Below are 418232 nucleotides of genomic sequence, written 5' to 3'. Positions count from 1 at the left end.
GTAGCATTCATAGACGGGAATAGAAGATGGGTGCCCGGGATGACATGGACATGGACGAGGAAGGTCTTCTTTCTCCGCTTACCTACCACCTTGCACCCGCCACGTACCTCAGTATCCGTACCTACCTAAGGTAGGTACCTTATGCTCCTGCACCTGGCGCGTAACCCTTGCAGGCCTGGGGCTGGTGCAAGTGCCCTGCACGTACCTAGGTAAGTGGGCATCCAAGGTAAGGTAAGTAAGGTAAGGTAATGTAATGTAATGTAGGTGCCATACCTTACCTACCTTACCTTATGCGTAGAGCGGGGCGATGACAGCCCACACTGTGTCGGGTGTCAGTTCAACTTGTCAGGATCAAAGAACCGAACGCGCCACAGGCTGTTCTTGGACTAGACCAATCAGGATAGGCGCCACCAACGATTCCGGCAGCACAGACAGCCCGATGTACCGATTCGAGCAAACAAACATTCCTCTTGAGCCTCTCTAACCCAACTTCACCAACTGAACAGCTTTTTTTTTTAATGGTTTTTTGTGCCAACGCCTCCCCCTCTGTCGCCTTCGCCTCCTCTCGCCTCGCGTCCCCTTGCATTGCTTTAACCCTGCACCTTCCCAGTCCACTGGCTGGGCCCCGGCATTGCCTGCTTCCCTAGACCTAGCTACCTTTCACTGGCCCTGGGCCCGCTTCCGGGCTCGAACCTCATCTCTTCCTGCTCTCCGCCCCAATCACAATCAAAGCCTCTTGGGTCTGGTCTCTTGTCTGTCTCCCGCCTGGATTGTTCTGTCATGGTACGGCAAGCAAAACGACGGGGGTGGAGGGCAAGGGCGGGGGAGATTGAGCCACATGCTAACCCCCATGACACGGTACGGCCTGAGGGAGGAGGGGTGAGTTACGAAGGGCGATAGCACACACATTGTCAGGGGCTGAATGGAAATAGAGCTGAGGGAAGGAATCGGAATATGTGAGCGAAGAATAAGAAGAGACATGAGCAGGGGCAAGAGAAGGAGGAAAGACAACGTCCATGCTGACCCCGTCCGCTCTATCAGTCTTGGGCTTGGCCGACAGAGAAAATGCCACCGCCGCATTCTTCGGTTACCAGCGCGAACCGGTGGGGGAACATGGTCAGACACGATTCCCGTGAAGATACCCTCGCCAACATAAGATATGACGATGGCACAGGATGGGCCAGCTCACGGCTGCTCGGTGCTGCCCCGAGAGGCACCAGCTCCAACAGCGGCCACTGCCCTGTTGCCAACGACAAGAGAAGCAAGACATGGATATCCATCCGTAAACAGGCGCACGTAGGTGCCCACTCCGGCAGCAAGCATCACATCACACGGCTGATGCCCCTCTCCCCCCGGCGCCGTCATCCCTGCCCATGGTGAATTCCCTGTTGGTCGTTGGCAATCAAAGACCTGCGAGTCCGGTTTGTTTCTATGATTATTACGAGGCTGCTACACTCTCTTGAATGTCAGCTCCCTTGGTGTTCAGAGTGCTAGGCAGGGCGCATTGCAGGGTATTACATGGCAGCTCCCATGGTACGGCATATTAGCCTGGACCATGACAGCAGAAGAGGCACAACCCATTCGTCTTAACCGAAGACGGCCAAACAGATAGACAGACGAGCAGCGGCCGGGGCTTGCTAAGGATATGTGCCTTGCCTAAGGTAGGGTAAGGCTGGTGTACGGCCGCCCGGCGCCGCTTTCAAACCCACATCCGAATGCGGCAATCAGCTAGATGCTCTTTCGGACGCAGAGAAGCCAGCGACGGCATACGACAGAGGCTAAGGCAAGAGAACCAGAGGGTCGCCTTAGATGCACATGCGTAACATGTACACATAAAACCACCCAGCCCAGCCAGATGCTTTTCTTTCATTCCTCCCACCTAGCATCTGATTCAATGAATGAATCTCCTCTTACGACAAAGACAAGGTGTCCTGGGCTTTGACTTGCGTTGCTTCACTTCGCTTCCCGGATGCTTCTGACCCTGGCTTTGGCTCTTGGACCCGGCTTCCCTGACCGGTGATCGGTACAGCATCGCACTCATACCATTCACAACACTCGGATTACCACTTGCCCTCACCACCATCACTCCCATCACCTTGTAACATCATTACTCTCCAGGTCGCAGGGGGCTATCCTTGCCAAGGTTCCCAACGACAAGAAGAAGGAACCCAAAGAGACAGAAGAGGAGAAAGAACCGAGAGGGTAGAAAGAGAAGGCGGCAAGACAACACTGACCCAGCATACCGAACAACTATATTGGAGTTCTGAAGGGAGATCAGACAAGCATCAATATACACGAATTACCGAAGAGACTCCTGGTCCGCTTTTGACATCGACAACTACAGAGCACCCAGCTAGAAGGAAGAGAGAGCTGGATTGAGCGATATCATCAAAGACCATCACCTAGCTTCGATCTCAAGCAAGCAAAACCCCCTTGTCACAAAGACGACAGGCTATTCATAGAGCCTTTCATGCTTGGCCAGTCTTCACCTCACCGCCGCTCCCTAGCAAGCTCGTTCAGTCAAATCTCAAGCTTGACATTGTCGTCGCATCCTGCGTCCCAGGGGAACGGTCCCAGATCACTCGCCTGATCCCTGCTCTTCGGCTGCTTGCGAGGTATTCGTCACTCCATTCCCAGACCTTGCATCCCTTGGCCATACCTCAACTCTGAAGCTGTCACCCGTACTCAGTACATTACCTGGACATCCCCATGCACTAGCCACACCTGCACCTCATCCACATGCAGCTGCAGCTGCAATACAAGACAGACAGCTCATCCCCAGAAGGACACCAGGGCCAGATACACCAGCAGACGCAGGAGTAGAGCAGAAACGGAGCGAGAGACTCAACAGGCCTCTCCTTGTCAGCAGAACTACCAACCGTTGCCATCTCTCTGAACTTCTCACTTGCCTTCCTCGTGCAACTTGATGCACACGCCACCCTCCAAGCACACCCCCCACCAAGCTGCAATAATTTCAGCATCTGCTGAATGTAGATATCTGCAGTGCAGCTCCCCTTTCAACTTTCAATCCTTTCGCATCTCACAGCTGCCGGCTGCTTTCACCTCAAGCATTCACCTTACCAGACTACTGTGCTGTGCAACACTCACATTGGTCGAGCCTTGTCCCCCCCTCATCACCTGGGTCGTCCTGCGACCACTTGATTCTCCCACAAGTACGAAGAACATCTCTCCACTTGAGGATTAGAAACGAAAAAGGGTTGTTGTGGTAACTCCAGGGAACCAAAGAGCAAAACACCCAGCTCATTTGAAGCCTTGGACTACCCCCATCATCAACTTCTTCTTCATTTCGTCATACCTGTCCACATTTCCATCGACTATCAAGTAGTTGGGTATCATCTGACGGGCCAGTCTTTTCTCTTCGTCATTTACCATTTCTCTCACTTGTTGGGATGGCACACAACGGCCCACCTTCTCCAGCCCCTTCAAACGATGACATCTACACCAACGGACTGCATCACATGATACGATCGAACGGAACCACATCGTTTCCAAGAGAGCATCTGCACCCAAATGATATGGGTGGATACCAAACGCCATCTCGATACGGTACGCCTGGTCCTCAACAAGACATGCCATACGATCATACCTCTCCGTACTCCCACCGCGGACATGAGAGCCAGATGGTAAGTAGCAGCCACGTCAAACGCGCTAGAAGATGGACCAAACTGACCTACTGAAGCACTCGTACAACCACACGGCCTATGATACCAGTGGTGGCTCACTCTATGGACCGCTCTCCGGAGACCTAAACCATCAGGTGCGCAATCAACGCAGCAACAAGTGCATGTGAAGTAGCTCACAAGTCTTTTCACAGCCCTACAGTACCCCTGACACATCACCGCCGACGCCCTCCCGTGCGTCTGATGTGCTAACAACCCGAAGCGGACTCAACGTTCACAAAGGGCCTTCTATCAGCAAGCCTCTGGCAACCCGCACTGGCCGCGTTGAGAAATCAACCCCTAGGAAGAAAAAGGAGCGTGCCAAATCGTCCAAGAAGGTTGACGGGCTCCAAAAGCCACTGAGCGAGCTGGCGAGAGAGCAGCCTCAAGTGCCCGTGGCTGACATCGAGGCCTACGTCCAGCGATCGGCGGAAACACGATTGAAAGAGGTGGAAGAGAGCAAGACGCCCGGTAGGATCAAACGGCCCATGAATGCATTCATGCTGTATCGCAAGGCGTACCAGAACTTGGCCAAGAGTCTTTGCACGCAAAATAACCACCAAGTCGTATCTCAGGTCTGCGGTAGCGGCTGGCCCTTGGAGCCTGAACACGTCCGCGATCAATTCAACGAGTGGGCTAAGATGGAGCGAGCTAATCACCAGAAAGCCCACCCGGGCTACAAGTTCACACCATCAAAACCGAGGCCCAAGGCAAGGGACGGAGAGGGAGATTCCGAGGAGGGTGATTTGGAAGATCTCGAATGGGGTGCCAGCCGAGCAAGCTCGAGAAGCAGACAGATCAGGAAGCCGGGAAACGGTCGCAACGATGCGCCGGCATCAATCTTCCACAACTATCCCCCGCTTTCAGGCAGCCCGATGGGTCTTGGAGTGCAGACTCAGTCCATGTATCACTACAGCAACCCTGGCAAGCCTCTGCCAGCACCGTACAGCCAGACGGGCCTTGGTGGGCAGTACTACCAGCAGAGCGTTCATCAGCGACAAGACGCCACCGGTTTCGTCGAGGACGTTCTTATCAGAAAGACGCCATCTCCGGCAATGGGCTACTCCGCACCACCCATGGATGGCCGCTTCGACGGTATGAGCCAGTACGGACCCATGTCCCACCACGACGGCCTCGAGACCATGATTGATCCGGGTTTGATGGGCCATGGAGGTCATCCATATGGTGATCCGTATGGGGATCCCATGCTGGAGCCTAGATGGACGAACCCGCTTGGCTTCGGCGACGGCAGACAGGACCTGCTCGATGGTCTGTCAGGTTATGACGAGAATCTCATGCATGATCCGCAGCTTCAGATCCTGCGGGGGCAAGAGAGCAGCTGGAGGGTGGAGGAGCTTGAAGGAAGCCACTTCAACAACTGGATAGACCAGCCAGAGTGAGTACAACGCGATACAGCACGTTGTGATAGGTGAATGTCGCGTTTCCAGCGTGGAATGAGCTGGCAAACCATAAATGTACGGGTTGCGGGGAGTTTTCTCTCGTGCTTGGATGGCACGTGACTGTTTTACAGGTGGAGTTTGGATCAACATGGAGATTAGCATTGTATGACACCGGTCGAACCCCCGGAGCAGAGTAGAAATGACTTTACACATCTGCGACCAGGTTGAGGGCCTCGTTGCGAATATGCTTTGCAAGTTGGGCATTCCTGTATCCTTGACCGAGGCCTAGATGGTGGCAAATGTGGCGCATATCTACTCATTGCCACTGATGGAAGCCGATATCCGTTCCTCAGTCTCATGCACGGCGGCCGCGAACCACCAGGGCGCATCGAGTTTAGAACTCAAGGCTTCTGCATGGGCGTTGCGACGCGTTGGGGGCCTGTGGCTCACCAATCGATGTTGAAGGGCTAAGGTATCATGTAACGGCCGGCCACTGCCCTGGTCGAAACGTAACTCGAGGTTCCAAGACATCGTATTCGTACATTTTCCAGCGGCGTCTGAACCCCCTTAAGTGCATAATCTCTGTTACAGCCGCACGGCTCATAGCTCGCTTAGCCTTATAACGACTCATGTCCGAGGTAAGCTAGATACCTACTTACCTATTATTATCTGATTTATACAAATGCAAATGCTGAGACCTGCGCCTTGACTCCATCTTCGCCCACTGCCTCAGGAAGCTTTCGCTTGACGCCATACACATCACGACGCATGAAGATACTATGACGTGGATTTCCCGCTCTATTGCTGCCTTTGGGCTTGTGTTGCTGGGTCACGCGTGAGTTCGACCATGCTCGCATTCTCCGCAGCCGTTCATGACTGACGTCGTATCCTATGCAACAGTTGCTATTCAGCCCAGGAGCATACGGCACTACAATCATTCCGAGCCGTATCGCCTTTGTCTTCGTCACCTGATTCAGCCACGACCTCGCTACCCGCAGACATCACGATCGAAACGGCAGTCGCGACCATTATCGTTGTACTGGGACTTGTGCTGGGTGCCCCGAACCTTCGACCGATTCAATGGCGCGTCTGGGCTGGCAAAATCGAGAGGGAGGGTGAGGCAGGGTTCCTCAGTGGCAGCGGTGAGGTTGAGAAAGATTACTTGGGCAACCCCTTTCGAATTCTTGAGAGCCGGCCGGGCTTCGTCGATATCAGGAAACAGAAGGGCGACTTCGCCAATTGGGCTAAAGACGACAAGAAGACCCAAGCAACCACTGCCTCGTCATGAGAGCAGTCTGGTTTGTAGATATCTGGAAGCGGTCACCACGAAGTATTATGGATCTTCTTCTCGACCGGACTAGACCACCAAATATGATACTAGGGGACAATTGATTCAACAAAAACGCACGTCACGAACTAGCCCTGGTTCTTGTTCGACGATGTATGTGTAATGTCGGATGAATGGACATTCTTGGCCGAACGATGTTTGCGATGTGGTTGTAATACTCACCGCCTTGCCCTTCCGCATGTATGAGCTCAGGCTCCCTAACGTCTGGCCGTCGCTTACTTCCTCAAGGGGTGCACCTTCCTCGTGCGAGACGGAGATGCATGGTTGGGGACCTGCACCTGCCACATTTTCTTTTCCTTGTTGCAGTGAGGCAAGTACGTGACTGCCACGCCCTTTCCAGGCCACCGCTGCCAAAGTTGAAAACTTCTATCCTTCTTCCCTGAGGGCGTCTGATTTTGACAAACAACAACATCGTGTTCTCCTCTACTCGCTGCCTCCATCAACCTTCGATCAAACCCTCAAGAGTGCTGCAATGTCTGCCAGTGGCCCGCCTAGTTTCCACTCTCAATACGGTCAAGCTCGTTTGAGGAGCAGCTCGAGCAGCAAGTCAGGACTTCCGTCCATCTTGCGAGGCCCCTCTCAGCACCGCCAGCGACGCAGTCCCAGTCTTGCCGGGCCAATTCGTACTTCGCCCATTTTTCCTACTCCACGGGGTGCTCACTCAGTACGCCGCGGAGACCGGTCGAGTCAGAGCGTACGCGCTGCCGCATCAGTTCAGATTTCGGCTTTGCAACAACACTTGCCTGATGATGGTTTTTCATCGTCTCCGACTAGAAGTCTGCACCCCGGGTTTTCGGCGCAGCCACGCTTGCCCGCTCATGGACAGTGGCCTTCTTCCGGGGAGGCAGCTGTTCCAGAACACTGGTGCGATGAGGTTGTCATGGCTGTTGATGTCAAGGACAAGGGTGCTCTTGGATGCGCCTACTACAGGACTTCTGAGGATACTATCTATCTACTACGCGACGCGCCCGGCACCGGTTTGCTTACTTTCATCAACTTTCTCATGGTTCATGTTGAGCCGACGGTGGTTGTGTTACCTCTGAAGATGCCCGATGAGGTGGTTCGTTTCTTCGAAGAGCACAACATCGTTGCCCGTGAAGGTAGGTTCCTCCGTGGCGATACTGCGGAACAACGCTCAATGCACGGATTAGACGATCCCGGAACTGAGCGCTACCTCCTGCGAACTGTCGGCTCGAATGAGTTCAACCACCAGGCCTCCATCGATAAGTTGATAGACTTGCCACCTATTTGTTCGGGGCCAATTGTGGTGAACACTGCTACCGGTCGCTCGCCGAATGACGTCGCGCAAGGTGAGTGTCGAAATATCAAGCTCATGCGCCTTGGCTCATTCGTCGACCTCGATTGCTTTTCATCAGTAGGTTCAAATTTCGATTCATCAAGAGGCGAGCTCTGGTGGGCTGACACCTGCCAGATTGGGTGTGCCGGGGCCGTTTTGGGTGAAATCGCTCGCATTGGCAACGCTGCTGATGGTCTGTTAAGGGTGCCGGTAGCCTCGATTCAGATGTTTGCCCTTTCGGATTCTATGCTGGTTACCGATGAAACGATTTCTTCGCTCCAAGTTTTCCAATCCGAACTTTATCCGAACAGGTTGATGTCCGGCTTGGCCACAGCGGGCTCCTGCTCAAAAGAGAGCCTGTCAGTTTATGGTCTGTTTCATCCCTTCGCAAGCACTCCTCAAGGGAAGGTCAAACTGCGGCAAATGTTCTTGCGCCCTTCACTCAATCTTGACACGATCCGTGAGAGGCAGAAAACTGTCACGGTCCTGCTTCAGTCCGACAATGCAGAGGCACTCGAGAGTGTGTGCGGAGCCCTGAAGAAGATTCAGGATGTACGAAGGCCTCTGGAACAGTTACGAAGAGGAGCAGATATCCCAACCGTAAAAGCCATTGGCCGTGGTGTTTGGTGGTCTTTGACTCGATTTTCGATTGCTGTTCTTCAACTTCGAGATGCCATGCTGCAGTTGCAACACGCGCATGGCCTTGCTTGCGTACAACAGGTAAGTTCTCTATAAGATTAGACATCCCTTCAACCTGCTAATATGTTTTATTAGGTTCTTTCTATTATTCCCGCTCGTGTTATCAAAGGCGTCGCTGATAAAGTCGACTCTATTATCGATTTTGACGAAGTCAAGGCTAGCTCGAGGATTGCAGTGAAGCCCCATGTCAACGTGCAGCTTGACAAACTAAAGCATGACTATCAGGGCTTGGATTCCCTTCTGAACGATATACGCAAATCAATGTCACAAGAACTCCCTGAATGGGCTCGGCCATATGTCACTGGCTGCGTCTTTTGGCCACAGCTTGGCTTTTTCACGGTGGTCTCTCTTCGCCAAGATGGCACACCCGCGTACATGGGACAGGAGCTTTATGATGACAGATGGGAAGTTATGTTCATCACCGGGGGTAGCGTCTATTTCAAGAACCGCCGCATGGCAGAACTGGACGCTCAACTAGGTGACCCCTATTCGGGAATCGTAGGTACGTACGTACTGATGTTTTGGCACCCAACGAGAAGACCTGGTTAAGATTTGGCGAAGACCTAGAGATACAGATTCTTCACGACCTCGCCTGCGAGGTTCTTCAACATGCCCCCGTCCTAAATCACGCCGCGGATGCGTGTGGCGACTTCGACTGTTTGGTGGCTTTAGCACGGGGGGCTCGGAAGTATGGTTGGACGGCTCCAACGATGACAACCGACAATGTTATATCCATCCAGGGCGGACGCCACCCGCTTCAAGAACTGGCCGTACATTCATTCATCGCAAATGATTGCATGCTGGAGGGGGGTTGCGGTGACCCTCGAGGTCACCATGGCGAAACTACGACACTCGTCATTACTGGGCCCAATCATTCTGGCAAGAGCGTCTGCATCAAACAAGTCGCTCTTATTGTCTACCTAGCCCATATTGGAAGCTTCATCCCGGCAAGTTTTGCTACGATAGGAATTACGGATCAGATTCTCACTCGCATCTCGACGCGGGAGAGCGTGTCACAGAAGGAAAGCGCTTTTGGGACTGACTTGAGACAAGGAGCCTTTGTCATGCGGCATGCTACTCGCCGGAGTCTCGTCGTGATTGACGAGTTCGGTAAGGGCACTACGGCCGACGATGGAGCCGGGCTTATGGCAGGACTCATTGACCACTTCACTGCGCTCGGTACCGATGCGCCTAAGGTACTCATAACTACGCATTGTCATGAGATTTTCGAAGGCGGATACCTGCGAGACCGGCCAGGTCTAACCTTTGCTTATATGGACGTGCGTCTCGACCTAGCTGCCCCAATAGACGACCAGGTAGTTTTCCTTTACGACCTTCGTCTTGGAAGAAGCACATCTAGCTTCGGTAGCAATTGCGCGGCAATCAATGGGGTCAGCAAAGCCGTAGTTGAGCGAGCGGAAGCGATTATACTGTTGTTGGCGCGAAACGAAGATCTTGGGGCAGCGTGTGCCAAATTGGATGACGAGGATCTGGCACGTCTCCTAGAGGCCGAGGCAGTCGCCAGGAACTTCATTCAGCTGGCTATGGGCGATAAAGTCGAGGCTCCAAGGGAGGTATTGGGGCATTTGCTGTGGCGAGGTTAACATGTGTTCTGTGCGCCCTGGTAGTAGACTCTGTCAGTGATTTGACGAGGGCTTGCGGATAGAGAGCTGTATTCATTAAGCAAAGCAGATTGTCGGCTGTTATAAATATGAGGTTCGGATGGCGTGATGAAAATTCTCCAGACGAAGCGGCTGGAGACTGCTTAAGTTTACTCCCCTGTCTTTGTCTAATGCGGTTTGCACACTGTCCATCGCAATTAGGCGCCGACGGTTTTAACCGCCGGGAACCAACACAACGTCGCCTGCATCCCGGAGAAACTCAGCAAATCAAACGAGACAGCGCAACAGGGTCATTTGTTTAGCCACGATGCTCAGCGGCAGGGCGGAGATATCTGCTTGATCTGACGAGAGACAGCTCTCGATGAGATTTTCCCCCTCCGAGATATTCCACGTCCTCGCCCATTTCGTTCGCGTCGCCTGACACTTGACAACTTCCTGGTCATCATCCCCACGCAAAAATGGCAGCCCATACGCCAAGGAAATCGCCCATCAAGTTTCATGACCTTGACCAGAAGGATGTTTACGACAAGGCTATGGGTGAGACGGATAGTGAGAAGGCCCGTAACTTTGTTGTTGAGTTCAGCCATCAGCAAGCCACCATAGCCTTCGACCTGAGCGCAGATGATTTTGGCATTCTTCTGGGTCACGAACCACCCGACGGCGTCATACGGTGGATCAACGTTTGGTCACCAAGTACACAGCGTCCAGCTGTTGAGTGCATTGGCACTCATTATAGCTTTTCACCGCGACTTCGGGCTCTCATGACGTCTGCTACGAAGGCATCTGTGGCAGAAACCACGACTTCGGTCCAGCGTGTTAACCACGCGGATGTTGAAGCTGGATCCGTATCAACGGAGGCTAAGAGTGCTTCGCCAAATGACGCCCGGACACAGATGTCGGAAGACACTGAAATCTATCACCTAGTCAAGGAAACAATGAACTATACCTCCATAGATCATGGAAAGCAATGTATGTCGTGAAACATGTGTCTCCGACGCTTCAAAGGGGCCATTAACCAGTCTTTAGTCCTTTGCATTGGTGCAAACTGGCTACACCGTCGACCAATCAACCCTAGGCATGCGGAAGACAAGGCAGGGTTGCTTCCGCCAAAACATTGGTCATGGCTCACGCTTTGTTCGAACTGTAAGTCCTGCATCTGAAGTGGCCGGAAAGTTGACGTCTCGCGGGCATCTTCTGACCCTCCTCAGCCGTTGTCTTGTCATTGCATGAGACACCGCCATATGTCTACCCAGGAGATGCGAAACTGGCAGGTGAAGAGTTAAGAGGCATGCGGTCCAACACCATGGCGGTGCTTCGCCAACTGTCCAAACACGGTGTCGACGACTACAGCAACAACGTCATCACACTTAAATCAGTCAGGCAAGCGTTGCCTACTGCAGGGCCCGGGTGCAATGCCGCACGAGAAGGCTCAAGTAACCTGTATTGTACACCCTTCCAACGATTGAACATCTTCATTCCTTTGGACTGTGCTGAAGAATTGAAATATAGGTTCTTCTACCTGTTCGAGGACTATTCAGGGGCGGTACCGGTGCTGGCAGCTTCACGCGATCGAATCCACAGTCTGGCAAGTACCAACCAAGATGCGCAAATTTGCACGCTTTTCTGACCATGTGGATCATAGAGAGAGAAAATTCTTGCAAGCAATGTAAGTGATTTAGAAATGCTCCGCCATCCCTCGGAGAGTTTCTGCAAGCTGACGTATAGGCAGAGTAGGAGAAGCAAGTTGAAGAGCGGTGATGTTATTCGACCCTTGCACACCCTCAGGAGGGAACTTCGCCAGCTTCATCACCTGTTTGAGAGCTACAAGAGCCTCATAAGGCGCATCTGTAGACCTAGATGCGGCGACGGCCACAAGCAATGTCCCTGTGCTGCCTTTGAGTCACTAGGCGGCTTATCGGATGAAGTCAAGATATCTTCGTCAGCAAGGGGTCGCTTTGAACGACTCGAGGATCGGTTGCAGTTGTTGATGCTGAACACAATGCACGAGCACTTGGATGAGCTGGACGCTTTGTCAAATACGGTAGGCTCTCATTATGCCATACAATACAATGCGGCTATCGAAAGCTTACGGAGATACTCCATCTTTTAGTACTTCAACCTGACGGCTCAAAAGGACTCCCAGGCCACCGCCCGTCTAAGCAGGAGCGCCACCCTCCTTGCTAAGCTGAGCGTTTTCTTTCTGCCCATAAGTTTCATGACTAGCTACTTCTCCGTTGAGATACCAGGCCTTGTAGAACACTACACACCCAAGATGTACTGGATCTGCTTCGCTATCATTGCTGGCCTTTCTTTCCTCAGCCTATTTTTCTTTAGCCGCATGTTGGAGTTTGTCATCGACATTCTTGAGGCGTGGACGGACTCTGTGACGAGCAGGTTTCTTGGAATACGGGAACCCGTTGAAAGGAACGACGACTAAGGTAGTGACGTGGTGAGGGGTGCGGCGATGGTATCGTGGAAGCAAAATTTTGGTATCGTGGTATCATTGTCGTATCATTTACTCTTGTGTCCGCAGCGAAACTCCAGTACACAACCTTCAGATGAAAAGCAGAGGAGGGATCTCATGTCACCTGCCCTAGGAAACTCAAGAAATCATGTCAACGACGAGTTCATCTGCAGTGAAGTTCATCGCATGACGCCAAAGACGGCGACTCCGATGCCGGCAACCATTCCAGCCACGGAAGCTGGTGTCGGCCGGGCAGCCGCATTTATCACGACTCCACCCACTGTGGTCGTCTGTGAGCATTGGTCGTATGCTATGCCGTGGCAGGCGCGAGAACTAAGACTGGCGCAAATCGGCGTGGCGGAGGTTCCGACGTCCACCCGGGTGGCGGCGACGGTGGTGCCGCCTCCACCGGGGATGACGACAGTGACGCCGAAGCCTGTATCGCCGTCCAGCTGGGTGACGCAGCTTTCATAGTTTCGGGAGCACTGCTGAACGGCGTCGGAGCACTCGCCTCGGTCAAGGGAAGTGGCGACGAACGGGAACGGGAAGTAAGAATTGGGCACGTATGAAACGGCGGTGGGAGCGGCCGGTGCCGTTGTCGGAGCGGCGCCGGTACAGACAGCTCTGTCGGCATAGCGCACGTTAGTTCTCAACGCTCATATGGCTTGCATAAAAACAAGAGTTTGCGCTTGAGGTCATTCATACCCAGAGGGACAGCAGGCTGCATTATTGCTGTCATCATATGCGCAGAGCTGCCCCGTCGCGCAACAGACGCCGTCGAAATCCTCGCCCAAGGAACTGGAGCAGAGACTTGTTCCAGCAGGGCAATCCTGGCGCCTAAACAGCAATGCTTCGCCAGCTCGGTAGGCGGCAGTTGGGACTGCAGACTGGGTTCGGGTCGGAGTTGGGTTGGCGGTCGCAAAGGATGGATCTGTTGCAAACAGCAGCATAAGCCGCTTCGTCCAAATGGAGACTTTCATGTCGGAGGTTTGTATGTGTGCTAGTTGCCAGCGACGGCGTTGAGGTTGGATCGCTGTGTGGTTTCCCCCGCTGGTATCCAAGGTTTCTATCCAAGGTAGGTTATTACGGTACGACAGCTTAGTAGGTGCAGAATGCAAGTGAAGCAGCGTGGGGTGAAGTGAATCAGGCCCCAAAGGAGATGGGAGGCGACAAGAGAAGGAGGCGCCGGGTTACTTTCGTCCATAGCGAGGAAAGCCGCAATGTTTTATTTCTCCAGGTCCTAGCTGCCCCAATACGACGTTAAAGCCTGTCCACATGCATCACCGGCTCGTCGCTAGGCACGGGTATCGCACCATCCGGACCTTCCCTGTTGGTGTGATTTTGACGGTCGGGTCCATATCCGTACTTTGTCAGCTAGCCCTGGCAGAGGTCTCCTCCGTACGGTGGGATCGGCTGCGTCGGGCAGTGTGCATCGTATCAGGGAGACGGCCAACCCCAGCCCTGTGCATGCCTCCTGGGTGGGATGCATGCATGCGCTCAGCAAGCCTGTGAGAGATAGGGCCAAGACGATTGAGGGGGGTTGGGCTTCGCTGGCGGCTGGTCGGCGGGCAATTGGGGAAGATGGACATTCATCCGCATGATGTCATTGGACCATGCCGAGTTGGCCCAGCAACCACCACCTCTCACCGCCGCCACCCTCTCGTCCAAGACCTTTCACGTCCCTCTCCCTCGGTGTCGTATTAACCGTGTGGTCCCCGAACATGCGCTAGAATCTGTCTGAGCCGCTGGAGCGCCTTCATATCGGTTCTCCCCTGTCCCTGCCCATGCTCCCGCGCCTTCTCGACTTCCTTTTGGGCCTCTCGGACGAGGGAACCGAGATCTCCCCAGACCTCGTCTGTGTAGCTCGTAAAGACGTCGCGCCAACTGTCCATCCACAGCTCCTTTGCTTGTTCCGGGTCAACATTGCCAAAATGATGTTGGATTTCAGCAAGGTTGTCTCCCATCAAGAGGTTGGGCTCAAAGTCAAGAAGCATGGTCCAACTCGAGCTCTTTCCTTCGCTGGCGCCGAACAATGCCTTTCTCAGTGACGACTTGGTGCAAGTGGATACAGAGGACTCCTCACAACTGTCATTGTCATCGAACATATGTAGCTCGCTAGGCGCGTCCAGAAGATCCCTGACCTGTTGGCCATCTCGAGCTTCTTGTTCACTTACGGCTGATTTGACACACAGTTGAGAGGAGATCAGAGCCTTTGGTTGTCGAGGTCGACTCACGTCATCTGGACCTGCTTGGGCGTCCATAAAGTCGACGAATTGATGTTCGGCCACACTAGATGAGTGGCGCGACTGAAGAGATGTTGGCCTGGAACCAGACCCAACGGTATTCTCATCATGATAAGTTGCCGTGTGTTCTTGGTGAGCGAGATTTTGCGCTGCGATGGCCGGCCACTGTGGTTTTTCTGTGCTTTCGCTGGGGAGGGTGGCCCACCGACTTGTCAACATGTTTCGAGACAGACTGGCAGCTGAAGTGGCCAGGCGAGAAGTGAAAGATCCGTTTTCTGATGAGCCGTGACCTTGCTGATTGTCTCGTTGGTCTTGGCCGTCGTCTGGAGGCAGCGATGAAAGGATGGGCTCCTTTCCTTTGCCTTTGGAGTCAGGTGCAGCTGAATGGTCGTCTTGGATCATTGCAAACGAGCATGGGTTTTTGATTTTCTTCCCCTCTTTCTTCTTCTTTTCAATTCCCTGAGGGGTAACACAAAAGCGGCAGGAAGACTTTATGGTCTCATGAATTCCCAGGCGACGCAGTTGGGCGAACGCCAGCTGGAAAACGTAACCGAGGTTCTCCCTCTGTTTAGCGTCTGGATTTTGCAAAGCAGCACGTGCCTAGCCGACCCAAAACGGAAGGATAGTATGTTAAGCCCCCAATCTCTTAAATCACCACAGGCGATGCTAGTAGTCTGTATGCTGATGGGACCATAAATCTACACAGAAACTCACTGCTACCTATAAGGAATACATGCTTTGCGTCCATAACAATATTGGGCATTTAGCTAGTAAGCTTTGGTAAGGATACATGAACTCAATATTTGCGGTCTCAAGCACAGTGTAAATCATTCCACAACATGTGGCAGCATGGCTGAGTGGTCTAAAGCGCTAGACTTGAATTACAACAATTCAGATATCTAGTACCTTCGGGTGCGCAGGTTCGAACCCTGCTGCTGTCGTTCACCAATGGAGTTTTGTTGTTTTTTGTTCCTAATAAACACCCGCCCGCAGGGTACCGTAACAAGTGATGAGCCTAACGGCCCTACGCGTGGTGAGGAGGTAGGAATTCGACACATCCTACTCAATACCACCTATCTATACTCAGGTACCTCAGGCTCTCACCTACCTTATTTATTATGTACCTAGAGGCTGGGTGGTTTGCAGCGTCAATTATCCACCCATGTGTCCAGCCCAACCTTACCTTCTTCCTTCCTTCCTTACTTACTTACTTACCTAAGGCGTCTTCGCATCACCTCTATCTGTACGTACGTACCTAAGACACCTACCTACCTCCCACGCACACACCACACACGTACCCCAACCTCAACCTGGCGCATTCTTGCCGCACCCTGTCTCTTGACTGCCCGCATCTGCGATACCCCCCCTCCCGTCAATACCGTGCACCGTCCTACGCCTTTTCCAGGTCGCCAGACTTTTGAATCCTAACTTCTGCTCCTGCCTGTCGCTGCATCTGACGAAATCCAGACGTCTGTCGATTTTGCAAATCCAATCTGCACTCTACCAACGACGTCGGCTGGGTACGCCTTCTCACCGTCCAAACCATACCGAACCGAACCAAATCACGCCAAACCAATTCAATTTAGGCCACAGCAACCAACCATCTACATCCTTCTTACCTGAGCTTGGTCTCCTCCCTTCCTCTTCGTTTTGCTCGACCGCCCAACCCCGATCGTCGACTTCGTATTCTTTTCTAGGCTTTTAGCAACGCAGTTCGCCCGCCCGCCACAGTTGCCCCTCGCTCTTGTCAGCGTCTTGCGTGTTTTTGCACCAGTTGCGCGCCCCCGACTCGACCACAGCCATCAATCATTGCTCTACCTTATCGCCTCCTGGGCCTGCTTGTGTCGATCTTGTGGCCTGTACCAGCCCTATCAGTCTGCTCCCAACGCTGAACGACAGCATCCCGTCTGCCACACGCCTAGAGCTCGCTCTGCTCTCGACGTGCCCCGCCGCCTCGCTTGATTCCGAAAAGCCCCATATACCATACGAAAGCCTCTCCGGAGCTGGAAAGCAAAGATGGTGGACAGTGACACGAACTCTCCCACGTGGAAGTTCACCCAGTATGTATTCTTCTTCCCCATTCATCCGAGATGCATCTTTGCCCACTTCCATTCCCTCTTCGTCACTTGCCGCGCTCTCGCTTTGGGTGATTGCTCACATGGTACAATAGGTGCTTTGGAGACAAGGGCGATGTGGAGGACATCACCGAAGGTGAGCCGTAGTAAAGGGCCCTCCAGCGGCCAACATGGCAATTCCACACCGCTCAGCCGCCGCTTTCCCACTCTGTCCAGGTTCCGTTTGTCTGACGACGTACTCTTCTAGCTGATATTATCTCGACGGTCGAGTTCGATCACACGGGCAATTACCTCGCGACAGGAGACAAGGGTGGAAGAGTTGTTCTGTTTGAGCGAAACGAGACGGTGTGTCGGAGCCAACTGCTGTTGACCCTGAGCCAGGCTAATTACCTCGAATAGAAAAAGACTTGCGAATACAAGTTCCACACGGAATTCCAGTCTCACGAACCCGAATTCGACTACCTCAAATCCCTTGAAATCGAGGAGAAGATCAACAAGATCAAGTGGTGCCGCCGCCAGAATGCTTCCCACTACCTGCTCTCAACGAACGACAAGACCATCAAGCTGTGGAAGGTCTTCGAGAAGTCGCTCAAGGTTGTCGCGGAGAACAACCTATCCGATGACTTAACGCCCGCGAATATCGCCGGTGGCGGCGGTGCACCAAGACAAACCCCAGCCCATCGCTTCAAGAATGCGGAAGATCTCATCATGCCTCGTCTTACCCACCACGACACTGTTGTTGCTGCGGTGCCCCGCCGAACCTATGCAAATGCTCATGCCTATCACATCAACAGCATATCCGTCAATAGCGATGGCGAGACCTTCATCAGCAGCGATGACCTCCGCATCAACTTGTGGAACCTCAACATTCAGGATCAAAGCTTCAACATTGTCGACATCAAGCCAGCCAACATGGAGGAGTTGACTGAGGTTATCACTGCTGCCGAGTTCCACCCGTTGAGCTGCAATTGGTTTATGTACGCGAGCTCGAAGGGGACCATCAAGCTTGCCGACATGCGGGAGAGCGCTCTCTGTGACAGACACGCCAAGCGTATGTCTGCCTCCTTCCTGCCGATCATAGTCTTACTGCTGCTAACATGTTTTATGCCCAAATCCAGTATTTGAACAGGAAGAAGACCCGTCCTCTAGGTCTTTCTTCTCCGAAATCATATCCTCTATTTCCGACGTGCGCTTCTCCTACGATGGCCGCTACATTCTGTCGCGCGACTACCTCACGGTCAAGATCTGGGATATCAATATGGAGCGCCAGCCAGTGAAGACTATTCCAATTCACGAGCACTTGCGCCCACGCCTCTGCGACACGTACGAGAACGACAGCATCTTTGACAAGTTTGAGGTTGTCTTCTCAGGCGATGCCAAGAACGTCATGACTGGCAGCTACAACAACAACTTCATGATCTACCCATCCGACCCCGAGAAGGAGGTTGAAGTTGTTTTACAAGCTGACAAGTCTGCATTCAAAGCGAAGAAGGTCGGCGTGCCGACACCCATCAACTCGTCTACAAGCCCAACCGCCACCAACGGCGGCAAGAAGGGAGGTTCTCGTGCTGGCAGTCCTGCTGCTGGAGCCGGCGGCCAAGGCCAACGAATGCGCAAGGAAACTGATGCCGACCAGATCGATTTCAACAAGAAAATCCTGCACATGAGTTGGCACCCGTTCGAGGATAGCATCGCCATTGCAGCGACGAACAACGTAAGCATCTCCCATGGATGGTGACGTCAATATTGCCTCGGATATCGTCGCAAGCTAACAACCTTCCTCCTCAGTTATTTGTCTTTTCTGCACTATAGAGTCAGTCAATGGATTTCAGGCACTGGAGGTCTATATTTTGCGAGGAAGCTCATGGACGGCACATGGCGCAGCAAGGCGTTTTGCAGACGCGGATAGAGGGCGTCGGTTTCTTCGACAAGGTTGACTTGAGACGATGCTTTGCTATCCGGCATCTGTGTCTCGGCCTTGGTCGGCTCACACCACCGCCATTATTGCCATATAGGGCTGGGAGGTCGAGGAAAGCAGCAGTGCAGAAACTGTTGGACACCGCAGGCCATCATGCAGGTGCTTCGGTAGAGGAGAGACGGAAAGGCGCCTGGGGAGAGACAGATATGAAAGAAGCACTACTGATAGATGGGCTCGCTGGCCATGCAACGGTTGGCGAACCCTCCCTGATTTCCGCAACAGAATTGAAGGCAACGAGATTCTCACATGGCTACGTTTATTGTCTACTATCTGGACTCATGAACTGAAGCTCCTGATGAGATGGATAATAGGTATGTAGCGTGATACACTGCTGTGATCACCTACTTTGTGTGGTATCGCGTGTGAAGGACGAGTTAGCCAGGATAGGCAAGTGGGGTCAACCCGCAATCACTTGCAGCGCGCGCCGCGATCTGTCCCTCAGCGTCTGGCAATGGTGCCGTCATGTAGTAGCACTTGGACAAATTGCTGGTCGATACTCCGACATCGTGGATCTTTACGGTTACGTGTCTAGCTAGGTACTAAGGTACGTGGGACATCTTGGCCTGACGCTGGAGATGCGCGATACGTTCGGATAGGTCAGGCCGGGAAAACACTACCTAGAGGAGGGTAAATGTATGCCCCTAGTAAATTGCGCTCCGACTCCTTTTCTTTTTCCTTTTTTTTATTTTTTATTTTATTTATTTAAACGAAAAAGGTGGTGAGTATCTAAGTAAGATAAGGCAGGGTGGCTGGCAGGTGTACGTACTTAGAATTAGACAGTGGAGGTAAGTAAGTAAGGTAGGCGGGTGGGTAGTGTGCCTTAAGGGACGCTGTGAGGTGCCCAGGACTGCACGGCGAGCTTTGAGTTTCGCACCTGGGCCGATTGTCCAGCTGTCATTGGTCACGTCTTGTCTTGCCTCCTAGATACGCTGCACGTTTTACACTCTGACTGCACTCCAACTCCAATTTGATTCTAACAGGCTCCGATAGCCTCAATGAACTCGCCGGCGACAACTCGAAGACGCGGCCAGCCGCAAGGCACTTCATCGCTCCCGTCGGAGAAGATGGACACCAGCGTCAACGCTCGAGCTCCATACAACAAGTTTGCTAATGGCCTGACCTTGAATGGGCAACAGTCATCAGACGCCGAGAAATCCTTGCAAGGCGCCAGCCGCATCATAGTCGGCCTCTTTTCTCAATGGATTGCCGTCGGTGTCATGCTTGGCCTGATCTTCGGTGGATGCTGCTCTAATGTGCGCTGTCATTGATCAAAATTGATTCGGCCTTTGCTGACTTCGTATCGTCTAGGTCTACGCCCTGGAAGCTATCATCAAGTAAGTGTCAATTAGAAATCCAATTCACAGTCACTCCCTCCTTCGTCGCCTGGTCCTGCATGTCGCTCACATTTTGTTCCTGTTAGGGTCGAGCCTTCGAGTGGAACACTGTTGACGTTTGTACAATTCCTCTTCGTAGCCGTAACCGGCTACGTTTCGCAATTCGATCGATCGAGACCACCCTTCTTCTTACGACAGAACAAGGTGCCCCTGCGACGCTGGCTTATCAACATTGTGCTCTTTTTCAGCATCAATGTGCTAAATAACCACGCTTTTAGCTACGATCTCTCTGTCCCAGTCCATATCATCCTGCGGTCCGGGGGCAGCATAACGACAATGATCGCCGGCTCTCTATACGGGAAGAAATACTCGCGTATCCAGATTGTGGCTGTTATTCTGCTCACGCTTGGTGTAATTACTGCTGCGTGGTCGGATTTTCAATCCAAGGTAAGGCGCAAAGACAAACTAGATGATACAGAGATGAATGGTAACACATTACATGATTGCAGAGTACAACCAAGTCAGCTGGGCAGAGTGAACGACCAGCTTTCGGGACTGGTCTGATTATACTTTTCGTGGCACAGGTCCTATCAGCTATCATGGGACTGTACACCGAGGAGACGTATAAGAAATACGGCCCACAGTGGAAAGAGAATCTGTTCTACTCCCACTTGCTATCTCTGCCGCTCTTCCTACCCTTCATGCCGTCCCTCGCCCGACAGTTTCAGCGTCTAGCTCACAGCCCGCCTCTATCTCTGCCGATGCTAGGACAAACATCTGGATTTACCCTTGGTGAGGGTTTGCAAGGGGGACTGGCCAAGCTTCACATTCCGAGCCAAATTGCGTACCTCGTTACAAACGTCCTGACGCAGTACGCATGTATCCGAGGCGTCAACCTCTTGGCTGCTGTTTCCTCAGCACTGACGGTCACAATCGTGCTGAATATTCGCAAGCTAGTCAGCTTGCTCCTCAGCATTTGGCTTTTTGGAAATCGTTTGGCGGCGGGCACATTAATCGGGGCTGTGATTGTGTTCGGAGCAGGAGGGCTCTACTCCCTTGATTCAAGGGCCAAAACCTCAAGAGTGCAAAAAGGCGCTGGTAACACTTCGACTTCGTGACTTAGACATGGGCAGCGTATAGAATTGTACACAATGAGGACGAAATAGAAAGGCAACCCAAAATCCGCAATGTCGGTACTGCTCCTGTTCCGGTGTAGTCATTCGGATAACGATGGTGATAACATTCGGTTTCGCTACGCTGTCGAGTTACTTATGGCTCTGTGCGACATTGGTCATGCTTTTAGTTTTTCGACTGCCGTTCGCCTTTCGGCTGCGAACACATATATTAGGGTATCCGTCGTAGTTACTTGTCACCGTACAGACACAATTTTACCCCGGTCGTCACATTCGGGACCCCGCCACTGTTCAGGACTCACTCTGCAGTTCCCGTCCGGTGCGTCATCCTGTGTCGGAGGTCGGAGCCGACCGCGACCCCGCATTTATTTGATGCAAGTACTCGGTACAATAGTGCTCCCAGACCTTATCGATAGGACCATCGCTGCCGCTCAATATCTTGGTTTTTTCCACCTGTATTTCTCTTCTTGGGGGGAAGAGGTCTGCAACAGAACGCGGTGCGGTCTGAACAGCGTCTCGTCATGGCTGGTATGTACTCTTCCCCTTTCCGAACGCGAAAGTCGTGTTCCACGCTGGTAAGTCGTTCCCTCTCCAGCGACCGTGGATAGATCAATCGACACCCCTCCATCCCCCGAGTCATCCACGCCGGCCTTTCTTTACTGACATCACACACGACCAGACACCGAAGATTCCTCCCTAGACCCAACCTCTGCCTCGACTTCACCCAAGCGAGGCAACACATTCTCGCTTCATGACCTGGACACGGATTCCGAGGGTGATCTAGGCGCCCATGATTCCCGAGGTGACACGGGCTCCGAAAGCTCAGAGGAGCAAACCAAAGGCGACGCATCATCAGTGAACACCCGCCCTGCCCACAACGATAAGAGTCATGATGAGTCACGTCTGCAAGACGGAATGCTTCCTCGTGACCTTCCCACTCGCACCGCTTTCTACGACCCTGTTGCTGAACGCCAGATGAGCCAAGCAGATGCCAAGTTATTCTATCAGAGGAGCCAGGTTGGCCAATTACGGACCGGCAGTGGTGTGTGGTCGCAAGGTCACTCCACGCCCCATGGGAGCCCTGTAATTGTGGGTTCAGACCCTCGTGATGTTTCCGCGGGCGCGAGCGCGGGCACAAGAGGCATCGATCAAGCTATGGACTCTTCGCCATTAGGCCAAGAGAAAGGGCAGTTGAGGGGGAAAACCTCGGCTCGCGAAGACTTGATGCTGCCGGACCCTTCACAGCCGCCTGGGCAATCGGTCGGCGGAGAGGAGGCCCCCCCTCCTCGAAATAACCCCTTCCAGAACGATATGCATGATATCGCGCAAGAAGGAGCTCAAGTGAGTACGAGTCACCTGTCTGACGCAAACCCGACGATGTCCAGCCAGTCTGCAGCTCTTGGTGTTGCTGCATTCTCAGATACAGACCCTCATATCACGGCTGAGCTCAGCTCTATCTCCAAGAACATCCAAAGTATTGTGCACCTTCGAAAGAGGTACATCGGACTGTCCCTCCAAGGCCCCGATGATAATCCCAAAGACGACGCATCTTGGGCGATCTATCCCCCACCTCCACAGCCAGCCTGGGGCGCTGAACATGCACGAGCAGCTGGATCAACAGACGCAATGAACAGCTCTGCTAATAGTCTAACCGGAAGTATGGTCATGTCGTCGACAGCGGCAGGTCCGGAACTGGAGCCAAAACGGACGATAAAGAAAAGAAAGCCGGGCCAAGATATTGGGGAGGATTTCGATATGAATGATCTTCTGCCACTGCCCGCAGTTGACACAATGACATTCAAGCTGGATGACAGTGGTGTCTACCAGGTCTTCGACAGTGAGGATGCTCAGGCGAGTGGTGCCCCTCTCGTTCGTGTCCCTACTATTCGCGAATTCTACATGGATCTTGATCAGATCTTGAGTATTTCCTCGGATGGTCCTAGTAAGAGTTTCGCATTTCGTCGGCTGCAATATCTTGAAGGCAAATTCAACCTGTATGCGCTTCTCAACGAGTACCAAGAGACCGCGGACAGCAAGAAAGTGCCCCACAGAGACTTTTACAACGTGCGTAAGGTCGACACACACGTTCATCACTCTGCGTGTATGAACCAAAAACACCTTCTGCGTTTCATCAAAAGCAAGATGAAAAAATGCCCGGATGAGGTAGTGCTCTTCCGCGACGGTCGGCATCTTACCTTGGCAGAGGTGTTCCAGAGCATTAATCTTACTGCTTACGATCTGTCCATCGATACCTTGGACATGCACGCACATACGGATTCCTTCCACCGCTTCGACAAATTCAACTTGAAGTACAACCCAATTGGCGAGTCCAGGCTCCGAACAATCTTTTTGAAGACAGACAATTTCATCAACGGACGCTATTTGGCCGAGATCACCAAGGAGGTAATTGCTGACCTGGAGTCAAGCAAATACCAGATGGTCGAATGGCGCATTTCCATCTATGGCAAGTCACTCGACGAGTGGGACAAATTAGCGGCCTGGGTCGTCGACAACAAGCTCTTTTCTCACAATGTTCGATGGCTCATTCAAATTCCTCGTCTGTATGATGTTTATAAGGCAAGCGGACTCATGGACACATTTGAGCAAGTTGTGAAGAACGTATTCGAACCTCTGTTCGAGGTGTCCAAGGACCCATCAAGTCACCCAAAGCTGCACATCTTCCTGCAGAGAGTGATTGGCTTTGATAGCGTCGATGATGAGAGCAAGGTTGAGAGGCGTCTGTTCAAGAAGTTCCCAGTGCCGAAGGTATGGGACTCAAAACAGAACCCGCCATACAGCTATTGGATCTACTACTTGTTCTCCAATATGGCCTCGCTCAATATCCTCCGACAGCGTCGTGGCTTCAACACATTTGCGCTCCGTCCACACTGCGGTGAGGCAGGGGATAGCGAACATCTTGCCGTTGCCTTGCTTTGCTGCCACAGCATTAGCCACGGACTGTTACTGCGCAAAGTCCCTCTTCTGCAGTACATCTTCTACTTGGAGCAAATAGGTATTGCCATGTCGCCTCTAAGCAACAACGCCCTGTTTCTTGCTTACGAGAGAAACCCTTTCTATCAATACTTCCGCAGGGGTCTAAATGTCTCCCTGTCCACAGACGACCCTCTGCAGTTTGCCTTCACCAAAGAGCCGTTGATGGAGGAATACGCAGTGGCCGCCCAAATCTACAAGTTGGGCTCCGTGGACATGTGCGAGCTGGCAAAGAACTCAGTCAAGCAGAGCGGGTTCGAGAACGCAATCAAGGAGCAATGGTTGGGACCTAACTACAGCTTACCCGGCAAGGCAGGCAACACCATGGTGAAGACGAACGTCCCGGACCGCCGAGAGGAGTTCAGATTTCAGACGCTCATAGAAGAGCGTGACATGTAAGTGCGGCCCTTACGTTACGAAAAGTGGCATTGAGACTAACAAAGGCGTCAGGCTTCGCAAATATATTGCGTACGGCGCCAGGGCGTCTTCGGATTCAATGACAAGCGCCGACAAGCAAAGTACTGCTCAGGCCATCATAGCCGGTCAGCACGGGGCTCCGCGCGAACACCACAGCGGAGGACTCGGAAACGCTTCTGTAGTCGCGGGTGGCGAGAAGTCTGAATTAGACGCGTCAAGCACTAGGGCGGTCTTTCGGGATGATGTAGTCGGTTCACCTGCCAGCCTGCCTTCATCCAAAGAAGCACCATGGGCAGTAGATGCCCACAATTTAAGCCAGGATCCCAAAATGTTCCCTGGTGTCGTCAGCCGAGGACAGGGGGGCGGCAGCAGCCAGACCATCGAAGACAGGCACTCGTCATAGGCGGTCCGTCGCGCGCTGACGGACGAGGCCTTGAGATCGCTCACAATGAGCACAGCAAAATGATGGACATGGAAAAGGAAGCAGGCCGTACTGTGAGTTGACAGGAGGAACACTGGTCTGAACGTTGAGCATCTGTAAGGCATGAAATAGCACATGGATTACCCTCCAAAGTGACGGTGCCAGCATGATGAGGTTCCGTTTCTGTTACCCCTCGCAGTGTGGCATATTTGGTAATGCGACGCGATGGTTGGTCAGGCCATTTGGCATACCAAAAATGGTATTGATTGAGCATGCAGACCACGGAGAAAACCGACCCCGATCGTGGAAGGAATAGGTAATGAAGACGGAGACGAGCGCGAGTTTCTTCTCTAGGCACAAGTATGGAATAGGTGCACCAGTAGGGTAGAGCAGCGGAAACGGAAACGATAAACCTTGATTCCGGTCTGTTGCTGTCATTTCTTCAAGCACCCTGCCAAGGAGGCCCCGCAGTGCCATAATACCTACATGCGGCCCCCCTGCCCACCACCACTGAAAAAAAGCACCTTACCTACCTCAGGTACGTGCCCATGCAGGACATCTGTACCGCAGTAAAGTACCTACCTGACTTACCCCCGGATATGTACCTACCCACAAGATACCTACGTAAGTACGCACCTGCAAGGTGACAGAAGGTAAAGAATGGGTAACGTGGTAAGGCACCTAGGTAAGGTAAGGTAGGTAGGTAGCGCGGTCAAACAAGCAAACAAGGGGGAGGTGCCTGAATCCCAGCCCCCAGGTTAGGCCTCTGATGACTTGACTGTCCGCCCATGTGGCTGTGGCAGTGGCGGTGGCCGTCCCTACCAAGTCTCGTTGGTCTTCATCTCATCCCGTAATCACTAACTACAACCAACATCACGGCAGGTTTCGGTTGCCGACCAGCCTGCTGCCTCTGTCACCAACATCACCACTCCTGCCATCTATACCTCTGCAGGTAGGTAAGCTAAATTTTACTTCCCGCATGCTCTGGGGCTACTTTGCTCTCCGGCCTGTCGCTGCCCTGCCTGATCCGATTCCAAAACGTCCAGCCCTGCCCGGCCTTCCTTACATCACCGCCCAACGCAAGCGACATACCACAATCTCCCGTCAATCGTCAACTCCGGCAACCTGCACCTCCGCCTTGACTCCCAGTCACCGCTGACAATCTCTCGCGAGTAAATAGAACCACGCTATCCAGAGTCGGTGCTCTATACACTCTTTCATGACTTGTAAGCTTTCCTCACCCGCCTAGCCCTGCATCATCGCATCGTTGCTTCGCTTCGAGTCCCCGTCTGGATATTCATCTTCCCGTCTCCTGTATCCCTCCCAGATACCCTTAGCTACCTTAAGGGTTTTTACGTTCGCCTGCTTCGCGTGCCTTCTCCACTCCTCGCAGCAAACCTGGCTCTCTCCCGGCAATCCAACATAGCTGCGATAGAGGATCTTGCTTCTGCGTCGTTCAGCACCTGAGTTAATTTTAATCGTCTCTCCTGAACCAGCAGCATCCTATCTCGGTTTAGTATTTGCGAACTTACTGACAACCTCTCTGTCGATAGGAGACATTGCATACGATCCAACCGGGCTCCCTCTGTTTCAATCACCCCATCTCCGGGGTCGCCGGCACCGAGCTGCGAACCCTCCCACAACAGCGCCGGCCCTGCCAACCGATCAACAGCACATTGGCCCCATCCTCATGCTTCCCGCCTTACCCGCCTGTCAACAAACTCCGACCGATTTTAACATCACATACTAGTCGCTTTTCCTCAGCCATCCAGGCCTGCACCATGGGTTTTTCAGGGGTCTGTAAGGCCATATATGATTATGCGCCTCAAGCCGAAGGGGAACTCGCCATCAGTGATGGAGATGTGCTTTACATACTAGAAAAGAATGCCGAAGACGATTGGTGGAAAGCCAAGAAGAAAGCCAGCGCTGATGATGAGGATGAGCCCGAAGGTTTAATCCCAAACAATTACGTTGAAGAGGTAGTGGCATCCTGTCTTTTCTGTGCTGTGCTGACATTGTTGTTGCAGGCTCAACCTATTGCAAAGGCTCGGGCATTGTATGAATATACACGTCAAACTGACGAAGAACTGTCCTTCCCAGAAGATGCACTTATCGACGTCTACGACACCTCAGACCCTGACTGGATTTTGGTTGGTCTGGACGGCGACTATGGTTTTGTTCCTTCCAATTACATCGAGATGGGCGAGTCGGAAGAAGCCGCCCCTCGGCCCTCGCCGCCCCCAGCCTTGCCGTCACGCTCCTCCATGCCTCCGGCTCCTGGGCCCGACAGCAACTCAGAGCGTCCAGAGTCGGCGTATTCTGCGTCCAGCCCACAACCGAACAATCCTGCGGCGGCATTGGCTGGAGTTATTGCTGGACGCTCCGCTCCTGCTCCCCGTGCTGAGAGTCCTCCGATCTCGCCACAGTCCCCTTTGTCAGAGCCTTCCGACGAGGAGCATGTGAGAAGTCCGGCTTTGCCAGCACGGCCCATATCTCAAGTCGCGCCTCCGCCAGCGCGCATATTGTCTCAGAGATCGATAGACACGCATCTGTACGACAATTCTCCGGAGGTTGAGGAACCCCCTTACCGTGCACCCGGCGGTTTCCACATGTACAACATCAATGAAATGGTGTCTGTCATGGGCAAGCGCAAGAAGATGCCCACGACGCTCGGTGTCAATCTGGCAACTGGTACCATCCTCATTGCTCCAGAGCGTGCTCAGGACGGGCCGTCGCAAGAATGGACGGCCGACAAGATGACGCACTATTCTCGTGAGGGGAAACACGTCTTTCTCGAGCTTGTACGGCCAAGCAAAAGTGTAGACTTTCACGCAGGTGCCAAGGATACGGCCGAGGAGATTGTCAGCGCTTTAGGCGAACTAGCTGGAGCTGTTCGGGCAGAAGGCTTGAGAGAGGTCATCTTAGCTGGAGCTGGGAAAGCCCAGAAGAAAGGGCAAGTTCTGTATGATTTCATGGCCCAGGGTGACGACGAAGTAACGGTCGCAATTGGCGATGATGTTGTTATCATCGATGACACCAAGAGCGAGGAATGGTGGCAAGTCCGGCGCGTCAAGAACGGGAAAGAGGGCGTCGTTCCAAGCAGCTACATTGAGATCACAGGCTCCATTACCCCGCCGCCCAGCAACACCGGAATCAACGCTGCGAAATCGACTGTCGAGCAAAATCGCCTCGAAGAGATACGGTTGACAAAGGAAGCTGTCAAGGCGGCGCAAAGAGACAGCTCACAGCAGGTAGGGCCAGGAATGCCTCTACCTAAGCGAGGCAGCAGTCTTATGGCAAGAGAAAATGGTAATAACTATGGGCAGCGGAGTAAACGCGAAAACGGACGTGGCGAAGGTAGCGGTCAAGGCCGTTCTGGAAAATCAAGTATGTCAGGGCCCCATCTAACTAAAACTGTCCCCAGTAAGACTAACAACACATCGCAGAGCCGGATCCTTCCAAGGTCAGGACATGGACCGATCGATCGAAGTCTTTCAGTGTCGACGCGCAATTTCTTGGGCTCAAGGATGGCAAGATCAACTTACACAAGATGAACGGCGTCAAGATTGCGGTTCCGGTAGCCAAAATGTCAGTGGGAGATCTTGAATACGTGGAACGCATTACCGGCATCTCGTTAGACGAGGACAAGCCGTTGTCCAACGTCAAGAAAGCCAGAGCGGCCTCTCAAGCGGGGGCAGCACGAGACTCAGCCTCCGGCGGAATTGGTGCATCGGTTGGCCCGCCGCAGAAGCCCGAGTATGACTGGTTCCAGTTCTTCCTTTCGTGCGACGTCGCCGTAGGCCTGTGTGAGCGTTATGCGCAGGCATTCTCCAAAGACTCTATGGATGAGAGCGTTCTTCCCGACGTGGACGCCTCCATTCTACGCAACTTGGGTCTTCGCGAGGGCGACATCATCAAGGTCATGCGCACGCTTGATCAAAAGTTTGGCCGTGTACGAGGGGGTGATAAATCTAGTGCTGAAGGAGACGGCGGCTCTGGCGGTCTCTTCTCGGGACCCGGTGGCGCTTTGCGTAACAATACAAGGAAGGGCCGGCCAGCACCTGCTGTTCAGACAAGCGACGTCGTGGATCCGAAAGCCTTCGCGCGCAAGGAGGATGGCCCGGCTGAAGATGCTTCATCAAAGTCGCCGTCGTCGGCTCCGGGGCCTACGCCTGGCCAAAAAAGCGGTTTCGACGACGACGCATGGGACGTGAAGCCTGCGAAGCAACCACAAGAACCTGCCGCGGGATCATCACCGATACCTCCGGTACCCGCGGCTACCCAACCTCCTACTCAGTCTGTGCAGCAGCCTGTGTCGCAGCCTGTGCCGTCTCCTCAAGTGCCGGCCCTCACCGGTTCTATGCAGGAGCTATCTCTCTTAAGCACGCCTTTGGAGCCTCAGCGGACTGCCCAACCTCCGGCGCACAACTCTACCGCAAGTCAGCCGCTGACACCGGCGCAAGCTCCCCAGCCAACGGGGGCGACTCCATCCTTCTTTGCTACAGTCCGGCCGAACGCTACCTCGACGCAGCCGCCGCAGCAGCCAGTGCAGCGACAGAGACCAACTCCACCTGCTGCAACATCGAGCCAGGGTATACTGATGCCTCCGCCTCCTTCTCGGCCGTTGTCAGCTCCTCAGTCGGCTCAGCCGAGCGCTTTTGCACCACCTCCCTTGGCTCCCCAGATGACGGGTTTCCAGACGCCTGTTGCGCCCCCGGGTCAGAGCATGAATGAGATCAGCCAAGCACGTTTGCAGCAGCAGTTCGCAATGCAGCAACAGCAACAGATGGCCCAGTCGCAGATGAATCCGTATCCTGTCCCCCAGCAGCAACCTATTCCGGGCGTGATGGGCTTCAACGCCGGCATGCAGCAAACAGGTGGGCAGTTTATGCAGTCCATGCAACCGATGATGACCGGGGCCACCAACCAAAGCCCTTTTGCCGACCCTCAGCGTCCAAACCAATTCAATCCGATGCAGGCACAGCCCACAGGTTTCCCTGGGCAATTCGGGAATAACCAGACATTCAACCCCCAGGCGACTGGTATCAACTCATTTTTGCCTCCTGCAATGGAGCCCCAGAGAACGGGAGCTCCTGGCTTCCATTCTCAGCAAACAGGTTTCCAGCCCCAGCAGACCGGCTTTGGTGGGTTCAATAGTCTGGGTGGTGCAAGCTCGCTGGCTGCTCCTGTTCAGCCGTTGCAGCCACAAAAGACAGGGCCGCCACCTCCGGTTCGATTTGGCGTTACGGGAGATGCCAAGAAGATAATGGCCCAGCCAACCGGACGGCGGGCTAACCTTTCGCAAGCAAGTAAGTTGACGTACTTTGCTGAAGCCCATGTTTGCATTCTGACTGACTGCATAGCTCCGAACAACCCTTTTGGTTTCTAAATGTACATGCATTCACATACCTGATAGCCAGTCTGGTCTGGTCCAGAGCGAGTGCCAAATTCTGGTTGTGTTTGCCTTTCTGGACACACCATACATAGCATAGGTGCACTGCAAGTATGTCTGCTGTCGTCATTCTAGCGTCTTCGCATAGATGTACTTAATACCATTTTGCGGCTTGTCAGACGTATTGTCAAGTTCCTGTATGTTAGAGCCATTTCATTAAACTGTGATTTGCGCCTGCAGGCTCTGCTTTCTCATGCCCAATCCTAGCACACTTGGTGGGAAGGCTCGCATGCATGAGGTCGTTCCCCAGCGATAAGTTGCCGAAATCAGTACAAGCAGACCGATTGCACCCTAGCGACTGTTTTCACCTCCTTGGGAACATTGCATGCGTATGCTAAACTCCATGAAATCCGCGGGAGAGCACGGTTAGAGGCTGTGGATTGAACATGAGATCCACAAGCAGGAAGGAGTCGCCAGGTGTCCAGAACTTCAGATAGTCGCAAGTATTGAGAAAACGTACATTTATACTCAACTCCGTGCTCGATCCCATCTAAAGCAAGAACGCGCTTTACTACAGCAAACGACAGTACAGTACGCCGGTCATTAGATTTAATCATGCACACCGTTACACGGACGCACGACTCTCTAGACCGTATGCCTGCATGCCTTCCTCAAGTGTCATAGCCAGGCAAACCCGACTGGCGTTAGCTACCCATTCCACCGTATCTATACCTTGCGTCGGCGAATTGCAGGTTGTGTGGGCTGTGAAATCGCCTTCATCGCCGATACTTCCTTGAGCATATCCTTCTCGTTTGTCTTGGCCGGCTGGAATCTCTTGCGCACTGCACGGATCATCATAATGAACCAGTAGAAATTGAGACTGTTCAGAGTAATGTTGCTCATGAGGTATGTGAAAGCCAGCCAAGCAGGTACCGTTGATGTAGGTGTCGCAAATCTCATGACAGTCGAAGTGATGACTTCGCCAGTGTCGGCACTGACAGGTAAGACAGGGTTGGTATCGATGGCCGCGAAGATGTCCGAGAAAACCCTCACCGACTGATAAGTCCCATACACCAGGCGCGTGGAAAAGAAGGTAAAGAGCAGCATCAATCCGTTGTATAACTGGGCACGAGAGCCAGTCATTCCCAGCTTGTCAAAAAACCAGTGGATATTGAGAAAAGGCGTCGATAGCTCCCAGAGAATGAAGACGCAGCCATAATAGTTGATGAAAGGTCGCTGAATGTAATGGTTAGACGAGCGTGGAAACAGCTGTAGACCGTGATCGACTTACAAAGCCAAGAGCGTAGACGAAGAGGGCACTAACAGCATGGGCCAGAGTGCCAATGCCAAAAACGTCCATGTTGCAGCTCGTAACGACCAGATCCCACAGGAAGTATCCAGCAGCGAGAGCCTGGATCATGCCAGCTGCACCAGTGTAGCCCCAGATGCGCTCCTGCCAGTCCATTCTCTTGCGGTCTTCGTCGGCAAACATCACCCAAAGCGCTAATCCATTGATGAGGGTACTCTGTACGAACGAGACGACGTGAGCATCCCAGTTCACTCTTCTCTTCCTGGGCAGATCCAGGTATTTGCGGCCGACGATGAGGCGCGAAACCAAGGGTGATATCGGGTAGTAGATGACCGAGTAAAGCAAGCTAGCGGCGAGCACCTCATGGACGTGGAGCGGCAATGATGGGAGGGACAGAAGATCGGCCCATGGCTGTGTTGCCTTGACGAGCCATGGTATGGGCTCGAGGAAAAAGGGGTCTCTCATGCTCCTGCTGGAGGCGTCGTCAACGTTTATAGGGGCGAATGTCGGTTTGTCTATGGCGGGAAGAGTCCGAAAGACGTGCGGCGATGTAGAGAGGGGCGAAGATTTCGTGCTCGGAAGAGATACCAGCAGCTTTTCAAGAAACGTCGAGTGTTCGGGCTGGCCGCCTTCAGTCGGTGAGTCGATCGACGAGTTTGTCAGGTGTGCAAAAAAGACGAGGCTGAAAGACAGAGGTTGATCTGAGGTCCTGTGAGCTACGGTAGTGCGTGGAAGTTGATGCTACTAAAGAAAGATGCGGTATGGCGGGGAGCTGGAGGATTTGGCGGGTTGTTGGGGGAGCTAAGCTGGATGAGGGAGGACCCTTGGAGAGAAAAGAAAAAAAGTAAAGATGCTAGCTAGCACACGGGGTTTCTCTGGAAAAGGCGGATCACCCTTGAGCAGATGGAGCGCTACGTCGGAACGATGCAGGTGCTGGGCCCTTGCTAAAGTATCTGCTTATCTTGTACGCCGGAGGGTTAACTCTTCAATAGTTAGTGCAAATCCTTGCGGGACGTACTGAATGACAAAAGTTCTGCTAGTACTTCGCAACCTCTGTGCTTCTCGAGCTGTGGGAGACGTGCGCCAGGAGGCGCATTTTTCAGGCGCCTCAAACTTGATATGCTAAGGTACAGCCGCCCCCCCAGGTACCTACTTAGTGACATGTTGCAGGTTCATGTACTACTCGGCCCGTGATATCTGATCATCCATCAGCAGCGACATCAGCTGGCCTGGCGCGAAGAAAGCGTCTCTAGAGCCTGAGCTAGGTACTTCATGAGTGCGGTGATCAGAAGAACGACCACGTGGGTTGTTATCAACCCCGTGGTGCTATCACACAGCTATCCTAGCACATAGTGCAGGTCGGCGGGTAACACTCTCGTTCTCCATCCCACCACGCTGGTATGCGTGCAGCCGACAGATGCATTTGGTGTTGCACCAAAGTGGGTACTTACAAACGCTGCATATGTGTCGAACTCGTTATTTTGATATTCTGAGTATCTACGTATCCGTAGGCACTAATTACATATAACGAGTCCTGAGTAGGCTTCTGATGATTACCTTAGTTGTATGCTTTGCCTACCTGAGGTATCACCCACCAAGCACCTACCTACAGGTATCCCCACGCCTAACTACTACACTGCTGCCGTCGACATCACGTTATTCACCCCCCTTACCCTCACCACATCCTGTGCAATCTTACGGGCTTGCATTATCTCGATGGAAACAGCCACATGTTATCATCGTTGACGGTTGGACCATGGCCGATCTTCTCCTCGATCTGCTCGATCTGCGGCAGACCCAAGGGACTGATCCAAACCCAACCCCAAGGACGGCTAAACTTGAATATTTGACACATCTCGCTGAACAGAGTCCGGCAGCGTTGGTTTCCACAGAGCCTCAATCACTCGCTCAGTCATCTCAGTCGCTTCTTCTTTCTCTCCAAGGAGTCTCCAAACGCTCTCACAGATCTGTCATCGATTCGGCCTCGCACCACGCCGGTCTAGCCCGCGCTCTGCCTACTCTTGTCGCTGACACGGCTGACCTACGCAATGCAATCCCTAAGCTCGACTCAGAGGCTTTGCGCTTCTCATCCACATACAGCAAGTCCAGTGATAATGAAGATTTGGTCGAGAGAAAGCGCGCCCTGCTGTTGCTCCACAATGAGGAGCGACTGGTCGATGTTCTGGAACTTCCCACCCTGCTGTCTTCGGCCATCAGCACTGTCCCAGCCAATTACGCGTCCGCTCTGGATTTAAACGCTCATATTCGAAGACTTCACGCCTTGTATCCAGACTCCCCCTTGGTGGATCTGGTTTCTGAACAAGCCGATGAAGCCATAGTCAAGATGGCGGCCGACCTGATCACGGCCCTCAAGTCCCCCGGGCTCAAGCTAGCTGCCTCTTTGCGGACAGTCAGCTGGTTGAGAAGAGTTCTCCCAGACATTTCTCCCATGAGTTCCGCCAGTCGTGATTCTCAGGAGAACGCACTTTCATTGCTATTTCTCTGTTGCCGTGTGGCTACCTTAGACGCCACCCTCGGTGCTTTGCAACCCCTGCGGGAGCTTGCCGACGAAGAGAGGCATAGGCAGCAAGGCTCCAGTTTACAGTCCTGGTCTGGGGGCCAGCAGACGGAGAAGTATCTCAAGCGCTACGTCGAGATTTTTCGCGAGCAAAGCTTTGGCGTCGTTTCCATGTTCAAGAGCATCTTCCCAAACGCCACGAGTCTGCCGGACGGGCCAGGCAACGACTCGGAAGATCCATTTCAACCCCTGCCACCGACACTGGCAACTTTTCCTTCGCATCTTGTCGAGATGCTTCTGGAGACTTTGGCAGCATATCTTCCAGTCATCAAAGACCAAGCTGCTCGAGACAGCATCCTGACCCAGGTCTTGTATTGCTCAGGCAGCTTAGGCAGGCTTGGGGGTGACTTCGGCATGTTACTTGCTAGGTTTGGGGAAAACAACCAAGGAGTCACCAAACAGTCCGAGTGGATCGACATTGTCAAGCGCCACCGTTTGCTATCAGGCCGTCTCGAGTCTGTCATTGGAGACTACAAGGGGCAAGGGTCAAAGGAGTTGTAAGGAGCCAAGCAGGCGGGTTAGCCTTCTTGTTCTCCAGTCTCTCTCCATTCATGTTGGGGATGTGAGAGGCGACGCACTGAGGGTCGGATAGCGCAGGATAAGATGGACGCCATGCCCGATATGCCGGGGAGAGACAACATTTCATCATGGACTTCATGGAGCTCACGCTATATGCCTTGAGGAAAGCATCAGTAAATGTCGTGCATTATCATACTACGTGTTCAGGCGGGTTTATAGAGAAGATGTTTGAACTACGGTACTCTGCATTCGAAGCATTCGGAGGTGTGAGTTCACCCTGGAGATGGGGCGTTCGGTTCCCAGGGGGGGAAAAAAAAGAACCGACCTAGATGCATAATATGAGGATATCCGACAAAGGTGTTTACTCCAATATGCCGAGGAAAGTCATCACAAATGGCGCCCCACCTTGAATCGATTGGCACCTGAATGGGCTAGTGAGCATCTACTTTGTCTAGTAGTCGGCTATATAAACAAAAGTCCTTGGTTTCGCACCTGCGATACTATACGAGGTATCCTCCTGCCAGTCAAACCCATGGTCCAACACCCTTCTCCCGACAATATGGCTATAAACTGCAGTGGAAATTCCCAATAAACTCCCATCGCTGGTGACAACGCGCATGCAGGCGTAACTAACGACTACAGCGGTAGCTTCTCCACCAAGCGCGATCTGTTCAGACTCTCATGTCTCAACAAACCATTCCACGCCGGTCAAAATCTTGTGAGTCTTGCTCCCATTTGTCTATCGGGCTTTCGTCCTCAGCGCCAGTGCTGACCCTGCGCGCAGCTCGGCACTTCTTCGCCGGATTAGGCTCAGGAGTCGCCTCGGCCGTCCTTCTTCAACCTCTGGACTTGCTCAAGACACGAGTGCAGCAGTCCGGCCATCGATCCCTAACTTCCTATCTCAAGGAAGTGGCCGCTTCGCCCAACAAATTTCAAACCCTCTGGCGTGGTACTGTTCCCTCAGCACTGAGAACGGGTCTGGGGTCAGCCCTCTATTTCACTTCACTCAACTCGTTCCGCCAATATGTTTCCCGATCGCGTCTCCTCGGCCTCGACCAAGCTACAAGCCGACTTTCTCACTCCTCGTCCTTACCGACTCTTGCGCCATCGGCCAATCTCATTTCTGGCGCCGTCGCTAGAACTTTTGCCGGCTTCGTTTTAATGCCTCTGACCGTCATTAAGGTTCGGTATGAGTCCAATCTGTATTCGTACCGATCCATCCTCGGGGCTTCGACCGATATTTACAGAAATACGGGCTTCCGGGGATTCTTCGCCGGCTTCGGCGCTACTGCTATGCGCGATGCCCCCTACGCGGGCATGTACGTATTGTTTTACGAGTTATTGAAAAGGCGACTGAGCGATATTTCATCCCAGAGTCGGCCGACACGGAGCTACATAACAACCTCTCACGCGACGTTTGTCAACTTCAGCTCCGCCATCATGGCCGGTGCTGCTTGTTCCGTCATTTCCAATCCCTTCGATGCCGTTAAGACAAGGATACAACTCCAGCCATCCATTTACCGAAACATGTACCAGGCTTGCCGCAAGATGCTTGCGGAAGAGGGCGCTCGTTCCCTTCTAGACGGGGTCACACTCCGAATGAGCAGGAAGGCAATGAGCTCGGCTTTGGCCTGGACAGTTTATGAAGAATTGATTAGAAGAGCTGAGCGCACCTGGACCTCCGACTTGACGACAAGAATAGAGCCCTAGCTTTGCGCGCACAAAATGCGCTTGAAATCTCACCTCAATCAACGAAAACACAAACACCTTGGACGTCATCGTTTGATACTATATACCATGATTAACGCGCCGGTAAATCGATCTCCTCGCCATTGACCTCCAAACATCATGCCGGCTTAGCTCCTGCGAGGTACATGAGCAGCGCTGGGGACTTGCTCCTCTTACGGTCATTCTTCTTTCTGACCCACTCAAATTCCGGCTCATGCCGATGAGACTTCTTGTCTTCAATCTCCAGCACTAGCTTGGATGACCGCTTCTCACGGAGCGCTCTAGTGTGCCTCCAAAGGGTATCTTGCTCCCACTCGGGTACCCAGCGCTTTATGAGTACGTAATCAGGGTCCTGTGAGATGTGAGCGGACGCATTTCGAAAGAATAATGAGACCTTTAGGTCACTCACAGTATCCAACTCCCACTCCACACGATATGTCCTCAGTGTCTCGATGGACAAATGCTTTCGGGCCATGCGTGTATATGTCGGGCGTTGAGCAGCCACAAGGGCATGATCGACTGGGGCGGGCTTAGGCTTTGGCGGTTCTGGGATCTTCTCCTTCTTTAGAATCGCTGCAATTGCCCTTTCGTCCAAGCCCGACTTGGTCAAATCTTCTTGGAGACGTCTCTTGTATTCTCTCTCTCGGTCCTCTCTCTCCTTCTTCTCCTTAGCCTGACGGTCGAGCTCCTTCTGGCGCTCTTCCTGGAGTCGTCTCTGAAATTCCTTTTCTCGTTCTTCCTTCTCTTTCCTTTCCTTTGCGATGCGGTCTTGCTCCTCTTTCTTGTACCGCTCCACTGCGTCGGAGGCTTCCTTGTCCCGCTTCTTGGCTTCTTCGGCTAGTCGCATCTCCTCTTCGTACTTTTGCAGTTCAATTTGAGTCTTGAAGCGCTTCTCCTCCGAAGCACGAGCCTCTCTGCCACGAATGTCATCTAGGTCACGCTTGGCACGCTGCAACTCAGCCTCTTCTCGGTACTTTTGCTGGATACGCCGTTCTTCCTTTTCTCGGTCCTGGCTGAGCCTAAGCTCTTGCAGTTCCTGACGAGCGCGTTCAGCCTCGTACTCCTCGCGAGTCATGTAGGAGGATGATGGTGACCGAGAGTGGGAGTGAGAGGGAGCTCGAGAGTGGGAGCGGTGACGGTGGTATGTCTGAGGGCGGTGGTCATCGTCTTCGTCCGACGAATGCTCATTGTATATGCGGTTGTTTATGATAACCGGTGCCGACACCGGTGCCGGTGCTGCGCTGCTGGTGGGTGAGGAGCGCCGGTCCCGTGAGCGAGATCGAGTGCGCGCAGATATTATGGTGCGCTCTGGTACGAGATAACTAGTTTGCGCAGCGCTCGGGTAGTAGCTGCGAGGTCTTGGCCTTGCCTCGACGTAATGGACGGGTGACGGCGAAGGAGCACGACGACGAGAGACACGAATGTCCAGCTCGTCGTCATCTGAATAATAGCTGCTCATGACGTCTGGAGATGACCAACGAGGCAAACACACAATTTTGGGGGATAGGGTCGAATGGAGAGGGGGACAGGGTCAGCGACGGACCATAAGTGAAGAACGGGGGCGGCGCGTGATGGCGGATAAGGTGGAAGGAAAGGGGAGTAGGATAGGGGGTTTTGGGGGCAGGCAAGTGAGTTGGTGGCTCTTTATGCTTTCCCTGGCTTAGGGCATAGGAGCCGACGAGATGCTTCGCGCAACATGCCGGTCTGCTTACATGAACAGGTTGGGTTGGCCAGTCTGTCCTAGGGCGGAGAATGAAAGACCTCAGAGGGACAAGAGGGGAGGAAAGGCCTCACAACTGCGTGCCTTGGGTACCAGAGAGGTGGCCGGGGTCGGGGCCGGGGCCGGGGCCGGGGAGGAGGAGGGGTCGCAGTTGGAACAGCTGCAACGGTAAGCAGGCAGACACAGATATGGAGATCGATGTACCATAGTCGTACCGTCCTGCCATTCCATGGGGTTAGGTGACTGGTGAAAGAGCGAACTTTGGCAGACAGGACGAATGACTATCGGCGTGTCCTGGCCAGGGGGCTGACTATACTGGCTGGTGATTCGTCGGTTCGCCCGCAGTTGCACGCTAATTCGCCATGCCCTCCTTCGTCTCCACACAAGCTAACCGCTAGCATTCTAGACTCCTGCTGTAGGGCTGCACAGCTGCTGACGGTGTGGGCCCATCTCCCACGGGTGGCTTGAGCTTCTTGGGGGCCGGAACGCCGTGGTTCCACCGGTCGGCTTCTCGTCGGCGCCTGCTGTGACTGGTCCGACGCCGGCGGTCTAGCACTCTATGCTACTGCTGAGGATGGTGGCATGGGGACGGGACGGGAGACAAAGGGAGCGCATGTACTTGCAAAGATACCTGCCTAAGCCCGTTCGACAAAATACGCACCCTTTCTGCGTCACCTCACTATGCAGGGCTAGCCCGGCTCGCGTACCCATCACTGGCATCTGCCTAGGTAGTTGAGCTTGCCTGCTGCCTGGGAGTCTTGTCTGCGTCAATCTTCAGCTCCAAAAGTTCACCCTGCCGCCTCCGCCTCCCCACACTAAGGTAGCCTCACCGTGATTTTGCGACGCCCCCAGCTTTCGGGCACTGCTCTTGAGTTGTCCTATATCTGCCCCAAAGGTGTCAGCCATCATGCATAGATGACAGTCATGAAAGGTGGTGGAGGTTACTGGAATGTTCAACAGGCTGAATCACGTCTGTCATGCAACGCCCACCCTGGTCTTAATACCCCCAGAAGGCCAACGCTCGGCTACACATCACCAGCACGCCAACGTCCTCAACACATGCGTCGAATGGAATTCATCTATAGGACTTGAAATGGGCTCTGAATGACACAAGTGCCCGGCTGACAGCAGGATCGGCTCGTCGTGCCACCGAGTTCGACTTGGCCTGGTCCATTTACTGCGATGATGAAGCCGGGACACCTGAGGTCGCTACGATGTCCATCCTGATGCCTAAGTTCCCACCAAACACAATGCAGCTAACGCAGCGTCTTGAAACTTCTGCTCAGTACCCACGTTTCTTCCTACGGTGTGCACGTTGGGATTACTGAGTGCCATCCTTCACCACCAGGTCGAACGAAGTATGCATTCCTTCATTCAGGACTGTGCCTTGAGCATCTGGTCAATGTGCTGCCGGCTGTTCTTAAACGTCGTCTCCAGGTAGTGCAGCTTTTGACCCAGCTTCTCGACTTCACCCTCCTTCTCCTTGATCTGACCCTCCAGTTTTTCCGTCAGTCGCGGAGTGGGTAGCGAGACAAACCTTTTCCGCCCCCAAGCAAGCACAGTCAGCAGAGTTCATTTCTTGCTCCTCCTCGATTTCCACGTACATCTTGCCAACACCCTCAAAAACGTTTGAGTTGGGAGGTAAAGTCGCCACCTCATCCAAGGTCAGGTGCACCATTCGCATCTCCCGCTGCTTCGCTGTCATTTGCGTGCGCGCCTGGCCAATTTGCTGCTGGGCCGCGATGGCCTGGCTCTCGATCTCACGGATCAACTGCGTGCGACGAGGGGGGGTGAGCCTGCGAGCTTCCCTGTGGTTCTGAGTTTCTTAGGGGCTTTAGGTATGCCTACCTTTTCAAGTGCTTGGTTCGGAATCGACATTTTGGCTGGTGCAATCCTTGGCATGTATGAGAGAGTATGTCAGATGTAGTCTGGTTATGGGGAGAGACAAAGGGTAGCCGGGTTAGTCGCGATAGCGGCCGTTCTGTCCAGTTGATGAAGAGACGAAGACCCTGCGAGTGCTGTTGGATGGTGCCAGGTGCCTGCATGTACAGCACTCATTTGCGTTTGCCCTTGCCGAAACCCCTACAAATGCAGGATTTTTAAGTTTCAGCTATACTACTACCCTAAACGTTAATTAGTATGATCGTTTTTATTATTTTTTATTAGTTTACTAGTAATTAATACTATTTATATTAATTTATTTATATTTTAATATCATCTATAGTTTTAGAAATTATATAAAGTATAATATATATATTTAAAAATAAGATCTTATTATATATAACAGTATTAGTTTATAGGTTTTTATAAGTTTAAGATTATTATATATATTATAAGATCTAATATAATATAAAAATGTAATAACATAGTTCATCAGTCAGCCAGCCGGACCAGTCAGCCGGACGTTTTTTTCCCACATACACAACAACATCTAGTATTTCTCAACCACAACGTATTAAATCAACTACTAGTTGTCGCTATCAGAATCTCCTGAGGGTTCGACATCTTTGGAACAGGTTCGCGCGTTATGCCCAGTCTCACCACACATACCACAGCGTCTCCGAGCTGGCTGGGCTCTCTTTGATGGACCCCCCTCGTCGTCCTCTTGAGGTGCTGGACGTTTCCCTTTTTGTTTCCCTTTAAGCAAAACCTGAGATTCCTCTATACTAAGTGCCCCTCTAAGCTGGACCTGCGTTCTTTTAGCCCTCTAGCGCTTAGCAAATACTATATTTATATCCTTAAGGGTATGAAGCTGATCAGTTAAAATAGTGATTAAATATGCTATTACCTATGCACCCTTTAATAATTACTTAACTATAGTAATAATTAGTGTTAGTAAGCTTTCCTAATAAGTAGAGATATAACTTTTAATAAAGTTAGACTGTGAGATAGTTTATTATAGGTTAGAGGGCGTTTATAACTACTAAGGTGGAGGTGTTAAAGGGTTGGCTATAGGAGGTGTAGGCGTCTGTAAATATATATTAAGCTTTTTAATAATATAGTCTAAGTCCTATAGTAAAGTTCTAGCGCCTGAGAAAGTAGACCTAATGTTTTCTTTATTAAAAACCTTATTATAGGCTTAGTGGAAGGTAATAAAGAACTCAGACTTAGTGATATGATTTATAGAGGCTCTAATGAATTAGTTGATTTTATTACTATATATATGTTTTAAAGGCGAATAAAGGGTAATATCTAATAGCTATAGTAGATATAATAAATATATAGGTATACTGATAGTTATAATATTATTCTGCTTATAGTAATTATTAAATTCATCTGATAAATAGCTCTTATAGGTATTAATAATAAGTATCTAATAGATACCCTTTATTTAGTTTTTAGTATGTTTATTAAAGTGTTTAATCTAGTTAAGACCTATCTAATTATCTATCTATCTATTAGCAGTAGGTTTAATCACCTAGTTACCTAGAAAACCTGATTCCATAGTCTAACTAGCAAGGTGATATACACCCTTAACAATTATAAACAGAGGGATGCACCACCCGCCCAAATTGATACATTTAATAACTATAGCCTATTCACAGTTGCCAGGCTGGACAGACTTTGCTTTGCTGTATTAATCAGCGCGTGTAACCACTATTAACGCAGTGATCATACCTATTATAAAGCCAGTTTCATCAGAATTATATAGGTCCCCCTCTTAGATACCATACTTAGCTATTATGTTGCATAATAGTGCAAACCACTTTGATATAACCTCAGGATCTTCTTAAAGAGCCCTTTAATAATCATATAGATAATTAAACTTAGTTTTCAGAGCAGACTGTAAGTCCATAAACCGCCTAGCCTATCGCTTACTAATAGGCTTATTATTACAGGCTTATAGCAGGAGATTAGCTATATCTTCCACACTACTAAGGTAGAAAGGAAATCCTCTGGAATCCTATTTAATAATATATTAGAGAAGTGTTTTCTTTTTAATTAGATTAAGTTTATATTATTAGGGTTAAGCTTATTTATATTACGGTTAGTTGTTTATTCTATCAGCTAAGGTGCTCTTTGGGATACCATAGGTCTTTGCAGCATGCGAAATGCTTAAGTTATTACCTGCAGCGCGTGTCGATCAGATCGCTTCAATCGCGAGAATGACTTTGTCTTCTTAGGTGTAGATTGGCATTATGGTTGTTGAGATTTTATGCGTCAAAGGTTTAAGTGATTTGGACGTAAGAGTGTTTAGAAAAAAACGTCCGGCTGACTGGTCCGGCCGGCTGACTGATGAACCACGTTATATATATTTTAACATAATGTATAATTAACTATATAATAATTATAAAGAAGTTATTCCTTTTTTTGCTAACTTTTAGAAATATCAAGCTAAAGTTTATAATGCTTTAGTATATTTAATTAAACTTAAAATATATTACTTTTAAGGAATTAAATTAGTTTTAGTTATTAATATTTATAAAGTTATTTATAAAGTTAGTAATTACTAGAAAGAAATATAAAAATATATTTTTATGTAATAAACGTTTTATAAACTTATTATTAATAAAAGTAAATATAAGCTTATGTAACTATATTTAAAAAAATAGTAATATTTATAAACTAACTAAAACTTAAGTTTATATACTTTTAAATAAATTATATATAATTTTTTTAAACAAAGTTTTATATATCTCTCTAACTAAAATATTAACTAATAAAAATAATATTAATATAAAAGATAATATAATTAAAACAAAAGTTAATAATAAAGTTAAAAAAGAGGAAATATTTATTTAGTATAAGATAATTAACATGATAAGCTTAAAAAACCTTAAAAAATTAGATTTCAAAAAAAGAAATTAATTTATACTAAAAAAGCTTATTTTTAATACTACTAAAAACCTTTTTAACTCTAGGAAATCTACTTTACTATTTAAAATTTATTAATTTAAGATTTTTATTAAATTTAAAGTTCTATTTCTTTTTAAGTTTAAGTTAAAGTTTATTCTTAATATTTATATTTATATATTTAAAACTTATAATTTTATTATTAAGTTTATATTATAGTTTAATAGTAATATTATAAAATTACTACCAAAAAAGCTTAATAAATTATATCAAAATTATTAAGTTATTATTAAAAATTTAAATTTATTTTATAAGTTTAAATAAAATATAGTTTTAAAGAAAAGTTTTAAGTAATACTTATTAATTATTAATAGTATTTTACATATTAAGATAGATTTATTAGTATTATTACTAAAGATATTAAATTAAAAAAATAACTAAAACTGATAATAAATATTACTAATTTAAAATATTTATTATACAATTATATATTTATTATAGTTACTTATTAATAGTGAGCTAAAATACTACAAATATTACTCTTTTAACGCTTTATGTTACTATCTTAATACTTTATATATTTTATAATTAAATAAAGTATTTTAGTTTAATCAATAGTATCTTTTATATTTAAGATATTTTAAATTATATTTAGTATATCTCACTTTATAATATTAATTTTATAAATAGTATAGTTAGATAATAATAACTATAATATTATATTAAATTAGTTAATCTTATTTAAAATATAGCTTAAGTAATATAATATATGATTTATATTAATTTAATAGCTTGACTTAATACGAATAGAACTTTATATATAAAAGTAATAAATATAAGTTACTTTTTTAAAACTATAGTATAAATAAAAATGTTTACTTATTTCTAAATATAACTACTACTTAAATAGTAATAATAAGTATTATTATTACATTAATAGAAATATAAACCTTAAGTATTATTAAATATCTAAAAATATTATAGCTAAATAGGTATTAGAAATTATAAAAAATAATACTACTATTAAAAACTATTAGCTTTAACGCTTAAAATAATTAAAACCTCAGCTAATTAAAAAAAATAAAAAAAAATAGTATTAAATTAAATAGTATTAAATATAGTATTAAATAGTTAAATAACTTAAAAAATACTCTTTAAGTATTATTAGCTAGAGGTAAATTTTATTTTATAAATTAGATTAATATATTACTACTTTATGTATTATATATATAGTATTAATATTTATAGCTAGCTATATTATTAACCTCTTCTATTAGTTTTATTATCTATTTTTATAAAGTTATCTATAGAGGTTATAATATTATTACTAATAAAAGTTAATATTTCTCTAGCTATATTTTATTATAAAATATTATTATTATTATTATTACTATTATTATTAGTTATATTTAAAAGTAAATTTACTTTTAATTTTATTTTATAATTTTTTAAATAGTTATAAAGAAATATATGATTTAATATTATAAAATAAAATATAGCTTTTTATTAATTATTAATAAATATTAAAAATAAAATAATTAATATCTATTCATTTTAAGAATTAGATATAAAATAGTTTAAACCCCTTACAATTTTATTAGATTTTATATTTATAATTAAAAATAAAAATAAATAGTTTTTAAGTAATATAGAAGTTATAAAATAGCTTATTATTTTTATATTTAGGTTTAACAAGTTAAATAAAGTATTATAAAAAGATTTAACTAGTATATTTATATATAGACTTTTAATATGGACTAAAAAGTAACTTATTTTATAAAAATAAAAAGTAAATATTTAAGAATAATAGATTCAAAGAGTAACAACTTTAATAATAAAGTTAATAATATATAATTTAGATTTATTTTATTTATTTATTTACTATTCTTAATAACTAAGTTTATATATAGTATATTTAACTAGTTTATATATATATATATATATAAAGAGATATAAAGAATAATATATTATTAACTTTATTAAAACTATTTAATAAATTATTATAAGAAATATTGATTTAAACGTAATATTATTATTAAACTAAACTTATAAGTCTTTTTAACTAATAGTACTAATGTTTATTTTAAAAAACTATATGAAGCTTCTTAGTATATTTTTATATTATTTCAAACTATATAAAATATATATATTAAATAAATATAGAAAGCTATATTATAAATCTCTTTTTCTATTTTCTAATAAGTATTATCTTAATTTCTTATAATAGTAATATGAACACTTATTAGTTAATTAATATAAAATAAAATAACTAATCAAATTAATAATATCTCTATAAATAAACTAACTATTATAAAACTATTAGATTTTTATTTTTATTTTTATTTAATACCTCTCTTAAAATATTAATTATGAATAAACTATAAATATATATTATTTATTAACAAATTATTAACAAATAAGCTATATACACATAAACTTTCAAACTAAACATTATTGATAAGCTAAGTTGTTAAAAGATTAATTTCTATTATCAACTACTAAACCTTATGAGCTAAAACTTAATGATAAAAATAGTTACTATATAATATAAATCTATTATATTTAACGCTTTTTTACATATTATAAACTCATAACCTCTTAAAATATATAAATATATAGATTATATATAGTTATCTATTACGTTTAATTATAATTATTAGTTTTCCCTTTAGTTTTTATAATTGTAAGTTTTTTTCTAGCTATAACTAATTATATTATTAAGTTAAATATATTTAAAAGAATATTAATTATCATCCCTATAATAAATATTATTAATAAATATATAGGTATTAATATATTTTATTACTATATAATTATTACGCTTAAATATAATTTAAATAGAGAGATATATATATAGTTAAACTAATAGAAATATAACTTAAATAATATATAGTTATATTATATTCTTCTTTCTATATTAAACTGTTACGATGTCTAATTTATTATTTAGTAAATATTTTAGAAATAAAACTATTGTGAAGTTTATGAGCTTATAACTTTATAATATTTTATATTTAAGTTTTATTTCTCTTATTACTAAAGAAATTCTCTTTTAGTATATTAATCTTATAATAATTAAAGTAGTTTATAATTAACTCTAAAAATAAACGAATAATAATAACTATTTTATACAAAACCATGAAAAAAAATATTTATTATATATTTATTTATGATATATAAAATAATACTATAGATATATTTTTAAGTTATTAAAAAACGCTTTCATAAAATCATAATCCAATAAATATAGAGATAAATAAAATAGATAAATATTAATAATATTATATACTATTTAAAGCTTTATCATATAATATTAATCTACATTATTTATAACTAAAACTATGTTTTATTTTAAAAATAAGTTTACAACTAATAATACTAAATATTTAATTTAATATAGAAAGCCTTTTAGTTTATATAGCTAAAATATATAATATAGTAAAGAATATGATTAAGAGTAAGTATTAATAATATATAATATTATTCTCTTTATTTTAGTATACTTCTTTTTAAAAGTTAAAAACTTTTTAGTAATTATATTATTCTTTTAATTTTATTATAGTAATTAATATTATTTTTATTAATAAAAATAACCTAATTAGCTTTAATATAATAAATATTCTGTTAATATTTTAAGCCTTTTTTATTATCTCTTTATAGAGCAATATATTTAATCTTTTTTTTTACTATTGTATTACTTTTAAGTATTATAAAATTATAGAGATTAATACTTTTAAATTAAACTTATTAATAAGAAATATCTATAACTTGTTAAGATAGATATCTAACTTATTATATAATAACTTAAATATTATTTTTTTATACAATAATATTAACTGATCATTATTAAAACTTTTTAATTAACATAGCTTTAATATATCTCTTATAACAATAAATAAAATATAATAAAACTAAAATAGTACGTTCTATATATTAAACTATATTTATTATAGTTATTATACTAAAAAATTTAACTAATAGAAGCTTTTTAAATAACATTTTTTATTTTATATTAAGAAGTAGTAATATTATTTAATATATATAAACTATTTATTTAACTAGTTTATATCACTTTATTCTAATTTTAATATATTAGTATATAATAAAATTAATAAAAAAATAAAAGCTAAAGTATGCTAGTTAAATTTAAGCCATTCATATTATATTATTAATTTATATTATAATCATAGCTATAGCTTTCTATTATATCTATATATTATGTATAATAAGAAGTATAAATACAAAAGTACTACTTTATCTATCTAAGACTATTTTAATTAATAATTAAACCTATAACTATTTAATTTTAATAAGCATAATTTAATTTTATAATTTATAAGCTTAAGCATAGCTAGAAATATAGCGTTAATAAGTTCTATTATAAGAAATATATAATTATATTAATAATAATATTAATTTAAATTTATAATACTAACTTATATAATTATTATATATTATCTATAATTAATTAATAATAGTAGAAATAATAGAAAATAATAAAAAGACGATACTAATTAATGTTTAAGGTAGTAGTGTAGTTAAAACCTAAAAATCCCGCATTTACAGGGGTTTCAGCAAGGGCAAACGCAAATGAGTGAGTGTATCCATTAGGTAATCAAGCATGCGGCGGAGTCTTGCAGGCACATCTACCTTTCCTGCCGCTTAAGCCGACGAGGTAATCGCCCGCAAAGCATCATCCCACCAGTTGATCGCGATTGGAAAAACTCATCTGCATGCTCTATGGTGTGTGTCTACTAGCCCACAAATGGGGACCTATCGGTCTTTTGTACCACCACGGGTTGTCCTCGTGGCATCGTCGACTCTCGTTTGCGCAGGACGCATGCTTTGACTTATTTTTACTCGACCTTTTTGGCCTTCACCACTACAGGAATTGAGGATATTGACCTTGGCCATACCAGCCTATACTCATCTTCTCGGCCTTCGAGGCATCTTCGTAGCCATATGCCCCACGTGATGTAGTAATAAGCTGACGCATAGTTAGCTCAGACACTTCAATCACATACTTCTGCCCTCAAATGCCGGGGTGAACGGCGCATACCTCCTGAAAGTAAGGTTAGTTACTGGACAGACATGCCATGGGAGGGGAGATCTACCAAGACCTGTCATTAAATGCCACCAGGCATGACCCTCGAGCAACGCACCCCAAGGAAACCCAAGCTGGCGCCGTAACCTCCTGATATGGCTGCACAGAGAATTGTCTAGGTTCCAGATGAGAAAGCCACTGAGAAACACGCCGAGCCCTATGCATCAAAGTTAAGCATGATTCACCAATTCAAAAGAATCGGCCAACAACAAACCGGTGGCGACCATGATCCACATGGTCTTGAGGACACTGCTGGCCTTGGTGCTGTTCCTTTTAACGAGAACTGGTCTCAATTGCGTTTCCATCACGTACAAGCTCCGAAATACTACCTGTATAGGACTCAGCAATAGTGTCGAGCACGACGCATTGGGTCAAGTATCACCGTAGCTGTCAACGCCGCATAGCAGCTCTGGTGGAAAACAGGGTCTTTTGTGACGTGATAGTATACCTAACAGTAGCGATATTAGCCAGTGCCCGTCACTTCTCGTGGACGCCGGCTGGGTCATCGCAGTACATGACATACCGTAATAAAACCGGCAAGAAGCGTCAGACCGCAGCCTAAGAACGCGGAAAATCGACCTGATCTTGAATACGAAAAGGTAGCAAAAACCATGAGGCACGTGGTGTAAATCATGGAAAGTTCGTCGATAAGCTGCATGGGATCTGAGACAGTCGTTAGTGCAGGGTTGACGATGTGTGAGCATGGGGTGAGCAGGAACAAGAGGGGGCTGAATAAACACTGAGGAGCAGGACGGGAAACGCCGTACACTTAAGTGAGGTGTGGAAGGCAGTTGATCCAAGACCAACGATGATGTAGCCCATGTAAGCTATAAGAAATATGCGTGGGTGGTCTTGTGATATACAGTTGTGGATTCCCTTCAAGCCCAGCCACATGAAGAGAAGGTTCGTGAATGTCTGTAAGGCAGGATTTTCTGCATTAGAAAAATTCACATGCTCGTAACTGACCCATGAATTAAAATACCAACTCACATTGCAAACTTCGGCGCAGTAGTACGACACGACATAGTCCTTGGAAGAGGTGAGCCAAATTTGAGAGCGGCGTTGGGGCATGCTTGTCCGGCCTGGAAGTCGCCTCATACCTCTTCGCAAAAATTCAAAGTGGATGTCTTCTCGCCCCAAAAGCCATCCGTAGTGCCGTCATTGTAGGACAGGCGCAACGCCTGGAACAGCGGTGCCGCCGCCATCGACTAGTCTGTATGTCGATAGAATCTGGTCAGGCGAGCGGAGTCGTTTGAGTGTTGGGCACAATTATGTAGACCGGGGAATGGCTCTCCCGAGCTGTCGAATCGTCCACAGACGCAACTTTGTTGTGTTGGCTACGTGGGCTTTCCCGAGGAAGTTTCGACGGCTGGGTCAAAGTGTCCAGTGGTTCGAGTTGCTGGGCTGAACCAAATACACCGAGCGACGGCGAGGAACTGCGACTTCGAGGTCGAGAAGTCGGAGAATGGGAAAGAAGAGTATGAGTCGAGAATACAAGAGGAAGAAAAGATCGTGCTACTCCGGGCGAACCGGAAGCGATGTTACGTGAGTGAAAATGAAGTTGGCCGGGGTCAGCGGCAGAGCAGGACCTGAACGGTCCAGGTAAGGAACGTGAGGTGAGACTCGGACGGCTCAGTGAGGGGACACTCGTTCAGATCAGAGAAGTTGGATTGGGATAGATGGTAGAGAGGACCAAGTCATTGGTTATGGACAACTCGGGACATAGTCTGCGGGGGGGTTCCAACGAGTAACGTGTCTATTCAGCCAGACCAAAATACAAGTTCGGCGGACCAACGGACCTTGCCAGGTACTGCACTTTGAGAAATGTAGGAAGACGAGGTCAGGTTGGCACCTGTCCAAGCGTCTGGTCCATGGACGACAAGGTAATCCGAGCCAGGTCCGCGTCCGCGTCCGCGCCCGCGCCCGTCGCTGCCAATTGCCAGTTGGGTGGGTTCCGCATGTCGCAAGCACGACTCGGGTTGGCTGCAGCTGTGGCAATATCAGTACCAACTGATGGGCTTGTGCGACGAGTTCCGAGGCTAGGTAGGCAGGATGACGTCGAGCAACGGCATGTTGGCTTACATAGCCAGGCACGTTGAGTCGGCAATCGACAAGATGCGATAATCGGGTATGTATTAATGAGCACCAAGTAGAAGTTATCCGATATAGGGGTATGCACTAAGTAAGTAGGAGGTGGTGTCGTAAGGTAATGCCAGATACGTCACAGTACGTGAACCAAAGTGCCTGACGTACAGAGTACCCGAGCTAGTAACTTAACTCAGGGTGCGGTGCGCATTCTGCAGGGCACCCCAGCTACAATCACGATTCGTTCCACCTTGCCTTGGGTACAATCATCTGGGCAATACTCCACGTAAGATCCAACAACACCGGACACCCGCCAACCCGACATTGCTCCGGTTCCCTTGCATACCACGGTCCTTACAATCAAACAGTCCAGCACCCAAACCGTCTGTCGGTGTCGGCTTCGTAACTACAGCTTGGAGTCGCGCCACTGCCTCGCCGGTCGACTTGTCGCGTCCAGATTTGTGTGCCCCGTTCATTTGGCCATCTTTCGGCCCGTACTTCAAACCCGAAATGTCCATGCCGGCCGCATTTCGCAACAGCCAACAGGCCTAGACGGTTCAAGTCATATCATTGTGATATATACTCACATCCGCATCAGGCTCCATCATGACAGCACCCGCTAAATCGTCACGATGGGGTTCGTTCCTCCAGCAAGCCGTTGCTGGCGTTGAGGCCCGCCTCGATAACATCCTGGCGGAGGGCGAGAATGGCTCCCTCCAACAGCCAGGACAATCCCCTCAGCGCCCTGCCACTCCTTCTAGAGGAGAGCCGCAGCAGATTGGTGAGCCACACACTTATTCGTGGGCTGGTGACGCTTCGCCTGAATCTCGCCTCGATTGCCTTGCCCCGCGATACTTTGAAATCGGTTGCTGACTGCTCCTTGACATAGGGCCATCCCGATCCTCAACCAGCAGCCGCACGAATGACCGCCTACAAGAGCGCTTGGCGAAAGCCATGGCATCCAAGAACCCTCAGTCCGCAGATGCTCGCAGCGCCACGTCAGATTGTCACAGTGCCAGATTGAGCGTTGAGAGCGCGCGTTGCGATACTATTACTCCTCAGAGCGAGCCTACCTTCGCTTCGAATATCGCCTCCGCCGCTCTCCCTGCCGCCCTCCATGAGTCCAACCCGACGTCTGGAATCAGCCGGGAATCTGGGATAGCAGACCAAGTTCACGACGAACTTGCTACGATTGAAAAGTTGCAGCAGAGCCAAAGCCTGCCGAGTATAATACTTGGCGAATCTGAGAGCACACTTCAGAACAACACCGCTTCTGTGAGCACTTCTGTTGGCACTTCCGCTGGACTGCCTGGAATGCCCCTCTCCAAGCCCAGCGCAAACGGCATTGCACACAATTCCGGCACTAAATGCAGCCATTGTGTCGACCTCGAGACCCAGGTAAAGTCGCTGGCAGCTAGCTGCGAGCAAGCAGCGAAGGAGCAACAGGAAGAAATACATCGCCACGTTGAACAGTTCGAGGCTCTGCAGGCAAAAGTGCAATTCTTGGCGAAAGAGGCGACTGACGTCGCTCGAAAGTCTGCTGCAGAGGCTCAGGCTGGGAGTCAGGAGCAGAAACTGGCTGAGAGAGATGAAAAGATTGCGCTGCTCATGGAAGAAGGGCGAAATTTGGCAGCCACTGAACAGAAGCACCGGACCATCATCAGAAAGCTTAGATCCCAGATTGTCAGTGATGAAAAGGCGACATCAGAGTTGAAAACGCGGTACGAAAAGACGACGGCGGACTTGGAAATGTTGCGCTCAAGAGCCAGCCGGGTAGATGAGCTCGAGCACTTGAATCAGGAGCTGCAAATTCGCATTAATGGCATGCAGGACGACCTCAATGCCTTGCGTGCGGGGGCGATCGCCGATAAAAACACAATAGAGAAGTTGCGGGCGGATCTTCAGAAGGCGACGGACCAGGAAGACTCAGCATTCGCGAAAGCTAACGAAGAAGCATTGACTATCGAGAAACGTCGAGCAAAGGACCTTGAAGACACGATAGCTGCTTTGCAGGTAGAGAAGACTTTGGTTGCTGACAGAGCGAAGGCTAGCGCCGCCGAGGCGGAAGAAACGGCTTCACGTGCGACGGAGCGAGCCCGCATCACGGAAGTGGAGATGAAGGCAGAGCTTCAGGTCCTGGAGGGCAAGCTGGAGGCAATGCGTGCTTTGGCAGAGGAGGCTTCTTCTGGCGCGGTGGGCGATTCTCAGGCGAAGCTACTGCGGCAGGTGGAAACCTTGCAGACTCAACATGCGATTGCTACAGAGAATTGGCAGGGGATCGAAGCCAGCCTGCTCGCTCGACTCGGTAATCTAGAACGGGAGAGAGACGATGCCTTGCGAAGGGAATCCGAAATGAGAAAAAAGGCTAGAGAAACCGTAAGACACTCTCCATTGATAACGTTCAACCCACCTCTTTCTCCAAACTTGCACAGGACATCTTGCCTCGCAATGGACTGCGAATACTGACGTCTCCACAGGCAACTCGATGCAAGCGTCAAGATGAGGAGATACAGGAGCTTAAGAACAAATTCCCCAACTACCAGCGGGATGCTGAGGCATATCAATCTCGTATCGATGTTTTACAACAACGAGCAGATGACGCCGAAGCTGCGCTTGCGCGGGCAAAACTTGACTCGGAGAAGCAACACGCGGCGTGGAGGGCAGAGAGGACCGAGTCTGAACGGAGACCATGGCTCGAAGACCACCTCTCGAACTCAATATCGAGGATGCAGAGCAGGCCAGACTCGCCTCTACTATCTGTTCCCACCCGTACTTTGAGCAATGATCTACTCATGCTACAAAGTGCCTCAGGAAAGAGCCGCAAAATTTCAAACCCCACGAGTGGAACAGACGGTGTTCACGAAGGCTCTTCTCCAGGAAGACGATTATCTGCCCATCCTCCCTCAGCGCCATTCTTGGCATCCGGCGCGCCGAGCCTTCCAGGTTCAGCATTCGTCCCATCCTTTGACTTAGCACCAGACTCGCTGCCTACGCCGACATCGCACGCAGGCGAGAAGGACGATCTATTCGACGGTGTGGAGACGACCTCTTCACCAAGGCAGATGATGCAAGATATGGTGTCCGTATCAACTGTTGGGGCGGGTCCCTCGGTCCAGCTGGTCGAGAGGATGAGTGCCGCGATCCGTCGACTTGAGGCTGAAAAGGTAACATCGCGCGAGGAGCTTGCGCGAATATCCGGGCAGAGGGATGAGGCAAGAGCAGAAATAGCCACTTTAATGAAAGAGATGGAATCCGGTAAGGCGGCATCAAAACGGGTGGCTGAGCTGGAAGGCCAGGTCGAGGACATCAATTCCAGGTACCAAATGACGCTAGAAGTACTAGGTGAGAAAAGTGAGCTGGTGGAGGAGCTCCGCGCTGATGTGCAAGACGTCAAGGCCATGTATCGCGATTTGGTAGAGCGCACGGTCAGGTGACGAATTCGGCTATATTCTGGACTAAGCACGTAATAGTCCGCATAGGAATGATGAATATGATTCCGATGCGTGTTTATGTTTGGACTGTATTGATTATGGCTTCACAGATGGTGGTAGTGTGGCCTCCTTGGTTCAGAGGTCTATGCCTTCCCCTTCGGCGGCACGCTCGATGTAACGGCGAACCTGCGACAAGATCGGTTTAGTTTGGGGACACAGTTCGGAGGAATGGGGATAGTCTAGGACCACACAACCTACCTCTTTATCTGGCGCCAAGTCAAGGGCCAGACAGCCATCTTGGTCCTTTTTACCATAGTCTGCGCCAGCCTTCAGTAATGCTACGGCTGCGTCGCCTGGTAATTGAAATGTTAGGTAGTGGATAAAAGAGTGGCACAAGTTACACATACCGTGTCCTTCAGCAACGGCATGGTGTAAAGCGGTATACCCCGAAGTGTCGGTTGCATCGAGAGGGCTTTTATTGTTGATGAGCAGCCTCGTCATGGGGATTGAGCCCACGGCCGCGGCCCGGTGAATAGGATATTGGCCACGCTTGTCACGAACTCTAGTGGACGCCGGGGGATCATGATTGAGGAGCATCTTAGCAACATCCAAGTTGTTTTTGGAGGCGACAAAGTGAAGGACGCTCTGCCCATTGTGGTCTGTGAATCGCAAACGGGGCATCAGCCACTACGGCCAAGACGCAGGCAAGACGGGAGATAACATGCATACGTACTTTTCAGGTTCGCATCAGCGCCCTTCTGCAACAGCAAGTGAACCAGGTCCTCGCCATCCTTGATGCTGGCAGCAATCATTAACGGCGTCCAGCCGCTGCCATCCTGCATAACGAATGTGAGTCAAGTGAACTAGTTGTCACCCCAACCTAAGGGAGTAGTTGGATGGGAACCAGACCTGTATGTCCGGGTCAAAGCCACGTTGATGCACGAGGAGGATGACGATTTCGGTGCAGTTGGAAGAAAACGGCCCAGTGTAGTGGCAGCCTACCGTCATCGTCCTCACGTAGAGCAAGCTTGGGGTCCGTCTGGACGTTATCAGCCTCGCCATTCAGACATCTTCGTGCAAGCGTCAAAGAGTTGAAGTACCCTGAGAAGTGTCTCTGCAATCGAAACTGCCCAGCTCGTCAGGGATGGAGCAAACTACTGCGATCAATGAGTCCTACCTCTACACTCACGCGCCGCCGAATGAAGTGGAAATTTATCTGGAGTATCGTCCATGGTCCGGGTCCAGTCCTCTAGAAAGGTGGTTCGCTAGAATACAACGACACGGCCAACTGAGAGTGGGAAGTGTTCTTGCAGTTAGAGATATAACAGAGATATAACAGAGAAAGGTTACAAAGCTGGACTCTACGTTAGAATCACGGCGGGATGACGCTGAGAACCATACTTAGGGTGATAGGTATCTGCAGTGCCGTACCTAGGCACAGTGCACCTTCCTCCAACACTGCAGCAGGCTTTGGCACCTCCTGAGCGCTGGAATTTGGTTACATAATGTATGAGTAGAGCGACAGATAGCAGCCGCGTACCCCTTTGGGGTTCTAGAAGGCTTAAACACACACACACACATACACACACACCTTCCTCCAAGGTCCTCCAAGGTCCTCTAAGGTGGGTAGGTAGGTACCTTAGGTGCCGGTGGTGGACGGGCAGATGATGGGGCTGAGCACACGCCTGTGCTGGTATACAGTGTAAAAAGGCGCAATTGGTTTCTGATCGCACCGTACCTATTTATCAGGTACGAAAGCGTCGATATGTGAGGCTCAGTGTAAAAGCGTGTATTATAGAAGTAGTATTATTAAGAGTAGGGGTAGTATTTAATATAATAAAAGGGGGAAACTTTTCGTTTTGTTGATTATTATAATAAAATTCCTCGTATTCAATAATAACCATTTATAACCAGTATAAATAGTTATTACTAATATAAAAGAAATAATACTAATAATAATAGTGAATAGTAGGTAGTAATAATGAGTAGTAGTTAAATGGATAAAACTGTTGAATTGCCTGCTTCCTCAAAATCTGCTCTAAGTGGAAAATCCACCGTATATATAATACATTTTTCCTTCGTAAATTATTGCTTAGTTTAGTAATTACTTAATGAGGTAATTACTATAATAGGTAATTAACTGTAAAAACCTTATTATAAAGTTAATTACTACGGCTTTATTTTATCCGATTCGGGTATTCTAGATCCATAGTATTATTGTAGTTATAGTTTATTAGTTTGTTACGGATTATTAGTTTCCGTTGTTTTGGTTTCAAATCTTAACTTAATATTAACTTTAGTTAATAATAACTGTATTATTAACTTTTAGGGAATTGTTATCCCGTTAATATATACTTTTTATGGTAACTAACCTAATATATAGTTTTTATTCGTTTTAGCTAATCGTAGGAATTACTATAATAGGTAATTTATACGAGTGTGCTTTTTGTTTTAATTAGATAACGTTATGGTTACTTTATTTCTTTTAGTTATATTAATATGTGATTAATAGTTATAAGGATAATTGTTTAATTATTAGGTGTAGTTTTACTAGTTACACTAGTATTAGTAATCTTAGCTTTACATCTTTTTTATAGCGCTAGTAATACTTACTTTTACTTAAATTCTCCTTTTAGGGGGTACTTAGTTAGGTCTTAGTAGTTTTTAGACTCAGCAACCCACATAGTCCGTGCGCTGAGACGCGCTCCGCGAGGCTAGCTGACTACCTTATGTCCTTCATACCGAAATCGAAACTCTGCCTTTCCAACAACCATCGGCCCCCCCAGAGATACGAACTCCAACCACCGAGTCCTCGGAAGCCCCGAGATCCGTCTTCACAATGGATGTTGCTGTCTCCGAGTCCAGCATTCCAACAACCTCAAGTCTTGGAGAGTTGCTCGATGGAAACCACAAAGCGACCAAGTCCTTCTACTCAAATTCGCTTAGCGCGCCAACGAGAAAGCGACAGAGGACTGACTTGGCCGAAACCACAATCGAGGCTTTTGATGACAGGGACCCCACCGAACGTCGCTTCCGGCTGGAATATGCCCCCGTGCAACAGCTCCCAGCATCTCTCGCCGCCAAGCAGCCAGCCGCTTCTAAGTCGCGCAGAACCAAACCGAACACCAACGCTGAGCAAACACTCGTACGCCAACGATCCGTCCAAAAACTTCTCGAGGGACCAGCCGAGTCTGCAAAGCTCACAAAAGCCACTAATCCATCCAATGGCTCGTCTCCGCAGCTGTCTTCTGAGCCCATGAGCCTTGCACGGGCCGGATCGTCGGCATCACAGAATGGCAAGCCCGAATGGCATCCTCCTTGGAAGCTTATGAGGGTCATCTCAGGTCACTTGGGCTGGGTGCGAAGCTTAGCTGTTGAGCCTGGAAATAAGTGGTTTGCGAGCGGCGCGGGCGATAGGACCATCAAGATCTGGGACATTGCTACAGGATCCCTCCGCCTCACCCTGACGGGTCATATATCGACAGTTCGCGGCCTTGCCGTAAGCCCACGCCATCCGTACCTATTTTCTTGCGGTGAGGACAAGATGGTCAAATGCTGGGATCTTGAAACCAACAAAGTCATACGACACTACCATGGTCATCTGAGTGGCGTATACACTCTTTCGCTTCACCCGACACTGGATGTGCTGGTGACGGGAGGTCGAGATGGCGTCGCGAGGGTATGGGATATGCGAACTCGAAGTAACATACACGTCCTTTCGGGTCACACTGGAACCGTATCGGATGTTAAGTGCCAGGAGGTCGACCCCCAAGTTATGACTGGCTCTCTTGATGCAACCGTGAGACTATGGGACTTGGCTGCAGGCAAGACCATGGGTGTCCTTACCCATCACAAAAAAGGCGTCAGGGCCTTGGCTACACATCCTCAAGAGTTTACCTTTGCCTCTGGTAGCACAGGGAGCATCAAGCAATGGAAATGCCCCGAGGGTGCCTTTATGCAGAATTTTGATGGACACAATGCCATCATCAATACTCTCAGCGTAAACCAGGAAAACGTGCTCTTTTCCGGCGGCGACAACGGCTCGATGAGCTTCTGGGACTGGAAGACGGGCCATCGCTTCCAGTCGCTGGATACCACAGCGCAGCCAGGGTCCTTGGATGCCGAGGCGGGGATCATGAGCTCAACCTTTGATCGTTCTGGACTGCGTCTAATTTGTGGTGAGGCAGACAAAACAATCAAAATATGGAAGCAGGATGAAAAGGCGACTCCTGAAACGCATCCTGTACTTTGGCAGCCAACGCTCGCACGACGCAAATACTAGTGCGAAATGGTTCGGAGGGAGCTTACCTTACAAAGGACATTAGTATAGGATGGTACAACATTGGACAGACTCAGAGACAGTGAAGGGCCGGGACACACGATGAAGGAAAGATTAATAGATACCCGCTGCTTCTGCTATCTTATCGCCGTGCCATTGCAACGGCGTGGGGGGTGTTTGAACTAGAAAAATAGACCAAGGGCCTTAACCTCACCGTCATCTCGGAACGCCATCTTGAGTTCCTCATCTCCAACTGCAAGGCGCATCTTACTCGGTCTCTCGGCCCTCTGCGACTCTAGGACAATGATGCCTGCGCCAACCAACTCCATTGCCGCATGGCGAAGTCCCATGGCTTCCATTACCCGAGCATTTTCCCTGCTTGGGCCCAGATCGGCTCCTGACGAGCCACTTACCATTGCCGCAACAAGGCCGGGGTCTAGGCCTCCAGTGTCAATTTTCGTTATGCGATACATCTCGTCCATTACGTCGCCGAATGTTGTCTCAAAAGTGCCGTTTCTTTGGATTTTGACCAGCAAGGCACTCAGAAGTAATTTGGGTGCGAACGCCAACGAACGCAAGTACTGCTGTATCGGGTTCGTGGTGGCTTCACCAATGGCTTTTCTGATGATGTCCACAGTGACCTTTGCCGTTGTTTGATTGCCAGTTCCACGTGCCTCTCGACTAGTCATGTCGGGTCCGGTACGGGAATCGGACTCGGCGAGTTCGACGGCTCGTCTACAGATGTCCAGGGCTCTCCGGGCATCACCGCTGACAGCGGCCACCTTTCGACTGGCAAAGCCAATAGCATCCGGAGAAACCAGGTCCCCAGGTACTCCCTCCAGCCTGGACTGTATAATTTGAATTAGTTGCTGGTGCGTGTACCCCGGGAACGTGATTCGTGTAAGGCCTGGACATTTATGTGAGCTTTTGGATGGGTGGATGGCATCCTTGACGACCTACCTATGCGACTACTAATCTTGTTGCTGAGGGTTCTCTCAGGAAGGTCCATGGTATTGGCGACAGCTAGAACAATGAGCCTACTGTGCCGGAGTCCTGGCCAGTTGAAAAAGTTGTACATGACGCTTTGATTTCTCGTCACCAGTTGGTCCAGCTCGTCCATTAGGACAACACATGGCGTGCGGCGAGGACTGGGGTTGTTAAACTCTCGTTCTAGGAGGTCGATGGCTTGCGATGGGCTGACACGTTCCCCCTTTAACGCCTCCCAGAGAAGGCTGTATGATTGGTGGGGATCAGTGATTTTCATGCCATTGATTTCAACGAAGATGAAGTCGTCCAACTCATCCGCCCTCACATTGTCTTCGAGACGGGATATAACTTCACGAACGGTCGCTGTCTTACCAGTTCCTGGTGTACCAGCAATGTAGATGCAACTTCCACTCCCATCTGCAATCGCGACTTCCAGATGAGAATACACCGTAGCAAACTCATTCTCTCGGCAAGGCAGATTGGATGGAACGGATGCAACGTGAAGCTGTGATCGTGCTAACTGGAATGGCGATGATTGAAGGCGGTTTGGGGATAGTTTTCGAGTGCCCAACGGTGTGAACTCTAAAGTCTTCTTCACCACGACACTGAACAGCAAGTTAGTTTCATCGGCGATAATGATTGCAAGCAGTTTTACAGACCGTTTCCGTGATGATGGTGTCGTCACAAGGCGATCACTTCCGCGGGGCGTAGAAACATCCAGCTTGGTCGTCCGTTTCGGTGTCGCTATGTTGCCAGTGCCTTCAGGAAGAGCATATGATTGTTCTGGTGTCGATTCCCTTGTGCCCAGACGCCTCTTTGTCGACTTGGTGTGGGATTTAGCAAACTGAATGAGGTCATGTACGCCTTGGTCGTTGGCTTGATAGATATCCTCCCATACAAATTCATCTGTATATGCTGCTGTCCTTGTATTGCATCCGCGCCGGCAGATGAATACCTTGCCGTAGTCAGGCGAGGACCGAGACACCTTTCCGGATGGGTACTTTTGGGCAAATTTGCGCGGAGAAAGAACAATGGCTTTGCCATTTATAGCAGCTAAGGGATTGACGTCCCATGAAGGGGAGATATACAACTCATTCTAATGAAAGTAAGCCTCGGTGTTGACATACACTGAACAGACAACATACAGGCAGAAAGTCTAGCCTCTTCCTCTCTTTGTTGCGTATCTCTTTTTCCGTGGAGAACCACATGAAGTTTGCCGCCTTCTCTCCTTCGTCGTCCTCAACGAACTCGCAAATGATAGCAACCCAGGCTTCTTTCGATCCTTCAGCTTTGAGGAGCACACAATCGCCAACAAAGCACTGAAAGGTACCGAGGCCGGCACCAACTATTCGCGGTCCGCTGACTGTCCTCTTGCGTTTCCGGGGGGTGTCGCTTTCCTTGTGTGTGTCGGGAGATTTCGTAGTGGCACGATCGTAGAGCCATTTCCACGGAAGATCTTCGACGCCAAGTTCGTCGTCCGAGTCATCTCTCGCGACACCCGTGGGCTTGCGCGCCGGACGCCGACTTGTGCAGATGGAAGCGGCCATGAGGTGCCCACACGAGGTATCTTACAGGCTTCCGTGGTGATGGTGTCTGTGTCTGCTACCTCTCAGTGTCAGTATGTTCTTGTTGATTAAGGATGTAGGCACCGTATTACTTGACGCGTTTAGGACGCGTTATGTGGATACTTGGAGGTATGTGAGAGTATGAGGAAGGGCCTTAATTAGGAAATGTCTAGAAGGTGTAGTAGGGGTTAATCTATATTAACTATAGTTTGCTTTAATAAAACTTACTCTATATAAAAGTATAATTATAGAAATAAGCTATTAGCTTTATATTATAAAATTTAGTTAATATTATTAGTATAGGTATAAGCGTATATAAGGGCGTAGTATATACGCCTATATAATATAGCGTTATAGATAGGCTTATATTATAATAAAAGTTAATAATCTTAAGCATTTATAAGCATTTAATTATATAAATAATAATAAGAGAAGTGATATATTATAATAATTCCTTATATAAAATACTTATATAACTATATATAACATACTTTACTAGTCAGCCGCGCATATCAGTCAGCCGCGCATATCAGTCAGCCGCGCATATCAGTCAGCCGCGCATATCAGTCAGCCGCGCATATCAGTCAGCCGCGCACTTTTCCTCATCTTTCAAACATCATATAAGTTTTTGCAACCAGAACGTAGAAAATCAATTAGCTCTCATCAGCGTCTGATTCACTAGACGATTCTACATCTTTAGAACACGTTTGCGCATTATGGCCTGTCTTGCCGCACACACCGCAACGCTGTTGAGCCGACCGACCCTTCTTCGACAGACCCCTATCTTCACCTTCTGGAGGCGCTGGACGTTTCCCTTTACCCTTTTCTTCTAGGATAACCTGAGATTCTGCTATACTAAGTGCTCCTTTGAGCTGGATGTATGTCTTTTTTGCTCTCTGGCGCTTAGTAAGCGCTATATTAACATCCTCAAGTGTGCGCACTTAATCTATTAAAATTATGATTAAGTGTGCTATTACCTACACACTTTTTATTAGCTACTTAATTACTTTAATTATTAGTGTTAGAGAGCTTTCTTAATAAGCTAAGATCTAAGTTTAATATAGTTTAATTATGAAAGCATTTTATATCAGTTAGAAGGCGTTTATAACTGCTAGGCTAATAGTGTTAAGGGATTAGTTGCAGGAGGTGTAGGCGTTTATATATATATATTAAGTTTCTTAATCATATAATTTAGGTCCTATAGTAAAATACCAGCTCTATAGAAGGTAGGTTTAATATTTTTATTTATAAACATCTTATTATAAGCCTTATAAAAAGTAATAAAGAACTTAGACTTTATAATATAGTTAATAGAGGATTTAATAAATAGGTTGATTTTATACTAATAGTTATAATTTTATTCTGCTTCTAGTATTCATTAATTTCAGCTAATAAATAGCTCTTATATCTATTAATTATAAGCATCTAATAGACACCTTTTATATAAGCCTAAGTATGCTTTTTACAATACTTAATCTAATCTAAGCTAGTTTTATTATTAGTCTACCTATTAGTAGTTAGTTTAATCACTTAGTCGCTAAGAAAGCCTAATTCTATTAACTAGTTAGTAAGGTAATAAAACCCTTAAATAATCACAAAAGGTAGGATATATTATCCCCTCAAGTTAATACACTTAAAACTATAGCCTATTTATAGTTACTAAGCTGGATAGATTTCGCTTTTCTACATCTATCAGCATATATAATAACTATTAAACCAGTAATAACGCCTATTATAAAGCTAGTCTTATTAAAATTATATAGATCCTCATTATTAATACTATATTTAGCTATCATATTACTTAATAATATAAATCTAAAAACTACTTAGTACCCCCTAAAAGGAGAATTTAAGTAAAACTAAATATTACTAGCGCTATAAAAAAGATGTAAAGCTAAGATTACTAACACTAGTGTAACTAGTAAAACTACACCTAATAATTAAACAATTATCCTTATAACTATTAATCACATATTAATATAACTAAAAGGAATAAAGTAACCATAACGTTATCTAATTAAAACAAAAACCACACTCGTATAAATTACCTATTACAGTAATTCCTACGATTAGCCAAAACGAATAAAAACTATATATTAGGTTAGTTACCATAAAAAGTATATATCAACGGAATAACAATTCCCTAAAAGTTAATAATACAGTTATTATTGACTAAAGTTAATATTAAGTTAAGATTTGAAACCAAAACAACGGAAACTAATAATCCGTAACAAACTAATAAACTATAACTACAATAATACTACGGATCTAGAATACCCGAATCGGATAAAATAAAGCCGTAATAATTAACTTTATAATAAGGTTTTTACAGTTAATTACCTATTATAGTAATTACTTAATTAAGTAATTACTAAACTAAGTAAAGGTTTGCGAGGAAAAAATGTATTATATGTACGATGGATTTTTCCACTTAGAGCAGATTTTGAGGAAGCAAGCAATTCAACAGTTTTATCCATTTAACTACTACTCATTATTACTACCTACTATTCACTATTATTATTAGTATTATTTCTTTTATATTAGTAATAACTATTTATACTGGTTATAAATGATCATTATTGAATACGAGGAATTCTGTTATAATAATCAACAAAACGAAAAGTTTCCCCCTTTTATTGTATTAAATACTACCCCTACTCTTAATAATTACCTCTATTATACACGCTTTTACAAAAAGTCAGAAGATAGATCGAAAAGTCATAAAAAGTCTGTTTCTATAGTAATTAAGTCTAGTTAAAGTTGTGAAGTTGTTATTAAAGTGACGTTAAAAGTGATGAGATTGTCTAATAGATAGCGCGCGTGGGGAAAATAAAGCTAAAGCTAGAGATAGTGATCTATAAGACTGTGATCATATACCCAGTAAGCTGTTAGCTAAAGGGGGAAGCTAGAGGTTATTATGGTATAAGTTCTAGATAAAAATTATAGTAGCTAGCTAGAGGCTATAATAGAATTCATTATATATTTAAATAAGAACTTTATAAAACTTAAAGGAGTGCTTATTATACTGCTTAAACTATAGGGCTACTTTTTAGTAATAATAGTTATATACTTTATATCTATAGAAGTTCTAAAAATACTTAGTGTTATATAAGATATAGAAATCTTATAGTTTTATATTTTTACACTGAAGTATTTAAGTTTGCTTTTTTATAATAAACTTCTTCTTATTTAATAGAGCTTTAATACTTTAAAAAGCTTATTTATATTTTTCATTTTTTTAAACTTTTAAATTCTTATAAGCAGTTATTATAAATTATAAATGTTTATAATAAATTTACTCTTTATAAAGTTAGCTTTAGCTTAATTAAAACATTTCAAATTCTAATTAAACTTTTATATTGAAACTATAGTAAATAATTTATATTCAACCTTTTTAATATATTGAAAATATCATAAATATGATATATAAATTCTTTAATACTATCAAAGAAATTTAGATTACTAATAAGAATAGTTCTATTATTTTTAAAAACGTTATCTTGATTATACCTTCTTTTTATCTCTTTCTTTATTTAATAGAGAAGTAATTTTACAACTTGTAAACCTATTTTTAAGATCAGTCTATTATACCTAAAAGTTAATAGCTTTAATTACCTTAAATATATTATTATATACTAGCGTTTTTAGATTTAGTTTTTAATTAGTTACTTTACATATAGCTATTTTAGCTATAAAGTGAATAACAAAAAGATAAGAATTAAGAAAGTTTAACTAAAATAAACTCTTTCTAATAAAGTTAAAAGAGAATAAACTATAATTACTAAATAAAGATAAATTATTTTATTAGAAATATAAACAGAAGTTATAAATTATTAAATAGTTATTAAGTAGTTACTATTATATCATGATGATAGTTAATAAATAAATATTAACTTAATTAGTTTAAAAATTAAAAGTTTTTTTCAACCTAAGAGATATAAGTAAATAAATTATTAATTATTTAATAATAATTGCTAACTATAAAATTAAGATTCTAATAACTATTTAAAAATAACTTTATAATTTAGTAACGTGGTTCATCAGTCAGCCGGCCGGACCAGTCAGCCGGACGTTTTTTTCTAAACACTCTTACGTCCAAATCACTTAAACCTTTGACGCGTAAAATCTCAACAACCATAATGCCAATCTACACCCAAGAAGACAAAGTCATTCTCGCGATTGAAGCAATCCGATCGACACGCGCTGCAGGTAATAACTTAAGCATTTCATATGCTGCAAAGACCTATGGTATCCTAAAGAGCACCTTAGCTGATAGAATGAACAACTAACTGCAATGCAAACAAGCTTAACCCTAATAATATAAACTCAATCTGATTGAAGAGAAAACACTTCTCTAATACGTTATTAAATAGGATTCCAGAGGATTTCCTTTCTGCCTCAATAGTGTAGAAGATATAGCTAATCTCCTGTTGAGAGGGTGTAATAGCAAGCCTATTAGCAAGCGATAGGCTAGGCGGTTTGTGGACTTATAGCCTGCTCTGAAAACTAAGTTTAATCGTCCATATAATTATCAAAGGGCTCTTTAAGAAGATCCTGAGGTTATATCAAAGTGGTTTGCGCTATTACCTAATGTAATAGCTAAGTATAGCATCTAAGAGGGGGACCTATATAAGTTTGATGAAACTGGCTTCATAATAGGCATGATCACCACGTTAATAGTGGTTACACGCGCTAATCAACACAGCAAAGCAAAGTCTGTCCAGCCTGGCAATTATAAATAGGCTGTAGTTATTAAATATGTTAATTTGGGCAGGTGGTGTATCCCTCTATTTGTGATCGTTAAGGGCGTATATCACCTTGCCAGTTGGACTATAGAATCAGGTTTTCTAGGCAACTGGGTGATTAAACCTACTGCTAATAGATAGACGGACAATCAGATAGGTCTTAACTAGATTAAACACTTTGACAAACACACTAAGAACTAAACGAAGGGTGTCTACCAGATGCTTATTATCAACAGCCATAAGAGCTATTTATCAGCTGAGTTTGATAATTACTGCAAGCAGAATAATATTATAACTATCAGTATGCCTGTATATTTATCGCATCTACTACAGCTATTAGATATTGCCCTTTATTCGCCTTTAAAACGCACATATAGTGATAAAATCAACTAATTCATCAGAGCCTCTATAAATCATATCACTAAGTCTGAGTTCTTTGTTGCCTTCCACCAGGCCCACAACAAGGTTTTTAATGAGGAAAACATCAGGTCTGCTTTCTAAGGCGCTGGAATTTCACTATAGGACCCAGACCATATTATCAAAAAGCTTGATATATATTTATAGACGCCTACACCTCCTATAGCCAACCCTTCAACACCTCCACCTTAGCAGTTGTAAACGCCCTCTAACCCACAACAAACCGTCTCGCAGTCTAACTTTATCAAAAGTTGCATCTCTGCTTATTAAGGAAGCTTACTGACACTAATTATTGCTGCAGTTAAGCAATTGTCAAAGGGTGTGCAGGCAATAGCGCACTTAATCACTATTTTGACTGATCGGCTTTATACCCTTGAGGATGCAAATATAGCACTTGCTAAGCGCTGGAGGGCTAAAAGAACGCAGGTCCAGCTTAGAGGGGCACTTAGTATAGAGGAATCTCAGGTTTTGCTTAAAGGGAAACAAAAAGGGAAACGTCCAGCACCTCAAGAGGACGACGAGGGGGGTCTATCAAAGAGAGCCCAGCCAGCTCAGAGACGCTGTGGTATGTGGTGAGACTGGGCATAACGTGCAAACCTGTTCCAAAGATGTCGAACCCTCAGGAGATTCTGATAGCGACAACTAATAGTTGATTTAATGCGTTATAGTTGAGAAATACTAGATGTTGTTATATATGTAGGAAAAAACGTCCGGCTGACTGGTCTGGCCGGCTGACTAGTCTGGCTGGCTGACTGATAAACCATATTAAGTATATTTAAATATATAGAAAGTTTATAATTTATATAAAGTAGTTTAATTAATTTAGATATAAAGATTAAGTATATTTAGCTATAAAGTAGTATAGCTAATCCTTTATATAAAAGTAGAATTTAAGCTAAGATTTAAGCTTTAAGCTTAAGTTTAGCTAACTATTATCTTATATTTTTTTATATATATAGTATTATTTATAGCAGCTTATTAAAATAACTAGCTTAAAACCTAGAAATTTCTTCTTAGGTTATTGTATTTACTCTTTTACATATTATTAAGATAATAGCTTCTAATTAAGTAAAGCTTTATTTATTTAAATATATAAAGTATAATCTGTTATAGAGCGTTATAATTATAATAAGGGGCTTTTATAGTTTTAAAAGTAGTAAGTATTAAGTATATTATAAATATAAATAAAGTTTCATATATAAGTATAAATAGAATATATATAAGTATAAGTAGATTATATATAATTTTATTTCTTAAGAAGTATATTATAAATCTTATAGTTTTAGTAGTAAAAGTACTATATATATATAAAGTAAACTTAAATAGTATAACTATTAACACTTTAAATGTAATCTAATTACTACTTTTAGCTAAAAATAGAAGTTTATATTTTATAAAGTATATTTACTAATTATATAAAGTATATACCTTTTTATTCCTATTAATCTTATCTCTTAAGCTAATTAGAGCCCTTATATACTTATTAAAGTAGGGCGTTCTAGCTCAAAAAGGCAGTTTTATACCCCTCTTACTATTACTCTAACAAAAAAAGATGTTTTAAGCTAGTCATCCCTATAGGCTGCTGTACCCACCCTACAGTTTCTTCCTTCTTCACACTTCGCATAATTGCACTACAATTCGTATTTATTGAACGCAAGCTAACCTCACCCACCCTTCGTGATAGCAGGCTTTTGCGCGCAGCTTAACATCCTCGCGCACGCTATTGAATAGACGACTTCGTGTGCATCTGGCGACTTCACAGAATTAATATCTTTACGCGCGTAGTCATCTGAACGTTGCGTTATGCATAATTAGCTGTGTGATTAACGCTAAAAGATTGATTAGCTATAATTAGTAAAGTTTCGCCTCGTTTGCTATATACTACCGCCTAGATAGCAACAGTCCACACTAAACTATACCTCCTATATTTAGCCGCTATAAGCAGGCTGGCCACCACCTTCAGCCGCCCTGGTGATATATTCTCCCTGATACACCACTTATAGTGCATCCTAGCTGCTGCATCAATCTGAAATCTATAATGAGAGCTATTAAACCCTTCCCAGAAGCCAGTCTTTCTACGATTTGTATAACTATATTATAGCGCCCCTCCTAGTCCTGAGGTTAGGCTTAATTACTCTATATATATCTTTCCTCGCTCGATCGTTTGCAGTAGGCCTGCTGCTGAGGCTTCTAGATAAGCTGCCTCTAAGGGTAGGATTGCTAGTGTTATAGGGTGTGGTTCCCTCTCCTGTAGCATGAGCACTATTGATGCCTATTAGAGTGCGGTCTATAATTATAAGCAACGCTTCTTTATTTGCAACTAGAGCGGTCTTTATAGATGCTATATATAGTTCCAGATTATGAGGAGAGCCTGAAGTCCTCTCTGTAGCGCTAAGCTAAATTACCTGATTAGTAAGTTGAGCGAAGAGTTTAGGGCTGCTTTAATTAGCGTGAGGGGTTTGAGATAGACCTAGTAGGATATCTAGTGTTATAGGAAGAGGTGATAGAATTAAATAGTATACTTTCCTAGGCGTTAAGTTCTAGAGGTATTATGTTTTATCTTATTATTGCCTAATCTTAATATAAGCTGATAATATATATAAGCTTTGCTAAAGATATAGAACCCTAGAGAATCTGCTATTAGAAGCATTATTTAAGTCTCTGTTAACTGGTTTTAAAGTTATTAATAGGATCTTAGTTACTAATAGCTAGTATTATTTTTATTTTATAAGGGGAGGAAGGATAGATATAGAAGAGGTAAGAGCCTAGAACGTAATATACCTTCTATTTCTGCTGTAATGCTATAATAAAAGTAGGAAAAGGGAGCCCAGCTTAGAAGGAGGTTTCCAGCAGGGCTGAGGAACCCCCCACTAGGAGCATTTAATAAGGAAGGAAACCCCCACTAGAGTGGTAGCTTTTAAGGATAGTTAGGGTGCAACCCTATATTTCTGAGCGAGGATGTTATTACTTGCTGGAGTCTAATTCAGAGTGGCAGAGGTGTAAGAGGCAAGAGGACTTATATATTTTCAAAGGAGGCTAAAAAGACTTAGAGCTGCTGTAATTCCAGCTAAAGTGTTGTTTTTATAGTTGCAACACTAATTATGCAGAAGAAATTATTATTCTATAAAGATAAGGTGAGTACCTTATGTGATGATAATAAGCTGGTGACGTATAGGCATTTTCGTCTAAGTCTAGGCAGGGTCTTTCTGCGTTAGAAGTGGTATAAGCAAGTTAGTGTAAGTAACTGTTAGCAGCACCTTCTAAGAGGATGGCTGCCTTTAGTGGCTTACCTTAAGTTGCATAGGAACCTGTGGGCAGCCTATAGGTACAGTCTGTTGCGTTAACAGCGTCCGCCCTCTAATTTTCAGCCTGAAAAAGGTAAAAAAGGGGCTTTTTACTAGAAAACCACTAAATCGCTCTAAACTTCACATATTAATAACTCTATCTAAAAACTACTAAGTACCCCCTAAAAGGAGAATTTAAGTAAAACTAAATATTACTAGCGCTATAAAAAAGATATAAAGCTAAGATTACTAATACTAGTGTAACTAGTAAAACTACACCTAATAATTAAATAATTATCCTTATAACTATTAATCACATATTAATATAACTAAAAGGAATAAAGTAACTATAACGTTATCTAATTAAAACAAAAAGCACACTTATATAAATTACCTATTATAGTAATTCTTACGATTAGCCAAAACGAATAAAAACTATATATTAGGTTAGTTACCATAAAAAGTATATATCAACGGAATAATAATTCCCTAAAAGTTAATAATACAGTTATTATTGACTAAAGTTAATATTAAGTTAAGATTTGAAACCAAAACAACGGAAACTAATAATCCGTAACAAACTAATAAACTATAACTACAATAATACTACGGATCTAGAATACCCAAATCAGATAAAACAAAGCCGTAATAATTAACTTTATAACAAGGTTTTTACAGTTCATTACCTATTATAGTAATTACTTAATTAAGTAATTACTAAACTAAGTAAAGGTTTGCGAGGAAAAAACGTATTATATATACGATGGATTTTTCCACTTAGAGCAGATTTTGAGGAAGCAAGCAATTCAACAGTTTTATCCATTTAACTACTACTCATTATTACTACCTACTATTCACTATCATTATTAGTATTATTTCTTTTATATTAGTAATAACTATTTATACTGGTTATAAATGGGTATTATTGAATACGAGGAATTCTACTATAATAATCAACAAAACGAAAAGTTTCCCCCTTTTATTATATTAAATACTACCCCTACTCTTAATAACATTACCTCCATTATACACGCTTTTACAAAATATTATTTAATTTTAATAAGCATATTAAATTATCGCTAGACCTAGCTTATTTAGTTGCTATTTCTATTACTAATAATTAACTTTAATACGCTATAAAACTAATAATAATAGCTTAAAAGCGTTTTATATATACCTTTATATTTATTAATATTATCTCTTTTAAGGTTATTATTTTTAAGAGTTTATTAATTGTTATTTAGAGGTATTTAGATCCTATCTTTACTATGTATAAGAGATCTATTATAAAGTTCATAGCGAAGCTATAATATAGCTATTTTACTATTAATAGTAGCTAAAAAAGCCTGCATTTTACTTATCACTATATTATTTTATAACTATAGCTATTATAGTTCTTTATAAATTAATAGATAGCTAAAAACTATTCTAGCTAGAAGTATCATTAAGCTAAAATAATTAGTATGTTATTTTTACTAAAATAGCTTATTATTATTAAGTTATAATACTTCTAAATTAATTATATTCAGAAGGTATTCTATAAATAGTCTTTATTTATTAATCTTAATATTTAGATTTAATCCTTAAATATTAATTAGGTAAAAATGTTAACGCTATATTTAGCGATTTATAGTTTTAAGCTTAATTAGAAGGGAAAACTTTAATCTCTCTTTTTTATTATTAAATAAGCTTTTTAATACTAATTATTACCTATTTATATTTTATTTTAAGTATATTAGAAAGCTTAATCCTTAAATATTATTATAATAAGAGCTTCTATAGATATTAACCTTTTTCTTTTCTTAAAAATAGAGTTAGGGATTATCTATATTACTTTTCTTTTTTCTTATTTATCTTTTTAACTTTTTAAAATATCTTATTTATAATATAAAAGTATGTTAAATATAGCTATAAAGCAGCTTAATTAGTATTTTAATAAGAAGTTATATCTTAAAAACTGCTTTATTCAGTAATTTTAGTATTTTATTAAATACTGCTTTTATATAAAGTATTTTAAAGCTTTTATAATTAGTTAAAACCTTAAATCTAAAGTAACATTTTAACTTTATATCTTATACGCCTAGATATATAATTACTACTAATAGCTTTTTATTATAGATTGAATAATTATGTTAAGCTAAGGTTAGCTTCTATAAATAGAAATTAATAAAATGCTATTATTTTTATAAGTCTTTTTAAGTTAATATTTTTCTTAATATAAACTTTAAATAGTCTATCTTAATAATTATTAAAGCTTATAAATTATGATCATATAATATTAGCGTAGTCTAAAAGTAGTATTTAAGCGTCTAAAATATATCTTTTTATTCTTTATTTGAAATAAATAAAGCTCCCTTTTTTATAAAGAGAGTGAGAAGTTTTATAACCTCTAAACATTTTAATATAAATATTTAATCATAATTAGTAAACCTAAAGAAAAGCGTTTTTTATTTAATAATTACCTATATTTTCTCTACGTTATAAATAATATTTTTACTTATTTTAAACATAAACCTTATATATTTCACTATTTTTATAGAGAACTTATATTTCGCTAGATTAAAGTTAAGACTAGCTTTTTTAAATGCTTAAAAGACTTTATTAACTTTCTATTTATAGTCTACTTAAAAGCTGCTATTATAAACTAATATATCGTTAATACATATTATTATAAAGTTATTAAGAAACTTCTAAAACATATTATTAATATATTATTAGAATATTATTAAAGCTCTACTTCATTTCATTAAATAGACTAACTACTTAAAAAGCTTATATTATATATAAAAAGCAGTCTTCTCTTAATACCTTTTTCTTATATAAATCTTATAAAAAGCTATTATAACGTTTAGTTTAATGTATTATTTTACTAAACTAACTTTTTAAAACATCTTTTAGATTGAAAATAGAAAATAATAATCTTATTTTATAATTATATTTAATACTTAGTAATTATAATAGAGCTATAATCCTCTACTTAGTTTCTAAATAAAAAGGATTAATATATTAATAAACAACTTGTTAGTTTAAATAGACCCTTTATTAAATAGATTAATAAATATCTTTTTAAATATTAATAGCTTTTTTCTTAATATATTACAGAGAAAGCTTTAAAATAAAAACGCTTTTTAGCTAGAAATATCACACTTAATATAGATTTTATAATCTACGCTAAAGTAATTTAAAATAAGAGGTATACTTTAATAAGCTTAAAAAGCTCTATAAATTCTATATAAATATATTATAATAATCTTCTAAAATAATCTTCTAGTTTCTTTATTTTAAACCCATTCTTAATATCTTTTAAGTTTATAGTTTATATCTCTATTACTACTTTAAATAGCTAACTCTTACTAACTTTCTAATAGATTACTATAAATAAAATAGTATTTAGTTAGGAAGCTTTTTAGATTTCTCTCACCCTCTGAAGCTTTTTTTATTCTTATGAAATAATAATAACTTTTATTCTTTTTATAAAATATTTATTTCTCTACTATATTATATATAACACTATTTTATTCTATTTATAGTGTTTTTTGCAAAAAAGATCAATATTTAACTTTTTTAGTATATAGGTAAAACGTTGCTATATATAGCCTCTAATTTTAAAGTATAATAAAGCTACTCCTTTTATAATAATTTAAGCTGAATTATTAATAAAACCTTATAATTATTATATTTAATAATCAATATATAGTAAATAGAGGTAGTAAATATATTAATAATGTATTATTATATAGATATTACTACTATAATCTATTTAAATTATTAATAGAAATGTTTTTATTGACTCTAACTATTAATATTATAGAAAGCTTATTTATATTATATTTTAATTAGAATTATTTCTAACTAGTTAGTTTTTTTGCTGTTCTTAATACTTAATTTTATACTAATGTTGCTTATTTCTTAAGTTAGAAATATCTTCTTTTTTTAAGTCTTTTTTTAAGTTTAAATATATTATTTCTTTAGTAGTTTTTATTATTTTAAAACTATTCTTGAATGTTTTAGCTTTTTAATAGGTTTCTTATAAATAGCTAACTTAATTATATTTAAAATGATAATATACTTCCTTATTGAGGCTTTCACTTATTCCTTTATATAAAGTATATGTTAACTTTGTTATTTTAGTATCTCTATTTATATCTATTTTTAGAAGTAATAAATTTATTCTAAAGGTTATAAGCTAGTGTGAAATATTATAAATATAGTACTAATAATTTTTTAGTTTCTATATTAGAATCCTATATAAAGCTTATATATTTAGTACATTTATAGAAGGTTAAGTAGTTAACTAAATAATTAAGAAGCTTATATAATAATATACTATATAAATAATTAATGTAGATACTATTTAGCTAAATTATACTGCCTGTTTTTATAATAATATATTTAAAATAGAAAAGAAATAAAATAAAAACTTTATTATATTTTATTTTAAGCTTTAATAGCCTTCTAAAAGCTTTATTTTCTATATTTAGGTTGTTATAAATATAGTCTAAATATACTAAAAAGGCGTTTAGCTTAAATAAGCTATTATTACTTCTTAAGCTATAGAAAGCTATAACTATTAGTTATATTTTAAGTTTTAAGTAGAAGTTAATTAGATATTACACCTCTTCATTACTTAAATAGAAAGCTTAATCTATTTTAATCTTATTATATATCTATTACATTTATGTAATATATTTATTATAGCTTCTTTTAAATTTAAAAAAGTTAAAAAGAAACTTTAAACGCTAAATACTATCTATATCTTAAGTAATATCTAGCTTAAAAAGTAATAATATTAATAGTAATATTAATAAAGTTATTATAAGGTTTAATATTATTAATACTAAAATATTATTAGCTACTATTATTTATATAAAATTATTAAGTTATTAAGTTAGTTATTAAGCTTATTAATAGCTATGTATATTATTTTAAACACCTTTTTATTTATTAATCTTAATTTTAAGCTAGCTACTTCTAGCTTAATTAGCTTTATTTTCTACTTATTATTTATTATATTATATAACTAATAAAATCAGTGTTTAAATAAACTTAAATATATAATAGACTAGCCTTCAGTTTATTTAACTTAGGGGTGCTTTAATTATAATAATTTAAGCTAAAAAAGGGAGGTTTCTAACATACTCCTTATATAGAAGAAAAATAGGTATAAAGCGCCTATTAAGCGAACGCAGTCGCTAAGGGCAGAATTCCTAATAGTCTGCAGTATTACCTAGACGTAATAAATAGGCGTAGCCTATAACATTTAAAGGGTTTTTAAGTTAGTAGATACTAAATATAATATTAAAAAGAAAAAAGAAAACCCTTTATATATAGTGTCTATAGTATTTATTTTAAAAACTCCTTAAAATCACTTTTAACTTTATATACTAATAACTTCATATAACGTACTTTACCAGTCAGCCGCACATATCAGTCAGCCGCACACTTTTCCTCATCTTTCAAACATCATATAAGTCTTTACAACTAGAACGCAGAAAATCAATTAGCTCTTATTAGCATCTGATTCACTAGATGATTCTATATCTTTAGAACACGTTCGCATATTATGGCCTGTCTTGCCGCACACACCGCAACGCTGTTGAGCTGACCGACCCTTCTTCAACAGACCCCTATCTTCACCTTCTTGAGGCGCTGGACGTTTCCTTTTGCCTTTTTCTTCTAGGATAACCTGAGATTCTGCTATACTAAGTGCTCCTCTAAGCTGGACGTATGTCTTTTTTGCTCTCTAGCGCTTAATAAGCGCTAGATTAGCATCCTGAAGTGTGTGCACCTGATCTATTAAAATTGTGATTAAGTGTGCTATTACCTATGCACCTTTTACTAGCTGGTTAACTGCTTTAATTATTGGTGTTAGAGAGCTTTCCTAATAGGCTAAGATCTAAGTTTAAATAAAGTTTAACTATGAAAGCGCTTTATATTAGTTAGAGGGCGTTTATAACTGCTAGGCTAATAGTGTTAAGGGATTAGTTGCAAGAGGTGTAGGCATCTATATATATATATTAAGTTTCTTAATTATATAATTTAGGTCCTATAGTAAAATACTAGCTCTATAGAAAGCAGATTTAATATTTTCATTTATAAAGATCTTATTATAGGCCTTATAGAAGGCAATAAAGAACTCAGACTTCATAATATAGTTAATAGTCTAAAAACTACTAAGTACCCCCTAAAAGGAGAATTTAAGTAAAAGTAAATATTACTAGCGCTGTAAAAAAGATGCAAAGCTAAAATTACTAACACTAGTGTAACTAGTAAAACTACACCTAATAATTAAACAATTATCCTTATAACTATTAATCACATATTAATATAACTAAAAGGAATAAAGTAACCATAACGTTATCTAATTAAAACAAAAAGCACACTCGTATAAATTACCTATTATAGTAATTCTTACGATTAGCTAAAACGAATAAAAACTATATATTAGGTTAGTTACCATAAAAAGTATATATCAACGGAATAACAATTCCCTAAAAGTTAATAATACAGTTATTATTGACTAAAGTTAATATTAAGTTAAGATTTGAAACCAAAACAACGGAAACTAATAATCCGTAACAAATCTATAAACTATAACTATAATAATACTACGGATCTAGAATATCCGAATCGGATAAAACAAAGCCGTAATAATTAACTTTATAACAAGGTTTTTACAGTTAATTACCTATTATAGTAATTACTTAATTAAGTAATTACCTAACTAAGTAAAGGTTTGCGAGGAAAAAATGTATTATATATACGATGGATTTTTCCACTTAGAACAGATTTTGAGGGAGCAAGCAATTCAACAGTTTTATCTATTCAACTACTACTACCTATTACTACTATTCACTATTATTATTAGTATTATTCACTATTATTATTAGTATTATTTCTTTTACATTAGTAATAACTATTTATACTGGTTATAAATGGTTATTATTGAATACGAGGAATTCTATTATAATAATCAACAAAACGAAAAGTTTCCCCCTTTTATTATATTAAATACTACCCCTACTCTTAATAACATTACCTCCATTATACACGCTTTTACATAGGGAGACCTCTGAAGAAGAGGATGATAAGTAGTTTTGATTGATTTTGTACGATGTAGCTTGATTAATATATAAAAATAGTAGAGAGGTGGTGAAAAGTGTGCAACTCGCTATGATGCGCAACTCGCTATGATGCGCAACTCGCTATGATGCGCAACTCGCTATGCATATATGTTATATACTCTTTTATAAACTTATCTCGCTATAATAGTTACTAATTTTATAATAAACTAAAAGAGAAAACTTATTAATTATACTAAGTACTCTACTTGAAATGAAAACACCTCTAAAAAAATACCTAATTAGTTATATATTGATTTTCTAACTAGCTATAGAAATATAAAAAGAATATATTAATATAAATCTAATTAATTTAAATTTTATTTATATTTTCTACTTTCTTTTATCTTTTAAGTTATATAGTTTTTTCAAAGAAAATAAGCTCTTAAAAATAAGTTTAGTAGTATTATTTTTATAATATTTTACTCTATTTTAGCTGTAAATAACTAAAAAAGTATAATAAAGATTAAGAAAGAAGATAATAAATAAACTTAATTGAAGCTAGAAAAGTTTAAAGATACCTATTTTTATTTAGGTTTTAAAATATAAAAATTAGTAAATTTTTATTATAAATTAAGTTAAAAAATCTCTAAGTGTTTTGAAAGGATTAGTCACTAAAGTTATTAAGAAGATTAGAAAGATTTTTAAAATAAATCTATTAAATTAATATATATAAGTAGTAGTATTATCTATGATATAAAACCTCTTTATATATATAAACTTAATAGATTTATAAAACGTGCTATATATATTATAATTAATAAAATAAAAACTATACTATATAGTTTAAGTTTACTATACTATTTATAAAATTAAGTTTTTTGTATTTTTTTTATATATATAATAAAACTTTTCATAGTTTTATTAAATATAAAACGTTTTCTGAAATAAGAAAATAAAATAAAAACTTAATATTAATAAGATAAAAATATAAAGTAATGTATATTACTATGAGAATAAAAATTTTAAAATCAAAAAACTAAATATATAAATATATTAAAGTTATGTAATAAATTATAAATTTAATAGATATAAAATATATAATATATAACTAAAAAAGAACTTTATAATTTCAAGATATTAAAATTCTAGAAAAAAGTTTTATTTTTTATTATAAAAAGCTTTTTATAAATATAAATATTTATTTTAAAAGGTTGCTAGTTTTATATTATAAAATTTAACTAATATTAATTATAAAAACTAAACTAGTTTCCTTGCTTTCTATGAATAACTTTTAGGTTATATAATTACTTAGATATTATTATCACCTCTACACTCCTCTAATTTTAATTACTACAATAAGCTAAATTAACTGTCTTCTTCTAGCTACTTCTATTTCTACTCTTCTAAGCTATACCTACCTTCTATAATATATTTAATCTACACCTATCTTCTATTAAACTTTCCTCTATGACTTAGATATCTATGCTATAAGCTCCACTAAGCATAGAAGCCCTAAAGCCTCTATACTATTATATTATTATAACGTCTTCTGCTTTATTATATAGTTTTAATAAAGAGCTTTATTATCATTAGCTATACTCTTAATATTAGATTTACTCTTTTTAACTTATTAAGCTTTTAAGTGACTTTAGCTGTCTTAAATAAGTTTATAAAATAGTTATAAGTATTAGAATTATTACTAGTAACTTTAACTATCTATATGTTAATTTTAAAACTATATAACTTTGATATTTTATATTTATTAGCTATTTTAGGTAAGTATTTCTAAGTGAATTTAAGTAGAGTTTTCTTAGTTATATAGAGAATACTATTATATTTAGAGCTTTTAATTTTATTAACTTTAGTTTTATAAATTAAAACATTTAATATAGCTTTATTTAGCTTATATATAGTAATAATAAGGGGTAAATATATTATATAAGTTATTATATATATAGGAGAATATGAAAAATATGCTTAAAGCTTTACTTAAAGTAGTAGTTAAGTTTTTATATTATAGCTATAAGAACCCTTTTAGTTATATAAAAAGTTATATTACTAAGTTTATACCTTTAAGTATAAGTTTAAGTTATTACTAAGCTTTTATTATATAAGCTATAAATACTATTAGCGATTTATATTATAGATAATATTTTTATAATATTATAAATAACGCTTTTATAAATAATAGTATTATAAATAATACTTTTCTTAATATATTTTATTATTCTATTACTTATTTGCTTATTTGCTTCTATATAGCTAAAGATAAATTAAGCTAAGCGTTAATAACTAGTTATACTAAGATTTATTTTATTAAGATTAAGTATAGGTTAAAGTGCTATTGTTAGGTTTAAAGTAAAGTATTAAGAAAAAGGGTATTAAGTGAATTATAATACTTACTTATATAGTTTAACTAAACTACTAGCATAATTATTTTAAAGATATTAATAATAATATTATCCTTAATAATAATAAATATAATACTATTTGCATTAGTTTATCAAGAGATATTTCTAATTAATCTTTTTTCTATAGTAATAATTCTATTTTAAGTAAAGATATCACTATAACTAATAGTACTTTTAAAAATCTAAGTAATAAAACTAATATTAATAATAATAATAATAATAATAATAATAATAACAGTGTTAGTAGTGTAAAAGCGTGTATAATAGAGGTACTATTATGAAGAGTAGGGGTAGTATTTAATATAATAAAAGGGGGAAACTTTTCGTTTTGTTGATTATTATAATAGAATTCCTCGTATTCAATAATAACCATTTATAACCAGTATAAATAGTTATTATTAATACAAAAGAAATAATACTAATAATAATGAATAGTAGATAGTAATAATAAGTAGTAGTTAAATAGATAAAACTGTTGAATTGCTTGCTTCCTCAAAATCTGTTCTAAGTGGAAAAATCCATCATATATGCATTTTTCCCTCGCAAACCTTTACTTAGTTAGGTAATTACTTAATTAAGTAATTACTATAATAGGTAATTAACTGTAAAAACCTTATTATAAAGTTAATTATTACGGCTTTGTTTTATCCGATTCGGGTATTCTAGATCCGTAGTATTATTATAGTTATAGTTTATAGATTTGTTACGGGTTATTAGTTTCCGTTGTTTTGGTTTCAAATTTAGTTACACTAGTATTAGTAATCTTAGCTTTACATCGTTTTTATAGCGCTAGTAATATTGAGTTTTACTTAAATTCTCCTTTTAGGGGGTAGTTTTTAGATAGGGTGTACTTAGTTAGGTCTTGGTAGTTTTTAGAGCCCCCCAGAAGTTAAGTAATGTTAATTTTACTTAAATTCTCCTAAAATTAGAAAAAGTTAGTAGGGTTATACAGGCCTAAATATTTAATAAATTGTCTATATTGCGTAGTATTTAAGTCCTTAGTTAGGCCATCAGCAATATTTTTATTAGACTTAGTATAGGTTAAAAGCACTTTTTTATTCATAATATTCCAACGAACAAAGTGATAGGTTATATCTATATGCTTTGTTCTTTTATGAAACTCTGGGTTTTCAGCTAAATACTGGGCTGATTGAGAGTCAGTAATTATACTAGGAATAGTTAGGTTATAATTAAACCGTAATAAATAATTAATACAAGTAAGAATATTATTTAAATAAATAGCTTCTTTAGTAGTTTCTTTTAAAGCCATATATTCAGCTTCACAAGTACTAGTAGCAGGGCTTTTTTGTAAGCTAGTATTCCAGCTCATTATATTTTTAGTTAAAAAGAATATATAACCAGAGGTAGATTTTCCTTCTGGTATATAATTACCCCAATCAGAATCAGAAAAACCCTGTGAATATTCTTACAATAGGAATATTATAGTAAAAGATTAATACATAATTGGTATTATAATTCAAATAACCCCAAATCCTATCCAAGGCTTTAAAATGGATAATAGAAGGATTTGACATAAATCTAGCTACTTGATTTACTGCAAAGGCTATATCAGGCCTAGTTTTTATTGCTAGCCAGATTAAAGAGCCTACTTCCTGCTGATATATCTGTATGACTTGTTTAGTAGCTTGATTTTTATTCTTAGTTAACTTAAGGGTTAAATCTACTGGTGTAGTATATATTAATTTGTTGACCTAGAAAGGTACTAACTTCGCCCATAGGTTCTAATTTCATTAAATTAGCTATTTTTATAGCTAATTCTTCTACTTCTTTTTGAGGCCCTAATATTAAGATATCATCAACGTGGCATAATAGTATAACTTTAGTTATAGTATTAATGAAAACGCCATTATCATAAGGAAATATGATAAATCCTAATTTAGCTAATTGTATAGCTAAAAATTCATACCATAATCTAGGGCTCTGTTTAAGCCCATATAGAGCTTTTAATAGTTTTAATACCTTTTTAGGGTCTTTTTTATTAATATAGCCTTCTGGCTGGTATAGATAAATTTCTTTATCTATAGGGGCGTGTATAAAGGCATTTTTAACGTCAAATTGACGTATTATATAGCCTTTATTTAGTGCTATAATCATTAATAATCTATAGGTTTCAGGCCTACAGGTAGTACTAAAGGTATCCATATAGTCAATACCTATAATTTGATTAAAGCCTTTGGCTACTAATCTTGCTTCATACTTAATTATGTTACCGTTTTTATCTTTTTTCTTTTTAAATACCCACCTAGTATTAAGTGGGGTTTTATTATTAGGTAAATCAGTTAAAATCCACGTTTTCTGTGCTATTAACTCGTTTATTTCGTTATCCATAGCTTTTTCCCAGTCTAATTTATTAGCTGAATTAATAGCTTGTTTATAGGTATTTGGGTCGTCAGTATTAGTATTTAATATCAACATATCATTTAATCCATCTTCCTCGTTATTATAATAAGTAATAGTAGATAATTTACTATTACTATTATTAATATTAACATCTTGTTCTTCTATAGCTAATTCATCTATAGAATTAGAAGAATTAATATTGTTATTAATATTATTATTAACACTATTTTTTTCAAAAGCATTAGATATAGTGTCTATATCTATATTTTCAGCGTTAATAGTACTAGTTTCAGTATTATTAATATACTTATAAGGAAAGTTATTTTCTATAATAACTAAATCTCTAGTCCATAAGGGTTTACTAGTTTCTAAGCTAAAAACCCTATATTGAGATGAATTTATACTAAAACCTATCAAGATACCTTTGATACCTCTAGGTGATAATTTAGTTGGTTTATTAGTTGTATTTTTATAATAAACTAAAGATCCAAAAACCCTTAAGTGTGAAATATTAGGTTTCTTATTATATTTTAATTGGTACGGAGTTTTATAATTAATAGAACTATTAGGGGTTCTATTATATAAGTAAACTGCAGTACAAATAGCATCTCCCCAGAATTCTAAGGGCAAATAACTGTTATATAATAAAGCCCTTACTTTATTAAGTAAAGTTCTATTTATTCTTTCAGCAGTACCATTTTGTTCTGGTGTATAAGGACTAGATCTTTGATGTATTATAGCAGAATCAGCTAATTTAGCTGTAAACCTACTATTAACGTATTCAGTACCATTATCAGTACTTAAAATAGTTATTTTTTCATTATTAGGGCTATTTGCCTCAGCTATTAATTTAAATAGCTTAACAGCTTCAAAAGCTTCATCTTTAGTAACTAATAATTTAATTTCTAGATATTTAGTATAATTATCTAGAAAAGTTATAAAATATCTTTGATTATTATACGTTTTAGGTCTTATAGGGCCACATAGATCGCTATGGACTTTTTCTAAGTATTTAGTAGTCCTATCATTATTAGATATTTTATTTATTTTATTAGTTAGGTTAGATTTAATACAAATTTCACATGTAGTGAAATTATTAGGTTTAAAAGGTAGATTTAAACCTATGGTACTATTATTTAGTTTATTTAAGTAGTTAGTACTTATATGTCCTAACCTATTATGAATAAGCATTTCATTGGTTAGAGTATTTAGTATATTTATATTATTAGTATTATTTTCTAATACTTTAATAGGTAAATAATATCAATTTCTCTTTTTACTAGCTTTAGTTAAAAGTTCATTATTTCTTTTCATAAAAGCGTAGTTTTTAGTAAAAGTAGTAGTTATATCATTATAAGTACTAAGAACTCCCTGACTTATTAGATTAATACCAATTTGAGGCATGTATAGACAGTTTTTAAGGAGTAATTTAGTATTAGTATCTATAAATTTAATATAACAGTATCCATGTAATTTAATAGTAGTTGTTTTTGCTTTTCCCCAGCTTACTTGTTTATCACAAGGTTTTAAGGATGTAAAATAATTTTTATTAGTTATGATATGTGCTTCTGCAGCCGTATCTAATACAAAATTATATATGTATATATCCTTATTTTCCTTAATATTACTACTATTATTTTTATTAGTTATAGTAGTATTAAGTATATTAATAGGGGAATTTACCTCGATAGCTGTATCAAAGTCTTCTGAATAATTAGATGAATTATCATCATAATTATTAGTTTTATTAGATTCTGAATTAGAATCCGATATAGAGGCTTTAGTATTAAAGTCTCTAATAATAAGAGCCCTATTTGGTGGGCTATTATTGATTTTATTATTAGGATCTTTAGAGATATCCCAATTTTCAGGGGCTAAGGCTGGATTTAAGTAAAAGCACTTATTAGTATTATGGCTAGTAACTTTGCAGTTATTACACCATAATCCTTTAGTCTTTTTCCAGCTGTTTTTGCCCTTAGTTACTTTATAAGACTTATTATTAGGGTTATTATTGTTTTTATAATATTGCCCTTTTTTATAAGTTTTATAATTAGTAACTAGTATTTTTGTTTCTTCTTCCTTAGAATTAATTCTCTTAGATTCATCTATAATACTACTAATTAAAGTAGTTATAGTATAAGAATCTGATTTATTTCTAAGGTGCTGGGTAATATTAGATATAAAACCCTCGAATATATCATTATTAAGCCCATTTAAAATCCAGGCTAATAATAGGTCTTTAGGAATATCTAATTTTCGAGCTTCTAGCTCATTAGATATTTCTTTAACCTTATTAATATATTCTTCAATATTATTATAATTGGATAACTTATAATTTAGGAAATCCTGAAATAATGGATTGTTTGAAGTAAATCCTTTAGGATTGTAGGTTTCCTTTAATATGTCCCACGCAGATTTAGCAGTTTCTGCGTGTTGGATTTGTATAAGAGGACCATCTTCAATATATAATAATATTAGGCTAAAAGCCTTTTTTGTTTCCTTAATAGTAGGATTTTTATCCTCTACATCAGAATTATCACTATTATTATCACTATTATCATTAATAGGATTTTTTATAATAGCGTGGCTTAAATCTTTAGTAATTAGACAAGCCTGCATCCTAACTGCCCAAGTAGTATAGTTTATACTACCCTTAAGCTTAGGAATAGAAAGGGACTTATTATTAGAAGAGTCCATTTTTTAATATTAACAATAATATATTTATTACTATTTATACTAAAATAAAACAAAACTACTTAATTTTATTTATATAAGTAGATTAAAATACGACTGATAGATGCGTATTTTTAAAGAATTATAAGACTGATAGATGCTTATAAATCTATATATTCCTTTAACATAAAAGATAAATATCTTTTATAATAGGAATTATATTTTAATAAAAACCGGGAATAGGTTTATTAAAAGGTTATCTACTTCCAGATAAATAGTCCCTTTAAGACTTAAAAAATAGGAATAAAAGTTCTTAAAAGATACTCTTTTAATTCCTGATATAGGATTTCATTAATACCAGGTTCTGTGGTATAATAAAATTCGAAATCCTCCTTTTTTGATAGGTTTAAATCGGGTATTAAGTGAAAATAAGTGATATAATCAGGTACTTTGTCGTATTCCCAGGAATCAAAACCCCTGGGCTCATAACCTGTAAAAGCGTGTATAATGGAGGTAATGTTATTAAGAGTAGGGGTAGTATTTAATATAATTAAAGGGGGAAACTTTTCGTTTTGTTGATTATTATAACAAAATTCCTCGTATTCAATAATAACCATTTATAACCAGTATAAATAGTTATTACTAATATAAAAGAAATAATACTAATAATAGTAGTGAATAATACTAATAATAATAGTGAATAGTAGTAATAGGTAGTAGTAGTTGAATAGATAAAACTGTTGAATTCCTTGCTTCCTCAAAATCTGCTCTAAGTGGAAAAATCCATCGTATATATAATACGTTTTTTCCTCGCAAACCTTTACTTAGTTTAGTAATTACTTAATTAAGTAATTACTATAATAGGTAATGAACTGTAAAAACCTTGTTATAAAGTTAATTATTACGGCTTTGTTTTATCTGATTTGGGTATTCTAGATCCGTAGTATTATTGTAGTTATAGTTTATTAGTTTGTTACGGATTATTAGTTTCCGTTGTTTTGGTTTCAAATCTTAACTTAATATTAACTTTAGTCAATAATAACTGTATTATTAACTTTTAGGGAATTATTATTCCGTTGATATATACTTTTTATGGTAACTAACCTAATATATAGTTTTTATTCGTTTTGGCTAATCGTAAGAATTACTATAATAGGTAATTTATATAAGTGTGCTTTTTGTTTTAATTAGATAACGTTATAGTTACTTTATTCCTTTTAGTTATATTAATATGTGATTAATAGTTATAAGGATAATTATTTAATTATTAGGTGTAGTTTTACTAGTTACACTAGTATTAGTAATCTTAGCTTTATATCTTTTTTATAGCGCTAGTAATATTTAGTTTTACTTAAATTCTCCTTTTAGGGGGTACTTAGTAGTTTTTAGATAGAGTTATTAATATGTGAAGTTTAGAGCGATTTAGTGGTTTTCTAGTAAAAAGCCCCTTTTTTACCTTTTTCAGGCTGAAAATTAGAGGGCGGACGCTGTTAACGCAACAGACTGTACCTATAGGCTGCCCACAGGTTCCTATGCAACTTAAGGTAAGCCACTAAAGGCAGCCATCCTCTTAGAAGGTGCTGCTAACAGTTACTTACACTAACTTGCTTATACCACTTCTAACGCAGAAAGACCCTGCCTAGACTTAGACGAAAATGCCTATACGTCACCAGCTTATTATCATCACATAAGGTACTCACCTTATCTTTATAGAATAATAATTTCTTCTGCATAATTAGTGTTGCAACTATAAAAACAACACTTTAGCTGGAATTACAGCAGCTCTAAGTCTTTTTAGCCTCCTTTGAAAATATATAAGTCCTCTTGCCTCTTACACCTCTGCCACTCTGAATTAGACTCCAGCAAGTAATAACATCCTCGCTCAGAAATATAGGGTTGCACCCTAACTATCCTTAAAAGCTACCACTCTAGTGGGGGTTTCCTTCCTTATTAAATGCTCCTAGTGGGGGGTTCCTCAGCCCTGCTGGAAACCTCCTTCTAAGCTGGGCTCCCTTTTCCTACTTTTATTATAGCATTACAGCAGAAATAGAAGGTATATTACGTTCTAGGCTCTTACCTCTTCTATATCTATCCTTCCTCCCCTTATAAAATAAAAATAATACTAGCTATTAGTAACTAAGATCCTATTAATAACTTTAAAACCAGTTAACAGAGACTTAAATAATGCTTCTAATAGCAGATTCTCTAGGGTTCTATATCTTTAGCAAAGCTTATATATATTATCAGCTTATATTAAGATTAGGCAATAATAAGATAAAACATAATACCTCTAGAACTTAACGCCTAGGAAAGTATACTATTTAATTCTATCACCTCTTCCTATAACACTAGATATCCTACTAGGTCTATCTCAAACCCCTCACGCTAATTAAAGCAGCCCTAAACTCTTCGCTCAACTTACTAATCAGGTAATTTAGCTTAGCGCTACAGAGAGGACTTCAGGCTCTCCTCATAATCTGGAACTATATATAGCATCTATAAAGACCGCTCTAGTTGCAAATAAAGAAGCGTTGCTTATAATTATAGACCGCACTCTAATAGGCATCAATAGTGCTCATGCTACAGGAGAGGGAACCACACCCTATAACACTAGCAATCCTACCCTTAGAGGCAGCTTATCTAGAAGCCTCAGCAGCAGGCCTACTGCAAACGATCGAGCGAGGAAAGATATATATAGAGTAATTAAGCCTAACCTCAGGACTAGGAGGGGCGCTATAATATAGTTATACAAATCGTAGAAAGACTGGCTTCTGGGAAGGGTTTAATAGCTCTCATTATAGATTTCAGATTGATGCAGCAGCTAGGATGCACTATAAGTGGTGTATCAGGGAGAATATATCACCAGGGCGGCTGAAGGTGGTGGCCAGCCTGCTTATAGCGGCTAAATATAGGAGGTATAGTTTAGTGTGGACTGTTGCTATCTAGGCGGTAGTATATAGCAAACGAGGCGAAACTTTACTAATTATAGCTAATCAATCTTTTAGCGTTAATCACACAGCTAATTATGCATAACGCAACGTTCAGATGACTACGCGCGTAAAGATATTAATTCTGTGAAGTCGCCAGATGCACACGAAGTCGTCTATTCAATAGCGTGCGCGAGGATGTTAAGCTGCGCGCAAAAGCCTGCTATCACGAAGGGTGGGTGAGGTTAGCTTGCGTTCAATAAATACGAATTGTAGTGCAATTATGCGAAGTGTGAAGAAGGAAGAAACTGTAGGGTGGGTACAGCAGCCTATAGGGATGACTAGCTTAAAACATCTTTTTTTGTTAGAGTAATAGTAAGAGGGGTATAAAACTGCCTTTTTGAGCTAGAACGCCCTACTTTAATAAGTATATAAGGGCTCTAATTAGCTTAAGAGATAAGATTAATAGGAATAAAAAGGTATATACTTTATATAATTAGTAAATATACTTTATAAAATATAAACTTCTATTTTTAGCTAAAAGTAGTAATTAGATTACATTTAAAGTGTTAATAGTTATACTATTTAAGTTTACTTTATATATATATAGTACTTTTACTACTAAAACTATAAGATTTATAATATACTTCTTAAGAAATAAAATTATATATAATCTACTTATACTTATATATATTCTATTTATACTTATATATGAAACTTTATTTATATTTATAATATACTTAATACTTACTACTTTTAAAACTATAAAAGCCCCTTATTATAATTATAACGCTCTATAACAGATTATACTTTATATATTTAAATAAATAAAGCTTTACTTAATTAGAAGCTATTATCTTAATAATATGTAAAAGAGTAAATACAATAACCTAAGAAGAAATTTCTAGGTTTTAAGCTAGTTATTTTAATAAGCTGCTATAAATAATACTATATATATAAAAAAATATAAGATAATAGTTAGCTAAACTTAAGCTTAAAGCTTAAATCTTAGCTTAAATTCTACTTTTATATAAAGGATTAGCTATACTACTTTATAGCTAAATATACTTAATCTTTATATCTAAATTAATTAAACTACTTTATATAAATTATAAACTTTCTATATATTTAAATATACTTAATATGGTTTATCAGTCAGCCAGCCAGACTAGTCAGCCGGCCAGACCAGTCAGCCGGACGTTTTTTCCTACATATATAACAACATCTAGTATTTCTCAACTATAACGCATTAAATCAACTATTAGTTGTCGCTATCAGAATCTCCTGAGGGTTCGACATCTTTGGAACAGGTTTGCACGTTATGCCCAGTCTCACCACATACCACAGCGTCTCTGAGCTGGCTGGGCTCTCTTTGATAGACCCCCCTCGTCGTCCTCTTGAGGTGCTGGACGTTTCCCTTTTTGTTTCCCTTTAAGCAAAACCTGAGATTCCTCTATACTAAGTGCCCCTCTAAGCTGGACCTGCGTTCTTTTAGCCCTCCAGCGCTTAGCAAGTGCTATATTTGCATCCTCAAGGGTATAAAGCCGATCAGTCAAAATAGTGATTAAGTGCGCTATTGCCTGCACACCCTTTGACAATTGCTTAACTGCAGCAATAATTAGTGTCAGTAAGCTTCCTTAATAAGCAGAGATGCAACTTTTGATAAAGTTAGACTGCGAGACGGTTTGTTGTGGGTTAGAGGGCGTTTACAACTGCTAAGGTGGAGGTGTTGAAGGGTTGGCTATAGGAGGTGTAGGCGTCTATAAATATATATCAAGCTTTTTGATAATATGGTCTGGGTCCTATAGTGAAATTCCAGCGCCTTAGAAAGCAGACCTGATGTTTTCCTCATTAAAAACCTTGTTGTGGGCCTGGTGGAAGGCAACAAAGAACTCAGACTTAGTGATATGATTTATAGAGGCTCTGATGAATTAGTTGATTTTATCACTATATGTGCGTTTTAAAGGCGAATAAAGGGCAATATCTAATAGCTGTAGTAGATGCGATAAATATACAGGCATACTGATAGTTATAATATTATTCTGCTTGCAGTAATTATCAAACTCAGCTGATAAATAGCTCTTATGGCTGTTGATAATAAGCATCTGGTAGACACCCTTCGTTTAGTTCTTAGTGTGTTTGTCAAAGTGTTTAATCTAGTTAAGACCTATCTGATTGTCCGTCTATCTATTAGCAGTAGGTTTAATCACCCAGTTGCCTAGAAAACCTGATTCTATAGTCCAACTGGCAAGGTGATATACGCCCTTAACGATCACAAATAGAGGGATACACCACCTGCCCAAATTAACATATTTAATAACTACAGCCTATTTATAATTGCCAGGCTGGACAGACTTTGCTTTGCTGTGTTGATTAGCGCGTGTAACCACTATTAACGTGGTGATCATGCCTATTATGAAGCCAGTTTCATCAAACTTATATAGGTCCCCCTCTTAGATGCTATACTTAGCTATTACATTAGGTAATAGCGCAAACCACTTTGATATAACCTCAGGATCTTCTTAAAGAGCCCTTTGATAATTATATGGACGATTAAACTTAGTTTTCAGAGCAGGCTATAAGTCCACAAACCGCCTAGCCTATCGCTTGCTAATAGGCTTGCTATTACACCCTCTCAACAGGAGATTAGCTATATCTTCTACACTATTGAGGCAGAAAGGAAATCCTCTGGAATCCTATTTAATAACGTATTAGAGAAGTGTTTTCTCTTCAATCAGATTGAGTTTATATTATTAGGGTTAAGCTTGTTTGCATTGCAGTTAGTTGTTCATTCTATCAGCTAAGGTGCTCTTTAGGATACCATAGGTCTTTGCAGCATATGAAATGCTTAAGTTATTACCTGCAGCGCGTGTCGATCGGATTGCTTCAATCGCGAGAATGACTTTGTCTTCTTGGGTGTAGATTGGCATTATGGTTGTTGAGATTTTACGCGTCAAAGGTTTAAGTGATTTGGACGTAAGAGTGTTTAGAAAAAAACGTCCGGCTGACTGGTCCGGCCGGCTGACTGATGAACCACGTTACTAAATTATAAAGTTATTTTTAAATAGTTATTAGAATCTTAATTTTATAGTTAGCAATTATTATTAAATAATTAATAATTTATTTACTTATATCTCTTAGGTTGAAAAAAACTTTTAATTTTTAAACTAATTAAGTTAATATTTATTTATTAACTATCATCATGATATAATAGTAACTACTTAATAACTATTTAATAATTTATAACTTCTGTTTATATTTCTAATAAAATAATTTATCTTTATTTAGTAATTATAGTTTATTCTCTTTTAACTTTATTAGAAAGAGTTTATTTTAGTTAAACTTTCTTAATTCTTATCTTTTTGTTATTCACTTTATAGCTAAAATAGCTATATGTAAAGTAACTAATTAAAAACTAAATCTAAAAACGCTAGTATATAATAATATATTTAAGGTAATTAAAGCTATTAACTTTTAGGTATAATAGACTGATCTTAAAAATAGGTTTACAAGTTGTAAAATTACTTCTCTATTAAATAAAGAAAGAGATAAAAAGAAGGTATAATCAAGATAACGTTTTTAAAAATAATAGAACTATTCTTATTAGTAATCTAAATTTCTTTGATAGTATTAAAGAATTTATATATCATATTTATGATATTTTCAATATATTAAAAAGGTTGAATATAAATTATTTACTATAGTTTCAATATAAAAGTTTAATTAGAATTTGAAATGTTTTAATTAAGCTAAAGCTAACTTTATAAAGAGTAAATTTATTATAAACATTTATAATTTATAATAACTGCTTATAAGAATTTAAAAGTTTAAAAAAATGAAAAATATAAATAAGCTTTTTAAAGTATTAAAGCTCTATTAAATAAGAAGAAGTTTATTATAAAAAAGCAAACTTAAATACTTCAGTGTAAAAATATAAAACTATAAGATTTCTATATCTTATATAACACTAAGTATTTTTAGAACTTCTATAGATATAAAGTATATAACTATTATTACTAAAAAGTAGCCCTATAGTTTAAGCAGTATAATAAGCACTCCTTTAAGTTTTATAAAGTTCTTATTTAAATATATAATGAATTCTATTATAGCCTCTAGCTAGCTACTATAATTTTTATCTAGAACTTATACCATAATAACCTCTAGCTTCCCCCTTTAGCTAACAGCTTACTGGGTATATGATCACAGTCTTATAGATCACTATCTCTAGCTTTAGCTTTATTTTCCCCACGCGCGCTATCTATTAGACAATCTCATCACTTTTAACGTCACTTTAATAACAACTTCACAACTTTAACTAGACTTAATTACTATAGAAACAGACTTTTTATGACTTTTCGATCTATCTTCTGACTTTTTGTAAAAGCGTGTATAATAGAGGTAATTATTAAGAGTAGGGGTAGTATTTAATACAATAAAAGGGGGAAACTTTTCGTTTTGTTGATTATTATAACAGAATTCCTCGTATTCAATAATGATCATTTATAACCAGTATAAATAGTTATTACTAATATAAAAGAAATAATACTAATAATAATAGTGAATAGTAGGTAGTAATAATGAGTAGTAGTTAAATGGATAAAACTGTTGAATTGCTTGCTTCCTCAAAATCTGCTCTAAGTGGAAAAATCCATCGTACATATAATACATTTTTTCCTCGCAAACCTTTACTTAGTTTAGTAATTACTTAATTAAGTAATTACTATAATAGGTAATTAACTGTAAAAACCTTATTATAAAGTTAATTATTACGGCTTTATTTTATCCGATTCGGGTATTCTAGATCCGTAGTATTATTGTAGTTATAGTTTATTAGTTTGTTACGGATTATTAGTTTCCGTTGTTTTGGTTTCAAATCTTAACTTAATATTAACTTTAGTCAATAATAACTGTATTATTAACTTTTAGGGAATTGTTATTCCGTTGATATATACTTTTTATGGTAACTAACCTAATATATAGTTTTTATTCGTTTTGGCTAATCGTAGGAATTACTGTAATAGGTAATTTATACGAGTGTGGTTTTTGTTTTAATTAGATAACGTTATGGTTACTTTATTCCTTTTAGTTATATTAATATGTGATTAATAGTTATAAGGATAATTGTTTAATTATTAGGTGTAGTTTTACTAGTTACACTAGTGTTAGTAATCTTAGCTTTACATCTTTTTTATAGCGCTAGTAATATTTAGTTTTACTTAAATTCTCCTTTTAGGGGGTACTTGGTAGTTTTTAAAATATTTTAATTAATAGTAAATATATAAAGTTAGTATTAAAAATAAATAAGGTTTTTATATACTTTATAGAGTAGCTTTTGTTTAAATAAGCTCTCTATAATACTAAAGTAGAATTAGCTTTCTAAGAATTAGTAAATACGCTTTATACTAAATAGAGAGAGTATTACTAATAATAGTATAGCTATGATAAAAGTGTTAGCTAGCTTAATTAAATAAGAAGACTAGTAGTAAATAGTGAAGCAGTAATAGAGACAGTATTAATAGTATAAGTAATATGTAAGAGAGAGGATAAGTTAATAATTTAGTAGTTAGTAAGTAAGTAATTATAAATTATATTATTACTAAAGTGAAATTAAAGATTATGAAGTTATAAATACATATATATATATAAATGTAGCTAAAATTAAGAGAGGTAGTTAGAGACTTATAAGGTTATTAGGTTATAATTATATAACTAAAGGTTTTATATATTATTAAGAGGCGTACAGTTAGGAGGTCTATCGCTCTACGTAAGTAAAAACTACAGTAAATAGCTAGACGCTTAAGTTTCTATATTTAAAATATCTTTTTATTACAATTTAAAAAAAATTATAATTCAAGATCTTTATATTAAGTAGTTAGAAATATATAGAAATCTTAATAATATTATAAACTTTTAAAAAAACTAGTTTATAAACTTAAATAGTACTTTTAGAAAACTTTTTATAATTTATAATATATTATAACTGATAAGAATAATAAAAACTTAAACTTAATTAATTTAAAAGTTTTAGTTTTCTTTATTTTTAAAAAAGATATTTTTATTAATTAAAAGTATTATTATATATTTATGAGCTATCTCTTAATATTATAAATAATTTATTAATATATTAACTAGTATAAGAAATTACTAATTAATTAAATTAACTTAAATATATAATATAATATTTTTTAAAGATAAGTAAAACTCTATATAAAAGTTATATAAAGTTGATTATTCCTACTAAGTAGATTATCTATTTATTTTGGCTACTCTTAGTAGCCAAGAACCGCTATTTTAACTCCTATTATCTAATATACTTAGCTGTAGCATCCTTTTAATAAGCATACCCTGCGCTTCCACCTAATTACTGCCTCAGGCTAAAGGTTTTCAGTTCAGTGCAGCCCCACATCTCTAGCCAGCCTTGAGCGCCGTATACCTGTCAGCCGCACGGCTTGGACATCCTATTACCTCCGCGCCATTTGTCACCATTGCGAATTCTTACGCTGCCAATTCGCTCCGGTTTACTCGGGTCGCAGCTAACGCATCAACTTCCCCTCCTCCCGACCTAACGACGCGACCTCTACCGCCGACATGTCGACTCGCCAAGCGGCCTTGTGAGTCCCCTCAATGCTCAGACTCCTTGGGGAGTCATTGAGCTGACATGTTCATTCATAGGTCGCTCTATCGACGTTCCCTCAAGCTCGCTCTCGATTGGGCAGTCCACCGTCATCTTTGGAGGGGCCAGGCCCTGTACATCAGATCTCTCTTCGAAGCAAACCGCGGCGTGACGGATTCGCGGCAGAAAAGGGTGAGTTAGTCAAGGTGATCTGCCAGATGAATGTGGCAATGGTTGCGGCAGGTCGCCAGGAACAGAAGCTAATTCGCTGCGTAAAAGGAGCTTCTGTCCGAGACGGAAAAGCTACTGGCGAGATGGAAGCACCCAGAGCCGTACGTGCATCCCACGGCACCCGGCGGTTCGTCATCCCTCGACTACACGATTGTTCGTTGAAATGGTTGCTGATAGTGGTTCAACAGGATCGAAGTATGAGCGTAACCTCCGTGCTCCTATTTTGGACCGTAAGTTTCGAGCGTGTCTACTATTACCTCATTGCGGCATGCTGATAAGTCCTCTAGCCCCGCGCCAATTGAAGTTTTGAGCGATGGAAGCAGAAAAAGGAAGGCATTGATTCTCGGATTCGGCGACGGTATGGGCATGCATGTATCCCAATTCAGCACTATTTGCCAAATCATCAGAATTGTTCACGCAGAAACAACCCCGTCGTAATCCACATTCGAGGTTGGTAAGACATCGAATCCAGATTGCATGCCGTGATACCCCGGCGTGCGCAGACGTAGGGGTTCAGAGCCTAAGGCAGTTTCAATATCGCACGGCTGAGGACTACGCCGGAAGGCCTGGCTGCGGAAACACGAACAAATGTCCCGTGTCCAACCCGACCAGGCATGTGGCAACCATTCACTGTCCGCCATCATGACACACATGAAAACAAGCCAATAAATAGCAGAAAGTGATCTTCAAAAGGTATTCTCATTCGTAACCACAGCTACCGCTGCCGTGGTATTATTGTACAACCCAAACGTGAAAATCAACCATGAACCCTGAACCGTGACCCCGATGTCATGACAACCCAAAGCAGCCGACCAGCACGAAAGAAAACCAAACCCACGAATCCCATTTACAGTTCTTGGCTCTGGTTCTTGCCAGTCTTGCCAGTCTTCTTGGGCAGCAAGTCTATGAACGGTGTCAGAATAGAGATACAGAACATGCTCTATAGGAGCGAACTTACTCTGGTGGATGTTGGGCAAGACACCACCCTGGGCGATGGTGACGTGGCCCAAAAGCTTGTTCAACTCCTCATCGTTGCGGATGGCGAGCTGAAGGTGACGGGGAATGATACGGGTCTTCTTGTTGTCGCGGGCAGCGTTGCCAGCAAGCTCGAGAATCTCAGCGGCGAGGTACTCGAGGACAGCAGCGAGGTAGACGGGGGCACCGGCACCAACACGCTGAGCGTAGTTGCCCTTGCGGAGAAGACGGTGGACACGACCGACGGGGAAAGCGAGACCGGCCTTGGAGGAACGGCTGAGAGGAGATGTTAGAGACAGGTTGAATAGCGCGTACAAACGCGAAGAAATCGGTGCGCGGAGCGCGTCCTGGATTGGAATGCTTACGATTGCGCGTTCTTGGAACCGCTGGCCTTGCCGCCGGACTTGCCGCCTCCAGTCATGTTGATTAAGTTTGGTGTGGTGAAAGGGTGGGAAAATTTGAGGTTGCGAAGATTGACACTGGCGTGCGACTTGCGTGTTGGTTTGCTGGGGTTGGGGATGGAAATGTGAGATGATGAGAGAAAGATGTGAAGATGGTGGGGAGTGAAGTAAGTTAAGTAGTTTTCGCGTTGGAGGAGCTCAATCACGGATCACCAGCGCGCAATTTAGCGCTAAGCCGAAAGCAGAAATTCCATGTTGTGGTGCATCATTTTTTTTGGAGCTTGCAGGAGCATCCAAGGTGGAAGATACGTATCGGCCCCCCTAAAGCCGCCTGGGCCCTGCGTTCCGCTAGGGAATAAAACCCGGGGTCCTCTCCTGCTCCTCTCGACATTTCCACACCTTCTTAGATTATCGTTATCGTTGCTTGTATGTCCGGCTGTGGTTTTACTTCGTTGTACCTCCTAATTATTTTACTGGTCCATCCTCCTCGTTCCATTACTCACTATTCTTTCTTGATTCCACTTCCGTCTGTTATTGCCTATTTTCCGCATTTCACTCTGCTCTTCTGGGTTTGTTTTATTTTTCCTTTTCCCCTCACCGTCTGTCTCTGTGTCCCCATTGCCCTCACAAACAAACCAATCATGCGAGCACGCGAGGAAACCAATGTCGGGATCAATATGACAGCCTCAATCATTCAGGTCGGATTCGTCGTAAAACCACCCCGTACCCACCACTTTTGACTCAAGTGTCGATGCCAAATCACGGCCTCCAACCTTTGTTCCCGAATCCGTTCTGAGCTTTGGACGCACGTATGACATCGTGTTCTCCGCGTTTTTGTCCCTTGAATAAGCAGGCGAACTCACCCAGCTATGCTTATGAGGGGTGTGGTAAGATTCATTATGTGCTTCCATATGAAATCCATGGGGTACAAATTCCCCCGTCTTCTCTCGCAGCGTGAGCCACCTCTACCGTAAATACACGCGTGTTCTGGCCCAAGGCTGGAGAGAGACCCTTGAATGCGAGTGAGACGGCATGCTCCAACGCCCCAGTTGGCTGGATCCTCTGCAGCCTAATGTGTTGGTTTACTCTAACCCACGCATTTGGGCCCGTCCCGACAAACAGATTCAGATCCAGCGCCCTCTCTTGGTCCTTAGGAACAGCTTCCTTAGGGTCCGAATCCCTGCGTGGCATCCGTGATGTGTTAAATGACTTAGCCTTGTGGCAATGGAGAATGCTGGACTCGGAAGAGGGGGGAAAGAGGGGCTAAGAATCGAAACTGGAGGAATCCACCGATTTGGCTTCTGCGGTGGTTCGGACTCTGGCGTTTTTGCGACGGAGAAGACGCGTCGCGATCCAGATTTGTCTCCACGTATGGCTATTGTGCCTTGGCCGCCGAGGCTCCCTTTACTTAGGTACCTTACCTAATGCTGGATCGGGGGATTTAGTGTCACTCGAACAGACTGTCACTGGGTTCAGGTACCATCCACCCGCGTTGAGGGCAGTGACGCGTACCTACCTCATGGTGGAAACTTTAGCACGACATCGCGTTCGGCGGTAAATCCCATGCAGGAGCGGAAGCGGAAGAGACAGAATAATCCATTCTCTGCCTGTCGTGTGGCAGAATGCGCTCTACCCATGCAGGCATTAGGAGTGGGTAGCGACAGGATGTGTCTCTCGAGTCCTGAGATAGGCAAGCACGATTGATTACAGTTAACGCCTATTGCTCATGATTTATACTGATGATGCATCGTCACCCATCTCTCAACTTGTATGCACGTTGACACAGTAAACTACAAATTATTTCGATTCTAATTCGCAGCTTGTGCGTTTTTCTTGCCTCACGATGTGTTGCCGAGGAGTCTCCTTTGCGACAGATGGTGGATCTGCATTCTGGACCTGAAGTCGTTGTTCGGGAATGAGAGCATGCGCTTTGCTCCTGAAGTCCTGAGTTGAGCACTAACGCCAAACTCCATCCAGTCCCTTATCCTCAAGACGCATCGGCAGCAGGCGACAGCTTTCCCCCAGAAATTTCCTGATTGGGCAGTGCGCAGGTTGCGTTTCCCTTCTATTTTCCCATGCTTTTGCCTACCCGCCGTACTCTGGGGGATTTTTGGGTGTGTTTCCTGGGCTGTGATTGGTTCTGATCGGTAAAACCGCCGGGTGACACGCGAATCACGAAAGAAAAAAAAAACAGTTACCTGTCTGCACGTATTTTCTAGCGCGAACGCGTGTGTATCCTAGTCCGGCAGCCGCTGTCGCGGTCTCCACTCATAACCCAAGGCTGGCTGTTGAAGGACACCCGGGTTACTGTCGCGCAGCACGGCACCCCTGGTCCACCAGCTGCTGCCCACTGACCACCCACCCCCCTCCGAGGCTCTTCCCCCCAAAATCACTCTGGCCTCGCATCAAATCAGTAATGCCGCTAGTGCCTGTCGCGTCCAGCTACAAAAACCCAGTTCACCCCCCCAATCTTGTCCATCCCACAACATCTCTCTCACTTCATCAACCAGCCTCACAACCCGTCGTCAGACATCGCATATCTCAACCACTTTCACCACCACCCAAACTTCCACTCCTCCAAACCAACCGTCAAAATGCCCCCCAAGGCCGCCGACAAGAAGCCCGCCTCCAAGGCCCCTTCCACTGCCTCCAAGGCCCCTGAGAAGAAGGATGCCGGCAAGAAGACCGCTGCTTCTGGCGACAAGAAGAAGCGCACCAAGTCTCGCAAGGAGACCTACTCTTCTTACATCTACAAAGGTAGGCCTTTTCAGCTTTCCATGTTGCGTTCCCTCGCGACGCGTGCACAACACGCGCATAAGTTGCACTCCAATTTGCTAACTCGAAACAGTCCTCAAGCAGGTCCACCCCGACACCGGTATTTCCAACCGCGCCATGTCTATCCTGAACTCGTTCGTCAACGGTATGAAATTACACTTCGCATCGCAGGCGCGTCATTCTAACATACACGCAGACATCTTCGAGCGCGTCGCCTCTGAGGCCTCCAAGCTGGCCGCCTACAACAAGAAGTCTACTATCTCGTCCCGCGAGATCCAGACCTCGTGAGTTATTCGCCGATCTTGACACGGATCCGTTTGTCTGACCACTACAGTGTCCGTCTTATTCTGCCCGGTGAGCTGGCCAAGCACGCCGTCTCGGAAGGCACCAAGGCCGTTACCAAGTACTCTTCTTCCACGAAATAAGGGATGCTTGCGCTGCTTTTCTTTTCGGGCATTGGATTTTACTTGGCATTTGGGTGTCATGATGAGACCTGCCAAGGTTCCCAATATCCTTGGAGTCTCTTAATGCGTTACGGATGGTTTGCTTTTATTGGGGGCAATGTCTTCACGGTCAAACGGGGTTTGCGGGCTGTACAATACACCTTGAGAAATAGGGTTTTTCGGACGAATGAATTCGTGCACATGAACACAACACCTGGACCTTGGCTTTTGAACGTTTTGAAATTACTCTTGCAAGCCGCTGACCTGGCGCTGGCTGGTCTGGTGCACCTAGCTTGGTCCGTGTACCATTCGATACCGCTATACGGGGCACACCATCTCCCGAACGCCGGCGAAGCATGTTATCCCAAACCCGCCTTGCTGCGCTTGACGATATGGGCCACTGGCTGTAAGATGCCTTTGTTATTGAGCGCACCGAGGGCGGTGCCGCTGCTCCAGCCCATTTTTTCCAGCATCGCCCGCCCCTTGTTCTCCTGGCCCAGTTCCGGCGCCGATCCGCCCACGACTTCTCCATCCCGATAGATAACGCCTGCATGCCCGCCGCCTCCCCCACGACGCGCTGATTGTTTTTGTACAGCGGCTCGGAGGGTAGTATCATTGCGGGGGAAATACTTGCGACCGACACGAGCGATAGCGGCATCAAACACTTCCTCTGCAAACTTGGCAGTCCTAAAGGTGCGATGAAGCATGGGGCGACGTTGGTCGCCTGACCCGGTTGACTTGGATTTGATGTTAAACTTGCTCGCCAGCTCATGAATAACTTTCCGGGCATGATTGTCCATAGGGGGTAACGTGAGGCTGCGCGCTGCTGTCAGTTTTGGGGTCTGTTGAAGACAAGTCGGATAGGTAGCAACTGCCGACTTACATGGTGTTGGTGCCTAGGAGAAATGTCCGAAGTTCATCGGCAATCTGGTCTAGACCCATGCCGTGGGGATACTTCACCCTCAAGTCTTCAGGGTTGACGTTCTTTCCAAGTAGGCCTTGGGCGCGCAAGGCCTGTCGCTCTCGCTTTCTCTCGGCCTTCTTTGCGCGGTCATTCTTCCAAGCCGCCAGCATCTTCTCCTCAAGCTCCGAATCAGATATGTCGAATACTGGAATCCTATTTTTAGCGCCCTTGCCCTTCTTACGCTTTAAAGCAGGTCGATCCCAATCCATGAAGTCGAAGTCATCGATCTCACCAGCAAATCGGTCTGCCGCTGAACGAAATAGGTCATCCTCATCGTCTTCCTGATCGCTGATTTCGCTGGGTAGAATTGCCTCTTCACCGTGAGACGCATCGAATGAACCCAGGCTAGGCAAGTCTGTGTGGAGAGGCTCTCGAACTGCATTGTTGCCGCATACGACTTTGCCTTTCCCGGCCTGGTGATCTTTGGGTGCGTGGTCGGCAATTCTGTCGTCGTTCAAACCATCAGCATCGGTTGCTATCTGCGCCTCGCTGCTATCATCCGACAAAGAGTTTGCCTGCTGGGCTGCGAGGGTATCGAGAGACCCGTCGATACTTTCAAATTCGCTGAGGGAGCCGCCCAAGTCTCGTCGAGAATATGCGTCTGCCGGTAGTAGGCCTTCGCCATCGCCATGCTCCCGCATGTTAGCAATGTAGTCTGCAATCAATTCCTCATCGGCAAGACGTTTTGCTGCTCTTGCGCCTCGGGGTTGTTTGCGCTCGAGGCTGAAACTGTCATCTGCCGAGCCCTCCGTATCACTATTGCTCGGTAGGACGGTCTGCTCCATGGCCTTGATCTCCGTACATATTCCATGTAGGTTGAATGGCTTCTCTGTCCCGCCTGAAGCTTCAGGAGCAGCCTTATTACGGCCTTTGAACAAAATGACCTCCTCACTCGAGTCGGACGCGGCAGGCGAGGCGCATCGAAATTCAGCACCAACGGCGACGTTGTGCTGCAAGTCTCTGTCACCTGTGACATCAAGAAAATACGGCAGCGACTCGGACGCCTGCTCAGGCGGCTTGGGGGCGAGATCGATCTTGAGATCTGGAAGAGCAGTGGCATCCGGGTCCATTTCGTCTGTAGATGTCGCCATGGAGGTTTCGTTGTCGATTCCTGGCGATGTTCCCTTAGTCTCGTGGAGCTGTGTCGCGTTGTCTCGAGACTGCAGGATCAACTTGTCGTGCGCTTTGTTTTCGAGTTGTGCAGCCTCGGCTTTGTGCAAGATCTCTTGTTCCAGTTGCTTAAGGGGCTCGATAGATCCGTTGCTGACAAATTTGACAGGTTGATGTCGTAGTCTCGTATCGGCACTCCAGGGCGAGGAACGGTGCGCGGTGCTACGGGCCTCATCCTGCAACGTAAACCCTGGAACAAAGGCGTCAATCTTGGTTTACGGCACATAAATCCGTCAGCTGGGAACAGTTCCAACTAACCGGTCGAAGCAGCGTTGACTGAGGCAGGATACCGATCCGTAGCTAGACTAGGTCGCAATTGAAAAGACCTGCCTGACAGTGCTCTCGCACCGCCTCTCTTGCCACGACGTGGCATCACCTACGCGTGAACCACTGCTGGTAGGGAAAGTTGTGGCTTTGTTTGTGATTGAGAGAATTTCCGTGGAAGAAGCCCCGTGAGAGGGCCTCGGGAAACGAAAGTCGACCTTTTCCGAAGCTAGGAAATCCAAACTTTCGGCCGTCGATGGGAGTCGTAGGTGGGGGGTTCTGACGCAAAGAAAAAAATAGAGCCTGGATGAAGGTGACCACGCACGGGTTGTTGAGCCGCTTATCGATAACACGGGTGCAGGTGGGTTGAAGTGGGGCACGTTGAGACGATCAAAAGAGGACCATCTCGGTGCTCCGTAGTCGTCCATTAGTCGTGTGTCGCCCAATCGCCACCACAGCATGTTAACGAAATACAGGTGGCGATTAGGTAGAAGACCCGCTGACATGCCAATCATGGCCCCATGTGGCTATCAAAGGTAAGGTTGGTACAGTGACTAGCGTACCTCACATCACTAAGCCCCGCCATGCATACAGCATACCAGGTAGGCCGATGCGTCACAGGGCCACTTTATTGTGGCTGTTACCCATCGGCTGGGCAGCTTAGGGAGGACCTTCTCAACCTACACATCCCATCTTTCCTACGTCGCCTGGCAAAGGCAAAGTATGTGGAATCCGCTGTACCTATACGTTCTTTGATCTTAGTAGCGAATCTACGAACTGAGCACTGTCTTACCCCGCAGATCCCTCCCCGTCGAGCCTCAGTGTACGTATTTCTGTGCCTTACCCCAATCTGCCTTCTCCGATATACTCTGTACACAGCAGGTGATCACCTTGCTCCTACCTAGCACTGTCCAGCCGTGTTCGCGCGATCACGGAACCATCAACCACCGGCGAGGCTCAGCCCAACTCATCACGTCGCTCTAGAACTCCTGGCGACAGCGCAATACAAGCAGTGTCCACTGTCAACAGTCACCTCGCGCTCGCCTGTGTCTTCGATCTCAGCTTCTGTTTCGGCTGCTGACCCCCAGACGCAAACACCAGCATCCTCTCGGCATTTGGACCGAGCCTATACTCTCGATGGCATCCGCGATGGCTGCTGTGGATCTCGGCCGGTACCGTCGAATCGTGCAGATATTCTGGGATCCTGAGCCTACAAATGACTACCGGGTCGACCTTCCCGTCTGGTGCTTGGGTCGGTCATACAATCTAAGCACCAAGGCTGGTAAAGATAAGGGCAGCCGTGGCCAGACGCAGCCTACAACAGACACTGCCAGTTCCCAGACCAACGTTAATAGCCCATCACCAGTGCCCCCAGCTCTGGGTCCCGAGACTCCTCCCGATTCAGTGTCCAGCAGTTTCTCCTCCTCTTTGGCGTACGACGATGATTACTCTGTTCAAGATGGAGGTTGGCCCGCTGCATTCTTGGATGATTTCGAGTCCAAGTTCTGGATGACGTATCGGTCCGAATTCGAGCTTATAGCCAAGTCTACTGATCCTCGCGCTTCATCAGCGTTGTCCTTGTCGATGCGGATCAAGAGTCAGTTGGTTGATCAAAGTGGGTTTTCATCCGACAGCGGATGGGGTTGCATGATTCGGTCGGGTCAGATGCTTCTGGCGAACGCGATGGCTATCACCAATCTCGGTCGTGGTATGTCCTGTCTGCTCTGCGTTTCAGCCCTAAAACCCCTGGCTTCCATAATGGGTGTCGCCGATGCGTGATCAAGTCGACTAAAAATGGTTGGTCCAGATTGGCGACGAGGTGAATCACGAAGTATGGAACGTCAACTGCTTTCCATGTTTGCCGATGATCCAAGGGCGTCTTTTTCGATTCATCAATTTGTCCAACACGGCGCAGTTGCTTGCGGAAAATATCCTGGGGAATGGTTCGGCCCGTCTGCGACTGCCCGCTGCATCCAGTAAGTTGTATCTGACTGTGGTCCATCTGGTCATGTTTGAAGTCACAGATGATCTAACCACCGACTGCAGGTCTCTGACCAACGCCCAAGAGCAACCGTCTTTGAGGGTATATTCTACTGGCGATGGACCGGACGTTTACGAGGACAAATTTATGAAGATTGCGAAGCCTGATGGCACTCGATTCCATCCGACACTCATTCTGGTGGGCACGAGGCTGGGCATCGACAAGATCACACCTGTCTACTGGGATGCTCTGATCGCTGCTCTACAGATGCCACAGTCCGTAGGTATCGCCGGGTGAGTGGTCCCGGATACAGGAGCTTGGTGTGGTACTAATTCTCCCGCAGAGGCCGGCCATCTGCCTCACACTATTTCATAGGGGCACAAGGTTCCTTCCTGTTCTATCTAGATCCCCACCACACGCGTCCAGCTCTTCCTTATCATTCGGATCCATCAAGATATACTGACGCGGACATTGACACCGCCCATACCCGGAGGCTGCGGCGATTGCATGTCAGGGAAATGGATCCTAGCATGCTGATTGGGTTTCTAATCAAAGATGACGATGATTGGTCCGAGTGGCGACGCAATGTTAAGCATGTGCAAGGCAAGGCCGTGATACATGTCGCAGACAACGATCCTGTTGCTGGAGTAGGCGGTAAAGAGAGAGAGAGTGCGATTGACGAGGTTGAAACCCTTAGCGATGACGATGGAGACACTATCCTCGATGTTTGAGGCGAGCAAGGCGCACAGGCGGTCAGCGAACCCCTTCGGTATCGGGATGACATTTCTTCATTCGTGATCTGGGCATCAGTCTATCCACGACCAGCACATTGAGGCGCAACAGGGCCGGCCGGGGAACATTAAAGGCTTCTTTTAGCAGCATCGGTTTGGATGCATGGATTTGGACATTTTAATTTAGCGAGATGCTACGGGTACAAGTCGTAGTACGCGGAGATGGCGCGGTACTACTTCCTATTTAGGTAATCTATCGCTTCTTCCTTCTACCCGTAGTCTTCGATGTCGGTGTCGCGTGGTCCAATTCTCGAATGTGGGTAAAAAGTTTCGTTTTGGAGGAGAATGTTGATTGACAAACACCACAAGTGTGCTTTGAGTCCATTAGCGACGATGCAGAGCGGGAAAGGACAAGTCGGAACTTACTACGCCGGCCTGAGACTCCTCCGCTGCCTCACGAGCTGCCTTCTTCTCGCGTTTAGCCTTGGCCTTTCCAATTTTCTTGGGCTGTTGACGATCGTCGCCATCGTCACCAATAGAGAGGGGCCCGATGAGATTGGCAACTTGGTCACTGTCAGGCTTGCACGTGCTCTCTTGTCTACTTTGCCGCAGTGTCGTGTCGTTGGAGAAAAGCCGCTGCTCTACTTCGGCGCGGGAAGCATATTCATCATCGTCTGGGGAGTCCGAAGCAGCGTCAGAATCGACGGCTTCTTTCGCTGTCGATAAGGTGACGTCCGGCACACTCTCCTCCCCATCAACCTCGTGCACATTGTCACTCTCCAGATTTTGAAGATCCTCGAGCTCTGCCTTGTTTTCCGCCTCACTTTTCTTAATTTGCACCGTGGAGCTTTCTCGGAGGTTGAGATCCATATCTTCGTCTCTCATTTGACGTCGAAGTTGCTGAACTGCCCTCAGGTGCTTTTTGCTCCGCTCATGTGCTTCAAACGACTTTTCGCTCTTGAAAGTCTTGTTGCACACGACACACTCGAGAACTTCGACCTCTGATTCCCCCTCCTCGCTTTCGGGGAAATGACCACCGGCGTCCGCATCATCCCGAGCCTGGGCCCAGTCGGGAACAACGGCGTCAGAAAGCTTTTCAAGATTGGCGGCACGCGAGCGAGCTGCCTGAGCAGCTGCGGCATTTCGCAGAGACTCTTGGCGTTCCGCAGCAGTCTGGGTGTTGGGAAGGTATCGGGGGTCGCGCTTCCGTACAAATGTGACGAGAAATCTTACGGCATCGTTGAAGTCGCGAATGGCTTCGTCGCGTAACTTCTTGTTTTCCTTTTCCATGAGACGGCGTACACGACGATCAGGCGCATCTGACACTCTGTACTTGTCCTTCCAGGCAAATGTCTTTCGTGTCGAGAAACTTGCCCAAGCACCGTAAAAGGGCTTGGCGACATCCTCATATCCATCGTCGGAAATGCCAAATGTAGGATAATCAGGCATATTTCCGGGCGCATACTCTCCAGCAGCGACTTCTTCGTCCAGTAGGTGATCAAACGTTGCCTTTGTGATGCCGAAGAAACCGGACGGTTCGTCCGTGAAGGGGACAGTGGCATTGAAGCGACGGATCAAGGAGAAGATATCATCCGTGGAGGTAAGCTTAACGTTATTGAACTCGGACCCGAGCCCATCTGCATCTTCTGGGTCGGCACCACGCAGAATGGCTTCGCGATGCGAATCATACCATGCTCGCTCTTGAGGGTCGGAAAGAACCTCGTAGGCGGCTTGGACCTCAGCGAAGCGTCGGGTGGCATTGTCGACGTCGCCATAATTTCGATCTGGGTGGAGCTCTAAAGCACGCTTCCTGTAGGCCTTCTTGATCCTACAGAAAATCAGTATAAGGAAGGCTTGGAATTGGAATAGGATGGCGCACTCGTCATCGGTGGCATCGCGCTCGACGGCGAGTAGCTCGTAGTAGCATGTTTTTATGGGCTGAGACGCCGTCCCGGCCGTTTGGTCGCGACCGGAGGATTGTTGAGCGCCCATGTCTTGTTACGACTATGTGATTGTCGCCTTCAGTTGGGAGCGGCAGTCTTGATTTTATAACGCCTGATATATCGGGAGAGTACAAGACGATCCAGCGAAGATGGTCGATGAAAGGCAGCCTCCAAATTCGACGTGATGAGCCGGACCAAAACAAGACTTAGAAATCATCGAACTATACAGACCTACGCCGTCTCGGTACCATGAATCTCAACGTTGGGCGCAGGCTTGGTTGTGAGTTGAGGTGAGAAGGACTTCGTTTTCTTCAACCCGAGATGTCGCGGCCAATCGAGCCCGATGAGTCATCCAGCGTCCAGTTCACGGGATTTCAACTGCGAACTCAATGCAGTGGACAAATCAGTTTTCAGGCAGCCAGGGGGGTCTTATATGAGTATTCGTCTCTTCACACACCTATAGCTATGAGTTTTCAAACATACATTGCAGTTCCTCCATATTATCTAGCTGTCGAATCAGATACACATACAACATAACCATGCGACAGAGACATGTCTTAGTAAAGAGCTTGTGAGCGGGCTTCACCGCACCGTGCACTTTAATGCTCCACTTGTCGCGCTGTGACCACTGGCCACTGCGCAGTTTTTTTCTTTTTTTTTTCTTTTTTTTTTAATCCCGCCATCTCCTGGCGAAAAGAAGAAGAAGGCAATTCTGCAGTTTCTTTTTACTCAATCATACCTAGTTGCAGCTTAACATAGTTCTGATCTCGAACCTCGAAAAGACGGCATGGCGTCAACAAGTTGCAAGATTATGCCGCTTCCACCGGGCTACTCTACCCGTCCGGTGCTGCTCCCCCTTCTTAGCTACACTCAATACGGCTCCAGCGCTGTTTTCACCTTTCTGCAACTTTTACCTAGTATCTACGAAGCTAAGCAAGGATATGTTTGAAACGTGGCTTTTCCCGATCCAGGGTTACCAACTGGAGTACAAGCCCAGCCTTGTCTTTAATGGTCTAGACTCTGGAGTTGGTGAGTTCGAGGCGCGGTTGGCGATAACGGATCCACGGATTACTGAATGCCACAAACTCGGACCATTGCAGGCGCTAAACCAGCATGTAGGTCTACATGTGGTACCCCGGGGAGGTGACGTGGGCTGTCGTCTCTTTACCTACCGAAAGTGCCTGGGTAGGTAGCGGAACTCCCCAGCGTAGGTGCATCTACCCAAGCGGCCTGTACCCGCCGTACCTGTACTTGCACCTGTCACTGACGCCACCCATGTCCCTGCCCGTGACAGCTGCGAAAGCTCAGCAAGTCGGGGGGAAGAACAAAGAAAGAAAAATTCGTTACGTGCCTATTTGCTCATTATATAGCGCAATCGTCGCCTTAACACCACCCGTGGTCTATCTTCTCGATGCCTTCCTACCAACAACCCAAGGCCAGCAACGCTTACACGGGAAAGCCATGTCTTCATTCGGCGCCAAGACTGTCGTTTTCGTATACTTGCACTAGTGATTTGATGAGCCATGAAGTTTGCCCATGATTTCAAAGAGACGCTCAGGCGGGAAGGTACGTGCCCCTTCGCGTACATACATGTCCCGAAGAATGAGACTGGCTGACAGTACCTCATAGGTTTCCCACCTCACTGGGTTGATCTCGCCGTCCCATATAGCCAACTGAAAAAGGTTCTCAAGCGCGTTTCTGGCGAGTTGAACGATCTTGGACTCGACCCAGAGACCTTGCGTCAACTCCTCGACCCTGCTGTTGATTCGCCGCTGGCCGCTAAATACCGTCTCAATGGTAGGCTCTCACCCTCTTTCAACATTTGCAACCGCCGCTGGAACAGACGTCCGCACCAACATGTGTTGACGATTTCTCAGCTGCTGGAAATTCCAAATTGCTACGACCCAAGCTGACTGTCGAGGTCCACATGTGCAATGGCAATGCAGTAGATGCCTCATTGACCCCTTCGTCTCGCGCTCTTCTTCAACGCATTGCCGCACTCCAGTCTCCTATTTCGGAGGGCGACTTTGACATGGATCAGCTGCAATCCTCAGGATCTCAGTCGCCGGAAGAGGCTTCATCAGAGTCGCTCATCTCTGAGTCTGACGTGACCATTGCTGCCGTGGAGGCCAGGCTGTCTACGATCAAGGATCAACCGGCACCTTTCGAGAAGTATGAGCGCATCGAGGTACCCCTTGTCTTTGACAGTGAATTTTTCGACATACTCCAGAGCGATGTCAGCAACCTCGACGCACTCCAGGCCAGAGAAGAGAAGGCTATGGTGACAGAGATTATTGCCCTTCGTCAGGATGTGTCGCATCTCACCAAGCCAAGCCGACTCTCCAAAAGCGATCTCGCGAGGTGGCGGGCTATCTTTGAGTTGTACCTCGACGCCCAAGTCTTTTTCTCAACCAATGAACAGGATCATGGCTCTCGCGACAGTCAGACTGCCGCAAAACAATTACAGTGGTTTCAGGCGGAGATCACTAAACAAAATTTGGCCAAAGCCTTCAAAATCCCCGAGAGCAGGGAGGCTCTAGTGCGCTTCATGAGTCTGAATGCTGTCTTGCTTAAGAATCTGCAGTTTCAGGAGATCAATCAGATCGCTATCTATAAGATTCTGAAAAGTACGTGGCTTTCTGGATATTTCACTTCGCTGCTATGCAGTCAACACTAGCTTCCGTGCCAAAGGAAGACTAACAGACGCAGAGTTTGATAAGCGGACTTGTCTTGGAGTTTCCAAGTCTTTTCCGACCCAAGTTCACTCCGACAAGTTGCTGGCTGGATCCGTTGCCAAGGATATATGCGCCCAGATGTCGACCGACCTGGTGTCTGTCGTTCCGCAGATCAGCGACTACTTGTGCCCGATTTGCTTCTCTATCGCCTACCGGCCGGTTCGGCTGGCCTGTCAGCACGTTTTTTGCATCAGGTGCATCGTCAAGATCCAGCGTCGCAACGAGAAAAACTGCCCACTGTGCAGAGCTGACACAGTCATGAAAGCATCCGCAGGTGAGAATGATAGTCCCTCACAAAAACTGACTTCCAGTAAAGGTTGCAAGCATTGAGTATGTTGCGTACTAATGGAACAATGTGGTAGACAATCTGGACATGCAGCTGGAAAAATACATGCGCAAGTATTTTCCGAAGGAGGCCAAGGAGAAACAACGCGCCAATGAAATCGAGCGAGGCATCGAGGACTACGGGCCCGAATACGTTCATTCTGAGTGCTCCATCATGTAACCATGGGCTGAATTTGGGAGGATGACCTGTTACACTATTCACTGATTTATAGGTTTCGCTAAGAGATACCCTTGACAATTCTGATATAAGTTCTCAGTAGCGAAACTGGGCGACTAAGTCGAACTTTGGACTCCTTATCCCAATTCTTCTTATTTTCATCCAGGTTGGCCAGTGTATGACTCGGTGACTCTAGCATGTCGCTGGTGTTGTTGTTATTGTTTAAAAGCCGGTAGCCTTGCGGTATGGTTGTCAAATTTAGACAACCTTCTGTTCTTCTGCTGCCTGGAGGGCAAGCGCGAAAATGTGCTTCAACTCGTCTGTTTCCTCCAGGCCGACGCTCACGCGGATCAGATCTGGGTCAACGCCCAGACCGGCCGCCCAGTCCAGCTCCTGGTAGTGCGCCAGAAGCACGTAGGGCGACGTCAGGGTGAAATTGGTACCTAGGCTTGGTCCCTTTGCTGTCTCGAGCGAGTCGAAGAAGGCCATGGCATTCTCTTTCTGCTTGAACGTTACGGACAGAAGCCCCCCGTAACCCCCCTCGGGTAGCTTGCACACGTCGTAATTGGGTCTTGTCGGGTTCACCTTGGGGTAATAGACACGTTTGACTAGTGGGTGGGCTGAGAGGATGTCGCAGATGGCTTCTGAGTTCGTGTTTATGCGCTCGACGCGAGACGCGAAGTCTCTGCTGTTCCGCTCCATAAAGACAACGTCTTCGGGCCAATACGTATCTTCTAAGTCTTCAGCCCAGGCAGTCTTCAGAGCCTGGTAGTATCTGCCACCAGGATTCAAGATGGCACTACCACCCATGACATTGCAATCACCTGAAAAAATCTTGGTCAGACTGCTCACGACGATGTCGGCGTACTGTAAAACATCCACGTTGACAAAGCTGCCGATGGTCTCGTCCACGACAACACCGAAATCGTATTTGTCCGCAAGACTTCGAATCCGGGACAGATTAGGGCAGGTCAGAAGAGGGTTCCCGGGAAACTCGCAGAAGAGCGCCAGAAATCGTTCCCCATCTCCTAGGCGCTTCTCGAGATCATCTAGATCTTCCTCCGAGGCATGACCGTAGAATACGCAGCCAGGGCCGAATTTTTGCAGGATTTTCAGGGTGTCCACGTAAGGAAATCCGAAGTTGATGGACTTCATGTTACCCCTGGCACGCGTCATAGCCCTGTGAGCGTTGAAGATGGCATTCATGCCACAGGGAAACAAGTGCACGTCGCCCTCCTGGAGGTCTTCCTGGCCTCTAGTGTTCTTCCCCATGGGAGGCAACGAAGTGATGCTGGCTTCCATATCAGCGGCCACGGCGCCAGCAATTCTGCGCTTGATGGCAGACTTTGCACGCTCGACGAGGGAGAGGTCAAGGTTGCGTCCGAAACGCTCTTCCAAAAAACGTAGACTCTCCTGTGCCTCGGGCGCACCTGAAGAAGTTGGTTTCAGGGCAGGATGTTTCGTATCGTCTATGGACGACGGGCGATGATATCTTCTGGGGCCACGGCAAGCCTTGCCAACCGGAGACGAAGGTCTCTCGATGGCGGTTAGAAGACCTTCCCTGAGCAGGTCGTGGCAAAACTCGGCTCGGCGACTTGATACGCCATCTCCGGTGTGTTGCCAGTACTGCTTGGTGACAGGGAATGCATCCTGAGAGTAAAAGACGGCAGAAACAGTCGGCGACAAGGAGCGCAACAGGGGCGAAACGTCTCTGGACTCATTCAGTCCAAAGTCAATGACAGTGGCGTCGGAAGAGGCGGATGGATCTGAATTCTTCTTGACAAAGTCTAGGCACCGTCTAGCAATGCGGGGAGTAGGGAACAGCATAGCCTGCTGACCAGTTCGGCCATACTGTGACACCAGCTCCTCTGCCAGTGCCACTATGCTCTTGTGAATGAAAAATCTACACGGGTGGTGAGCCGGGGCTTCGAAGTATTCTTGCAACAAAACCCACCTTGGATATCCAGTTGTCATTTTGTTCACGACCCATGGCTGGCCCTCTTCATAACCTACATTCGCCTCCCAGGTTGGTAGGTGAACGCTGACTGCCTAGTGAACCGTCAGTCATTCTTACCCATCTGCAAGGTGTCGGAAACAAGCTGTCCTTACATGGGCAGTGTCAGGAGGTATAGACTGGCCTAGTTCGAAGGACGGCATTTTGGCTGGCAGGTTGCCCCCTACTGTCTGCTATTCTGCAGTGCCCGGGAAGTTAGAACCCAACGCATGTAACAATGAATCAACGGGCAATGAATATCTGACCGAGACGACGACTCACTGGGCTTGCTGAGACAGAGGTTCGCGCTGGATGCCAGCAAAAAGTTGACCGCGCCAAGCTGATAAAATGAGTCAATGCAGGGTCAAGATTAGGCCGATGAAGAAAGAGGGCCCCACCGGCGCTAGGACAGAGAGGAGACTGACAAAAACCAGGTATCCAAACGCTGTATTTGTCGTCGGTGTGTCCCCACCCGTGCTTGTGTTCGTTGAGATAGGTGGTAGGTAGTACGGAGTCAAAGGCTGGAGAAAAGTAGTAATTTGCTGTGCGTATGCGAATTCGGACTTTGCCAGCGCTTGACTCGAGGCGTATAAATCCGCAGGGATTGGAGGGGGGGAAGCTGGGTAACGCTGTTGGCATCCAGGGTCAGCAACCTGCGGGGCGCCGAGTATCGGAGCTTGACACGCTTGAATACCCCTCATTGTAGTTGCAAAGTGCCTGTAGAGAAGGAATGCAGCGGCTCTTCACCAAGGCGCACGTCATGCCCGAGACTACATCACAACCGCGGCCCTCTCTCTGTGCACAACTTTGATACCAAAGCGAGTTAGTTATTGACTGGAACAATATAAAGCAACCATGGCCCATTTTTCAAATCCAGCCGGGCCGTCGCCCACGGACAATCTAGACCATTCCATACCGGCACAATTGAGACCTCACCCTCTCCTCAACAGACACATGTTTGACCATCCTTCATTGCGCACAAGAGGGAATAAAATAGTAAATGAGTGGTCGCACAAAAGAACAGCAAATGCTACTACATGCAACGATACCTGGCCGTATGTAAGCGGCCCTCGTGCCCACACCGCCCAACTTAGCATATATATGTAGATACGCACTCTGACTCATCCTCCAGTCCTCGTGCTGTTGGCCGAGTCATCTGTTAATTGTTTATAGGTCTCGACTTGAAGTTCTTAACCAGGCCTTCGCTAGAACCACGCACATGTATGGACTAGCGCGTAAACGCGAAATAATTGTTTCCACGTAACATCGCGTTTGCAGGCCTTGCAATTCGTCTCGCCTTCTTTAGTGATACTGGCGTCTGCTCGTTCTGCTACCAATGCAGCTGATGCTGTCACTCGGAGCGACACTGACGACATCGTCCTCCCACCTGCTGCCAGCACGGCTCTCCGGCGCAGGAGCACGCGCTGCTGGCATGAATGTAGGTGCTCGTGTGGCTGGCGGATATCCAAACACCTGTTGCTGGTTGGCGGCTCGAACAATGGTTGGAGGAGCCCGAACCGGAACTTTGGTAGGCGTTCTGCTCGGCGCTTTACTTGGCACATATGTCGGCGCATGACTGGGTGCTTTGGTCGGAGCTCTGCTGGGGGCGATGGTAGGGGCCCGACTGGGAGCAGCCGTGGGTGCCCGGCTGCGGACATCAGTCGGAGCTCTACTCGGAGCATGAGTGGGGGCTCTGCTTGGAACAATGCTTGGAGCCTGCGTCGGCGCGCGGCTGGGAGCCGTACTCCTGCCCCCTAGAATGGTCTCAACGGTGGGTGGCGGCGGGCGGACGGTTGACTGGGATTTGGCACTTCTGGCCGAGACATACGTTGCAGCGTCGTCGACCACGGTACGAGGCACGGCCGACTTGCCAGCTATGCTAAGTCCAGCGTTGCTTTGGTGCTCGTAGTCGGTGATCATGAGCGGAGCCGCCCTGGGAACAGCGGTCTGACTACGAGAGTGAACGGTGCTGGCCCTCTCGAGTTGATAACGGGACGTATGACTTCGGCCATCGTCATCGACGTCTTCGCGAGCCCGGCTGCCGGCTTGTCTATATTTGGCCGCGTACTGATGCGGGACACGGTTGTCGGGGAGGGTCTGGTACGCTTCGGGATAGCGGATCTTCTCGACAGTTCTCTCGACCTCGACGTAACGCGGTGCGGGCTGCTGATCCGAGTACTGCTCGGGGAAGGTAGCACGGCGCTGGAAGGCCGGAGCGGGACCAGCACCGTCAAATTCCTGGCTCGGAGCCTGCGCACGTTCCTTCTTTAACATGGTGTATGTCATGGCGGCGCCGGCGGCAGCTCCGACAGCCGCGCCCAGGAGACCTCCGAGGACGGTACTGGTCTGCAAACTGCTGCTCGGGGCGGCGGACTTGGCGGGCGAGGAAGCCAAATCATTGTTGGCTGACGGGGAGGTTTCGATAATGGAAGTGGTGACACTGCGGCGGAGTAGTGTGTACGGCTCGTTGCCAGGGTATTGGCCGGCTTGGGAGGTCATGGCTCTAGAGGCGGAGGGTCTGGCAGGCGCAGCGGCGGCAGAGCGTGATGGCGAAGATTTTGCAACGTCGTAGTTCCAGTTGAGGATGCGACTGACTTCGTCGTGTGTTGATTGGGTTTTTCGAACGGTAGAGCCAGCATAGGAGGGTGGGTAGTTGGGAGGGGGTTGATATACAACTTCCATGGTGTTACCGTCCAAGTCGGTGACAACGGCGCGGTGGGTATCGCCACTTTGGGTTATGGCAGCGGGGCGGGAGATGGGCAGGAGAGCAGGGTTAGCACGCAGGGTATAGGAGTGGAAGTCGGTGACAACGGTGGGGGATGGAGCAGAGAAGACGACGCGGGACTTCTTCAGGGGCTCGAAAGAATCGCGGGCCTCGCGGATCTTGAAGACGGGGGTCGGCGGGGATGATGTTTGATCACGAAAACCGTAGGTGACTGCGGCGGGAAGCCTGACAAGCTCACACCTCGGACGGGTGGTGATGATCGTCTTGGAGTCGTTGTCGTCGTCGTCCGCGTTGGCAGCGGTCAAAGTGTCGGTGGATATATAGCGGAGGCCGAGGGGTTGGAGGACGGCCGAGTAGAAGGAGGCTGACGAGGGCAGGTGGGAGACATCGAAGTAGGGGGTCATCTGGGGCTGTCGGGGATGGGCACGGAAGCAGGCAACAATAATGAGATCTTATGGAGACGGAGACGGAGACGGAGACGGGGATAGGGGTATGGACGGGGATGAAAGGGTTGGTGGCTTGGCTTGGCCTGGCTACCTAGGTAGGGTGGAGTTTGGGTTGGAGGATGGCTGGCTGCTTGTTGCACTTTTGGTTATGATGGTGTACATGGACGCCAAACGTGAGATGGTGCCGAGAGGCAAGATGGGCTTTAACTATCTTGAGAGCGAGCATTCATTGCTTTGGGGCATCTCTTCCATTCCAGCATCTGAGGCGAAGAGAAGAATGCCTTCCGATTGGGATGCCTATCTGGAACTGTTTGGAAGGGAAACAAACAAATAGAAGACACCAGTCATTTGCTCTGCGTACGTGCCTTACCTGGCAAGAGTCTAGAAACGGGTCAGTCCGTGATGGCGGTTCCGTGTCGATGCGGCCACCAAGTGCCCATGCACAAATGCTACCCGCCAATGGAGCCTGCTGGCTGTTCGGGTCTGGCCAGTCCTCTCCGCTGCATCGCGGTCTGACTGAGTTAGTGGTCTCTACATCCAGTCCAACCCAACCGACTCCAAGACGGCCACCTTTCCCGGGGATGCTGCCGGAGACCACCAGGAGCCGTCGAGGGCACCATCTCCTCAGCCACGTAGTCGTATCTAGGCGCACTAAGGTAAGCTAGCCCAAGTGTGGTAGGTTCCAAGGTACAATATATAGCAAGGTACAATATATAGCAAGGTACAATATATAGCAAGGTACAATATATAGCAAGGTACAATATATAGCAAGGTACAATATATAGCAAGGTACAATATATAGCAAGGTACAATATATAGCAAGGTACAATATATAGCAAGGTACAGATATAGAAAGGACTAAGTAACCTTAATAGATATAACCTAAGGTATAAATATAGAAATACTATACTTAGTGCTACAAAATGTAAAGATTTTAAGAGAAATAAAAATAAAATAAATGTAATATAATAACTTTTTTTAATAATTATTTTACCTACTAAAGTTATAAAAACTTTATTTTATATAAAAAAAAAGTAGTAGTAAAATGAATAGCTAGTATTTAATATTTATTAAATAATGTTAGTGTTAACATATAACATTCTTTTATAATAATAATAATAATATAATAATAATAATAACGCTAAACTTACTTTAATATTCTATATAAAATAAACTAATAAAGTTTAAGGTATAAAACCTTATATAAAAATACTTGATTTATTATAACTTATAACTATAATATTGATTATGTAATACGTATAGCTACGTAAGCACCTTATGTAATTAGCAGTTTAGCAGGTTACGTTTCAGGTTATCTTTCCCCTCACTTTTCCCTACTAGAGGATGCAACCTGCGAACAACAACAACCAGACTCATCACAATACATCTGTTCCCTTATTCTTATCTATACAATTAAATGCTCATAAATGCTCAGAATTATTACCTTTTATCATAACATTACCACATCTATAACCTTATACTATATAGGCGCATATACTACGCCCCTGTATACGCTTATACCTGTGCTAACAGTTAGTAGTCTGGTTAACCTATATAAGTAGGTATTACAGTTCACTCTATACTTTTTTTTATAGTACTAAAACTTAATAGCAGCACTTTAACCTATACCTAATCTTAATAAAGCATAAATAAATCTCAGTATAACTAGTTATTAACGCTCAGCTTAACTTATCCCTAGTAGAAGAGAGTAAGTAAGCAGGTAGTAGAGCGGTAAAACGTACTAGTAAAAATATTATTCGCAACGTTATAAAAGCGTTTTCTACAACATAGAACGCTAATTATACTTATAATAGCTAGAGCTTAATAATAGCTTAAACCTATACTTAGGGGTATAAACTTAATAGTATAACTCTTTATATAGCTAAAAAGGTTCTTATAGCTATAGTATAGGAATTTAACTGTTTAAATAAAGCTTTAAGCTTATTCTTTATATCCTTCTATGTATATAATAACTATAATATCTTTCCCCCTTATTATAACTAAATATAAGCTAAATAAAGCTATACTAAATAATTTAGTCTATAAAACTAATGTTAACAAAATTAAAGGCTTTAAATATAGTAACTTTCTCTTTATTAAAAAGAAACCTCTCTTTAAATTTACTTAGAAGTACCTACTTAAAACAGCTAATAAGAGCAATATAATAGAGTTATATAGCCTTAAGATTAATATAAAAATAGATGAAGCTATTAATAATAATCTTAATACTTATAATTACTTTATAAGTTTCCTTAAGATAACTAAAGTAGCCTAAGCGCTTAAACGTCAGTAAATCAGAAAAAGTGAATATAGTAAGAGTATAGCTAACGGTAGTCAGGCTCTTCCTACGTTAAGACTATGTAGTAGAGCGGAAGACGTTATCTAAGCGTAGACGTCTAAACAGCAGAGGAGATAACGGAAAACAGGCGTAGATCGAATATAGCGTAAGAGATAGAGGAGACTAATGGAGATAGAGGCAGCTAGAGGAAGACAGTTAACTTAGCTTGTTATGATGTTTGAAGTTAGAGGAGTGTGGAGGCGAAGATAATGTCTAAGTCTGAACTACAGTTATATGACCCTAAGGTCGTTAGCAGAGGGTGAGGGGACTAGTCTAGCTTTCGCAGTTAATACCAGTTAAATTTCACAATATAAGGCCAGCAGCCTATATTTATTAAATAATATAATAGGAAACTAATAATTTAATAATTTTAATAATAATTTTAATTTAGAAAACGCTACATATGCTAACTTTCTAGTAACTACTAAAAATATATAAAAACTATAATTAGAGATATAAAAGTTCTCAACAAATACTATTAAACTTAATATTAAAAATATTATTATTATATTTATTTTTAATATTTATTTCTAGAAATAAACTAAACTATAACTAATGAGTTTATAACTTTAAACTTTAAACTATATATATAAGAAAATTTAATAGAAAGTAATAAATTAAATAGAGTAAAATCTTATTATAATTCTTTAGAGTAATAAATATACTACCTATAAAACTACTCTACTAAAAGCTTTATTAACTACTTAGATTATATAAAAAAAAGTAGGATAACTATAAGAGTTAAAGGAAGTACTATACTAAGACTAATATAAGAAATTTAAATAAATACAGGCCACTCACACCCCAGGGTAGGGGGAGGGTGTGTGGTAAGTTCCTTACATGGTAAGATACACATAGATAGATGTGCTGTAGGATCGCCCCACCAGACAGCGAAACAGCAACCGCAATGCCTCAAGCCATTGTCAGAATTATCCTTCAACGGTACGAGAGACTGGCGGAAAGCACCCGGAGGAAAGCGTCTTAAGCCCAACCCAATGGAAGCCGCCTATACCTTACGGAAATCGTGTCATGCCGTGTCTGGCCACCACTTGGTTACCAGGCCCCGCTGCCCCACTGCCATCCCACCCGCACCACATTTCGTTCGCGTTGGAAACGTGCACTTTTCCCATCCTGCTTCAACGCCCAATCATCGGCGTGACAGTCCCTCAGTTCCAGCTGCAATTCACCGCAACCTCCACCGCTCTGGATCACTGCGCAGAGTCTGAGTCCCAGCCCGCCTGCCGAATGGAACCTGATGCAAACCACCGGCTCCGAGTCCCTGTCGCCTCTCGCCTCAGATGACAGGTCTCTCACATCCCGCCTCACTCTTTTGCTCATTGGTTGGCCGTAATCCCTGCTCTTATTTCGCTGCCCAACCTAGCCTCCCGTCTTTCAAGTCTTATGGAAATGCTCGGGGATTTCTTACCGCCCATGGCATGCCACTAGGAATCCCTAGATAGCCGACTCCTATTAAGTAGGTATCCTCCTCCCGGGTATTCCGCCGTTCTTCCACTCTCAAATGTGCCCCTGACAGCATTGTGACATTCTACTACTATTCAACATGAGGCGACAGTAAACATCTATAGACCAATCGCGGCCACCTTATTTAAATAAGGCCACACGCGCGCTGATGTGCCATTTCTCCGGCGCACCACCGCACGAGATCACCAAGATGCTTTATTGAGGTAGTCGTAGACTTTGGTGAGATTCTGTGTTCAATCGGATAGACCTCTCAGTAGTACTAGAGCCTGCATGCCCATACGTACAGCAACTGAGGCGATCCTTATTTGGTACTTAATAATCCATTAACAAGCCCGAAAACCCTCTAGCTATCAATTCAGCGACGAGGAGTCACCCTCTGCCTGCCTCGGCGCTTGCCGTTGGCTTTTGAAATTTGCCCTCTCCCCCACCTTATGACTATGGCCAAGAAAACAAAAAGTATTACCACAGCTGAAGAGGTCCTGCAACCAACCGCGGATCAATGAACGTGACGGCAGGAGTTGCTGTGTCGACTTGACGTGACACAAATGGAAGAAGAGAGCATGTTGAACGTCGATGGATGCCCCGATTTTGGTTGTGAAACAGCGGAAGCGCAAGCACAGGCGAACCGAGATCCGGAGGCTACGGCTGCCAACCACAATATTGTATCGTGCTCTTCCTGCTGCGCCCGTGGCTTTCGAAGTACGAGTGGATGGCGCTGGGTCCTGCAGATCGGGGAACCAAAGAACGTACCAGCATAGGCCAACATCGCATTCAGCCTAGGTCTAGCAGCAGCTTGCGTTCCGCTATACACACTCACCAGCCGCAAATCATTGGCGTGGGGCACTCGCAATCACTGAATGTCCCAGCAGTCCTCGGCGGCGTGACAGAACTTGCTGCAGGCAACACTAGCTGACAAGCTGTAGTTGCTGATAGATATCTTCTCGTCCACGAGACCATCGGCAAAAGTATCAGCACCTTTCGCCATGGCACCCACAAAGACGCAAACACTCTCCTTCGGACCCAAGGTATCGATGTAGTCCCTGCACTTCACCAAGGGGGCCTCGAAGCTGAGGGTAACCTTGCGGCAGTTGGGAGGCAGGTGGTCGGTGATGGGATTCTGGATGACACGCAAGAGCTTCTCCTGCGAGTTGGTGGAGCGAATAGACAGACGGTGCAGCAGTTGGACCATCAAACCAGCAAAGCGTTTGAAAGTTCGCGGAATGCGAACCGAGGGCGACACCTCAATCAAGACACCTTTGGCGGTGTGGATGTAAATCTGAAGTTTGCCAGCCTTGTTGATAGGCGAGTCGAGCAGGGTGAGAAGACACTGGTCAGTATGGTCAGCATGTTGAATGCAGACATGAGTAGAGCGCGTTGGGGCGCGTGAAATGCAAAGCAGTGTACTGGTAGTGTCCAACCTGGTGAGTAATGTCAGGGCGCGCGTCACTGATATCGCGGTTCATCTTGCGCATGACCCCAATGTGCTCGTCACTGTTCAGCAGCGAGTACTTCTCCTCCCTTTGGACGCCATTCCGACCAGTTCCGCCGTGGGATGCTTTGTACGTCTCGAGGCTGGCATTAGACAGGACAACGATTAAACGCTGGGAGTCCTTGTCCGCAGGGGGGATCGGGACATTCTGTTCGGCGACAAGCTGTGGGAGCGCCGGAGGGGGAAGCGACTGAGTGCCTGTAAGAATTGATACATTAGCCGGCATGCGATGACAATGAAGCGAACAAGCTGCGGTCTTGCCCTGAGAGGATGAGTCTGCCATCACCGCTAAAGCAGTGCGCGATTTCCACGGAAAGCTTTGCCTCTGGTTTCTACTGATGGTCGCAAACACTTCAGAGGGTAGCAACATTTGATCAGGCCCACGGAACAAATGCGCAAGATGTTGCACGAGATTGCCTGGAGGGCAGGCGGGCAATACGAAGAAGAGAAGAGACGGGCAAACACCAGGTACGGTTGTTTATGAAGAAAAGGCATCGGAACTTACGAGGTCGCTTTACTCCAGCACGGGCCTCGGGTGAAGACATTTTTTTTTTTTTTCTTAGGGAGGGGATGGAGACAGGGAGCAGGAGCAAAGGAGGTTTCAAACCGACAGATAAACAGAACTGCGCTAGGACACACACAGTAAGGCTACCGTGACTTTGGGTGAGTAGGGACGGAGTGTCGCAGAGTGTGCGTTGTAACACAGAAAGAAGAGGGCGGAAGGTAGAATCAGTCACGGAGCGTGCGGGACGGGTGCGAGGAATGCAGGTTTAATATGCGTGACAGTTGGGGCACCTAGGGCGAAAGTTTGCGACGTCGTTCCATGGCGCGCGCCGACCGGCGTTACTATGCAGTGCCTACCTTACCTTGGTCAAGGAGGCACGAGGGCACCCGAGGGCGGGGCACAACACAGGAGTCTGCCCGCCCGGCAGAAAGAAAAGCTACCTCCATTCACAGTATTCACAGTGTTCCCACCTTAGGTAGGGCGCAGCCGCGCAGTAGGTACCTTACGTAAGGTATAGTTGGATAAGCGACACCAGGTGGGTCAGCCAATACCTAGGCAACCTTGAAGGTATGTGAAAGCATCGAGGCACCTCCAGCACACATTGGCACCTCAGTTTGGCACCTGAGGCAACTAGGTTCCTCCAGGGAACAGATCCCTTGATTTCAAAACTCTCCAGGGCTAGGTACCAGTTATGACAACTACGTGCCGCGGTAGCGTTGGTAGTCCCTCATGCCGTCTCTCATGCCATATCTATCCCCTGTATCGTTGCCGTATCTGCTCTTGTTGTCTCGTTGTTCTCTCCAAACACGATCTCGAGTCTGCCTCGAACAATAAATAGAGAATGCAGCAGTCATTGTGTAGGGACACGTAAGATGAATGTTATTGCTATTCTCCCGCTGTTGCCAGTACCGTGATAGCTTCACACTGTCATTGGTGAGCTCTTATCTGTGGAGACAGTAGAAAAAAAACCTTCACGTAAGAAGTACGCGTGTTCTCGACAAATCGGCCTGTTTTTCAATCCACGATACTCCCTGTCTCTCACATGATTGATCATTGACCCGATGTTTAAGAACATGGACCCAGATCCACAAGCCTTTACTCAGGACGACGAACCAGTAGCTCCCTAAAAATTGCAAGTACTCACTATTTGTCTTGTGGACTTGACTATCTGTCTTGTGGACTTGCGTTGTCTTGACTGACCCTGGCGAGCTCTTTCCTCGGCGAGAGAGCGCTATCGAAATTGATGGGATCGGTTGCCTGGGCGTATCACTGAACGGGACAGTATGACGGCTGCTCATAAGGCAGTTATCACCGTCTCCAGAAAATTCAGAGCCCCCACCTCTGTAGTCGGGCACGTTAAGAAACGCCTGTCTCTAAAAACTAAATAACAAGCACCCTTTTGCATTTGGCGGCCAAAACGCTGGGAGAGCCAAGGCTGTGCAATCTAAGGTTATCTTAGCGTCGCTCCCCCCGCAGTGTCGGGTCCTGCTTGACTTGGAACACATACGTGGGGCAGGCCCCGGGTTGATGGATGCCCAGATAGGTTAGAGCACAGCCGGCGTAATAGCTGTTCCGCGCAGCCAATCAATATTTACCGTAGGTCAAATTCAGCAATTCGAATGGATGAACGAGGCACCATAATCAGCCCCGGCAGATAACAACCTTCAATTTCTCCAACGTCCCCAGTCACAACAGAACCGAAAATAAGCAGACGCGACATACATAAGTTCTGCCTTGATATAAACTCATTTGAAAGTTCACTATGTCGAAATCGGCCATCTCAAGCGCGGGCCAAGTCTTTCGCGAGCTTCATGGCGTTGTGGTGACCGCCGGCCGGATGTCGAAGACGGTCAAGGTACGCGTGGGCGGCCAGCAATGGAATCAAAAGGTCCAAAAGGTAAATGCCTATATGCTTCTCGCCGAAACCCATGGGCCATGGCTGATCACCACTTGTCGCCAGATGTTTACGAAACCGAAGAAATACCTCGTCCATGATCCCAACAACTCCTTGAGGCAAGGCGACATCGTTTCGATCGTTCCCGGTTGGAGAAGATCTCCCCAAAAGCGCCACGTTGTCAAGAGTATCATCGCACCCCACGGCACTCCGATCGAAGACCGCCCGAGCATCCCGACGATAGAGGAGCTTCTCGCTGCCCGTACGCAAATGAAGGAGACAAAGGACGCAAGACGAGCGGAAAGGAGGCAGGATATCACAGAGAGGCCCGCAGTTGCACCTCAGCCAGAACTTGATTGAAGTTTGCTTGTTCGAAACGCTATACTTTGAATTCATACTAGAGAAACAACACAGTGTACAACATCCTGCAAAAAAAAAAAAAAAAGGGTGTTTCTAGAAGGCGGATCTTGCGAAACCTCGGCGATTGATCTGCCTGACCTATGTCGCGATGTAGCGCCCGGTTTGCAAACTGTGTGCGCGGCTTGCTTTGTGCCAAAACTCATGTAACATTCCTAACGTAGGCTGACAGGGGCCTCATATGGCTGGACAGAAAACAAGGCCCAGTTGTCAAATGACTCCCACCATTTACTCTGACTCTGCGCCAGTAACCGACCGATCGCTACTTTGGGTATCATGTTTTCCCGCTATGTCTTTCCCGGGCCCTTTGCAAATCACATAGAGCGAATGCAGCCCTCGCCATCAGTTGCTAGCTCTTACCCGCCTCTTTCTCCAAACTCTCTCGCCCAATCTTCATATTCCTTCAATCCTGCCTTGCTCACGCTTGGCCGAATTGTGGTAAGACTTGCCTCAAAGTCCGCAAGCCCAATGGGTCGGATTTCATCCATCGTCATAGTCAGCAGTGCCTCGCCCAAGGATCGAAGGGGGCCCATTGCCGCGTCCTTGGCCAAAGCTGTGATGTCAGATCCGGAAAAGCCTATCACGCTCAATGTCAATGTTGATATCCGCCAGGCAAGGCAAGCCAAGTAGCTTTATGGGGATGATACTGACCATCTGTGAGGTCAATGAGTTTTTCAATGTCGTGGTCCGTAAGGCTATGCTTCTGCTGACCCAAAAGTGTCCGAAGTTGCGTGGAGCGGGTCTTCGGTTCGGGCAGTGGTATGTATTGACGTCTAACAAACCTGCGGCGGGCAGCCTCGTCAATGGCCCAGGGCAAATTGGTTGCCGCTAGAACGAGAACACGATTGGGATCGCCGCGATTGACGTCCTTTTCATCGACCGCTCTTCCAGCAGCAGCACGCTGCAGATCACTCCACTGAATCAGAAATTCGGTTTTGATCCGCCTCGTCGCTTCGTGTTCTCCTGACCCAGATCGTTGCGATAGTAGCGAGTCGATTTCATCGACAAAGATGATGCTTGGTGCCAATGCCTTTGCTAAACTGAACAGCGCTCGTACAAGCTTTTCCGATTCGCCAAGATACTTGCTTGTCAGACTGCTAGCAGATATGGAGAAGAATGCCGACTTGGACTCTGTTGCCACAGCTCGAGCCAGCATAGTTTTTCCTGTCCCGGGTGGACCGAAAAGCAGCATGCCTCTCGCGGGCTCCCGAAGCCCCATGAACAAGTCCGGACGCAAAAATGGATACACCACCGTCTCTCTCAGCGCGTTCTTGGCTATTTCGAGCCCAGCAACGTCGTTCCAGTGAACTTCGTCGCCCTGAACAACTATCTCATTGAGAATCTGTTTCGCGGCCGTCTCGTCGACCCCGGCGGGCAGATTTTTCAAGATCCGTTTCTTCTTCTCCTTCCAGACAGCCTTCGCAGCCGTCCTCTCGCTGTCACCTTCAACAGAATCTTCTGACGAACCTACGCTAGCGTCAGCTACTAGCGCGTCTTCCTTGTGCTTGCCCTTGCGCCTTCTCTCGGGGAGTTTCGGGGTTGCTGCAGTGTCATCGGAGCAACTGGCCGACGAGTTTCTCCGCGGCTGTTGGGTTTGGCGGCGGAATCGGGTCACTCTATCCTGTTCGGAGAAACTAGCGATTTGTCGAGCTGACCGGTTGATCGTATCAGCAACAGGTTTCCTCCGAATTTTGGTGACATCTGAAGAGCTTTTGCGCCGCAAAGTTAGATCGTCTGCATCCGGTGAAGTGGTTCGATTGTGTGGAGATATCCTGCTTCGTGGGACCGAAGAAGGTTGGTCTCTTGATCGCCACAACCTTTCTTGCTTTGGCGTGCTTTGTTCCACAGGGGATGTATCCTGGACAGACATGGCATTCAAAGCACTTGACGCGGCACTGACAGACAGCGCAGAAGGGCGGGCGTATGAAAGATCTTCTGAGTTTCGCACGCTGCTAAGCGTGTCCGTGGATGTCGAGGGCAATTCTCGAGGTGTGACAAGCCTACGGGTGTGGGCATCCCACTGGGTAGCGGCGGGAGAAGGCTTGCGTGGTTGCTCTGGGGGCGTAGCTAACGGCAGCGTAGAAGACGAAGGCTCTGAGATCACTTGGGAAGTCCTTGAAAACCGGTCTCGGGAGTTGATAGCGCTCCAAGCCAAGGTGGCTGCTTTGCTCGCGCCAGGGCCTTCAGGCTTTGATAACTTCCGGCTCGATCTGGGCGTCTTTTCCCCGGATTTGCCCGATCTCAAAGTGGTCCGCATGGTATATTTCTCAGGACTTGGTGATCGCATTGCCTGCTCTTTTGTGGAAACCGTGCCGGTGGGTAACACGGGACCGATAAATGGTGATGTATTGGAAGGACTCTGGCCGCGTCCAACTGCAGCATGGTCTGACGACGTTTTTGTGGCCATGGAAGAGCGTTTGGGCAGTGCGGGCCGCGAAAGCTCAGGGTACCTGATAGCCGGGACTGTCCCCTGGCCGATCCAGCCTCGTTCCGGTGTCGACACATGTGACGGCTCGGGAGAGGTTGATAGCGGCGGTGCAGCGTTGGAGTTTTGGGTTGTCATGGCGGCGTCTTGTCGGGATATCCGTAACGCTTCAAGCAGGTCAATGCGCTCTTTGCACTGGAGCTCTAGTTGACGCAAGGAATCTATCAAGGCTTCCTCCGTCTCGGATCTAGCCACATAGTTGGGTAGCAGCTTGGTAACGTGTTGATCATAAATTTGTTCCAAGGCATTCTTCCAGCATCGCATCGCCTCGCTCTCGTCGCCCTGAAAGTAAGGACGGTTCGCATCAGCAGGAAGGAAAGAAAGAAAGGACATGGTCGAGAAGGGCTATGGTTTCCCCGATCATCACACACCTGGCTTTCGTAGTAGACAGCAGTCGAGCACTTCAAATAGCTGTCATCGTACGTCTTCTGTAGGACAGCGAGAGCTCGGGAGCGTGACATAGTGGTAATGACGAGGGTTGCAACACCATAGTCGTCCCGGCCTGGCACTAAATCTGCGGATAAGGTCTCCTTCAGTGCTTTGCCTTGGTTTCGGGTCGCAAAGTGGTGTCTGTTGTCGTGGAATCAAGAAGTGACGGTTCCCAGGCCTTTGTTTTTCAAAGACGACTGACTAAGAGGGCGCGGTAGGTGGGTGGTTAGGTAGTTAGGTAGGTAGGTAGGTTGGCCGGTTGAGTGACAGAGGGGGTAGTGACGTCGCTACACTAGCTCGGCCGAAGCCAGGGTAGGGGAGCGAAAGCGATACTGAACCAGCCCTATGGCACGTAGCCAGCAAGCAGACTGCGTCAGATCCTTCAGGTCGATGGAACCATCTTACCTCCCTATCTTACCTAGTCACTAGGTACCCCACGTACTGTGGTGACTTTAGGCACCTTCCTCACAGGGGTCATCTCTGCTGCAAACAGCAGCCGCAAGTATACACGCTAGACGCTATAGGCTGCTAAGAGTTGACTAGGTATGCTTTATTCATCGGGGTTCGATGTATGCTTTTTAACATTACCTATCATGAAGCGAAAGTCCTCACGACAGCAGCACCCTAATCTCCCCAGTTGTTCTGGGAAACAGGGCGCGCAATGAAACATGTTCATCAAGCTTTTCATCAGCATCCTCATCTCTGCCGGCCATCTCGTCCACCAAAAGCAGCATCTGTTCAATATGCTCAAAGTCGTCGCAAAACCTCGCAGCTGCTTTTTCCGTGAGTCCCCTTGCGAGAACCGAGTCTTGCAGGTGCTTCACGTTCTCCACAGCATCCATCAGTGCCGACGGTAGGAAGTCGTCAAGAATCTGCCTGGCCCTGCTCATGGCTTCTGGCTGCAACACTTCGAGTGATGCCGCCTTCCCAACATCGCTGCTTTCTGTTGTAAACTTACTCAAGGCGTCAAGTATCTTTTCAAGCCCTGAACCGCGCCTGAAAAACTGGTACTGCCCTTCTGCGAGCTTCTCGCTCTCTCGCTCGATTCCCTCTTGCAACTGCTGCGACCTTCTCTGGGTGAAATCAAATGGCTCCAACGTCTGCTTGGCTGCAAGCAAGCAGTTAGTCAGGAATATCGCGTCTGCTGGAGAGCCAACACCCCGGGCCATGTTTTTACACCCAGACAAGAACGGCTCAAAGGCCTCCGAGAGAATTGGCTGGAAGTCACTCTCACGGTCCGAAGAAGTCGCTAGGGAGATCTCATATGTCTTCATAACAGCAGTTAGCTGTTTCAACGCGTCGAGCAAGAAGTCCGGCGGCCCAAGATCAGAAGGCGTTTGTTGAAAGTCACCCTGCAGCGTTGCAATATGGTCTCGCATAAGTGACCTGAACTGTCTGAGTGCCCCTGCTTCAAGACCAGACATGAGATCCAGCAGGCCACACTGGCTGCCCAGCAACTTCGTGAAGGTGAAGCGGTAGAAACCGAGAATGTTTGCGAGCTTGTAAGCCAAGATGGTCTCCTCGTTTGACTGAATGACCTGCTCAACCCTCTGGCGCAGAATCCGAGTCGCCCCGGACACGTCTCGGTCTACGAGATCATTTAGCGCTTTCAGAGCGTCGTAATCGCCAGCCGCATCCCCTTCTCCATCATCCAGAAGCTGCCACAACTCGTTCGCCCGACCTGACTGCAGCCCCTTGGCAATCTCGTCACCTTCTGATACGAACAGGATCTCGAGTGCTTCTCGCTCGCTCACTGTCGCTGAGTGTATCCAAGCAAGCATGTCGCCAACATAACGCAGGGGATCGTGGGCGGCCATTTCGATGGGCTTGACAGAATGGTCTTCTACGCCCGAACCCGTCGTACCCGTCAGTGCTAAGTTGAAAGAGTCAGAGAGAATGCGCTCTCTAGCTTCGGCAAAGAAGTCTAGGCAATTCTGGAAAAGCGAAGGTCGTTCTGCCAGGACTCGAATAGCGCGGCGAATAGATGAGTTCATCTGAGGGTTTTCGAGATTGAGCGTTTTAAATTCACGCTGTACCCATTTGTACAGTTTTTGAAACGCGAGATTGAGATTCTTGGATGTCTGGTCCATGATCTCCAGGCCAAGCGTTTGCTTCTCAAAGCCGAGCAAGATCTCACAGTCCTTGCTAATGCGTTTTGCCTTGGTGAGAGCGGTGAAGAAGCTGTCATCTACAGGTTCGGCAGTCGACGTTAGGGAGGCAACCTCATGGTCGGAAAGTATGAAGTGGCTACGCAAAGTCTTGAGTATGTGTTGTTTTGAGTCAACCTCAGCCCGCTGATGAATCAAGGAAGAGGCTTCTGTTAAGATAGGGTCTGTGTTCTGGTGCGCGGCAGTGATGCGACTTCTCACATGCTGGTAGTTGTTGTTGAGCTTGTCCAGGGTAGCTCCTATGCGGCGAAGTTGCTAGAAAGATTGGTCAGAGGAACGGGCTGGGCAAGTCTAACGGGTCAAGAAAACTTACGTCTGCCACGCGACCAAATTGAAATACGATTTCACCGTTACTGTCAATAACCTCTTTCTGCAGCTCCAGGCGTAACTGCCGACGTGTTTCGGGAGTGTTCTTCAGGCTCCTGCCGTCGAGAAGCTGTAGAGCGTCCCGAAATTCTGAGTCGGCGTATGAGGTTGACAGAACCGTCGTGACTTTGGAAGTGAGGGGGTTATGGCTTCTGAGCGATGTGGGCGTTGGGGGAGGAGGTTGAGACGAAGTGGCCGAACTGGACGAATTGGACACATCTCGCACAGGTAGCGGTCTCAAGGACACTGGAGCTTTTGCCGACGCCATGTTCCGTGGAGAAAGTTGGAGGACCGCCTCATCAATCTGCCATTGACCAGGAGAGGAGGAAAGTGCTGCAAGCCAAGTTGCGGTTCGTACGATGTGCTACGTCGCCGACTTGTCAAGGGTAGAGGCTGTAGGTTGACGCGTCTTCTGGCACTGTCGTTTATTCCGACTGCCAAGGGTATCAAGCTCAGGTAGGTAAGCAACGAACAAGGGAGGTTGAGCACCTAGGGAGACGAACGGATGTTACAGATGGCTTGGGCGCACACAGCTGTGAGAGCGAGTATACCTACCTAAGGTAAGTAGGTAAGCACTGTGTGGAGACCTAAGACACCTACTTAGATACCTCGGTATCAGGATTGGCTAAGGTAAGGTACTGCAATGACTTTCCTTCACCCCGCCCACGCCTAAGGTAACTTATGGATGAAACAGTTATGAAAGGAAGGCGGCCTGGAATAAGTACGGCAATACCAGTGCTAACCGCCCTGCCGACCCACTCCCAAAACGCCCACGTCATTAAGTCATGGACTGTACTCTGTAGCTGTAGACTTCTGTCTTATCCGATAAGGTAAACGGTAAGGTAGGTAGGTAGGTATTAGGTACCAGGTAGACACGCACCTGATCCCAGACACCTTTCGAGCATCAGTTGGTCACGCCTCGCGCATCCGAATCTTGCAGTCAACTACTTAGCTTGCTGTTACATTCGTCTCGTGATGCCTCTATCGAACTTGGAGGTACCATCTGCACATGTCACCTCAGCATTAGCCACAAACACAAACACCAGCAACCCCAAAAGAGGCGACTTCGGACAAGTTAAAGATCTATCCCAGAAGGTATTCATTCCCATCTTCCGCGAGCACCTCGGTCACCTGCGCGCGTCGTACCTGAACACATGACTATTATTAAACGACAGACATATGTCCTTTAGCCAGCTTATCTTAAACTGCCACTTCGTCTTTGTAGCTAACTCATTTCTAACAGCACTAGAAGACCGATCCTCCTATTCTCAAACGTCGATCCCAACTCTGTTTTCAAGCCATCTTCTCCAAAACATGCATCAGTCGACATGCGTAACGAGTGCATACCGTCAGTAACACTTCGAAATTCTTGTTGCACCACACAGTCAGCATGGCTTCCAACATCTTCTCACGGCTGGGTCCTCCCGCAAGAGGATCCAGATCATTTTACGAGGAGTTAAGAGGCAGACGTGACGAGGATCTTGACATCGAAGACCAGGCCGGACTCGATGTCGACGAGGAGAATTTAAAGGAACAATTCCAGGACTATGACCTTGATCACGCACGGGATCTTGCCGTCGACGACAGCCGCACAACTCTCGACAGCAACGCCAACCTCGTCAGAAGCCCCCAACAAACCGTCACGCGAGGCTCACAGCGAACCGGAGCTCGACGCGACACAGGACCGGCATGGCTGGGTCATGAAGAAGATGGAGACAACGATGTTCCCGCTTCTCTTCTCGTCGAACCGCACGAGGTGGAGGCGGGCGCAAAAGAATTGAACCGCAGAAAACAGCCCGTAGGCTCAACGCAGCAGCAAGCCATACCTGGTCCGTCCGATCGACGAACTCATGGTCAGTGGGAGGCGGCTCAAGCCCAACAGAGGCTGCATCCGGCAGATAGCGTTAAACCCTTCAAATCGCAACCCAGGCGCATCGCGCGAGGTTTCTCGCCGGGCAATGAGAAGGAGAAGGCCCTCTGGCGATGGGTCAACGTTTCGAACCTTGACTTCTTCATACAAGACGTGTATTCCTACTACCGAGGCAGCGGCTTCTGGTGCATCGTGTGTGCTCGAGCATTGCACCTTTTGTGAGTATTCAATCTATCATGCAAACCAAATCGTAGTGGAATCGAATACTAACAGACCTGTAGAGAGTCTGCTTTCTTCGCGGTGTTCCTTACCTTCATGTCACAATGTGTTGACTATTCACTTCTCTCCGACCGAAGTAGAAAGTCGCTAAGCGAAATCGTGATTCCGCAATGCACTAGGAAAATGTCATTCCTTTGGAGTTTTGGTCTTTGGCTGTATGTCTTCTACTTCATTTGGAAAGCCGTCCAATTTTCAGTCGATCTCCGGAGACTGCACAATATGCGCAACTTTTACACATATCTGCTCGAGATACCCGAGGAAGATATGCAGACGGTTTCTTGGCAAGACATCGTCTCGCGTGTTATGTCATTGAGAGATGCGAATCCCAAGACTGCAATAAATATCACCCCGTCACAGCGGCGCTGGATACGGAACCAATCCAAAGAGCGGCTTGACGCCCACGACATTGCGAATCGACTAATGCGGAGAGAAAACTACTTGATAGCCATGATGAACAAGGACGTGCTTGACCTGACGCTTCCCGTTCCGTTCATGGGAAAGCATCAGTTCTTCTCGAGAAGTCTAGAATGGAACCTACATTTCAGCATTTTGGGTTTTATCTTCGACGAGAGTAATCAGGTGAACCAGGAGTTTCTCAAAGCAGATCGCCGAGGGCAGCTAAGCGCAATGTTGAAGACTAGACTTATGTTCGCCGGCTTCATCAATCTGCTGATAGGACCATTCGTGGTTGCGTATCTCATTATCGTACATGCTTTGACGTACTACAACGTAAGCTATGTAATCCCGATCTGGGAAAGTTGCTAATCAAAACCCCTCCAGGAATACCAAAAGGACCCAGGGACTTTTAGTCACAGGAGATACACACCGCTTGCCGAATGGAAGTTCAGGGAATTCAATGAACTTCCACACTTGTTTCAGGAACGGCTCAATATGTCGTATCCGGCCGCTCATGCGTATATTGACCAGTTCCCGAAGAGATTGACAGAGCAGTTTGCTAGATCGGTAACCTTTATTGCTGGTGCGATCACATCCGTTCTAGCCATTGCATCATTCTTAGAGCCCGAACACTTTTTGGGCTTTGAACTACTGTTCGGGAAGTCGGCACTCTTCTACATTGGATTATTCGCTGCAGCCTGGGCGGCCGCGAGAGGCATGATCTCCGAGGAAACCACCGTTTTCAACCCTGAGTACGCCTTGCGTAACGTCATCAGCTTCATACACTACATGCCAGCTCACTGGGAAGCTCGACTCCATACCGCGGAAGTCAAGAGAGAGTTTTCAGAGCTTTACAAGCTCAAGGTATTGATATTGGTCGAGGAGATTGTCGGTATACTCACGGCGTCTCTGGTTCTCATCTTCTCGGCGCCCAAGTGTAGCGACCAAATCATCGACTTCTTCCGAGAGTTCACGATACATGTGGACGGCGTCGGCTACGTCTGCTCGTTTGCCGTTTTCGACTTCAAGAAGGGCGCGGAAGGGGCCAAGTTTCAGGTGGCAACCGGAGATGTACGTGACGACTACTACTCAACCAAGCATGGAAAAATGGCGGCATCCTACTACGGATTTCTAGATAATTATGTGATCAATCCGAAGACGGGCATTCCTGGTCACATCCCCCCTGGAAGTCGGCATCCATTCCACCCGCCGCCGGCCTTCCCTGGACTTCAATCGCCCACTTTAGCGGCCGAAATGCAGAGCTCTAGAGTGGGACGTTACGATCTCACAAGAAGCAGAGCACCCGGAGGTGGTATGGGGCAACAAAACCGGACGCCACGATTTGGGCCTTCATTGACAGCCCCGTCGCCGATGGCATCGATGCTTCTTGACCCACACCACCAACCAGCTTCGGCGGGGTTCGGCGCCCGAAGCACTCATCGGAGCCGAGGGAGTCGGGGTGGATATCAGGGCGGAGAAATCATCGAGGAGACGACGGAAGATAGCCTTGGGATGGGCGAGGAATTGGATTCGCAAGTACAGTTCGAGGACGAAGGTTTTGAGGGAGCTGGGCCCCTAGGGGAATCGGTTTGGGAAACATCGCCTCCGAAAGGGTTGAGTCGGGAGAATAGCACGACTACGGAGACTGGGGGGCAAGACGCTGGGGTCTTGGGACTGATTTATCAATTTCAACAGGCACACCGCACAGATCGCCAAAGTGGAGCACTTTAAGGTGCAGCGAGGATAGACTACTGCCCGAAGAAAGGATATCAGGTTGGTGGCGTTCTGGTGTACAAGATTGTGTGAGGTGCATGGATTGCATGGTCACGATGTCTTAAAGAGTGCCGGGAAAGAATGCTGCTGCAACAGGACCCTGTGGACATTCAGGTAGAAAATACTGGACGTAAATTGATATTCTTATGAAGCCTAAAGGTATTGGCGGAATCAGTATGGCCGGGGAGTGTTCTGTGAGAGGCGAGATTTCAGAGCTTGGAGATCTGATCAGTGTGACCGTAGTTGAGTTGCCAAATGATGGCGTCGGAACTCGGCGGACAAGGACGGCGGAGGTGTTATTTGGAGACGACGTCGGGCTGGCGAGGGGACGTCGTAACTCCGAAGAACCCGACGTCGAAATCGGCGTGTGCGGCGATCGCTAAGACACGGCGAGATGAATGACAAGAGAGGCCACGCACAGGCAGAACGATGCGGCGGTCACGCGTTGGATTTACCAGCAAACATAAGTATTTAGCGGGCCAGGGTTTTTTGGGAAGCTCTTGAACGCCCTGTAGCGGTCAGCTCTAGGACTATTGTCGTACCTTTCGCTAAGTTGCCAAAGTGTTGGTATTACCAGCTGGCCTATGTAGTCAGTTGACAGAAACCAGCGCCAGTAGCATGCCGAAGCAACAGGCGATGGTAGATGGATGGAATAAAATAACGAAAGACGAGGTACTGAATCCGACGTCGAGTATGCATATTAAAGTCCAGCCATCCGGTCTACTCAGTACTACACTTACTGGCAGCACTAGATTTTAAAAAGGGGAAAAGTGTGTGATATGGGAACCGTGAGGGCCTAGGAAAGTTTCTGAGAGTTTTACTACGGCACCTGTGTAGAGGGTACGTACCAATGGAGGGGCCCCGGACGGCTTCTAGATGCCGGGGTCATCTTTTCTACCTATCTACCTTTATCAGATGGTTTAGATAAAATAAAATATAAACCGAGATGGATGGTAGACACCTCGGGCGTTAAGTTGAACAGGGCACCTCGCACAATCGATGACGGGTCGTCTGTTGCTCCGAGGCTGTCGTGGTGCCACTAAGGTGCTCTGCCTACCTAAGGTAGCCACTCGCTGCGGAGCGCTTAGTGGGGGAGGGGAGCTGGACCGATGAAAGGCACTGGGGAGGGGCCTCACCCGCTTGCTAATACCATTTGAGCTTTCCATGCAATGGAGGCCCATCCCATTCATTCCAGCTTGGACGTGCCGCAGCTGAGGTCCCTGAAGTACTCCCTCAAACTCACTTAACTCAGGTTACAACTTTCACCCGAGCTGAAAGGCACTGGCGTCCCCAATTGAGTTCCAATACACACGACGCGAAGTGCGTACACATTGCATTTAAAGTAGCCATGACGGACTCAAACCATACAGTTGGTGCATTATGATGTTGTTTACGAAGCGTACTGCGCTTTCGAAGGGGAAAGTCCACCTTAGGGAACAAGCCGGGGTTATCGAGCTAGGTAAGGTACCTGTGTAAGGATAAATGAGGTGAAGAAAGCCGGCCTTTGTCTCCGAGGCCGCAGACAACCCCGACGTTCGCTCGACACCGTCGACACCGGACGAAGTGGGATACAAAATTTTCGGTCCTTCGGACCATGTGGCCAAACCTTCGTCCGGCAGTATATCCTTCAGGACTCGCGCCCATTACTAAATGTACATATCAATACAGCGTACAGTGATACCCTGGGGAGGCAGAGGTGATGGAGGGTAAAAGCGTAAGAGGGAGAAAGCATCAGGCCTAACCAGGTGACCCGAGGTAGGTGTATTACACCTAAGTTTGTTTCCACCTACTGGGATCAAAAGTCCGAAGCTAAGGTATCTTAACACATCAAAGTACTAAGCGAGATATATTTGCCTGTCTTCGCCTACAGGTACATGGTCTCTGCTAGTGTCCTTTTTTTCTTCTTTTTTTTACTTCTTTTTTTCGCCCTTCTCCCCAAACCACTCTGCCCTCTTGCCCCGTCTCCAATCCCGTCAACCTTGACTCGCCTGCAACCTTGACTTTGTTCTTGCGTCCTCGCTGACCGTGCATCGCAATTTGCAACTACTGCGCCGCTCGCCGATGAGCTATCTTCAGTGATCACTTCGAGTTTACATGCGATTTCTCCCGCGCCGAACCCCATTCGCTCCCCTCCGGCCGACCCGGCATCTGTCTTGTCGCACCTACGCGCAAACCCTTCAGTCCTCCAGGCCAAAAAAAGGACACCGAGACAATCGACAACACGATCCTTGAGTACGGCTCAACGAGAGCTCAATCCGCCGCAATCGCTGGCGCTCACGGCAATTCTGTCGCCTCCCCCGCAAGCTGTCAATCTGGCGGCTCTTCAGCCTAAGCCTTTCGGCGAAGCATCTGACGCTGCGGCCGCAATGGCCCAGCCCAATGCAGAGCCCGTCGAGGAATATGAGTGCGCACTCCTCTCGCCCATCTACCCACATCCGCCCGGCCCGTTCTCAATGCATCTTTGTGGCAGCAATTATGATTGCTGACTGGGAATATTCCATAGCTACGAATCGCTCCCTCCCAACTTCTCCCTGGTCCAAAATATGGCGGCCGGGGCGTTCGCGGGCATAGCTGTACGTTTTGTCCCATCTTATGGAGCTTGGCTTTGGCCGGATGGATTGCTTAAAGGTTCGAAGCTGATTCTCAATACACGCAGGAGCATACCGTCATGTATCCCATCGATGCCATTAAGGTACGGTTGGCAGCGCTTTCCTTTGCGTACGTATCCTCGCCGTCTGCTAATACGGAGTTTCCAGACCCGAATGCAAGTCCTCAACCCTAACCCCTCAGCTGTCTACAACGGCGTGATCCAAGGTACATACCGCATAGCCAGCCGAGAGGGAGTCCTCAGCTTGTGGAGAGGCATGTCCAGTGTTGTCGCTGGAGCTGGTGAGTGCCCTGCCCCAGCTGGCCTCAAACCTTGAAGTTCCCGTACTAATTGCATCAGGCCCTGCCCATGCTGTTTACTTTGCTACGTACGAGGCCGTCAAGCATGTTATGGGAGGCAACCAGGCGGGTGTTCACCATCCCCTCGCTGCTGGTGAGTTGTTTTGCGCAGGCCGAGCGAACTATATGGCTAACACAGCGTGATAGCTACTAGTGGAGCTTGTGCTACCATCGCAAGCGATGCGCTTATGAACCCCTTCGATGGTAAGTAGCTTGCGAAGCACCTGCCCTTAGGAACGCGGACAACTTACTCGCGCCTCCAGTCATCAAACAGCGAATGCAAATCCAGGACTCTGCCAAAATGTACCGCTCCATGACGGACTGTGCTAAGTACGTCTACAAGACCGAGGGACTGGCAGCTTTCTACGTTTCCTACCCTACCACCCTCTCGATGACGGTTCCCTTCACTGCTCTGCAGTTCCTCGCCTATGAGTCTATTTCAACGGCGATGAACCCGAGCAAGAAGTACGACCCGACAACGCATTGTCTGGCTGGCGCTGTCGCTGGAGGTTTTGCCGCCGCCTTAACCACGCCCATGGATGTGATCAAGACTATGTTGCAGACACGAGGAACTGCGACCGACCCGGCGCTGAGAAACGTCAACGGCTTCATGGCCGGGTGCCGGTTACTTTACGAGCGAGAGGGCTTTCGGGGATTCTTCAAGGGTGTGCGCCCCCGTGTAGTGACGACCATGCCCAGCACGGCTATTTGCTGGTCTGCTTATGAGGCTTCCAAGTAGGTTCATCCTCTTTGATTGGACAGACGTATGGAAGTGATGGCGGGAACTAACGATCTTCTCTCATAGGGCTTACTTCATCGCAAGGAACGATCTTTCACCTTGAAGCGGTTTGCTGCTTTGCACATAGAGAGGGGTTGTTGGCGAATTTTGTGACCGTTTAGAGCGGTAGTGTAAAATCTTAGACGGCGGAGCAAGGAAGGGTCGATTCCCACACCCGAGCAATAATTGGCCTGGTGCCGGGAATTACAGCAACGGAACGCTGGAGGAGCACAGTGTACCACTCCTAGCGAGAGCTTCTACCCCAAAGAAGGAAATCAACACCTCCTTGTGTTGTAACATGGACGCTGATAGTCGGTCAACTCGCAAGCGGGCTGTATATGTTGCTGGAGAGCCGTTTTGGCAAAGTGCTATATTTTCAAAAGATATTCAACATGCTGGCGTCGGAAAATGACACTCGTCGGGAGGTGGTATGCTCGGGGATGGATTTGCAGACGTTAATCTGGAATATCATCTCTTACTCCTCCAAATTGGCTTTGCCCACTGATCGAGACTGTCACAACTGGCCCTCGCAATCCAGTTGACTCTGCGACGAGCACTTGCTGGGCTTGTTCGGGCAACCTTTGGCCGCAATACATCTCACTCATTGTGCTCCGTCGTTGATCTGTCGACCTGCCCTTCGCCAGGGGGAAGGGGTTGTAGATGTGATCAACCTCACCTATCACTCGACGCCAACTATCTGGCCTGCTTTGGACATGGCTTTGGTAAGCGGAGCCGCATGAAGACTGCTATATGACACATGGACGGAATGGATGTCGAAGCACTGTCAATGACCCCGTAATGTATTGCGACTTGACACGAGCCAAGCCCCGCTCGCAGGAACCATGAGGATAGATACGTCACTCGTAGACAGACTTATGGACAAGCAGCGAGCTAACTGCGGACATTGGAGTATCACGCGAGCCGATTTTGCGAAGAAACTCATGTTCTACATTCCGCTGGCACAATAATCTTGGGGATGAAAGTAAGTGACCAAGACTGGTCGAGTTACTTTACCAACTTCTTGCTGGCAATACCAAGAAGTGACGTGTAATATATGCCACTGATGAACTAGGCCCATGAACTCCAGGCTGAAGTTATTACCGGTAACTCCTTCATACTGCCGAGCTCCCTCTAGAATGGGAACCCGCCACCACCGCCACCAAACTTGAAATGGAATTGCTGACTTCCACCTCCCCCACCCTGCTGGAACATGAATGGATGGCCTCCGCCAAAGGGATTTCCTTGGAAAGGGCTGCCTTGCTGTTGATTATTGGGATCGTCGCCGCGATCGAAGCGCTCGCGAAGCTCCGGGTTGCTTAGAATCTCGTACGCCTCGTTGATGGCCGCCATCTTCTTCTCGGCTTCCTCTTTGGTGAGACCCTGCTTGGCAGCCTTATCCGGGTGGTGCAGCTTTGACAGCTTGCGATAAGCCTGCTTGATTTGACGCTCATCAACATCATGGGATACACCTAGAACCTTATAATAATCCTTGGTCTGACTGCGTTTCAGCGCGATCTGGGCCTTCTGCATTAGAGGCTGGGTGACGTCGTTCTTGTCAGGTCTAGCATTGCTGGCCTCCTCCAAAGACCTAATGGCAGCCTCGAATTCCTCCTTGTCCATCAATACTTTAGCCTTGAATAGGAGGCCGTAAAACGATCGAGGGTCGAGCGCGAGCGCATCATCGCAGTGCTGTTTAGCTTTCTTGCCATTCATCTGCAATGACTGTTAACCCTGCCCAGAGAAAGCCCTACGCCTTCGACTACTTACGTCGTAATAGCCCTGGCATGCCATTTCCACCACGCGGATGTACAGAGCTGAGGTGGCAGTGGCGGGAATGGTGCCATCTGCACGAAGCTCTTCAACATGGGTCTTGATGTCGGTGATCAGACCTGTCTCATCGGCCGAGTCGATCAACAACTTGACTCCGGTCATAGGTTGATTCTTGTCGAATGCCTTCGTTACCCTGGCCAAAGTCTTGTCGATGGCCTTTTGCTGCTTCAGGAGCTTTTTGCATGGCTTGGAGTCTGGGTCGGAGTGTAGACACTTCCTGATCTGGGTCAAGCCGTTCTGGAGGTCGCCTAGTCCGTAGAAGGTGATGGCGGAGATCTTAATATGTGGTGAAGTGTCTCCAGGCCGCATCTGCAGGACGTGGTGCAGATCACTCATGCCTTCTTCAACCTCACCGCGCTGGAAACGACAGCGAGATCTCATCTCGCGGAGCGAGATAGCCCGGTTCGCGGTAAGGATGGCCTCGCCTGCATGAGTGACGCATGCCTCCCAATCACCATTTTTCTCTGCTATCTCGGCGAGGTGAGCTGCGCCCTTGGCCTCGTCGAGGGCGACGAGCTCGGGTGAGGTGGCGCCCTTGTTTGCCAGAGTATACTGTTCCCTTGCGCCTTCCCAGTCGGCAACCTTAGACTTGATCTTGGCCAATTGAACGTGAGCGCCCTCAAAGCCGGGCTTTATTGCCAAGACCTTGTTGAAATCGTCGGTCGCCTGGTTGGTTCGTCCGAGGGAGAGGTAGGTCGTGGCGCGCTTGAAGAGGGTCAGATAGTTGGAGGGATCCCGAGCGATAGCGGCATCATAGTAAACGAGGGCGTCGCTCGTCTGCCCCTTGGAGAGATGGGCTTGGGCGGAGGACAGCAAAGACGAAACTGGGGTATCTGAAGGGATTTCGTCGGCTGAAATTGCGAGAGCTGGCGAAGAGAGTAGTGTCGTGGCTGCGAAAGCCAGAGCGCATAGGCGAACGTGCATGTGCATGGCTGTCGCTCACGCCGGGCGGCCGGGACGAGCACCCAAAGGCAGCCGCGAATCCTCGAGGAGACAGGTAGAGAAAAGAGATGTTGCGGAAAGGAGAGACGCGTGGAAATGGTCGAGAGGAGACAATAAGCTAGAAAAAGGAATGGAGGGGGGACGATGAGTGATGTGGTCGAAGTGGCCGAATTAGAAAAGTTGTCCTCAAAGACCGCCACGATCTGATGGACGGTACAAATGATAATGCTGGAGATGGGGTGTGGGGCAGGTAGTCCTTAACGCTTCTCACCTGGCTGTCGCACAGCCTCCCCTGGCATCTTCAGGAAACTATACGTACACGTACTGCGTACGTGGGTAATTTGGTACGGCGCAAGTGTTCCGATTATGCCCATTTAACCTAATGTTACCTTACTTCTTCCGTCAATAGCAATGCGGCTTGCCGGCTGCAGCCACTGAAGTGTCCAGAGCAGATCTGCCCCACTTTGACGCGTTCTGTACGTACACACAGGTACACTTAGGTAGCTACTGTAGCTACCTCTAATTAGGCTACGTACCTGGGAAGCCTCCAGAATCCATGTCAGGTAGCGGCTACCTTAACGCTGATCGGCACGCAAGCCACTTTTTGAACAAATCACGGCACCTGGTATTGTCACCGGCTTTGCCAGACCCAGAGAAACTCTGTACCTTCCCGGTCTGGCCTTCCTTTGCAGGATAGAAATCAACAATAACAAAAATCACGGCCTTTCGCCGCTGTCTCCAACTATCAGCCTACTACCTCCGTCAGCATGTCTCACCTCCCACCGTCGACCGCCATCTTTTCTCCCTCAATAGCACGCATCGCTGCCTCTACTGCCAAGGACTGGAACTATGTTGACTGTTGGCTTACCGCCAAATTCCACGGCCGAGCAGTCCCGCCTTTCGAGCGGAATCCAGAAACCCTCAAAGCCCTCCTCGCCCTAGCTTCGCTGAATGAGACTGCAGATGAGGAACGTGAACTCGTCTCTAGGGCCGAGGCTGCCGCTCTGCATCAAATCAGCGAAGCTTGCCATGAACCCGAAGCGCGCCTCTCTGAATTGCCCCTAACGGCCACCGTCCGCGAGAGGATTCTGACTGCCGTTCAGGATCACCTCACCCGAGAGGGTAGTACTGCCCTCAACTCTATGGCGACACTTTCATGCCAGCTTTCCGTGGCGTACCCGGACGCCGAAACCCTCGGCTGGTCCATGATAAATCTCCATGCCCGAGCGTCCGAACTCGAGCAAATGAGGGTTCGTGTGCACATACTACTGAAGTACATTGAGCAAGAGTCTACTACTGCAGATGAGCTTCTGCAAACGCTGCGCAGCGACGACTACAAACCCACCAACGACCTTGCCCGCCAGAATTTGGACATGCAAAGAAGAATCAAGGCCATGGCTGCTCGTTTGCCCGAGCTGAAGGACCGAATTTCAAGTGCGAACCGGTCCATGCATCTTCTTCCAACTACACACCAGTCGCACATCTCTGACCAACCCGCCATTGAGCAAATCATACAGGAAGAAAGCAAGTATCTTGAGCTCCTGGCCCAGAAGAGAGGATTGGACGCCCACGTTACCCAATTTTCGAGCCTTCCAGACGACGTCCAGAGGGCTCGGCTTCAGCTTGAAAATCTTCGCACCGATCTCCGTGCCATTATCCGGCGCCGAGACACCATTTTCGAGGGCTTGGTCGAACGCGAGAGTCCCCGCAAGGACCGATGATGAACACTTTCTACTGTAGCTTAGCATACATCACACGCTGCAGCTTGCATCACTAGGGTATTAGAATTACTACGCGCTAAAGACAAAACTCGCTTGTCAAAGACAACAACATCAACCAGCTCGTTTACCCCTAACTGCACCGCCCAAGTTCCTTATTCCCCGCATCCCCAGACCAGCTCGCTTAACAGGTGGCGCGGCCGGAGGTGCAGGGTCCTTCACTGGAACCGGTGGTCCACTTGGGTTACGTGCCTCCTTGCCCCCCTTGATGTCCGCTCCTTCTCCCAAGCGCAAGTCTGTCAAACCAAGACTGCCTCGACTATCGTCAACGTCCCCGGAGTGTCTCTGAGCCCGTCGGGCCCGCTCCTGAACACTGCGGAATTTCTCAAGCAGCTCATTCCAACGGATGATGCCGTCCTCTCGGCCTTTCAACCTGTTTGGTCTGTCATAGCTCGAGCTAGTGGCGGGGCTGGGATTTCTGTAGGCCTGCGGTTAGCTGCAGTCCACTACTTTTTACAAGCCGGACAAAGCCGACAAGTGGTTATGGGTTGGTGATGAGGGGAACTGCCATGAATACTCACACTTTGGGTGCAATATGAAGGTAGCCGATCGAGCTGACACTGTTGAGACGGTTCTTCAAGGCGGCGAAGGCGGAGGATTGTGGGAGGAGCATCAGAAGTCCATACAGGCATTTGTACAAATGGGGATACTTTTCCGGCTCCAGCAGCTGCAATCGAAGATCTTGACATCGTCAGCCGCGAGACATATCAATACGGGCGAGCGGCCACTTACAGGTGAACACAGGAGACTCTATCAACTGCACCAGCTTATCGATCTGGATCAGAATGTTCACTGTCATTTCCAACTCGGCGCTGATATAGTTAGTGAGACATCCCATGGGTACTCACATCTAGGGTACGGAGCTTACAAGATCTGAAGGAGATTGTACGCTTGTTCGTAGGCTTGGGCCAAGAGGCACAAAGAGAAAGTGGCGACTGCATTGTGACACCATGAACGAAAGAGGGCGACAAAAAAAGTCTGACCATCCTGGTACTGTTGTGTAAGCGCTCTGGAGGGTGAAGCCTCAAGGAGAAGATCTGTTTACCTTGGATTCCAAGTTGCGGAGCCTCTTGCGAAGCTCCGAAAGCTCCGGTGCTGTGATGAGGTTGTTGTTCAGGTTCTGCACCATAATACTGGCAAACTCCACATCTTCCTCTTTTTCTATGCAGTCGGCGAGTGTTCGGTAAATTCTCTCGGCGCTGAGGCTAACACAGAGCTGGCGTATGATCAAGTTTCCGCGAGTCTCAAGCAACTTTCTGTCGGTAGCAAAGAGCTGAAGCAGATTGACCATAAAGTTGGAAAAGTAGTCATCTTCGCTGTTGCGAGATATTTGTGATAACAATTGTAGATCCTTGGTTACTACTGCCTCAGCTGGGTCTGAAAGTGTCTTGAGCAACGCCGGAAAGGTTCCGTCATTGAAGGCGAGCACTTTGCGAGGCGCCTTCCTGTGGAGCATGATCAGCCACGTTAGCGCGGCAACCCGGGTTGCCTCATGATCATTGAGGAATAGCAACGTGAGCGCGTTGACCGCTGCGGCATAATCCAAGTCAACCTGGGGATGAGCGGTCGAAGAAGGTGGGTTTGGTGTTGAGAGGGACCGGTTATGTCCCTGAGCAGGAGTCGGGCTTCTCATTTCCAAATCCCGAGAGCTAGAAAGAGAAGCGCGTGCACTAGACGCTCCATCTTGGCGCTCACTGGAAAGAGGTATGCGAGTGTTAGAGTGGGAAAGCCCCCCGATTCCGGGCTCGTCTGACAGCGAAACAACATAGTCCATTAGGCCGGCGTTGACACGGGCGGCAGCCTGGCGAATGGATTCGACGCCGCTGGCCATAGCAGGAAGCATATGCGCCAGGACTTTGGGGGTGAACGGCAACACCTCTTCAGGGCAAATGTCCAAAAACTCGACAATCCAGCGCAGAGATTCCAGCAGGGAATCTTCTTCTATTGTATGAATTAGTGTGAGTGAGCGATGTTTCAAGGGGCGAGGAGGTAAACAAACCAAGGGGTGAGTCGAGCGTAGCTGTAAGGATCTCAAGAATCTTTCGGTAGTTGATTTGGACATCTTGACCTGGTATCCAGTCCTCCTCGCCACTACCCTCATCATCGCTGTGTGAAGTGATTTCATCGCCGTCTTCGGGCTCAATTTGAACACTTCCTGAATCGACAGACTCCTCACGTTTGCGTTTCCCGCCCTCTCGAGACTTTTTGCTCTCTGCAATGCCCTTCTTAACTCTCGAGATCCGTTTGATCTCGCTGAGAAACTTATCTAGGCAAGACTGGGTGGCAACGTGAACGTCTCGATTGGGATCACTCAAGAACTTGAGCAAACCGCCTAAGAAGTCAGGTAGGAATGTTACCAGCTCGAGATCGGGGATAGAATCGAGCAGTGTAATCCAGCCAACAAGGAATTGGCGAGTGAAGGGATTGATAACCCAGACACGTTCTTGGAGAAGAGGTATGAAGCGGCGTAAGGAGAAGGCGGTCGGCGGAGGAGGGCGATCCTCAGCGTCTGCTTTGTCGGTGAATTCCTGGCCCAACTCTCCTTCCAAGACGGATACGTAGGATGCAGCTGACTCGGAGACAATGTCCTTAATGAGTCTGTCGAGCAGTTCAGCGCCGTTCTTGACGGATAACTCTGAGTCTGCTCCAAGCTAAGAACCACGAAACTCATGTCAGATTGCAAGCTCACGACAAAAGAATACCAGCCCAATGGTGGTGCGGCAAGGTATGAGCTAGGCGGGGGCATTACCTTGCAGAGAGCGTCGAATATGTCATTAAAGTATATCAAGATCTCCCCTTTGGCCACCTTGGCAATGTTGTACATGGCCTCGCAGGCGTAGTACCTCACCCTGGCATCTTGGTCCGTAAAGCATGCCAAGACTGGGGGCACTATCTTTTCCAAATAACGTGGCAGTTCCTAGACATGGTTAGTTGAACATGTATCGCGACTAGGAACTAAGAGTCCAGGTAGGGAGGAGAGAGTCCTACAGGACCAAGTGCGATGGCAGCGGCAGCCAGGCCGATTAGACCTCCATTTCTGGCATGGGGCTGGTGAACAGCGTAAGCAAACTCATTGCATAGCTGCTCGAGGATGGCTTGCACTCTCGAATAGTCTCTGGTGACGACCAACTCGCGGATGACGCGCTCGAGTCTAAACAGAGTGGGATGTCAGCTAACAGGGGGGGAAGGGGGTCATGGAAGATGGCGACAAGGAGAAGATAGAGGCCAGGTCCCGTTCAGGGGAGGGGTTGCATACTCAAGTGCTCCAACTTTCCGTTTGTCGTAAAGTTTGTCGTTCAGAGCTCGCTGTATACCAACATCCATGATTACTGGTGCGGGGAAGAGATACGGATACGGTGAGAGACTACAGTAGTGACATGTCCTAGGACTGCAAAGTTGGATGTGAAAATCGGTCGGGTAGGGCTAGAGCGGTGGATTGGGCTGGCAAACGCAATGCGGTCAGGCTCTGGCCGTGGCTCTGAAGGAGGCCCGGCTCTGGACCGGAGTTGCAGATGGCTTCACACCTGAGTCGCGATTAGACTGGGCGTGGAAAGACCAAAAAAACAAAGCTTGGGCGACGGAGATTAATCGGGGGACCAAGGAGGAGAGAACACAGACTCGAAGGTGAAGATGTGCTGCTCGGCGGGGGTGAGGTAGTAAGTAGGTTGTACCTACCTAGGACGGGTGAGGTGAGGCAGGCTGGCAAGCAGCAAGACGTCAGAAAACAGGCGGGTGCAGGAGCCGGTACAGGGGGTTTGATGCATCCCGTGCGACACCTTACCTTACCTTAGGTACCCGACCTTCCTACGCCGTCGAGGGGACTACAGACGATCGGGCCCGGCTTAATTATTAGCACGTACTGCATACCTTAGTACGCAGTAGGTGCCGGCCCCATTATCTGCATGGTACACTAAGGTAGAAACTCTGTATGCACCAAAGCATCATACGCGCATCTGCAATTGCTTCCCGTCGTCTCCAATCGCAGGCCATGCAGAACCAAAGCTGGCAGCCCTTCCTATTTGCAATATCCGTACGCCTCCTTTACTTTCACCTTTCTTTTTCTCAAAACACAAAGCCTCCACTCCACCCAAACGGTTCTTTTGTCTTTATGGGTCCCAAGTTTCCTCCTTGGTCTCAACGCCCTCCTTCCACAACGCACCCCCTCAGTTGCTGTCAGGATGCTTTCAACTGTCGGCAACGGTCTCTCAATCGCATGAGGAATTCCGCGGCCTTACACCCGTACGCAGCATCCGTCATATCCATGGGGGCTTCTTCGTCTTGCAGTCGGGGACCAGAGCCTTCTCTTCCGGGCTGCAAAACACCCGCGCACCCGCACACCCTCATAAGATGTCTGAATGGTGTCTCCTCATCCCGCCATTCCTAGTATACACTAGGCACCTATCTGGTCCCGGCGCCCTCCAAAGGCCCCGTATGTGATCTTCTTTCTCCAGGCCAATGGCAACGTCTACCATCTGGCGGACCCCGGCATCCCTTTAGTTTATCTTACAGCACTGATCCTGGCTACTAACGTCCGATTTGAACTCCCCGAAATTCCAGCCACTTGGGTCGTCCCAGTCATTTTCGAGCAACCCTGGTTTTGTTCTGATCCATTTTCCCCTGCCCTCTCTTCTCCCCCGAGTCCCGCAAGCCATGACCGAGACCGGTGAACTAACTGTGCGTTTCAGTACTCTCTTTTCTCTTCTCCGCCATACCCCTCGTGGAATGTGCAACTCACCAGAGACACTCGCCGAACCTGCCCTGCCCAGCTTTCTTTTCCCGTATCCTTCATTGAACCCCTCTCTTCTGTTAATCGTCTTCTTGTTCATGGTTCAGCAATTGGTTTACTGCCGAGAGACCTGGACTTGGGACGGGTCGTGCAAACTGCATTCCAATCTATCATTACTGTATCCTGATAGCGTACCTTGCCCTGCCTGCTCTGAAGAGGCCTGGGGTTTTATTTTGTTCTTACCCCTTCCTGTTTACTTCCACTGCCCGAGTAGCCACCCTTCTGCTCTCTACTTGACGCCTCCCTATCTCTATTGGCCTGGGCAGCCATGGTGGCACGCTTAGCGAAGTCGTCCTGTCATGTTCAGCTGTTTGTCTTTGAGGAAGTCCACCTCATGGCACAAAATCCTCGGGGAATTTACTTTGTCACCGCGGGCTTTGCGGATACGCGCAGCCGCAGCGTCGTCCATCTTGCTCTTTCCCATCGTTGAGGGCTTGATAGACGCTCAAGGCAATAGTCCTTCGAAAATTCTGGCTCGTACGCGAAGAATTGAATCAAGCTTGATCTCCGAGCCACCGATCAAGGTGCCCGTCTCGTTTCTCTCTTCGAGGGTATATGTTTGGATTAAGAAACGATTGAAGAAGTACACGGCAAGACTGTGGCTCGTTTGCTTCAGAAACCACAGTCTCGACAGGTCCAATGTTGTTTCGAAGTATAAGAAGAGTAGTTTCTGGAGCTGTGATTCCGTCTTGAACTTGCCCTAGAGGGCTCAGTCCTTTATACTTTTCCAGCGACATATACTAAACTTATTCTCGTGACCAGGCTCTGCTCATGACACACCGGGGAATCTTCATCCTGTACGATTTGTAGCCAACAGCAACGCGCCAACTTGATCTCTCAGAGCAAGAGCAGGCTTGAGTATCCCGGTCCAGATGCACGATACATGTCGGGCAAGTCTTTTTGGGATGGTAGGGGTCTGAGGCAACGGGCTTGGACACGGCGTAGTTCCCGCCAGTTCCAAACCCTGTTCCCCATGTTGTCTCAAGGCGGCCGGTACCCTGGACAGTGACGCCTTCCAATGCTGTCCCTTGTGAGAAGGAAGGTGTTCGGCTGCCAGTGAGGGACAAGGCAGTCGCCCAGAACGCCGATTTCCTACATGGCTCTGACAGTACCTCATAACATGAAAGACATCAGACGTTTGACGGATTCGAGACCGCTCTCAAGTGCCCTCCCTACGGCTGGCTGTTCCGCATCCCTCCGATGAGGTGCATCAACGTAACTGCAGCCAAGAGATCTCGGGGTACACTACTGACGGCGATGACAAGATGGCCAGCTGTAGCCATCGCCCATCACTCGCGGCTCAACCTCCGGTCATTCTCATGGACCCCTGAACGATGGACAAACCGTCGGCTCCTATTCATCCGCCGTCTGCTTCTCTGTGGTATCGTTGTAGGATGGTGGAGAACAGGCCGAGGGCCTAGGCGGGAACCATAATCGACAGCCCTTGTCTCTCTGTCCATACGTCATGTCTCATGCCGGTAGCTCAGCTGTATGGTCCTGGCTATAGGAAACGGTTGTTCTTCAGAGACTGAGGCCTCCTTATGCAGTCTCTCTGACACATTGCTTTTTAGTAGTACCCTTGGATCCCGCCTTCCTCCTTCTCCATTTCACCCTCCCTATGTCCTTTCCTTCAATATTAAAAGGTACGTGGTGTGGTTCCTGTGCGACCTCTCAAGAGTTCATCGTGCATACATCGCATCGGATCGCACCCGCGGATCGATGACCTGCTTGCGCGCGCGCGCGTTTGTGTGTATGTGTGTGTGTGCGTATGTGTGCGTGGAGGCCAGTATCGCGGATGGCCTTAGAGCCAAACAGGGGTTGGGGAGAGCATTATCGTACTCAGTCTTGCTCGAAACACATTTGATTGGAGCGAGAAAATCGGAATACATGCGTGCGGTCTGTACAAGAGGGTGAGAGGAAAAGTGAGGGACAAAAGTGTGGGTTCATCATGATGCAAAGTTCACTGCCGTAATCTAGCCAAATTGCCATTGGCTACGTAAGACAAGATTGGCGCTTTCACACTGACGATTGCAGCTCGACGAACTTGCTTATTGTCCTAGCGCCAGCGCTCTTCTCGCCCGGGAAAAGAAACGAACAACACGCGCTCCGGTTGAAGATGATGCCCGCTCATGTGGGTGCGGCGGAGGAGAGGGCCGTCTCCGACGGGTGTAGCGAATCGGATCGGAGGATAAATCCCATGCCATGCAACATCGATGCAGTCACACATATCGGATCGATCTCGTTCTAGACATTATAACCGATCTAGCTGGGCGCTACAGGCTCTGCGTACATGCGCCTCTCGTTCTTTTCATATCCCACACCGGTCGTAGCTGCGCTAACCCCAATTGCATGTGCATGTCGGTTGGGGGAGCGAGGGGCCAGAGTCATACGAGAGGGCTGTTAGTGGTGTCCACCGAGGATATCACCATTCTTGACCACAGCCTTTTGACACTTTGCCAATATGGCAGCTTGTTGGGACACCTCGGCCAAGCGACCGATGACATCCTTGTTACCGTCTACGAAGCCGTACAGGGCGTAAGGAATGCCCACGTCGTTGCAGAATTCCTGCACCAATCTCTGCGTCTTGCGCAGGTTGTGGCGCGGAACGCGAGGGTACATGTGATGAACGACCTGGAACTGCAGCCCGCCGTGAAAAAAGTCCAGCCATGACGGGCAATCAACGTCCATGGTCGTCCGCAGCATCTTCTGAGGGAACGACTCGTGGGGGCCCAGATCGGCGGTGCTCATAGCAAAGTGTGATAGCGTGATTTGACAGTGCAGCGGTGACTGCAGGATGTGGCTGACCATCACAAAAACGAATCGGTCCCAGTTGTTAGGGATAGACTTGTACACGACACCGTAGCCGAACCAGGCCCAGAAGAAAACCTGTCCAGCCACCTCAAGCCAGTGATGCCACCAGGCAATGCCTTTCTTGGGGCTGCGCCTGAAAATCAAATGGTCCCAGGAGAGCCTGTAAAGGTTGAAACGGCCGAAGCACATGATCGGGTAATAGAGGTACGACTGCATGGACAGGAAGAATTTGGCCGCGGCGTCGTATGTCATTATGCGCTCGTAGTAAGATGATGTCAAGTTGCCGAGGAAGCGGTGAGACACGGCGAAGAAAGGCATATGTTCAATATCCGGGTCGTGTTCGGGTGAGTTGGTAACGATGTGATGGACATTGTGATTTCGCTTCCACCAGCCAATGGAAAGGCCTCCCATGAAGTCGGCAATGAATATGCCGATACACGTATCAACGTGGAAGTTGTGCGTGATGCCCATGTGACCAGCATCGTGAGCTGAAAATACAAGCTGGTGCCAGAAGCATCCTAGACAGGCCGCGCTCGGGACATACCAGCCCCAACGCAAAAAGGTCAGCATGCCAACGAACAGGAGCGTATAGCGGGTCATTTCGACGGCGTAGGCACGATAGTCACAATCGTAAAGACCCTCGTCCTTGATGCGCTGATCCAGCAGTCTGTACTTGCGCACGATCTCGGTTTGGGTCTCGTCGTCGAGGGGTGGGTATTTGTCAAGATCGAGGTTGATTTTCTTGCGAGTCTCCGAATCTAGAAACGCAGTGCCGTCCATCTCTTCATCGTCGCCGCAGTCCGAAGTTGCTGATGACACAGAGCTCGAGCTCTGAGGTGCACCTCGTCGTTGCCGTACGCTGCTGTCGGTGGTATCGAAGACCGGGGAAGCCTCCCGCGAGCTCACGTCACTGGGAGACGAGGGACCGAAGAAGCGTAACGAGACGTCTTCCTCCGCATCGTCGATGTCTGGGTCGCCTTCCTCCAAAGTTCTGAACTTGCCACCCTGAATGGGAGGAACAAAGTTCCGCCAATGCCCCTCGATCCTGCCAATTCGATACCGGTTCATTTGTGCTTTCGCTTCGGGTGAGTGCAAACTGTTGGAGAGGTACGCGTCAGTTTCACCAGCGTCAAAGGTAAGACCATGCAAGAGACCTCTCCACGGGATGAACATACACTGTGACCTCGTCGGTGGCATCTCGACCGACCATGTGTTGAATGGCCTTGTCACCGCCGGGATGGTAGGCCAACCATCCATCGAGCCGAAGAACAAACTGGTCGACGATTGTGATCGTGCGTCCCTGGGCAATCAGGCCCTCGACCTGGCGTCGAGACATGAACGGACATTCTCTTTCCTTCTTGGGTGTTTCCCGATGGCCCTCACCCATGGCGGCAGCTCCGGCGGCGGCAAAGCCAACCATTGCAATCTTCGAAGATACCGTCGAACCACCAGAGATATGAGTGATGCGTGGAGAGAGGAGGGAATGATGGCGAGCTGCCCGAGCAGAGTTTCGAAACCAATTGAACGAACGTGCACTATTGACAGGACAGGTTGGCAGGGGTAGCTTTTTGTCGTCAAGACGCAGAGGGAGGGTGGTGGGGGGCAGGCCACAATGTGATGTCGTTTCTTCCAAGAAAAACATAAATCAAAGCCGGAAATAAAAGAACACAGGTGAGAACCTAGATCTGGGGAAAGTGGTGGATGGGTGGGATCAAGGCGGTATTTCGTGGCCGCTATTCACCGCATATTGCTGGCTTAGATGCCAGATCCTGGAGATGCGTCGGCGAACCTGGCAGGCCAAATATATGTCGAGGTACCTTGCATAAGATAAGCTTGGAACCTTGAGTGCCAGCGTACAACCAATGGCCACGTGTGGTAGGCCACCTCAATATTTGAACAGAATGGCAGAACGGTTCTCGGAGCTTTCAGCAGCCCGTCGGGCCATCACCACCACACAATGGCGCAAATCATGCGAGGAACAGCTCCGGGCGGGTCCACAGTAGCGTGTTTCCGTCGTTCCATCTACTCTCGATCCGAAATTAAGCCGCGTTGATCAAGAGCGACTGAGGACATTTGCCTCGACATCACTCATCAGATACTTCGGTTGGGATATGGAAATGGAAGCCAATACGAATATAAATGCTAGAGAATTGGTTACTCGCCATCAGCCCAGCAGAACCTCTTCTCGTCGTCCTCGGCTTGCCCGCAGCCAGGGCCAAATGAGTGGCTGCATCGACTTATTTGCTAGAACCAGACAAGACTCCCCCGATTCCCCAGTATTTCTCTGCGTGGAAAGTGCTGGCATCAGAGTGTTTCCACAGGTCGTTGAAGGCCGAGAAGAGAATGACATCCCCTGGGTGGCTTGCGAACGCCTCCTTGATTGAATCAACAGCCAGCCTCTGCTCACTGACGCCAGGTACCGCAGCGCCGTTGCTGTCTCCCTGCCACGGCCAACCTGTCTCTGTGCAGACGATGCGCTTGTTCCGGTCCGAGAGCTTCGCCTGGACCTGGCTTACTATTCTGGTCACAAAAGGCCCAGCATCCTTGGCCGCGGTATTCTTGTCGAAGAAAGGGTGGATGTTCAATGCACAGTAGTCTGACGCGTCGCACAGAGCTGGGTTGGTCAATACCGCCACAAAGGTGTCGACAGTGACAACGGGCCCAGCGTACCCCGCTGCTCGGAGAAGCGACCGCGCCTTCGTCATGGCCGTGATGACCTGCTCAGCAGTGGCCTTGCCGCTGTTCACCAGTTCATTGCCAACACTGACGGTGTCAATAGAAGACCAGTCGCCGGCGACGGCCGTGACAATCGCCTGAACCTGAGCTTCAATAGGGCCAATATCGAAGAGGCCGAGAATAAGCTTGAGACCAGTATTCTTGGCTGCTGGAAGCGCTTTCGTAATCTGCTCGCAATCGGTGCCATACGTGCGGACGACCGAGTAGTTGCCCTTTAACTCAGAAAAGTCTGCCGCAATCTGAGCCGCTGACTTGCAATCATTCGACGCCGTGTAGGGCGCATAGGCGATGCCGTAGAGACTTGCAGAGGCAGACGCCGATGGCGAAGAAGATGAGGACGGTGAGAGAGGAAGTGAAGAGGAAATAGGCGTCTTCGAATACCCCGGGACGTGGGCAGAGTAAACAACTTCAGGAGAAGCGGCACCAGAGCGAGTCTCAAGACCTACGGGTTTCGTTCCATGATCCAGGGCCCTGCTGGCAGGTACGAACCGAACTGTTTCAGTGGTGGTGGTCAAGGGAGTGCCTTCCTCGTTGACGTAGACGACGACTTGAGGAGCCTCGGTGGTTTCCTTCAGCGATGTCTCAGTGACGACAATCCTACCGGGCCGTGTTGCTTCCTCTACATCTCTAGTGCCTGGATGTGCATGTCAGCACCCTTAGGACGAACAAGTATAACACGTTCCTTACCCTGAGGATGAGCGCTGGACAAGCCGACCAAGGCCAAGAGCATAGCTGATGAAAGGCCTGCGGACTTCATCTTGTCTTTCTCAAGGACTTGGCGGATTTTGAGTTAGAGTCCTCAGCTGCGATGCGCAGAGAACGATCCCAAGTTAAGCGGACTGCGTCGATCAGGAGGAAAGCCGTTTTCAACTTTGAAAGGAACGAGTCGGACCTGGTTTTGAGGTGAATGAAAGTCAAGAATTGTATAGTTCTGAAGGAGTGACTGGAAAACAAGCCAACACGGGCTCAAAGGAACGAAATGCTGTAGGTACAGCTTGGGCAATGCGAGGTCAACGGCAGCGAGCGGCGATGATCCGACTCAAGGGATGAGGTTAAGGCAAAGAAATAGGACAATGGCCAGCCGAAGGTGGCAGCGTGACAGTCAAGTATTCCGCAGCCAGGCAGAGCTTGCAGCCATCAGTGGGCAACTCGAGCGGTTGAAGGACCGCCCTTGGGTCTTGGCAAATACCAAGAGATGCAGGAACGGCGGTAGATGAAGGTCATGGGGGTCGGGCCTGAAGGAGGGAATGGAGGGAGGCGATCGACCGGGGAAGGAATGCTGGCCGTGCTTGCAAGTGCGGTGCAGTGCAGGAACTCCGCAGCAAACGAAGAAAGGGAGCAAGACAATTGGACATTGTGCAGAGGGAGAACAAAAGCTCAGTCGTGGGGCTCACCTTGGTAACTCGGTTTGTTTGGCATTCTGGCGGCTCAGTTGGCTTAGACAGTCAAGATCGTAGACCGGTCTCAACCCCAAACTTGACGCATGTTTAAGAACGACTGAGACGGGACTGAGGCAAATCTGCCCCCAGGAATGAAAGAGTTGGCAGTATCCTATGCCACGAGCAGAGGGAGGTTAGCTTGGGATGCCCACAAGAACATGCGGGCATGCCTGAGACGTCATCGTCCACTTGCATCCGTGGCAATGAATGCTTCCTAATTTCATGATGCACAGGCAGTTGCAATGAAGAGCATACGGAGAAGTGGTTTGACGATGATGAATATACGTGGTTTGCGAATTGGGTCATGGGTATTGACTGGCTCCCTTTACTGAAAGAGTGGTGTCGCGGTGCTTCGTCGGCAACGGGTACAATTAAACAAGACCGGGATTTGAATAAAGCTGGGGAAGTCAGCACTTCGAGGCAGGATTGTGCAGACAACTCAATTGAGGCTCGCGTCGTTCAAGTTCTCGAGGAACAAGGAGCCTTCGCAGCTCCAGACCCGACCTTTGCCTTGACCGAGGCGCCTCCTATCACGGCTTTCCGAGAAGCTGCACGATTGCGACAAATAGGAGACCAACCCGGTGACCAGGGCCACAGGAAAACGCAGCCAGCTGCTGTCCCGTCCCATGGGGTAGTGACATTGACTGATGATACCATCATCAGTCGTTGAGTCTAGAACGTTGCGTGGGTCAGACGTCCTCTCCATCTCTCTGCACAGGGCCGTGGAAAAAGGAGGGAAGGGAGGACACGGATAATGTCCAACATCAGAAAACGTCGCCAGAGGTGGCTGGAGTTGCTGCTACGCACCACAATGTCTGGGCCCCTTTGATTCACCAGCATGTCTCCCTCGTTTCAACAGCTGCGCCGCAGACGGACAGCATGTATACTGTATTGTTATCAAGTATTAGTATATTGTTTTCATTACATGAAATAGTCAGATGCGGGTATCCGGGAACCCGCTTCTCGTGGATCTCAAGCCTCGGCCTTGAGAACAGTCAAAGAGAAGTGTACAACGACGCTCGCCCTGCGTCCTCTATATCCCTCCCATCCAAGCTCAGCTGAATCGGACGAAGAGACGCAGGCCAAATGAGTCGCGTCACGCCCGTTCGACGCGGTGTATTTCAGTACACATCACTCTAAGTGCTTGAGGCCGTCTGTGTGCTGAATCTTCTATGATGACTTGGAGCTCGACTTTCGCGTCATGACCTTCGTGATTGCGTGTCTAATCGTGACGCCCGCCTTCTCAATGTCCTTCTTTGGAAGTCCCGATGTAACGCAAACCTTGAGCGCCGGCTGAATGTTCCAGCTGTTGTCCTTGGGGTCTAGGTTGTTGGCAATGGCCATGCTCTTTAGTCGCGTGATCAGAACACCATTCGCAAGTGCCTTGAAAGCCACGAAGGCTCGCGTTAGCGTTGTGTCTAGTGGCAGACAACCTCGAGACAGCAACAACTCACCTCATCAACGCATTCCTGCAAGAGACGCTCCTGGTCCTCCCTCGTCAGCTTTCGCGCTGCAGCAACCTCGGGCTTAAGCACGAGAAGCATGATTGGGTTCTCGGGCGAGCTTGTGCACAAAACCCAATCGCTGCGTGGGTCTAGCTGTGCTCTCATTGCCTTAATGTTGTCACGGCACTGCGTGAGGATATCCGGGTTGGACTGCAGCACGCTGAGAGTCTCACTCGCTGTCACGGCCAACATAGCAGGAAGGGCGGCCGAGAACGTGTAAGACGCCGCAGTAAGGCGCTGATGTTCGACAACGTCCTTGGCTCCTGCGCAAAACCCACCGCCAGCGCACAAAGGGCCGGCAAGAGAGCCTGCAATCATGTCTACCTGAGACGGATCAACGTTCTGTGCCTCGGTGAGGCCACGGCCAGTCCGGCCCAAGACGCCAAACGACCATGTCTCATCCAGGATGATGCGGAATTTGTACTTTTCCTTCAAAGCAACCTACACACACTCCGTTAGCCTGTATATCGCGACAACCATGACCCAGCCAAGGAACTCACGAGTCTGGGAAGGTCAGCGTGGTCACCGGTCGTCTCGAACAAGCCCTCGGTCACGATGAATCTGCGCGTCAACTTCTTGCCCCTCTGGTCCTTAACAACCTTTTGCATAACACGTTCCAAGTCATCCATGTCGCCATGTGCGTACCACTTGATGGTACTCCTAGATGCTTCAAGGCCCTTTCGAATAGAGTAGTTGACAGCTCGGTCAGCCACGATGATATCGCCACGTTTGCAAAAAGCCGGAATAACGCTGGAAATGGTCGAGAAGGCTTGGGCATAGACAATACAAGCCTCCGTACCAAGGTATGCTGCAATGTCTGCCTCGGTCTTCATGTGTACGTCCTGGGTACCATAGAACTGGGGAGGGCCGCAGGGACCGACTCCGTAGGTGCGCAGCGTCTGAATGGCCTTGTCTTTGATTTGTTCATTCGCATTGAAGTTGTAGAAGTTGTAGGAAGCGAGGTTCGTCACGGTGCGGCCGCTTGCCAATTTGGTCTTGGGTCCCGTAGGGCTGAGGCTTGTTAGAAGAACCGATCTGCGTCTGTCTCAAAGGGAGGTATTCTCATACCCAACAATGACGGGCAAGCGCTCGCTTTCCATCTCCTCGAGTGCACTTTGAGGAGGAACCAGGGGCTCGGGAGTCCAGTCGTCGACTAACTCATCAATTTCCTGAACGCCAGGTCAGCCAGACACATGTAGTACAATTGCTTCACGCAATTGCTCAAGAGCAATGGGCGCCACGAACGTCGTCTCGCAGCTTGATGAAGTTCTGCTTCTGAGTGGAATAGGAGGGCGAGAGGAGGTAGCGAACGAAGAAGATGAAGAGCACTAGTTCGATGCCGGAGCGGATGGGATCGTTCTGGTAGCTGGACTGGATGTAGCGGATCAGGACAGCAGATCCAGGGACCTTCTGGAAGGCGGCGGAGGCATCGCGTAGCCAGTCGGTCACCATCGCCTGGACCTCGCTGGCGTCCATGATGGGCGTGGGCGATGATCTGGGGTAGAACAACGGGCAGATCGGGTGGATAACACACGGAGGACTACGGGACGAAGAAACCCGAATCCAGTGATAGTATGCAGCGCGGCGACGGGAGCAAGCAGACACAGGGCAGCTGGTCGCTTCGGGGTTTGTAGGCAAGAACGACAGGTTGGTGTTGGCGGAAGGGTCGGTGTGTGCCGCAAAAGTTCGAGGCAAGCCAGGTGGGCAGGTACCCAAGGTGACAGACAATCCGTGGTGCGGTTGACTTAGCCTTTGATGAGGTGCCTCGAGCCTCGAGTTCCGGGGTGCTACCTTAGTAAGACAGCCTTGAGGCAGGTGCAGCGGGCGATGGGTGACTGGCAGCAACGCACATGCGAATTTTGACAGACCTTGCTGCCGCTGAGGTATTCTCAGTTCTCTCGTTGGCAAGGAGCAAGTGCATTGCCTGAGGGCCGTGAGCACATCTCAGGTGCGCGAGTGACAAGGCTTGTGACGCGGTGGTTCCCCGAGCCCCGAGCGTGCGCGCCCCTGGCCAAAAATTCTAACGCTTCTCTCTCATTGGGCCGCCCCACTCCTCATTTTCAGGGGCGACGAGCATTGCGAAGTCAAGGTCACCCACGCAATCTAGCCTATGGACAAGTCATCATTGCTGGCGACCCAGTCCCCAGAGCTCAATCAATGACAGCCTCATTTGCCAAACAGCTCAGCCCTTGGCCTTTGCCCACACACTGTACCTGACGAATGGCGCAGCGCCAATCAAATTGAGTCTCAAATGTCACTCATCGAGGCACAGGGCCATAATGCTGAACACAACGTAACTCGATTATACGCCCGTCCAGTCTTAGTCTGGGCAATTGACGATATACTTAGTTTGCAGGTCTAAAAGCCGTGATCCCATGCCAGCCATATTCCCTGCCCTAACAAAAAGAAGAAGAAAAGGAGAAACGAGTAGGTAACTGTGGAAAGACACAAAAACACGCCAGACAATGGACATTAAAAATCCGTCAATGCTGCTCGGGTCCCAACCTCCGCCTTCGTCACTCGTCTGGGTTCCTTCCTCTGCAGCGACGCTTCCTTGCGGATTCCTATTCATCTTATGGTACAATCCCTATTAAAACAAGCGAACTCTCTCCGAACGCTTGGTGGCTGTTGCTTTTCTTGATGCCGTGGAGACGGTGAGGCCAGCTCCGGAGTAGTCTGCCGCGCCCGTGCCGGTTTCCGTCTCGTTGCGCGTGTTGTCCTTCTCGTAGTTGGGCTGCACCAGCGCCAGGTCTTTGCCACTTAAAGAGGACAAGAATGACGTGGGGATCATGTCCCCTGCGACAGCAGGACCAATCATCAGCGCCATGAAAACGATGAACAGAGTGAAGTAAAGGATGGCGTATCGGAAGACACGCTTGCGCCTCAGCTTGGACTGCTTCATCGAGTAGATTGGCGGGCGGATTTGACGGCTGCAAAAAGGACTATTAGCAACGGTGCGTACCGAGACAAAGAAGCAAAACACTTACCCAGGGCGAAGCCAGAAGAGCATCATCGAGTGCAGCATGTCGATCTTGGGAATCAAAATCACCGGCAACATGATGAACAACAAGAAGTGGCCCAAGACGAAGTCGGCAGCGAACATGCTCAACTCCGTAATCTTGCAGAGGAACTCACGGGCAGGCTGCGAAACTGAGTGCCATCCCATAGAGTACCACTTGCCCGTCCAGAATGCAATGTTGGCCTGATCCGTCTTGATCTCACGCGTCAACGTCAAGGAGATGATAAGCTTGAAGATGAAACGCTGGATGGCTACTACGGCGATCATGCCAAGAAGGGTTCGCGCAAAGTTGAAAGACTCCAGGAGGAACATAACCTCGAAGAAGACGAGAAGCACAATGACGGCGATACCGTGAGCGATGGCCGCGAGCACACTTCCAAACTTCTTGCAGCACATGCTGAGGAGAGGACCCATAAAACAAGCCATGAAAAAGAAGACCATCAGCGCGCCGGCGTTGATAGCGACTGGGGCGAGGGCCACAACGCCAACTCGGATGAGTGAGTTGGTCGGGAAGATGGACTTGCCAGGGTTGTTGTCCGTGGTGACACCAGTTTGCGCGTTGATGTACAAGTAGGGGATGACAGTGACTGCCACGAGAAGGAGAGGAGTCAAGATCTCGCCCCAGAAGAGATTCGTAATCGCCGCACGCGGTACGTCAGATGACATTTTGGCAGAGGGGTCACCCAAAGCCTTGCGCTTGTAACCGGTGATACGAGTACGAGAAAGGCGGCAGAAGGCGATCCACGAAGAGGCGTGGGAGCGCGAGTTACCACGGGATAGCCATCGAAGGAAATCGCGGTAATCGATGAAGAAATCGCTCCACGCAAACTGGTGGGGGTTGTACAAGAACGGAGAGATGACCAATGCGAGCAGGGAGATCCAGAAATAGACGAGCGCGGCCTGCCAGATGGTGACAGTGGCGAAGAGAAGCATCATCAACAAACGGGATCCGAAGTAGATAGACGGGCCGGCGAAACGGGAGTAAAGGACGCCGAAAGGAATGCGGGCAGTAGCAAAGCCACGACCGGTACCGATATAGCGAGCACCGCCAAACGAGAGATCCTGCTGTACCGAATTGGCGTAAATTTGGCAAACGAAGACCTCAAAGAACGGGGAGAGCGAAAGGAATTGCTTGGCGAGACGCTTGCCAGCGCGCCAGAATCCTCTTTCCGTCAACTCTTGCACGACTAGGGGCACGAAAGCCAAGAGCAGCACGAAGATAATTGACAGGATACAGCGGTACACCCAATCCATGAGGGCGTCCGTGTTCTGGCAGCCAGTGGGGAAGAGAGGGTCGGTGATGGGAACGTCGCGGTTGTAGTCGCACTTGATCGTCTCATGGCGGAGAGCTCCCAAGCTGAGCAGACAGATCATGAACATCTGGACGGAAAGCATGATGAACATGTTGTTGAGATGGAAACCAGGATGGGCGTAGTAAAAGGACAAAAAGCGATCGAGAGGGAGCTGGGTTCCCAGGTAGTAGTATTCGCGAGAGAGCATCTGCTCACCCATACCGGTTCCGATCTTCGTGGTGAAGTTGAGAATGGAGCCGAAACCCAAATCACGACCCTTGCCACATTGGTAGTACTCGCAGTGCTTGATTCTGCCACCACGCAGAAGTGCGTTCATACCAGCGTAAATATCCTCGTTCAGGTGCAGACCCTTCTGAGCCTTCGAGACACCACCACGAGTCGTCATGAAGATACCGTTGAGGAAATCGGGATGGCCATAATGCAGCTTACCACCAATCTGGGCCAATGTACGAGCGAAGAGTGTACCGAACGTCTGTTCCTTTCCGGCGGCAACATCACCGAGGATGCCAATGTTCTCGGAGAAGATGTACTCGCGGGCTCCAAGGATAGCAACAGGAGCAGTAACCTTGTTCTTGACACCAGGGGTGTAAGGGCTGACGTTGTCCGTTTTCATTTCTTCGAATTCGGCGAGAACACTGCGGATCTTGAGACACTCCTCGAGGTAATTGTCTTGGTTGGCGTCGATAAGCTGGATGTATTCACCACGGTAGAAGATGAGGGAGTGATTTTGGTTATCGGATTTGCCGTCTCCCAAGATGGGGTTTCCAGAAAGTTGAATACGGAATTTGGGCTTGCGCATGCCGTTCTCCATTACTTCCGAGTGTCCGTCAATGAGGGCAGAGTACAGACGCGGCTCCTCACCCTCGGCAACGGGAGGCTCCTCATCGAGATAGGCGATCTGAAGATCAGGGTACGCGCGAAGGAGGAACTCAGCGTTCTCCATTTCCTCCTTTTTGAACTTGGCGAAACGCTGCATAGAAACACACAGCTTGAACTTGCGGCGGGCCATGCGCTCCAACTCCCGCTCAAGCTTGTCAGAGTTGCCTCCGAACATCTGAACAACCTCGGGATTCTCGACACGGTACAAAAGCTTGATGGCTCTGCTATAGTTCATGAAGCCGGATATTGTGCGGTAGAGCGTCTGGAAGCGAAGAGAGGCCCAAATGCGAGTTCGGAGGGTGTACTCGGGTGCGGAAGACTTGAAACCAATGCAGTAAAAGGGCAGGTCATCGATCTTGCTCTTGGCGGTATCCTTCTCATTCTTCTCGTTGGTTTCACCGTCGCCATTGAACTGAGAAGTCTCGTCTGCGAGAATCTTGGTGTCCTTGACGAAGCAATCCCACTCATGAGGGTGCAGTTGCTTGAGGTATTCGAGAAGGGTCACGCGGGAGTAAGGTTCATCCTCACGAATGATCTCACGGAGAGAAAGAAGAATCTTCTCACTGTAGTGAGGAATCATGACGGTGAAAGTTGGCATGTTGTCAACAGGCAGGGGCTCGGGAATGGGCGTGGACAAGGACTGAGCGAAGAAGGACAGACGACGTTCCGCCTCGCTGTTAGTGGGGAAGAACTCCGTCTTGAACGAGTGATCTTCCTGGGAAACGAAGAAGGTCGGAGCCCTCAAAGTCCTCTTGCCCTCTTGTTCAGAAGGAACCTGATGGTAAAGAAGCTTCTGGACGTGGTCGATGGCCAGAAGGTGCTCTCGATACATGGAGATGACGATTGCATTCCAGACCTGGGAGATGAGAACCTTCGGTTTGTACTTGATCTCCATGTCTGTGGTGGCAAGGATCTTGGAGTAGATACGCTTGGGAAGGCGAGAGAAGATGTTTCTCCACGGAGTCCAGATCGATGAACCAATGTAGAAAGACCTTGCAATCGAGAAAATGGCGTTGACCAAAACGTACCACAGGTAGGTGTCAAGGAAGAAGAAGATCAGATCAGTGAAGGCCATCAGAGCCAAGAGAATGAACGGTTGCTTCTTGCACAAGATATCGCCGAAGATCTTGTCTCCCAAGCAGTCGATTTGCATGATAGTCAGGTATCGAATGGGATCTCGGAAGGAGAGAGTCAGGTAGACATACGACTCTCCGAACTTGGCTCCGAAAACGCAAGCCCACAGACCGTAGGACATGGCCATGTCGTTGCCAGCCAAGCGTGGGTAGCTGGCTGTGAAGGTCTGACTGGCGACGTACTTTCGGGAGTTCTTGGTGAGGTAGCTTCCGAAGAGACCGCCCAGAGGCATGATCGAGTAGAAGAGGAAGGTGAGAAGCGCAATGACAAACTGAACAATCGCCAGGATCTTCGCAATTTCTTCGTTCGGATTGGGAATGAAGAAGACGTAGACAAAAGGCGCCACGTTGATGACCAAGATCAGAATGAGGAAGAGCAAGCGTTTGGTCAGGTGCTGCGCGCCAGCCCAGCGACGAGGGACGTAAGCCCACTCTGCGAGAGTGGCCAAGACTTGAATGAGAGCGGCAATGGTACCACCGAGGGCAACAATGGAGAATTGTCTGGAAGTTGAGGGCTGCTGGTTGACCTGCTGCTCGTACGAAGATCCGACAATCAGACTGGGGGCGTTGGAGGAGGTGTAGAACCAGAACATGGTCAAGTGGATAATCCAAATGCGGTTGAAATTAACAAGCAAGTGGAACCAAGAACGAGTCTCCTTGTAGGTCTTGAAGAAGCACTTCTTCCAGTTGATGTCCTGGAACTTGAGGTACCGCTCGGCAGGGGGGATGTCGACCAAACGTGTCTTATCGCCAAGCACGATCCTCTCAATGCCTTCAGGATACCAGAACAGCTGGTTGCAATCGTCGTAACCAATAATTTGGTTGTGGTCACGCTCACGGCGGACGTAGACACCGTCAGAGATTTCGTAACCCTGATCTCTACAAAATTGGTAGAGGGGTGTGATAACGTTGTTGAGGAAAGTGAACTCCTCCACAGGTTCGACCAGGTTCTGGCATGCGGGTGAGTTGAGGTAGTCGTCGGCACACTTGAAGATGAAGCAGAGACATTCTGCCATGTATCGGACTTGGTTGGCTTCACCCCAGCAAAGCAGGTACAGAGCGAGCTGGCGCACACGATCGTGCTGGGACATGCGGTTCATGCGAGTTTTCCAGCGGTACTCAGCAGCTTCGAGGCTGTTGTCACCCTCAAGATCCTCCAGAGCTTCGGCCTCGTTGTCGGCTTCGCCCTTCTTCTTGTTCTTCTTGGCCTTTCGCTTGAGGCCCTTGCCCTTCTTCATGTTTGCAAAACCGACGGCATCGTCCAAGTCCAGATGGGCGGCAAAATACCACTTGCGGTAGTTTGCGTTGTCACCTCCGATATAGTCGGCGTGAAGCGACAACAAAGCCTGGTTCGGAGTCATGCGAGAAGCTCTGGAGTCCAGCAGCGTCATAAGATGGTCGTACATGTTTCGCATACTGTCACGCTGGAACCCAAACTTAGAAGTTAGGTCAAGGAAAATGTCCTCAACCTCCTCCTTGGAGAGGGGAATCTGAGCATCCGATGTCCAGGCTGGGTAAGGCTCTCGGGATGCGGCAGACATCATGTTGGCGTAGTCCATACCATAGTTGGGGGTCGAAGCACCGGAAGAACGGTTTCCACCGTACGAGATCTGGGATGACGGGGGCCGAAAGCCACGAGCGCCGCCCTGGTCGTAGCTGTTGTATCGCTCGTCGCCGCGGCCATAGTAGTCCATGTCTGCGGCTCTGGCCATGTCTGATCTCATCGTGAAATCGCTGAACGTCTCGGAATCATCTTCAGAACCGTGGCGGCGAGCACCAGAGCCATAGCCCTGATTGTAATCCTGATCATAATAACCACCCTGGGCATTGCCGTTGTAGTAGTCGTCTTGATACTGATCATGGCCTTCGTAGTAGCCACCTTCCTGGTGGTACGGATTGTTCGGGTCGGCGTTGTAGTAACCACTGGGAATGACTTAGTTAGTTCAATGGAGGACAACTGCGGAGGAATGTGTGCGCATACGACTCGTCATAGTAACCATCATTGCCCTGGTGATGTCCACGATCATCGTAACCGTTCTGGTCGTAGTACTGGTCATCCTGGTAGTACGAATCGGTTTGCTGAGTTCCATTGGCGCCATTACCGCGGCCTTGTTGACCGTAGCCATCATCGTAGTCGTGGTGGCCACCACCACCACCACCACCGCCGCCGCCGGCTGGGTATCCAGACATTGTTCAGGCGGGTATCTGGTGCAAGTCAGTAAAAACGCGTCGACGAATGCGTGGGGCATGATGGCTGGGGTCGTAGGAAAAACAAGTTGCGTTCGCGCCAAGGGGATTCTGACTGACCGTCAAAGACTCATGAGGCTGGACGCGGGAGTAGTGAGAGATCAGCAAGAGGCTGGGGTTTGTGAGCCTGGACTGATGTGGCCGGCACAACAAAAAAAGGTGATAACGACAGTCGTCCAAATTAGAAGACCGAGTGCTTGCAGTGGCTCGGAGGATGCTGAGAGGCTACGGAAGCAAAATAAAGCGATTGGCTTGGTGATGGTTGGTTGGAAGTAACAAAGGGGGTTGGGAGCCAGCGTCGTAAGGTATGCGTGTGTATTGCGTCGAAGGGCAGAGCGCTTGGCCGACTCTGCCAAAGAGAAGTAGAGAGGTGAAGCGATTGACAAGACGCGAATTGAGGTTTTGTTTTGGTTTGTTTTCCTATTGTCGCGACTGCCTCCTCAGCCGTCTCAGAACGAGCGTGGTGAATTAAGGTGGAAGTTGTCGAGAGGGAAGAAAGGGGTGACGGAACGCAGGCTGGATGGAAAGTGCGAACCGGTTGGAAGGTGTGAGTTGGAAAGTGCGGCGCGGCCAGTTACCTCAGCAGCAGGAGCAGTAGTAGCAGCAGGAGCTAAGAAGGTAAGGTAGGCACGGCGAGGTACCTTAGGTTTACACAAGCACGCGCACGCCACTATGCCACAAAAGGGGGTGAGATACAAACTGTGGGCGCTAAGGGAGGGATTGGAAAATAGCATAGGTACGTAGAAGAAGGGGGGGCGATACGGAAAATGAGATGGTAAAAAGCAGAGGGCCAGGAGAGGATGGATGCTTCACCAATGACGGTGCTTGAGGAGGCTGGGTCAGTAGAGAATGGGTGCTACGCTGAGGGGAGGGACATGGAGCAGCAGAAGGCGCACAGCGTGCCTCCTTTTTTTTCTTCCTTCTTTCTTTTTTTTTTTTTTTTTTTTTTTTTTGTTGTCCCGCGTCGCTGTTTCTCACTGGGTAGGTAGTCTCCTGCTTACAACGAAAAAAGGAGACACGGTTTGCAGCTGGCAAGACAGGGATGGCAGCGCAGGCGGCAACGGCAGCAGCAACAAGCGTGGGCCGGAATCATGATCTCGCCCACACTGGAGTCCATGTTCGGGGAGGCGGGATGGAGTCGCAGAAAGCCGATCCTGTCCAAGGATAAGCCCAGGAGGAATGCCCACAGCACAGGTGGGGCACGTCTGAAAGAGTACCGGGGTCTTCGGACGTTCTGTCGATGGGACAGTGGCAGTGCGACGCGTACCTGAGCGCTGACTGGCCATACCTACTTGCCTACTCTGCAGTATCCGTACCTAGATATATTACTATCACTTGAGTACCTATGTACACAGTATAAGTCCAAACTTCAAAAATCAGCTCCAGCTGGGCAAGGGACGGGGGACTGACAGCGTGTCGCGCTTCTCAGTGGAGTTACCCCAATCGCACACTGTACACATGCTTACCGGTCCATGGATGCCTTACTGAGGTGAGTCGAGACGCGAATTGGAAGATACGACTTTATGATGAAGTGCGTCATCCGCCAAAATGCACTCACTCGGTACTATCTAGATAAGTTGATTCTGGCTGAGGTAGTTGAGAAAATATCAACCACCCAAGCCCGGGGATTGTTCGTCATCTCCCACTCGCAAGTGTTGAATTGCGTGCCAATTCTGCTGCGCAGAATCGCATTCAAGCACTCACCGTCCTCGACTAGGAAACGAAAAGCATCTCAGGGAGCCATTGGGTTTGGACTGGCAGCGCCAGTGCCAAAGCAGGGACGGGATGCCTCGGACCTGGACAGGGGGGATGACAGGGCAGCCTGGAGGAACTGGAACGATGGGAGGCACCATTGGCTTTTTTTGGCACAGCCCCACCGGCTCACAACACTAGGTACCTCATGCAGTAAGTACCTACCTAGGTACACTACCTACCTTACTATGCAGTATGCGTGCCCAGTGCCTACCTACTATATACCTACTTACCTTAAGGCAGAGATTGAAGGCACAGTAGTAAGTAGGTATGCAGTCACAAAGCAAACTGTCTGCGGAAAGGCCCACAGGCACGTTACTGCGGTACCTTCATTGTCAGGCTTGCCAAGTGCCAGCACCCATTATGTGGTCGTCGTTGCTCATGAACTCGTCTGGCAACACATCAACCGCACCATCGCCACCCTCTCCCTCCAGTCTCGAACATTCCTTGGACCGACTCGGACATGACTTTTTGCCTTTTTTTTTTTCTGCACTCTAGCCCTGTTCTGCGCTATAGGTTTCCTTTGCTACATTTTTGACTCTTTCCTGTCATCGTCCTGAACGCGAGTGACTAGCTAGGTTGACCTCAGCTGGTGCTGTCGCATTTGTCTGCCTGTGGCTGAGTTGATCTTGTTACGTCTTGAAGCATCCGGCCAGCCAGGTGTATATCCGTATTTCACCGACAGGGACACAACGCGTCGCCAGCGAGGCTTGGCCTTGCCAGCCGGTAGAGATTTAGCGTTCGTTATCTGAGTTCTGACCATCTGCCAAAATGGCATCTGGACGGGCAAAGGCACAGCAAGAGGCCCCTCGCCACGGTGCCGCGGTCGTGGTCCAAGGATCACTGCTTCACAGTGCGTCTTTTCCAATCGCATTGCGTCTAGTCCTGTTCATTGGCCGCTGACACAACATGTCAGTGTCTTGGAACTTGGAACTAGTAGGCACGCACGGCGGACGACGAGATCCATGGCGAGGGGAATCAGGGGAGGTGCCTGGGTTCCTCAGCATGAGGCCGGACGTTCCGGTACTTGCTGGACCAGGATCACGCCAAGGTCATCTCCAACTTGCGACCTAGACGTTTGGCGATTGGCTACCGCTGTAGGAAGAGAGGGTTCGTCTCGTCGCGGGTGCGTCTGGTGATTGGCGTTTGATCCTTGGTTCTGTGCTGGAGTGTTGCACGCCGCTTCAGAGCATGTATCCCAGTACCTATCCCATCCCAGACACCTCCCATCGCCTTCCGTGCATATACAGCCGTACCGAAATTCTCTATTCTTCGGGCAGGACACCGTCAGGTCAAGGCGAGACGATTGCTTCACTTCGCCTCGGCTCGATTCACCTCAGCTTCATGTCAGCCCATTTCAGCCTACCCCCAGCCCCCGAGATTGAGGAAACAGGACGGCCAATTTGGATCAACTCTCAAGAGTTAAGACAAGACGCAAGAAAGCCACAGGCCGTTGAAATCGGACGTGTACTAATATGGCTTCCCTTGCATCCCGTCACAACACATCGCGCGTGGAAAAGCATGCACCGCACGCACTACGACATGAGCCGCACGTCTGTGTGTTTGGTCCTATCAGACCTGGTATACAGTATACACAAGATTGGGCTCAAAAACCCCGGCTTGTCGGTCTTCGATACGCAATTGCGTTGGATCGTTCCGGTGATGACCCTTCGTCTGAGCAACTGCCAGCTGCAACTCGCAACCGGAGATGTGGTTGAATTCAGCACAAATGATTAACACGCCCGGGCGCGAGGTCAGACGTAATCGTCACGGTACAGCTTAATAGATGGTGGGAGCCTCGCAGACAAGAAAAAGCAGGTTTTGGTAAAGACCAGCCACTAATAGTTGTTGACAGCGAATCAGAGTGGGTATCCGTCTTCCATTTTCTGGAGGACATCTGATGTGGATGTTGTATGTGGCTTCGCAGGCCCAACACTCTTCACGGACACGAGCTCGTTCGTTGTTCCGGCTTGCATCGCTCGTATTGTGCTCCGTACAGCGCCCTGCTGCTCGCGCCTGCAGCTCGTGTCGTGGTTCGCTTCGCCACCATCCAGATTTGAACTCAAACAGTATTCGTACTCTCGTCTTGGCACCTGGACATCCTGATCTACCTATCTTGGAACACAACTACCTACCTAACTGACAGTATTTCGGCCGATCACTACTATGCACTAGACGTAGTGACCGTCTAGTGTGTGAGTGGGCAACGCGGTCAAAGGAAACACAGATTATAGAATTTACAGCACCAACCACAGACACGGCGGACCGTCAGACGATTGGTGGTTGGCTGAGGCCGCTTGGCAGCCATCTCCGCCCCTCGTTCGCCCCGCCTTCAACAAAGCAACTTGTGTTGTCTTCTATGATGACCCATTATTTATTTCCAGAAGACCTGCGATCCCTTCGCGAGGCAGGGCACAGTACGAGGAGACAAATAAGTGCAGCATCCACTGGATCGAAGCTTCGCTGGCTGGGGTCCGGAGATTTCGAGGGCTCCATCCGTCAGCTTGGGGCGAATTCCATGGGCGGAGAAACGAAGAAGCACAGTACCGAGGAGGGGTTGGAGGGCTAATCAAAAGTGAGCCCACTTGGGGGGGATGCGTTGTCGGATGCAGGTACCGGCTCCGAACGAGTCACCCAGCGTGGACCAGAGCGCTGAGCTGCCTTAGCGTCGGCCCCTCCCAATGTCTGTCATTTCTTTTCTGAGTGCACCTGGTGCCAGATGTCAGCGAAGACGCTGAACGGTTGTAGTGGACGATGCCGTCATCTACACGTCCACCCACCGTGCCACCCACTTCGTCAGTCGCAACTTCAGTAAGAAATATCACTCTAGTACCTGTAGCTGCATGCTGACTCCTCCTTTCGCACAGCACTCAATCGTCTCTTGCACCTCAGTATTGTCACATTGCCAATTAGCGTGCCCCGCCACCAGCGCCAGCGGCTCTACGGCTCTACGATACAACTTTGCGCCCGAGACTTCGCCCTGGATTCTGCCTGCTCAATCCTGATCTCGATCACGCCGTTCTAGTAGCCCCTAGGACGACGGATGAGTACCGCGACCAATGTCCATCGCGTCTTGTTGGAAAAACGTCGGCATCAAACCGAAAACCGAGATTGATACCACCTCCGTTCAAAGAGGTAGCATTGCCGACTGCGAATCGACTTCTCACGGCACTTCCGTCCGCTACTGCTCCGCTTGCTCTTCGACGAATTGACATCATAGCCCCATATCGACAGACGCGATGCGCTCAATTCTTCCATCCCGTCCCATGCCATTCTCCCTCCCTTCTGGTTGAGTCAGTACGAATACTTCGCCTTCAGCAAGAGCCGAAGACCCAGTCAACCAGTCTGTGAATGAGGCTAAAACCCAGTCGAGCTACAGGTCAACGCATGGAACTGTGGTTATGTCCTGGCCCCCCATTACATAGTAGGTACAAGTCGCACTAGAAAAGCAAAGTCGACCGTCGCTACGGACCTGTGGGCATCCGACAACGGCTGATGGCGGCCCTCCATCTCACTCAAGTTGGGTGGTGGGCAAGGCGTTACTCAGGGGTATTCGTGCATTCCTTTGTCCGCTTGCCCTTCAAGCCACGCGACTTGATTCGGGGAGAGACACTTGTTGCTTGTCCTTTGTCCACACAAGACCGCACTATATCAGTCTGTCTTGTATCCAAGCGTCAACATTGGTCGAGACATTCGTCCAACTTGGGGGGGTTTAGACCATGTGCTGAACATCCAAACCTAGAACATGCTCTCTTGAGTCTTGACCTTGCAATTCGTACGCAAACGCCCTAGACCATGCCCATCCTCCGTGCTTCCCGCGCGCGGCCGTGCCTCCCCAGAAGCCGGACGACCCGTGAACGATCTGGCTTGCACCTGCTACAAATCGGTATCAGTCCAGGGTTTCGCGTGCTGGAATTCCTCATTTAAGTGCCTCCTTGCTTACCTTATGTGTCGATGCTGACTTGCCACTTCTGCAACTGCGCAATCGTTCGTACTTTAATTATGGGAGAGAACTACAAATTTCCGTGTGTGTCGATCGTCTGGATGACATAGCAGCTTTGCTTTCGTCTGATCTCCTTTGCAAAAGTAATGATGTCCTATCCGTACTATACAGTGCTTACGCCGGAGAGTCGCGGGAGTGGGCAACCACTTTCCTTTCGCCCTCCTTGGATCAGCTGAAGCCTTCGAGTCTGGGCGTTCCTGAGGTCCCCTCCGGCCGTGGAAGAACTGCGATGCTCCCAGCCGAAAGGCTGTGCAGTATCACATCAAGCTTCGCAGGGGTCCCGGAGCTTGTCAATCTACCTGGAGGCTAGAACCCTCTTCGATCTCGAACACGGCCTATATTGGTCCGAACCGCCTGTTTTCCCCAAGTCGAGGTCAAGAACAGGTTGAGACGAGGCCTATGTTGGTCCAGCGACATGAGAGACGCTGCTGCAACAATCCCGAATGACACGCAGCGCGCATTAAATAGTTAGATCGTTCTGGTGAGACTGGCTTGTGTTGGGCTGATTGGGATGTGCTCGGTCTGCTTGTTCCTCGTGCTTGCTAACTCTCACCAAGAATTGCAATCGCAATCTTCGTTGGCGCATTTTTCGTGCAGCTCGCAAGGTCTGGCTTGACATCGAAACACTAGGTACTAACAACGATAAATTATCGCCAGCGTCACGTGCTGTAGCTCTGTTCTCATCAACACCGTGCGTGGTTTCCAACGACTTTTTCCAGCAGGTGGGGCACCACCGGTTTTGAACAGGTGGTTGCCCCTCGCAACCACGACACACGCTGATCGACCATGCGGCTCTTATGCAGCCATTTCGTGCAAAGCTAACTCTACCGAGACTCAGGCGGCATGTGAAATTCATTCCGAGTCCTACGAAACTAACTCTTAGCCATGAACGGACGTACCTATTTTGCCTCGTCCAGCGAAGACGAGTTCCCTGATCTGGACGTAATCTTCCAGAGGAGTAAACAGATCAAGCGCCAGGCGAAAACACCGCAACAGGAGCCTGTTATCGACAGCTATGATCTTCCGAGATGCACCGGGAAAACGACCGAACCAAGAAAAAGTGAGGGAGATGAGCTCGATTTGAAGAAGCAGAAGCAGAACAATTCGAAACCCTCGTCGACAGCGCGGCGTCGCAGGCTTGGCCAGCAATCGGACAACCCGCTTCTGAAGCGATTCGGGACCTGTCGAGCGAACGAGGGACAAAACGTGCTGGAGGTCAAGACACAGACGAAGAGAACAACTAGCGTAAAGGTGCGTGAGCTGCGAGCTCGGGACCAGGTCACATCACCGGCGAAGCCCCTTGTCGAGGCAACGGAAGAATGCTCAGAAGATAGCACCAATGACGCGACCGAGATCACCGAGGCTGATATCTCAGAATTTTTTTACGACGCCCTCTCTGAGATTGAGGATGATGACGACACGCCATCCCAATTTGACCGAGAAGAGCCAGCTCCAAAAAGTCGCCCCCGGGCGGTTCGAAGTGAGGAGGGCAGCTCAAAGGCAAAAGATCTTCTAGCGTCCAGAAGTACACCAGATGCCGAGATGCTAAAACCAAAGCCTTTCAGCGGCGACAGACCTCGGCGAGGAGCTTCAAGCAAGGAGAGCAGTGTCGACAAAACCTTGGTCAGGGGAAAGACATGGCCAAAGTCGACTGTGATCGACTTGACAGACGACGTGACCGACTCCCTGCGTCGCCTTGATCTGTAGGCCTACATAACCCATTCAACCTTGACGACCACCACTAACGCACTACAGTGACAGTACAGGGTCAAGGAAACAAGACACGAAGAACAAAAGCAGAGACGCCCCGCAGGCAACACCGCCATCAACACCGCCCAAGTTGACTAGCAAAACTTTGCCCTCCCCCAAGAAGCTTCCTGCCATCCCAAAGACCCCCCACGGACCCAGCATGGACCTGTTCTGGAGCCAAGAGTTTGTTGACGAATGGAACGAGGAGCACTCCCCGAAAAAGCTCATACTGCCAACCGCGCAGAAGAGCCCAACGAAGAGCGCTGCAAAAGCCAAAACGAACAAAACAGAAGCAGCGAAGCAGAGAGAAACGAAGAAGTCGTTTGAGAAGACGAAACACGACTTGGCACAGGCATTCTTGCGTGAACTTGACGACAACATCACGCAGGGCAAGCTACAGTCCCTGGCTGAATCCACAGGAGGAGTTCAGATTAAGTGGTCAGCCAAGCTCAACACCACCGCTGGTAGAGCGAACTGGCGACGGGAGACTGTTCGCAAAGTAGCCGATGGCATCGAACAGTCCGTTACTCATCGTCACCACGCCTCTATCGAGCTTGCCGAGAAGGTTATCGACGACGAGAACCGTCTTCTCAACGTCGTCGCCCACGAGTTCTGTCATCTGGCAAACTTCATGGTCAACGGCATCACAGGCAATCCGCATGGCAAAGAATTCAAGATCTGGGCGGCCAAATGCTCGCAAACCTTTGGAGACAGGGGCATCGAGGTCACGACCAAGCACTCGTACGAAATCGACTTCAAGTACATATGGGAGTGTGCCGAGTGTGGGTTGGAATACAAACGTCACTCCAAAAGCATCAATCCGGAGCGTCACCGATGCGGCTCCTGCAAGGCTCAGCTGAAGCAGACAAAACCCGTGCCACGAGCAGCGGCGAAGCCATCCGAATACCAACAATTCTTTAAAGAGCAGATGAAGATAGTCAAGCAAGAGCACCCTAAAAGCCCGCAAAAGGAGGTCATGAAGATCATCGCCGATCGATGGGCGAAGCGAGGTGGGAGCAATCGTGCAACCCCTGAGACGGAAAGCGCGGAGGCGAGTATTGATAACGTCGGAGCTCGCCTCAATAGTGTCAAGCTCTGACCAGACGACGGTTTGGCACAAATACACGCAGTGTGAGGGTAGTAAAGTTGGTATATATTCCGCTGTGTGATGCGTTGGGGTTCGTCAGGTAGAGCCGGCCGGACGGCATACCATATGCCCAATTTGACATTCTTCGCATACAAATCGCCGGGTCCAATTAACGCCCGTCAAAAATGACAATGTAGAGACCGTTCCGCCCATTCGTTCGTTCGTTCAGGTATCCCGCGCAGATATGCTCGTATCATCCGCCATCGGGCCGTTCACAACCTTTGCGCTCGCAAAGAGAAAGAGAAATATTTGCCCCTAGACCTCGGCGAACAGAGTCCAGTCCTTGACCTTGAAGGTCTCCCAGATGCGCGCCGCATACTCAACGGCGTCACCAATAAGCTTGCCCTGCTTGCCCAGCTCCAGGTCGACGTCCTCCTCGTTGTACTCACCCTTGATGTGAGGCACGTTGATGGTGATGAGAATGTCGGTGAATTCTTTCTCGAGGCGTAGCAAGGTGAGGATGATGGCAGTAAAGTCAGGGGCCGCGGAGCCGGACTTGGACTTTGGGGTTTGCGTCGCGATGAGGGTGTACGCGGGGACCTCGGTGCTGCTCAGGGGTGTCACCGTGTTAGCTGCCGTCCGTGGTGATAGGGAGGAGCGCCAGTGGGAATCTTCGTGCAGAGCGAACGGAAAATTTGAGCCTGGCAAAGATAGCCACCCACCTAAGTCGTGAAAAGGATGTCTCGGTCGTGTTCCAGACCTTGACGGTATCAATGTCCTCGCCAACAAGCTCCTCGAGATGCGTTGTCATGGCGCGACCGTCAATCTCGGGGCTGCTGCCGGCGGGACCGACGCGCTCAGTAATGTCAAAGATGATGCTGGTGAACCCATCCTGGTCGATCCAGACTTCCTGGTTGTCGGGAACTTCGCGCAGTTTGCTACGGGACGACCTTGTCAGTTTTGAGCTTACATAATGACGCAATAGGAGCGGAACGAACCTCACGTCGGCAAACTTCTCTGGCAAGTCGCAGACCAGGGCGCCGCCGTACAGGGGAGTGCTCTTGTACCGGGTCATGTCGCTTCGTAGTCGTACGTGAAGTCGCTAGTAATGGGTGTCGCAAAATAGCTCCGTCAGAGTGTGATGTAAAAGTCGAAGAGCGCAGACAACGATTGCGAGGACGAAGTCGAACAGTTACAGAGGTCGAATCAGGCACTGGGTCAGGCGCAAACGAACAGGCTGATTTGACAAGCAGTGTTCGGGTATCACAGAGTTGAACAATGAAGCAGACAGTGACTAGATTACCACCAAAGAGCGAACGGCGGGCACTAGCTGGCTGCCTTACGTGGGGTTTTGCAGGTGCCGAGCGAGGCTCGTCCAAGTTTACTCTGCCTCATTCGAGGTGGGGTGGCTGGAAAAACGGAGAGGGGGATGGAGGGGTATGACGACGGAGCGGCCAGGGATCATGTCGCCAATTCGAGCTGCTGCGGAGCTTCGGGCTGGGCAGCACTGGAAGCTGCGCAGTCAGCCTCAAGGCTGCATGTTCAAGCATCGGCTGACTGTGTGCTTTTTTTTCCTCTGCGCAACAACTGTAGCTGCATGCGCATTAGGACCAGGCTGGTTATATGTTTGCTATCGCACGGTCCAGTGCAATTGAACGGAGCATCCAAAAATATGGCAAAACAAAAGTCGAACCTGGGTACTCCAGATGAGAAGTGTCCAAAGATTGGTGGAATGGAGTCTGTTGGGCCATCCAACGGTCACATCTGGTAAAAGGCAAGAGGTGAGTTCGATAGGAGGTCCCACTCCGACATTTCCAAGCATTTTTCCACTCTAAGTACCCTTTCCCCAAATCGACCCACTCTTTTCAATCTGCTTCCGTACCCCCGCTCGCGTACTTCCTCTGTATTGAGCTCAACCCCTCGAAGGTATTGTCCATATCTGCCAACTTCAACTCGTCTGCCTCCCAAATCACTCTGAGACCAGACTATTGCCACAAATCTGTCACTCACCCCTGTGCAGACAAGAATTTTCTGCCCATCATGACATCCACCCTGGCTTCGTGCATCTTTTGCAAGATTATCAAGGGTAAGTTACCAGAGTACCTGATCCCAATACATCTCCGAACCCCCGCAGTATCAACGTGATCATGATGTTGACTCCCCAATACAGGCGAGATCCCCTGCTTCAAGCTCTTTGAGAGCGACAAGACATTGGCCTTTCTCGATATCAACCCGCTTAGTCGCGGTCATGCTGTGAGTAGTTGCTTCGAATTCCAGCAAATCATGTTTTTAAACCATTGACTAACTTCTGTACAGCTCGTCATTCCCAAGCACCACGGTGCCAAGCTTGCTGATATCCCTGACGAGCACCTCTCGGAGATTCTCGTATGTCTTACCTCACAATTCTTTGGCAGTCGTCAGTTTTCTCATAGCATGCCACCAGCCAGTCGTCAAGAAACTCGTTGCCGCCAGCGGAGCCGAAGATTACAACGTCCTCCAGAACAATGGTCGCATTGCTCACCAGATGGTCGACCATGTAAGTTGACACTCTACCCAGCCTCCCTCGCGATACTCGACGACTGACACGATACAGGTTCACTTCCACATGGTAACTGTCCTCCGGTTCTTCTCTTTTGGATACGTCGCTGACTTCTTCTTCGCTAGATTCCAAAGCCAAACGAGGCCGAAGGTCTGGGTGTCGGTTGGCCTCAACAGGCAACCGATATGGATAAGCTCAAAGCGATGTTTGAGGACCTTAAGTCCAAGATGTAAACCCATTCAAAAGTGGTATATTCGAGCCCTCCTGCTATGTATAGCAGCAGGAAGAACATCTAGGTCCCTGTAATTCAAACAACCCTCCGGGCGCCACCAGCTTGTTTTCTCTTGGATCTCTCCACCGCGTGTATAGCCTCATGAAACTCGTGCCGATCTCGTCACATTCTAATCTACATCGTCTGCTGATGTCTCGACATTGGTAGCACCATTAGTCGGTACGGCGGGTGCAGTCTTCGGATAAAAGTCGACGTTTCCACCATCGCGGATGACGCCGGTTCGGTCCAGAACACACTTGGCGCGCAGGTAAGGATCCAACTTCCAGTAATCGTCCCTGAGCTTGTGAGCAAGCTCGTCCCTTTGCGCCTTGATACCAGCCTCCTTGTCAGTTCCTGCCTCCTTGATCCATTGCAGTGTGGCTTCCTCATATTGAGAAATGAGCTCTTCTCTCCCGGCGAGGAGAGCATCCCGCGCGGCGGCGTCCTTCATCTTATCGTTCTCTCCAGCGACCGGCTCGACATACTTGTAGTCCCAGTCCTCCTGGCCGTCGAGTTCCTTGAGGATGTGGCTCGTGGGAATGAATTCTTCCATCTCTTTGACGTTATTGGTAAAGTGAACCTTGCTGGCTACGACAGGATCTAGCCAGCCCTTGATGATCTTCCAGATACCTACCCTTTGTTAACTATCACAGATTTTGGCACTCACGAGTCGGAGTGAACAAACCTTGGAATACCCAGGGTGCTTTATGCACTAGGACAGCCCCTAGGGATTCAGGGTAGTTTGCCTCGAAGCACTTGATCATGAATTTGACTGGTGTATAATCCTGGTATGATAGTCAGTCATACCTGCCAGCTAATATTGGTGATGCTACCCACCATATTGGCCATAGAGAAGCCAGTCATGTCAAAAACAATTGTCTGGAATAATTTAGTACCATATCTACCAGTCCATGCCTTGGAGCAGCACATACCGCAGTGTCAATAGGGGGGGCCAAAACCATGCGACAGGTCTCGATCAAGAAAACTGTGTACTTCTCAAGACTCTCCTCGCACTGCTCGCCTTGTCGGTGCATACGGACTCTCACCATGCAAATTGGTCGTCCCGCTTTGTCAATGCCATGGATAAATGTCTTTCCGGATCGGGCCTGGGCCATGAAGTCCTGGCCAAGCTTCTTGGTGTTTGCGTCCGCACTCTTGGAAGCTTCGAGTGCACCCGCCTCGCCGTTTTTCATGATCTCCTCGTCAACCTTCATCTCAGTCAATCTCCAATTCATGGTCGAGATCATCATCACGAAGGCCTTATCAACATCCCACTTCCGCGCCCTCAGAAAGCGCAGAGCCAGGGCATCTGGGTGGTCATGCTTGACCATGGACCATATTGTGGCACGCAGGGCCTCGGGACTCTGACTGGCCAGGGCCTCGAGGAATTGCTTCGTCTGACCATACTTGTCTTCTCCATCGTCCTTGATGTGGCTGCTGACGGTGCTTGAGGAAGCACCTTCCTCTTTCTTGTCTTTGCGATTGAAAAGTGAGACGCGTTTCTTCTTGGGCTTCTCATTTTTGCCTGGAGTCGAAGTCTCACTCAGGGCTGTGCTTGCGGCCGCGCCGTCTGCTGTTGCATTGTCTTCGCCCAAGGACAAAATCAGGTTCCACAGCTTGCGCAACTTCTCTTCCTGGTCTGGGGTAAGATTTCCCGGTCTTCCTGGGGGCATGCCGGACGCCATGGTTTCCAGCGACAGGCTTTCGGAGCTCAAGGGGTCGGTGTTGGTGCTGGCGCCAGGTGCTGATTGCTGGTATTGCAGGCTGAACCCAAGGCAAATGAAGCAAACGGCGATTGAGAGTGCGACGTAGTCGACGCGGGACTGCAGCAAGACGCGCGGAGGCTTCAAGTTGGAGGGGTCCGATGACTGTCCTAGTCCGTGTGTGCGGACTCGCCTGAACTTCGATGGTAGGAGATGGCAGTTGGTTCGCCCAATGGGAAGTTCAACCAGGGTGCGTCGTTCAAAGTGCGAAGACGAGGGCACAAAGTAGTATCTCGAAGTTGTTGTAAGGACTCTTTGTGGAAATTTGATAATGCGAGGCAAAGCCGAGGATTGCGGTTTCAAGCTGGCCAGCATCAGTCGAGAAGGTCTATTAATGCCCGGGCCTAATTTGGCGCAGCTGACACAGAATCTGGCACGGTCAGCAGGGTCATCCCAATTTGAGGTGCGTGGAAGACGAAAGCCACTTGCAAAAGGGCGACGTGAATGAGCCAACCAGGTGAGACCGAGGGAGTGTTGCTAAAGACAGTTCTCGTCTGGGACTAGGCGAGGGAGAAATGCCGTAATGACACAATGGGATGAGCTGAGAGTCACAAAGGCACTTACGCGAACTTGAGGGAGACACCGAAGAGTAGAGTACCAATGTTCGTGGGTTGTCTGATGCTGTTGAGGACCACAACCGCATACAACAGAGCGTCGATGATGGTCCTAAAGTGGGCTCGGACAACAGCAGCAGCGATATTAAGCAGACAATGTGGCAAGCACACGGCCGACAGTTACGGACAGTACACAGTGGCCTCGTTGTTGTTGGTAGGTGGTATGCAAGTAACGGAGAGAGAGCGAGCGCCGCAAGGTAGGTTTGCGCCGGAGCGGTAGCTGACGCTCAGACTGTGATGCTGAGCCGTGAATGATGCGGGCGGAAGACCTAGCTGGCGGGAGCAAATGGAGGGCAGGGTTAGGGGAAAAGGGAGGGGGGGGGGGGGGGGGGATGGAGGGGATGGAGGGAGGGACGGGGAGGCTTAGACGTGGACCAAGACGACGACGACGACGCCGTCGCAAGGATCGAATGCTCTTGCTGGCGACCAAGAAGCTGCGGTAGCTATTCAATCTCCGGGCGTTCCGGAAGTGAGTGGTTCAGTTCAAACGCACCAGCAGGACAGGACAGCTTCCGTTAATGTGGGTAGGTAGTAGTTAGGCAGTCTGGAGAACGGCAGCTGTAAAGATCAGCAGGAGGTGTAGCGGTGGATGGCGGGTGTGATGCTGAAACTGTGGACTACGACGAATGCTTCTCCATGAGCGCGGATGTGAGTAAGTGTGCGCGCAAGTGTTGGGGCAAGGGAGGGGAGGGGTAATTAGGTGACTGTCTTTTCCAGGTTGTAAAAAAGGTGGCTGTGACGGGAAGGAGCGAAGACGCTTCGAAAGAGGTAAGGTAGGTACAAGCTGCGCCCTATCTACCTGGCCCTCCATAACTTACCTACACTGTACCTTCGGTATTGTTGACTGCTATCCAGATGTTTAAGACGATAATAATGGAGCCGAGCGATGAAATACGACGTACTTTGCGTATTCGTATGAATGAAGTGCTCAAGGCATTCGTATCGCATCTACCGAAGTTGCGCGAAAAAGCCCGACAGCACAGCTCATTCCACCTGCAGATACTGGACTCGCCCACGCGACCTCACCCAGGCTGGGAACCTGGGGAATACGGATACAGGTACCTGACGTACCTTATCTAGCTGTCCATGCGACGAATAAGGTCCAGTGCCTTACTAGGTAACGTGCCGAGGTCTGCGTCATTCAGTGACATTGAACAAAATTCTGCTCCCCGTCGAGTACCTATTATAATAAGGTAGGTACAGTAGTTGACCCCTCCACGCCAACACGTGCAGAACTGCAGTTTTGGGGATCCAACTTACAGGGCCCGGGGCACCCTCAACGATGTGGTATTAGATTCGTCCCGGCCGGCAACCTTAGGTGTGGGGGGCTAAGGTACCTTAGGTTGTCAGGTTGAACCCCGCCAGAGACAGGAACAACAGCCGTGCGCAACGGACACTCGCATCATTCCAGGTTTGTTGATGTTGATTCTCGCTTCAGTTGATGCCCCACGAACCCATTCGACAGCTTCCCGCGTGAATAGCCACGCCGCGAAAATACTGATACCGACGCTGCGCAGATAGCCACCTACCACGAACACTTCATCGTCGGCAATCTCTATACTCTCCGTATCCACATCACACCGCCTCCTAGCATGGCCGACCACCCCGAGTCCAGCGGCAAGCGGTCGACCTCTCGAACGCGTACGTCGCGTCCCACGACCCCGCTACGCCCCTCCTCCAGATCATCTTTCAGGGAATCAGCCAGAGAAAGCGTCCATGGAGGTGAACCTTTCCCTCTGAACACTTTCGAGCCAGCTTTTGCTGAGCTGTCCGACGCCATGGCCGACCTCGAAGCCAACATGATGCACTTCCAATTGATGCATGAGAGCTTGGCTCGCTTTAGCGAGTCTTTTGCCAGCTTTCTGTACGGCCTCAACATGAACGCTTTCTGCGTAGACTACCCAGAGGTGCGTGTGCCCCAACCAGCGGCTTTCTTGCTTTTAGGCGTGGCTGACGTTGGTACAAGGGGCCCATAACAGAATCTTTCCGACGCGCAAGGCAGCAAGAGGAGTCGGGCGCACATTCAGGTACGCCTCGCTTTCAGCGCACAGAATCTGCAGATCATGGATTGCGAACTGACGAGTCTCGTATGCACAGCGCCCACTCGAACAGACACTGGGCCAGAAAATGACGGCGAGATGACCTTTATGTATTTCTTCCAGGCTACCCTAGTACCGCCCTGGACAGTTCCTAACCTAACAACAGGACCACAGATGTTTCTTTCGTCGACAACCCTCCCGCATCCGCCAAGCCGACCCCGAGATTGAAAACACCCGAAGTACGAGGCTCGCGTGTGCCGGCTCCAAATACTCGTGGCACTTCAGCCCGTGGCGCAAGAGGAGGACGCCGTGGAGCCGCCGAGTCGCAAAGAGGCCGGCCTAGCGGTCTGGCCCGTGCCCGAGGCCGTGGTGTCCGATGAGTATGTTCCATGGAGATTTCGCCATGGCACACGATGCAAGTTGAGGTACTGCTTGCCCACCGCGCCAGATTCTACTGGCGTCAGTGCAGAGGATGTCGAGTGCTGGGAAGTGGGAACGGGATGATACAGTGGCCATTTCAGTTCGTCATAGCGAAAGGGTATCATTCAGTTGTCTACTTTCAAGCCACAGGTAGACGTGTGGGCGGAGACGATCAGGTCTCCATCTCAACCTCCTGGTCGATGGCCCTCTCCGGACCGCCCTTGCTAGGGCCCTTGTTATCCGTTCGAAGACCAACGACAGCCTCGGCTTCCTTCTGGGTGTAGGGCTCCTCCTTGAGCTGCTTGACTCTTAGAGAATAGTTAGCAGTGGGACAATACGAAGAGGACCAAATATGTAGCGGATGCCGACTTGGCACGAACCTGCGCTTATGAGGCTTTCCCTTCTGATGACCGACCAGGCTGATCTCGGTTTCGAACCATTTGGCGCATTCGACGCAATAGTGCTGACCCAAGCCAGGGAGATCCTCAGGCGCCTTCGTGTCCTTCCATTGCCGTAAATGTCGTGGAGAAAGCATGTCGGCCTTGATCTGGTCGACGTCTCTGTCCAGGTTGTCAGAAACGCCCTGAATGCAATGCGAAGTCTTCGGGCCTACCTCAACTTCCTCCGCGTCTTGGTCAATGTCCGCTTGTTTCCCACGCCCATTTTGCTGGCTTATCAGTGATAGTTGGCTGGAAGAGCGAGGATCGCAGGCGCGTTCGGGATGCTGAAGGTGGCAGAATTCCCAAAAATGTAGGTCGAGATGGTAATGGCGGGGCAGAATTTTGGCAGCAACTGTAAAAAAGTTGCTTCACCGCTCACGGGGGTCCGGGTGTCTGTTCGGCTCCGGACCCATCAAGCGAACGGGACTGCCAGGTGCACCACACCTAAGGTGCCTACCTTAGGTCAGGTAGTGGGCACCCAGGTCACGTACACTGTTAAGGTAAGGTAGGTACCGATACATACAAGATTGTCAGTGTCCCGGGATAGTAGCCTGGGTCGGGTATGTGACATGTCTAATGTTGCTGGTAGGATAAGATCACGTGGCGATAAGCCGAGCGGTCTGGAACTCTGGTCCTTATCTGGCATTTTTGGAGGATCGTCCGAAGAGGCCCGAGAGGGCAGTGGGCATGCGACAGGCTGTCTTCAATTTCCCACTCGCCGCCAGACACGAGCGTGCTTGATCCCAACTCGAGGTTCCTGCGTCGCCCGACATCAACTTTCCACCGAAGCGATCGCCCAGAGGATATATCAAGGAAACCCCACCAGAACTGGCCTGCGGAACCCTGAGGATCGCGCGGAACTGTTGCCGTCGTCGGATCCGAAGAAGGCGGAACAATGGCCTCCAACGTGACGTCCTTCAGCACTCTCAGGGCCCGGTCCTATATCTTTCGGCTACCTCTTTTTACGCGCATCGTGTTGCTCGCAATTGTGGCAGCATGGGCTGCCAGCTTACAACCGGCTTGGGACGTGAAGCAATGGGGCGCGTTGATCCCAGACCAGCTGTCCTTCACGTCGTGTGAGCCCCTCTCGCATCCTCTTCTGCGAAGACCGAATTGCTAATTCCGGCTTCCTCAATAGCGTACCGAATGAATACATATCCCTTCGTTCATGTTAATTTCATCCATGTCATCCTCAACCTTGTTGCCTTGACACCGTTACTGGAGCGATTCGAGGCCGAGTTCGGTACCCTGACGTCTATTGCGCTGTTCATCGGCCGTACGAACTTCCTCACAATATCCCTGCGATCCATCTCTGACTGAACTGTTGACAGCGCTCTCAACGATTCCGGCTGTCGTATACGTGCTGATCGAGCGATTTCTCTTCAAGGGCAATGTTAGTGTTATGGGCGCTAGGTGAGGAAGAGAACCCAAGACTTGATGAATGTAGGAACCTTGAAATGGAGACTGATGTCTGGCGCATCACAGCGTATGGGTCTTTCTTCTTCTCGGAATGGAGGCTATCCGCACATACAAGACGAACCCTTACTTGACGATTGCGACCCACTCCATTCCTACATGGACAACGCCATTGATCCTCGTTCTGGTCGTTACAGCGCTCGTTCCCGGCACGAGTTTACTAGGCCATCTATGTAGTGTTTTGGTTGGATATCTTTGTGAGTCACGACGTGCAACCACCCTTCTCATTCCGGAACACTAACATTCTGCCTTCAGTTGGTCTCGGATATCTTAAGTTCCTGAGCCCACCGGAGAAGGCATTGCGGTGGGTTGAGTCGAAGCTGAACCTCTTGGGACGTCTGCCTCACTACGTAAGCGTCGACCAGAAGACGTACGGTCGTTTCGGTGTCTTGCCCTCCAGCAGCCACCCTCCCGGTACAAGCGCGCCCATTGCTCTGGTGGGCAGCACGCAGAGACTCGGTCCTTGAAACAGGAACGCCGGACTGTACTATATATTCGATCTATTGCCCCAAGCAGACGAGTTGCGTCTTGGTAGGAGTTTGGAGTTACGTTACGGGCAAAAGGGGACATCATTGTGTTGTTTCTGGTCCCTCTGCCAGGGGCTTCTCTTTGTAGTATATCATAAAATAGGATTCGTCCTCGCCCATTCTCGGGGTGCGCTTAGACCAGCACTTACAAAACCCCAGGTGCTTGGAGTAGAGTTAGTCTGAAAACCTGAATGATAAGATATTTCATGGGTGTGTAAATTGTTTAGCAAAACCTGAATCCTGCACGCCTACCAAACATCGATGGTAGAGGATACATACAACAGGCAAGAGAAGCTAAAGTATACATTTTTTTGACGGGGCCTTTTGACCAGACCCTGGACGTGTCCCTGCGTATTCGTCGAATTGTGTTTCTCGGGCCTCAATACCCCCGGGCCATCTGATCAGGGGTAGGTAGGTAAGCTTGGCCAACGCGCTCGGATAAATGAATATTTGGGCGCCGATTTCTGGGGTCGCGAAGTTACAGCACAGGTAACGCACTCGTAGCGTAGGTACCTTACCTTAGCTGACAGGGGCCTGACCTCAAGGTACGAACAACAACCCCTGGAGATGACGACTGTCTTCAAAAGAATCACCACGCAGACTGGTCGATTAGATTTGTGCGATTGCGCAGCTTGTTGAAGCTGCCGCAGAACGAAATCGTCATGTCACGACTGATATGTGAGGATGCAACCCGCCGTGGCCCTGACTGGCATCGAGCAGCTCTGACTTGTCCCTAATAGCTTCGGCCCTTTCGTTGCGACGCGATCCACGCATCCTCAAGCTTCCGCCCTATATTTCTCTGGCCTGCATCCTCGGTGGTATTGCTTGGCTGTTCCTCCTGCCGCTCAACGACTACTCCCGAAGAACCTACATTTCCGAGAATGCGCTTCTTCCCGGTCAGGTACACACCTATTTCGGAGGCAGCGACCAGAACGTACTGCGGGCGTATAAGCAAGAGGTCAACTCGGTCAGGGACAGGTCCAACTACGAGTGTGTGCACTCCCATTGAAGCACCCCATAGCCACAAGCTGACGGTCATCCCAATCTAGAATTAATGACAAGCTCGAAAGTATCCTGAAGAACGTCGGTCTCAAAGTCGGTCGCCAAAACTACACGTACGAGTCGGCCGGCGACATTTACTCAGGCGAGAACATTTACGCCATCCTACAAGCCCCACGTGGCGATGCGACGGAAGCGATTGTGTTGGTCGCAGCTTGGAGGACGGTCGATGGCCACTTCAATCAAAATGGCATTCCGCTAGCATTGACCCTGGCCCGGTACTTCAAGAGGTGGTCTCTATGGTCCAAAGACATTATCCTGGTTGTTCCCCCCGACAGCAGAACAGGAACCCAAGCGTGGGTCGACGCCTACCACGACTCCCATGACTCCTCCAGAGTGAACTCTCTGCCTCTCAAGTCCGGCGCCCTCCAAGGCGCCATTGCCATTGATTATCCCCAGGAACATCGGTTCGAGTCCATCCACATCATTTACGACGGCATCAACGGCCAGCTTCCAAACCTAGATCTCATCAACTCTGTCGTCAATATTGCCGGGGGCCAGATGGGTATGGGAACCGCCATTCAAGAGATGTGGACGCACTCGGACAAGTACCAGGACCGTCTGCGTACTATGCTTCGAGGCATGCTGAATCAAGGCCTGGGACACGCCTCTGGCCCCCACAGCAGCTTCATACCTTACCACGTCGATGCGGTCACACTGCAGCCTTTCGGTGAAGGATGGCATGACGAGATGGGCATGGGCCGTACGATCGAAGGCACTTTCCGGAGTCTGAACAACCTTCTCGAACACCTCCATCAGAGTTTCTTCTTCTATCTGCTCATGCATAAAGAGAGGTTCGTCAGCATCGGCACCTATCTGCCTAGCGCCATGATCTTGGCAGCAAGCTTCACAATCACTGCCATTTCGCTGTGGGTGAAAAGTGGTCATCAAGAACAGCCTCCCATTGTGGTCAAGTCAGAATGTGAAGTCACCGCGAATGATAAGTCTTCCGAAGATGCTTTGCGGGAGACAGACAAACACACGCTTCCCACTAGAGCCGTTGAGCGGGATCTGTTCCTACCGCTCGGTGTCGTGGCCATCTGCCAGTTCCTGGGCGTGATTCCGCTGTACGTCTTTAACCACATGCCCGCAAGTGTAAGTTTCGACCAATCCTGAATCCTGAATTCTTTTGCTTTTCTCTGACAGCTGCAACAGATGCTTGCTGGGGCGTACACGGTCTTTTCGCTCACTAATTGTGCTCTGCCCTTCCTCATCTCTTCGCTGATGACATCCGTCTACAACCCTACGGTTCAGCAATACCAGCTCATCAAGTCTTTCTCCCTACTTTTGTTGGGCATGTTTCTCTCCGCTCTAGCCACCCTTAACTTCTCTCTGGCCTTTCTTGTGGGGGTTATGGCCAGTCCACTCTCCTTCATGCACCCATGGCCGCACCATCCTGCCGTTCGGTGGGCTTGCGCGGCTTTCCTTCAACTTATCTCACCTACGGCAGCTCTGTACTCCGTCTCGACTTACTTCAGTATTAGCATTGGGGAGGTCCTCAAAGAAGCGGCTTTCGGTTGGGACGTTTGGGGCATGTACACGCCTGTCATAATCTGGGGCGTGTGGTGGCCTGCTTGGCTGATGGGTTCGGTTATTGTGCTCGGGAACCCTGCGTCCTCAGCGAAAAGGGCTTAATTCGAGTCATTGGCATTCAAGAAAAGACAGTGAGGCGTTATAAGAAGAGGGCATGTTCTCGAGCAACCATTAAATCAGGACTTGTATATCAGAGGCATGGAGGCCGTTGTCGTTTGTTTGTCATCAGAATCATTTTGGCCCACCATCAAGGGCCAGTTTCTCTTTATCTCTCTAATTCTAGTGGTGTACACTGGTCTTTCCTACCGACCAACATTACAGACGCCTTTTTGGTCAGCCCGTAATCTTTCCTCTTCCCTAAGCAGCCCACACATCGCCACCGGCCGTCTCGATCCAGTTTCCCAGCTGGTTAACCTGAGAGTCCCAGTCAAGCAGCCGCTGGCGCATGTTGGCAATCTGCTTCATGTCAAGAACCTTCGGCTGGACCCAAGTAATGTGCGCAACCTCATCCACTTGGTCAATGTTTCCACGCAAGAGACCCAGGCTCAGGGCCTTCATGATCAAGTGCTCAATCTCGTCAGGGCGAACCTTAGTCTCCTGAGCGATGGTGCTGAAAGACATAGCGCGGTCGTGGGGCGGGCGGCGGAAGACGGCCTCTGTCAGAGCAGCCAGGTAGATCTTCTGGCGCAGGTGGCCTGCATTCTCGTTGAGGAGTTCCTTTGAGCGCATCTTGGCAGAGAGAGCCTCGAAACCCTGGAGGTCGCCACGGTTGAAAGCGAAGAGCAGGTCGCGGAACCACGAGTCCTGGGTTCCCTTGAGGGCATCGAGGATGGGGTGCAGAAGAAGCTCGCCAAAGTTGTAGATGGTGTCGGATACCAAGGCGGCGATGCTGAGGTGCAGCGCCCGTCTATGGCGCTCTTGAGCTGTGAGAGAGTTGAGGTCGATGCAGGCGAGGTATAGGAGGGCATTGCGGTAGTATGCGGCAAAGTCCATCTTGCGCTACGGGAAATTTCTGTCAGTAACGGCCCGAGATCGATAATACCACGATTTTCCTACCTGGTAGTAATTGGCATTCGCATCGTAAAAGGCGGCGTGAACAATAGTCTCGACCGAATCGAAGCTGTCCAGTATTCTCTCGGCCGAATCGAGGTCCTTCCTGGCGCCGTCCATATCCTCCAAGTTCAACTTTACTCTAGCAACGGCGACAGATGCGTACACCAGAGCATCTTGTGAGTTCTCGCTATCGACCTTCTTCGCAACACCCTGAAGGAAAGAGAGGCGCTCCTCGTCGTCTATGCCGTCTTTGTCAGTGTCCCACCATCACTGGTCAAGGTCCCAATGCTTCTTACCCTTGCATTCCGTGGCGGCCTTCAAAGCCAGATCAACGAGCTTAAGCTGGTTTATCTTATCCGCAAACTTGAGGATGAAGACCTTGTAGAAGGACAGCCGCTGGGCCTTGCTGCCTGGGTGGCTAAAGAACTGACCCAGAGCATCGGTAAGCTGGTGCCACAGCTTCCGCTCCCAGTAGTTCTCGAACTCCAGAACAAGGTGCTGAAGCTCCTCGGGGGCCTCGTCGCGCTGCTCCGCCAGGAAATCGGGAATTGTGTCAACGTTCATCTTCGTGGAGGTGGAGGTGGAGGTTGAGGTTGAGGCTCGTGTGGTGGGGTGGGAGAGCTTCGAGTGCCCGGGGCGACGACACAATCGAGGCTGATGGCGATGATCACGGTTTCGTTTCGATTCGTAGGTATGTGGTAGAGACGCTACTGCCTAGAGACCGGGTGTCTGTTTTGGTGGTGCCAAACGCCGGAAGCTTCGTGTAGTTGTAAAGCAGTTGGTATGTGATGGATGCAAGCTCCGGAGCGGAGGGACGATGCACATAACGCGGCTAGCCAGCAGCCTGGTCAGTCAGCTACGTGCTGCCTACCTAATGTACCTACCAACTCTTGCTACTCGGGACGCTTTGGGACTAACAATCCTTACCTAAGCCGCGAAGTGAGGTACGGTCCCGACCGGATCCATGCTACAGCCAATGGCCGTTTCTCCGATCCTATGACCAAATCTGGTCCGTGCCTCCACGTGACCCGCCCGTCTGCCGCCCCGGTCTGGATGAAGCTCGCGACTTTGGAGCTTTCGGCTACGCTAAAGCATTCAAGTGGCAGTCAATTGGGAGGCTATCGCACTCATTCATTGCCGCCTCGATATCCGACAATGGCCTCCTTTCCGACCGCCGTGCGGTCAACCCAGAAGGTTGCGCACAATGTCCTGCGAAGGCAGCCCATTTCTGATGTTGCCATCACCCGGACGGGCAAGCCTATCCTACGAACACAGGGCGGAAGGTAGGCGAACGGTTCAATTGCGCGGGCAAAGAGTACTGCTGACACCATGTTCTTCCTAGACACTCCCTCGGCGGTATGCTTTCCTTCGCTTGACTCGGAACTTTATCTAAAAACGAATCACAGGACACACTGCGACGGTATTTGGCGCAACGGGCCAAGTTGGACGGTACATCGTGAACAGACTTGGTACGTCGCGGATATCTTCGACGGTGGCAACACATCTGACTCTCCAATATAGCCCGCCAGGGATGTACGGTCGTCATTCCCTTCCGTGAGGAGATGGCCAAGCGGCATCTCAAGGTCTCTGGTGATCTGGGCAGAGTCGTCTTCATTGTATGGTCTCCCTACAACAGAGGGGTTCATCGCGGTCAATGGCTAAACATTACGTCAGGAGTACGATCTCCACAACACCCAGTCAATCGAGGAGAGCGTCAGACATTCGGATGTAGTTTACAACCTGGTCGGCCGAAACTATCCCACCAAGTAGGTTATCTGTATGCAGGGGCACCAGGGACAATGGCTAAGAGCGCACGCAGGAACTTCTCGCTAGAGGATGTTCACGTTGAGGGAACCGAACGTATAGCTGAGGCTGTTGCCAAGTACGACGTGGATCGCTATATTCACATGTCGAGTCACAGCGCCAGCCTGGACTCCCCATCCGAGTTCTACCGCACCAAGGTTAGACACAGAATACTCAAGACAAAAGTGATGGACTAACCAGTCCAATAGGCGCGCGGAGAGCAGGTCGCCCGCAGCATTTACCCCGAGACGACTATCGTGAGACCGGCACCCATCTTCGGCTTCGAAGACAACCTTCTCCTTAAGCTTGCCAGCGTTATGAACCTGTTCACTGCCAACAACATGCAGGAGAGATTCTGGCCCGTTCACGTACGTTTGAAACACGAATATCAGTTGAAACGCGGGCCCTGACACTTGTAGTCTATCGACGTAGGTCAGGCTCTCGAGCTGATGCTCTACGATGACAGCACCGCTGGCCAGACTTTCGAGCTCTACGGTCCCAAGAACTACTCCATGGCCGAAATTGCTGAGTATGTCGACCGCGAAATCTTCAAGAAGCGCCGACACATCAACGTTCCGAAGAAGGTCCTCCAGCCTGTTGCCGGTCTGTTGAACAAGTTCCTTTGGTGGGACGTCATGTCCGCCGACGAGATCGAGCGTGAGTTCGTCGACCAGGAAATCGACGAGACAGCAAAGACGTTCAAGGACCTCGGCATTGAGCCCGGTGACATCGCCAAGTTCACCTACCACTACCTGGTAAGACCGCGTGTGAGGTTTATCTGGAGATGGCCGATACTGACTATGCTGCAGCAAGGATTCCGCAGCGGCAACTTCTATGACCTCCCCCCAGCAACAGAGAAGGAGAAGAAGGAGGAGCGCAAGTACCTGCACGTTCTTGACGACCAGTAAGCCTGGATTCCATTTTTGGGGGAGGGATTGATTCTGGGCCAGCAAGTCGTTTAGAGTGTAAATATTAGTCAGCTGTCTAGACAAGTTGCAAAAGTCGAGGAATTCATGTACAGTCTGAACACGTCATTTAAGAGTGCAAGTCTTACTGCGGCCGTGAGATTGTTCGTAGCGGTAATCGTCAAGTAAAGGTTGGCGATGCCAGCTGATTCGTTGAGGTTGCTGTGCTGGGTTTTGACGCTCAAAATAGGGTCCCCCACCCTCTTTTCGCCGTTTACCTCGCGCTGCAATTACCAAAATCCAAGTGCTCACTTGATCCACCACATCGCTCTCGTCGACCGTCGAGCCGTACTGACCTGAAGAAGCGGATCCCTTGCTGGACGTAGACTCAATATGGACAGTGACGACGAGCCTCTGTAAGTCGTTTGTTAGAACCGTCGGAAATTTTCTCTCCAAACGCACCCCCACTAATCAAACGCCCCTCGAAAAACCATGGCAGAAACTGACTTACATCAATCAACAGCACCCTCTCTTCTCACGCTCTCGCGGCCCTGGCTGATTTCAACGCCGAGAAAGATGCCCATCAGGAAAAGTTTGAGAAACTCAAGGCGCAAGCCGAGGCCAATGCTGCCGGCGGTGCTCCTCTATCCATGGAGGCTTTCACTGAAGACTGGAACGAGTCACAGTTTTGGGTACGAACCATTGAAGTCCTCATTTCACTCAATGTCGTACGTACTGACTTCCTGGGGCGCAGTATTCCGACGAGACGGCAAACCTGATCGCCGGCCAGCTCCTAGAGGGTGCTGGCGACGGCATGACCATTGGCGTTGTGTCTGCGCCCAGCGTGTTTGTTGCGCTGCGGAACTTGCTAGTATGGTTATCAGGGACAGCAACCCTTTTGCAGGTGCGTAACTAAAGTTGGGAACAGAACGCCCGCGGTCACACTCTGGGACGGCCTAAAGTTTTGCTCCTTGAGCACGACATGCGGTTCAACATTTTCCCCGAGTTTGTCTTTTACGATTTCCAGCAGCCGTTCAAGCTTCCAGGTGCGTCATTCTTGGCCACAGATTTGTGAAAGAATAGTGTTTTGATACCCGATGCTCCAGTTGAGCTGAAGGGCGCGATTGATCGCATCGTTTGCGACCCCCCGTTTCTCAGCGAGGATTGCCAGACGAAAGGTACGAAATCCTGAACCGTTACTGAGCCTCCGAAGCGCTGACAATAGCGCAGCCGCCATGACGGTGCGGTGGATGATGAAGTCTAACCCCACTTCCAAGGGACGAGTAGTTGTCTGCACAGGCGAGAGAATGGAGAGTCTTGTCAACAAGGTTTACAAGGCACTGGGCGTTAAAACCACGACTTTTGAGCCCAAGCATAGCAGAGGTCTTAGCAACGAGTTTTACTGCTACGCCAACTTTGAGTGCAGAGACTGGAAGTGGAGGAACGAGGCGAGTTGAGGAAGCAGGAGGAGCGCTTTTCTCTTGGCTTTGGACCAGCTCTTATTACAGAGACCAAACAGTTCCCTCCGATGTGAATTGAAATAGTAGTACACTTCGCTGGTTTCTCGCTGTTCTATACAAAGATGGCCTTTCCCCGGTCGCCAGGGTATGTGATGCCAATGCTTGCCATCCAATGCGTTTGATGTCTGCCAAAGACCCAAACCTAATGTTGATGCAAGACCGAGATTCTTTCCAACGCCGACAAAATGCTAGTCCTGACACCTTTCCCGTTTTCCCAGACTATCAACCCCTGCCCACGCTCCTTGTTATCGAACGCTGTTCATCATGTGCTCGGCGTAACATGTGCTCTTTCCCGGTGGAGATTACGAGAGGGAGCGGATTATGTAGAAGAGTAGATAGGGTTGGGCACTAAGCACATCCGACTTCGACGCCATTTCGACCTTGTGGTCGTTGAACTTGAACCACTGGTCGCCCACTCGACAGTAGGACACGTAATGGCCTGGCAAAAGGAGTTAGTGCTGAACTGCAGCTGCCTTGTTCTCCGGAAATTACTTACCGGTGTCGATTTCGCCGACATGGACGACAACACTGAGTAGGTCGTATGTGCAGGATCTGCCCAGCTCGTGCGCATCCTTGGCTTCCGTTCCTCTGCCTCGGCTCGTGTATGGCAGCATATTGAGCTGCAGTGGAAAGTTGACGACGGTGTCAATCTTTGACGGCGCCCTGTCGTGGCGACCTTGCTTGTACTCGAAGCGCTTTTCTACCAGGTTAGTGGCATGCAATGATGGCTCAAGCGAGAGCCGGACTGACCTTCAGCTGAATGGCAAGCACGTTGGGCAGACGCTTAATACTGGTATTTCTTCGTGCTTGCTGCATGCCGTTGCAATTGTGGCAGCGGTACTCGCACTTGTCGTACTTGACGTACTCCTCGTCCAGACATTCTTGAAGTGTCAGGCTCGGGATCTTCTGGCCGCCCTTTTTCCTCTTATGAGCAAGGTTTTCGAGTCCCAAGCTGAGATCGAGGAAAGATTGCACGGCGTTCGTGACACCGCCGCAGTTTTGGCACGTCGTGGAGCTTTGAAGCTTGCCGTAGAATGTCTGGTGGATGATACAGTTGCAGGTATGCTCGCTACCCGTCTCCGGCTTCTTTCCATCCCCATTGCGTTCATGTAGCTCCTCGGCTAGGAACTGGAAGAACTCGTGCGCGTCCTGTTCCTTGGTGGTTACAAGGTTTTCAAAAGCCTTTTTCTCCGAGATCCAGAATCCAGACAGGATACTAGCCGCTGTAAAGCCGTTGGTATTCTCAACTGCATAAAAGTCCTGGAACATATCGTCCATGGCACAGCTCAGGCAGTTTGTCAATTGGCAATCGTTGCTCTGGTGTCCATCACTCAGGTAGAAGTTCCGCAGCATGGGGTTGTGAAGGAAGCTCTGCAGCACGACGTTCTGATAGCAAGTAGCACCAGCGTTATATATGCCACGCAGGCCATTAGCCTTGCAGGAGGCGGTTGTCGTGTTGGTGGAGATGTATACGGAGTTGTCCTTGATGCTGTCGGAGAACATCTCATCATGCTTTCTCTTGCGGTCTGGCACTCGTCAGCACTCGTCTACATTGGCTGTCTCTCCTGCTATCCATCCTGAAACAAGTGTTTGGGTAGTCAACATTCTCTCGTGGAGATTCAGCTTACTTGAAAAGGTTCCTGTGCCCATCTTGCGCACACGCAGTTCCTCGAGAGTGGGGTCCCATACTAGGTCATCGCATATTTGACAGTAAAGAGCCCCGCTGCGGGAATCAACATCTGACCAGGTCAGTAGGTGGCAAAGGAGCCGGGTAGTTAGAAAGGGGAACTAACAGAAGCGGTGCTGCTTCTTTGTGCCGTGCTTGAGACGATCGTCCTCGGTGACAATGGTTGAGCACTGCAGACAGAGGTAGTTGGATGTGAGGGAAGTAATCGCTTGTCCATCAGGATTCTTAGACGTCTGAGGCACAATTGGAGTTCCCTCAAAGATGTTCTTCAGTATCATCTTGTAGTGAAACACGGATGAGTTCATGACATCCTGTGACTGGGAGAACAGTTTTTGAACATGCTCTAGTGTCGGTCAGCATTGTCGAGGATTTCACAGCAGCGCATCTGATTCCGAATGGAGAAAGGGTCTACGAACCACAGCCAAAGACCGGTGTGCCTGGAACTGGCGACTTGACCTTAGCGGTCTTGGGGGACATTGGGGTTGTTGGTCGCGCAGACATGTTGTTTGTAGTCGACCAGCCAGGTCCTCGGCGGACTTGAGCCTTGTGTGTCTTGGAAGAAAATCCCTCTGGGTTTATTTCTTCTGTTTTTTTTTCTTTTTCTTCTTGTTCTGTTCGCCGATAACAGTGATTGGGGTAACTTGTCGTTAGAGAGTTGTGACAGCTATGAGAAAGTTGCCTTGTGATGGGGAGAAGAGTCTCAGAGTAGTAATGATGGGGAGGAGGGTGATCGGCAGCGCAGGTCGGAAGGCGACGACAACGGCAGGGAATCTGCGACGACACCAATTGTTAGCTTCAAGGATACGAATATAGAATGGAAAAGCCGTAGCAAACAGAAGACGCATTCACCTCCGTCAACGGCCAATACAAGGCTACTATAGGCTTGCCGGGGATGGGCTGGCAGCAGTTAATCGTTCGATGAAGCTGCTCAAGACACTGGTTCAACGGCGCAAGCCAGGTGTTGCAGGCGGCAGCTCTGCTCGCGAGGCGCCGAGCCCAGGGAACCGCGTTCGAGACGGCGTGGCGACGGACGGAAGCAGTCGCGGTCTGCAGCAATCAGACAGCACCTGGAGATCGCCTGGACAGGACAGAGAGCGAGCAATTTGGGGGGGTTTTGGACGATCCCTGGAAGATGCAAATGTCGAAGCTGGCGCCGCGTGCACAGACGAGAACACTTGCAGGCCGTCCTTTAGCCTTTTGCTCGTACCTTAGTAGAGACGGGCGCGAGAAGCACCTCAGCCAACAGCATTAATTCCACCTTATCGGCACCTGATCGGGGGGACCGTTTCTTATCGATAAGAACTGAGGTGACCTTATCCGCTTGCCGCCTCGCCCCTGAAGGCAGACATCACAGAGGTTGTTCCACTGGCGCCCAAACTTTTTAGTGGGGGTGTAGCTGGGATCAGCCCCCAAGGGCCTGAAGCGGTGGTTGTCACTGGCAATATAGTAGAAAACCGATGTGATGAGGTAAGCGTCCATGCCTACCTTGGGAGATAGGGCGCCTTTCGTCTCAGCCAACCTCGGCATCTTGGCTGCAACCCCTCGATTGCGCCTTCACCCATCTGCACGGCGACTTGGTTTGCTTATATTCAAACAATTCCATCGCAGATCATAGAGGTTCAAGGACACATAAGACGACGGGACAACAATGCGGGGTCTGCTCCGAAGCGCACTCTCAAATTGCAACTCCAACGCCGGTCCGTGACTAAGACGACTGCACAGCTTCGCCCCTCCGAATCGCGAACATTTCGGCTCTGCTTACAGCCACTGCGTCAAAATGACAACGAAGCTTGTCTCTCTTCCCGAGGTCGAGCGCCTGAGTCCCCTCTGTATACGCATTCTGGGCGGCAACCCGGGAAAATTCACACTACAAGGCACCAACACATATCTGCTCGGCCGGGGCAGCCGCCGTATCTTGATCGACACCGGCGAAGGCTTGCCGTCATGGATTGCTGCTGTCAAGTCCACTTTGGAGCAAGAAAAGGCGACAATTGAGACGGTTCTGATCACTCACTGGCACCGAGACCACCAGGGTGGTATTCAGCAGCTCTTGGAGCTGTCGCCAAATTCCAAGATCTTCAAGAATCAGCCCGAGGAAGGCCAGTCGGACATGGCGGACGGGCAGAAGTTCGTCGTTGATGGGGTCAGCCTTACGGCTGTCTTTACCCCCGGGCACACTGCGGATCACATGGCTTTCGTCTTGGAGGAAGAGGACGCCATGTTCACGGCAGACAACGTCTTGGGGCAGGGCACAGCCGTATTTGAGGACCTCGCCACATACCTCAATAGTCTGGAGAAGATGAGGCACCTGTTCAAGGGCAGGGCGTACCCAGGTCATGGGCCAGTGATTGACAACGGCCCATCCAAGATCATGGAGTATATCAACCATCGAAAGACCAGAGAGGAGCAGGTCATCCGAACACTGCGATCCAAGAGAAATGTCGGTTCCGATGGAGGCCCGTCAGACGCTTGGACACCCATGGAGCTGGTCAAGGTTATTTATCATGATGTTCCAGAGGAGCTGCATGTCCCTGCGTCCAGCGGAGTCATACAAATTCTTGAAAAACTCGAGAGGGAAGAAAGGGTTTCACAGAGCGGCGATAGATGGACATGGAGGGGATATTCGTCGTTGTAAAGTACCTACTTAGTTATGACCTAAGTCCTAAGCAGTCCGACAGGCTTTGGCGGGTTGGCGGGGCTTCGGGGCCGAAGACGGGAACCCGCGGCGGCGAGATGGCCTGTCTAAGGTCGGGTAGAGCGTGTCTTGACCGTAAGGTAATTACCTTACGAAGATGAGGTAGCGAAGCGGGGAAACCGCGCGCTGCCAGGAGCTGGATCGCATCATGGTAGAGTCACCATCCGGACGTTTCCGCGATGGAGACGGAATATTCAAATAGAAGGCCCGTAACTGTCAGTGTAAGTAAGTCTGGCGTGTTCTTAGATGCCGCCGAAGCAGTGCCAACAGGCAGGCAGACAGACAGACCAACAGACAGTGGAGGGCATTCGGAAGGTTCGGACGAGCCGGGCATCTTGTGACGGGGCGGAACCTCAGTACCTGGGCCTACTTTAGGTACCTAAGGTTCCTACCTTACACTAGGTAGGTCACTACGGGATGACGTCCAGCGCGAGGCCAGCGAGGTTAACAGTGGGGCATCGCAGCGCTTCTGGACGGCAGCTTCAAGACGCGTGGGTAAGGTACCTAGGTAAGGTACCTTAGGTACCTTGTTATGCAATTCGATTAGTTACCAGCGAGTACTCAGTACCTTACCTCGCTGTCGTGAGTCACAACACTTGAACTCCGTACGTTAGGTACTTGATGGCGCTCTCGGCGTGGTGATGTGGCGGTCGGTGTTGGGGTCAAAATCTCACCCACCATTTCTTCTTGCCCTGTACAGCGGCCTGCGAACCCGTGATCGATGCGGGTCGGACTCCAACCTGAGTCCGGATTCCACGGGAGACAAAAAGAGAGTGCCGGTAAGGTTGGGTGGGGGCTATCCAGGGAGCGCGGGATCACGATTTTGATGGATGGATCGGACGCAAGGATTTAGCTCCGTGGTAATGTATGTCTCCATAAGGTACGCACGGCTAAGCGAGTAGTCGGTGAGAGAAAACGGAGGGAAACCGGATGTTGTATCTCAAAACGCCGGGTGGTCCATTACGAGCGCCGAAGAGCGTGTCTGGAACGGACTTTATCTGCTGTCCTCTTTTCGTCCGTTGTTGCATATAAGGAGCCGTCTTGGCAAGTTTTCAGCTCCATCTTGGCTGAGCTTCATCTACGACAACCGATATCACGTACAAAGTATGTTTGGCATGAACTGAGGCTGACTTGGCGCTTCCCGCATCAGCCGGCATTCCGTTGATGATTATTAACGGCATTGCAACGCCTAAGGCGTAGGCATGAGCTCGCACATGGCTGACCTCTGCGCAATGCATCCCCCACCCCGCTGCGACGAATAATAGTACATGGCTGACACAACGTCGTCTCCAAGGAGCTTGGTAGGGATGGCACCATGACGCCCACGTTGCCTCGCGTTTCCCGCGTGACTCGAATGCAAGCCCGGTCTTGTGTGGAGGGGCAGAAGAAGAATCTTGGCTCGCATGTCCGTTGTCTGGCGTGTTCGACGCCGTAGGTCTTCCTCGACATCTCCGCAGGTCTTTTCTGAAATATCCAGACTTACGGCCAAGGATCATCAGACAGACCATGCGGATAGGCGGTGCGGCAATCGGCTCGTAGGGCTTGGCGATCCATCGATAGCAGCCCGCCCCTACTGTGCCAACCCTGCATGCGCCGCACTGTCCTTGCGAATGCCCTCCTTTGCTGCGCGAAATTGGCCTGTACACAGTCCAATGTCGTCACCACCGCCCTTCCCACAATCACGAACACAGGGAAAAATAAAGCTCAGCCGGCACGCGGCTCGCAAAGATGCAGGGCTCCCCGCCGTAACCACACTCAGCTTAGCGTCTAGTGAGCGGGCAGCACTGCAGCAGGCATTAAGGCAGCCCATGCAGCAGCTCATCCCTGCCTGGTTCTCCCCCCACTTGGGAGGAAAGACGAGGAAGAAAAAAGATTTTAGGATCCAGCTGGCACTTCACACCTCCACCGTTTCCGCGCCGGCGAGCACCCGTAACTCGGGTCGGTGGGTTGTCGTTCACTTAGGTAACTCAACCCCCAGTAACGCGGCGTCGTCTACTTTCTTCGCCGACGTCCACTGGATGCCTCCGGAACCCTCGGAGTCGGCCTTTGTGCTTTGGTGCCATCGACTTACACACCAACATGGAACCCAGCCAGCCCTACTCGGCCTGGCCTCACCTCTTCTTGAACGTGGACACCTCAATTTTGGCAGTCACTGCCTTCGCCGAGTACTGCCCAGAAGCTACCTGGCTACCTTGACGTACCTACTTTACCTGATCTTGTCACGAGTACCGTCTCTGTAGCTTGCCCAAAACCCCGCCGCGAAATATGGACTTCTCTCGGCCTCCGCTCCGGCGCTGTTCAGTTCTTGCGTTTGTTGGCTCAATCCACATGCCGCAGAGTACTTGTATTCCGGCTTCGCCCTTGCTGGATCCGTGAAGCTTTAGCCCTCCATCCCATCCCTCTCACTTCCACGTAAAGCTGTTCTCGGGAGCAAACCACGTGAGCCCCAGGTTGTTGAATACATCATACGGAATCCCGAGGTTCTATTTGCGCCTACTTAGAGCTGGCAGCAGCTCTACCATCTCTTGAGCGAAATCGACACTTTCCCTACTCCCAAATGAAACAACCCATCGAGAAGCTCACCACCCTAGTGGTCTTGGGCCTGATGCCCTTGGTCTTTGCCCATGGTGCTCATGAAGACGGCGGAGACGGCACGTCCATGAATATGGATATGCCCCTCGGCGCCGCAGAAGAACCCAAACCCAACGATAGCTACCCACCAACATATTTCGCGCTCGCGGATCGTGCCGGTGTCATGTACGCGCACATCGGGGCGATGGTGCTTGCCTGGGTCTTCGTTCTGCCAGTTGGTGAGTCTGCCAAGGTAAGGCCGAGAATGCGACGCCGACTAACATGCCCTGCAGCCGTCATGCTTTCAATCGCGCGCTCACGGTATACGCTGGCGCTCCAATTTGTCTTCCTTGCGATGAATGCGCTTGGCGTAGTCCTGGCCACGGTCTACAACGCCAATACCCCCGATCTGTATCCTAACAACGCTCATAGCAAGCTCGGCTGGCTGGTGACCTGGGTCGTGTCGGCGCAGGTCTTAATCGGGCTGCTAGGAAAGGTTGCCGGCGCTTCGAGTAGCCGGAATTTTGGAACGTACAACAAGAACGAGTACCAGTCCTTCATTCCCGTTTCTACAGCCGCTATGGCTGAGCACCACCGCATGAATGGGTCGCCATTTGCCAACGAGTACCGACTGTCCAATGACAGCGGACAGGGCACAGAGCCTTGTACCGAGTCACTTCGAAGCCACTCCCGGTCTTCCTCTTCGAACGAAGTCTCTCCGCGCGTCTCTGATGTCCACCGCAAAGAATATGTTGAGGATGGCGACGAATTGGAGGACGGTCCATCCATGCCTATGCCCACTGTCAGCCACGAGAACAAGGCCGGCTCGCTAATCGCAAAGGTGACGGGAAAGATCTCTTCTAGAGTGCGGAAAGGCCTGCTCTGTGTCTACAACTTTGTTGACCGGACCATCCTACCTCTGGGCTTCGCTACATTTTGCTTGGGCATCGTGACCTACGGGAGATTCTTCGTAAGTGCTGAAAAACACTACCGTGCACAAATTATGCAAATGCTGACTCGGCGTAGGAGGGCAATGGGATCTTTAGCGGTCTGGCGCATTGGATCAAGGGTGGAATTTTCTTCTGGCTTGGTTTGCTAACCCTCGGCCGGTGGACCGGCGGTTTCGGCGAACTCGGATGGGTGAGTTGCGGCCCGTTTCCGGAGGCCATCGGCCCCGTTTTGCTGACTTGTGGTCCGACAGGCGTGGAACCTTCGGCCGATACGAGCCGACGGCAAGTGGCGGCCCTCGGCGGAATTTGTCGAGAGCGCCCTCATTTTCGTCTACGGCTCAACCAATATTTTTCTTGAGCATCTCGGAAACTGGGGAGGTGAATACAGCGCCCAGGACTTGGAGCACATTTCAATCACGGTCCTGTTCATCGGTGGTGGGATGGTAAGTTTGGTAGTAGACGCTTCGAGACGGGGTTTGCTAACACGCGAAAACAGCTTGGCATGCTCATCGAGTCGAGCCGCATCCGTGATCTCTTGAATACATCCGTCGTCGATTTCGCTACAACTAATCTGGAGCAGACATATGACGACGAGGAGCGCGAAATCCTGCAGCCCCCGAAGCAATATGGAGTCTCCATTAACCCCATTCCGGCGCTCGTCATTCTCCTCCTGGGGATCATGATGAGCTCGCACACCCAACACTCGATGATCTCAAGCATGGTGCACAAGCAGTGGGGCAACCTTTTGACGGGTGCTTCGTTTGCGCGAGGCTTCACTTACGTGATCATGTACCTGAAGCCTCCCAAGTCTGTTCTCCCGTCTCGGCCTCCAACGGAGCTCCTGGCCGCATTTGGCTTGATCTCTGGAGGCATCATCTTCATGGCCAGTGTAAGTCGCCGTCTTCCGCAGTTTTTCCTCACGAGATTTTCCAACTAACGAAATCCAGGCTAGCGACACGGTCGATGGAATGATCCATTACGAGCTTGATGCCATGTTCATGTATACTGTGACCATGGGATTGGTGGGTGTCCTGATGGCATGGGAGATCATCGTCCTTACCATCAAGGGCTGGGCAGTGCGCAAAGAGGCCGGCAGGCAATCCTACAGGCTCGCTTGAACGCCTTGCACCTACAACGGTATGGTGGTGGTGATAATGATAATGGCAGTGCGGAATGCTGCGCGACATTGCGACGGCGCAGTCATGGACGAGTGCGATAAACGGCATTGGTGCCCTGGTGTATGGTTTGATTTTGGTCCCTGATATCCAGAGATACCCCCTTATACTTAGACGGCCAAGGCAGTTGGCATTTTAATGATGATGATGTATACACGATGCCGCATTTGATACCTTGGTTGCTCTGATGATTGTTATTAAGCTTCCTTCACATATGATGGTTTGTCCCTGGTCACGCCTTCGCCTGCCGATCTTGACGCGCTCTCAATACTCTCATGGCTCCGTTCACCGCTTCCTTCTGAGCGCAGCAACAATATCCCGTCCTAACCCCCTCTGGCGCCTTCAGCTGGCTCTAGTTGATGATGCAAGCGCGTCTGGCTGAAGCCTCTTGAAGTTGGACCGCCGGCACTCTGTTGTCATGCTCTGGCCTAAGCTCGTCACGCAAATCTGAGAGCGATACTCATTGCTTGGTGTCATTCTCGCGATACCATGTTCGTGCGCGCGAGCAGGCGTTGGTGATGGGTCAAACGAGAACGCGTGACTTTCCTTCCCTTCGTTGGGCGCGCTTCCCGAATTCTCCGCTAGAAATCTCCCAAGCCCTTCCATATTCAACCCGAAGACTTCTTCCTCTTGCTCTTCTCCTTGTTGCTGCCTTTCGCCTTCTTTTTCTCAGGCTGCGCTCCCTCCATGTCGACGTCCTCATCCTCAGCGACGTCTGCAGCAGCAGTCACGACAACGGCGGGACGCATGACGCGCTGCTGGTCGGCAGCAGGGTACAGCGCGGTGCCTTGCTGCAGGGCGTGGATGAGGAAAGGCAGCGACTCGGCCTTGAAGTCGTCGGCCCCGCGGACCTTGTCGAGGTCTTCGGCGAACTCTTGTGTGGTGCGCTGCAGGTAGAAATTTGTGAATTCTTGGGAGACGGACATGATGAATGATGTCTTTGTATTGAACGGTAGAAGTATTCTGTTGACCTGGGATTTGAGGTTTCTTTTATGGGCAGTTGATGAGGTTTAGTTTTGGTGACTATGCAGTGAAGCTTACTCACGATTTCTGCTAGGCGAAAGATTTGACATACAGTGTGAAAACACAGTGATCGCCACTGTCCGAACCAGTTCAGGCTTTGAGAAGGTTCAGCTGAACCCAATCAACTCAGCTCATTTCTCAAGCTTCATCCACGCAACATGGTGCCTGATGAACATGTTTGTTCTATTTAGCATATTGTCTTAAGCCATCCGACGCCCAAAGCCGTCTCGTCGCCTCTCTACGGCTTGTGAGCACACAATGGGTAGGGTACTATTGAATTTTAGCAACAACAGAAGTATGTACATCCGATATGGTGTAGTGGCCAACATGATGCCCTCTCATCCACAGAGAGGTTAGGCATAGCCCCGAGTTCGATTCTCGGTTTCGGAACATTTTTGCCCTCGTCACAGACTTTTTCTTCTTCTTCTTCTGCTTCTTGCCTGCCCGGCCGCTTTTTAGTTCTCAGAGACGACGAACTCAACCCCTTCAATTCAACTTTTCGACGCAAACCCTCGTTGCATGCTAAGTAGGATAGACGTGTTTTGCTTGATTAACAGAATTGACTGGTTTTGGTGGTCGTTTCTAGCCACTCTAATTGATTTCTAGCATGAGACGAACGGTTGTGAGATTGTAATATGCCATCACACATCTCTCCCGAATCGCTGATCCCCTCCATCCAGCCTTGAATTCTCGCGGACCCAGATTCCCAAAGCGGCATCCAACTGCCGGCGCGGGGAGCCCTTGAACGCTAGCTAGCTACCCCTTCTCGGAGCCATCATCTCGTTAACCTAATCGACATCCTGTTTACAAAACTCGCTCACACTTGGTCTCTCACATAGTCCGTCGGTCAGACGCATAAGATTGGCTCCTTTTTGAAAATCAACAGAGACGAGGACTTCCTTCTGCATCATCATCAGATGCTTTTTTTTCTTTAACCCAAGCAAGCCGCCTCGGCATGACAGAGTACGACGTGAGGCACACGAACGGCAACCGCCTCCCGCAACTTGTCCGCTCCGGTGCTTTCCCCGATGCAGGAACTCGTCCTTGGCCAGCACATTCCCCGACTGCAACCCCGACCAAATCGTCAGAGTCGTATTCTTCCCCGCAAACCCCGGATTTCGAGCTCTAAGCGGCGGGGCTGGGGAGAAGCTGGATAACACACACCTCCCTGTCCAGGTTTCCTTGCAGTAGGGCGGACCCCCCCTCCTTCCTGTCGCCATTGTGCCTGGGTGATGATGCCGGCCCTGTCCCTTGTGGCAACCGATCTTTGATTGCCTATGGAGAAGCGTAGTTGTGGCGTGTGTGAGCTTTCTTAGACGAACCTCTGAGAACTGGTTTCTCCCGCGATGCTCCGTAATGTCACATCAGTCGAGCTGTCTGGCGTCTAGTTTGGCCTCATGATCAGAAAGGCTTTATTTCTTCCCAAGGGAACCTTGCTGTGGCGCTAGTCGACCTGGCCATGTTGTGCTGTCGAGGTGTTCCATGTCTATCTAGGCATGCCCTCGTGAAGGCGAGCCTGGCTGATCAACTCTAAGGACATTTGCTGAGCCAACCAAAGTCTATCAAGCGATGATAGAAACCCCTAAATCTGGCTTTTGTATCCGTAACCAAACCTGATATCCCGATTAGCAACACTAACATCGCATGGTACAGTTTTGTCGAAGGGTCATCGTAATTTGTTCACTCACAAACTGCTGAATGCCGCCACACGATTCTCCTCTGCCATACTCTCCAGATTCTCCATATGGAAATCTCACCGACGTTAGTTAGCCTTGTCCCTGGAACGTCACATCCGCCTGGGGTCGCTTCAGTCCGCGATGACCGCCTTGGCGACCTCCTCATCTCCTCGACCCCGCGCCTGCGTGCTCCCCGTCGGCTTCATGTGAAAGAAAATTGATGTTACTCGCAAGCGGAATGTGAGGGCTGGAATCGTTGGTTGAACAAGGAGTTTGCGGGGTAAGCCGACTTAGCAAGATGTCATAACTCTCTGGGAGATCAGGTACGGAGAGGAGGGGAGAAAGTGAGAAGAGAATGTGGCTAGATAGAGGACGTCTATATAAAGCCATGATAATCCTCCCCGGAATGTCGTGATCAATCCACTCGATTGCACAACAGTCTCATCTCTTACTTCAGACCCAACCAAGATTTATATACTTACTCTCACGTCGATCCGACCCACCAGTCAACATGCAGTTCAAGATCGTTGCCGTTGCCTTCTTCGCCAGCCTTGTTGCTGCCCAGGACCTCTCTGAACTCCCCGACTGCGCCGTATGATCCTCTCAGAGCGATGATTCGCTGTCGCGGACGACTGACTGATCCTCTTGATTTCCAGGAGCCCTGCTTCGTCGACAACTTCCCCATCTCCGGTTGCGCCTCTCAGACTGACTTCGCTTGCATCTGCGCGTAAGTAACGCCATTAGACGAAAGACCACGCAATATGACTCCGCTTAACTTTTACTGCAGCTCTTCTGCCTACAACTCGGCCGTCACTAGCTGTGTCCTTGGCGCTTGCGGGTCTGCCGATGTGTAAGTCTTCCTCCTACCCCTTGGCCGACACCGTCCATAATGGCCTCTAAAAGTACTAACATCTGTTGACAAGCCTTGCTGCCCTCAACTGGGCTACCACGACCTGCAACTCCGTTGGAGTGCCCATTGAACTCTGAGAAACCGCTGCGTTTCAAGGCCCAAGGGTAAATGTCGGTAGGCGATGGAGATGTTTGGATGCGTCTACAAGTTAATGGGTGAAACAACACGTACATAATAACTCAATAAAGACTTTGCCGGCCTATCCTATTCGATTAACCGTCGAACTACAGGCGCAATGACTAGTTGCTCCTATGGAGTTGAATGCGTAACTTTTCTTCCTGGATTTAACCTAGGTATTATCACGTTCGGGGACTCGGCAAAGCAGAATAGCAGCGCCAACAACCGGGTTTCGTCTCATGTATCACGGCTGGCCGGCAATGCGAACTAAATATAGACCCTCTGTATTGGGAATAAGAGCTTGCAATGCTCTCCTAATTGGATCAACTGCAAGAGTTCCGGCCGTCTCATGTGAAGCATAAACTTCAGCTAACTCATGCTCCTGTCAATTGATCCCATGCGGCGAAACCCAGGAAACGCCAATCGTAAAACCCCACCAACACGCACCCCATCCACTTTAACATCCATCCTCCGAAGTAAGTTGCGCTTAATTCCCATTACCGGCGCAGATCAAGGCTTGGTCTCGAGGAGTCGAGACTCGGCCGAATGGAGCTGCTTGAGCTTCTACGGCGTCGCGCTCGCTGCTCGCCTGGATCCGAGGGCCGCAAGCCAGACGACTTGGCGAACATATTCAGAATGTCAGTCAAGGAAATGACGCCAGTGAGCCGTCCCGAGAGATGAGCGCCGGGCATAGCGGCTGCAGGCACAACGTTGTGTACCACCTGCGTAGGTAGCGGCGACTGCGGCGCCGACCCCGAGCCTGGCACCAAGACGCTTGACGTCGTCGGGGCCAGCAGGGGTGTCGCGGGCGCGCTCGGGCTGGGGGACGCGGACTCGACCACCCACATGCGGTGGGATTGCGTGGCGACCAGTTTCGCGACGGTGTGCGCCAACGTCGAATAAGGGTTCACGTAGAAGACTGGGAAGGAGTCTCTGCCGTGCTCAACGCCGCGCTCGCTGAGAATGACGGAGATGAAGTGCATGCAAGACGACTTGAGGAGGGGCGCATCGGCGGCGTTCGTCAGATGCTTGACATCTACGCTGGAGATATTGCCGACAACATTGTGGCCGTTGTCGATGACAGCAACGCTCGTCAAGCCTTCGGCGTTCATCAAGGCCAGCGCGTCGCCTAGTGGGCTGTCGGAACTACAAGGGGTCAGCTTTGTTTGGAAAAGGGTAGACCTTAGGGGCTGCTCACTTCACCGCTACGATTTGCTGAGTCCCAATGCCCAAATCACGCAGGATCATAGGGTATAGCTTGTCAATGGCAGGAAAGTTGATGCCCTCGTTCCAGAAGAACTCTACCAGTTTGAGCTGACTGAGAATACCGATTACGTCGCCAGCAGGGCTAGTCACAAGAACGCGGTGAATTCCGCTGCCAAAGACCTCGATGGCCTTGTCAAGCGTCTCGTCGAAGGGCAGCGTAATGAGCGACTCTTTTCTGCAAAGAGGTTGTATATCGCGCAGAGCTATGCTCCGTCCTTCCCGGGCCTTCGTTGCGATGTCATCGTATGTGGAAATCTGCTCCTCATCGGGCCTTGCCAGTCCGACAACTATCAGCAGGTATGTGTTGAGATCGTTGTAGTCGAAAGTGGAAACCGCGGTTTTGGAAGATGCATGTTCTCGAATTAGGACAACATTGGAGGGGCTTTGCTTGACGAGAATCTAGCGCGGCATTAGAACTGGTCACAACGGAGAAGCTGGGTTTTGGACGACAGACCATGGAGGCCTCCTCGATGCTGGAGTCCAGGTCGACCCATTTGACATCGTCTTGAGCTACGAGCTCGTTTACGGAGACGTCGCGCCAGTCACGGCCTGCGAATCGCGGGTTGGAGTGCTTGTTAGCAGCCGGAGGGTGGTTGAGAAGCTCTTGAACGGCGGCCTGGGTGAATGAAGGGTGACGTTGGGCGCGAGGGGAGCCCGGAGCGTTTCTGAGGTTCTCAGCGAAGCTCTGGCGATGGGCATGTGTCGATTTGTGCAAGCTCGTCTGGGAGGGAGTTCGTTGGGGGACGGCAGGGGGTGAGGTTGCGACGAATGCACTCTCGTCCTTGTGCGGCGCGGGTGCCGCTGCTCCGTCCATTGCTCTACACGAGGGGCGTCACTTGGAAACAAATCGGTGTGATGGATTTTCCAAATTGTTCGGTTGCTTCGACTCGAGGCTTTGGGAAAGTTGTGAGGTAGATTCCGCGTCGGATTTGCAAAGCGTTAGGAATGGTCGTCCAAAGCTGAAGATCAGTTAAGGTAGTCGCAGAAATGAGGGAGCGCGGAGGCGACAGTGGCTGAGCAGAGTGCGGGCGAGGGTGTCGAGAGACTAGGGGTGGCCAATTCCAGGCCGGCTGATCGCGACTTCAAGGCAGCGTTGCCGAGACTCGGTTTATTACTGCGTACCTCAGAGAATGGAAGCTGGAGCTGGAGGTGATGGCGGTAGAAGTAGGTGCACCGCCTTAATTACGTAGAGCTATGGGTTGTATCCGTACGGTGAGGTGGTAATTGAGGGGCAACGGCGCGGCACCCTACCTACCCTGGGTCTTGCGACGCAGCAGATGGTGGATGTTGAAATGGGCCGGGCAGGGGATGCGATTATGTACCTAATGACACGAGGATCCGGAAGCAGTATCACTACGGGATGGGATGGTACCCGGTTCGAATCGAGTAAAAGCCAGGAGGGATGGGTATTCTGAAGTCGGATGATGGAACATAAAAACGGTAGATTCAGAATCGTGGGGTGAGAGGGGGCGGCTTGCGAGGGCGTCGTCAGAGTAAATAAGTTCACTCCCGTTCCCCAGGTGCTCGAACCCCAAGTGCTAACGCCGATAGTTACTGGGTTAAATTACCTAAGTCACCCCCCCAAGTAACCGATACCCCGGGGCAACCGATAGCTAGTTCCACATATAAACTTCAAAAACACGCCGTTTTTAAAATACTATAACTTAGTGAAATCTTTATATTAAATAGTAGAAATTTCTGTATAACTAGTTTATTAATATTTATAACTAAATAAAATATTACATAAGCTATTACTAAGCTATTTACTAATAATTAGCTATATATATATAAAATAGAACTTTTAGTTAGTGTTTTCTTACTAAATACTAGGAAATCCTTAACACTACTTAAAATTCTATGTTAAGTTAAATAGTATATTAAATTTTATATAAATCCTAGATTAAGTCTAATATAGTATAAGCTATTATTTTATTAATTAATATTATACTATTTGTTAATAAACTACTTCTATATTACTACTATATAAGTATTAATAAGTACTACTTAATATTATAATGATTAACTGTGATAATTTACCATATTAAATTTTATTATATACTATATGTTTTACTTAGATTTTCAAGATTTTAATCAGTATTTTTATTTTAAAAATATAACAAAATAAATATTAATAAAGCTTCTATAATATTAAATACTATATATTTAAGTATTTACTATACTTTACATAAATAACTAAAATATAAAATAAAAGTTTTACTATATAATTTAATACTTATAAATATATAATATTTATTTATTTTATATATTTACTTAATAGATCTATAGATAGTTATAAAAAGTTAAAATAAGTAAAAATCATAGTTTTCTCTATTAGTTTGAGGTAAGTATTAGTTACTTAGAGGGATAGCTTAATAAGCATCTTAGAAAGACCTAATAAAAATAAAGAGAGATTTACTATAAAGTGATATAACATATTAAAGTGTACTTTTTAGAAACTCTATTAATATATAAGCTACTCTTATAGCTACCCCCTTTCCTTTTTTACTTCTCCTTTTTTACTGTAAGTAATTAAGAAAAATTATAGCTATTACTATACTTATTTTATTTATATAGTTTTTATATTATAAAATCTCCTCTAATTTATTAATATCCTTTTTAAACTCTTTATTATTAAATTCTTATAAAGTTTTTATTTATTAATATATTTACTAAAACTACAAGTAAATATATTTTATATTTAATTTATCATTTTATAAATATACGATATATATAATAATTTATAAAATATAAATAAAGTATTTATAGTAATTTTTATAATCATTTTTAACTATAATGTTAGGGAAAATATTATTAATAAACTGTTTAAGTTTAAATTCATTTTCTTTTATTATGTAAATAAAATAATATTTTATTTCTATTTAGTTATTAATTACTTTTATAATTAATATTCTAATTAACATAAGTTTAAATATAATAAGTTAACTTTATTAAGAATAGTTAATAGATATAAGAAAAATAAATTTATATTTTTCTTTTTATATAATTTTATATAATAAGTTATCTATAAACTATTAAAATTATTAATAATATTCTTATAAACCTAAATTCAAGCTTTCCTAGTTATTATAAATAGTATTACGATATATAGTAAGTATCTATTAAAGTATAAATAGAATTTTTATAGTATAGCGTAAACCTCTATAAATTAGATGTAGCTGGGCTTAAAAGGTAGAAGAAGGTGAGGAGAGATTGACAAGTAGCAGGGGCAGCTCACTGGACTACACTGCAGGCCTTACCTACCCCTCCATTGACAGGCGAGCGCGGTGGTGACGGTGACGGTGACGGTGGCGGGCGGTGATGAAGGTGGCTGGCCAAAGCAGTCCCCGCTTCTGCTTGATGCACCACACTCATGGCACCGGACCGTCCGCAGCTGGCATCCGTCCCGATGCCCCTCCATCCTCCACCCGAATTATTACATATGGTAGGTATGGACCTACCTCTCCAATGCGTGGCACCTTACATAATGCATACCTAGCAAGGAGGGTAGCAAATCACAGGCCGCCGGACACGCAGACACGCAAACAACCTGGAGGGCCTTGATGAAGAATCGCCTGCTGATCGACGACGCGTGCTGTCAATTTGCTGCAGCCACATAGGTGATAGGTAGGCACGTAGGATGCAAATTCAGGACATGCCCGAGGACCGGGCTGCGCAATCATCAGGGCTTCGCAAAGTCCCAAGGCATTGTGAGAACCGATTGTCCTAACAATACAAATTAGTGTAAACCTGTTTGTTGGGCATTTGATTGCTACCCAGCGAGTGGGCTCTGCCTGCGTACCTTACCCAAGGTAGGTAGGTAGGTATGGCAGCTGTCGTGCTACGCCCATCACCATGTTTGGCACCCTGTGGCATACCACGGACGTGCCGGTAAGATTGTCCCCCAGAACGAGACAGGCTGGTCAATAACTCACCATTGTTTGCTGCTCTGTCTCATTAGCCAACAATGAACTATTTACAACGGGATTTGATATCTAATTGCCGGCGGAAAGTACCCATGCAATACTGGGTAACATTCACATGCATTGACAGCCAGTCAAAAGTTCAACCCACTAACAATTTCAGACCTTTGGGAGCAACCAGTCAAGTAGGTATTGAATGGAACCAAAGGACGGATGGCCCGTACCATGGGCTGCCGCCAGCCAGCCTGCAGACCGATCCACGACCCGACGGGACCTGAGGCGTGTCGGGTTGGACTCCCTTCCCAGCTTGCCAGCTTGGTCCTTGCCTGCTTGCCTGTCTACTTACCTACCTTAGGTACTTACCTACCTACCTTCAACCGTGAGTTCCTGGGTTAAGAGCGTACCTAGATGTGCCTTATGTAATAAGGTAGCGTATGCAACATATCTAGTACCTTAGGTAGGGAAGCACGGAGGGCACTCGCAATGGAAAGTAATGGTAAGGCACCATGGGCCGGCCGTTCAGCAAGTGGAGCAGAGGGACTCAAGAGGTGTGGCGTGTGCGGGCGGGCAGCAGCGCATCTCGCTCCACCACCCAACAGCCCCGCGCAAAATTGTTCCATGTCATTTTTGTGTTGCTTTCCCCCTCCAAAGACCCGGCTCCAGTCCCTTCAACCATCGTGGGCATTACTGCCTCACTTCATCTCTTTTTTGTTGTGACGAGTTCCTTTGTTTTGAGCCACCAAAACCACTCCTTCCCTCTCTACCACCCGCAACGCATACCGTGCTCATTGTCGCTAGTCGCTGCATCCAGTAGTTGACTGTACTCACCCGCAAATTTACTGTCCTCCTCCTTCTATTCCGCCTTCCGACGCGCGCTCGCTTACTTTGGCGCTCTCAAAAGAGACAACCGCCAAAAGACAAGGTTTAAAAAAAAAAAAAAAAAAAAAACCACCGAGCCAGAGCGAGCGAGAGACGCACCACCCTTCAGAGCCAAACACGCCAACTCTTATCCCTCCGAGCCTCCCCACGTCGCCCTTCGCGCGGTTCTGTCCACCTTCCACCGCCCCGACTGTCTTGGTCTTGGGGCTGGTCATTTTCAACCTCGAAAAACTTCCTTCGACTCGATAGCATTTACCACTGCCACCGGTCGCAATCATGTCCATGTTGCCGCCAGACGTCCACCAGGAGTTGGGACAGCTCCTGCAAGCTCTGCAGAGCCCTGAGAACTCTGTCCGTACGCAAGCGGAGGAGCATCTGCAAAACAACTGGACGACCACCCGTCCCGAGGTCCTGTTGATGGGCCTGGCTGAGCAGATTCAAATCGGTGCTGATGCTTCGGTATGTCTCCTTCTCGCATCTGGGCTCCCCTCACACACTCTCCATCCCTGCCCCTCTTCTGCCCCTCGCGACGCGACATTTGGCTAATTTCACCACCACAACAGACACGTTCTTTCGCTGCCGTCATTTTCCGAAGAATCGCCTCCAAGAGCCGCAAAAATGAGCGCGGCGAGCTCGTCGATATGTTCTTGTCCTTGTCCAAGGATCAGGCTGCCGTCATCCGCCAGAAGCTTCTCGAGAGTTTGGGAGGGGACTTCCAACGTGCCGTACGAAATAAAATCAGCGACGCTGTCGCTGAGGTAGCGAGGCAATACACCGAGAACAGTACGTCCTTCACCTCACACTCCACTCACCTCAGACGCACGCGAGAAGCCCCGCGCTTGGGATTGAACTTGCGCCTAACATAATGGCAGACGATTCCTGGCCCGAACTCCTTGGAGGTCTCTTCCAGCTTAGCATAGCCCCCGACGCCGAGAAGCGCGAGACTGCTTTCCGCGTCTTCTCAACAACCCCCGGTGTCATCGAAAAGCAACACGAGGACAACGTTATCGGAGCCTTTCAGAAGGGCTTCAAGGATGACTCTGTTCAGGTATGACGGACCCTGGCGCCCACCATGCAGAACACGAACTGACAGTGGAAAAGGTACGCCTGGCTGCCATGGAGGCCTTTGCCGCCTTCTTCAGAAACCTGGGAAAGAAGGCACAGCCCAAGTTTTACCCTCTCATCCCCGACGTCCTCAACATCCTGCCCCCGATCAAGGACAGCCATGACTCTGAAGACCTCAGCGGCGCCCTCGTCGCCCTCATCGATATGGCCGAGACTGCGCCGAAGATGTTCAAGCCTTTGTTCCATAACTTGGTACAGTTCGCCGTCTCTGTTATTCAGGATAAGGAGCTCGACAACCTTTGCCGCCAGAACGCCCTGGAGCTGATGGCCACTTTCGCCGATTACGCGCCATCTCTGTGCCGCAAGGACCCCACATACACGAACGACATGATCACCCAGTGCCTGAGTTTGATGACCGACCTGGGCGAAGATGATGATGATGCTGCTGAATGGCTGGCGTCTGATGATGTGAGCTGCTCCTGTTTTCCAGCCTTTGCGCTTACCTATTAACGAATTCTAGCTTGACCAAGAGGAGAGCGACCAAAACCACGTTGCTGGAGAGCAATGCATGGACCGACTGGCCAACAAGCTTGGCGGACAGACAATCCTCGCCCCGACCTTTAACTGGCTTCCTAGAATGATGACCTCTATGGCTTGGAGAGATAGGCATGCGGCTCTCATGGCGATTTCCGCCATCTCTGAGGGCTGCAGAGAGCTCATGATTGGGGAGCTTAGCCAGGTCCTCGATCTTGTTGTTCCTGCGCTCAAGGATCCCCATCCCCGTGTGCGCTGGGCTGGATGCAATGCCTTGGGTCAAATGAGCACGGACTTCGCGCCGAAGATGCAAACGGACTACTACGACCGCGTTCTCAAGGCAATCATCCCCGTCCTCGACTCCCCCGAGGCCCGCGTTAAGTCTCATGCTGCTGCGGCTCTGGTCAACTTCTGTGAGGAGGCCGAGAAGTCCATCCTGGAGCCCTACTTGGATGAGCTGCTTTCTCATCTCTTCCAGCTCCTGCAGAATGAGAAGCGATACGTCCAGGAGCAGGCTTTGTCGACCATTGCGACCATTGCTGATGCCGCGGAGGCCGCTTTCTCAAAGTATTACGACACGCTCATGCCCCTGTTGGTGAATGTCCTGCAGACGGAGAACGAGAAGGAATTCCGCCTTCTTCGCGCCAAGGCTATGGAGTGTGCTACCTTGATCGCTCTGGCTGTTGGCAAGGAGAGACTCGGCCAGGATGCCATGACCCTGGTTCATCTGCTCGCGAACATTCAGGCTAACATTACCGACTCTGATGACCCGCAAGCTCAGTACCTGATGCACTGCTGGGGTCGCATGTGCAGAGTTCTTGGACAAGAGTTCCTGCCCTTCCTGCCCAACGTTATGCCTCCTCTTCTCGAGTTGGCCAGTGCGAAGGCCGACATTCAGCTTCTGGACGACGATGACCAGGTCGAGCAGATCCAACAAGAGGATGGATGGGAGCTTGTTCCCCTCAAGGGCAAGATGATCGGTATCCGTACTAGCACTATGGAGGACAAGAATATGGCCATTGAGCTATTGGTTGTCTACGCCCAGGTACTCGAGGGCAGCTTTGCTCCCTACGTCGCACAGATCATGGAGAAGATCGCTCTCCCAGGCCTGGCTTTCTTCTTCCATGACCCGGTCAGGTTCATCTCTGCCAAGTTGGTACCCCAGCTCCTCAGCTCTTACAAGAAGACGTATGGAAGTCCTTCCCCAGAACTCAGCGGATTGTGGGCTGCCACTGTCGACAAGCTTCTTGAGGTGTTGACCGCCGAGCCTGCTATCGATACTCTGGCCGAAATGTACCAGTGCTTCTACGAGTCGGTTGAGGTAGTCGGCAAGGGCTGTCTGACAACCGATCACCTCTCTCGGTTCATTGACTCTGTCCACTCCGCCATTGAGGATTACAAGGACCGTGTCGCTCAGCGCGCTGAAGACAAGGAGGGTGCGACTGCTGAGGACGCAGAAGATGAAGCTGACGATGTTCTGTTGGCCATTGAGGATGACCAGACGCTCCTTTCAGACATGAACAAGGCTTTCCACGCCATCTTCAAGAACCACGGATCCGCCTTCCTCCCTGCCTGGGAGCGCCTAATCAGCACCTACGAAGGCTTCCTCAAGTCAGATGACCCGACGCAACGCCAGTGGGGTCTTTGCATTATGGACGACGTTTTGGAATACTGCGGGCCCGAAAGCCAGCGCTACGCCAACTACATTACTCAACCTCTTGTTGACGGCTGCAGGGACTCATCACCGGCTATCCGCCAGGCCGCTGCGTATGGTATCGGTGTGGCTGCTCACCGTGGCGGTGCTCCCTGGGCTCAATTCCTGGGCGGCGCCATGCCTTTCCTCTTCCAGGTCACGCAAGTTCCCGACGCGCGCAGCGAAGACAACGTGTACGCCACGGAGAACGCTTGTGCCGCTATCGCCAAAATTCTACACTACAACGCTAGTTCTGTCCAGGATCCCAATGGCATCGTGACTCAGTGGATCGAGACTCTGCCAGTTACCAACGACGAAGAAGCGGCGCCGTATGCGTATGCCTACTTGGCTGAGCTCATTGACCAGTAAGTGATGAACATACATGAAATCTGGGCAGTCGCTGACACAATTACTTTTAGGCAACATCCCGCGGTGATGGGCCAAGCCGGTAAGGTTTTCGTTTTCACCGCTCAGGCATTGGAAGCAGACACCCTTCAGGGGCAAACGGCCAGCCGCGTTGTCACGGCTATCAAGGCGCTCCTCTCCGCAGCGGGCGTGAACCCCGCACCCCTGCTCCAGCAGTTCTCACCCGAGGCCCAACGTACGATTACGGCCTACTTCTCGTAGAACTTCTAGTGGCTTGACTACGGTTGAAGTAGCACACACGAGGCTCAGAATTCCGTGGAAAATGGAGTTGGGGGTTGTTGTACTAGATGGATGTTGAGATGATACCACAGGCACGAAGAAAAGAACCTCTCCGCAGCAACAGTTTTGGACTTTGAATATGTCGAGCCACACAAAACTAGCATGGGAGAAAGAGGCGTCAAGAGCCGAGATATTCTTGGAGGATGAAAATGTGTGCGCAAGAAGGCCGGTCTGGGCCGTTCCTTCGTTTTCTCGCCGCCGCCCGATGGTGGCGCACTGTGACGCCGATACGATGATATAAAGGAGAGGTTGTTTTGCAGATAGAAATTCAATCTGATATGATGAAGCACTGCCAATATGCAAATCTGATTGTGTGCGCGGAACGGAGCAGCAACATGGGGTCCGGCCATGCGACTGTGTTTGACGTGAAACGCGGCTTCGAGGAAACAGTGCTGTGATGTGATGAAGCTGCCACCCGACGCTGCCAAAGTCGGGAATGCGGCGCCCGAAGCGGCGGCAGCTGGTAGAATTCTGGTCTTAAACATCACGCCGAGGCGGTGGCAGGAAATCTGCTCAGTAATGTCGGACTCGTCTTGCATTGTAACCAGGTGAGGAATGATGAGCCTGATCAGCCATACAGCTGAGATGCTCCTGATGCCGGACCGACTGCAGACGAGCCACCATTCATCCACCCGGCTGTCCATCGATGTGAAATAAGGGACAATGGCATGTTTGGCTTCGGATAAGATTTCGAGAGTCACTTGCTTCCTGTCCGAGTTCACCGGATGTCCTGTCTTACTAGTATTTTGTGGGCTTGTATGGGAAAGATGAAGAGTGATTGATTGGCTGGCTGGAGACATATGGGAACAAGGAGGCGGGAAACCTGACTTGCAAAAAGATGGGTAAATGGAATTGCCATGTTCTCTGCTGCAGGGGAGGAAGGGGTGGGTATCGACGTCTTTGGCTCAAGTCTCAGTCTCACCCAAAGTCACGGTTGCACACAGGCGCGCTCAGTCAAGCCAGCACAGCAACTACCTACGGACACAGCCACCCGCCGAGTTTCTTTCCTTTTTTTTCTTTCTTCCCTTCGTTCTCATATCGTTTAAAAACCCTTTTCTTGGTTCTTTCTTTCCGATAAGGCACGGGGTGGCCCAGCTGTCTGGTTTGACAGTGACAGGTACAACCGCCATCGGGGCCTTCGAGTCCACAGGGGACTTTGGAGGAGCGCAAGTCCGTCGCTCCTCTATGTCTACAGGACGGGGGGAAGGGGAAGATTTGTGCTTCGTGTGACACGACCTTGCATCGATCACGGGGATGGGATTTCGAGGATGGGGATCTGGTGTGACGATGGCAGGCACGTCGATAAATGGTAGCTAGTCGCACAAGAGACACCATCGAGCTCGCGCGGACCCATCTATGTCATCGCGATGGCTGCGTAGCATAGCTCCAGGGGTTCAGCCGCGCGAGGGGCCACCTACCCATTTCAGGGCCTTCCCTCTCGTCTCTTCTCCTAGTGCCTCCAGGCGATGGCACCTCGTGGGCATGCCCGGATAGCTGGGTCTTTTTTCTCTCTCTTCAGGCAAAGGGATGATAAGGCAGCTCGGGTGCTATCGATGCACACCCGTTTGGTGCGCCTAAGGGGTGGCGCTCCTCCCGAGAGCTGTTGCTGGCAAGGCTTCTCTCATCACAAGCGTTTCAGAGAGACGGCGGACCAACAACAAGGAAAGAACGAACAAAAAGGTGCAGGAAGCTCCCGCTGGACGCTTCTGCCATTCCGTTTGGCTCGCGGTTGAGATGAGGAATTGTGCAACGGAGGGGAAGGGTTTGCACATCGTCTTTGCACATGACTGACAGGTAGACGGTTCGTGGCATTACCTTCCGTACGTTGCAGAGGCACATCTCAATGACAAGAGACGGTGTAGATCGGGCAGAAAACCAATCTAGGAGACAGCACAGCTAGCGGATGATGGGTTTTTTGATCTTCGCTTCTTCCGGGGCCTAATTCGGCTCGTCACATGGCGAGAGTAGGCTAGCTGGCTGGCGCATGGGAAAAGGCGCAGGGTAGGCACACATAGACACAGACACACACACACACACACACACACACACACACGCACACACATACTTACACTCGCACTCACACGTACACACACCACAGCGCAATCCTCTTTGTCTCGTGATATGTGTGGCTGTTGTAAATCCCTGATGGTCGGGTTTACGCATGGCTGTTCATAGGATTTGAGTGGTAAAGTGAGAACTGGGCCAACTGGGTGGGTTGCTAAGGCTGGGTACGACAAGGGGAGGGGTGAGGAGAAACGAGTATACATTGGAAGGCGGCTGAGACGAGAAGGCTGCCGGGGAGGCTGTTGCGAGTCAGGTAGTTAGCGATCAGTCCGGCAACTCGAGGACGGGCAGATCGCGAGTGTGAAATGGGAAAACGGTGGAATGTTAGTTGTGGTACGGGTATCCGTACAGAACTGGGTAGTGCAGAATGCGACGGACGGGAAAGGCAGATGGGACGCCAGGTAGGTATGTGGGTGCTGGGGGATAACTAACGGTCATGTTTAGCTAAGGTAGGACAACGGATATCTACTACCTGTGAATGTCCTCCTGGATGGGCTGGAAGAAGAACGAAGTAGGCCTGCAGGCCACCGGAAGTTGAGGGAAAGGGAACTTGCAGAATGGCGGCAGAAACCGATCATCGATGGAGATGGCAATGAGGGAATTGCATCGCACTTTATCTGGTTCTCGTAAGGGGAAGAGGGGGGGCTGAGAGATGAAGGGAGAAGGGAAGGGAAGGGTAGGAAAGTACGTTACGCCGCACAGCACCAAGCGCGGTGGGATGGATCATGGGTGGGACCAACGGTTCTCTGTCGCCGGCCAGCCGGGGCTGGATGCTGCATGGTTCTTGCTGTGCGGCACTGTTTGTAGTGCGCCCTTGGTTTTGGCGTGCGTTGGTGCTGTGCTGTGCTGTGCTGTGCGGTGCGGTGCGGCCAAGGTCTGAAGTTTTGGAAGGCCTACTTGTATGACGAAATAGATTTTCTGGCGTGCCAAAGTGTGCTGCCCTTCTTTATTAGCTAAGCCACAGCATCCGTAGGAGTTGTAGGGGAACCCCTACTCTCAGCGGTTTCGGCTAGTTATGTGTCGCCTCAGTGGCAATGGGAGAACCATGTCCAAGGTTTGGGAAATGCTGGCTCCGTTTGTTCTTTGAAAGACACCTAATAATAAGCCCCAGGCACAGGCTACCTTCCAGCGCAGCGTACCTAAGGTAAGGTAAGGTAAGGTAAGGTAGCGCGGGCAGTTCAGAGACTCAGGCCATGTCTTGCGGGACACACCTATTCGGGGGGCGTTGATTCCTCACGCATGTTGCCGTGAGGGTGCTGGATTTGGACAGGCGAAGTGGGGGTCTCGGACCGCCCATGGATGGCCCACTCCGAAGCAGGGCAGCCAGCCAGCTACACCTTGCCGTACCTTAAGGCAATGTAAACCAAGGGCGTTGACATCGCAAGCCGTCGACATTCCGCACCGGGTCAAAGTCTCCTTACTTGTGCTCCACGATATGGCTTTCGTACATCGTGCTTCCCTGTTGCCATGCCATGTCTTGCAGCGCCGATGGATGTGACTCGACCGGGGGATTGCACCCCAAGGCGTCGCGGCCGAGGCATCCAATCCAGTGCTCATCACGCCTCAGTAGAATACAAGCAAGACTTGGGCTCCAACACACAAAATCCTATGCCGCCCGCGGTCGACGGTGCCTGATCCAATGTCCGTTTATTACTTGCAGCAACCAAAGAACCAGAGCCCGTGTTGGATATAAATAAAAGTCAAAAAAAATAAAAAAAAATCAATGCCCGGTGCCGAAGGGCTAGGCTAGGCAAGGTATCCGTACCTAGACAGACATCAGACGTTCCTTGTCTTCTTACGGCCTTGCGCCCCAAGCTCCTCACTTGCTCCTAACTGGAAGTTAACCGGGAACCTCTCGTACTGCGTAAACCCAACGCCTCTGTCTCTGTGGCTTTCCCGGCCTCCAATCCCCGGTGGGCATGGACCACGCGGCGCTAACTGAAGGTACCTTAGGTACTGTACCTCCCGTGGGTGGTAGGTATTACCATGGGCGGCCCATCGACTTTCGTGCCGCCCCCAAACCAAACCCCCCTCCTTTACGACCACGACCACGACCACAACCACGACCACAACTGCTGCCAACAACTCCATCTCTTCTCCCCGCAGCATCCCATCCTAAATTCTCCGCGGCTTTCCACCACCGACGGCCTCCGAAACCTCGAGAGCCCGATCATTGACCGCGCCAACGAAACATTCACACCCAAACCCGCCACTTCCATTCGATTTTCCACTCCGACCGGCTGGAATCTGCTGCACCGCATTACTGTCGCCATCGTCGGCCCCCGAAACCCTCCCCGACGACCTCGTTCCTTCCGACGTCGCCCTCGTCATCCGTAATCCCATTCTCCTGTCTCTCGCCTCGACGAAGCTGCCCTGCTGACGACGTTACGCTTCCCCGACCGCATGCACAGGTGGCACCATTTGAGCCGGCGCCTCGGGAGAGAAAAGTACAAGGCGGAGGCTAAAATCACCCGCGAAGCCTTGACGACTCACGATCTTAAGCCCCACACCGAAGCCGCGAGATAATCAGCACTCTGCGATATCCATCTTGGGGGTGGCAAACACAGATGCACTCGCCATGGAGGCCTACTACGCACAGCTCGCTCCCCAGGAGCTGCAGCGACAGATGTCGCAGCATTCACAGCAACATCCGATGCAGCAGCAGGGCCAACCCGGAAGCCATGGATTTCAGCAGATGAGCCAGGGCCACGGACATGGCCATGGACACGGCCACGACATGAACATGATGGGCGGAGGCGATTCCCTGGACGATATCATCAATTCCAACCACCACGAACTTCAACGCCGTCGCAGTATACATCATTCACACCAACCCTTCATATCCCAGAATCAGTCCGGCCAAAACGGAGGGTCTGATCGACGCATGTCAATGATGGAGTTCGGCGCCAGTGACAATCAACTCGTCAACTACCCTTTCCAGAACCCGGCCATGAACGGCGAGTTCGTCAACATAGCCGGGCAGATGAGCAGCGGCATGGACACAGCTTTGGACAGCGGCATGTCGGGCAACGCAGTAGGCATGGGCAACAACGTACCCGGCAACATCTCAATACCCGGCGCGATGGACGGATACCCAGGTACCGAATCACTGCAGATGTCTCCAACAAATGCCTTCACCACTTTCTCGCCTGACATGATGAATTCGATGATGCCGCCCAACTCCTTTGGTATGCAGGTTCCCTCAATGCCGACGACTACCAGCATGGGCATGTACGGCCAGACTTCGATGGCGAACAACTTTCCAAGCCCCCTCAACACTAACTCGAATGACATGTCAATGGATATGGCGGGGGGTGATACTCCGGTAAAGGCGCCTCAGAGCGCTCTCGACACGCCGCTAGAGATGGCTTCTACCGACGACGACCTTATGAACATGAACCAGCAATATCAAACGCAGCCGGACAACGACATCAACGGCAACACCAATGTTCGGCCAAATTCTCAGACCGTGAACTTCGGATCAACTGCAACTGGGCCGACGCAGACGCCGTCTTCTATATCTAGGGAAATGTCGAATTCGACCAACAATTCTTCACAGTCACCTAATCACAGGTCTTCATCCATGGCGACAAGCCAAATCGCTGCTGCGCCTCCCACCGCGTCTACTACGCCAGCCGCGGGACCCGAAACACCCCGCGCGGAAAGCAAGGAAAAGAACGTTTACTCCAAGAGTGGCTTCGATATGCTGCGAGCATTATGGTATGTTGCGACGAGAAAGAATCCCGAGATTCACCTTGGCGCCGTCGACATGTCTTGCGCCTTTGTTGTATGCGATGTCTCACTCAACGACTGCCCTATCATATACGTATCCGACAACTTCCAGAACTTGACGGGTTATAGCCGTCATGAAATTGTCGGTCAGAATTGCCGCTTCCTCCAGTCTCCCAACGGCAAGGTCGAGGCTGGTTCTAAGAGAGAATTTGTTGACGATGCTTCCGTCTACAACCTGAAGAAGAAAATCGCAGAGGGTCGAGAGGTCCAGCAGAGCTTGATCAACTACCGCAAGGGTGGCAAGCCTTTCCTCAACCTCCTTACCATGATTCCGATCCCGTGGGATGACCCAAACGAGGTACGATTCTTCGTCGGCTTCCAGATCGATCTGGTCGAGTGCCCCGATGCTATTGCCCAAGGCCAAGAAAATGGCGGTGTGAAGGTCAATTACAAGCACAGCGACATTGGCCAATACATTTGGACGCCACCCACAGCGAACCACGTCGAGCCAGAGAACGGACAAACACTGGGAATCGACGACGTGTCGACTCTTCTCCAACAGTTCAACCCCAAGGGTGTAGTGTCCGACTGGCATAAGCAATCATGGGACAAGATGTTACTGGAGAATACGGATGACGTGGTTCATGTTCTTTCCTTGAAGGGGCTTTTCATGTATTTGTCGCCCTCTTGCAAGAAGGTCCTGGAGTATGACGGGGCAGAGTTGGTCGGCAATGCGTTGTCGACTATCTGTCATCCTTCTGACATAGTTCCTGTAACCCGCGAGCTGAAGGACGCAACCGCTGGCAATACCGTCAATATCGTCTTCCGAATCAGAAGAAAACAGAGCGGCTACACATGGTTTGAGAGCCACGGCTCGCTCTTCTTTGAGCACGGCAAAGGCAGGAAGTGTATTATCCTGGTTGGAAGGAAACGACCGGTGTTCGCTCTCAGCCGGCGAGATTTAGAGGCTCATGGCGGCATTGGCGATAGTGAGCTGTGGACAAAGATTTCGGTATCCGGCATGTTCTTGTTTGTGTCCTCCAACATTCGATCTCTACTCGATAAGCACCCAAGCGATTTGGTGGGCACCAGCATGCAAGAGCTCATGCGTCGCGAGAGCCGTGCCGAGTTCGGTCGTGCTATCGAAAAGGCCAGAAGGGGTAAGATCGTTACCTGCAAACACGAGGTTCACAACAACAGGGGCCAGGTTCTCCAGGCACATACAACCCTGTACCCCGGAGATGCATCCTTGGGGCAGAAGCCGACATTTTTGTTGGCTCAAACCAAGCTTTTGAAAGCATCGTCAAGGGCTATCGCACCAGCAGCAACACCGCCAGGAAGCGTCAAGTCATCGTCCCAAGCACAAACTATGCAGACAACAGACTTGCAAAAGACTGGTCCAATATCTACGTCTGGTGGCGACACCGTTCCAGGCAACCAAGATGCTGCTCTAGCCGCAGACGATAATATCTTTGATGAGCTGAGGACCACAAAGTGCTCCAGCTGGCAGTTCGAGCTACGTCAAATGGAAAAGGTCAACAGAATCCTTGCAGAAGAGCTTGGCGGCCTGCTCTCCAACAAGAAGAAGAGGAAGCGGAGGAAGGGTGTAGGCAACGTCGTTCGCGACTGTGCCAACTGTCACACCCGCAATACCCCTGAGTGGCGACGCGGCCCGAGCGGCCAACGAGATTTGTGCAACAGCTGTGGTCTACGCTGGGCGAAGCAGGTGAGAAGTGCCGAGCCATCAGTGGCAGACTCACGACCGGAGGGCCACGATATTAATGAGGAATAGGTTGGACGCGTGTCTCCACGCAATTCCTCTAGAGGAGGCGCAAACACGAACGCGGACGCGCTGAGCAAGAAGTCGAACTCCCCGAATCATTCTTCCCAGCTACAGACCGAGGTAAAAGCCAGTAGCAGCACACCTGCTCGGCCTAGTGATGGATCCTCAGGCAACGCGACGCCTGCTACAAGTGTATCCAAGGGCCACAATACCATGCCTCCACCGAGCAAACCGCTGCTAGAAGGCGGCAGCAAAGGTGGTATGACTTCGATACGCGAGGAGGGAGTCACCGGTCCTGGATAACGCTCGAGCACCTTCAACCTACAACCTTTTACAGCCAAACAACTGATGATTTTTGATCGCCTTCCCTCCCCTTCAAGATACCACAATTCTATCGCTTCACGATTCTTCCTAGGTGATGGCTCGGTATACCCAAGAGATGCCTCAAGCCGGCGCCGGTAGGAAAGGTTGAAATATTTGGCAGCCTTACGGATGTTATCATTGCAAGTTTAAGCCGTTGGATTCACAATATTAAACGTACACGGGGCGCTAGTTTATGTAGGCCGGGAAGCCGCGAGATGTGGGTTATGTCCAATTTGTTGTCACGCTATTTTCTGCTGCGCATCTTCGATACCAATGTTGAGACGCCATTCTGGGTGTAAACTACCATTTCCTTCTTCTTACCCGCAGGTAAAGATTTTCTGTGAGATGTGCATGTGAAGGTGCTCGTTCGCCATACGTCTCCTCCCCCCTCACCCCCCCCTTTCGCTTGCAGGCACCTCACGGCGGCGCGTGATTTGGGCTACCCGAGTGAGGAAGCGTGACTAAAAAAAAGAAAATCGGCACACCTTTAATCTCTCTCTTCCTTTTTTTTTTTTTTTTTTTTTTTTTTTTTTTTTTTGTGGAAGGGCTGGCAATTATGGGAGTGATGGTGGAGGTGGGCCTTCGAAGCTGGCGATGTAGGGTCAAACATCTATGTAGCCTGCTTTGGTGGCTATGAGTGTGCTCGATGTAGCTGAATGAAACCGTGGGGCGCTGGATATTTGTGATGACGGTGTGGAAAGCAAGAGTTCACTCATGAGATAGATGGGACAGTGAGTTTGCGTGACCGAGGCTGTGATGCCGCCAAGTCGGTTTTGTATTGTTGTATTTCTGTGAGCTGAGCGCCGAAACATGGGAATGCTTCGGTTCAGCCTCTGGTAATCCGAGGATTTTTTGCCGGGCATTTTATGCTTCTCAGCTTATCCTATCCCTCGATGTGATTCCCTGGGACACCACAATCCGCGCTGTTGCATCTCTCATCTCCAGATACCATGTATGTACACCCTTTGCCTAACTGCCGTCTAAAAACAAAACCACAAGGCAACCAAATCAGAGAGGGGGTATCTCTTTTCCCTAACCATATCAAACGTCCCGAGTCGTAATCAAGGCTTGTTGTCTTGAACATTTTTCCCATGAAAGGAAACAAACAACGCTGATGCGGCAAGTAAATAAATAAGAAAACCGTGCCAAACCATGCTAAACATAAACCAGAAGCGAAAGAGAACCAGGAAGAGAGACGCAACAGACTCGCGAAATCTCTCAGAGAACGCAGAAAACCCAAATGCTAGTAAAAGAAAAGACACACAGACATAAACCCAGAAAGCTGAGATCGTCCATGGATGCGTATGCCGTAATAAGTAGCATAGCCAAGTAAGAACTCATAACGAAATTGTGTTTGTTGTTGTTATAGCGGTCGTTGCTGTTTGCCTCTCATCCAAGTAAGCAATCATCGGCAGTGTCAAAGTGCACGAGGGCCTTATTCCATGCCCCCATCCTTGTGACGCCAGCCGGTAGATTCTCGAGTCGAGGAAGAGAAGGCAAAAGTCAGCGTTCCAAAGTCGGGCCGCTTCGCCGCTTGCATTCCCATTCCATATCCCATTCCTGCGAGACATACCAATGTCTAGCAGGCTACCGCCAAGTGCATATCCCAGATCCCATCGACGCACGAGGTCGACGGGCTACCTATTCAAAAGAGGGCGATTCCGGTGCACCTTTCGGCGAGCACACGGTTGCCATGGGTTGTAGTCTGATTACACCTTGGCACCAGAGATGGCTGAGTACTATTGGAACGAGCCGAAGCAACCGCCCACAAAACCGTTTGTGGAAGCAAAGGTGGTCTTGGTGGCGCCAAAGGTGCTGGCACTCTGCAAAAGCGTTTGGTAATCGGACGTTGTGTGCGACTTGGTAGCTGTCACTAACTGATATTCAGACATCACTGGGCCGGTGAACTTTGCCTTTTTGGGGGAAGGAGTCCTCCAGTCGTTCTCAGGGTGAGCGGCGTGAGAATGAGGGGAGGCGACCTTATCCTCAGCGATCGGCGTCATCCGCTTCAGAGTCATGGGTGTAGGGCGACAAGACGCCCGAGTGGCATGCTTCGCAGCAACCTCCGACAGCTGCTTCTCGAAAGAAGGCTTGCACAAGTCGTGCAAATAGCTGTCCAGATAGTGGACAGAGACACGGCCAGCCCACCCTTTGTTGTTGAGAAGCTCCGGCTGGGTCCAGACCTCGGAGCACGCCGACTTGAAAGAGTACACTTCAACAGCCCAACCCAACGATAGGCAACGTACAACGTGAGCGGGGAAGCCGTCAGAGGTACCGGACTCGTTCGAGTTGCCGTCCCCAGTGACGAGGATGATGACACCTTTGTTGTTGATGTTGTCGACGGCGCAGTTGATCATCAAGTGCTGAAGGTTTTCATCAACCTGATGCTCCTGCATGGGCTCACGGCGTCTCGAATATATGTCGTCAGAATCAGACGTGTTCGAGAACGGCTTCTTGCCATCTTTGGGAATTCGAGGAAGAATGGTCTTCTGGTAGCCAATCTCCTCGGCATCAAAGAAGTACTGAGCCTCAGTCTTGCCGGGAGCCTTGGAGCCAACGATGTGGGAGGCCATGACATGTCTGTCTCGCTGCAATATCTCATGCAGTTTGACGATGTCAAGGCAACCGGGGAGCGGCTCATTGTGGCGCATTCCAAACTTCTTCTTGAGGTCCTGGTAGAAGCTGGTGCTGATGTTGGAGCCGTCGACAAAGATGTACACTCTATCGTGAGACACTTTGCCGTCGAGCTTGGCACACATTTGTTGGAATTGTTGATCGTGCGCCACAAACTGGTGCGCAAGGCGGTTCGAAAAAGACTCCTCGAAAGAGACGGGAAGCCTGTGTGCAGTGTGCCTTTCGAAGAGAAGATCTCCAGCAGACACAGAGGTGGCCTTGGGAGGAGGTGTGGCGGGCGGCGTGGTGACGTCTGACAGACCAGCACCCCCATTCAGATCCAGCTCCATGTCGACCGGATCGAAATCCCCGCGAGACGAGATCGAGTCCGAGTCGCTTGAAGTTGCAGACATTGGGGGGGATAGTAGGGGAGAAGTGGCATTAGTAGCGTTCTGGCCGCTAGCCTTGCTCTCAAGCTTGGGAATTTTCCCACCCATGATGTCTCTGACAATGGAGTCTGGGATGTACAGGAGGCGTGAGCTTGGAGAGATGCTTTGACTGGGCGCAGGTTGCTGAGCACAAGAGTTATCGTTATCCGTAGGAGAGGCGGGGTTCTGATGGTGATTTAAAAGAGAAAATATCTTTGAAAAATCGCCAAGACAGGGTTTCTCTGAAATGGTAGTAGTAGTGAGGCACTGGGAACTCAAATTCGTGATATCAGTATTAGCAGGTGGCCGTCTCTGTCGAGGCTTTCTGCGAGAGCTTGTGGACGCCATCGTGCCTTGTACGAGGTTCTCGAATGCAGGCTTTGATAAGCATGAACCGCTGTGGTGTCGGGAAAGCAAAGTTCGTCAATTTTCTTCGGAGAAAGACGGTTGAGTGGCGAGAGACCCGGGTGAGTTGTGCTAGACGATGAATTGTATGTAGATAGTCTCTGGCAGGAGAAGGTTGCTCGTATTGGTAGTCTGCGAAACGTATGCGAGAAAAAGTGAAGACAACTTGGATGGAATCTGAGAGATGCCAACCCTGCTTGGTCTTGCCTCGTTGCCTGAACTATAGAAAGAACGCAAGGTGGGGGGGTAAGTCAACGGAAAGCAAGGAAACGAAAACGCGACCACGCCAAAATAAGATGGATTTGGTGTTTCGGGACAGAGGTCGGGTTCCTCTAGAAAGGGATGATGTTTTCGGAGGTGATTGCGGGTGGTTTTTGAAGACGAGTGCGGGAGGCGAAAAAGAGAGGTGAAAGAAGAAGGTGAAGAAGGCAAGTCGAGAACGTGGGCAAATGGTGGTTTAGCCGCGCTTGAGGCTCACTTAGCGTCCCGTGAGTGCGCCGCAGGAAGTTGCCCCCCAGCGGTTCCCACATTCGGCCTGAGGGTGTTTGGGAGAAAAAGGTGGGAGAAAAAGGTCCAGCGCATCCACGTCTCGCTGTCAGAGTCACCCTGCACCGCACTCAGTGGCTGGAGCGTCTCGAGTGGGCGAATCAGATCTGCACTAGACCCTCTTTGGGCTGGCACCTGCGCTTTGTGCGTGGTCGGGCGGCGCCCCCGGCAGGGCCTCGCAGCGATTCTTAGTGCCTGGGCGTCCCGTCGACAGCGAACTTAGGACCCGGATTTGTGGGGCGAGGTTCATGACCCGACACCACGACCTCGATCCTGGAAGCAGGCACTGGACAGCTCTCATTCTCCCCGGGCCAGTTGGTCGCCACTAAATCTTATCTTTGTCTCTACCGAGCTACCCACCTAATGACAATGTTGCATGTCTAGAAAGTTTCCGTCTGCCCTTCGACTTGAGCATCGAAACAGCAGACAGGAACAGGGGTACTGGGGACGAACTCGACCTTCATCAATAATCATCATCAAAGAGGGGTGTGTGTGTGTGGTATTTGTTTGGGCACTTGACAAGCTTTTCATGGCACAAAACCTTGACGCTGTCGTGACTGGAAGGAATGTTCTTTTGCGTCTTCAATTCTTAGCATTATGATGTACAATAACCATAGGGACCCCATCGGTTCCATGTCGACACACCGAGCCGTAATGGTTTCCGTAAAACTCCAAACCAAAAGGTATCACAACAAGCTGAATCACCCACCAAAAACTCCTCCCATCTGTCGACGCAGAGAAAGCTAAAGCTCTACGCATCTTGGTCCACCGCCTCCTGCAGCGCGGACACGTAGCCTCCATTAGAGCGACGTCTTGGTGACCTGTCCGTTCAGACACCACGTGGCTTGGAGGAACGCATGCTGGTGTGGGCCGAGTAGATGCCCTCGAGATAGCTGGCCTTCTTGGCCTCTTCGGCCCTATCGGCCTCCTCCTCACGCTCCCTTCTGGACTTGACCTTGACTGCACGCTGCTCCCTCACCATCTGGTCGTGTCCATCCAGGTCGCCATCCTCGCGCATGCGCATCGTCTCCTGGGCATGGCTCTTCCAATACAGAGCCCATGCGTCGCTCGCCCAGTCACGCAGCTCCTCCTGCGTCTTGCCCTTGGTGATCTCGTCAATGACCATCTTGGTCTTCAGCTCCTTCTGCTTGACAACGGAGAAGGCCTTTGCCTTGCTCGCACGCTCCGACAGCCATTCCGGGTTGCTCTTGGCAAGGTAGGCGAGGCTATGGCCCGTGTTTGCGTAGTCCGGCGCGAGGCCATGTTCGGGGCGCGCGGCGGGCGGTGTGGTGAAGAAAATGAGTCTGCCGTTCTCGTCCCTGTTGTACTGGCTGCGCACCTCCTCGGGAATTTGGTCGTTGATGTGGTCGGGCAGGACAAAAACCTCGGGAGGGCGCGGGGGGTTGTAGGCGTTGTTTGGCGGCATGGCATTGGGTGCAGACGCCATGGGGGTGCGGGCTGCAGTTGGGTGAGGCTGCATCTGGTGGTGATTGAACGTCGTTGGGCCCAAAGAGTTTGCTGTCATCATTTGTGGATGCATCTGGTGGTGTCCGTGTCCGTGCTGTGCCACGGGGGGCGCTTGGGCCTGCGGGTAGTGCGGCGGCGGCGGCTGGTGGTGCTGCTGTGGTGGAAGGTGCTGTTGCTGCTGCTGCTGCTGTTGCTGAAACTGGTGGGGATGGTGCTGTGGATGCTGTGGGTGCTGTTGCTGATGCTGGAAGGGGCTTGGCACGTATCCCTGCTGCTGGTACATGGGACGGATGGGCTGTTGCGGAGAGTGAGACGCCTGGTGAGGAGGAATCTGTGGCAGCGGCACTGGTGTCTGATGAGGCACCGCGACAGGCGAAGCCGACGCGTGTTGAGGCGTGTATTGCTGCCCGTACATGGCCGGTGACGGCGACGGCGCCGCGCCCATTCCGTGTCCGTACGGCGTTGGCGGGTTGTTCATCGACATGTCGCTGGGCGTTTGTCGCATTGCCTGGAGCACCGATGGGCGTCGAGCAGCCTCCTGACTCAGGGGAGGCGGCGATGGTGTTGGTTGAGGTGGAGGGGACTCCTACATCCCGAGGAATGTTTGTTAGTACCCAGCTTGGTCTTGGTAAAAAAAACCACCACAGCAAGGCAGATATGCAACGTCTGCGGAGAGGAAGGGCGAGGGGGGGAAATGAAGAGAAAAAGAGGTGGAAAGGTGAGTGTGAAGGGCGAGTTAGGGTGAGCAAACGAGTGACGGGGGCAGGAAGCCGCGGCTTGGAGACGGGATGCAGGGTACTGCCGCTGCTGAACCATCGCCTCTGCGCCGCTCTTTTTATCGGCTTGTACTGGATAAGGCGACGCAGAAGTTGTGTGTGTGAGAGAGAAAAAGCGAGAAGAGGTGTTGGGGCACGGGTTACAGCTCATGCAACAAGATTCACTTGGGCGGTACTAGGGTCAGGTAAGGCGGCGCGGCTGGGAGTGAGAATGGCCGAAGGCCAAGCAGTCCCAGCCAGACCAGGCCTGCAGAGTGTGGATGGACCGTGGACAGAAATAGCAAAGAAACAGCAAACACATCACGACTTACGTTCGATTCCCGTGGTCGACGGTGCACGGCGCCGATGATAGGCGGTGCGTTTGGAGCTCCCCATGTCGGCTTCGGCAGCTCGTCCGTCTCTTTCGCGTCGGCTTGCAGCAGGTGCTTGATCGGGCTGGGCACCTTCTTGAGCCGCCGTGGCTGGTCAAACAAATCCATCTCGTAATCCTTTTCCCGCACCTCGTCCGGCACGCAGCTGGCCCACGTCTTGATCTTGTTGAAGCGGCACGTCTGTTCGTTGTAGCGAGACTCACACACATACACCTCCTTGTCATGTGGCAGACCGCGAGGCCGCCCCTTGTTGAAGCGCGTCACAAACATGACGAAGCATCGGTCGAGAACCTCTTCGATCTGGTGGTCACGATACTGGCCCGTCTTGGCCACTTCGTTCTCGAAGAAGTGCTTCTCGTATCGGTGGACCGTCTGTTCGGGACGGTAGTACCAGCAAGCATTGATCCACCGCTGGCCGGCACGATCTTGCCAGGTGCGGAAAATCTGGGCGACAATGGGCTTGGCCATGTCGTTGACGTTGCGAATGTGTACCCAGTCACCTAGAACAATTGTTAATCAGGGCCACTTACCATGCTACCGGGGGTTACTGGACGCAACTTACCAACTTTCCACGATTGGCCGTTGTATTGAATCTCAGCCAACGGCAGTTTGCCGTCCTCGTCTCGGAACTCATCATCGGGTCTGGCCTTCTCCTGCGCTACCAGTCCGTGGGCCTGCTTCTGCAGCTCTACGGCAGCCTCGAAAATTTCACTTCCTTCCTCGTTGTAGTGTTTGGCGTTGTTGAACATGAGGTCAATGTCCTTGAGGACACTGTCAACGGTCGGGTACTTCTTCCTCTTGGCCTTGCGTTTTATGTTATCCAGCGCAATGGGGTCCTTGATAACCTGGTAGTAGTCTGGGTTCATGGTCTTGTCGGGCAGCTTCTCAAAGGGACCGATGAGCAGGTCACCGTCGTTTGGCTTGACTTTGCGAAGGCCCTTGATGACGTTGTGTATACGAGCCTCGAGGGGCGTGAGAACCTTGGGAGGGCGGCCGCGTTTCTTATGCTCGTCCTCCTCTCTGGCCTCGCCAGTCTGGCGTCTGCCGAATGATGCTCTCCCCCGTTTCCTATTGCGACGCCCTCTCCCATCATCGTCAGAGTCGTCGTCTTCATCTTCGTCTTCCTCCTCTTCCTCCTCCTCCTCTTCTTCCTCTTCTTCGGACTCAGCCTCTGGGGAGGATTCTTCGGCAGGCGGTAGCTCTCCCAGATCCGGCAGCTCGGCTTCCGCTGGCTGTATGGTACCCTTGTTCACGAGCCTCTGCAGCTCTTGCTTAAGAAGATCCCTGATTACAGTAGCGCCCTTGAAGATGGCAGACGAAGGTCGATTGTACACTTGAGCATTGTGACAGATCTGGGCAACGTCACGAACGAACTCGGAGAAGTAATTGTACTGCTTTTTACTTATTTTGTGCTTTTACAGGTTAGTTTCTCAACTTAAATGATTGTACAATTTGTTGTTAGGCAAGACTTACGCGGATGGTGCTGAAGGCTATGGGGTTCTCGATGATTTCGAAATAGTCAGGGAGCTGGCGTTTATTCGGAATACGCTGGAAGCTGGCGGCCCACCACTCTCCACTACGAACCATATGTCAGCAAGAAGCGCAATTGGCACGATTCGGTGCGACACATACTCATCGTCCTTATAGTTGCTGAGATATGTGTTGAGGGTTTGGATGATGTCCAAGAGATCGCCAGGCTCAGACTCTGCTGGAGAAGCAGCACCGTTGTCAGGGTCTCCGTCAGCGTCGGCATCGGCATCGGCGTCTCCATCTGCATCGGCATCAGCGTCTGCGTCTGCATCGACGTCGACGTCGACTTCTCCAGGTGCATCGGCATCAGCGTCCGCTTCACCGTCGGCATCAGCATCCACGTCGGCATCTGCATCGGCATCGGCGTCGGCGTCGGCGTCGGCGTCGGCGTCGGCGTCGGCGTCGACATCCATTTTGTCGGAAGCGTCCGGTTTCGCGGGAACAGCAGTGGAATCGACGGGCATGGGAGGGGTGTCGGCCGAGGTGGCGGCGGCGGCGGGTGCGTCGGTCATCTCAACATCGTTGGTAACCTTGGCCTCGATGGACTCGCGCACTTCGGGCGCGTCGCTGCGCGTCGAAGACATCATCTGCACCGCCGACTCGAAGCGCAGGCACGGGAACTGGAGGTCGTCTCTGAGAGTGTAATTGGCGGCGCAAAGGGTCAGTGGAGTAATTGAACCCTCTGCACGGGCGAGCCTGAGTGGGAGAGGGGGAGGAGAGGCTCTGTCGCAAAGGTCAGAATTTCCAGAAAAGACCGTCGAGAGGGAAGAATTGAAGGTTCGCGAAGCGGGAGCTGAGCTGGTGCTGTGGCCGGCCAGGTGCTATTAGTCGCTAGGCAGGTAGGTACCTTAGACATGGCCGGGATGGTAACGGCCCAGTGGAGTGCAACAAAGCACCATCGGTCGTGGGTGTTAGCAGGGAAGCCTCCCTGCCCAGGGTCGACTGTGTGCCGGCTCCACCTCGGCTAACGGAAACGGCTGAACGGTCTAGACCACTAGGTAGGGAAGGTACTGAGAGGAAGGTGCCATTCTATTCCGTGTTGCTGGTTGGAAAGTTGCAATATCAATATCGATATCGATATGCCTGTTGTCGTTCGAATTCTCCATTAGCTTTTGTCGACGTCACGCCTGTTTCCTCCCTTGTTCTTGGCAGCCAATAGAGGCTGCACCAAAGGCCAATCCTCGAACCTACCCGCAGCCTGCCTAAGCAGGTATAATAAGTTGAGACTCCCGTCCTACAAAGGCTCTCGATCCAACGGCTTCGCTATCAACTATGAGACCCAAGTGACTTGGGCCCAGTGGAAAGCATCCGCAAGCGTCACGCAAGTTCCTGGTGAAATCGAAAAGTGGGCTGCCGGCGAGATGGACACAATGAAGTCATTGTCACTGGATCTCCGGACTGTGTCCAGTGAGATGGCCAAACACATCTGATTGGAGTACTTCTCCACACCACGGCGACACCCAGAGTGGGATGAGGACAACGCGACCCCGATCCCAATGTTTCTTGGTCTTCTTATGGCTCGCATTTCATGTTACACATGTCTGACCCCGAACACAGAAGCATCCCAAAGCAGTCGCCGCCCTCGACGCTCAGACCTGACCTGTCTTCGCTCCATCGTCCTAGCTTCATCTTTGACCCCGACGACGTCTTCCAGAAGTACTTAATAAGCGGAGAAGCTTCTAGTTCGTCTCGCGTCTCCAAGACACTCGCAACACTGCTCACTCAACAGAGCCTTCATCACCTGCGACTGCAGCTCACTCGTCCCGCAACGTGGGCCACCAAAATAAGACACTACCTGTCCGATCAACCTGGCTTCAATACATCAACTCGAAGCAAGGTTGCTGAGACATTGACTCCCATCATTTCAATCCTGGGCTACGACCGGCCCCATCCATCCCCGCCATCGTTGAAACCCCGGTATCTGCTCGAGATAAGATTAATCCCTCCGCGACCCCGCCGTTCCAGCCAGGACCGCTCGGCTGCCCTCCGGCTACCCTCCGGATCCGTCTCCGGCCGCTTTGATAACCTTCTTTCACCCCACCCCAAGACGGAACACGAGGCATCTTTAATCCTCCTCCACCATACCTGGGCCTTTGCTCTAACACAACATTCCCGAATCGCCAATTCCGGACGCCATGAGAGCCAGGTACAGGGGCCCGGAGGGTTCTGGTGTAGTATCCCTCGGAGATGACGCTACCGTGGGTCAGCTCTTCGACGAGATCAAGAAGTCGACTGGCATCGCCGATTTCGCCCTAAAGTATGGCTATCCTCTCCAGACACTCACTCTCGCGCAAAAAGATGCCAACGCAAAGGACCTCGGCCTCAATGGCCAGTCCTTCACCATTGAGCCGGCTCAGCCAAGAGTCATTACGCCCCCACCGCCCGTGACGAAACCCTCCGAAGGAAGCGCGCCCTCGTCCAAGAAGCCTCGCCTGGACTCTTCGGGTGATCCAACCCCCTCTGACATCAGCATACCTTGGCCTGAACGCGAGTCAACCCTGCGTAAGTAGCCATAACTACCCGCCTGGCGCAGAAAGCTTACACTGCGCAGTACTACGTGTCATGCCCGACGACAATAGCTGCCTCTTCACAGCTTTTGGCGGCGCCATTCCGGGCAAGCAGATGGAGGCCAAGGAACTTCGCAAGATGGTCGCCGACTACATTCGCCAGCATCCTGATGAATACTCTGAAGCTGTCCTTGGCATGGCCCCGGACAAGTACTGTCGGACCATGCAAGACCCAGACCGCTGGGGCGGCGCGATCGAGCTCGGAATTTTCTCTGACCTCTTTGACCTCGAGGTTCTGGCCTTCGACGTCAAGAGCCAGAACCCGCTAAAGTTCGGCGAGAACAAGGAGTCGCGATGCATTCTCGTGTACTCGGGTATCCACTATGACCGAGTTGCCTGCAGCCCTTCGGAGCCTCCCTACACCCATTCCGATCTCCCTCCCGAGTTGGATCGCACCAACTGGAGCACTTCTGACGAGGCCGTTCTTGACAAGACTAGGGAACTGATCCGCAAGCTGCATGAGATGCACTACTTCACCGACACTGTCGAGTTTCTGCTCCGCTGTACCGTTGCTGGTTGCGACTGGATCGGTAATGGTGAGAAGGAGGCCAACAAACATGCCTCGCAAACGGGCCACATGGGTTTCGACGAGATCAAGGATGTGTCTCACAGCGGCGTAGGTGGTGCAAGTGCCGTTGCTGCCATGGGAGATAGCGCCTTGCGGAAGTGTAACGCTCCTGGTTGCGAGTGGCTTGGTACTAGCACGGCCGAGGCTCGCACCCACACGAGCGAGACAGGTCACACCTCGATGAGCGAGATCCCTGATTTTTGAGGAGGATGTGGCGTTATATGCATTGATTCGTAATCGCAATGATCGTTAAAGCGCGCTAGGAGTTGTTGAACGATGAAGAAGAGGCTGAGGATGCAGGGCAAACGGGCGTATTCAAGTTGTGGTTGCCAGAAGGACTGTGAACAAATTACTACCTTATTCCTAGACAAACGAGAGATGAACATGATGAAGTCTTGTGCACATAGCCTCCGGGACTCAGTCGCGGCTTTTCTCCCGCTCCAAATCTCAACTCCACGAGACACTAACAGAAACAGCTAGACAACAGCCCGTCTCTCACACGCCGCCCATTACCTTGTCCTTCACACCTTCCACCACAGACTTCTTGTAAGTCAGTCCGCCACCGTAGCTGTGCTCACTGTTCTCTCCACCCTTCGTGATCTTGCCCTCCGTCACCCCGGTAGCAAAAGCACAGCTGCCCAAGGCGCGCTTCTCAACCTTGCCGGCAGCCGGAGAGATGTCGAAATCGAAAATGTCCATTGGCAGACCGATAGTCGTGCATGCGTTAGGGATATCGACGATGCCGGCCACGTGGCCCTGAATTGGAGCGCAGGACATCAGTAGGTAGGCCTGGTAATCGCTGTATCCGAAGCGGCGGAGGTACTCGATGACGCCTTGCCAATGTTAGCATCGCTGCATATCATCTTTTTTTCCGCTGGACAGCTCATCCGGTGAGGTCGACTCCGACCCTTATCTCTTGTGTTGCTCAAGGGGAAAGTGGCGTGGGGGGGAGAGAACTTACGAAGACAGGTCTGCCGATATGCAACCGTCACATCCATGTAATGCTGCTTGCCGTGCTCGTCGACGGAGAAACCTTCAAAGTAAATCTGTCGTCCGGGGCCGAACTGAGGCTCGACGGGGCCGGGGATGTAGATGGGCGACTTGAGGCCGAGGTCCGCGACGCCGTTCTTAATCACTTTGAAGTTGATGGTGATGACGCCGGCCATCTCGATGGCGCCGCAGAATGATATTTCTCCGTCGCCCTCTGGTTCGCGTGTTAGTACTTGTTCTTTATCGGTACACTACTTCGAGGGGGAAACCTACGAGAGAAGTGCAGATCGCCGACGCTGAACTTGGCACCGGGAACGTGGACCGGGAGGTAGACTTTGCTTCCCCTGCTCAGGTTCTTGATGCTGTGACCCCGTCAGCATCCTGCCATCCAGCAAAGACTCGCCGAGACTGCAAACTCACTCGCAGTTGCCCCCGTGCTCCGGTCGTCCGGGGATTGTTCTCGCGCCCTCCTTCCCCACCTTCTCCTTGAGCGCAGCGTCGGCGGCGCCGGCGTGGACGTTGATCGGCTCGGGGGGCTTCGCGACGTCCCGCTCCAGCTTGTTGGCGCTGATGAGCTCGCCCTCGCGGGTGTTCCAGGTGTCGAGGACCTCGGCGGAGGGCGCGCAGCCCAGGATGCCGGGATGGATCAGGCCCGCGAACTTGACGCCGGGGATGTGTCTCGATGTGCAGTAGATTCCCTCAAAGTCCCAGATCGCCTTTGCGCTATTCCCTCATCCATGTCAGTCTTTCAACCTGCTGGCTCCTGCAAGACGAGGATAATCATGAGAAAAACAACATACGCGGTCGGGTAGATCTCGTCAAGGAATCCGCCGCCATTGTTCTTGTCAAAGACGCCCGTGAAGCCCCACGGCTGGTCCTCGAAGGGCTGGACGTCCATGATTTCGACGAGGAGCAGATCGCCGGGCTGGGCGCCTTCGACTTCGAAGGGACCCGAGAGGTAGTGGATCTTGGTGAGATCCACATTGAGCATGTCGTCTGCGGAGTCGTTGTTACCAATCTGGCCGCCGGTCCTGAGATGAAGTTGAGCTGTGATAATACCGTTGAGAGAATGGGAGGATTTACCAGTCTACGCATTCAATCTTGACCGTCTCGCCATCCTTGATTGTTCCGGAGAAGGGAACTGCAGAGTGTCAGAGAGAGTGACCTGGCTCTTACTACTACATCAGAGGTGAAGGGGTGGAGAAATGAGCACAGAAACGAAGATGAAAATGATCGTCGACGGCACTGCATGCACAACCGTTCATGTGTCGTGTCTGGTGATATGCCAGAGTAGGGCACACTTAGTTTGAATATTGATCACTTACTATCAGGGTGCCATCTATTCTGCATGAATGAGTGTGAGCAGCGTCTCAAGCGCACCGATGAAATCAACTCACATGAAGTCCAGGTTGTTCAGAGGCCGGCTTGTCAAAGCTGACCTTGTTAGCGGTTCGAATACCAGTCTTTCCCATGACGAATTATGATTTGACAGTCAACTGTGCGGAAACTGATTGCTTTCAAGAAAGAAACACGCGTGTATTGCACTTGAGGGCGATGGTGTCCATCGGATCTGTAGCCAACCCCAAACAGGCCGGCCTCTGTAGATATAGAACATCCAGCCCAAGCCAACGCCTCCAAACTACCCCGCCTTTCATTCCTCGGAACGGGCTATTCCATGCACCAAACAACGCCTCATCTGCCACGGCTGGCTATCAGTTGGAGAATGCAAACGAAGAAACGATTAGTTCTTAGGCGACTGTTACGGTGTTGGGGCCGGGAGCAGTGCGGAGCTTGCGTCTGATAAGAGAGTTCCCCTCCAATTGCCGTATCAGGCTTCTATCTGGCAAACCCCGCATTAAAACGTCTGGGTTATGCCGCCGGCCGACTGGAAGCGCAACTGGCACGCCAATCGATAAGACTTCCATGGTGATCTCATTCTGCATGGAGACCCTTTCTTGAAACGTAATTGATTTGGGGGTCGCTTTGGTAGTTATCTCGGCATCTGATGTGGATGCTCTCTGTGCCTTGTGGGCGCAGCAATACCTGAGTACCTTACACGCTAAGCAATCTACGATAGACGTGATGACAGGGGTTTGCTATTGGATAAGAAGGCTCTAATACTGTCTTTGACGCCTGACATGTCCATAGGGCGCACTCGACGTTTTCCAGAAGCCTTTACTGTGATTTTTGCGTCTCTCCCGATGTCTTATTGTGAATGGCATCCATGTTGGCAAGCGATAAGCTGAGGAACTCATGCTTGTTGGTCCATTGCTGTTGGCTCTCGGCAAATGCAGCCTTCTCAGCAGGAGGCGGAGGAGGGTCTGTAATCTTGGTGATCAGGTATGCCGTTGAAGCTTCCGCAATGCCGTAAATCAGAACACCGACAAGGGGGATCTTGATCATGGTGTAAAAGCCGATAGCGAAGCCGAACAAAACGCCCTCGCGGTCGCGGAACCAGTTCCGCTTTTGCTCCTTGGTGAAGTGTACCCGTGAAAAGTAAGGCTCCAGCAACTCTCTCATCAAACTCCTGGAGGCGAAGTAGCTCTGCAAAAAGATCACGAGGTAACGTTTTGGCAGGAAGATTCCCGTTCCAAAGATGACTGAAGCGGGTCCTAAGCCAACGGCCTTATTGAAGGTGTAGAAACTGGCTGCGGGCAATACGAAGCGGCCGACGACGGGGACGTAGGAGAGGGCGAAGATGGCGAGGGAGATGGCGCCTTTGCGGGCAAAGCGGTAGAGAAACATGCTGACGGCCTCGGCCGTGCTGGTGGAGTGAGTGCTGCCGTCGCTGACTTTGTACTGCTTCAAGTTGGGATAGTACATATCCCGAAGGTGGTTAGGGTCATCGTGCTTGTGCTTTTGGACGTAGGTCCTGTCAACCCAATTGAGGGAGTCCATGAACCTGAATAGTCAGCAAATGCCGGTCGACCACAGGTCTCGTGGACTTACATGTTGTCCAAAGTAGGAGTGACGTATCGCATCAAGGCCATCAGGAAGAAGGGCACTTGGAGGACGTACTCCTCAATGAAGTTGAGGCCTCCCACGAGCTTCTCGTCCCAGGTAACATGATCCAAGCTAAAGAGCAGGGAAATGAACCAAAGAAGAACCTTGACACCAATGATCTAGGCGCTTGTCAACTTTCAACTGCAAGACAATGTTGGTTCGCTCGAACGGCTCCACCGGAGGCTTACGGGCACGGAGATGATCAGGCGGATGGCGAGGCCAGTCAAGACAGCAACGCCGGCTTGTCGGTAGTGATCGGAGGTGAAGAGGGCCGGGTTCTGGAACGCTCGGTGAGCTTCTCGCAGTCAGCTAATCTGTTGCAAAACATGATGCTTCTGGCGGCCTTGGACAACTTACCCCCGACTAGGGTCAATTGAGCACCTCGGATGACGGAGTTGAGGTCAAAGTGGGACAGGTCGAATTCCTGCTTCAGGGTCTCCTTGTCCAGAGGGAGCTTATCCAGTGGCAGCTTGTCCAAAGGAAGGATATCGCGCTTTTCGCGCTTTTCGGTGGCCATGGTGTCGTCGGATGCTGGGTTGGTTGTGCAGATCAACGCAGAATATTCTGTGTTTGGGGATTCGCAACGACGAGGGTTGGAGGGGCACGCGAGCTCTCGTCAGACAGGACCAGGGCTGCTGGCCAGAACGAGCTGAGCTCGAGCTGACTTGGCGGGCGAGATCCAATGATGACGACACTGCCGGGAATAACGGCTGACGGCTGGGAGAGGCACCTGCGCAGGGCGGTCGGGTGTGGTCCGTGCATTTGACAGGCTTACGTTATCTTAACGGGGACTTGAATGACACTGGCCGCCAGCTGCAAGTCCTCTGTCCTCTGGCACCTGTCACGGATGCAGATTTTGGCGTGTGGGCGTCGGTGCTCAGTACCTTACAAATACCTAGGTACGGATATCCATAAGCAAGTACGGATACCTAGAGGCTAGAGCTGCGGCACCGGTTCATGTTGGCGGGATGCTGCGGCTACCTTTGGCGACAGCTGCAGCTGCACGCACTGCCCACGCGTCGAACTTGCATCCCAGAAACGTGTTCATCGACTACAGCTGCAACCCCTGCCGCATTGCTCGGATCTTGGGCCGCGTTCTCTATGCAGACTTTTTGGGACGGGAGTTGTCATGGGAGACCCGGTGGAACCAAAATGGAAGCTCAGTCGAAGAATGCGATGAGCGCACGTCGAGACACAGTCACATAATCAACCTCGGTTGCAGTTGAGCACCATCAACAACACAGACGGAGGGCGCTGAGCATTTGAATTTGACTCTCCCGTCACTCGGCCTCACTTGGGTTGTGAATGTGAGTGACAATGTGTTGAGGACCCCCCCATGCATGTCATTCCCCTAACGAGGATTTCTGCGCCCGGCATCCCCCATAATTCCCCATCAGAGCCGCCGTGCTGAGGGTGTATTTGCGCTGGGATACGTCGATTGTCCCCGCCGCGATCCCAATAGCCTCGGATACTACTCGCGCACCGTAGCAATCTCAATCTTAATGGTACGTAGTACGTTGACGGTTGACGAGATGCAGAGGAGCCGGGCACCATCACGAGACGCGCTGTTGGTTGATTAGTGCAATGGCTTGCGTCCGTTGCGCACAAGAGGTACCTTAAACTGAGACGGTATGCATCATACCCCTTAAGGTAGGTACCAAGCACGAGTGGCAGTTAGAAAGGGGCATGGCATATCCTAGGGGATCATTCAATCTCGACCGGGAACAAGAGACACAACATGTGAATGAATGGCCACGCCCGTGGCCCGTCTGGCAAAAGATCGTATGTCTTGAGTCCTGTCCCGGACGACTGGAATCGAGTGTTTCTGCGGTTCATGCCCCAATGGCAGCGCAGATCGTAAGGGTCTTGCGCAGCAGTCGCAAATAAGAGCAAGGGGATCAAACAGAGACGCGCTGTGGTAGGCATTGGCAGGAAACCGGCAGCGTCAGAACCCCCCCGGCGGCGCGTGGTGCGTCGAACGAGTCCCCAGGAAGCCGTGACACTACCGCCCCCTGGTCGAACCATGAGCAAATCCGTCCAAGCTTCTTTCCAGGTTGTGCTGCACCCTGGCATAGCCTTGCTTGTTTCCCCAACCGTCCTCAGTCCATCCACCATTCCAAAAACCTTTTTTCCTTCTCAGTGTCCTCTCGTCTTCGATTCGTGGGGTTGTCTCGTTGCGTTTTGCTGCAAGAGTGGTTTCTTCTTCGTCTGAAGCACTGCAGCAGAGGTTGGACGGCTGCTGAGTGAGACCCGCGCAAGACATCGCATAACTATCGATCTTGTCGGCTCGGAAGGGGCCCTTAATTCTAATTCTGTCCCTCTCTTTCATACCTACCTTACCTAACCTACCTTCTTTTGCCGTATCTTGCCTGCCCGCGCCGCTACCTTCCTTCCCTAAGGCAACTCCCGCCCGCCGATCGGATTCCTCGAATTCCCTCTTTCTGCCCCCCTTGCCATCACATCTCTTCCCCGTGAAAGCAAGACAGACGCCGCGACGAACGTAACGGAGATTGCGACAAACAGAGCGGCACGGAAAAATCAAGAGATCCCCGGGAGCCTGCCATGTCCCCGAACCTGCTATCGACATGACCCAAGGCCAACTCGTCGCCCTCGTTCCCTCGCATCAGCTGACCAAACCTGCCCTTACGTGACGGAGCCATCAGCTACGATTGACGCCGTCCACTCTCTTTCTTGCCCTTATCCAGGGACACCACAATGGAGTCCCTCCGCAACAACTACCCGGCCCCTCGCCGTGTCGCGACAGCCCCGATAACGACCTCGCCCGTACCCGCCCCTCGATCTGCTTCAGCTGGTGGCCTCGTCGAAACATTATACAACCATCCAAATGTCAAGATTGTCGCGTTCTCTGCTGCCTCCAGAGGCCGCGCTCGGAGTCCCGGCCGTGGCCCCGCAGACGAACCTGGCACTCTGTCGCCGTATTCGCAGTTAGAGAGGACGATTGCAATCGGTCAGTCCGGCCGATATCTCTCCAAGACTTACATCACCCGCTGACACTTGTGCGTCCAGGTCCATTTCGCATATATCGTACTGGCTCCGTGGCTTTTCTCAATTGTGGCTCCGCCCTCCAGCCAATGCTTCCCAAGAGCCAATGCTGGGCATTGGAAGAAGACTCGAGCAAGTTTGTCTTGCAAATACGTCGACCCAACTATTGGAGAATAGAGATCCCCGTCACCAATCCAACCGAGCAAGAACTAGCTGCGGCTTTCAAGGTTGTACTTGCCCAGATATTGCAGTTCGAAAAGACAGAATGCCCCTTCAAGCGGTCATTTATCGTTGCGCTCCCCGAGAAGCCAAAGACGCCAGTGAAGAAGCGTCCATGGACGCCTCCTGTCAAGGGTGCTCTGCCTGTCCTTTCCCTGCCAACCCATGAGATATCGCCCACGCAGCCCAAGGCTCTCACACCCAAGACTCAGAGGAGGGCTTCGGCATCCCTCAGCGTTAGAGGCCGAACAGAACTGCGCCGTTTTTCTGTTATTGGCACCGAGTTTCAGTCAAGTTCTGAATCGCGAGGAACCAGCACCGAGACATCGCGGTCTGGTGACCCGCCCCGAGAACAGAGACTCGTGAGCGAATCTGCGATTGAGGAGGAAAAGACTCAGACCAGTGCATCTGCCACAGAAACCATCACAAATGCCGAGAAAAGTCGTCGGTTCTTTGCTGAGAAGATCAAGGCGGAAGATGCCTCAAATCCTCAGTCGGAGAAGAGCCGAGTTGAATCAGGCCCCGAAGCCACTGCCTCAGGAGGCTCATTGACAGAGCCCAAGGAGACAGGAATGGCACTTGTCGAACTACAAGTCCAAAAGCGGTCCGAAGGCGGTTCCCAGGCCGAGGCATCCCTGAACTTGGATAACGAGAAGGACAAGGCGGCCCAGCTGCAAGTATTGGATGAGCAAATGGAGACAACTCGCCCCACCAACGCCATTGCCATTGCCGCCCTGGACCCCTTACTGTTCAAGGAAGGTACTAGCAGTCCTCAAATGCAAAACAAGATCAAAGAAGCATCGCATGAGGCCGAGGAAGAGGTGCCAATATCTCCTGTCGACAAGGACGGCGCGGAGAAACGTGCTAGCAAATTAATGATTCCGGGACACTCGAGATCGTCATCGAGCCCGACCGCTGAACCTCAGATTAAAGAGCAATTGGTTACCGTTCGGGCGACCCCAAGGTCCCCATCTTCGTTTGAAGTCGGCACACCGACGCCTACGAACATCTACGATGTGATTCGTAATTACGAGCAGAAGTTGGCCGCAGCTCCTTCGTCGACAGCGCCTATTGAAGAGGTCAAGGTTGTCGAGGTACAGCCTCAGGCGGAGGACACAGGCAATGCCAGTGACACTGGATCTGGATCAGGCCGAGAGTCTTCTTCTGGAACCGATGGCGAGGTTCTTGAAGGCAACGGTGTTGGCGTTGGCAGACGGAAAAAGTTGCGCAGCTTTAGAAAAGGTCGCGCTCTTGTCCCTCCCCAATTGACTCTCGTCACCTCGCCGCCGTCAAAGTCAGCAATGAGACAAACCCCTATTCTGGAGGAGCAGGACGATGCGAAGGAACCGGTGTCACCGACAGACTCATCCGACTCGTTTCATAGTGTGAAGTCGTGGCACTCGCCCGTGACTCCGATCCCACGGTCACCTGCATCGGAAGTCTCGCCCACGAGATTCCCGTATCCGCACGACAACATATTGATTCCCAAGAAGCCATGGCATTATCGCGACATCTCTGACATGACTGTCACTCCCGAGACTAGACGGACTTGGGACGCGACGTCTTGCCTCACGGATGACAGCTCTCAAGAGAGCGCTGCAACCGCACCGGATATCCCATCCGAAGTTGCAGGGCAACCCGACAAGGTTGCTCTTTCTGAGGATGAAGCCGTCACAACAGCCGTTACTCGCCGCCCATACATGCGCCACCGGGCAACAACTAGCAGCATCTCGGTCGGTCGCACAGCCCTGGCCACCTTGCCGTCAGCGGTCAACCTTTTCGCGTCTACGACTACTGCCACCAGACGGCAGCCATTCCTCCGCAGCCGGCTCGACATTGTCCGCAGGATTCCCATGGCTATTGTTTCCAAGACCTGCGAAGTTCTGCTGGGCCCACCCGCCCATTTGATCACTCTGATGCTCCAAGTGGCTGCGAAGATCGCTGCTGGAGAATGGCGCGGTATGATGTTTGGTTTCGGCGAGGGCGGCGAGACCATTCCTGTGCAATGGGACTACTCAGACGACGAGTACAGCAGCTGGGGAGAAGATGATGATTACTACCTCAGTCAGGTTGAGTCATCGCGCGCGAATAGCGTGGTAGGCGACAGCGACTACGACGACCGCATGGCGGACGACAACGCGGACGGAATGGGCCGCGGTTGGGAAGTTGACTAAAGCCTACAAAGGCCAAAAAGTCTTTAACGAGTTCATGTATGATCACTGTATGTTTTATCACTAGGGACTGCATTTAGGATGGAAACCTTCTGCGGCGTTTGCGTAATGAGGCTCCGCGCGGGCGGGCCTTGGATATCTGGGGGAACTCGGGACTTCATATGTCGGATCCGCCGATTGGTGCCAGGCTGCGGCCGGCATGTCATGGTCCATTGGGCCGGTTTGTTTTGATATACAAATACTAGTCGCCTGGGACACGGTGGTATTGGGTTCTTGTTTCGTCTGCTTTTGCGTCATGAAGCATTTAGTTGGGACAGAGATTCCGTCAGGTACCAATCGAGATTACATTCTACATTTGCGTGGGCTTCGGTCGTGTCTGGACGAATCGTTCAGCGAAAAGCTGTATCAGCAAAATCCAGCTCGACTGTACCGACGGGAGAGCTTCATCTTGAATGGTCCTTGAACGAAGACGGTGGCTTTTGACAACACATTAGACGCAACAAACCCATGCAAACGGTGCTCTATCAAATGCGCTCGTCGGGTACACTTCCCAGACGCTCTCAATCCCAGGGCGTGTGGCTTTTCTCTCTCAGACCAATGCGAAATACGACGATGATGCGCCACGTGCTATCCCCGGCGACTGTGTCGACCACGACCTCACTGGTTAAAGGGCAGAGGTATGCACGCTCTCTGCACCAATGGCTGGCTCTCTGAGGGAAAGCAAATGAGAGGAATGGATACTTGAGGGATGTGTCTTGGGTTCGGGTCATCTCTTGGTGAATCGTATTTGAGGGAGCGATGCGATTGGTCGGGAAGGGTGTAAGGCTGATTTAGACCGTATTCCTCGGGTTTGTGTGGGAGTGGCAGATGGGGCTGAACTGACGATGAGGCTTCTCGGAGGGTGTGTTGTTTGGATGCATGTATATGTATATATTTGGGCATGGGCTTGAGATGAGTTGCTTCGACATCTCGTTGTTGCGACGACTTGTTTCTGCCTTTCTCACGATTGAATGCTCAAAAGAGCCAGACTTGCGAATAACCATGACGAACGGGAATTATGGTATGTCTAGCGCCGACAGCTGCAGGACCGGCGGGCTGACAGATTGTAGTCGATGGGAGTTACTACTTCTACGCTCCGAATAAGGGGGCGCCGGTCTTTTTCGCAGTCGCCTTTCTGGCGTCGGGGATGATGCACTTTTGGCAGAGCTAGTATGTCTGGTAGTCTTAACTACAGAGTTTCTTTAGCAGCTGACGGGGTTCCCTCGCAGTCATTACAAGTTCTTCAAGGTCACGGCTCTCTTTTCTTTTTGCTGTCTACTCTTCACGGCGGGCTTTGCGATGCGGATCTACGGATCATATCACTACGACGACTTGAAACCGTTCATCGCGAGCGTGTGTGTAATCTATGCGGCACCGTGAGTAGAGGCGGCACCCCTACCATGAGAGACACTGCCTGACTGACTTGTGTGCTCAAGGCCCCTTCTCGAGCTCGCGAACTACCACATCCTCGGCCGCGTCCTCTACTACGTCCCTTACTGCTCCCCGCTTCACCCGGGCAGGGTCTTGAGCACCTTTGCCTTCTTCTCCAGCATCATCGAGGCGCTGAACGGATGGGGCGCGAGCTACTCCGCGAACCGGTCCCTGTCGGACAAGGAGATGGAGGCGGGACACGCCCTCATAAAGACCTCCCTGCTGCTGCAAATTTTCGTCATTGCGTGCTTCGTGGCCCTGACTGTGGCGTTCCAGCGGCGGTGCGCGAAGCTGGGGCTCGCGAGGACGAGGGGGTTGACTGGACCGTTGACGACGCTGTACATCAGCGTCCTGTTGATCTTGACGAGGACTGTGTACAGGATTGTGGAGTACTTTGGGGTTGCGAACACGAAATGGGACGCGGACATGAAGGTCGAGGACATCTCGCCCGCGATCCGGTACGAGTGGTTCTTTTACGTCTTTGAGGCGAGTCTGATGCTGGCGAATGTGGTCATGTTCAACGTGCGGCACCCGCGGAGGTATCTGCCCGAAAAGTACACGGTGTACATAGCCAAGGACGGGGTTACGGAGGTTGACGGGCCCGGGTGGAAGGACCCGCGGCCGTTTTGGCTCACGGTTGTTGATCCGTTTGACCTCGGAGGGCTGCTCCGGGGGCGTGATCGCAGCAAAGATCGCTTCTGGGAGGCGGATGCCGGCGGAGAGACGAGGAAGGGGTCTGGCGCAGTGTGAGTTGCCGCTGAATGGGCTTTGGGGGTCGTGTGTTTGTTGGGCGGTTGGTGTGTTTGGCCTGGGGTGCTTGTTGGAGTCGAGGCTGGGTTTGCTCCCATGTCCGGCGTAGGGGGTTGTAATTTTTAGAATTGAATAGAGGGTAGACGGCACCCTGCTAGATGGAATTAGCCTGAACAAAGAAGTTTCCAGATACTGACCCCCCGTGGCCGAAGTTCCAACACGGTAATGTGGCTGCGCATGCACGGCCTGGGTGGTTCATGTTTGGCGCAAGGGGCATAATCAGGCCATCAAAGCTTTCGCCAATGCTTATGTCGTCGAGTTTCCGGGAGTTGGTAGGGCTGCACAATGACGCTTGTTGCAGGTCCGGAGTGTTGGAACGCGAAAACAAGCACGACGTCAATGGAAGAACCCAGCGACATGGCTGCGGCGTCAGAGCTCGGACGATGAGATCCTGATCGTGAACTAGGATCGTGAGCTAAGACGTCCAATGCGAAAGGCAACCGCTCAAAAATGCCAAACATGGCGGGTCCTCTGTCAGGCAAACGGATTCTGGGCCGTCAGTATTGGCGTCTTGCGGTTCCTGGGTGAGATGGAGGATTGCGAGTTGCAAAAGGAGAAAGAAGGTGGACCTCGAAATAGGCAGGAAAGCGAACAGAGGCGGTGCCGGTAGGGCTCATCCTACGTGAGCATTGAGCCGCGCTTGCGGCGTCTGTCCGGCGAAGACTTACAAGCGCCAACGATGGCCGCGGTCGGTGGACCAGAGTACTGTATAGACACTTTGGTGGAAAGGATTCCAGGCTTCCGGTATTTCAAGGCGGAGTTGCCTTGATGCTTGATGCCGAGATGGTTTCAGAGTCGCCATGTTGTCGGTATGTGATCGGGGCGGATTTCCATGGGAACGTCGGAAAAAGTGGGGCTTCAACTGCAAACCGGGCACCCGAATTAGGAAGGGGACAAAAATAGCTGCGGATGGTCCGTGGCGAAGTCTTCATGTGTGTGGCTTGACCTCTCGCCTTATGTAAGCTTGGCAGCAGCAGCAGCTCACCTGCGTGTCTCGATGTGGATTTTGCATCGACCTACCAAGTTGCCTACGTAAGGAACGGTATGCAAGGCACCAAGCAAACAAAAGATCAAACTGATTAGACCTGCTGAGCTCATTTAACCGCAATCCTTCCAGGCTCGCTTCTGTCATTGGCTCTCAGGTGAAGCTGCTCTCATTTCCATGCACCTTGCCGCACGGCACTACCCACGATATAGCCAGGTTATGGAATATTTCCTATCAATATCTCCTGTCCAGGGCTACAGATGCTGTGCAGGCGTGCGTGTGCGGCGTGATGGCTGGCCTTTTTTTTTTTTTTTTTTTTTTTTTTTTTTTTAGGTGCTGACCGGTCCACCCTGTGGAAGCCGACTTGGAAGGTTCCATGAGGTAACGTCTACTACTGTCCGTATGAGAATGGAATTCCGGCACAGCATCAGGCAGCGTGTTTCGATCTGGATCTGTGTCCTGTCATCGCACACTCAGACCGTAGGATTTGAAGATGCCCACCTCATGATAACAGGCCCCCCTCCTCGGCAGATGATGGACAACTTGGCTGCAGTTGAGCCATTTCCCGTTACTGTTATCAAACCTGCCTTGCCTTATCCGCCCCAGTTCGGGCCTTCGGCATGCGGAGGCGGGAATTACAGCAAGACAAAAAGGAGCCTCTTGTTGATTAGGAGACGACGAGTGCTTCTCGGAAGATTTTTATATGGCTGCCTAGTTGATGAACGAGATGCGGTTCCACAGCGGTGATGGATGGGGGGAGGTTTCACTAGTCCCGCACGCCCGCCAGAGTCAATTCGAATGGCGATCCAATCGAAGCCGGCGAAATGGTCACGGCGGGGACTCTGTTCTGGAATGATTGGCGGCCGCCGGGGGGCTGATCGGCGGCGGGTTCGGTTGACATGCTGGAACCTGGCGACTCGAACGGAGGGGACGGGGGGCAAATGTCACCATCGGCCGCGGACGACGAGTCGGGACACACGGCCGCAACGCAAAGCAACGACTTGCTTGGATAAGTGCCTATGAACCCTTATTGTCTCGTCTTGTCTTGTCCAACGCGGATCCCAGATCTGATGTGACGGGGGCGGCGGCTGTCGACGTATACCCAATGTAGACAAGAAAGTGGAATAGATCAACCGTACATCAATCAGCTGCCGGAATCCGACGAGGACAGCAACTCAAGGGAGGCTGAGCTGCGGCAACGGCGAATGTCATGAGCAATCTGCCTCATCTTGTGGTCGTTTGATAGTGAGTAGTGCTTTCTGTGTATGTAAGGTATCCCAACTTCTCAAAGTACACAACTTAATAAGGGTCTGATGACGCTCGTATAATATTTATAACGTGGCGATACGTGGCTAGGCAAGGTAGCTAAGTATTCGAACACGAATGACATGGGCAACGACACGGTCATGCACGAGACACGGAGACCCAAGCAGCGATTGCCGTTGCGTCGCCTTGATAGCTTGATGTCGTATGGAAAAGTCGGAATATGAAGCAAAAATATGCGGCGTGTGTAATGAAGGCCGTCGTCGACAAATTGAAGACCGGGCAGGCAGCTCGACGGAAAGATTGATTGGGCAAGGTACCTACGGATACCAAAACGGGTCTGGGGATTTCGTTTAGGGGGCAGCGGGAGTCAAAACAGGGTACGGTCCCTGGAGGCACCCTAGACAGTGGGAGAACCCCCGCTGGGCATACCGAAAGACCCAATGGCAGCAGGGTATCGAATGCCAAATTGGTGGCATTCCATCTGGAGCCCTCCATGCCCCTGGGCCCCAATGCCATGCATCTTTTATTCTCCTTCCACACAACACACCGTGATCTCTGCGAAGACAAGGTGCCTGGGTTGTGGTTTTGTTTTTCTTGTGTTGTTCAACGTACGGGATACATTGTCAACTCTTTAGACGTGAGGTACCTAGGTAGGTCACTGATTCTGCCTGGAGCCAATGACAAACCTGCCCACAGGTGAAGGACACTTAGGTACCATGTATGTGACCTTACTTACTAAGGTAGGTAAGGTAGGGCACGGAGGTACGTACCTCCACCGACTCGCAATGTGAGAGTGCAGCACCGCAGAGTGGTCGTCGCCCAGGTTTCCCATCCTTCACCAACCCACCTACGGTAAGGTGAGGTGAGGTAAGTAGGTAAGCTGGGCCAACCTAAGCCACGCCATTCCATTCCGCCTTTTTTTGCAGTCTCCTTTCCTTTCCAGACCACCCGCTGCTGCCATGCAGAAGCCTGTCCGTTCGCTCGTTCCGTCCGCGCGACGAGGCGAAGCTGGCAGCAGGAACGGCAACCTGACGGTTTCTTTCCGTCAACCCACTAGGTACGGCCCCGTTCCTCCTTCGCAATGGAAGTCTAGTCTGCCAAGCTGCGCTGTCTTGCCTGGACCATACCATGGGTACACGGTCTGGGAGAGAAGAGGAGCCAACCGAGACCGTCTCCTTACCTCTTGCACATGGACTCTGTTCGGCCGTATTCAGTGGTCCCCCGCTCATCTCGAACTAAGGTACCTACACCTTGCCCGTGGCCCTCAGTCCAGTTCGTCTGAAGCTCTCGCCAGACGAACGAGGCGCCGAGGGGCTGTACGGCATTGCACTGACTGCTTGCTTGCTTGCTGTCATGTCATTGCTTGAGCCCTCCGGGACGTATGTACAGCCCAACTTACAAGTCTCCCGGCTTCCTCTCTTGGGGACGTGCCGTGCATCAATCGACTATCTACGAAATGCAAACTACAACCGGCTATTACCCGATTGCCTCCTAGCCGCAAGCGACTTGTCATTACCCACAGATACGGGTCACTCGCACGGCGTTTTATTCTGCTGCCTCAGCTACCCTCCCCTCCACCATCAAGGGCAACACCAAGCCAAAGTACCAACGTACCTCGCCTCACACCTCTACCCGTCGTCTCACGCCTCCCCGCCTCATTCAGGTCACCAGCACTGCACTGCACAGGGGGGGCCCTCTGTCTGTCTCTGCCACATCCCTCGGACACCCTGCCCCGGCTCTGCTTGCTTCGACCACGACCACGACCACGACCACGATCCCTCGACCCCAGATTCACCCATCTCCTCAGATACAACAACAACAACACGCCGTGTGATGGTCTATTAGTCTGGGCACCCTCGCCTCCGCCTCTCTGTCTTTTCTAAACCAGTCTTCCGCTTCCAACCGTCCAACGAAGCCATGATCCGCAGCATCTGATCTTACACCTCCCCTCGCCTCATGCTATCTGCGGCCCATCATTGCAACACACGCCTCAGACCTTTGACACTACCTAGCGCCCAGACCCAAAGCTCGGTCCCGTCGTGGCACAAACTGCAGACAACGAGTACCCTCCCTCCTTGCTTCCGTACCGCATCGTACCGCTCCTCGCCGTACCAAGCATTCCTTGACTTGCGGTACTACTCATCCGACTGCATCTCCGCTTTGTCTCTACCTCCACGCTAGTCAAGACCGCCGTCGAGTCTAGAGCACCCACTCCTCGGCCGCCCTCCTCGCCCCATATCAACCGCTCACGTCCCCCTCCAACCATGGCCACTCGTTGGAGGACAGAACCTATCCCACCTCATTTGCATCATCTGGACCTGGATTCGGACCACGATATCGATATCGACATGGCGTCAACTGCGAGCCGCCGGCCCCAAATATTCGTCCATTTCGAGTTTGGGGTCTCCTTCTCACCAAGACATGCCCCTAACCAACACTCCGTTACCTACGTCTCAAGGGGTATGCGCGATCGTGCCCAACATTTCCCTAGACAAGTGCCACCGCCAACTACAAATTACCTCAATACGCCCACCTACCAAGCCTACCAGCCTACGCGATCTTCACCACCCGCACACCAGCAGAACCAACCTCAACATCCACCAATGCCACCCCATCTCGAACCGAGAAGACAGTCCCGACAAGAGAGCCGCTCATCAGGCTCGTCCCATGAACGAGGCAGCTCAGCACCCCCTCCCTGGAACGACAGCCCCTGGGACGCGGAACCAGACGCTCTGGGAAGCTCGGCTTTACCTCGCCAACGCCCACGAGCACCGACGACAAGCGCTCCTGACTACTGGAAGGCCCTCCCCGAAGTTCCCTCGCGGTTTCGACTGGGTGAGGATGAGCTTCCTTGGTCCGCTTCTTCATGGCCTGGAGAATATGGCATGCCCGATGATTCAGAAGTTGACGACTACTCATCCGAACTGTCCATGAAGTTCCGCGATGTGTCTTTGGCGAATGTTACACCAGCCCCTCGCCCTCGGGACAGAGAAGACCCCGGGAGGAAATACGAATTGGAAGCCCTTTCCGCAGCCATGATGACGGTCGACAATGGCTTCGAAGACCAATGGTGGTACCAGGGGGAGAGACAGCAGACGGCACCCTTGGCGGACGACTTGCTCACATCCTCTGCATATGCATCTGCTACCGCAACGGCAGAAACCGTGCCACAAACACCAGTTCAGTCGAACAACAGGCAGTCGGCAGGCTGGGCTGTTTCTGAACACGACGATCCTCACATGAGCTTGACCAGCGCCACCGTCTACAACCCGAGTGTTTTGGTTTCACCTATGACGGAGTACGCAAGCCCCCGCCTACATCGGTCTTTGACCACAAGATCTGAAGAGCTCTTTCTGTTCAACTGAATGCAGTTGGAGATGGAGACGTTTATTGATGAAGTTCAGCATGGCACACGGCGTCATTCTGCAAGTTTTATAGGGATTGGGAGGGAAATGTTAGGTCCCGACATCGATCTGAAAAGCATACCTGTCCGGAAGGTGAATTGGCGTATTTGATGGGTCGCTTTGGAGGATATATCCCATACAGCCGGCGCTTCTCAGCTCGGCACAGGCAGCGGTAGTGATCATCTACCAGCCGGCCTCACATAATAATTCAACAGCTTCAACAATTTGTCTGATTGATGTGGCACACCACTTCGCATTCCTCGTGCATTAAGTCATCGATTCCATGACTATCCGGTCACCAAAGGGGCAATTGACAGTCGGAGGAGTCTTTTCTCTTTTTCCGCCTTGGTCTATTCATGGCGACCCCAGCATTAGCTACGAGGGCATTACTATATGACAATATCCCCGCTTATATTGTCGAGGAGAATATTGAACTATATCTCTGAGCGCTACCAAATGACGCATCTCTGGAACAAGGGTGTGCGCCTACTTACATGTAGTTCTCAGCTGAGGGGTTGACACCCTGGGAATTAGCACGCCACAAGGCGCGAGGCCCAGCCAAAGCTGAGGGGGTTGCGGCTTTCCGCCCAGCTTGAAACGTTTCCGCCCTTCTCCGCTATCATTGACTCTCGTCACCAGCGTCGCGGATTCATGGGCCAGGAAACCAGACTCGGGCAGCTTTTTGGCGCAGATTATCCCACAAAACCCCGTTATCCGCGGTCGGATCGAGAGAGACCACTCGGTCTGCAAGGGCTTACTGGCTGGGGGCGTCCTCAGTTGCATCTACTCGATGAACTGGCCGGCGGTCGTGAAATCCTGGCAGCTCGGTCGCCATCGACTAACACCGTCTCAGGGCAAGTCCCGGTCATGTTTTGGAGAATGCTCCGAAAAAGGATTCCGTCGCCGTCATAGCTCCCGCGCCTTCACGGCGCCAGCTACCATCAATTTCGGCGGCCAACGGCTGCCAGGCGGCTACTACATTCCTTCAATTTCCCATCTCAAGGCAACGAGCTGAGGTCCGTCAGCGCCACATTCTGTCTTCGGGACCGAGACGTCTCATCTCACCTCATGGCGCCATGCTTCCTTCGCCATCGCGTACCTCATTTGGTCTGCAGAGTCCCAGATGGACTTTGCCGGGCGCCTTCCCTCTCCGTCAACGCTCCGTGCATGATTTGCTTCCTGGTTGCAGCGCCCGCCTTGCTGGGCTTCGACAAGCCTGCACCTTGGCCGGGACACTAAACCAGCAGTTCTATTTTCTTGTCACAAAACCGCTCTCTCAATCTTGTACGGCAGCGTGACCATGATATTATGTCTGTTTGACTCAAACACGACCTCTATTTTAGATGCTGGCTGGAACCCCCACGTCGAGGAAGCCCCGCGCGGCCTCACCGTTTCATCCCGTGAGCCGACGGGGATGTGATGGGATGACACCCGTCAAAACCTAACTCTTATTTTTCTGTTCCTGCTGCTATGATCTGCGCGCATGATCGTCGAGAGGAGACACTGCACACTCACCAGCCCTTCCGAGGGAAACCTTTTTCTCATGTGAAGTCTTGGACTGTGGGGAAATTTTGCGAAGGGGTTCCTGGTGTTAGTGCATGATTGGTGGTGAAGCTTAAAGGTTTATGCGGAGGCATGCCCCGGTTTGCGGCAACGTTACTTGCAGTACTAAGACTCATTGTGGATCCATGGAGGTCGGTCTCGGAATGCTATGAGTTAGAGAGAAGAACAGCATTGCTAGGTCTTGCGAATAATCCCGGTCTGCGCTCTACGTCTGGCGGTCGATGGTTTGCTACAAGGGCATTGGGAGTCTTGAGGAAACTCCGTGGTGAGTCTTAGCACACGTTAGGTAAAAAGTCTTGCAGATGAACTATGTCATTGGAAGAGTAATGTTCAGATTCGGATACATGATGCCGCTGTAACAAAATGACGAGTTTCCTGACTTGTGTCAGTCGTCAATCCCGGTGAAACGAATACTGGGAATATCAGAGCCTTTGGGAAAACGTCAAGTTGATGATGAATAGAACCCATCCAGTGCCCCGAGTTTCATTCCTTCTCGACCACGACCGAGTCCAGAACACTCCGTCTGGACACAATCCTAGTGCTTATTCAATGCTCACAAAAACAAGGAGACCCGCCATGTTGTTTTACTTGATAGAGTTTCGTTTCGCGGGAGGGGGGTGGAGAGTCGGACGGGTGTCTAGACCGCGCTTCAGCGAGGGAAACTCCGTCACGGGTTGATGGGGGATGAACACGGATTTGCTTGCCTGGTCTGAGGATCGGGGGATATTACTCAGAGTTGTCGAGAAGGGTTGAGAGGAGGGTGGCTTTTGATGCCATGGGCCCGGCGGGAGCGCGGGATGGAACACCAGCCAAAGCTGGCGATTATTTCTGGGTGATTCCTGCAGGGCTGGGCTCGGGATTATCGAGACATGGATGATAATGGTGGCATTGAGGATATTTGAGGTTGTAGTATTCCATATGGTTTTTCGTGATGTCTGGAGGTTGCTGCTGCTAAGGAAATTGGCTGTGTCGCCCTGTCAAGCATTTATGAGATGTCCGCCGGTTCCCGAGGGCAACTCCCATTTTAGAAAGGTCGCATGCTAAGTAATGACGCCTTAAACAGGAATATGGGTTCAAGGCGGTCTGGAGCAAGTTACTAATAATTCTGAGAACATCATATTTCTAGGACGACAGTAGTAGAGACGACGATGGTAGGAACAAAAGCGACGATCGAAGCGACGACGACAACGACAACAGTAGAGACTATGATAGCAAGAACAACAATAACGGGTCAGGGTGTACGGGAGCCCACAGGAAAAGTTGTTCCTCAAGCACTGGAAAAAATCAGAGGGTCCCTCTTCGGGGAGTTCCCACGAAACAATAGGGGCCCATCGTCCATTGAAACATCCTTCAGACATGGGCCATACCCGACAACTCATCGCACATCCATTAATTGTGGCGTTCCAAGCGATATCAGAGAACTTCTTGATTTGCTGGTGTTGCTTCTCTCGGTTCGGATGCGGTCGGGAGAGCGCGGGTAGTTAATTCTGCTGCCTAATTCACGGCATGCGACGACGGGGAGGGGCGATGTGGGCACTAGTGCATGTCAAATGAAGTCGGGCCGTACATGCAGGAGTCTCGGGAGTTTTGGAAAGCAAGGGGATCGAATGCGGTGACACTAACATTTTTGAGAATGCCCGTTACAAGGTGTTTTAATGTGGAATAAGAAGCATAATGGTCGTAGGAGAAGATGTTACAGAGATGTTGGTGTCGACTCTGCTCTTTGGTCTTCTACATTTCATTGATTCTCACGTTTCTAGGGCTACTCCCTTTCATCACGTCGTGTTGTCCCACTTCAAACTTCCAAACGAAGTTCCTTGTGGACAAGACCGGATTGTCAAGTTCCTCCGCCCGCTGCATACCGAACCGTACATCATTTCCGATGTATTTGACGGGTGTTGAGATGCGCCAAAACGTAAGAGGCATGTGGAATCCTTCAGCCTGCTGAGCAGCGCTGGCCCCCCTTTTCATCCTCAGCTGGGGGCGGAGATGCTTCATGCTACGCAGATCGGTGAGTCCATGTCACGTATGTCTGCATCTGTAGTCGAGTGAAGCTACCGGCAATGCTCATGTAACATGGCTTTGAGAGAATTGATGACCATAGTGACCAGAAGAAACCCCTGATCTGTCTGGATCAATCCCCAAAACGTTGTTGGGCCCGGTGTGGTGGCCTCCTTGCGTACCTGGATGTTGGAGGCGGTGAAGACGGCGAGAGAATTGTTCCAATTAATCTTGTTGCCTTGAGCTGAGTGATGATTTACATCCGCGTAGAAGGGAACTGGGTGCAAGGGAGTGTTCCTTTGCGGATGGCACCCGGTCGAATGTGCCATCGTGGGTTGCATGCAACGGCGGACCGTCGTGTGCTTGTCCCCCTTGTGAAGGAGACCAGGATAGGGATGACCTGATGGCCGACTCGGCATCATCACATGCCCAGCGACTGTTTATTCAAAGACACAAGGGGTTCAAACATGGGGCGTGTGCACCGACGCCGACGAAAGGCTACGCGAGGCAAGAGCTTCAAGGTGTGAGTGTTGCTGAGATATGCTTGCTGCAGATTAGATGGAAGCTGGTGGAATACCCTGAGACCTTGGCCCTTTCAAAATCACCTAGTCTCTACCAATTTCTACATTTGCTTCGCTGAATATAGGCGGGAAGGAGCTGCCTTTTGCCCACTTTATGTCGAGCTCAACAAATCTTCGATTCTTGCACTCAATGATCCATTTGAAACCCCTAACTGAACTTGAATGTTTTGATTCTATAAGTCTATGTGATCTTGGAAAATAGTAATTCAACGAATGGTCTATCCTAACAACTTCTCCACGTCCTCAACGTCCAACTCAATCTTAGGCTCACTCTGCAACGGCACCACTATGCCCGCCGCGCACATCGAGCCGCTCGTAGCTGCGGGTGCAACTGCCTTGATCATGTTCCCACAATCACCAACTGCGTAGACGCCCGAAACGGTTGTCTCCCCAAACGGTTGCGACGTCTTGATGTCACCATTCTCCGCCACCTCCAGCCCAAGCTGCTCCACAAATGGCCCGTTGGGCTTGGTGTAGGGTGCGTGAGCAAGGAAGCCCTCCGTGGCCTCAGTGCCATCTTCGAACGTGATGATTACGTTGGTCTTCTCACCCATGCGCAACCTGGCAATCTTTCGTGTGTCTACTTTGAATGGCGATGCGGGTAGGGACGAAAGCTCCGGCGCGAGTGCATCGTTTCCGTTGGTGTAGATGATGATTTCTTTGGCTAGGGGACGGGCCATGTAGCCGACATGCGTGGCCATCTTGACGTTTGCCAGCATGCCGACGCCGATGATGCCTGCGCTCGCGGACCCGCGCTCCTCGAAGCCGTGGCAGAAGAGGCAGTGGAAGATGCCGTGGCCCCAGCAGTCGTCGTAACCTTCGATGTCGGGCGTGATGTCCGTGACGCCGGTGGCGAGGACGAGTTTCCTCCCGAACCACGCCTTGCCCGCGGCGTCTTCCGCCTTGAAGAGGCCGTTGTCGAGCTTGGTGGTCTTGGTGACGGCCACGTCGGCGAAGGTGACCGTGGCGGAGTAGCGCTCCTGGATGTCTGCCCTGGCCTTGGCGCGGAAGACGGGGGGCGGGACGTGGTCGAAGCCGAGAACGTTGTGCATGTTCTTGGCGCGGGCGTTGCGGTAGAGGCCCGAGTCGAAGACGACGGAGGTGTAGAGCTGGCGGGAGAGGGCGGTGGCGGCGGCCAGTCCTGAAGGACCGGCACCGATGATCAGGACGTCGTGAAGCATTGGTGCGGTTGTGTTTGAAAATATTTGATTTAGCAGTACAGAAGATGCGAGTGTCTTGTAAAGTGATTTATATAGTGAGGCCATGTATATAGGTTTTTTATGTGTTTGCGTGCGCAGAAAAACAGCTGCTATTCTGGAAGACAATTCATCCTTATTATATACAAAGTGACTGTTGTGTTTGCTGTCGGCGCGAGGCCGTAGTGTATGTCTCCGAAATCCCGGGAGACTTACGGCGGAAAGTCGCCGAGACCGGGTCGGATATGGGTCGCATGGCCGGGCCGGCAGAAATGTCGCCGAGAAGAAGGTCCTGACAAATCTGGAGGCTGCAAACAGTCGGGAGAGCTATGCGATGAATATGTACATTGCTACATAACAAGTTTCCGCCGGGCTCTGAATTGAAGTTCGGTTCTCTAAGACCTTGACTCTAAATTCTTCAAAAGAAGAGAGTCGTTAAGTCATTACGATCTCCCATTTCCAGGACCTTCAAACATTCAAACAACATTCCTCTTGATGAAGCAATTATAAAACCTTGTAACAAAGTGTTCAAGTTTTATGATTGTATTGATCTTTCGTTACATATGTTACCCTCACGGCCATAAAACTTTACTCCCAGTTCAGCCCGACTCGACTCCATAGTTTGATGATGGCTGTGGCACAAAGCCTATTGCCAGAGTCGCTTCCAGCTTCGGAACTAACATTAAGCAGGGTGCTTGTGAGCTGTCCAGCTGGGTTCCGAGGAGCTGACTGCCGTTAGCATGGGCTGCGGTGTGAGAGTCGATGTGCAAGAGCTGGTGCTCGCTGCGCCAGGCTGAGCAGAGCCAACGGCAGTGGCAGCATCAGTGACAGCAGCGGTGGGAGCAGCAGGTACAGCGGCATGGGTCTGAGCTGTAGGCCAGAGAGTAACGACTGATGACTGAGAGTGAATGTGACAGGTGCTGCGCCAGCGGGATTCTGAAAGCCAGAGTCAAAAGTCGGAAGTAAGCCAGAGCCAGCAGTGGCAGCAGCGGTGGGAGCAGCAGGTGCAGCCGCATTGCCCCGGGCAGTGGGCCACAAGGTAACCACAGAAGGAGAGCCGAGAGAGACAGGAGAAGCAGTTGCTTGCGCCAGGTCGCTGTAGCATCCAAGAATGCTGCCGGGAGCAGAGCCAGCTGGAAGGGTGACGGTGACCATAGAGGGAAGGCCGCCAGAAGGGGAAGAGTTGTCGTAGCCACCGTGAATGGGGTCGCTCTGAGAGACGGTCTGCATCAAGATGGTGCCAGAGTCAACGTCGGCGCGAAGGAACGATCAGGCAGATGGTAGCACCTCATGGTTGCAAAGATTGGATTGATTGTGTAGTAGCTGGTATCAACTTGGGAATTAAGGATGAGCAACGGGCTCGAGAACTGCCGAGGGCGGCGTCTTATATACACGTCGTTGGTAAGGACCTTGCGAAGCCATCTCTGCGCAGCATGAGCCAGGTAGCGACGTTGGCGACCTTGGTGGTAAGTAAATTCAGCGCAATTGGCGATGGCCATGAGCTTTGTAGACACATGAGGCCCTGTAGGAATACGAGCAATGTACACTACCCATACAAGTCCCCATTCGAAGTTTGAAGTCTGACCTTTGAAGAAGTTCAACTTCGGTAAGTAAGTCTCCACCTGGGTGGTTGAAGGGACGTGGACCTACCTTGGGAAGGCAGACACTGTGTCCACCCAAGGCACAGGACAGGCACGTACTATGCACACGCGGGCACCTACCTCAGCTTAGGTACTGACGGAGATATCAGTGGTGGACCAATCATTTCACAAAATCAGGCGACGACAGGCATCTCTGTGTTTCCCTCAGGAATCCACTGCCCGTATCCGTACCTGATGTCGCCAACAACATGCTTTCCGTCCATCCTTCAACTTGCCAATTGCTTGCGCACCTCTCTCGAGCGCAATTGACCTCCACCTCGCATATGACGACACGCCGCTCGCATGGCAGCATGACCATCGAGTGCCGCATTTTCACGTGCTCGCATCTCTAACAGTGGATCCAGATCTCGGCCGCAAAGCACCCGACCAAAGAACCGGAAACACCACCGCTGCGCCCGCAACAATGTCAGAACATCCTCCGTCTCCGCCTCAACCTCCCCTCCCCGGATGTCGAACCCCGCTCGACCCTCCCTCCCCCGCCTCCGTCTGGTTCGCCGACAACTGGCACTCCGTCATCTTTGGTGCCGTCACTTCCCAGTTCCTCCACTTCCGCTACCTCAACTCCCGCCACAAGCCCGATCCGAACCCCGTCAAGAATGCCCGCTTTTGGGCCGGTCTAGGTGGTGCGTGGATGGTCTCTTACCTCGGCATCATCACCGTCATTGCTATATCCCAGGCCCGCGTCGACCACTTCCGCCACCCTGATAACCGCAACCAGTACCGCCAGACCTAGACCTGACCAATCACAACTCGCCTGCCACCATGTCCGCCGACTTCTGGGCTGGCTACATCAGCGGTGCCGTCGGCATCATCATCGGCAATCCCCTCGACCTTCTCAAGGTCCGCCGACAAGCCCCTCCGACCGCTCCTCCACCGGGGCAGATCCCCGCCGCTGCAGCGACCTCATACATCCGTCACTTCGAGACCCCCGCCTCGCTGGTCACTGGCTCCGCTGCTCCCATCCTCGGCTATGGCGCCCTCAACGCTCTCTTGTTCGTCTCGTACAACCGCACCGAGGCCGCGCTCAATTCCGCTCTCAACGTCAAATCAAGTCTCTGGACAACTTGGATCGCAGGAGCTGTTGGTGGTCTGGCAACATGGGTGGTGAGCACACCTACGGAGCTGATCAAGTGTCGCGCCCAGCTGTCCTCGCCGCCAGCATCCAGCTGGGCCATCACCAAGGACGTCTGGCGTGCTGAAGGGATCAGGGGTCTGTACTTTGGCGGTGTCGTGACTGCGCTGCGGGACAGCATCGGGTACGGCTTCTACTTTTGGTCCTATGAGCTCAGTACGCGCTGGATGGGTGTCGGCACCGCTGATGCGACGGGGGAAACAAATCTGCGCGAGGAAGCCGCCAAGGTACTTCTCTGCGGCGGGCTCGCAGGAATTGTTACGTGGGCGAGTATCTTCCCACTCGATGTCATCAAGACGCGGGTGCAGACCCAAGCGTTTGAGAAACCAGCGGAAGCCGCCCCGCTACTACCAGCCCAGGGTTCAGAACCCACGAAGCGCGCCGGCGCGATGCAGGTTGCGCGGGAGGCGTACCGTGAGGGCGGTATGAAGGTCTTCTTCAGGGGTCTAACTATCTGTAGCGTCCGGGCTTTCATCGTCAACGCGGTTCAGTGGGCTGTTTACGAGTGGGCCATGTACGAGATGGGCGAGGGCCGGAGACGGCCTGCTGCTGCTCTCGACGTGGGACAGCCGATGTGAGTGTGCTTATTTGACGACCTTCCGATTTGGAGTGATACGTGTAACGCTTGTCGGAGAGATTTCTTGTATCTACCTTGATGGCTGGGTAGATGTCCCCGTATTGTTGCCGTGCTTACTGTCTGAGGGGAAAGTTGCCGAATACTCTCCGGTGACAAAAATGTCTAGAAAGATGGAGACAATGCGTTGATATATCAAAGATAGAACCGAGATACTGAACAAAAGATCAGGATGCCTCAAATCAAGGACCACATACAATAGACCATTTGTTATATGCCACCGTTCATCATACACTCTCGCAGTCATGACCACATCAGTCGAGCCTAAGACCATATCTCTGGCGGAGCTCAACCGCGTCTTTTGGGAGTATGCGCTGTGATGCGTCTGATCTATTTTGCCATGACTGACCAAGTTCCAGTGAAAATGCCGACTCGTTTTACGAGGAAGACTGGCTCAAAGTCTTCGCAGAGCAACTCACCCGCTTCCTCCGCACCCGGGCCCCGAATCTAGGTCTCCGACCCCGCGATGCCTCCGACCCGGTCCGTCTCTTGGACTACGCCTGCGCTCATGGAGGAGCATCTTGGGTATGCTTTCTTCTGCTGCTGCCAAATATCCAACGCTGGCTAACGCAGGTACCTAAACGCAGGCACTGGATCCCTTCGTCGACGAGATACTCGGCATCGATGTCGCACCTGCAATCGTGGAGCGCTTCAACAAGAATGCCACACGTCTGGGATACGACTCTTCTCGGGCACACGCCATCGCTGGCGATCTCATGACCGACGCCTCCCTCCCTGGCCCCGCGCCGTTTGATGTTGTGATCATATCCATGGCGCTGCACCACCTCGACGACCCGCCTGCGATGCTGGTTCGTCTTGCGGCTTGCCTGAAACCCGGCGGCGTTCTCATCGCTGTTGAGGGTATTGACGTCGAAGAGGAAACTTCGGATACGGCGGCGCAGGCTATTGTAGTGCATGGGGCCCAGGGGCATGGTCACAGTCACTCTCACGAAGGACATATGCCCGAGGTACTCAAAACCACGAACCATCAGGCTTTTGACGAGGAACTCTTCCGGACGTGGTTTGGGGGCGCTGGATGCGAGGGCAAATTTGTGTACATTGTCAATGACGAGGTTAGCCACATCCCCGAGAAGGCTTCTGGGAAGGCAGGGGGCTTGAACAGGAAGATGGTGATTGCGGCTGCGGTGAAGAAGTAGAACGGGTACCTCGCATATTTTTTCTCATTTGATGCTTATGTACTCCCACAGCACAACTTCGCTGACGGCCTCCCCATGCATGATGCCGTGAAGATAGGCCTCTCCTAGTAACTTGTAACGAACAGAATCCGAATCCTGGCCTGCAATCTTACGGAGAGCGAGTGGTGACGGACATCCCGCAACTATCCAGAGCGAATCACCTAGCTTCAAAGATTGACACCCGAGCCCGAGATATCCTGTGTTTGTAGTGAAAGGGCAGCGATCCCACAACGTCTCGAACGCAAGGTTGACGTACGCCTGGCAGTGATGTCTGAAGCCGTCAAAGAGACCCTCTATATCCTCCCGTGTGTCGAGTTCCTTGAGCTTCTGGAGATACCCCTTGATCACCTCATGGTCCGGTACGGTTTGGCTCACATCCGATTCGGCGAGTCTCTGGATGCTCTCCAGGCGGTTGAAATACTCCGCCAGATCGGCCCCTTTCTTCGTTGCACAGTAGACTTCCCATACTACGTGATCCGCAATCCAATGGTGGAATGCTTTCTGCAAGCCTGGCGGCGCTGGGTGGCTGAAGGCGTCTCGGTCGAGGATCAGTGTTCGTCAAAATGCCTCCACGCGACACTGATTGATTGGGCCGTAGACCAGGTCACATTGGAGGAGGAAGTCGGCCCATTGCGAGAAGCTTCCAATCACGGCCAGCTCCGAGTAGACTCCCCCGAGCAAAGAGGCTGTCCCGACACAGAATGTCTTCACATGCAGGATACTGTTGTCCGAGATGCGAAAGTCAGCTGGCACAGAGCGACAGGCGTCAAAGTATGCTTCGCCTGGTGGCCATCTCATCCCTAGGAACGCGGAGGGTCCGCTGGCTGCAAAGTCTGGCACCCAGGAGGGAAGGCCAGAGACCTCTTTGGCTGCGTCATCGGGAACGGCGGTCAAGAGTGTGAGGTTTTTGCAGTCCTCCAAGATTAACACGGCTGTGTCTATGAATACGCTGACGGATGTCGAGCAGGCGCGGTAGTCCGGCTGTATCTCCGTTCGTTCGCGGCCGCTGAGGTCGAGCAGGAGATTGAGGATGCCCATGAGCCCCAAGACGTGGTCCCTGGGATCGCTTGCCTCGACGCAACAGGTCAAGCGGAGCATGAGAAAGAGGAGCGCACCGGCGCAGTAGCTTTTGCCGCGGCCGTCTTGAGATAGACTTGCGGGACCGCCGACGATGATGTGATCGAGCGTCATGCCATCCCAGCCGGTCAGGATGCCGTGCCTGCACCGCTGAATGGCGACTATGCCCGATGAGTTGCTGCCGACGTGGCTGCCCTTGACAGTCGGGTTATTCTCGTAGAGCATCTCGGATAGCTGTTCGTACAGACGGCTGTCGTATAGAAAGTCCGAGCAGTACGCGACGGTTTCCCAGGGGACGACTTCGTCACCCCAGAGCACGCAGGCGTCTTTGCCGAGAGCCACTTCTTGGACCACCCAGACACGGTTGAACCATGTTCTGTCAAAGAAGGCGATGAAGGCGTACCAGACGTCTTCTGACACATCTGCCAGGCCATATCTTCTCCGCGTGGCATCGTCGAATAAGGTGTCTTCGGAGGTGTATTCGAAATCAGCGCGTGTATTGTCTGCCATTGTATTGACGAGCCGTGAGACCTCGGCAGGGCAGTCATCTTCCGTAACGGAACCGAGCCAGATGTCGACGCGAGCGGCCAGTTTATAGATGTGGTCCATGATGCCGACCTGTATCCCGCGCTCCGTGGTGTCTGCCTGGTTGATGCAGATTGCGTCGATCCAGTAGAGATCGCATGCATTGCGCGCTCTGATCCAAACGAGGGCATCGTAGAGGTTTGGCAAGACATCAAAGCTGCGGCCGTTGAGGAGGATTGTCACTGGATGAAGGTCCGGATCTTGAGTTGCGACAGGAGAGCCCCATGTGTATGAGAGGGCGTTGTATGCTGGCAGGTTAGTCAGAGGGTGTTCTTCGAGGAGAAGAGCTAACGGCTGAGTTTTGGAGCCTCCGCAGTGGAGTATCCGGACCAGGCGAAGGCTACCAATGCCAATAGACGTGCTATATTGGAAACCATCGTGAGAGGCCGACATTGTGGCTTGCATGGAAAATGGAGCGCTCTCTATTGATCTCGAAGCATGGCAACTGCATTTATATAATTATCTTGGTATATATCAGAATTCTGCCGGCGCTCAAAGTCCGAGAATGCACATTAGCTCAAATTCCATCGACGACCTCATGCATCACGAGCTGGGTAGCCACGTATGGCCCTCGAAAAGTGTCAGTTGCATCTCTAGGACAAAGAAGGCTAACGCGACGCCAATCTGGTTCTCACGCATGATAAATCCTTCGGATGTTGGCTAGGACTGTATCGTTCCAACTTTTGATGGTTTCGCGTATGAAGATTGAGTAACACGCAAGACTAGTGAGTATCTGGGCTCCAGGACCTGAACAGCAGAGGCAACAGACAATTGAGCAAGTGGAGCTGCAGTGACTCCGAGGAGTGCACCGTGCGGCAATGTGTTGATTGGACTCGGAGGGGGGCCTTTTGGCACTAGTGCGACGGATGCCTGCTCATCTCACGTGACTGCGTGTTTGAGTGGCGACGCGGGTCGAGTCGCGCTTTCTTGAGATCAACAACCAGGACCGGGACACTTTCTTCCCCTCCATCTTCGTCCGCCACTCCCTGCCTTCTGCAACGACCACTAGGGCATTGAACACTTTGCATCTGCAGGCCTGCGAAAGTGCCAATCGAGGCCCAAAATGTATGTTTTATCGTCTGAACTCTTCGTCTGAACGCCAATTGCTAATGGGACCCTTCCATAGGACTGCCGATGTCACCGCCACCCCGGGCGCCAACAAGGAGAATGTCCCTTCTAAGAGATGGCCAACTCCTCATTCCGTTGACAAGTTGCACAAGCCTTTCAAGTGCCCCGGATCCGCGACGCGAACAGTTTCTGCCGATCGCCCCGCGCGAAAGAAGAGAAAGGTTGATTACAAGGGCGCTGATGGAGCCGTCGACGCGGACAAGCCCTGGACCAATGCCGACAGACTCGCCCTAGCCAACCGGGACGCGAACAAGTTCCCAGTATTCCAAGTAAAGGACAAGTCGACGATATTCCGCAAGGCCTTCTCCATACCTCTCATCAACAAGAACTCGGCCGCCTTCAACCCTAATCGACCCCCGCCAACCCTTGGTCTGCGCACAGGAGCTGTCTTTGTCGCGAAGCCTCTTCATGACCCTAGTGGCGAATTCTCAATCGTACTTTACGACCCCACTGTGGATGACAAGCCGAAGGTGCCTGAGAAGAAGGAGGAACAGAAGGAGCCGGAGCCCGAGAAGATTGACGCGCCTCTCGTACACAAGAGCTTGTCGGAGATTCTTGGAATCAAGAAGAAGGTGGAGGGAGAGCACCCCAGGGTCCCTGTCGTGATTGATCCAAGGCTAGCCAAGGTACTCAGACCGCATCAAGTCGAGGGTGTCAAGTTCATGTACAGATGCGTCACTGGCATGATCGAGGAGAAGGCGAACGGATGCATCATGGCCGACGAGATGGGTCTCGGCAAGACGCTTCAATGCATTACACTCCTGTGGACTCTGCTCAAGCAGTCTCCCGACGCTGGCAAGTCTACTATTCAGAAGGCTATTGTTGCATGCCCGTCCAGTTTGGTCCGCAATTGGGCGAATGAGTTGGTCAAGTGGTTGGGTGCTGATGCCATCACACCCTTTGCAATCGACGGCAAGGCATCGAAGGAGGAATTGACGCGGCAGCTGCGCCAGTGGGCTATTGCCAGCGGCCGATCCGTTACACGACCAGTAATCATCGTCTCCTACGAGACGCTTCGTCTCAATGTCGAGGAGTTGAAGCACACCAAAATCGGCCTGATGCTTTGCGACGAAGGCCACAGACTCAAGAACGGAGACAGCCAGACATTTAGCGCACTCAACAACCTGAATGTCACGCGGCGAGTCATCTTGTCCGGAACCCCTATTCAGAACGATTTGTCTGAGTATTTTGCTCTCATCAGCTTTGCCAATCCCGATTTGCTTGGAAGTCGTCTGGAATTCCGCAAGCGGTTTGAGCTGCCAATTTTGCGTGGACGAGATGCCGACGCCAGCGAGGCTGACAGGAAGAAGGGAGACGAATGTTTGTCCGAGCTGCTGGGTATCGTCAACAAATTCATCATTCGCCGAACCAACGACATTCTCTCCAAGTATCTCCCGGTCAAGTACGAGCACGTGGTGTTCTGTAATCTTGCGCCCTTCCAGCTCGACCTCTACAACTACTTCATCACCAGTCCGAACATCCAGGCCCTTCTTCGTGGAAAGGGCAGTCAGCCGCTCAAGGCCATTAACATTCTCAAGAAGCTTTGCAATCACCCAGATCTGCTTAACCTTGGAGACGATCTGCCTGGGTCAGAGAATTGCTACCCTGAAGACTACGTTCCCAAAGAAGCGCGTGGCCGTGATAGGGATATCAAGCCTTGGTACTCGGGCAAGATGCAGGTGCTTGATCGCATGCTGGCTCGTATCCGCCAAGACACGAACGACAAGATTGTGCTCATTAGCAACTACACCTCCACCCTTGACTTGTTCGAGAAGCTGTGCCGTTCAAGGGCTTATGGATGTCTCCGTCTTGACGGTACCATGAACGTCAATAAGCGCCAGAAGCTCGTCGACAAGTTCAACAACCCAGAGGGCGAGGAATTTGTCTTCCTTCTCAGTTCCAAGGCCGGTGGCTGCGGTCTCAACCTTATCGGCGCCAACCGCCTGGTCCTCTTCGACCCTGACTGGAACCCTGCAGCAGACCAGCAAGCTCTGGCTCGTGTGTGGCGTGACGGTCAGAAAAAGGACTGTTTCGTGTATCGCTTCATTGCCACGGGTACTATCGAGGAGAAGATTTTCCAGCGTCAATCCCACAAGCAGTCGTTGTCCTCTTGCGTCGTCGACTCCGCCGAGGACGTCGAGCGCCACTTCTCTCTGGACAGTCTGCGCGAACTGTTCCAGTATCGACCCGGTACCAATTCAGACACCCACGACACCTTCAAGTGTAAGCGGTGCAAGCCTGATGGCAGGCAGTATATCAAATCGCCTGCCATGCTGTACGGCGACACGAGCACATGGAACCATTTCGTCAACGAGGGGCTCAAGCCTATCCAAGATTTGCTGCTGAGACAAGAGTGCGGTGAGCCAGAAGTGTCAGCGGTGTTCCAGTACATCTCGCATTAGACGATGTTGTTTGCATGATTATGATTAGAACGATCTGGGTTCGGATCGTTAGACGTGCTCGGAGTCAATTTTTTTGGGATCGGCGATGGTGTTTTGGGCGTGTGCTCTGGAACTTTGCTTTGGAACGCTGGCAATCATGGCGAGCCGGGTTCAAATAGATCATTTGCTTCATGTTGTAATACTACTTCACGACACTCAAGAGTCACTTGTTCAAACCAATCGAGCTTCAATCTATGCAATGTAGGTTCGTGTTGTTGCTTCTAATGCTGTGTGTGTATGCTCTGCAATGCGAAAAACGAAAGCCAACTTCCTCCATCTATAGCTCATCTATCACATGCGTCTTCTCGGACGGCGGCTCCTCCCAGTTTCGGCTCTTGGTGTTCTTCTCCTCTACCGTCTTGTCGCTCTCGACCTTGGTATCCTCCTTCTTGGGCGCCTCGGCTGGCAGACCCTTGCGCTTGCGGTCCAATGCCGCAATCTCATCATCGTACACAGTCCACTCGGGAACCTGGCGACGAGCGCGGTCGAGCTTGGGCTCCTTGGTCTGCGGGTTGTTGCACAAGTCAATCGTCTTGGCCTCGCGCTGGGACTCGTCGGAGCACCACGTCTCACACCACAGCCACTCCTGCGGCAGGCTGTGGATGGGGATCTGGAACTGCATGTGGTTCGGCAGGTCCTGGTCCAGGTTTGCGAGGGAGTTGGGGTCGGCGCTGAGGGAGTGATATGTCTGGCGCAGGCGGTCTCCGGCGGCGAGCTCGCGGAAGCGGCGGAGGTCGACGACGTAGAGGGCGGAGATGTGGTACGGTTGGCCACGGAGGTAGTTAGCCCAGTAGCCCTGCTTCCAGAAGCGGAAGCCTTCCATCTCGGTGCGGGAGTCGCACATGGGTGTGAAGCCGTAGGGTTTGCCTTCGAGGTCGTGGTTGACGAGGTTGATCATGTCGGTGCGGACGATTTGGTCTGCGTCGACGAAGATAACCTTGTCGAGGGAGAGGGGGAAGAGCACGTCGAGGAAGAGGATCTTGTAGCCCCAGATCTCGCGCTGCTTTTCCTTTTGTTGGCGGAGCCAGTGAGGCCATTTGAATGTTACCATCTCGTACTTGAAGCCATACTCTTCAGCCAGGTGGGGAATGAAATCTTTGAAGGAGGGAGAGAGGAATTGCTCAATGAACCAGAACTTGACCGTGTGCTTGGTGTTCTTCATCACGGAGACCATCATGATGTTGAGCATGCGCTCATAAAGGTGACCGCTTGCGACGGAGAAGATGTTAATCTCCGCGTGCTCCTCGTCTGAGATAGACTTGGTCTTCTTGCCCAGGATGCCTCCCGCAAGCTTCAGACCGCGACCGACAAGGCTGTTGTCTTCCTCCACAAAGAGGACGTCCGACTCCTCGTGGCCTGGCTTGCGAGACAAGCGAGGGTAGAGCGTGGTTCCCTGGAAATCCATGAGGACTACCTCGGTGCCCTCGTCACCGGGGACGGGGTTCCATCCCTTCGCGCCAATGCTGTCAATGGTGTAGATTTCGGAGCTTCTACCCTGCTTGAGCTGGATATTGTAAAAGCCCGGGTTGGCTTTGAACTGGAAATAACCCAAGTTGGCCATGGCGATCGTGTCTGCGAAGTGAGGCTCCTTCTCGGTGCCAAGTACGAGCTGGGCACCGCGAGGAGGTTGGGTAGCTTTGCCCTCGCGCGAGTGACCCTCGATAAGAATGCTCTCAAGCTCGTAGGAGGCGTGGACGTTGGCCTTGATGGAGCTGAGCTTGATGTTGTCAGGGTCGTGAACCGAGACCTTGGGGGCGACGAGCCAAGATGGAGGCACGTCCATGCCAGCATTCAGCAAGGCTTCGGAAGGAAGACCCTTGAAGGAGGCTTCGAGGGCGCGCACCTTACCGGTCTCGTCAAAAGTCGGCTCGGAGTCGAGGACATAGCGGAAGAATCTCTTGACGGGAAGTTCGTCGATCTTATCCTTCGGGTTGAGGAAAAGCTTTAGATAGACTCCCTCAAGCTCGGAAAGGACCTTCAGGATGGGGGCCCATCTCTGGGCTTGCTCGCTGGCAGGGTTCAGAAGACCGACCAGATGGATGCTCGAGGTCTCCGGGTTTCCGATCTCGATGGCGGTGTATGTAGAGTTCCAGGTGTCGTAGGCACTGACACGAACAGATGGCGCAGTTTCGAAGATGTCCTCAGGCAAGTCAGACATGCTAGAGAGGGCGGTGACAGAGGTGATCTTAGCAGCCGCTAGAGGTCCCGCAATCTTGTCGGTCAAGCCGAGTTCATCAACAGCAGAGTACACGGGGAGAATGCGAGCCTTTTGTTCGAACTCGAGCAGGTATTGGAAGTCATCAGCCTCAAAAGGCTCCTCGGCGGTGAAGGGACCAACGATGCGGCCGTTGAGAATGAGCAGGTTTGACCCAGGCTTAATGGCAGCAACAGAGTGGAAATCATTGAGGGCTGCAGCATAGATCGCATCAGAGTCGCTGTCAGCTGCCTCAGAGATCGTCTTGATATCGGCAATAGTCTCAGCTTCAGCAAGCTTGTCGCTGCTCTTCAATGCTTTGTTGACAGAAGAGGCCGAGGCAGGGTTCTCCGGGTTGTGGACTACATCCAGGCGAACTCCGGGGTTGTTGCGACGGAACGCTAAGGCAGAACGGAGAAGATCAGCTCCAGCGTCAGTTGTGATGTCAGCAACAACAGTCAACACTGCCCAGTTCTCCTTTGTGGAGTCAGCGTAGGCTTCAATGACTGGAACTTTGTTGAACAAGTCGTCATGGTCGGTGTAGATCTTGTTGACATCCAAGATCTTCAGGGACTTGTCGTTTTCCGGGTAGATGTATGTGTTGCGTCGCTTCAGTGCCTTCTCAATGAAGAAGTCAGGAATCCACATCTCTTCGTCAACCATACCCATGTAGACAGCCCTTTGGATGGTCTGCAAGTCGTTGGCAGCCTTGACGCTCATGGCTTGGAGCCAGTTGCCTTCACGCGGCACAGGTACACCGTCAATAAAGACAGGTGGAATTGGGGTGTTAGCGTTCAATCTCTTGGCCCATTGCTGCGCAAGCTTGATCACCTGCTGGGCACCCTCTGATTGCAGAACATCCTCGAACGCAACAGCGGTAGCCTCGTGCAGAAGTTCCCGGTCCTTGATGGCCTTCTCAAAGCAGGCTGCATCCGCCTTGTCTGTCTTGGAGTCTTGCAAAGCAGCATCCAAGTAGTCAACAAAGGCTTCCATGCCATAGCTGTCAAGGAGATAGTAGAGAATCTTGGCAACACCGACAGACTCCTCAGTGGGAGTCAGAGGAACCAGACCGAACCGCAGGGGAAGCTTGCGCTTTACGAAGGTGTTGAGCTGGGATACCACACTGAGATCTTCGATCTTGGAGAAATCGACAGGAACGATGAGATTGAAGATGTCTCGGCGGATAGGAGGAAGCTGGCCGGGGTAAACGCGCTGGAGGAGCTAGAAGCAGGTTAGAGAGTTACAACCCCCGTAAAATTGGCCCTTTACTCACCGACATCAATTCCGTAGGGTAGTTCGCGTATTGCTCATCCTTCTCCAGGTCGTTGAGGAAGATTATAACCTTCCCCTCTTCAATGTCATCTGTCCAGTCAAAACGCGGGGGCTCATCGTCAGCCTTGGACTCGGCGACCTTGGGATGACCAAGGAGCGCAACAGCCTGTCCTCCCGAGAAGCCCAGATCCCGAACGCCATCAATAAGCTTGCGCTCGCGGCGAAGGATATCGACCAAGGTGAAGGCCTCGATCTGGCGCTCGATGAGCTGGACTCCGTTGATCCAAAGCACATTCATACCGCTTGGCACCAGCTGTTGGCGGTTAAGTTGGTGCTCGGCCAGGAACTTCTCCGATACATTGTGAGCGGCGATTGAGGTGGAGAACTTGGGGAAGTCCTGAGTGAGCTTGAGGAGAGCCTCGAATGGGTTCTGATTCTGCATTACGAACGAAGCCGCCTTGAGACCTAGCTGTTCCAGCTCCGACTTTGCGAGAGGCTTGAGATCCGTCACCTCTTCTGCAGCATCCAGAACCTCCTCGGAGGTAATCTTTTTCTGAGCATCGTCACCGCCATGAGCTTCGCGATCGTCGATGACGATGTAGTCGGTTCTTTTCAACGCCAGTTCGACTCCGTAACCATTCACAGGAAGCGCCTCCTCGTAGCTGCCGGCGGGCTTCGTGTAACGCAGGCGGTACTCTACTTCGCCATTGCGGGCCTTTTGCGCCAGGGCACTGTGAAATGCACCAAAGCCAGGTGACGTGGGGTCTGCGTAGAGAACGGCTTCGCTTCCTGAACCCAAAGTCCGGTCGAAGGGCAAAGCTTTCGCTTCAGTCAACTTGGTGTCCTTGGGGGCGTCCAAGGCCGGGGTGCAATATTGCTTTCCTCCCAACTCGGCCCACACCTCACACCCATCCTGAGTATCAGACTCGAGCTTTGGCTCGACAGCGGTCCGGTAGTATTGATAGTGAGCCTCGACTCGTGGAGCAGCCGTTCTCAGGGACAAAGCCAGCTTGAAGGTGGAGAGAGCGTCGGGAGTGGTGATGTGTCCATCGTCGCGGAGGACCTGGAGGAACTTGTCGTAAACATCCTTGTCCGTCTTGGAGTCGGCGAAATGTCCGCTAGCAACGCGGTCGAGCAGAGGAAAGTAAGATGTTGCGTTTTCACCTGCAGCAGTCTCTCTGGAAATTTAAGGTCAGTCCTGCAGCTCCACAGACTCTGGGTCCCGGGCAAGCGACTTACAGCAGCTCGAGAAGGTAGGGACCGGACGGGAAGGCCGCTTTCATGTCCACAGTGACGGAGGGTACAGCTGCAACATTGGAGGCTGCCAACAGCGTCAGGGCAATGCCCATTGGCAGCTGGTACGGGCGCACCATTGTGTAGGAGGAATTGCGACGGCCTGCGCGGGCTGTCCTCCGGGAAGGTGGGTGCTTTTCGGTTGGTGGTTGCCAGAAGGTGTCTGTGGTCCTGGTAGAAAATAAGTAAGGTGGTTTGAGGCTGCTTGTGATTTTCCCAAAAAGGCAACGGCGCCTGATTATTGTTTATGGTGTCTGGCGCATGGCTGTTGCGAGAATGCTTGGAGGGGTTTTGGAAATCCGTCCGCTAGGCCCAAGACAAGATCGGTAGAGAGACTGGACTCGGCCTGTCGAGGTGAGGTACACCACAGTGTGCAGGCAGGCAGGTGGTGTAAGTGAACACATTGACAAAAGAGCTCTCCAGAAGCGGACTAGCGTCGCTCTGGCCAGGGGTCGTAGGTCCGCGCCAAAATGCGGCAGAAAACCAGCCTACTGGAGGGGCAGCAGCTGGGACGCCACCTTACGTAAGCCAACTCGACGCTTGACAGGGGGAAGCCACAGTGTCCAGTCCGGGCGGTGAGCTCTTACGGAAGACGGCGGAACTCTGATGCGGCAGCACAGCAGCTCACTGACAGGCGCGCCATTGGGACCCACTCCAAGCCCACACTTTACAGATGGCCACGAAGCGGAATTGTTAGTTACTAGGGGCTCCGAGACGAGGAAGTGGCCTTTACGTATCTTGCCTACATCCTCCCAGTGCGTATCCAACCACTTCTCACCGCGCCTCAACTCTCCGTGACCCGTGAATGTCACTGTCATTCTCCTCTCCATCTCCAGCTTGTACCTGATTACTGGTCGCTAAGCTGGCCTGCACCTGTTCCTTTCTTCCTTGAGGTGCCGCTTGTTTGCTTCTTTCTGCTTGCTAGAAGCTCCGGCTTCACCTCCCCGCCAAAATGCAGGCCTCCTCGGGCATGTTGACCAAGGTATGTCTGCCCACGGCGCATTGGCATCCAGTCGAGATCCCTTGAGGATATACTCGATGGCTCACAATCAATTCAGTTCGAGTCCAAGTCTTCGCGCGCCAAGGGCATTGCCTTCCACCCGAAAAGGTGAGCCTTCCATCTCCCAGCTGCCCAACCCAGCCCGCGAGACGCCGCCCCCTTGCTGACGTGTAGCTTCCAGACCATGGATCCTCGTCGCCCTTCACTCCTCCACAATCCAGCTTTGGGACTACCGCATGGGAACATTGATCGACCGATTCGAAGAACACGATGGCCCGGTTCGAGGAATTGACTTCCACAAGACGCAGCCCCTCTTCGTCTCTGGAGGCGACGACTACAAGATCAAGGTGTGGTCATACCAGACCCGTCGCTGCCTGTTTACTCTGAACGGCCATCTCGACTACGTCCGAACCGTCTTCTTCCATCACGAGCTGCCATGGATTCTGTCGGCTTCAGACGATCAGACAATTAGGATATGGAACTGGCAAAATCGCTCTCTGAGTGCGCAAAACCCCTGGGATCCCTTGGTTGCTAAAGGAAGCATTGACTGACTATGACTTGCAGTCTGCACAATGACAGGACACAACCACTACGCCATGTGCGCCCAGTTCCATCCGAAGGAAGACCTCGTTGTTTCCGCCTCCCTCGACCAGTCTGTCCGTGTCTGGGATATCTCCGGCCTGCGCAAGAAGCACTCCGCCCCGACATCCATGACCTTCGAAGATCAGGTCGCGCGGGCGAACCAGAACCAAACCGATATGTTTGGCAATACCGATGCCGTTGTCAAGTTCGTCCTGGAGGGTCACGATCGCGGTGTTAACTGGGTTGCTTTCCACCCCACCATGCCTCTCATCGTCTCTGCTGGCGACGACCGCCTCGTCAAGCTGTGGCGCATGAGCGAGACCAAGGCCTGGGAGGTCGACACTTGCCGAGGCCACTTCCAGAACGCCTCCGGTTGTCTTTTTCATCCCCACCAAGACCTGATCTTGTCCGTCGGCGAAGACAAGACGATCCGTGTGTGGGACCTCAACAAGCGCACTGCCGTACAGTCTTTCAAGCGCGAGAACGACCGATTCTGGGTCATCGCTGCCCACCCCGAGATCAACCTGTTCGCTGCCGGACATGACAACGGTGTCATGGTCTTCAAGCTCGAGAGAGAGAGGCCCGCGTCGGCGGTTTACCAGAACAATCTCTTCTACATCACCAAGGAAAAGCACGTCAGGTCATACGACTTCCAGAAGACCATCGAGAGCCCGACTCTGTTGTCGCTCAAGAAGCTTGGCAGCCCCTGGACTCCTCCTCGCACACTTTCCTACAATCCTGCGGAGCGCTCCGTTCTGGTCACCTCTCCCTCCGACAGTGGATCCTACGAGCTGATCAACCTGCCCCGTGATGGATCTGGCGCCATCGAGCCGACCGAGTCGAAGCGCGGCCAGGGCAACTCTGCCATTTTCGTTGCGCGCAACCGCTTCGCCGTCCTGAACACCGCCAGCCAGACGATCGATATCAAGGACCTGTCCAACAACACCACCCGATCATTCAAGCCCCCGGTTGGAACCAGCGATATCTACTTTGGTGGTACCGGAAACCTTCTCATCATCACGCCGACCGCTGTTCACCTGTATGATATCCAGCAGAAGAAGAGCGTTGCTGAGCTGGCTGTGAATGGTGTCAAGTATGTCGTTTGGTCCAACGATGGTCTCTATGCTGCTCTCTTGAGCAAGCACAACGTCACCATTGTTACCAAGACTCTGGAACAGGTCAGCACCCTGCACGAGACCATCCGTATCAAGAGCGCAACCTGGGATGACGCCGGTGTCCTTCTGTACTCGACTTTGAACCACATCAAGTACACTCTCTTGAACGGCGACAACGGCATTGTCCGCACGCTTGATCAGACTGTTTACTTGGTCCGTGTGAAGGGTCGCAATGTGTACTGCCTCGATAGAGCCGCGAAGCCCAAGGTTCTGCACGTTGACCCCACCGAGTATCGCTTCAAGCTTGCTCTTGTTAAGAGGAACTACGAGGAGATGCTTCACATCATCCAGACCTCCAGCTTGGTTGGCCAGTCCATCATCTCCTACCTCCAGAAGAAGGGTTACCCCGAGATTGCTCTGCAGTTTGTTCAAGACCCTACTACTCGATTCGAGCTTGCCATTGAATGCGGGAATCTTGAAGTTGCTGTTGAGATGGCTAAAGAGCTTGATCGCCCCAAGCTCTGGCAGCGATTGGGCTCTGAGGCCCTGTCCCACGGCAACCACCAAATCGTCGAGATGGCTTATCAGAAGCTGAAGCAGTTCGACAAGCTGTCGTTCCTGTACCTGTCCACTGGTGACCACTCCAAGCTTGCCAGGATGGCCAAGATTGCAGAGCATCGCGGCGACTTCACCGCTCGCTTCCAGAATGCTCTCTATCTCGGCGAGGTTGAGGACAGAATCCAAATGTTCAAGGAGATCGATCTTTGTAAGTTACCCTCAACGCATTGGACTTCTAAAGCTAACCACCTCAGACCCCTTGGCGTACATGACTGCAAAGTCGCACGGCTTAGATGAGGAATGTCAAGCTATTCTCGAGGCTACGGGTCTCACCGAGGACCAGCTGGAGACTCCAACCATTGGAGAGGCCCTGACTCCACCAAAGCCCGTTGTCCCAACCTTCAAGGCCAACTGGCCTACAAAGGCGACATCAGTTTCTGTTTTCGAGAAGGCGCTTCTCGGCCAGGTCGAGGGTCTCTCGCTTGAAGATGAGCCCGCTGCTGCCAACGGTTTCGATGACGCAATTGACGATGATGCCGCCAAGAAGAACGGCAACCTGGTTGACGCCGAGGATGACGAGGATGCGGCTGGCTGGGACATGGGTGATGACATTGTACCCGAAGTTGAAAGCGACTTCGTCAACGTTGACAGTACAGAGGCCGGTGGCGCTGGAAGCAGCGAAGCTGATCTCTGGGCTCGCAACTCACCCTTGGCTGTGGACCATGTTGCCGGTGGCTCTTTCGAGTCAGCTATGCAGCTACTCAACCGACAAGTGGGTGCTGTCAACTTTGCGCCATTGAAGCCGCGGTTCCTCGAAGTCTACCAGGCATCAAGAACATATCTGCCAGCCTCGGCAGGTCTGCCCCCGTTGGTCAACTACGTTCGCCGCACGATTGAGGAAACGGATCCTAGAAAGGTCTTGCCCATTGTGCCTCGCGATCTCGAATTCCTGGCCACCAACGATCTTCAGCAGGGTTACAACTCTATGAAGACAAACAGGCTCGAGGATGGCTTGCTCCTTTTCAAGGGCATCCTCCATGCCATCCTTATTAACGCCGTTTCCAGCGAGACCGAAGTTGCGGAGGCGAAAAAGCTCATCACATCGGCTAGCGAGTATGCTGTGGCCATGGAAATCGAGCTTAGCCGTCGTCAACTCGGCACCAGCCCCGACCAGCTCAAGCGCAGCCTGGAGCTGTCTGCTTACTTCACCATCCCCAAGATCGAGGTTCCTCACCGCCAACTCGCTCTGCACAACGCCATGCAGCTGGCGATTAGGAACAAGAACTACAACTCGGCTTTGAGCTTCGCTAACCGCATCATTGCCAACGGTGGCTCTAGCAAGCTGACCGAAAACGTAAGTCTTCCTCTGCTTCAAATAACACTTACTCAATTAACAATCATACAGGCCAAGAAGGCGAAGGCCCAGTGCGAGCGTAACCCGTCGGATGCGATCGAGATTGAGTTTGATCAGTTTGCCGAGTTCGAGGTTTGCGCAGCCAGTCACACGCCTATTTACAGCGGTACGTCTTACGAGGAGTGTGCCTTTGACGGCTCCAAGTACCACACGAAGTACAAGGGAACCGTCTGCAAGGTGTGCGAGGTATGCGAAGTTGGTAAGCATGGCAGTGGCCTGAAGCTCTTCGCATAAGGGGTTAGATAGTATAATGGGGTTCCACCAGCAGTGAAAAGCTGCCGGAGACGCAATGTTCTCGGCCTTCAGGGGGTGGTGGTCTTGGGAAAAGTTACTGTAGACAGGGCCGAAGGTCTGAATGAAGTCCCAGACTTTTGATTGTTAGCAATAGTTTGCGGGAGACGAATATATGTCATCACTTGTTCATCTTGCTTGTCAGCGTCTGTTTTCATCATGCTGCCGTATGAATGGCCACGAGAAACGCGATTAGTGATGTTTCTCTGTGACCCGATGCAGGGGTCCACCATTTGTGTTTGAGCATGCAATTGTCATAACGCCAGAGCTTGGATCCCGATGTCCATGCCCCTATCTCATGGTCTATCGCGTGATATTAGTGGTACAGTGAAAGCCATCGCCCCTCGTCTCTACCGCCCGTCTACACAATGGTCTCGAGATCCCTGGCGTAACCCAACGTGTTCTCTATCACCATCTGGCTCATCTCCTTGTCGTGGGTGCCGTCCTCGGCGGCGGTGGCCTCAGCCGTGTCGGGGAACCGGATCTGGCCGTCCTTGAGGATCCAGCCGCGCTGCTGGGCGAAGGAGATGACGTCGCCCTCGGAGTCGAGGAAGAGGAGAGACTTTGCGGAGCTGATGGGCAGGCTGGGGTAGGCGCGCTCGCTGCTTGAGGCGATTTCGGAGCGGATTTGGAAGGTGAGAATCTGGGTGAACTGTTAGCTATCGGGCGAGGTCGTTATAGAAAGGGACGCTAGTCAAGGCATACCTCTGAGAAGACGGCGTACTCCTCGCTTGGCACGTCGCGGCTCTTGAGGGCGTTCCAGACACGGTCGTAGCTTCCCTCCATCAACCATCTCTCGAGACGGATGGGGTATCCGAGGTACCTGTCACCCTCGACGGCGCTGCTGTCGCCGCCGCCCTCGCGGTTGGCCAGGCTCTCGAGCTCTGAGTGGAACTCGGCGTAGCGGCCCTGGGTGAGGAGAAGGAGGAGGTAGAGGCCGGTGACCTTGTTCTGTTCGGGAGGGTTGGGCTGGAGGATGTTTGAGGGCAGCTCGTAGAAGGGCTGGAGCTGCTGGACGTAGCGGGTGAAGGCGTCGGGGTTCTTTGCGCGGATGGAGGCGAGGGCGCCGAGTTCGTACGTCTCGCGGGCTAGGGCGAGGAGGTCGGGGGAAGATTTGGCGGAGGGGGTCAGGGCGTTAAGCTGGAGGAGGTGGAGCTTTGCCTTTGAGAGAAGGGCGGAAGATTCGGTGAAGGGGAGGGAGGAGCCCTTTTGGCGGAGGGTGGTGATGATTTGTTGGAGGTTGCGGTCGGCCATTTTGGCGGGGTGTTCTTTGGGGGGCGAGGGCTGCTTGCTCTGTTCCGGAGAGGATTTTGTCCCCGGTTGGCTGGGGATTTCGATTTGAATGGAGAGATATCGTCGGGAGTTGGAGACTGGCTGGCAATTGCGGGTGGAGGTGGTGGGAGATGCAGTTGTTGTGATGGTGATGATGTGTATTCAGATGCACTCGGATTGGATTGCTGGGGTGTCTGGCTCAGCAGGCTGAGAGAGGCTGACGAAAGGTGCCGTCAAGCTGGAAGGTGCCGTGCTGGGGTCTGGCCAGAATGCACTAGCCCTTTTGAGAATAGACTGAGGGAAGCTTGCCTGCTGAGGCCGGGACCTGAAGGGGTTCACGTGCCGCGGAACTTCAAGGCTCCGATATCCGTCCTTGTGGGGTCAGGTCGGGTCTGGCAGTGTACCTAGGTCCCGTCGGGTCCAGGCCCTCGCTCGATGCCCAGCCAGGTAGAGCTCGGGAGCTTCCACAGGCTTACGATGAGCTCTTGCGAAGAGACACTGGGCTCACTTCCTGGGCCATTGAAGATGCATGTTGCGAAGTGCAGCTGGATCCAGCCGTCCTTCTATTGCGATGTCCTATTGGTGCTCGACTTGGTTTTGCATCACTCTCCTCAGTCTCTAATCCAGCCAGCGCATGAAAGCCAATGCAATCTATCCGAGCTATGTAAGGACGGTTCACTGTCATTGCCCCGTGACCAGCTTCAAGCGCAGTCGCTCGCTTTAGTCTTACCGACGGGTTGAACAATACCGGCGGGCGATCGCTGTGGGAGCTACTCAGCCTTACGATTTGAGATCTCCACCATACTGTCGGCATGCCTAATGAGAGGGTTTGTGGATGCAAGCGGGAGAAAACCCAAGAGATTTCGCAGCAAGACACGACAACGGCTGGCGCGGAGGTCTCAGCTTCCGGCTGTCAACTTTGGGGTGCTGACAGTGGAATGTCGGGCAGCATTTGCTTGCGGTGGTGGCCACTGACGAACCAGCGACAGGGCACTGCCCAGCCCAGCAGAGGGAGGACCCGGGCTGGAAAGATGGGATGGGCTGGATTGGATGATGGCTGTGACGTCGTGACGTCGTGACGTGGGGTTCAGGGGGACTAGGATGTTTGACGGAATGTTGTAGAAGAATTGCTTGCATGTTCATGCGGCTGGTTGGATTGCCACGTAGTAGGTAGATAAACCCACGCATGAGATGGTTTATATCAAGCATAACATGAGAGCTCAACCGTTCGGAAAGGCCCCAAATAATGCAGGTACTGGGCAGCTGTGGTAGGCTCCCGCATTTGGGACCCCCCTGATTGTGATCCGTGGTCTCCCTGCGCGGATGGAATTGGGATCCTCTACAAAGTGCAGGGCCTGTTGAGGATTGGCAAAAGAAGAGAGATTTACGAGGCAGGCGCGATTTCGATTGCGATCATTCGGCCCCCAAGGGCAGGGTGGTCGGTTTGCAGAATTGAATGTCACCTCGAGCAGAAAAAGATTCTTGATGTTTCTAAGTTTGGAAACAAGGGCTCTCGACCGTTGTGGCTGAGCAGAGGGCGACGACGTCTGAAAGGACGAGAGCGCAGGATGGGGGCTTTGCTTGCGAAGTACCTGGCTTGTACCTTTGCAGGACTGCATGCTGCAGCTGAGTCGCTGTATCCATCTTTGAAAGTGATGAAGAATGAGGAAACATGCGACCTATGGCGCCGAGCTACGTCTCGTCGCAGTGATCCGTACCTGGTAAGATATGAAGGGATGGAAAGTGGATGGAATGAGACGATGAGCGTTGAATCGAGGGGGTCTTCCCTTCCCTCCCGCTCCTTAGACAGAATACCTAAGCACCTAAGGTCTAACTAAGGGTAAGGTAGGTAGGCAACGTGAGCCTCTGCATGCTGTATTACCTTACGGGCAAGGAGAAGCCTTCAACCAAAGCACCTTAGTATTAGTAGCGTCTGAGGTGTCGCGTGGCAATGCTGTGGAATCCAAGGAACTAAGGTTGGCATTGCACAAACAACCGGTATCGCATGACCTGCGCCAGCATCGCCAGGTAGGCACCATAGACAGCTTTTTGCATCCGCGTGGCTGGTTCGGTCGACTGCCCGGACTGCTGATGCTGATGCTGATGCTGATGCTGATGCTGATGCTGATGCTGATGCTGATGCTGATGCTGGTGCTGGCGCTGGCGCTGGCGCTGGTGTTGGTGGCACCTGCCTGTGCTCACCAAAGGACAGGAAGGTGCGGACTGACAAGCAAGCTGCAAAAGAACGCAAAACCATACCTACCTCTCTTCTCATACCTCATTCAAGGAGGCCTTCAGCTTTCGGTCGTTCTCGTTTTCGCATCGACCTCTCCTACGCTCATCATCTTCTGCCATCTCTCAGACTTCTCCCCAAGCCACAGTCAACCAACCATCCGCCGGCGGATCTGCCAATTACCACGCCGAGTTCCTCCCATCTCTTCAACGATACTTCGATACCTACCTTATTTCAGCTGCCGGCAGCCCCTGTCCTCGCATTCGAAAAAGCCAAATAACAAGAGATGAAAAGGCTGTTCAGATCCAAAATACCATACGCGCGGCATGGCAAGGGAAATACGCCGGCTTCCGGTCGAGATCCACAGAACAACGGCACCAAAAACACCTCGAGCGGTGGAACTCCCGCTGCACCTGGTCCGCATTCCATCTCCGGCCCGCGATTTGAGGTCTACCCACCTGTACCTGCACTCCTGCCTACACCTGGTAAGTGAAGAACGGAACTTGCCCTCTGCTTCAGCTGGTCCAGCCCTCGCTTTGGAGGCCTTGGGCCATCTAATTTCATCTCGGCCGAGGGTGCCCCCTTTAGGATGCTTTGCTGTTTGCTGCTCTCCTCTCTGATCTTCTCCCTCGGGTCCCCGGACACCTCCCGCCGACCATCATCAATCGCCCCGGAGGTATCGCTCACGGCCTGTGGCAAGCGAAATACGCACAGTCAAGCAGTCTGCCTGCACCGTCTTATGCACAGGGGCCCGTTTAACTGGACATGCTGGGCGCCATGTGCACATGCCAAACCCCCCCAAAAAGGATCATGGGTGCTGTGGTCTGCAATGGCATGCTGTCACTGGCACTGTCTGACCTGGGTTCTTGATTGAAGCCCTCGGACGAGTCACCCTGGCTGAAGACGGGATGGACGGCTGTCGAATGGTTGACGAAGGACTTTCAGCGCTTACTGCCTGCTGCTTGTACATGCCTCATCCTGGCGTCTTCTCGATTGCCTTTCGGTACCTGATCACCACAGCCGGCTACTCCCTGCTCCGCCCACCGCAAAGTACAGACGAGGTACACTTGGGACTTTCGGTCTACCTGCAGCAGAATGGAAGCGCATCCCCAAAGCCAATGGACGCAGCACGCAAACCACAGCAAGCTGCGGCGTGCTAGCGTGCCTCTGGCACAGCGCCAGCTGCGTGCTGCTAAATGTTCTGCTGCTGCTGCGGCTTGCATGGTGGAGCAGCATCTCATAGCGAACCCCTCCTTCTCTATAACTGCCCCGGTCAGTCCCGCTCCTGGAACAATGATGGGGGGCCCAGAGACGATTCCCCCTCCTCCTCCTGACCCTGACCAAAAAGAAGAGAAATGCGACACTGGCACCTGGCACATTCATCCGGACGAGCTCCAATGTTTCACTAGCCAGACTGGGCACAAAAAAGGGGACGCGGACAACAACTCTGCACGCTAAAAAGAAAGGGCCCGCCGTCGCGATTTCCGATGCTTTGAGCTTCGTCCCTCTCCACCCCGCTTCCGGACGCCCTCAGTTCAGTGTCATTCCTTCGAAACCAAGGACTGAGAGAAAGCAGACCGAGAGAAAGACTGTCGCAGACACAGCAAGCAGGAAGCCCCCGGCAGCCGAGAGAACCACAGAGAACCAGAAACACAGGGTGTCAAAGTACACACAGAGATCGGACTGCACGTTCCCGATTCTCTTTTTTCGCCGTCAACATATTGCAGACAGCCACCACCACACCTACACCTGGCTTCTCAGTCAACCCGAGCCTCTTATTCCTTTTTCGCCTATTTCCCCGTCCAATTCTCGCCCCTACCGCACCCTGGCCAGGGAGTTTGGCTTAGAGAAGAGAGACTGTCAGACGACAACCCAGCAGCACCCAGCACAAAAGTAAATAAAAATACAGCACTTTTGGGGGCTCCAGCAAGCGGCCGGCCACAGCAGAGTCAGCACAGCACAGCAGAGCAGCCCAACCTTACAGGCGCGGGAGGGGAAAAAAAGCTGGCGGTGGCTCCAACCTAAACGTCATTCGACCCCCGCTGACTGATTACCTCCTATTTATGCAGCTGCACCTCAGCCCAAAGGCACAACTGACGAGATGTCAAACTTCGGCGCAACTTTCGTTCCTGGAGGGTTCGACGACTACTACATGCCCGAGGTCGTTGCACCTTCGCCTCAGCGGTACGCGTATTCCCTCATTTTAATCTCAGGCGGATCTATCATGGGTCCCTCCTGACTGCCCGCTGGATCTGGCGATGGGCCCCCCTCCCCATCCTAACCCGCGCCGCCTTGTCTTTGTCCCTTTTTCCTCAGCCTGATTGCTGACACAAGTCGTCTCTACAGTGTAACGCCCCAGGTCCCTCAGAACATGCAAAACGACCTTCAGCGCATGGAACTTGAAGCCCGCGAAGTCGACCCGAACCGCCGAGACCCCAACATCCAGAACCGCCACGGCCGCGAGCCGTCCTTGTCCTCCTACTCCAAGCCCACCGACCCCGGTGCGCCTGCCCTACCTCCCAAGGGCTACACCAACCCGTCCGCTGCCGCGCCCTCGTCCGACGACTTCAAGCCGTTCCACGAGAATAGCGCAAGCGGCAATCATCATACCATGCGGCCCAGCGCGGCCCCTTCCTTCTCCCCTTTCCCCAAGGTGAAGGGCGACAACATACCCCCCACAGATGAGGAGAAAGAGGAGATCCTGTGGAACGCCCGCGAGCATGTACTGCACTCCAACAATGTCTCCATGCAGCTTTCCTGGGCTCGTGACACCTTGGCCTGGGCTGAGATTGTTGCTGAGGCCAGGTCCAAGGACCCGGAGAGCGGTCGTCAAACACCAAAGGTTGAGCACGAACTGCGCACCGATGCACTCAACATTGTCGAATACCTGGTTGGTCAAGAGCATCCCGAGGCGCTCTTTATGAAGGCAAAGTGGCTCGAGTTTGGCAAGTTTGGCTGCCGTCCCGACAAGAGAGATGCCTACTCAAAGTACACGCGCGCTGCAGAGCTTGGCTACGCGCGTGCCGAGTACCGGCTGGGCATGTTGTTCGAGAACTCCAACGACTATAGCAAGGCCGTTGAGCACTACTACCTAGGTCTGAGGCTCAAGGACTCGGCGGCTATGTACCGCTTGGGTATGATGAGCCTGTTGGGTCAGCACAATCACCCGAAGGACTACCAGCGCGGCTTGGACCTTATTAGGGAAGCTGCAGACCTCTCTGACGAGGATGCGCCTCAGGGATCATACGTCTACGGCATGCTCCTTGCAAAGGACTTGCCCGACATTGAGGTTCCTGACGCGTTGCTTCCCGTTGACCTGCCGCTGGCCAAGATGTACGTCGAGAAGGCGGCCTACCTCGGATTTGCCAAGGCGCAGCTTAAGATGGGCCAGGCTTACGAGCTTTGCCAACTGAGCTGTGATTTCAACCCTGCCTATTCGATTCATTACTACGGTTTGGCAGCTCAACAGGGTCAACCTGAGGCTGCGCTTGGCGTCAGTCGTTGGTTCCTGTTTGGATACGAGGGCATCTTCAGTAAGAATGAGCAGCTCGCCTTCAAGTACGCTCAGGATGCGGCCACCGCGAAGCTTCCCACGGGCGAGTTCGCCATGGGCTACTACTACGAAATCGGTGTCTACGTTCCCAAAGATCTGCGTCAAGCCAGGTTCTGGTATGAGGCCGCTGCAGACCACGGCAATAAGGATGCCGTCGGAAGACTCGACGCCTTGGATCACTCTAAGAGCTTGACCAAAGCCGACCACGAGACGACCACTCTTACGAGAATCAAGTCGCAACACGGATCTCAGCGCGGCAAGCGACCGGACCGTTTCAAGCAGCCTCAACAACAGATGCCTACCGTCTCGGAGAGCGCACCAGTCACACCAACCGACCCCGGATATCCGACGAACACCTCCGCAAAGACGTCACCTCATCCCTCACCGAGAGCTCACCCAGCTCAAGACACCGTCGATTACCCGGATCCCTCGCGGCCTAACAGCATGGGTAATAGACCCAATGCATTTACCGTCAACCTCGATGCCAACTTGGCAATAAGACCCAAGTCTGCTGCACCATACCCTGAAGATGATAGGCCGGCGCCCCTCAACCTGAACAGACCCAAGTCAACGGCTCCTTACCCTGAAGACGATCGGCCAGGCCCGCGACCTGGAGCTGGCCCGCAGCTCTCTCCTCACTACAACACGGGAGGTCGCCCTCCAGCCGCTCCCCACTCTGATCGCCCTGGCAGTGCTTTCGGAATTCGCACTGGTCCAGGCGGCCCCCAGGGCATGGCCGGCAATGTCCGCCCATCCCAGTCAATGAACAACATGATTCCTCCTGCCGGTGCGGATCCCAGGGGCCGCCCTATGACGGGAGGATGGGATCAGTCCGGTTACCGCCAACCGAGCCCTGGTTCGGGCCCTGGGTCTCGACCCGCTACGACACAGCCCTATCCGGTGTCCCCCGGACTCCCCTCGAATCCCGCCATGAACAAGCTCACCAAGCAGAACACTCAACAGTTCGCCAAGCCCCAACCCTCACCTCCTTTCCAGCAAGGAAGCTACGGACCGAGCGACTACGGTCAACCGGCGCAGGCGCAAGCGCAACCCGGTCGAGACTACGGACCTAGAATGTCGTCCATCCCCCCTGCAGAACAATATGGCTACGGTAGACCACCCAGCGCCGCGCCGGGCGGCATGCCTCCGCGAACCGACTCGATGCCGCTCAGCCCATCTGGTCAACCCCGGCCTCAGGGTGGTCCCGGCGGCGCTCCCCGACCTTACGCTAATCGGCCGGATCTTGTCGATCAGGGCCCTCCCGGCCGCGTCGGCAGTGCACCGCCCTCTTCTCAGCCACGACCCCAGCAGAAGCCTAGCCCGGCTCCTAGTGCCCAAACGATGCCTCCCCCGAAGAAACAAGCGACAGGCCAAGGACCTGCGACTTTTGAGGAGATGGGCATCCCCAAGGGCAAGGATGATTCGGATTGCGTGAGTCTTGCCTTGTTGCTCTTGTTTAAGAATATCTGACTGACCGTGACGCAGATCGTGATGTAAATTTCTCAGATACCACAGCCACTTGACGATGAGATGCTTTCCACTTTTATACCGGGGTAGCTGAAGCGTTTCATGCATGTAGATAGCATTCCAGTCGGGCTGCATAGATGGCCAGTGGGAGTACAACGGCACCGAGAGAATTGCAATAACCCAAGAATTATAAATTTTGTCTTTCGTTAGGTTGTGAAATTTCACGCTCTCTCTCAGTTGGCCTCAGAGGCAGCGTATTGCTTAGCAAGTGGCGCAATGCAGTCCTCGAGACTGGTCCAGCCCTTCCCTCCCCCCAGCTTCTTCATCAATTCCGTCGCTCTCTCGTTGGCGATTTTGCCTACGTCGACACCGAGATCGGGGAGGTCGGCGGGGAAGTTACGGCTAGGCTGCGTTTCGCGGAAGACGGCGAGAATGTCGTTGATGTTGAAGCGGCCGGCATATGCGATGAGTCGTTCGGACTGGACGTCTGGGAAGAGCAGGGCGCCGATGTGGATGCGCGCGATATCGAGCACATCGCAGAACCATTGGGCTGGGAACATGGCGACGAATTCAGGGGAGACGTGGCCCTGCCAGAGAGACTTGAGAATTCCGACTGCGGTCGGGAAGCCCTGGTGCTCTGGAAGGAGGACTCTGCCCAAAGCGGCGTTCGGAAGAACTTTCACACAGGCCATCAGTTCTGTATTGTTAATGTCTGGGTGCTGGGATATCACTTACTCGAGTTCAATGTGAACCCGGGCTTCGCCTCAGAATACCACTTCCACAACGCCTGCTCGGCCTTTGTCTTTGCGGCGGAGTAGGCGATATAACCCCCCGCAAGACCGCCGGGCCCCTTGCCGGAGTAGGCGATGGCAACGGCTTGCTCGTTGTACGTGTCGGCGTTGACTTCGTAGGGGACGTTGGGGGTCGGCATGGCGGCGGCGCCGGAGGAGGAGGTGTAGACGAAGCGTTTGAGGGATGGGGTTGAGGCGGCGGAACGCGCGATGGAGAGGGTCGCGTCGACGTTTGGGGGCACGACGTCGTTGGGGTCCGGGTTCATGTTCGTGATTGCGATTGTGTGGATTGCGCCGTCAGCACCTGGGTCTGGGTGTTAGTGCTCTTGACTCGTCGGCAGGCGAGACGGCGAGGACTACCCTTGAGGACTTCGTCAAAAGCGCCGTTTTTGGTCACTTCGGGCACGGCGTGGAGGGTGAAGCGGCCTAGGCCGTAGGTCTTTTCGAAATGGTTTGAGAGCCAGCTGTACTTTGCGGCGTCGCGAACCGTGCCGCGGACGCGGTAGCCGGCGGCGAGGAGCTGGTCGACGATGTGGGATGCTATGAAGCCATTTGCGCCCGAGACCACGATCGTGCTATCCTTGGACAGGACGGGGTCTGAAATTGTTAGGGACGACATCGTGAGCGAGGGTGATGATGATGATGGGTGTGATGGCTGAGAGGCATGATGAGCTGAGATTCTGGGGGTTCTTGAGCGAGGATGGCTTTATAGGTTGAGGCCTCGGACATTGGAGAGGGTTCGAAAGTCCGTTGATGCTGGGCCAAGACGTTGTGGTTGTGGTTGTTGGTGTTGTCGTCGTCATTGACGATGTTGGAGAAGCGGGAGGAAGGGGTGGGCATCCCACCAGGGCCGGAGAGGATTATTTGAGCAGCGGACGGAGGCGGGGCCGGTGGGATCCGGGGGTGTGGGATGGCAAGGTATGCTTAGATTTCTTGGCTCTCGAGCATTGACTGGGTGCTGGGGGGCCGTTTGATTATACAACGTGGTCTACGGATGTCGTTGGTCTCCGTCGTGGGTATACGGAAGTCGGCGTGCTGTTGGGTTCATGCAACCGGTAAGACGGGTCCACACCCTAAGGCCGGGCGGACAGGCGATTGCGGGGCCCTGCTCCGGTCGGCGCTCCACCCTAGGCCGAGGCAGGAGAACGAATATTCAGATGAACTGCATGGCTGTTTCTGGATTTCACCAGCTTACTGCCGCAATTTGTTGGGGAAAGGACTCGAAGATGGTTTCGCGACCTGCCTGGGGCTTTTGGAGGCAATGGCACCATGGCAAAGGGCAGACGTGTTGGTCCAACTGCGCCGCTGCGGCTACCCGCATACCCTGCAGCCGCAGTCACACCTTTGCCGCCGGCACCCACCTGTCAAGATCAATTGCTGCCCAGAGCCAGAGGAGAGGGCTGAATTTTCCCTGGCTGGTGAGACGCGTTCTCCTCGTGGGAGGAAAACTAAAAATCGCGATACCACGTGGTTTTCTTCCTTGTGATATTCGGGTGCCATAGGTCGGTGCCCAAGTAATGAGTTGATCGTTGGTGTCAATGTTGGCAAGGTGACAGCCGTTTTACTCACTTTCTTTTCTTTTCCTTTCTTTTGACGGACCCCTGTACTTATCAATATCTCTCCCCGGTGGCCGCGATTGGTTGGTCCGAGCCTGGAAGCAAACAGCGTCTGCAGGATATCAAGCAGCGGTCTGAGAAAAGGGGGCAATGCCTCGTTCTCAATCTCATGTGTCTTGATGGATTCAGTCTGCATCTATCCGTCTTGGCCGTCGAGTAAGGATCCATCTGGATTTTGAGTGAATTTTCGCCATCTGACGAGTTTACATACGGCGGGGTCGACCATTTCCCGCTCCTGCTCCCCGTTGTGATCGCGCTTTTCTTCAGAAAGCCCCTGGGAGTTTGTTCTTTTGGGACTTGAAAGCGTTTTTCTCTCTTGCACGTCCACCCGACTGCCTGTAATTCACAGATGAGCATCTATCATTAGATGTGCCTTTTTGAAACTGAAAGCTCTCATATCTCGCAGTCGTTGGTGGCAGGTCAGCCACCTCGTTCTTCACCCCCACCCACCACCTCACATCACGTTTGGTTTGCACCCTCCTCACCTTCCGACCGCACCTTCCCCAGACGCACATCCTCACCTTCACCTCTGAAAAGTAAATAAACCAGCTGCCCCGTCGCGAGAGGCGGTCGACGCGTTGGCGTGTCTGCCTAGTATTTATTTACTTCACCCTCTGCTGTCAACTTTAACCTTCCCACCCACCACCCCAGCCAAGCTCCCCATCCATCACCATTGCGACAACACCGCGCCGTGAACTTTTCGCTGTTTGCACCTGCGCCACCTTCACAACTGTACAGAACCATCATCAAACCAAGCATCGTGTGTAAGTTTTCATTTTGGACCCTTCGTTTGCGTTTCACATGCTGTTACCCATGTATTTCTTTTTTTTCTTGGGCCATTTCCCCCTTGTTCTGTGCGACCTTTCATCCTGCACATGCTTCTCTACGCCTCCCCTTACCCTTTTTGATTGACACCAAATCCAGACGGCACAACAAAGGCACCATGGCAAGCGGAACTCCTGGCCATACCCAGCCGGGAATTTCGCATGGTTCTCAGAAAAAGAGAGATCGCGACCTCTATGCCGACAGCGACGACGATGAGGATTTTATCAGTGCCAAGCGACAGCGAAGTCTGATTGTCTCTTCCGGCTCGAAGCATGTCAGAATTCGCTATGGCGTTGACGAAATCAAGGGTGCTCTTCGTGGAGAGCTATTGTCTACCCCGGCCATGCAGCCGCTTGTCCAGGAGCTCATCGGAGAGATGCTTGAGATCACCCAGACAGAGAGACGTGTCTTGTGCGAAAACACTTTCTATGCGCGTACCAAGGCTGCTATGAAGAACCAGCAGGCCGATGAGCTTATTGATCTTAAGCGCTATCTTCTCGCAGAGACCTTCATTCGCATCGACAGCTGGTCTTTTAGCGCCCTGCGTGAGTGGTTCGACTTAGTCCACAGACTTGGCCTTGAGAGAGAGTTTCGAGACGTGTATTGGGAGGACAACCAGCGTGCCTACAGTGTTCAGATCGCCAAGCTTGCCAGCCATGTGAGCCCTCCCAAGATCCCTCGCAACAGGGACAACCACGTGCGCCTGTCTGCTGAATACGGAAGCAACGCCAAGGACATTGTCTCCCGCTCCGTCTTCGTCAAGGGCCGGGGCCATCCCATCATTCGGAGCGCTGTTGCTATCATGGTTTTGGCGGGACAAGAGAACCCTGAGAACAAGGACAATCGCCTAGAGAACATTGCCAGAATCTCTCAGATTTGGGCCGCATGGTGCATTGCGAAGCACGGCGAAGATGAGACCGAGCGGCAGTTCCTTGCCGCACTCATTCACGACCGCTATCGAGAGAACGACTTCATCAAAACTTGCTTTTTTTATGTCCGAGAGGAACTGGAGAAGTTGGCAATCAAAGTCGACAAGGACGAGTTCAAGAGGTGGCAGAGAATGCACTGGAGATGCCATCTCATCTCCATGTCCGAGTACCGAAGCCGACCAGTGGCTCTCAGGATCAACGAGGTGCCCAGCAAGGATGCACGCAAGGCGTCGGTCTCTCGTGACGATGAGAGCAGCCTCAATGCTGCCATTGGATCCATCAAGCTGAAGGCGACCACGAAGAAGGCTGCTACGGCCATCGCCAAGAACCTCCAAGCCCAGGAGTCGCCCGTCGAGACTGACAAGAAACCCGTCGTTCGAAAGAAGCTGAAGGTGGTTTCCAAGATTCAACCTGAGGAGACCTCCCAGTCCAATTCCCAGGCCCCGGTAGCTTCGATCGCTCCGCAGGTTCAACTCCCGCCGCAATTTCTCCCTCAGTCCTCATCTACGACCGCCTCCCCATCGCCGCTGCCTTCGCCAGGCCCCTTCTTGGGCCTTACCCACACCCAAATTAACGGAATGCTTGGTTTCCTCATGAAGGTGTTCAATGCTTCTGAGAGCAATGAGGGGGTGAATGAGAAGCAGTGCGCGGTGGACCACCAAGCCGTTCCGACGAAGCTAGACGAAGACGTCCTTGAGAGAATCAGCGCCTTGGAGGATAGACTCAACGCGTTTTCAGAGTTCTCTGAGAACATCATCGATGCCGTTCAGACGCTTGGTGACCGCCATGCTCACTTGGATGATACCCAGAAGTCGATGGACAAGAAACAGAATGGCATGCAGGAGTCTACGGACAACGAGTTTCGCTCCATTACTAAGAAGCAGACGGCCCTGGCTCAGAGACAGTCGTCGATGGACGGTGAGCTTGAAGCCTTGACTCGCAGGCAGGTTGGAACCCACGATGAACTTGAAACCGTCGCGGATAGACTAGCTTCCCTGGAGTCAATCACAAAGCAGAGACTCACGGAGCAGGATAGAAGCCTGAAGCAGCGAATCTTTGAACAAGAACGAACCATCAACCAGCTTCAGCAAGATGTCGATCTTTTGATAGAAAAGCAGAACCCAAACCCCCGCAAGCGCCCTTTCGACTCTCCTCGCAACGAGTCTCCTCACGCTCCTAAGGGTCCGTCAGCTATGATGAGACAGGGCCCGGGATACCACGAGAAGACTTCCAAGAGATTCGACCGACGCTGAGCACATCGACGGGCGAAAGGTAACGGAACGAGCATAGTGGGCGTCGACGACGACAACAACGTCCCATGAATGGCAATGAATGCCGATTGCGGATGCCAAAGATGATGATGGCGGATGATAAGTGAAGGATGATACCGGGGATATCGACAGTACTCGGTTGGAAGTGGGCGATACGAGACGAATTGCTTTTTGATCATGATGGCATAGCAAAGGATCGTGGTGGATATACCCGTGTAGGATTTTATTCTAAAAAGGGGATTGGCTGAAGGAGTTTGGCGGATACGTATGTGCATCGATGGATTTGCTCACTTGATTCAGGGAGAGTCAAGTCTCTTTTTACGTTTTGGGATGGTCAAGGGACGATTGTATGGAGAAAGGCCGTGGCATAGGGTCGCCGCGTTAGATAGCAAAAGTTTAGATAAAGCCATTCTCCTTCTCTGATGCCTGTTTGAACCGTCATCCGTCGTCGTCCTTTGGATTTCAGTTGGACAATGTAAAACTGAATTTGATGGATGTCTCTCAAACTCATTGGCCCCTCGGCGGTCTGATAACGACGACCTCGCCGAACCCCTTCAACTCAAAATCCCCATCTCCAGACGGAACAACTAAAGTCTTTCCCTTGTCTACATCCAACGTCTTCTCCCCAGCAACCCACATTTCTAATGCTCCTTCGCAAACGACCAAAACAGCAAACCCACTACTTGCTGCTTCAAGTAATAAGGACTACGATACACAAAACAAGGCCAACATGAGGCCAAGTCTCAGAGCCTGGTAATCTATTAGATTCGACAATGGAGACTGATCAACGGGGCCGCACGTTCAAAGATTTGCGAAGTACGAAGTAGACCAAGGAGCGGTCAGTTATCATGATCGGAATTCTGTTATAAATCTCGAGCCCAAGTGCGAACAACGGATTTCTGTCTTCATTCTCCCACACACAGAGATACTACTGTTCACTTTGCGCCCCAACGACATATCGAAACATACTCTCCCACAACACATCACTATGAAGCTTTCACAGGGACTCATCGCTGCCTCTTTGGCTGTCGGTATTATGGCAGGGTGCCGACGGGCACCCGAACTGTGCAAGTCAGACGTTGGTCCTATCTCACGAGGCCTGACAACCGGATGGGTTTGCAGTCTTCCGGAAGATATGCCCTGCCAAACGACTTGTGAGATTACTGGCGAGAGGCAACGATCCGAGCCTGGTGTGGTCGGATGGGAAACGATGAAGTGCTGCAAGCCGCAGACCGACTGTAAGGCAGTCATAAACCTAAAAAGATCCATAATAGGAATGCTGACAAACACGTGCTCTGAAGGTTGAGCGGAGTTCAGGCTACCTAGCTAGGACACAACCTCCCATTGATGGGATCAATATCACCATCGTTGAGAGCACCGGGGTATGGAGAAGCCTTGCGGTCTGCAGGGCTGCGCGTCTACTGACGAAAGTAAGAGGCATGCTCCGGGAGGAGACAAAACACTGCTTGGATGATACCTATTTTTAAGCCATATTTAAGATCAACGTTCTTCGCAAGACGACCCGAATCAAAACCTCTTTGATTTCTTAAGTGACCTCGATAAAATGGGGCATGGTCTGAATTCAGATATTTATCTTTTTGCACAGCTGTGTGTATACAATGGTACACCTCTCCGTAACACTGTCGTGGTACCTGATGCGATATCCTGTACGTTGAGGTGATTATGAGCATTTGCGAAACCGTTGCCCCATAATAGTGAAGGGACGCACTGCTAGCGTGGAGGGAGCGCGTGCGTCGTCCTTCCTCTTCAGTGGTTTTGAGGAAGGATGTCGGCTTTGTCCCATACGCTGAGTGTGATGCTGCTAATTTCAGATTTGATGAAGTGATCTGTGCCCGTTTCGTAGGCCGACTCGAAAGACACCAACCCAGTCCTTTCACCCTCGGAAAGGGCGAGTGTTGCGTTACTAATACGAGACAATTCGGTTCATGTGCTGCCCGATCTGGGAAAGTTTCCCCGAAGCCACGGGGTCCCGACTGGAGTGGAACCCCCGCATTCCGGCACCGGCGGTCACCTAGCGTGGCAGCATTTCCAGATTTTGAGGTGTCCTCAGACCTCGACAAATATCTGCGGGCGCAAAGAAACATATTTTTTTTCATGACTTAATATCTCAAATAACGATACGCATAAGCACTATGAGTTCTGGGACTCGGAGGAGTCCACCGCACCGATAGTGAAAGAATCCAGACTGGCTGTGCAGACCCCTTCACGTAGCAGAGAGAATCAAACCCTCATAGCCAACTCAGACAACCGATATCATCACATACGACCATACCCATTGGAGAACTCGGGATCCCGTCCGCTCTCCCATAGATAAGCCAATGAGGGCTGGAGTAGTAGTCGGGTCGGTGACGACCGGCGAATGCCCGGTGTTGTATGTTTTTTGCCATTCCATGCTTTTTTTTTTTTTTTGCCTAGACTATGTGAGCTACGATTCTCTAAACTTCGTTTCGCCTAGGGAAGAGATCTTGACGACACGATGGATTAGAAGGAGTCTTTGGATGTAGACTCAACAGTTCACAGAATGGTTTGATGCCATTTTAATGACTAATGACGCTGTTTGTTTAAAGACTGCTGGTGTCGCTAACATGTGACCTGTCACTTGAGGATCTGTTGAGTAGCCATGTCAGGGAGCAATTCTACTATACGATACGCTGATGAAGTTCATTTCGTTAAGCTACCATGTTGGATAGCTTCACCATAGAATCTCTCAAGCGTCTGGCATAGAGCAGGACAAATCAAGCCTGACTCGACTTATGCTTTGAATATGCCGTACTTAGCTCGGCATCGTGAATCACCCGTACCACCCACATACTGGCAAGACTCTCGAAACTTGCAGTTATCGAAAGCCGAGTACCCTGTGAACCAATTGCCACTAAAGTGCTTGCATTCAAGAAATGGCTGGTCTTTGATGCGAGTGTAGCCAAAGTCGCACACCTTGCCGGTGATCTCATCGTTTGTGGTGCCATCTGCATTCAAGCAGGCGCAGTACTTATAGTGGTCGCAAGCTCGAGTAGTAAATGCGAAAGCGAGAACGGAGAGAACAAATGTTGCCTTCATGGTGATGTAATAAGGCTGCGGCAGCGACGGTTAGCTGGGTGCTCCTTGCGTATGAGATGGGCCGAGTGGCAGTACTGACTAAAGACTGTGTGATGAGCTTGTGCAGTTTTAGTTCCGACTTGTAGGTAGAAGTCGGACGGGCTTGCGATGTGTTTGCGAATCGCTGATGGTTTTATAAAGTCGCCCTTTCGTCTTCAAGGAGCAAAAATTTCAACTGCAATTGCATTGTTGACGGTATCGCCGACTTCAGCCACCGCGCTTCATCGCGCCCTATGCCAGATTGTGGGTATTGTGACTCTTGGCGTAGTGTATATTCCCCTTTTGACTGACTCAACTCAGTATCAATCAGACTTGTGGGTTAGCCTTCATTTCAGCAGCCGCAGGGAGAGGTGCATCACTTTAGAAGCAACTACTTGCCAAGAGTGCCAAGAGTGTTAAGATTCTGACCGCGTACCTAACCGCGTATCTCACTAGTCATGAACACTGGGTTGCGCCTCGATTTACTAAGCGGTTAAGCCGATCTTGATTCTCATTCGTTGTTACGACCCCGTACGCAATACAAGAGCAGCGGCCGTGCGGTGCTCAGAGTCAGCCACGCTCTCGGTCTCGGATTTGCCCCATATCTAGATATCATATCAGCCGTTTGTCTTTGGCAATCTCGTACTTGGCTATTTTTCGCATCATCGCGAGAAATCTGAGGTCGCATGGTCATGCGTGCAGCAGTCCGACTGCATGATAGGATAGCCTTACAGCTAGTTGCTTCGTGGCCGCATCATTGGCAATCGAAGCATTCATTGCGGCAACGCCGGCAGTATCATTCGCATCGAGAAAATTGGCCTTTACAGATGACAAAAGAACCCAAGATGCCACCATCGCATTCATGAGCATTTCTGTGAAGAGTTGATATAACTTCGCCCTGTGCGTGCTTTTGTCCCGGATAGTATTTGTTGGGTAGAGAGTTGGTCATAAGAATGTGCTGCTACAAAACACGCGTCCGTCCAACGTAAAGAATTTTACACGTCTGCTTCGACAGTAACGAGAGAAGGGCCGTGTGTGGTATTCGCCACGGTACGACACGGGGGCGGGGGGCCGGAGTGTCGCTGGTGGGGCCGCGGATAGGGCGTTGTAGCCGGGAACTGGTTGTTGCATATCCTGCGATATATTTAGAGATCTGCGCGAACTAAACTTGGTAATGAAGCACAGGCTCGAATTTCCCACAAGACGTCTGCCTTCCATTATCAGGGGACCTCGCCGACGTGGCTCTTGGCGCATGTAGTTGTTCAGGCCACTCCTGAGCTCAATCATAGCCCTCGGAGGCAGCCGGAGACTACGCGCAACTTACGTTACCCAGAACTCACTATTATCTACTCACACGAAACCTTGCCAGAGACTGCGCAGATTACATGAAAATTCTGCCAGGCCTGGTCTATGCGCCGTTCACCAGCACCTGTCGTAATGCCATCCACGATTCCAATACCAGACCACATTGGACCATGCGTTCAATCGGCATCGCCTGTAAGGAGCCATCTTCTTTCAAGGAGTCCTGGCTTGCTATGATGCAGTGGTCACGTATTGTCCGAATGTCCGGCGCCTAATCCGAAGGAAATTTATTCAGATCCTTTACGCCAATAATGCTATCTCCAGGGCGCACTTTGCAAGACTTACGTTAGTCCTGTGTCCTTATTTGAATTCAAAGTCGCAAGTAGCATCCTTAATTTACGAGCGAATTGCCACTTGAGGGTGCCAGAGCCTGCTCCTTGGTCTCTTCTTTATCGCCTCGATTGGTTTCAGCGAGCCGTCTCTTTCTTTTTGGGAGATCATTGGTCACGAGTCAACCGCGAAGAAGTCATGTTATGCCACAAAAGGTTTGGGTGTATCACCTATTGCTGAAGCCTGATGAGCTAAAGTTGAGTTTGCGACCAAAATCTACACATCAGACAAGTAATTCTGCAATGCATCTACCGGAAGCTCCTTGCCAACGTAATTCGGCACCCGCTCAAACATCTCCCAGGACGTGTGCTTGAGGAGATGGATCTGGTCCCTTACCCATGCTTCTACCTCCTCTTGGCTTGGCATCTCGCCCTCGGCATCACGCTCATTGACTCGCTTGATAGCCAGGTCGCACCGCTCTCGAAGTCGCCAGAGCTTCTGCGCCATGATAGTATTCCTTCCCTTGACAAGGCTGTCGCAGCGCAGATTGAAACTCCTCAGCGACGTAGCCGTGTCGTCCGCGTCAGGATCGAGGAAGTCATAAGAGTTGACCAAGCTCAGACGCTCACCGCAGTTGCGCACTCGTATGGCCGAGTGCTCGAGATATCCGCCCGTCATCATGACAGCGCCGCCGACGGAAGCTCCTCTCACCTTCTTCATTCGCCCGTCGCCCATCTTGATGACCGTCTCGCCGCCGAGCATAGTAGAGGTATCGCTGAGCATGAGAACAATCACGACGGGTGCCATGTCTTTGTGCCACATGTCGAGGACCTCGTCTTCATCCAGATCTCCTTCAGAGGCCAAGTTGGCCGCAAGAGGCTTAGGCTTCATCGGCTCCTCGGGAAGCTCGTAAGGGCTGCTGACTCCGCCGCCGTCTCCTAGCTGCACGTTGATGTAGCCCAAGGCGACCTCACCGCTCTGAAGTCTTAAGGCATGCCCGTAGGCGCTGTTGACTGCGGCTTGGGTGACGGGATGATTCCATGCTTGCTTCAAGAAGACACCATCCTGTTGGAAATATCAGAAACACGACCTTCTGTGATGTCTCATTCGGTGGTAATCTTGGAAAATACATACCCCCTTGGAGTCGCCGTACCCACGGATAATACAGTACTCCTTCTCTCCGTACGTCTTCATATATTGATCCAAAAACTCGCGTCTGAAGGCCTCTCGGCGAATCATCCGGATGCCCTCCTCTGAGAAGAGGCGGAAAGGCTCCGTGTGGCACATGTCAGGACATCCCTTCGGCACCGGGAGTCCGAGGTCTGTAAAGGTGTGGCGGCGGGTAGGAGGTTTGTAATCAAGATGAATGGCGGGGTCAAATGGGGGGATATACAGCTCCGCTTCGATCTGCTCTTGTGTCATGGGCATCGCCTTGGCGAGCGGATCTGGGCAGCTGAGTGTCACGGTGGCCATTTTGACGATTCGAAGTGCTGCTAGTTAGGATGTAGTGCAAGAGACTGCTGAAGAAACGTTTGATAATTGCCAAAGTTGATGGGCTCATACATAGGAAAGAGAGGGTTCCGTCGTCAATTTAAAGTTTCGAACTCAGCTGATCTTCACAGCTGACGATGAAGTATCACAGGCTTCGAGAGGACCCAAGAGAGGACAGCCGTCTTTGGTCCAATTACAGGCCGAACGAATAGAAATACCTATAAGGGAGTTTAGACAGAATAACCTAGTCGTGAAAGGCATCCGAATAGAGCTTATCGTCTCGAAGTGTTGTCGTGTGATTCAGTCAGAGGGTGTATCATCACGTCCTCCAAGGACGCAAAGGTACATGTGGCCCGCATCGATCGACCGCAGCAAGGAAGATGTCCCGGTACAAACTCTGGCAAGATCCAAATTCATTGGTACAGCGTGTGCTTCGTGTATTACTGGCAATTCTATCCTTTTCCAGGATGAGATGCCGGTATACTGTCTCACCGCGAGACGATCTATCAGTTTGCTGGGCGAGTAGAAAGACTCTCTCCAGCTCCTGAGCTTATCTTCTGCATGTGCACTAACGCATCTCACGGCAACCAACGTCACAACCCCAAGATAGGCTCAGAAATCCTTGTCGACTACGGCAAGGTAGGCAACAGGCCTCGTGCCGTCGAACCGGCCATACTTCGTAAGTCCTTCACCCTGACTACGATTTGGTTGCGCGGATCGCGCATGATGTAGGACAATACGAAGGGGCTATTTATTTGCTGACCTTGAATAGCCCAAATAAATCTCCGATATTACTCCGCACGAAAAGGCATGCCCCGGGGAAAGATACGTTTACCGGGGCTCCGAAAGCGGCCCCACAACAAGAGGGCCGATATCTCTCTTGATAACAAAACCAATCACTTCTCCGCATCACTCATTGTCATCTCTGGGCATCTTCTCATGTACATGGCGAGCATATATTTAACAAGTGAGTTACTCCGATTACGGCTTGAATGATTTAATGAACCACCTCATGACCATTTGCTTTAGAAAATGAAGCATCACGTCGTTTGTCTGGACGCCGCAGAGGCTACCTTCCCGGATTTCGATTTCCCGCATACACGCAGTCTTTATGAACGCACACAGCCACACGAGGTCGCAGAGCGTATCAAAAATGCAACGATTGTCGTCACCAGCGTCGTGCCGATAACTCCGAATGACCTGGCCCATGCATGTCATCTGCAATGCGTTGCTGTCGCCGCGACCGGTTTTGAGTGGCTTGACCGCGCTGCATTTGTCGAAAGACGCATCACCGTCTTCAACTGCCCGCAAAGCAACGTTGAAGCCGTTGGGGAACATTTCCTGACGCTTTACTTCTCCGCCCGCCGAAAGGTTGTTGAGGTTCATGCTGCGATTACGAGTCCGGAGAAGGAGTGGATTCGAGAGGGCTCTTTGACGCCTCGGTGGACACAGGGGCCGCCTTTGAGTTGCGAACAAGAGGTCCTAGGGATCATCGGATACGGAGCTCTCGGGAAGAGAATCGAAACTTTGGCGAGGGCCCTTGGCTTTGGCAAGGTCTTGATTGCGGATCGCAAGGGCGAAAGCAAACCCCGCGAAGGAAGAGCCTCTTTTGACGATCTCATCAAGAGAGCTACTACTATTGTGGTTTGCTGCCCTAAGGACCCAGAAACTATGTCCCTGATCTCGGCCTCGGAGTTTCATTCAATGAGAAAGGAGGCGCTTCTTGTGAACCTTGCCAGAGGTGGCGTTGTTGACGAGCAGGCACTAGCAACTGCGTTGAAGGAGGAGAGAATTTTCGGAGCCGCTGTGGATGTTTTCGAGACGGAACCCGGTGGTGTGGGAACTACCCCTCTTATCCCAGATATTCTAAACGGGGAGACAGCCGTGCCGAACCTGACTTTAAGCAGTCATGTTGCGTGGTTCTCACAGAAAACCATCAAAAACCTGCAAGATATGCTTAAACTCGGTGTCGAGAGCTTCGTTGAGGAAACCATCGACGAAGACCGCTGTAAGCGTCTACTGGTAATCCAAAAGGGAGAGTTGAGGAAGTAAGACAGGCTGTCCGTGGACAAAGCGATAGAGAAATACAGCCAAGACGATCGGCCAGGTGGCTCTACCATTGCGCACAGATGAGATATTTTTATCTTTTCTTGCGACTGCATCTCACTTGTGACCAACTCAAACAGATCTGAAGTGGCCAAGGCCAAAGAAACATGCATGATCAAAGCCGAGCTTTCCGTACCCAAGAGTTGACGATAACGTAAAGTGAAGTCAACGTATCCTCTCCCCCCAGGATTTATCACTCCATGTCTCCAATGGCGGGGCTTATCGTACATACGTGCTGATCAATCGAAGATGTTGATTAGAAGCTGGCAGCCCTACATTATGTCATATCCTAGCCTGTGCAAGACGCCCATCTCTGGCGTGAAGGTTCAAGTCGTTAGAACCGGAGAGGCGATTTCATACTAAGCATACGATGTCAGCGGCCAAACATATCAACGCTTATTGAAGGGGAACATAAACACATATCTACGGGCGAATCCCCGTGAATTCGCTCTTTTGTGAATTTGATGGCCAGAGTCGAAGGCTTGGTACATGTTCTTCCTCAACGGCTTCGGGTGAGTAGAACCATGACTACCAAGCTCCTGATCCCGTGTGACTTGCTTTTGACACTCAGAATACAGATATGCCGTTGACTCGATGAAATCCCTCTTTCAGTCTGGTATCGCAACTCAGGCGTTCCGCGAGTTTAGAGAACATGGATATCCCAACGGCCTGACGATCGCTAGCTACGTTGGAATGCTACTCGGCGCGGTATTCTAGGGCTTCGGCGCCGACATCATTGGACGAGGACACGCTTTCAATGTTTCCCTTCTTGTATGTTCAGTCAGTTGCATTATAGCCGGCGCCATGCCAAATTGGAAATTCCTGGGATTCTTGCTTCGGCGCCTGTGGCAGTCTCATCATGGACACGGCCGTCTTCCTGGAGTACCTTCCAAGCAGCAAGCAGTGGCCTCTCACCGCTCTGGCTTGTTGGTGGGGGGGTCATTCACGCAGTCGCTGGCTTCCTGGGCTGGGGCTTCTTGATTTCAAACCCATGGAACTGCTCCGATGCTGCAAGTTGCACCAAGGCTAACAACTGGGGATGGCGGTATACCATGTTCACCGGCGGCGCCCTTGTCTTTGTAATGTCCGTGCTTCGGGTGACTGTCATCAAAGTGAAGGAAACTCCAAAGTGTCTGCTTGGTGTCGGCGATGAGTCGCCGTCGTAACGACTTTCCAGTACTTGGCTACAACGTACAACCGGCCATGCCCCTTGACCAAGGCAGATCCTGCGGCTTGCGGAACAGTCATCTCTGCCCATAGCAAGAAACGGTTTTCTGTTGGCGAGACCTTGCTGCACATCCGAGGCTTTTTCAGCAACAAGAAGATGAGCTCCTCGACGACTGGCATTTTCCTGTCTTGGACCCAAATAGGCCTGGCCTATCCAACGTTTTACGTTTTTCTTCCGTGAGTGGCAGCGTTTCTATCTCCGATTGATGTCTTGAAAGAGACTTGCTGACGATCATCAGGACATACCTTGCAACCAAAGGCGTCATCTTCCACCGAACGCACTTCGAAAGGTGGCGCAATTATGCCCTCACCAACATCAGTGGGATACCTGGTCCTATTGTCGCCGGTTTCATGTGTAACACGAAGCTTGGGCGCAAATACACTATGGCTATCGGTGCGATGATCACGACGGCCTTTTTCTCCGCCTACACGGCTGTGCAGACCTCCATGCAAGACTTGACGCTGACTTGCGTCATTGCCTTCTGCATCAACATTTACTACGGAACTCTCTAAGCATATACGCCCGAGGTTCTTCCTAGCGCCCGTAGGGCAATTGCGAGCGGCATTGCTGTTGCGTGCAATAGGATCATGGGAATCATATCTGCGGTGGTTGCCAGCGAGGGTAATACGGGCACTCCGGTACCACTGTACGTTTGGCAGCTCTGTTTGTTGGCATGGCTGGAGTGTCAGTGTTGTTCCCGTACGAGCCGTATGGCCGTAGGAGCTCTTGATGGACCTTGCCTAGTGGAGGATCTGAACCGAGATAATTACATGGCCCGAATCACACTAAGAGGATCTTTTCTTTTGGTGGCATATTGCGGGTATTCAGATTTGTGGTGTTTTCGGATAAGTCATGTCATAATTCGACTGACACAGTACGTACTCCAGAGCCCTACCTAGGTGGGTGGTCAACTGGCCTCTTCAATTTTTGCATTACATCAATTCTGTCACTTCAAACAAGCGAACTGTCGTGCATCGGCGGCTACCATGCAATTGTGGGTTCGACCCTGGCCCTTGGCCTCGCTCAGTGACCAATCTCCGGCGTGCTGCTCTTAAAGAAGAACAGGATCAGACCATAATAGCATCCTTCATGCACGTTGGTGCACGTCGAAAAACACATATTGCTTCCGCTGTCTCCGCGCAGAGACGGAATCTGCCGCTGATGTGTACGAAGAACCAACACAATCCTCATCGATCCCCGAGCCCCAAGTTTGACCCTTCTTTCTCCTCACTTCTTTCCAGAGTCTCAACAGTCTGTCATAGTTCCTATCCTCGTTCAAGTTCAAATTCATCAGCGACTGGCGCTGTACGGGCACGCGAGGCTGCCATCAAAAACAGTGCTTCATCAAGCAACAATTTGGTTCGGCTTTCGCAGTCCAATAATATGTCTGTCGATGCCCCAGCTGCCCGACACCCTGTCGGGGCCATCGAAGTTGCGGAAGGGCCTGTCGACGATTCGGAGTTTGAACCGATTGAGTGGGATGCCTCCTCCGCTGATTCAGCTTCCTTGACGTCCAGTATCCATTCTCATCAGTTCGAGTTTGGACGTCGCTATCACAATTATCGTCATGGAAGATACCCACTGCCAAACGACGAGAGAGAGGCAAATAGGGAGGATATGAAGCATGCGATGATGCTTGAACTGACGGTTCGTTTGTCGCATTTCCTCCAAGCCCTTTATGTTAAAGTCTAATCGCAACATAGGATGGCAAGCTGTTCTACTCCCCGATTGGAGAAAACCCTCACAAGATCATTGATGTTGGTACCGGCACTGGTGAGTGATCTTGGCAGGAAAGCACTTGATGCGACGATCACTGACGACTTTGGAAGGTATCTGGGCAATCGAAGGCATGTTGACACAACTTTGTGACACTCATTTGGGAATTGTTTAAGTGAAGGAACGAGGCTGACATTTCTTTAATCTAGTCGCGGATGCATTCCCTGCTGCAGAGATCTTAGGCATTGATCTGTCTCCGATGCAGCCGACATGGATTCCCCCAAACGTCAAATTTCTTGTTGACGATGCTGAAGACGACTGGCTCAGCGGCGATAACTTTGACTTCGTTCATCTTCGATATATGATTAGTTTCCTAAAGAATATTGATAAATTTATCGGTCAAGCATACAAGTAGGTGTTTAACTCGAAAGCTCACTGAGATATATCACTAACCAGACTAAGTCATATGAAGCCTGGGGCCTGGATTGAGTTTCAAGAGCTTCACATGTATCCACACTGTGATGATGGTACTGCAGGGGACAATTGCCAGCTCACTGAGTTCTTTGACATTGTTGTATCGTCGTTTCTCCGCTTTGGAGCCAACTTTCACAAGGCAAGAGACTTCAGACATCACCTTGAAGGGGCAGGTTTCAAGGAAATTCGTTGCGAAGTCAAGAAGGTGCCCATCGGAACTTGGGCAAAAGACGAGATTCTAAGATTGTGTGGCCTGTATCTCAAGAATGCCATTAAAGACGTCTTACCAGCTATGCAAAAGCCGTTTGAGGCGAACGGGCTTTCGCCAGTGGAGACGGAGGTTTGGAACGCGATTGCAAGGAAGGAGATTGAGGACAACAGCAAGCATCGATACTTTAACTTCTACTTCTGGTACGCTCAGAAACCGGAGGATGCGCCCGAACGGGATGGTGGACCGGATTCCTCCGGAGGCGAGGAGGCTTGAAAAGACTTTGGTATCCGCGGTCACGACCGGCAAGCATGCAGGAGACGCGAGACTCAATAAATAAATGACTTAGTATGTTTGCATATCTCACTGTGCTATTTCCTTTTTAAATTGCTTTTGTGGACAAGAAAATTAGCATATAGAGATAAACATAATTCATGTTTCTGGTGGTCGCGTTGACTCTAATGTCACTATGTCAGGCCATGAATGCATGCAATGTCGAACTTTTGCACAGAATGCACTATCCGTGTTTTGAGAGACGACCGTACAGCTAGTAGGACCAGTGGTTGATGCGCAGGCAGAAAGCAGGTTCACCACTTTGAACTGCAGTCTCTCAGAGTTGGGGAAAATGCTCAGGGGATAGCGCTGTTTCCTTGATGATTTCTATAGTTTCTCACCATTAGATGAAAAAAGCTTTGAGCTTCCATGGAGTCCATGCATAAGTCAGTGGAGGCTTTCCTGCTAATCAGTGTGTGATTATTGCAACCCGTCCTCGGTGAAAATTATTAACCCCCACGATCTTCAAATCGATTCCTTGTTCTTCATATTCGGAAAGACATTTGTTTCGTCAATGATATAGCCCCGAAACTTGCGTGCGGGAACACGATGCTCAAACAGGTAATCAATCTCCTCAAAGGTGCGGTCTCCAGTCTAAAAACAGCGTGACATGTTAGGATCATGTGTATGATAGCCGTGGAACTGGGCACCATTCGGGGAATCAACGTACCTCTGGGAGACGGAAAAAGCTCCAAGCAAACGAGAATAAACTAAGCCCACCCCACAAAAGCTCGATCATGGCGCCAGCATTGGCGGACCCGGGATTCAAAAGGTAAGGGCCAGCAACAGTGATGACCAAGTATGACATTCCGTTGAAAGTGGCGGTGAGTGAAAACGTCTTTGCCCGGAGCCTCGTCGAGGGAACCTCGGACGAAATGACATATGCCAACGGTCCAATGGTAAGAGAATAGACGAGTTGCATCGTAATTAAGATAGATGCCTGGGCCCAGGAATAGGCTTGGTTGGTTTTGTAGTCAGGGCCAAGACACATGAACGCCACGACCCACAGACAAGCGATGTTGTAGGTTAGGCCGTACATCCAGGCGCGTCGGCGACCGAACCAGATGATGGGAAACATGGAACAGAAAACACCCACGAAACCAACACCATTGAGGCCGATACCCATGTTGAAGGCGTTTTCTGAACTTAGCCCAGTCTGCTCAAACAGATAGACAGCGAAGCCTACTGGGTTGCCCTAGAAGTTTTGGACGATGAAGACGGCAGAGGCAATCTCGAGGCGACGGAGATTGGGTCCCTTGAAACAATCCCGGAATGTAGCCCCAACCTCGAGCTCTCTCTCATAAATGTCGGTCTTCACCATCATGGCAAGCACATCGTGGTTGTGGGCGTGACACTGCTTGCTAGAAAGTCGATCGAGTGCCTTCTTGGCGTCGTCCAGCCGGTTCTGGCGAATCAGCCACCACGGTGACTCAGGACACCAGTAGAGGAAGGAGAGGATGAAGACAGGCCAAACCCATTGTAGGGCATATGGAATCTTGTATGCCCATACGCTGCTCCAGCTGACGAAGGCTCGTGTGATGCCTGTCTGGATGAACTGGCCCATCACGTAGCACAAGCTGACGTACGCGATGAAGATTCCACGCAATCGCAAGGGCAGAACCTCTGACGCATACACAGGGGCTAGAACGTGGTAGCCACCCCATATGATCCCAGCGAGATACATGGAAACGGTGAGAACGGTGCGGTTTGGTGCAAAGACTTGCATGAAGACGAGGGCGGAAGTCATGATGAGGTAAATGGCCAAGGCCTTCTTCCGGCCCAAGGAGTCCATGGGTACAGCAGCAAGCCATGCACCAGCGACTTGTCCGACGATGGGGCCCATACTCATTGCCACCTGCCACTGGACGGGAATCTCCATCCCATGTCCATCGACATGCTCGCCAAGGTGGTCTCTAAACGCCGGCAAGGCGTAAAAGTTTCCGGTAATCTCAATGTCGTAGGCACGCATGATGACCGACATCGAGACGAGCATCGACCAAAGAGCCGCTTTCTTATAACGCCTGAGTGCCTCCCATATTGTCAGATCGTGTTCTGAGAGGGTGGCTTGTATGGCTTTCTGCTCATCCGTGGCGTCGAGTTTACCGCCATCCTCCGCAGCAGCAAGTGTGTCGTGCTCGTGGTTGTCATCGCTACAAGTATTTGCATGCTCCACCATGGCTACCTCAGATTTGGGTTCCATGTTGGTTTTTGGGTTGGGAAATTAGAGAAAATCGCAATTGGTGAATAGAGATGTCGGGTTTAAGCACGACACACAGGCAGAAAGGACGAGCTGCAGCTTGATGTTTTTATAACATATTAAACGACGGCGTTCAGTGGTGTCAGAAAGGAGGAACGTCGTCGTCAGGCCATTGATGGGCAGTCTGTGGACATGTAATCCGGGGAGAGGAAGGGTATACCTTGCCATACCCCATGGGAACCCCGCAGAATGTTGCGAATCCTTCGATCCATACCGGCGGGGTCCGCCATGAGGCCAAGACGCAGATAACAGTGAGAGCGCCGGCTATGATCCAGTGACGAATATCCGGACGAAGTTACAAGCTAAATCAACGCGGCGTTACGGCAGCACGCAGATGGTTGGCCCCCCAGGTGATTTATGCGGAGAGATTGCCCAGAAGAAACTGTCGAGTTCCAGGGATCATGGCTTGGAGATGCGACGAGGATCGCGGAGGAGTTCCTCTCCAGTTCCCCTCCATTATTACCCGACGGCAAAATGATCTTCTCGGACATCATCCCCAACCCCACAAATAATGACATGTTGCCCAAAATATCGTTTTCATCACCAGTTGATGCCTCATGTTTCCAAGACGACGACAACTTTCCATACAACTCTGGGTAACAGGACACGTTGACCACTTACTGCCATGTAGCCTTAGTAAGTCTTTCGCCAGGGAATTTATAAGAACTGTGATCGTTCGAGGTTTCTCAGATTGTCTCTAAAACAAGAACAAGACCCACTTCAATCCAAAAGCGACATCCTATTTACCATTTCCTGGTTGAGTTTGACACTTCTCTGAACCTTTCATTGTACATTCATTTGATCAACTTGCGACTTGAGCCATGACAGCAATTCCAGCAATTGGCCTCAGCGCCCCTCCACTTGTGATGGGAGGAGCAGGCTTTAGTTACCAGCTCCACCCCGATCCGGAATCTCTGCCAATCACGGAAATTCTTATACGGGCATTTGAGCTCGGCATACGTTCGATCGACACGTCGCCCTACTACGAGCCTTCTGAGCAGCTCATGGGGGCAGCCCTCGCACATGCAGACGTCAAAGCCAAGTACGGCCGCGGCGACTATGAGATCATGACCAAGGTCGGTCGCATCAATGAGAATGAGTTCGACTACTCACCGGACTGGGTTTACAAGTCTGTTGCGCGATCACTAGATCGTTTTCACACCCCGTACTTGGATGTCGTCTTCTGTCACGACGTTGAATTCGTACCGAAACAAGATGTTATCACCGCTGTAGGTGTCTTGCTTGATCTCCAGCGGACTGGTCACATTTTACATGTTGGCATATCAGGATACGACATCGAGGTTTTAGTGGAGATTGCCGCCACAGTATTGGAGCGTCATGGTCGCCCCGTGGACGTGGTCCAGACATGGGCTCAGCTCACCCTCCAAAATACACAAGCTGAGACACGCGGATTCGACAGGCTCCGTTCTGCTGGAGTCAATCGTGTCTTTTGCTCCAGCCCGCTGGCCGTGAGTCTGTTAAGAAGGGGAGGCATCCCCACGGGTCTCACGGGCGATTGGCATCCTGCTCCTGAGGGCCTACGGGCAGCGGCAGCTGAAGCGGCGACATGGGTGGAGAATAATGGAAATGGAGAGACGTTCTCGTCTGTTGCATTACAGTATGCGATTATGAAAGCGAAACAAAATTGCGAATCTTCTTTCGCGGTATCTACAATCACGGGTGTGAGCAGCATATCCGACCTGGAGCAAAATGTCGCTGCTGCGAAGGAAGTACTGAAACATGGCTCCTCTGCTGAAAGCAAGGCACCCGACAGCTTGCGACATTACACTGAGCTGGATCAAAGACACTGGAACGCAACGCGCCTCTTTTTGAGCAGGCTCGCTCGATTCTTGGAGAATGGGTAGATTATGAATTCTCGAACCAGAAGAGTGTAGCCGAAGAGAGTCAACTATAGACAGCCAGAGGCAGATCAAATCAGTTGATCGAGAAACCTGCACTGTAATTCTCCTTGCAGTAATAACTGTAACACTGGCTTTTAATGTCATAATATTACAACGAGTAGAGGAAGAGAAGTCTCCAATACGCACCTCATGATCATGTCATACTGTATAGAAGCGGTGGACGAAACTTAGGGACGTCTCAACATGTATTGGAAACCACGAATAGACACATCAGATATGGCAGCTTGTACTAAGGCTCATCTCATGCGATTGGACTCTTCCTTTCAGTGCCATCGTTGCCTTTTGCTCGGTAATCTTCCACTGATAAAGCGAATTGGTCCCGGGAATCGAGGATGAAAAACACTATGTCAAGAGGTTCGTTCTGAAAATGTAAAAGCCTGATACCAGCACTTTTGGGTCCCACACGGAAACGCCCGATCAGTATATGACGAAAAGAATACTAGCTCACGTCGATATGTCGACTCGATTTCTGCGTTGCCTACATCGGAGCCCCGCGTCCGCTGGTAATTCGAAGTTCGAAATCCAGTCTGAACTTTTCCAATAGACCGACAAGGGTAATTTTCCTTTTTACCAGCGGTTCACTAAACTCTGACTTTCCCCCGCACGAACCTCCGCCTTTCCCCGGACTTTGTGCGGAGAACCATGTGGAGGTTGGCGATCTTCGGCTACTAAAGCCTTGCACTTTGGGTACATATCCAGCACTTGCTGCGGCCACCGGCATCTATAAACCAATAGCACAGCGCATGCCAATATCCCGAGTATCACTTCCTTGTTTATTTGCGCCTGGACCTTCCCCGGCAACATCTACTACGTGCAGGTTGAGACCCTCGGTACATTATTATGGATTACCGAAAGCGGCCCCTCATATCAGGTTGTGCCAGATTCTTCATCAAATGACCTGCCAGACGTCTCAGAAAATGTCTGAGTGGGGCGGCGCAATCTCAAGCTGGCCGGTAGCGATTGGATAGGCGATGCGAACAATGATCATGCATCACTCCTGTAAACTTCAGCACTTATTACCCCACGGGTAATAACCACAGGTTCAATTCTCCTTTGCCGTTGGCAAACTTTGCCTCTCTACAAACACTAGATGTATGAATACCACACAAAGCGAAACCCTAGATCGTACAATCCCGACATTTCGGAAATATGGAGGCAGAGAACAATGCCGAGGCCCGTCAGGCTGGCGAGGATGATGGGTCAATACCTCTAGCTGGACCTCCTACAGGCGCTCGTAAGAGGACCAGACACGCTTGCGACCGATGCAGTGCTTTAAGGGTTCGTTGCGATGGCCTTTAACCCAGCGCTGCTGCAAGTGCAAGTCACTTAGTAAGTAATACAAGCTAATTAGCTAAGTTAACGCTATTACTACTACCTAAATAAGTAATTTATTACCTCTCGATTAAATTATTAAACTTAATATCTTATTTATAAATAGATATAACTAATAAGAGGTCATAGATTAGTTAGTACTCTACTTGTTCTAATATATAAAGTTACTAAAATATAATATTATTACTAATATTATAATATTTCTATATCTAATTAATATTTTATAAACTACTCTTTAAATATTAAACTTTAAGTTATTTGTTTTAAAATTTTCTAAAAGAGTAGAAGTTATTATAGTAGTTTAAATAGTGGTAACATATAACATTCTTTTATAATAATAATAATAATAGAAGAGAAATAATAACGCTAAACTTACTTTAATATTCTACATAAAATAAACTAATAAAGTTTAAGGTATAAAACCTTACATAAAAATACTTGATTTATTATAACTTATAACTATAATATTGACTATGTAATATGTATAGCTACGTAAGCACCTTATGTAATTAGCAGTTTAGCAGGTTACGTTTCAGGTTATCTTTCCCCTCACTTTTCCCTACTAGATGATGCAACCTGCCAACAACAACAACCAGACTCATCACAATACATCTGTTCCCTTATTCTTATCTATACAATTAAATGCTCATAAATGCTCAGAATTATTACCTTTTATCATAACATTACCACATCTATAACCTTATGTCACGGGCTAGAGCCCGGATTGATATCTCCGGCTTCGCCAGAGCAGTTACTGAGATCCGGCTCCGTTGGACCCACTATTCTGCCGCAGTATGCCGCCTAACCCAGCCTGCTTCACCGCTGTTAGGTGCCTACTCTTGTAAAGTCCTTTCTTCCTTCTTCAGCTTAGAATAGTCAATCGACGGCACCTCTACGTTGAACAAGCCTAGGGGCTAGCCCCTTACATATTCTAAGCTTAACAACAAAAGACGCTTACGAAACCTCACGAGAGCGATACGACCGATTCGCTAGAGGGTAGCGTATTGAGAAGACGCTATATGAAAACCTCACGAGTGCGACACGATAGATTCGCTAGAGGGTAGCGCAAACGATGCGATGACTGCAGAGATTGACCGCAGGGTTAACGAAGCGGTTAACGTAAGCATACGTCCTCTTCAGGACCAGATGATGCAGCTCTTAACAGCTCTGAACGGGCTTATGTCAACAGATAGAGCAACCCTTACGCTGATTGCAAGCAGCATATCAACCCTGTCTACAGCTGATACGACTATATAGGCAATAAGCGACAGCATTATAATAATAGTGGCTGAGCCCTATAAACCAACCTCAACTAGACGACTGAGGCTAACGCTTCCTAACCCCCTAAAGTTTGATAGCATAAGACGATAGTTTCCACAGTAGTGTTACGGTCAGCTATCCGACAGTAGGGTCTGCTAACAGAAGCTGGGGATTGATACGTTCTAACAGTACACTGGGTCGTGGTCGTAGGTCGTAGGCTGTAGTAGATCGGTTCTTCAGAGGCCAAGGTGATCAGTCTTAGACTTAACAAGTGATTCGCAGTGAAGGTAAGCTGAGAGTATCCGTGAGGATGAACACTAAGTTGATTGCTGAAGAGCTATGGAAGTCTGACTATAAGCCAGGCTCAGGGTCATACTATATACAAGTTCTGAACAGTACCCTTTACTCTATCACTGATCCCTTACTAGGTACCAGTGAGCGCTCATTAACTGTTAGTGAGCGCTCAGTAACTTCGACTGAGCGCTCAGTGATCCACACTGCCTGCTCAGTCTTATCTTATCATCACGTGACTTATATCATAGTTCTTCCGTCTCCAAGTGAGTCCCTGTTGTTCCCATGATCCTGCAGTACAAATGTCCTATCCTAGCCGCCCGACGCCCGAGTGGGTCGTTCAGCTGTTATCCTTGTTGTTACGGTCAGCTATCCGACAGTAGGGTCTGCTAACAGAAGCTGGGGATTGATACGTTCTAACAGTACACTGGGTCGTGGTCGTAGGTCGTAGTTCGTAGGCTGTAGTAGATCGGTTCTTCAGAGGCTAAGGTGATCAGTCTTAGACTCAACAAGTGATTCGCAGTGAAGGTAAGCTGAGAGTATCCGTGAGGATGAATACTAAGTTGATTGCTGAAGAGCTATGGAAGTTTGACCATGAGCCAGGCTCAGGGTCATACTATATATAAGTCTAAGTAGTTTCTTTAAACTGAGGACCGATGTCTTCCGAGCGGTCCCCAGGTGTGGACCGCTTTCTCTATGTTGGTCCTAGATCAGGACTGCTTATCTCTTGTCGGTCCTTCTTATCGTCATATAACCTATACCATAGTTCTTCTGTCTCCGAGTGAGTCCCTGTTGTTCCTGTGATCCTGCAGTATAAATATCTTATCCTAGCCGCCTGATGCCTAAGTGGGTCGGTCAACTGTTATCTATACATAACGGGTTGTAACATCAGGTCCCCTCTCTAAAGGTCTTATCCTTAAGACCTAACATAAGTAGGTCGTTGGTCCTAGGTTGGGGGTCTGTTAATCGTGCTTCCTGATTTACTTATGATGCTGACACTATGTCAGGCCACGTCCAAAAATCGAAAAAGAAATCGGTCGTCACTGCGCTTAAGGATCGTGAGCGCGAAGCTTTAATTGAATACGTTAAGTCTTATTCTTTGGCTAGCGACATGCCTTGTACCTGTTGTTTTCGAGCAAAGGTTCCTTGCTGTTTTGGTGAGAAATCGTCTAGGTGTCGTATGTGTATCGAGGCGAAGAAGCCTTGTGATGGCGTTCTGGTGGCTTCAACTCATATAGTGACTTCTGATCCTAATTTATCTGAGCGATGACTAACCGTGTTGTAGTGCAAAAGTTGAATAAGCAACAAAAGGAGTGGGATGAAAAAGAAGAGAAGGCTGGTGAGGAGCTGCTTGTACTTCATCAGGAGTTTGCTCGTTTGCAGACTCAAATGGCGGAGGCTGCTAGCCGCTTGAGTCATATTTGTAAGACGAGGAAGTTGGTGAGAGAGCGTTAGACTGAGGCTTTTGAGCGGGGAATGCAGGAAGTCGACGAGGAGGATGGTGTGCTTCCAGCGTTAGATGCTCATGAGAAGTGGGTTGTGAACGATCTTCAGGCTGCTAGGGTGCCTAACGATCCAGAGTGGCAAGAGTTTGGCTTTGGTCTGGACTTTGTCGATCTGGGCCCTTTGGTGTCTGATGTTAGTGGTGCTTTGGTGTCGTCTTAGCTTGTTTCTGGTGTTCCTAGGCGAATAAATGGTTTTCCTTGTTGCGGTCGATCTGCTTCGATAGGTGGTTTGGTGAAGCGATGTGGGTGCTTGATTCGCTTATATCTGGCGTTCTTCTGGACTAGTACAGCAGGTGTTAGTGTGACTTCTCGTTCTTAGTGTTGTTGCCAGTAGATCGTAAGTTCTTCTGCTGCGTTAGTGATATTTTTGGCTGGTTCCTATGTGTTGTCTTTATATCTGTATCCTTTCTATTTAATAAGGTATTGATACCCTTCTGGTTCCTTAAGATGATTGATAATTCGTTCGACTTTATATTCTGGTTTGTTGTCTTCCACGATGATGATATCGTTTGTCTGTGATCTGCGTGGTGCTGGTTTAAGAAGTGAGATGTGGAATACTGGGTGACACTTCATGGTTTCTAGGAGTCTGAGTTTGTAGTTGACTGGTGAAATTACTTGTGAAATTTTGAAAGGTCTGAGTTTTTTATAGTTAAGTTTGTCGTTTGGTCGCTTTGTCTTAATGTTTCGCCGTATGAGGTAGGCGCTATCTCCCTCTTTTAAGGTTGGTCCCTCAATCCTTTGTTTGTTGCTGAATTTTGTCATTCTTTGTCGTACGAATTCAAGTTCTTTGCGTGCGTTTTCCTGGATATCCTTGATTTAGCGTATTGAGGCGACAGCTTTTACTGCAGCTGGGCCTGTTTAGGGTTCTCCATAGGCGGTTGGTTTGAATCTATAGTTGAGGTAGAAGGGGGATTCCTTGGTACTTTCTCCTACTGCGCTGTTGTAGGCGAACTGGGCTATTAGTAGCAATACAACCTAATTGTCTTGGTTGTAGTTGACGTAGGCGTGGAGATATGTTTTGAGGATTTGGTTGATTCGTTCTGTTTGTCCGTCGGTCTGCGGGTGGAATGCAGTGGATATTAATTATTTGATGCTGAGTTGTGATGTGATTGACTTCCAGAATTTAGAAGTGAAGATCTTATCTCTATCTGATATAATCTCTCTGGGCGTTCCGTGGTTGGCGATGATATATTTAAGAAAGGTGTAGGCATATTCTTCGGCGTTACTTGCTTCTTTGTATGGGATGAAGTAGGCGTACTTCGTGAGTTAGTCCACGATGATAAGAACGCTGTCAAAGTGTGTTCCCATAAGGGGTTCTCAAGACTTTAGTAATTTGACGATGAAGTCGAGGGATATGGATTGCCAGGCTGTTTGCAGCACAGGCAAGGGTTGTAGCATACCATAGGGTTGATGACGAGCGGGTTTGCTTTTGAGGCAGACCTCACAATCCTTAATTGCTTTTGCCACTCGTTCTCTGGTGACCTTTTCTCTATATTGTTGTCGTAGTCGTTTCTAGGTTTTTGTGATTCCTTGGTGACTATGTGCAGGGCGAGCATAGAACTCCTTAATTGCTTCGTCGTCTAGTTTGTTAGGCGGGCTAGTACTAGATCGTCCAGCCATCATTAAGAGTTTGGTTGCTAGCACTAGATCTCTATTGTTGTTTCCTTTGAGAATCACCTGGGTTTCTTTAGGTACTAGGACGTTATAGTCTGGTCGTCAGCTAAGAGCGTCAGCTCTGCTATTATCTGATCCTCTGCAGTGGATGATTTAGAAGTTGAATTCTAATAGGAATTCTGACCATCTAATCTGTTGTTTATTTAACACTTTTGAAGTTATGAAGTGTGAAAGGTTTTTGTGGTCTGAATATATAAGTACTTCGTGTGTGGTTCCTAAGAGCTTAGGTCTCTATTCCTTAAAGGCTTTGATGATTGCCATGAGTTCCTTATTGTGAACCTGATAGTTGAGTTCAGGTCTGTGGAGCTTGCGAGAAAAGAAGGCATACAGATATAGTCATCCTTCTGAATCTCATTAGGATAATTATGCTCCTATCGCATAGTCAGATGCATTAGGTTCTACTTCAAACTGTTTTGTTAGATCTAGAATGCTCAAGACGGGCTCGCTGGCGATAAGGTCCTTGATCTTCTGGAATGCTGTTCGTTATGGTTCTTCCCATATAAAGGGCGTGTCTTTGCAGCTGAGGCTTGTGAGAGCTGTGTTGATCTTGCTATAGTCTTTAATAAATTTGCGGTAGAAGTTAACGAAACCTAGAAATCCTTAGACTTCCTTAAGGTTGTTAGGTACCAGCTATTCCTTGATGGCTTGGACTTTGTTTTCTGACATACAGACTTTTCTAAGGGTGATAGTGAATCCGAGGTATTCCACCCTCTGTGTGTGGAATTCGCTTTTCTCAGGTTCAACTAATAGCTTAGCTTCTTAGAGGGCTTATAAGACGTGGTGTATATCTTCCTTATATTTCTCAAGTGTTGATGAGAAGATGAGGATATTATTAAGATAGACTACTATGCAGATATTGACGTATTTGCGTAAGACTTAGTTGATCATATTTTGGAATGTTGCAGGGGCGTTGGTGAGGCTGAAGGGTATGATGAGGTACTCAAAATATCCTTTTCAGGTTCTGAAAGCGGTTTTTTATTCTTCTCCTTGCTTTATTCTGATCAGGTTATAGGCTCCTTTGAGGTCGAGGGCTGTAAACCAGTTGGCTCCATAAAGGAGTCGTCTCATCTCGTCGATAAGTGGTAGTAGGTAGCAGTTCTTAATCGTCATTTCGTTTAGCATATAGTAATCAACGCATAATCGTAGTTTTCTATTCTTTTTAGGTATGAATAGGATTAGGCTTCCTGCTGGTGACGTTGAGGGTCTGATATATCCCTTCTTAAGATTTTCTTCAAGGTATTTATCTAAGGCTTCTATCTCTGTCTGGTTGAGTCTGTAGATTTTGTTGAAGCGTGGTTCCTTCCCTTTTTTGAGGGGTATTTCATGGTTGAAACTAGTGTGTTCAGGCAGTCTGGTTTCTAATTCGGCTGCAAAGAGTTTCTTATAAACTCTATATTCTTCTGGGATAGACAGAAGTAGATCATTCTTCTGTTTAAGATCTATCGTTATCAGTGGTTGTGATACAGCTTCTTTTGCCTTAAGGTAACAGAGGTATCGTTTTGCTGTTCCTTGTCGTATTAATTCGTTTGAGGCCTAATTCTGACAGGGCTGCTCAGGGACTGAATTATTATGGTCCTAATAGAGTTAGCCTTTGCTCCAATCTATCCGTGGGTTGCTTATTCATAGCCAGGGTAGTCCTAGCACTATGTCGTATATTCCTAGATCGGCAATATCGAATTAGATTCTTTCTTTTCGATTCAGGTAGCTTATCTCGAGGGGCGCAGTCTCATTATAGATGGTACCTCCTTCGTACTTGAATTCTTCTCCTTCTGCTGTGTGTAACTGATATGGTTGTTCTTTTCCTCCCTATCGTATTTCTAGCCTATTGATGGCTTGGGGGGCAATGAAGTTTGCTTCGGCTCTGCTGTCGATCAGCATAAGTGTTGTCTGCTGATTGATAGTAACTTTGAGTTCGATATTACCCTTATATCCTTATGACATTTGATGAATAGATCTTATGTTTATTACCTGTTGTGATCTGTCGTTAGTAGGCGAGTTTAGTTTTTTAACTGCTCTGGTTGTCCTAGGTAGGTGATTTGCTTTCCTTCTCGTCATGCTTTTATGAGGCTGTTTTCGCAGATCCTAACCTGTGGGGGTCTAGGTCTGTTCTTTATGATTCTCTAGGTTTATGCTTTTTCTTAGTAGTGAACTTAGCATTCGTCTTATTAGTATTCGTCCTATTTCATGCTGTCGTCATATTGACATCTCATAGGGAACTGAGGACTAGGTCTGAAGACTGCGAGGTTATCTTCAAACAGTACTATAGTCTATCTAATCATAACGGAGGTTGAGTAGATCTCCTGGATAGGCTTGTCGTTATATCTTCTGGGATAGAACTGGTAATTATGTTTTTCTCCTATATGTTCCTTGCATTTGTCGTGGAAGCACTGGGGCCAGAAGAGGGTTTGGTGAAGCTGGTGGTTGCTTCTCAGCGCGGGATGATCTTTCATGTGTAGCTGAGGGTTGTAGCCTCAGTCTCATTAGGCTGCTGAGGTGTATAGAAGTGGCGTTATTGCTTGTCTTGAAGTATGTTGATTTTTTGGTATCTCAGAAGTTGCTTAATTCTTCCTTCCTGGTCGTCAGGTTCCTCTTCAGAACTGGAGTCGTCCACACTAGGGGTGAACCTATAGGTTATCTCTGTCTGAGCGCGTTGTTAGGCAATATCGCAAGGTTTATCCAAGTTATAGGAAGAGCTTTCTCCTTCTCCGAAAGTCTAGTTATTAGTTATACTGAGGAGTTGTTGTTCTATCAGAGGATTATGTTAGTGTTCTGGTTCTTCTTCTGATTCTTGTTGTTAGTATAGTCTTACTTATCTGTCGTCTTCTTGCTGGATTAGTTCTATTTCCTTCTGGATTTGTTGTTCTTTGTGGTGGAGTTGTTAGCTAGTTATGCGGGGGATGATTAGTTCTAATTGCTGAATTTGTAGCATCTCATTAAGTTGTTCAACTGGTTTTCTAGCTACTTTGCTGTTGCTGGAATATATTATTGCTAAGGTCCTAGGGCGAGTGTCTGGGATGGTCATATCGTAACCAGACCGTCTAGGGTTGCTGTCCCTTAAGTAGTGTCCTGATATTTCTTTATCTTTAAGGTGAATTCAGCAGTTATCGTCATAGCATCTAGTCTACGATTAGGATGTATGTGGGGCTTTTGTAATTATGTTGACTTGTTGAGGTCGTTCTGCCACTGGTCTCCAGGGGAGCTTCTTAGGCTGTCTGCAGTCTTTAGCGATATAGCCTTGCTTGTTGCAGTTATAGCACTTAGGGTTCTAAGGTTTTTTGTTGTTAGGTTTGGTCATCATGCTGAGATCTATAGGTCTGCTGTGTTATCTATAGGCAGTGCTCTGGCGGGTGTTATTCCAGTTGTTACAGGGTCTATTGTCGTTCCGCTAGCTGTTAAACTTCTGTTGAGGCTGCTATTAGTACTTACGTCCTGAATTCAGGTTTTGTCGTTTCTCTCCTCGTTCCTTTCGTCGTTTATAGAGGCGGTTGTCAACCTTAATAGTATGTTCGATATAGGCGAGGAAACTAGGAGGTGTCTCCAGTTTGGCTATTTCGTCTTTGACCTCATCCTTAAGTCCTTAATAAAAGGCAAAAACTTTGCTTTCGTCAGTTATGTGGAGTCTTACAGCTAATCGCCTAAACTCTGCGGCGTAGAGCGTAGCTGACTTGGTTTGTCGTAGGTGGGATAGGTCTCGCTCAGCCTGTCTTTGTTTATTAGGGTTAAGGAAGAGAGATTCTAGGGCCTTAATATAGCCTATGAAGCTGAAGAAGATGTCCTTAACTTCTTGGCTGTATTTTTCGACAGGGTTGTTAAGCTATTCCTGTTGAAGGGGTTTAAACCAGGCAAGGGCTCGTCCCTAAAGGAAGGTGGCTGCATGCATAATACGTTTGGTGTCGTTCTGGAAGGTGTTTATATAGAAGGCCTGGTAGGTTTGAACTTATACCAGGTGTCCTTTGAGTTGTCCTGGGGTCCCGTCGAAGGTGGAAGGCGTGTTGAGCTTGAGGCGTTCTCATCCTTCGACTGGGGCGGATATGACGTTAGCGGCAGCTTAGAGGGTGGCGACTTCTTTCTCTAGATCCTGGTTTTTGCAGGCTTGTTCCTGGAGTTCGCTAAGGGCTGCAGCGTTCTGGTTGAACATTTCGCGCATTGCCTTGAAGTCGCTATTGGTCTTGTTGAGCTGGCGCTTAAGTTCTTTGGTGTCATCCTCGCTGTCTGAGTCGTCCTTTATCTTCTGGTCTCCTAGTTCCTGGGCTAGGTTTTGGGTGGCTCGTCCTCCTGAAGTGGACGAGGATCCTGGGGTAGGCGACTTAACAGAGGCGCGGGAAGACATTGTCGTTCGTTACTGTTAGTAGGAATCAATAGTCAACTTACTGAACAGGAGCAATCAAAGTGTTACGGTCAGCTATCCGACAGTAGGGTCTGCTAACAGAAGCTGGGGATTGATACGTTCTAACAGTACACTAGGTCGTGGTCGTAGGTCGTAGTTCGTAGGCTGTAGTAGATCAGTTCTTCAGAGGCTAAGGTGATCAGTCTTAGACTCAACAAGTGATTCGCAGTGAAGGTAAGCTGAGAGTATCTGTGAGGATGAATACCAAGTTGATTGCTGAAGAGCTATAGAAGTCTGACCATGAGCCAGGCTCAGGGTCATTATATATAAGTCTAATTTTGAACATGTTCCTTTGTACCTTGGGTCGACCCGGATCATTCTGATCCAGAATGATCGTTTGGCCCCCAAGTCGTGTTGGATCATATTGATCCAATATGATCGTTATCTTATCATCACGTGACCTGGACCATAGTTCTTCCGTTACCGAGTGAGTTCCTGTTGTTCCCGTGATTCTGCAGTACAAATGTCCTGTCCTAGCCGCCCGACGCCCAAGTGGGTCGGTCAACTGTTATCCATGCATAACGGGTCGTAACACCTATGTGACAGGCCTGGCCTGTTACAAAAGGCGAGAGATATCTTTAGGTAATTATCAACCAGCTAAGTAAAGGCGTAACCCTCAAGGCGATAGAAAGCATAGAAGCTGAAGCCTGCGCTAAACGATTCCTAAACTGCTACTTTAGGTTTCACAGCATTCCTATATTAATTATGAGCGACAGAGGGAGCAACTGGATAAGCTGCTTCTAGCAGCAGTTCTGCAAGCTTTTGGGAATAGAGCAGCAGCTTAGCACCACCTACCACCTGCAGACTGATAGAGGCCTAGAGAGGATGAACCAGGAGATCCAGGCTTACCTATACAACTACGCCACCTACTCACAGAAGGACTAGGCATATAACCTTCCAGCAGCTCAGCTAGCGCTTTATAGCTGCAATAATAACGCTATTAGGATGAGTAGCTTCTTCCTAGAGCATAGATATAACCCAGAGCCTATTAAGGTCAAGGAAGCAGGCCCAGCAAGGCTTGAGGGCACCTATGAGGGCTAAGCACGCAAGTTAGTAATAAGGCTTTAAGATGTGATGGATATAGCCTAATCAACCCTCGCCTCAACACAGCAACGCTATGAGGAGCTGGCTAATAGGAAGCGCCAGCCTACAGAGAGACTAGAAGTAGGCGATAAAGTCTAGCTTCACATAGGGTATTACAGATCCCCTAGGCCTTGCAAGAAACTGGATTAGTTACACTATAAGTATATAGTTATAAAGGTTATCTCACTATATATAGTAGAGCTTGATATACTAGCAGCTATATACCTACGCTTCTATATAGATATCCTAAAGCACACAGGTAACAACCCCTTACCTAGTCAAACGTTAGATGATAAGCAGCCGCCACTAATTATAGACGATAAAGGCGAAGAGACCTAGAGTGTAGAGAGTATCAACGCTGCTACCTAGAAGCGTCGAGGGCGCAGGCGACGCTGCGAAGTTCTGGTTAAGTGGGAAGGATATATAGAGAGGACCTGGGAGCCTATAGAGACGCTCCAGGGGACAGAAGCAATAGAGGCTTACGAACGCCGTTATGGCTCTACGATGGAGCACGATGGAGACCCAGCCTTAGCGCCGCGGGCGCGCCGCTGGAGGGGAGCGGGGGGGGGGGTGATGTCACAGGCTAGAGCCCGGATTGATATCTCCGGCTTCGCCGGAGCAGTTACCGAGATCCAGCTCCATTAGACCCACTATTCTGCCGCAGTACGCCGCCTAACCCAGCCTGCTTCACCGCTGTTAGGTGCCTACTCTTGTAAAGTCCTTTCTTCCTTCTTCAGCTTAGAATAGTCAATCGACAGCACCTCTACGTTAAACAAGCCTAGGGGCCAGCCCCTTACACCTTATACTATATAGGCGCATATACTACGCCCCTGTATACGCTTATACCTGTGCTAACAAATAGTATAAAAAGTATTATAATTAGCTATTTTTTATAAAAAATATTTATTATTTTATATCTTCTTTATTATTTATACCTATGTATTTATATTTTTTATAATATTAATTATTATAACTATCTTTTTATTTACTACTCATATATATATAGTTTTAAACGCTTTTTATATTTAAATTTTAACTTAAATTATGGCTATTTTTATTCTTAATATTCCTCTAAATCTTATAATTAATAACTTATTTCATATTATTATAGGTAATTAGAAGTATATAATTGAATATTGTTATTATAAAAATAAAATAGAGGTTAATTAAATTAGACTTAGTATTATAGCCACTTTTTTATTAAAATTATATAACGTTAAGTTAATATTCTTTTCTAAAGTTATTACTAATATAATATAAAAAAAGCTTTATAGTTATTTGATGCTTTGATTAGTATTACTAAATAAAAGTATTTATTTTAATATATTATTTTAAGTTTTTAGATTATATAAATTATATTTTAATAATACTAAAATAACTATAATGTTTATAAAATCTCTTTTCTATTAAATAAAGACTTTAATAATACTATTTTTACTTCCTTACTTTTTATGTTAATATTATCTCTATATAAGATATTTCACTTTATCAATATTAATGTTCTAAAAGCTGAAATTATAATCTTTAAAAACCTCTATATTATTTCTATTATCTCTATTAATCTATTATTTATTTATTTTAGAAATATCCTTTTTTAGTAAATCATTTAGTATTATAATATAGAAATTACTAATAAAGTTTTATAAAGCTACAGCTTTATTTAAAACTAGTTTTAAAACATTTTTAATACAATAAAGCTTTTATAATAGTTAAACTCTATTTAGTAATATTAAAGATATATCTATTATTTAATCTAAAGTTTTTATTTAATATTTATATTTTTATAGTAGTTATTAGTTATTTTGTTAATAATAAAAGTATTTTATAGTTAAATTCTTTAGCTTTCCCTTAATACTATTAAAACTATAGTAATAAAAGCTCTATAAAGATTTTTTTAATATTGTTAATTAATATTAGATTTAAGTTTATATTAGAGTAATAGTTATTAATAACGATATAAATAATACGATTTATTTTTAAGTTGTTATTAATAGCTTAATTTAGAAATAATAGAAATAGATATCTAAGCTTAATATATATAATACTATAGCTTAATTTTATAGCTTAAGTATTTTTATTTAGTAAGAACTAAAAGACTTTTAAAGCTAAAATAAATTATTATTAGTTTATAGAGTAATACAATAAAGATCTAAGAATATAATAATATATTAAGGTTATTAGCTAACTTTAGAGTATTATTAAATTTATATAAGTTTCTCTATAATAAGTAGAATAATACTAAAAAGAAGTAATAGAGATTAATAATAGCTTTAATTCTGAGATTTTCTCTAAATTACACTAAGAAGTTTAGTTTATATTAAATAATAATACTTATTAGAATAATATATATCTAATAATTAAAAGAACTATAAAGAAATAAATAGAGATTTAAGTTGTTTTATTAATTAATAATAATAATAGTAATACTAAATACTATATATTAAAATTAGATCTATTTTTTATTAATAATTAAAAAGCTTTTATTAAGATTATAATGATTTTTAAACTTTTTTATTATTAGATAAAATAGTATAAAGCGAAAGTATTCATAATTGGTATAGCTAATTTTAAGAAGTTATAATAAATATCAACTATTTGGTTTTATATTTTATTAGCTAAAAGATATATTATAATAGTAATATTAATTTTAAAGTTAATAATAATAATAAAAATATCTTTTAGTTATTATAGTTATTTTAAAAATATATTAGCTAAACTTAATATTATAAGTATAATATTTAAACTTTATTTATTTATACATAAAAAGATTAAGTATTACTAGTTTTACGATCTATTTTATAATTTAAAACGTTTAATACAAAATAATAAACCTTTTTCTATAATAATATTAAATAAATACAATAAAAACTTTTCAATTATTATAAACTTTTTACAGAATCATTATCATTCTTTAATATAATTATTTTATATTTATTATGTAGTATTTTGTACTTAAAAATATATAGAGTAAAGATTACTAAAAAAGATAAATTAAAAAAGCTTTAAATACTTTTATAAAATATTTTAACTCATAGTATTATTAATCTAATAAAATATTATTATTAAATTAATAAGTTAATATATTTTTTATTAATCCTAGTGTCAAAAATATAAAAGATATTTATTATTGATAATAAGTTAATAGCTAATACTATTAGATAATACTTTAAATGGATAAACTTAAGTTTTATTCCTATTAGTTTTTAAAGATTACTTCTAATTTAATATAGTAATAAATAGACTATACTAAAACTTTTTTAAAACTTTTTTAGTTTATTATTAATATCTTTATTATATTAATAACAATAGCTAATTATAAAAAGATTTCTAATATTACTAAATTAAGCTTTTTATTATAGAGGTTTTAAATAATATTAAATATTATAGAGACTTTTTAATTAAATAAAAACTAACTAAATAGGGGAGTAATAATACTTCAAAATTACTTTAAGTTATTAAAGGTATTATAATTCTATTTGTTTATTACTTAATTAAGAAGTAGAGATAATATTATTTACTATAGCATTTAATTTACTATACTTATAAGTTAGCTAATGATTAAAGCCTAAGAAAAAGATCACTAAGTTAATAAGTATAGGGGGCAAAATTAACTTAATTGCATTTACAGCAGCGCTGCTTCAACTATAGTACGTGGTCTTTACGTTTATGAACGTGGCCAGAAAGCACCGACCGAGAATTGAGAAATTAACGCAACTGTGTATTATAAAGTCGCCATTGTCAAGGTAAGCGATTAAAAAGTCTCGTCAAATTTTAGGTGATGCTAGATTTTTGTGGAAACTGCGGCTCTTGTCTCACTTGATCTTGTTGACGCATTGGAGCGCAAGCTCTCCAAGTCTCAATTCATTGCTGCTAATTTGGCGTTTTTTGTGGTTTTGCAGAATATGAGCAAAGTTGTTACTATGCTCGGAGCATGCGCAGGCGGGGTCGCAAGCCAGGCTCTAGGAAGCCCGCAGAGCGACTTTCGAGATTCAATCCAGGACAGGAACAAGATGATGAGACCCACGATGGCGAAAGCGACTCATCGAGAGATCATCAAGACTAGGGGCAAGGCATGTCTTTGCAGCACCGACGACAGTATTATCGTCATCAGCAAGATCAATATCAACAGGAAGTCTCAGTGTCCCAAACAGCATCCCAACGTGGCATCAACTATGACGACCTAGCTTCGACTCATCATACAATTACCGCGAGTAGCAGCGGTGGCCATTTCCAAGCTTCCTCTACAGATTTAGCTATGAACGGCCATATTCCAGCCTCATCTGACACAGTACCATCAGAATTGATGGAAGATACGACAATGTCAGCAGCAGCCATTTCAACGTATACCGGAAATCAACATCACCCTGTATCTTCTGCTGACTTGGAATTTTCGACAATGCCCATGTCAAGTGTCACTGCAGAGAACCCAGGTCCACACTTGCATGGTGCCGTATCGTCCATAGGTAGCGGCGATAAAGCCCCACAAGCAGAGAACACAACGCATTCATTTACAGTAGATTCGCTGCTAAATTCGCAGATGGATGAACGATACGGAAGCAGCAGTAGAGGAATATTAGGTGCTGCTCCAGCAGCAAGGACAACATTACGAGAGCCAGAAGTGAACGGAAACCAGGCATGTCGCTTCAAATGCCTCGAGCCCATCAATGATCATTCCCATGCTACAAGGCATCATCGACGCCAAACTTGCATGCGAGCTACTGGACCTCTACTTTGTCGAGCCTGGAGGGTCTCTGTTCCGATGTTCCTCGCCTTATGTTCTGGCCCATATTGTGAGCAAGGAATCTCTACTCCGTTCCGCTAACCCGAAAAGGCCTACTCCAGCATTGCTGGTCACGATGCTGTGGGTCAGCGCTCAAACCGCCGAGAGCTCGCTCTTTCTTCTTCCTGGACAGAAGTCACGAGTCTGTGAAGAGTTGAGGAGGTTGATGATGGCTTTGATTAAGAATCGAGATCCTGATTTCTGGCATAGGACGACCGGTAAACCCTCCCGTACCCTCACGCGTTCAATCCCAATGGTCTTGAAATCGAAATTGATAACATTATGACTAACGTGTCTCGTACAGAGGGGCTTCTTCTAAAGGACTTGGAGTTTACTACAAAAGCTGCTATGACGCCCGGTGGCTTCAATGATGCGAGTATGTACGAACACGAGCGACCGTCATGTGTGGCTTCGGAGCCACCTCCGGCACCTTCAGTAGACAATGTGCTCACGTTTATTCTCATTACCATTGTTGTTTCTGGCGGAGACTTCGAAGCGGATTTTTTCCGATGGTGGAACAAAGCACTAAGTTTATCGCATAAAATGAGACTCAACCGAGAAGACGCAATACAAAAAAACATGTCGTCAACGGAACACTCCATATGTTATAGAGGCAGAACGAGCTCGACATGTGCTTGCCGCACTTGTGAGGCTGTACGAACAGGACTGTCAGTCCCGGAAATTCAAGAAGAGCGCAGGCATGGCTTTCTGGTTAATGTTTTGCCTTGATCGACACCTGGCACTCTCTTTCAACTCTCCTCTTCGTATTCTAGACGACGAGTGCCGACTCTACGCACCTATGCCAGATGAGGCTTGGGAGTCTCTGTAGCTTCCAAAGAGCCCCATCATCACGAATCATGACCCGGAAGCCGCCAATGGCACGCAACAGGAACAACGCCATCTGGGACGCAATTTTGGTGCTCCGAATCGCGTCGTTGGCATTGGCTTCTTTGAGTATTTTTTACCCTTGATGACAATCCTGGGCGACATCATTCAACTACACCGCCGGAAAAGTCACCCACGATTTGGTAATCTACAACGGTCAATGAGCACTCCAATGAACTGCGTCGCCCAAGACAATCAGGCACACGAAGGCCATGACCGTAACATCGAAGGAGACCCGGCTTATCTCATAGTGGAAAAGGTCATGTCTGAATTTGCACAGAGCATTGTTGACCTGGCAATTCGGTACGACGTTGACGCCCTCGATAATGCAGGGATCCCGGCAAGCCAGGTCCGGACCCCGAACTCGACGGGATTTGCGCCCCGTGACGAAGAGAACCATTTCTCTAACAGCTCTCATGCTAAGATCAGTATTAATGACGCCATGAATCATCGGCCTAATAACGACACCGCATACGCAAGTCGACACCAGAGTTCAACAACAACCCACCGTCACCATGCACAGGCACAGCTCGTGACCGCATACAGTACTTTCATCATCAACGTCCTGCATGTTCTGTTACATGAGAAATGGGACGCTATTTCTATGTTGGATAATAAAGATGGCTGGATACCCTCTGTGGGGTTCATGAAGTGCGCTTCTCACGCTATAGCTGCGTCTGATGCTGTCTCACGCATCTTAGCTTGCGACCCGGAGCTTTCCTTCATGCCATACCTCTTTGGCATTTACCTTCTGCACGGCAGTTTCATACTGCTGTTGTTTGCCGATCGTATGCATCAAATCGGTCTGAATGAGTCTGTTGAGAGGGCTTGCGAGACTATCATTCGCGCCCACGAGGTGTGCGTGGTTACACTTAGCACCAAGTTCCAGGTAAGACTTTCCATCTAATCGATTCTGATCCCTCAGGTGTTGATTAACCCGCAATGCCTGCAGAAGCATTTCCGCAAAGTCCTGCGTTCAACTTTGTACAGCGTGCGAAGCGCAGGAACTTCTAGCGTGGAAGAAAGCAAAGCGCGTCGGAGGGCACTGTCGCTGTACCGCTGGAATAATGGATCAACGGGTTTGGCCTTGTAACAGAGCAACAAGACATGGGAGCTTCACTGTTGGGTATGAAGTGGAAAGGAATCTGTGAAAATGTATGTAATTTGAGCCAAAAGGCTGTTTGATGGCGTCCTGCACTACAACATAGCTGGTCGTCTGACACATACACCCAGCTGTTCGCCATATAACTCCAATAATGAGGGTAGTCCTATCGAACCTGATTGAGCTGCGATCACGGAGATATCGTCCAAGGATGTTCCTCTGCGTGCCGTAGTCTCGCTTCTCCCCCACTTCTTCCCCGCGTTCTCCACGCTTCCCGGGTTGACTGAACTGGCAAGCCGTCGGCATTTTATCTGGGATCAGCGGAGCGCTCCTACAGGAGCACTTTGTCACACAAACTCCACCATTGCAAATTTCCGACGGATATTTCTTTACAGCTAGTTTCACTTTCGCTCTTCCCCTCATGTTCCAGTGGCAATCAATGCCGCGCAGGTGACTCGTACATGGCCGTGGGATGTCCTCACTCCACCAGCGCGCATTGGGAGTAAGGGATCCCGTGGGACGAGAACTGATTGGCACCGAGGCCAACCCTCCATCAAGCACGTACTTTTCGGTGGCCTGAATTGCGAAATATCTTCTTCCGATATCCCGCTTATCGCTTAACTCTTTGGTTGGCCTTGCCCTGACATATTCAATTTGTGATCAAGCTGACACGGCTGTGAATGCACACCTTGGACCTCAGCTACTTCCGCTAACATCGCTATTCCCACAATTAGAGCAATGGCAGAGCACACGCTCTTCTACGACAAGCCGGCCAATCTTTGGGATGATGCCACACCAATCGGCAATGGACGGCTAGGTGCCATGGTACGTGGCACCACCGATGTTGAAAGGCTATGGATCAACGAAGACTCGGTCTGGTATGGAGGCCCTCAAGACCGTTTGAACCCGGCTGCCCGCGATGCTCTACCCAAGGTCCGCGAGCTCATTGATCAAAACCGCATACGTGAGGCCGAGCAGCTCATCAAGAAGACCCAGACCGCCCGGCCTCGGTCCCTGCGTCACTACGAGCCGTTGGGCGATGTCTTCCTCACATTCGGTCACGGCCAAGATCCCCCCGGCGACGAGGTTCGCGTCTCGGGCATAGTCAATTTCGAGAACAGCTTCAGTCGCGACCTGAACCGCTCTCCGCAAAACTACCGTCGCGAGCTTGATCTCCGCACAGGCATATCCTCGGTTTCGTACGACTTTGGCGGTGCACACTTCGAGCGGCAGGTTTTCTCGAGCACTGTCGACGAGGTCCTAGTCATGAGCGTCAGGTCGAATGACGAGTATTCTTTTCAAATCGATCTCAACCGTGGCGATCACCCGGAATGGGATCGTCGGCTCAACCAACGCTACGATAGCCTCGAGGAAATCGATGGAGGACACATGATCACCGGCTCCATGGGATCAAAAGGGGCCGTCGAGTTCGCCATGGGCGTCCGCATCATTGCAGATACCAGCGAGGGCGAAGTACAGGTTGAAAACACCGGCTACAATGTAGTCGTCAACGCCAAGGGCCGAGTCACCGTTCTCGTCTCGGGCGAAACCACCTTCCGCAATCACAACGCCGGTGAAGCTGTCCAGAAGCGGCTTACATCCGCGTCGATGAAATCCTGGAGCGACCTGAAGTCGGCACACGTCGAGAGGTTCTCGGCTTTGTACGACAGGGTCGAGCTCCAGCTTCCTGGCAGCGGCGACAATACCGCAGTCCCAATCGACCAGCGCATCCAGGCCATCAAGGAGGGCGCAGTGGACAACGGGCTAGCCCAGCTACTGTTCCACTTTGGGAGATATCTTCTCATCAGCTGTTCGCTTTCAGGCCTGCCCGCAAATCTACAGGGCATTTGGAACCGCGACCATATGCCGGTATGGGGTTCCAAGTACATGATCAATATCAACATCCAGATGAACTACTGGCCTGCCGAGGTCGCGAACCTAGCCGAAACGCACGACATCCTGTTCCGCTTCCTCGAGCGGACCGCCGAACGTGGCGCCGAGGCGGCAAAGGCAATGTACGGCTGTCGTGGTTGGGTTATGCACCACAACACCGACATCTGGGCCGACACTGCACCCCAGGATGATGGCGTCCAGTGCACCTATTGGACGCTTTCAGGCGCCTGGTTCATGATGCACCTGTGGGAACATTACCGCTTCAGTCTTGATAAAGACTTTCTTCGCAGGGTGTACCCTCTGATGGCTGGATCTGCATTGTTCTTCCAGGACTTCTTGATCGAGCGGGACGACAAGCTCATCACCAGCCCCAGCTCCTCGGCAGAGAACAGCTACTACGTACTCGGGACCAAGACGGTTGCATCCATCGCTGCGGGTCCCGCATGGGACGGACAGATCCTTACGGAGTTCTTCCGGGCGGTCGTCGAGGCGTCGGTGGCCATACTTCGTGGAGTCTAGCATGGATTCTATGCCAGTACGCGCGCCTACGCGACGTCGACGGTGCCCACGCAGGCATTCAGAAGATGATGGGAGGCTTGTTACTCAACAGCATGTTAACGAGCCATCCTCCCTTTCAGATCGACGGCAACTTTGGTTTCTCTGCCGCAGTGGCAGAGATGTTGCTCCAGAGCCAAGTCGATGACGGGACTGGCAGTGGCAACACCATCATTGACCTCATTCCTACTCTCCTTCCCGCCTGGGAACAGCGAGGTGGCGTTCGCGGTCTAAGAGCTCGTGGTGCTGTGGAGATACAGAAACTTAGATGGGAGGATGGTAAGCTTGTTGAGGCTGTTGCGGTTTCCAAAGCTACTGAGCCCCAAACTCGTGTCTTCCGAGTCGCCCCAAACAGACTTAAGCAGGGTAGCAAGAGCGATGGTACAATCAGTGTCGACCTGGTGCCAGGAAAAGCAGTGACTTTGTCATTCTAATTAATCTGCGAATTGTAACCGCTCTTCATGTCATCTTTAACCATTAGACTGAGCCAAGACCTTGTCACTACATTCGCATGCCAGAAATGCCAGAACCGAGCGCCTCGATGTCTCGCGCGTGCCGAACGCCCTCTGCTGATTGATGATTTCTCCCACCCACAGCCTCTCCACATTCTGGGCATCTCGTTGCCTCCATTGCCATGCCGCATTCTCCAATTGTAAAGGGATGGCCGTTGCGGCAGGTGTACCAGTGACCAGTCCCTAAGAACTCCTTCGACATAGCCTGGTAGACACTACGCATCTCGTCGCTGGAGACCTCGCTGTAGAAGATGCCGTCGTGGAGCATGCGCCATGCCGTGTCGTACTCGCTTTCGAGAACGGCCGTCGAAGGATGCTTCTCCATCAGTTCCTTGGCGACAATCAAATGATGCAAGCCGAGCTCTTTCATCCGCTCGTGGGATCTGGATAGATCTCCAGCTGTTGGCTGCGGCCTGTTCTCCATCGCTGCTGTTGCCGGCTCCACGCTCGGCGGCGTGACAAAGGAGCAAAACATGCTAACAAATATGTGACCCTCTACCTCCTGTCTAGCGTAGTTCCGGATGTGGGCGGTCTGAATGAGCTCTTTGCAGTCTTTGATGTATGTGGATACATCGACCTTCACCGACTTGACGGCGCTATTGGTGGAGTTGCGGCAAAGACTCACAAAGTCAGATACGAGGAGAAGGTCGCACCGTAGAAGCAGTGTCATTGCCTGGAGGTAGCTTCCCATTTGAATAGCAGACTCGTCGAAGGAGAAGCCGTTTGTCTCCTTTTGCCGGCGACGGTTGACGTGCCAGACGAGATGGGCCACGCGTTGGTAGGGCTGTTCGTCTTTCTTGACCTGTCCAAGGAGGTTGACAATCTGATTGCGGACTCTTCTCATTGCCTTGTGGCGGCTACCGCCAGTAATCTTGAGAAGGTGGGCCATTTGTTCGTGACGGGCTCCTTCCAGGTCGTATCCTTCCAGCTTTTGAACGGGAAACACAAAAGCCCCTTTGTCTGTGTTTTGTAGAGCACCCTGGGCACTAAAGAAGGCCTCCGAGAGCCTTTGCCACTGGCTATTGGACCAACTGATGAACTTCTTTGTTGACTCATCGAGGAGGCCTCGACGGACGATCCTGCCATAGCGAGAGATGTTCCGCAAGGAACCCCTGCAATTGGGGCATACGCTGATCGTCTTTGACAGATCGAAGGGCTGTGAGCCGCTTTTGACCGCGACTGGGACACCGTCCGGGGATATGTCGTAAACGTCTTGAAGTCTCATCTGCCCATCCATGGTGGAATATGTCAAGAAATGACCGCAGTCAGGGAAAACGCAAGGTTCTTCGTCGAGGTCAATAGATCGGTAATCGCTCATCATGATGAGGTCGACGATGGTGTTTTTGATGTCATCAGACGCACATTTCTGACAGAAATGCTCGCTCGGGCATAATTCGCCGCACAGAGATGGGCCTTCGAATGGTTAGCTGCGGCGCCCACGGGGAAACTGACGAGATCACTGACATTGGTGGCCACACTTCAACGACTTGGTACATCGCTTAGTACAAGGTACCCAGTCGCAAGGAGCTGCACATCTGTAACATTTTAGTTAGCTCTATTGATGGCATACACAGAAGATCAAGCAACTTACGGCATGCTGCACTTGGAGTGCGGGCAGCAAGACGAGCATGTCTCTTCTGCACATGGGGGGCAAGGTTCGTGACACTGCTTGCTGCACTTGGAGTGCATGCACTTGTTTTGACAAGGGGATGAGCAAGGTGGGCATTTCCCTTCATGGCATGCTTCTCGACATCGGTGGCTGCATGTCGTGTAGTTCCTGTCGCATGTTTGTGGACAGTTGCCATGCTCCTCCTTGACGACCTTCCCCTCTTCTCGTGTGCGACAGCCCCAGCATCTGCCCTTGCAGACGTGACCGCATGCCCTAACAAAACCGCAGTCAGTCTTGCACAAGTAAGTGGCCGCAGACACGTTGACGTGACAAGCCACCTTGACCATGTGCCCGCAGCCTGGGACCAGCTTCTCAACTTGGACAGCACATTTGATGGCGGCAAGGTCTTTCGTTTTCCAGCATTCGATCGTGTTGACTTTGTGTCCGCATGGCAAGATAAGGCGTGTACCACTGACGACCTCCGTACAGAGCTTGTCGCAGACATCGCCGCAGCGTTTGCGACATGGATGATTACAGTGCTCTTTTGGCCTTGTGCAGTCCTCGAGGCACTTGAAGGCGTTGTGAAGAATGTCTGAGTGGCAGGGTCCGGTGCATGAGTGCCCGCAGTTGAGTCGTCGATCGCAAGGGAGGTTGCAGCCTCCATCGGGGGAAAATTGTATGAAGTGTTCTGGGTGCGACACCATACTCTTGTTATCATGGTGTCTCGGGCACTGCAGCTCAAGCTCGTTGCCAAAGTTTCCCTCCTGCTGCATGAGGTTGATGACTTTAGCCCACATTGGAACATGGATGGAAGTCTGGGAGTTGCCGATGATGTACATCCCGTGCTTGGCTCGGGACAGCAACACATTGATACGATTGGATGTGCTGAGGAAGCCACATCTCCGCTCATTGTTGCTTCGCACGAGAGAGATGATGACAACATTGGCTTCCTCGCCTTGGAAGTTGTCCACTGTTGCAGCACGTACTCCTTGTAGCGCAGAAGACTTTGCCGCTCCCTTCTTCGGAGAGTCTTGGAAATTCGTATCGGGTGATTCCAGACCAGCCAGATCGTCCATGTCTCGGTCGTTGATAACAATGTGCATGGTAGACCCGAGCTTCTGTCGCAACTTGTTCAACTGACCCAAGTAGGGCGTCAGCACGGCAATTTCGCCCGACTTGTAGACACCCTGTCTCAGAAGATGGGAGACTAAGCCCACCACCATGTCTATCTCAAAATCGTTCGAGTATGAGGTTTCGATGGAATCCTGGTCAGACCTTCGACCGGATTCGGGACTCTCATGATGAAGCCAGAAGAGCCTCTTGGCCAATCCGCAGACGGGCGGGTAGTCCTGAACCGCATCCGAATCTGATAAGGATCGGTACAAGGTAGAGCGAACAAGCTCGGAGATTGATGGATGCATACGTCTTTGCGTGTCGAGGATGCTGAAGGGGAATTTGGGGGTGTTTGCAAGACGTTCAAAAAGGGACACATCCAACGAGTACTTCTTGCCGGCTGGATTGGCACTTTGAAGCCTCCAGTCTTGAATTTGAGGTCGCAGTTGGAGATGATCCCCAATCAAGATGGCGTGTTCGATGGTTGGGAGCAAGGCAGTCAGCAAATGGGCCTCAAGGACCTCACCTGCTTCTTCACACAGCAAGACTTTGCCGTTGACGCGCCGGAGAAGATCGAGGTTGGTGGCGAGCCCTGTAGTAGTGACTCCAATGATGTTTGCCTGCTGCAGAGCACGAAGATCGATTGAGCTTCTGACGCGGTTGTTCCTGTCTCGCATGCTCTCGTATGTCTCATGCGCCGAAGACAACCTTCTCAGCTCGGGGTCGAGTGCCTGACGGACCCAATCTTGGTGCAGAAGGAGACGCTCTTGGCGGCTCATCTCTGATAGTCTCGTTTGATAAAGCTGCGTCATGGTGCGACTGGGGACTTTGGTCACTAAACCACCGTGCAGCCAGACTTCCATGGCCTTCTTCCTCCCGTGACGGACCGTCTCCCAACCATCTTCCGCATCTTCGTTGCTTTGCTCTGGACCAAAGAGCTCATCATGTTGAGAAGGATGCTGCGCTGCAAGAAACGCTCGGATCTTCTCGTTTGTGTTGAGGTATTTGTAGGTAGTGAGATTCCTGGCCACGTAATCGGCTTCAGACTCAAGTGCCTCGATCGACTCGTACAGTGCTCTGCGTTCGGTCCTTGTGCGGGTCATGCCCTCGACGACCTTACGGAGGTTGACAGGCTCGAGTCTCTCCGACTTGGAGCGAGAGCCGATCCTGACGATATTCTGGACCTTCCCATCAACAAGATGCTCCAGAAGCTGGTCCAGGGCGTGGTTTGTGTAACAAACGCACATGATCGGTCCCAGCTTGGCCTTGGATTTGTTTGCAAGTAGCACCTTGATGAGAGCTTCACCCGTGTAACTCTTTCCTGTGCCCGGAGGCCCTTGGATCAAAGCGAAAGATCGACTGAGGGAATCTAGTATAGCCCCTGACTGAGTCAGGTCCAGCGTGGAGTGTCTGCTGAGCTCGGCTGGATCAACAGGTTCACCAGGAGTAAACGACAGCGCTTTCCCGTCGTTGGCAATAGTACTGAGATCGAAAGAAAAGCCCGGACGCATGGAGTACAGCGGAGGTGGAATCTCGGGTGGTTGATCCCCCGCCTGAAGAGTGAGGATAGTTTGAAAAGGAAGGTCGACCTTTTGAGACATTGTTTGTAGGGCTTTCAAAGGAGGGGCAAATGCAGGAAGAAGGATCGACGGGAACTCAAACATTTGTCGGTGCTGTCTTGAACCCATGTTTTTGAACCACAGAAGGGCGCGCTTGACCTCGTCGACTCCGGTATCCACAAGCTTCAGATGAACGAACGCGTGGCGGTTGTCATCCGGCAAGCTATACTTGGGAGCGTCTGCCGCGTCTTCCTGCTGGGTCTGCTGAGTCGGGTTGTGCGGTGTCCGGACGGTAGACCTTGAGACTTGGAAAAAGAAGACGTTGCCAATGTCATCGACGATGCAGACGAGTGCACCATCTGTGAGCCTTTTGGTCTGTACCCACCATGCAGCTCGCTGGGCTTTGTCCAACTCCTTGGCTGCCTTTGGCTGGTCGAACTTGACGACGAATTCAAGACCATCCCGCTTGTCAAACGTGGTCTCGACGGCGGTGGCGTAGTCGTAGACTACAATTCTCGTCCTAATTTCGCGCACCCGATTGTTCGACTCGACCCTTGTGCGGATGGCATTCCGGAGATCGTGCAGTGTATCCTCGCGGAGCAGCCGGAAATGGCGATCTAGCAAGCCCCGAAGCCCTTGCAAGTGGTGCTGCGAGGGGTTGACTGTGGGCAAGTACTCGTCTCTGAATGACATGATCTCTTCGAGAGTGGGCATTATCCTGATCTTGGCGATGTCGGCATGGTCGTTATCGTGGCGACGTCCTCTGAGCGAGAGCCGCCCGGGCAGATCCTCGGCGAGGATGAACTCGGCCATGGCACCCGAGTTGGCATTCTTATGTGCGACATCGGGTAAAGAGTGGCCTATGCCAAGTCGACGCCGGACGTAGTCTAGATACTTTGAGGCCTGCATCGAGTAGAAGGCCTCCGCACCGTTGCCAAAGACGTCGAGACGGAGTTGGATATCCTCGACGATTGATGTGAAGTGTGAATTGACAATGTTCGCTGCGCTCGTGTCGATGACTTTGGCTAAGAGACCACACGCAAGGGAGATGGCTTCGAGGCCAGATGCCTCGGATTCGCGGAAGGGTAGCTCAGACCAGTGGGCGACGAGATGAAGGACAAATTCAAAGAGGTGCTTGAGGCGGGTTGCATCGATTCCCAGAAAAGACCGATAGATTGTGGTTGTCTCCTGTTCCACGACGACTGAATCAACAATCGCCGGGTGAATGATGACTCGGAATAGCGGAGAGATGCGTGACTCCCAGAGGCTCGCTTTCTCGGCTGGTGTCTTGCTTGGCGAAAGCCCCTCGAGGACGTCCCTGATCAGATTGAGTCTGCGGTCAGATGCGATCTCTCTGATGACTTCCTGGGCTAGACTGGCGTCTTGCTCAACAAGATCAAGGGCCATACGGAAGTAGCTGGCTGTATCCCCGTCATTGGAATATGCTGGGGACGGTCGTAGACGTTTCCAAGCATGAATCTTCTCTCGCTCAGGATCGGATGGTCGGTTCGAACTGCCAGTGTTCCGAGCGTTGCTCGCCGCCGCACCAGGATCGTGAGAAAACCTACAGTGTCCACCAAAGCGACACCGGCCGGTGTTTACAAACAGCCGGCAAGGGGCGGATGAAGGAAATCGAGAGTTGGACCGAGGTCTGTTATACTGAGTTAGCCAGAAAATGCAGCTGAAAGTATCGACACCATGGGCCTGACTGACCCACGCACTGGAGCCATGATGGGCATCTCAATTCGTTCAAAAGTGAGGCGTGACACTTGTGCAGTAGAGGTGATGAAGAGGATGCAAAGGATTTCGGAGGGGAACTATGGTGGGACTGACGCGACTTTAGTATCATCGACTCGATGCCTTCATTGAGAGTCTTCAGCTCCAACAAGACAAAAGCGGCACGACAAGGGCAGTAGTGAGCTGCCTGCAGTTGGTGCGAGAGGCGCCAATCATGAGGCCCAACCAACTGCAGCGTCAAATGCTATTCTTACATGACGGAGTCTTTCAAAACGGTACTAATTTGAAGTCTAAAAACGCATGCTGCGCCGTGGCATCAACTTTGAAAGAGGCCAATGTGGGTGTATCTCGAAGAGGTTCATTGTAGCCAATCACAGCCCCTGCCTGCCGGAGGCCGACCACAAAAAGCAAACAAGCAACTCTGACTGGCTGCAAGCTATCGGACAGGGGAAGCGACAAGCACCAGATATGATAGTAGGAACGTGTTGAATTCAAAGAATTGAAATATGCCTCGCGGCCAGATGCTTGACCTCCAGCTTCAGATGCATCCGAATACAGGCCCAGCCGCCCCAGTCAAATGTTTGTTGGGTGGCTGAGGGGGCCAGGAAACGGGTCGGGTCATGATGCGGTTGCTGGCATGGCTGAGTGGTGATCCCGGCAAGCGATCATCTTGGCTGTCGGTGTTTATCGACTTTGGCGTTTACTTTGGAGCTGTGCGTCCTGCTTGGCCGCATAAAGCAGGGCGTACACAAGGCCCTGCAATGACGAAGTGAAGTTCGAGGGATGGCTGTGACGATGGACCTAGGTAGTTGGGAGATGTCTCGGCTGAGACTCCTTAGTCATCACGGATCCATGTCATCTTTCGTTGGTCTGGCTTCAATTGGGGGGCTTGGCTTGGCCAGTGTGTGCCGCGCGGGCCGGGCCCCCGACCTGCCGGAACCGGACCCGGCCGATCCTCCGGCTATTGAACTGAGCGCATCCGGTCCAGTGCGGTCCAATTGCAGCAGTCTGCTGATGCACCACACCAACGGCTATTGAAAAAGTACTGCGGGGCCCGCAAAGTCGACAAACCTCCGAGCAGGATTCTCACGTGCTGCTCTTTGCGCAATTTTGGGCAAGGATTTCCGACGGGTGAAATTGCAAAAGTCGAAAAATAACATGAACCGTCGCTTCTGCGTCGCATCGGCGTCAAAGCTACCCCCACTCAGGGACCCCGACCCCGGCGTAGTGCTACTGTCGTTTATCTCAGAAGGGGACTAACCCCGGCCGAAACCAACCTGGCCGATGGCCGGTGGAAATGTCGACATGTCATGACTCAGGCGCTGCTTAAATAACCATGGGTGGTCGCGCGTCTGGCCTGCGGCTATTGTTTTGTATTGCTTGTTGGGTGTTGATCAAACACTTTTAGTAACTTGTATTGCGGAATTCTTACCATGATCAATTGGATGAACTTTCTATTTTGTTAGAACGACGGAATCATGAAGCCTTGAGACTTGAGCCTTCCGACCGAAAACCCATCATTCACGTGCGCTCTTGGCAGCTAACGGGGCCATGGTCTCCCCTTTACCGCCGTCATCGGACCCAAGCCATGATGCCGAGAAACTGACTCCGCAGGTGACTGACGTCCCCGGCAGCAAGGTGGAGAAAGGCGGGAAAGATGCAGAAAAACGCGGGGAAGCGGAGGAGCCTGCGTTTTTCTTGTCGCTGTCGTCCTCCTCCGAAGATGACGGGGCCGATGTGCCACGCGGCGGCGCCGCGGGTCCGAGGGCCGAACCGGAATCCGGAGGTGTGGACCGAGTCTTGAGTCGGGCGACTACAACGTCTAGCATCGGGGAAGGACCGCCGCCCGATGGGGGTGTGAAGGCTTGGCTTGCTAGTATGTAGCTGACGACCTCAATCTAGAGGTGTCTTGTGTTAACTTGTGACAGTCTTCGGCACCCATCTCGTCATCATGAATACCTGGTAAGTCTCCTGGATCTTCTTCGCTGTGGCCGTGGCTTACATCTTTAGGGGCATCGTGAACTCATACGGCGTATTTCAACCCTACTACACCACTACCCTCTCACGTCCACCATCCGATATCGCCTGGATCGGCTCCTTTGAGGTGTTCCTCCTCTTCTTCATCGGCGCATTCACCGGCCGGCTCACTGACGCTGGTTACTTTCGTCCCCTGTTCATCGCGGGCTTTATCCTTGTAGTCTTAGGGATGGTAACGACCTCTTTTTGTACACAGTACTGGCAGTTCTTCCTCGCTCAGGGTATCTGCATGGGCCTCGGCAATGGCTTTCTCTTCTGCCCTAGTCTTTCCACGGCATCGACCTACTTTGACAAGAAGAAGGCCCTTGCCCTAGGATTTGTGTCGATTGGTAGCTCGACCGGTGGTATGATTTATCCTAGCATGGTGAGGCAGCTGCTTCCCAAAATCGGCTTTGGATGGACCATCCGGGCGATCGCGCTGGTGCAAATGGTGACGTTGCTCGTCACGTCTCTCATCTTGAAACCCAGAATCAAGCCGAGGAAGGCTGGGAGTCTGGTCGAGTGGGCGGCGTTCAAGGAGTTGGAGTACTTTTTCTATGCCCTTGGGTCATGGCTGGTAGGATTCCTTGGGTGTTGGCTGTGACGTTTGGAAGCTGACCTGACACGACAGAACTACCTCGGCGTTTTCTTCGCATCGTACTACATCGCCTCGTACTCCCGCGACATCGTCGGACTCAGCTACACATCGTCGCTGAACCTCCTACTCCTCCTCAACGGCACCGGCGTGCCCGGGCGACTCATACCAGCCTACTTTGCATCCTACTACATCGGCACAGTCAACATGTTCATCCCCATGTCGTTCATCTCCGGCATCATGATGCTCTGCTGGCCGGCCGTGTCCTCCGTCACGGGGCTCTACGTCTGGACGACCTTTTACGGCTTCTTCACGGGGGCGATCCAGAGTCTCATGCCCTCGGGCATCGGCACGCTGACGGCGGACCCGAGGAAGCAGGGGACGCGGATGGGCATGACCTTCACGCTCATCTCATTTGCGGTGCTCATTGGACAGCCCATCGCGGGCGCCATCATCTCGGCTGAGGGGGGCAAGTACACGGGGGCGCAGGCGTATGCCGGGGCGTGTATGCTGGCTGGAATGTGTTTCCTCATCGCGGCGAGGATGGCGAGGGCGAGAAAGCATGGGAAGTGGTTGTGGATCAAGGTTTGAGACGGTTCGTGAGACATTTGCTGGTATGACAGGTGCTCTGACCTGGTGTAGGAGATAATGTAGCATTTCGAGAATTTCAGGTGATTGATATTGCGTTTTGGTATCCTCATGGAGTCACCCTGTTCCTCCTTGTCATCCTTTCTCGTCGTCGCCCATTTTCTTCGTCCCTTTTCTTCGTCCCTTTTCTTCGTCCCTTTTCTTCGTCCCTTTTCGCCGTCGTCGTCCCTTTTGTCGTTGTTCCTTGTCACCGGCGTCTCTTTTGACTGCCGCTGTTGCTGCCTTCGGTATCTTCTCTCCCATTTCTCTCGTTGGGTCGGCCTCCTGCAGGGCCCTTGGTCGCCCGTTTGTCGACTTGGACAAGGCTACCCACCACACATCGGGAAGGCAGGCACCCTCCCAGGCTACTCTTGCCTCGTCTCAGGAATAAAAGACCTATCAGACAGCATTGCACACCCAAAAAAGCTCGAGGCATCCATCAGACACTGGCACCAGCGGACTAAAGTGGGTCATCTGCCTCCAGCTTCCACACCACACAGGGCACTTCGTCGACTTCATCTTCACCTTTTCTTTTCTCCCACACTTTCGTCGCGTCTTCACCACCACTCGATTCCGCGTGTGGGCGTCTTTCCGAGAACCACCTCTCATCTCTTCTAACATTCCCTTCTCTCCCCAAAATCAAACGCTACACATAAGCATACGACTTCAGAATTTCAGATTCCCACAGCATCCCGAGCCGAGCGGCTGCAAACGCCCAAGATGGAGCCAGCGGCGGTCAACGACGCGCTTTTCAACCACTTGGTGTTGCCCGCTCAGCTTCCACAGCGCCAAGAACATGATCGACAGCTTCGTCTCGTCGAAGGTGCCCTCCTTGAGCGCCTCATCGGCGCCGCCACCATCATGAGCGGCAGCGAGGCAGACAATCCCTCCCACAGCCATTGGCAGTCACTTCGCCAGACCCTTATCGCCTGCCAGCAAGTCAATCGCGCCGGAAGAATAGACAAGTCCAGCCTGGTGCGTCGTTTCCAGAACCTCGACCCTTCGGGGTGCCTCATTCTCTATGTCGAAAGTCAGAATGCTGGCTTGATCGTCCGCAGAGCCCAGGAGTAAGTGTTTGCACCCCAGCCATTACAGCTTCCACGTCGCTAACAACCGTTTAGCCCCATCTTCAAGGATTGTGTCGTATTTGAGGCCTTCGAAGCCTCTCCTCGCAACGAAGACGTCTTGGCCGCCAAGGCCGCCCTGGTCTGGGACTTTCCTGGCATCGCTGTTGCAGTGCCTTACACCACCTTCAGCGACGACGACTTTCAGACAAGCGTCGCGAGCTTCATTGAGCAAGCCTCGCTTGAGAACACCAAGACCTTTGCCGCCCATACGTTCAAGGCCGGCGCCATTGTCTACGAGTACCGCAACACCGGTGATCCGTCAATCATCACTTCTATGCTCATGGCAATTCTCGAGGAGAACGGTCGCAGGATTGCTCCCACCCTTTTACGGAAGCGAGTACGGGACGACGTATGCTGGAACAGAGCTGAGAAACCCTGGCGTCGACTCCCTGTGTGGTTGGTCATTCGCGTCGGTATTCAGCGCTATCTATCCATGGCGTTGGATGCAGAGTCCGGTCGCCTAGAGTACAAGTTCTACATCGCCGTGGTCCTGTCCAAATTTCTTGACGAAGCGCCCAGCTACAACATCGGCATTGAGAGAGTGCACTTCCTGAAGAAAAAGATCTGCAGACGTCTGGTCAAGCTTGACCTCGACAAACAGCGCTGCGTCAACGATTCCATCGTCTCTCGCTACGGTTTTCTCTTCGATTTTCTTGGACCCAAGTTCAACAAGTCCATTGAAAACTGCAACAGGGTCTTGAATGTCGCTTTGGCTCAAGAGAGGGCCTCGTTGCACAAACACATTCCACTGCTACCGCGAAAGGCCGCGGATGCCGATCTTCGCTTGAGCCTTCGGATCAGCCGTGCTCATCTCCATAACGCCTTGGAACGATTCAAGATGCCTCGCCACCGACGAAGGCAGCAGACAAGGCCCAATGAAGGTCTTGCGGAAGCCGCCAAAGACCATCTCAGCCACTACGCCCAGTCATACCACAAGCTGATTGATAGAGAGCTTGAGCTTTCCCACTTGCCGGGAGAGACTTGTTCCGAAATCGCAAAGCGTATCACGGACTACGCCAACATGGCTGTTCCACTCTACGAGGGCAACCCCGAGCAAAAGAGTCAGATGATCTTGACAATTATGGAGATGTGGCAAAGGATGGACGCAATTGCCTGTCACTGGTTTCCCCTCCTTCAGGAATTCCACCCTGTTCTACATCCGCAGATGCTCGATGTTCTTCTGCTGCCTCAATACACCGATATGGCTCGGCTGAACACGCTCCAGCTCCTTCTTTCAGACCGTGTCAAGCGGGCAAGTAGTGAACGTCGGAACATATTCGAAGACCCATCTCCAGGATGCTTCGGTGAGCGATACTACTCTGAATCAGCAGACGCGTACAATTTGAAACAGTTACACGAATCAATCGTGGAGGTGGCAGATGATTTGCGAGCTTCAAAGGAGTCTGAGTGGAAGAAAAAGAGCCAGAGGTACGACGATCTAATCCGCCAGATTGACACCAGTGTTTGCTCGTACCTGAGAGATGACTTCGATCTTTTGGGACGTGAGCAGCATGACCCAAATTGTCCCAGATGCTCCAAGATGTGGAGCGCCCAGAAAATGCGGATTGCCATCTTCGAGGACCTCCTTCCCTCGGACCCAGTCGTCACGCGAGCAACAGTCTTTGAGCTCGCCTGCCCGAAGGAGTTCGCAGTGTACCGCGAAACAACTTGGTGGATTCTCCGGCAACTAGCCGCACCATTCAATGACGAAGGAAACCCACCTCGTTGCTTGCTCAAGGACAATCTGCAGCTGAAGCCGTTCTTTGAGCCAAATCGGAGCAAAGTTGGCCTGGCATCTACCACCAAGCCATGTAAGTAATTCCCCACTATCAATGCCTCCGCCAATGGTTCACTCCCGACTTATGTCCTGCTGTGAATGCTCCAGAGGCCGGGCCTAACAATGAAGTCGCCATGCTAACCTAATCGTCGTCAGTCATTACTACACACTACACGTCAGTTCCATTTCCAGTAGAGTGGCAAGGAGGCCGGGAGGGTGTCTGCCGTCCAAATGGGATGAAGCTGGGAATGTTTGACGAAGGAACTTGCACTTGGCCCGGAAGACTCAAATTTCGTCCCACGTTTGCGCACCACGTGGCTCTGACACTCCCAAAGTCCTCGCCTTTCAGCAAACTGTTCGAGCAGAGGTCTTTCGCCCCTGGTGCTCCTGGGCCATCCTCCTACGAGATCATGGCCAGCCAATCTAGCTGTCCCGCTGGCGTCAACGTTCATGAATACCTGGCGATGCAAACTCTGATGTCCGGGAAAGCACAGCGTTGGCTTGCTCTCTTGACCGAACTCGGATCAACGAACTTGAACTTCTCCAGCGAGGTTACTCTGCTGGTGGTTTCCAACCTTGTGTGTCAGAGCGGACCAGCCGATGACGATGGCATCAGCGGCAATGACACTGGCGGTGAACGCGGGAGAGATGTCCTGCGGAAAGTCCACAAAATATTTCGCGAGGAGCAATTCTGCGATCGGCTTGTGGAGCAACTCATCATTCGACTGGACAGCTTGGAGGCCAATTGGCGCGAGACATACCTGATGGACGTCGTCATCACCATCCTTTTGCGCACCCATACCCTCACTGCCACGAATCCGAATGCCTCGCTGAAAGCATTAAGTGCTCTCATTCGAGCACGTCAAATCTGTCTGCGCTGGGTGGAGATGCTACGAGCAGAAACATACAAAGAAAGCGACACAGAAGCAGCTCGAAGATGCCAGCAGTACGCATTGTGGGCGGCAATTCTTTGCAAGAGAACATTCGTTATTCATCGCAGCCAGGCAACCCTTTTGGACGAGCTTTCTCTCCAAGCATACATCGAGTGCTGCATTACTGTGCAAGACAACCTGGTGGTAGAAGTCGGCGCCCTGCCCCAGGTGCTCCAGCATGCTGTTGTCTCCGACTTGAAACTGTCATATCGTCTCGCATCTTTGGTGTGCGCCTCCATCATCCAAAGCCCAGACGTCTTTCGGTTGGCTATTCGAGCTGTCTGGCCCGAGCCCGAAGATCGCCCCCGGCAAATCTACAACCTGTGCTCACAGCAGCCCTCATGGGTCGCATGCGACATCCAAGAGAACGAAGAAGGCAACCTTGTTCAAGTTCACTACAATTACGTGCAAGGGCTTCTTCTGGTCGACAATAAGCCTCTTGGAAAGCTTCCCAAGGCGCCCGAGCACATAGAAGTCCTCAACGAGCTCTTCGGTGATCAAGCCCTGCTAACGTTCCCTTCCACCCAAAAGGGGATGGACTACACGCTGTGCCTCACACCCCGAAATTATCGTGTCGACGTGGGATTTGAAGCCGGAAACATGATTGTCCGCGCCACCAAAGGCAATCAATATCTCCAACTCATTCCAAGAGAAGTCTTCCGGACAGAGACATCGTGGGATCTTCCAGGACCGCTGTTGGACGACTGCTGGCATTGGCTGTAGGTCTCTCCACTCTTCCTCTTCCAATCTATTTTGCTAATGATATGGTAGTGATTTGAAAAGCGGCAAAGTGTTCATCACTCACACTACCGACATCTGGAACATCCACCTTAGGAATTGGACGCTCGATGTGCATCGCGGAGTCTGCCAAAGATCCCGAGGTTCAGCAGGATACGACAAAATAGTCGATACCTACAGCCCTCTTTTCAACCGTGTGGGCAGAATTTTCGATGGCTTCGAGCACAAGGGCCAGATTTTGGTGTATCAGCCAGCTTCAAGACATTTGGAAGTGGAGATCAGAAGACTTCAGCTTCTTTTCTATGTCAACCCTCGTCAGGTCCTCCAATCACCCCAGCTTGGTTCTGAGATCGATCTGGATCAGGACGCGGGAACGTGGTACGGGCTCGGTAGCAAGCTTGTCTTCCGAAACCCGCGTGATCCCTCACAAAGAAGCATTCTGGTTCCCGTGGGACCATTCGAAGCCAGGCGAATCGAAGGGAAAGACATCATGATCGCTCGTACACACCCTACCGATATGTACGGGCGGTTCAACATCAACAAGTCCTTGGGAAGATTGGATTGCGCGGCGGAGCCCATGCTACTCTACATGAAAGCCTTGCTGCATGCCTACACGTCTTCCGTTTTCCCTGATCCCCTCACTGGAAGAACAGGTACAGAGGAAGCCCTTCAGTGGTTGTCTTCCGGAGTCTGTCAGCCGTGGCAGGTTCTAGGATCTGCCCACGTCAACCTGCTTGCTAAGATCGCTCACCTGAGCCCTCGTCATGAGTACTATCCGGAAGATCTCCGAGTGATGAAAACGGACATGTGGGACGACAGTGCTACTGAGAGCATTCAGCATGAGAGATTCAGACCTCTTGTTGAAAGGATCTTGTCTGTTTCCGACGAGCTTCACACCTTCTCGCTTCTCACCTCGGAGACTAGCCTTGCCGCATTGCCTGCGCCTGGAGATGACCATCTACGGCATAGGGCCGAATCACGGAGACAAGCCTTTGAGCGATGCTTCGATGACAGGACTGAGCCAGTTGGCATCTCTGACCAAAGGTATCGATCTCGGGACTGTCCTTTGCCCTCCAATACCCGGCACTGCCAAACCCTAGAGATTGCTCACCTCATTCGAACCTGGCCAGAGCAGCTTTCGACAACATCATCTCTGTCCATTCAGTTGTCTATGGGTAGTAGTGTTGGGGGCTTTAGAGAGGCTTACGACAGGGTGTCTCTCACTGATCGTCTGGGAGTTGACGTATTGGAGAACTGGGGATCTCTTGTTAAGGCATGCCGAGAGCAACAAAGCCCGTTCGCTTTGATGTTCGTCCTGGCGCCGATTGCCTTCAGCTTCAAGGTGGATATGTGTTTGATCAAAACGTTAGCTGCCTTTGCAATTTTTGACGAACTGAAAGTTATCGAGCTTCCCATGTGGGAAAAGTACGAGAACTTCAAACCGAACCAGCTGCCTCAGCTGGAGCAGTTGATGCGCATCATCGCGCTTCACAAGATGCCACCGCCAAAAGATGACGGGGAAGAATTGCAGCAATTTGCTAGCGCGAAGCAATTACGCAAGATGAGAGAACAGAGAGACGCCTGGGAGCGACGATCAGATGAGGATTGCAAATACTTGGCGAATTTCTTGCTGGCCCAATGGCCGTGCGAAGAACCAGGGGTTGCGGAACTTGCTAAATCACTGCTCATCGATGTGGGAGCTGCATTGAAACTTGTCAGGGTTGAATGGAAGCGACTCTACCAAAACATGGATCTTTCTATTCATCTCGATGCCGTACAAAACGTGTTGGATCGCAGACAGTCCGAAGTCGAGTACGAGGCTCCGGTCTTCATTGCTTCCGAGGAGCTCTTCGAAGAGCGTCTCCGAGGAGGCGAGATCTTACGATTGAGAACAGATCTGCTCCAAAAGACGTTCCCAGCATTGCAAAGCATCGATCCAGAGTCAAGAAAGCCCAGCAACCAGCCTGCCAAACTTGCAACCAAGACAACGCCTGCTGCGAACGAGGCCCGCCATCCAGCCCACATTCGGAAACCCATCACCTTGCCGTCCTCCAACGTCCGAAGCACCGGAACGAATGTCCTCGCCCCCAGCTGGATGTCTTCAAAGACCGCGCTTATTCCTTCCAGTGACTCGACAGCTGAGCTGAAGCAAATGGTCGCCTCGTTTTCTAAGTCCCCGTCGATGGTGCGCCAAAAGTACGGAGAGGATTTGCAGAGAAGTCTGGATGCCTTTGTGACTAGGAAACAACCCAAAGAGTCGACAAACCATGAACCAACTGCCTTTGTGGCAAGGGAGGCGTCCTTATCGCTAATGTCTATCCAGCGCCGATTCGAGAAGATTCAACAGGCCCTTGAGAAGCCCGACGATACCCATTCATCTCAACAGCTGTTTTGGCTCAAGGCTGGACAGTTGTGGCCTGCAATCACTCACGTTACGCTATTAGAACAGCTGAGATCAACCGCGCAGCCCATCACGTTCGGTAAATATGCGAAAGAGACGTTGATTGACTTTGGCCTCGCAATTACGAATACGCAAAGAGACCTCAGAATCAATGATTTTGTTCGTCGAGGTGATGCTGGAAGGTACAAAGATGAGATGAGCAACCAGGGACATTCCAATTGGCAGCCTTGCGACCACCCAGATTGGCTGCTCTTGGAGATTGAAGCGAACCTTCTCATCCGCCCCGATCAGGTCGATGTAGCACTGGCTACGATTTCTCCCGCCTCGGGAAACAATTCCGTTCTTCAAATGAACATGGGCCAAGGTAAGTTGACTGATTATCTCCGCCTTCTTTCCATCTGTCGCTTAGTGGCATACTGACTGCGTCTCAGGCAAGACATCCTGCATTATCCCAATGGTTGCCGCAGCGCTCGCCAATCGGCAGAACCTCGTCAGAGTGGTTGTACCAAAGGCTCTGCTCCTCCAGACGTCGCAATTGCTTCAAGGTCGCCTAGGTGGACTACTTGACCGTCAAGTGCGCCACCTTCCGTTTTCCCGACGAACACCCACCGAGGAGCATATCATTCGGGCGTACCACAGAATCCACCGAACTATGATGAAGGAAGCAGGGGTGATGGTATGCCAACCAGAGCATAACCTTTCATTCATGTTGAGCGGATTGCAGCGCCTTCTTGACAACAGAGTTCCGGAAGCTGGTCCCATGATCAATGTTCAATCATGGCTTCGCACTCGGTGCCGTGACATTCTCGATGAGTCCGACCACACATTGGCTGTACGAACACAGCTCATCTACCCCTCTGGTTCGCAAACTACTGTGGATGGCCATCCTTCACGATGGCAAGCCACTCAAGCTATTCTACGACTTGTTGATCGTCATTCTTACGGGCTGACGAGTGCATTCCCCAACTCGATTGAGGTGGTTCGACGGCCTGGTGGTGGCTTTCCTCTACTTTTCTTCCTCCGGTCAGATGTCGAGGAAGAACTCATTCGCGGCCTCACCGCTGACGTATTGAGAGGTACTGATGGGATCCTTCCGGTCCAAAGTCTAGAAGCGGCGGACCGTCTTGCGATTCGGGAGTTCCTCACAGGCAAACCCCGGGACGTCACTCTGCAGCGCATTCGTCAACTCTGTCCGGATCGGCCCGCTGTTCGCCAGACAGTCTATCTTTTACGGGGAATTCTGGCGAATCGGATATTGATGATGACTCTGAAGAAGCGATGGAACGTCCAGTACGGTCTACACCCTTTGCGCGACCCCATCGCTGTGCCCTATCACGCGAAGGGTGTTCCTAGCGAGCAGTCTGAATGGGGACATCCAGATGTTGCTATTCTGTTTACATGCCTGGCTTTCTACTACGACGGCATCAGTGTCTCGCAGCTCACCCAGTCCTTGGAGCACCTTCTCAAGTCCGATGACCCATCGGCTGAGTATGACAAATGGACTCAGACCACCGAATCGTTTCCCGAGTCCCTCAAAGCATGGAACTCCATCAACGTAGATGATGATCTGCAGCTTGTCGAAATTTGGAAGGCTGTACGGTACAATATGACAACCATTGACTACTTCATGAACAACTTCGTCTTTCCCCAACACGCTAAGCAGTTCAGAGTCAAGCTTCAGTCCAATGGATGGGATATTCCACTATTCACGGTCGACACTCCCTCCTCAAACAATGGAGACAGCCAAGAGATTTCCAGGGCTCTGACAACTGGATTTAGTGGCACAAATGACAATCGTACGATGTTGCCTCTGACGATCAAGCAGGAAGACCTTCCCGGCCTATCTCACACGAACGCTGAGGTCCTTACTTACCTTCTACATAAGCGATCTCGTGAGTGTCGCAAGATTGAAGGCTCGGGAGGGGAAAGAGCGACTGAATCAGACCTTTTGCAAGAGCTCAGGCGACGGGACATCAATATCCTGATCGATGCAGGAGCTCAGATCCTGGAGATGGACAATGTCACCCTTGCAAAGAAATGGCTGGAAGTTGACCAGCGAGCTTTCGCTGCTTTGTTCTTTGACGAACAGAACAAACCATGGGTCATTCAGAGAACTGGCAGAAAGACCCCACTACTTGCTTCACCGTACGCGGATGACCTCAGTAGATGTTTGGTGTACTTGGACGAGGTAAGATGACGGTCATGTCTTATGTTGGAATTTCAGCTGAATGACTCTAGGCACATACTCGAGGAACGGACCTGAAGTTTCCCCCTAGTGCTCGAGGCGCACTTACTCTCGGCCTCGGTCAGAGCAAGGACCATACCGTTCAAGGTGAGTGAAGGGAGCCGTCCCCATGTTATGGTTTTGGGAAGAGGCTGACCCATCGCCAACAGCTGCAATGCGACTGAGACAGCTGGGAACTACCCAATCCGTCACGTTCTTTGCTCCACCAGAAGTATATCAGAGCATCCTGGATTTGCAGTCTAAACCTCTTGGTGCCACTGTCGACTCTCACGACGTGTAAGTACATGGATACACATGCACTGGACCACACTGACCGTGTGCAGAATTTGCTGGCTGTTGGACAACACTTGCGATGGCATTGAGCAATTGCAGCCCCTCTACTACGCCCAAGGCATCGACTTTTGCCGGCGCATGCAGGCCACCGTTGAACATCCCGAATTCCTGCGAGATAAGGCCCAAAGGGAAGACTACCTGGCCACAATCAAGCAGAACGAGCAGTTCAGCTTGCAGCAGATGTACGAGCCCAAGCGAAAGGTGAAGGGCACTGGCGAGTTCCGAGCTGGTTCGAACCTGAAGATCAGATCTTTTGTCAAGGAGCTCAATACGAGACGCAAAGCATTCCAAGATACGGGTCGGGCTGTTCATGCTTCAGCTCTGCAGGAGGTCGAGCAAGAGCGAGAAGTGGCATTCGAAGTGGAGACTGTTCGCCAAGTCAAAAAGCCCCAGCACTACCCAGCGCTGTCGTTCCCGGGCCTTGCTCAAGATATTGAGTCGTTCGCATTGAACGGAAGAATTCCCGCTGGATCTCAGAGCTTCGTGCCAGTTCTCAAGTCGCTGGCAAAGACGGGTACGGGCAAAAAGTTCAAGGTTGCCGATCGATCAACACAGGCACGGCTGTTCGTTTCCACAGAATTCGAGCGAACAATCAAGCTCACCTTCGACTTGACAAATGACAATTTCCTGGTAAGTACATTCCGCAAAGCTTTCATGTTGGCGGCAGTTCTGACAAGTGATTTACAGCGCAATGTGAATTGGATTCTTTGGAGCGATGTCACTGGTGTCGCTCTCGTCGTTGTCCCCGAGGAAGCCGAGATGCTTCTGCCTCTTACCAGAAACAAGGGCCCCAAGCATATGACACATCTCATTCTATACTCGGCCCCCGTCACCCGCAAGATGCTTCATTTCAGCAAACTTGACTATCTCAGTATCCCGCCTCTTGCTAACGACTGGGAAGCGCCAATGTGGTTGAGGGTTGAACTGGGATTATACGCCGGACGGCTCTACTTTGAGTGGGACGAGTATGCAGAGATATGCCGCCTGCTCGGTATTGACGAGACTTCTCTTTCCGAAGACATGGAAGAGTCTTCTGATGAAGATCTGGAGAGGGCACAGCTTGACGGAGCAGTCGAATCTAAGCCGTCGGCCAAGCCAGCCAAGACTGGTCTGACACCTCGTCCATTGACATTTTGCCAAGAATGGCTTGCTGCTCGACGCCGTGGTCAGGACTTTGTCTCTACCCCTATGGGCTTCATCGCCCAGGGAAAGCCTCTTCAGGCTACCCACCCTTTCTTCCGCAAGACTGATACGGAGAAGAATGACAAGCTTTTCGTCCCCATCAGTCGCCAGAAGGTTCAACAGGATGCCGATGATCAGCCTCTGGACGATTTCGGTCTGGACTACATGGGCGAAAATGAGAACGCAGACAGCGATGCTGACGACGACGAGATCGAGTACAACGAGTCGGAGATGGGCAGCGATGGCGAGGACCCTCAGGTGGAGTCGGATTCGGAGTATTGAATTAGTCGGATGGGATACTTGCTCAGAATGTTGCTTGATCTTCCGTGTCAAGGGATGGCAACGTGGAATGTTCTTTCATTGGTGTTCGGATTACTTCTGTATGATACCACTTGCTTGCTAGCTCAGATCGTCAAATTGTCTTTGTTTTCACCATTCGCGGTTCTTTCTGGTCAGCCCACTTGTCTAATAGTAGTGATGACGAGCAGTATGATGGCTGCGATGGATCAGTAGGCGATCCTGTTTTATTGTTTGATTCCCACGAGAACTTGGGGACTTGGATTGCTCGACACAGTCTGTGTCTCACTTACAAGGCCATGGTTCTGTCAATCCACGTGAATCAAGGCAGAACAGCGAGGCACTGAAGTAGGAAGATTAGGTCAGGAGAACCAGGTCAGGAAGACCCAGAAGTGCGGCGAGAGAGGAAGACGAAGCAGGAAGACGAAGGAGGACGAAGAACAGGATGACGAAGCAGGACGACGAAGCAGGATGACGAAGCGGGACGAAGCGGGACGACGAAGGACGAAGCGGGACGACGAAGGACGACGAAGAAAAGAGACGGCAGAAGCGATGGACCTCCAAAACAATTCATTTGACATGCTAGTAACATACATCAGGTAGGTGCATTTGGCCCATTTCCTCCTTTCTCATGTTCCGACTTTCGCGAGTCTCCCAAGAAATCCTTCACATCATCACTACAGAGTCGTATCAATCATCCTCCCGCGAGATCAAAGGTGCTTGCTGACCCGAGACGGCTTCAAAAGCCTCATGCCCAGCGACGTCCAGTACCAGACCGGGCCATTGTCGATGGTGACAGCGTCCACTCCAGTCTGCTGGCGACAGGCAGCGGACTCGCAGTCGTTCTTGCTCCAGCCGACAAGAAGGTCGTCGGCCCACCAGGTGCGAGGCTGGCCATCCACGCGAAGTGTGACGGTGATGGAGCTCAGACCAGAGAAGCCAGTGGCCTTGAAAACGGTGAGAGGGCACTCCTTCATCGCAGGGCAGGAAGGCACCCAGGCAGTCTGGCTGGCGAACTCCGTCTCGTTGCTCTGTGTAGCGTTCCACTGGTAGCCCGTGAACGTGAACTCACAGAGCTGGCCGGCGATGCGAGAGTCGCAGCCGAGATTGATGCCGTAGAAGTCGAATTGGAAGCACGGAGATGATGCCGTCTTGCCCATGCCAATCTGAGCGGTGTCTCCGGAGAATCCAGTGGTGTTGGAGAGCATGGGAGGCACGAACTCGACGAGGCGGCCGCCAGAGGAGGGCAGGTACGGGTCCGATGGGGGAGGACCGACGAGGAACCCCTTCGAGAACCAGAAGCGGTGGTAGGGGTTGTAGACGGGGCCAACCGAGAGGTCATCAAACTGCAAGTCTTGTCAGCAATGGCCAAGGACGCCGGACGACAATGGCGACAAAGACGACGCCGGACGACGATGGAGACAAGGAAGAAACTTACGTCCAATGACAGCGTCCCAACCTCTGTGGTACCCGTGCACATGGGGGTCGCCGCCGAAATGGGGGCAGTTGCGTTCTGGCGCTTCTGGAAGGCACGACGCTCGAGGGCAGCTCCTGCCGTGGGGGTTGGCGTGGTCGTAATTACCTGGACCAGGGTGCTGAGAACCAGCGAGCTCTGGACGTTGCCGCCGGCGCTGGCAACCACGGTGCTGGCAATGGTGCTTGCACTCACAATGACGCTGGCGCTGGCACTGGCACTGGCACTCGTACTGGCGCTGGTACTGGCGCTGGGAGGGCTGCCACCCGCGGCGTTGCCGGGGTCTGCCGGGCTCACAGTGATGACCGAGATGGAAGTGACCAGGGACTCGAATGGGAAAGAGTAGGTGGTTGTGGCTTCCGAAATGACGTTGACCAGTGTGCTTGTGAGCAGAGAAGAGCTCGTCTCTGTCGAGCTTGGAACCGGTGGGCTGGGTTTTGCCGAGATGGGTTCCATGGAGCTGACTGCCGTCGGGGTCGGCTGCGGTGTGAGAGTTGATGTGCAAGAGCTGGTGCTCGCTGCGCCAGGCTGAGCAGAGCCAACGGCAGTGGCAGCGTCAGTTGGAGCAGCAGGTGCGGCCGCATCGGTCTGGGCAGTGGGCCACAATGTGACCACAGAGGGAGAGCCGAGAGGACCTGGAGAAGCAGTTACTTGCCCTGGGTCGCTGTATCCTCCAAGAATGCTGCCGGGAGCAGAGCCAGCAGGAACAGTGACCGTCACAGGTGCTGCGCCAGCGGGATCCTGAGAGCCGGAGCCAGCATCTGAGCCAGCTGAAAGGGTTGTTGTGATCGCAGAAGGAACGCCAGCTGAAGGAGAGGAGTCGCCATAGCCACCAGGAATGGAGTCGCTCGGAGAGACAGTCTGACTCAAGATGGAACCAGGGCCGCCCGGAACACCCCCGGCAGGAGGGGTGTCAGAGGTCATGAAGACGGTGACAATTGAGCCAGATGGAGAAGAGGCGCTGGGCTGAATGACGGTGATAGTGGAAGGGCCGACAGGAACAGCTGGTCCGGAAATGCCAGGAGACGAGGGGTTCGGCTGGATGACAGTGATCGTGGCAGGGCCAGATGGGGAAGAACCAGGAATGCCAGGAGGTTGAATGACAGTGACGGTGGCAGGGTCAGACGGGGCAGGGCCAGGAACGCCAGGAGGCTGAATGACAGTGACGGTAGCAGGGCCAGACGGGGCAGAGCCAGGAACGCCAGGAGATGCCGGAGGCTGTAAGCCGCCAGTCGCAGGAGGTTGAGGGAATGTGAGAGTGAGAGTGGCGATAACAGGAGTGCCTGCCGTGGGGTCCTGAGCACCTGCCGGCATAGTGTAGGTGGTGGTAACGACGGTAGCAGGTGGAACACCATTGCCAACGCCCGGAGGGAATGAAGAAAGAAGCGTCTGAAGAGAGTAGGAGAGACTGCCATCAGGGCCTGGGACCATTGTGGGAACGACAACGGTGCTAACAGAGCCACCGCCAACGGGAGCCCCAGGGGTATTGCCAGAGTCCGTCGCAGAGGGAAAGGTGACGGTGAAACAAGTAACGAGAGTGTCGACAGTTGGAGTGCCTCCTGATCCAGGTCTGGTGTTGTACAGAGTGGTGCTGAAGACAACGACGCCATCAGAGTTGGTGCCAGGGTCCGTTGGGTTCCAGGGGAAAGAAGGAGGAGTCTGTCCAGCAGGGAACGTGTAGACTGTCGTTGTTCCTTGACCACTGCCTCCTGGAGCGCCGGGGGTAAGTTGGCCGCCAGGGAGGGTGGTTGCAGGAGGATTGCCATCAACGTTGCCGGGGATGCTGGCGATTGAGGAGTCGGGAGTGGGAGCGATGTAGACAGTGGACGTGATGATGGGGCCAGACTCCCAGGGCTTGGGGCCTGTGTACTGAGAGCCGCCAGCAGGAGGGGTGTAGGCGTCAATGGTGATGGTAGTAGGAGGAAGAGAAGTGGGCTGGGCAACGACGGGGATGTAGACGGTCTGCGTGAGGATAGGGCAGGTTGAGGCCAGGGCAACGCCCAAGGCCGCGAGGCCGCCGATGACTCGGGCTCGCATGTCGACGGAGACGCTGAAGGACGCTGAAGGACGCTAAAGGACGACGAAGGACGAGGAAGGACGCCAAAGGACGAAGACAAAGGACAAAGACGACAGAAAAGACAGAGACAAACGAGGGCGGGCGCCAGAAATGAAGGATGGGATGAAGAAGAGAAGAAGTCGGAGGATGATGGGAGAGAGAGGGGGGGTTTAAATAGATGGAGGGGAGGGGACTGATCGAGGGGCAGAGGCAGAGGCACAGGTAGGAGGGACCTCCTTCCTCGATCTTGCAGTTTGAAGTTCTGGGAAGGAAGTTTCCGGGTCACGGGAGGAGTAGATGGCAGGCATGCACACTGCAGTTGCCAGCCTCATGCTCTGTAAGTATGGAAGGCACGGCGGGGCATACGAGGGACAAGAGCCGGGCAAGCACCAGCTCATGGAAGGAGAAAAGAAGGTTGGGCATCATGTCAAACAGCAACGAAAGCCAGAGCACACAATCATATACTTTGCAGGCCAGTGAAGAGCCGATGGAGACGAGCATACTTGGGGAGGGAGCACTTCGTCCACAGCAGATATGTCCTAGCCATCGGTCATGATCAAATGCGGCAGAATATGGCGTCCTCCAGAGGCACATGAAGTCCTCGCCGGTCTGACCATGCAACTGCCCATTGAGGATTGCAACTGCTCTCCGGAAAAGGTTGGCAAGTACCTGTTGCTTCATGTGACTGTGAACAGAACCGCCTGGAATCGTTCGGTCAGTCAGGTGGCCTGGTTTCGAAACCAGTGGGGCAAGAGTGGTCGTTGCCTTCCGCAAGTTGAACAGTTGTTGAGGGAAGGCTCGACTTCCGTGGGAAGGTCCTCGCCTCACCAGTCCCACGGACTCGCCGTATCGCAAGAGAAGCGGGCAGGAAGGAGGTGTGCAAAGGGAAACAGGTTGGTCGGGGTGGCAGCCGCGGCGAGGCACATGCACTGTATCCAAGTCAAGCTGGCAAGGAGACAAGTCCGGTGCCTTCCCAGGAAAGAGCTGCTCCCCACTTCCTTGTCAGCCATGGAACAGGCTGGAATCTGGCCATGGTATGAAGGAAGAAGGAATGAGGCGCCAAGGCAGGAAGAGAGATGGAAGGAGAAGAAAACGCTTTTGGTAAGGGCGGGTCACGTCGTGGAGGAAGGAGGGAGGCAGCAGAAGTCCGGTGGTCCGGGGTTTGGTGAGTGACTGGCGATGACGCCGCCGATGAGGTGGGCGAGCACAGAATGGCTGCAGGAGGGCTGTGGTAGAGGTTGAATGGAAGTCAATTGATTGCTTGCTTGCTGTTAATCGAAATAAGGAATGCACTTCTCCAGTCTAGACCGGGTCATCCTCGTAGGGAGGCGGCGGCGGCAACGGCTCTCCAACCAAGCTCTCCACGGCCTCCCTCCTCTTCTCGTCCTCCATTCTCGCCGCCCAGAGTGCCGCGCCCGCCGACGTTGTGAGCAGGAAGAAAAAGGACAGCACCGGCACAAGCTCAAGAAGCATAGCCACCGTGCCGAACCACACGTACTCCCATGTCCTCGACGATATCTCCCTCTTCGACTCCTTCTTGCTCAGGCCCCGCAGCTGGAACCATCTGTAGTGGGCAAGCTTGCCCAGTCTCGTGCCCGTGATGATGATGAACGCCGGCGTGCCGACCACCGGGATGAAGTTGAGGGGGAGGAAGATGATCAGTTCGATTATCTGGACCATGCTCCAGGGCGTGTAGATGGCAGAGGTCGTTGGCTTGCCAAGCATCTTGACTGCGGTCGGGGCGTCGGGGAAGAGAATTCGGTGCGGGGCAACGAGCTCGGTATGTGACTCCTTGACGAGGGTGGCCTAGCACGCATCGTTAGTTTTGCTTGGAAATACTCGTTTTGGCTTGCGTGGACGACTCACATCGAAGACATCGACTCGGCATTCGTCGACAAAGAAGCCCTCAAACAGACCCTGGATAATCACGACTCCCTCTCCGAGGACCAGCACCACGGCGTTGACCCAGGCGCCCCAGCCGTGGAAGATGGCCAAGAACGCGAATTGCGGCAGGAAGGCAAACGTGAAGAGTATGAAGTATACCAGGAAGGATATGATGGATAGCGGTAGCAATCGGCTGAGGAAGAGCGGGTAGAACTCCTTGTTTCGCAGGAAGTACCAGATACCGCGCAGAGGGTACGATGCGGCGATGCCGGCGCGCGTTAGGTAGCTGACCGGTCGCTCGACAGGGCGAAGAACGACATCGACGCGTGATGACCACGCCGATTGCTGTGATTCTGGCATTTTTGTATCGGCCGTCAGGCTCGAGGTGTGTAATAGAAACGAGGTCGTCGTCGATTTAAAGTTCGAAGTTGTTCCTGCAATCGCTTGGACGCGACTCTCGCTGGAAATGAATGCGCAAATGGCTGCCTACGTCATCCGACGCGGCGTTCTCTGATTGGACAGCGATGTTGACAAGCCCACTCCAATCCGCAGGGAATGCCTTGTTCAACTTTGGGGAACCCCGCGGTCGCGACGATCATTTGGTAGCGCATAGCTTGTCGGGAGCGCCAGCCACCAACGGTCCACTGCCAGCCAACAGAGCCGAGCTGAAAATGAGTGAGTCGCCAATCATTGAAAGGCAGCATTGCAAACTCCGGTTCTTCGATGCATTTCCAAACCTCGACTTCAATTTCAATCAAATGATTATCTTTCCAGCGAAGTCGATGCCATTTTTCGCCGCCATTTGGAAATGGCTGGTGCTGATCGAGGCATCTTTGCATTACGGTACCTTCAGTGCCGATAGCAAGCGTCAGAATGTGAATTTGCTCGACTCTTGAGATCTTTGTCGTGAATCCGCTTTCTTTCGACATCATACTGGTTCCGGTTATTCTCGAAATGCATTTACAAATGGCTCTACAGGCGCATTTCGGGCCCGCGAGCGAGAAAGCTGATGTCGGTGACGGACCTCACCAAAACGTGGGTTTCCTAAGTTTACCACAATTGATATCCATGATCACGTTGAAATGCTTCCACAAATGACTTTTGGTTGAATTGGCCAAATATAAGGGAATCCGGCCTTTACAGGCATTATTGGGTTCATAGCGCAAATTTATGGCCGCCTGAAGTTTGTAGCTGGCTAGGAACAGTGTTTCAACGCCCGAATTGGAAAAAGCCGCTGAATTGGATTTGATACGAATTCCCAACGGTCGACCAAAGACAGGCAGACGACAGCGTAGGATAGCAGCCATGTTCAGACTGTATGTACTCCTATGGCACGACGCCTCTAGATTCTTGAGATCGAGAAGCCCGCCCACGGAGGTGAAATCGTGAATAATTGCTTTCTGAGAGTGACCTAGCCTACCTACACCTGAGAACTTGAACGGCTCTGTTCCAGAGATATCTATGTGCCATGTGCCTGGAATTATTGACCTGTACACACACTTTTATGCCATCTTGTGTTGAATCTTATGAGGAACTCGTGAGATTGAGCGCAGCACATCTTCCTGCACCCAAGATCAAACTGAATAGTTTAGGAGTCCGAAGGTTAGCTTGAATAGGTCGCAAAGAGGTGATAAATAGTGTCTCTTACTCGATAATGGATTCCTAGATTTCTCATATACGTGGGCTGCCTAGTTCAGGTAACCAGACAGGACCACCACAGGATGGCCAACCACAGGCCAGGACAGCCAATGCCGATGAAATAGATGAAAGCATAAGCCTCAGAAGTGCGTTGAAAGGTAGGCAATCTTGTGGTAGAAATGGCAAAGCGTAGGCCAAAGATGAGTAAAATGCCCAGTAAAAGAAGCTCCACAAGACAGATGCCATACGGGGACCTTGATACGCAGTCTTTGTTGTTGGATTTGACCCGTAAAAGTTCTGGAATGTGTGACGTGGCTACTATCCATCGCAGCAGAGCGAGGATGGGTTGTGAAGGGAAATGTGACATGCTGGTGCGTGCGAGTGAGATGATAATGCGCGCGAAAAAGGTGTTGAGAAACCCCCATAAGGAAGTGATGCGTGACCACAAGACGCGTGGCCACAACCATTCCGAGTCACCGATGCGGCAAGTCATCTCGCCGGTGGTCATATTAGCCAAAGAATTTACCATTGTGCGGTGATGACATATGGTGAGAAGAGGTCCAAAGGTAATAAGCCAGCGGAGTGGCTCAATCTAAGGGTGGGTGGAAATCGATTCCAGTAATTGTTAATCTTCTGAGGATTCAAATTTATTAATAAATCTGCCCGGAATTATTTGACAACCGGGCATTGGTCTTGCTGGTGGCTTAGTGTATACTACAGGCCAGAGTTACCAAGGTCCTCAGACTCCTCACTACCCTGCTGGCCATGAAGGCCATTTTACCACAAGCAGACTTTTGTGGAATCACTTTGAGATACCGGTTTTCCCTGGACTTTTAGAAGACACTGGTTTACTTGCTTACGTATTCCCATTTCTCAGTTTTCCTGGGATGGGACACTTCGCTACTAGCTGCCGTTACCAGGATTCAGACTGGAATGGCACAAGGATCCAAATTCTGGGCCAGACGGCCTACCACTGAACGCCCCTTGGCCCATTCCCAAGCTGGGAACGTTTTTAGGACGTTAAGACACCGCTTCAAGAAGCCACCACAGAGCTGGCGAAGAGCTGTCTCATCGGTCCCAGAACTCAAACTCATCTGTATACCCTGCTGGCTTCTTCTTGAAACCTGAAATAGACAGTTGGCAGGAAAGAGATGAATGTTTGGCCGTCCACAAGAAATGGGCCCCCCGTCAACTGCAAAGGTGTGACGCAGATTGTCCTGGTACGGATCGGAGATAATTAAAAACAACAAATTTACAAGAAGAGGCACGTATTACTTTGGAGGCTCTTTGGCAATTCCAAGCACTTCTCCTCATACATCAAGTTATATATTCAAAGTACCTTCTTCCAGCATTTACCTCAAACTTTCAGAAACAATGATGGAACAAGTTGATATACTGACACTGGGTTGGATCTTTCGTCAGTTAGCTTGGATATCATATTTCCTGGCTCCTTTGATGCCTCGGCGATTTGAAGCTTTGAATGGGACCCATAGCTTCATTAGCCTCTCTGTCGGCATGTCGATTTCGGAGTACGCTTACCGCGAGCTCATTGACTTCGACTGTCACACCATAATATGCCCACCCACAGTAACGCCCATGTGCCAAAGCTCTCAGGCATATGTGTCGCCGAAACGGAGGTTGGACACATTTGAACATGCCTGGTTACAATTAAGAACATTCGGCAAACTCCAGAAATTCAGACGCGGTGACCGAATCATCGAGGACGTCTACATTATCAACCCGGCCCTGATGACCAAGGAGGAATTCGACGCCCATCTCCAGCGTGTATGCGACCTGCTACAACAACCAGATGCTCGAGGCTCTTTGACACAAGCAATCGCAGTATCGTATGCAGACAATCCGAAGGAGGTTGTACCGACATATCATGGGCTTTTCGACCCCGCAACCATTCTGGCAATTTCACGTTTCAAAGAAGTCAAGCATATTCGATACAAGCAATACACTGGCGAAAAGCTGCTTGAAGCTACCAAGAAGAAGTAGGAGATAGTAAGAGCATCACACATTGCTGCACACCTCAAGTAGACTACAGGTTTCTTAGCAATGCGGCAGCAAGTACGGCGGGATGGGGACGAATGGCAGTAGTTTGCCTCCCCCAATAGCACCTTCAACACCTTCACTATTAAAAGTTTGAATCACTGAGACAACTCTTTTTAATATCTACCTTCAAGCGTTCTTAACAGCTGTAAGGCCGCCTGTGTCAACCGAGTACATTAGGAGCAACCTAATTAAAACTCTGGTAGAGGACAAAGGCCATACTATCGTTTGCTGATTGTCTTTCTTCTCTAACTCTATTCATTCCTAGTTCCCGACAATCTACTTTCATTTGGTTTTCCTTAATTCTGCCAAGCGTATTCAATATCTCAGCCTTCAATCTTCAAAACGGTGAACGAGTGAAATTGTGTTAATCAAAGTCAGACCATCTAGAAATACAGTGGGGCACCCGAGGCCGCAAGTGTAGCGTAGAACAGATTCGTCTTGCCCATGATAATCATGCGACCATCGCCGGCGAACTGGAAGTTCGCAGCGACGATTCCGGTATAGATCTTTCCAAGAAGCTTTCCAGAGGGGTTCCAGACGTGCACGCCGTCATTGCATCCGGCGTAGACGTTGCCCTTGGAATCCGTGTGGATGCCTGTGGGTTTTTCGTCAGTTGCGGGGTTCATGCACTGACTTGTTGACGGCTTTGGCGCCAGATCCAAGGAAACTTACCATCGGGGACCCGAGCGTGGACATAGGCGAAGGTCTTTCGGTTCTCGAGGGTGCCGTCCTCCTTGACATCGAATCGATAACTGTGATGTAGGCGTGAGTCGATGATGAGGCAGGCAGCGGGAATCATGATGACTTACATTGATGCAGGCTGAGTCAGGTTCATGCCGAAGAGAGCGCGGCTGATACCGGTGTCCGTGACGTAGGCGTAGTCACCCTCAGGAGAAAAGGTGAGGCCTGTACGCAAGCAGTCAGAAATCATGCGCAATCATCAAAAGGTGTAAGTGGCAGGGGAAGCTCACCGTTGGGCAGAACGAAGTCATCAGCGACAACGGTAAGAGCACCAGTGGTAGGGTTCAGGCGGTAGACCTGGTTCCGCATGCCAGGTTCAGGGCGGAAGTATTGGTAGTAACCGTACAGGGTGTCGGTGAAGTAGATGTCCTTGTTCTTGGGGTTGACGGCCACGTCATTAAGGGAGTTGAACTGTCTGCCGAAGAAGTTGTTGACGAGCACTAGCAGGAATGGGGCTCAGTTAAGGCTGTCACTCAGGCTGATTTGATGGGTGACGTTGATCACATACAGGTCGTGTTGTACGGCTCAAGAGGGTTCATGAGGTACAAAGCAGAGGGGATGCGGTCTCCCTGTCCCTCGCCGGCAAAGATGATGTTGCCGTTGTAGTTGGTTCCGCCTAGGTTGCATTAGTCTCTGATGCGCGAATGATGAATCGATGTGAAAGACTTACCGTTCGGGTTGATCACCTGAGGGTTGGAAGAGACAACGTGAACTGTAACCTCCTCCGTGCCGAGAGTGCCGTTTCTCAAAGCCTCGGCATCCGCAAGGGAGATCTTTTGAACGATGGAGGACTTGTTCAGACCAGTTCCAGCATCGGGAGAACCGGCGTTCTGGACGAAAAATACCTCTTCCGTGGGAGGATACCTGCAACCATCAGTCTCGGGCTTTTACTAGCAATAATACAGTTCTGGACCCACCATGTCACAGCTTCATGGAAGATGGGGTCAACCTCAGAAGTGGCAATCAGAGTCAGCGAGGGGTTAGTGCCGATAATGTCGTAGAATTCCTCATCGTAGACGTGGAATGGTTTGGCCTTCAGAGACTCCTGGGTGACGCCAGGCCAGAGGAACGTCTGATATTATGTTAGCCTCGGACTGATAAACATCGCGCATTGAGACTCACGGTAGTGGCATTGGCCTCAGAAGGAGGAAGCACCTCCTCCAGCACGTTGAAGCTCTTTTGATCGATGATCTGAGCAGCCTCTGGCAAGGTCCTGTTCGACTGCGCACGAACACCCGAGAGAAGGCCAAGACCGTTCAGCAGGGCAAGGCCGGAAGCAAGTCTGGAGGAAGCCATGTTGTTGACGAATTCTTGGCTGAGCTGGGAGCGTAACCTCTCGGGGCCGGAAGTCTTGGCCAGATCGATCCGACCTGGGAGCTTTTATAAACGGCTGCCAAGACGGCGAGCTCCGCGAGCCCGCAATGCCGAGCCTTCCCAGCCATCACGACCGGGGCCTGAGGGGTAGAGGGCGGACATCTCGCTTGACTGTCGATCTCTCGACCAAGCATCCGGACGAAGACCGGAGCAGGGAACATGGTCAATCGACTGGCGAACCCGATGGGCCGAGCGGCAGTTGTCCGCTCACCTTTCGGAGCTATTACGTGTGTGCCTGGGAGTGCATATCCGCTTTCTCAACGGTCTAGAACAAGGGTTTGGCCGATGTCACATGACGCAATGTGGGTGGAAAGGGGAAGACGCAGGATGCAGGATGCAGAACGGATTTTGAATGCGGGGTGCGGGGTCTGGGGAAGAATGCCGAGTTCACGAGACATCGATGGTGTTTCCCTGCTCTTTGCGATTCACAAAAACAGCAGTTACCACTGACATTTCGGACTGAGATAGGTTTCTCCGAGTATCAAGATGGACAGAAAAAGGAGCAGAAAAAAGACTCAGATCCTACCTTGCTGGGTTGCCAACCCCAGCTAACCTCAAAAGCCTCAATTGTATCCAAGCGGGCATCAATAGTGGAGTGCAGCACCGATTGACAAGCGGGGTGCGACCCAACGCCAAGGCGTCAAATTCAGCGGTGTCGCTCGTAATTCCGAACGACTGAAGCAAACACCAAGATCTTCACGTCACACAGATTGCAGGTCGATTTGCTTAAATCGTTTCCCAAAGACTGTGCGCAGGAGATCGATTGGAACGCCAAGTCCCATGATCTTACAAGGCCAGCTTGGTGTTGAAGCTGCTTTCCACATAACCCCTGTCACAAGCTCGCAGCTCTCCCAACGGCCCGCATGAAGCCCATGACCGGATAAGATCAGCGGTATCCGTTGGGTAGAAGCTTGAGCGGATAAGCTATGCGACCCGGAAAATTACGAAAATTTAGGTGACATTGGTCTATAAACCTCGGCCCGGGCCTTGTCGTTATATGTTTCGATGTGGTCTGTCACCGCGATGGTGAGTGTACCCACGTGGGATGCCGACCATTCGTTCCAGCTGGCAGAGACTCCGGGGAGTCTTTGTAGCTGCCAAGATAGGGCTGACCAGTTGTATCTGCATCTCTCATAGTGAGAGCCCCATTACAAGTTAGAGCTGTCAACTTCTTTCAATTGTAGGGTCAAGTTGGACCGGGCTCATATTTGTTACCTCGCCGTTTATGTGCAGCGACCCCAGAACGTGCCCAACCTCGTGACGATAAAATGAGCTTTGAGAGACTTCTTCCGACTCATCGAAGATGAAAAGATGAGTATGGTCGGTAAATATATGAATCTAACGTCTTCATCATTCAGTGCTTGCCGTTCAAGTAACACGCGTGACCCAAACGCCTTCAATCTACAACGAACAAATTTTATGAGGCGCATGCAGGCCCTGACGACAATGCAATTGGCTCTTCACCTCTTATAATCCTCCAGTTGTTACTGATCTCAACTATCTCGTCACAACCCTCGACGGCCCACGACCACTTCTTGAGAAAGCCAGGGGTTGCCTCCCAGTTCCGCTTATCATGCGCCTCGCCCCAGACAACAAAGCCATTTCTTCCAGCCGATGGATCATCTGCAGATTCTTCCATGACCAAAGGACAATTTGATGATGATAAACTGCCCCCTTCCCTGCGCCGCTTAGCCGCGGCTGCGCGAATCACTGACCCCAGGAGGTCCCGGAGGAATTCGTTGTGATCGAAGCAAGCCTCCCAGCGAATGAGATTATCCCGGACTCGTGCAAACGGGATCACGTTAATCCAAAAGCTATGAGTGTCTGTTGCCTGAGCCGGAGTTGGGTGGAGAGACTTGGGCATGTTGGGATTGATTTGGTGTATGGTTGACGTGATTGTGCAACGCATGTCGCCTTGGTAGATTACCGGTGGGGCAAGCCATCCATCTTTTGGAAGATTCCGAGGAGATGCTATTGCCGTTGTCACATCGAGAAGATCGGCGTTAGATACGAAAGCTCGGAAAACATTGTGCTCAATAAGATGGAGCAAGAGATCCGCGTAGAGTGTTGTAGCGAAGGCTTGGGACGAGTCAAGCCTCACCGAGAAAGCGTCACGGTCAGTCTCGTCAAGGGTTATGACCTCAATGTCTGATGATTGCTCCCGCGAGGAAGTACCCAAGTCAGTAGGCTGACTCGGAGGAGTTCCCAGTTCTTCTACTGAGGCCGTTATCGCCTGATATGGCTGTGCATCATCCCCCAATCGCCAGCGATCAACTCGGAATGGTCGCCGGCTTGGGGTAGCATTGGCAGCACTTGTTCTGAGACGTTGCCCTGCAGCTACCGGTCAGCGCCGCCATTGTGATCTCGCATAGCTCTAGAGCCCAACTCGAGCATGCAAACAGACTTACTGCGTGCTCTTTGGTTTAATCGGTTCTGTACTCTCTTTCTCTGTTTCCTGTCTTCCGCGGTTTGCGCGCTTCCCGCGGTGGGCTGATTATCAAGCGAACTCATCACTGCGCCGGGGACGACAACAGCCGGGCTAGACTCTCGCTAGCATCAGAATCTCAGCTTGTGGCTTCAGTTCCATCAAAATGTTGATGAAGCTGTCGATATGATGGGGGTCAGCCAAACCAAAAAGGGGAAAACCGGTCAGCCAGGTTTGTCAGCGACAACGTGACGCGGCGGGCGGAGTGCAGGCCGGAGCCCGGCTCGCCCGAAACGGCGATTGAAGTCAGCCGGTTTGTCAGAACTCCGCTGTGGACGCTTGGCAACGTTATCACGAACGGCGACCTGGACCCACAGCATCCGCTCTTTAAGCTTTAAACGGCAGTTTAGGTCAGCCATGTTGCTGTGAAAATGTCACTGCCGCCTTGGCATCTGAAGAAGCCCGATGCCAACCCGAGTTCTTCGTTATGCTCGTTAATTCGAAAGGTTCTGTGTTTGCAAGGCGAGAAGTGAAAGACTGGAGACAATGGTGGATTCTCCGGGGATAACGGGCGGACTTTGCGCGATTCATGCAAGAGCACTGGCCCTGAGTATGGTACACTCGAAGGCTTCAACATTCGGACGGTTTGCTAATCAAGAATGAACAGCTCTGTGGGGAAAGAAGTTTGGAACTTGGAGATGTGTATCTGGTGGGGGCCTTGGAGACTTCGTCTCAATACCGCTTCCATCTGGTCGCACCTATAAAGACGGTTCATAGTCGAACTTTTGACTCGGATTCTAGATCATCATCATTAGTAGCAATAAGAAAAATCTCATTTTTTTCTCCAGGACTGTCATCGACAAAACTTCTAAACCACATACAAATCAGTCAAAGCTTCAAATATGTCCCGCTACGCGGAAGCCCATGCCGACCCCAAGGGAACAGGCGACGCCCGCCCAACGGCCCTGCAAATCATCAAAGACGAAGGACTGAAAGGGAAGCTCGGCGGAAAGGTCTTCGTGATCACAGGAACTTCGTCTGGGATTGGCATCGAGACCGTCCGTGCAATCGCGGCCACCGGCGCGAAGCTGTTCCTCACTGCGAGGAACGTAGCCAAGGCGAAGACTGCCCTTGCCGACGTCCTTGACCCGTCTCGCATGGAAATCGTTCAGATGGATCAAGGATCTCTGGACTCCGTCCGTGCTGCCGCTGCGGCCATCCTCTCCAAGACCGACAAGGTCAATGTCCTCATCAACAACGCCGGAATCGCAGCCATCCAAGCTCTCGAGTTCACCAAGGACGGCCACGAGATGCAATTCGGCACCAACCACCTCTCCCACTTCCTCTTCTTCCAGCTCTTGAAGCCGGCTCTCCTGGCGGCATCGACCCCGGAGTTCCCCTCTCGCGTCGTCAACGTTGCTTCCGCCGGCCACCGATTCAAGGGCATCAACGCGTCCGACAACTACAACTTCCAGAAGGGAGGCTACGAGCCGATGATGTCGTACGCCCAGTCCAAGACTGCCAACATCTACATGGCCAACGAGATCGAGCGGCGCTACGGGTCTCGCGGCCTGCACGCGACGAGTCTCCACCCTGGTGTCATTGACACGCCTCTCTCCGTCAACTTCCCCAAGGCGGAGATTGACGCTTTGTTGAGCAGCCCCGAGATGAAGAAGCAGATGAAGTCCCCGGAACAGGGGGCTGCGACTACGGTGCTGGCTGCCGTTGGCAAGGAATGGGCCAATAAGGGAGGTCGATACCTCACCAACTGTACAGAGGCGATCCCTGAGGTTGAGGGATGCGGCCAGTTTGACAGTGAATACCATGCCTCCTGGGCATACGATGAGGAGAACGAGGGGCGGCTGTGGAAAGATTCATTGGAGCTTGTTGGTCTCGAGGACAAAGAGTGAGGTGCAAGCATTCTTGTCAGGCACCCATGTGTATGTCAAGATGTTTGTGACAGACCCATGCTCTACATACATGCTGAGCAGCGTAGACGAGTCTGAATAGATCTCTGTTACTTCCTAAATTCTAAAAGTTTTCGTAAGACCTGCATGATGCGATTAACCCATCAGCAGCGGATCCTCTTTCGCTAGCGGCCGTCTCCATCCCTGACTGTTCTTGGTGGACCTCGCAGGGTGATTCTGACATCGTGTTACCTAATCAGGCATGTGGGCAATCTGGCCGAGCGGTCTAAGGCGCCAGACTCAAGCGTTCGCTTCATCCTCCAAGAGGATAGCATTCTGGTCTCGAAAGAGGCACGAGTTCGAATCTCGTGGTTGTCATCGTTCATTTTTGCTCGTTGCTGCTTTGAAGAAGGTAAAGCTTGTCTATGTGACTCTTCACTCCAAACAAAGGCAGTGCCGGAATGAGCACCTGTGACAGAGCCGGCTGGGAGCAGTGGAAGCTCGATTGTATGATCCAAATCTACCGTTAATTCGTTGAAACCCAGTGTAAAGAAAATCCCAATTCTATGATTCCCGCATTTTGTTTTGCAAGTTTTTCAAGTCTAACCAAATCTCCCATTCATCATTGTCCAGATCAAGCACAAAATCAACAGTCAGGAACACTGACTGGGATGTTGAAAGGCACGCTCGTCGCCAAACCACTCAAACTGGTCTCCTTGAATTCGTTTCTCATTCCCTTAGCGGTCAGACGCATCGCGCGGATGGCGTCGTCCAGCCTGACCTTCTGCGTGCCCGTCTCGCTGCTCAGAGCGAGGTTGGCGCTGGAGATGGCCTTGATGGCACCCAGAGCGTTGCGCTCGATGCACGGCGCCTGCACGAGGCCGCCGATGGGATCGCACGTCAGACCAAGGTTGTGCTCAATGCCGATCTCAGCAGCTTGCTCGATGGCCTCGGGGCTCGCGCCCATGCACGCCGCGAAGGCGCCCGCGGCCATGGAACAAGCCACGCCGACCTCCGCCATGCACCCGCCCTCGGCCGCCGAGATGGTTGCGCCGCGCTTGTAGAGCATGCCGATGGCAGCGGCGGTCAGGAGGAACGTCGGGATATCCCGTTCCGGGTCGTCGCTGATGAACTCGATGGTGTACTTTAGCACGGCGGGGATGATACCGGCAGCGCCGTTGGTGGGCGCCGTCACGATGCGACCGCCCGCTGCGTTAGTCTCATTCACCGCGATGGCGTAGACCGTGAGATAGTCCATCGTGGGGAACGTAGTCCGGCGCGAGGGAGACGGGGTGATGGGGTGGTCGAGGGAGCCCAGCACGCGCGGAGGCGACCTTCGGCCCGGGCCGAGGCAGACGCTCGTCTTCGACTTGCTGTCGCCAATCGTCGCAGGGGTTTTGTTCGATGCCGCCAAACCTGAGGAACCAATGAACTGGATGTTCTTGCCGTCGCTCTTTTGCTCGTTTGGGTTGGGCGACGTCTGGCCGGCGGTGGAATACAAGCCTCGGGTCAGTCTCCGATAGAGTGCGGGTGCGCGCCGATGGAGCTTCAGGGACCCCGGCAGCTTGGTGTCGAGCGGCGCCTGCACGCTTTCCAAGATGCTGGTGTCCATCACCTGCCAGATCTTGAAGAGCTTGTGGTAGATTTCCTCGTCCGTGTAGCCGTGACTCTTTTCATTTTCGTAGACGAGCTGGGCAATTGTGAGGTTGTGCTTGCGACAGAGCGAGAGCAGGCTCGTTGCGTCTCGGAACGGGTACCGAGGGCCCTGGCTGCCCGACTCGCTCGTATTCTCGGGGTTTTCTGAGATGTTGACACCATTTCCCTCAGATGCAATCGGCGACAGGCTGTCTGATGAGTTTCCCAGAAGAGCCGCGTCGTCTGTTACTTCGGGCCTGACTTCGGCGCCCGTCCGACGGTCTCCCGCGGCATCGGATCGTCTGATCTCCTTGTAAAAGAGATTCTCTGCCAGATCCACCGGATGTCTACCAGCAGTATCCTCTGATGACGGGTCCGGCGAGTCCACGCGGGCGACGGAGGATGAGGATGAGGATGAGACGTCGGGGTTGATTGACAAGGCGCCGTTGACAACGAAGCCACCGCCGACGCTGAACATGTCGTTGGTCGCCAAGACGTACCCATCCGCATCGAAGACTGTGAAGCGCATGCCGTTGCTGTGTGTTGGCAGCTTGCGACCCCATTCCCAGACGAAGTCACGCTCGTAGTCGAAGTCAACCTCCTTACCCTTGCCGTCTGCCAGTCCGTGCCCTAGGTATAACTTCTTCGTGTTCTTGATCTCAGTGAATCTCTCCGGAACGTAGGCCGTGTCGACTGTCTCGACATCCGCGCTCTCGAGACCGAGCAAGAGGGCAGAGGGTGTCATGTGGCCCTCGCCGGTGAGCGCCAGACTGCCATAAATGGAAACCCGAATCTTGTTGACCTTGTTCAAGAGATTCGCCTCTGCCAAATCAGCAACAAAAATGTTGCCAGCGCGCATCGGACCGACGGTGTGAGAAGATGACGGACCAATGCCGATGGAGAACAGGTCAAAGGTTGAGATGACGGCATGCTCGTGGTCGGCCTCGCTGTAACTCCCCGTCTCCTCTTCATCTTCGGCAGCATTGCGCCTCCGAGCTGTGCTGCTCAGAAATCGCTGCGATTGAATGCCCAGACATCCTGTAGACCTGATTGGCCTCGCCGCATGTCGTGATATCGTCGTGTTGAGAGTCGAGGGGGCTCGGCAGCCAGCGATGAAAGCGCTCTGTCCAGCCCGCGTTAAAGCGCGTTGAGCCGGCGCCCCACGTAGCAGGGCGAGCTGCCGGATCGATGAACAGCTCATCGCTCTCCCAAGAATCAACAACGGCGGACGGAAGAGTATCAATGGCGAGCTGTCTTTATGTATGGAAGAAGACACGAAGAGCTGACGAACGAAAAAAGAACTTTACTGTGACAGAAGGCGGTCTGGGGTACGCCTGGGAGATAAGAGCAGAGCTCTCCCTGGATCTGTGCTGGATCTGGGGTAAGACAAGCAATCAGCCCCAGAAATCCTGACTCTGACCAATCATCCAGCCGGAATTGGTCAACCCTTGTGAGGTGTGCTTGATATGGACAGATGATACGTAATAGTCTGCTCGTTTTATATGGAAAGAAAAACCTTGATGAACTCATGACAGTTTCAGCGACGTTGAGCCCACGCGCCTGCGGGCCATGCAGCAGCGTTGGTGTCGAAAACATGCGCATGTGGGCTGCTACCGATGGTGTTGGCTCGCCATCATGAGTGCCTCGTCACAATTGGACGGACGGATGTCGTAAGCGGCGTTAAGCCTTTTCGGGGAGGTGATGCAGGGGGTGGAGGGGGAATCATCGAACGCCAGGCAGACGTTGTCTTATCTCATCAAGCTCTCTTTCAACATCGATTACCTGCTGTTTCTCTCTCTTTTCATCAATATTCACTTCTTACTCGCATGTCTGTTTACTTTAGAAAGATGCCAGAGATAGAAGAGTACCACAAACCAGCTTCACGGCACACGGACGATGATGCCGAGCCCGGCTCCTCATCCGAAGCGATGCCAACAAACCCCCAGCCGCAGTCCGGCTTCTTCTCCGCCCTGCCGCTCGAAATACGTCAGAACATCTATCGGCACTTGTGGATAGCCGCCGGATCGACGCAGCATGTCTACAAGGCCAGCCCCTCCCCGCTGGCGCCCCTCTCTCACTGCGCTTGCATCTCGGACCCGGACGCCGAAGACGTCCGCGAGATCAAGCTCACCAACGTTCTGGAAGCCCCGCCCGCGGAGCAGGCGCCGGAATGCCGAGATGGCGGCTTCACCGCAGAGGCCATGGCACAGCGTGATGAGATCAACGACTGGCGACTGCGCAACGCTTCACTCTGGTGCAACCACTGGGCATGTGAAGAGGAACCGCCCGTGCTGCGGCCTGTGGATGATTCGATCGGCGATAGTGACGGCGATAAGATGAAGCGGCGGACGATGGTGAAGGAGTTTAGCCCCTTTCTGGCCATCCTCCTCGCCTGCAGGCGCATGCACCAGGAGGCGGTCGACTCCATGTACGATGACACGGCGTTTTCATTCATCGGAATTGATGCCCTTTCAAGATTTTTGGAAACGACCAACGCCGAATCACTGCTTCGGATCAACACCCTTCACCTCATCTGGGCTGCCTCCATAGAATCATACATGGACCCTGAGGATGAAGAGGCCATTACAGCCAAGATGCAATGGTTTGACCTTTGGTCGAAGGCTGCTGACAAGCTCCCTAGACTGAAGGAACTTCGAATTTGGATGTACCCGCAATACGCCCGATACCCGATGCCTCATGAAGAATGGTTTAAGCCTCTTCACTTATTCAGAAATGTGCCCACATATGAGATATCATTGAGATGGTTTCAAGACCCCGCGACACCAGACACTGGGCCCCTGGATTTCTTAGAGGAGGCACCCTTCAAATATGAGCGGACGCCACCACTCGGGGAGAACCCCTTGCATTTCCATTGGCGTCGGATGATGGGACTCTTCCTTGATGAACCGAGATCTATGCCGACACGGAGGCAGAAGAAGAAAAGATATCTTGGCCGGTCGTGAGATGGTGCCTCGCTTGGATATACGATAGTGATGAAATATTAATCATTCGATGATGACACTCATGGCAATGAAATGGCAAGTGAGTTGCGAGTCGACTATAACTGAAGGCTTTTCTCACACACTCATCTCAGCTTAGGTGTTCATTTAGAGGGTTCTACCACCGGACTGTAAACTTGCTCTCAGTGGAGATTCAATGCTACCGTGGATGACATGGCCAGAACCTTAATACTTATTCAGAAAGCACTCTTATCACGCTTATTAAGCCGTAGACGAGAGGAATTTGGTTGATTAAAGAAGCATTTAGACTTTTCGCTCTTGCATAATCGGCAGGTGTCTTGACTCGTTTCGCAACAAGCGGGGAAATGACGACGCTCTTTACCGGCACTGGAATTACTTGCTAGTAGAAAAATTGGCAACTCTTGAGCTGCCGGTGCAACCTAATCGGATTTTGCGTAAAATACGTGGTTCAGTACCTCGGACAATGATTCGCCGGTGATGGATACGAGTGACTCAAAAGATACACCCACTGTCAACAAAGCGTCAAAACCCACCACATGCTGTCCCTAATTTACGGCTCTCACTACGACACTGCGCACTGTGTTACTAGAAACCCAAAATAACTGGGATCTTCTTCACCGACGTCCTCGCCAACCCTTCTCGACTAGGACTGATTGTCTTGGTTGTCGGCGCTCTCTTCCTGTTGGCGAGGCTCTTCAAAAGCAAAGCTCGGCTTTCGGACATTCCAGCAGTTGGAAATGCTACAACCAAAGAAGCAAGAAGAAAGGAGTTTCTCTCCGGTAAAGCCAGGAATCTCTATGTTGAGAGCTACAAGATGGTACGGGGTCCAGCGAGCAGGGAAATGAAATGAGCTAGGCTAAGTAACTCCCAGTTCAAAGATAGTGCTTTTCGCATTATGACTGCGAGACGTAAGATAGCCGCGATTGACCGAATCATCTCACGAAAGAAGCTTACCCGGCGTGTAGAGTCCGAGTGTGTCGTTGTATCACCAGAATTCTTGAAGTACCTGAAAAAGCTCCCTGAAGACATTCTAAGCTTCAACGAGGCAGTAGAAGAGGTAAGAGAAGAGGAGTTCGCTGAGAATGGCTCATGCTGACTCTCTGGTAATGAAGGCTCTCCAGACAAAGTACACCAACATCACAAGCAATATCCCCACGATACCGCATACTCTCAAAACTTCACTTAATCCCGCCCTGTGTAAGTTGCGCCAGCAAATCACGGCCCGTACCTGCTTGCTGATCGTGCAAGTTCGTTTGAATCCGATCATTCTAGATGAAGTCTCGAATGCGATCCAAACAGAGTTCCCCCAGTCAGCGGACTGGTCGGACGTTAGAATCAACGGCAAGCTAGCCCGCATAGTAGCCAAAACATCAGGCCGAATCTTTGTTGGGCCCGATCTCTGTAGAGACGAGGTCTACCTCGATGCGGCCGTCAACTACACCCTCGACATGACAGCTGCTATCCAGGCTGTGGGGTTCATATCCCCCTGGCTGCGTCCATTCCTAGCGTCCCGAGCACCGCAAGTCAAGAAATTGCGCCACCGCTTCCAGCAAGCTGACGATTTCCTCCGGCCCGTGGTCACAGCCCGCCGCCAGGCTGCACTCCATGGCCTCAATGAGAAGGACAAGCCAGATGACATGTTGCAATGGTTGATGGACTCCCAAGACAAATTCGGTCAACAGAGTGATCGTGAAATATCGAAGTATCAGTTAAGCCTGACCTTTGCAGCCATTCACACGACAACGGCAGCATTGACCAACGCATAGGTTCAATTGAAAGTTTTACTTTTTGAAATTGGCTGATTTTCATGTAGCTTTTATAATCTTGCGGCAACACCCGATCTCGTGGCAACCCTGCGACAAGAGGTCGAGGAGGTTTTTGCTGAGACAGATGGCAATATTACCGCAGTCGCACTGCAAAAAATGGTGAAGCTAGACAGCTTCCTGAAGGAGATCATGAGATACTATCCTCAAAGTGCCATTAAGACACATGCTTCACCTGTGAGATCATCGGCTAAATATCACCCCTCAGCGGCATTCCAACGCAAGGTCATGAAGCCAGTCACTCTGCCAAACGGGCAAACAATTCCTACCGGTGTCATCCTGGAGGTCCCTTCACATGCCATCAACTACGATGAAACGATACACGCCAGTCCGGACGTCTTTGACGCGTTAAGATTCTACAAGATTCGAAAGGAAAAGGAAGCTGCTTTGAAAGGTAAAATTCCAGCGGAGGATGCCTTTGCGGAAGCAGCAACTAACAATCAGTTTGCGAGTGTGGGCGATACGAGTCTTGCTTTTGGGTACGGGAGGAATGCCTGTCCTGGCCGGTTCTTTGCAGCGAACGAGATGAAGATGATTTTGGCGACTACGTTCTTGAAGTACGACTTGAAGATGCCTGATGGCTGTACCGAGAGGTACAAGAATCTCACTTTCGGATCTCAGGTATGCATGCTCTATTGCCTGTGAGGATTAGCTAATAATATTATCGCAGTCAGTTCCAGATCCCACCAAAGCCATCATGGCGAGGCTGCGGAAATAGACCCTACGGATAATCCCTTCTAGATAGCATTATGTAGAAACGAACATGCAAAGAACTATTCTGGACTCTCTGCAGTATTTTGCAGATAACCTAGATCACTCAATGTAGCTCTCACGATTCCGTCACTCAATTCCCATAGGCGCTTTTCCTTCCCCTCATCGAAAGCATGCGGCGCGTACCCAGGTCCTGTTCTGCCCTCAGTGCACGTTTCAGAGGGGACGCCTTCTTGGACATCAGCTAGATACTTGCCGCCCTGGTGTTGCCATTCGGCACCAACAGCAGCCCAGATTGTGGTGGCCGCGGCTTGCTCAGCGGTTTTGATGAGCTTCGCGATTTGAGGAGGTCCAAACAACTTCTTCACGAAGTCATCGCCGACGTGGCGACTCAGGCCAGAGACCACTGCGCCGGGATGAACGGAGGTGGCGTGTAGGTGATATGAGCCATACCGTCGCTCGACTTCGTTCGCCATCCAGATATTAGCTGTTTTTGAGGCGCCGTATGCACTGTGTGCATCATACGTCGTCCTTTCGAGATTCAAATCGTCGAGGTCAACCGAGCTCGCGAGATGAGATCGCGAAGATACCATGACAAGCCTTGAAGGGTACGACGGCCTTACGGACTTGGGGAGAGTGTCCTTAAGAGCTTCGAAAAGGGCAAAGTGTCCCAAATGATTGGTTCCGAAGTGCATCTCGAATTCATCCCTAGTCCTAGCTTTGGGGTGCAACCCAACACCTGCCTTTGATTCAGCATCACGATAGCCATGAACACACTTCAACTTACCAGCATTGCAAATCAAGCAATCCAACGTGTCGCTCAACTGCAGAAACTTTGATGCTGCATCTCGAACACTGGCCAGCGAGTCCAAGTGCATCTCAACGAAGAACACCTTGCCCGGCTTGCCGTCATGCATTATCCGCTTCACGACTTCTTCACCCCTTGCCGTGTCACGACCCGTGATGTAGACATCAGCGCCGGTGGCATGCAACGCCCTGGCTGTCTCGACCCCGATTCCGTTCGTGCACCCCGTCACGAAAAAGACTTTCCCCTGAAGTTTGCCGTCGAGTCCTTGGTCTCGGATGACTTTCAACGCCGTGGGTCGAGCATCCCCAGGACCGTTCGGATCCTCATGGTCCTTATCGTAAGGGGCGATCGGGGTCGAGGCCATCGTTTCGGCCGAACTTCGATTCATCTGAAGGAATCAATCACCGGAGAAAAGGCTGCACCTGTAACATAAGAGTGTTTGCAGGCGACAGTGCGACCATAAGTAGCTGCCCCTCCAGCTCCACGCTGACATGCCAATTAAGGTTTTGTTTCCCACATAGGCAAGTTTCCCATACGAAGGGCGGGTCTGATTCAGACTGTTGCATTGCGCGGCCAGGCCACTCGGTTTCGTTTGGACCGAACTGCCTTTATTTTGACAACGTCCAATCTGAGGGGTTGGAGGACGCCATCATTATTTGACAGGTGACCTAATAGGTGGAACACAGACAAGACCACACCCACACCCATATCGGCGAGTCTTACGCGCCATGCTACAAGGATCTCGATACTTCACGACACTAGCGTCAAACAACTGGCCGGGCTGCTGTTCATGATTCCCCCAAATGGTCGCCTGCTGTTCAAGGCCTTGAATCGTTCAGAGGTACAGAACCTATACCACCGAGAATGGATCTTTTGACAATGTGACTGGAAATCTCCCCGGAAAATTTTAAAGTAGAAATCTCGGCATGGGATCTGCAGCCGGCTTCGGCAGCCGGTAGCACCACGGCCTCGAATGCTGCCATGGCGTCCGTGCATTTGTTTGCGAATAGCGTCTTCACATCAGACGATACAAGCTGAAGCACAGGGGCTGTGAATGACGCTGCTACGAGGTTTGTGCACCGGAAACATTTAAGAAGAACATCTTCGGCGTTCCCGCCCCACGCGCTCAGATGTCGCTGATCTGGCGTCAACTCAAAAACAACAACTCAACCCATCATTTGGTCCCCTTGACCAAGGGTTCATCCAAGTCCTGCAAAAAAAGTCAACTGTTCTCGGCGCCCTGTTCAGACCATTTGACTGCTTTGCGACCGCGGATATGAGGGTCGTTCAGGCTCTTCTGCTGCTCTTGGCAGCGGTCGGCCTCGCACTGGCCGATCCGGCGGCTGAGACCGGAGACATGGACTTGTTTCCGGGCGCAGTCTTTGAGGGCATTGCCTGGCGCGGCGACGAAGCAGTGAGAATTTTGTACAGGCCTTCGATTACTGAAAACGGGAAATTGGCTGATCAAACTTGGCACAGTTGTCCATCAGAAAGCCCGTCACCACCAGCCCCGAAGAGTCCACCACCCAAAAACGCGAAAAGTCCGAAAAAAGCGAAGGGTTCCAAAGGGTCGTCAAACGCAAAGGGAACGTCGGGAGCGAGGGGGGCAAAGGGATCGAAGGACAAAGGCTCGAAGGACAAAGGCTCGAAGGACAAAGGGCCGAAGGACAAAGGGCAGAAGGGGAAGGGTCCCGGGAAGGGCCCCAAAGGATCCAAGGGCGGGAAGGGATCGAAAAGATCGAAAGGCGCGGGAGAGTGACTGGAGAGCCCTGCACCTCGGGTAGAGGAGAGTGCAACACGGGTCTTGGTTGTTATGGGTGTCAAGGGCATAAAACAGTTTGTCAGAAGGGCCCCGGCTCAGGACAATGCTGTTTCAACGAAGACAGCAGGGGAGCCATTTGTGAGCCGATGGCAGGATAATACCAGCAAAAGCGACTGCCATACTACAGGTCACAATCATGCTATATTTTTACGCGGATCTTCTGAGCTTTGATGGATCATTGTTTAACGTCCCGTGGGCCATGGGACGCCGACCTAAATTCGCATAAACTCGCAGTTAGTACGGACAACGGATCCCAAACGATTTTTTTAAGATGTCGAAGCCTTCAGCAGGAACTAGAAATTCGAGATTAAAGACGATCGTGTTGCATTATACTATCAACTCAAGGCATATGCTAATAATCAAAACATGATGCTTCCGTTAGACCTTGGTTGTGGCGTGCTCACTCTCCTCAACATCAACCGGACCGTCTCCCTTCCCCCCTTCGTCGAGTCGAACATTGGCCTGCTCACCATCAAAGATGACCGCAATCTCCTCCAATGCCTTGCCCTTAGTCTCGAGGAACCATCCGTACGCAATGAAGCTCTCGACCGCCAAGATGACAACATAGACGATATAAAAGCGCCAGCCTATGTTCTGGAGTCCGATGGGGTTGACGTACTGGTTGACAAACACAGCAGCTTTAGTTGAGAACACGTAGGTGGCCATGCCCTTTGCACGGATGGAGAACGGCAAGATTTCGACGGAGTAAGCGACCGGCAAGGGCGAGAATGCGATGCAGTAGAAGATCTGGTACACAAAGATGAGAGCGAGAACGGCGATGCCGGCGGAGCTGGCGTTCGTCTCTGCAAAACGAGCGGAAGCGATGGTCCAGCCGATGAAGACTGTGAGCATGCCGATCGTGGAGATTCGGAACAGGGGTCGTCGGCCGACACGTTCGACAAAGAAGGCGGTCGTGAGGGCAAGGCCGAAATTCCAGATGTTGACAAGTCCGTTTACGAGAGCCTGGGTGTTCTTATCCTTGATTCCCACGGTGTCCATGATTCTAGCTACTATTAGAATACAATCTTGATACACTAGGTGAAAACTTACCTTGATAAATAATAGGCGATCAATCCGTTTCCGGACCACTGAGAGAAGAAGCCCATGCCTTGGAATCGCCGTTAGCTATCATCAAAGATGAATAGAGACAATAAGTGACTCACAGATTACAAGGAACATGCGATAGCGATTGCCCTTGGTAGAAACCATCGACTTCCAAGTCGTCGCACCAAGCCCTACAAATGGGGTTAACCACTGAAACTTCCGGACTTTGTGTCGAGGGTTTTCTTACTTTTCTCGTTATCAATGGCTGTCCTGATCTCTTCGTACTCGAGCCTGACTAGTTCCGTCTCTTCCCCTTCTCCATGATATCGCTTGAGAGCCTCAAGAGCATCGTGATCGCGGTCCTTGGAGATGAGCCATCGAGGAGATTCAGGCAGGAACCAGACAGCCGAGAGTTGAACAACGCTGGGTGCCATCTGGAGAAGCGAGGGAATTCTCCATGACCAAGTGCTTGGGATCGTGCGAGTTCCGAAGGCTGTTTGTTCGTTATTAGCTTCCGATTGACTTGATATGAGGGTAGGAGATGACATACTGATCCAAGCTGCAGCGATACTTCCAAGATACCAGCTGCAAAAGTAGACTCCGTTAGTCCAACAGTGTTGAAGCAGATTAGGCTGTATTTGATGCTTACCAGGTGTTGCATATAGCCGTGATGGTGACACGATCTTTGGGATGCGATAATTCGCTGACCAAGCTGGGGGCCGAGGTCGTCGCAAAGGAGAGTCCAAAGCCCAAGATGAATCTGCTAACAACAAACATGGCGAACTCGGTGCTCTCGCACTGGATGATGGCTCCAGCAATCATGATCAGACTTCCCACCGTGATACCCCATCGTCGCCCAAACCTGTCAGCGACCCAGGGGGCAATGGGTGTTGAACAGATGCTGCCCAAAGCCATGATGGCGCTCATCAAGCCGAGGACAGCACCGCGGGGATTGTCGAAGAAGTCATCGAAGTAGGACACTGTCTGGAGCGAGTTCATCATCGAGCCGTCGTAACCGCTGGTGGCATACGAGACAACGGCAGCGGGGAAAAGGAGGAAGTACAACTTCCTCCGAGCCCCGGATCTGTACCATGCCGGCGACTCTTGAGCCAGTTGGGCAATACGAGAGGGCTGGTAGGTTTCGTTTGCGGCGGCCGGACCACCTTGCTGGCGAGCTCGGCGAGCTGCCTGGTCCTGTCTCGGTGCAGGGAGTCTTTCGCGGAGGAAGTTCATTGTCGCTGATACCGATGCCTGGGAAGTTGGCAGACAAGAGATTCGGGAGGGGGGAAGGGAGATCAGTTGACCCAGCGGTTGATGGAGCTGATCTGAGCCGACGAACACAACCAGGAAACCGGAATTCCGTGTGACCTTATATGCTTATAGTCTTCTCAGCTGCAAAGGTGGAACGATGAAGTTGTCCTGAACACCTGCACCATTTCCGGGTTCTGCTCGTCGGGTTGGGGTCTAAGTTGAGGATGACGAAGTCGTAAACTCGGCATCTGGGGCTAAATGAAACGAACTCGATCGGGCGATATCGCCATTGGCGCGGAAACTAGCTCGATGGTCTTCCTGACAGAACCGTACTGCTGGAATTGCCAGTCGACCTGCCGAGGACAAACAACACGACAGGGATCACCAGTCGGATGATGGGATGCGGAGAAGAAGCAGGGGCGATCCGGGGGCTGGGGTAAAGTGCAATCCAATCTCCACACGAAGGAACATCATGAGATGAATAGTCGTTCAGGCGAGACCAGTCTCCATGGGGTAAAACGAATGATTAGCGGTTGCGGGTGAAGTCACGCTCGTCTGACTCGGCATCTTTCCGTCGCGGAAGACAGCAGTTGTCAAGTGAGAATAGCAAAGTGCGCCGAGACTTGTTCGAGTTGTGTAGCGTCGGCGATGTGGAGAAGCCTGAGATTCCTCTTTGAGTCTGGAAGCCCCCCTTTTGGCAGAACTGACGAATCATGACTTGTCGGGGCAGCTAAAGTCTTCCCCCGACTCAACGTGGGTCACTTCGGGGCAACGAAAACCATCCCCCTAGCGTCGTTTTCGCTTCGGTTGATGTTGTCCGCGCCTATGCGGGGCATCCAAGACAGTCCCCCGAGTTGGAACGTGGGGTCGGGGGAGCGTATTGGTCTTCCCCGATGGTTGTCGCGGGCGTCCTTTGGTCGCGTTCATGGCCTCGGGAGCGCGTATGTACGAGTCTTGTCTCCGATCACCTCATGAGGGGACCCCAATTGTGGCTCCGGACGCCATGGGGACTGTGGGACGTATGCAACTTCTCCGTAACGCAGGTGATAGCTCGTCGCGTGGCTCTTAGTTAAACATGATTTTCGCATGTGAGGCCGTCATATTTAGGAGCTCGAGCGGTCCTGCTGGCTCAAGTCGGAGGATAGCTTCGACCTCCGCATTCTCTCTACGTCTTCTATCTCTTCTTGACGCCAAATCACCGCTCAATTGTCTGCCAACATGTCGAACGGTATCTTGAAGACGTCTGGGCCTGATGTTGTCGATGCTTCAGGTAACCCAGTCCGCCTGCGCGGGGTAAGAAGATGATTGCAAGCTCTAATGCCATTCCGGCCACTCACTGATCTCCTCTCCAGACGGCACTCGGTGGCTGGATGCTCATGGAGAACTTCATGAACGGTTTCCCCGGTCGCGAACACCAGATCCGCGCAGCGCTCCTGAAGGTCCTTGGGAAGGCGAAGTACGAATTCTTCTTCGACAAGTTCCTCGAGTACTTCTTCACGGAGAAGGATGCCGAGTTTCTGTCCTCGATCGGCTTCAATTGCGTCCGTCTATCTTTCAACTACCACCACTTTGAAGATGACATGAACCCTTTCGTCATCAAGGAAGAGGGCTTCAAGCATCTCGATCGCGCAATTGAAATTGTGAGTCTTTAACCGGCCCCGAGATGTGTCCCGTAACAACTGGCTCTAACAGTTTCGTTGCACAGTGCTCCAAGTACGGAATCTACACCATCCTCGACCTCCACTCCGCCCCGGGAGGCCAGAACCAGGACTGGCATTCAGACAACCCGACAGGATACGCCGCCTTCTGGGATCACAAGCATTTCCAGGACAGAGTCATCAACCTATGGCAAGTTCTCGCAAAGCGCTACAAGGGCAACCCGTGGATCGCAGGATTCAACCCTCTTAATGAGCCCGCCGATGTCGAGTGGACACGGCTCTTGGCCTTCTACGATCGCATCGTTCCAGCCATCCGAGAGATCGACCCAGATCATATTCTCTTCCTCGAGGGCAACACCTTCAGCATGGACTTCTCCGGCTTCACCAAGGTGTTCCCCAACTCCGTGTATGCGGTCCACGACTACTGCGGCTTCGGATTCCCGAACCGCATTGGCAGATACCAAGGACTGAAGGACCAAGACGCGTATATCCGGCAGATGTACGATCGCAAGGTTGTGTTTATGAAGGAACACAATGTTCCCATCTGGAACGGTAAGCACGCTCTCTGTGCACGCGAATCTTTCCATCTGCTGACAGAGGTATCTTTATACAGGCGAGTTTGGTCCGATCTACGAGCGAGAAGAGTACAACCCTGACTGGAAGGTTCACAATGAGGAGAGATACGATATGTTGGACAGACAAATGGCGATCTACACCTCCGAAGGCATCGGTAAGCCGGAACGGAAGTCGGACTCTGAGAACCATTAGCTGACCCCAATTTCAGCCTGGAGCATCTGGGCTTACAAGGACGTCAACGTTATGGGAATGACTTACCTCTCTCCCGACTCGGCCTGGCTAAAGCTTCTCGGTCCCATGATCCGCAAAAAGCGCGATCTCGCCGTCGACAGCTGGGCCTACGACGACGCGCATCTCCAACCCAACCTCTTTGGCCCACTTCACAAGTGGTTCGAGGACAACGTCCCTGCGCAGTACAACAAGAAGTACCCGTGGCAGTGGCGCATGCACATGCACGTCTTCCGCGGAATCCGCGGCATCACCATGGCCGAGTACATGATTCCCGAGTGGGCCGACTACTTCAAGGACAAGACCTTTGAGGAGCTTGACAAGTTGGCGGCCAGTTGGAAGTACGAGAACTGCTGTCAGCGCGAGCGATTGAACGAGTTGCTCCAGTTGTATGCGCCCATGACGCCAGAGGATAAGAGGTTGGAGGGCAAGGTCATCCAGCCTGAGGCCGAGAAGAACGGCGACAAGCCCAAAGAGACGGTGTCCGGTGTCGGCGTATTCGAGCTATCGCCGGAAGAAAAGGCGAAGAAGCTTGCGCAGACGAACGGCACGCCCATTGCTGCTGCCTCATGATTAAATCTCTGTTTCGAGACTACGGAAATGAAATGCATAAATCGGCGTTCTTTGGATTTTGATAGACGAAATTACAATGGATCTCTTCGCGATGAACACCCACAACCTAGTGAATCATTTGGTTGCCAGCCGTGTCATTTTCATTCATGGGTATCTGAACCTACCATATCTGAATCACCATGGAACACTCTATCCCACCTACCGCGCTCGTTTCCACCTACATCGTCATATGCTTTTTGCAGGATGCCTCAAGTCGCTCCAACACCCCTAGGTGCCACTGAAACTCTTTAACACTGATACTAAATCTCCTCAAGTTTCGCTTGCCGATGAATATCGCCTGCTCTATGTCTGATGGTAGGGCGTTGCGAAAGACGGGACACACCGTTGCCACTCTGAGGATCATTACCATGGTAAACGTGCTGATTGAAGTTAGATTGAAGATCAGAATCGAGGCAAATGGAAGAGCTTACACAAGACCACTGGAGAATAGGCCGGTAATACTAATGGCCGGATCGACGTCAAAAACGTTGATGAAGCCTCGTATTCCTTCCAAGCATAGCCTGCAACGGTGAAGAATCGCCTCTTTGCAGGGATGGGTATCAAAATGAGCCATGTTGAGAAGCACATATTCGATGAAAGGCCGGTGAATAATGTACTGCCCGGCGTAGTAACGTCCTTTGAGTCGAAGAACGTTCCATGGGTTGTTCCCGAGCTCTTCAACTCTGATGATGCCTGGTGTCATCGGTGAGCTTGCATTTTCTTGGTCGGTGCGTTTTCGCGGTTGGCTTGTCAAAAGAAAATCCGGTAAGTTGCGGTAAAGCGCTCCATGATAAGACCATAGGTCTTCTGTCACGCGAAGCAGCCAATTGGCGTAGCTATCTCTTGTCATCCGGACCTGATCTTTGCTGTCGTAAATCACGCTGTTGACGCGGTTCAGAAAGCGCCGGATGGCCGCATTTGTGCTAATCTGGAATGCGACCAGTTCTTCCGTCCGATAGAATGTGGATATTGCCGGGCTCGTAGGATTCGCCTCTGGCGTGGAGAATGCTGCTGCATGCTCTTGTCGATGCTTGGGCGTCTCGGGGGCAGGATAAGGCACCACGTCCTCGTATCTGGCAATGCCTGACGGGAGGGTAATGGAGACCTCTGAGATGAAGTCGCCTTCATAGATCAGCGAGACCCAATACAGCCGACGGAAAGCGTCTGAAAATCGTTCTACGTCGTTTGTACTTGCAATGGCCCTTCTGGCCAGTGCCTCACACTTTACCGCCGTCGCATGGACCCAATGAAACGAGTCCGCCATTCGGCCTTTGGCGCCCTTGTATAGGCTTGCCAGCATACTGCACTGTGCGGCTTCAAGATTGATCTCCGAGGAGATAAAACCAAGTAGCAAACGAGCCTTCTGCCAGAGCTTCTCGTCAAGCCCTGTGACCTCTTTGAAATATCCAGATCCTAAAGATGGAGGCTCCTGACCACCATTTCTGCCCGCGGCCTCGTTCAAAGAGATTCGATATTTCCCTGTACACACGAAGGACCCCATGCATAGAACAAGGAGAAGGAGACAGTACCTCGCCGGTGAAATGGTGTCGGACTCGAGGGCCGGGGACTTTTCGCATGATACCACCTCGTTGAACGTTGCGAGTATATCATCTAGAGACAACAATGGGAAAAAGATATTGACTTCTGCAAAGTACTCGTGGATAACCTCGCGGTATCTGTCGGCGGCGTCGATGGACACCGGCAGGCTTCGATCCCGGAACAACCTCCAAGATTCCGGGGGAGGGGCTGACCTCGTCTCATCCGAAGATTCCTGGAAGAACATGTCTGTTGCTTCTGTGGATCGTATACCGGCTGGCATTACTGGCCGTGGGGGCATTGGCTCTGAGTCATTCAGCAGTTGCTGAACGACTGGCCATTCAAGAACATGATTGGCGCTGGCCGTATGAGATAGTGGAATTTGAATCTGGGCGTCACCTTCGTGTCCTAGTGAAGCGCTCGCATCCGCGTGCTCGTCTGATGTCCCGGTATCTTGCGTCCTCGGCCCCGGTCCCGGAGTTGTCGGCTGTTGAGCCACTTGAGGCGACTGTGAATCCACTAGGTGTTGAGTTTGATGCGGGGATGGCTGAGCTGAGAAGATAGGCGATGCGAATAGGCGGTCCTCCAGCATCTGTATTCTCTCTAACAAGATGCGAGTGTTCTGCTCGATGCGTGGTTGATTCGAATCCCGGTAGACACACTCCACGTTCTGCGTCATGCACAAGCTGCACTTCGGCTTAGCCGCGTCGCATCGTGTCTTGCGGGCCCGGCAATTGGTGCATGCCTGCCACACCCGGCGCCGTGCCGGGAAGTAATGTGCCGCCGAGAAGGACGATGACGGGCCGGAGGTGTCCATTCTCGGAGTCCGGGAACAGCAGCACAGTCTCAGCTTGGTTGGAATCGATGCGGAGTAAGGAGAAGTGTCTTTTTCAGTGATTTTACTGGCTCGGCACCAGGTTTAAAGAGACCTGGTCAGGGGCGCCACGTGGAAACCTCCCCCGCCCGACCCCGCTGTCTAGCGTTCTCGGCTCCATGAACAGTCCCGAATACGCCGATTTTCTGTCTTCAAGGGAATCACTGGAGAATTGATCGATGCGTTTCGTGGCTGTTTGTCCACGTGTATATATTTTTTAGCAAGGACAGGAGAAAGTTTGCATTCTCTATTGATACCGATGCTCACATTGGATGATCACATATACATTCCCAACAAAAAGAGTCTCCCTTCCACCATAGAATCCCATGATCCAGCGTTTCCATTTAAACCCTGTCAACGTGAAGAGAGCAGAACAATGAGTGAAAGATGTTGTTCAAAGCCTAGAATGAGCTAGCGTCATTTGATTGATACCCTATCTTATGCTGCCAAGAGTGATTAGTCTGGCTGTACATCCTTCCGGTCTGATTCGACAGCCTGCAAGCTTCTCGTGATGGAGGAACAGCCCAAAGCGTACAGTTGGGAACTTTTCAAAATCGGAGGCTAGACCAATTCACATCGTTGTTACTCTGGTCTGGATTCTGGACCTCTTCTGATAATGTTCTGTATTGAATGTTGAACTAAGCTAAGTAAGTAGGCGTGATTGCTAAAGCCTCACCACCATGTGGTTCTTCTAATTAAAAGAGACATTTCTGAAATGATCATTTTCGATGCGGACTGCAGTTATAGACCCTGGTACCTTTCATGCGCCATAGTGTATGTACGGCACCCAGACATCGGCATTGTCAGGATGGCGCTTACGAACCTCAATTACAGCGTTCCTCAAAGCCCCTGCAACCAGCCTGTTCGGCGAGACAACCTCGGATTTGGATTTGCTCAAGAACTCATAAAAGAGTTGGGCAACTTCGATGGAAACCTCATCGCTGACTGGCCACATGGAGCCAATCACATGACCGAATCCAGCAGCTTGGAAGGCGCTTGTTGCGTGCAGACCCTCGTTCTTCAGGTTGGACGCGCTCACTTCAGCTGTTGAACATGCGGATAAGTAAGCGATCCAAGCCCGCGTTTGAACCTTTGCGGCCATGAGCGACTTGACCGTAAGCTTGTCCAAGTTTTGATCGGAAGTTTGCAGTAACAAGTGACTCTGCAATGGATCGAGAGGATTAGAGGTGCCGTGACACGCGAAGTGCACAATCTGCGCGTCTTGCATACCATCCAAAACTTGACGGGCGTTGGGCTTTTCAGGTTCCGTGATGTTGTATGTGCCATCTACGGCAGCCTTGATCGCTTGAAGCTCACGTGTTACGCCAGGAAGAGGCGTCACACCGGGCGTGCTGGGCATAGTGACCACCCAAAGGTTGTATGGATCGACGCGGTCCTGTTCCTGTCCCCTCAAAGCGCGATTTCGAGCGTTCTGCAGAGCCTTGATGGTCGACGTGTACGACGAAATAGTCACGTCGAGAGTGCTGCCAGGAGCTTCCGCGTTGGAACTTGTGGCCGCATGAAACGGAAAGCTGCTAGCAGATCCAGCACCAATCCACCAAATACGGGGCAGGTCCGTAGCACTCGGCTTTTGGTCGAGGTCTTTCATGATGTGCTTGAGAATGGGATGGACGCAAGCAGACCACAGCCACTCCAGTGTCATATCGTTCAATCTTGGAGCACGTTCTGGTTTGATGTCTCGCTGACCCCTCTGCTCTTCCGTTCCATGTCCAGCGCCCCTAATCCTCCAATTGGATGACATTTTGGGAAGCGCCACAGCCTTGAAGCAATGTTTAGTGATGATGATAGCGTCTGCTCCAAACCTGGACGTGTTAACGACAACTATTGGACCTTCACAAGCGGCATCTTGCAATTCCCCCAGAGAGGGCGGCAGCAAAAACCTTTCGAAGCCTTCAATCTGACGAATCTTCGATTCACAGACGTCCATCTCTTGATATATAGGTTCCAAGTCGGTGCTTGCACTAGAAGCCCTGGTGCGCAGGCATTCGTATTCCTGCGCCAAGGAGACGTCTCGCATTCTCAGGTCCGACAGATCGCTCTGCTCATCAATGAGATAACCAAGAACCAGGCCACGGCCGTACTCGATATGCTGCAAGGCCTTTTCAACCTTTCCTAACCGTAATAAGATTGAACAGGCGTCTGCAGATACCTCAGAAATGTTTCGAAGAGCGTGCACTTGATCATCTTGGCTAAGCTTTCGCGAGCAGGCTCGTGGTATGAGACTGACAGCAACATCTGCTATCCTCTCAGCCTCAGCCCAATCATTCAGTTCGGCTAGAATGCCCATTGCACGATGCGCGCAATTGATTCTTACGATCGGCTCGCCAGATTGAAGGTGGCATCCAGTTCTGAAGCTGTCGAGAGCCGAGTCGATGTCGTCAAGCCTCCCCGTTTCTGTTGCTCGGTCTTGGAGTGAGCTACCCAAGTTGGAGTGAGCTCTAGCCAGTTCTGGATGAGAATCCGCCAGAGTTGTCACAGCCAACCTCCCCTGCTCAACGGCCATGTCCAAATGAGCCACCTCTCCTGTTATTTCATACCGTTGGTGTCGAAGCTGTGCCATACTGTACAGGCAGGAAGCCCTCACGCTTTGGTTTGCTTGTGTGAAGGGCGTCTCGAGCGCCTCTTCGTACTTTGAGATCGCCTCTTCAAGATGTGTCAAAAGTCTCGTCCGCCGGAAGCTCCGCAGTCCGATTTCTTCCGCTAGCCCCTGGCATGTATTGAAGATAACTGCAGCAAGGCGCGCTCTGTTGATCGCCAGCCCGTTCGGGGGGCTCCGCAGCCCGCTTGATGATGTCGGGACTATGGCATTTGTTCTCAGCGAACAGGGTTTCGATATCTCCATGCTGTGTGGTGATGTTGCTACCCGAGCAGGCATCCACGGGGAGTGGGAACGCATCGTAAAAGTCTCGCGGCCAAACGACATTTTTTTCCTCTACTATCTGGGCCACGGCGGGATCGTCGAAGAGGATATCAATAAACCAGGCCGCAGGCGTCGACAAAGAAGCTAGCTCCGCCGAGCACCAATAATGGCATTATCAGTTCCTCGTACCAATGTACCTCCTGCTTCGAAACCATGCCGCTTGATGCGGCCTCTTCCTTCAACGTTATTCTGGATGTGGAGCTGGAATGCTTGTTGCGCCTCACGACCAATCGCACCAAAAACGTCACCACTATCTTTGACTGTTGTCACTCTGGCCGCATGGCTCGTGATCCATCCCATGCTGGAGCCGTGCCCCGCAACATTCCCCAAGTGCCTTTCGCCGCCGTCTCACTTGCTGAGTCTCACCTGCAGCAGGCATGGGAAGCTCCAAAACGCTTTGGACAACATCTTTGGCGTCATTAAAAAAAGATGACCCGATAGAACCATTGAGACGGACGGCGAAGGCAAGCTCATTGAGGGCCAACCCGTCTACATCTCGCCGAGGAACAACAACGTCAAGACATTATATGTGTCTGTCTTTGACGTCAAGGTGAGAGGCACTATCTCGCTGACCTCGAGTGTTGAGCTTCTCGCAGCTCGGGCCTACCACATTGGTGCTGGCCAGTTCCGGGATCTCCCGCAAGGCCAGGGCCTACCTCTGAGCTGGCCCACATGTATCTCAAAGGCGCAATCCGTCCCCGACAGTCTTCCATGTCTTTATCCTTACAGAATCACCTGTTGATCTCAGCGTACTATCAAGTGCTGCTAGAGCTGACGGTCGCAGCGATGTTGGTCCTTCATCTCTTGAGCAGCTGAGCTTCTGTCCCGCAACTGGTGCGCAATGTGACTTGGGTAGTGAGCGTGTAAGGGTGCCTCTCCGCTTCGACATCTTACAGGTGTCATTCGAAGTAGAAGCTCGAGAAGCAGCAAAAGTCTTTTAGACGGCTTTTGTCTTGAATGTGCCGGCGTTGGATCGCGATGCACCGGGCTTGGGACGCATCCGACATACGTTTCCGTCCTAAGTCTAAATGTCACAGAGCATCTTACAAGCATTAGTATTCGGTTCTCATTGAGCGGTTGAAGCCAAAATAAAATGGATTACTTCAAAATGCGCAATGCTGACTATCGGAGGACTTCCTCTTTGCTTGCTGAGACTCTGGCGCACGATGTGAAGCCGTTGAGATCCGTCGAGGGGTTACTTTGCTGTGCTATTTTCGACGCACAAGTGGTGGTCTATTAAACTACTCCGCACCTTGCCTTCGAAAAAGAAGTGACTGACTTAGGATGCCAATAATCAACCGACCGCACAGGTCAATACATGGCATTGCCCGCTATCGCAGCGGATCTCACCACAAGTCTATCATGTTTCTTTTCCAGTCGTTTCATAAACCATGACTAACGGGACTTACATGCTTCAGTATAGCACGACGAGGTCTATTTGAAGTCGCGTATCGAACAACAAACAATCTTCAAACTGCCAAGCTAGTTGTATCTTGAGGGTGCAATGTTATTTACCGTAAGTAAGCCAATGGCAAACGGCAGGGCATCGTAAGCATGAACAACTATTGAGCAGCTGTTTTGTTTCTCGAATGACGATCACGCTGTACATCATTCCATTTCGAAAATCGTAGGGCTGCGTGACGCGGGGGATGCCTGACTCGTTTGCTAAGGAGGTTTCACCTGATGTGCGCTGTGTCAACAGTGATGCCATCCAAACTTCTGGCGTCACAGACTGCACCGTCTCGAGGAATGTGGGAAACACCGGGATAGATTCCGGGCGGGAAGACAGCTACGATGTAAGGTTAAATCTTTTGGGTGCCTGGGCATCTTTGTCCATAAAAGGCGAGAAGACCACCCTCAAAAATACTCCATGTTTTGAACTAATCGCCAGTCTTCCATTCTTTAAGTCCCGAGCACAAATTATTCGACCTCCCTATCTTTTCTCTTACGGCGCCACTCCTTAGCCGACTTTTCCTTCTTACACTCTCCTTTATCCACACTGATCTGAGTCCTGACTTTCAACGAGTGTCCAAACATGAGGGTCCTCAACGCCACTCTTTTGGTCCTTTGCTCTACGCTTAGCGTCCTTGCGAGTAAGTCATGTTACCATACGCCTACATTGGTAGAACATAGTTGACAGGAATTGCCTTCAATTAGCACCTCAAGCCAAGAGCGTCAAAGGACAAGCTTGCACAAACGGACAATTCAGTGGAGTTTGCGGTGCCGACGGCCGGTGTGGACTAAATATCCCGCCGAACGAGCTGTCACGTCAATTCGTTGCTGGTCAATGCGGCCGATGAATCGTCACTCTCTTCATTCATAACTCTCCTTACCATTCAATAATCAACGAGAAGATTGTCTTGAAAAGTTAGCTTCGTCCGAGAAAAGTTCTTGCTTCCTCATTCAATGCACCATACTTCAACGAGGCACCTTGTGGCTGATGTCATGCCAACTTCTATTCTCCAGGCCGATCCTTAAACGTTTTGTCCTACAACTAGTTTAGTTCCTCCAGTGAGCCATGTAATCCAAGGTTTTCATCTAAGTTGATCGAGAAGCATGCCCCGTGAATCTGAAACGATCTCGCCGGAAAGTTCCCCAAACAGAATCACCGCGGAATATTTTAGCTGTTCTCACGGGGACCCTATATAAGAGGCCAAGCTTGATGTTACGAGCTTGGACTGATTTCTTGAATTCATTTCCCCTGTATTAATATGGCGACCTATATTTCACTTGCGTCTATTCGATATCAACGACGCTACATGTACTGACATAATGAGCGATGTGGTGGCTTGCTAACCTGTCTGTAGTCACCTGGTCACGTACGTGTCTAAGCTGTAAAGAAATAGATCTCCAGATCATCTACAACCATATTATTGATACCAATTCCTGGCCTGAGTCTCCGGTCCTTCGTTGCCGATTTAATGATACTGGTCGGTGTATTGTCGAAGACTCATAACTTGCAGGCGGGGATTCCTGATGTGATTCAAGCAAGATGTGCATTCCCACAAATTCCCGTAGACGTAACTCCGAGAAAAGAGAAGCGAATGGTTTGGATTATACTACAACTTAGGCTTTGTCTGCTATAATTATGTATGCGGACATGAGGTGGGTTTCTACGTCATGCCGATTACCGACCGGGTGATCCCAGCTATGGTGATTGAGAATCCGAGCTGTCAAGTGTCAGAGAAAGCAGTACGCCCGGGAAATCTTTCACAGAAAATGTGTAATCGCTGACTGTTGCGTTGTAGTCATTGGACTAGGTACTTTCACGCATTCTCTCCGCGTTTGGTTTCTCATCGATGTGAGTTAGGGGAAGGTGCCCTTGCCCGGCAGACACGGGGACTTTCGACGTCACTCATACCCACCCCAGTGGTATCCAGCCCCCACCAACTGCGTGTACCAACATTTCTGCCTACCTTATGAATGCGAGAACAGGACTCACGTAGCAGCGGTACGCGATAGATCAAAATTGGCCTCAGTCAGGGTAGAAACCAGCCCTGGGTGCAATCAAGACCGAACGGCTCTAACAGCCTAATCCTCATGAATTCATGAACATCTGACCAAGGCCCAGTTGAGCTCGCCTATACAAAGTTATGTTAAGATTTTAAGATCATGGGAGAATTGCAGTGAAATAGGAGGAAAGGCCTGAAGGCAGAATTTTGCTCAGGTGAGGTCCTCGCTTTCGTGTTACAGGGGACGGTCCTTGATCTCCCAAAAGGGGCGCTGCACTGACCATTCTGGAGTTGATCTGCAATCGCAACGACAGCGATCGCGGATTGACCAGTCATCTCTCCCAACATTTTGAGAGTCTTTGCGTACGAAGACTCTGGAAGAGATTCCATCGAGCATGGCTTCGTGAAATTTTGATGCCAATCATCAGCCGATGACGACCCTCTTGGTAAAGTCACCGCCGTTGACGAGCATCCAGAAGGCAAGCTCGACGATGGGGAAGCCCCAGAAATCTGACAGGTGTCGTCGTCAGCAATAAATTGCCCGATTGGGGACCAAAGAGTTTAACACTGTAAAATGTCTACCAAGAAGTCAGCAACACCATTTCTTACAAGGCCAATGTCCGACGACCCGGCCTAATTACTTTGCCCGTTGATGCAAACTCTTGGTGAACGACTCCGCAGGTGTTGGCCCGAAGGCCTAGATTACGGCACACAGCAAGCCGGCTCTCCCTGTCTAAGCCGTTTCAATCAAGATTACAGTGCAGGGCATGCAGCGCCTACGCCAACCCTATCCTGGCCCCGAAGCCATACACAACTACCGTTCATTCGCTGGGCGGAAAACCCGCCAAGTTGACAACGTGTTTCAGCTGCCCGAGCCCGCAGAACGGTGCGCCTACCCCCTGCAGAACCTACCAGGATCGATGAGATACCGGCGGGGCATTTGCGATGTAGTCGATTATGGGATGAACAAACGTCGAGTCCGCCCTATCTAGTCGAGTTAAAGGTTTATAGGAAGCCGTCAGCCTGTCTAATTGCTCGAAGTTTTGTTTGCTGAGCCAGTCATTCCTTTTCCCTCCATCAGTACCCTTCCTCGAAACTCCTCGAGTTGTTCGTTCGTTCCTTTTGCTTTCTTCGTTTTACTCTTCGATATGCATCCCGCTACCTCCCTTCTACTTGCCGGTGCTGGCATCGCCAATGCCTACACAATTGCTGTGGCCGAGCCCTTCATGAGAAAGAACATCGACCCGGTGGTTATTCCCGGCCAGTACAAGAGTCATATGCACACCTTCTTTGGCTCAGATGCCGTCACGCTCAACACCAACACCTCTGCGGAGCTCCAGGCCGGCTGCTCAACTGCCGAGAACCCCAACGATTATTCCTCTTACTGTAAGTTCCTTTATAGAATTACGATAGTAGCTTAATTTTGAACTTCTCAAGAAATGCATTTGCTAACAATGTCTAAGGGGTTCCTACCCTCTATTTCAAGAACGACACGGGCATGACTCCCGTCCCTTTCTCCCGCTTCTCAGCCTACTACGTTTCCATCGAGAATGCCGAAGTAGCCATCCCCCAAAACTACAAGACCGTAGCCGGAAACTCGAAAGCAACATCTCAAGCCGATGTTGAGGAGCTGGCCGGTATCCAGTGGTTCTGCGAGGGTGACGACGGCGAAACGAAGGATGCTGCGGCCTTCCCCACGAAGACGTGCTCCACGCACCTTCAAACCCTCCTGCTCTTCCACGACTGCGTCAACGAGCAGACCCTTGAGTCCGCCTACTCGGGCACTCAGAACTGGAAGGACGGCTTCAAGCCCGCCAACCGCTGCCCCGAGAACATGAAGCGCATGCCCCAGCTGCGCTTCTCCATCCGCTACGATCTCCGCAAGGTTCTTCCCGACGGCTGGAACGGAACGCCTCCCTTCGAGCTCGCATGTGGTAGCTCGTACTGCTCCCACGGCGACTTTATCAACGGCTGGCTTCCCGAGGCCGCGACGAACATGCTCAAGGCCAACGATAAGCGCGAGTTCGCTGGCGTTGATGGACCTGATGGAGCGTACAATGCTGGTTCCAAGTGTGGTGCTGAGAACGCCAAGGATGCTGACCCCAACAACGGTACCAGCGACTATGATGAGAGCGTTAAGATGATGAGCAGCAAGCGGAGCATCGGCCAGCGCTTCCGATCCGCTCGCTCTGCATAAGAGACGCATCGACAAAAGATGTCTTTAGAAAGACGAGATGGCTTGTCTTGATAACGCCACATGTTCAGGAGGTGAAGATCATGAGGTGCCATTTTGTGTAAAACAGTTCTGCTTCTCTTGCCCGTGTTGAATACCTGTACATATATTTTAACCACAAACGAATGACGACCAAAGGTCCTGTCACCATATCAAAAAGAAACTCTAAAAGCCATTCAAACGGATTGAAACGACTGAAGACAAGCTTCGCTTAATAAAATCGTGACACTGGCAAGCACCTGTGCAACACAGTGGCTGAACCATGTCTCGTCACTTCCCAAGAACCTGTTGCTCACCCGGGGTCGTAAAAGGCGACTCAGGCCAGCTCTCATTCGGCTCGGGTATGTCCACCACAGCGCTATTCGTCCAAATATGCTTTCCCTTGTCGAGCTTGAGGCCGACAACTGAGCCCCCTTTGATGCTGACGGCCGGCCTCAACGTCCCATCTATGTCGCGGATGCGGTGGAACAGGCGACACCCGCATACGCGACACAGGTAGCAATCCATCTGTCCACCGCTCTTGGTCGGTCGCGTCCAGATATGCAACTTTTCTTTGAGCTCATCGGACAGTGGAAACAGGCCCTCGGCTGGGAAGATGGCGGAAGTGCCGAATGCTGAGGATGATTGCCTGCGGCATTGAGAACAGTGGCAGCAGTACACGTCGATGGGCTCGAGGGTCGGCGTCTTGAACGTCACTGTGGCGCATTGACATTCGACGTTCATGATAAACTAAGTAGAAGTGACAAAGAAGTTGGCGAGGAGGTGGTGAAATTGATTTCTGGTTTGCTACATTGGTGACGTTGGCGCCCGTAAGTTCTCTGCTCTCAAAAAAAAAAAAATGAGGGGAATGAGACGCGTCCCTTTTGGGCTCAGTCATGACAGCGAAAGGGCGCGCCTAATCACCCCAGAAAAGACATGTCGATAAGATGGTTGGCTGATTGCTGGTCAAACCAGGTTACTGCAATTTCAAGACAGAGCACAATGTGTAGAAACTCTAGGAGCTCATAAACAATCGGATGAGATCTCCCTTGACAGTGGGCTCTGATCAGAGCGTGAAAGAAGAAGATTGAGCCAGCAACTGAATGATGATGATGAGATGAACCATGTTGATGAGTAAGCGTCTTAACCGCAAACATCTACCCCTGACAGCTGAGTTCCGCATCCCCGCAGCACTACAACATTCCCGTCCCAGCGCCGGATTTAGCACGTCACGTTGCTTGAAGCATTCTATTTAGCCGGTAGACGACGCGCGACGGTACTGACTTGTCGTGGCCTGGATTTGGCCTTCTCCAGGTTCCGGATGATCTCCCTTGGCCACCCGCTGCCGGCATGCCGATTCAGCCGCGCAGGAGGCATTAACCCAGCTTTAAAGTCTGGCAGTTGACTGGTTATCGTGCGGAGAAGTCCAGAGTTTCCAGCAACAAAGCTGGAAGAGCCGTCATATTGCACCAAACAGCCGCCCCCGTGCCCCCTGACGGACCCCGGTCATTGCAGGCGATCCCGGCGCATCACCAGCTCAATACCCGCAAAATCTCCCTTTGACCGGAACCCTCCGTTCCAGATTGAGCACCGGTGGCCTGGAAAAGAGCCTAAATGAGACTGCTCAATCAATGCCGTTCTCGCTGTGCTTTCCCCGGCTCACTTAGATTGCTCCATGATCGCACTTAACCCGATGCGAGTCCATCCGACCATCTCGCAACCCCCTTGAGCCCCTCACTGCCGGCCTGCTGCAGTGGTATTCAGCCCCTGGAACAAGCAAGGTTTTCCTGTTGCCGTGAAGCGAACTCCCGAATGGGATCTCGCCCGGCCGATTCCCATGTTGTCGCTCCGAAAACCCCACAAAGGAGCTTCTCCCGCGCGTTCTAATTCTCTGGATCGACGAGATTGGAGTGGTCCAAGTGGGCTCACTGTCGTCTGTTGAAGACTCAACCCAAACAAGCATATATAGAGGCAAGCTCGAAGCCGGGTCTCTCCTGTATTCTCCTGCTCTTCTCCAAGGCCTGGTGTCTCGATCTTTCGCTTCCGACTACTCTTGACTTCAACATTCACAATCGCTCACCATGCACTTCCTCGAGTCCGCCGTGACCGCCCTTCTGCTGGCTAACAGCGCTGTGGCCATTCCCATCGAGTCGCCCCTCGACCTGATCAAGCGCGCCCCCAGCGCTGGCGTCGTAATCCAGAAGTGCTCCAAGCCTGGCGTCCTCGCCCTCGCCTACGACGATGGCCCGTACCAGTACACCTCCCAGCTGGTCGATATCCTCAACAACGGCGGCGCCAAGGCCACCTTCTTCATGACGGGCACGCTGTACGGCTGCATCTACAACCAAAAGACCGCCGTCAAGAAGGCCTTCGACTCCGGCCACCAGATCGCCTCGCACACCTGGACGCACCCCTCCAACTTCGGCAGTCTGAGCTCCTCGCAGCTCACCACCGAGATGCAGAAGCTCGAGCAGGCCATGGTCAACATCATCGGCAAGAAGCCCGCCTACATGCGCCCGCCCTACCTGGCCACCGGCGGCTCCGTACTCTCGACCATGGGATCTCTCGGCTACAAGGTCATCACGGATGACGTCGACAGCGGCGACTGGAATAACCAGACTCCTGCGCAGAGCGAGGCCAAGTTCACGGCCGCCGGCGCCAGCGGCAACGGACACATCCCTCTCATGCACGAGACCTATGCCACCACGGTGCAGACCCTGACGCCCTGGTTGATCAACTGGGCTAAGCAGAACAACCTCAAGCTGGTTACTGTTGGTAAGTGAAAAATAATCTACTGCATCGATGAATAGTACTGATGGAAATTTTAGCCGAGTGCCTCGACGACGCCAGCGGAGCGTACCAGTCCGGGTCCTTCACCGGTAACGGCGCGAGCTCTTGCTAAATACAAGTACGATTGATGCATTTGGTCAAATCATGAGGGCGGGTTAAAATTCTTGGACATACATGATTCCCTGTACATACGAATCTTGAGAAATTGATTGGTCTTGTGGCCTCTCTGACTCCTTCATACCTTTCTTCCCTTCTATGGTGAAAGCAGCCCGGTCGGACGCGCGGCTGCCAAGCCGGTGCTCCATAACCAGGTCAAATAACGCAGTAAAAGTAAGAACTAATGAACACGCATTGTTTTGAAGATGTCGAAATCAGCTCGTGCCCCCCTTTGTTACTGTTTATCGATTCCTGGGCTGTGCAAGCGCGAAGGATTTCGCGATCGGGTTTACTGGGGCACGAACATGCTCGTAAACCCGATCGGCGCCGGCTTTTAACTGAAGTAGCTCTTTTTCGCCCGACTTTTCGGCGAAAGCCAAGGCCGGAGCAGAACCGTCCCGCAGGATCGGTAATTATGGGGCCAGTCTCAATGAACTTCCGATCATTGTGAACCGAGCAATGTTGAAGCCATGTTGCGGCGCCATACTTGGTTAGATCGTGCGCGCCGACTCGCCAGGCCGCGCAACATATATCGAACAAGATGAATCGACTACTTATACGTTGATCCATAGTCCTACGAATAATAAAATCATTTGTACGTACTGCTCATCTTTCAGCATCAATTGAATAACGTCATATCAGACACTTTTTTCCAACCCTCAACACTGCAATCAACATGGCCGGACGCAACTTCAACCAACTCTTTCCACCTAAGCCAACATTTACAGAAGACGAGTTGCCAGACCAAAGTGGCAGAGTAAGCGCCCACCCACAATAGCCACAACTTTACTCCCTCAACTAACATCGCTAGGTCTTTTTCATCACCGGAGGAGTTTCCGGCATTGGCTTCGAACTCTGCAAGATCCTCTATGCCGCCAATGCAACTATCTACATCGCCACAAGATCCGCGTCTAAGATTGCCACAGCTATCAAGGAACTCAAATCGCTTTACCCGTCGAGTCAAGGACGTCTCGAGTCGCTAGTGCTCGACCTCTCGGATCTGACAACAATCAAGCCAGCAGCAGATTCTTTTCTCGCGAAGGAAACGAGACTTGACGTTCTTGTTCACAATGCAGGCGTCATGATGCCTCCCAAGGACAGCAGGAGCGCCCAAGGCCATGAACTGCAAATGGGTACAAATGCTCTAGGCCCCTTCCTCTTGACCAAATGCTTGCAAGAGATATTGCGTGATACAGCTGCAATGCAAGGAGTCGCTAAGGGCAGTGTGAGAGTTGTGTGGATCGCCAGCATGATTTCACTCGGAGCCCCGAAAGGTGGCGTCATTTGGAATGCTGCCAATGACGCACCAGAAGAGCTGGGCGACTCAATGGGTGATTACATGCAAAGCAAAGTGGGTGTTGTATTCTTGGCAAAGGAACTTGCAAACAAGACGGAGAATGATGGGATCATCTCAGTGGTAAGCGGACGTCACACCCTTTCGAGCAAGGTCTTGCGACTCATAATACCCAGAGCGTCAATCCAGGTCTTGTAAAGACAGAGCTGCAGAGACATGCACCAGCTGCAATGGGCAAAATAATGGTACGTATCAGAGCACTTGAACATCAAGAGTTCTCATCTCATGCCGACCTACGTAGAGCGTCGTTTTCAAGCCGTCAAAATTCGGGGCTTACAGCGAGCTCTTCGCAGCTTGCTCCCCCAAGGTGACGAATGAAAAGAACGGGTCATACATCGTTCCATGGGGCCGTTTTGGGTGTATCCCCGATGATATTTCCGATGGGTTTCAATCGTCTCCAGGCAGCGAAAGTTCATTGGCAAGGAAGTTCTGGGACTGGTGTGAGGCAGAAACCATGTTGTATGGTCTTTGAGCAAGATATTCACGTGCAGTGTTGAAAATCGATCAGCTGCTCTTCGTTGGTACAAAGACACGCTCCGAAAGTTATGCTGATTAACTTTCATTGGGAAGATGCCTCTCTTATCTAAAAATCACGCCATTTACATTATGATATTCACGACCCTGGTACGTGAGGACTATTTGCATGGGAGTTTTGATATCAGACTTTGAGGCCTACAATGGAGCGAGTAGGAAAGTTTGTGTGTCCGAAATGCATCCACAAGGTCATTTTAAACCCTTTCCCTTTTTCCACTTGGAACTTTAACGAGAAAGTCTGGAAGGCCTCCTGCAGACAAATTAATGGCACTGCAAGGTTCCATGCACCGCCTGGATGGTCTCACACAGCAGGGTGTCCAAGACAAAATGCACCTGATGGATTTCTCCTCAATTTGTGAACCAAATACGATTGTAGCGCAGCCCCCTCAGACCTTTCATCTATACAAACAATTTCTGGATAGTATTATCACTGCTAGCACTCACATACCGTCAGAACATCACCAAAACCAGCATCAAAATGGCTTTTGAGAACTTAGCGGATAGCGAGACAACGCCGGATGCGATTGCTCTCTACCTATTCCATCACATTTTCCTTCCATCTCGTCTTCCTCAGCAGAGCGACTTCTCTCCTCACAACGAGCTTGCTCTGCTCACGCTCGTATGCCAGTCTCTGTCTGAGTTCAAACGCCATCTTGGACCTGAGATTGCGCGTTCTGTCGAGATAGCCAGTGTCGCCATGCAGCACATGCTTCAGGTTCACACGCCGCTCCACGACGCCATAGCTATTGATGAGCAATCCCTTCTCAAAATTCTCTCCACTCTATCAGAGCAAGGTGAGTGTCTCGGAAATCGAGCAGCGAGCTGAAACTAATTGTCATTCAGAGTCGATTGCCCTGTACGTCAAGCAGCAGAATGCCGGCATGCTCATTACCCGTGCGAGAGATGCGTTGCAGTTTGAGACTTTCGAACTTTCCCCTACTAATATTGCTGTAACCGGGACAATCGGGAGACTTCGAAGAAGCTTTCCAGGACGAGGCGTTACGGTTGGCGTAGCTAGAGCCCTCGAGCCCGGCTTTCTCGAGACTCTTGTTGCTACCTTGGCAAAAATGAGCACCCAGGCTGCACCAGGCACTCTACCTCAGGTCAGGAAGGCTGGTCAGCTACATGATGAGACTCGAGACACAGCGCATCCGAAGATGGTTACAGAATTATTACACAGTTTCCTATTGGTTCCCGGAGAATCTCTCCAAGAAGACAGAATTTGGAAGAACACGAGGGATGAGGTGTTATGGAAAGATTGCCTTCATCCATGGCGTCGATCTCCCATGTGGCTTCTAATTCGCGTTGTTCTACAGCTCATCTTCCACCGAGGCTCCAGGGAGGGCGCCCATACAGACTTCGACCTGTACAAAGTTTTCATGGCTTTTTTCATGGCCGAGCTTCTTCATAAGTCTACAAAAACGGGCCTTCACTCTGATGTACTGTATCAGATGACGGCGAAACTTGCCAGACGACTGAAGAAAATGGGCTCGACGGTCAATACCAATTCGTTGGATGTGGTTCGTCGGCGTATGTGCACGACCAATGAACTTCTCATGCAGAGGTGGTCAGCGACACAAAAGAGCAGCTCCCGAGATCTCACTCACGACCTGTCGCAGCTAGACACTTTCGACGTCGCCAATGACACAATGCTAAGCCTTCCACGGCTTGATGCATTCCTTGACTCAGTCAAGAACCGGACCAAATCGTCTTCTGGACGCGAGTTCTCTCCAACATGGACCTTGAACTACTACGCACCGGATATGTTGCCTCCTTTGGGTGGCCTGCAATTTCAATTGATTGATAAAGAGTATCGATTTGTCAATCTCATGGTTTTCGAGTCCTGGATTGCGGTAAATCTTGACGACTGGCTGCAGAACCAACTTGATCAGGACGCCTTAATGATTTGTTCACAATTGCGGAATGTCATGGAAATCTACCACAGCGCGGCCAGCAGCTTGTACCAAGGAAATCCGGAACTGACATCGACTATGATACTTACGAATCTCGAGATTTGGATCGCCTGCGACAAGGCAGCCACGAAGGCCCATCCTATGCTATTGGACTACGACCCCAACATCCCAATTGGGATGTTTCAGAATCTGCTTCTGCCCTCCAGGAAAGACATGCAAAGGCTATTCGAGGCAGAGAACTATCTCGACAGTCGGCTGCGGGGTTGCAAGCCTCAGTTCTCCCAGTCACATATCTACGCGGCCTTCGGGGAGGGCACATGCTTCGGGGCTCGGACATTCGATCAGTCAGAGACTCATCGAGTGCTGTGCCGGAAGATTGAGGCGCACGCAACGAAAGAGAGAGAACAGAAGCGCCGAGAATTTGCAAACAAGAAGAAACAGTACGACAACCTCATGCAACGGTACCGGGTCAATTCCTGCAATGACACCCAATGTTTCGACAATCGCTCAAAACGGCACTACTACGCACACGTCGCTAATCAATGCAAGAGGTGTTTATACAAAACCCAAGCTGAAAGCATAACAATTGCTATCCACGAGTGGCCACTGCCATCAGATGCATTGGCCAAGAAGTCAACGGTTTTTGAACTCGCCCTACCCCAGTCTTTTGGACACTGGAGAGAGGCTAGTATGTTCTTTCTCTTCGACGTACTCGAAACCAAGTATTCCCATCAACGAAAGTCTAATTCTGGCTACTCCCTTGACCTCCAAAGTTACGATGGGCTCAGGCAATTCTTTCGTAGCGAGGCTAGGCCCCAAAGACTCCGCCTGATTTCTAACACCAAACCCAACGCCGTGACACACCGCAAGGAAAAGGCAGTGGGCGTAATCGCCGAATCCGATATTCTTCTCAGGAACGGATTGCATTATGCGTACTCCGATCACAAAGCGTCTTCCTACGCGGGCTCAATGGAGCTTCCCGACATCACAAGACATAAGTGCACGTACAAGCTTTCTAAAACTGCTTCGCCCTTGCAAGACTTTCTTTTTCGACCCGATCGGGACCCGAACGGTCCCTCTCCAAACACCGTCATTTCCTCACAGAGCCAGTGCCCAGACGACATGTCGCTGGACGAATACAAGGCGCTCGCTTCGATACCGCTGGGATTTAGGATCGCTTGGCAGAATATTCTACTTCAACTTTTCGCACCAACCGTTGACTTCAAAAAATGGGACGTTGGCTTGATCGTTTGTCAATGCATTTATCAAGCGGGACCGCGTGGAACTACTGATCTGAGAGAAGCGCATATCATTGTTGAAGAAGATGACTTCTCAAGCAAGATGTTGCAAGGCCTCACAGAGTCCACAAACCGTTGCGAGAAGAACTGGCAATGCTCAGCAGCTTTGGCTACATTCACAGCTCTGGCACGTCGCTTGCTTACTGTCACCAAGTCAGTAGACGTTCAAAACCAATGCCTTGTCTATTTGTACACGGCGAGAAAGGTAGCCTTCACGTGGGCGAACTTTTTACGGGAGAAGGCACGGAACATACATGACGATAAGAACAAGATCAGATTTCAGCAAAGGGCAATGGAGTCGTTCTTGATATGTTCGGACACTTTCGCGGTCGATGAAGCATTCCAGCGCACCATGCTAGCAACTGACGAAAATGCATCGATCTTTCTGCAATGCTCCATCGGCATTCAGGAGTTCTCCGACTCTCTCCTGTACTCCCTTCAGACGCCAGTCCAGTACCTCTACCGCCGGTGGCAGAAAGCATGCTACAGTTGTCATCGCTACTTGTCTCAGAGATTCACCGGTCAGAGTAGCATTGCAATTGATCACGCCGTCAAGGAGTCCTGGGCTGCCTACCAACCTATCAGCAGCTGGAAAGCCGTCTCAAACAATCTGAGTTACTGGCTCCTTACTTCCACGGCACTAGGTCAGGTTGTGCACTTTTGCCTTCTGACTGGCGAGCTTCTTGTCGACGGTGTTCCCCTAGATCATTTGCCCAAACAATACTTGAGCCATTTAACATACAAACGGCTTTTTGGACGGCTATCTCTCGAAATTGTGCCTACTGCTGTCCCAGGCATGGAGTTTTCATCGAAGGCTGTGTTTCGCGACCACAATGTTCACTTACATCTTGATCGCACAGCTGAACCTCCTGAGGCCGATCTTCTTGTTCATGCTATCAAAGGCGACGAGCATTTTGATCTGGTTCCTTCACGTCATTTGCGTGGAAGTTTTCCAATATCTTTTGTCGATGACTATTCTCAATGGTACAACCACGAGGATCATTCCATTGAGTTTTGTCATAGGGACAATCCTTGGCATCGATCGCAGTCGAATTGGCGATTGAGACGACATCAACTTGGTGAAAATACCTTCTGGAAACTTTCCAACGAAGACAGTTCACTGATTGACGTCAATGGAAAATTTTCAAGACTCATTTCGAGGGTCCTAGAGCCACTTGACGACCGATTTTGGATTCATTCGACTCTTAATCATCTCAACGCTTCGATTCTGATTCAGCTTCCATGTTTGGGACTTGACTTCAGCCTACAGCCAGGATCCACGACCATTATGTCAAAGCAGTATCGAGGCATGTGCATCGACCCGTGTCAGTCAATTGGTACTTTGGTAGGACTGAAAAGTCAACTGGTCTTGAAAGAACATCGTCAACGAGGTTCTTCACTGTCTCCTTCGCGTAAGGTGCTGATCCTTGAAGGCGAGGCATCGCACCGCGCAACGGAAGATCATCTGGAGGTTGACATCAAAAAGTTGACTTGGCAAAGGGTTCAAACATACGATGTCGATGATCGACTGGGCAGGCTCATCGGCAATGAGAGTTGCCAGAGCAAGCTATTTTTGTGTTACCTCCATGCACTTACTTCCTTCTGCATTCCAGACCCGCTGACGAAGCGGACTGGTACTGAAGTGGCGTTGGCAATTCTGAGCTCCGCATCTGTCAAGTCTTTTGACATATTGACGCAGGAGAACAGTGATATGCTGTGCATCATTGCACGCCTGACTCCTGGACGGACGTACTATCCTTCCAATGAGCGGGTCATGCAGGCAGTGGATTGGCAGCCGGGGCTTAGTTCACTATCACAGCATGGATTCTTTCTCGAGTGCGTCCGAGAAATACTCAACATTGCAGAAAGGGCCAAGTTCTTCCATCCACGTTCTTACATCGAGCCTCCGACGGCGAGCTATATCAGACAAGTGTCGCCCGAATTACTTAGTCGCGACAATGCTCGGTCAGCAACGTTTCGCTTGTCGGGATTCGGTGCGGAAAGACACACTCCCGAGACGGACGTTGTGTATGAGGCTCGAGACCGAACCACGACAAACAAGTTCTCGAAGTCTTTCTCAGTCGCTCAAGCTGTGTTTTTCGGTAAATCAGTGCTGGTTGAGCCGCTTCACTCGTCGATGGGAGAGCGTCTTTGGCATTACCTAGCCAAAGGGCCATCGGTTGATGCTCGTACAACAAAGTCTTCGTTAGTGACGACTGGTATTAACTACGATGCCGGCACTCTCAAGAAGTCTTCTGATTTTATCACCGAGCACTGGCTTGCTTTGCATAAAACCGTACTACCTACTATATGCAAATTCAAGCTAATGATATGGCTGGCGACTTTGGCCTACTCCGGCAACGCGGATATGGATGTAATTCAAACTTTGGCATCATTTCAGACCACATCAGAGGTTTCTCAAGTGGTGGTCCCAAAGATTGAGTGTCCGAAATTTGTACTGTCAGCTGGCGCCTCCTTCGACACTGATGAGGTGGAGATTTGCATAGGAGCAGAGTTCGTGCCCTTCGAACAATGTCCGGAGGCCCACTGGAGTCAGGAAAGATACGAGTCTTACACAGATTTTGACGCTCGAAGGACGACCAGCGTGGCAAGCAATCGAATTGCAGCTGTCAGGAGTCTTCGGGCGTGCGTTGAACGTCAGTGGCCATGCAAATCACCCAAATTGCCCCTCAACGGCGAACATCGCTCTACGTGGAAGACATACATCCAACTCGAAAATCTTACCTTGAAGCTTGACAGCCTTTTCGAAAGGTGGTACGACAATTTGCAGTTCCGAAAGTATCTCGATAGGATCGCGTCAAGATTGCCATCTGTCATAGTTCCACCTGAACTTCCAAACCCACTTTTGGCAACACCAACATGGAACCTGTGCAGAGAGCAGGGGTTCGTGGCCGCCAGTGACATCTTTCGGAACGCACAACCTCCATCACCCGTCAAAGAGCATCCCCAATTCAAGTGGGGTAGTTGCAGCAGACCGTTGAAGCGGCAGTATCGGCTGTCGAAGCTGATTCAGCGCTTGAAAGACAAAGCTCAGGGGTCGTACGAGCAACAGTATGTGAAAGATCTTCATTCAAGCTTGCAGGCTATGCAGCGGGGAGACCAGAAGACCGGCCAGATCGCTATCCATGGAACGCCGAGGAAGGAGGACTTCGTTGAGTATCTCCAAGCGTGCCGGGAAGATGTGCATCGCCGTCACTGCAGAATTCTCGAAGCTGTTTTCAGCCTCGGTGCTGGTCAGGAGGGCTTCCCCTCCCAACAGCATAACTTCTTCCAAATGCCGCGAATCAACCCTGTCTTCATCCTTCAAAGGCTGAACAAGGATAACTTGGGAAGCAGTCTGAAAGCATGGGAGGAATTCATTGCTGACTACGGCGTTTCTATCACACACCTACAGCGGGCGGAGCGGATGCTTAACAGCTGGGGCGATGTCGCCGCCTTGACAAATGAATTGCGAAACTTAGGCCACACCAACTGGGATCCTCTGGTCTATCCTGACACTCTTCTTTTAGAGATTGACAGCGGTATAATGGTTCGCGAAGTTCAACAAGACATTGCGGACAAGATGAGGCATCCTCCTACAGGCAGGAACGCCGTTCTGCAGCTCAACATGGGCGAAGGAAAATCATCCGTTATTTTACCAATGGTTGCATCTTCCGAAGCAGACGGCTCCCGGATCGTTTGCGCCACTGTAGCAAAGCCGCAGTCCAAGCAGATGCAGCAGATGCTGATCTCTAAGCTTGGTGGCTTGTGTAATCGCCGCATTTTCTACATGCCTTTTTCCCGAGATGTTCGAGTCGGTACGGCCGAAGCAAACACTATCAATTCCATTCTTCGGGAATGCATGGCGTCTGGTGATGTGCTGTTACTCCAGCCTCCGCACATTTTATCCCCGCAGCTAATGTGCGTCGAATCCGCAATCGCGGAAAAGAAGGATATCAGCCGCCTGCTGCTCCAAACCAAAGACCTTTTGGATAAGCATTCTCGGATCATTGTCGATGAAAGTGACGAAAACTTCAGTGTCAAATTTGAATTGGTCTACACCATGGGTATCCAGCAGTCAATCGAGCACAGCCCAGATCGCTGGGTCTGTGTCCACCATGTTCTGGATGTCATAAGGAAGCTGCTTCCAGAATCGCGAGAGGATGACTTCACCCCCATAGAAATCAACTCTTGGCCACAAGGTGGTTTCCCTAGATTGCGTATTCTGAACGAAGACGCACGAAATCGACTATTCCATGGCGTCGCATGGCGACTGAGCAGAGATGGCTCAACAGGTCTGCCCATGACGAAACAGCCAGCCGGCGTTCGCGAAGCTGTGTTCTGTTACATCACAAAGCTCAAGCTCACTGAATCAGAAGTGGATTCCATTGAACAATCCGGACTGTGGGACTCACCTACGAAGGAAACGCTTCTCCTTCTGAGGGGGCTATTTGCTCAGGGAGTCCTCAACTTTGTGTTTTCTCAGAAAAGATGGCGAGTCGACTATGGTCCAGATGAGACAAGGAATCCCGAAACGCGGCTGGCAGTACCCTACCGGGCCATGGACAGCCCGGCCGCTCGATCGGAGTTCAGTCACCCCGAGGTCATCATAACTCTGACGTCTTTGAGTTATTACTACGAGGGCTTGAAGGATGACGATATTTTTCTCAGCTTTCATCATCTGGTGCGCTCTGACCAGTCTGACATGGAGTACGACGTATGGGTTGCTGATAGCAACGGATTGCCGCTGGCCTTTCATCAACTCTCAGGTGTCAACTTGGACGACTATCAGCTGTGCACCGAAATTCTCTTTCCATGTTTGCGATACGCCAAGAGCGTCATAGACTACTTCCTCGCACATATTGTGTTCCCCAAAGAGCTGAAAGAGTTTCCGCACAAACTATCGGCCTCAGGTTGGGACATCGGAGAAGTGAAGCCGCATCCTACCACTGGATTCAGTGGCACCAACGACTTCCGAGCATTTCTACCGCTTACGGTATCTCAGCTTGATGATACCACACAGCAGCACACCAATGCTTTGGTTTTGGAGTATCTCCTTCAAGACGAGAATTCTGTGTCGTTGATGCCAACTCGGCAAGATGTGACGCAGTCCGACGCTGAGGCACTGTTAGGGATGGTTACCAAGTTAGACCCTCAAGTTCGCGTCATTCTCGACGTTGGCGCGCAGGTGTTGGAACTTGACAACATTGGCGTTGCCAAGCGTTGGCTTGAGATGACAAAGGACGACGGGCACACGCAAGCTGTTGTTTTCTGCGACGAGCATGACAATATTTGCGTCATAGATCGACGTCACCAAGTGCAGATATTCCATACGTCGGCTTTTGCAAGTCAGCCTGATGTCTGTCTCGTATTTCTAGATGAAGCGCACACCAGAGGTACCGACCTCAAGCTACCAGAGAACTATCGAGCGGCAGTCACTCTCGGTGCGAACCTGACGAAAGACAGGTTGGTTCAAGGTAACCCTACCCCTGGACTTCATAAAATTAAAATACGAACCATTAGCTAATACTGTGACAATAGCCTGCATGCGAATGCGAAAACTGGGAAAGGGCCAGTCTGTAGTCTTCTGTGTCCCCAATGAAATACAGCAGAAAATCGCAGCACAATCTCATACTCGAGAGACCACGAACATTGATGTTTGCGACATACTTGAGTGGGCCATTTCCGAGACTTTCGTAGATCTCAGTCGTGGCATTTGGCTGTGGGCAAACCAGGGCAGACGTCATCAACGCCATAAACGATTATGGGAGGAGGCATCTGTCGACGGCGCGACCAGCTTGGATGCAGCTCACGCCGAGAAATTTCTGGAGGAAGAGGCGCAAAGTTTGGAGTCGCGATATCGACCCGCCCAGAACAACAGCGAAGAGCTCGTCCACCTATCAGATCACACGGAAGGCGATCTCATCACCGAGCGGGTTCTCAGTTTTGGAGGACGCAATTCCAACTCGTCCACCTTTCGGGAGGAACAGGAGCGTGAGCTTTCCCCCGAAGTCGAGCAAGAGCGGGAGATCCAAAGGCCGCCCCCCGTGCAACCACAGCAACACTCTATCCACCCAGACGTCAGAGCTCTCATTTCTGATGGTACCTTTACATCTGATTCAAAGGCCTGGGTTCCAGCTTTCATGTCTCTGGGCAATACGAGTGCATCGGCTCACTTCGCCGTTGGAAATTTCCCTCGGAGGATAATGGTCACAAATGACTTTGTGAAGACGATCATCCCCAAATTGCCCTCCTGTCAGCGCTATGTATCTGATCTATTTCAAAGATCCGTGCAGTGGATTCTTACAACAATTCCCAGAGAAAAGTCTACGAAGGGTGGGATTGATGTTGTTATCATCGTCAGCCCCTACGAAGCGCAAGAGCTTCTCCCCGAAATCAAACGGTCATGGTTCGTGCGGCTGCATCTTTATGCTCCGCGTCCAAACATGAGCTTTAGTCCGCTTGACAAGCTAGATCTTTACACTGTCCCTCGGCGAAAGTGGACCGGGTATCTCCCCCAACCGAGCACGACAGAGTTGAATCTTTTCTCTGGCCAGTTATACTTTAAGTCTTGCGAAGAGTATGCCAGTGCTTGCGAATTTCTTGGACTCACGCCTGGCTCTGCAGACGATGATGCAGCGGACGCAAATATGTGCGACACTGGTCTCATTCAATTCATACGGATTCTGATGATGAAGATCAGGCGCAATTGCGAGTCTATTGACAAAACACACGTGGGGCGGGTCCTAGATTATAGGTCTCTTGGTCCTGAAGACTTTGAGAAGTTATCTTGAGGTGGACCACGCAAGACTTGATATGAAGGTGGAGTTCGGTTTTGAATGTTTGTTGGGGGTGTCTTCTGAATGGCAACGTTTGATGATACTCACTCGGTATCGCGTTGTAGTCGATATATATGTAAGCATGCACACTGCATTGTAGGATTCGTACACGTTAACGGAAAGTTTGAATTCAAAAGTACCGCATCGTGCCGCATTCCTGTCGCGTTTCTCAGTGGTGGGATCGCATCCCTTGACGCGGTCATCCTTTCGCGGCCCAACTATCCAATCAGAGTATGGAGACCGCAGTTGATTGCTAAGCGTATCTGACCACTTGTTGACGCCACAACCCCTGTTCTCGGCCTTCGGGGCGCTGAGAAGCTCGACGAAACTTACCAAATTGGGTAGTCGCTAAGTGTTTTGGTGGTCGCTGTCGATTTCCACTGCACAAGCATAGTAATTTTTGATGTGCTTGGCTCTGCAGAATGCTTTGAAATGATTTCTTCATCATCCATGGTGGAAGTCGCTCGCGAGAAGCGAAATGCCGAACAGGATGGAAGTCCATCTATATATATTCAGCTGGTATAGTCGACTAAAATGACATCAGACTCACAACTCTACAGCAAACCCATCAGAACATCTACCTTTGTTCCTACAGCTTTTCCTACTGCCAAAATTACCTCATCACGACTACAAATCAGTATAACAACTTCTGACTCCTAAGTTCTCGACATGTCGAGTCAATCTATCAACCAAAAGTCCATACTTGTCACCGGCGCAACCGGTAAACAAGGTGGCGCTGTCATCTCAGCTCTCCTGGATGCTGGTGCTGGAGATACGCACACCATCCTTGCTGTCACACGCAACCCCGCCGCAGCATCAGCAAAAGCTCTCGAAGCGCAGGGAGTTAAAGTCTTCAAGGGTGATCTCAACAACGTTCCAGCCATCTTCGCCTCAGCAAAGTCAGCATTGGGCGGCTCAACGGCAGAAATCTGGGGCGTGTACAGCGTGCAAGTGAGTACAGTCTGGAGACTTCATGCCGAGCAGAACAGATGCTAACTAGTGTTCCCACAGACGGCCATAGGTCAAGGTGCCTCAGCAGAGTCCGAAGAGAGGCAAGGAAAGGCTCTGATTGACGAAGCTCTCGCCAACAATGTCAAGCACTTTGTCTACTCGTCAATAGACCGCGGAGGTGATTCATCTTACGACAACGTCTTTCCCCAGGTCCAGCACTTCAAGAGTAAATACAACATCGAGCACCACCTCGTCGAAAAGGCGAAGAATAAGATGACCTGGACTATTCTTAGACCCGTCGCCTTCATGGACAACATGACACCGGGCATGGAAACCAAAATCATGGCAACCTCATGGAGGGTTGCGGTGAAGGAAAAGCCGCTTCAACTCGTTGCGGTCAAGGATGTCGGTTACTTTGCGGCACAATCATTTCTTCGCCCCCAAGACTTTGCCAGCAAGGAGGTTCCCATTGCAGGCGACGAGCTTACTCTCGACGAGGCGAATGCAGTATTCAAGAGAAAAATCGGCACGGAGATCCCTGAAACATTCCAATTCTTTGTGAGGTTCCTTCACTGGATTATCGCGGACTTCGGAGCCATGTACAGATGGTTCTATACTGACGGGTTTCGCGTCAACATCGCCTTAGTGAAGAGACAGCACAGTGGAATACTAAACTTCGAGAAGTGGTTGGAGAGAGAGAGCAAGTTCACACAAAAGTAGAGCATCTGAAGGCGCTGGATTCTTGATTCGCAACAAAACGGAACTGTAATAGGGATAGTAATGGGATTTGGCTGTGTTTGGACAGTGGCTGCTTCACTTAGAACGCTTGCATTTGTAGAATTGATTTATCTGTATTCCTTCGACGCAACGTATTTGTGCATCTGATCCTTGAAACGATCAACTATCTGTGTTGATGTGGGTATCCGCAAAAGACTCGCTATATCGGGACGAACTTCTGCAGTTCAAGGACAATTTTCCACGTCGTAGTCCCATCTATCGTACATCCTCCACACCGTGTTCGACTGAGACCATCTTTTAGATGCGATTCGCCGTAGACCACCGGGCAGCCGGAGCGGTCAGGTAGCTCTCGACCTCGACGACTGGCATCGCCCCAAGGGTAGAGGAGCTGGCTTGGGAGTCGAAAGAACGCCGGTTATCATTGCGCTCGGCCATCACGCGCTTCGAGGCCTTGGATGCGGGCGAGATGGAGAAGGAAAAGCGACGGTTTGAGCTGGGAGATTCTCGTTAGTGTCTTGCATAGTGTGAGGTGTTGAGGATCATTATATAGTTGACATACTTGAAGGCCATTATGAACGATCCTTGGAAAATTCTGGTATCTCTTGAAAATGATAGGGTTTATGTTCTTCTTGGTCTTGGTTGTTGTGTTGTTGTGGGATCAGGAAATATGCATACTTGAGTTGACAGGAATCCAGAAGGGTTTAAATAACTTCTTCATCCGCCCAGAAGCTAATGATACTGGTTGTAAAACGCGCCCACGTCATTTACAGCCACAATTAGACTATCACGAGAATCATTTTCCAACTTCAAACTTCATTCATTTGGTTCCGAAAGCCAGCTGACCGAAGATCCCAACATCGCCATCACCGACGACTCCCATACTCAGCACCGCCTCCTAAGGCAACTAAGCGAGGCCCAATGAGCGGCTGCAGGCGTCATACGCCACCTCTGATGACGCTGTGGACGCAATCTTTGCTTCGTGTAGGTGGTGGGCTCATTAACATTCACTTGACCCCGTGCGGCGCAGTCCAATGGTAACGCCCACAATCACCCGGATCGACAAACCCCGGACTGACTTGGACCCTTCTTGCTTCACTACGCAGATCGATACCAGGCCTACATTTGCTCACTTTCAAACGCACATTACTACTGCCTCATCAGGCACGGGTGTCAGAGATTTGGGGCGATCGCTGCTGCTGCTGCTGCTGCTGCTGGAAGGCGATGTATTCGGGCAACATCGGACGAGCGACTTTCCGCCCCATGAAGGTCTCGCAACAGGCCAAGACTGATGGTCCAGCCGATCACTTCCAAATCGACGTGCAACGATGATGCTATCGAGGAAGGTTCCGGGCTTGATCCACATCAGACATTGCATTTGTCTGAATCTTTGGTTGCGTGAGCATCAAGGTCGGATACCGCCGAAAATCATTTCAAAGCATGAAGTTCAACGTGACCTGTGTGTAGTGACCCTAACTTTCAGTGGCGCCATATCTGTCTGGGGCTGATGTCTAGAACTGGCCGACTTACATGCCTGCGCTTTCGGTGCCTTCTTTGATCATGGAAGTTAACGCATGTTTGACCAAAACGTGATTCTGTAGATCCATTTTCATGGCCATCGCTCCCTAGCACTTCCGTTTGACACGCCACTGCCACCCGTGCCAGAACTCATATGACGTTGACTTCTTCCTACATGATCAGCCACTGAAGTCCGGTAGTGCCCGCGTAATACAACGCCAGTTTCTTCTGATATTCGATTAACCAAGACCTTAGGCGAAAGATAGAAAATCCACAACACAATTCGCATTTTAATCACCTAGGCAGGGGCAACTGGGACTCAGACCTAGCCTTGGTGGCGCACATCACGCCAGGTGGTGCAGGGCACAGCGCTCTGCAGCACCCTTGGATGGTAGAATAGCAAGATAAATTCTCGAAGCAAATGGGACAATACTCTACTCAATGCACTCCTGCCTGCCTTTTGAAGCTCTATCCACCAGATTACGCGACGTTAATGTCATGCCGGTGGTGAACTAGGAGTGGGCCTTCAACACCGGAAGCTGCCGGCCAGTCAGCAGCGCAGTCCGGCCTTCAATGACAAGACGAGATATGAGAATTTTCTAAAAATGGGCTTTTCCATGTGTTCCGGACTTCACGTCGAAATGGTCGTCATAAATTCTCCTTTAAATAGCATTATTCTCAAATTAAAGTTGGATCGTGGATATGCAAACCGGAACGCTAGCCTCTTCAGGCGATTCGGTGGAGGCTCGGAGCCAGGGTTGAACTGTTCGAGCAGTTCACGACTCGATTCGTTGTCACTCACCATCACAAAATATCTTGGATATCATATTCAGCTGTCAATATTTCGGATATGGCCGTTGGAACTGGGGGTGCTTACCACTTTATCATTGCTACCCATGGAACAAAACAAAGATTCCAGCCGATATTAATGGAGATGCTCAACACCACTGGATGTATAAAGACGTCGCTGCTTGCTGCCTTTCCGACTAACTCACGACTCTCCAGACCACTTCATGCTCAGTGTTTAAATCTTGTAAGCCAACCAAGATGGCTCGTCATTCTTTCTATTTTCTTTTACTCGGCATCTTGCCCGTTTTCTGTGCAGACGTTGTATCCATTCCTTACGAACTGACGTATCTCCTCCCCGGCACTTTTGAAGGAAGCATCTTTGGTGCCTTTGTAAATGGAAACTCGACTTCGGACGACACCAACACTATTTTTGCCGCTGCCAAAAAGGCACCATTCATCTCCTATGACGACGAATTCCTTGCCCTCCTTGGACCAAACCCGGAGCCGACGCTCATTGACCAGCGCGAGGAGAACTTTGCCGGCGAGGCTGGAGTTTGGGTGAGCGAGCGCAACGAGGTTTGGTACACGACGTGGATCAACGATGGCCCAACTCGTGTCGAGATCCTGAATCTGACTAACGGCACTATCCGCAATCTGACCACGTCGGAGCCCCTTCAGAACCCTAACGGCGGTTACTACCATCAAGGCCGCGTTTACTTCACCAGCCTTCGTGATGACACCCGCAGCTGGCCTGGCGGTGTCTTCGCAGTCGATGTCGATACGGGCGAAGTTGAGTGGATCTTGAACTCATACTTTGGCCTCAAGTTCGACGCCGTTGACGATGTGGCATGGGTCACGCAGCCTGGTACAAACAAGTCGTACATGTATATCACCATTCTTCCCTCCGCCGACAGCGTCGTTAGCAACGACACAGTCCCCCAAGGCCTGTGGCGCTTCGACCCCCAGGCTAAGACGCTGCTCCCGGCCATCAGCAGGACCGACTACCCGATTGCCAACGGCGTGCGGGTTTCCAAAGACCAGAAGAAGCTTTGGGTCACAGACTTTGGCGGCGAGGAAAGGAGCCGCATCTGGGGCCTGCCTGCCAAGGTTGGCGCGCCTGCCATTTACAGTTACGATTTTGACGAGAACATGTGGCCTGTTAACAAGCGCATGTTCGGTGTTGCGAGAATGCAAGCTCCCGATGGGATTCGGATCGACGACAAAGGAAGGGTCTGGACCGGCGAAGGTGAAGGAGTTGTGGTACGGTCTGCAGAGGGCAAAGTCATTGGCGTGTTCAACGCGTACTACTTTACGAGGGACCCAGTCTCTACGGCAATTGTGCAGTTTGAGTTGGCCGGGGACACTCTGGTCATCTTGGGTATGGATAAGCTTTGGACAGTGAAACTTGCGGAGGTCGTGAATAGCGCGGCCTGAGGGGCCTCGGGCTGGTGAAGTTGTTGGTGCTGGAGCTACGTGTGAGATTGCGAGGTGTAGTACCCAGCTTCAACGATAAACTACAGTTTACTTGACGATGAGAATTATTAGGATCACGCTAGAATCCTAACATCTCATGAAAACATCCGTCTTAGGAGGCAGTCATGCGTCGCTTGGGTCGTACAAAGGTACAATGAATCTGGCCTACATCCATGATCCCCATTTCGAAAGATAAAGGCCTAGGGCTCCACATGATAGACAGTCTACTTGGCCCCAACTACGCGATAGATAGCTCTCATAATCGTTAGTCTTTGCTGCCGTCAGTATAATCATCTCCCAAAAGAGAGCATCTGCAATTTGCTTCTACCTGTGTCATGTTCTGCACTGCTTATCAATGATCGAGGATTGAGGAGTATGCTGCCTTGAGACATCTTCCTCTAAAACCCCTCCCTTTAGGTGCTCAGCTTCTCATCTTTAGCAGCCGACGGAAGCAGGTGCTGTAGGGGATAGGATAGCATAGGGGGACTGTGGTGGCTAAGGTTGGTCTGACTATCAGTCGTTCTGCCGTGGTGGGTTCACCAAGCCTTTCCGTAGCAACCGCAAGCTACATGTAGACTTACTGCTTTGCTATAGATGCTAACGCATACCAATCCGCCCCCAGAATCGGAGGTGCTCTCTCCACGCAGGTAGAATGAGAAGTTTTCTCTCCGCGTTTCGGTCTATTAAAGCATCCGCTTACCCGATGTCTTCCCCCGCACGAAAGAGAAAACGCCTTACTGGTTCCGCAACTGACCTGCAAGCCCCTTGCTCTGAGGCAATCGTACTGATTTGGTGCAAGTATTTATTTACGCTTATTATTTCTGTGCATATTTACGCTCGAACGGCGACTTCTTTTCAAGAGAATCTGCTCTAGAACTCATTTGCATGATTTCCCGGGCCAAAAGACACTTTCTATCACGTCCTCGTCCTTTTTGCTAGAAGTTCGAGATGTGAAGAGCGAATACTAACAAGTGCAGAAAGCAGTGAGGCAAATATGTTTCAAGATCATATCCGATACAGGTACGGCTTTAGGATCTTGGCCCGAGCAAGTCGGCTTTCGAGCCACCAGCGAGGCTACAGACTGGAACTATATCGAGGGGCATCAGGAACGCCCAGACATATTTTGACAAGCAAACCCAGTCCGAGGTCCAGGTTAATTCGATGAGGATTTATAATACGGGAGAAAACCCCACGGGGCCATGACAAGTCTAGGTCCAGCCAAGCCTGCCAAGCTATGGGCATGTTGCGGTGTCGAAGAATCGGAAATTGCTAGAGCCCAGCATCCAGTTTTCTTCGTTCCAAGAATCTGGGCGACAATGTTTGACGTGCATGAACTTCATGTAGAACGATTCAACGGCCTGTTGTGACCCCCAAAGAGCCGAGGCGCGTCTTTTGCTAACCGTTTTACAGACCGTTGGTCAAGCCATGTTTAATGCCGTCAGCGAAAACTCCGAAACACGTCATAATCGCCGTCGAGTAAGCGGCCACGTGAGCTGGTGTTTGCGAGAACGAGACAGTAGATGTTGAGAGTTGATAGTCGGCTCGGGAAGGGTAGGAAATTTCGAAACGACCAAATCACGTCACGGTCGATAAACTCCGCAAGACTCCGCGCCTTAAAGAGCGTCTTTCGTCGGTCTTATTCCCGGAACAGGGAACCCACGCCGGGACATGTGTCCGTAACGGGACAAGCTCGCCTAGTCGGTGAGAACTTCATTGGACGATTTTCCCCACGTTGTCTCCCCATCCCAGTCCCACATTCCTGCGGAGAAAGGACGCTGAAAATGCTTGGATGTGCAGCTTTCTTTTCCAACGCGGGCCAGGCTCGTGCAGCAACGCCGCAGCTTAGATACGGAATAACGGATCTCGCACGGCACCTGAGGCGAATCAACGCCAAGGCAGCGGGGCGCTCCGGTAAAGACATCGGTCCTATTCTGCGTCTAAAGAGATACCCCAATCGTGCGAGCATTTTTCAACCAAGAGGGATTGCGGGATCCCCTCGGGGAAACGCCTTGGAAACTGGGGATTTCGAACACCAAAGGTACTTGGGATTCCCACCTTCGGGGCCCTCCAGGACTCCATGTGACCACCAGGACCCGGCTTTCGGGGACTGGAGCGAATGGAGCAAATGGAGCTGCTCATCACCCTTGGGCCTTTGCTCGTCTTGCCCCGGGATGCAGGGTGACGTTCCCCGCGCACGCGAACGCGAAGCGGCGAGCGGTCTCTGTGGTCTCTCTCACGCACTCCAACATCTCCCCCATCCAACCCGCGCTTTCACCCCGTGGATGGGTTTATCCCCACGTCATCCTGATGCGGCCGAAGAAGCCCCATTGCTGCATCGCCGGAGCTGTCGATAGGCCTGACCAGCCCAGGGGCACTCGTACAGATCCCGGACAGGTGTCAAACTCTTACTTACCACGCGCGCAGAGACTTGGACGACGAGATGGGACGGGATAGGTGCAGCTGGTGTTCACCCCACATTAAAAATGTTGTTGAGGGGTGGCTATTTGTTCCCCCGCGGATCTTGACCGAAGCCTGCCACCCCTTTATAAGCTTTAGCTTCCCGTCTCCGAGACGCCTCATCCGGGATATAAGTCGACTCAATCCAGACGTCCCTTCTCCCCGACCACTCTCACCAGTCTCACTCCTGGCCCGGCCCTCCCTTACGACAACCCGTTGTGTGAAGAGTCAAGTCTGAGATCCGACAACACCAGCAAAGATGGACGACAAGATTGACCAGGCGGAAACCGCCAAGGGCGTCCACGCCGACAACGTCGAGAACCAGCAGCCCCATGACCCGAATGCGCCTCGCACCATGGACCCGGCGCGTCGTGCTGCCGTTGAGAAGAGCATGAAGCGCAAGCTCGACACGCGTTGCTCTCTCTTCGTGCTCATCTACATCCTGAGTAGGTTCTCACCAGCTGTTCAATGGCTCTTTTACAGAAACTTACATGAAGAACAACAGACTACCTCGACAGAAACAACATCGCTGCCGCCCGTCTTCGCGGTCTGCAAGATGACCTCAAGCTCGACAACACGCAATACGCCACCTGCTTGAGTATTCTCTACGTCGGCTACATTCTCATGCAGGTCCCCTCGAACATGATCATCAACAAGATCTCCCGCCCCTCGTTGTACATCTCCGCCGCCATGCTGGTCTGGGGTCTCATCTCGACTCTGTCTGGTGTCACCAACAACTTCGGCGGCATGGTCGCCACCCGTTTCTGCTTGGGCTTCATCGAAGCCGCCTTCCTGCCCGGTGCCCTGCTCATTCTCTCCAAGTGGTACACCCGCCGCGAGCTGACCACCCGCAACGCCATCCTGTTCTGCGGTAACCTGATCTCCAACGCCTTCTCCGCCCTGGTCGGTGCCGGTGTCCTGTCCAACATGCAGGGCGTTCTCGGACACGCTGCATGGCGCTGGCTGTTCTGGATCGAGGGCGCCGTCACCATGGCTGTCGCCATCTCCGCCGCCTTCATCCTCCCCGATCTCCCCACCAACTCCAAGGGCTTCACCGAGGAGGAGCTCTACGTCGCACAGCTCCGCATGACTGAGGACGTTGGTGAGGCCGATGCCGATTCCGCCGACATGGGACCTCTGGACGGTCTCTACATGGCTGTCAAGGACGTCAAGATCTACGTCATGATGCTGACCTTCACTGCGTACGTCGTCGGTCTGTCTTTCAACGCCTTCTTCCCTACTCTCACCGGCACCCTCGGCTTCGGCTACGTCCCGACTCTGCTCATGAGCTCTCCTCCCTGGGCCTTCTCCTGCATCATCTCTCTCATCAACGCCTGGCACGCCGATCGCACTCAGGAGAGATTCTGGCACATTGTCGGCCCCATCTGCATCGGTCTCGTCGGTTTCATCATTTCGATGTCGACTCTGAACGTTGCCGCTCGCTACATCGCCCTCTTCCTCCAGGCTAGCTCCTACGCTGGTTTCATCGTCTTCTACTCCTGGATTTCCTCCTCCTTCCCCCGTCCCCCGGCCAAGCGTGCCGTCGCCATCGCCATGATCAACGCCTTCTCTCAGCTCGGCAACGTCGCCGGCTCCTACGTCTGGGATCTCAAGGAGAACGGCTTCCGCAAGAGCTACGGCATCGTCACCGCCATGTTCGGTGTCACCATCATCGGCTGCTACATCTTCAAGCGCATCCTCGACAACCTCAACAAGCAGCTTGAGGACGGCGAGCGCGCGTGGGAGGCCCACGGTGACGTTGCGCACCAGACCGCTGAGATCACCAACACTGAGGAGATTGAGGCGGCGCGCAAGATGGGCAAGGGCTTCAGGTACCTCGTCTAAGCGAATGCTGTCACGAGACGTGGAATGAAGGGTTAAAATAATGGTTATTTGATACCCATGATAAAGAGCGCTTTGTACGTGTAGAACCCAATGTTTGCTATTTCGAAAGAGCCTGGACTATTGCAGGACTTGGCAAGCATCACAAACCATTGAATGAAATACGTAATGATGAAATTCTTGCGTGCAATAGTCTTCAGGATGGGCAGCCTGGTGAAAACCCTGCATGGTGGTCATATGCCCGGGATGCATGTCCATTCGCACCCCTGCCGGCAATTCTTGACATTTGGAGAACGCTCTACGAGGGGTCAAGAATTGGAGAAACTTCCCCGACGTAAAAAAAACCCAAGTCGCTGTGGAGATTTCTTGTGGACGGCAACAAAATATGTAAGTCATGCAAATGTGCCCAGTTGGCTGATATCCAAGGCATCATCCCAAGTTCGACATTTTCCCGGGAACCAAACCACGAAAAAGAGTCGGAATGCCAGCTCTTCGGCACACAAGATCCCCGCGTTTTCATATCCCGCAATTCCACAACCAAATCTCTGGGGGAGACGCCGCTGTTCTGGAGTAAACAGCGCCCTCCACCTTTTCTCGTCCCGGATTTTAGCGCCCACGACGACGCGGACTCTGACCGAAGCTGACCAGGGATGAACCGCGAACCCACTTCTCCTCCTGTTCCTCCAATTTTCCGCTGGGACTCTCCACTTGGAGTGCAACGGCTCGGGTTAGATCCTTGGACAGCCGCGACAACCTTGCTTCTGCGGTGTGCAGCTCCGGGATGCTGCTCGGAAGCTCGTCGGGAAAGCTAGCGGCCTGACGCGACGAGGCGAGCCGACCGCCTAGGTGATAGAGTCTTAAGACCGACGGCCGTGGCGCAAATGAGGCTTCAGAGGTTGATTGAGGCTCATCAGATAAGCTGGGGTGAAAATCAGATGAGAATCAGCCTTACGACCCCGGATGAAGGTGTAACTTTGATTTGGATGCGAAATAGGCAGTGTGATATTGCTTGAGAGCCGGCACTTCTGAAAGCGATGTTGAACCCATGTGTCCCTCAAATGAGCCAATCAGCGTGTAGAATGACAGCCATCATTCGGGAATTCGGTCCGCTCGAGAGCTGCTCGCTGGCAACTTTTCCGAGCTCGACCAGGAGGCGATATCCTCACGGGTAAAGGCTTTCCCAACTTGTTTTCATGCTGGAATTCTAAGGAAGCTTTCCAAGACCACTTTCAATGAGCTGGACATACGTTCTCAACCCCGAAGGGTGACTATTATTCGTGACGAATGCTGGTGGACGCAGGTCGAGGGCATCACATGTCGACGTCGCTTTTTGAGCGTTTGTCGATCGACGTTGCATACTCATCCCAGCCTAACACATGTTCATGTGCCATTGAGAACCTGGTCGTAGATCCCGTCCTGCATTGCAGCCTGTGTACAAGATCAGTGGCTACATTGGCCACGTTTCTGGTTCGTACATGACTTCAAACCCAGTAAGCGACAGGCTTTGACTCCATTCTCGTGGGGGTCAGATTCGAGTCCTCGGTAATATTGACGTTACCCCTCATCTGAGATCGAAAAACAAGTTGCATATGCCTGGAAGTAGGTTCGGGCCGCAGTAGTTGCCGTACGTTCAAGGTGCCTTGCACCAAGGGCCCGACAAGGAATGGACATGATGGACTCATTGTATGCCGGTCATCTAGCATTGTCACATTCCGTCCAGATGTCACATTCGGTATCGATCACGCCTGGCATGTGGTTTCGGTCATGATTCACTTGCCATGCCTGCAAATCCGGCATCCTGGTCCTCGGTCTTGCCCCCTCCTCGGGACTTTTGTCTCATCAATCATTCGCACAAAACATCACAGATGTCGTGCTTAGCTAGTTCCAAAATAATCCCCTCAGTTTATCTTGGCTCTTCCACCTGGATGGTTCCGGTGGGATGAAGTTGCGCCGCTAAGTACTGGAGACGGGCTTGAGTCCCACTACTCCGGAGCATTACCGGAATAGGAAATTTGTCTTCCCCGGAGCTGTCGTTCTCGAACCATAAACGTAGAAGGAAGAAGTGGGACCGTCGTAGTAGCCTAAAATAGTGGAATGAGAGAAGTGAGTTGGCCGACTGCAATGCTCAAGCGTGTCTAGTGAACGCCAATTTCTAATGATGGGGGTATTCCTATCTAATGTACAAAGGTAAAACCAATGGTTCCAAATGCTGGACAACGTCTCGGTGGCTCATCTAAAGGTCTCTAGACGGCATTCTCCTTCTCTTTGGGAGTCTGTGTGTCTCGTTCTCTGCTTTCTTCCCCGTTCTTTTCCGAAGCCATCGATCTTGCGGAAAGGAATAGGGGCGGTACAGAGAAGGCAAGCATGGCAGCCGCGAAGACAGTCACCGCGATCAATTGCAGGCGATACACATCGTTGTAAGTCTTGCGGACCATCAAGGCGACAGGTTTCTCTAGCAGGGGCAACACCGTTGTGGGCGAAGCTAGAAGTGACCTCATTACATCCTCCGGCAGCGAATCCAGTCGTTTCGGCATCTCGCTATGCAAGATTGCTGAGCAGACCGAGATTGCGATGCAGCCTCCCATTGTACGGATGGTGTTGTAGGCGCCCATCATGGCGGCTGCGCAGAAGCGTGAGTTAGGAGGGACAGGTTAACGGTGCGACAGGAATCGACTCACCATTGTCTCGGTCTTCGACCTCTACTCTCCCCATCACCATGAGTATGGGCACCGCAGTCCCCATTCCGACGCCGATGATAACTTCGTAACCGTAGTATCTGTCTAGGACCTTTTCGCTGAACGGGATCTCGACAAGGAGGCCCACACCCAGGACGACGAGAATAGTACTAATGGTGATGGTGTACCAGCCGTAGCGAGTCGTCCTGGACAGTGCTATCCCCGAAAACATGGAACAGAAGGATGACACCAGCAGAAGAGGCAGTAATCGAATACCGGCCATCGTGGCTGAGTTCAGATGAACAAGCTGGTTTAGTTGCGGGAGAACGATCACGACCGCATAAAATACGGCGCCTTGGAAAAAGGAAGTGCTGCGTCTTTGTCAGGAACTTTTCTCGCGTGCCAGGTGAGGGGGGACTCGGAACAAGAATCGTACAGCAATAGGAAAGTCACCCTCGGTATCTTGAAGAGACGGAAAGGCATAACCGGCTCGATGACGGCTGATGAATGGCGCTGAATGAACCATTCGTAGAGGAAGAAAAGCACGACGGCAACACCGCCTGCCACGATAGTCCCAACGATTCTGGAGTCGCTCCATGGGTGCTCTGCGCCTCCAGTTTGAAGTCCGTACAGCAACAAGACAGCCGATCCGATGGACAGCAGCGACCCGATGAAGTCTATGCGTTTGAAGACGGACTTACCAAAGTCCATGTTATCTTTGGGGAACGACCAGACGAGGACGGCGCCAGCAATTCCTGCTGCGGGCACACTTTGGATATGCGTTGGTAAGAGTCTCAAAGTCATTGAGTACTAGGTATCATGACTTACTTGAGGAGAAAGATCCATTTCCAGTCCCCAGTGTCGCTGATCACTCCGCCTAGAATCGGGCCGAGGATGCTTGCGATGGCAAATACCGAGCTCACTGCTGCTGAATACGGTCCCAACCATCGAGCAGGGCAGATGTCGATTACGGAGACGAAAACGACGGAGAATATGCCGGAACCGCCTATTCCCTGAAGAGCGCGAAAGACGATTCTGTGAAACATTGGTGAGTATTAGAGAGCAAGGCATGGCAACGAGGCGTAGACTTACAAATGCGTCAAGGTCATGGATTGAGCTGCGGCGCAAAGTCCCGAGAAAAGGGCAAACCATGCCAGGGCGAATAGAAGAATGTTTCTTTGGCCAAATATGTCGGTCAACTTGGAATAGGTAAGAATGAAGCCTAAGCCAAATGTCAACTGGTCTGTTCGACAGAAGGTTCGATCAGGTAGGCACCTACCGCTATTGGTAACCAAGAAGGCCGTTACCACCCAGCCAACTTTGTTGTAGTCATTGAAGTGAGTACCGATCGTGGTAAGAGCCGTGGCGATGATGGTAGTCTCTAATGCGGACAGGAACAGGGCTAGTGCCAGGCTGCAGAACCCATGTCATTCCCCATGTTGAGGTAAAGTTGAGCGAGATGGACTCATGCCAAGCAGACTTACCCTAGCATGCAGATGTGAAGTCTCCAGCCGTAGATCGCGCGGGCGGGGTCTTGGAGCTTATGCCCGATCGTCGTAGTGTTCTTGCCTGCAGCGGACGGCTGCGACTCGCCATTTTTGGTATCCATCGTGAACTTGGAGATGAGATATCAGACACTCCAGTATTCCAATGAATGATTCGACAAACAGCAAGTGCAAGACATCGATTAACCCGGGACTGAAGATCTAAATAGGCTCCCGTGTCGCGCAAGGAACTTTGGCTGCCATTGGATGTATGTCAGATTGCCGGTAAGCCGGCGCGGCGGGTTTCCCACCAAACTCACCGAATGGGTGCATCTGCGTGCGTAAGAACCTATTCCGGTGGGCGAAATCTAACCCGGCTCCGAAGACGCCCGATGGAAATTAGTCGCCGCCGCACTCCACACGTAAGGCTTCGTCAATCGGGATAATGCGCGGCTGACAGTGGTCTTATACCAAGCGAAAGGATCTTGTGCCCGGATCAGATCATACGGGCAGCTGGCCCCCGCAGATTGGGAATTCTTCCGGCAAGTATTGAATTCAGGCGTCATTTGCACACTTTGTTATTTGGTAAAACCACGAAAGAAGCCCCATTTACCTACTACTAAAACTTACAGAGCGGTAGGGCTAGGCATATCCCGCCATTGACATAACCATAAACATTATTGAGGATGCATTTGAACACGTGAGATGTGAAAGGAACTGGCTACCCATCTTCACCGAAATTTTAATCCGTAGACACGCTCACCTCGCCACCCGGCCCAGCACAAGGCACCAAGCAACGATACCCAACATACCCCATTGCGGCAAAAGAGGCTTCCCATCCCGTACCGCCAACATCGTGCCTCGTGTTACAATAGCCCCATTAATCAGCAAAGCCGCTTCCCTCGTCGCCGGAACCAACACGGCGGTACCCACCGCGATCCGCAGCACGGCGCCGGCGTACCCGGCCTGAGTGGAGTCGAGCCGGCCTCCGGAGAGCTCGGATATCCACCTGTTCATGCCGGCGTAGTAATCCGCCGCGCGCTGGTTCGGGAAAGGGATGACAACGAAGGGAAGTGCCGAGAGGATGCACATGGCTCCGAAGGACCAGTTGGAGAGGTTGGCAATCGCTCGGATGCTCATGGTGTCGGTCCGAATGAACCTATTTGTTGGGTTTGTGGCTTGAGCGACTGCTTTCGGGCTGCGGAGATTTTGACAGCGGATTCGGTCCGTGGTTGACAGGAACAGGATGATAACTCCATGTTTTCTTGGCGAGCAGCTGGGCCGACGCATCTTTTCAACGGCCCCTCGGGAGATGTGGCTGCTGACGTCAACGTCAGCACTACCCCTAACCAGCCCCCAAACGAACGCGATGGATTACGGGGGCGTGTCCGAGCCGCGCCGCGCCGCTTCGGAATGGCACAGCCGAAAAGCTTATGGGATTGGGGCAATCACGGCATGTCTTTACTATCTGGTCTTCCACAAAAATCAATTCGTTTGCGATCATGGTATGATCGGTATGCTACTGGATCTACTCGACCTGCTCTCCCGCCTCCAGCAATCCGCCGTTTCTAGCCGGTCTGACGGCTCCGAACCCCGCCTCATTTCGGGCGATGGGATGGCCTGCATGTAGAAGTCAGGCTGGCGTGCGTAGCTACTCGAGCCGGTCACGCGGGAGTCGTGACCTCGTTGGTAGTCTTTGAGGAGTGCGTAGAAGAACGCGGTGTTTGCGACGATGCAAGCGCAGAGTATCTCGATGGATGCCCACTAGGATAGGTTAGTGTCTGGTTCGTCTTTGAAGCCTCGTGGAAGAAACTCACCATGGAGCGAGACCTCTGCGATACTGCCTGGTTCAGTATCATGGGCAGTCGCATGATGGTAATTACTACAATGAGACCAGCAATGCTGAAGAGGAGAATGAGTTGCGCTTTTCTGCTGGATGTCAGTGACGAACCCTTTCACGAGGCGGCTGTCGGTAGTGACTTACACTTTTCCGTCAAGCTTGACGTGACGAAGGATGGGAAACGGGAAAATGATGAGGGCGATATCGGTTACAATGTTAAAAACGGCCATGGTGACGAGATTGCCGACCGCTCGGTGGCAGGAGTATTGACCGGTCGGGTCAGGAAGCCACATCCTAGCAAATATTAGCCCAACCCGAGCCTTGGGGATGGAAGAAGATCATCGACTTACAAAGACAGTGGCCGACATTCGGCTAGAGTGGGTATCAAGACAATAAAGAAAGTGACGACAATGAACCACCAGAGCGCAGTAGTGGCGACCTTCCCCCAATGGAAGACATCGACGAAACGGGAATAGAAGTTGAGCAGGCACAACTTCAGAGACCACAAACTAGAAGGCAAGACGAAGAGCTGAGTCAGACGTGCATTTAATATTGAGGATCGTCTCACCGCTAGGTTGCCTCGCAGGGCTGGATCGGCATGCGAGTGAGACCTGGGGGCGGCATGTAAGCGAACTTACAACATGGCATAGAATATTCGTGGCGGGATCAGCAGCTTCCGGGAGGCGACATAGTTCTCCTCAAGCTGCGCGATGGAGACGCCCTGCGCGGCGGCGTCTTCTGGCGTTGGTAGACCAAAGGTGTGTGTCGGGTTGAGGACGAAGGAGATTGCGATGCAGGTAGTGCGGCCGATGAGAGGCACTATGGCGAAGGCCATGTAAGCGTCGTCGGCGTGCCATGTCCGATGGCACGAGTCGTGAACCCTGCAGCGCGAGAAGATGCGGTAGCCGCAGCGGACGAGGATGAGAGCCGCGCATATGCTGGCGGTGACGATATCGAAGGTTACGTCTACTGACATGATCATGATCTCGTTGTCGCTGTCGTCGTCGTCGTTTGCACGGTATGCGTCGTCGGTGAGGGTGATGTTCGTAGCTGCTCGGCGGCAATGGCAACCATGGCGTGTTATGCCGCGGCCGACATGGTGATATGTAGTCTGAGTGCTCGTTCGAGGTACTCCCGTCCGGCCTGCTCGAAGGTCTTTGAGCTCCCGGTTGCTGCTTGGACGAAAACGGCGAAGGGTCTTCGGAATCGGTGCTAGAAATAAATAGTTTCGATGCTTCGACGTTGAGGCCGTGTTTCAAGTCGGGTTGTGGGGAAAGAGATCAAGGGAGACGGACAGGATGGGACGAACGTGACAGGCAAGGACTGGATTCTTAAGAGCAAAAAGGGACGCTGCGCAATATTGGGGTTACGCAAAAGCGAAGGGCACAGAAAAGGGAAAGGATCAAAGGGGATGGCAGACGGGTAGTCTGAGTCAGCTACGGCATACCACCAACACACCCCCAGCCATTTGCCAAGCTGCCTTTATGCTAGTCTCGTGTCTTTCGAGTCCGTCGCACGCGGGGGCGGTAATGAAGGGCGGGAAGATGTAAGGAGGACAGCTGGAAGGATGGATGGGATATGATGGGTGGACGAGAGGGCGAGGCTTTCTTTTTGCTGCCGCCGCTGATG

At 49.8% G+C, this 418232-nt stretch overlaps 117 protein-coding genes across 117 annotated transcripts; 61 read left to right on the top strand and 56 right to left on the bottom strand.

Moving 5' to 3' along the window:
• Positions 1 to 3590: 3590 nt before the first annotated feature.
• On the top strand, positions 3591 to 6368 carry matMc (Mating-type M-specific polypeptide Mc; the record flags this gene model as incomplete). The annotated part of the gene is made up of 5 exons (XM_037325914.1): positions 3591 to 3644; positions 3701 to 3778; positions 3836 to 5076; positions 5814 to 5915; positions 5981 to 6368. The coding sequence occupies 5 exons, from the start codon at positions 3591 to 3593 to the stop codon at positions 6366 to 6368; spliced, it is 1863 nt and encodes a 620-aa protein (XP_037175097.1).
• Positions 6369 to 7308: 940 nt separating this feature from the next.
• Positions 7309 to 10055, top strand: CGCA056_v010666 (MutS protein-like protein 5; the record flags this gene model as incomplete). The annotated part of the gene is made up of 6 exons (XM_037325913.1): positions 7309 to 7528; positions 7580 to 7803; positions 7861 to 8445; positions 8500 to 8926; positions 8986 to 9998; positions 10053 to 10055. 6 exons carry the CDS (start codon positions 7309 to 7311, stop codon positions 10053 to 10055), a joined length of 2472 nt encoding a protein of 823 aa, XP_037175328.1.
• Positions 10056 to 10504: 449 nt separating this feature from the next.
• On the top strand, positions 10505 to 11780 carry CGCA056_v010665 (uncharacterized protein; the record flags this gene model as incomplete). The annotated part of the gene is made up of 5 exons (XM_037325912.1): positions 10505 to 11015; positions 11073 to 11189; positions 11255 to 11589; positions 11689 to 11712; positions 11778 to 11780. 5 exons carry the CDS (start codon positions 10505 to 10507, stop codon positions 11778 to 11780), a joined length of 990 nt encoding a protein of 329 aa, XP_037175329.1.
• Positions 11781 to 12045: 265 nt separating this feature from the next.
• On the top strand, positions 12046 to 12483 carry CGCA056_v010664 (uncharacterized protein; the record flags this gene model as incomplete). The annotated part of the gene is made up of 2 exons (XM_037325911.1): positions 12046 to 12087; positions 12157 to 12483. 2 exons carry the CDS (start codon positions 12046 to 12048, stop codon positions 12481 to 12483), a joined length of 369 nt encoding a protein of 122 aa, XP_037175098.1.
• Positions 12484 to 12689: 206 nt separating this feature from the next.
• CGCA056_v010663 (uncharacterized protein) lies at positions 12690 to 13237 on the bottom strand (the record flags this gene model as incomplete). The annotated part of the gene is made up of 2 exons (XM_037325910.1): positions 12690 to 13134; positions 13188 to 13237. 2 exons carry the CDS (start codon positions 13235 to 13237, stop codon positions 12690 to 12692), a joined length of 495 nt encoding a protein of 164 aa, XP_037175321.1.
• A 973-nt stretch (positions 13238 to 14210) lies between these two features.
• Positions 14211 to 14749, bottom strand: CGCA056_v010662 (uncharacterized protein; the record flags this gene model as incomplete). The annotated part of the gene is made up of 2 exons (XM_037325909.1): positions 14211 to 14631; positions 14745 to 14749. 2 exons carry the CDS (start codon positions 14747 to 14749, stop codon positions 14211 to 14213), a joined length of 426 nt encoding a protein of 141 aa, XP_037175095.1.
• A 2020-nt stretch (positions 14750 to 16769) lies between these two features.
• pab1 (Protein phosphatase PP2A regulatory subunit B) lies at positions 16770 to 18640 on the top strand (the record flags this gene model as incomplete). The annotated part of the gene is made up of 6 exons (XM_037325908.1): positions 16770 to 16813; positions 16924 to 16964; positions 17076 to 17173; positions 17228 to 17879; positions 17947 to 18542; positions 18617 to 18640. 6 exons carry the CDS (start codon positions 16770 to 16772, stop codon positions 18638 to 18640), a joined length of 1455 nt encoding a protein of 484 aa, XP_037175326.1.
• A 1230-nt stretch (positions 18641 to 19870) lies between these two features.
• On the top strand, positions 19871 to 25084 carry ada1 (AMP deaminase; the record flags this gene model as incomplete). The annotated part of the gene is made up of 6 exons (XM_037325907.1): positions 19871 to 20059; positions 20115 to 20140; positions 20227 to 20587; positions 20650 to 21238; positions 21953 to 24659; positions 24715 to 25084. The coding sequence occupies 6 exons, from the start codon at positions 19871 to 19873 to the stop codon at positions 25082 to 25084; spliced, it is 4242 nt and encodes a 1413-aa protein (XP_037175323.1).
• A 1799-nt stretch (positions 25085 to 26883) lies between these two features.
• On the top strand, positions 26884 to 30491 carry sla1-0 (Actin cytoskeleton-regulatory complex protein sla1; the record flags this gene model as incomplete). The annotated part of the gene is made up of 4 exons (XM_037325906.1): positions 26884 to 27081; positions 27130 to 28489; positions 28549 to 30411; positions 30466 to 30491. 4 exons carry the CDS (start codon positions 26884 to 26886, stop codon positions 30489 to 30491), a joined length of 3447 nt encoding a protein of 1148 aa, XP_037175638.1.
• A 729-nt stretch (positions 30492 to 31220) lies between these two features.
• On the bottom strand, positions 31221 to 32268 carry CGCA056_v010658 (putative TLC domain-containing protein; the record flags this gene model as incomplete). The annotated part of the gene is made up of 2 exons (XM_037325905.1): positions 31221 to 31730; positions 31786 to 32268. 2 exons carry the CDS (start codon positions 32266 to 32268, stop codon positions 31221 to 31223), a joined length of 993 nt encoding a protein of 330 aa, XP_037175639.1.
• Positions 32269 to 33559: 1291 nt separating this feature from the next.
• cog8 (Conserved oligomeric Golgi complex subunit 8) lies at positions 33560 to 34882 on the top strand (the record flags this gene model as incomplete). Its single annotated transcript, XM_037325904.1, has 1 exon — positions 33560 to 34882. The coding sequence occupies one exon, from the start codon at positions 33560 to 33562 to the stop codon at positions 34880 to 34882; it is 1323 nt and encodes a 440-aa protein (XP_037175644.1).
• Positions 34883 to 35028: 146 nt separating this feature from the next.
• Positions 35029 to 36610, top strand: mic-13 (Mitochondrial glycine transporter; the record flags this gene model as incomplete). The annotated part of the gene is made up of 3 exons (XM_037325903.1): positions 35029 to 35166; positions 35549 to 35618; positions 35685 to 36610. 3 exons carry the CDS (start codon positions 35029 to 35031, stop codon positions 36608 to 36610), a joined length of 1134 nt encoding a protein of 377 aa, XP_037175645.1.
• Positions 36611 to 36746: 136 nt separating this feature from the next.
• On the bottom strand, positions 36747 to 38087 carry CGCA056_v010655 (Reticulocyte-binding protein 2-like protein a; the record flags this gene model as incomplete). The annotated part of the gene is made up of 2 exons (XM_037325902.1): positions 36747 to 36980; positions 37038 to 38087. 2 exons carry the CDS (start codon positions 38085 to 38087, stop codon positions 36747 to 36749), a joined length of 1284 nt encoding a protein of 427 aa, XP_037175646.1.
• A 1635-nt stretch (positions 38088 to 39722) lies between these two features.
• On the bottom strand, positions 39723 to 40226 carry PFDN1 (Prefoldin subunit 1; the record flags this gene model as incomplete). The annotated part of the gene is made up of 3 exons (XM_037325901.1): positions 39723 to 39842; positions 39886 to 40119; positions 40197 to 40226. 3 exons carry the CDS (start codon positions 40224 to 40226, stop codon positions 39723 to 39725), a joined length of 384 nt encoding a protein of 127 aa, XP_037175647.1.
• Positions 40227 to 47998: 7772 nt separating this feature from the next.
• Positions 47999 to 49317, bottom strand: ACER3 (Alkaline ceramidase 3; the record flags this gene model as incomplete). Its single annotated transcript, XM_037325900.1, has 9 exons — positions 47999 to 48129; positions 48167 to 48204; positions 48280 to 48403; positions 48461 to 48510; positions 48559 to 48575; positions 48629 to 48694; positions 48770 to 48909; positions 49014 to 49161; positions 49237 to 49317. 9 exons carry the CDS (start codon positions 49315 to 49317, stop codon positions 47999 to 48001), a joined length of 795 nt encoding a protein of 264 aa, XP_037175640.1.
• A 1620-nt stretch (positions 49318 to 50937) lies between these two features.
• On the top strand, positions 50938 to 53765 carry sgm1 (the record flags this gene model as incomplete). Its single annotated transcript, XM_037325899.1, has 3 exons — positions 50938 to 51112; positions 51221 to 52707; positions 52809 to 53765. 3 exons carry the CDS (start codon positions 50938 to 50940, stop codon positions 53763 to 53765), a joined length of 2619 nt encoding a protein of 872 aa, XP_037175641.1.
• Positions 53766 to 53897: 132 nt separating this feature from the next.
• Positions 53898 to 54604, bottom strand: CGCA056_v010651 (Ankyrin repeat-containing protein; the record flags this gene model as incomplete). Its single annotated transcript, XM_037325898.1, has 4 exons — positions 53898 to 53948; positions 54021 to 54115; positions 54170 to 54421; positions 54496 to 54604. The coding sequence occupies 4 exons, from the start codon at positions 54602 to 54604 to the stop codon at positions 53898 to 53900; spliced, it is 507 nt and encodes a 168-aa protein (XP_037175642.1).
• Positions 54605 to 56601: 1997 nt separating this feature from the next.
• Positions 56602 to 58044, top strand: prp46 (Pre-mRNA-splicing factor prp46; the record flags this gene model as incomplete). The annotated part of the gene is made up of 1 exon (XM_037325897.1): positions 56602 to 58044. One exon carries the CDS (start codon positions 56602 to 56604, stop codon positions 58042 to 58044), a length of 1443 nt encoding a protein of 480 aa, XP_037175643.1.
• A 179-nt stretch (positions 58045 to 58223) lies between these two features.
• Positions 58224 to 60575, bottom strand: orc1 (Origin recognition complex subunit 1; the record flags this gene model as incomplete). Its single annotated transcript, XM_037325896.1, has 4 exons — positions 58224 to 58948; positions 59002 to 59633; positions 59688 to 60124; positions 60174 to 60575. The coding sequence occupies 4 exons, from the start codon at positions 60573 to 60575 to the stop codon at positions 58224 to 58226; spliced, it is 2196 nt and encodes a 731-aa protein (XP_037175042.1).
• Positions 60576 to 93063: 32488 nt separating this feature from the next.
• On the top strand, positions 93064 to 93629 carry CIB22 (NADH dehydrogenase [ubiquinone] 1 beta subcomplex subunit 9; the record flags this gene model as incomplete). Its single annotated transcript, XM_037325895.1, has 5 exons — positions 93064 to 93086; positions 93148 to 93280; positions 93368 to 93472; positions 93508 to 93549; positions 93624 to 93629. The coding sequence occupies 5 exons, from the start codon at positions 93064 to 93066 to the stop codon at positions 93627 to 93629; spliced, it is 309 nt and encodes a 102-aa protein (XP_037175041.1).
• A 537-nt stretch (positions 93630 to 94166) lies between these two features.
• hh2a (Histone H2A) lies at positions 94167 to 94715 on the bottom strand (the record flags this gene model as incomplete). Its single annotated transcript, XM_037325894.1, has 3 exons — positions 94167 to 94222; positions 94278 to 94570; positions 94660 to 94715. 3 exons carry the CDS (start codon positions 94713 to 94715, stop codon positions 94167 to 94169), a joined length of 405 nt encoding a protein of 134 aa, XP_037175049.1.
• Positions 94716 to 97289: 2574 nt separating this feature from the next.
• Positions 97290 to 97895, top strand: HTB1 (Histone H2B; the record flags this gene model as incomplete). Its single annotated transcript, XM_037325893.1, has 4 exons — positions 97290 to 97452; positions 97544 to 97615; positions 97667 to 97754; positions 97805 to 97895. 4 exons carry the CDS (start codon positions 97290 to 97292, stop codon positions 97893 to 97895), a joined length of 414 nt encoding a protein of 137 aa, XP_037175048.1.
• A 377-nt stretch (positions 97896 to 98272) lies between these two features.
• SQS1 lies at positions 98273 to 100420 on the bottom strand (the record flags this gene model as incomplete). The annotated part of the gene is made up of 3 exons (XM_037325892.1): positions 98273 to 98729; positions 98797 to 100237; positions 100306 to 100420. The coding sequence occupies 3 exons, from the start codon at positions 100418 to 100420 to the stop codon at positions 98273 to 98275; spliced, it is 2013 nt and encodes a 670-aa protein (XP_037175047.1).
• A 1040-nt stretch (positions 100421 to 101460) lies between these two features.
• ATG4 (Cysteine protease ATG4) lies at positions 101461 to 103023 on the top strand (the record flags this gene model as incomplete). Its single annotated transcript, XM_037325891.1, has 4 exons — positions 101461 to 102019; positions 102227 to 102287; positions 102358 to 102585; positions 102636 to 103023. The coding sequence occupies 4 exons, from the start codon at positions 101461 to 101463 to the stop codon at positions 103021 to 103023; spliced, it is 1236 nt and encodes a 411-aa protein (XP_037175046.1).
• Positions 103024 to 103276: 253 nt separating this feature from the next.
• CGCA056_v010643 (DnaJ-like protein subfamily C member 21) lies at positions 103277 to 105015 on the bottom strand (the record flags this gene model as incomplete). Its single annotated transcript, XM_037325890.1, has 3 exons — positions 103277 to 103396; positions 103450 to 104851; positions 104903 to 105015. 3 exons carry the CDS (start codon positions 105013 to 105015, stop codon positions 103277 to 103279), a joined length of 1635 nt encoding a protein of 544 aa, XP_037175045.1.
• Positions 105016 to 105907: 892 nt separating this feature from the next.
• TRY3 (Transcriptional regulator of form adherence 3) lies at positions 105908 to 108206 on the top strand (the record flags this gene model as incomplete). Its single annotated transcript, XM_037325889.1, has 7 exons — positions 105908 to 105995; positions 106086 to 106151; positions 106515 to 106532; positions 106596 to 106763; positions 106844 to 107593; positions 107676 to 107975; positions 108064 to 108206. 7 exons carry the CDS (start codon positions 105908 to 105910, stop codon positions 108204 to 108206), a joined length of 1533 nt encoding a protein of 510 aa, XP_037175044.1.
• A 255-nt stretch (positions 108207 to 108461) lies between these two features.
• On the bottom strand, positions 108462 to 110360 carry met-7-1 (Cystathionine gamma-synthase; the record flags this gene model as incomplete). Its single annotated transcript, XM_037325888.1, has 3 exons — positions 108462 to 110106; positions 110158 to 110252; positions 110313 to 110360. 3 exons carry the CDS (start codon positions 110358 to 110360, stop codon positions 108462 to 108464), a joined length of 1788 nt encoding a protein of 595 aa, XP_037175023.1.
• Positions 110361 to 111498: 1138 nt separating this feature from the next.
• Positions 111499 to 113325, bottom strand: CGCA056_v010640 (uncharacterized protein; the record flags this gene model as incomplete). Its single annotated transcript, XM_037325887.1, has 1 exon — positions 111499 to 113325. The coding sequence occupies one exon, from the start codon at positions 113323 to 113325 to the stop codon at positions 111499 to 111501; it is 1827 nt and encodes a 608-aa protein (XP_037175043.1).
• Positions 113326 to 118037: 4712 nt separating this feature from the next.
• EMG1 (Ribosomal RNA small subunit methyltransferase NEP1) lies at positions 118038 to 119221 on the bottom strand (the record flags this gene model as incomplete). Its single annotated transcript, XM_037325886.1, has 3 exons — positions 118038 to 118514; positions 118606 to 118874; positions 119182 to 119221. 3 exons carry the CDS (start codon positions 119219 to 119221, stop codon positions 118038 to 118040), a joined length of 786 nt encoding a protein of 261 aa, XP_037175708.1.
• Positions 119222 to 120943: 1722 nt separating this feature from the next.
• On the top strand, positions 120944 to 121435 carry CGCA056_v010638 (uncharacterized protein; the record flags this gene model as incomplete). The annotated part of the gene is made up of 1 exon (XM_037325885.1): positions 120944 to 121435. One exon carries the CDS (start codon positions 120944 to 120946, stop codon positions 121433 to 121435), a length of 492 nt encoding a protein of 163 aa, XP_037175939.1.
• Positions 121436 to 121848: 413 nt separating this feature from the next.
• Positions 121849 to 124438, bottom strand: CGCA056_v010637 (putative AAA domain-containing protein; the record flags this gene model as incomplete). The annotated part of the gene is made up of 3 exons (XM_037325884.1): positions 121849 to 122069; positions 122144 to 124259; positions 124349 to 124438. 3 exons carry the CDS (start codon positions 124436 to 124438, stop codon positions 121849 to 121851), a joined length of 2427 nt encoding a protein of 808 aa, XP_037175617.1.
• Positions 124439 to 125014: 576 nt separating this feature from the next.
• COG6 (Conserved oligomeric Golgi complex subunit 6) lies at positions 125015 to 127208 on the bottom strand (the record flags this gene model as incomplete). The annotated part of the gene is made up of 2 exons (XM_037325883.1): positions 125015 to 126829; positions 126888 to 127208. The coding sequence occupies 2 exons, from the start codon at positions 127206 to 127208 to the stop codon at positions 125015 to 125017; spliced, it is 2136 nt and encodes a 711-aa protein (XP_037175938.1).
• A 1122-nt stretch (positions 127209 to 128330) lies between these two features.
• On the top strand, positions 128331 to 130876 carry ATG9 (Autophagy-related protein 9; the record flags this gene model as incomplete). The annotated part of the gene is made up of 4 exons (XM_037325882.1): positions 128331 to 129028; positions 129092 to 129818; positions 129870 to 130556; positions 130784 to 130876. The coding sequence occupies 4 exons, from the start codon at positions 128331 to 128333 to the stop codon at positions 130874 to 130876; spliced, it is 2205 nt and encodes a 734-aa protein (XP_037175615.1).
• A 5237-nt stretch (positions 130877 to 136113) lies between these two features.
• On the bottom strand, positions 136114 to 137742 carry CGCA056_v010634 (DnaJ-like protein subfamily C member 3; the record flags this gene model as incomplete). The annotated part of the gene is made up of 2 exons (XM_037325881.1): positions 136114 to 136695; positions 136750 to 137742. The coding sequence occupies 2 exons, from the start codon at positions 137740 to 137742 to the stop codon at positions 136114 to 136116; spliced, it is 1575 nt and encodes a 524-aa protein (XP_037175616.1).
• A 779-nt stretch (positions 137743 to 138521) lies between these two features.
• CGCA056_v010633 (uncharacterized protein) lies at positions 138522 to 139475 on the top strand (the record flags this gene model as incomplete). Its single annotated transcript, XM_037325880.1, has 1 exon — positions 138522 to 139475. One exon carries the CDS (start codon positions 138522 to 138524, stop codon positions 139473 to 139475), a length of 954 nt encoding a protein of 317 aa, XP_037175937.1.
• Positions 139476 to 140049: 574 nt separating this feature from the next.
• CGCA056_v010632 (Protein VAC14-like protein) lies at positions 140050 to 142856 on the bottom strand (the record flags this gene model as incomplete). Its single annotated transcript, XM_037325879.1, has 8 exons — positions 140050 to 140213; positions 140265 to 140344; positions 140401 to 140525; positions 140578 to 141473; positions 141532 to 142183; positions 142282 to 142449; positions 142521 to 142683; positions 142789 to 142856. The coding sequence occupies 8 exons, from the start codon at positions 142854 to 142856 to the stop codon at positions 140050 to 140052; spliced, it is 2316 nt and encodes a 771-aa protein (XP_037175703.1).
• Positions 142857 to 144213: 1357 nt separating this feature from the next.
• On the bottom strand, positions 144214 to 144742 carry CGCA056_v010631 (uncharacterized protein; the record flags this gene model as incomplete). The annotated part of the gene is made up of 3 exons (XM_037325878.1): positions 144214 to 144349; positions 144509 to 144612; positions 144680 to 144742. The coding sequence occupies 3 exons, from the start codon at positions 144740 to 144742 to the stop codon at positions 144214 to 144216; spliced, it is 303 nt and encodes a 100-aa protein (XP_037175613.1).
• A 1976-nt stretch (positions 144743 to 146718) lies between these two features.
• On the bottom strand, positions 146719 to 148549 carry SLD-0 (Delta 8-(E)-sphingolipid desaturase; the record flags this gene model as incomplete). The annotated part of the gene is made up of 2 exons (XM_037325877.1): positions 146719 to 148225; positions 148305 to 148549. 2 exons carry the CDS (start codon positions 148547 to 148549, stop codon positions 146719 to 146721), a joined length of 1752 nt encoding a protein of 583 aa, XP_037175614.1.
• Positions 148550 to 149366: 817 nt separating this feature from the next.
• MP65 (Cell surface mannoprotein MP65) lies at positions 149367 to 150622 on the bottom strand (the record flags this gene model as incomplete). Its single annotated transcript, XM_037325876.1, has 2 exons — positions 149367 to 150499; positions 150553 to 150622. The coding sequence occupies 2 exons, from the start codon at positions 150620 to 150622 to the stop codon at positions 149367 to 149369; spliced, it is 1203 nt and encodes a 400-aa protein (XP_037175005.1).
• Positions 150623 to 152474: 1852 nt separating this feature from the next.
• On the bottom strand, positions 152475 to 154285 carry lcb1 (Serine palmitoyltransferase 1; the record flags this gene model as incomplete). Its single annotated transcript, XM_037325875.1, has 5 exons — positions 152475 to 152687; positions 152759 to 153250; positions 153310 to 153820; positions 153878 to 153978; positions 154055 to 154285. 5 exons carry the CDS (start codon positions 154283 to 154285, stop codon positions 152475 to 152477), a joined length of 1548 nt encoding a protein of 515 aa, XP_037175004.1.
• A 1114-nt stretch (positions 154286 to 155399) lies between these two features.
• fksA (1,3-beta-glucan synthase component FKS1) lies at positions 155400 to 161343 on the bottom strand (the record flags this gene model as incomplete). Its single annotated transcript, XM_037325874.1, has 3 exons — positions 155400 to 155739; positions 155797 to 161076; positions 161135 to 161343. 3 exons carry the CDS (start codon positions 161341 to 161343, stop codon positions 155400 to 155402), a joined length of 5829 nt encoding a protein of 1942 aa, XP_037175007.1.
• A 6697-nt stretch (positions 161344 to 168040) lies between these two features.
• Positions 168041 to 170003, top strand: CGCA056_v010626 (HMG box-containing protein; the record flags this gene model as incomplete). Its single annotated transcript, XM_037325873.1, has 2 exons — positions 168041 to 168858; positions 168911 to 170003. The coding sequence occupies 2 exons, from the start codon at positions 168041 to 168043 to the stop codon at positions 170001 to 170003; spliced, it is 1911 nt and encodes a 636-aa protein (XP_037175006.1).
• A 303-nt stretch (positions 170004 to 170306) lies between these two features.
• mog1 (putative ran guanine nucleotide release factor) lies at positions 170307 to 171066 on the bottom strand (the record flags this gene model as incomplete). Its single annotated transcript, XM_037325872.1, has 3 exons — positions 170307 to 170598; positions 170714 to 170929; positions 170990 to 171066. 3 exons carry the CDS (start codon positions 171064 to 171066, stop codon positions 170307 to 170309), a joined length of 585 nt encoding a protein of 194 aa, XP_037175009.1.
• Positions 171067 to 172031: 965 nt separating this feature from the next.
• On the top strand, positions 172032 to 172763 carry hnt1 (Hit family protein 1; the record flags this gene model as incomplete). Its single annotated transcript, XM_037325871.1, has 6 exons — positions 172032 to 172077; positions 172162 to 172244; positions 172308 to 172376; positions 172435 to 172527; positions 172585 to 172599; positions 172656 to 172763. 6 exons carry the CDS (start codon positions 172032 to 172034, stop codon positions 172761 to 172763), a joined length of 414 nt encoding a protein of 137 aa, XP_037175008.1.
• A 168-nt stretch (positions 172764 to 172931) lies between these two features.
• On the bottom strand, positions 172932 to 174486 carry CGCA056_v010623 (CRAL-TRIO domain-containing protein; the record flags this gene model as incomplete). Its single annotated transcript, XM_037325870.1, has 4 exons — positions 172932 to 173431; positions 173487 to 173586; positions 173639 to 173680; positions 173734 to 174486. The coding sequence occupies 4 exons, from the start codon at positions 174484 to 174486 to the stop codon at positions 172932 to 172934; spliced, it is 1395 nt and encodes a 464-aa protein (XP_037175011.1).
• Positions 174487 to 175814: 1328 nt separating this feature from the next.
• Positions 175815 to 177641, top strand: DAM1 (DASH complex subunit DAM1; the record flags this gene model as incomplete). Its single annotated transcript, XM_037325869.1, has 7 exons — positions 175815 to 175826; positions 176696 to 177085; positions 177145 to 177205; positions 177276 to 177327; positions 177384 to 177456; positions 177503 to 177597; positions 177638 to 177641. The coding sequence occupies 7 exons, from the start codon at positions 175815 to 175817 to the stop codon at positions 177639 to 177641; spliced, it is 687 nt and encodes a 228-aa protein (XP_037175010.1).
• Positions 177642 to 177809: 168 nt separating this feature from the next.
• Positions 177810 to 178300, bottom strand: bud20 (Zinc finger protein bud20; the record flags this gene model as incomplete). The annotated part of the gene is made up of 3 exons (XM_037325868.1): positions 177810 to 177945; positions 178018 to 178197; positions 178251 to 178300. 3 exons carry the CDS (start codon positions 178298 to 178300, stop codon positions 177810 to 177812), a joined length of 366 nt encoding a protein of 121 aa, XP_037175013.1.
• A 672-nt stretch (positions 178301 to 178972) lies between these two features.
• On the top strand, positions 178973 to 180020 carry RBD2 (Rhomboid protein 2; the record flags this gene model as incomplete). The annotated part of the gene is made up of 5 exons (XM_037325867.1): positions 178973 to 179153; positions 179216 to 179353; positions 179409 to 179490; positions 179563 to 179750; positions 179809 to 180020. 5 exons carry the CDS (start codon positions 178973 to 178975, stop codon positions 180018 to 180020), a joined length of 801 nt encoding a protein of 266 aa, XP_037175012.1.
• A 722-nt stretch (positions 180021 to 180742) lies between these two features.
• On the top strand, positions 180743 to 182774 carry GAA1 (GPI transamidase component GAA1; the record flags this gene model as incomplete). The annotated part of the gene is made up of 4 exons (XM_037325866.1): positions 180743 to 180758; positions 180821 to 181070; positions 181130 to 182234; positions 182295 to 182774. The coding sequence occupies 4 exons, from the start codon at positions 180743 to 180745 to the stop codon at positions 182772 to 182774; spliced, it is 1851 nt and encodes a 616-aa protein (XP_037175567.1).
• A 255-nt stretch (positions 182775 to 183029) lies between these two features.
• Positions 183030 to 184289, bottom strand: rpn9 (putative 26S proteasome regulatory subunit rpn9; the record flags this gene model as incomplete). The annotated part of the gene is made up of 3 exons (XM_037325865.1): positions 183030 to 183671; positions 183729 to 183964; positions 184022 to 184289. The coding sequence occupies 3 exons, from the start codon at positions 184287 to 184289 to the stop codon at positions 183030 to 183032; spliced, it is 1146 nt and encodes a 381-aa protein (XP_037175568.1).
• A 591-nt stretch (positions 184290 to 184880) lies between these two features.
• Positions 184881 to 186497, top strand: CGCA056_v010617 (NADH-ubiquinone oxidoreductase 40 kDa subunit; the record flags this gene model as incomplete). Its single annotated transcript, XM_037325864.1, has 10 exons — positions 184881 to 185008; positions 185068 to 185081; positions 185132 to 185194; positions 185247 to 185341; positions 185400 to 185491; positions 185545 to 185686; positions 185738 to 185896; positions 185948 to 186283; positions 186338 to 186432; positions 186491 to 186497. The coding sequence occupies 10 exons, from the start codon at positions 184881 to 184883 to the stop codon at positions 186495 to 186497; spliced, it is 1131 nt and encodes a 376-aa protein (XP_037175559.1).
• Positions 186498 to 186826: 329 nt separating this feature from the next.
• Positions 186827 to 187890, top strand: EFM5 (Protein-lysine N-methyltransferase EFM5; the record flags this gene model as incomplete). Its single annotated transcript, XM_037325863.1, has 6 exons — positions 186827 to 186849; positions 186957 to 187125; positions 187188 to 187304; positions 187362 to 187479; positions 187540 to 187611; positions 187664 to 187890. The coding sequence occupies 6 exons, from the start codon at positions 186827 to 186829 to the stop codon at positions 187888 to 187890; spliced, it is 726 nt and encodes a 241-aa protein (XP_037175560.1).
• A 365-nt stretch (positions 187891 to 188255) lies between these two features.
• Positions 188256 to 190141, bottom strand: ubp8 (putative ubiquitin carboxyl-terminal hydrolase 8; the record flags this gene model as incomplete). Its single annotated transcript, XM_037325862.1, has 6 exons — positions 188256 to 188392; positions 188450 to 188648; positions 188704 to 189479; positions 189582 to 189692; positions 189747 to 189983; positions 190057 to 190141. The coding sequence occupies 6 exons, from the start codon at positions 190139 to 190141 to the stop codon at positions 188256 to 188258; spliced, it is 1545 nt and encodes a 514-aa protein (XP_037175561.1).
• A 1276-nt stretch (positions 190142 to 191417) lies between these two features.
• Positions 191418 to 192275, top strand: nscB-0 (Lactamase-like protein nscB; the record flags this gene model as incomplete). Its single annotated transcript, XM_037325861.1, has 1 exon — positions 191418 to 192275. One exon carries the CDS (start codon positions 191418 to 191420, stop codon positions 192273 to 192275), a length of 858 nt encoding a protein of 285 aa, XP_037175562.1.
• Positions 192276 to 194892: 2617 nt separating this feature from the next.
• Positions 194893 to 196974, top strand: CGCA056_v010613 (uncharacterized protein; the record flags this gene model as incomplete). Its single annotated transcript, XM_037325860.1, has 6 exons — positions 194893 to 195145; positions 195200 to 195876; positions 195933 to 196046; positions 196108 to 196299; positions 196353 to 196745; positions 196804 to 196974. The coding sequence occupies 6 exons, from the start codon at positions 194893 to 194895 to the stop codon at positions 196972 to 196974; spliced, it is 1800 nt and encodes a 599-aa protein (XP_037175563.1).
• Positions 196975 to 197639: 665 nt separating this feature from the next.
• On the bottom strand, positions 197640 to 197957 carry CGCA056_v010612 (uncharacterized protein; the record flags this gene model as incomplete). Its single annotated transcript, XM_037325859.1, has 1 exon — positions 197640 to 197957. The coding sequence occupies one exon, from the start codon at positions 197955 to 197957 to the stop codon at positions 197640 to 197642; it is 318 nt and encodes a 105-aa protein (XP_037175564.1).
• Positions 197958 to 200241: 2284 nt separating this feature from the next.
• On the top strand, positions 200242 to 200717 carry CGCA056_v010611 (GPI-anchored CFEM domain protein; the record flags this gene model as incomplete). Its single annotated transcript, XM_037325858.1, has 4 exons — positions 200242 to 200322; positions 200387 to 200457; positions 200518 to 200580; positions 200654 to 200717. The coding sequence occupies 4 exons, from the start codon at positions 200242 to 200244 to the stop codon at positions 200715 to 200717; spliced, it is 279 nt and encodes a 92-aa protein (XP_037175565.1).
• A 537-nt stretch (positions 200718 to 201254) lies between these two features.
• On the bottom strand, positions 201255 to 202837 carry SDS23 (the record flags this gene model as incomplete). Its single annotated transcript, XM_037325857.1, has 3 exons — positions 201255 to 201903; positions 201956 to 202422; positions 202478 to 202837. 3 exons carry the CDS (start codon positions 202835 to 202837, stop codon positions 201255 to 201257), a joined length of 1476 nt encoding a protein of 491 aa, XP_037175566.1.
• Positions 202838 to 207098: 4261 nt separating this feature from the next.
• On the top strand, positions 207099 to 210741 carry sal3 (Importin subunit beta-3; the record flags this gene model as incomplete). Its single annotated transcript, XM_037325856.1, has 6 exons — positions 207099 to 207281; positions 207386 to 207605; positions 207695 to 207870; positions 207924 to 208355; positions 208408 to 210479; positions 210534 to 210741. The coding sequence occupies 6 exons, from the start codon at positions 207099 to 207101 to the stop codon at positions 210739 to 210741; spliced, it is 3291 nt and encodes a 1096-aa protein (XP_037175110.1).
• Positions 210742 to 215461: 4720 nt separating this feature from the next.
• Positions 215462 to 218701, top strand: wc-1-0 (White collar 1 protein; the record flags this gene model as incomplete). Its single annotated transcript, XM_037325855.1, has 2 exons — positions 215462 to 218341; positions 218408 to 218701. The coding sequence occupies 2 exons, from the start codon at positions 215462 to 215464 to the stop codon at positions 218699 to 218701; spliced, it is 3174 nt and encodes a 1057-aa protein (XP_037175109.1).
• A 1799-nt stretch (positions 218702 to 220500) lies between these two features.
• CGCA056_v010607 (uncharacterized protein) lies at positions 220501 to 221871 on the bottom strand (the record flags this gene model as incomplete). The annotated part of the gene is made up of 1 exon (XM_037325854.1): positions 220501 to 221871. The coding sequence occupies one exon, from the start codon at positions 221869 to 221871 to the stop codon at positions 220501 to 220503; it is 1371 nt and encodes a 456-aa protein (XP_037174976.1).
• Positions 221872 to 223582: 1711 nt separating this feature from the next.
• Positions 223583 to 227481, bottom strand: RSC1 (Chromatin structure-remodeling complex subunit RSC1; the record flags this gene model as incomplete). The annotated part of the gene is made up of 5 exons (XM_037325853.1): positions 223583 to 224806; positions 225308 to 225867; positions 225930 to 226779; positions 226841 to 226943; positions 227000 to 227481. 5 exons carry the CDS (start codon positions 227479 to 227481, stop codon positions 223583 to 223585), a joined length of 3219 nt encoding a protein of 1072 aa, XP_037174975.1.
• Positions 227482 to 228425: 944 nt separating this feature from the next.
• CGCA056_v010605 (uncharacterized protein) lies at positions 228426 to 228684 on the top strand (the record flags this gene model as incomplete). The annotated part of the gene is made up of 2 exons (XM_037325852.1): positions 228426 to 228579; positions 228629 to 228684. 2 exons carry the CDS (start codon positions 228426 to 228428, stop codon positions 228682 to 228684), a joined length of 210 nt encoding a protein of 69 aa, XP_037174974.1.
• Positions 228685 to 229032: 348 nt separating this feature from the next.
• Positions 229033 to 230236, top strand: yod1 (Ubiquitin thioesterase OTU1; the record flags this gene model as incomplete). The annotated part of the gene is made up of 2 exons (XM_037325851.1): positions 229033 to 229399; positions 229449 to 230236. 2 exons carry the CDS (start codon positions 229033 to 229035, stop codon positions 230234 to 230236), a joined length of 1155 nt encoding a protein of 384 aa, XP_037174973.1.
• Positions 230237 to 230527: 291 nt separating this feature from the next.
• Positions 230528 to 232494, bottom strand: CGCA056_v010603 (putative formamidase; the record flags this gene model as incomplete). The annotated part of the gene is made up of 8 exons (XM_037325850.1): positions 230528 to 230865; positions 230994 to 231236; positions 231296 to 231384; positions 231443 to 231745; positions 231823 to 232053; positions 232106 to 232163; positions 232348 to 232366; positions 232420 to 232494. The coding sequence occupies 8 exons, from the start codon at positions 232492 to 232494 to the stop codon at positions 230528 to 230530; spliced, it is 1356 nt and encodes a 451-aa protein (XP_037174978.1).
• Positions 232495 to 233197: 703 nt separating this feature from the next.
• On the bottom strand, positions 233198 to 234542 carry CGCA056_v010602 (uncharacterized protein; the record flags this gene model as incomplete). Its single annotated transcript, XM_037325849.1, has 4 exons — positions 233198 to 233924; positions 233972 to 234144; positions 234214 to 234320; positions 234383 to 234542. The coding sequence occupies 4 exons, from the start codon at positions 234540 to 234542 to the stop codon at positions 233198 to 233200; spliced, it is 1167 nt and encodes a 388-aa protein (XP_037174977.1).
• A 2198-nt stretch (positions 234543 to 236740) lies between these two features.
• On the top strand, positions 236741 to 239421 carry CGCA056_v010601 (uncharacterized protein; the record flags this gene model as incomplete). The annotated part of the gene is made up of 2 exons (XM_037325848.1): positions 236741 to 236993; positions 237053 to 239421. 2 exons carry the CDS (start codon positions 236741 to 236743, stop codon positions 239419 to 239421), a joined length of 2622 nt encoding a protein of 873 aa, XP_037175764.1.
• Positions 239422 to 240459: 1038 nt separating this feature from the next.
• Positions 240460 to 241638, top strand: RTA1-0 (Lipid-translocating exporter-like protein RTA1; the record flags this gene model as incomplete). Its single annotated transcript, XM_037325847.1, has 4 exons — positions 240460 to 240478; positions 240528 to 240627; positions 240687 to 240833; positions 240894 to 241638. 4 exons carry the CDS (start codon positions 240460 to 240462, stop codon positions 241636 to 241638), a joined length of 1011 nt encoding a protein of 336 aa, XP_037175763.1.
• Positions 241639 to 246552: 4914 nt separating this feature from the next.
• Positions 246553 to 247314, top strand: CGCA056_v010599 (uncharacterized protein; the record flags this gene model as incomplete). The annotated part of the gene is made up of 1 exon (XM_037325846.1): positions 246553 to 247314. The coding sequence occupies one exon, from the start codon at positions 246553 to 246555 to the stop codon at positions 247312 to 247314; it is 762 nt and encodes a 253-aa protein (XP_037175702.1).
• A 4402-nt stretch (positions 247315 to 251716) lies between these two features.
• On the bottom strand, positions 251717 to 252679 carry gliT (Thioredoxin reductase gliT; the record flags this gene model as incomplete). The annotated part of the gene is made up of 1 exon (XM_037325845.1): positions 251717 to 252679. The coding sequence occupies one exon, from the start codon at positions 252677 to 252679 to the stop codon at positions 251717 to 251719; it is 963 nt and encodes a 320-aa protein (XP_037175697.1).
• Positions 252680 to 253429: 750 nt separating this feature from the next.
• On the bottom strand, positions 253430 to 253924 carry CGCA056_v010597 (uncharacterized protein; the record flags this gene model as incomplete). The annotated part of the gene is made up of 1 exon (XM_037325844.1): positions 253430 to 253924. One exon carries the CDS (start codon positions 253922 to 253924, stop codon positions 253430 to 253432), a length of 495 nt encoding a protein of 164 aa, XP_037174918.1.
• Positions 253925 to 254758: 834 nt separating this feature from the next.
• CGCA056_v010596 (uncharacterized protein) lies at positions 254759 to 255088 on the top strand (the record flags this gene model as incomplete). The annotated part of the gene is made up of 1 exon (XM_037325843.1): positions 254759 to 255088. One exon carries the CDS (start codon positions 254759 to 254761, stop codon positions 255086 to 255088), a length of 330 nt encoding a protein of 109 aa, XP_037175627.1.
• A 29-nt stretch (positions 255089 to 255117) lies between these two features.
• Positions 255118 to 256065, top strand: Slc25a29 (Mitochondrial basic amino acids transporter; the record flags this gene model as incomplete). The annotated part of the gene is made up of 1 exon (XM_037325842.1): positions 255118 to 256065. The coding sequence occupies one exon, from the start codon at positions 255118 to 255120 to the stop codon at positions 256063 to 256065; it is 948 nt and encodes a 315-aa protein (XP_037174917.1).
• A 301-nt stretch (positions 256066 to 256366) lies between these two features.
• Positions 256367 to 257278, top strand: CGCA056_v010594 (putative methyltransferase; the record flags this gene model as incomplete). The annotated part of the gene is made up of 3 exons (XM_037325841.1): positions 256367 to 256428; positions 256481 to 256646; positions 256709 to 257278. 3 exons carry the CDS (start codon positions 256367 to 256369, stop codon positions 257276 to 257278), a joined length of 798 nt encoding a protein of 265 aa, XP_037174916.1.
• A 2764-nt stretch (positions 257279 to 260042) lies between these two features.
• Positions 260043 to 262509, top strand: rhp54 (DNA repair protein rhp54; the record flags this gene model as incomplete). The annotated part of the gene is made up of 2 exons (XM_037325840.1): positions 260043 to 260044; positions 260106 to 262509. Coding segments are annotated over 2 exons (2406 nt in total).
• A 316-nt stretch (positions 262510 to 262825) lies between these two features.
• gpt1 (UDP-glucose:glycoprotein glucosyltransferase) lies at positions 262826 to 267387 on the bottom strand (the record flags this gene model as incomplete). The annotated part of the gene is made up of 3 exons (XM_037325839.1): positions 262826 to 265963; positions 266016 to 267192; positions 267254 to 267387. The coding sequence occupies 3 exons, from the start codon at positions 267385 to 267387 to the stop codon at positions 262826 to 262828; spliced, it is 4449 nt and encodes a 1482-aa protein (XP_037175689.1).
• Positions 267388 to 268259: 872 nt separating this feature from the next.
• CGCA056_v010591 (putative coatomer subunit alpha) lies at positions 268260 to 272210 on the top strand (the record flags this gene model as incomplete). Its single annotated transcript, XM_037325838.1, has 6 exons — positions 268260 to 268289; positions 268366 to 268415; positions 268489 to 268808; positions 268872 to 270770; positions 270817 to 271916; positions 271968 to 272210. The coding sequence occupies 6 exons, from the start codon at positions 268260 to 268262 to the stop codon at positions 272208 to 272210; spliced, it is 3642 nt and encodes a 1213-aa protein (XP_037175688.1).
• A 418-nt stretch (positions 272211 to 272628) lies between these two features.
• rpn12 (26S proteasome regulatory subunit rpn12) lies at positions 272629 to 273521 on the bottom strand (the record flags this gene model as incomplete). The annotated part of the gene is made up of 2 exons (XM_037325837.1): positions 272629 to 272910; positions 272973 to 273521. The coding sequence occupies 2 exons, from the start codon at positions 273519 to 273521 to the stop codon at positions 272629 to 272631; spliced, it is 831 nt and encodes a 276-aa protein (XP_037175687.1).
• Positions 273522 to 277873: 4352 nt separating this feature from the next.
• On the top strand, positions 277874 to 280822 carry chr4 (Chitin synthase regulatory factor 4; the record flags this gene model as incomplete). The annotated part of the gene is made up of 3 exons (XM_037325836.1): positions 277874 to 277956; positions 278119 to 280756; positions 280811 to 280822. 3 exons carry the CDS (start codon positions 277874 to 277876, stop codon positions 280820 to 280822), a joined length of 2733 nt encoding a protein of 910 aa, XP_037175522.1.
• Positions 280823 to 281025: 203 nt separating this feature from the next.
• On the bottom strand, positions 281026 to 282202 carry ALD2-0 (Aldehyde reductase 2; the record flags this gene model as incomplete). Its single annotated transcript, XM_037325835.1, has 3 exons — positions 281026 to 281468; positions 281528 to 281887; positions 281944 to 282202. The coding sequence occupies 3 exons, from the start codon at positions 282200 to 282202 to the stop codon at positions 281026 to 281028; spliced, it is 1062 nt and encodes a 353-aa protein (XP_037175523.1).
• A 1940-nt stretch (positions 282203 to 284142) lies between these two features.
• On the top strand, positions 284143 to 286206 carry CGCA056_v010587 (uncharacterized protein; the record flags this gene model as incomplete). Its single annotated transcript, XM_037325834.1, has 1 exon — positions 284143 to 286206. The coding sequence occupies one exon, from the start codon at positions 284143 to 284145 to the stop codon at positions 286204 to 286206; it is 2064 nt and encodes a 687-aa protein (XP_037175311.1).
• Positions 286207 to 287212: 1006 nt separating this feature from the next.
• On the top strand, positions 287213 to 287530 carry CGCA056_v010586 (uncharacterized protein; the record flags this gene model as incomplete). Its single annotated transcript, XM_037325833.1, has 1 exon — positions 287213 to 287530. One exon carries the CDS (start codon positions 287213 to 287215, stop codon positions 287528 to 287530), a length of 318 nt encoding a protein of 105 aa, XP_037175313.1.
• Positions 287531 to 288996: 1466 nt separating this feature from the next.
• Positions 288997 to 289302, bottom strand: CGCA056_v010585 (uncharacterized protein; the record flags this gene model as incomplete). The annotated part of the gene is made up of 1 exon (XM_037325832.1): positions 288997 to 289302. The coding sequence occupies one exon, from the start codon at positions 289300 to 289302 to the stop codon at positions 288997 to 288999; it is 306 nt and encodes a 101-aa protein (XP_037175318.1).
• Positions 289303 to 291228: 1926 nt separating this feature from the next.
• Positions 291229 to 292425, bottom strand: CGCA056_v010584 (uncharacterized protein; the record flags this gene model as incomplete). Its single annotated transcript, XM_037325831.1, has 2 exons — positions 291229 to 292017; positions 292087 to 292425. The coding sequence occupies 2 exons, from the start codon at positions 292423 to 292425 to the stop codon at positions 291229 to 291231; spliced, it is 1128 nt and encodes a 375-aa protein (XP_037175090.1).
• A 2983-nt stretch (positions 292426 to 295408) lies between these two features.
• On the top strand, positions 295409 to 296289 carry hxnZ-0 (Major facilitator-type transporter hxnZ; the record flags this gene model as incomplete). The annotated part of the gene is made up of 4 exons (XM_037325830.1): positions 295409 to 295475; positions 295501 to 295661; positions 295727 to 295953; positions 296016 to 296289. 4 exons carry the CDS (start codon positions 295409 to 295411, stop codon positions 296287 to 296289), a joined length of 729 nt encoding a protein of 242 aa, XP_037175091.1.
• An 871-nt stretch (positions 296290 to 297160) lies between these two features.
• LAE1-3 (Secondary metabolism regulator LAE1) lies at positions 297161 to 298451 on the top strand (the record flags this gene model as incomplete). Its single annotated transcript, XM_037325829.1, has 5 exons — positions 297161 to 297424; positions 297481 to 297550; positions 297607 to 297642; positions 297703 to 297904; positions 297956 to 298451. 5 exons carry the CDS (start codon positions 297161 to 297163, stop codon positions 298449 to 298451), a joined length of 1068 nt encoding a protein of 355 aa, XP_037175093.1.
• Positions 298452 to 298973: 522 nt separating this feature from the next.
• CGCA056_v010581 (General alpha-glucoside permease) lies at positions 298974 to 299634 on the bottom strand (the record flags this gene model as incomplete). Its single annotated transcript, XM_037325828.1, has 2 exons — positions 298974 to 299102; positions 299179 to 299634. The coding sequence occupies 2 exons, from the start codon at positions 299632 to 299634 to the stop codon at positions 298974 to 298976; spliced, it is 585 nt and encodes a 194-aa protein (XP_037175099.1).
• A 69-nt stretch (positions 299635 to 299703) lies between these two features.
• CGCA056_v010580 (General alpha-glucoside permease) lies at positions 299704 to 300708 on the bottom strand (the record flags this gene model as incomplete). Its single annotated transcript, XM_037325827.1, has 1 exon — positions 299704 to 300708. One exon carries the CDS (start codon positions 300706 to 300708, stop codon positions 299704 to 299706), a length of 1005 nt encoding a protein of 334 aa, XP_037175100.1.
• An 878-nt stretch (positions 300709 to 301586) lies between these two features.
• On the top strand, positions 301587 to 302630 carry ARA2-0 (D-arabinose 1-dehydrogenase; the record flags this gene model as incomplete). The annotated part of the gene is made up of 1 exon (XM_037325826.1): positions 301587 to 302630. One exon carries the CDS (start codon positions 301587 to 301589, stop codon positions 302628 to 302630), a length of 1044 nt encoding a protein of 347 aa, XP_037175264.1.
• A 19094-nt stretch (positions 302631 to 321724) lies between these two features.
• Positions 321725 to 323398, top strand: FUC95A-1 (Alpha-L-fucosidase 2; the record flags this gene model as incomplete). Its single annotated transcript, XM_037325825.1, has 1 exon — positions 321725 to 323398. One exon carries the CDS (start codon positions 321725 to 321727, stop codon positions 323396 to 323398), a length of 1674 nt encoding a protein of 557 aa, XP_037175746.1.
• Positions 323399 to 323935: 537 nt separating this feature from the next.
• hrr1-0 (Helicase required for RNAi-mediated heterochromatin assembly 1) lies at positions 323936 to 329634 on the bottom strand (the record flags this gene model as incomplete). Its single annotated transcript, XM_037325824.1, has 2 exons — positions 323936 to 325359; positions 326262 to 329634. 2 exons carry the CDS (start codon positions 329632 to 329634, stop codon positions 323936 to 323938), a joined length of 4797 nt encoding a protein of 1598 aa, XP_037174890.1.
• Positions 329635 to 331515: 1881 nt separating this feature from the next.
• apdF-0 (Aspyridones efflux protein apdF) lies at positions 331516 to 333166 on the top strand (the record flags this gene model as incomplete). Its single annotated transcript, XM_037325823.1, has 4 exons — positions 331516 to 331840; positions 331893 to 331926; positions 331975 to 332557; positions 332612 to 333166. The coding sequence occupies 4 exons, from the start codon at positions 331516 to 331518 to the stop codon at positions 333164 to 333166; spliced, it is 1497 nt and encodes a 498-aa protein (XP_037174889.1).
• A 756-nt stretch (positions 333167 to 333922) lies between these two features.
• CGCA056_v010575 (uncharacterized protein) lies at positions 333923 to 344219 on the top strand (the record flags this gene model as incomplete). Its single annotated transcript, XM_037325822.1, has 9 exons — positions 333923 to 334269; positions 334324 to 336140; positions 336263 to 337757; positions 337810 to 340541; positions 340609 to 342365; positions 342416 to 342509; positions 342572 to 342698; positions 342746 to 343385; positions 343443 to 344219. 9 exons carry the CDS (start codon positions 333923 to 333925, stop codon positions 344217 to 344219), a joined length of 9786 nt encoding a protein of 3261 aa, XP_037174892.1.
• A 725-nt stretch (positions 344220 to 344944) lies between these two features.
• CGCA056_v010574 (uncharacterized protein) lies at positions 344945 to 347745 on the bottom strand (the record flags this gene model as incomplete). Its single annotated transcript, XM_037325821.1, has 2 exons — positions 344945 to 345580; positions 345673 to 347745. The coding sequence occupies 2 exons, from the start codon at positions 347743 to 347745 to the stop codon at positions 344945 to 344947; spliced, it is 2709 nt and encodes a 902-aa protein (XP_037174891.1).
• Positions 347746 to 349066: 1321 nt separating this feature from the next.
• Positions 349067 to 350008, bottom strand: CGCA056_v010573 (uncharacterized protein; the record flags this gene model as incomplete). The annotated part of the gene is made up of 2 exons (XM_037325820.1): positions 349067 to 349570; positions 349631 to 350008. 2 exons carry the CDS (start codon positions 350006 to 350008, stop codon positions 349067 to 349069), a joined length of 882 nt encoding a protein of 293 aa, XP_037174888.1.
• Positions 350009 to 353727: 3719 nt separating this feature from the next.
• On the bottom strand, positions 353728 to 355381 carry gnl-0 (Gluconolactonase; the record flags this gene model as incomplete). The annotated part of the gene is made up of 8 exons (XM_037325819.1): positions 353728 to 353939; positions 354017 to 354096; positions 354154 to 354250; positions 354316 to 354525; positions 354594 to 354701; positions 354756 to 354949; positions 355003 to 355157; positions 355208 to 355381. 8 exons carry the CDS (start codon positions 355379 to 355381, stop codon positions 353728 to 353730), a joined length of 1230 nt encoding a protein of 409 aa, XP_037174887.1.
• A 1495-nt stretch (positions 355382 to 356876) lies between these two features.
• On the bottom strand, positions 356877 to 357970 carry CGCA056_v010571 (uncharacterized protein; the record flags this gene model as incomplete). The annotated part of the gene is made up of 2 exons (XM_037325818.1): positions 356877 to 357790; positions 357868 to 357970. 2 exons carry the CDS (start codon positions 357968 to 357970, stop codon positions 356877 to 356879), a joined length of 1017 nt encoding a protein of 338 aa, XP_037175267.1.
• An 816-nt stretch (positions 357971 to 358786) lies between these two features.
• On the top strand, positions 358787 to 359794 carry Wwox-1 (WW domain-containing oxidoreductase; the record flags this gene model as incomplete). The annotated part of the gene is made up of 1 exon (XM_037325817.1): positions 358787 to 359794. One exon carries the CDS (start codon positions 358787 to 358789, stop codon positions 359792 to 359794), a length of 1008 nt encoding a protein of 335 aa, XP_037175760.1.
• Positions 359795 to 360437: 643 nt separating this feature from the next.
• On the bottom strand, positions 360438 to 362627 carry sdaA (L-serine dehydratase; the record flags this gene model as incomplete). The annotated part of the gene is made up of 1 exon (XM_037325816.1): positions 360438 to 362627. The coding sequence occupies one exon, from the start codon at positions 362625 to 362627 to the stop codon at positions 360438 to 360440; it is 2190 nt and encodes a 729-aa protein (XP_037175473.1).
• A 646-nt stretch (positions 362628 to 363273) lies between these two features.
• On the top strand, positions 363274 to 364389 carry CGCA056_v010568 (uncharacterized protein; the record flags this gene model as incomplete). The annotated part of the gene is made up of 1 exon (XM_037325815.1): positions 363274 to 364389. One exon carries the CDS (start codon positions 363274 to 363276, stop codon positions 364387 to 364389), a length of 1116 nt encoding a protein of 371 aa, XP_037175474.1.
• A 913-nt stretch (positions 364390 to 365302) lies between these two features.
• On the top strand, positions 365303 to 366948 carry ATR2-0 (Cytochrome P450 monooxygenase ATR2; the record flags this gene model as incomplete). Its single annotated transcript, XM_037325814.1, has 6 exons — positions 365303 to 365315; positions 365373 to 365464; positions 365520 to 365604; positions 365680 to 366109; positions 366221 to 366851; positions 366901 to 366948. The coding sequence occupies 6 exons, from the start codon at positions 365303 to 365305 to the stop codon at positions 366946 to 366948; spliced, it is 1299 nt and encodes a 432-aa protein (XP_037175477.1).
• Positions 366949 to 367003: 55 nt separating this feature from the next.
• On the bottom strand, positions 367004 to 368113 carry Wwox-0 (WW domain-containing oxidoreductase; the record flags this gene model as incomplete). The annotated part of the gene is made up of 2 exons (XM_037325813.1): positions 367004 to 367680; positions 367729 to 368113. The coding sequence occupies 2 exons, from the start codon at positions 368111 to 368113 to the stop codon at positions 367004 to 367006; spliced, it is 1062 nt and encodes a 353-aa protein (XP_037175108.1).
• Positions 368114 to 369949: 1836 nt separating this feature from the next.
• CGCA056_v010565 (Lactose permease) lies at positions 369950 to 371848 on the bottom strand (the record flags this gene model as incomplete). The annotated part of the gene is made up of 6 exons (XM_037325812.1): positions 369950 to 370574; positions 370622 to 370679; positions 370735 to 370806; positions 370863 to 371108; positions 371166 to 371200; positions 371265 to 371848. The coding sequence occupies 6 exons, from the start codon at positions 371846 to 371848 to the stop codon at positions 369950 to 369952; spliced, it is 1620 nt and encodes a 539-aa protein (XP_037175475.1).
• Positions 371849 to 373084: 1236 nt separating this feature from the next.
• On the top strand, positions 373085 to 374901 carry Xyl5-0 (Beta-xylosidase; the record flags this gene model as incomplete). Its single annotated transcript, XM_037325811.1, has 5 exons — positions 373085 to 373159; positions 373219 to 373506; positions 373572 to 374076; positions 374138 to 374254; positions 374309 to 374901. The coding sequence occupies 5 exons, from the start codon at positions 373085 to 373087 to the stop codon at positions 374899 to 374901; spliced, it is 1578 nt and encodes a 525-aa protein (XP_037175476.1).
• Positions 374902 to 375118: 217 nt separating this feature from the next.
• Positions 375119 to 376759, bottom strand: CGCA056_v010563 (uncharacterized protein; the record flags this gene model as incomplete). The annotated part of the gene is made up of 2 exons (XM_037325810.1): positions 375119 to 375320; positions 375372 to 376759. The coding sequence occupies 2 exons, from the start codon at positions 376757 to 376759 to the stop codon at positions 375119 to 375121; spliced, it is 1590 nt and encodes a 529-aa protein (XP_037175480.1).
• A 1351-nt stretch (positions 376760 to 378110) lies between these two features.
• CGCA056_v010562 (uncharacterized protein) lies at positions 378111 to 379658 on the bottom strand (the record flags this gene model as incomplete). Its single annotated transcript, XM_037325809.1, has 1 exon — positions 378111 to 379658. The coding sequence occupies one exon, from the start codon at positions 379656 to 379658 to the stop codon at positions 378111 to 378113; it is 1548 nt and encodes a 515-aa protein (XP_037175481.1).
• A 2668-nt stretch (positions 379659 to 382326) lies between these two features.
• Positions 382327 to 382591, top strand: CGCA056_v010561 (uncharacterized protein; the record flags this gene model as incomplete). The annotated part of the gene is made up of 2 exons (XM_037325808.1): positions 382327 to 382384; positions 382449 to 382591. 2 exons carry the CDS (start codon positions 382327 to 382329, stop codon positions 382589 to 382591), a joined length of 201 nt encoding a protein of 66 aa, XP_037175478.1.
• A 2300-nt stretch (positions 382592 to 384891) lies between these two features.
• CGCA056_v010560 (uncharacterized protein) lies at positions 384892 to 385940 on the top strand (the record flags this gene model as incomplete). The annotated part of the gene is made up of 2 exons (XM_037325807.1): positions 384892 to 385129; positions 385207 to 385940. The coding sequence occupies 2 exons, from the start codon at positions 384892 to 384894 to the stop codon at positions 385938 to 385940; spliced, it is 972 nt and encodes a 323-aa protein (XP_037175479.1).
• Positions 385941 to 388036: 2096 nt separating this feature from the next.
• On the top strand, positions 388037 to 388857 carry CGCA056_v010559 (putative peptidoglycan-N-acetylglucosamine deacetylase; the record flags this gene model as incomplete). The annotated part of the gene is made up of 2 exons (XM_037325806.1): positions 388037 to 388730; positions 388784 to 388857. 2 exons carry the CDS (start codon positions 388037 to 388039, stop codon positions 388855 to 388857), a joined length of 768 nt encoding a protein of 255 aa, XP_037174967.1.
• A 720-nt stretch (positions 388858 to 389577) lies between these two features.
• CGCA056_v010558 (putative oxidoreductase) lies at positions 389578 to 390727 on the top strand (the record flags this gene model as incomplete). Its single annotated transcript, XM_037325805.1, has 4 exons — positions 389578 to 389658; positions 389713 to 390318; positions 390372 to 390440; positions 390497 to 390727. 4 exons carry the CDS (start codon positions 389578 to 389580, stop codon positions 390725 to 390727), a joined length of 987 nt encoding a protein of 328 aa, XP_037175464.1.
• Positions 390728 to 391267: 540 nt separating this feature from the next.
• Positions 391268 to 400794, top strand: CGCA056_v010557 (uncharacterized protein; the record flags this gene model as incomplete). The annotated part of the gene is made up of 3 exons (XM_037325804.1): positions 391268 to 391583; positions 391633 to 399477; positions 399542 to 400794. The coding sequence occupies 3 exons, from the start codon at positions 391268 to 391270 to the stop codon at positions 400792 to 400794; spliced, it is 9414 nt and encodes a 3137-aa protein (XP_037174966.1).
• Positions 400795 to 401508: 714 nt separating this feature from the next.
• Positions 401509 to 402510, top strand: Nmral1-0 (NmrA-like family domain-containing protein 1; the record flags this gene model as incomplete). Its single annotated transcript, XM_037325803.1, has 2 exons — positions 401509 to 401790; positions 401851 to 402510. The coding sequence occupies 2 exons, from the start codon at positions 401509 to 401511 to the stop codon at positions 402508 to 402510; spliced, it is 942 nt and encodes a 313-aa protein (XP_037174843.1).
• A 315-nt stretch (positions 402511 to 402825) lies between these two features.
• CGCA056_v010555 (uncharacterized protein) lies at positions 402826 to 402963 on the bottom strand (the record flags this gene model as incomplete). The annotated part of the gene is made up of 1 exon (XM_037325802.1): positions 402826 to 402963. One exon carries the CDS (start codon positions 402961 to 402963, stop codon positions 402826 to 402828), a length of 138 nt encoding a protein of 45 aa, XP_037174842.1.
• A 2127-nt stretch (positions 402964 to 405090) lies between these two features.
• CGCA056_v010554 (uncharacterized protein) lies at positions 405091 to 406266 on the top strand (the record flags this gene model as incomplete). The annotated part of the gene is made up of 1 exon (XM_037325801.1): positions 405091 to 406266. The coding sequence occupies one exon, from the start codon at positions 405091 to 405093 to the stop codon at positions 406264 to 406266; it is 1176 nt and encodes a 391-aa protein (XP_037174841.1).
• Positions 406267 to 409021: 2755 nt separating this feature from the next.
• On the top strand, positions 409022 to 410607 carry CGCA056_v010553 (putative transporter; the record flags this gene model as incomplete). Its single annotated transcript, XM_037325800.1, has 2 exons — positions 409022 to 409208; positions 409268 to 410607. 2 exons carry the CDS (start codon positions 409022 to 409024, stop codon positions 410605 to 410607), a joined length of 1527 nt encoding a protein of 508 aa, XP_037174840.1.
• A 2240-nt stretch (positions 410608 to 412847) lies between these two features.
• On the bottom strand, positions 412848 to 415903 carry FUS6-1 (Efflux pump FUS6; the record flags this gene model as incomplete). Its single annotated transcript, XM_037325799.1, has 8 exons — positions 412848 to 413224; positions 413283 to 413650; positions 413716 to 414048; positions 414108 to 414314; positions 414372 to 414501; positions 414559 to 414692; positions 414764 to 414894; positions 415697 to 415903. 8 exons carry the CDS (start codon positions 415901 to 415903, stop codon positions 412848 to 412850), a joined length of 1887 nt encoding a protein of 628 aa, XP_037174839.1.
• A 388-nt stretch (positions 415904 to 416291) lies between these two features.
• Positions 416292 to 417579, bottom strand: CGCA056_v010551 (uncharacterized protein; the record flags this gene model as incomplete). The annotated part of the gene is made up of 5 exons (XM_037325798.1): positions 416292 to 416383; positions 416446 to 416527; positions 416581 to 416692; positions 416748 to 416897; positions 417242 to 417579. The coding sequence occupies 5 exons, from the start codon at positions 417577 to 417579 to the stop codon at positions 416292 to 416294; spliced, it is 774 nt and encodes a 257-aa protein (XP_037175512.1).
• Positions 417580 to 418232: the final 653 nt, after the last annotated feature.

This window comes from Colletotrichum aenigma, assembly GCF_013390185.1.
Source record: "Colletotrichum aenigma strain Cg56 chromosome Unknown KSG_Cg56_contig07, whole genome shotgun sequence".
NCBI lineage: Eukaryota > Fungi > Ascomycota > Sordariomycetes > Glomerellales > Glomerellaceae > Colletotrichum > Colletotrichum aenigma.
This window is presented reverse-complemented; position numbering and strand designations above follow the sequence as displayed.